This window comes from Oryctolagus cuniculus, chromosome 7 (genome assembly GCF_964237555.1).
Source record: "Oryctolagus cuniculus chromosome 7, mOryCun1.1, whole genome shotgun sequence".
In the NCBI taxonomy this organism is placed as follows: domain Eukaryota; kingdom Metazoa; phylum Chordata; class Mammalia; order Lagomorpha; family Leporidae; genus Oryctolagus; species Oryctolagus cuniculus.
The window spans coordinates 129,013,426-129,576,602 of NC_091438.1; the positions used below are offsets into that span (position 1 = coordinate 129,013,426).

The 563,177-nt window shown below is 53.2% G+C and overlaps 11 protein-coding genes, 5 long non-coding RNA genes and 1 other non-coding gene across 61 annotated transcripts; 6 read left to right on the top strand and 11 right to left on the bottom strand.

Annotated features, from left to right (window-relative positions):
- Nucleotides 1–10,669: 10,669 nt before the first annotated feature.
- LOC138850663 (uncharacterized) lies at nt 10,670–13,701 on the top strand. Its single transcript, XR_011390743.1, has 2 exons — nt 10,670–10,807; nt 13,457–13,701. It is a non-coding gene; the product is annotated as an uncharacterized lncRNA (long non-coding RNA).
- A 4,906-nt stretch (nt 13,702–18,607) lies between these two features.
- SLC6A9 (solute carrier family 6 member 9) lies at nt 18,608–52,179 on the top strand. 10 transcript variants are annotated; one of them, XM_017346367.3, is made up of 15 exons: nt 18,608–18,732; nt 26,121–26,235; nt 36,571–36,658; nt 37,337–37,493; nt 38,054–38,185; nt 38,851–39,121; nt 45,609–45,741; nt 45,914–46,048; nt 46,170–46,273; nt 46,589–46,826; nt 46,916–47,050; nt 47,148–47,247; nt 47,330–47,430; nt 50,616–50,786; nt 50,920–52,179. In XM_017346367.3, exons 5-15 carry the CDS (start codon nt 38,062–38,064, stop codon nt 51,112–51,114), a joined length of 1,707 nt encoding a protein of 568 aa, XP_017201856.1. In that variant the 5' UTR covers nt 18,608–18,732; nt 26,121–26,235; nt 36,571–36,658; nt 37,337–37,493; nt 38,054–38,061; the 3' UTR covers nt 51,115–52,179. The 10 variants fall into 10 exon arrangements, with proteins under 10 accessions (XP_017201856.1, XP_017201855.1, XP_069934709.1 ...); XM_070078608.1 differs by lacking the exon at nt 18,608–18,732 and adding an exon at nt 20,585–20,819; XM_051856550.2 differs by lacking the exon at nt 18,608–18,732 and adding an exon at nt 20,870–21,017.
- CCDC24 (coiled-coil domain containing 24) lies at nt 52,140–56,001 on the bottom strand. 5 transcript variants are annotated; one of them, XR_007923653.1, is made up of 11 exons: nt 55,868–56,001; nt 55,565–55,722; nt 55,167–55,342; nt 54,940–55,056; nt 54,646–54,705; nt 53,856–53,930; nt 53,380–53,434; nt 53,004–53,073; nt 52,827–52,905; nt 52,422–52,744; nt 52,140–52,271 (listed from the first exon to the last, which is right to left on the bottom strand). XR_007923653.1 is itself a non-coding variant. In XM_008265377.3 (10 exons), the coding sequence occupies exons 2-10, from the start codon at nt 55,688–55,690 to the stop codon at nt 52,501–52,503; spliced, it is 1,002 nt and encodes a 333-aa protein (XP_008263599.1). In that variant the 5' UTR covers nt 55,691–55,722; nt 55,868–56,001; the 3' UTR covers nt 52,365–52,500. The 5 variants fall into 5 exon arrangements, 4 of the variants coding, with proteins under 4 accessions (XP_008263599.1, XP_051712521.1, XP_051712522.1 ...); XM_008265377.3 differs by lacking the exon at nt 52,140–52,271 and having other exon boundaries at nt 52,365–52,744; XM_051856561.2 differs by lacking the exons at nt 52,140–52,271; nt 54,646–54,705 and having other exon boundaries at nt 52,365–52,744.
- A 326-nt stretch (nt 56,002–56,327) lies between these two features.
- Nucleotides 56,328–65,574, bottom strand: B4GALT2 (beta-1,4-galactosyltransferase 2). Of its 5 annotated transcripts, none has more exons than XM_051856555.2 (7): nt 65,282–65,574; nt 63,453–63,808; nt 63,037–63,272; nt 60,233–60,423; nt 59,969–60,091; nt 59,750–59,854; nt 56,328–57,136 (listed from the first exon to the last, which is right to left on the bottom strand). In XM_051856555.2, exons 2-7 carry the CDS (start codon nt 63,754–63,756, stop codon nt 56,986–56,988), a joined length of 1,110 nt encoding a protein of 369 aa, XP_051712515.1. In that variant the 5' UTR covers nt 63,757–63,808; nt 65,282–65,574; the 3' UTR covers nt 56,328–56,985. The 5 variants fall into 5 exon arrangements, with proteins under 5 accessions (XP_051712515.1, XP_051712520.1, XP_051712519.1 ...); XM_051856560.2 differs by having other exon boundaries at nt 63,453–63,803; nt 65,282–65,571; XM_051856559.2 differs by lacking the exon at nt 65,282–65,574 and adding an exon at nt 65,177–65,200.
- An 835-nt stretch (nt 65,575–66,409) lies between these two features.
- On the bottom strand, nt 66,410–69,529 carry ATP6V0B (ATPase H+ transporting V0 subunit b). The gene is made up of 8 exons (XM_002715155.5): nt 69,324–69,529; nt 68,514–68,562; nt 68,272–68,355; nt 68,069–68,146; nt 67,825–67,894; nt 67,664–67,715; nt 67,309–67,499; nt 66,410–66,704 (listed from the first exon to the last, which is right to left on the bottom strand). The coding sequence occupies exons 1-8, from the start codon at nt 69,388–69,390 to the stop codon at nt 66,678–66,680; spliced, it is 618 nt and encodes a 205-aa protein (XP_002715201.1). The 5' UTR covers nt 69,391–69,529; the 3' UTR covers nt 66,410–66,677.
- A 2,125-nt stretch (nt 69,530–71,654) lies between these two features.
- On the bottom strand, nt 71,655–77,304 carry DPH2 (diphthamide biosynthesis 2). 3 transcript variants are annotated; one of them, XR_518283.4, is made up of 7 exons: nt 74,481–77,304; nt 74,147–74,259; nt 73,712–73,935; nt 72,823–73,506; nt 72,557–72,733; nt 72,282–72,477; nt 71,655–71,799 (listed from the first exon to the last, which is right to left on the bottom strand). XR_518283.4 is itself a non-coding variant. In XM_002715156.5 (6 exons), the coding sequence occupies exons 1-6, from the start codon at nt 74,625–74,627 to the stop codon at nt 72,353–72,355; spliced, it is 1,470 nt and encodes a 489-aa protein (XP_002715202.1). In that variant the 5' UTR covers nt 74,628–77,304; the 3' UTR covers nt 71,655–72,352. The 3 variants fall into 3 exon arrangements, 2 of the variants coding, with proteins under 2 accessions (XP_002715202.1, XP_069934710.1); XM_002715156.5 differs by having other exon boundaries at nt 71,655–72,477; XM_070078609.1 differs by lacking the exon at nt 73,712–73,935 and having other exon boundaries at nt 71,655–72,477.
- Nucleotides 77,305–77,452: 148 nt separating this feature from the next.
- On the bottom strand, nt 77,453–97,704 carry IPO13 (importin 13). 2 transcript variants are annotated; one of them, XM_002715158.5, is made up of 20 exons: nt 96,802–97,702; nt 94,346–95,082; nt 88,240–88,380; nt 87,985–88,126; nt 87,710–87,876; nt 87,395–87,515; nt 87,161–87,308; nt 86,532–86,713; nt 86,414–86,440; nt 86,176–86,310; nt 85,862–86,005; nt 84,516–84,596; nt 83,859–83,996; nt 83,598–83,694; nt 80,794–80,846; nt 78,585–78,651; nt 78,438–78,496; nt 78,207–78,296; nt 77,708–77,889; nt 77,453–77,620 (listed from the first exon to the last, which is right to left on the bottom strand). In XM_002715158.5, exons 1-20 carry the CDS (start codon nt 96,883–96,885, stop codon nt 77,524–77,526), a joined length of 2,892 nt encoding a protein of 963 aa, XP_002715204.1. In that variant the 5' UTR covers nt 96,886–97,702; the 3' UTR covers nt 77,453–77,523. The 2 variants fall into 2 exon arrangements, 1 of the variants encoding a protein (XP_002715204.1); XR_011390741.1 differs by lacking the exon at nt 80,794–80,846 and having other exon boundaries at nt 96,802–97,704.
- Nucleotides 97,705–108,783: 11,079 nt separating this feature from the next.
- Nucleotides 108,784–114,146, bottom strand: ARTN (artemin). The gene is made up of 5 exons (XM_051856564.2): nt 111,786–114,146; nt 111,448–111,596; nt 110,109–110,235; nt 109,741–109,864; nt 108,784–109,665 (listed from the first exon to the last, which is right to left on the bottom strand). Exons 3-5 carry the CDS (start codon nt 110,166–110,168, stop codon nt 109,193–109,195), a joined length of 657 nt encoding a protein of 218 aa, XP_051712524.1. The 5' UTR covers nt 110,169–110,235; nt 111,448–111,596; nt 111,786–114,146; the 3' UTR covers nt 108,784–109,192.
- A 138-nt stretch (nt 114,147–114,284) lies between these two features.
- ST3GAL3 (ST3 beta-galactoside alpha-2,3-sialyltransferase 3) lies at nt 114,285–344,505 on the bottom strand. Of its 12 annotated transcripts, XR_007923654.2 has the most exons (13): nt 344,265–344,496; nt 315,993–316,137; nt 253,544–253,591; nt 222,519–222,561; nt 201,523–201,615; nt 145,170–145,264; nt 142,112–142,175; nt 141,241–141,336; nt 140,801–140,987; nt 122,491–122,637; nt 122,152–122,298; nt 116,639–116,771; nt 114,285–115,237 (listed from the first exon to the last, which is right to left on the bottom strand). XR_007923654.2 is itself a non-coding variant. In XM_002715162.5 (12 exons), exons 2-12 carry the CDS (start codon nt 316,105–316,107, stop codon nt 115,148–115,150), a joined length of 1,125 nt encoding a protein of 374 aa, XP_002715208.1. In that variant the 5' UTR covers nt 316,108–316,137; nt 344,265–344,493; the 3' UTR covers nt 114,285–115,147. The 12 variants fall into 12 exon arrangements, 11 of the variants coding, with proteins under 11 accessions (XP_002715208.1, XP_051712528.1, XP_051712527.1 ...); XM_002715162.5 differs by lacking the exon at nt 116,639–116,771 and having other exon boundaries at nt 344,265–344,493; XM_070078615.1 differs by lacking the exons at nt 114,285–115,237; nt 116,639–116,771 and adding an exon at nt 119,062–120,032 and having other exon boundaries at nt 344,265–344,498.
- Nucleotides 148,284–157,297, bottom strand: LOC100353689 (small ribosomal subunit protein uS9-like). The gene has a single exon (XM_070078620.1). It carries the CDS (start codon nt 150,087–150,089, stop codon nt 149,649–149,651), a length of 441 nt encoding a protein of 146 aa, XP_069934721.1. The 5' UTR covers nt 150,090–157,297; the 3' UTR covers nt 148,284–149,648.
- On the top strand, nt 210,272–237,354 carry LOC138850664 (uncharacterized). Of its 4 annotated transcripts, none has more exons than XR_011390745.1 (3): nt 210,272–210,942; nt 224,761–224,976; nt 225,289–237,354. It is a non-coding gene; the product is annotated as an uncharacterized lncRNA (long non-coding RNA). The 4 variants fall into 4 exon arrangements; XR_011390746.1 differs by having other exon boundaries at nt 210,272–210,818; XR_011390747.1 differs by having other exon boundaries at nt 210,272–210,488.
- Nucleotides 344,506–346,159: 1,654 nt separating the features above from the next.
- Nucleotides 346,160–393,436, bottom strand: KDM4A (lysine demethylase 4A). 2 transcript variants are annotated; one of them, XM_008265389.4, is made up of 22 exons: nt 393,283–393,436; nt 390,547–390,722; nt 388,218–388,393; nt 386,129–386,243; nt 383,608–383,801; nt 381,220–381,269; nt 380,509–380,612; nt 379,656–379,793; nt 378,822–379,069; nt 377,946–378,145; nt 376,513–376,883; nt 366,658–366,778; nt 362,286–362,467; nt 360,704–360,908; nt 360,196–360,272; nt 359,562–359,617; nt 358,207–358,315; nt 357,741–357,926; nt 353,523–353,693; nt 347,915–348,034; nt 347,543–347,635; nt 346,160–347,414 (listed from the first exon to the last, which is right to left on the bottom strand). In XM_008265389.4, the coding sequence occupies exons 2-22, from the start codon at nt 390,682–390,684 to the stop codon at nt 347,274–347,276; spliced, it is 3,195 nt and encodes a 1,064-aa protein (XP_008263611.1). In that variant the 5' UTR covers nt 390,685–390,722; nt 393,283–393,436; the 3' UTR covers nt 346,160–347,273. The 2 variants fall into 2 exon arrangements, with proteins under 2 accessions (XP_008263611.1, XP_002715211.1); XM_002715165.5 differs by lacking the exon at nt 393,283–393,436 and adding an exon at nt 392,987–393,097.
- On the bottom strand, nt 355,726–357,734 carry LOC138850665 (uncharacterized). The gene is made up of 2 exons (XR_011390749.1): nt 356,016–357,734; nt 355,726–355,932 (listed from the first exon to the last, which is right to left on the bottom strand). It is a non-coding gene; the product is annotated as an uncharacterized lncRNA (long non-coding RNA).
- On the top strand, nt 364,496–364,602 carry LOC127493779 (U6 spliceosomal RNA). The gene has a single exon (XR_007924323.1). It is a non-coding gene; the product is annotated as a U6 spliceosomal RNA (small nuclear RNA).
- A 65-nt stretch (nt 393,437–393,501) lies between the features above and the next one.
- LOC127493465 (uncharacterized) lies at nt 393,502–395,177 on the top strand. Its single transcript, XR_007923655.2, has 2 exons — nt 393,502–393,746; nt 394,527–395,177. It is a non-coding gene; the product is annotated as an uncharacterized lncRNA (long non-coding RNA).
- Nucleotides 395,178–414,665: 19,488 nt separating this feature from the next.
- PTPRF (protein tyrosine phosphatase receptor type F) lies at nt 414,666–499,476 on the bottom strand. Of its 10 annotated transcripts, XM_051856577.2 has the most exons (34): nt 499,297–499,476; nt 485,156–485,291; nt 475,636–475,781; nt 475,348–475,489; nt 462,183–462,371; nt 453,174–453,284; nt 443,959–444,228; nt 440,841–441,422; nt 440,547–440,683; nt 440,036–440,180; nt 436,112–436,417; nt 435,455–435,648; nt 432,778–432,804; nt 431,422–431,539; nt 430,755–431,333; nt 430,007–430,104; nt 429,555–429,808; nt 429,366–429,459; nt 428,561–428,776; nt 428,074–428,228; nt 425,786–425,901; nt 423,506–423,538; nt 422,763–422,860; nt 420,061–420,184; nt 419,748–419,923; nt 419,045–419,164; nt 418,669–418,823; nt 418,299–418,584; nt 418,005–418,183; nt 417,612–417,738; nt 417,252–417,377; nt 416,886–417,040; nt 416,671–416,806; nt 414,666–416,294 (listed from the first exon to the last, which is right to left on the bottom strand). In XM_051856577.2, the coding sequence occupies exons 2-34, from the start codon at nt 485,244–485,246 to the stop codon at nt 416,226–416,228; spliced, it is 5,754 nt and encodes a 1,917-aa protein (XP_051712537.1). In that variant the 5' UTR covers nt 485,247–485,291; nt 499,297–499,476; the 3' UTR covers nt 414,666–416,225. The 10 variants fall into 10 exon arrangements, with proteins under 10 accessions (XP_051712537.1, XP_069934712.1, XP_051712540.1 ...); XM_070078611.1 differs by lacking the exon at nt 436,112–436,417 and having other exon boundaries at nt 499,297–499,452; XM_051856580.2 differs by lacking the exon at nt 432,778–432,804 and having other exon boundaries at nt 499,297–499,452.
- Nucleotides 499,477–499,600: 124 nt separating this feature from the next.
- Nucleotides 499,601–512,173, top strand: LOC103350200 (uncharacterized). Its single transcript, XR_007923657.2, has 3 exons — nt 499,601–499,735; nt 500,103–500,210; nt 500,777–512,173. It is a non-coding gene; the product is annotated as an uncharacterized lncRNA (long non-coding RNA).
- Nucleotides 512,174–563,177: the final 51,004 nt, after the last annotated feature.

The window sequence follows — 563,177 nt, forward strand, 5'->3', positions numbered from 1 at the left end:
ACTGAAACCGTACCCAGAGGTGGACATCTGGCACAGATAATGAGACCCAGAGGAAGCTCCTGGCTTCAGATCGGCGCAGCTCCGGCCATTGCAGCCATTTGGGGAGTGAACCAGCGGATGGAAGACCTCTCTCTCTCTCTCTCTCTCTCTGCTTCTCTGTAACTCTGTCTTTCAAATAAATTAATTTAAAAAAAAAAAAAAAAGCAAGTGGAGTTGTCTGTGACAGTGGGTGTTGGCAGCAGTGAGCTAGTAAGCCATTAACAACTGGCTCTCCGTGAGAGAAGGAAACCTGGATCCATAGAAGTTACTGATTTCTATAATGCAAATATTCTCATCGCGGCTGAACTCAGACATGGTAGGAGTGTAAAGTGGGACAATCACTTTACGAAGCCATTTGATGCTATCTACTGAAGTCAAACATGTGTGCATATGCCAGGAGGCCGTCATTCCAGGCCTAGGTAAATGCACCGTAAGATTATTTGTTAGAGTAAAAAGCTGAGCAGCTGGGACAGGCAGATTGTCTCCCCGTGCACCGCCATGGAAATGAATGTGCTGCCACTGCACAGAACGGCATGGGAAGGTGTCCTAAAGAAGAATACAGCACGATTCTAACCACGTGAAGAACACCAACAGGTGCAAAGTCAGGCTGGTGGCCACCCTGGGGAGGGCGGAGAGGGCGGTGGCTGGGAGGTGGCACAGGGACACAGTCTTATGGGGAGGATGTTGTGATGGACTGCAGGTTTTAGCCCCCGACCGGCAAATTCATTAGTTGAGGCCCCAGTGCCCAGTGCGATTGTACCAGGTGGGGGGAGCATCGGGAGGTGATTACATTTCAGCAAGGTCGTGAGAGTGTGGCCCTCACACTGCAAGCAGAGACCGGGAAGTTGCTGGCGTGTTCTTCCTGCCACTTGAAGACACAGAAGGAAGGCAGCCGTCTGCAAGCCAGGAAGAGAGCCCCCATCAGAGCCAAGCCCGCTGGCCCCTGGGTCCTGGGGCGTGAGGAAGAAGTGCCTGTTGTGCAGGCCCCCCGTCTCTGGTTTTCTGTTACAGTAGCCCCAGCTGACTCAGACGGCTCTGCTTATACAGGTGAGTTCCAGCTGTGGTGGTGCACTCAGCTATGCGCTTAGGACTGATGCACCTTTCTGTGTGAATAATTTACATCAGTAGGAAGTTTATTTAACTAATGTATTCACATATTCTTCTCTCTCTCTCATACACACACACACACACACACACACAACCTCACCTATTCTCAGAATAAATAGACTTCTGAACATCTCTGAGTTGTAGATAAATCTTACCAGGCTCAAAAATTAAGCAAACTCTACATCAGCTGGCCAAACACACAAACAATTTCACCAAGAGAAATCGAGGTCAACAAGGAAGCAATTCGTTCTCGCAGGAGAGACATACAAGCAAAAAGAATCTTTCCTAAATCCTCCAATACTGATGGCCAGCCACCCACCTCTAAACCCAACCTCATCACAGCTTCTGGCCTGAGACACAAAGAGTACAGTGACTTCCCAACGGGAGCAGAAGCAGAGCCCACAGTGATGGGACACACACACCTGCCATCGGGAAGAATACGCTGGCTACACTGTGATCTCCCTCACCATTGACCCTTTATTTGCCCACTCCAACTGGGTGTCCTTTGAGCTCACGGCGGCACAACGTCCCTGGAGCCTCTGTTCTGAGTGAGTCAGGGACTCGGTGGAAACCGGGGATTCTCAGCGCAGTGAAGATCCAGGATCACCGCAGGCAGGCGCGTGTCCAGTTCCCTTGGGAGAGTCACTGGCTGTGTCTCCTCTGCTCATTCAAGTCACCTTCCTTTGAGAGGGGGGAAGTTCCTATCTCCACAGCCTTTCATTTTCTCACACTTTTAAATATCTCTGGGTGATGGCCATCAGCCACTCTCACATCTTGCCTCTATCTCCATTTCCCTGATTCCTGCATGGTGAAGTTAGGAGGAGCCACACAGCCCCCTCACACACAGGTGCACACATGCACACACGCACACACACGTTGCTCTCTTATGGGTCTGCTTCCAAAACACTCTGGATGCCAGCCCCGCGGTAAATCATCTGCCCTGGGATGGATCCAGCCTATTTTTTTTTTGAAGCAATCTTATTTATTCTCTGTTATTAAGCCTTGTTTTTGACTGGACTCAGATCTAGAAGTAGACCTCTCAGAGAAGGCATCCCATGTCTCTCGGCGATCTCTTCCTGGCATTTTTCTTTGGCCTCCTTCATTCTCTTGGCCAAGAGTTTAGCATATTCTGCAGCCTACTCCTTGTTCTTCATTCACTGTTTCTCAGAGCCGTGCCCCAGCATTGGTGTAGAAGACACAGGGAGTAATGAGACGCTGCATCGTGGGTGCTTTGGTCCTAGGGTTCTTACCTTCTTTGTTCAAGGGCTTTCATACAACATATTGGCGTACATCATCTTCTTTAGAGAGATTGAGAAGTTTGTGAATTCTGCTGGCTGTTTTAGGACCCAGGCGATGAGGCACCGTGGTATCAGTCAGTCCAGGGATGTCTTTCTCTCCTTTTTTTTACAATAACCAAGTTGAGAACACTCAAATTGGCATTGACAATGCAGCCCCAAAGTGATTTGTACTTTCTCCAGTTCTCCTTGGTCTGTAACAGGAATGCCCCTTACTCAGCAGTAGGCAGACCTGGCCGTGAGTCAAGACACCTTGCTTCATGGGAAAGCCTTGTTTATCATTCCCACCACTGATCCGGACCACATAACCCTTCCTCACCCAGAGTGTCGGCAGCAACTTCTGTGGCCATACACTTCTCATAAAAAGCACGACATTTATACGCTCATTGTCCACTTCGATGAGTTTCTGGTCACCAGTGGCTGGGAAGGAGGTATTCAGCTTCATTTTGAAGCAGCTGATCGCCTGGGAGGCGCCAGGGACAAGAGCAGATTCAGCCCACTTTGGTCTGCCACATTCCAAACTGACACTATATAAATTCCCAAGGTGTCCATGAGAGGGCACTATAACCCCACCTCACACCAATCCCTTCTGCAGAGACCTCCGAATTCCCGATGCGGGGCGGGAGGGTCTTCCCAGCTGACCTACCAGCCTGTTTCTGTCTGATTGAGGTGGCGCGAACAAGGAAGGAAGGAAGGAAGTAGCACCCTGTTCTCCCACCCCTGATCGCCAAGCAGGATGCTCTCACGATCCAGGCATTCTTTCCCTCAGAATGGATGTGACGGACGGCAGCTGTGTTCTTAGTGAGGTTGATGTGACTGAGCTGGATCCCTGGCAGCACTCCAGGGAAAGCCAAAGGGTTGAGTGAGGTCTTGGGTCATCATTCCAACCCTCCGCATTGGGTGGCAGCCTTATGCCAGCCCCAGCTCATGCCCAGGCTGGGTGCTATCCAGACCAAGTTCTGGTGGCCACCATCTCTTTCCTTCCTCCCTCCCCACCTCCCTCCACCCCAGTTCCCCACCCAAGGTTGTCACACCAGAAATCACGACTCGTGGGGTGAGTGCGGTGGTGCAGCGGGTTAACCTGCCACTTGGACACTTGAATCCCATATTGCAGTGCCAGCTGGAGTCCCGGCTACACCATTTCCAGTCCATCTCCCTGATAACACACCTGGGAAGCAGCAGATGATGGCTTAGCATTCGAATCCCTGCCACCCACACCCACTTGGGCAACCAGGATAAAGTTTCTGGCTGGCTCCTGGCTTCAGATCTGGCCTTGCACTGGCTGTTGTGGCCATTTAGGGAGTGAATCAATGATGGAAGATTTTATACAAACACACACACACACACACACACACATCTCTCTCCCTCTCTTTCTCTGTCTTGGCTGTCATTCAAATAAATAAATAACTTTTAAAGTCACAGCTCATTAACCCACTTGAAGAAATAGGTGGCTTAATGCTATTAAGTACAACTGCTTTATCTTAGAAAAACAAAAAACCAGGGCTGGCATTGTGGCATAACAAGTAAAACCACCATCTGCAATGCTGGCATCCAGCACGGGCTCCAGCTCATGTCTCGGCTGCTCCGCTTCCCATCCAGTTCCCTGCTAATGGCCAGGGAAAAGCAGCAGCAGGTGGCTCAAGTGCTTGGACCCCTGCTACCTATATGGGAAACCTGGAAGAAATTCCTGACCCCTGGCTTGGTTCTGCCTGACCCAACCCTGGCCATTGTGGCCATCTGGGGAGTGAACCAGCAGATGGAAGATCTCTCTCTGTCTCTCCTTCTCTCTGTAACTCTTTCAAATAAATATATAACTTGATGGTGGGGGCAGTGGTGCTGCGAGTCTCGTGGAAATGGTGCTGTAACTGGCAGTCAGGCGGCTGCACGGTACAGAACGCTCGGGGGCCTTAGCTGAGGGGGCAGCAGCGAAGACCCCACCCCCACAACTCCTGCAGGAGGAAGCCTCGCTCCCTCCTCCTTTCACTCGCACCAGGGCTGCTCAGCTGAATGAAGAACACATTGCTGAATGCAAGGAAGCTTTCTCCCTACTTGACAGAGATGGCGACAGCACCATCATAACGAAGGAACCTGGAGCTGTCACAAGGTCGCTGGGTCAGGACGCCGGCATGAGCAGAATTGCAGGAGATGACCGACGAAGTGGACGCTGAGGGTAATGGCGCCATCGACTTCCCAGAACTTTTGACTGTGAGGAAAAGGAAAAGGAAAGACACAGAGAGTGGAGAGGAGATCTGCGAAGCATTCCGAGCCGTTGGCAAGGATGGAAACGGTGATATCAGTACGGCAGAACCGCCTCACGTCATGACAAACCTGGGGAAAGCTCACAGACGCAGAAGTGGATGAAGCCATCAGAGAAGCTGATATCACCGGAGACGGACCAGTCAGCTATGAAGAATCCGTACAGATGCTGACCTGCTTTCCACTTACCTCTTGCAAAAAAAAAAAAAAAAAAAAAATTTCATTTATTCATTCTGTTTCTATATAGCAAAGCTGAATGTCGAAAGTACCTCTGTACACACACACACATACACACACACACACGATCTGCTTGTGTTGGTTGGTGGTCCTGGCCCTGAAGATCAAGTTCCATGCCCAGTGACATGCCCACGTATGTTGGCTCAGTGTCTGCGTTGTGCACAAGAGTGCAGCAGGTCAGGCTGTCACCATTCATGCAGATTTTTAGTAGGAAACCTTTCCCAAGGGAGCATTTGTGGACTCTTTTTTTTTTTTTTTTTTTTTTTTGACAGGCAGAGTGGACAGTGAGAGAGAGAAACAGAGAGAAAGGTCTTCCTTTTGCTGTTGGTTCACCCTCCAATGGCCCCCGCGGCCAGCGTGCTGCAGCCGGCGCATCACGCTGATCCAAAGCCAGGAGCCAGGTGCTTCTCCTGGTCTCTCCTGGCCCTTGTGGACTCTTTTTAAAACCTTCTGGGGGGCTGGCGCCGTGGCTCACCTGGCTAATCCTCTGCCTGCAGCGCCGGCACCCTGGGTTCTAGTCCCAGTTGGGGCACCGGATTCTGTCCCAGTTGCTCCTCTTCCAGTCCAGCTCTCTGCTGTGGCCCAGGAGTGCAGTAGAGGATGGCCCAAGTGCTTGGGCCCTGCACCCGCCTGGGAGACCAGGAGGAAGCACCTGGCTCCTGGCTTCGGATTGGTGCAGCACGCTGGCCATAACGGCCACTTGGGGGGTGAGCCAACGGAAAAGGAAGACCTTTCTCTCTGTCTCTCTCTCTCTCACTGTCTAACTCTGCCTGTCAAAAAAATAAATTTTCAGGAGGACGGTGCTGTGGTGTAGTGGGTAAAGCCATCACCTGCAGTACCCGCATCCCAAATGGGCACCCATTGCAGACCCAGCTGCTATGGCCTGGGAAAGCAGTGGAAGATGGCCCAAGTGCTTGGGCCCCTGAAGCCATGTGGGAGACCCAGAAGAAGCTTCTGGCTTATAGCTTCAGATCGGCACAGCTCCGGCTGTTGCTGCCATCTAGGGAATGAACCAGCAGATGGAAAAGCGCTCTCTCTCTTGCTCTCTCTCTCTCTCTCTCTCTGCCTTTCAAATAAATAAATCAATCTTTAAAAAAGGAAGAAGTGGGTGGACACAGGCACTCCACCCAGGCGAGCTGGGAGAGGAGCCTGAAGCCCAGTCCCCACTCTGCCACTGACTTTATATTATAAACAAAACGAAACCTTCTACACCATGGCCTGGCGCCGGCAGAGTAGGCTGTGGCTGTGACTCCAGCACAACCAAGAAACTACAACTTACGTCCACTCCAAGTTGTAAATGCTGGTCCAATAAAGAGACCATTAGTTTAAAAATAAATAAATATTTTTTTAAAAAGGGCAATTCTTTATAATGAAAACATTTCTATGACTGAGCCTTGCTAACTAATGCAATGCTACTTCTTACTGTATGTCTTAAAACCAAAACTGTTGTGATATGGAAACATAAACACATTCCAAAAGGTGGCTGCAGCCTCATGCAGAGTGTGCATATTTTTTAATTCTATAGCATTTTTATTTTATTTTATTTTTTAAAAGATTTACTTATTTATTTTAAAGCAAGATTTACACACAGAGAGAAGGAGAGGCAGAGAGAAAGAGAGGTCTTCCATCCTCTGGTTCACTCCCCAATTGGCCGCAATGGCTGGAGCTTCACAGATCCGAAGCCAGGAGCTTCTTTCGGGTCTCCCACGTGGGTGCAGGGGCCCAAGGACTTGAGCCATCTTCTACTGCTTTCCTAGGCCATAGCAGAGAGCTGGATCAGAAGTGGAGCAGCCGGGACACGAACCAGCACCCATATGGGATGCGGGCACTGCAGGCAGCAGCTTTTCCTGCTGCACCACAGCACCAGCCCTGAGTGTGCATGTTTCTAAGCCAGAGGGCCTCAGATCAAATCGTGGGTTCCTTGCTTCTCAGCTGTCTGCACCTGGGCAAGTTGTTTAACCTCTGCACAGCAGTTCCCTCAGCTGCTAACATGAGGAAAGTACGTACAGATTGAGCGTCCCTTCTCTGAAGTGGCTGGGGACAGAGATGTCTCAGATTGGGGATTTTTTTCAAATTTTGGAACATTTGCATGTACATAATAAGGTCTCTTAGTGTATACACTAAATTCATTTACATTTTATATACTGAGAGCAATTTTATACAACATTTTTAGTGTGCCTGCATTTTGTCCGTGACCTGTCACATGGGGTAAAGTGTGGAATTTTCAGCTTGTGGCATCACATCAGTGCTCAAAAAGGTTTGGTATTTGGAGCGTTTCAGATTTCTCATTTTCAGATTCGGATTGCTTAACGTGTGTATATGTCATAGGATTGTTGTGCAGATTGAACACACACACACACACACACACACACGGAGTTAAAACGTCAGGTGCTCAGAACTGACCAGGTACTAAGTACCCAGAAAGTACTGGCTATCGTTAGAGTGCTTTCACAAATCTTCTGGAAAATTCCCCAAACAGAGAGTGGCACTGACTCCGACTTTCTTATATTCTGAGGCAAGACCATCCTAAATAGAATATTAAGAAATCTTCTGGCCGGCGCCATGGCTCACTAGGCTAATCCTCTGCCTGCGGCGCCGGCACCCCGGGTTCTAGTCCCGGTTAGGGAGCCAGATTCTGTCCCGGTTGCCCCTCTTCCTCTGCTGTGGCCCAGGAATGCAGTGGAGGATGGCCCAGGTGCTTGGGCCCTGAACCCCATGGGAGACCAGGAGGAAGCACTTGGCTCCTGGCTTTGGATCGGCGCAGCGCACCAGCCGTAGCAGCCATTTGGGGGGTGAACCAATGGAAGGAAGGAAGGAAGGAAGGAAGGAAGGAAGGAAGGAAGGAAGGAAGGAAGGAAGGAAGGAAGGAAGGAAGGAATCTTCCACAACCACCAAGATCGGGAGGCAATGAACGGTGTGGGGAGTGTCCCAAAGGCACAAACCCGGCCACGTTGCTGACGGGAGGTTCTTTGCAGCTCAGTGATGAGAGATTCTGCATTGTGGATGTTGGGGACTAGAGAACACTGGATTGTGACTGTGGGGGCACACATCATTTAAGGTCCACACTGGGGTATGTGCGAAAGGACTTGAGGGGCATAGAGCAGTGGGTAAGGCCAAGTCTAGGTGCAACCACGCTGATGTGCCGGTGGCATTGGGCAGTGATGTGCTGGTGACAGAGGAATTGTGGTCTCTCCAAGGAAATAAAAGAAAGTCTGGCTCATGTTGTTAACCGTCCCATCACGGCAATGTCAAGTCCCACCATGATGTCACCATGAGCCACTTTGGAAGCGTCAGCGTCTGGAATTGGCTTTGGACACTCGGACGTCTCCTGGCTTAGCAGATGAAAAGCCAAGTGTAGGAGACTGGCCAGAGGGGAGAAGGAAGATCAGGAGACCGTGTGAAAGAGAGCTGTGGGAAGGAGGGAGGTCAGCAGATCAGCTCACAGAGCCGTCCTGTGACGTGGGGACACCAGGACCCCACAGCCCCTTGGGCTCAGCCGCCGTCTAGCTGCCCCCTCCCTCCCATCTCAGCACCTTGGGAAACCCCACCAATCCCATCACCCAGGCCCAGCCAGAGCAGTTCCTTGGGCCTAAAGCAGAGAGACGCTCTGACATAAGGCAATGGGAGAGACCTATCTGAAGTACTGTAGAAGCTGAAATGGGAAAGGGGGACTGAGATCTGTCCTTGTTGGTCCTACTATAAGTCAATAGACAGCACCCTGTGAGCTGGGCATGGGTACACACACTGTGCAAGTACAGGCAGAGTGAGCCAGTAACCTTGAACAGGTGCCACACGGCCACCCCGGTGAGATGAGGAACTCTGCCTGTGGATGCGTGGGCGAGAGTGGGGATTTTGCCTCATTTAAGCTGAGTGATTCTTTGTCTTTTGTTTTTGCTACACTCACACATATGTTCATTTCCAAGGCACTGGCTTACTTAGTAAGTTTTTATGTATTTGTTTATTTATTTACTTATTTGAAAGACAGAGCAACAGAAAGAGACAGACACAGAGACAGAGACAGAGAGATCTTCCATCTGCTAGCTTGCTCCCCAAGTGGCTGCAATACTAGGGCTGGGCCAGGCTGAAGCCAGGAGTCAAGAACTCAATTTGAGTCTCCCACGTGGGTGGCAGGGACACAAGTATTTGAGGCATCACCTGCTGCCTCCCAGAGTGGGCATTAGTAGGAAGCTGGATCAGAATGGGAGCAGGGACTGGAGTGTGGGAATGCTAATACGGGACACAGGACAGGAGTCCCGGGCAGTCTTAACTGCTGTGCCAAACACCCGCTTCAGCGTAATTCTTGGCGTGGTTTGTTTTTAAAAGATTTGTTTATTTATTTGAAAGGCAGAGTTACAGAGAGGCAAAGGCAGAAAGAGAGAATCTTCCATCCACCGGTTCACTCCCCAAATGGCCACAATGGCCGAGGCTGCACCAACCCAAAGCCAGGAGCTTTTTTCAGGTCTCCCACATGGGTGCAGGGTTCCAAACACTTGGACCATCCTCCGCTGCTTTCCCATGTGTATTAGCAAGGAGCTGGATCAGAAGTGCAGCATCCAGAACTCAAACCGGTGCCCATATGGGATGCCTGCACTGCAGGTGGCGGCTTTACCACTATACCACAGCTCTGGCTCCCCTTTGTGCTTTATTTTTTTTAAGATATATTATTTACTTATTTATTTAAAAGGCAAAGTGACAATAAAGAAACACAGAAAAAGAAAGATACCTTGCTCTTCCATCTACTGATTCACTCCCCAGATAACCACAATAGCCAGGTCTGGACGGGGCTGAAACTAGGAGGCAGGAACTCCATCAGGGTCTACCACATGGATGGCAGGGTTCCAAGTAATTGGACCATTTTCCACTCTTTTTCCAGGCACATAAGCAGGAATCTGGATCAGAAGCCCAGCTACTGGGATTCCCAAAGGGATGCAGGCATCGTAATGTCAGCCTAACCTGCTACGCCATAACGCGGGCCCCCAGGGTAACGCATGGTTGTGGAGGACTGTCCATTGCATCTAGGATGTGAGGAGCATCCCTGGCCTGACCCACTGATGCGAGTAGCATACCCTCTCCCGGCTCCTACCAGCCAAACTGTCCCCAGAACAGCCAGGTGTCCCAAAACAGGGCTGGAGGGCTCCCAGCTGCCCCCAGTGAGAACCACTGCTGCCTCCCACATTCTTTCTGAATTGTTGTCACTGAGCCACCCAGACAATCCTGGATTAGCAGCTCAGGATCCCCCAAGCTGCGTGTCCAGTACAAAAACCCAATGTCCCCCAAGCCCTGGGTCACCTACAGCACACTGCCACCCAGACCCTGCGCTGTCAGCCCCATCCTGTCACTGAGCTTTGTGGGACTCATTACCCAGTGGTGTCCATGCCTCTGTCACCAACAACAGTGGCACAGAGCTGTTCACAAAGACAAAAGGCTTGTAGTCCACATGGAGACGGGGGACAGAAGGAAACACAGGTGCATACACTCAGAGGCCGGGAGAGGCAGAGCCTCTGGGAGACAGAGAGGTCCGACTGCCCCAAGGCCGCAGCTGGTTATGCTAAATGGGTCACCGGTGACCCACCAAGGCCCCTAAGCCCTGCCTGGTGCCTTCGCGCCCCCTCCCCTGCCTCTGGATTAGACCTGGGGGTAGGCAAGCTCGAGACCGAGGGTAAGGAGCTTAGAGCCAACGTGACGGCTAATCACCCGCACAAGGCCTGGCGGGGTCACCAAGCCCTGAGCAGCCTCCTCCCCGTCCCTCTCCATGGGTGCTCGGTTGACGAGCCCGCATGCCCTGTCCAGCAGCAGCCACACAGCCTGGATGGGGAAGAGTCCAGAACCTCTCAGAACCCCCTGTCACTCCACCACTGGGGCCCTGGGACGAGGTGAGAAACGCCGGCCAACATCCAGGGTGTTGGTGCGGGCCCCGGGCTGTGGACAGATTTGGGTCTCTCGCTGCACTGTCTCAGGACGCATCTGGCTGAGCTGGAAGAAATGGTGGGGAGTGGGGGGGGTCCCCTCCACTTCTGGACACTCCAATCTCCAGGGCCCTCGAGGGTTACCAGGATGAGAGAATCAGGCCATGATGTGGGCCAGCAGAAACTTTAAAGGAGACCCAGCCCGCCCCCCAGCTGGCCTGGCACGGTTGCCATGGGGATGCCCCAGTTGCTCCAGAGGCGGCTGCTGTCCTTGATGTGGGGATGGCGGAGGCGGTCGGTCCTTGCTGAGGCGGGTCAGGGTGAGAGGTCAGCAGTGTCTGGGAACATTCCCGACTGGCCAGGGGCTGCTGCTCCCAGCTCAGGCCCCATCTCCACCACTCCCGCCTCTGCAGCTCCCAGAGGGGGGAGGGGGAGGTGAACCTGCTCCTGGTCTGGTAGCACAGGTTGTGGGCGTGGCTTGAAGAGCTCAAGCCTGTGACCTTAAGGTTGGGCTCAGGGTTCCTTTGAGGAGCGTGGGATGTGAGAGCTCCGAACCAGAGTTCTGGAAAAAAAAAATCTGGCAAAACATTAGTGTGATGGCTCAGATGGGGGACAGACACGCCCTAAATGTGGGGCCTTGGGGTAAAGATCCCAAGGATTCGGGACCTGAGTTGATGTTTCCCTTTCATGGTAATCTGTTACTAGGAGCAACTGGCATAGTGCTAAACTTCTGATGAACAGCATTTTTTAATATACGAATTTAAAGAGATTTAAGGTCACCTTTAATTTTTATTTCTAGATTAAGGAAGATTTATAGGTTTCCCTAAACTCTCAAAGGTTGGGCTTTCTTATTTATAAAATGGGAACAATAGCTCTTAGAGTCACTTCAAGGATTAAACAAGAAAATGAATGTAATGTTCTTAATGCAGAAAGTGCTCCATAAAATAACACAGCTTAGAAAAAAAAAAAAGTGTGCTGAGAAACTGGAGAGACAAAATGAAGCAAGATCACCAGGAACTGCACGGAGCCCTGGCCGGCTGGAGCCGGCATCTCCTGTCCTGGAGGCTGTAGCTGTGCAGGGATCAGTTTTCCTTCCTCCTCCAGAAAGAAGCCACAGTGCTGAGTGGGGAGAGGGTGACAATATGCACATCCCACAGCGAGAGACCGTGGCCAGCCGCCCCGGGAACCCGCTCACTCTGTAGCTTGTGCCCGGTCTGATGCAAGCAGCACCATCACGTTCATTTGCCTCTGTCTGTGAATAGTTGCAAAGGTCTAGGGCAAAACAACAACAACAACAACAAGAAAAACAAGTTTTTCTTAAGTAAAACTCTAATTCGATGATTCTCAAGCTTTTTGGCCTCAGGATCCCTCTACAATTTCTTTCCCCTTAAGATTTATTATTTATTTATTTGAAAGGCAGAATGACAGGGAGAAATGGAGAGATTTTCCAACTGCTGGCTCACTCTCCAAGTGGCCACAGAAGCCTGGCCTGGGCCAGCTCAAAGTTAGGAGCCAGAAACTGAGCCTGGGTCTCCCACATTGGTGGCAGGAGCACAGGTGTTTGGGCCATCTCCTGCTGCTTTCCCAGGCGCATTAGCAGGGAACTGAATTGTAAGTGAACCAGTCAGGACTTGAACCAGGCTCATGGGATGTCGGTGTTGTGGGTGGTGGCTTTACCCGCTGCGCCACAATGACGACCCCTCTTTATGCTTTTAGAAGTGGCTAAGGGAACTGGTGCTGTGGTGTAGTGGGTAAAGCCGCTGCCTGCAGTGCCAGCATCCCATATGGGTGCTGGTTCAAGTCCAGGCTGCTCTGCTTCTGATCCAGCTCTCTGCTATGGCCTGGGAAAGCAGTAGAAGATGGCTCAAGTCCTTGGTTCCCTGCACCCACGTGGGAGACCTCGAGGAAGCTCCTGGCTCCTGGCTTCGGATCGGTGCAGTTCTGGCCATTGCGGCCAATTGGAGAACGAACCAGTGAACGGAAGATCTCTCTCTCTCTCTCTCTGCCTCTCCTTCTCTCTGTGTGTAACTCTGACTTTCAAATAAATAAATAAATCTTTAAAAAAAATAAGAAGTGGCTAAGGACCCAGAATTCTGTAGAAATAGGTTTTATCTGTTGATATTCAATAGTTAAAAATATTAATTCAAAATAATAATAAATTCATTATATATTAACTGAAAAGACAAATGCCTATAAAAAACAGCTACATATTTTGCAAGACAAAAATTTTGGTAGAACAATGGCATTGTTTTACACTTTTGCAAATCTCATTGATGTCTTGCTCAATAGCAGACAGCTGGATTCTCACCTCTGCCTCTGCACTCATTCAGAAAATATTTTTTGAAATATGTGAAGGCAACTAACCTCAAAGTGCATGTGGTTGGAAAGGGAAAGCGTTTTAATTGTCTTTCCAGTTGATTGTGGCTGTTCTTCTATATTACACCAAAAGTCGAGGGATTGTTTCTTCCAGGTTGGTTGTGGTGTGGGCCTTCCCCACTCTGTTACCTTAAAACCCATTGGGGGGCCAGCACTGTCTGCAGATTAGTCCTCCGCCTGCAGTGCCGGCATCCCATACGGGCGCTGGTTCTAGTCCCAGCTGCTCCTCTTCTGATCCAGCTCTCTGCTAAGGCCTGGAAAGCAGTAGAAGATGGCCCAAGCACTTGGGCTCCTGCACCCACATGGGAGACCTAGAAGAAGTTCCAGGATCCTGGCTTTGGATCGGCCCAGCTCTGGCTGTTGCAGCCATTTGGGGAGCGGATGGAAGAACCAGCAGATGGATGACCTCTCTCTCTATCTCTTCCTCTCACTGTCTATAACTCTACCTCTCAAATAAATAAATAAATAAAATCTTTTTAAAAAAATCCATTGGTTTGGCCTGTACTTTTGATTGACATTTTACCCACAAATTATTTTGTAACATCATGTATTGGTCATTTGGAAAATATTGGTTCACTGAGTTTTGCAGATCTTCCAAATATTAAGACTTTTCATTACAAAACATCAAAAAACACCAAACAGGGACGTTCATTCATGTCACCACCAATCTCATCAGAACTGGGATGCTTTCCAACTCCAAGGAGCAAATAAAAGTTTTCCAAATTCAAATTTTCTCTTAGAAGTCCCACTTTGGTCATTGTCAATGAACACAAAAATTCTTTCCTTGAACTGACGGGCTCACTTCAATCACTCTTTAAAAAAAAAAAAAAAAGATTTATTTATTTATTTATTTGAAAGGCTGAGTTACAGAGAGATAGGGAGATACAGAAATCTTCCATCTGCTGGTTCACTCCCCAAATGGCTACAAGTCATGGAGCTGGGCCCATCCGAAACCAGAAGCTTCTTCTGGGTCTCTTACATGGGTGCAGGGGCCCACGCACCTAGGCCATCCTCTGCTGCTCTCCCAGGCCATTAGCAGGGAGCTGGATCAGAGGAGGATTAGCAGGACCCAAACCGGCACCCATATGGGATGCTGGCTCCGCAGGCAGCAGCTTTACTCACTATGCCACAGTGCCAGCCCCACTTCATTCTCTCTTTTTTAGAAAAGATTTATTTGAAAGGAAGAGTTATCGAGAGAGAGAGAGAGAGAGAGAGAGAGAGAGAGAGAGAGAGAATCTTTCATCTGATGGTTCACTCCCCAATTGGCTGCAACGGCCAGAGTTGCGCTGATCCGAAGCCAGGAGCCAGGAGCTTCTTCTGGGTCTCCCACATGGGTGCAGGGGCCCAAGGACTTGAGCCATCTTCTACTGCTTTCCCAGGCCATAGCAGAGAGCTGGATCGGAAGTGGAGCAGCCAGGACTCCCATATGGGATGCTGGCACCGCAGGCGGCGGCTTTACTCTCTATGACACAGTGCCAGCCCCTTCATTCGCTCTTTAGAAAACCTATGTCCAACACCCAATCCTCACTTGTTCTTTTAAGTAAAACTGCTGTTCAGTGAACTCAGTTCATGACCCAGTGATCAAAGTGCTTTCATTTCCCATTTTGTCCCACAAAGGATTAATAAGGTATCGAGGCGCTGGGCCTTGATTCCTACTGGGACGCAGCAGCTTTACCCATTGTTGCTCTTGCAAATATCAATCAAGTGAAATCGGCAAATAATAACTGTGGATCCTCTGTAAGAGTCTGAGAGATTCCCAGGGATCCGTGAATGATATCTTGAATGCTGATGTTCCAATGAAAGAATGAGAATGGTCATATTTACTTTTACTTTTTAAATGACATTTTTAGATATCACTCAAAGGCATGTAAAATGCTTTCACAAAGATCCCATGGAAAAAAACGAAGACCAGCTCCATCTGTGCTACTATTTGCTTTACTTCCTCAAAAAATAAAAGAGGGGCGGGGGAGTGAGAACCCATGGGAGCGAATCAGGCATGTGAAGTCATCCATCACGCGCGTGTCATGGTGAGCAGACGCAGTCCTGGGACCAAAAAGGCAAGAGGCGCTGGGAACTCAGGGCCCTCCATCACCTTCCCCCACAATCCCACTAGCTACACACCCTCCCACAACACAGTCATACACACACACAGCCATGGCTAATCTCACACAACAGTACACACACACAGTGCAATCACACAGCCACACCAAGTCCCAACAGCCAACCTTGTTGTGCCCTAAACCATATTCACAGGCCGGAAGCTCAACAGCCATACACCCAACCATAGTGACACTCAAAGTCTCAGTGAGGTTCCCATTTAAAACACCTGCTGGGGCCAGTGGCCCTGCACACACACACATCCGTAAGCTTTTCGAAACAGGCCTATCTGGGTTCAGGTTCGAGTTCTACCCTTTGTTAGTTCTGTAACCTTCAGCAAATTATTTAACCTGCCTGAGCCTGAGCTCCAGGAGATGGAGATAATTTGCACCTTCTAAATTTGATGTGAGGATGGTATAAAATAACCAGACAGTGACTGCACCTCGTCTGGCCCCTGTGCCCTGGGAGACCCAGCTGTAACTGCCGTGTATGGCTTTTGTCACCAGAGGGCACCAGGGCTCCAAGGCGTCTGTGGGGGCTGCGGGAAGAAAAAATGCCAGAAGTCCAGGATTCCTGGGGAGCTTGGGGGTGAGCATGGGCTGGGTAGGTGTGGAGATCTGAATGGACTGGACAACCTGGGGGAACCCTGGTGAGGCCCCAGGCCTCCCTGGTTTGCTACTGGGTATGGTGGGCATCTCCGGGGGAAGATTTTGCTCTGGGAAGGAAGCTGAGCACATATTCTACTAGTCAGGCTCTCTTCTGCACTTGTCTCACATGGTATTAACTGCTCCAGTTCCTACCACTACTGCGGCTGGCAGGCAACCCTAATGGTATTTCTGGGGAACAACCCTGAGGAAACTCAGGTCCAAGCTCACACGGGTCTTAGAGGATCTGGGACACACGGCAGAGGCAGGGCAGCTGGCCTCAGAATCCTACTCTAACCACTAGCCCACACTGCTCTCACAGTGACTCCGCCTCCCCTTCCGGGGGTCCTGCCAGGACTCCCTGACCCCAGCTGTCTCCCCTGGAGCTCTGCCAACCCCAGCTGGCCCTTTCCCAGTTTCCACCCTGCTCCCCACCTGCTCCCTAGGCCAGCCCCTGGTAAGAGGCTTATCAGACATGTGGGGGGGACAGATAAGGCGGGGCCCCAGCAGGGCTTATCCAGCTCTGCCATCCCCAGCTGCTGGGAGCTGGGGGGTGGGATGGGGGTGGGGAAACTGCCAGCAGATGGAGTCCCACCCACTCAGGCAACAACACCCTAAACCCCCAGCCCAAGGCCTGTGTCACTCCTCCTGACGTCATAGCTCTATGATGTCATCATTTGTAGTCTTGCTCAGACAAGACTACTGGGGAAGTGGAGTCAGAGAGGAATGCATTCCAGGCTTCAGGTCACCAGGCTGGGAGGACCTGGTGGAGGGCTGGAGGGAGGTCACAGGATCCTCCCTAGGGTAGGCAGTTATTTCTGGTGTTGGCTGCCTGCTTCCAGCCACCCCTCTTCCTGTCTTCCCATTCCATGGAGGCTCTGGGCCCGGCAGGGGCAGGGGAGAACTCTCCAGGGCAGCTGCGGCAGCTCCGGGATCAGCCTCCATCTCTGGAACTGGCCCTCTCCTCCCCGCAGGGGGCTTGAGCCTCATCCTCTGGGGGTCAGAGGGGAAGAGGAGCAGAGAGGGAGAGCATGGCCAGACAAGTGGACATGACCAAACCTGCTCCATCGGCCACACGCATCTGCTTGCTGACGAGAGCTAGTCTCTCTCCCAGCCACGCCCAGGGCCACATGCGGGCTACAGGCAGCCCCACACGGAGCCACACAGACGCACCAACACAGGCTCTTCACCACACCATACCACAGTGAGAGCAGGAACTCTTCATTCCCTTGGCTCTATTCCTAGAGAGTGGCACAACTCCCAGCACAGAGCAGATGCCTGCAAATATTTGGTGAGTGAATACCTGGACATTCAATTACGCCGGCTCAGTGGTGGTGGTGGGGGCTCCAGGCCCAGGACGGGTACATCAGGGAAGCCCCACTGTCCCTGTTGGCACCACTCCTGCCCAGCTTCGGCCAGGGCACTTCTCCAGGTGGTGCCCATCCCCAAAGGGACCTTGATCCTGGGAGGCCACCACACTGTCTCCCAGAGGATTGGGACACTGGTGCTCTGAAAGTTGGATATTATGAGCATCACGTGGTGCAGATGCTGGGTAACCTGAGCAGAAGGCCCTCTGGGTGTTGAGTGTGGGCTCTGGGTACTGAGAACTCCGGGTTCAGGACCCTCTCCAGGGCTGGGAACTGTGGCACCTTGGACATTGAGAATTCTGGATTTGGGGAGTCCTAAAGTATTTTGGAGCCAAGGCATGCAAGGCTCTGGAGTTTGGGATGCTCTCCTGGACAGAGCCCAAGTCAGTGCTTCTTCTCCGTATGCCTGGTTTTACCTGAGCGGCCAAGGTGTGTCCTGATTACCTCTGCTCTGAGCCTCAGGGGGTGGCTCATGCAGCCAGGAGAGCAGTTAGGAGACAGAGAAAGCCCAGCAGGGTGCCTGGGAGACACCTGGAGCCCCAGACACAGCTCTTGGGTCTGGAACCTGTCTAACCCATTCCACTGCATTGGGACAGGGAAGGGAAGGTGCCAGGCACTGACCACTGGGCCTCAAGTTCCCGAGATGAAGACAGAGCTGGGCACAGGCAGGCCACTCCCAACAACGCTCCAGGCTACAGAGGCGGGGACTCCAGGGGAGGTGGTGACCGCAAGTCAGGCAGGCTCCAACTCCAAGCCAAGTGCACCCTCCCCCAACTCCCTGGCAGCCCTCCGTCCAGGTGGCCCGAGCTGCCAGCTCCCACAGTGCCCTCCGGAAAGAGTCCAGGTGTGGCACTGCGTCTATTTCCACCAGACACACACCTAAGCTCACCCTGGCCCCCAGCAGAGAAGCCTTGATCCTGGTGGCTGATGACGACAAATGAGGAACCCAGCCAGGACGGGGGATCTGACGCTGGGCGCGGCCCTCCCAGGAAACTGTAACTGGAGGCTCCTGAGACACGCCTTAGCCCATGGTGGGTGGGGCCCAGCCGGCCCCACCGGCCGCCTGCCTTGTTGCCCTGCCCCAGGGAAGCAAGCAGGCAGGGATGGCGGATGCCATCAACCCTCCTAGCCCAGTCCTCTGTGCTTAAGCCCCTGCTCCCCAGTAGTGGCCTGAGCTGGCGTGGGCCAGTTGCCCGGGGCCAAAAGCTCACAGCCAGGGACGAGGCCATCCCTGCTCTGACCTGGGCTAGGCCCAAACCTGCCTCTCTTGGGACCTCATTCAGATTGGAAAAAACCAGCCGCTCTGGTTCCTTCTCGGCGTGGAGACAGCTTTCAAACAGAACCTTTCTCACAAGGGTCTCCTCGGGACTCCGCTCAAGTGGCTGCTGGGAGCTCTGTCTGGATCAAGGTGGGTAAAGTACACACATCCATAAACCTGTCACCACGTCCGCAAATATGCTTTCTGCTCTGTCATTGTTGGTCTAGCAAAACCCGCAGAGTCCATGTCTGCAACTTCCCCAAACACCCCCAAGGACCATTTTCTCTTCCCCCAACCCCATAGGCTAAATTGCCAGGCTGCCTCCCCACCCCAGGGAAATCCCAAACTCCTCTCTTCGTGGCAGAGCCTTAGTGAGCTGAGCCATGCTGTCAGCATCCTGCACCTGCCTCCCTTCATAAAGTTTCCGTGGGCAGGTGGGAAGCCCCACCTTGCTCTGAACGCCGAACATCTTCAGAACGCTCCCAGCGCCACCTCACTCCTAGGTCACTGCTTTGAGGCGGAGGGGAGGAAGAGGATTTTCCCTCCCACTCCCATTCTTCCATGTCCTCCCTCTAGGGTGGCAGCCCTCTGTGACGAGCGACGTGGGAGGTGGGGGAGGACAACCCAGAAGCAGTTTTTGGAGGAAGTTAGGTCCTGGCAGGAGGACAAGGAGGGCTTGGATCCCATCTACCCAGTCCCAGGAGCTGGACACACACAACTACACAGGCCACAGCGAGGTCCAGGTGTGCCTACCCAGAGCCAGGGACACAGGCACAGCAGACTGCCTGCACAGAGGCATGGGTGTGCACCTGCAGCAGGTTCACAATCACAAACACACTATCTCTGGGAGAAAAGTGAAAATGAAAACAAGTGATTTCCCAGAACTGATGGTGTCTCCAGTGTGACCAGGCTGTCAGTTCTGGGAGCAATCTTGGCATGTACCTGACCTTGGGGTTGTCCGGGACAGAACCGTGTGGGGCCCGAGGGAACTCACATGGCAGGAGGCATCTGGGCTTGATGCCTGTTATCTCACCTAGCACCTCTGATTGTAAATTAATAAAGTGGAATCTCACTTGTCAACTGGTCTCGTGCAAGCTTGGCACGTAGTCACCAGCTTCTCCGTCCCCAGAGAAGAGGTAAGAGCAGTTACCCGGCCATGCACTGGGGAGGATTCAGGGTGCAGAGTGAAGATGGTTGGTCCAGACGGTGCCCTGCTGTCAGTGCCAACTGGCCCCATCCTCTGGAGGCTGGTGGCCTTCACAGGTAAGCAGAGATGGGAGCCCCATCCAAACGCCCAGCACCGCAGGGAGCAGCAGTGTGCATCATGGACACAGCCAGGCGTTTCCTTAGTGCATCCTCTCGGTTTGGCAGGGGAGGAAACCGAGGCACAGCAAAGCTTCTTCAGTTAACCAGTATTTTACTGCAAGAACCCAGGTCTGTGTGCCAACCATGAAAGGAAGAAGGAGCCGGGACGAGTTTGGAGGCTCCCCCCTCCCCAACACCACCACCACAGCAGGGCTGACCAAGGCAGTGGTCCAAGGAGGGTTCCAGGAGAGAGCCCTCTGGCCAGCTCTCCAGTTTCAGGGGTAGGACCCAGGCCTTACCCAGCTGTGCCCAGTGTCTAGCGGCGCTGCTCCAAAGGGAATGGAATTTGCTTTGACTTCTCTCTAGGGGGAACGCAGGCGCAGAAGGCCAGGGGCCTGGCGAGCTAACTGCAGCCCCAGCCCCAGCCCCCCGAAGTGCCCCAGGCCTCTGGCTCCATTCCAGCCTAGCCCGAATGGGACATCTGCTTCCTCCAAGGGCCCCAGCTGCAGGGCAGCGAGGCAGGGGCGGAGAAGGGGGGTCCTTCGCGGAGCCCCGCTCCCGAGGGTTCGCTGGATCAATCATCTGAAAGCTGGAGCGACTTGTAATTTTATTCCCTGGGAGGAGGAGCCTGGGTGGCGGGGGCGGGGTGGGGGCGCGGGGCGGGAGGCCGGGGGAGCCGTTCAGGGAGGGGGAGGGACTTGGCTAGGTCTCCCAAGCCTTCTCCACACTCCAAACTTTCACCAAACTCCTGGCCCCCGCCTCCTCGAAACCAAAACACAACAAGCTCCGGAGGAGCCGCGAGCAGCGCGGAGGGGCGGGCGGACCCACGGTGGCACCGGGCCTCGGGAGGCTGATGCAACTTTCCCTTTAAGAAAGCCACCTGGGCGCACCGCGGCGCGGACCGCCACGCCTGGGCCGGGGGCTGCAGCATGGTAAGGGGCCGGGGGCCGGGGAGCTGCGGTCCGCACCTCCGAGGGTCCAGCCGTCGGGGTGAGCGTGCGGCCGCCTCGGCGGGGCTGAGCCCCGGGGAAGCGCGCGCGCGCGTGTGAGCGATCGCGCATGCATGCGGGCATCTGCGGGAGCCGCGTGGGCGCACGCACCGCGATGCCTGTCTCGCCGCAAAGGTCGGGGTAGGTGCGCGCGTCTGGGTGTCACCGCTGTCACCAAGGGACTGAAGCCAGGAGGGAATGGGGGTTGGGGAGGCACTCCCGGGTGCGGGGCGCTGCGTGCCGACGCCGGCTCGGTCGGCCGCGGGGGCGTGGGTGTGTGGGCAGCACCGGAGCCTGAGCTTGTCACGGTCCGTCCGGAGCGCCAGGGGTCCGCGCGCGGGGGCCTGCGGGGCCGGGCACCGAGGGTGCGCTTTGCGCCCAGCGCACTAGCACTCGCTCCATCGCCTCACACGGCTGGCCGGCCTGGCTGCTTCGGCCCCTCTTGGCCACTATCCTCCCCGTTCTTCTGGTGCCGGGTCCGGGTCCGAGTCCGGGGCCGGGGCCCGCGGGCCCCAGGAAGCCGTGCGGGAGGGTCCCGCACCCTTGGGCCCTCTTTGTCCGCGGCGCTGGTGGCCTCAGCTTTGGGAAGGGACTGCGGGCTGGGAGTTCCTTGGGGGCTGCTCCCTTAGGGAGGATCCGCTCCCTCCGCATCGCAACCCTCGTTCCGGGCGCGCCGGGGGCTAGCCCGGGAGGCCACAGGTGAGGGCAGGGGCCTGGCAGCCCCAGGGCGCCGGCAGGGCGCCCACCCTCGGCTGGCGCCCCGCACCCCGCACCCACGGCCGGGCGCGGAGGGCGGAGGGGCTGAGCCGGGGCCGGGCGGGAGGGGGCTTGCCCGGGGGGCCGGGAGGGGCGGGCGCCGGCCCGGGGGCGGGGACCCGGCGCCCCGGTACTTTTCCACGGCAGGGGCCGGGGCGGGGCCACCGCTTGCACGCCAGCTGAGAGGCCCCCACGTGGTGGCTGATGTAACGCCCGCCCCCCGCGGCCTGCACCTCGATTAAGGCGGACGCGCCCCGCTTCAAGGAACTGAAGTGCTCCGGGCGGTGCCGCAGCCCCGAGAGCGACCGCGCCCCTGCCGGTCCGCCCGGGGCCTCTTCGCGCGCGGCCGGCCGCTACTTAAAGGAGCCGCACCCCCTTTCGGGCCTGCACCCCGCAGGCCACGCCCCCTCGCGGATCGCTCTTAAAGGAGCCGCGTCCCCGGGCTCTCTGACAGCTCCCCTCACAAAGCCTGGTCTATTTTTCAGTTAAAACAAGCCCGAGGCTACGGCCGCTAGGATATAAAGGCTAGGGGTGGGGCTGGGGGACAAGGAGTGGGGAAGGAGAGGTTAGACAGCCCCAAAGTGAATGGCATCCGCAGGTTGGAGAATAGTGGGTGAGGGGCGATAGTGAGCTCGCCAGAAGGTTTCCAAGGACTGCAGAGGAAGGAGACTGCGGCTGGCCTGGGGGTCACAGAGGACTCACACCTCTGCCCTAGGAGATCCTCCAGCTAGTGGGGGAGCCAGACGTGGACACAGCGAGCCCGGCAACCTGCGGGTGGCCAGCGTGTGGGACTGGGTGGGGGCACCGCAGGAAGGCTGAGAGGCTCTTGGAGGCCCGAGGAAGGCTTCCTGAAGATGATGTCCTTGGGACAGATACAGGTGGAGCTGGGGCGGGGGCCCTCTACTGCCTGAGCCGGGCCTGGAGGCAGGAGCGTCCAGGGCTTGGCACCTGACACTCCTGTCTGGGGCTAAGGGAAGGCACCAGACAGCGAGGCAGAACCGCGGGCCCTTTCAACCACTACCCTCGGGTGGCTCACAAGCAGCACCAACCCAGTGCATCCTCTGCCGTCTCCACACCTGCCGTGTCACCAGCATTCTTGTCCCTGGGACTGGCACCAGCTCGCTGGCACCAACAGAAACCTGGGACTGGCACCAGCTCACTGGCACTAACTGGCACCACTGGAAACCAGAGACCCCTCCTCATCCTGCAGGGCCCCCAAGGGCCACCACAATGCCATCTCTCAAGTCAGTGCACCCCTTCCTCAGCCCATGTCCACCTTCCTGGCCTGGCCAGGTCCTAACTGAATTCTGCCCTTGCACTCGCCTCCCTCCAGTCCCTTCCCCATGCTGCGTCCTGGGTGATGCTGTCAGCATCCAAGGGGATCCCTGCTTCGAAGCCTTCAGGGGGCCAAAGCCCAGACCCAGAAGCCCCGGCCCTACTTATCTGGCACCATCTCTGGCCACTCTCTCCCCGGCTGCTGCGAGATACCCAGGCTCAGTCTTTCCCCAAAGTGTGAATCTCTCTTCCTCTTCCCTTCCTCATCATTGCCACTTTGCCTAGTTTCCTCTTCGGGCACTTGAGATGCCGCTTCCTCAGAGCAGCCCTCCTGGACTCTGGGCCCTGCTGTGGAGTCTGGGAAATGGATCTTAATCCTACGCACCCTTTATCTCAGTCTGGAATTATTCAACATGAGTCACCAGCGTCATTCATTTCCCCTAACCTATGACCTGCAGAAGAGTGGACTTCTTTGGGTTCCTGGTGTCTAGTACAGGTCTGGCCCAGAGCACACCTGCAATAAATATTCATGGAATACGTGAGTCTAGCCGTGGCCAGCCTTAAGTGCTCGCTGAGCAGTTTGGGCCCTGTCCTGTGGGCTGTGGAGGAGTAGTGGAGGGCCCCAGGGCTTTAGGGCTTTGGGAGGATTACGGGGTTGGAGGGGCGGCGAGTGTGAAGGGTTCGTGATAGAGACAAAAATTTGGTAGAAACTCAAACTTGGGAGGGAATGGTGATTAGTCCCATCTTCCAGACTGGCAAAACTGAGGCTCCAAGAGGTTAAGTAAGTTGCTCAGAATCCCATACCTAAGGAATGGCAGAGCCAGATGTGCAGCCCAGGCCTGCTGGATTCCAGAACGCAAGCTTGTCACCTGCTGGACTGGCCTTGTGACCCACTGCTTGTCAGGGTGACCTGGGCCCGTGGGTCTCCAACACCTGGAGGAAGGCCCGGCGTATCGTGGGCACTCACCTGGCACTTTCTGAGTGGAAGCGGGAGCCACGTAAAAGAGATGGCAGAAGCAGGAGAACCAGCAAAGCTACACCCAGTTCGCTCTCTGGAAGCAGCCACTAAGCTGTCTTTCCCCCAGCAATGCCAAAGCTACCAGATGGCAGTCAGTGCTCAGGCCCTGGCAGGAGCTGGCTGTCATGACCACCCGGGAGTGGAGGGGTCCCCTCGGAGTCAGTGACATCAGGCCCAACGCACCAAGTGCAAACCCTGGCTCAGGCACTTACGGGCAAGGCGTTGGGCCCCACGGAGGCATCTCTGGGCCATGAGCAGTGTGGGGACCGCGGGGGTGACCTGCATGAGTGCCTCTGTAGCCAGTGTGGGACGGCAGGCCCTCAGTCTACTCACGCAACACAGGACACGATGTGCAGCCCCCGAGGTGGCTCCCCACCATGCCGCCTGCGTTGTCACATCACTGTCGTCACTGTCATCAGTGCTCCCTGGCGAGGGCAGACTGCTTTGGGGGGCTCAAATCTAGGGTTGGCGCCGTGGGGGAGAAGGTGCTGTGGGTGGGGACCACAAGGGCGCCGGCTGCTCCGTGCTGCTCCACGACACCACAGCCGCCAGAGGAACCATTTAGGAGGATGCGTTGAGAGGCAAAGACCACTGACAAAAAGGAAGTGGGGGGCAGACATTGTGACACAGTGGGCTGTCGCTGTCTAGGACACCCACATCCTGTATCAGAGCGCTGGTTCAAGTCCCGGCTGCTCCACTTCTGATCCAGCTCCCTGCTAATGCACCCAGTAAGCATCAGAGGAGGGCTCAAGTGCTTGGGTCCCTGCCACCCAAGTGGGAGACCTGGATGGAGTTCCTGGCTCCTGGCTCTGGCCTGGCCCAGCCTCAGCTGTTGTGGGCATCTGGGGAGTGAACCAGTGGATGGAAGATCTCTCTTTCTCTCTCCTCTCTCATTTTCAAATAAATAAACGAATGAATCTTTAAAACACAAGAAAGGGAAATGGTCACCAGCCCAGCCCTGCCCTGCCCTGCCAGAGCTGAAGGAAGGCTCTGTGGGAGACAGAGCTGCCAGCCAGGGGGCAAAGGGCCCAGGGAAGCCAGGCACTCATTTGCATAAGCAAAGAGCTTCCTCATCTCCAGCCTCCCAGTGACTTCCTGGGCCTGTGGGCGATAGGTGGAGGGCAGGTGGCTGTGGGTGGGGTTGCTCCCTAGGAAGACAGGAAGGTCCCAAAGCAGAAACAAATCTTTCCTGGGACCAGGCCCTGTGGAGGTTTAACCTCTTTGTCCCTCTGACCCAGAGTTCTTCTTGCTTGAGAGAATTCCTTCAGGCTTTGGCAGGTTAGGTCCTCCCTGAGGCCTGTCCAAACGGCCTGCGCTTCCATCGCCTCCGACACTGACCCTGCAGCATCTCCAGGTGCCTCGCTGCTTCCCTGTGCCTGCTGCCTTCTGCAGCCGAGCGGCCCTACACCGCCTCTGAGGGCTGCCTACAAGATCCCAGGCTGACCTTGACCCCCCCCCCCCAGCCTAGTGCCCCAGCCTCATTCATTCCCGTCCACTTCCGGGCCAGTTGGCTGGGCACGGAGGAAGACATGGAACCCAGTCCCAAGCCTTCATGAACTCACTCACTGGCTTGCGGTTGACTGACCTTTAAGCAAATCAGTGTAATGTGGAATGATAAGGGCGGTCATAGAAATCTACAAATCGGAGAGGAGGAAGCAGTTTGTCCATCCTGGTGGGGGAGGGCGTCCAGGAGGGCTGCAGACAAGAGGCAACACTTCAGGCCTGTCTCAAGGGCTTAGAGTCTCACGCGGTGGACAGGAGGGAAGGCAGTGCGAAGGCAAGGAGGCGGGCCCAGAGCTCATTGTCCGGCCAGCCGCCCTGCAGCCCAAGCCCAGCGGTACCAGGGTGGGGAAGGGTCCCACGAGCGGGGGCAGGGTTGGGAGCCCATGCCTCCTGGGGGAAAGGGTGGAGCCATTCACACAGACCTTGAAGGAATTGGACCTCTTCCCAGTTCTGTGTTCGTTTTTTATCTTTTCTAGGATTGGGCATCTGGAGAGTCAAAAATAGACCTTTGCCCAGTGGGACATGAAGCGTGGAGACCAAGAGATCCAGGGGAAGGGTGGGGAGAAGAGCTCGGAGGGGCCGGGTCTGAGGGCCCACAGGACAATGGCCTGGCAGAGCGGGCGGGACAGGGCTGATGAGCCACAGGGCCACGCACAACCGGCTCCTCACCTCCCACTCTGCTCTCTCCACAGCTCTTGAGGTCTGTGGTCTGAAAGGTGCTAGAAGCAGAACCTGTGAGTGTAGCCTGGGCCCCCAGAGCCCCCAGCCACTGCCACCATGGTCGGAAAAGGTGCCAAAGGGATGCTGGTGAGTACAACGGCCGCGTTTGTGGGGATTGGGGGGTGCCCATGAGCCTTGTTCCCCCCTTACCATTCCCCCCACCCCTCTTCCAGCCAACCACCTGCTGTGACACCTGGGGGCTGGGGACCAGCACTGCCCGAGCTCCTGAGTGCCGGGGTGCCCCAGGCCCAGGCAGGGAGCCCCTCCCCCAAGAGGTTAGACAGCGCCCCACTCTAAGCTTACAGTGGGAGAAATTCTACCATAGTCTTCCAAAGACCTGCCAGGAGGTGGCAGGTGCATTCTCCATCCTGGCCCCACGAGGTGCTGCTGGTCCCACTTGGAGACAAGAGGACACCCAGGGCTGTGCTCTGGCTGTTTCTCCTACCCCACGCCCACCCAGGCCCTGCCATGGGGATGTTGTTTGTGCCGGCAGAGGGGATCCTCAGACCCTGCTGGGCTTTCTCTGCTTCTCCAGTTCCTTTTCACTCGGAAAACAACAAAGAACGTTTCGGTTTGAGCCCTCTCCCTTGGTCTCTGAGACCATCTCCGTCTCCTACCTCCCCCAGCCGTGGTTTGGTTCTTCCTCTGCTCTCTGCCTGAGAGCCCAGGAGAGGCGGTGGTGAGATCTCCTGACAAACAAAGGCCTGGCTGAGCTTCTGGAAGGAGCGAGGCTCACTGATGAGTCCGGGCAGGCCAGCACTGGAAGCGGGAACCAGGAGAAAGGTGCCCATCTGATCCCAGAGCAGAAGCTGCGTTGCTTCTCTTGGGAGCTTGCCTTGGGACGAGGAGCACTGGCATGCTGGCGAGGTGGGGAGCCAGGGCTGCAGCTCAGCCCTCCCTCAGCAGCTCCTCACATGGTTTCTCCTGTCGCTCTGCTCAGCTGGCCCGGGATGCCTGCTGGGCCTGCCCTAAATGAGCTTTGTCTCCCACCAAAGATTTCTGGGACTCCAGGTTCAAGTGCTGGGGAGAGAAGTGGGTGGTTCTGCTGGAGGATCCTCTCTCCAGCTCTGTTCTGAACCTTTTTACCATCGGACCCTTGGCCCAGCATCTCAGGCCGGCTCTGGTCTGTCCCCTCCTGGTTGGAGCAGTCTGAATGAAGCACGCTTCTGAAAGTATCCCTGCGCCAGCCCTGAAATCTGGGTGCTCAGAAATGGACACGATGGAGGCCTCCTGCCTGAGCACCTGCTGGTGGTGGATCCCGTGTTAGAGCCCAAACTCCATCCTGGCTTTCCCAGAGAAGTCTTGGAATCGCCATGGGTGTGGGTAGGAAGTGGGGTGTGCCTATGCCCCCTTCCTGGCGTGGAAAGCCTGAGCCCTGTGAAACCCCAGACAGCCTCTGAGTTCTCTCTGACGTGACCCTGGAAGGACTGGGGAGGGCAGAGAGGAGGGACAGGATCCACGTGAGTAGCACAGAGGGCATGAATCACAAGGTCCCAGAATCCCTCCCTAAGCTGAGCTTCCTGGCCCCTGTGCTCTGCTGACCAGCCCGGCCGGCCTGCCTGGAAGGCAAGGCTGCCTTGGGACTCCCGTTCCCAGCACCAGGATGTGCCTAAAGATAGCCGGGCTTGCTCTCCTCGGCGCCCTCTGCCCTCTGGCTCCTGCCCGCTGTTGCTGTGTTTGAGGCTCATAGCATCTGTCCCATGGGTACCCCCAGTGGTTGCTTGGAGATTCTATTCCTGCCTCTTTTTCAGTTCTGCTGATGACCTTGGGCTACTCTATTCTCGGGTCCCAGTTTGGAACTGAAGCCGCCTCCATTCAGTGCTCGTCTCTAGGATACAGCCTGTGAGGTGCACCAGGCAGCCGGCCCCTGCCAAGCCCCATCCCTGCTAACTGACACAGGCAGCTAAGTCTGCGCTTACGAAGGTGCTTGTGTCACCCTAAGGGCAGATTGCTAAGAAAGTTCCTTTCTGACCTGTTCCTTCTTTGCATGCTGCGGTCAGAAGGGAGAAGGTTGAAGGGTGTGCACGCAAGCCCACGGAGCTGTGACCTTCCCTGTTCCGTGGCCTTCTCTTGCTCTCTTTGCGCCCTGCTGTGTAGGGAATGGGTAGCTGGGCCCCACCAAGGGGCGCTTGTTCCCGTCCCCTTTCCCCCAGGTTTGGGTGTGAGGACACGAGCCCCCGCGTCTCTTCGTTGTCAACAGACACCCTGTGCCATCCCAGGAGCTTCTGCAGGGCTCTGGAGCAGGTGCCCCATAGAGGAGCAAGCCACTTCCCTGCACGTGCCCAGGCCCACATGCCTGCTGCACGTGTCCCTCCCCCCTCCACTCCCAGCCCAGATGGTCTCTGCCAGGCCAGCTCAGCTGCCTCCCTCACGCCTCAGCAGCTCCTAGGACAAGGCCATGCAAGAGCCCAGCTGGCCAGGGTGCCTGCAAGCCTGGGAGCAGCTGGGTTGCTTGGGGGCACGGAGGGTGGGTGGGGTGGTCTTTCCACACAGACCTAGGGCCTCTGTACACGTGTGGGGCAGAGGTGCCTGGCTCTCAGAGGACAGGGGGCTGGAGGAGAGGATCCTAGGACGAGAGATGAGAGAGCCCCGGGCTCGGCTTTGGCCCCAGTGCCTCCCATCGAGATCCCAGGCCGGCCACCTCAGTCCCCTTCGCACGTGGCTCTCACTCATACAGAGTCCTGGGTGGTGGAGGCCTTGGTGGGCTCTGTGCCCTCTTCCCATGTCTTTGGACTCCACTGGGAAGCCTCATGCTGAGCAAAGCAAGCCCTGGGTGCCAGAGCACCTGAATCCAGAGGCTTTGCGAGCGCCGCCTGGGGCTGCTCCACCCCGACCTGTTCTATGCTTTGACATGGGGGTTTGGATACCTCTTGCTTGCAGCACCCATCGCAGGGCCTGGCACACAGTGGGTGCTCACCCAACCAGTCTTGGCATGTAGCAAGTGCTCATCTAGTACAGGCTTGGCACATCTCGGGAGGTCCCCAAGCACAGGGCTTGGCACACATGGGGCACTCCTTAGTACAAGACTCAGCATGTGGCAGATAGCTCAGCTGTGCAGCCTTGGCCTGCCCTGAGCACTCCTTTAGTACAGAGCCTGTCACCTGGTGCCACTCATCTAGCACAGTGGGTGCTCATCCAGCTCAGGGCTGGGCCTCCTTGGGGTCCCCTCCTAGCCTAGGATTGGGCATGCATGGGCTACTAACATAGTGCAGGGCCTAGCACACCACTGGGGCTCACTTGGCACAGGGCTGACACACAGGGATGTGGCACATAGTGGGTCCTGGCACATAGTGGGTGCTCTCCTAGCTCAGGGTTTGACACACAGTAGACGCACTCCTAGCTCAGGGACTGGCGACCAGGGGGTGCCCTTCTTACACAGGGCTTAGCACAGCACAGGTGCTCTCCTAGCCAGGACAGGCAGAGAAATGGCCTTCTACCAAGCCTAGCTGTGCAGCTGGTTCTTAGTGAAATGGATAAGACCTAGATCCAGGAGGAAAGCACCAGGCTTGCTCTGGCTTCCTCTCCAGCCCTCCAGCTGCACCTTCCTTCTGGCCCACCGACTTAGCCCTGCGGCCTCCCCTCCCCGCACACAGCTTCCCTTCCACCCTCCCCTCAGCTCGGTGGGACCTCCCCTCCAGAGCCCCAGAGGACACGGAGCACCTAGACTCCTTGCCCCGCTGGATGCCTGGATGCGTGCCCACTCTTATTAGGAAAAGTCAGAGGCGGGAGCTGGGGGAGTCGGCCTCCCGAAGTGGGGCTGGAGCAGCTGGATCCCGCTAATGAGGCCTCATTACGGCCAGGGCCCAGCTGGGCTGCTGCCGCCTCCTGTCCCCATGGCCAGAGCCAGGGAAAGCCATCCAGCCAGGGCTGCCTGTTCTGGGCACCCAGCCCAGGCCAGGGCAGCCGGAGCCCAGAGCCCACCCTGGGTGGAAGTGAGCATTTGGGCATCATGGGTGACTGGGCTTCCTGGAGCCAGTGGCCCAGCCAGGCCTTGGCCCTCTGTCTGTGCCGGCAGGAAGTCAGGGGCGTGTGTCTGGGGATCAGGCTGCGGGAGACTGGCCGAGCGAGCAGTGGAGTCCGGGGGTCTGAGGCCATCCTTGGGGCACTTGCGTGAGCCAAGGCCTATCCCTACCCCGCCCCATGCAAGTGGAAGTAATAATGTGCCTCCTTCATGGCACTGTTGGGACTGAGTTCATAAGAGGGGGCTTTGAAAAGTTCATCATCTTTTCAATTCAGTTCTCCATAAACTTTTTGGGGCTTCTCATGTGAGTGAAGTGCTTAGGGCCATGCCTGGCTTGTGGAAGCCCTAATATGTGTGAGCCATTGCTACTCTCCTTCCTGGTGCTCAGTCGAATCAATGATTGGTCAATATTCTCCCCGTTTTGAGACCAGACAGGTGAAGTGACTTGCCTAAGGTTCTATATGGTAAGAAACTGGCAGAACTGGGGGCCTATCTGACTCTAAAGCCTGTGCATTTAAAAAAATAAAAAGTCTTTCTGCCCTAGGCAGTATTCCCTGTGTGGTGACCACACCTACTGACCTGGCGTGAAAGTTGTCCTTACACCAGAATTCATGCATGCCTCCGTCTGACGGACAACTCCTAAGACCCTGCCACGTGCCAGGCCTATGGCTGTCTTGTCAGTTTCCAGAGGCCACATGCCTTCCCCGTGCCAAGGCCATGCCCACCTTGCTAGCATCAGGGAGAGACTGACGTGAGTGCAGGCTCAGAGAAGAGAGATTGGCTGGGTCTGAGTGACAGCTCAGCACGGCCATGAAGACACCCACTGGCCTTCCCCAGCCCGGACAGCTCCCTGACATGCAGGTCCCAGGCCACTCAGCACTAATGTCCACCGGTCCTCATTCCACGCTCCCTTGCCCTTGACCACACCCTGTGGTGACCACCCTCTTGGAGAGACAGGTGACAACACAGCTCACCAGGCCAGAGCTTTCCTGCATGGTCAGTCACATTGTCCATCATGGCTGGTTAAGGGGCCCCCATCTCCAGGAATCAGGTGCAGCTACAAGGCCTGACATCTCCCAGGCCACGGCACACTAAGAAGTCTGGGAGGAGGGAAGCTCCTGTGGGCTACACCTCCACCTCCCTGTACACCACCAATGCTAGTGTTAGATGGAACAAAGCCTTTTACTCATCCAGCACCAACTCTCCCGCCGCGAGCCCCCCAGGTGCCAGGCCTCGGGCATCAGACAGCACCTGGGCCCCGAGGCCAGCTCTGGGAGGAGAACTGAAGCCCCCACTCTGCCCCTGCCCCTGCCGAGCCTGCTCTGCCCCGTCTGTTGTTGTGAGTGCGTGCGTGTGTGTGTGTGTGTGTGTGTTGTTCCAGTAACTTGCTGGGAACAAGGGAAAAGCACAACAAACCCCATGCCTCATCTCCAGCTTGGGAGCACCCGCGCCAGGCTGCATGGGGACTGGCCGGAGGGGGAGGGCCTGGGGATGGGGGAGGCAGAGCTTCGGGAGGAGATGAGGTGAAAGTAATTGACGCTGCCCAGCCTGGCAGTGGAGGAGGCAGGGGATGCGTCAGTGTCGCTGGAGCTGGCAGAGGTGTGAATGAGCGGCGGAGACACGCGCGCTCCAAGTGCTGGCCCCGCGATGGCCACGGCTCGTGGACCTGCGGCCCCCTCTTCCCCAGAACAGGTCAGTCACCTTCCAGAAGGGCGAGCCCCTCTCACCAGTGCCAGGCAGGCTTGGAGGCTGGGCTGGGGGGTGGGGAGAGGGGCTGGGTTAGCCTGTGCCAGGGAGGGACAGGAGCAGCCGGCGGGCGAGACAGACACCAGCAAAAGTGACCCAGAAAGTGGCAACTGTGCAAAGAAGTGCAGGAAGAGTTAGCTGAGTGGTGGGGGCGAGGGGGCGGCCGGTAGGGGGTGAGGGCTCCCCCAGCCCAAGGACCTGCTGAGAATCTGCTCTGAGTATCAAAGCTGCATTGTCCTCGCTCCCGGGGAGACGGGCCGGCGGTGCCCAGGAATTGTACTAATCAATACAGCCCCATTGTCTGGGCACGGCAGTGACTCCTATGGGGAGAGTGGGTGAGGGGGCACGGGAATGTGGTCCATGGGCTCCATCACGGCTGGAGGAGGAGGCAGGGGCAGGGCGAGAGCCTCAGCCCGGAGGAGGGAGACCCCACAGATCTCTCTCGCTAGTGTCCAGGGCCAGGGCCCGCAGGAGCTGGGCGGCCCTGTATCCTCGCCCCAGAAGCCGGGGATAGGCAAGGATGCTGGGCGCTGGACGGCTGATAGCAGGGGGCGTGAAGGAGCTGGGGAAGCCACCCTCCTCCCCTGCAGAACGTGGAAACTTGACCTTTGGCGGGCCAGAGAAGGAATGTCCTCTGAGGGGGTGTGGGTGGGACAGGGAAGAAGCTGTGTGCAGAGCTGCCCTTGAACCTCAAGACTGCTGGGTGAAGAACCAAAGCCGCTTCCCAGAGACCCAGCCTGCCCACCGCCTTGCTCCTCCCGGCTGAAGGCCAGGGGGCGGGGCGGGCCCACCGGGGCCCACCCAGCACCCTGTTCCTCTCCCCAGGGCTGGGGACTGCTGGACTTCTGTCTGCTGCTTGAGCTGCTGGCAGGTTGTCTCTGCCGACAGGGCTCTGTGACTAAACAGCACAAGCCATGGGTTTGCCTCCATTACCTGCCATCCTCCGAGGTGCCCAGGGGTTGCTGACAGGCACCAGGGTGGACACCCCCATGGCTCCGCTCCTCCCCCTGCAGCCCCTGACTCCTTCCCCATCCTCGTAGCTGAGGCTGGACATGGGCGCTCGGGCTCCGCTCAGTTCGTGCAGGTGAAGAACAGAGAAGCCTCTGTCACTGCAGGACAGGTGCTGTCTAGGGGCCAACCTGGCGCCTGGGCCTGATGGGAGAGAACTTCGGGGAACAAGGACCGAGAGCAGTGCCCAGCGGGGGGCGGCCGGGAGTGGGGGGGTGGTCCTCTGAGGCAGCCGCCTTTTACTGTAATGACTGTTCCACCCTAATTCCCCACTGGGGCTCGGAGAAAGTTGCCAGTGATCTGATCTGGCTCGAGGTCAGTCTGGGATGTGAGGTCTCGCCCGTTCTCCTCCATAAAGTTTGTCTTGGATGGGCCTTCATCCCATGAGCAAACCCTGGGGCTGCAGAGTCCTGAACGAGAGGAGCCTGCTGGGTCCCAGCGGAGCCCGCCCGGCCAGGGCAGCTCCAGGATTCCTCTGCGTCCAGCCAGAGCAGGAGGAGGGAATTCACAATTCACAAAAATATCCAAGGGACACGGACCGAGGGGGGCGGGAGGGGAAGCTGCAGCGGAGCTGAGTCCAGGCCCTGTGAGTGGAGCAGGAAAGCCAGGAGGGGGCTCTCCTGCTCGTGCATGCCTCGGGGAGTGGGCTCTGCTCCCGGGTTTCCTCTACACTTTTCTGGACTTCCCAGACTTTAGTTTTGGGATGAGCTTATTATATTTTTATCATCAGGGGGGAAAAAAAGCACAAAGTATTTTTAAAAGTAATCTCAAAAGTTGGTGAGAACCGGTGGAAATGTGGGAGGGGGAAGTCAGACATAGCCAAATTCCAGACACGCTGGAGGTATGAACGTTGGGTCCACGGCGACTGCTGCGTGTGTATCGGGGCCGCCGGGATAACCTAGCCAGTTCCTGGGTTTGCAGCTAGGGATGAGCAGAGACTGAGGGTGCAAGTGGTTTGCCCAGGGCTACAGGGCCAGCAGGCTCTGCAATGCCCAGGCTCTAACTCCCTCAAGGGTCCGACCTGGGCCAAGCCCGGGGCAGAATGGTAGATCCAGCTTCCGCCCTGGGAGCTGAACAGCCTTAATTCCAGCACTCACCCAGAGCAGCAAATGCGCTGAGCAGAGGGCTGTGTAAGGGGCTTACGTAAGTACCTCTGCTCAGCATGGCTCAGCCGGCCACGCAGGGCTGGGCTGGGGGTGCTCACCCAAGAAAGATCACCAGGGTTTGTGCAAGAATGGACACTGCCGCCTCGATGGCTGGTTCCAGGCTGAGGGGCCCGTGTGTTCGAGTGTTGGGTGTGTGTGTGGCTTCTCTTCACTCAGCCGAGGCAGGAGAGCTCCAAAGCTCACATCCTGCCGGGCCTGGGAGCTTGGAGACTGGGCAGGGACGTCCTGCAGCCCACCTCCTCCCCAGACCCACGGCAGTGGTGCATGGAGTCTCTGTCGTGGCCGTGGTCTCTCAGGGCTTCCAGGAAGGGTTCAGGGTAGCCCAGGGCAGCAGAGGGGAGGAGGGCATCAGAGACCAGCCCAGAGTGCTCCCTGCCACTGTGGCTCCACTCCCCACCACCGCAAGGCGTGAGCGAGCGCATGCGGGGCAGACAGTGGGGGACGTGGGCGGGCAGGAGAAGCCTGGAGCATGGCCCACAGCAGGGCAGCCAGTCTGGGTCATGTCGAGAGTGCAAAAGGACTCTTTCATGGGCGTCTCCGAGCCAGTGCCACGGCCGGGACGGTTAATATCCGAGCCTGTCCCACCAGCAGAAAAGAGAGGAAAGCCAGGAAGGAAGGGAAGAAGAGGGGCTCCCGGAGCAGAGCTGGACACCCAGAAAACCCGTGCCCAAAGGGAGCTGGCGCTGCCCTGTGCCCGGGACTAAGTCCTCCCCCGCTGAGCCTCCTGAAGGCAACCGGCCGTGGTGGCAGAATGGAAGTCAGAAGCCGAGCTGTGTGCAGGCAAGGTTCCCGCCGTCGGGGCACTGTGGCACTGAGCGGCAGGCCGGGCACTGTGGCACTGAGTGGCAGGCTGGGCACCTCTAGTGCCATCAGGATCTTCCCTCCAGAGCCCAGCGGCCAAGCCCCAGGCCCAGCCCTGTCCTCCGGCCGCCCCTGTGCAGCCCGCACAGCTGAACTGGTCCGCACAAGGCTCAATGTGTGCTGCTCATTATCAGAGCAGCAGCGGGCACTAGAGCGCTCAGGCGGGCAGCTGCCTGTGGCACGTGGCTGGGGACATCATCCCACCACCCCCAACACATACACCCATGCCAGGGAGAGAGCGGACCTCAGCGATCCAAGTCTGGTCTCACTGCACTTGGTTGGCAGGATGGGAAGTCTGTCTCTCCAGGGACCTGGCCCTTGCTCTGCCCTGCCCTGGGGCCAGCGGGACCCTCAGTTGTCCCTTTTACAGCGGTTGCGGCTGCTCTGTGACCCCACCCACACACTCTGCAGCTGCACAATCCTGCATTGTGCCTCTACGTAAACAAGCCCGGGACAGAATAAAACTGTTATTGTAGCGTCGACATATAGGAGCCCTATTTGGCTGCTATTTGTTTGGGAAGGGATGAACTTCACACCCTGAAAAACCCTGCCCTGTGTGGTATTGAGGTCTCGGAGGTGGTGTCGTGCTCAGGCGGCTGCCGCCGGGCGCCGCCCTCTCCCAGAGCCAAGGACGCCTTTAAAGCTGTCGCAGCAGCCTCCCTTGAACTCAGCCTGCCTTCCTCCTTCCATACCCCGTGACCCTGAGCAAGTCCCCTTTAGGAGCTCATTGAAGTCACACGTAAAACGACCTCTGTGCTGTCCACGCGTGGCTTTCTTCGCCGCCCCATTTCCGGCTCTGGATGGGCAGAAACCGTCTGCTTTGTTCACAGCCGAATTCTCCGTGCCTGGCACAGGCCCTGGCACGCAGTAGGTGTCGCTGAATCTCTGCGGTCACACCAGTGAATCAATGAACGAGCGCAAGCTCCTTCCGCCTGCAGGCTTGCCCCAAGGGACCCAGGATCCTGGGACTGTGCCCCAAGTCACTGCGGAGGGGCCCTCTGCTGGTTGCATTGCTGGGGAGTGGCACAGGGGATGGTCGCCCCCAAAGGAGTGGGTGCTGCAGTGCCCACCGGCCAGGCAGAGGTGCCTTCTGAGTCTGCATTCCCAACCTGGTCCTTCCGGAAGGCACGTGGGGCCCAGGGAGGCCACTGGCGCCCTCTGTGCTTGTGTGTCCCGACGGGCTCTGACAGCATTTCCAGGCCCCACCGTGCTCATTGGCTGGGGCCACTGCTGTCTTTGACTATGCCGCTTGCCAGCTGAGGACCAGTGTCTGGTTGCTGCCGGCTCTCAGAGGCCACGCTGCTATCTCTGAGCCTGGGTGTCCCTCTGGGAGGCTGTGTCCCATGCGCAGGATGGTGGATCTCTTGGTGACCCTCAGGGTCCCTGCATACCCTTAGGGAGCCCTCCCCCAGACCCTGGCTCAGGGTAGCTTCAGCCCCTGCTCACCTTGGGAAGAGTGGGGAAGGGGCCCAGCAGCACTTAGAAGGGACTTGCGGAGCGGGCCCCAGCTCTGTGGTTGGGGCCCAGGGCTCCTCCCTGGGGGCACCTGTCCTCCTCAGCCCCTGCTGACCCCAGTGTACCACCTGCCCCCTTCCCCCCACCTTGGCAGGCAGCCCTCTCCCAGAAAGCCCTTTCCCCCCTGCCACCCTTCTCTGGAACCACTCCCTCTGTTTCCCCTAGCAGCGTCTGTCCTCAAAGTCTGGCATGGTGCCTACAACTCTGGCCTCCTCCCCCAACTCACGGCCCAGCACCCCCAGCCGTGGCCCAGGTCAGCCTCCCCAGGGCCCCCTCCCCAGCTGTGGGCAAGACGTGGCTCCCCCTGGGCCCTCCCGCCCCGAGTCCCAGGACGCCTCCCCAGCTCTGGCCCCGGCTCAGTGGCTCGCCCCCACCCTCCCCGCCCAGCCCCGCCCACCCTGTGCCCCCAGGAAGAAGCCTTCGGTGGGGGGAGGGGTCCTGCGCCCTCCCGCGCAGCGCCTGCCCGGGGGCAGCGTGCTCAGCCTGGCGATGCGCGCCGCCCTGGAGGGGGCTGTCTGGACACAGGCCCCTTTGTGCCCAGCCTGCCTTGGCTGCTGGGGATGAGCTCAGCGGCTCCCAGATCCTTACCCCGAGGGGAGAGGGAGGTTTTGGAGGGGCTGGTGGACTCTCCCCTCCAGCTCCCTCGTCGGTGTCCCACCTCTGCATGTTGGCAGTGGCCCCTCAGGTGGTCTGGTGCACCTGGCCCCTGGGAGCCCGGGGCCTGGGAGGGAGCTCTGCTTGGCGCCCTCTGGCAGCTGCTCCTCCCGTCTCCCATCCTGTGCCAGGCCTGCCTGCAGCTCCTGCCAGCAGAGGGGAAGCCTGGGGGTGGGGGCTTGCAGGGTCCATGGTGTCCCCACTGGGGGAGGCCCCGAGGGTCAGGCACGGAGCACAAATGCCTTGCTGATGGTGGCTTCTCTCCTGTCCCCCACAGAATGGTGCTGTGCCCAGCGAGGCCACCAAGAGGGACCAGAACCTCAAACGGGGCAACTGGGGCAACCAGATCGAGTTTGTACTGACGAGCGTGGGCTATGCCGTGGGCCTGGGCAATGTCTGGCGCTTCCCATACCTCTGCTATCGCAACGGGGGAGGTACCCAGCGGGCACAGGGCAGGGACCACCCACTCGGTAGAGCCCACCCACCAGGGCCTGGACCACCCTCTCCCTGGCTGGCCTCTGGCCCTGGTCTCCTTCACCCCATCCCTGGCGGAGGTACCCTTTGCCTAAGGCACAGACCTCCCCCAACCCTGGCGAATTGTTGTTGGAGCCTGGCCCTGCCAGCCTGCTCCTCTGAGGTGAGGAGAGGGGGAGAAATGCACCCCAACTTCCCAGGGCTCCCTGTTCCAGCCCTGTGTTTCAGTTCTCCGCCACATGGCTCAGGGACACATGAGGATCCCGGTTTTATGAAATCGCTGGGCTAAGCCATCCAATCCCACCCAACATGCTGGCTCTGGGGCCTGGATTCTGCTCAAAGCAGACTCCCCGGGCACCTCTGTCAAGTTCAAAGGCCGCTAGGCAGAGCGGGTGCCTGGGACGCGGGCTCCTGCTCGAGGCCTGGCACCCTCCTCCTCAGGTCCCACCCAGTCCTGAAGGTTTTCCCGTGCGGTGCGGAGCCCCAGGCGCCCCTGAGCCACACTCTCCCTGCCCGCCAGGCGCCTTCATGTTCCCCTACTTCGTCATGCTGATATTCTGCGGGATCCCTCTCTTCTTCATGGAGCTGTCCTTCGGCCAGTTTGCAAGCCAGGGCTGCCTGGGGGTCTGGAGGATCAGCCCCATGTTCAAAGGTGAGGCCTGGGTGGGGCGCGCATGCGCACAGGCCTCTGGGTGCTGTGCCGCTCATCCATCTGTACAAACACCGCCGACCCCCGTGGAGCCCGGGGGCTGACCCGAGCCGTGGATGCATGCTGGGATGCGTGTTTGCTTGGCCTCCACACCCCCCTCCTACCACGTGTCCCCAGCTTAAATCCCTGCTGAAGCCTCAACCTGTCCCTCCTGCTGCCCTCCATCAAAGCCTGCCCTTGGGGTGGGCGTTGTGGTGTAGCGGATCCAGCGGCTGCTTGGGATGCCGGCATCTCAGAGCATCCGTTCGAGTCCCAGCTCCTCCACTTCCTGTCCAGCTCCCTGATAATGGATCCGGGAGGCTCGGAAGATGGCCCAAGCACTTGGGTCCCTGCCATCCACACGGAAGACCCCGATGGAGTTCCTGGCTCCTGGCTTCAGCCTGGCCTAAACCTGACTGTTGCAGGCATTTGAGGAATGAGCCAGTGGATGGGAGATCCCTCTTTCTCTCCCACTCTCCCTCTCTCTCTGTAAATAAGTAAATCCTTTTAAAAAGAAAGCCAGTCCCTTGGGCCCCGAGACACCGTTAACCTCACCTCCTTCTGCAGGATGTGTGAGGCTCCTCCCCTACCCCTCCCCCCACAGCGCTGACCAGTGCCTCCCCCTCCAGGCGTGGGCTACGGCATGATGGTGGTGTCCACCTATATCGGCATCTACTACAACGTGGTCATCTGCATCGCCTTCTACTACTTCTTCTCCTCCATGACGCACGTGCTGCCCTGGGCCTACTGCAGTAACCCCTGGAATACGCCCGACTGCGCCGGGGTGCTGGACGCCTCCAATTTCACCAACGGCTCCCGGCCCGCCACCCTGCCCGGCAACCTCTCCCGCCTGCTCAACCACAGCCTGCAGAGGACCAGCCCCAGCGAGGAGTACTGGAGGTGAGGCACCCAATGGGCCAGGGGTGAGGCGAGCCTGGCGTCCCCATGGAAGACCCCATGTGGACCCCATAGGGTGCTGCTGCCGCACATGTGGCCCTTGGCCAGGCTCCGAGGTGATGCAGAGGTCACGAGAAGCTGCCACAGACAGCAGTGGAAGACAGGGGGTGGGTTGCAATGGGAAGTCCTCGCCCAGCAGAGGCGAGGGAGGGCTCCAGAGAACTGGCTGGTCCAGAGGAGAAGCAGGGGGAGGTGAGAACAGAGTGAGCAAAGGCCCTGGGGCCTGGAAGTGTAGGGAATGGTCCCACAGCTTAGGACAGACTTCTCGGCCAGGAGTACCAGGTATGGGGGCTGTGAGGCAGCCTGGGAGGGGACCTGCCTTCACAGGGGGCACAGGAGAACAAGGCTGGGACTTGGTGCTATGGGACTCAGGGAGCCACGGAAGTTTCCAGAGCCAGGGGTGCCGTGGCCAAGACTGCCTGGTACACTCTGTGCAGAGATGGCAAAGAACCTGGAGTCCCAGGGAAGCTTCCCAGGGAAGCTGGGGCTGGAGGTGCTCCGGAACACCTTGTCCCCGCTGGTGGGCCGAGGGCGCAGCAGGACTTCCTGGAGGCAGTTCCCACGCCCCGCTGGGGAGCCGTGGGTGCAGGGCTACGGTAGGTCTTGCTCAGTCATTCCGCACACGCTGACGCCAGCCGCCGCTCTGCCAGGCCCTGTGTGCCCACAGCCGGCCAGAGCCCCTGCCCAGAGGAGCTCAGTGCACGGGGGAGACGGAGCAGGTGTCTCAGTGCAGGTGTGAGCGGGGGGGGGGGGGGCGGTGGGGAGGGCACCACACGGCACCAGTTGGTTCTAAAGGGGATGCCGGTGGCAAGAGGAGAAAGCAGGGCTTGTCAGAAAAGGGGCAGGGGGACGCGCAGGACAGGGAGAGGCGTGAGCAGGTGAGCAGAGGCCGGGGTAGGGGGTGGCAAAGCAGAGCTGGCATGGGAACAGGCGGGACCCTGAGGTAGAGGGCAGGAGGTGCTGGCCAGCACAATTTGGTCCAGGGCTTCCAGTGCCAGGAGAAGCGTTCGCGGCTTTCTCCACTGTGTGATGCACCAGGCCGAAGGGGGAGGCCCTGGGCTGCTTGGAAGCACAGCAGGTGCAGTCCTGAGTGCTCAGACCCTGAAAGACTCAGCTTCCTGGGCCAGGAGGCTGCGGCACAGCCACCAGCACTCAGGGCCGCTGCTTCCCAGTGAGGGACAGGCACCCTGGGCGGGGCGGGTCATGCCTTGAGCACCCATTAGGCATGGAGCTGTCCTCAGGGGGAGACAGAGTGGGGAGTGAGCCGCCCACAGACCTTGCCTTCCTGGATTGAGCTCATGGACAGCAGGGGAAGTGGGCAGGGCACTGCCCACGTCGGTGTTTTCCTACGTGTGTGGCACGGTGTGTGCTGGGCAGCTTGATCTAGGCTGGAGATGGGGAACCTTCCTGGAAACTCCCGGAGGCACAGTCTCGCCCACCCACTCCCAGATGTGCCAGTGGTGCTCCATGGGGGAGAGGGTGCGGAATGCCTGGGACTTCCAGCCCTACGGGACCACCTTGGGAAAAACCCAGACGCTTTATCCAGTGGATTCAGGGGGATACTCTTTAAATAAATCCGGGGCCCCACTGGGCAGCCAGCTGAGCTCTGCTCTCTAGCAGGGACTGGGGCCAGGTTTGCTCACCAGCCCTGCCCCAGAGGGACACCGTCCCTGCAGAACGGTTCCCTGCTGCCCCCTGCTGGGGAGTCTGAGAAATGACTCTTAGGAGAGCCGCCCAGAGGGGCTTGAACAACGCAGGTGGAGGAGGAGTGAGCGCCCCACAGGGACGCCTAATTTCTTGAGCACCTACTATGTGCATGGCATATTATCTCAGCAGATGTCGTTGTCCTGTTTCCAGAGGCAAAGATGGACGCTCAGAGGTTCAGGAGCTGGCAGCCATGTGTGCACAGGGCCAGTTGGGCTTGCTGTTGCCTGGTGCCAAGCGGATGGTGCTGAGGTCTGAGCCCATACTCCAGCAACCCTTTCACAAGGCTGCGCGAAGTCACTGAGCCCCACAACAACCTTGTGAGCTAGCTTAAGCAGGTGCTATTTTAAGGTCACTGTTTCACAATCGAGGAAAGCAGGCCCAAGGAAGACTCTTCGAAGGCGAGAGCAGCTGGAAGGGCAGACTTCTGAGGCCAGAGCTGCCTCTGGCTCACCGTCCCGCTGCCAGTCCTCCCGCGCACCCCCTGCACTGTCTCCTCCGCTGGCCTCCGCGCTGCTCTCCCTCCTGCCGCCAGGCCTTCTCCTGGTGGTAGGACTCAGATCCCAGCTGCCCCCCTGTCCCAGTGTCTTCAATGAGGCCCTGCAGTCACACAGACCTCTCCCGGAACTTGGCTTTTCCACTTACAGCTTTGTGGCCTCAGGAGCCCACCAGACCCCAGGGTCAGCTGTCCATCCAGCAGCCAGAGTGGCTCCAATGCCCACCCCCTTGTTATAAAGACAGATGCGGCAGTGCCGCATAAATCACTAAGAACAGTGGTGTGTGTTTGGTGACAGCCACAGCCACTGCTGGAGACGCACAGAGACCCATCTGCCTGGGAAGATAAGATATGAATGGAGAAATACAAACGAGTGCCGGCACTGCGGCGCAGGGGTCAAGTCATCATCTACGATGCTGGTGCCCAGTGTCAGAGAGTCCATTCGAGTCCCAGCTCGAATCTTAAAAAAAAAAAAAAAAAGAAGAAGAAGAAGAAGAAGAGGCAGAATAATTCCAGAGAGGTCATGTATCAAGAGCCAACTCGTAAATACGTTGAGTTCCCAGAGTTCTTAGGTTAATTGTTTGATCTCAAAAGCACATGGTCCAAAACCAAAGCAAGAGAAAAAACTAAATAAGTGCCATAAAAATAAGGCTAAAATCCATTCTTTGGTTCCCAGGCCAGCTTTCTAAACTCTTCAGTCCCCAGTGTTGTCAACTGTGGCCCTGCACCAACAGCTGGGACACTGCCAGTTTAGCTTGTAGAATTAGGCAAGGTTGCAAAATGTCTTTAAACAATGGATCCCTTACTTTGAATGCTGATACCTGGAGTAAAGGCCCTCCAAGCAGTGGCAGTGGGCACGGGGAGGGGAGCCCTTCCCGATGTGCCCCGAGTAGGGGTCCCCAGCCCGGAGCCCCAGGGCCAGCTGCCTTCAGCTGTGTGTGGCTTCATCTGCTCACCTCAGCAGGCCAATAGATCGTTTTTCCTTTGGGTGCCACAAAGGACAAAGACTGGAAGCTCTGCTGAAGGGGACGGCAGCCTCCCCCCAGGAGTCCCCTGGGTCCTGAACTTCTCTGCCCACTCTGTCTGCTGGGTCCCCATCTACTGAGGGAGCCCAGCTCTGCTTCTGGGAGAATGACTGGCAGTGGCAGCTGAGGGGAGATGGCGCCCTCTGCTGGCCATAGCGTGAAGGGCGGCCTGAGGGGCCACGATGCCCGGCTCAGATGGGGCTACCCTAGGGTTTGTCAGTTGACTGGCAGGCTGGACAAGCAGACACCAACCGCCAGTACTGCCGTTACCCCAGAGGCTCCAGACCACCATGTCATCAGTGTTGCCCTGAGGTTTGAGAATGGACTTGGGAAGAGAATGCCAGAGCCTGGCCTGTGAATGGGAGCTATGCTGAGAGGGGGCAGAGAAGGGAGCCTGGGTGGAGCCTACATTGATCACAGAGTATCCCCAGCCGGTGCTGTGACCCCATTCTACAGATGGAGAAACTGAAGCTCGATGCTTTGTTTCTTGCTCATCACTTCGAGCCTGGGCTCTTGCAACAATCCAACCGGTCTCCCTCCAGGTTCTCCTCTTTGGCAGCCTGATCTGTTTAACACAATGTTCGTCCATTCATTCAACAAGTATTTATTGCCTGCCTGTCTGTGCCAGGCACTGGGGGATACAGCAGTGACCAAAATAGACAAAACCTCCTGGCCCGGTGGGGAACAGCTGCCAGACAAAATAAGCAGGGCAAAGACACAGCATGCCAGGAGGACAATACAGCAGGGAAGGGTGAGCAGTGCTGGCCTGGGGCAGGCTTGCAGCTTTTTTTTTTTTTTTTTTTTTTTTTTTTTACCCAAGATTTATTTATCTGAAAGGCAAAGTTACAGAGAGAGCGAGAGCGAGAAGGAGAGACAGAGAGCGAGGTCTTCCATCTGTCAGCCCACGCTCCAAATGGCTGCAGCAGGTGGGGCTGGGCCAATCTGAAGCCAGGGAGCTTTTTCCAGGTCTTCCATGCGGGTACAGGGGCCCTCGCGCTTGGGCCATCTGCTGCTGCTCTCCCAGGTACATTAGCAGGGAGTTGAATGGGAAGTAGAGTAGTTGGGACTTGAAGCAGCGCCCACAGGGGATGCTGGTTCTGCAGGCTGTGGCTTTAACCTGCTTCACCACGGCGCCCGCCCCCAGGCCCACAATTTTAAGCAGTGGAGCCAAAGAAGGCCCCACTGGAGAAGAAGACGTGTGTCTCAAGCCCTGAAGGCAGTGAGGAGAGAGGGAGTCATGTGGACACGCCCAGCTACATAATTGGTAGGAGCCAGTGCAAATGAAAAACACAGAGCCCCTTGTTCAAACACACCAGATGGTCAGGAGTGGGAGTTCAGCCTAGTGGTTAAGACGCCTGCGTCCCATGTTGGAACCCCTGGGTCTCATATTGGACTCCGGCTCCGGACTCCATTTTCCCACCCACTGGAGACCCTGGGGGGCAGCAGCAATGGCTCAAGGTACTGGGTTCCTGCCAGCCTGTGGGAGACTGGAAGTGAGTTCCTGGCTCCTGGCTCCACACCCTGACCCAGTCCAGCAGATAGCATCTGTGTGTGTGTGTGTGTGTGTGTGTCAACAACAACAACAAGATTGCAAGGCAGTCGTGGCGGGGCATTCAACCCAGCCTGAGGCCTGGTGTGGCTCACAGGTCACACCCATGTGTGCAGGGGGCTATCGGGCAAAAGACCCCCCAGACAGAGGGAACAGCAAACGCCTAAGGAGCAGGAGGCCGGTGCTGTGGCGTGCAGCGGGCATGGGGCAGATAGGAGAGAGGAGCTGCGAGAGATGGCGGGGGAGGGGTCACACGGGGCCTGAAGCCCGCGGGAGGGCTTCGCGTCTCTCGTGAGAGATGGGAGCCCTGGGGAGGCGCTGAGCAGAGGGCTCCAAACACCAAGCAGCCGCAAGTGGCGGGAAGCGTTAGGAAACGCGAGTCGCTGTGGCCAATGGGTGCATGTTGCATACACTGCCCTCCGCAACACATGCAATCAGGTGGGAATCAGATATTTATTTATTTATTTATTTATTTATTTATTTATTTGACAGGCAGAATGGATAGTGAGAGAGAGAGACAGAGAGAAATGTCTTCCTTTGCCGTTGGTTCACCCTCCAATGGCCACCACGGCTGGCGCGCTGCGCCGGCGCACCACGCTGATCTGAAGCCAGGAGCCAGGTGCCTCTCCTGGTCTCCCATGGGGTGCAGGGCCAAGCACTTGGGCCATCCTCCACTGCCTTCCTGGGCCACAGCAGAGAGCTGGCCTGGAAGAGGGGCAACCAGGACAGAATCCGGCGTCCCGACCGGGACTAGAACCTGGTGTTCCGGCGCCGCAAGGTGGAAGATTAGCCTATTGAGTCGCGGCGCCGGCCAAGATTTTTTAATATTTAAGAAGATGGAAGTGCTAACTAGCCTGATGTGCTCGTTGGCTGCTGAGTACACGTATTGAATTGTCACCCTGCACCCCACACACGTGCACAGTGAAGACAAAACACAGAACCCTCCGCGGCCTCCATCACCCTCCGGCCCGCCCCTCACCCGATCTCGCTGCCCCTGCGCTCCAGCCTGATGTGCTCTTTCCCGGCCCCCCTGCCCTGCTGCATCCTGCACCCATGGCCTGGCTCGCCCTTCACTCCCCTGCACCCAGCTGGCCCCCAGTCCACAAACCTCAGCTCAAGCCTCCGCTCTCTCTGGCACCTTCTGTCCACGCGACTCCCAGTGCAATCCAGACGCCCCTCCTAGCACCTGCACCTCGCCCTTCCTCCCAGAGCTGCTGGCTGCAGGTCTGGGTGGCCAGCACCCAGCGCAGAGCCTGGCACACAGATGCCTGGTGGGTTGGGAGCACAGCTGGTATTGCATAAGGAGCCAGTGGGATCCCCAGTCTTTCCTCAGCCCCTGCTGCCTCCCCCATCTCTTCCAATGAAATGCTCCCACATGGCTTCCTGGAGGAGGCAGCTGCTGTAGGATGGTGAGAGAGCAGAAATGCACAAGCAAGGACTGAGGGCAGGCCAAGAGAGGCTGATCCAAGAGGCTCCTGGGTGTGGCCTCGGGGCACCTTGCAGGTCCTGGGAGAGCCTGCAGGGCAGTGGAGCCGTATGAGCGTGGGGGTGGGAGTGCAGGGGGCATCTCACACAAGCTGGCTGCTGGAGCTCCTGCCAGAGGGGGGCGTGGTCCCCTGGGGCTCTGGCCCTCAGTGGCAGGGTCTCCATCCCCAGGCTCTACGTGCTGAAGCTGTCCGATGACATCGGAAACTTTGGGGAGGTCCGGCTGCCCCTGCTTGGCTGTCTCGGTGTCTCCTGGGTGGTCGTTTTCCTCTGCCTCATCCGAGGAGTCAAGTCTTCAGGAAAAGCAAGTACCTGTCCCCCCACCCCCACCCCTGCCCTGGGCAGGGTCTGTGCCTGTCCAGGAAGGCCCTGCATCCCCTCGCTGGGTTGTGGGATGGCCAGGGAGATGCCTGAGGGACAGAAGGGTGGCGGTGCCCAGGGCAGGCCAGAGGGTCCATGGAGCCGTGTGCCCCCAGGTGGTGTACTTCACGGCCACCTTCCCCTACGTGGTTCTCACCATCCTGTTTGTCCGCGGAGTGACCCTGGAAGGAGCCTTCACGGGCATCATGTACTACCTGACCCCACAGTGGGACAAGATCCTGGAGGCCAAGGTGGGACATGGAGGGGTGGGGGCGGGGCCTAGGTGGGTGGTGGGGCCTAAGTGGGGCGGGGTGGGGAAGGCCCCGCCCCTTGTCTCTGACCTCAGCCCCGCCGTGCCCTCCCTGCCTGCAGGTGTGGGGTGATGCCGCCTCTCAGATCTTCTACTCCCTGGGCTGCGCGTGGGGCGGGCTCATCACCATGGCTTCCTACAACAAGTTCCACAACAACTGCTACCGGTGAGGGCCCCTGCCAGCCCCGACGCCACCCCCAGCCCCACCAGGCTCCGGCAGCAGCCTCCTGGCCCACCAGAGAGAGCCCTCCCATTCCGCCCTTGGCCTTACAGTCCTGGGGATTGCTGGGTCTGGAGCATGGGCAGGGCAGAGGCTGGCGGGGGAGAGCAGAGGCGTAGGGGCAGTGACGTCTCGGGGTGGCTGGGGCCTCCATTGTCTCAGGCTCATTCAAAGGGCCCAGAGCAGACCAGAAAAGGAGCTGGCGCCCCCTTGCTCCTCCAACTTTCCCGGTCTCTCCGTCTTCTCTGGCCTCCCCCCCAGGGACAGCGTCATCATCAGCATCACTAACTGTGCCACCAGCGTCTACGCCGGCTTTGTCATTTTCTCCATCCTCGGCTTCATGGCCAACCACCTGGGCGTGGACGTGTCCCGCGTGGCCGACCACGGCCCCGGCCTGGCCTTCGTGGCTTACCCTGAGGCGCTGACGCTGCTGCCCATCTCCCCGCTGTGGTCTTTGCTCTTCTTCTTCATGCTCATCTTGCTGGGGCTGGGCACTCAGGTACGAGCGCAGGACCTGGCCCTGTGGCTGCAGGAGGGAGGCGGCAGGCCCGGAGGCCAGCCTCTGCGCTAATGGCCGTTTTCTTGCAGTTCTGCCTCCTGGAGACGTTGGTCACGGCCATCGTGGACGAGGTGGGGAATGAGTGGATCCTGCAGAAGAAGACCTACGTGACGTTGGGCGTGGCTTTGGCTGGCTTCCTGCTGGGCATCCCCCTCACCAGCCAGGTGAGAGCCACAGGAGGGAAAGGCTGGGCCGGACGTGCCGGGGTGCGCGGCGGGGAGCTTGGCCATGGGCCCCAGCTCAGCTCTCTCCGGCTCACAGGCAGGAATCTACTGGCTGCTGCTGATGGACAACTATGCAGCCAGCTTCTCCCTGGTGGTCATCTCCTGCATCATGTGCGTGTCCATCATGTACATCTACGGTGAGTGCCGTGGCCTGCCCTGTGCCTGCCCTGGCCTCCCCCGCTGGCCTGCGGGGGCCCGCTGACTCACCCTCTCGTCCAGGGCACCGCAACTACTTCCAGGACATCCAGATGATGCTGGGATTCCCACCGCCCCTCTTCTTCCAGATCTGCTGGCGCTTTGTCTCTCCAGCCATCATCTTCGTAAGTTTCCCAGTGGCCTTCCCTGGGGACCCCGTGCAGGGAGAGCAGGAGCGCCCCCAGCTGGCCTTTGCGAGGGAGCCAGTTGGACAGAGCCAGACAGGCATGTGACCCTCAGATTCGCAGGCCCTGGCCTTGCATTAGGGAGTGTTGAGTCCCACCTTTCCAGGCCCTGGGGTGGGAGCAGCTGGTAGCATCGTGGGGAGCCGGGCCTCCCCCTCGCCAGGCATGACCAGTTTGCGTTTGTCACTGTCCAGCTCCCTGTGCTGCCCCCAGCCCCTCACAGAGGAGTTGTGCCATGAGCTGGTGGATGTGGTGTGAGCGCGAGGGCTGGGCCACCCCAGACCCGAAGATGCTAGGAGTCAGATGCCAGCTATCATGGGGGCAGTGCCGCAGGGGTGGGAGGGAGTTCCCGGCTTCAGCTGCAGCTAAATCAGTGGAAGGAATCCCCCCATGCAGGGACCTGGGCACTTTTTGCACTATTTGTGTATTAACGTATGTGACGCAACTCTCCGAGGTATAACTGCCTCCATTTTGCAGATGAGGAAACTGAGGCACGGGGCTGTTAAGTCACTGACCACACAGCTAATAAGCAGCAGAGCCCCAATTCAGAGCAGGTGGCCCGGCTGGAGCTGCTGGGGGCCAGGGTTGCCCTGGGAACCACCCTGAGGAAAGCAGGCTAAAAATCATCTGATTTTGCTTCGTTTTGTTTGGGGGGATTTGATGGTACAAGCAGGGCCACCTGAGTGGTCCACTGCAGAGTGTAGCCCTGGATGTCCTCGCCGGCTCGTGTTTCTACAAAAGAGGGCACTTGTAGGACAGGGGCCTCCGGCACAGAGGGTGTGGGGTATCCCCCGGCCTGGCCCAGGCACCAGCTCTGGCCACCGGCCCAGCTTTGAAACAGGGGTGGGAGGTCAGCGAGGGCGGGGGGGGGCCCTGGCCTGCAGTGGGGTGAGGAGCTCAGCCTCCGCAGCTACAGGGGGTGCTCCTGGCACTCAGAGCACACTGCTGCCCTGGGGACAGACCTGGGGCACCTGCCACAGCAGGGGACAGGAAGGACGGCCATCAGAAGGGTTGGCAGAGTCAGCTCGGCCTGGGTCTGGGGTCCTCAGGAGATGGAGGCAAAATGGGCAAGGCCTTGTCTGTGCCCAGGGAAGCCAGGCTGCGGCTACCTGCAGGGGAGGGCGCCAGGCAATGGGGACACTTCTGTTTCTGCACTGTCATGTTATCATTTTTTTTTAAAGATTTATTTTACCTATTTGAAGGGCAGCAGGGCAGTATTGTGGTGCTGTGGGTTCAGCCGCTGCCTGCAGTGCTGGCATCCTATATGGTGGTTTGTGTCCGAGCTGCTCCACTTCTGAGCCAGCTCTCTGCTAATGTGCCTGGAAAACCAGCTGCAGTTGACAAGCATGGATGAAGCTCTAGGCTCCTTGCTTTGGCCCGGCCTTGCCCCACCCCAGCCTTTGTAGCCATTTGGGGAGTGGCTGGAAAAGTCTTTCTCTCTCTTTCTGTCTCTCTCTGTCTCTGTCACACTGCCTTTCAAATAAATAAATCTTTAAAAAAAAAAAAAAAGGGCAGAATTCCATCCAGGTCTCCTGCATGGGTAGCAGGGGCCCAAGCACTTGAGCTGTTTTCCGCTGCTTTCCCAGGGGCAGTAGCAGGGAGCTGTATGGGAGGCAGAGCAGCTGGGACTCCACCGAGGCTCTGATACAGGATGCCGGCATCACAGGCAGCGGCTTCGCTCTCCTCAACACAGCGCCGGCCCTGTCCTGTGTCCCATCCCTGCAGGGCTCTTTAGGACAAACTCCATCCTTCCTTCAGCTCAGCTAAGCGCTCTGCCCACACCTCAGTCAGGGTCCACCCCATTCAGGAACCTGGTCATAAAGCTCCCACTATGGGCAGCATCCCAGTTAGACAAGGGCCATGCCTTCTAGGATTTGCCCCTAAGGAAGACAGAAGGACACAGCTGAAGGCTCGGCAAGCCCAGGCACACACAGCCAGGCCCTCTCAGGGTGCCGACCCCCTGCCCGGTCTCTGCTTCCCTTTGCCTCTTTTATTGCTGCAGCTGCAGGTTTTAGCTAATTTTTTTTAAGTGTTTATTTATTTTCATCTACTTGAAAGGCAGAGCAAAAGAGAGAGATAAAGACAAACAGAAAGAAAGATCTTTCATATACTGGTGTATTCCCCCAAATGCCCACACGGCCAGAGTTGGGCCAGGCTGAAGCCAGGATTCTGGAACTAACAGGGGTCCAAGCACTTGAGCCATCATCCGCTGCCCTTCCAGGAAGCTGGAACAGCCAGGTCTCGGACTGGCACTCCCATATGGGATGCGTGTCTCCCAAGAAGAGGCTTCCCCCTCTGTGCCACGACACTGCCCCGGCTGCAGATTTTATTCCCCATCTCACTCGTCTCTTTCCCTAGTGGTCTGACAGGCACCACTTCCATCCAGGGCCTCTACGGGCCGCAGGTCACTCTGCGCAGCCACAGGCAGGCAGGGCCCTCTCCTCTCCCTCTCCTACAAGTCAGTTCAAGTCAACAAATGGGAACGTGGGGACACTGTGCCGGGCGCTGGAGGCCCAGAGTGCACGTGGTGCTGGGAGCTGCCTGGCCTGTGGGAAACAGGAGACAAAGCAGTTCTAGGGGCCGAGGAAGGGAAGTGCCGGGGGAGCTGAGAGCCAAAAGGGGAAACCTAGAGGGGCTTTCAGGAGGAGGTGGCCGTGGCACAGGCTTTGACAGGAACACAAGAGGATGTTTCCCCCGAATAAACAGAGGGTAGGGAACGCTGGGAGTGACTGAGCGCCGAGCAGGAGTGACGTGGAAAACTCCCTGCGTCTTTCCGCATTGCCCGGTGGAAAGCCGAGAGGCCAGGGAGCTGGCTTTCCCGTCAGTAGGCAGCAGGGAGCCACAGGTCATAAAGCTCATAAAGTCATATTGTTGACTGAGCATTCTCTGGCCGGCTCAGGACGATGGTGAAAACAGGCCTCTTCCCTTCCACGGTGCCCACCTGCCCACCATGCCCTGAGCCCTAGCTTCTCCCAGCGCCCTCGAGTTGACAGTCGTCTCTGCCCTGCCCCCAGATGCTGCTTGGAGAGGAAGGAGGGCTTCGAGGAGGGACGGCCTGGGCCCTGAGAGTGGCTCTGGGTGGGGGGGTGGGGGCGCCTCCTGCTCACGCCCCACCTCCCTTGCAGTTCATTCTCATCTTCACGGTGATCCAGTACCAGCCAATCACCTACAACCACTACCAGTACCCAGGCTGGGCAGTGGTCATCGGCTTCCTCATGGCTCTGTCCTCGGTCATCTGCATCCCGCTCTATGCCCTGTTCCAGCTCTGCCGCACGGATGGGGACACCCTCGTCCAGGTGAGGGCAGGGGGCAGGCTGGGCGGCCGCGTGGAATAGGAAGGGTGGATGGATGGGGCAGAAGGGCTCCCTTCAGACCTGACCTCCCCCCTCCCTGCCCCCGCTCCATGCTCCATGCCCGCCTCCCGTGCAGCGTCTGAAAAATGCCACAAAGCCAAGCAGAGACTGGGGCCCTGCCCTCCTGGAGCACCGGACTGGGCGCTATGCCCCCACCATCACCCCCTCTCCCGAAGACGGGTTCGAGGTCCAGCCGCTACACCCAGACAAGGCCCAGATCCCCATGGTGGGCAGCAACGGCTCCAGCCGCCTCCAGGACTCCCGGATATGAGCAGATTCCAGGGGAGTGGCCCCACCCCCACCCCGCGCTCCCACCACAGAGACTGGGGAGGCTGTGGACAGGTGTCACTGCCTGCCCCCGCCACGCCCTGGCCAGGACGGCTGCTGTCACCTTGGCCACCACTGATAGCGCGGTCATTCGTGCTCGTGTCCCCAGTGTTTACACGTCCTTTGGATGCCAAGACGGCAGCTGGGGGAAGGGGGCGATGGGAGAGTTGCCCGGGGTAGAGGGCCAAAGCACTTTGGAGGGGGTCTCAGGCCAGGTCCCCAGAGGCCTGGCAGGCTTCCCATGGCCTCTGAAGCCCCCTCGCTCTGCTCTGAGCTGAGGTCTGGGTGGCCCCCCCACCTCACCCCTTCCTTGGGCCTCCGGCCTCGTGACCAGTGTTCCTGCCCTCCGAGCCAGCCCCAGCCTCTGCCCAGGCGAGTCTGGGCTTTCCCATGGGAGCGGGCGAGGGGCTGCAGGCTGCACGGCATTCCTCATTGGGCTCCATGGCCCAGCCCCCAGTATCTGTGTAATTATTTTTGTAAACATTGTATGACCTGTGGTTGCCGCCCCTCGCCCCAAGCCGGGGCCAGTCTGTCTTCCAGGCCTGCTCGCACCTCACTCGGCTGCTCTGGGCTCTCGGCGCGCACTCCAGGCCTGGCTGTCAGGCCCAGCCAGCAGAGGCCAGGGTCCAGCAGCCTGCCCAAAGCACTTGTTCCTGGGGGCAGGGCTGGGAGCTGCTCAGCAGGAGGTTGGCGCCCAGACCCCTGGGGAAGGGGACCTGCACAACACCCCTTGCCCTCCTCCCTCCCCCAGGCTGAAGGCCCAGCCCTCCCCGGTGAGCTGCCCTTGTTCACGTGCCAAATGGCCCCAGCTCGTGTGCCCCCATGCCTCTCCGGAGCCAGAGCCCCAGGCCCCAAAGTGTCCGTCTGTCCGTCCTCCATGTCCTCCGTGCAGTGACAGCCCGGCCAAGCCGCCTCTAATCCTCCGTAGCAATAACGGTGCCCCCACCCCGCCACCGTGCACCACTAGGATTTTAAAGTCCATAGGTTTTAATGAAATTTCTATTCCTGTCTTGGGCTGCTGCTGTGCTTTGTCCGGGTCTCCTGGGGGGCCAGGAGTCAGGGCTGGGCTGGGACCTCTGTCTGCCAGGCCTTCACCGAGGCCTGAGGGGAGAAGGGCCAAAGGTGACGGCAGTTAGGATGGCTATCCCACGCAGGCCTGGGCACCAGGGATGTGGTGGGGGTGGGGCAAGGGCCAGCAGGCACACAAACAGCCTGGGGGGGCTTGGTGAGGGCGCTCCTGAGAAGCGCGACCTGGCGCTGGCAGCTAGGGGGCAGCAGCAGCGGTCGGGGCAGTGTGGCCCAAGCCGAAGGCTGCTCTGTGGCCAGCCCTTCAGGTTGAGGCCTGGGGTGCTGCGCTGGACACTGGTGTGGAAGCTGGCTGCGGCCTGGGACTGCACTGAAGCTGCCGTCCCCAGCGGCGGATGGTGGCCTGGCCTCGGGGTCGTGGGCAGCGCTCCGGAGGTGGCGTGGGCAGGTGACCCTGGAGAGGCACAGCCTGCACGCCCCCAGCACCAGCGCTGCGGAGCGGAGCACAGGGCCCGTGGCACCGACTGGAGGGCTCCGGGGACAGCCGCCTGCACAGGCAGGAGTCACGGTGAGGGCTGGCAGCCCGACCACTCAGCCCACTCTGCCCACTGGCCACTTGCTTTGGTCTACCTGTGGTTGGGGGAGACTCGGGGAGGCTCCAGGGAGAGCTGCAGCTCCCGTTCCATGGCCTTCTTCTGTTCCTTTAGCTCTGAGAGAGACAGGGAGCTGAGGCACAGGCTCGCCTCTTCTAGCATGTGTGAGGGGTGCAGGGCAGGGAGCCGGGGGAGGGCCTGCTCAGGGCCTCACCTGCCAGGGTGGGCTCCAGGGCTGCCTTGGAGGGCTGGCAGGCCCGCGCAAGCTCCTCTTCCAGGCAGTGCTGCGGGGACAAAGGGCTCAGGACCCCAGCATGAGAGCAGGTGTTGGGGGGCCGGGGCCCCGCAGGAACCCCCTCAGCCTTGCCAAGGAGCCCAGCTTGGCGAGGTGGTGGTGGGGCTTGTGCCAGACTTGGCTCAGGGAAGGAGGCAAAGACCTGGGGCAAATCCTGCAGGTCAACCTAAAGTTGCGGGCTGGATGCTGGCCTTCCAGATCTCTCCTACCCACACCCACACGTGTGTGCCTGTGAGAAGTGGGGGTCTCCATGCCCAGCCGGGGCACCTGGGGGAGGCCCAGGGCTGCAGCTCACCTGCAGGATGGGGATCTCTCTCTCCAAGTTGCGACACTCCTCCTCCAGGAGGCCCCTGGGACACGAGATCACCGTAGCCAGAACCAGGGCCACAGGGCCGCGGAGCCCAGCACACGCCCCAACCTCCAGCCTTACCAGCAGCCCCCATAATGCCCCCTCAGCTCACAGTGCCCCCTGTTGCCTGGGTGCTGCTCCCGCAGTCTCCTGACCCACCTCCCTCTCACAGCTCCCACCCTGGCAGGCACCACCCTCTCTCCCGCACAGGTGCCCTGGACTTACAACTCTCCTGCCTCCGTCCTCCCTCACAGCACTGCCCTGCCCTGCTTAAAACCCGCTGTGCCCCCACCCCCACCCCCACCCAGTGTCGGGATGAGACCCCTCCCGTACACGCATCTCCCGGGCGCCTCCCTTCTCCTCTCGGTTCCAGCACCTCCAGATCCACCACCAGCATACACTCAGGAGTCCCTGGGCCTCACCTCAAGTGTGCAGCAACTTGGTCAATGTTGCACACATTCAGCTGGTCCTTGATGATGCTGATGTCCCTGTGACTGCTGCTGGCAGATGAAGTCACCATCACTCTGCCCATGTCACCCGCCCAGGCCTTCAGGACACAAACCCTACTTCTCCTAGATCATTTCTGGTCTCTTCTCACAAAGGCAACATAATAGCACAGAGCAGTTCTGTGGGTTTGCAAATGTGCTCTGCTATCCTTTACTGCGTGTGACCTTGGGCAAATGGGTAACTTTTTTTTTTTTTAAGATGATTTGAAAGGCAGAGTGACTTTAGAAAGACAGCTGGGGGGGGGGGGGGGGGGATATCTTCCATCCACTGGTTCATCCTCCCAAATGGCAACAACCAGGTTTGGGCCAGGCTGAAGCCAGGAGCCAGGAACTCCATCCAGGTCTCCCACGTGGGTGGCAGCAACCTCTGGTTTCCCAGGTGCATTAGGAGGAGGCTGGATCAGAAGCGGAACAGCTGGGACTCCAACTGGCACTCGGATACGGGATGCAGGCGTTGCGGGTGGCAGCGAATTCACTGTACCTGCACGCTGGCCTTTGTGCTTCCTGCCTGACCTCTGGTTTTCTCACTTGCAAAAACGGGATGTGGCCCATTTCACAGGGCTGCGAGAGGGTTAGGCTGAGAAGTTGCTGCCACTGCTCTGGGGCGGCCTCACTCCTGTGAACACCGCCTGGGGCCCTCTCGCCTCACCTCGCTATGGAGCTCTAGGCCCCAGGAACAACCGCCCCCTGGACACGGCCTCCTGACCTCATGCTTCCTGCGAAGCTCTGCTCTCTCCCATCTCCCCGGGAAGCTGCTCCTTGCGCTCTGAAACCCAGATCAGCACAGGCACTTTCTCCAGCAAGACTTACCTGCCCCCAGGATGGGCAGGTGTCTGCTCTGGGCTCCCACAGCCCTCCTATGCTGAACCCTATCACAAGTGGTGGTGAAACTGTCCAGCCCCCAACTGGGAGCTCCTCCCTGGAGCCCAGGGGGGCCCACCAGCTGGCTGGGCCCTTTGCCAAGAAGGGACGGATCCCTCCTCTTCCACTGCCACTTTACCTGGGCTCAGTGGCTCTCAGCTGCAACGTTTCCTGTTCTGGCAAATCACTTCTGGGCTCCTCCAAGGCAAAGCGCAGGACTCTGGGGCTATATTGGACCCAAGCCTGCGCCTGGTCCCTGCAGAAGGGGAACCCAAAGGAAACCACAGGAGGGCCAGCCGCTCCCTGTCAGGGGCCGGGCTAGCCCATCTGATGTCTGGGGAGGGGACCAAGGCCAGAGGCTCCCACCTGCCCTCGCAGATGGCCTTGTGGCGGAGACCTTGGAGCAGCTGCCGGAGTTCCTGGCGCACGAGCTCCCGCAGGAGGGGCGGCGGGGCCAGAAGGGAGGCAGGGTCAGAGATGGGGTGGGAGCCAGGGACTCGGGAGGACCGAGCCTCTTGGAGCAGTGCCCGCAGCATCGCCACCTGCAAGGAGAGCTGGGAAACTTCGCGACTGGGCAGCCAGGTGAGGCGACGGAGGGGTGGGGGGAGTGAGAGGTGGGGCGTAGGCAGGCCAGAGAGGGCACGGGTAGGCATGGGGGCCCGCCAAGGCCTCAGGATCACCGGGCGGCGCCACAAACCCGGAGCGGACGGGAAACCTCCCAGTCGTGGGCAAGCCTGGGGCGTGGCCCACTCGCCGCTCCCCACCTCCGCCCGCAGCTCCAGGCTCAGGTCCACCGCCGCCTCCCCCAGAACCCTCTTCACTTCGGGGCGCTCCGGGAGCGGAACGTGCTCCTCCACGAGCTCCCACAGCGACAAGAAGTCCCGGGGCATGGCCGGCCCGCGCCACTGCCGCCCGCTCACACCTGTGGGACAGCGGGTTCGGGCTCCGCACGTCTCCAGGGTCCCGCCCGGGTCCCACCCCCGCCCACTTGAGCCCCATCCTCCGGCTCACAGGCCCCGCCCCTGACCCCTGCAGCTGGAATTACCCTGCCCGCAGCCCCTAGTCACCTGCCCGGCTTCTGACAGACTCTTCGGAGTCCGCAACTCCCGGCCACGGCCCCTAGGAGCCGCCAGTGGGAAGGGAGGCCTTAGCCCCGCCTCTTCGCCGCGGCCGTCACCCGGGAAACCGCGCCGCGGCCCCAGGCCCCGCCCCGGCAGGCCCCGCCCCAGGCTCTTGGAATCCGGCGAGCGGGCGACGCCTGCGATGGGAACCGTGCACCGAGCCAGGATTCCCAACGCCCGGGGCTCCTCTTCCGGCGCCTTTCGGACTCTGGGCCGATGGAAGAAATAAAATCCGGGCCCAGTACACTTACACTTCTTCCCCTAAGGCCGGTGCATTCTAGTGAGTGGAGGGAGAACCAGGCCAGCCCTGCCGAGCTGACAGGTGGGGCCAGGCATACTCTCATCACAACCCACCTGGGGTGACTAGGGTCAGGGTCCCTATCCCCCAAAAGACAAAGGGGGCTGCTCCATTCACGTTTTTTACTAAAGCACCCACACAAGTTTCTGTGCAATATACAAACACGAGCCGGCCCTGGGGCCACCGCCTCTTCTCTGAGACCGGGAGACAGGAACCAGGTTGGCTGATCCAAGCCCTGCCTGCGCCCCGTGCAAAGGCCAACCCAGGGATCCCAGGCAGCGACACAGAACCCCCTCCGGTCCCCTCCTGGGCTGCTCCTCAGCAGGGGGCACACCAAAGCTTGCCCCCTGCAATGTTGAGTGAAAAAGGTTTCCCCGCCCCTGGGAGCACGGGGGATCCCCAGGTCTGAGAATTCCCCCTGGAAGAGACACTGCCCTCTAGTCATTCCTCCCACCCTTCCAGGCCCTAGGGGACTCAAGGGGGGGAAACTGAGGCACAGAGAGGTGAAGTGACCTAGCCCAGGCCACTCCGCGAGGCAGTGCAGGGGCTGGCCCGACCCTGACAGTGAGGGGGGCTGGGTTGGGGGGAGTGGGGCAGGAAGAAGGGGCCTGCCCAGGCCGGATGCACCCCAAAGTGGGTTCTGAAGCTTCCAGGTGCCGCTGAAGATCCTCAGTCCTGGGGGGTCCCCCACGAGCGGCTGCTGGCCAGGCTGAGGTCAGTCCTCTGGCGGGCAATCCTTGACGCCAAGAGCCGCTGTCCATCAGTGTCAGCCCCGGGGGGGCCATGAGGGGGGCCGTCCAATGTCCACGGTGATGTTGGTGAAGAGCGGCTGCCGAGACACCTCCAGGACCTGGTACCGCACGGACCCGATGCCGTCCCGCTTCATGGTCAGCTTCGTGTTCTGAATCTTGGTAAACCTAGTGGGGATACGAATGGATGCGCGTCAGAGCTATAACCACCAAGTCCAGCGTGGACTCTCCAGGGCCAGGCCCGGGCCAGCCCGCTCCTTCCGGGGTGATCTGCCAGGAGTCCCTTTGTGTGCTTGGGTTTGCACCCCCAAAACAGACATCTCATCCCCCATAGTCAGAACACAGGATTGTGACACCCTCACAAATCTCTCCACTCAGACCTTCCTCCCACACCTGAGATGCAGACCCCAGCTGACCCACAGGCACCTCAAGTGCAACGTGCCCTAGGGCACCCTACGTGCCCTATGTCAGACGTGCCGGCTGCACTCCCACTCCTTCTTTGCTCCCAGCCTTCAGTGACTCCCTCTGCACCCATTTCCTGAGTGTTCCGATGTGCCAGCCTGTGGTCTGAGCACTAGGGGGCACGGTCATGAACAGGCGGGCAGCGGAGACGGCTAACCAGCTAAACCGACAAGGAAACCCTTAAAGAGCTAAGGGGACAGGATGGCTGTGCCAGAGGAGGCGGGGGTGTGACATGAGCTGTGGAGGGGCAAAGGGCATTCCAGGCAGAGGTCGGAGCACTGCAGACCCCACACTGGGGTAGGATTTCGCATAGCTGTGTGGCTACACCTTGGGGACAGATGCGAAAAATAAAGATGCAATGAACCTGGAGGTTCACACGGATGATGGGCAGAGCTCTGGAAGTCACGGTAAGCAGTGCACAGTTTGCAAGTGAGAAGGCGAGGGTTTTTTTTAACTCGGTGTAGGGGGGGCAGGGAGTGTCATAAACCACAGAAGGTCAAAGGGAACGAGCAGAGGCCCCTGTGGGAGTCCAGGCGAGGTCAGAGGTCAGACTAGCGTTAAAGATAATAAAGGGGGGAAATGGATGGGCTCAAATATGTTTTGGTGGAGGAAGTGACGTGAATTGCTGATGGTCTGGACATGTAGAGTAAGAGAAAGAAGAATCCAGGAGAACTCCTAGGTTGGGGGAAAAAGCCACTAGCTAGACAGAGCTACCATCCAGAGTTCTTTAAACCACAAACTGCTTGCCACTTGTCATTTCCACGCCCAAGGCAGACATTACTAATTGATGATGGCACCCAGACAAGGAGCAAGGTTCCTGGCATGTACTTGCAGAGCTCCAACTCCCACTCTCATCCCAGCTGGGCTCAACCCCTCCCCAGCGCCTTCCTGGCACTAGGCACTCTCCATCAGATGCCTCTGTTCCCAGTCCACCACTCCTTCCCTGCTGACCATGGTTTTTATCTGAACTTCTCTTTTATCAGATCCCTGGCCTCCCAGTGCCTCATGCTTCTGCCCAGTACTGCCTCCACCCCTACATCCTGCATTCAGGGCAGAAAAACCTCACTGTCCAAGCTGAGGCCACCACAACCCCGCCTCCCCGCAGCCTGCCCCCTCCCGGTCCAGCGATTCCTTCTGGCCCAGTCCACTTCCCTCTCCTGCACCACCCAGCAGCCAGGTCAGCTCCTCACCTTCCTGGAACTCAGAGTGAGCCTTCCAACTACAAATCTGATTCTGCCCCTCCCTGCTAAGACCCTCCCACAACTTCCCAGTGCCTCCAGGACAAGAAGGAAACTGGTATTTAAGACCCCCACCCCCACCCAGCACCCAGCACTGCCCCCTCCTGGAATGCCCAGACTTCAGAGATCTTAAAGCCAGAGAGCTGGAGACCCTCGGTGAGTACCTAGCACGCACATTCACACCCGACGCTTGCCAGTGAGACCCCCTTTATTCACCCTGGCCTCCTCCAAACATAACAGCACTGTGCCCAAGGCAGGCATGAGGCAAATATCTGTTGAATGAATAGCTCTTATTCAACTCCAGTTTACCATTGCCTCCTCCAGGAAGCCTCCCACCATCACTCCCTTTTCTGCCAGAACAGCACCTTGCTCTGATCACGCTGGGTTGTGAGCGCCTGTTTCTATACCTGTTGGCCCACCTAGGGCGAACTGCATGTGGGACAGCAGGTATTGCGTAGGATCATGGAGTCCCCTGCCCCAGTGTGGGACTAGTCAGAGAGAAGCAGCAGGAAAGCCCTTGTCTAACTGCACGTGCCCTTCAGTCCCTTCTCCCAGCCAGTCCTGGACCTAGAATGTGGCTACCTTGTAGGAGACACAGCTGCCGCCTCCTCCAACCTCAGGGAGGCTGGTGCTGTATTTGCACTCCTCGCCCCCGCCTGCTGGGGCTCCCTCGGTCAGATCCCCGGGAGCTGTGCTCAGCACCCACTATTTCTGTCCTGTGTGCTCAGGCAGGGTCAGTAAAAGCAGGGATCATCCCAGGTGCACCGGGGGAATGCGATCTACTCAATGACATCTTGAGCCCTGGCTTTCAATTCTTGGAACCAGGCTGGGGTGAGATATTTGGGGCTGAGGCTGAGATGGGAGGTGGGAGACAGGGATCTGAGGTGCCTGGAGGCATCTCCAGGAGTCAGAGGCCAGGGGCCTTGGGGACCTCTCTGGGGACCAATGGCACTGGGAAGTCACCTTGGAGGCCAGGGTGTCAGGAACCAGGGGCACTCACGATCAAGACCTGGGGACACAGGAAGGGCCCCTGGAGAGCATGGGCTGAGGGGCCTCTGGGGTCAGGGGAGCTGGCGGTCACCTCTGAGGGTTGGGCTCGTTATGCTTGTCCCGGTCGTGCTTGATCATGCGGTAGCGGCCTATGCGGATGTCTGGGCGTGAGATCTTCATTCCAGTCAGGGAGATCCTGAGGTCAGGGACAGGCAGCCTGGAGCAGGTATCGGGCAGGGCCCGGAGCACCACCCGGTCTGCACCATCCCCCTCCCCCGCCCCTCCTGCTCCCCATCCCACCCCTACTCACCGATTGAAGATGTCGTCATCCTCACCACCCCAGCCCCAGTACTCATTGGGGAAGCCATTGATTCTCAGAAACTGGGCTTTGCTCAGGCCCGACACGCCTCCAAAGTAGCCAGCATAGGGCAGCCTGTGGCACGGGAGGGCAGGTGTCAGTAAGGGTCCCCGAGGGATTCAAGGTGCAGGACCCGAGGAAGGGCACGATGGGGACCGAGGGGCCAGCAGGCACAGAGACTGGGAAGTCTGGGTCTAGCCGAGCAGACGGCCTCACCGGAAGCCAAACTTGTCCATGGCAATGGCGAAGTGGCGGGGCTGGTCGCCACAGCGGTACAGGTTGCGGTCGTCCATGGGCACCAGGTCCACGTCACTGAAGATGAAGCAGTCATAGGCAGCGTCCTCCTTCAGCGCCTCCAGGAAGCCCACGTTGAGCAGCTTGGCTCGGTTGAAGGTGTCCTCACCATGCTGGGGTGGCGACAGGGGACAGGTCAGCTCTGGGCCCAGGGCCTGGAGCCACCTGCCACCTCACCAATTCTCTAGAGCAGTCCCTAGGCCCCTCCCCTCCTTCGGGGCTCCCCCAGGCTCCCCGGGTCAAGTCTAGCCTCCCACCCTAGCCCTGGCCTTCAAGGGCCTTGCAGGATTCGGCTGCAGCCTCCTCTGGCCCCTGCCCTCAGATCCACGGCACTCGCCAGCAGCTGCAGAAGAGGCGGGACTCTTTCTGGCCCGCAGGCCTTGGGGCTAGCAGCTCCCCAGCCTGCCCATCAGACTCCTCTCTGGCCGGGCTCCCCCAACCGTGCCAACCTGGCCCCAGTATAATCACTCATTCCCTCCCGTGGGCTTCATTTATGCCTATGGCTGTTCAAATTGTTATTTAGAGCTCTTGCCTCATTCACTCATTCATCAAACATGCCCCGTGGCCCTCGCCTTTGTTGCCAGTGGGGATTCTAGAGATGAGCAGCCCTGGTCTCTGTCCCTGCTGAGCACATAGTCACGAAGCGAGATGAACAATGAGTGCCCCAGATGGCCAGCGTCTAAGATGCAGGAGCCACGGGGACCGAGCCACCAAGCCACATCCAACTACATCGGAGACAGAGACAGGCCTGAGCTACACTTGCTTGTCTTCCCAACAAAATGACAAGCAGGGGGCCTATAGGCAGTCACGTCCTAGGAAGGCTGGGCTCCCCCTCCCCAAGACAGGAGACTGCACACATCCTGACCACGTGGGACGAAGCGTCAAGTACTGGACAGAGCAAGGGGCAGGCAGTGGGCCCGGAGCCCCGCCCCAACCCACGGCCTCCAGCCTGCCACCAGCGAGGCCCCACGGAGGGGCCTGTGAGTAGGCCCTTCGTAGCAGGAGAATGGCGGCCCCGCCTGGACACCAGCCAAGCCGGAGCCTGAGTGGGCAGGGAAGCTGCCCAGCCCCAGCCCTTTCTCTTGCCTCTCTGGCACCTCTCTTCCCCCTGCCCTTTCTCCCGGCTCCTCAGCATTCCTCGCTGACCTCCCTCGCCACACAGGTCCTTGCAGTCTCCCGTGCAGCTCCTAACCAGGCTCAGCTCCCCCTGCAGAAGAGCAAAGCTCCCTCCAGCCGCCACCCCACCTTTGCCTTCCCTTTCCGGCAGAGACTTGTTCGAGTTGTCTCCGATCGGTTATTTCCATTTTGTCAAATCTAATTCCTTCTCCAACCCACTGCAATCTGCTGCCGCCCCCACCATGCCCCCGAAATGGCTCTCACTGGGCCCACCTTGTTGCTAAATCCACTGGACGCTTCTTGGGCCACAACCCCCTCGCTCGCCCACAGTGCTCACGCAGCTGCCACGCGTTCCCTGCCTGCTGCTGACGGTGGGGCCTCGGGGATGCCGCCACGCCGGTCTCGGCCCCTGTGGCCCTTGGCTCTCTCCATCCTCCCTGCTCTCTCCATCCTCCTCTCGGCCTGTGCTCCCTGGCTGTAGGGGGATCATCTACCCGCCGGTGGCCCGGATCCCGCCCTCTGCCCTGAGTTCCCTCTGGGTGTAGGTCTGCCTGCCTGCTGGGTGTTCCGCCGACACTTCCCGCAGGCACCCAGGTGTGAGCATGGACTCAGGGGTGCAGCAAGTGGCCAGGAGAGAGCGAGTGGGCCTGACGTTGCTCTCCTAAGTCTCCAGTTCTCACGCCTCACCCTCATCCCACAGCCCCTGTCCTCTCACACGCACCTTCAGCCCCACGAGGTCTCCCAAGGCCCCCTCCCCACCATCCTCCACAAATGAGCAGAGCAATCTTCCTAATGAGCGAACGGGGTGCCCACTGCCTCCAGGTGGGAGCCCAACTGCCTACCCTGTGTCCCAAGACCCTCCTCAATCCACCCACCCCCAACTCCCGCAGCTCCCTTTGCACCAGCCTACATATCGGACCCCACACCTCATCGCCGGTTCCCACACACACGGGCCCGGCTCTCTCGCTGGGCCCCAGATTCTCTGGGTCCCTCTCACTACAACACTTTCCCCCACTCGTCCCTCGGTGCTCTCACGGCCCCAGCTCCAGTGCTAGTCACACCCCATCGTGCTGGTGGACTCCACGGATCTAGGTTCCAGTGGGGGTGGGGAGGGCCTGCTCAGATCCTGTCTGGGTCCTAGTGGCCGGCCCTAGCCAGGCCCACAGCAGGGCTCAGAGCCTGGGTTGAGTCCTGGACCTCAGCTGAGGCCGCCGAGTCTCCCTCTCATCTGGGCCCTGGAGAGCACCTCCTGATCAGCATCCCCCAGGCCTCCACCACTGCAGCGTGGGGCCTGCTCATCAAGGCAATGGGGCTGGGCCCTTTGAAGGCTGTGCACACACCTGCCAGAGTGCACGCCAACATTCCTGTGCACACACACACACACACCACTCCTGTGCACACTGACAAACACAGACCCCTGCCCCATGCCTGTGTCCGTTCACAGACCCACGTGATCTGGGGCAGAACAGGGCCCACACACAGCCCCGCCCCAACCCATGTAAGCACCAGCAGGCACTAGGGTCCCCACACCCCTATGAGCAGGTACACCCACAGGTGCGTGGGGGCTCCCTGGGGGACAGGTGCCCAGGCAAGGACCACAGACAGCACACCTGGTTGATGACATAGATGCCGTAGCGCAGCCGCTGCCGCCTGAGGATGGGGTGTAGATAGTGGAGCCAGTAGCGCAGGTGGTGCTCCCGGTGTCTAAAGGGGATGATGACAGCCACCGTCTGCGCAGGCGTGCAGTCGGGCGGTGTGTAGCGGCCACCCAGGAGCACACCCGGGTTCTCCCTCTGCACCCGCTCCAGGGGCATGGGCGAGGTGAACTCGATCAGCAGCCGGCCCACTGCAGGCAGGATGATGTGAGCGATTAGGGTCTTCGCCAGAATCCAGGGAGACCAGCCCCGGTCCTCAGTTGGGGGGTGGGCAAGGGAACCCCCCTTTCAACAAACCTGCACCCTTAGTACCCCGGCTGGTCAAGATTTTTCTCCCCACCCTATGAGCAGGCCCCACCCTACAGGCTCACCAAGACCAGGTGGCGAGTCAGGACAGGGTGGCAAGACAGGAGCTGTGGGCCCAGGCTGGGCACTGGGGACCTCGGGGAGCCCGGAGCTGGGGGCAGTGGCGTTGGGCCGAGAGCAGTTGGTGCTGCTGCTGGCAGCCGGGTGGAGGGCACGGGCAGGGCCGCGGGCACTGAAGCGGCTGAAGAAGGCCAGGTGCTGGGCGTAGACGTCAAAGTAGAGGATGACGGCCACGAGGAAGTGCAGCAGGCAGAGGAGGAGCACGGCCTTGCAGACGCGCTCCAGCGTCCCCCCCAGCAGCCTGCTCATCCCGCAGGCGGCCGCCGGCCTGCCCAGCGGGCCCGGGCATCCAGCTGCTGGCCTGAGCAGGGGCGGAGAGAAGCAGACCCGGCAGGTCAGGGCGGCATGAGCGGGGCTGCCCACCCCCCTCGCGCCCAGCTGCTCCTACTCACAGCCCCAGCTCCACACCCTTACCTGCTCGCCTCCCTGGACTCTGCAGGACTCACCCAGACAATGGCCCCCAGCAAGTCAGCGTGCACAGCTTCAGGCACACCTCGGGCACTGAGCCGCACACATACACCCTTATTGCACAACTACACACACACATATCCAGGGAGACCCAGGAACACAGACACCGGAACCCTGATCACGTCTGTTAGCACCTATCCAGGAGAACACGCTGACCGAAAGACTCACATGTGCACCTGTGCCCCAGAGAACAGACATTCCACGGGGCAGCAGCCTCAACCCGGGCCTCCCGTCTGGGGGAAGGAACAGGATCCTCTTACTGAGTACCTACCATGCAGGAGCACTTTATACTCATGACTTCATTTGGTCCTTGCAGGAGCCATGGTGACATGTGGTTTGGTTATTCAAGTCCCAGCGACAAGCAGGGCCAGGCCAGGCCAACGGGGACCAGGCTGGGAAGAGGCCCTCAGCACCCAGGGGCTCCAAATAGGGACATGATGTTTCTGGGATCCCTTCCCACTGGAGCAAGAGGTCAAACAGGGGTGGGGCAGGAGACATCCCTCACCCAAGACCTCAAGGCCTGCCAGCACAGCGGGTTCCAAGTCTCAGCATGGGCAGGCTTGTGCCCTGGAGGTGGGGCCACTGGAAGGGCTCTTGCCTGGGCCACTGCTCCAGCTGTGGTTCCAATAGGGCAGCCACTTTCCTCTGGCAGAGCTCCAGGGAGCAGGGTCTTTCCCGGGTACACAGAACCACACAGACGCCTCGGTCTCAGCCAGTGGGTCCCACACTCAGACACACAAAACTACAGACACACCCGGGTGACAGGAACACACAGAGTCACACACTCACCCACAAAGCCGCTGCTCCTGGACTTACACAGCCACACATGCAGGCTCCCGGGCAGCTCACACCCAGACCCACGTGCAAGCATTCCCACCCCTCCCTCGGGGCCAGGGGTTCTGGGTCAGCCCGGCCGCCAGGCGAGGGCAGCGCTTGGGCGCGGCTGGGAGGCTGCCCACGTGGCACCCCGGGACGGGGGAGGCAGCGAAGACCGGGTGGGTGTGGAGCCTACGGTGGGGGAGTGCATGTGAGGCGGGGGCCGCGGCAGAAGGGGCGACGTGGATGGAGCGCCTCCGCGCGCCACGAGGCCGGGGCGGGCGAGGACAATGAGGGAGGCTGGCTGGGGGCGGGTGGAGGAGCCTGGGGGGTGCTGCGGGATGGGGGTTGGGTGGGGTGAAGCCAGGCCGGGCGCCTCTCTCACCGGGTCCTGGGAGGGGATCGGGGGCCGCGCTCAGGGTGCCCCTCGCGGGGCCGGGTCTGGAATGTCGGGGCCCGGGGCGGGGGGCCGCGCGCGCCCTCCTCTCACCCGGCGCTCGGGGCTCAGCAGGGGATGCCGCTCCGGCTCGGGCAGGGCTCCCGGCTCCGGCGGCTGCGGACTGCTCCGTCCCCCATGGCCCGGCCCCGCCGCCTCCCGCCGCCCGGTCAGCGGCCCCCGAGGCCCCCGGGCCGCCTCCCGCCGCCGCCGCCGCCGCGGGCCATGGAGCCGAGCCGCCCCGGGGGGCAGGGCGGGGCCGGGCGGCCGGGCAGACCCACCGACCCGCGGACCGACGGACCACAGCGCCGCCGCCTCCCTCCCGCGCTACGGCGCCTCGGAGGGGCAGGCCCGGCCGCCGCGCCCGCGCGCGCGCCCCCGCGGCCCCCGCCTCCAGCGCGCCCGCACCCGCACCCGCCGCGCGCAGCTCCGGCGCCGCCCCTGCCGGCGGCCGCACGGGGAACCGGGGGGTCGCCGGCCCAGGGAGGGGCGTAGGAGGTTATTCCAGCTGGAGCTAGGGCTTGGCTTGGGGCTCGGATCGGGGCCGGGTGCACGGTGAGGCCCAACCGCGGGGAGTGGGGATGCAGCCGGAGCGCGGACTCTCCAGGATCCGGGGCCCTGGAGGTCGGGCGCACGGAGGCAGGAGGCCGGGACTTGAAGCTGCTTGGGGGGAGCAAGATTAAAGGTCGCCGGCAGAGAGGCGGCTGCGGGCTGGATAGAACTCTATTAAAGTCGCGGACTGGAGGAGGATGGGCACGATTAGGAGAAAATCAGACATGGGTCCAGAATGGGTGGAGCTGGGCTGGGCCCTGGAATCAGGGGTGAATAGAGGCTGCTGGGGGGGGACCGTGGGACAGAACTGCCAGGGATATGGACTCCAGGCCTCACAGGGGCGGGCGGGTGTGTGTGTGTGTGTGTGTGTGTGTGTGTGTGTGTGTGTGATGAGGGACTAAGGCCCCAGGCACAATACCCCCAGCCCCCCTCATCCCCTTCAATCTGGATGCTCGGGGCCATCGGCTAGGCGGCGTCATCTCCCCACCCCGGCAGGTAGTCTGTCCAGGTCCAGAGCACGCAGGTGTGGACGAGTCAGAAGCTGCCCAGAGCCTGGCAGGGAGTTGAGTGCTGGGCCCATTTTACCCTTCCTTTGTGAAAGGCGGCGCAAGAGGGTAACGGAAGCAGAAGGAACCCAGACAATCACGTTTATTTCACAAACACAGGGACGGGGTGACAGGTGGAAGTGGGGGCCACAGATGCACGGCTGCAGGAACGGTCGGTCGCCATCAGCAGTCCACTCCCCCACACAGGGTTCAGCCTGGAGGGCGAGGCCTCCCAGGTGACAGGCAGTGAGAGGTGGGTTCAGGGGCGCCCTGAACAACTACAGGGCACAGCTCCAGCTGTCCCAGGAAACCAACAATAAATAAGAGGGGGCGCGGCCCCCCACACGGATGATCTAGTCACCCATCTTCACTCTGGAGGTCTGCAAAAGAAGAACAGGAGACGTCAGGCAGGGCCAGAGGAGTGGGAACGCCAGAGCCCAGCGACACGTGGTTACATGCAGAGACTACAACAGATGGAGGACTGGTCCAGGACGGACACTCAGGGACACACACACAGGAACAGGGTCAGCCACACAGCGCCTGAGGTAGGCTAAGGGACAGAGAGAAGCCGCGGACGGACAGGGCTGTCAACCAGTCAAGCACCCACAGCCACCCTCAGATCCTCAGGCCAACCCTTAGTCACTTCAAGGACACACAACTTAGACAGGCATGCCCAGGATAAGAGACACAGTCACACACAAGACAGACTTGTACACGCACAGGTAAGACCCCAACCCAGCAGAGACGGGAGGAGATCAACTGTGTTTCCATTGACAGCTGACAGGAAGGTGGGAAATACACAAAGTAACAGGAGACGCAGGAAAGCTATGAAGCAACAGAGCGGAGGCCTGTGGGCCTGACACCAGCTCAGACAAGCACACGCGCAAGCCTCCGAAGAGAACAGCGGAAGAGGAAGAGCTGCTCCCGGGCTCTGTGGTCGCGGAGAAGGGGGCAAGGGTGTAACGGCTCCCGGGGGTTCAGCACCTGAAGGATTGCAACGATGACCCCAAAGAGGCCGATGGCACTGCCAAAGATCTCTACGATGAGAATCTTTACAAAGAGGCTGGGGTTCTGAGCGTCGGCCAGGGCGGCTCCACTGCCCACGATGCCCACGCAGACTCCACAGAAGAGGTTCGACAGGCCCACTGTGAGGCCAGCTCCGAACATGGAGTAGCCTGGGGGGACGGAGAGGGGGCACGCTGAGCCCAAGCCAGGCCCAACACAGGCTGACAGGGCCAATCCCCACCCCAACACTGCAAAGCCGGCCAAGGCAGGTGGGAGTTAAGAGGGGGAGGCAGGTGTAGACTCCAGCTTCTTGCTTTCGCAGTCTCCCACCTACCTGCATGGTAGTTCCGATGGCCAATGGCCTGGGGGTCAGTGGCACTGAAAGGCTGAGGGAAGCAGAAAAGCAATCAGAGATCCCCCTGCTGCCTCCACCCCATCCCTAAGCCGGGTGTAGAATACACTGCAATGGATGCCCAGCCCCACCCAGCCCCATACCTCAGCCATGTTGCTAATGACGATCGCCATGATGATGCCGTAGATGGCCACAGCCTCACAAAAGATGATGCTGGTGGCAGAAGGGGTGGGAGCAGGGGGTGAAGAGGAGAGATGAGAAGGAAACCAACCTTCCTCCCCAGAGACTGACACCCACTCCAGCAGGAGGCTGGCGAGAGGCAGTCACATCAGGTCAGGCACACGGGTCCCACTGTCCTGACAACTTTCCCACAGCCCACACACTTACCTCACCAGGTTCTTGGTTTTGATCCTGGGGGCCTTCACCCCTCCCCCAATGATGGATGAGCCGGTGATATAAATGCCCCTGGAGGAAGGGTAACAAACTGAGCAGCAGGCCCAAGCTGTCACTGCCCCCAGCGTGACTAAGAACCCAGTGATACCACCTGCCATGACTCAGCCCCTCCCCCAGTCCCACCAGCCAACACTCACCAGGCCGCTCCAACCACAGACAGGGAGATGGCCAGGCCAATGCCCAGGTTTGACCACATGAAGGGGGAAGTCTCGGTCAGGAACCTGGTGTGCAGACATGGAAGAGAACCAGTCTTTCTTCCCCTCTCTCACCCCACAGGCCCATGACCCAGGCAGCCAGGGGTGTGGGTGGGGGGCTCAGAGCAGGGGGCAGGCTGCAGAGAAGCCGCTCCCAGGGGAAATCCTCCCCTGCCCTCCCTTACCAGGCCACATCAAAGCGGAAGCCCAAGTCAAAAATGGTGTAGCAGATTCCTGCAGCAATGGGAGAAAGAAAAAAAAAAAAAAAAAAAAAAACGGGGTCAGGGGCTGCTCTCCAGAGAGAAGTCCCCCAAATGGAGAAGCCGCCGCCGGGCTGAAGGGCCACTCCCTAAAGGTGTAGGCGGCCCGGGTCAAGGCAGATGCCTCCGGCCGGTGCCCCACGAAGCGCTGCTGTCCGCAGACTGCTCTGCCCAGGCCTCCACTTTCTGAGACTCCCCCGGGCACAGAGCTCCCTCCAGGACACCCGTTCCAGACCCAGACCCTCCAAAGACACGCCCCCAGCAGGCCGGAATAACCCGGAGGAAGGGAGGGAGCGAGCAGGTGCTGCGGTCCAGGTCCCGCCAGATCCCGCCGGCCCAGTGCGCGCCGCTGTTTGCCCAACAAGCTGAGGGTGGAGTGGGGGAGGCAACAGCGCCGGGGAAAGAGGAACTGGAACGGCCGGCTCCTGACCGAAGCAGGCTGGTCAGGAGCAAGAAAGGGCCGTCAGCGATGAGCTGAGGGCGATGGCCGTGGTGACAGAAGGGGACGACTGCTGCTCTCGCGGCCCCCACCCTCCGCCGCCTGCGCCCCTCCTCCAGCAGCTGGGGATGCGGCTCCTCTGCTGGGGATAAGAGGCCCCAACAGACGTGCGGCCAGCACCGCAGCCCAGGCTACAGAGCCTGCGCTGGGGCCCGGCATTCCCGGCACCCCACTTGCTCCGCTACGCTCCGGCTCAGCCCCGCGGCTGCCCCCGCCCGCCGGGACCCCCGCCTCACCCACGACTAGCGCGCAGGCCCAGAAGGCCACGAAGACCCCGGAGTAGAGCAGTGCTAGCCCCGTCATGGCGGTAACGACACTGGGGGTCGGATCGGCGGCGGGGCCAGAGCTAGATCCGCGTCCCTGCGTCCACCTTCCACCCCGCAGTCCGTCCGCCCGCCCCGCAGCGTCACCTGACCTGCCCACGTGATGCGCGAGCACCACGTGACCCTGGCCAGGCTCTGCGCGGCGGCGCTGCCAGTCCGGAGCACGACGCCGGAACTGCAGGCGCTGAGGATTGTGGGAGTTGTAGTCCCACATCTCGGAGACGGCCCCGGCGCGGTGCCGGCTGAGTGTAGAGGCTTGCGGCCGGCCGCAGCAGCCCTGCTTTGTCCCGGGTTCTGTGTGCGGACTCCTGGTTTAAGTCTTGGGCCGCGTTTGTGCTCGCCCTGCGTACCACCCAGTTCCCGGAGGGTGCCGTGCTCTCTTCCTCGCCTAGCGAATGCCGTTTCCTTCCTTGTGCGCGTCCCGTTGCCTGGCTGAGCCCCAAAGCCAGTCTTCCGGCAAGACTTCCCTAACCCAGAGGCAGGTAGTGTAGCTGCCGTGGTTTCCACGAGGCCCGTGAGCCTTACAAAACTTCAGTAAGGTCACGTCGGTCCCCTATTTAAATACCCCACGGTTCCCATTTCTCTCAGAATCTCAGCCAGAGTCCTTGGGGGTCGACCCCAAGCTGCCGCCCGGAGTTGCTGAAGTCCCAGCTATTGAGACCCCCAATTTAAAAAGTCCTCAGAGGCGCACCAGGGCCTCAGATGCAGCCGCTGTGCACTCTACCTGGCTTCACCTAGTGCTCCCCGAGCAACTGCGCCGGCGGCACTGCCTTCCTCGCTGTTCCAGCCGCGTCACCTCCCTGCCCTTGAACTCTGCAGCTCCTGACCAACCATGTGGCGCCCTCTGCAACTTCCATTCAGCCTTTGCTCACATTCCTTATAAGGTCTTCACTGACCATTCTGTTTAATATTGTAACCCCCTCCCTCATAAACGCTCCTTTTTCATTTTTAAAAATGTTACGGCAAAGGTAGACAGATGGAGAGGTCAAGTTCACGTGATGCACTGTGGGACTGGGCCAGGCTGAAGCCAAGAGCCCAGAGCTCAATCCAGGTGGCAGGGACCCGGGTGACGGAGCCACCCCCTCTGCTGCCTCCCAGGGTGTGCATCCGCAGGGAGCTGGATGGGAAGAGAGCAGCCGGGACTCAAACTGTGCACTCTGGACACAGTCCCTGAAGCTTCTTCCCGGTTACTTCCCTTGCCACTCGGCAAACAGGCTTTGTTTGCCTACACCCCTTGGTCAGAGTATAAAGACCAAGATTTCTGTCTTGCTCACTGCTGTATTTCCAGTGGCAAGCAGAGTGGGTTCCCAGTGCTATTTCTAGAATACAGGATTGGTAACTACCTTGCCCGGCTTACCACAGTCAGTTTATAGCTCTGCCTCTGGGTCCTCCCCAAGGGCAGGCAGTCACAGCTCCTTTGCTAACTTGTGCCGTCAACTCCCTGACAATACTGACAGGACAAGATTCTCAGCAAACGCAGAGGAATGAACAGGGGAGTCTCTTTACTACACCCCTCAACCTTTAAGGCCCAGTAACCAGACTTTGCTTGAAAACACCCACCATGCTGGTTCCTGCCTGTGTCTTAGCCCAAGCATACTTTCCATGCTTTTTCTCTTGAGTTTTTTTTTTTTTTTTTTTTCCTCCCTCTACATGATTCAGCTTAGAAAGGACAACATCATGGTGCAGTGGGTTAAGCCACTGCCTGCCGTGCCACCAATCCCTACTGGAGCCCCACTTCAGGACCCAGCTGCTCTGTTTCCAATCCAGCTACCTGCTACTGCACCTGTGAAGGCAATGAGTGGGTGATGGCCCTAGTACTGGGAACCCTACCACCTATGTGGCATGCCTGGATGGAGTTTCTGGGTTTCAGCTTAGGCCTGGCCCAAACCTGGCTGTTGCAGCCATTTGGGAAGTGAAGCAGCACACGAAGAGCTCTGTCTCTCCTGTTCCTCTTGTCCTGCTGCCTTTCAAACAAATACATAAATCTTGAAAGAAAGGGAAAAAAGATCCAGCTTAGGACAAGTAGCCTCTTGGAAGGTTCCTCGGAGTGCCACTCAGGTGCTTGGGGGAACAGAGCTGCCCTGGGGCTTCCCCCCTCAAGGTGCAACCACTTCACCGTGTGGGGATGGCGACTTAACCGTTCTTCCCCCCAGCCACACGGTGAGCATAGGATCTGGCTAAATACAATTCACATGTCCATCCACCGGGCCTGCCGTGTTTGATGAATTAAAAGGAGCAGAAGCAGACAGAGTATTTGCTTTATTTGAGTTTCTGTGGTCTCCCTGAGAAGCAAACCTGAGTCGGTACAGACCAGCTCTGTCCGGCTGAACTCTCTGTGGTGCGGAAGTGTCCTCTGGCTGCGCTGTCCCCTGCCGTGGCCACTCAGCACCTGAGTGTGGCCAAGAAACTGAGCTCGGAACCTGACTGAAGCGCGAGCACGCGGGTCTGCAGCGGTTCTCACCCAGGGGCTGTGCTGCCCCCCGCGGGCCATTCACCATTCTCTGGAGACATGCTTGGTTGTCCCAGGCGGGGTGGGGGATGGGGACGTGCTGCTGCTAAACACAGCACAGACACCACCGTAAGGAATCACCTGGCCCCAAATGTCAACATGCTGAGGCTGAAAGAGCCAGGCCTACGGCTTCTAGTACCTTTCACAGGCCCCCGGCTGTTCCAGGACTGATGGGCTCGGGCCTCAGGAAGGCCCGCGCTCCCTTTCCCCACTCAGTCTGACAGGCATTCCCCGAACCAGTGCATGCTGGGCCCTGGGCCGGCGCCTGGCAGGACGGGCACAGAGCCTGTCCCTGGCGAGAGGCCGCCTCTGCCCTCCCTCCCTTCAGGCTTCTTCAAGGATGTAGGCAGGACGACAGGCACCTGCTGCGGGGAGCGCTGAAGGCCCGCGCAGCGATCCACAGGTCCACGTGCATCTCTGGCCCCGTGTGCTATCAGCTGCTTCCCTCATCCTCGTAAGCGATGGCGATCCCGCGTCTTCCGCTCACAGCTCCGGTCACTGGCGTCTCACCCAGGCGCGGCTCCAGCCCCTGCCAGCTCCGGGAACTAAGGAATGAGGCTGTAGAGGAAGGCGGCTCAGGCTGGGTGGGCTGAACCTGCCGGAGGAGCTGGCTGGGGCTGCTGACCTGCACACTCACCTGCAGGGCTGCTCTCGGCCAGCTCCAGCTGAGGCCGAGGGGTCAGGGCCGAGCATCCGGGCTCATCGGGTGACTTCCAGGCAGGTGGGGGCCGCAGCTCCCCAGAAATGAGCGACACATCTGGGGTGTCCCACAACTCAGACTCAGGTGGCGGGAGGGGCACGTGGAAGGGAGAGCCTGAAAGGGAATGAGGAAGAAAATGCACACCGGCCCCGACTCCACGCCCGGAGTCCCCACCTCAGCCCAGGCAGCGCCCCATCACTCACCGGGCAGTAAGTCCGCGTAATGAGTGAGGTGGGGAGCCAGGCCTGGAGGTGGCCAGGCAGGGTTGCAGGCAGCCTCCAGCTCACAGGGTGCCAAGACGGGCCGGAAGAAGCCACCAGAAGGCTGGGGGGCCAGGGCACCCAGGGGACAGGCCAACAGCACAAAGATGTCCATCTCAGGGAAGTTGGCGAGCTTGGCAGGGGTGGGTCGCCCCAGGGCCAACACGTAGCTACGCTTGCCAGCAGCCTGTGTCAGCTTCTGAAGGTGTGCCAGGGCCTCACGGTGCCGGGCCACACCCAGCGTGCCCGCCAGCAGCCCCACCACACGGGCATCTCGAGCTCTTTCTACCAGATAGCGTCTTCGTGCCCTCAGACGCCCAGCCCGGGCACCCTCATCCTGAGTCCGCCCTGTGTCTGGGCAGCAAGAGAAGAAGGGCCGCTCTGGTGCCCATCCCAAGAGCAGCCGGCTCAGGTCCGGATCAAGGTCGGGGTCAGAGCTGGCCTCAGAGCCTCCCACGTAGAAAGCCCCATACTCTTCCAGGCACCTCCCTGGGGCCAGGGGGAAGCGGCGCCCAAAACGCTCCAGGGGCTCTGGCTCTGGCCTGAGGGACCCCGCTGGCAGGGGGAGAGCTGGGCTGGAAACTAGCAGGTCCAGGTAGCGTGGGCGCAGGAGAGTGGCCAAGGCCTCTGGAAGACAGGGAAGACGGCGTCACAAGTCGGGGCTTGGCAAAACAGGAGCTCCTCCTCCCCAGGAGACCAAATGTGACCCCCAAAGGAAAGGCTGGGGCCGAGCAACCATCACAAGACGTCTGTATACTAGAGAACCGGGAAATTAGCGCACAAGGCAACAGGCCCACCCTTCCTTCCAGCACACACAGGCAAAACCCCTCACCCATGGCGTGTGCGCAGGCCGGCTCACTCAGCAGTGCCACGGGCACTGTGGGGTCTGGGTTCTGGGCTTCAAAAGCCTTGGCACAGAGCTCCAAGGCCACGGAACGCTGACCAAGGACGAAGGTGATGGGCAGCGGGCGGGATGGGGGGCTCAAGCAGGCAGGGCCAAAGTGTACAAGGGCCTGAGCCCCAGCTTGCTCGGCACCCAGCACGTCCACGCAGCAGCTGCAGGGGAGAGACCATCAGTGAGCGGAGCTGCTCTCACCAATGGGAAATGTGATCAGCGCCGGAAGCGGTGTTGTGAACGGGGGACAACGCCACCGCGGGGAGCTAACATCGGGAGGACACCCTCACGAAGAAACACACCACTGGAGGCAGACACTGTCATATGAGCGACATCCCAGGATGCACAGCCCACGTAAGCCCCAAGCCGCACCTGCCATAGGCCGTATCCCCCAGAATGAACATCTTGGACCCCGTGGCCTCCTCCAGTCGTGCAGCCACAGCCCCGGCGTCCCCCAGGAGGTGGTCAGGGAACTGCAAGGCCACCTGTAATATAAGCCGTGGAGTCGGGCACGGCCGCTCCCTCACCGGAGCCCCCACTCAGCTTTCAAAGCCCGTGCTCCCAGAGGGGCACTCCGCCCACGGAGAGGGTCAGGGGTGGCCCGCGCACTGCGGCCGACCGACTCTCCCACCCGCTGTCTGCACAAAACCCCACAGGACCCTGATCCCCAGACGGGTGAGCCACCCCGCCCTGCGCCCGCTCTCACCCGCTGACTCCCCAGGTCGCGGACAAATCCCACGACTCGCTCCAGCTCGTAGACTCGGTCGAGGTCGGCGATGGGAGTGAGCACTCCCGGGGCGCCCGCCTCCCGCTGCAGCGCCGCCTCCGCGGGGCTGCTGAAAGTAGTCTCCATGAAGCAACAGCCTGGGTGGCGAGATGCAGCGGGGACTTCCCTCGGCCAGCTCCGGGGCCCTCAAACAGTCAGAGTCACTTCGTGGACGGAGGTGGAATCACAGGCTATCCGCGGCCCACGCACCACACTTCCACTCTGCCAAACTCGCCTTCTCCACTGCGCATGGGGCCTACACGCGGAGGCTACTTCCGGAATTTGGAGGCGTGGCCGACAGCAATCTTACCAATCCCAAAGCAGCGTGGCTCTCTCCCTCCAATCCCTGCCACCGAGCCGAACACGGAGAGCCAATGATCGGTCCAAGCCTCGGTAGAGCCGCAGAGGAAGGCGCGAAGCCTTGTGGGTCTTGTAGTTCCCCGGGTCGCCAGTCCCAAGGGCAGGTCCCCAGAACGCGGACTCTCCAAAAATTCCTGCACCAAGTGAACCGCTCCTCCTTTTTGCCTCGCAAATAAACAATACCCCAACTTGAGCAGGCCCTATTTGCTATCACTGACCCTCTCACCGGCGAGGTAGCACTGCGTTCCTAACGCGGCACCCAACTGCATGGGTTTCAATGTTGCGCTTGGCCGCCTATTATGGAGTAACTCAGAAATGTCTCTATCCTTTTCCTGATCTGCAGAGTGGTGTTGGTGGTGGAGTGTTAGCATTAGTATTTCCTTAGATTAAAAAAAAATTAATTAAAAACGTGTGTGAAAGATCCCAGGACTGCAGATGAGAGTTTGATGTCAGGAGAGCATTAAGACTACAAAAGAAAGAAGCTGAGCTTATGTTTTGATGTCAATCTGGATTCAGGTGTTTGGCTTCCACTCTGAGGTCGCTGTCGAGACACAAAACCTTTCCAGACCTGCACACACACAGAGCTAACAGGTCACTGGATTTTTGTTCCACTTCTCTCCCCCACTCCAGTTTTTCTGTGGCTAACAAGACATAAATAATAAAGTCAGGGCTTATTCCCCGACATGCAAAACAAAACAAAAGGACTTTTTAAGAGGACTGTTGTGATGCTCAAATTAAACTTGTATGGAAAACATCACAAGGTAGCCCCCCATGTATCAGTAAAAGCATCTGCTAAGACCCTCATAGCAGCCTGTCAATCAGGAAAACACTGAGCACCTACTGCTCACCAGGGATGACATTGTTAGCACTTACAGCCTGTGGAGGAAGAATTATCCCATCTTAGACAAGAAAAAGGGTGTGAAGGGACCACTTGGCCACTAAGACACTGCATGCCAGTGCCACAGTCAGCATCAAACAGGTCTACTGTTTCAGAAGCTGGGCTTTAGACCTCTCCTGCATTCTCCTCTCTTCTGTTATATTTGCTCCCGTGGTTGGGGGTAGAAGGCAGAAGAAATCTTGATACTGTGTAATAAGAAAGGACTAAAAGTAAAACATCTCCACATACCCCAAGAGGTGAGAAATCAAGAGTAAGGTAAGAACAGGACATAAGAGGAGGTGGGGGGGCCAGCGCAGTGGCGTAGTGGGTAAAGCCGCTGTCTGCAGTGCCGGCATTCCATATGGGCACTGGTTTGAGTCCCGGCTGCCCCACTTCAGATCCAGCTCTCTGCTATGGCCTGGGAAAGCAGTGGAAGATGGCCCAAGTCCTTGGGCCCCTGCACCTGTGTGGGAGACCTGGAAGAAGCTCCTGGCTCCTGGCTTTGGATCAGCGCAGCTCTGGCCACATTGGGGAGTGAACCAGCAGATGGAAGACCTCTCTCTCTCTCTGCTCCTCCTTCTCTGTGTAACTCTTTCAAATAAATAAATAAAATCTTAAAAAAAAAAAAAAAGAGGCAGGAGAAGGGGACAGGGTGGCTTCAGGAGATTGTAGATGATGGAGTGGGACTTAAGCTGGCTGGTGGGGGAAAAGGTTGAATGAGGAAGAATGGAGACAGGGAACTCAGGGAAAAGTTGGGAAAAGGGAAAGTGTGGGATGCATGTAGGAGTAATCAGTTCTCCCATTCGTTCAAGGGGACTCAGGAGTGGGGAGACCTGTCCTTTTCTTCAAATCTTGGAGAAGGCTGGGGTGCCTGAGGCAGCCCAGATGAAAGCATGGCCAAGGAGACAGAAGGGAGACTACGCTGAGGGAGGAAAGCAAGGGCAGCGCGGGCGCTGTCCCTGGTCCTGACCAAGCTCTGCCCATCTGCACTGGGTATCCCAGAGAAGCGGGGAGCTTCAGGTTCACAGACAACACCAGGTCCTGCTGTCCTCCTCCTCTGGGGGCTGTGATGCCTTCTCTCCCATGTACACTCAGCCCCACTTTCTGTAGTCCTCGTCAACTGTGTGATTGGTGTAACCCATGCCAGAAACCCATTCTGGAACTCAAAGCCCCACTCTGTTTCTCCCCTCCCAACTGGACACAGAGCCACCCACTTCCAGCCCAATTCTTCAAGAATGGATCTAGGAAGACTTCTATTCCCACCAGAAATGAAACTTCCTCCATGCAGCCCTTCTCTCACCATTCTCCCAGCTTACTATGGTGATCACGGACTACGTCAGCTTTTGTACAGGACACAGCTAGGGGTCTAGTACTCAGCACTGTTGATTAAATAAACATATCCACGCATGTGCCTTGGGACTAGCCAAATGGATGTTGGGGGGTGGCTGGTAATACCACAGCCTCTCCCCTCCACATCTCACCCCAAGGGCAACGGCTTGGCTACAGCAGTACCTCCTGTGCCCTAGGAACTAGAGGGTGAGCACACACCTCACTTCCTCTCGGGCACTCCCTCCCAACGCCTGGGCCCAACATCCTCCCGTCTTGCCCTCAGTCCTTCTGGGCCCAGGCTTCTCTTTACATGATGGCGGCAGCAGGAAGGAAGCAGAGGCAGCAGTGAGGGTCCACATTTACTCTTTGGGCATAGGGAGGGGTGAGGTGAAGAGGTGGGTGGGAAGGGGGCACCGCTCAGTAGTCAGCTGTGTAGTCTGTGCCATGCAGCCCCCGGCACAGCAGTGTGAACTCCTTCACCATCTCCTTCACTCGCCTCTTGTTCACTCGCTCGCTGAGGGAGGGAGGGAGAGGAGAGCAGGTGAGCACCGCCCACCGCCTCTTCCCCACCCACACCCAGGCCCACCCCAGCTCCGCTCACCGAAGGATCTGCTGGCTGAAGGTGTCCTTCTGTTCCGGGCTGAGGCGGGCAGAGGGAAAGCCAGGGGGCTGCAGTGCCTCCTTGATCCACATGCTCAGGAGGCTGAAGCAGTGCTTGTTCAGGGCAAACAGGATGTCGGCAAAGCAGTCCATGAGGCTGCGGGAGGCCTGGCCCCCGATGGCCTGAGGGAGAGGGGTTCTCAGCACACTGGGGCCTTGTCCCTTCCGCAGCAAGGAGGCCTAACCATGCCCCCGGGCCCTCCAGAATAGTTCCTGAGCCACACCGCACATCACAAGTGAGCGCTGCTTCTGGAGAGCCAGCTGATCCTCACAGCAGCCTTGATAACTGCCAGCCATTTAATTGAGGAAGAAACAGAGTCCAAGAGCTTAGGGACCTACAGGTTTACGATTCCCAGAAAGCCAGCTGCCCCAGCAGTAAGAGCCAACCCCTCTCCCCACCCCACCCTGCCCTGATCAAACATCCACCTGCCCCCGTTCACCTCCAGCACTGCTATGAGCAGCATACGGCCGTCCTCCTGCACCACTTTCCCCACGGATTCTACTTCCCCACACCGAGGCAGCAGCTCTGTCTGCAGAGGACAGAGAGACCCATCAGCCCCAGCTCCTTCCCGCCTCTCCCTGAGGACTGGACCTGCAAACGTCGACCGCTGAGTCCCGGGCAGGGCAGGCCACAGAGGTGGTGAGGAGTCAGGGGTCTGCTTGCAACTCACAAAGAAGCCACAGGAGGCCTTGACAGTAGGTGCCTCGGGAAACTTGAGGGCCAGCACAGCTGCAGGAGAGGAAGAGGCAGATCAGGTGGGGCCTAAGGATCCTCCGAGGGGAGCCCCAGGCCCACCTGTCCTCCCGGCCCCACTTACCACACTGGAACACAGCTTTGACATCCAATCGTTCACACAGGAACAAATCTGGCTTCCGCTTCAGAGCCTGCAGGAGGTGGAGCTGGTAAGCCCAGCCCCAGCCAGCTCCAAGGACCATCCCCCCCACTCACCTGCCACCCCAGCCCCCAACTCCACACCACAGGTAAAGGCCGCCAAAACCAGCCACCCCGCCAACTCTGGGGGACCCAGACCACCCCCAGAGTCCAGCTGGTCAAAGAGCAGCCCAAGGGATCTAGAGACAAGTATGTGTACCTGAATGCACAGGTGTGTGTGTGAGAGAGGTTGGAGATCGGGGAGCATAACGCAGAAAGTCTGGGCCCCAAGTCACTCCCTGAGCAAACACCTTCCTTCTCCCCCTCTATCAGGGCCAGACTTCCTGCAGGCTCCAGGTAGCCAGCACTGACTTCACTTTGATTCAAGAGGCAGCTAAGGCCCCTGGGTGTGTGGACAGGGCAGCAGGAAGGAGAAGTGGCAGCTGGACATGGAGATCTCGGCCCGACAGCCCTCCTCCTGTATTCTGCCTGCAGTCCTCAGGCACCCTCCAGCTCCTCTCAGGGAGAGGAAAAGCCGGACAGGAGCCCTGGAGCCCCGGCCCCACCTTTCCCCCAGGACATCCTGTGTCCAGGCTCCTCTCAGCCATACCCACCCCAGGAGCCAGGGCTACCACAGAGTGGAGGGTGTGGAGCGAACGGGGTGAAGGGGCAGGTGGCCTGGCCCAAGTGGTACCAGGACATGAGTGGCACATCCTCAGGTCACAGGAGATGCTCCGCACAGCTGCAGCAGCAGTCCTCGAACCCTGCTGCTCCCCAGCAACAGCCCAGCGCACACCCTCCAGCCCCTCGTATACCTTCTACCCTCCATGTTTACTCAGGTGCCAATACCCCGACATGCACCCCACCTGAAAGGCACCTCTAACACACACTTTCCCATGTTGACCACACACACTCGCCATGCACCCTAGCATCCTACATCCCCAAACTGTGTCAATACACCCACACCTTCAACCTACCCACAGTCCTCCAGTACATGGACACCCTTCCAACACACCCATCCAGAAATGCACACTCAAGGCACACCCTTGCAGCTGCCACACACACACACATACACACACACACACATCCATCCAGGCCTCATTCCTCATGCCTCCTGCCCCTCCCAACTAGACTCTAGGTTCGAGAGACCAAGGACCGTGCCTGCTTTAGCTCACCCTTACACCCTCAGCAGCACCTGGCCTAGTGCCAAGCATGGATGACACATTCAGAATATCTATGGAATGATTAAGCAAAGAAGCACTCCATTTACCCCAACTCACAGGGCCCCTCACCCCACCCCACAACCCACTGGGACTCCCTAACACACAGAACCCCACCACACTAACTCCACACACCCAGGAGCCCAACACATTTGTACTCTAGACATACCAATGCCACCACACACTCCTCATCCTCCCCCACAGCCCCACACACCCACACGTGTCAGCGAACACACTTAACACACTTACCCCAACACCCTACGCAACACGCACAGACTCACAGCAGCACCAGCTGATTTCTGCTCCTTTCCCAAACCAAACTCAAAACATACAAGAGGGTGCAACATGCTTAAACACATACCAATCGCAAACACATCCTAGCGTGGGCTCGCTGTAGAGTCTGCGCCCCTCCGCTCCACCCGGCTGCAGCACAACCTCCCCATGGCCCGACCCTGGGCTCTGCCTTGCACACTCATTGTCAGCCCCTCCTCTTGGAGCTGCTCCCAGCCTACTTCTCAGGAGCAGGCTGAGGGCACTGAGGCAGGCAGTTCCCGGCAGGAGCACGGGGACAGTGAACCCCAGGCCCTTCGACTCCAGCCCTACCCTGAGCTTCTTGGGCAAGTCAGCCACTCAGGAGCTGCTGGGCACAGTTAGCGCCCCCGTCCTTCCCCAGTGCCCCAGGCCAGCCCAGCTCCCTCCCTTCGGATCAGCCTCTCCCTGGTCTTTGTGGGAGACTCTGCTAGTTGAGGCAAAGGGGCTCTAAAGGAGGATGCTGGGTTGTCAACTTCCACGGAAACAGATGAAGAAACTCTATTCAACTGAACAGAAAAAAAAAACTTGTCAACAGAAAGCTAAAAATAGGCTTAAATTGAATTTCAACATAAGAGAAAGAGAAAGAGAGAGAACAGAACGTGAATGAATAAAACTAAAACACACCTGTGCCAGGAGTTGCATAAATGAATCAACAATATCAGGATGATCCCTGGGCCCTAAAATATAATAAAGATGGAACTTAAGAAAAAATTATACAAACAGCAACTCAACCTCATATAGTTATGTGGGACTGAGAGCCTGCAGGGAGACAGCGCGGGGCACATGAGCAGCAGGAAGCAAGATAAAGAAACAGAACATACAAAAACCATGAACTGGGAGAAGCCCAACAGAAAGAGACGGCAAAGTGAAGGACGGGCCTGCCCAGCTCCCCCAGGGTCCTGCCGCCTATTCCCCACCTACTCCTCAGGCTGGTCCCCCCGTGAGCCCGTGGTGCTCGAGCAATTCCGGACTCCATGTCGCTGAAGAAACACTTGCGGAGGCCTTGGACAGGCTGAGGTAGCCCTGCACTGCTCCCTAGCACGCAGCTCCCCAGCGCAGCCACTGAAGAGGAGGGCAGGGCTGATGGGCACAGTCCCTGGTACCTCCTTTTGAGGCTTGGCTAAGGGCCCTAGGATGACCAGGGCATCAGGGTTAGAGTAAACGTTCCTCTCACTTTAACGGGTTTACGGTTCTTGATCTAGTCAAGGAAAATAATCCATTGGGTCCATTTAAACCAGAGGACCTCTGCCTGGATACAGCAGTGCCCAGTGTGCTGTGGGCGTGGCTGGGGAAGTCACTGGCAGGCCCAGGGGAGAAAACAGCATCGTAAGGCCAAAAACAAGAGCCCCATCTAAGCAAAGCCCCTCCACAGACATGGACTCAGCAGAGAGCCAAGCTCAGGGCTGAGGACCAGCTCCCATCATCTGAGCATGCCAGGAGAGAGGGAAACCAGCCAATGTGTCACCCCATGGTACAGTGGGAAGGGTGCCTAGGACTGGGCTAGCACACAGATGCAGGAGCCATCCTATCCTGTCCGCCACCAAGCCCAACAAATGTGACGTTGGACGCTTCTGCCTCCAGTTCCGACGACTCCTGTGGCAAGAACAAGGTTTGCACCTGGAGCTGTCGCCCGGTTTTCCCACCCACGAGAGGATGCAAGGCAAAAATACCTGCCTGAGATACCACTAAGTAGCTGTGTGGTCCTGGGCAAGCCTCATATGCTCCATTTAGTAGTAGTTAGCAATCTCTTCCCTGGTTCCTTCTCCGAGCTACATGGAGTCGCCAATAATTCATACCGGAACCGAGTTACCTAAGTGCTGGGAAGTGAGGCTCGATGTGCCAGCCTCTACCCCCGACCCTGGGTCCTGCGGCAGATCAGCAGGTTCAGTGTTCAGCAGCGCCCCTGGCAGAGGTGGGCCAGATGGTCAGGGAGGAGGGCTCCTAGCACACGGAGCCTCACTCTCCTTTATCTAATGGTGTCTGGGGCCCGCTCTTCTCTGCAGAGGGGAGATTCAACGCTGCCTTTGAGGGGCTTAGGCTAGGCACAGAGACAGGCATGAAGGCCAACTGCTGTGTGTGTTCAGCGCTGCACTAGCAGTGTGAATGTGATGCGGTCTTCCTCACATCCAAGGTGTGAAGGAGTGAGCTCTCCCCTAGAGAAGCAAGGCACCAAGCGAACGGGACATGGGGCATTGGCAGGAGAGGAATTGGAGGTATGCCAGAGTGTGGTGGGTGGGAATGAGACAATAACTTGAGGGCAATGGGGAGCAATGACAGTGTCTTAAGCCAGGGAGGAAAAAAAGGCTTGTGTGTTATACACAACTTTACAGCTGCCGTGTGCAGAATGGGTGGGAGAGAAGGGCGGATGTCAGGCAGGATACTGAGGCAATCTGGGCAGTGGCCATGGAGGGCAGGGAGAGGTGGGCTGACTGAGGGACAGTCAGGGGGCATCACTGAGACTTGTCCCAGAGTGGCATGAGGAGTGGGGAGATGCACTTGAGGGCAAACACACCAGGCTGCCAGCTCAGGCTTCTCCCCAGATAGGATCCACCTGTGGCCCTGAGAAACCGGCCAGGATCATGGGTCCAGGTATGAGGAGAATACGAGCACACAGCACTCCAGGCTGGCTGAGGTTTCTGGGGGCCTCAGACCTGGGATAACAAAGCCCGGTAAGTCTTAGGAGGTGGTGGAGCAGCACTGTTTCGCTTCCAAGTCAGAAGCCCAAGTTAGACAGCAGGGGAGCCTAGAGTCCCTTCTCCCAGCTCTCAGGCAGACAGCCACAGTGACTAGGGAATGGGACCTCAACCAAAGTTAACTGACTTCTGGGATCACAACAAAACATTGGCCCAGAGAGGACTAAGCCTCGATGCAGGGAAAGGAAACAACATTCTGAATGCTTCATATGTTGGAACCCCCAAGCCAGGGACCCAGAAGGTACCATTTGAATACCTATAACAATCACATAAAGTATGTGACAGCTCCACTTCATAGATATGGAAATAAAGATCCGGCAAAGGTTAAGTGACTTGCCCAAGGTCACACAACTAGTTGGTGGTGATGAGCTTAGAATCTAGCTCTAGCTGACTTCAAAGCCCATGCTCTTTTCACTCTTCATTATTCCCTAGAGGAAAGGAGCCAGCCTAGTGCCCAAGTCCCTCAGAGCATCACCCCTACGTCTCCCACATGTCCAGCCTGGCCCTGAGCCCAGCAGGCTATTAGAAGACATCATTCACCCTCTTGTCCACTTCGACCCAGAGTGTCAACTCCTTATAAGGTGACAGCTGTGCTGTGTGTGATCCCAAGTTTCCCATCAAGTCCCATGTGCGACTCAGGGAACAGAGAACAGAGTGGGCAGCTTTGGCTCCCCAAATGGGGAAGCAGAGGCAGTGGCAGTGGCGGCAGCAGCAGAGACCCTCGTCAGGACCTACCTTGCTGGAAGAGAGTGAGTGTGACGGAGGTGACGAGCAGGAAGAGGGCCTCGATTGGGGGAAAGTGGGCAGGCTCATGAGCAAAGATGTGGACCAGCTACAACAGAGCAGGGAACACTGGTCAGCTGAGGCTCAGGCTCAACGGGACAGGTCCATATCCCTGGAATGCAGGTGTCAATCCCAGACCCCCACCCCCTCCAGGGTTAGATCTCTGACTTGGATGAAATCCAGAACACTGGCTGCCCCACCCAGGAAGCCCACCTGTCGAGTGAGGTCAAGAGCAGAGGCCTGGGGGATGGTGCTATACATCCGACCCAGCATCTCACACAGCTGTGGCACCATGGGAGCAAAGTCATCCAGCAGCGTCTTAACAGACTTCTCAAAGATAGCACACACCGCCTTGGGAAGAAAGGTCACCATCAGCCAAAGGTCAGGAGGTCTCAATCCACTGGAACATGATGGAAGTCCTGCACGGAGGAGGCCTAAGACAGAAGCCCTTATCTAGAAGCTTTGCCTAGCCCTGCAACTGATGGAAGGTGAGTAAGTCACACCCTCACCCTGTAGAGCAGGGGCAAAAAGGCCTTTCACACAGGGCTGTGACCGTCACTTACATCTTGCTGCTTACATATCCACTACTTCCTCTCATAGGGCAGTGACAGCAATAAAAGACAGGTCTCTGATGCTGAAACAGTGGCCTGGCTGTCACTCGGCCCTAATGTTACAGTCCCTTCGCAGAGCACTTGTGACACTGGGGAGTCCTCAAAGTCTTCCCAAAAGACTCCTTGTGTCTGCTGGGCAAAATTCAGCTTCTCTGTTTCCTCCAGGCCATCGCAAGCTGAAGTGAGGTGGCGACACCTTACTCGTGTTCCGCATCTCTGAGCAGTCACATGGGAGCTGAAAGCGAGGCCGAGGGCTTACCTCCACCACCTGGGCATCGTTCAACCACTTGCTCAGAACCTTCTGGATAAGCTGGAAGACCTGCTGCAGCACCACCACCACCTGAAGACACAGAGAGAAGTGAGGTGCCCCCGCCAGCCCTGACACCCACCTGAGCACTTGGTAATGGGGAGCAGACAAGGAGCTCAAACCCATTACCCTGACTACACAGTGAGCACTCAGTGCATGGACCGCCGGGGGAATGAAATGAATGAATGCAGGAGGAGAATGTCTGGAATTCCAGGGTTCATCTCAGAGGAAGCCTCAAACGGCGAAACGGGGTTCTTGTGAGTGCTCCCTAAGATTACGATGCCTTCCTCTTTCAGCTGTTCAAACGATCACACCCTATCCACTTCTGCCTCAGTAAAGCCCAGGCCATGGGCTGGCTCCTCATGGAGGGAGACGCTGCCTCATCCACACAGGTTGGGGCAGGGATACACAGATGTGGGCAGCTTATGAGGAGCAGGGAGCAGACGGAGCTCCTGGAGATGAGGGAAGGCAGGGTGACGACACTTGCAGAAGGGGCTCTGTAGGATGATGGTGGCCCAGGCTTGGTCTGGAGCCAAAGTGTACCTGAAATCAGGGTGGGGAGTTGAACGCAGAGGCCAGGGTGCCTGCAGCTTCCTTTTCTCTAGGAAAAACCCTGGAGAGGGTTCTGGAACAATGACCAAAGCAGTCCCTCATATTCCTACAGAACTTTAAAGTCTGCAGACTATTGTTACTTGAGACCAATCTGCTATCCAATACAGTTCTATGAGATGAGCAAGCCAGTACCCCAAAGTTCATAGTCTTGAAAGGGAAGCTGAGGCTTGCCCCAGATCAAACAGCTTGTAAGTGGTCACCCCAACCCCCTGTGCCTAAGCTTGTGTCACCACTCTGTGACAATCTTTGCAGGTATTTCCTGTAGTGAAACCCACCCGAAGGCAACAAATATACAGGGAGCTCATGCGCATTCTCAATGCCTGCAGGGGACAGTGGATGCTTACGTAGAAGCTCCTAAGAGTAGAAGATTGGACAGAGGCCCAAAATAACATCACTTAAGGGTTGAAGGATAATGTTGGTGTCTCTTACGGATCAGAAGGACCTCAGTGACATCACCCCAGTTGGGCCAGGGACAAGGACATCACCCACAGGGTTGAGAAAGACAATGACACTTCTACCTACAGAGCAGGGAGCAGTAAGGTCATCCACAGGTCAGAAGACCAAGTGCATCAGCCCCTGAGGCCTGGGGAGCAATGACAACACCACCCACAGAGGTGGGGAGTGACAAGGACATCCTCACAGGTGTGTGGGTGGGTGGGGGCAACAGCAACGACAATGTCACCCACGGGGTTGGGTCCCTGTGGCACTGGCAGCTTCCGGAGCTCAGAGCCTTCGTGATCATCCTCGTGATGACTGACATCCAGCGTGGTGAAGAGGTTGGAGAGGAGACCCAAGATGTGGACAATGGCCAGCTTGTTGGAAGGATTGGGCTAGGGGGAGAAGCAAAAACCAGGCTTCAGATCTCCCAGCCTCATCCTGGTCCCCAAACTGCTCAGCTCTGACCTGAGTAGTAGCTCGAATCCCAGCCCTCCGCAGCCACAGTCCACACAAAGGGAGGCCTCGCAGCTCAGCACTGTCCCTGGGCCCCAAGCTCACTCACCATCTCCTCTGCCAGCTTCTCCAGCTGCTGGATATACGGTGAGATAAGCGAGTGCAGGTTCTTAAGGATCTCCTCCACCTGCAGGGCCGACAGCAGGAAGCCCAGGGCCTGCATCAGCCACATGCATTGGCTCGTCTGTGGGGCACAAAAGGGATGGTCAGTCTGACCACGTCCTGCTGGGGGGGGTGGATAAGACGAGGACTAGGGGAAGGCAGGTGACAGGATTTGTGAGCCGCACCTTGTGGATCTGTTTCATCAGCACATCCTGGGTGGGGGGAAAAGAAGGAATGTGGTTCAGCACAGAGCAGAGGACGCCCGACACCCGGCTCCACCGCTCCACCGAGGGCCCCACATACCTGGGAGACGGCCACAATGTTGGCAGCATAGGGAGGCAGGTCATACTTGCACTCTCGGCAGATCTTCTTGAGGGTGGACACAGAAGAGACGGAGAGCTCAGGGTTGCCTAGGGCATGCAGTACAAGGGGCAGGACGCTGTTGATCATGACAGGGTGGTCGGCCAGCCACTCAGACAGAGCTCCTGGAGAAAGCAAGAGGGAAACTGTCAGGCAGGCCAGGGTGGCTTTGGACCATGCTCCCGAGCAGGCAGAGCTCCTGGCAGGCTCAAGTCGCAGTCCCGGCACTAAGCACTGCTCTCTCAGAGGTCTGGGCAGACAGTATGCAAGTGCAAGCTCAAACACAAGCCTTGCAGCTGAGCAGCAGAAAGGGGTTACTCTACAGAGGCCAAGGGCAGCTGTCCTACTGACCGTGAACTAGCCTCACTGGCTCAGCACACCACAGGAAGGACCCCTGGACTTGCCAGAACAGTCAGCTGGCTGCAACACGGACTAGGGGAGGTGGGAGGCGTGGGGGTTGGGAAGGAATGCGGGCGTGTGTCTCTTCCATCTTGGATAGGACCCAGCAGGCTGGGCTGGGGATGGCTGCTGTGGCTCTGGGAACTTGGCCGTGGGTGTGTGCCAGATCTCACCAATGGTGAACATGACGGTATCTGCCAGCTGCACATTGCTGATGCTGATCCGTGGGATGAGGCCAATGAGCCCGGGCACCACATCAGAATAGTTGACATCAATGGTCTCCGCGATGGATTGGAAGCCATAGAGCAGGGCTTCTGTGTGCTGCGGAAAGAGGGTACCACAGGCTTGGCTGAGGGGCAGGGTGCAACAGGTCAGGCAGGACTGAGGGAATCAGGCTTGGGAGGTACCTGCCAGGAGTAGGGCTCCTCTGAGCTGGTGAGCAAACGGCCTAGCTTGTCATAGAGGTTGCTGAGCAGCTCGGCCCCCAGCATCTCATAGACGTACATGAGCGTGTCTGAAATGTCCACCCTGGGAAGCAGAGCAAGGCCTTTTATACTGCCTGGGTCCTGCTCCTGAGCCCAGGACCCTCCCAGCCCAGCAAACACGCCCAGAGAACAGAGAAAAGAGCCCCAGAATTCAGTAACCTGGCCTCGGACCATTCCCTCACTGCCTGCGGCAGTTCGGAACTCCATTTGGAGCTAGGGTTGGCCTGCTGCCATCACCTGTAAATTCGGAACTGCTCCTTCTCATCTGAGGACCAGAATCCATACTCCTCGTCAGAAGGGAACTGGGCCTTGTGCAGAAGCACATCCACCAGCTGGAAGTAGACGGGCCGGTACACCTGCTGGTACACAGCTTGCTTCTCTGCCTCAAAGGACAGGATGTCATCCTGAGAGGGCCAGGGGAGAGAGTCAGCCACCTCACCAGCAGCCACAGAAGCCCCCGCTCCACCTTCCTCCACCTCGGGCCAGCCCCACCAGCAGTCATCCGGACACACCTGCAGTGTGTACCAGAAGGTGAGGGTCAGGGAGCTGGTGGTCTCATTGACAGGATAGTGGCCAGGGATGCCCGTGCAGAACATGATCATGTTGACAAGTGCCAGGAAGCTCTGCCAGTGCTCTACTTGGTCCAATAAAGCCCTGGGGAGGAGACAAAGAAAAGTCATCCCCCTCTCCCGGGGGGGGGGGGGGGTTCCATGACCCCACCTCTCAGAGGGCTCTCCTTTCCCACCCCGAGCTGCCCTACTGCCTACCGGGAGTGGTTCTCGCCAAGGGCCACAGCGATGCGACAGATGCCATGGGAGGTCTCCATGTCCCCATTCTGCACTGCCTGTCGCAGTTGTTCCTGAAGTCCCAGCACCAGTGGGATGAGCTTCAGGAGTGTGTTCACGTACCTAGAGGCATGACGTGGGGAGACCCATCAGAGCCGTCTGCCCACCCCACCCAGCTCTGAGAGAAAGGCACAACCTCCCTGTATTCCATCAAAGCCCCTTTCTGATATCAAATCCTAAGCTAAAGAGAGATCAGAGCTCTGAGATCTAGTAGCTCTGATGCTAATAATGTTGGGAAGAACCTTCTAGAACTCTGGGAGGAAATACAAAGGGGCTGCTTGAACTGTGTCCTCCAATTGGAACGAGTTGGTGGTGGAATGGGTGAAGACTTTCGGGGGGGTTGCGATGAGGTGATGCAGTCTGCATGTGGGAGTGACATGAATTTTGGGAAGCTAGAGGACTATCATGGGGAGAATTGTGTCCCTCCTGAAAAAGATACACTGAAATCCTAACCCTTTTCTTACCTCAAAATGCAATCTGATTTGGAAAAAGGGTCATACTGGAGTGGAGTAGCCCCTAATCCAATCCAGCCAGTCCTTCTAAGAAGACATCCATATGAAAACAGGGGCACACAGGGAGGATGCCATGTGAGGACAAATGCAGAGATTGGAGTTAGGCATCACCAAACCAAGGAATGCCAAAGATTGCCAGCAAATCACCAGAAACTAGGAAGAGGCAAGGAAGGATTCAGAGGGGACATGGACCTGCTCACACCTTGATTCCAGACTTCTCGCTTGCACAATTGTGAGACGATACATTTCTGTTGTTTAGAGTCACCCAGTGTGTGGTACTATTACAGCAGCCCAAGAAATAAATACAGTCAGTGATGGAGAGAAAAAGGGTGGGAGAAACGGGGGTCATCCCAGGCTCAGGTTAATGACTTTAGCAGGGAGGCCAGAGTCATGGTATAGCAGGTAAAGCTGCTGCCTGCAATGCCAGCATCCCACATGGGTGCCAGTTCATGTGCCAGCTGCTCCACCTCCTATCTAGCACCCTGCTTATAGCCTGGGAAAAGCAGGAGAAGATGACCCAAGTACTTGGGCCCCTGCTACCCATGTGGGAGACCCGAAAGAAGCTCCTGGCTCTTGGCTTCAGGTTGGCCCAGCCCTGGCCTTTGGAGTCATCTGGAAAGAGAACCAGCGAATGGAAGATCTCTGTCTCTCCCTCTCTCTGTGTAACTGATTTCAAATAAAGAAATAAAGAAACCTTGAAGAAAAAAAAAAACTTTAGCAGGTGGCAACAGCTCATGTATGAATCCCCACCATCCACTCCACCCTGTACCACCAGCATGCAGCTCCCATGCAGTCTGAGGGGCAGCAGGAAAACAGAGCAGTAGTTGATGAATTCTGAGACAAAAGAGGCAAAATGGAGAGGACTTGATGACCGGCTGGATATAAGGATGGGGACGGGTCAAGGACAACTCTCCACCTAGACAGGTGGTGTGGGGCTACTTAGCTCTGGAGGAGTGGGTCGAGGGGAGTCATACACCGTTCATGGGAGGCAGAAAGTTCAATGTCAGGTTTGCTGACTCAGAGGCACTTAGTGGGCTATCTAGGTGGGACTATATAGAAAGAACTAGAAATAAAACTCTGAAGCCCAGTGAAGTTAGAGCATGAGACACGGATTTGAGTGTCATTAGCTAATAGTTGGTAACTGAAGCTATGGGAGTCTTTGCAAATTGCCCAGGGAGGGAGTGCTGCAGGAGAGAAAAGCAAAGGGCTCAGGTGAGAGCCCTAAGAGGAGGAGACGCAGCCCAGGGTACAAAAGAGATGGAGAGAAGACGTCACAATGCTGCCTCCCTCCCCAGCAGCCCGCTCCGGAGATCAGACTAAGCAGTGGAAGTGGAGATATTTGGGACCCTCCTGCTGTTAATCAGTGTTAATCAGCCTGCAGAGGGAGGGGGCACCGAGGAGCAAGGAATTCCAGCCAGACTTGTCCCAGGCAGATGACCAGGCAGTAGCCTCGTAACCTTAGTGGGAGGATGAGAAGAACAAAGGGAGGCAAGTGGCCAAGAGATGTTAGCCTCCTCCACATGCCCATTCTGGGAGGGACAGTCACCCATACTAGGAGATCCCTAGCCCAGAGACGGCCCCAGAAGGTGCCGCCTGGAGACAGCTGGGATAGTTTCAGTCCCATGACCCTGACACAGGCTGCACGGCCAGACAATGGGCACCTTCAGGCCAGACCCTGGCACAGAGCACGGGTAGGGGCAGGGCCAAGGCTATGGCCTGCAAGCTGCCCAGCAGTTGAAGTGGAAACAGGAGGTGGTGCCCTACCCCCATGGCATCCCACTGTACTCCAAGACTCCCTCTACCTCCCAAAGTTCATGCAGGCAGTAGGTACTCAGTGAAGATTCTTCGTTTGTCTCACCTGAGCCTGGTAACAGGTTAAATCAAGGACAGCATAGCCCAGAGGGCTCAGAGTATTACTCAAGGTCAAACAGCAACTTCCAGGCTCCAGGTTGAGATGACCCCCTCAGCTGTTACAAGTCTACTTCTCTTTCAGGGGCCACCAGAGTTCTCCCCAAAGGATCTATGCAAATCAGCCTATATCTCTGATCCTATCAGTCTGACTAATTCCCCTTCTCTCCGCCCCCAGGTCCCAGTAAAAAGCTTTTCCAGGATTAAAAACATTTAACTGTGTGTGTGTGTGTGTCTGTGTTTCCAAAGGAGACAGCCAGGAAGCAGCAGCAGTTGTGCAAAAGCAGAATAAGGGTGACCTGGGTACAAGTTCAGCCAAGGGGCGGGCTGATGTCAGGACACCTGGGGAAGGCGGTGCCTGGATGATCCAGGAATGAAAAACACCGAAGGTGATTTCTAAGTCAAAGCTATGAAACTAGACTGGACAGAGCAAGGCCCAAGCTCACCCACGGGTTGGGGTCGGGGCGGGGGCGCGGGGAGACTCTTTCATAGATTTCCCACCACCTGGGCAGCTATGCAACCAGGGAACAAACCTGAGGACCCAGAGGTTTTTAGGTTTGGGGGAGGGAGACAGGGAGGCGACTTTAGGACCATGGCTGAGACTGAGTTCAAGAGGCCCGGCTCCAATTGGTCAGCTCCAGCGGCAGGGCTGTTGGGACTCCTTGGCTGCCGCTCACACTGAGCTTAGCCCAGACCTGCAATTAGAGCTCCGGGAGCAGAGCTGAGAAAATGGGGAGAGTTGCTAAGCAACCAAGGGGCTGCAGCCAATGGGCGCCTAGGAGGCTGTGGGTTCCCTCCTGGCTCCTTGCTCACTCATTCGTTCAGAGGAGAAGGAGCATCAATTACCTGGCAAAGCCCCTGAGACTGGCTGGGCAGGTAAACTTGGTTGTATCCAAGGACATCCCACATCATCCATGCGCTTGCCCTAAGTTTCCCTGAGCCACCACACGTCTGAGCCCACTCAGCGCTTGAGCTTCAGGCTGCCAGGAGAGGCCTTGACCTGGGACTTGGCATCCACCTTAAGCTAGAAAACCTGGGAAGCCGGGGGGTAGGAATACTGTCCGCCACCACAATCACAATACCAAATACCAGCAGCTGCCACTTACGAAGTATACAGCGGGCAGGCTAAACCCAAGTCTTACACCAAATATCCTTGTTTTTGTTAAAACCAACCCCAATGTTCTAACCTGAAGTTTTACAAGGCAGCAGCTGTGCACGTTATCTCTGTGTGTGTATCACACACATATACATTTGTATGTGGGTATATACGCACGTACAAGGAAACTAATCCCCTGTCAGCTTTAGCCACATATCAGTTAGGTCCACTGTCCATTGCATGATTCATCTACTCCTGATAACCCATTCTAAAAGTTTCTCTTTTTTTTTTTTTTTTTAAAGTTACCATTAAACCGATCGCTTACAATACGAAGGTAGAACACACACACACACACACAGAGTCCCACACAACCTTCAGCTTACAACATGTCACACGTGAGTGGACCATCTGGGACTCAAACTCAGAGCTGACCATGCCGAGGCGTGGGCCATTCATTAACCACTCCTCCTTTCGGTCCCTTTCAGTGATTTTTGCCTGCAACTCTGCCGAAGTTTCCCTAGGTCCTACCTCTGAAACATCAGTGTCAGGCCTCCAGTCTTGCCCTTTCCAGTTCAACTCATACCAACAAATCACAGCAGGCCATTTTCTCTGCTTAAAACCCTTTAAGATCTTTCATATCACCCTCAGGATGAAGACCAAAGTTTTAAGCTTGGCCAACAAAGTACAGTATGATTTGGGTCTGGACCTCCTGCAACTCTGGCCCTTAATGCCTGCAGCCCGGTCACACCCAGTGATTTACAAATCACCACACTCACTGGGCTCTTTAGTTTGCTTGGACTATTTGTCATTTCCATCTGGCTAACTCTCAACACAGCCTTCCAAGCAGTTTGGCTGTCACTTCCTCTGGGAAGCCTTTCACAACCCTCAGACTGGGTTAAGTGCCCACTCTGGGCACTTAGAGCCCCTTGCTTTCCGGATCAGAGAATTCAACATGCTGCCTGCACTTGCCCATCATGGTCCCTAGACTGAGTTCCTGACACGCCCAAGTTAGAGCATTCATCTCTGTGCTCCCAGCACCTCAGCCCTGGGCTTGATACGTCAGGTGCTCAGCTAATGCTTGCCCAACAAACACTGCACCACACTCACCTTCTCATAGGCCTTGAATGGACCACAGTCTGCCCACCCCAGGTCTTTGCTTCTGTTGGGTTTCCGAAGCCTGAAACAGTCCCTCTCCTTCCTCCCCCAACACCTCCCCATTTGGGTACCTTCTACTTTTCATCCTTTCAAAAAATACTGAATGCTACCATGTGCCAGGAACAACGTAACAGAATAAAATGAGAGTCCCTGTCTTCACAGAGTTGGGAGGCTGATGAGAAGATAATCATTAATTTATAATGAAATCATGTTATGGGCTAAGGGAAAACACTGAGAGCTCGGAAATAATGTAACAGAGAGGGCCAAACCTAGCCTTAAAAAGCACTGAGGGCCGGCGCCGTGGCTCAATAGGCTAATCCTCCACCTTGCGGCGCCGGCACACCGGGTTCTAGTCCCGGTCGGGGCGCCAGATTCTGTCCTGGTTGCCCCTCTTCCAGGCCAGCTCTCTGCTATGGCCAGGGAGTGCAGTGGAGGATGGCCCAGGTGCTTGGGCCCTGCACCCCATGGGAGACCAGGAAAAGCACCTGGATCCTGGCTCCTGCCATCGGATCAGCGCAGTGCGCCGGCTGCAGCGGCGGCCATTGGAGGGTGAACCAACGGCAAAGGAAGACCTTTCTCTCTCTGTCTCTCTCTCACTGTCCACTCTGCCTGTCAAAAAAAAAAAAAAAAAAAAAAAAAAAAAAAAAAAAAGCACTGAGGACTTCCCTACAGAAGTCAAGTTCAGGCTGAGGCAGGGGAATGTGTCAAGTACCTGGGATGTATCAGAGGCCGGAAGGAGCACAGGACGTTCAAGGAACTGAAAACCTTGTAAGGGTGTAGGCAGCAAGGAGAGTGGTAGGAGAGGAGGCTGGCAAAGCCAAACCGCGCAGCACCTTCCCGCTTCTCATTAAGGATTCTGAATTCTATCCTAGAAGCAATGAGAAGCCACTGAAGTGCTCTGACCAAAAAGGAGAAAGTTTAAGTCTCATTTGCAAAAGATCCCTTTGGCTACGGAGGCAATGAAGGGTACAAGAGTGAACACCAGGAGGCTGGGGAGAAAGATCTGCAGTAATTTGGGGAGAGAGATGATGACAGCTTGGACTAGGGTGGTACCAGTGGAAATGGAATAGATGTGCAATATGGTTAGAAGCAGAACAGCCAGGACTTGGTGACTGGCTGGGAGAACGAGAAGAGCTAAACGCTGTGACTGAATAATTCACTGGGTTACTTGCTTAACGTTTGCCTCACTCTCTGAACCACGAGGTCAGGGGCCATGTCTTGGTTGGTTCCTTGCTGTACCTCCAGCATAAGAACCAGGCATGCAGTACGCACTCAATCTCTACTGAACACACAGGTGGGTGTGCAGCTAGCTGGCCAGGCAGGCTGCTCCTCTCTGGGCAGGCGGGGGCCAGCTCACCTCTGGGCATCAGGCTGTGAGATGGCATTGACAATGGCCTCCACGCTGCTGTCGAAGAGCTCAGAGTCCTGCAGAGCAGCGAAGGCGGCCTGAATGAGCGCCTCGCAGTCCTGCAGCGGCACCTCCAGCTGCACCCAACTGGAGAAGCACTTGAGCACCTTCTGACGCACACAGCTGGGCGAGCTGGGCTGCTGGAGCAGCTGCTCCAGCAGTGGGAAGACGGCCCCACACTCCACAGCCAGGCTGGCCCGCACCAGGCCTTTGCGGTACTGGGGCAGGCGGCTGGTCTGGAACTCCTCAGGCAGCACTGTCAGCAGCTCCAGCAGGGCCAGGCAGCGGCCCTGGCCATCCACCGGTGAGTCCTCGGCCTGAAAGAGCCGTACCATATCCGCCACAGCACATGGCCAAGCGTCAGGCATCATACTGAGAGCCAGCGAGGCCAGTGCCACGCACAGCCGAGTCAGCACAATCTTGGAGCCGCTGGCAAAGCGGGTGATCTGGGTGAAGAGCTGTGCCTTGAGGCTTTCATACTGGTCAGTGGGGATGTCACTCCAGTAGCGAGAGATCTTGATGTGCAGGGCGCTGGCGCCAAAGTACTGGATCTCAGGCACCTTGTCGGGCTGCAGTAATTGCCAGCTGAAGTGCCAGGCCTGTGGGGAGACCTGGGCCTGCATCAGCCACTTCTGAGCCAGGTTCTTGTTCTCAATGTTGGGGTCATAGTAGAGCTGGTGCAGCGCCTGCAAGACAGCACAGGACTGAGCAGCTGCTGGCCGCTGGGGATCCCGCCAGGGCCCAGAGCAGAGCGACTCGGTCCTGCAAGACCTGCAAGACGGCACCCCCTATCTGATGGGAGTGGGGGGTGGGGGCGGGGGGCTCAGCAGGAAGGCTCTTGCAAAGTTGCCTGAGGTACCACTGGCATCTTGAGTGCCTCAACCTTGCCCTGCTCTACCCTATCCTCTTAAGAGTAAAACCACTATGGGTTCCGGGACAGGGAGGCAGAGAGAGAGGAGCGGAGCTCTCTAGTGGGAGGCACCTGAGGGCAAGGCCCAGGGGGAAGGAATGGCTCCCTAAGGATGAAGCGCAGCTGAGAAGAACAGGAAACAGCCTGAGGGGCCCTGACCCTTACAGACACAGCTGCTCCAGTCAACTCCTACAGCTCCATTCATCCCCCCGGGATATCACTAGGTCACTCCAGATGCAGGCACCAGGGCCAGTGTGAAACCTGAGGAGGACTGAGACTTCTGCCAGGAGCCCTCAGGCAGAGACAGCCTAGAGGGGGAGGGGGAGAGAGCACCCTCAGAGAGCACACGCAAAGGTCCCATAAGGTCTAGTAAAGAGCCGCTTGGGCCACAGCCGCAGTCCTAGCAAATGCCTGGTCCGGAGCTCTCAACTAGCAGAACCTCCGGGGTCCCAACTCCAGTGGGAGTTCACGCAGTGGGAAAACAGTGGCGTATCTCCCTGGTAGCACACAGAACAGTGCCAATACAGCCCAGCCCCAAGGAGTGGGTGAGTGAGGCCAGGATCCTGTCCCACAAGCTGGCTCCATCCAAGTAGGCTGAACCCCATTTGTACCCCCTGACAGCCAGCTCTGGCTACTGTCCCTTGTTCGGTCCCTCAGGGATGCAGAGGCGGAAGGGAAGCCATCCTCACTGCTTGTTATGGCAAACAGGGCTCAAGAGTAACAAGTGAACCTTTGCGACCATCCCCTGCTTTCCGGCAAGGTAGCCCATGTCCCTGTTCACCCCAGGGGCCATGCATTCTTGCATTCCAGGCTTCTGGGAGCCCAATGCTGAAGACAATCAGAGAAGCAGCTCAGAAAACAGGGACTGGGCAGGGGCCAGCCAGGGAGGGCTAGGGCAGGGCGTGATGTGAACAGGTGAGTAATGGAGGGCCTTGTAAGGTTCCCAGCAGGGCCAGGCCCCTTGACACAGCACAAAACAAAGAGGGGTACGCCCCACTGCTGCCTGCCCAGGCCCAGCACCTGTGCGGTAAAGAAAAGACCCTGCACCCAAGAAAAGTGAGAACGTAACCCAGGCTGTTTGGGCTCCAGATTATCTTCTGAGCCCCTGACTCGACACAGGTGTAGGATAACTCAGCATCAGTGTGGTTTCCAGGGACCAAGCTGCAGGTCTCCTTGGTTTCTTACTGCACCGCTCATGCATTTCCCACAGAGCTGGAGAAGAGCCAGTCTGGCTGAAGTCTGAGCCACCAGCACCGAGGGGGTACATCCCCAAACCCCGTATCTGTCCACAGAGGACCCAGGTCTAAGGAAAGCCAAAAATAGCCCACGAGGGCACTGCAACACTGCTGTCCTGCTGGCCGGAGACACGCAAGCGCCAGGTGCTCCAGGGGCACCATCCCAGCAGGCACCCGGCCCAGGCCTGAGCTCCGGCCTCAGTGTCAGTCCCCAGAACTTCTGCTCTGTCACTCGAGTACCCACCCCAAAGCCCTCGTACCTTCTCCACGTTCTCCACAGTGAAGTCCAAGGCTGGTGCTGCTCCAGCCCCTGCAGCTCCCGGCTGCTCCTCCCGCCGCTCCATCTTGGCTCCCTCCCCAGCAGGGAGGTGGACCCTGATCTGTCTCCTGCCCCAGCCCCTTGGCTGCTGGCCCCCTGCTAGACCCCGGCTTGTGTGTCCAGGGAGCTGCGGGGTGACGGGGGACCCAGGGCGGGCATGGCTGCCGAGGCCTCCCCACCTCCTTCGGGGTGGGGGGCTTGCCAGGGACCCAAAAGGGGGACTCTTGGGAGGAAACCCAGGGACGGTGACCCTGAGGAGGGAGCCGTAAGTGAGGGGCACTCAGGCCGGGGTCCTAGTGGTAGGTCAAGGTTCTGTCCCCAGAATCTGTGAGGAGGGAGGCCTGTGGGGAAAACCGAGTGCCGAGCCCGTGCGGGGTCACAGGGTCGACGGCCTGTACCCACAACACCCTCGTCTGTGCGAGCCCTTTGGCGCCGTGAGGAGGTCACCGGGCTGGGGGGCACGGGGGAAAGAGAGCCCTTCGCGGGTTACAGAGGCGTCCAACGAAGCGCGAGGGTGTAGCTTCGCGAGTCAGGGGCGAAGAGTCCGTGGAGTTGGGAGGCTGTGGCAGGTCCTCTCCATTCGGCCTGGCCCGCGCTCTGCTCACCGCCCCGCTCCGGCCCCGCTACCACGGCTACTGCCGCTGCCTCCGCCCCAGTGACTGACAGATGAGCCGGCCCGGCTGGGACGGGGCGGGGACCTCAGCAAGGCGTGGGCTGCCCCGAGCGCCTGTCGCCGGCACCGCCAACTCAGGCCCCCACCCCTGTCTGTTCTGGCCCGGCACGACCCGGCACTGCCCGGCACGGCCCAGCGGAACTGCGCGGAAACTCATTCCGGGTCCTTGGCCCTGTCCTCGCGCCAGCCCGCGCGCCCCCGAGCAGGCGACGGCGTGGTACGGCGCGCCGCCCGAGGCCCCCACGGAGCCGAGGCCCCGCCGCTACGCACCCTGGGAAATGTAGTTCGTGCTGAGCCCAGCCGGAAGGCGGCACCTCGCGGAGGAGGCCGGGGGCACATGGGTTGGGGCCTGAGAAGGCGTAAGCACCCCCCAGAGAAAAGCGGGGCTACACGCCGGAGGAATATAAAAGGACGGCTCAGGAACACCCAATACCACATACCATGGACAGTACTCGAGGAATTTCCTGAGGTTTTTGGAAGCAACTTCCCCCGATGTGTGCTTTGAATAAGACTAGCTCCCGTTTAAACCCAGGAGCAGTGCTTTGCATGCCTTGGGTTCCGTTAGGTTGGGGAAGTTGAGCTTATCTTGCCCCTGGACACACAGCTGTGGTGGCAGAGCCTGGCCCGGCAGTCCCTGCCTCTCACTCCCCCAGCTGTCCTCCAGTGAACTCCTGGCAGCCACCCCCGCAGGGATGGGAGGAAAAAGCAGAAGGGCTGGGGCGGGCGCTGTAGCTTAGTAGGTTAAGCATCTGCCTGCTGTGCCGACATCCCATATGAGCACTGGTTCGAGTCCTGGCTGCTCCACTTCCGATCCAGCTCTCTGCTGTGGCCTGGGAAAGCAGTAGAAGATGGCCCGAGTGCTTGGGCCCCTCACCAGCGTGGGAGAACCAGATGCCATTTGGGGAGTGAACCAGCTAATGGAAGACCTCTCTCTGCCTTTCAAACAAATAAATATAGCAAAAGGCCTACTGTACTTGAGTTCCAATGGAAGAGGTGGTGATGGCTGAGAAAGTTGATGAAGGCCTGAGGAAAGGGAGCCTCACTTAGATGCTAAGCAAAAGTACAGTGGAACTCCAGTCATTCAGCACATCTTCAATAAGAAAGTGCTGAAAAGGGGCCGGTGCTGCCTGTGAGGCTGGCATCCCGTTTGGGCGCCGGTTCCAGGCCTGGACGCTCCACTTACCCAGTCCAGCTCCCTGCTGCCTGGGAAAGCAGCAGAAGATGGCCCAAGTACTCACATGGGACCGGGATGAAGCTCCTGGCTTCAGCCTGGCCCAGGCCTGGCTGTTGTGTCCATTTGGGGAGTGAACCAGAGGTTGGGAGCTCTCTCTCTCTCTCTCTAACTCTGCCTTTCAAATAAATAAATAAGAACAGCTGGTAACCTATGTTCCATATAAGGGGAGATTTTAGGAGTGGGTGATGCTGAACCCCTACCCCTAGACCATGTAGGCTTCATTGGGCCCCATATCTTTTCCTTGGCTGCTCCTTGGTACACGTCAACTCATTAAGTTAAGGGAGTGATACAGGGTAAAGCCAGAGCTCTCAATGTTTGCCTCTACTCTGAGAGCTTTGCAGGAATGCACAGTCCCCTGATCCAACAAAGTAATACCCAAACCACACTTAGACCCAGACAGACTGGAGCCCACCTTTGCCATCCCAAAGGAAACCTGCTGCCCCTATCACTGACCAACTGCAGGCCCACACAGGAGCCGATCATGCACTTGGAAACCTAACATTGAACTAGAGGATTCACTGCCTTTCATCTCGGAGAGTCCAGGAATTAAGTGCTAGCTACCTGGCTCCTTGGTCTGCATGTTGCAATAAACACTTGCTTTTCTCCATCACCCTGGTGTTGCTGATTAACTTGCTGTATGCCAAATGAGCAGACCCAATTTTGGGGTTCTACAGCAAGTCCTCCAACCATTTTTGGGGTGTTCTATGACGTGGGGAAGGGAGAGAAGATGGGTTGTAGAGATGAGGTTGGAAGACAAGTTGGGGACAATGGACTATTATAAGAGTTTGGACTTTACCTTAAGTGTAATATGACACTATGGTGAGGTTCCCAGTGGATAGCATTTGCCTTTTTTTAAAAATCTGTGTGCAATATGGAGGAATGAAGTGGCTGGAGACATTTGGAAGAGGAAAAAGGAAGTCAAAATAAAGTGGCTGATTCCCAGGCCTGTGCCTAAGGTGTGAAATATCCCGGGGCCAGTGCTGTGGTGCAGCAGGTTAAAGCCCCGCCTTGCAGTGCCGGCATCCCATATGGGCACTGGTTCGAATCCTTGCTGCTCCACTTCCAATCCAGCTCCCTGCTGGTGCACCTGGGAAAACAGCAGAGGATGAACCAAGTGCTCGGACCCCTGCACCCACGTGGGAGGCCCAGAGGAAGCTCCCGGCTCCTGGCTTCAGATCAACTCGGCTCTGGCCACTTTGGGGAGTGAACCAGCAAATGGAAGGCCTCTCTCTCTACCTCTCTCTTAACTCTGTCTTTCAAATGGATAAAATAAATCTCAAAAAGAAATTTAAAAAAGGAGTATCCTGGGCTTGGTGTTGGCGGAAGGGGTGGGGGGTGGGGCTTAAGAGCACACATTTTGGACCTAAGGCCTGGCTTCAGAGCCTGTGGATGCCTCTTTCCAGCTGTGAAACTGGGGCATCTTTTGAAGCCCTCTTTTCCAAAAGAGAACAGTGAAGGACAGACCGAGGTGACACGTGGAGGGCGCTTGGCCCAGGGCTATGCTTGATCAGTGTGAGTGTTCTTCCTGCTTCCACTCCAGGGCTGCTTCTCATCCCTGTGGGCTCCCTTAGCAGAGAAAGAAACCAAACCTCACCAACAAACAAAGCTTCCCAAACAGTACCAGGGACAGATGGACTGACATGGGCCAAGGGAGGGTCAGGGGCATTTCGGGGGGGGGGGGCAAACCAAAGGGGCTTTCCAGAAGATGTGAATGGCAGTGTAGGATGTCTTAGAACCAGTGACCAGTTACAGAAGGGCTCCTCTCTGAACCACAAGCCTAGGACAGACAGGGACACAACCTGTGTTAACCCTGGGAGGGACCTGCAGACACAGGAGAAAATACCTAAAGCCCACGAGAATGGGGAAGGACTTTCTGGTGGTGACCTGGAACCACTATCACCAATGTATATCCACGTCAAATCAAGTGATCAGGGCCAGTGCTGTGGTATAACAGATAAAGCCACTGCCTGCGGTGCTGGCATCCCATATGGGTGCCAGTTCGAGTCCTGGCTGCTCCACTTCCAATCCAGCTCTCTGCTATGGCCTGGGAAAGCAGTGGAAGATGGCCTAAGTCCTTGGGCCCCTGCACTCACATGGGAGACCTGGAAGAAGCTCCTGGCTCCTGGCTTCGGATGGGTGCAACTCCAACTGTTGTGGCCATCTGGGGAGTGAACCAGCGGATGGAAGACTTGTCTCTCTCTCTGCCTTTCTGTAACTCTGCCTTTCAAATGCATAAATTAAAAAAAATCAAGTGATCAGCTTAAAGCTTGTCTGTCAGTCTACCAAAACAGCGTGTTTACTACTTGCTGGTTCTATAGCACCAGACCAGGGCCTTGTAGCTAAGAATGCTCAGAGGAGGGTCCCCTCCTCCCACCTGGCATCGGGGTTGCAAGCAGGCCATTTTCTGTGTAGCCCTCTGGTTTGGAGAAGAGAAGTTAGGTAGTAGAGAGGCAGGTTGATGCTGGCTCACCCTCGCAGGGCAGGACAGCTCGCCGGGGTCTTGGCCTTACAGAGAAGTTTCTAAATAGATACCATGTGATGAGTAAGTCCTGAGCTTTGTCTTCTTTCTCATAAACTCAGGGACTCCTCCCTTGCAAACCAGAGCTGAGGGTCAGGCCGCGTGTAGTCAAGGTGAAAGCCAGCTAGAGAGATAGGGTTACTTTCATAGCTTCTCGCTTGTACTTGCTTTTTGGTCTCAATGTTTCTTTTGTTTTTGCCAACTCATGGATGCATTTAATTTCAAATATATATATATTTAAATATATATTTATAATTATATATATAGCTTGCATTTTTAGCTACTTCCAGCAAGAGGTTTAGCCCATGTTTATAAGTTAGCGTTACGAGAAGACCCAATGAGCAGTTTGCAGTCCTTGTAAAACTTGATTTTTCTGCTGCATGTGTGCCAACTGACAATTCTCTCCCCCTCTTCTGTGTTTTTTTCTTTAAGATTTATTTATTTTATTTGAAAGGCAGAGTTACAGAGAAGCAGAGAGAGAGAGAAGTCTTCTATCCACTGGTTCACTCCCCAGATGGCCACAACAGTTGGAGCTGTGCTGATCAGAAGCCAGGAGCCAGGAGCTTCCTCCAGGTCTCCCAGGCAGGTGTAGGAGCCCAAGGACTTGGGCCATCTTCCATGGCTTCCCTAGACCACAGCATAGAGCTGGATCAGAAGTGGAGCAGCTGAGACTTGAACCAGCGCCCACATGGGATGCCGGCACCACAGGTAGCAGTTTTACCCACTACACCGCAGTGCCGGCCCCTTTTCGATGTCTTTTTTTTTTTTTTTCTTTCCACCTGCCCCTCTGGCCGCTGCCCCTCGGGCTCCCCTGCTGACTCCTCTCTTCCACAACTTGCCCCCTGACTGCCGGATCTGCTTCTCCCCTTGGCCCTTAGGCCTCCCCACCCTCTTGGCTTCAAGCGGTGACTCTCAGTTGCAGCCCCGCACGTCTCACCCCAGCCTCCTGGCATCTGAAGGTAGCACAGGCACAGGCAGCACTGAGCACTTGGTCTCCCCGATCCCTCACCCACTCCCAGCCTACGAAGGCTACACCCCTGTGCTCCTTACCAGGAACCGAGCCAGATGCCTGGAACCCGTCTCTCCTCCAGCCTTCACTCCCAGCCAGTTGGTTGCCACCCCTGCTTACTGTGCCTCTCTCACACACCTCTGGTCTTTGCACACTGCTTCTGCGCTCACCTAAGGTGCCAGCAGGTGTTGCCTGGACAGCTCTGCCTGAAACAGCTCGAGCTGCCTTGCCCCTTCGAAACACACATTTAACTACTCACACTAAAACCCTTCCGTGGCCCCCGTGAGGACAAGTTCCCAGCTCCTTGGTGGAACATTCTGGGCCCTTCACGATCTCAGGAGCCTTTTGTCTTGATGAGCGCCCTCCCCCGGTTATACGTGAAATTGCTGATTTACACTCCCCTGCCTTTGTTCATGCCACTGCCTCTGCAGGGAAGGCTTTGGCTCCGTCTCAGTCCAATCAGGGGAAAGAAGCCACGCAGAAAGCACGCAGGGCAAGTTGACAGCAAGAATGTTGGCCTGTAACAGGGGGTTGCAGCAGTGAGGGATAGGCTCATAAGAAACAGAGAGAACTCTAGAGAGTAGAGGAGTTACAGAAGCTTAGGACTAGGAGGGAGAGTCCTTCATCCCTCCCACCTGAGACTGAGACGCATACCATGCTGCAGAGGGCATGAGGGCCACAGTGAATCCAGAGCTGAGAGGCAATTGAGGCAATAACCATCAGCCAGTGCAGGCCCAACGCCCCCACCACCTGTGCAGTGCACCTCTCAAGATCAGTTCAGGGGCTGGCATTATGGTACAAGGGGCTAAGCCACTGCCTGTGACAATGGCACCCTATGTGAATGCTGGTTTAAGTTCCAGCAGCTCCACTTCTGATCTGGCTGCCTGCTAATGTGCCTGGAAAAGCAGTGGAAGATGCCCCCAAGTACTAGCGTCCCTGTACCCTTGTGGGAGACCTGGATGGAGTTCCTGGCTCCTGGTTCTGGCCTGGCCCAGCCCCTGCCATTGTGGCCTTTCAGGGAATGAACTAGCAGGTGGAAGATCTCTCTCACACACACACTCTCTCTCTCTTTGTAACTCCACCTTTCAAATAAAATAAGTAAATGTCCCCTGTTCCATGAAGACTTTCCTGATCCCTGTTCCCCCTCCCTTCAGGTAAAACCAACTCCTCTTCCTTTGGGAGGCAACCTCCTCCCCATTTTGACACACATATCTGTACCTCAGTTACACCTCTACTGAAGGGACATGCAGTAGTTGATTGTATTTTTGTTTATTGTGTACCCTACCTAGGGCTACCAGGAAAAAAAAAAAAAACTCAGACACCAGTTAAATTTGCATATCAGATAAACAACAAATACTTTTTTTATATAAGTATTTCCTAACTATTGAGACATTTTTAAAGTATTTGTTGTTTATCTGAAATTCAAATCTTTCTGGATGTCCTATATATTTTATTTGCTAACTCTGGCAACTCTACTCACGCTTCCGCCTCTAATGATGGCAAAAGATGCCTCTCATTTGTCTCTGCATCCCCGTAACTAGCCCAATGCATGACAGTTAGTCCCGAGAGTGGTGACGTCTCTGGCAATAGGGTTGAGAGTGGAGGGAGCAGAGACTAGAGACATTTTAATGAGAGACCATAAACAATAATCCATCCAAAAACTCATGACGGCTTCAACAGAATGGCCGCGGGGATGGAGAGGAGGGGATGGCCCTGCGAGGACCACGGGGAAGGGGAAGAGGGAGCTCAGCGAGCTGGGATACTGCCAGGACCTCGGCCTGGGGCACTGGGCAGAGCTTGGTGCACGCTGGAACAGGGGAACACTGGCGTGAGGTGTAGACCAAGGCGGGGAAGTCAGGAGAGCAGGTCGGAAGGAAGCAGCAGAAGGCCGCAGGACAAGGCCAGACGTTCCCAAAGCCACACAGACAGCGCTGGACTCGGGCCTCAGAAGCGTTAAGGCTAGAGAGCACACGTGGGCACGGGCAGCAGGGAGGAGGTAACTGGGAGAGACAGGGCTAACGGCGCTCAGACAGAGCCCCAGGGAGGAAGAGGCACCCGAAAGCACTCTGGGAACAAGCAGCCGGGGCAGCGCGAGGACAGGCAGGAGAGTCTGGGACTAAGAGAGTCGAGGCAGGATGGGTTTTCAACGTGGACTTCTGGGAGTTCTAAGAACTGGAGCTGGAGATGTGGTCTTCGGGTTTGCTGACACTGAGCGTGCTGGCTGTCTCCGCGAGAACTCTCTCACTGAGAAGTAGTGGAAACGGATACCGGAGGACGCTTCAGAAAGTTCATGACAATGCGTACTATGACACTATGACAGCACTGTGTCAGGACTTCCAAACTGTTTGCATCAGAATAAACTTACCCTTTAAAAGTCCATTTCCATGGGCTTTTTTTTTTTTTTCGATTTTACAAAATTTATTTGGGAAACACACACACACAGAGAGAGAGAGAGAGAGAGAGAGAACCCATCCACTCCCTAAATGTTCACAACACACACACACACAGAGAGAGAGAGAGAGAGAGAGAACCCATCCACTCCCTAAATGTTCACAACAGCCCCCTGGCTAGGACCGAAGCTGGGAGCCAGCAACACACACAGTCCAGGTCTCCCACATGGTGGCAGAAACCCAGTTACCTGAGCCATCACCATTGCCTCCCAGGGTCTGTATCAGCCAGAAGCTGGAATTAGGAATAAGAGCTAGGACTCAAATCCATGTGCTCCAATGTGGGATACGGGTGTCTTAAATGCTAGGCCAAGTGCCCACGCCCATCCCCAACCCTTTTGAAATATCCTTATGCATGGTGATCACAGTATCTTCTTTGTTATGATTAGGGAATATTTGAGTAAGCATAAATAAAGGGGGAAAGTTAGTATATATGTTTTTTTTTTTTTGGTTTTTTGTTACTTTTTGACAGGCAGAGTGGACAGTGAGAGAGAGAGAGAGAGAGAGAAAGGTCTTCCTTTGCTGTTGGTTCACCCTCCAACGGCCACCGCGGCCGGCGCGCTGTGGCCGGTGCACCGTGCTGATCTGATGGCAGGAGCCAGGTACTTATCCTGGTCTCCCATGGGGTGCAGGGCCCAAGCACTTGGGCCATCCTCCACTGCACTCCTGGGCCACAGCAGAGAGCTGGCCTGGAAGAGGGGCAACTGGGACAGAATCCGCCGCCCCGACCGGGACTAGAACCCGGTGTTCCGGTGCCTCAAGGCGAAGGATTAGTCTAGTGAGCCGCGGCACCGGCTAGTATATATGTTTTTTAAAGCCTGAAGAATGAGGAGATCTCATGAGGGGGCTGGCACTGTGGCGTAGAGAGTAAAGCCACCACTTGCAGTGGCGACATCCAATATGGGTGCTGGTTCAAGTCCCGGCTGCTCCACTTCTGATCCAGCTTTCTGCTATGGCCTGGGAAAGCAGTGGAAGATGGCCCAAGTTTTTGGGCCCCTGCACCTGTATGGGAGACCTGGAAGAAGCTCCTGGCTCCTGGCTTCAGATCAGCACAGCTCCAGCTGTTGTGGCCATCTGGGGAGTGAACCAGCAGATAGCAGACCTCGCTCTCGCTCTCACTCTCTCTCTCTCTCTCTCTCTGCCTCTCTGTAACTCTGCCTTTCAAATAATAAATAAATAAATCTGTAAAAAAAATGAGGAAGTTTGTAATTACTGAGACAGAGCCCTGCTACGGGCTCGTGAGTACAAGTGGAGAACCGATCAGGCTGCGGACAACATTCACATAGTATTGAGAATAAGGCTTCGTTCCTTTGGGGCCTCCAAATGAGCCTCAGAAACTCTGTGGACTCCCCTAAATATCTTTGTCAGATTTAGAAATCACTGAGTTTTCAGCATTTTTAGGGGAAGAGGGTCCGTAAGTCTCCTCAGAGTCTCGGAGGACTCCACGACCCCCAGAGAGGTTGAGACCCTATGGACGAGAAAGCTTGGTCCCCGGGCACAAAGTCTCCTGAATGTTTTCTCAGACCTCCCTCCCCCTAACCTCTCCTTTTCAAGATAAGACCCAGTGACTCAGTTACACACACGTGTCCTGCAGATGCCTTGCCTGGGAAAGGATGGCAATCCCTGGGCAAGCAAGGAGGAAAGTCCTTAGTCACGGCGCCTACCGGCTCAGTCAGCTGTGGGCAGGGGAACCCATGGAACCTGAAGGCATGCTTCCTGGCTAAAACCAATCTAGAGGCAAGTTTTAGGGGCTCCCTGGAACCCAAAAAGCTGTTTCAAAGCTGCCTGTAATTTTTCTGTCTTGCAAAGGAGCAGTGCTCGATATCCCTCTGCAGGAGAGCATGCCTTCATCCTGGGAAGACCACTCAAGGGGGCAGTGTAGTTTTGCAGATGTGAGACAAAGACCAGATTCAGAAATGGAGATACCAGAGCTCCCCACGGCCCCAGACACAACAGCGGGCAGTCTCGAGCAGTCACGTGACTGCTTCCTTCCACTGCGCTGCGGAGACAGGTGCAGTTCCGCAGTCTGTCTCCTTGGGGGTGGGGGCAGCTTTATCAGATCTGCCTTTAGAAGGGGCACTGGGATTGCTCTGGGCCTCAGGTGAGACTAGCTTTTGTGAAAAGGTGTTCTTGGAGAAGCGACTTCTCCATGTGGGACTTTTGTGAGATGCTGGGCTCACGTTGGGGACCTGCCCTGCTCCCTCAAGGAATGTCAAGAGCCAGCCCCTTTGGCCTGGCTCCCAACCTGGACCTCTGACTTCGGACATTGTCAAAGACGCGTCAGTCTTTCAAGTGGCCTTCAGAGCAGGGGTGTCTGTGCGGCAGGGCCTGCAGGCTTTGGGGACTAGGTTGCGCTTCGCAGTCTCTCCAGCAGGGGGCTCTCTGATCCCAGTGACCATGGAACTGATGGACTGTCCTCCCGCACCCCCAACAAGCCCTCTGCACACTGCACTGGTGCCATTGCCTTTGGGGCGGGGGCTGCAGAAACTGAGGGTCCTCAAGCAGCTTGTAGACAGGGGACAAGAAGGGCTTTGGGGGAACAAAAGCACCCAAGTCTGGGGAGCACCTGGGAGTGGGCCAGTGAACGTGTTAGAGCAGACCCCTTCCTCCTCCCTGACTCAGCACAGGCCCAGCCCCAAGCGAGCCCTTGCCCGCTCCTCGCTCCAGCCTGGGTGACCCGGGCACCTGCACCTGGGGAGGAGTTTCTGAAACAGTGTTACATACCAGAGGGACCCCCGCCCCCCACGACCCCAGCTCTCTGGGGGTGCTCTCACCCTCCCCTGGCTGCAGCTACTGTCTCTGGGCTGACAGTTCTCCATCTCCCGGGCCCAGAGCACCCTCCTCCCTCCAGGCCAGCATACCGCACTGCCTCCTGCAGCCCTTCCGGATGGACCACAGTTCTAACAGCGTCCTTCCTGGATACACACCCCTACCTGTTTTCCAAAGAAAATTCACACAGGCCCCACCCCCACCCTGACAAACGCACAGGACCTGGCCCAAAAGGATGTGCAGGAAAGCTCAGTCAACTACACTGAGCTCTTAACTTCCTGTTCCTGTTCAAATCATTTACCAAATTAAATTTAATGATTTATGTAATTGCTTATTTACTGTCTGTCTCTCCTGGCTCAAATTTTTAAAAAAATTTTTAAAAATTTATATTTAGTTGAGAGGGAGACAGAGGGTTCTCACATCTGCTGGCTCACTCCCCAAATGCCCACAAGGGCCTAAGGCTGAAGCCACGAGCTGGAAACACAAGCCAGGACCCCTGGATGGGTGGCAGGAATCCAGTTACTTGGACTGTCACCATTGCCTCCTAGGGTCTGCATTGGCAGGAAGCTGGAATCAGGAGCCAAAGCTGGAAAATCATTCACTTGTTGAAGGAATAAGTGGATAGCCTTGGTCATAGCCCCAAATGCAGGTCCCTGGGGCTCTTGGCCGCTTCTTGCCTTCTTACCCCAGTGAAGCTGTGCCTCACTCTCTTGTAACCAGCTTCCCATGGCCCCCTCTTCCCCACCCTTAGCCTCTTTTCGGGTGTTCTTGCTCTGGGCTGCTCCACGAAAGGAGGGTAGTGAGCCCCACTTAGGGCACCACCTACAAATGCGGGCAGTGTGTGCACCTGTCAGGGTGCCTTCCAGACGACAGTGCCCTGGATGGTGGGACACTGAGCAGTGGCAGAGGGGCACGGCAGTGTGTGGTCCTCTGCCACCTCACCCTCCACGCAGGGCCCTGGAAGATGCCAGAGGCCGCTGGAATAGGGCTGTCTCCACAGGAGGCTCTGAGTTCTGTTCCCCACAGGCAAATGCTGGGGACTGAGCAGGGGGTGGGACGGGGCCAGTGACGGTGCCAGTGCCACCCATTCTGCCTGTGCTCCATGCCTCCAGTGCCAGAGGGGCTGGCGGGGGTGCGGTTGGGGGGTGTGGAGTGGAGGCAGGGACCAGATAGGCCCGCAGCATATCAGTGGGAGGGTCCGGCCCAGACTTCCACTCAGCCATTCTACCCACTCCCCACTCCCCGCGGCCCGGGAAAGGATCTGACAAACCACAGAGGTAAATAAATAACTTAGAAGTAATAAATACGGGCCCAGGTCCCACAAGTGAGCACAAGGGCAGCTCCAGCACAGCCACCGGCGGCAACCCCAATGTGTCTGCTCCAAATCCCGGCGGCCCGCGGGCGCGGGGTTGGGCTCTGCAGGCGAGGGCTCCCAGTCCGTGGCCTGGCCAGGGCGAGTCTGAGAAGTGGACCCTCAGGTCTGCACAGCTGAGGTCTCGGGTGTCTGTAGGGCTGGGATCGGTAGGGTGATGGCCCTGATCCGCTGTCTCTCCATCTCTCCAGGGCAGGTTGGGGCCTCGGCTCTGTGGCCCAAGTCCCCAGCTGGCGGGTCCTAGGCAGCGAGAGGCGCGGGCCGGGTCCAGCGCACAAGCCCCGGGGGGCGGGGCCGGGCGGGGGCGCTCTCAGCCCAGGCAGCCGCAGGCGGTGGCGGAGAGGCGGTCCACAGTCCTCCAGGTGCTGTTCACGTCCATGAAGGAGACGGCCTCGTAGCGCGTGGGCCGGCAGCAGGGCTGGCTGACGGGCCGGGAGCCGGGCGGCGGTCGCAGGGCCCCGGCGCCCAGTAGGCTGGCCAGGCTGAGGTCGTGCGGGGAGCGCGCGCGGCGGCACGAGCCGCTGCAGAAGCGGAAGCGCACCAGCTCGTCCGAGCTGTGGCCCAAGCCCAGCGCGCGCACCGGCACCAGCTGCGAGCGCAGCCGGCAGCCCTTCGAGCCCGCGGCCTGCGCGCGGCTCCCCCGGGCTTCCGCGCGCGCCGCGCGGCCCCCACGGGGAGGCGCGGGTGGCGGCGGCGGCGGCGGCGGCGCGGGCGGCGGCGGCGCGGGCTGCGGGGGCTGCGGCCGCCGGGCTCTTCCTCCGCACGGACTGGCAGTGCGGCCCCCTGGAAGGAGACGGAGTCACGCGCGGCGTCCCAGGCCAGTCACCCCCTGCCCCGCCCCCTCGCCCTCTCACCTACCCGGCAGGTGGCCGGTGGGGGGCGCCAGGACCGGCGCGGGACTTTCGCGGGGGGCGGGGCCGAGAGAGGCCTCGGAGACGCTGCTCAGCAGGGCCAGAGCGGCCAGGGTGGGCCACAGGGCAGGCTGCGCGGGGAGAAAGAGGGCAGCCTGGTGGGCGCGGGACGGGCGAGCACGGGGCGAGCATGATGGGATTCCTGACTTCGGGAGCACAGGGCAGGGCACTGACCATGCGGAGGGAGCCTGCTCCTTCTCTCCTACTCCTGGTCCCTCCCTCCTGGCCGTTTCCCCTCTCACATCAGACCCCTGGCCAGGCCAAGTCCTGGTCCCTGCCTGATCAATACGGTGGGGGTCCCGGAGAGGCACTCACCTGCCGCCTAGGCACGAGGCAGGGGAACAGCGCCGAAGAGCCTCCGAGTCCGAGTTCCATCTCCAACAACACCAGGAGCTCCCATCAGCGTGTGTGGACCTGCTCCCCGACCCTCTCCTCGGGGCAGCTTGCAAGTTGAGAGATGAATGAATGGTTTGGGGAGTGGTGGAAGGGGGTCATCCCCCAACCTGTCTTTCTTGGTGAGGGTCAAGGGGCTGGGAGAGCTGTACCCGGCCCAGGAGGGGAGGTGGCTGCCCTGAGAGCCGGCTTGAGAGTGCTAGGTGCGGGCAACTGTCCCCTCACAGCGCGGAGGTCAATGGTTTAGTTCCTCTTCCAGAGGCGCAGACAAGGCCCCGAGATCGTCTAAGGTCACGGAGCAGGACCCGAACCGCTGGGGTGGGGTGGAGGTCCTCTCTCCCCAAAGGCTTCCTGCCCTGTGCTGCAGGGCTGAGGTTGCTCTGCTGCTGGGGACCCCGGCTCCCACGGAGGGCTGAGGGCTGCAGGGGAGGAAGCTGAGGCCGGGAGAACAAGGGCACGTGCGGGGCACCCCGACAATGATGACAGTGAGGCCCAGACCTCAGCCTGTGCTGCTGCCCCTTGCTGCTCTGGCTCTCTGTTCTGGCCCCACAGCTCCTGGAGTCCTGTCTTCGAACCACAGGTGTCCTTCAGGAGCCAGCAGATGGTGAGGGCTCACAGATGGGCCTTCTGAAAACTTGGGGCCTGAGCCGGGGCCTCCTGTGGCCACCAGGGGGCAGAGTCTGCTAAGCCTGCAGACGTCCACGTGGGGGTGGTGGGCCTTTCCATACCCTCAGCCCAGGAGGGCCAGCTAGGCCCCCACACCAGCCTGGTCTCTGAGAACTCTGCCACCCTGAGAGCTGGTCCCTGTCTGACCCCCGCTTGGCCTTGGTGGGGGGGGGGCCTGGCAGCCTCACTTTGATCCTAGTTGTGCCCTGGAGTCATCCTTATCCCAGCCAGCCTCCCCAGCCCGCCAGAGACTTCCTGACCCTCATTAGCTGGGTCCCAACTGTCACCATCTGCCCCGCCCCTTCATACACACTGGTGGCACACTTGTCCTCAGGCCTCCCCAGTATGGCTCTCTAAGGCCAGTGTGCCCCTGCTGGCTTACTGGATGCAGAGACCCCCAGAAGAGGCAGATGACTTCCCACAGATGGAAGAAAAAGGCCAGGGGAGGCGGCCCCAAGTGCCCTCTGCGCTAGGGGGAGCCCAGGAGCACATCCCTACGGGCAGCTCAGGCCCTACCTACCTACCCTCCTGGAGGTCTGCGGCCAGTAGGTCCTCCAGCCCTGGCCTGGCCCCCTTCCCCCGGCCAGCTACTCACCACAGGGGTCGGCGCCGTGTCCTCCTAGGCACCGTTCCAAGGACCAGCGCTGGGCTTTCCCCCGCAGCTCAAAAGGCTCATGCCCAGGGCTGTGCACCTGGCAGCACCTCTTCTAGCCCGAAGTGTGGCCTTGGCAGCCGGTCTGTGGCCTGCAGCGGCAGCGGGGGCCTCACATTACAGCAGGCCAGCAGGGCCAGCACAGACCCACAGGCGACTGGAGGGGCAGGGTGGGCCAGAGAGCTGCACTGGGGGCCCAGGAGGGGAAGGGAGACCGTCTGGCCCACTGCCCTCAGCCCAGGGGATCGTCCGTCCAGGGCTGGGATGAGCGGCCGCCTTACCTCGGGTGTGGGGCTCCGAGCCCGAGTCGCAGCGAGGGCTGGGGCCCGAGGGACCTGCTGCTGGCGGAGCCCGCGGGCCGTGTCTGGGGGCCGAGCCCAACTCCATCCCTCAGCAGCCTCCTGCCCGCCGCCGTCCGGTGTCAAATTCCAGCCCCGGCGTCACCGGATCCCTGGGTGGGGCCCGGAGCGCCCCCGCCCCGCCCCACCTTGCAGGGCTCACCTGGCCACTCCACCCGCCGGCTCCGGTCCTCCTGGGGCTCAGCTAGGAGCCCCGAGGTTGGGGGTGGGCCCTGGGCAAGGACCCCGGATGCAGAATGGAGAGCGCGGGGCGGCGGCGAGGCGCGGAAACTGGGAGTTCAGAGTTGGTAGACACGCGAAGTAGAGAGCCGGGAGGCTGGCCGAGGGCGGGCGGGAGGGGGAGGGTGGGGAGGGAGGGCCGGGCCGGTCCCTGCCTCGGCCGCCGCCCGCTGGGACTCGTAGAACGGCGGGTCCCGCTCTCGGCCCCGCCGCTGCACCCGACGCGGCCCGGCATTCGGCCCTCAGGGCCCCAACTCAGCTCGGGTCGCCTCGCCGCTCACCTCTCGAGCTGCCCGGGGAACTGGAGGAGGGACCCACATGCAAACCCACCATCCCTGCGCACCGAGGGCGGAGCTGTGGAAGTGGGTGCCCCGGGCCGGAGAAGGGGAGAGTCGCAGAGGAGGAACATTTGAGCTGAGGCTTGAAGCAGGAGCCGGAGGGTAGCATTTCAGACTTAACTGTGGCCGTCCCGCAGGTGGGGTGGGGGCGGGGAAACAGTGTGCCGAGGTTGGCCGTGGTCCCGGGGCCCCGGAAGGGTTTTGAGCTGAACGGTGCGTTCTGAGGGGTGGTTCTGGCTGTAGTGGGAGGCTGGCTTGGAGACAGAGGAGCGGGTGTAGCCACTGTTGGGAGGCGGCTGGGGCTGTGGGCAGAGCCTGGGGCTGCACTGGCTGCAGAAAAAACTCATTAGAGCCTGAACTGCAGGGGGCAGAGGACGGAGGCCTAAGGTGTGCTTTTGGCCCTGGTGTTTGGGCGAAAGGGGTGCATCCTGGGAGCTGGGGCCCCCTGGCTCAAGAGTTCAGGGTTGGAATGCTGGGTTGCAGGTGAATTTGTAGCCTGGTGCAAAGTGGAGAGGTGGGCTGGCAATGGCGATTTGGAAACAACTAGGAGCTGTGGGAGCGGATGTGAGGGCCAGGGGAACGTGTGGGGACCAGCTGGACCCTGGCTATGACTTTCCCAAACTACCCGCACCCGGCCACCACAGAACTCAGTCAGAATCTTGCGGTGGTCCAAATCTGCACAGGTGATTCTGAGGTTTGGCCAGGGCTCAGAACTGCAGCTGTGATGAGAGCAGCTTCGTGCGGATGGGGGCAGGACGAGAGGTCTGATGGCAGGAAACTGCTGGCAGTGATGGGAGGCCCGGCTCCGCGCGGCCCCCAGGGTGAGCCGCTTGCTCTGTCGCCTCCTCCCACCTCCCACAGCCAGCGGCCACCGGCTTCCCTGGGACTCCCTTCAGCCTAGGGCTGCACGGGCTGCATCCAGAGTACACCCTGAACTGCAGGGACCAAAGGTGTGCTTTTGGCCCTGGTGTCTGGGTGCAGAGGGTGTATCTTGGGAGCTGGGGCCCCCTGGGAGAGGGGCAGGAGCATCTCTGGGGCGTGCCACCCCAGGAGGTGGAGGCGTGTGTGCGTGGCTGGGCCCCGACCCCCTCAGCTGGCAGTCACAGGGTGTGGAAGCTGCTGGTCCTAGGTGTAGCCAGGACCCCCTGTCCTTAGGGCTCACCAGTGGGAGTGCCTGGAGCTGCCTGGACCCCTTGGGTGGGGTAGGCAGGAGAGAGGTGCAGGCGCCAGCTGTCCCGCTTGCTGCCAGGGCAGGAGTGTCTGGCAGGAAGCTCACGCCATGTTCTCAAGGGCAGGTGTAAGATGTACAGTCTTTGGCCTGACCAGGGCTGGGGGTGGGAGAAGAGGGGTGAGGAAGGGAGGGATCAGATTCTTGGGCTCTAAGGGGGTAAGGTGTGACACTTCCCAGGGATGCCTAGAGCTGGGCTGTGTGCCTTCCTGTTCTGTTCCATGCAGGAGGGGGCAGAGGGGAGAGGGGGTGCCCTTTCTAGAGCATAGCTGGGTACTGCGGCAAGGGAGGGGAAGGTCTGGGGGCCTCTGTGCAGGGGGTGGGGGGCCCCTTCTGTGTTTGCAGAGCCGCGGCTGTGGAGACCCACAGGCTGCGTCCTAGGGCTGTGGGCGTCAAAGCCCTGGCTCCGCCAGGAGGTACTGGGAGCTCCGGGGTGTGCATGGTGCCTCTGGTCAGTCTCTCTTAAGGCAGGGAATACAGGACTATGGGGCACAGAGGCCTCCAGGAGGCCACCCAGGTCCTGTAGCTGACCCGGGCAGGCCTGTGGGCTGAAGAGAAGGCCCTTGGGGTTAGCGCAGTGCTGAGTCCTCGGGTTCCTGTTTTCAGGGAATCAGAGAAAGCAGGAGGAGGCCAGCATCAGGGAAGAGCTTTATTGCTTCCACGAGGGCTGCCTGGGCTGCCACAGCCTGGGAAGAGCCTTGTGCCTCGCTTCCCTCTGGTCCGGGCTAAGGCAGAACTGGACAACGTGGCTGTCTCATTGCTGAACCCAGACGTTTCACAAGCCGGTCAGCCCGGGCCCAGGGCCCCGTCCTGTGGATCAGCGCAGCTGGGGGTGGGCAGCCATCCCCCAAAGGCTGGGAGGGGCCTCGCCTACTGCACTTCAAGATTCTTTGCTCCAGCCCGGGGGCTGCCCTGGTGGCTCCCAAGGGATGGCTCTAGCGTTTCCCCTCCCACTGGCCAATAAAGGCCAGAGTGCCATGAGCTGGAGGGCCCTGGCATGAGATCCTGCCCACCGCCCCGTGGCCTGCCGCAGGGTACAGGCCGGTCATGGCACTCCTCCCTTACAGGAGGGGGCTTACTGGTACCACTGCCTGAGGGGCCCTCTTGGGGGAGGGGCCTCTTTTTGCACAGAGAGTGGACTGTATTTGACATCTCCAACCTTATTTAAAAATAAATTATCCCTCCCCTCCCCCCACCCAAATTCACAAAAATGATAATACACCAAACACTGATTGGAGAAACGATTCTGGCAGCAGCCCTGCTGCCCAATGTCCCACCTCCTGCATGCTGGGCCTGCTGGGCACAGCCAGTGGCCTCCTGGCCTCTGGCTTCAAGGACCCAGGCTGGCAGGGAGGCTGAGTGCTGGCCTCAGAGGCTGCCCCGCCAAGGCCTCTGCACCCCGGGGCTCTTGGCACTGTCCGTTGCTGGGTCTGAAGTCTCCTGTGCCGGTGGCGGCCGCTGCTGCTTGTTCCTGGTAGGGTCTGGCCTCGGTGGCCACATCAGATGCCGCTGCTTAGGTCCGTGATGACATGCGCTCTCACCAGCTTCCGTAGGAACTCCTTCTCTCGCTGGATATTGTGCGTCCAGGACTGGAAGGGAAGACGGAGAAGCGGTCAGGTGGGCCACCCGGGGACTTCGGTGGCCTCTTCCAGTCATTACCCACTGGTGCTGACCACGGAAATGGGGGATCGGGGGCAGACGCTCACAGTCAGTGGGGCCTGCGAGATCTCGAGGCCCCCTACTCTGCCCCTGCTGCTTGCCGCTTTTCCTTCTTCTAAGATTTGGAGAAACTAACCTCGTAGCTGGCTCCTTAGCCCAGCAGAACCACCTCTCCTGACCTCTCCCAAGTCTTGGAGGAAGGACCCTGCGCCTTCTGACTCCAGCCCTGGTCTGGTCCCCGGAGGGCAGGGTGAGTCCTGTGCACCCTGCGGCACAGGGGCTGAGCCCTTTTCTGGCCTGACACAGATCTCATCAGCTCTCCTGGCCTGGGCAGCTAACGAAATCCTGCTTCCCAGATCAAGAGCCAGGGGCCCGAGAAGAAGAGGCGGATCCTCGGTCAACATTTTTCTTTTTCATAGGCAAGTAATAATTGTATGTACTGATGGAGTGCAATGTATGCATACAGTGTGGAATAATTAAATCAAGCTGTTTAATACAGCCATCACCTCACATATGTATTTTGTGTAGTGAGAATGTTTGACAACCATTAATAACACTGTGTTGTAGATTTTAAAACTGCTGAGGCCAGTCTTATTGACAGTACGGGAATTACAAGGAAGAGGCTACCTTCCAGGGCTTTCCTGGTCTAGGACAGGGTTCTTTCTTTTTAAAGATGTGTTTATTTATTAGAAGGGCAGAGTGACAAGGAGACAGAGAGAGAGGGAGATCTTCCATCCACTGGTTTACATCCCAAATGGCTGCAGTGGCCAGAGCTGGGCCAGGCCGAAGCCAGGAGCCTGTAACTCCATCTAGGTCTCCCACATGGGTTCAGGAGGCCCAAGCACTTGGACCATCAGGGAGCTGGATGGAAGTGCAGCAGACAGAACTTGAACAAGCGCTCTGATATGGCGTGCTGGAGCTGCACCTGCTTCGCATCCCCAGTCCTCTCACCAGGAAGCTCTGAGGACTCCCAGATAATGGAAAAGGCTCCTCCGCTGAACGAATGAAGGAATGAATGTCGGGCCCTGCTGGCGTGGCCCCCGCCGGCCTCCCTGCTGCATTTGTTGGGTTGAGCCACGGTAACTGTGTTCACAGTCACATTTACTGGCTTGCCCACCCCTTATTCTGACCCAGTCAACCCTCTCCAACCTTCTAGACCTTTCCAAATCCGGATGTCAGGCACTCATATGCAAAATTCCTCTGCTGTGAACAGCCCCTTCAATGTCCTGTGCTGACCACATGCTCAGTCGTAGCGCCCCCAGGCCCCCACTCAGGCAGTGGCCGTTTCTTCCTTGAACTCTGCCGCCTGCCTCTCCACGCTCTCTGCACACCTGCGGCTCTGCCTTCTGTCTGGTGCAGACCTGGGGTGATTCACCCCTGGTTTGTGACGACTCAGGCCTCTGGCTCACCATCTTTCTTTGAGGGCAGGGATTGTTGGGCACAGAGTAGGTGCTCAGGAAGTATCTGTTGAATGAAACTAAATGTTATTGGAAAGGAAGCAGGCTGGGAGGAATGGCAGGGCCACGATTCACTTAGCCCACACCGTCACCTCTCCCCTGAGGGAGAAGGAACCCAATGCACCTGCCAGGAGTCACTGAGGGTTCGAAGTGTCAGGCAGGGCCGGCACCGCGGCTCACTTGGCTGAGCGGCGCCGGCACCCCGGGTGCTAGTCCTGGTTGGGGCGCCAGATTCTGTCCTGGTTGCTCCTCTTCCAGTCCAGCTCTCTGCTGTGGCCCAGGAAGGCAGTGAAGGATGGCCCAAGTGCTTGGGTCCCTGCACCCGCATGGGAGACCAGGAGGAAGCACCTGGCTCCTAGCTTCAAATGGGCGCAGCACACTGGCCATAGTGGCCATTTGGGGGGTGAACCAGTGGAAAGAAGACCTTTCTCTCTCTCTAACTTTGCCTGTCAAAAAACAACAACAACAACAACAACAAAAAAACAGCGCTGCGGCTCACTAGGCTAATCCTCCGCCTGCGGCACCAGTACCCCAGGTTCTAGTCCCGGTTGGGGCACTGGATTCTGTCCCAGTTGCTCCTCTTCCAGGCCAGCTCTCTGCTGTGGCCAGGGAGTGCAGTGGAGGATGGCCCAAGTCCTTGGGCCCTGCACCCGCATGGGAGACCAGGAGAAGCACCTGGCTCCTGGCTTCGGATCAGCGCAGTGCGCTGGCCATTGGGGGCTGAACCAACAGAAGGAAGACCTTTCTCTCTGTCTCTCTCTCTCTCACTGTCCACTCTGCCTGTCAAAAAAAAAAAAAGAAAAAAAAAGTAAGTTTGAGGCAGGAAGTCAGAAATGAGCCTGTGTGTATGGAACAAAAGCATCTGCAGCAGCTCCCCTTGGAAGCAGCCCAGTGCTTCACACTACGAAGTCCTGCCTGTACCCCGATAACTTCACAGGTGGTCTCAGCCTTCCCCCCAAAGAAAGCTCCCCAGGGGTCCTCTCCTCAGCACCCAATGGGTTACCTGGCCTGATAACACTGGGCAATGAAACCTTCCCAAGGGAAGCTCCTCTTCCACAGGGCACTTCAGGTGGGCCCCCAGGCTGACAGCACTGAGCAGTGAAACCTTGGGAGGAATTTCACCCAATTCACACCCAGCAAACCTTCTGTCCAGGAGGAGGGGGAGGGGAAGGACTGGACCCTGTGCCCTTATGAGCCCCAGGCTGAATGCAGACCGCGTGCTCAGCGCTCAGCCCGTTCCTGCGCCGCCCGCCTGGCCTGCAGGTGTTTTCTCTCCATTGACCGTGTAACCTCGCCTTCCCAAGCAGGAGTGACTGGGCACTCTCGGATTCTGTCCCATCCGTTCCGACGGATGCTGCCTTGCTTACCACTGCTTGCTGTCTCACGTCTGAATCCTTTCCTGCACAAAGACAAGAACCTGTTCCACCCAGCTGCACTAACGAACGCTCAGCAGATGACTGGGTGTTTGATGATGTTAAGGAATTACCATTAAAGATGTGATAAAACGTATAGTCCTTGTCTGTTAGAGAAACTTCGTGAAGTATTTGTGACTGGAACGAGATCGTGGCTGAGACCTACTTCCAAGACACCGGTGGCGTGGGGAGCAGGAGAGGAGGAACATGGGGGCTGTGTTGACCGTGTGTTGGTAACTGCGGAGAGAGGGTGACGGGCACCTGGGAATTATGTTGTCCTCTACACTGGTGGTCAGCCCTGGGGGGTGGCTCTCCTGCTCTTTTCCTAACTCCCCCTCCAGGCAGACAGGGTTTCATCTCCGGGAGCTCTGGCTATGGGCTGGGGCAGGGTTCTAGTACGCTGGCTCCACAGTCTCCCTGCATAGCCCCTGCCTTCAGGAGGGCTGCCCCTCGCCCAGCTGTCAACACTGCCCTTCTGCCTCCTTCCTCTCTGCCCTCTCTCTGGGCAGTCCCAGGAGCGCCCTCCCTGGGTCTGAACGAACGGCTGTGCTCACAACTCACACCTCCGTTCCCAGGCCAGACTCCTGTCCCAGCCCCCTTCACCCTCCAGCTGCTGCCCTGCCTCCCTGCCCCCTTCTCTCCCAGGCGTCCTTGTCTGCAAGGGCCCTGCCTGCCGCTCCCCATTCTCGGAGGCTGTGGCCACCGGCTTCTGTGCTGGGGACACTCCCTTCTCAAAGTGCTGCTCCTTTGGTCTCCATGATGCTGCACCTTCCTGATTCTTCTCTGCTCCTATTTTCTTTGAGTTCCTGTGCCATTTCCTCCTCATGCCCAGCCTTCAGTCCCCACACCCCCCACACTCCTGCTGGGCCTGGGGAGATGAACAAGGTGAGGCAGTGGGAGGCCAGGGCCCTCAGTGGTTCCCTGAGCAGAGATTCTAAACCCAGGCAGCAGCATTTGCAGTGAATGTCATCCAGGGGCTCAGTGACTAACAGAGACAGGTGGGGCTATCATCTATGAGTGCTTCCTATGTGCCAGAGCCTTTTTCTCTCTTTTTTTTTTTTTTCTAAACTCATTATTATGTCCCATCTCCCCCAAACTCCAGGAGGTGGGTGCTGTTCTTGTCCCCATCACAGATAAGGAAGGCAAGGTCGGGAGCCAGGCTCTGACCTGAGCACCCAGACCCAGGCCGCTTGACTTCAGAACCTATGTGCTCTGCAGAGCTGTGTGTGTGGGATGACGCAGTAGGTATGTGAGCCCCAGAGCCACAAGGTTGTCGTGATGGTGAAACCAGAGATGTGACAGGTGGGAGGAAAGGGGCAGTGTCAGAGACAGCGTGGGGCAGCTGGTGCCCTTCCAGTTCTTCCCTGGCGTCTAATGTCCTGCTTCTTGCCTGTCTTCTCATCACCACGGCCAAGGGTCTGGTTCAGGAATTACCCTCTTGCTTTGACTGCTGCCTCCCAACTCGTTTTTGTTCCTGTCATAACCCCCTCCTCTTCACCGTGCAGCCCCACTGGCCCTACTCCATGCTATCTGCAGTCCAAAACTCCCCCAGGCCTGCCTGTGCCTTCAGCATCAAGTCCAAACTCCCTACAGCAGCATACAAAGCTCTTTATGATCCTGCTATGCCTGTATTTCCAGCTCTTTCTTTTTTGTTTAAAAATTTATTTATTTATTTGGAAGGCAGAGTTACAGAGAGGCAGAGAGAGAGAGGTCTTCCATCCGCTGGTTCACTCCCCAATTGGTTGCAACAGCCAGAGCTGAGCTGATCTGAAGCCAGGAGCCAGGAGCTTCTTCAGGGTCTCCCATGTGGGTGCAGGGGCCCAAGGACTTGGGCCATCTTCTACTGCTATCCCAGGCTATAGCAGAGAGCTGGATCAGAAGTGGAGCAGCCAGGACCAGAACCTGCACCCGTATGGGATGATGGCACTGCAGGTGGTGGCTTTACCTGCTTATGCCATAGCACTGACTCCCTAGCTTTCACATTCTGCCTAAAACTTCTACTTAAATATTTTTCCTTTACAATTATTTATTTATTTTTGTTTTATTTGAAGGGCAGAGAGACAGATGGATAGAGATCTTCCATTCACTGGTTCACTCCCCACATGTGTGCAACAGCTGGGGCTGGGTCAGGTTGAAGGCAGGAGCCTGGACTCTATCCAGGTTTCCCAAGTGGGTGGCAGGGACTCAAGTACTTGAGTCACGCTTGCTGCCTCCCAGGATGTGACCAGCAGGAAGCCGGATCAGAAGCAGAGCGGCTGGGACTCAAACAAGGCACGCCCATGTGAGATGTGGGCATCCCAGTGGTGACTTCAATGCTGCACCACACACCTGTCCTCACCTAAAGCTTTTATACAGAATTCACATGAAAGGAGTATGTGAGAGGGGTGGGCGTGTGGTGTGAACCCGCAGATGAAAGAGCTCTTTCCAATAAACTAATAGAAATTACAAATCCAGAAGGAATAAGTCAGAGAAGATAAAATAGAAACCAGGAGGCAGAGATAAGCTGTGGGAGCAGTTTGGAGTGGGTGCTGGCAGGGGACAAAGAAGCAAGAAGATGCTGGCAAACCCACTACTGGAAGAACGTCCATGTCCACCCGGAACTCAGCCACCGAAGCTTAACTCCCAAAGGCAGAGCCCTCAGTGGGCGGGATTAGCGCCCTCCCAGGGGGGACTGCAGAGGGCTCCCCGACCTTCGTCTGTCTTGGTGGAGCAGCCGCAGCCAGCAGATGGCTGTCTACGAACCAGGCACCCTACGTGCCGGCACCTTGGTCTTGCATTTCCCAGCCTTTGGGGCTGTGGGACGTGAGTTTCTGTCGTCTGCGGCATTGTGAGAGCAGGCCGCATAGACCAAGACCAAACCAAAAAGCTCAGTTCAGGGTGGATGATAATGGAGGCCTTGGGTGGGATGCCAGTCTCTCGGGGAAGGTGCCGGTAAGCAGGGCAGGTAGGCTGGGGTGGAGCCTCGGCTGCTGCTGCTGCTGCTTCCCAAAGGGGAGCGTGGACACTGCGAGAGACTGAGAGGGGAGGGTGCACAGGCCAACCCGAGACATCTGGGCGGGAGGAGTTCAGGGACCCGTCCACTGCATTTGCAGCTGTGAGGCAGGTCACTGGGGACCTTGGAGGCAGTGGTGACAAGTCAGGGGAGCCAGGCTGTGGAGGGGCAAAGGCAAGCAGAGCACACAGGGGCCTGCATTGTGGGTGGGGCGGAAGCAGGTGGAGTGGAAGGCTCTGGCCCAGGGCAGTGTGGGGCAGGCAGAGAGACAGGGAGCAGGAAGGAGCCAGCCGAGACCACAGCCTGGGTTTATGAGCACTGGGGGTTTGCACAGATGGACTGCTTCCACCAACGGCCTCAGTCACCAACACGGGGCGGAGGAGCAGAGGCTTCCAGCCTCAGGCTGGTGGGCGCGGTGGCAGGCACCAAGGTGTGGAAGAGGGCTCTGATTTCCCAGCTGGGATCTGCACTGTGCAGGGAGATGCAGGAGCTGGGAGCATTGCACAGAGGCCACCTGTGTGACCAGGGGAAGGTGGAGGAGGCCCCAGGGCCCTTCGGGGGTCCGAGAGGCTGTGCTCCTTCAGGGTCGGGTGAGGGGCAGGGAGGTCCTCTGGGGAAGGCAGGACCTGCAGGTTGAGGGTGACCCTGGGTTGGTGCCCACACTCGGGTATGGTGGCTGGGAGCGCAGTGAGGAGGAGAATGGCAGTGGTGGTGGGGGGAGAGGCATGGGGTAAAAGTCCAGGGCAGAGGCTGAGGAAGGGGATGCCAGGTTCAGCGCTGGGTGGGGGAAGGGCTAGGGAGATGGGCACGTAGGGTGCCAGTGGCCAGAGGCCTGTGTGCGGGATGGACCTGCCTGGAACCCACTTAGTTGAGGGTGGGTCAAGCCTCGCTGGGAAGCTCTGCAGGGCACGTTCCGGCCTCTGTGCCTGCAGCCCCCTCCCCTGGCCATGCCCAGGACCCGCCCCCCATGCCCAGCCCCGAACCTCTTTGATGGCGGCCATGCGCACGGTCTCGTAGTAGTGCAGGGGTGCGTTGGGGTTGCTCATGTCATAGCCAAAGCCAGCGACGGCCACCTCATCACAGCCGTGTAGCGCCATGGTCACTGCCACGCTGCCAAGGGTCGGGATGTTCTGGACGAAGAGAGGAGAGCAGGCGTGAGACAGCAGCTGCGGGAGGGCTGAGCCCTCAGCTGGGCCCCTGGGGCCACGTGCCCTTCCCAAGGCCTGAGCTCTCCGCCCACGTGGCCGCCCCAGGCCCTTCTCCCTCCCCAAGACACCGCCAGCCAGCTCTCCTGTTCCCTCTCGCGGGAGCCCGGGACTCACCCCCCGGCCCATGAGGCCGTTGTTGAAGGGCAGCCCGATGAGGGTGAAGGCGGCCTCCTGGATGAAATACGGGTTGAGGATGCGAATCTCGGGGGGCTCCTTGGGCACCCGGGTGGCCACAGACTTCCAGAAGCCGTCCGATGCACTCTGTGGACCCGGCACAAGAGGGCATGAGCTGGGCACACAGCTGGAGAGGGGACTGGGTGGGTGGCAGGGTCCAAGGTGTATTGGGGCAAATACTCAAAGAATGAGGTGAGGGGCATGAGGTGTCCACGGGGCACTGGGGCCTGTGGTGGGGACACGGGATGTGACATGGAAGACACAAAGGGTGCTGCAGGGCAGGGGACACTGTCCGGAGTGCTGCTGCTCTGGCCTGAGGGGCTCTTGGGCCAACAGGAAGACTTGGGGGTCCTGCTGTCCCACCACCGCCCACCCCGCAGCAGCTCAGGGCCCACCAGGGACTTGCCCCCTCTCCTATCTCCTCTGCTGGCTCACTCCGGGCCCTCTGCTGCCTCTCAGTCAACTGGTCTAAGTGAGCCTGAAAAACACAGCGAGGGTGTGAGCCAGGATGGCACGGCACAGCCACACACACACACTTGGTCTGCTGGAGACTACAGCTGGGGGACAAGCTCTCTGGGTTTCTCTAACTCTAAAATGGGATCGTTCTGCCCTTGGAGAATGTGGCGCCATGCTGGAGAGGCACCGGCCCTGAAACCTGACGCCCATGTCCATTCCAGGGCCAGGGCTTCCTCGCATACAGCACAGGAACGACTCTCTGGTCTGCTGTTCAGTACGTAAGCCCTTCCTGGCCAGGACCTGAAGGCAATCACTTGGACTACTCTCTATCGCTAGCTCCCTCAGCACCTTGCCCTGGGCCTTCTACTGCCCTCTGCAGGGAGACCCCAAACTTGGGGATGAATCCCTTCCTCCCATTTCCCACAGATACCACTAGGCTCCTGAGCCGGCGCTGTAGCAAAGCCGCAGCCCCACCCCTCAGGCATCACCAAGCCGTGGGCCCTAACCACAGTGTTACTTCCAGTGGGGTTGTTATTTGTCCAGAAAACTTAAAAAGAATCAATTGAACTTGGCACATATACAACAATGTAGTATACCTGAAACAACACAAGAGAAGTCCCATTTACAACCACACCAAAAAACAAAGAATTTCTAAGCAATCAACTTAGAGAGATATGTGAGATCTACAGGAACAAAACTATATAATCCTTTATGGAGAGATACAAAAACATGACTTAAGGAAGTGGGGGCGGCACTGAGTGCAGCTGTTAAGATGCGGCTTCGGATGACAGCTGTATCTGAATGCCTGGGTTCGAGTCCCGGCTCTGTTCTTACACCAGCCTCCTGCTAATGTGCGTCCTGGAGGGCAGCAGATGATGGCTCAAGCACTTGGGTCCCCGCTGCCTTGAGCTCCTTAGCTCCTGGCTTTGGCCTGGCCCATTTCCAGCCATCGCAGGCATTTGGGAGGGAACCAGTGGATGGAATATCTGTTTGCCTTTCAAATAAACATAAATTTAAAATAGTAAGATATTATCTTTTAATCCACTAAAATACGCATGTGGGTGTGTTTGTGTATACACTGCTATAGGAGCAAAATTTGGTCTAGACATTCTAAAAAGAGATCTGACAGTGTGTATTAAAAGCTTCAAAGCTGTTTACACCTTATGCCTCCAAAGTTTCCTTTCTGAAAGTAATCAGAGTGGTAAAGACTTTTATAAAAAGTTCTTCAGTGGCACAGTGAGCAAAGCTGCCGCCTGCAGTGCCCAAATCCCATATGGGCGCTGGTTTGAGTCCCGGCTCCTCCACCTCTGATCCAGCTCTCTGCTGTAGCCTGGGAAGGGAGTAGAAGATGGCCCAAGTCCTTGGGCCCCTGCACCCACGTGGGAGAACTGGAAAAAAGCCCCTGGCTTTGGATGGGCCCAGCTCTGGCCATTGCGGTCATTTGGGGTATGAATCAGTGGATGGAAGATTTCTCTCTCTCTCTCTGCCTCTCTTCTCTCCGTGTAACTCTGACTTTAAAATAACTAAATAAATCTTTTTTAAAAAAAGCTCTTTATCATATTCTTATTTATAAAAGTGAAAAAAAAACACATAAAAAATCCAAAAGTTTACAACAGAGGTTTGGTTACATGACACATGAAACATCAGTATGTCAGAATTCTGCCACACGGATGTCCCATAATTCATGTGACAGTCTTCTGTTGGCAGCCATCTAGATCATTGCTAGTGCCCCCAGTCAGCTCCTGTCCACTTCCGAACTGAAAGCCTGGAGATGAACTCTGGATTTTCCTCCTCTTCCTCCACCTCTCCAGTGCCTACTGATCCTCTGGTTCTTTTGATTCCATAGAGGACTTCAAGAAGCTCCCACGGTGGGCTGGGATCGTGGCACAGCGGGTTAAGCCACTGCTTGAAAAGTCATCATCCCATATTGGAGTGCCAGTTCAAGTCCCAGCTGCTCTCTCTCTCTCTTTTTTTAAACAGTTCTTTCCTTCATGAAGATTATACTTTTTTTTTTTTTAAAGATTTATTGATTTATTTGAAAGGCAGAATTCCAGAGAGGCAGAGGCAGAGAGCGAGAGAGAGGTCTTCCATCCATTGGTTTACTCCCCAGATGGCTGCAATGGCTGGAGCTGCGCTGATCCGAAGCCAGGAGCCAATAGCTTCTTCCAGGTCTCTAAAGTGGGTGCAGGGGCCAAAGGACTTGGGCCATCTTCTACTGCTTTCCCAAGCCACAGCAGAGATCTGGATCAGAAGTGGAGCAGCCGGGGCTCGAACCAGTGCCCATGTGGGATACTGGCACTACAGGCAGCAGCTTTACCTGCTACGCCACAGCACCGGCCCCTGCTCTGCTTCTGATACAGTTCCCTGCTAATTTGCCTGGAACGACAGCAGATTATGGCCCAAGTGCTTGGGTCCCTGCCAACAGCCACATGAGAGACCCAGATGGAGGCTCTGGCCCCTGGCTCCAGCTTGGTGCAGCCGTGGCTGCTGCAGCCCTTTGGGGAGTGAACCAGCTGACAGAAGACCTTTCTTGCTCTCTATCTCTCCCTCTATCTCTGACAATCTTTCAAATAATAAATAAATAAATCTTTAAAAAGTTAATTGAAAATGGAATTAAGATATTTTGGTGAAAAAAAGCTCCTGGAACTGGCCTGGCTAAGCCTTGGCCACAGAGGCCATCTGGGGAGTGAAACAGCAGATGGAAGATCTCTTTTTCTTGGGTTCTCTCTCTTTTGAAAAGAACTCCAACTTGCAAAATAAAGCAATCTTTAAAAAAAAACTATTAAAGAAAAGGAAATCCATGCATACAAAGGGTCCTCAAAAAGTTCATGAAAAATGTACACTATGGGGCCAGCACTGTGGCACAGCCAGTAGTAAAGCCACTGCCTGTGACACTGACATCCCATGTGGGTGCCAGTTCAAGTCCTGGCTGCTTCACTTCTGATCCAGCTCTCTGCTAAAAGCCTTGGGCCCCTGCACTTACATGGGAGACCTGGATGAGGCTCCTGGATCCTGGCTTTGGCCTGGCCCAGCCATGGCTGTTGTGGCCATTTGGGGAGTGAGACAGAGGATGCAGGATCTCTCTCTCTCTCTCTGCTTGTCCTCTGTCTTTCAAATAAATAAAATAATTTTTAAAATGTTACATTACAATTTATGGATTTAGAGCACCTGGCTCAACACCCAAAGAGTGACTGGAACACACTCAGTAAGTTTGTGGCTTCCATCCATTGACTCAGCAGGTGTGGAATGAGTGCCTCGAAGGGGCTGCCTCTGCCTCCCTAACCAAGATGGCTGAGTACCAACAGATCACCCACCACCACCGCCCACAGCAGATCAGAGCTTGGGGGCCAGCAAGCCCCGTCTGTCTGACTCGTAGGTTTCAGTGGCAGCCCATGTGAAGTCCCCACTTGCTAATTCAGGCCTCCAGGCTTCCGCTGATGCCGCCTGCCTCTAACACCCTACCTAGCAGCTGCTTCTGCCCCTGTCTCTCTGGACCCCACATTCCTAGACAGAACTGATCTCCCACCCTTGAAAGGGGATAAAATACAAAGGTGAGATCCTTGGTCCTGGGATTCAACTTTTTTTTTAAAAACATTAAAAAAAAATTTTTTTTTTAATTTATTTGACAGGTAGAGTTTTAGACAGTGAGAGAGACAGAAAGGTCTTCCTTGCATTGGTTCACCTCCCAAATGGCCACCACAGCCAGCGCTGCGCCGATCCGAAGCCAGGAGCCAGGCACTTCCTCCTGGTCTCCCATGCGGGTGCAGGGCCCAAGCACTTGGGCCATCCTCCACTGCCCTCCCGGGCCACAGCAGAGAGATGGACTGGAAGAGGAGCAGCTGGGACTAGAACTGGGATTCAACTTAAGCTCTGGTCACTCACTGTGGAGACCCTGGGCAAGGAACATACCATCTCCTTATGGACCAAGAAAGGCTATGGTGGGCCTTTACTTTATGGATTGGTGTGAACACTAAATGAGATAACGCAGGCTGAGTGCACATAGCAGTGTGCTGCAACCCTCTGTCCTATGGGGCAGGGGCTCACTTAGGATTCATTTCTGCTACCCAGGGCCCAGCCCAGCAGGGAAGCAAGTGCTCACTAAAGGAAAAATGGCAGGACAGGTGTTGTGGCACAGGGAGCTAAGCAGCCACCTGTGATGCTATAGCATCCAATACAGGTGCTGGTTCTGGTCTCACTGCTATGCTTCTGATACAGCTCCCTGCTAATGGCCTGGGAAAGCAGCAGAACGTGGCCCAAGTCTTTGGGCACCTACACCCATGTGGGAGATGCAGATGGAGTTCCAGGTGCCTGGCTTCAGCCTGGCCCAGCCCTGGCTGTTGCAGCCATTTGGGGAGTGAACCAGCAGGTGAAACCTCTCTGTCTTTAACTCTGCCCTTCAAATAAATAAAACTTAGTTTAGCTTATTGATTTGAAAGGCAAAGTTACAGAGAGGGAGAGACAGAGAGAGATCTTCCATCTGCTGGTTCACTCTCCAAATGGCTGCAACAGCCAGGGCTGGGCCAGATGGAAGCCAGGAGCCAGGAGCTTCTGCTGGGTCTCCCACATGGGTGCAGAGGCCTACGCACTTGGGTCCTCTTCCGTTGTTTTCCCAGGCCATTAGCAGGGTGCTGGATCAGAAGTGGAACAGCTGGGTCTTGAACTGGCACCTATATGGGATGCTAGCGTCGCAGGCGGCGGCTTTATCCACTATACCACAACACCAGCCCCCAAATAAAATCTTAAAAAACAGGGAGACATAACACCTGCCCAAGATCCCCAACAGCCTCAGTGACAGTAAATGGCTCTCCATTGGTCAGACCCTCTGCAGCCCCCTCCTCGTCTCTCCCATCACTGTGACAACCTCTCTGTCCCTGGAAAAGTCCATCTGTCCTCAAGGGTCAGCTCATACAAGGGGCCCTTCTGGGTCTCAGCCCCGGTCACACTGCGTGAGCAGACTCCATTTCCCCTTGCTCCTGCACGTCCAGGAGAGGAGTGTGGGTGTGGTGGGTAAAGGTAGGAATGGCAGGGAAAGAAGTGGTGAAGGCCTCAGGCAGCCAGGACCCGCTGTGCTGGGTGGGCCAGATGTGGGCTTTGGCAGCGGCGGGCGCCAGGTTGTGCCAAGCACAGCCCCAGCCCTTCTCTGGAGCAAGGAGGCCCCAGCAGCTTCCCACTGACGGTTCCTGCCTGTGCCTGCCCCACACACGCTGGAAGAGAGGGAAGAAAGTGCAGGGGCTGCTCAGGAGGGACATGGAGGGCCAGGAAGGGGCACGGCTGGGCTGCATGTGCCTTGAGGCTGGTTTGCGTAGACATTATTTACGTCTCTTCAACATTCAGCCACTTCGCAAGGACAAATAAAGCAGATGTTCAAAGCCACACAGCCTGCAAGTAGCTGGGCAGATTCAAACCTGAATGTCCGGCCCCCTCGGCGGGTGTTCGTCTTGCCACAACATTTATGTCACCAGTGCTGTTCTGACCCCAGGAAGTCTGGGTGCTGGGGTCAAAGGTAAGCGAGACCTCCCCCGGGCCCTCCAAGGTGAGTTAGGGCCACTTGGTACCCCTCACCCCATTTCACAGAGGTGGGAGTGGGGAGGGGACTCAGCAGGGTACACACAGCTAACAGGCATCTGCTTCCTCCCAAGACAGGAGGCCCTGGCCTACTGCAAGGAGCTTATCTCAGACCCCTCGCGGAATCGGAGAATCGTCAGCAGGGAGGCAGAGAAAACCACTGCCTCTCCCCCACCTCCTAATCCTTCCCTGGAGGAGAAATGACTAAGTGGGCAGCTTAGAGTGTGTCACATGGGCCAGTAAGGGGTGAGAAGCCATCTCTCTCTCTCTCTCTCACACACACACACACACACACACACACACACACAGCTTTCCCTGACTTCCTGCTTCTGTGCAGCAGTGGGTAAGTGGAGGCAGGCTCCTTCTCTGGCTCTGCTTCGTGTGTGCTGGGTGCTGGCAGTGAAGTGAGGGCCCCGTAGCAAAGGGCTCCTGTGCTTAGGTCTCCAGTCCCAGGGAGCCCCGGGGGAGAGCAGTGCGAACCAGCATGGCCACGATCCAAGCCCTCCCTTCATTCCTCCCTGCCCGCCACTGTCCTGGTGTGGGGCTTCCTTGGGCACATCGGGAAGGAGGAACAGTCAGGCCGAGATGGGCTTTGGGCATTTCTGTGTTTCCCCAGCCATGAAAACAGCAAGTACGGACAACGCCTCCACCTGCTTCCTCTCCTTAGAAAGACGCACCCAGGCACGCACACAGGATGCTTTCCGGGCTGCTGCAGAAGCTCTGGAGTGGGGAAACTGAGGCCCACGGCCACAGCTCCACAAGTACCATGAGCAAGTGTCGCAGAAGCCAAGAGCATGAAGCTGAGGGCGTGGCTGGTGTCAGCCTGCACACAGCCAGGCCCCCGAATGGCAGAAGTCAGCCTTTCCCTGTGGTTCCTGCAGGCGGCAGTGGACACTGGAAGCCTGCTTGCTGCTGGGTGACACTGCCAGGCCCGCCACCCGCGCACGGGCCTGCAGTGCATGAGGCCAGTGCCCGCAGGTGTCCACCTCTGGCCCAAGACCTGTCCCGTCTCACTTCCCCGACTGCCACACAGTGCCGCTGGCCTGGCCTGCTCACACCTTCCCTCAGGGCCAGCTGTGGGCTGCATGCCTTGGAATCCCTCCTCTTCCAGGAATGTCCCTGCCTCAGTCAAGTCCGGACACAGCTGCTCTGTGTGCAGCCGCCAGTCTCCTGCTGATGCAACCTGTTGTGCCCTTGTCAGAAACAACAGCGCAACAGCACAACAGCGGGGGCCAAGGCGGGGAACTAAGAAGACAGCGCCTTCCCCCCAGGCTCTGCAGTGAGGCCTCCCAGCCCCCCTTGCACAATTCTGCCTGAGAGGCCTGCGGGTGGAGACATTAGCCACGGGCTGCCACGGCAGCCGCCAGCAGGGCAGCTAGGTCCACTCCATGCTTCCCACTCCTGCTGCCTCAGGACAGGACACCGACTCTCCTGGGGCCACCGTGACAGACACCGGGCACCCTGACACCGCCTTGCCCTCTCTCGGTTCACACTCCCTGCTCGAGTCTGATCTGGGTGCACTCAGCTTTAAACTCCTCAGTGGCTTTCCGCTGCCCACTGGGGCAGCCTGAGCTGGCAGTGAAGAGCATGAGCCTGAACTTGAACCCTGCCACCCCCAACTGCTGACTCTGTGGCCCTGGGCAAGTTCCTGACGAGGACACCAGCTCCTCCTTTCCGGGGTGTCTGCGTCAGGACAGTAAACAGCTGGGCATGTAACAGGTTTGGCACAAGGTCGGCTCTCATTAGCTCTGCTGCTGTCAGTCCTCAGGAAACTCAAAGCACTTTGGCTTAGGGGACCCCTCGCCATCTACCCTCCGAGTACCCAGTCTCACCTCCAGCCACTGAGACCACACCCATGCGGGCCTACCTACATCTGTGGGGCCAGAATTACAAGCAGCTGTCCACAAACTCAACTATCTAAAACCTGCAGTCTAGAAATATGAAAGTTATAAATAAATAAAGATACTAAGTGGTTAAGAAGTAAAATAAAGGGTTGGTGCTGTAGCATAGTGGGTTAAGCTGCAGCCTGCAATGCCAACATCCCATATGGGTGCTGGTTCAAGTCCCGGCTGCTCCACTTCTGATCCAGCTCTCTGCTAATGCGCCTGGAAAGCAGTGGAAAATGGCTCGAGTCCCCCGGGCCCCTGCATCTATGTGGGAGACCCAGAAGAAACTCCTGGCTTCAGCCTGGCCCAGCCCCGGTCATGGTAGCCATTTGGGGAGTGAACCAGTGGATGGAAAATCTCTCTCTCCCCGTCTCTCTGTAACTCTGCCTATCAAATAAATAAGTAAATTTTTTTTTTTTTTTAAGAAGTAAAATATAGTTTATCTTGCCTTGGAGAACATGACCTGGAAGGTGAGGTTTGAATTCAGAGTTGTGATCTCAGGGGCCTGTGCCTCCCCCGACCCCCGCCTTGGTGCCATTCCACCCCCTAAGGAGTACCGTGCGTATGCGTGCAGACACCTCACCTCACACATCCATAGCTGGTCCCAGCCCCTGCTAGCGGAACCCCTGGGGCTCAGGGTGTGCAGAGAGAACTACATCCTGCTCTTAGGAGGAGGGAGGCAGATGTGGCACTGGCAGGGCAAGAAATGCTGGAGTTTCCAGGAGCTGCTAATGGTCTCCCAGGGCCAGCTGAGCCCAGGATGGACACTGTCCCCGGGTCCCTGTGCATTCCTCTGTGGCAGAGAGTACGTTGGAGGTGGGCCAGTGCAGATGACTCTTTCGCCAGAGCTAAGGGCAGTGCCACACCATGCCACACCCCAGTTATACTGAATTATTTTCACTTCACTAAACACATCACACTCACTGCTGTGCTGCGCTCGGTGCCCGAACCACTCACATCCATCTGGCTGACTTCTGCGGAGCCTGGGGCTCGTGTCAGCACCCTGGAGATGGAGGGAAGGGCTAGCCTGATGCCCGTCCTGTGGGGCCCTGCTGCCTTCCTGCCGTGCTCACTGCCGGCCCTGTGCCCAGCAGGCAGGCAATCCTTTGGTGCTCATCTCTCTTCCCGACAGTGGTGATGACCATCACCGTGAGCACGGAGTGGCAGTGTTGTCACACGCACTGTCCCCATCAATCCCTACAGCGGCCCCACACACGGCCATGTAGGGGAGTCTTTAGGATCCCCACCAGGCAGAAGAGGAAGGATGTGAAGCCAAGGACGTGGGCCGTGTGTGGCAGGGGATGAGCCCAGCACTGTATCCGCGGACCCCACCCATAGCCAGGGGCCGGCGGGGGAGTGGCCGGCTGCTGATTCACACTCCATGCTGCAGCAGTGCCACAGTTTGCATGACGAGCATCGGATGGGCTGCTGTAAACAGCACTGTGACAGGAACCTCCGGGTGCAGCTCATTCCTCCTTTCAGGTGACCATGGTACTGCCTGCCATCTCCTTCCCCCAAAGTTTGTCCCCACTCGTGTTCTGACCAGCAGCCCTCAGAACTGTCCCTGCACTCACAACTTAAACACCTTGGCAAATGCCATGGGGTGATCAATGGCAACCTGTGACCTTCATGCACATGTCCCTGGCTGCCAGCAGGGGATACGCATGCCCGTTGTTTTCTGCTTATCTTTCCTGCCCTGTGGTCTGCCCATCCTCCTGCCCCGTTACCTGCTGGGGTTCTAATGACTTCCTTGTCAACTCTTATAATATCTACCCCTTGTCATAGTTTCTAAATGTACTGTTTTTTTAAAAAAAGTTTCATTTATTTATTTACTTGACAGCAAGAGAGAGAGAGAGAGAGAGAGAGAGAGAGAGACACTTTCCATCTGCTAGTTCACCCCCTAAACTCCTGAAACAGCCAGGGCTGGTCCAGGCCCAAGCCAGGAGCCTGGTCTCCTACATGGGTGGCTGGGACCCAAGCACTTGGACATCACTGCTTTCCGGGCACATTAGCAGGCAGATGGATCAAAGGCAGAGGAGCCAGACTTGAACCAGTCCTCTGATTTGGGATGCCAGTTTTCCAAGCCCTGCTTGTTTGTTTGTTTGTTTGTTTGTTTCTTTCTCTCTCTCTCTCTCTCTCTCTTCCTTCCTCTCTCTCTCTCTCTCTTCCTTCCTTCCTCTCTTTCTCTCTCTCTTTCTCTTTCTCTCTCTCTTTCTCTTTCTCTCTCTCTCTCCCTTTCCTTCCTTCCTTCCTTCCTTCCTTCCTTCCTTCCTTCCTTCCTTCCTTCCTTCCTTCCTTCCTTCCTTCCTTCCTTCCTTCCTTCCTTCCTTCCTTCCTTCCTTCCTTCCTTCCTTCCTTCCTTCCTTCCTTCCTTCCTTCCTTCCTTTTTTAAGGTAAGATTTTATTTATTTATTTGAAAGGTAGAGTTATAGACAGAGAGAGAGGTCTTCCTTCCATTGGTTCACTCCCCAAATGGCTGCCATGGCCGGAGCTGCACCGATCCGAAGCCAGGAGCCAGGAGCTTCTTCCTGGTCTCCCATGCGGGTGCAGGGCCCAAGCACTTGGGCCACCTTCCACTGCCTTCCTGGGCCACAGCAGAGAGCGGGACTGGAAGAGGAGCAGCCAGGACTAGAACCGGCGCCCATATGGGATACTGGTGTCACAGGCTGAGGATTAACCTACTGCGCCATGGTGCCGGCCCCCCTAAATACACTTTCAAAGTCTTAGGGCACAGTCTTTTTGCTTATTTTGTGTGTGTATGTGTATTGTGTGTGTGTGTGTGTGTGTGTGTGCCTAAGTCTGTTTGATTTCTCATAATGCTATCGAATTTGATTTCTTCCAGCACTCTGGCATGCGGGGAGCCATTCCCTCCCTGGGATCTGACTTCTATTCAACCTTCTCCAACAGTTCCTTTGGTCGTATTTTTGTATCTTACTTTTGAGTGCACTTGGAATTTATTTTGATGTGTGCTATGAGGAGAGGGTCAAAAAACCTTTTTGAAAAGCTATATTTGGGAATAGCCAAGAACAAAAAGAGGAGTCAGCTTGGGGCAGGCCACGTGCTGTGGACAGACAACTGAGGGAGGCAGGGCGCCAGGGACTGTTTAGCTCTCCCGGCTTTATCGAGGAGAAGGATCTGGGAGCTGCAGAGAGAAGATCACACGTGGCACAGAGGAAAGAGATGCCTGGGAGAGGCCGGGAGAGAGGCTGAGGGTGCAGGGAGAGGAGGAGGAGGCCCGGGTGAGAGGGAAGTGCCCTGAGCAAGAGCCAGAAGGGCCGGGTTGGAATCCTGACCCTCCCAGAAGTCACTGCCCTGCTCAGGGCCTCGTCTCCACGTTGATTTGCTGTAACACATGCCAGCTACGCTTCAAACACCACTGGAGGTGATGGACTCAGAGATAAGCAAGACAGTTCCTGCCCTCCAGGGGCCTGGAAGAGCAGCAGCATCCAGCACAGCCCTGGGGAGGGAGCTGGGAGGCAGGATGCGTACCGTGGGGATGCCAGAATGGGGAGGGCGTGTAGGGTGCAAGCAAGGCCCAGGCAGGGGGTGGGAAGTGGACAGGATGTGGAGGGCTATGCTGCCTGGTCTCAACTTCATCCTGCAAGCCCGGGGTTCTCGCTCTTGAGCTTGTACTCAGATCACTTGGAGGACACGTGAAAACAGATGGCTGGGCCCACCGCCCTCACATTCTACAGTGGGCCCCACCCCAAATGCATTTCTGCTGAGTTTCTAGGCAACACTGGTGCTGCTGGCATGAGAAGGGACTCTGAGGGCTGTAGCGTCTAGGCAAGGGGAATACATGGGTAGGGGAATGAACCCACTGGATGGATGCTTCAAGATGGTTCTTTTGAAGACAGAGATGTGGAATGGCTTGGAGGGAGATCTGAGCCGGGGAGAGACAGGAAGCTGCTGAAATCAGCCAAGCGATTTCTCAGTGAGGGAGAATCGTAGACCAGGAGACTGGGTGATTGGAGACTGAAGGCTGAGAAGAGAGTGGAAGCAAGCAGGCTCCACAGGGTTTTGGCCATGAGCCTAGAAGAACCACAGATCATCCCCAGAAGCTGCACTGTTCCCAGTATGCACTCAATGCTTGCTGATGATCTGGTCTGTTAAAAGGAGGGCAGAGGGGCCGGCATTGTGGCGCAGCGGGTTAAGTGGCCACTTGGAAAGCTGGCTTGAGTTGCGGCTGCTCTGCTTCCAATCCAGCTCCCTGCTAATGCACCTGAGACAGCAGCAGAGGGCGACCCAAGTGCCTGGGCTCCTGCCATCCACGTGGGAGACGCAGATGGAGTTTTGTCTCCTGGTTGCAGCCTGGCCCAGCCCTGGCTGTTGCAGCCAGTGAACCAGCAGATGAAAGATGTGTTTCTCTGTTTCTCCCTCTCTCTATGTCAATCTGCCTTTTGAAAAAATAAAACGAATCTTCTAAACAATTTTTAAAAATCCAGGAAGGGCAGACACTGATTCCTCAGGATTTAGAACCAGAAGGTCACTGCCAGTGAAAGGATGGGTTTGGGAGCCAGGCTGCAGGGGCTGAGAAATGGATGGGGAAACATGGAGGTGCTGGAGCAGGGGAAGAGAGATGGTGAACGTGAGTTAAAGACGGAGCTCTTGTTTTCAGAGACAGACACTGAAACACGTTTAGGGAAGCGAGAGGAGGACAGGGTAACAAGGTGAGAAAGGGGCCACATGGATGACAGTTCCTGGGAAGGTGGGAGGAGGTAGCATCAGAGCCCAGGAGCAGCTTGGCGTGGTGGGGGTAGAGGGGTGGGGAAGCGGGGATGGACTGGGATACGGGCCCTTGTGGAGGTTGAGAGCTCTTGGCCAATGATGACTTTTGTTTTCCCTGTGCAGTTTGGAAGAGGGATGGAGGTCGAGTGGAACAGAAGACAGTGTGGGTAGGGTTCTGAGAGTATCTAAGGCCAGGGACAGGACACAGGCACAGGGAACTGCACCAAGATGCGGGGAAGGTCACACCGCCATGTGTTATAATCGCAGCTGTAAATCCTCTCTCCATGCGTGACATCCCCTCCCTGGTACTGGCCTTGAGGGATGTACAGGAGGGCCAGGGAGAGGGAGCCATTAAAGGAGTGGCACGGGGTTTGGAGCAAAGGATTCCGTGTGACCTTGGTGACTGATTTAAATTTGCTGAATGATGAATGAATCACTGAACCAATGAGAAGACAGTGCAATGACTAAAACGAGGCACTCTGGTCCACAGTGCGGCTCTGCCATACACTACTCCTCACAGCCCCTGCCTGCCGGGTTGTTGAGATGGCTGGCTGAGAGAATGTGTGCAGATCCTATAGCCCAGGGCCTGGCCTGGGAAGAACAGGAGGAAAGCAATGGAGAAGTCTAACCAGGGAGGTTCATGGTCACGGTCACTCATTAGGAAGATCCCTGGGGCCACTGGATCTGGGTTTGAATTCAGCTTTACCATTAAATGAGCTGTGTGATTTTAAGCAAGTAATAGCTTACTCTCCCTGTGCTTCAGTGTCCCAATCTCTAAAGTGAGAATAATAACAGTACCTATCTGGGGTGTGTGTCTGGCCGAGCAGTTAAGATGAGCATGTCCCACAACAGAGGACCTGGGTTTGATACCTGGGTGCAGCTTCTGACTCCAGCAAGTGAGGACTCCAGTGGTTGGGTCCCTGCTACCCACATGGGACACCTGGATGGAGTTCTCAGCTCCTGGCCTCAGCACAGCTCAGCCCCAGTTATTGTGTGCATTTGTGGAGCGAATCAGCAGATGGGAGCTCTGTCTTGCTTGCTCTCTTTCTGCCTCTCAAAAAATAAAGCGTAGTTGATACACTAGATACTATCTTTCTAATAGGACCATCATGAGAACTGAATGAAGGAATTCCTGGAAACCTATAAAACTGGAGGGCTTTAAAGATGACATTTGTGATGATGATGATGTGAGGGGGAGGAAGAAGAGAAGGGAAGGAGGAGAGGAGGAGAGAATGACAATGACAGTCACTACGAGGCGCAGTGACCGGTGGTGGGGAGGAGCAGAGGTGGTGCTGACGTGCCCGCTGTGTCTGAGCACTCATCAGGGTGGGTAACGGGGGCAAGCGTGAGGCCCTCCTGGTCTTTGCTGCTGTCTCCCTTGCAGCCAGCTCTAGGGGCTCTAGGTAGAAACATCTGTGACCACTGGACACGGCAGCGAGGCAACAGCGTCCCAGGGGAACTCATCCAGTGGTGAACTGGATGACCGTGGGGTGGGGCCCACAAATGCTGGCTGCCCCGAGTCTTCTCAGCGATGAGGGGGTGCCCAGGTTGAGCCCCTCCCAGGCAGAGTCTGTCCTGAAGCTCTGCACCCTCTCAAGCTGAGCAGAGAACAGGTGCAGGTGCAGATGGACTTCTACCCCTGGGCAGGTCCTGTCTGCCCTGTGGATCCCCTGGCCTGCTGGCATGGGAGGCTCCCCCTCCCTCCCTCCTCAAGGCCTGGCCTCTCACACCTGCTTCAGCTCACATCCTGGGTCAGGCCCTATGGCCTACAAAGAAAAACGCTTCACTCCTGGGCTTTTCTAACAGGAGTCAGAAACCGGTAATACAAACGGGCAAACAAACGACACGAGCAACTGGCGCAGACGGAGGCTTCTGGGGCTCCCTGTGCTGCTGCCTCTCCAGTCCTCTTACTGTCTCTGAAACAAGCCTGGCAGACAGGTGGTACTGCAGCTGCTGTGTGGAGGAGATACAGTCTAAGGGCGTGTAGGCCCGTTGCCCAGGGGAACCTTGCCAGTGACAGAGGCAAAATTTAAACTCAAGTCTGCAGAACGCTAAGGCCTAAGCCATTTTTCTCACTCTAACTATGTTGTAGCTCCCAAATCCAGGGACCTGGAACTCTGGCTGACCTCTTAGATCCCGCCCTTCCCCCTCCTTCCCCAGGGACTGAACCACAGCTGGGAGGTCAAGACTGTTACAGGGTGGGTGTCCAGAGTCCAGCTCTGGCTGGGATGCATGCACCCCATATTGGAGTGGCTGGATTCAAATCCCAGCTTGGCTCCTATCCCAGCTTCCTGCTCTTGCACAGACTCTGGGAGGCAGCAGGTGCTGGCTCAAACACTTGGGTCCCTACCACTCTCATGGGAGACCTGGGTTGAGTTCCTGGTTCCCAGTCTCGGCCTGGCTCAGCCTCACCTCTCTGTTATCTGTCTCTGGCTCTCTCCCTCTCTCTCTCTCTGTCTCTCAAACACACACACACAATCTAGGGGCCAACCCCTAGCTCTAGCCTATCCTCTACCACTGCTGGGCTAGGGGCACATCCACAGCAACCCTGGCCAGCCTCAGGACCTCACTTCCTCAACTGATGACCAGTCAGAGTGCTGAGGAGTAGGGACAGGGTTGGGAAATCAGCTCCCTGGGGTCTCTGCAGCCCTGGTAACTAGACATCCCGAGGGTAGTGGGGGAGGCTAGAGGCTGGGGCCCGAGGGACTGCCTTTCACGGGCACCAGGGCTCGCACTGGACACTGAGTGGGGCATCTGCAGGCTTCATCCAATGCCAGGAGGAGGGTGCACGGCTAGCAGCCCTGGAGTGGTTGCTCTGGGCCTCTGCACGTGCTGCTCCCTTCATCTGCTGCACCTGTCACCTGACTCGCTCCCACCTTCTCCTTTGGGGCAGTTCAGGAGGGACTCCCTCAGGAGGCTTCTCTGGGTCTGCCTTGCCTGGCCCCAGGGCCGCTTCAGGCATTGCCCCATCACGGCAGCCACCACACTGCATGGGGCTGTCCAGCACACCCCGAGATGGCAGCACAGAGAACCCCTCAGGAATGCCTGGCGAGGGAGTGAACACATAGACGACTGCAGGTGTCTTGTTCACGGGGGCTGGGGCTGCCCCTGCCAACCCAGGGCCTTACAGACAGTTACACCCGTTTCCCAGGCTCCACCCTCCTCCTAGCCTCAGCTTCCCTACTCCTGACCACTAGCGCTCTTCTGAGTGGCCTTGGGCTCGCACAGCCTGCTGTGAACTTCTACACCTGCTTTCTGGCTTGTGAAGAGCTCCTGGGATCTGGCAGGTAAAGGACCCCTTGGTAGCATGTCTGGAGTTCTCTGTGCTAATTTCTGCTGCGTGGGCACCCTCAGTGAAGGGGAGACCTCTGTGTGATGAAGACAGCGGGGCTAGCCCTGGCACAAGCTGTCTTCTGGCTGCTCGGTCTTCCTGTCTCACGTATTTCTCCATCCCACACCCCACCAGGACTTCTGGGTACCAGAAAGTTACATGCTCCAAGTAACTGCCCACGTGGCAAGTATGGCTTAGTACCCATCCCAGCCCTGCCCAGCCAGGCCTTGGCTCCAGCACACAGAGCTGCCTCCTGCCAGAATTGAGCAGGCGAGGCTCCAGACAGGTACAGAGAGCCCTCTGGAGCCAGGGAACACCCACAGAACTTCGGAGGACACCTCCAGCTCCCCTAGATCTGTGTGCGGGGCCAGAATGAGTGCGAGCAGGGGCCTTAGCACACCCCGCCCCATGCAGGCTGGGGCTTCTCCATCCCCCTGGGGAAAGTGAGGCCCTGCTTCCTTCTTCTTCCTCCTTTCCTCACTCCCTCGCATGAGCTGCGAGAGCCATGACTGGGCATGGTGTGCTGGGAAGGAATGAGTGCCAGCACCCACCTGGTCAGCCCTGACCCACCCTCTGGTCTGCCCTCCTTGCTTGGGCTGCTGGCTTTTCCCAGTCTGCCCAGCAGGAGCTGGTGTTGCAGCCACTTCCAGATCACATACGGTGGCTAGGCGCTGAGGGGTGAAAGCCCAGGGGCTTGGGGCCCTGCGCTGGGGGAAGCTCCTGTGCTGGGGCAGAGGAGGGGTGTGGGTAGGAGGCCAGGGTGGGGAAACCGCCACTAGGCTCCTCAAGGTTCACCAAGGCAGACCCAACCTCCTCCCACTTCTGCCTCCCCAGTGCCCACATGTGACACCAATTCTACCACCCTACAGGCAATGAGAGGCACTCTGAGGACACCATGACTTAGGCCCCACCTCCTGCAGCACCCAGTCTCTGCCTGGCTTGCAGGGGTAGTGGGTCCACTCGAGACCAAAAGATCGCCCTGCTGCCCAGCCCCTGTGTTCCCTCAGGGCAGCTGAACCAGCCCAGTAAAGCCCTACTGCCTCCCTCAACCTGGTGCTGAGGGGGGCTCCCCTGCCCTGTGCACCCACCTACCTCAATTTCTGGATCTGACTTCTGTCTTCTCTCTTGCTTACTACCTACTGGACACTGCCTGCACTTGGCCTTGCTTGGGTCAGGGCTGCGGAGTTAAACCAGACTGCACTGAGACTCCAGGGGCAGGTTAAACCGGTCCTGCCCCCAGCTGCCCTGGAAACCTCTGCAAGGAGCAAGCAGCTTCTGACTGACTGCAGAGGAAGGCCGGCTGTCATCGGCCCCCTCCCCCAGGCCCTGGTGACAGCTGACAGAGGGGAGGGGCTGATGGGCCTGGACAAGCTAGCGGGCATCCCTGCAGGCCCAGAGCCTGAAAAGAGAAGTCCTGGGAAGGACACGGTGGGTGGCCTACTAAGGGGCTCCCTAAAGGAGCTGCCTCTGAGAGTGAGCACAGATCTGACCATTCCCGAAGAGTGGAACCAGACTCATGGGCAGATGGGCTGGGCCCCTGGCTACAGGTCAGTGACAAAAGGACAAAGTGGGGAGGGGCCAGGATGCACGAGTCTGGACATTGCGCCTTCAGCTGAGGGGTCAGCTGCCCCTGCAGAATGGCTCCGGGGCCCAGAGAAGGCCTTCGGCCCCTGGCTTGAGAAAGCAGAAAGGAACCATGAGACCAGAGGCAGAGAGCCCATCGAATTCAAGGGCTCAGGGCTGAAGGCTGGCAGTGATACTGGGGATGGCCTTGGAGATAGAGTTTTCCCTGGGCCAGTACTGGGGCGCAGTGGGTAAGGCTGCCACCTACGACACTGGCATCCCATATGGGCACTGGTTCAAGACCCAGCTCCACTTCTGATCCAGCTCCCTACTAATGTGCCTGGGAAAGCAACAGCAGCAGATGGCCCAAGTGCTCCACCCTGCCACCTATGTGAAAGACCTGGCTAAAGCTCCTGGCTTTGGACCAGCCCAGCTCTGGCCGTTGCTGGGAGTGAGCCAGTGGCTGGAGGACCCCTCTCTCTATCTTTGCCTTTCAAGTAAATAAATACATTTTTTTTTTTTAAAAAAGAGTTTTCCTTCCCCAGGGATCCACAGGGACAAGGGCTGCTGGCATCTGGCCAGAGAAGGCTGAGAAAGGACCTGTGCCCAGGTACCCGGAGGCAGGCAGTGGCGTCTCCTGGACTCTGTGCCTTGGCTGTCTTTGGGTCTGTCAGCTTTGGGCCAAGGGTTCGGCAGAAGGCGCCAGCGCCGGGGAGCTCACCACTCTCTCCTTGTAGACGATGTACTTCAGCCACTTGAAGTCCTGCCACTTGAAGCCAGCCAGGACGAAGAGAGAGTCGCGCTCATACTGCTCTGGCCGCTGCATGGCGCCCTCGGGGTAGGTGATGCGCAGAGTGGTCTTGCTGCCCACGTCCCTCTCAAAGCCCTTCACTGGAGCTGAGTTCAGTCTGCAGAGAGCAGACACAGTCAGAGCCTGCCTCAGGCCTGAGCCTCGGCAGCCCCAGGCGAGGAGAACGGGGAGCCCTGGCTGCGGGCGCCATCTTGCTGCTCTGTTCCATGGCCCTCCAACCCAGTGTTCCTGAGGCTTCTGCTGGTCTCAGCCCACCAGGCCGGATAGACAGACAGTTCTCCGAGGCCCAGAGCCCAGGATCTGGCCCAGGATCCTAGGGGCTCCAGGCGCTACTTGGGGGGAGGGCTCACCTGACCACAATGTCGTAGTCATCAATCCGTGACCCCAGGGACTTGTTGGCAAGGACCCCTCCATTGCCCACGATGATGCAGCGGCGGCAGCGGAGGCTGAGTGGAGAGAGGTGGAGGCTGCTGTGCAGAATCGTCTGCCAGGCCCTTCCCCCCCTTGCCCTTTGGCCTTTGACCTCATGCCCAAGGCCAGGATCAGGCTGAGACAGAAGAAGGCCAACAGGCTTCCTGTAGAGAGGAGGCCAGAACCACACGTGGGGCAGCTGGGCCCCCGGGCTCTCCAACATCCCTGGTCCCTGACCCTACCCTAGGAAAACATGGGTGTGGAAAAACCCAGGTACCGCTCCCCCCTCCCCCTGGGAGGGTGTCTCCTTCTGGGGTCTAGGCTCCCCAGGGGTTACAGGGATTTAGGCAGCCTTAGGGTAGAGGGGAAGGTGGGCTGTGCTGGAGACTCTGCCAGGAAAGCAAAGACAGGCTCCAAAGTCAACTGAGAAGCCCCCAGCCCCCAGCAGTCACCAGAGGGCCGACTCAGTTCACTTCTCGCACCCCTGATCCTGGGGCCCTGCCCCTCCAGGGCCTGTTGGCTTCAGAGCTGTGAGTGCCTCCTGGGCTGAGGCCCTCCCCCTTCAGCTGCCCCCACCACCCAGACTCACAGTCCCATTGCTGGGCTGATCCCAGGCTAAGTCTTCTGAGGACTGGGATGTGTCGCTGAGTGCTGACAGCTGGCAGGGTGCAGCCCAGGGGAGGGGTCCTCCTCACCTGCTGCACCAGCCCAGTCTGTGCACTGAGTGTGCACATGCTGGTGTGCCGGAGAATCTGCCCATGCCAGGAAAGGCCAGTTGGGGGGCAGGAGGCTGGGCGAGGAGTGGCTCACCTGTCTAGGGCAGGGGTCAGGCGATACTCTTTGGTGACTGACAAGATGGCTTTGATCAGATTGTCTGTGGACAGAGGAGGCAGGTTACTATTTACTTACATTCCCATAAGGCCTGATAACCCTACTCAAAGGCTAGTTCCTGGGTCTAGGAACTAGGAGGTGGAGGTGGGGAGAAGCAGCTCAGGACTTAGAACTGGACTGGCCACTGCTCTTTCTCCCTGAGACAGGAGATGGGGGCAGGAAAGCCGCCAGGCATGCCTCGGTGGCAGCCAGTCCTGGACTGGGTGCAGGACACCTCCCAGGGCTTCTACACCTTCCTGGGGCACTCACATGGCTTCCCGAGGCTCTGCAGCCAGGTCCCAGACATGGTTCCCTAGGCCAGGGCCTTGCCTGGAAGCCCAGGCATCTCTGTCTTCCCCAGAAATGGGAGCCCCAACTTTGAGACAGAGACCTCCTTATGCTTATCTCTATGCTACGGCCTGGCAGGTGTCAGGCAACATAGGAGACAACCAGTGACCCACGTGCCCATCTGGGCCTTGCTTTCTGTCACTGCCCCCCTCACCTCTCCTCTGACTCGCATTGCCCATCTCAAATCCTGTCCTGTGCCAGGTTCTCTTAGAGAACCTGAGACCTGGCATCTACCCACCTGCACCCCACCCAGGCTGTCCCAGTGAGGACCCCCATCTACCTACCTGCACCCCACCCAGGCTGTATCAGCAAGGACCCCCAGGGCCACTATTCTGACCCTCATCTTCTTGGCCTCTTTCTGGCCTTGGCAGGGATGACTGCTCTGCTGTCAAACCCTGGTGTAATGAGGGCATTTTCCCATAACGCATAATGTGTAGTGAGGGTACTGGCTCTGGAATCCGATCCTGGCTCTACACTCGAGAGCACTGTGACCTTACGGGAGTCACTTCCCTTGAGCTTTAGTCTCCTCATCTCAAAAATGAAGACGGTTAATTCCTACTCTGCAGAGTTGTTAGGAGGATAGGAGATAATGCGTGAGGAGCCAATGATAAACTAAGTGCATCCCCACCATGGAGAGCACCTTCCTGCTGTCAACTGATGATGCACACACGTGGAGATTAAGATCCTGCGACGCTGCTCCTTGTGTGCGCAGCACTGAAAACTCACACCTTCACTCACGGTGACTTGAACAAGAATGTCCTCTGCAGCACTGTTTGCAACAGCAAAACATGGGAGGCAACCGCCATGCCCACAAAGGAAAATATATTAAAGGTTTTATGTGGAATACTACACAGTCAGTAAAAAAACCAATGACCCAGATCTGTCTGTACCAATATAGTAAATCTAGAAAACATAAGCCAAAAAAAAAAAAAAAAAAAAAAAGGCGTGAATACACACACACACATTTACGCATGTAATGAGACCATCTGTAAGGTGTACGAAGGATGCTTTTTTAATGGAGATATAAATATGTAGCACAAACAAAGATAAGGATGCTAATGTTGAAGCTGAGATAATGGTCTCCCGGGGAAGGAGGAGATGGATGATTTAGTTGTATTTCACGCTTTAATTGCATCTCATACAATTTCTGAAGCTGGGTAAAAGGTGCGTGGCTGCTCATTACATTATTCTTTATACCTTTTCATGTGTTTGATATATTTCATGTAAATCTAGATGCCTCCAAAACTCAAAATAACAAACCTATGATTTTTTAGAAGATGGGTGGGGACACCGTCAGCACGGAACGAGGTCAACTTCGAGACTGAAAGCACCCTTGGGATTTCTGGGGGGCACCGTGTAATTTCTCCTGGTGAGAAGGAGGCAGCAGGGGGCACAGCCCATCTTCCCAGAGGCTGAGTGAGAGCCGGGTAAGTGAACAAACCTTTGAGGAATCTACAGACCTAAGTACCTTCAGCTGTGCCTCACGATGGGCTTTGGGGAGGGCCACAAAGGCCCTCTTCCCCCACCCCCACTTCTGCCTCTAAGGAAGAGTATACTGTTGCCCATTGGCTAAGATCAAAGATGTGGCCTGGGCTTTATTTCCCCTCCGGTGGGGGGACCCCTAGCAGAAAGGGCACACGGGAGCAGGTGCCCTCCTCTGCTGGCCGATGGGCTCTGCATTGCACTTTCCTCGTGTTCAGTTGGACCTCCAGCGTCTCGAGTGGGGATTTAGGAGAGCACAGCAGGCTGCTTGAATGCCTGCACGCAGGAGAGAGGAGTTCTTCACGTAGTTCAGCCCATTGGATTTGTCCTTGGAGCTCTGAGGTCAAAGTTCAACAGCAAGCTTTTGCTGGCCAGCGTCTCGGGGTGGGTGGGTTGTGTGGAGGGTTTAGGCATCCCTGAGTCTCCTTTCACAGCTGCTTTATTTAATTTTGATCAGAACCGTATACAAGAGTAGTAGCCTCTCCCTTGAAGTGATGAAGAAGCCAAAGCACAGGCAAGTAACTTGTCCAAGGTCACAGCTGGTGAGGGCGCAGTCTGGGGACCTGACCCCACACTCTGTCACCACAGCCATGACATACTCGTGGCAGGAACTTGACAAAGAAGCCAAGTTGCTAAATGACCAGGGATGGGAAAGCCCTCAGTCAGGTGGGAGCTGGATGATGGGTGAGGTCCCTAAGGCAATGGCAGGAGACAGTTTCTGAGAGTATGGGGGCAGGACTTAGGCTCAGAAAGGATTCGCAGGGAGACAGGTGAAGACGAAGCCATGTCAGGCAGGGAGAAGTGAGGAACTTGGGGGCATCCCCGGAGGGCAGCCTGTCTTCTTCAGGAAGCTCCTCATCACTAGTGCCCTGGCCTTCCGACCTCCAGTGCCTCTTCTCTGTGCCCGCTCCGTTCACAGTACTCCCTTCACTCCAGCCTTTGCCGCCCTGTTCTCTGAGTGGCTGCACTGCACTAGACAGGAGCTCCCTGAGCAGTGGGACCCTAAGTGTCTACTTCATTTGTGTAGACAGTGGCCAGTGGAGGGCTAAGAGAAGGGGAAGGCAGGGAAAGAGGGAGACGAGCTACTGCTCAGGGCGGATCCTGCGTGGGACTTCTGCAGACGGTCTAGAGGATGAGGTGTTCACACAGGTCAGGGTTCCCAACATACCTTGACCTTTGATCCCAAAAGGCGGCACAAACTCCCGGATCCTAGCCCACTTGCGGAAGGAGTCATCCAGGAACATGGGTGCTGGCTTGGAGAACCTGGAACACAATGGGGCCGCTGAGAATCCCAGCAATGCAACACACTGGAGGACCGGCTGGCTCTGCTGTGCATCTGTCCTGGCCGCAGGTCTGCTGGAGACCACCCTCCACATGCCAGCATACCCTCCCTGCCCTGGCGGAGTGCACGGGGTGGCTGCTGACCTTGCTGGGGGAGGGCTGAGTCTAGGGAGCCTTTATTTGGTCAGCAGCACAAGCGCAGGGATGAGGTCTGCCGGGCAAGGACGGCTGCAGAGCTGGCAGCTCTCTGCAAAGTTATCTGTGCACCCACCACACGGCCTCCCTTTCCTGCTGTCCACACTGTCCCTGAGACCTGGGAATGTGTGGAGGAGACCCTGTCCCATCCGGCAGAGAAATATCCCCAAATACGGCCAGTGCAGGGAGATGGACCACCCGGGGTGAGGGAGGAGGAGAGTTCAGGGTGAGAGGGCGCAGCAGGAGATGCACGTTTGGCAGAGAAGAGAACTGTGATTAGGGCAGGGCTGGGAGGACAGGCTTCAGACAGTGGGAACCCAAGGGCCTTTGTGGGTGGAGAGCCCAACAGGGTGGGTGGGTGGGGGAAGGGCAAGGGGGAGGGAAGGAGGAGGGTGAAGCCATGCCGAGTCGGGAAGAAGGGAGCAGGCAAGCTTCACTCTGGGCAGGGCAGCCGCAGGCATGGGGAGGAGACCAAGTCAGAAGGGATGCAAAGGCAGGGAGGCCTGGGGGGAAGTGAGCTCTTCCCAGACCCTAGAGAACGTGGCTTCACGTGGAACTTGGAGGCGGCCGGTTCCCATGGAGCTGACAGCCTGGCTGCGTGCCCTCAGTGGCTCTGCGTCTTTCTCATTCAACCGAGATCAGCCCACTGAGTAACTGGAGGCCACGGGATTCGCCCTCCGGGCCCAGAAGCCAGAATCAACAGCTCCTAATGTGCTGTAACTACTACCATCCATCCTTCATCCCCATCCTCACTAAAGCCATTCCGACCTCCACTCCCTTGAGGAAAGGTATCAGTAATTACATGAGGTCAAACACTGTTAGAGACCTTGATGTGAACTTGACAGAGGCAGAAGACTTTCAGTCCTGCTCCCTCCCCCGCCACCAGCTGGAGGAAGTCCATGTCAACACTGGAGGCCACTGAGAGGCCCTTCCTGCACACTGGCTTCCCTGTGGACTTCTGGTGCCAGCAACAGAGCGAGCACAGCCCCTCCCGCCGTGCTCGAGCGAGACGCCTCTCTCCTGTGCTCGGTGTATTAAAATATGAATTGTTTTACCATAGACAGTGAGGATCCTGGCTCCAGTCTATGTGTCATATCCATGGAAACACGGTCCCTGCACAAACGTGCATCAAGGACCCTCCTTCTGTGTCAGGACTGTGTTTATAAATTTTTTGTAAAGTTTCTTACTCAGGCTTGGACAACCTTTTATCTGCTTCCCAATATGTACTGGATGTCATAGGCTAATAAAATCTCCAGAGATCTAGCGAAATGATCTCAACATGTTTTTTTTTTTCCACTTTTATCTCTCTCCCCACCTTTTCCCCAGCTCATTAGAAAGTTCATTATATTAATTTTTTACTTTAAAAAACACTGTAGGGGTGCATGTTTAGCCTAACTGTTAAGACGCTCGTGTCCCGTATCAGGGTGTCTGGGTTTGGGTCCTGGCTCCAGCTCCCTGCCAGTGTGGACCCTGGGAGGCAGCAGGTGATGGCTCAAGTACTTGAGTCCTGCCACCCACATGGAAAACCTGGACTGAGTTCCCAGCTCCTGGCTTCAGCCTAGCCCAGTTCCACCCTGGCCATTGTGGGTATTTGGGGAACAATTTCTATCTTTCTGCCTCCCAGATTCAAAAGAAATCATAATAAACACCTTTTTGTGTAGTCTGCAATATGTGTTAATTCTGGAAAAACACAGATACAGAAAACAGATGCCTGCGACCCCGCGACACAGAGATGATGAACCTTTTGGTTTATATGCAAACTGATCTTCCTTTTCCCATATTATATTGTAGGCTGACTTTCTCCTGAGATAGACACAGTGGGTCAAAGAACAAAAGCCACAAACTGCTGGCAACAAAAAGTGAAATGCAAAAAAGATGGCCAAGTGAAAATATGGCCAAAAAAGAGGAGCTGTCCCGTCAGTAATGGTCAAAAAAGAGCTTGAGAGACAGACCACGGCTAAAGCATTACGTGGGCCTGACAGAGGTTTCTCCAAAACTGTAGCGTGCGACCTACGCATTTCTTGCCTTCATGACTGGCTTTCAAACACTTGCTGCCGCTCCTCCTTCTCTTAGCAGCCCTCGTGACTTAGAGGCGCATGCTGCAGCCTCCCTTTGTGCTCGCTGAGACCGAGCCAGCCCCTCCCCAACAGCTCTCCCTGCTAGTGCAGTGCACCGCTTCGCAAAGGGCACCCTTTCTTCCTCCTGTGGATTTGTGTCATCAACTTTCTACTATGGAAAGCTACACTCATACAAAAGTAGTGGAGAACAGCACCGTGCGTCCCCTAGGGGTCTTGTCCAGATTCAGCATCATCAGTCACAGTTTCTATTTCTTTTAGACCCACTCGTTTTCTTTCTCTATTATTTTGGAAAATCTTAGAAACTATGTCATTTCAGGGGCCAGCGCTGTGACTTCGTAGATTAAGCCTCCGCCTGTGATGCCAGCATCCCATATGGGCACTGGTTCAAGTCCCAGCTGCTCCTCTTCCAATCCAGCTCTCTGCTATGGCCTGGGAAAGCAGTGGAAGATGGCCCAAGTCCTTGGGCCCCTGCACCCGCATAGGAGACCTGGAAGCTCCTGGCTCCTGGCTTCATATTGGCTCAACTCCAAACATTGTAGACATGTGGGGAGTGAACCGGCAGATGGAAAACCTCTGTCCTTCCCTCCCTCTCTCTGTCTATAACTCTGCCTCTCAAAGAAATTAATAATAAAAAGAAATTATGTCATTTCATTCACAAAACACTTCAACATTAATTTTAAGATGATACCTTAAAAAATTTAACCATACTTAAACAACTCTTTATTTTTTTTTTTTTAAAGTTGAGCATTTATTCCCAATCCATTAGGAAAAAAGTCCACTTGATGTGGCTACACATACCCTTTAATTCATTTCTTCTGAAGAAAAGTACAAAAGACTATACTAAAATCAGACAGGCATTTTTAAACAACTCTTAAAAACATCATGCCTAAAATATTAACTGCAATTTCTATTTTAAAAAAGATTTATTTATTTACTTGAAAGTCAGAGTTACACAGAGAGAGTGAGAGGCAGAGAGAGAAAGAGGTCTTCTATCTGCTGGTTCACTTCCCAGTTGGCTGCAATGGCCGGAGCTGTGCCGATCCGAAGCCAGGAGCCAGGAGCTTCTTCTGGGTCTCCTACATGGCTGCAGGGACCCAAGGATTGGGCCATCCTCTACTGCTTTCCCAGGCCATAGCAGAGCTGGATCGGAAGTGGAGCAGCTGGGACTTGAACCGGCGCCCATCTGGGATGCTGACACTGCAGGTGGCGGCTTTACCCACTGCGCCACAGCGCCAGCCCCAACTGTAATTTCTTAATAGCAACAGATATCCAACCAGCTTTCAGGTTATTCTTGTTGTCTCATTAATGTTGTCATTGCTTGTATTGATAGCTGGTTTGCTGAGATTAGAAGGGAAGCACAGTTCCCATGCTGTGTTTGCCAGGTCTGTGTCTCTTAATCCACAGATCTCACTGTTTGTTGGTTTTCCCTTACAATTTGTTGCAGTCACCTCGAGTTCCCTACATTCTGTGTTTTTTCCAGTTGCATCTAGACACTGTTTAAAGACTCATTTTTTTTTTTTTTAAATTTTTGACAGGCAGAGTGGATAGTGAGAGAAAGACAGAGACAGAGAAAGGTCTTCCTTTTGCTGTTGGTTCACTCTCCAATGGCTGCCGCGCTGCAGCTGGCGCACTGCGCTGATCCGATGGCAGGAGCCAGGTACTTATCCTGGTCTCCTTGGGGTACAGGGCCCAAGTACTTGGGCCATCCTCCACTGCACTCCCTGGCCACAGAAGAGAGCTGGCCTGGAAGAGGGGCAACCGGGACAGAATCCAGCACCCCGACTGGGACTAGAACCTGGTGTGCCGGCGCCACAAGGCGGAGGATTAGCCTAGTGAGCCATGGCGCCAGCTGAAGATTCTTTTTTTTTTTTTTTTTTTTTTTTTTTTTGACAGGCAGAGTGGACAGTTAGAGAGAGACAGAGAGAAAGGTCTTCCTTTGCCGTTGGTTCACCCTCCAATGGCCACCGCGGCCGGCGCGCTGTGGCCGGCGCACCACACTGATCCGATGGCAGGAGCCAGGTACTTTTTTTTTTTAATTTTAAATCCCACAGCCACTGTTTATTACGGAGCCGCCCCTGATCGGGGTGATGGGCCTATCGGTAGGATTTCTGGTAGCGAGCACGGGCACCGGGGCCTCCAAACTTCTTGGACTTGCAGTGGCGGGGGTCAGCGACCAGCAGGGTGCGGTCATACGGGATGAGGATGTCTTTGATCTCCTTCTTGGACACCTCATCCACATATTTCTGGTAATAGGCCATCAGGGCTTTGGAGATGGACTGGCAGATCACATAAATCTGAGCCACGTGACCGCCACCCTTCACTCGGACCCGGATGTCCACGCCAGCAAAGCGCTCCTTGCCAAGGAGCAGAACAGGCTCCAGCAGCTTGTACTGCAGCGTGCGTGGCTCAATCATCTCCAGCGGCCTCCCGTTCACCTTGATAAGCCCGTTGCCCCGTTTGTAGTGGGCCACGGCGGTGGCTGTCTTCTTCCGTCCGCAGACCTCAATGGACTGTAGCGGGCCCTTGGACGGCATAGCTGCGGCCGAACTATGGCGATCCTCACCGCGAGGCGCTAAAACCGGAAAAGGGCAGGAGCCAGGTACTTATCCTGGTCTCCCATGGGGTGCAGGGCCCAAGCACTTGGGCCATCCTCCACTGCACTCCCCGGCCACAGCAGAGAGCTGGCCTGGAAGAGGGGCAACCAGGACAGAACCCGGCGCCCCGACCGGGACTAGAACCCGGTGTGCCGGCGCCGCTAGGTGGAGGATTAGCCTAGTGAGCCGCGGTGCCAGCTAAAGATTCATTTTTAAAAATTATTTTTATAGGCAGAGCTGGAGAGACAGAGAGTGAGACAGGCAGAGAATTTCCATCCCCTGGTTCACTTCCCAAATGGCTGCAACGGCTGTGGCTGGGCTAGTTCTGGGAGCCTGGAACTCCACCAGGGTTTCCCACTTGAATGGCAGGGGCCCAAGCACTTGGATCATCTTCCGCTGCCTTCCCAGGCGCATTAACAGGAAACAAGAACTGAAGTGGAGCAGCTGGGACTTGGACTGGTGCTCATACAGGATGCCGGCATCACAGGCAGCAGCCTAACCAGTGGCACCACAGCGCGGGCCCCTCCAGACACTGGTTAGCATGTTCCTTGGATCCCTGCACTCTGGAGGCTGAGGTTAGGGCTGGAGGCTTGATCAGATTCGGGTGCAATCTTCTGGCCAACAGACTTAACAGCCACCTTCCCTGGAGCCCTCAGCAGGCAGAAGAGAAGTGCATGCTTCCTCAGGACATTAAGGCTGGTCACAGGGCCGGCGCTGTGGCGTAGTGAGTTAAACCACTGCCTGCAATGCCAGGATCCCGTATGGATACCAGTTGGTGTCCTGGCCACTCCACTTCTGATGCAGCTCCCTGCTAATGTGCCTGGGGAGGCAGTGGAGGAGGATGCCCAAGTGCTTGGCCGGTACACCCACGCGGGAGACCCGGAAGAAGCTTCTGTCTTCGGTCTGGCCCAGCCTCAGTAGTTGTGGCTATCTGGGGCATGAACCAGTGGATGGAAGATTCTTTCTCTCTCTCCCTGTCTCTGTAACTCTGCTTTTGAAACAAAAATTTAAAAGAAAATTAGAGGAAGAGGAAGTAGAAGAGGAGGAAGAGGAAGACAAGGAAGAGGGAGAAAAAGAAGAAAAAGAAGAGGAGGAAGAAGAAAAAGAATGAAGGAGGAAAAGAATAAGAGGAAGAAGAGGAAGAAGGAAGAAGAAGAAAAATGCTCTCAAACTTAGGGTTACAAGATTTGTACTTACCTTCCTTTTACTTTTTTTTAAATTTTATTTAAGCAATACACATTTCATGTATTTCATATATACAGATTTAGGAACATAGTTGACACTTCCCCTGCTACCCACCTTCTCTTTACTTTAAACAGCTTTATTGAGATATAATTCATGCAGTATAAAATTTATCTGTTTACTTGCTTCTTTGATTTTATATTAAATATGTGTCTTTTCTCTTAAGCTGACATCCTTGTCTCTTGTGCCATTAACAGTTATTTGTTTTAACCTAATATATGCACACGGAAATCATACATAACAAAAAATAACACCACTGGTATCATTACTAACAGCAGCTTTCCTGAAAACAATTTTAGGCTTCTTTGCAGAGCTTTTTGCTGTAGTAAGGCATACTCCACTAGAAGTTCAAACAAATCACTTTGCTTTTCCCACTTGAAATAATTCTGCTGAATTTAATTCACCAATAATACATAGGTGGGTTCACTTGTTTCATTTTGCTTTTTAGGGATTCCTTTCCCTCATTTTATTTAATTTTGTTTTATGATGACATAACACTTTTTAGTTCCCAAATTAAATGAACAAAACAAAATACCTTCAGAGAAGTCTAGCTTTCTTGTCTCTGTTTCTGTCCTGGTACTTCTATTCCCATACAGTATTCGTTTTACTTCGTTTTTATTTTTTTTTTTAAAGATTTGCTTCATTCATTTGAAAGGCAGAGTTATATAGAGAGAGATGCAAAGACAGAGAAATCTATCATCTGCTGGTTCACTCCCCAAATGGCCACAATGGTTAGGGTTGGGTCAGACAGAGCCAGGCGCCAGGAGTCTCTTCTAGGTCTTCCATGTGGGTGCAGGGGCCCAAGCACTTGGGCCATTTTACACTGCTTTCTCAGGTACATTAGCAGGTACCTGGCTTATTTTATTTTTCTTATGTTATTTTTATATAAGTAAATAATACCTAGTATGTATATGTATATATCCCCTTTCCTTCTTTATACACTAAGAAAGTAATATGCTACACACAATATTTTGCTATTGTTTTAAAAAATGTTTATTTCCATCTACTTGAAAGGCAGAGAGAAAAAGACAAAGGGGGCAGGGCAAGAGAGGGAGGGGGGTAGGAGAAGAGAAGGGACAGAGTGACAGACGATCGACTTCCATCTACTGGTTTACTCCCTAAATGCCCACGACAGCCAGGGATGGTCCAGACTGCAGCCAGGGACTGGGCTCCATCCGGGTCTCCCACGTGGGTGGCAGGGACCCAAGCACTGAGCCATCGTCTGCTGCCTTCCAGGGTGCACTAGCAGGAAGCTGGATTTGCAGTGGAGGAGCTGGGACTCCAGCCAGCACTCTGACATGGATGCAGTGCGACACCACCCACTGCTTACCGATTCTTCTAGCCACACAGTATATCCAGGTGACCGCTCCATAGTAGTCCTGTCTACCTGGTAGTACCTCATCGCAGTTAGGTGTCATTTTTAAAATTCAATCAGTCCCCTGGGTGGTTTCCAGTTTTGGAAAGTGGGTTCCACTGACAGGAGTTACAATCAGTGACTTCACGCATACATCTTCTCTGTTTGCCAATGTGTCTCTGGATCGATTCCCAGAACTGGGCTTGCCAGATACGCCAAATGCCCCTCCGCAGGGGCTGTGGCACTTGGCAACGCCTGCCAGCGATGTATAGCAGTGTCACTCCCCCCACAGCACAACATCAATCACTTCAGTTCTGCCACTCAGCTGGGAAGGGAAGAGCGTGGTGCTGTTGTTCTGCCTTGCAGGTCTTCCATTATGAGTGGACCTGACCAGACAAGCTTTTGCTCGCTTGTCTATGAGTGGTCATCACCTTCTCTTTTTTGGGAAGCTTTTTATACAGTGAATATATAAACCCTCTGAGATACAATTACAAATATCCCCCCCAGTTTACTCAGCTTATGCTATGTTCTCGTCTTCCTTTCTTTTCCCCCAGTGGACGTTTTGGCAGGACAGTCAAACTGACCAATCTGGGAAACTCACCAATAAGGGACAGCCCTCACTGCTCCTGGATCCTGAGTCTCAGGAGGTTTCCCTCATCCCCAGGGTACCGCGGGTCCCTCATACTTTTTCCTTGTACTTTTATGTTTTCATTCACATCTTTGATCCTTTTGACTGGCGTAAAGATTGGGCCCAGTTGTATCTACTCCCGCATGGCTATCAAGTGACAGTCTCTGTTCTTGGGTCACTCTAAGCTCTTCTTTACTTCTGCTTAGGTGATCCGCACGCATGTTTTCCCCTGGCTTTGCCTCTTTGCACCACTGATTGGAGCTGCATGGATTCCAGGATGCTCCCTGCTGTCCCCTCACTCAGCTCCGGCTGAGCCCCACCCTCCTCTTTCCCTGGGCACATGCTGGCTTCCATATCACGGGGGCCAGGTTTCTGAATGGGGTACACGGACCTGGTACCCTCTGTATTCTCCTGTCACCCTAGAATTCCCAGAAAGGACGGGGTGGACCCAGGGAGTGACAATAATCACAGCCAGTGCCCTCACGTTCTCACCGTCATCCTCATCTCCATCACTGCCATGCTGCCACCACCTACTGAATCTACCATCCCCAAGCGTTCAATAAGCTAACCACTGGCTCTTTCACCAGGTCTCAGCATTCGTCTCATCTTCTATGCAGACCCAGTTCTTGCCCATTACTTTCAGAAACTTCAGTGCCCTAAAGCCCCGACGACTCACTTCACTGCAGTGACCCGCAAATCCTATGTCAGCCACTCGATTCCCTAGCCACATCCCGGAACATTTGTCACGTAGAAGATACTGATTTCCAGTACTCTGAATACAGCTTCCTAACTAACATTCCATTTCTCTTCACGCCTTGGTTTTCTGCGCGAAGCCCCCGCCTTGCACGCTCACTCCCCATCTACCACCCCTCCTGCTTGGCTCCCATCCACCCTTCAGTCTCCCTCTATACACACTCCCATTGTGTTTCAGGCAAAACTCAACCAGAGATGAACAGAATCCTACATTTTTACATCTTTTATACTTGAGGTACTGAAGGGATGCACATGAGAGGACACAGCAGACACACGCACACACACACATGCACACTCACACTCACGAAGACTGACGCCCCCATGGACTCACGGACTTGACCTTGGTTGGGCGTTGCTCAGCAGCTATTCCAAACATTCCACACACTCCAGAAGCTCCATCCTTCCCCAGCTTTCTCTAAGCAGGGATCTTCTCTCTCCCTTCACAGAGAAAACCAAGACCACCAGAGAGAGACCCTGTCTGCTTCTTGTTTCCCTGCTCACAAACCCACCAGACCCTTTGCTCAGCCTTCAGTCTGGCCTGCCCACCCCACTGCGATGCCAGCAAAGTGGATCTTCCCACCCTGCTGTTGATCCCAATCCTGTTTGTTTCCCCAGAAGCACACAGGGACATAAGCAAAACCCAACAGACTCTGCTAATCATGCACTTAGCCATGAACCCCTCTCCCTACCCCTTCATGGAAAAACTTCTAGAAAGAGCAGGGGGTCTGTGTCCCCTTCCTCTCCTATTTACTCCCCAATCCCACACAATCTGGGTTTGACTCCCTGAGGGAATGGCTATTATTCCCCTAGTCGGCACTGTTGTAGCCCCCTGAACAGGGAGTCTTCAAGCATTTACCCACGCAGAGCCTGCCTGAAATGTGGGTCCTTGTTCCACACTCCAAGCCTCTTTCTTCTCTATTTCCCTGGAAAGTTTTCTTCCTCTTTTTTTAAAAGGGGAAAAAGAGACAGAGAGAGAGAGAAACATCTTCCAACCACTGGTTCACTCTCCAAATACCTGCATCACTGGGGCTGGGCCAGGTTGAAGCTAGGAGGCAAGAATTCAATTTGAGCTTCCCTCATGAGTGGCAGGGGTCCAAGTGCTTGAGCCATCACCTGCTGCCTCCCACGGTGTGCATTAGAAGCCAGAATTGGAAGCAGGGCCAGATTCAAGCCCAGGCAGTCTGACATAGGAAGTGAGCTACCCAAGGGGCAACTTAACCACTGTGCCAAAGCCACTCTTGCTCTTCATTTTTTAAAAACATATTTATTTGAAAGGTGGAGTGCCAGAGAGAGGAGGAGAGACATAAAGCTTCCATCCACTGGTTCACTCTTCAAATGCCCACAACAGCCAGGGCCAGACCAGGCGGAAGCCAGGAGCCAGGAACTCCACCCGGATCTCCCACACTGGCACCAGGGACCCAAGTACTTAGGCCATCATTCGCTGCCTTCCTAGGTGCATTAGCAGGAAGATGGATCCGGAAGGGAGTAGTCGGGAGGCAGGCATCCCCAAGTGGCAGCTTAACAAACTGCACCAGATACTTGCCCTCTGCTCCCATTCTCTTCAGGGTTACTTCCCGGCATACCGGTGTTCTTCCAGTGTCCCCAGTGTACTGCATTCAGCCCCTGTGAGGTGGCTCAGTGCCTGCAGAGACCTTGGGAGCAGAGCCTGGGGCCATCCACAACAGGAAGTGTGGGGGCAGGGTGCCAGGAGAGGTATTTGTGTTCATTCTGCCGGTGGCCTGGCAGAGCCTCACTTGGAAAAGAACCTAGCTAGGGGCTTCTCTCAAGACCAGTGTGCCAGTCTGGAAGACCGACCAGGATGCAGGTGGCCTGTCAGGTGTGGAATCTCAGATGAGCGACGACCAGGAGTGTGGGATGCCTGACCTGCTTGCCCTGGCCTAGGGGGTAGCTGGGCAGGGTGGGGCAGCTCCAGCAGACAGGCCCTGGCCTGCCGGCCCTGCCAGAGCCCAGCACGCGAGGCAGCCCTCGGATCAGGTTTCAGCAGGGTGTGTGTGAGTGCGTGAGAAGGCACAGGGGAAGGAGGTGACGGAAGTGGCCCTGGGCCCTGCCCATCTTTCCTCCTAGGATCCCACAGCCCAGTCATCTGGGGACTTGGGGCCCAAGGAGATCACGTGCTGTAGGTGCATCTGGCTCCTGAGCCTCTCCTAGCAGACTGTGACCCTGGGAGCCATGAGGTTGCTCTGCTCACAAACCAGAGAATCAGATGGGGCAGGGGAGTCGGTCTGACCAGTCAGGAGCAGTGACCTGAGGTCTGTCCAGGGCTCCTCCAGCTCATTCGTGCTCCACAGTGTGGCTGGGGACGGTGTAGGAGGTGAACGTTCCCAGCCCTGGCTCCTTAACCTAAATGATTTTGTAAGGCCCAGAATACAGGCTGTGTCCTGGGACCAGAGCGACCAGTGGGAACTGACAGGGAAGCACCTCACAGGCAGTGGGGGTAGCTGTGTGTGTGTGTAGGGGGCGTCAGCAGGTCCAGACTGGGCTCCCTCCTCATTCCCACCCATCCAACTGGACCAGGTGCCTCCAGATGCAGGCTTGCTGGATTAAGGCATAGTCAGCCTTGGCTCTTCATCTGTGCCCATCTGGTAGGGTAGCCGGCTCCTGCCACTTCTCCCAGTCGGCGTGAGGGATGTGGGTAGGCTAGGAGACACCAGGAAGCAGAGCTGGGCAGGGGGCGTGTGGACCAGGTACTGGCCGGATTGATCTGCGGACTGTGGCCTCCACAAAGGGCAATTCACAGAAGCCAAGCCCCACAGAGTCTCTTCTAGAACCTGCTCTGGGATGTGCAAAGGACATAGCCTTCTAGAATCTCTTGGCCTTGCATGATAAGACCTTGGTGTGTCCAAGCAAGCAAGACGATCACTTCCTGGTGACCAGATCATGCTTGGTCAAGCTTCCGTCCTGCCTCTGTTTCCTTTGCTGTTCTCAAGGGACAGCCCAAGTCTATGGAGAAGCAGTGGTAGGATGGCAGGGCAAGTAGGCTTGTGTCCTGAGAGGGGTGGCCCAGAGGCAAACAGTTGGTACCAAGCAGGAAGAGCTGTTCTCAATCCACGCAGGGAACTCCTGCCTCTGTGTCCTGTGTGTGACAACAGAAGCTGGCCCGCTCACTGACAGATGCTGTGCTGAGTGCTGGCTGGGAGCCTGAAGGTAAATCAGCCCTTGGCCGTGCCCAGGGTAGCTAACGGGAGAGACAGGGAAAGAGATAGTCCTAAGGAACAGCATTCCCACATCCTCTATTTTGGAATAGCAAGAGGTACAGGAAAGACTTCTTGAAGGAGAGGGTGGCAAAACAGAGCTGAGCCTTGGAAGACAGATCCCCATGGGCCTGGTGGAGAATGCTGGAAAGGGTGTTTGTAGCCAAGGGCAGTGTAGACAGACACGGGACAGGAGAGGGCCACAGTAACCACTCTCCAAGGACAGGAGCTTCATCCTGGTCCTCTTGCCCCAGGTGCCCTGCCCTGCAGTCCCAGGTGGGCAGGAGGAGCAGTGTGCGAGGCAGGGGGCAGTGGGTGAGGGCCTCGGGGTGGGGTAGCCACAGGAAAAGGCCGGCAGGGCATGTGTCAGCACTGCTGGTCTGGGCTGGGAACCATTTCAAGCAGGGTCACCACTTTCTGCAGGGGCTCTGTCTACATCACTCCCCCTTTCTTCTGTAACATAGAACCCCACTTTTCAACCCCCAGTCTCAGCCAAGCTGGCCCCCAGCACTCCATCCCAGGCTGATCTGGTCAGGAGACCCCAGCCCTTGGTAAGTGGCAGCTGACTTGAGTGGATGTAGCAAGATCTTGCCTAGGATTTCACAGTTGGACGCTGGAGGATATGGGAGTCTCTCTCTGTTTCAGATAGCCCACACAAGCCTACACAGGGCAAGGTAAACTACAGCCTATAGGCCAACCACCTATTCCTGTAATAGGCATGCCAGGCCACAGCCGTGCCTGTTTGCCTATGAAGTGGCCATGGATGCTCGGTGCTACAACAGTTGAGTAGCCATGGTGGAGGCCGTGTGGCCCACAAAGCTGAAAATACACACCTACTATCTGACCTTCCCTGCACCCCAGGCCATCCTCGTGGTTCCCAGGAGAGCACTGCCAGAGCGCTCACACCCAGAGCAGAGCAGGGCTGGCCACTGCTACATGGGTCTGAGACACGGGCGAGCCTGAAGGGGGTTCAGCTCCTGAACTTAACAGCTGCCTACGTGACAACTTCTTTCGGCTCCAATCAGCTGATGTGGGCTTCTACTGAAAGCAACTGTATCCTGTGAACCAGGCTTTAGCTTTTCGGTTGGGTTCACACAGCCTTGTGACCTGGTTCCTGTCCACCTCTCCAGCCTCGGAACCCCGCCCTTCTCCTTCCTTTCCCTAGTGCCCAGCCCATTCAACAACCAACAGCTTCTAGAATCTTCTGACCACCAAGCCTTCAGACTACTGTTTCCTTTGCCTGCAACTTTTACTGCATGGTGAACTTCTGCTCATTCCTCAAGATCTGCCTGTGGGATCTCCCTCTTTCTGGCAACTTTTCTGAGCCACAGGCTCACCAGGCCCTCCTCTGGGTGGCCACTATCCTTCAAGCATATCAATGTCATCACCTGGCTCCCCACAGGCTGGCTGGCACCCCCAGGACACGGCCAAACACACAGCAGGTGCTCAGTATATGCCTGTGGGCTGCCCAGGGGTGGGGCAGCTTGGGTGACAGCCTCCAGTGTGGCTCTTTCAGAGCCAGTCCAGGCTGAACTCCTGCTCACCAGTGGGGCTGCCTTCGTGGGATTCTCTGCGGACACTTGAATCTCCCTAGCCTAAAGGGCTGGGCTTCCAATGACCCTTTGTTCACAACCCTGTTCACAGCTGCCCACCCCCACCCGGGTCTGAAACACTGCCGGCTGCAGCCCCTCCGCCTGCTCAGGGACCACGGCCACATCTGTGTCCAGACAGGCTGGAGCCACATGCTTGACATGTATGACAGGCAGGAGGCCTGTGCTGAAGGAGGAGCGGAGGAGGGGTGGAGACAGAGGCCCCCGGTGGGGCAGTGCCTAGGCTCCTGCTGACAGCCCGCACCCACAGTGAGGATGGGGGAGGGGAGTGTGGGGAGGCAGAGGAGAGTGCCGTGAGCTGAGAAGTCACCCAGAGAGGCAGGCGCTCCTCCTCCAGAGAGAGCCTGGATGATGGCCAGGCCGTCTACAGAGCTACATAGCCCAGAGCACAAGGGCACAGCCCCCTGGTCCTGAGCATCCACTGCCCATCTCCCCAGTGTGCACCAAACAGCAGCTTATCCCAAGCACCGCAGCAGTGCTGGGAACATGACACTGCGAACTCAGTCCCTGCTCTGTGGTGATGGGTGAGGCAGCAAAGCAGCAAAGGCAGCTGTGAAACGCACGAAGTGCTGTCGCAATGATGGCAGCGCCAGCAGCAGCGAGCGGCTCCCGGCGCTTCCTGTGTTCCGGGCACTATGCTGAGCACCCCGCGCATTATCTTGTTTAATCCTTGTCATGACCTCACGGATCAGGCTATTTTCAGCTACATTCCTATTTACCACATTGCATTCGGGAATACATCAAAGTAGCCAGGCCCTTAGGGAAACACTATGGGAGACTGAGCAGGGAGAGGCGAGAGAGAGCGTTCAAGAGAAAAATCAGGCAAGTCCTTTAGAGACTTGGGAGGCCGGCGCTGCGGCTCAATAGGCTAATCCTCTGCCTGCGGCGCCGGCACACCGGGTTCTAGTCCCTGTCGAGGCACTGGTTCTATCCCGGTTGCTCCTCTTCCAGTCCAGCTCTCTGCTGTGGCCAGGGAGTGCAGTGGAGGATGGCCCAATTGCTTGGGCCCTGCACCCCATGGGAGACCAGGAGAAGCACCTGGCTCCTGGCTTTGGATCAGCACAGCACACTGGCCATGGCGGCCATTGGAGTGTGAACCAATGGAAAAGGAAAACCTTTCTGTCTCTCTCTCTCTCACTGTCTAACTCTGCCTGTCCAAAAAAATATATTTATTTGAAAGGCAGAAAAAGAGAGAGAGAGAGAGAGACTGACCAATTTTTCATCCACTGGTTTATCTCCTAAGTGCCCACAATAGCCAAGGCTGGGCCAGGCCAAAGCCAGGAACCTGGAATTCTATCTGGGTCTCCCACGTGGGTGGCAAGGACCCAAGCACTTGAGCCACCACCTGCTCCCTCCCATGGTGCTTATCAGCAGGAAGCTGAGGCATGAGACTCAGAGCCCCGCTGGGCCACAATGCCCGCCTCTGTTGAGTGAGCGTAGGGCTCAGGGGACCTGAGGGAATGTCTGCCACAGTCCCAATTTTTCTGAGAAACCTCCGGCTTTGGGGTTTGGGGGCTGTGGGTATCGAGGTGTGCACAGTGTGACTTATGGCAGCAAAAAGCTTGGCATGGTCACTGTGGTAAGTCAAGCAGGCACAAGGGCTGCTGAGCAGCTGGCCGAGCCTGCAGGCCACGATGCCACAGTGGTGCCACGACAGGTGTTGCCAGGACAAGTGCCAAGCAGCCAAGAAGCAGAAACAGCAGCTGGATGGAGTCAACCAGGTTTGGGCACTGCGGCTACAGCCGGCTGTTTGGAGGGATGGCGAGTGTCGCAAGTGAACAGCTGGTGAGAATAGCAATGGCACAGAGGATGGGCTCCTGTCCCGACCAAGACAAGAGCTAAGAGCCAAACTTTTCCCTTTTAATCTCCTTTGCCTGGACCCCACATACTACAAAGTGGAACCCGTACTTTGCAAACAATCCTCCCTCTTGGATGGTGCCCCTCGGAGTCACTCTTGACTCATCTCTTGGCTGCTGTCTCTCCTACCCTTCGTCGGCAAGTCTGAACATAGCTGAACTTACCCACTGTCCCATCACCACGGCCACACGCCTCCCAGGGGCCCCTCACCACTCCTGACACTGTCACGGCCCAGGACCAGCTTCCACACTTCCATCTCACTTGGGCCAGCATGATCCTCTCAAGTCACCAGCATGTCACGCCATTCCCAGGGAGAGCCTTCCCACTGCTTCCGGGAAAAAGCTAAGCCCCAGAGCACAGGGCCTGAGCCTCCCCTGTCTCAGCCCTCGCGCCTCGCTGGCCTCAGTCTGGTCCGCGGATACATGTCTCTGTTAGTACGTTCCCAGAGTAGCTCATCTGTCCCAGGGCTGGCTCTGTTTTCCTTCAGCTCTCTGGTCAAGTGTCACCCCAGATCGCTCTTCTCACGTGCCTGTCCCCCGTGGGCTCTCCCGCCAGTCACCCCTCTCACATCATGCTGTTTTTATACTCTTCATAAGCATTTCTTGCTATTTAAAGTGACCTTGTTCGTGGCGCCTTCTCTCCCATGTCTGCTAGTTCCTGACTTTGGAGAATGTAAGCTCCGGGTGGATGGGGAGCCCTGTTTTTGTTCACTGCCCTGTCCCCCAGCACTGAGAACTGTGCCTGGCCAAACAGATGAGAGCAAATACTGGCTGTGTGAGCTCAGACATTTGCTTCCCACAAATCCACAAAACTGCCTGTCTCTGCTCATTTTCTCCTCCTGCCCTCCCAGGAGAGTTGAGCAAATCTCCACTCTTCTGGCAAAGGTCAGTCTCTACATGCGTGCAGTGTCTCCAGCTCTTTGGAGTAAAGCAAGGCTGAGGTCCTGACGACGGCCTGCGAGGCTGCCGGTGACGTTGACTCCCTTACTGTCCCCTGACCTCATCCAGCCCTCGGCACCACAGACACACTCCCTGCTGGAATGTGCGTCCAGACCTCCCTCATCTCCTCACCTCCTTCCCAGTCTCCACTGAACCGTCACCCTCCTAGTTCAGGTTTTCACTCGCTCCTGTCCCCTTTTCCCATTTCCCCCATTTATCTCGTACTAATTAACTAAACAATTTACTTCTTTTAACATTTATTTGAAAGAGTGAAAGAGAGGACATAGACACACACACACACACACACACACACACACACACACACAGATCTTCCATCCGCTGTTTCACTTCCCAAATGCCTGCAACAGCCGGGACTGGGCCAGGAGGCTAGAACTCCATCAGATCTCCCACGTGGGTGGCAGGGGTCCAAGCACTTGGGCCATCTTCTGCTGCTTTTTTAGGTGCATTAGCAGGGAGATAGATTGGAAGCCGAGCAGCTAGGACTTGAACTAGTGCTTGGATTTTGGATGCCAGCATCGCAGGTGGGGCTTAACCCGCTGTGCCACGTGCCAGTCTCAATCATTTATGCCTTAGCTGTTTGTAGCCTGCATTTTTCTGGTAGAATATAAACTTCATGGTAGAATTTGGAGGTGAGGAGAGCACCCTGGATTAGCTGACTGGGCCCCGACGGGGGAGGGTTTCACCCAGCAAAGAACAAAGGGCCATGTGACCACGGGAGCTGAGACTGGAGGGGTGCAACCACAGAACAAGAGATGCTGGCCTCCACCAGGAGCCGGGAGAGGGGAGGAAGGGACGTCCCCTGGGGCACTGGGAAACAGTAAGACCCCGCTGACGCTACAGACGCCGACTCCAGACTGTGGCTCCCAGCACTGTGAGGAAAATCAACACGGGATGCCACGTTCTGAGCCCTGCACACCTGGGGAATTCCTAGACGGGAAGGGTCCCGCCACGTTTTCCCTCTGCTTAGGAGACGACAGGGCAGGGAACACGCAGGGGCTGTCCTGTCAGATGAGACCCTTGACCTTCAGAGGAGGGGCTGGAGAAGACAGCTCAGGGAGGGGCCCAAGGCAGTCACCACCTTCTGCTCTGTCTCATCACTGCTTCCCATGGGGAACATGACTGTCACAGGAGGGTTCAGGACCCAGACAGGCAGATGCCTGTGCCCAGTCGGTGGCTGCTAAGTCTCCGCCTGAAACCTAGCCCCAAGCCCTGGAAAACATATCCGGCTATGCCTGCACATCTGGACCGAGATGGCCTACTGGTACTCCTAGACTCCATAGATTTTTTAAAAACCAGAATATTATCTCATCATCTTCCCCTGAAATGACTTTTTATTCCCCCCCACCCCCCAGGAATTAAAAAATGAACATCCAAGTCACAGGCTAAGGGGAAATCTGTCTGGTTGGTCACTGTCCTTAGGGCCTTGAATGTGGCCTGGCTGCGGCTCTCAGTGGGGAAGTGGGGGGGGGGGGAGATTGGGGGGCAGCTGCACTGGCCAGCAAAGCTCCAAGTCCCTGTACCTGTGAGGCTGGGTGACGTCCCATGCCTTGGTACTGCACCACATGGGCAATGTATCCAGGCAGACTGCTCTTGAACTTCCCCAGCTGGGACTTGGCTGCTGCAGGAAGTACTTGAGCTGCCTTCTCTAGTCCAGTGGTCTCAGCATTGTCCTGACTTCAGAGATCTTGGATGAGACTGCAGAGGCAGAACTCTCTTTCCCAAACCAACTCATCAACTGTCAAACAGGGTAGGCCAAGCCAGGGACAAGTAGAAACCTCACCTGCTACGGATCTGAGGCCAAGATGCACAGGAGAACTGTGCTATGCGAGAAGTCCTATCCCTGTACAGAAACAGACGCTGTTGCTGCCACTACTTCTGCCCGTTCTCAACTCTACAGGTGTCCTGACCCCTGCAGATCTAAGAGGCCCTGTATCTGAACTCACAATAAAAGGAGAGGAGCTCCAAGATCAGCTGTCTTCTCACCATGCTCTGTCTTTACCACTACTTGCCCAGTACACCTAGAACAGTCCCTGGCATTTTGTGCGGACCCAAGGAAGACATGAATGTGCACGGGGCAGGGACCTGTCACAGCCTTATGCTAACAGCATTCGACTTCTTCTTTTTTTTTTAAGATTATTTATTTATTTAGCCGGCGCCGCGGCTCACTAGGCTAATCCTCCGCCTTGCGGCGCTGGCACACCGGGTTCTAGTCCTGGTCGGGGCACCAGATTCTGTCCTGGTTGCCCCTCTTCCAGGCCAGCTCTCTGCTGTGGCCAGGGAGTGCAGTGGAGGATGGCCCAAGTGCTTGGGCCCTGCACCCCATGGGAGACCAGGATAAGTACCTGGCTCCTGCCATCGGATCAGCGCGGTGCGCAGGCTGCAGCGCGCTGGCCGTGGCGGCCATTGGAGGGTGAACCAACGGCAAAGGAAGACCTTTCTCTCTGTCTCTCTCTCTCACTGTCCACTCTGCCTGTCCAAAAAAAAAAAAAAAAAAAGATTATTTATTTATTTGACAGGTAGAGTTACAGACAGTGAGAGAGAGAGAGAGAGAGAGAGAGAGAGACAGAAAGATCTTCCTTCCATTGGTTCACTCCCCAAATGGCCACAATGGCCAGAGCTACACCGATTCGAAGCCAGGAGCCAGGTGCTTCTTTCTGGTTTCCCACACGGGTGCAGGGCCCAAGCACTTGGGCCATCCTCCACTGCCTTCCCGGGCCACAGCAGAGAGCTGGACTGGAAGAGGAACAACCGGGACTTGAACCAGAGGATTAACCTAGTGCGCCACGGCGCTGGCCCCTCGACTTCTTCTTTTCACACCCACTCTTCCTAGCTCTCCTACTGCCTGCTGCACCCAGCACCCCCTGGCTATCCAGCTGACCTCTAGGGACAAGAAGTGGAGACTTGCTGGAGATCACTCTAGCTACATGGCACCTGCCTAAGACAGAGTCCAGCACACAGGCAAGTCCCAGCCCACCGTCTCCTCCTTGGAGGACCTTCAGAAGCTCCACATTACTGACTCAGGTGCAAACCCCGGGGCTCCCCTGCCCACTGTACCTTACAATAGCCCTTACTCACCCTTGTGCCCCGAACTTCTGATGCTTGACCAACCAAGTCTGCTCTGTGACCCGAGCTGCCTTTCTAGCAGCCTTGCCCATGCCACAGACTCACCATGATGCTTACATGTGGCCAAAATCAGCACCCAGTTCCTTAGCAGGTCATTCTCTATCTTCCCCCACCCCAACCACAGGTTCAGTCAAAAAATGAAGTGAGGGGTGGACATTTGAGGTGGCAGTTAAGACACCATGTGCAACCCACTTTGTAGTACCTGGCTTTGCATTCCAGCTTCACTCCTGCCTCCAGCTTCCTGCTAAAGTAGTTGGGCCCCTGCTACTTGCATGGGAGACCTGGATTCAGTTCATGGCTTCCTGGCTTTGGCCTGGTCTAGCCCTGGCTGTTGCGGGCTTTTGGGGGGAGTGAGCCACTGGGTGGGAGATCTCTCTCTATCTCTCTCCCTTTCAAATACAATAAATAAAAAACACCATGAGGAAGAGAAACTAACACAATTAGCATTGGTCTGTTTTTTTTTTTTTAAGCATTGGTCTTAATACTCACATTGTATTCCTTCCTCAGCAGGAGGAAGGGGAGAAGAGTTTCCTTCTAAACCTAGAAACTGGTAAACTCCAAGGAGGCCCACCTTGACATCCCCTCCCCTCCCCAGCTCAGCTATCTGCTCCTCAACCATCTCCTAGACTGGGTCATTGTTAATTACTGAAGCCCTCTCGAATCTCAGTCTCATGCTCTCACTTTCTGATAACTGCGTCTACTCATACATGAGTGCCTGTAGCTCATTTGCTCTTGTAGCTGAACTCTAACATACTGGAGCCATCCGTTCACATCCTTCGCCTCTGTATGTCCGCACAGCACTTGCGAAATTCCAAGTCAATCATTATAGTCATTCCCCTGCATGCATCCTCAGCTTCCTTACTCCCCTCTCACTTGGCAAAAACACAGCTTTGCTTCAATTCCAATTCCTCCCTACTCAGAGCAGGGGCCTGCCCAGCTGAATGTGGCTGGGTGGCTTCACTCAAAATTCAAGTGAGAGCCTTGCACTGCCAGGCAGTCATCCACGTGCCAGCAGCCCAGTCACTTCTCCCAGTCTCTGAGATGACTTCAGATCTTCTCTCTCCACACTTCAGCACCCCTTCCCTTAGCTGTGTTCCCAACAGACGGCCTTGTTAACCCTGCAGAGAGGTATCTGACAATGAGAACAGACTGGCGAGGAGCTCCACCCCGCCACAGTCTCACAATCTCCTCTGTTTGAACTGTCCCTACTTGTACCTAAGGCCAGCTTTATGCCCTAGGCCTTATCCCTTTCCATTTACTGAAAGACACTGCTCCAAGAAGTCTTCACTCCTACATAATCTTGTTTCTGGATTAGTTCCACGAGCATACAAATATGTTGTTGTTTCTCTCATAATAATCTCTCTCTCCCTCTTCATTTTTAAGGTTGTAAAACTTGCCCTCTTCCAATTTATATTATTTTACAAATTCTAACATAGAAAAGTTAAAAGAACAGTACAGTGATCATCCATATAGCTACCATGTAGATTTATTGATCTCTTGAAAGAGTTGTCTACACTCACCTTCACCAAATCTCTCTCTTGAATGCATTCTAACAACCCCTGAACTGGATCCTTCAAGGTCACTGATTATTACTGCTACATTACTAAATCCAATGGTCAAGTCTTACTTGACTTAACATTATTTTAAGAATTTACTTATTTGAAATGTAGAGCTACAGAGAAAGAGATCTTCCATCACTGCTTCACTTCCCAAATGGCTGCAGAACTCCATCCAGGTCTTCACGCTGGTGCAGGCACTTGGGCACCTCCCAAGCTGCTTTTGCAGGTATATTGGCAGGGAGCTGGATGGAAAGTGGAGCAGCCAGGACTTGAACCGATGCTCATATGGGATGCTGGTGTTGCAGGTGGCTTCACCCACCATGCCACAGCACCAGGTCCTTACTTGACTTACTCCTACAGTGACTATACCTTCTGATTTGCCTGGGTTCAATCTTGGTTTACGTGTGCTATCCTGGAGCAGTCAGTATTGTCCACTTTCACTCTGTAGAGTGTGCTAGCTTGGACAATAACATACACACTCACCCTACCTACCAGCAAGAGTACTGCTCCCAGTGAACTTTCCACTCCTCTTGAAACACTCTGGTCTCCAGAATATCCCATTCTCCTGGTTTTCCTACTTCTACGCCGGGCACTCCTCTCTCTTATTCTCTTTAATTTTTATTTCCCATCTCTCACACAATTAAATATGTCTTAAAGATCTTATTTATCTATTTATTTATTTATTTGACAGGCAGAGTTAGAGAGAGGCAGAGACAGAGAGGGGGAGGTTTTCCAACTGCTGGTTCAATCCCCAGATGGCCACAACAGCTGGAGTTGTGCCAAACCGAAGCCAGGAGCTTTTTCTGGGTCTCCCACAGGTATACAGGGACCCAAGGACTTGGGCCATCTTCCACTGCTTTCCCAGGTCATAGCAGAGAGCTGGATTGGAAGTGGAGCAGCTGGGACACAAACCGGCGCCCATATAGGATGCCGACATTGCAGGTGGAGGCTTTACCCGTTCCGCAACAGCACCAGCCCCACAATTAAATATTGGTGTCTCCCAGGGCTCAGTCTTGGCTTCTGCTGTCTATCTACATTCCCGTATTTGGTGACCTCATTCATCTTCATAGCCTAGGCATCCCCCAAACCTCAGACATGAGTATGTCCCTCCTGTCTTGGTATCTCCACCTGGATATCCGAGAGGCATCCCTAACTTCACACGTTTAAACCGGAGCTTCTAACGCTCGTCCTGAAACCTGCTCTTCTTGCAGTCATCGCTCCAGCTGAGCACCTTTATTCCCCAGCTGCTCAGGCTGAGCACGAGGTCAGCCTGGGTTCCTCTCTCTCCCACCCACACTCTGCACTGGCAGCCGATCCGTCAGCTTTCCCTTCAGAACACATCTGCACATGATGATTTCTTACCTCGTCCACCGTGGCCCAAGTCATTACCGTCAGTTCTCCTATGGTTTGTTATAACAGCCTCGCAACTGGACTCCCTGCTTTGCAACCCTTTCTTCTCATCAAGGCAGCCAGAGGGATCCTTCAAAACCTAAGTCAAAAGCCTCCATCCTCATCATGACCTGGACTGTCCCAGGACCCAGACTTTTCTCCTCTTTCTCTCCTTTTCTTTTATTGCTTCCCAAACCTTCAACATGGGCCTCTCTCCTGTTTCCAGATAGTCACAAAGCTTTTTTTTTTTTTTTAAGATTTTATTTATTTGACAGAGTTACAGAGAGAGGTAGATGAAGAGAGAGAGAGAGAGAGAGAAGAGAGAGAGAGAGAAAGTCTTCCATCTGCTGGTTCACTCCCCAAATGGCCGCAACAGCCGCAGCTGAGCCGATCCGAAGCCAGGAGCTTCTTCCAGGTCTCCCATGTGACTGCCAGGGCCCAAGCACTTGAGCCATCCTCTGCTACCCTTCCAGGCACTTTAGCAGGGAGCTGGATTGGAAGTGGAGCAGCTGGGACTTGAACCAGCGCCCATATGAGATGCTGGCACTGCAGGCCAGGGCTTTAACCAGCTGCACCACAGCGCCGGCCCCCTCCACAGAGCTTTTGCAAGGGCTGTTTTCTCTTTCCCCAAAGTATCGGGCAGGCTCCTCCTTAACTTCTTTCAGATTTCTACTTCAAAGTCACCTCGCCTTTCTCCGCTGCCCTATTTAAAATGCTGATCCTCCCTGGGTGGCAGCAGGTGACAGCTCAAGTACTCAGATGCCCAATACCTCACTGGAGACACGGATTGAGTTCTTGGCTCCTGGGTTTGACCTGGCTCAGCCCTGCTGTTACAGGCGCTTAGGGAGTGAACCCGAAGGTGGAAGATCTATCGCTATCTTTATCTTCTCTGTATTTCAAACACATAGAAACTTAAAAATGGTGATCCTGGCAAGAGCCTAGAGGATAAGACACTTGCAGCCCCCCGTCACAGTGCAGGGGTGTAAGTCCTGCTCTGCTCCTGACTCAGCTCCCTGGCAACACGGACCTGGGAGGCAGTGGTGATGGATCCAGTAACTGGGTTCCTGCCATCACATGGGAGACCTGGATTGAGTTCTTGGTTCTTGGTTTTGGCCTCAGTCCAGCTCTGGCTGTTTTAGGCATTTGGGGAGCAGGCCAGCAGATATGAGCTCTCTGTCAAAGAAATAAAAAATAATGAAGGGAGCTGACATTGTGGTATAGCGGGTAAATCCACTACTTGCAATGCTGGCATCCCACATGGCTGCCAGTTCAAGATTTGGCTGTTCCATTTCTAATCTGGGCAAGCAGCAGAAGATGGTCTAAGTACCTGGGCCCCTGCCACCCCCGTGGGAGACCTGAAAGTTCCTGGCTCTAGCTTTGCCCTGGCCCAGCCCTGGCTTATTATAGCCATCTGGCGAGTGAACCAGTGGATGAAAGACCTCTCTCTGTCTCTCTCTCTCTCTCTGTCACACTGCCTTTCAAATAGATAAATAACCCTTTACAAAATAACGAAAAAAACCGTGGACCTCCCTCAAACTTTGATTTTCCATTGCTGCTGCATCCCCCACAATCTGTCGTGTCTTAGGGATGAGTTTTGTTTCTTTGCTGGCTGATTTCCTGCTGTTCCGCTGCACATCTCAGGGGTGAATCTTGGTTCCCTGACGGCTGCTCCGCTGGCGTGAAGCGGCATGAAGGCACTGCTCCGCCTCCAGCACCTGCAGGCAGAAGCTGCCGTGCAGCGGAGACTCACTGAACACTTGTTGAGCAAAGCATCTGAGCCGGGCCGAGGATGCCTCCTACCTCGCGGTTCTGCTGGACGTGAAAGGAGGTAAGGCGTGCGAGGTTCTTGGCACAGGGGTTGCTCAGTAACTGCCAGCTTCCTCCGCCTCCTTCCTCCCCTCCAGGTTTTGGTATCAGCCATGCTCTCCTCCCCACTAAGGGAGTGCCAGGTCAGAGGCAGCGCTGACAGCAGGAGCCGCCTCACCAATGGCCACCAATGGCCACCAGCGGCCCCAGCCAGCACCCCCCAGCTCTGACATTCATTTCTGCTCCCATCAGGAAGCTGAAGGCTCTGCCGTCACAGGGGGAGGCTCTCAGCTGTCCTATGCTCCTACCAGCTCTTCACAGCCACAGCCCTGGGGCTTTGGTGCCTCATGCCCTAGACCCTCCCACATAGTGCAGCAGCATGGCCCCCACAGCCTCTCTCCAGAGCTCCCCATCAGGCTGCTCTGGGACTGCTGGTGTCTGTGTGCAGCCTGCCAGACGCAGTGCCCCAGACACCACCTGCTGCTGTCCTCCCAGGAGAGGAGCATCTTGGGAGCCATGCATCCTGGTCCGGTTGCTCACCCTGGAAAGGACTCAGTCCCATCCCAGTCCCAAGCTCAGCAATCTTTTCCTCACTTGAGGAACCGAGGCTGTTTCGTGTGCACGACTCCCCCAGGAAGCACGGTCAACCTGGGCCAAGGCTTCTGGACCAGGGGTCAGGTCTGTTAGAATCCCAGCCCCTGCACTCAGAGGACAGCAGCCACCGGAGGACAGTCCCACGGGCGCACTCAGCCCAGCCTGGCCTGCTGCTCGGCTGCTCGGCCGTCTTTGGGTCACCCTAGGAAGCAGTCTGTTCCATTCTCTGCACTCCGCAAACTTCCAGTCCCATGAGGCTGTCCGCTGTGCTCAGCACACACCCGTGTTCTGCTTTCCAGGGGAAGGAGAAGCCGCCACAGGGGACCCATCACTTTTGCTCTGTACACGCACATCTGTCTGGACTTCCACCACTCTCCCCGGCTATGGGATGGAGCGAGCTGTCACTCCTCCTGGGACCACAGGCCCATTCCTCCCCTGTCCTTAGGGACCTTCACGCATCGACTGTCCCATCATGCTCTTCTGTGGTCGTCCTCTTTACAATCGTGGTCACACCACCCCCAGCTGCACAAGCTTGGCTGGCAACAGTCCGTGGGCATGAACTACAGGCCTCGCGTCCCCACGCTGCTCTGTCAGTGTCACGCAACTCCCATCCCCACCCCTGTGAAGACACGGCTGTTGCCAAGGCCTCCACCTCTAGTTCCATCCTTGAGCTCTTCCTGCCTCGTTTCCCATGGGCTTTCCACACTCGTCTCGACACCAGACTAGAGCAGCGATGGCCGTCTGTCCCCAGCCTTCCTGGGAGGGCCTTGCTCTGCCTTGTCCTGGGCTCTCTTCCCCCAGGTTTGGGCGCCCTTGCTCCCATAGCCTGGCCTACAGCTGCTGTGACCCGGCGGCACAGCCACACTCACGCTCGACTGCAACTCAACCGGGCTCCTGGGATTCCTCCTGCAGGTCCACTCACAGTGCTGACAGATCGGTAAGTTTCCAATGAACGCTCACGAAATGATCACCATCACCTTTCTCTTACCTATGATCTTTCATTACACCATATCAGCCTCGCTTCAGGAAACCTTTCTGAATAAGGAAGGGTGGGATATTCCCCTTCGTGGACACACAAAGACACTCAGGATCAAAGAGCTCAAGCGATTTGGCCAAAGTGAGCTGGTGCTGAGCCAGGGTTTCTGATGCCAGAGTCTGGAACTCTGCAGCACTTACTCAAGGGATGAGTGCCAGCATGGGGCACTCACAGGCCACACGTGGACTGTGCTGAGGTCCCAGGGGAGCACATGCAAATGCCCTTTTGGGCAGGATCAGCAAGGTATGAGAGATGGACGGCAAGGTGGCCTAGAAGGCAGGCTGCCCAGAGGGTCCAGTGCCTGGCTAACAATCCTACTCACTGCCTATGGAGCACGGGCAAGAGCCTGCTCTGGGCTTACCTCAGTCCCTGTTTTACATATACTGTTTGGACTAAGATAGAATGGCTCCACCACCAAGATATATGTAAGACAAAGAGAAAGGAAAGGAAAGGTTTATGCTGGAGGCCCAGGGAGGGTCCACAAAGCTGCAGAGCGGCAGCCACCTTGCCAGGCATGGCCTGGGCTCATGAATTCCAGCAGATACACCAAGCTGAAAGGGAAAGGGGCCTGGGTGCAGTGTGTTGAAAATCGGCTCAGGGCCAATGTGATTTGACCAGGAAGAGCTGTGTCTCGGGTCCCAGGCATTACAAGGAACACCAGGAAGGGGGAGCAGCTTGCCTCATCTCCTCCCTGTGGGACCCCTGCGTAAACCCACGCTGTGCTGTGGGGGTCTCCTCAAGGAAACAGCAGCCACATGCAACTGACCCACAGAAGAGACCCCGGTGACAGCCAGGGCAGAGAGCCTGGAGGCCCACAGCACCAGCTTCAAATCCCTGCACAGCTGCCGAGAACAGGGGTTAGGCCTGCTCTGTGTGGCTGTGGCAGGCAGGACCAGGACCGCAGGGGAAGCTACAGCGAGCCCAAGTTTGACTTTTTGGAGTCAAAACTCTCAGATTACTGAAATGGACCAGGCTGCTTCTCCAGACCCAGAGTCCCCGGCAGTTACATAGGGGATGGCCCAGGCGATCTCCACGGGATGGGGATTCTGAGACACAGGGCTCTAGGCCCACTGAGCCCAGGAAACTGGCAGGAGCTATCCGCTCCCTGGACTGAGGACAGCCCTGAAGAGGTAGCAGGTGCAGCCGCCAGCCTAACCTCCACGGCCAAGGCTGCAAGTCGGCTACTGGGTGCTGGTGTCCAGGGACTCTCGGTAGGGCTGTCTACAGTTGAGCTAAGCTGCTTTCTCTCTTTAAAAGGGAAAGCTTGAAAGGAAGGGAGGCTGTGGGAGACTATTTCCATCTCGGGTGTCTATCCCAAAGCTCTGGTATTTTGCCAGGATTTAAGCACCACATACACAACACTGTTAAAAATAAACCCTTGATTGAACCGAAGGCGTGGGAGAGAGGGGACAGCCAGGCGACTCTGCCAGTGGGTGGGGGGGGTGGGCAAGGAGAGGAGCCTTGTACCCAGAGACCCTGGGAAGGGTTTAATTCTGGGAGAGTTATGCAGACTCAAGGGGACCAAGGGCCAGGCCAACATCGGCCCTCGCTGCTCCTTTCCAGGAAGAACTGCCCAGTGAGTGGCCTGCTCTGGGTGTGCCCAGGACATAAGCCAGCCGCAGGGTTCTCCCAGGACCGAGTCTGCCATTTTTCAGCCCTGAGTGCCAGCCTGAGGGACGAATGTCAGGGAAAGAAGACAAGGGGCAGCAAGCCAAGAAAGGTCAGTGATGTCAGCAGCCACAGAGAGGCCAACGGCAGGGAGGCCAGAGAGAGGCCTCCTACATTTAGCTGTTGGGAGGTTCTTCTGATTTGTGTTTGAAGGATTCCAGACTTTTCCTCCCATAAACAGACATTTCATATAAATCGAAGTGTCTCATGTATGCAGTTCTGAAACCTGCTTTTAAAAACTCTAACAGTCATGTGTGGGTCACGGCAGTCAGCGCACACTGCCACTGCCACTTTTCACGACTGCATGCTATTTCATCACGTGCACACAGGCTATTAATCATTCTGGGCCGACAGACATTTAGGCCATTTCCAAGTGTTTGCTCTTAATATAAACACACTGCAACAAGCACATCCCACTAATGCATACACAGATACGGTTATTTCCGTGTGTTAAATATTCAGAAGTGGAATCGCTGGATAAACAGAAGCCACACTTCATTTATCTTTAAAAATCTATTCCTGTGTGTCTTTATTTTTTTTAAAGCTTCATTTGTTTATTTTTAAACGATTTATTTGAAAGGCAAAGTAACAGGAGAGATTTTCTACCTGCCTGTTTATTACCCAAGTGGCTGCAATAGCCAAGGCTGGGCCAGGCTGAAGCCAGCAAATCCATCCAGGTCTCCCATGTGGATGGCAGGAACCCAAGTCTGTGGGGCATCACCTGCTGCCTCCCAGGTGCATCAGCAGGAAGCTGGACTCAAAGCAGAGAGATGACGCGATCCAGGTGCTCTGATACAAGATGTGGGAGTCCCAGGCAATGGCTTAACCCAATGTCACAATGCTGCCCCATTATTATTATTTTTTAATCTATTTGAAGGTAGAAATGGGGAGGGGAAGGAGAGAGATACGGATCTTCTATCTGCTGGTTCACTCGACAAATGTCGACAACATCTGGGGAAGCTCAGGGCCTAATAAGCCAGCCCAGAATCCTGTCCAGGTCTCCCACGTGGGTGGCAGGGATCCACGTACTTCAGCCTGCTGCTTCCCAGTGTGAGCATTAGCAGCAAGCTGGGTAGAAAAGCAGAAGGGAACCTGAACCCAGGCTCTCTGACGTGGCACGTGGGCATCTCAAGCAGCGTTTTACCCACTGTGTGGCACACTCACCCCAGAATCCGCATTTTATACTTTACTATACATTGCATCTCATAATTTCAGAAAACAAAATTTGTTCTCTCCTTATCTCCTCCCATATCTCTGGCCATTCTTGTCCACTCCCCTCCATCATTTCTTCTTATAAATCTCTTACATGTTGGCATTCCCCAGAGCTTTGTCCGTTGGTTTTCTTTTTCTTCTTTCAAAATTAAAACCAGGGGGGCGGCGCTGTGGCAGAGTGGGTAAAGCTGCTGCCTGCTGTGCCAGCATCCCATATGGGCGCCAGTTCGAGTCCCAGATACTCCACTGCCGATCCAGCTCTCTTCTGATGGCCTGGGAAAACAGTAGAAGATGGCCCAAGTGTTTGGGCCCCTGCACCCACGTGGTAGACCTGGAAGAAGCTCCTGGCTTCTGGCTTTGGATCGGCGTAGTTCTGGCCATTGTGGCCATCTGGGGAGCGAACCAGTGGATGGAAGACCTCCCTCTCTCTCTCTCTCTCTCTCTCTGCCTATGCCTCTACCTCTCTAACTCTGCCTTTCAAACAAATAAATAAATTTAAAAAAAAATTAAAAACAGGCCAGTGCCGCAGCTCACTTGGCTAATCCTCTGCCTGCAGTACTGGCACTCTGGGTTCTAGTCCCGGTCCGGGTGCCGGATTCTGTCCGGTTGCTCCTCTTCCAGTCTAGCTCTCTGCTGTGGCCCGGGAGTACAGTGGAGGATGGCCCAGGTCCTTGGGCTGTGCACCCGCATGGGAGACCAGAAGAAGCACCTGGCTCCTGGCTTCGGATCGGCACAGCGCGCTGGTTGTTACGGCCATTAGTGGAGTGAACCAACGGAAAAGGAAGACCTTTCTTTCTGTCTCTCTCTCTCTCTGTCTAACTCTGCCTGTCAAAAAAAAAATAAAAATAAAAATAAAAACAGGGTGGGCATTTGGTACAACAGTTGAGATGCCCTGCGACCAGGTCCTGGCTCTCCTTCCAATTCCAGCTTCCTGCTAATGTGCACCCTGGGAGGCAGCAGGTACTTGGGTCCCTGCCACCGGTGTGGGAGACTTGGATTAAGTTCTAGGCTCTCTGGCTTCTGCCTGGCCAAACCTTGCCCAAATGTTGCAGGGGATATTTGGGGAGTGAACTCAGCAAAGGGAAGGTCTCTCCTTGTATTTGTCTCTGTCACTTTCTCACCTTAAAATACATAAAATATAAATATATAATTTTTAAAAAAGATTTATTTATTTGAAAGTCAGAGTTACACAGAGAGAGGACAGTCAGAGAGAGAAAGAGGGAGAGAGAGGTCTTCCATCCGCTGGTTCACTCCCCAACTGGCTGCAATGGCCGGAGCTGCACTGATCCAAAGCCAGGAGCCAGGAGCTTCCTCCGGGTCTCCCACATCAGTGCAGGGGCCCCCCACATCAGTGCAGGGGCCCAAGGACTTGGGCCATCTTCTACTGCTTTCCCAGGCCATGGCAGAGAGCTGGATAGGAAGTGGAGCAGCCAGGACTTGAACTGAAGCCCTTAAGAGATGCTGGCACTGCAGGCAGTGGCTTTATCCATTATGCCACAGTGCTGGCCCCTAAATACATAATTTTTAAAAAATTACAAACTGAAATGTCAAGAAGGTACCACAAGTATGGACACTGGGCCCAGTGTAAGACAACAAGAAGCAGTAGGGTTGTGGCAAGTTGGAGTTGCATGCTGCCTAAAACTTCTCATGTTAAAAACACTGTGCTGGGGCCGGCACTGTGGTATAGCGGATAAAGCAGCCTCTGCAGTGCCGGCATCCTATATGGGCACCAGTTCGAGTCCTGGCCGCTCCACTTCCAATCCAGCTCTCGGCTATGGCCTGGGAAAGCAGTAGAAGACGGCCCAAGTGCTTGAGCCCCTGCACCCTTATGGGAGACCTGGAAAAAGCTCCTGGCTCCTGGTTTCAGATAGGCCCAGCTCCAGCCGTTTTCACCATCTGGGGAGTAAACCAGCAGATGGAAGACCTCTCTCTCTCACTCGCTCGCGCGCTCTCTCTCTCTCTCTCGGTCTCTGCCTCTGCCCCTCTGTAACTCTGCCTTTCAAATAAATAAAAAATAAATATTAAAAAAGAGGAGAGAGATGGAGCTCCTTTAAAAAAAAAAAAACAAAGCAGGTGGATCTGGCTTGTAAGCTGCTGGTTTGGGAGCCAGTTTTACACACTTGCCCTGCACGACCCTATTCACCCCCAAAACTTCACCCAAGCGCTGACAACTCCCCATGCATCACCTCCAGCTCTGACCTCTCCCCTCTGAACTACAGACCCACAAATGCAAATGACCATCTGCCTCTCTCTTAGAGCATCCCAGCAGCACATCAAATTCATTCCAGCCACAACTGCAGGCATGACCTCTGTCCTTTCCTCTTCCTGCTCAGAGCCAGAAATCTGAACCCAGAAACAACTGCCCTTCTTGGGTCCCTTAGCTCCATGAAAGCCACTCCCCTTTTTCCTGTCTTTGAAGCCAGAAACTTAGGAGTCGGCCCAGAATCTTCCCTCTCTCTGACCTTCCATATTTAGTTCATCTTCAAGTCAGTTCTGGAGCAGGTACTGCTGGGTGCTAGGACTGGCCAGAGAGGAAAAACATGTAGTCCCTGGCCCAGAGGGGGACGTGGGTAGTGATGACATCACACCACGCAGTGCTGGTGGGGGGAGTGGTATGGGCTGAGAAGAGAATTGCCCTCTAGGGCATTCTGGGAGAAGAGGAGGGACACTTAGGCTGCATCCCCCACGGTCCTCACAGTCTCTACTCTCCATCTCCATGACTCTGTCTTCCTAGGCCCTATTTTTCAAGTTCCCTCTCTCAGTATGGAATACTGGGACAGAGTAATCTTTCAAAACAGCAAATCACTCTCCTGTCTCTTGGCTAAGAGGTGGCACTAATCCCTTGGTCCTTCTGGACAGAATCTGAAGTCCTGAGGGAGTGACTTGCAAGGATTCCCAGATCCGGCCCCGGAAAACTCCTCTGGCCTTGCGTTCCAGCATTCTGGGGCACAATACCAGGCCCAGCCCAGCCGGCCCACTGTGGTTCTCTGAGCGATTGTGTGTGCCCCACCTGCCCGGTTTACGCATCCTCTGTTTTACAAGGCCAGCTGTGCTATGTTTCCGCCACCTGGTTCCCATGTCATCTTTGAGGCTTGGTGAAATGCCACCTTCTTCAACAACCCTTCCCTGGCCGCTTCTGCCCTGAAAGACAACTCCTCCCAGTGCTGCAGGCTCACAGCAGAGGAGGAAAAGAAACTCCCCAGGCATCTGCCCCAGATGTGGAAGGGGGCTAAGACACACCCTTACCTTGATGTCTCTGAGAAGAGGCAGCGTTGAGAGAATAGGGGAGTGTGGAGCAGACCGTGGTGACTCCAAGGAAATGCAGAGCTCCTTAGCTCTGGCTGAACATGGCCTTCAGAAGCCAGGAAAACCTCAGCTCCCCTGGCATCACAAGCAGCAGGTTAAGCCGCCATCCCACATGACTGCCGGTCCGAGTCCCGGCTGCTCCACTTCCGATCCAGCTCTCTGCTAATGGCCTGGGAAAGCAGCAGCAGATGGCCCAAGTGCTTGGGTTCCTGAGAGATCTGGGTGGAGTTCCAGACTCCTGGCTTCGCCTGGCCCAGCCCCAGCCGTGCAGCCATTCGGGGAGTGAACCAGTGGATGGAAGATCTCTGTCTCTCCCTCTCAAATAATAAAATCGTTTTAAAAACAAAACTTCAGCCCCACAGATCACATATTTTGGGGAGCTGCAGGCATGATGTATCCCTGACCACTGACACTTAGAGCACTCACCTCTGACGAATGCAAAACAAAGACACACAGAAAGAACTTTCAACTGAATGATGGTGACACCCATCACCAGTGAAACAATGAAAAGGTCTTGTCTGGCTTTAAAAAAAATTTTTTTTTAAGATTCTCTTTATTTATTTGAGAGGTAGAGTTACAGACATAGAGGGGAAGAGACAGAGAGAGGTCTTCCATCCACAGGTTCACTCCCCAAATGGCTGCCACAGACACAGCTGGGATGAATCAGGAGCTTCTTCTGGGTCTCTCATGTGGGTGCAGGGGCCCAAGCACTTGGGCCATCTTCCTCTGCTTTCCCAGGCCATTAGCAGAGAGCTGGATCGGAAGAGGCGCAGCTGGGACACGAACTGGCGCCCACTTGGAATGCCAGCTTCACAGGCCACAGCTTAGCCTTCCTCACCACAGCGTCAGTCCCCTTCTCTGACTTTTTAATGCAAGAAGCTGGGGCAGCATTGTGGTGCAGCAGGTTAAGCCACAGCCTGCAAGGCCAGCATCCTATACAAGCACCAGTTCCGAGTCTGGCTGCTCTACTTTCCAATCCAGCTTCCTGCTAACACGCCTGGGAAGGCAGCACAAGATGGCCCAGAGTTGGCCAGCCCTGGCTGTTGTGGCCATTTGGGGGAGTGAACCAGTGGATGGAAGAACTCTCTGTGTAACTCTGTTTTTCAAATAAATACATCTTTTTAAAAAAACCCATCAAATTAAAAAAACACAGGAAGCAGATAACTAGAATTAAGGTCACGAAGACTTACAAGCGATAACGGCAAGGGAAGAGGGAGCCTAGAAGCCCATCTTAGAACAAAAGGCCTCCCCGAGCCCCCAGTTTAGTCAGGTGTTGCTTTCTGAGTGTTCAGGGCACCTTATACGGACAACCCCCTGTATAGCTTGGTCTTCATGCCTGACTCTTCTCCACTGTGGTTCAAAGGGTAGGGATTACTTCTGTCCCTTAGCATCCAGAGCGGAGCCCAGCACGTGGAAGTTTGGGCACACAGGTATTGAGGTGAGGAGTCTGGTGGCAAAAAAGGGTCATGGACACGAGTTGGCCACAGGACTGCCTATATAAACAGCATTCACTGGGGCCAGCGCTGTGGCGCAGGGGGTTAACACCATGGCCTGAATCGCTGGCATCCCATATGGGCACTGGTTCTAGTCCCGGCTGCTCCTCTTCAATCCAGCTCCCTGCTGTGGCCTGGGAAGGCAGTACAAGATGGCCCAAAGTCCTTAGGCCCCTGCACCCCTAAGGGAGACCCAGAAGAAGCTCCTGACTCCTGGTTCCAGATCAGCACAGCTCTGGCTGTTGCGGCCATCTGGGGAGTGAACCATCGGACGGAAGATCTCTGTGTAACTCTGACTTTCAAATAAATGTGTGCGTGTGTGTGTGTATATATATATATATATATATATATATATATATATATATATATAAACAGCGTTCACAGCAATACTATCGACGACAGAGAGAAAAATCCCAGGAGGAGGTGGGTGCTCCCAGCTCCCAGGATGCCCCACGAGAGCCTCAACCACAGCATTTCCCCGAGAGAACTCCCGGCAGCCCCTACCCAGGACACCGTGTCATCACAGCGCAGATCTGCCTTTCCTCCTACCCACACCCGCCCCCCACCCAGTCAGCTCATGTAGCCACTTCTCCCCTTAAACTTGGAGAACCCAGGCCTGCCCTCATCTCCGCCTCCCAGGGGCCCCCTCCTCCAACGCTCCTCCCCATTTCAGGCACATCTAATGCTGTCCTTCCCTCCATGCTCAGAAACCTTGCCTGACTTGTAACAAAGTGCAGACTTCTCAGCAAGACACCCACGGCTCTCACGGCCTGTGCTGGTGCTCCAGATAGGCCAGATTACCTGCAAGCTGTGTCTCCTCAGTGCCAGTGCCTTCCCCAGGAGCCTTGCCCGTCCAGTCTCTAAAACTGTCCTCCAGCAGGTGGCAAGGGTGTCATCCCTTAAGCCTCTCCTGCCTGTAGTGTGGTCGGGTGTCCCTCTGGGAGCATGCACGACTCCCCGGGCTTGCTCTGGGCCTGCAGTCACCACACTGCCCATCCACTGTAACTCCTGGGAGGCAACAGCTGTTTCTTATTTGTCACTGCCCCCAGAGCTCTGTGCAAGGCCTGGCACAGGATGGGTGCTTAGGGAGCTGGGGAGGGGGCAGAATCTTCCTAGGGGGGTGAGGTGAATGGTTACCAAGGGGCAGGGTCCAGATGGGGACCCGGGAGGTGCTGATCTGGCTGGAGGCCTGGTCCCAGCCCTCCGCAGAGGTGGAGGACATGGAGGAAGCTTCTCCCATGGTCCCCCCACCCACCAAGGGCTCTGCCATGCTGGAGCCTCTGCAGGGGGCTCCCAGGATTAAGACCACATGCTGTGCAGACACGCCCAGTTCGGGGAGGGGCGGGGGATGGTGGTGCTCTGACTTAAACGCTGGAGCCGCACTTCCCCAAGTCATTTGTCATCCTTTATGGGCTTTGAAGCGGAAGCAGAAACTGCTCACCCAAAGTCTGAAGCTTTTCGTGACTTGTGCGGAAGAAATGTCATCAACAGTCTTTTGTTTGGGCCTGACTGGGCTGTGTGTGCCAAGAAGGCTTGCTCAGAGGCGCCTTTTCAGATGTCATTTCTGTCTGTGAACAGTCCTGGTCCGGGCAAAGTCCCTCGGAAGCCAGCTTTGCGAGGCTCCAGAGCTGCCATCCTGATTCCTGTCACAGCCTGCAGAGCTACTGTGTGACAGCCTGCAGCCCAGGGCAGGCGTGGGCCTCCCCCACAGCCCCCTGCGACGGCTAGAATGTGTTCTGTCCCCAGCAAAATGCATGTGGAGGCTGGAGGCCCAAGGTAATGGTGTAGTAGGTAGGGTAGGCAGGGCTTCTAGCACACGTTTTGGGTTGGGGGCACCCCTCTTGGAGAGGACCACTGCCTGGGGCTCGAGGGACTGCTCTTCAGTGCCATGTTGCATGAACGTCCAGCTACCAGAGTCTGAGCCACATCAGCTTCTTTCCTTATGCATCACCCAGTAGTGAATGGACAACAGGCTGAGACGCCACTCGTTCAGTAACGGAAGGTGCGGTGGCCAGGTCAGGGCCAGGTGCTTGGATGCAGAGATGGGGGTGCACCCAGCCAAGTCTCCCACTTTTCCACCTGGCTCTGATGTCACCAGAACCCTGAGGTGCAACTCTAGCTTACTCCCCTAATGGCGAACTTAGACCAGAACTACATTTTACTTTTATAAATTTTCATTTATTTGAAAGGCAGACACACACACGCAGAGAGAAACAGAAATAAACACAGAGACATCCCCCATCTGCTGGGAGCCCTGCCCACAAAGGCCAGGGCTGGGCCAGGCTGAAGTCAGGAGCCAAGAACTCAATCCAGGTCTCCACGTGGGTGGCCAGGACTCAAGTACTTGAGTCATCACCTGCTGCCTCTCAGGGTGCACGTTAGCTGGAAACTGGAATTGGAGGTGGGGCTAGGACTCCAACCCAGGCACCGGCATCCTAACCACTGCACCAAACACTCGCCTCATGTCTGCACCATGTCCGCCACAGTGCCTGACACTCAATAAAAATGCACCGCACGACTGAACAGACACGAGCCAGTTGAGGGAGACCGCCAAACTCGATGTTTGGAGGGAAGAGTGGTCTAGAATCTGACATCTCTCATTGCTGCTGGGGGTGGGGGAGGAGGCCAGTGCTGCAGGAAAGGAATCCACACAGCAGGCTCGGGGGAAGCAGAGCACACAAATGGGGCAGCGGGATCCTGCTTCCACCTGTCACCGAAGCCTGAGGAGTGTGGCAACAGGACAGGTAAGGGCAAGGGAAACGGGAGCGTCCGCAGTTCACTGGGTCAACAAGTGTGGCCCAAGGCAAACCAGAAATAAAGACAGATAAGGATTAGTAGGTGGGAGCTACAGTGCCAGGTCCAGAAACTTTACCAATGGGCTTGCACAAAGGATGGTGGCAGAGCTGGCGTTTAGCATAGGGGTTAAGATGCTGCTCACAGGGCACTGTGGTGTAGTAGATTAAGCCTCTGTCTGTAGCGCTGGCATCCCATATGTGTGCTGGTTCAAGTCCTGTCTGCTTCACTTCCTTCCAGCTCTCTGCTGATAGCCTGGGAAAGCAGTGGAAGACAGCCTATGTGCTTGGGCCCCTGTACCCATATGGGAGACCAGGAAGAAGCTCCTGGCTCCTGGCTTCAGATCAGCCCAGTTCCAGCCTTTGTGGCCATTTGGGGAATGAACAAGCAGATGGAGACCTCTCCCTCTCTCTGTCTGTAACTCTGCCTCTCAAATAATAAATAAATCTAAGAGAGAGAGAAAGAGAGAGAAAGAGAGAGAGAGAGAGAGAGAGAGAGAGAGAGAGAGATGTTGTTTACAATGTCCATATCCCTGTCAGAGTACCTGGGTTTGAGTCCTCGCTCTGCTCCCCACTCCAGCTTCCTGCTAATGTGCACCCTGGGAGGCAGCAGGTGTAGGCTCATATACTTGGGTCCCTGCCACCCATGCGGCAGACCCAAATGGAATTCCTGGCTCCTGGCTTCAGCCAGGTCCAGTCCTGGTTGTTACAGGTATTTGGAGAGTGAACTAGTCATTGAGAAAATCTGTCTCTCTCTCTTTCAAATAAAATGAAAATAAATGAATTTTTTTTTTAAACAAAGCAAGTCTTGTTCATTGCTTTAAAAAAAAAAAGAACCGTGGCAGCCTCAAGGCAGGCAAAGCTTTCCAGAGAACAGACTCCTCAGTTGCAGGGCGGGGAGGTGACCCTCTAATGGCACATGTATGTGGAAAGCCCTACACGCTGAGCGCTGGGCCAGGCTCTTTCTGCGGGGGGAAGCCTGCCACAGGCAGGACTTGTGCTGCTTGGAGCCAATGGAATCCACACTGCCTGTTTAAGTAACAGTTGTGGTTTTTGTTTTTTTTTTCTTGAGTTTATTATTTGAAAGGCAGAGTGACACACACAGAGAGATATCTTCCATCTGTTGGTTCAATCCCCAAATGCCTGAAATAGCTGGGGCCAGGCCAGGCTGAAGCCAGGAGCCAGGAACTCCATTTGGGTTTCCCATGTGGGTGGCAGGGACCCAAGAACTTGAGCCATCATCTGCTGTCACCCAGAGTATATGTTAGCAGGAATGCTGGAACGGAAGCAGAGTAGCTGGGACTTGAACCAGGCACTCAGATATGGGTTTGTGGCCATCCACAACGCAGTCCCCAGTAGCAATTCTCAAGACAATGCCATGGGGAAGCAGCCCAGGCTGCAGGACCCAGCATGCATGCTGTTTGGGGGGCAGTGCTACCCAGGGGGAGGGCCCAGGACGCACGAGCTCCCTAGTGCGCTGACAGCTCTGTCAGGTAATCAGAAGCCTTTTTTCCTCAACCAAATTACAAGCTATCAGTTGCATCCTGTGTGGTTCTCAATGTGTAAGCATTCCTGTATCAACACGTGCCAATCACCTGGCTGGTACGCAGTCTGTGCGAGTCCTGACAGCTCTCAACTGAGACATAGCACCGGAAGGTCTCTGCCAGGGCTGAAGCAGTAGGGGGCAGGGGCAGCACAGCCCCACTCTCCACCTGCGACTGAGCACCCACCGTCAGGCCAGGCACCGGGCCACTCGCCTCATGCAGCCATCGCAGGCAATCCCCACAGCTGTCTTAAGAAATCGAGACTCTGTTCCCATTTTGCAGGCAGGAAGACTGGAGCTCAGCACGCCTAAGGCACTTGTCGAGGGTCACACAGCCAGCTGTGGCAGGGCTGGCTCTGGAGGCCAGGTTTGCCCATCTCCAAACCCAAGGGCTTTTCACTGGCCCCAGCTGAGCAAAGGGAGCGTGTTGCTGTATGCAGTCTTTGCTAGGACAGCATGAATGAAACATGGAGGCTGGCATGGGTGCTGGCAGGGCTCCAAGCCCGAGGATCAATGACCAGGGGCAAAGAAGCCCCTCCCCACTTCCTGTGACCATCCTCACTGCACTGCTAAGGCCCAATGAGCACAGTGGGACTTTGCCACTTCTGCTCCAGCTTCTACAGCTCTCTACTTCCTGGAGTCCAGGCCCACGGCGAGAAAGGTCTGAGCTGCAGCCAGCAGTGAGGCCGTCATGGCCTGTGTTAAAAATCAAGCCACCCCAGCTGGAGAGAACATGGTGGCTACACTGCATGTCCCTATGCATTCAGCCCCCAGCCGCACCCTCAGAGGAGCACAAGGCAGGACGAGGAGAGGGTTGCTGCTCACAGAGGTTGGCCCTGGGACTCAGACGCAGGGCAGAGAGAGGCTGGTGCTTCCCTGCTCTTGGAGTGCGCCTGCATGGCGGAGAGCGAGCAAGGACAGGAGCAGAGACGGATGGTGCCAGGCTCACCCTGTCCTGCCACACCTGCACCTCGGGTGCAGCCGGGCTCATGCTGGCAGCTCTCCTTGGCCTGCAGATGCAGCCCAGCCCTGGGTGTCCTCTCAACGCCCCTCTCTGAGGCTCTTGACTGCGGGCACCCCGGGGACAGGGCTGGGTTGGGAGCCCCGTCTCCAGGGTGAGCAGCCCTTCCCAGACCTTGAGTGCTGGCCACAAGCTGCTGTGCTCACCTTGCTGCCTCCTGGGCTTTTCCTTTTCCACTGAGGAAGACGGGGCCACGAGCAGAACTGCTGCTTCTGAGGAAGGAGTCTTTCCATCGGGGGAACCACGTGGGCACATGGGATCCAGTCAGTCGGGGGTCGTTCTCACCTTGTCCCTTCTCAGGGCTGGGGGAAGGGCCTGGCTCTCAGGGGCACCTGTGCACGCAGCAGCCTCTGCGCAGCGAGGGAAGGGCCCAGGAGCACAGGTCGGGGCTGGGTGGGACCAAGACGGCCTGCGGGTGACCATGGCGCTAAGCCAAGTTCTGCCATTACCCCCTGTGCTAGCCAGGGTGGAGCAGGGTGGGGAATGAGGTGGACCCAGCCCCTCACGGGTCAGAGGTTCACGGCTCATGGTGACCTTGGAGCTGGTGGAGACAGCAGTACAGGGGCGGCCCTGACCAGGGCCCAGCGTCGGTTTCTGAGTCCAGGCATTGCCTCACTTGGCGATCTCGCTCCCTGGGAGCTGGCCTCTCGGAGCAGGCTTTGCAGCAGGTCTCTGGCTTGGACCCTCACTCTGGACGGGCTGAGCAGCAGCATGTAGATGCAACAGCGTGTTGCTTATTCCAGTCACCTGAGCTGAACTACGATTTCAAGTTGTCCCGCCACAGAAAACTTTCCCGTGCTACACCCTGGGGAACCAGGCAGGGGCAGAGACGCCACAAGGCCAGCTGTCAGTGGGCTTACTTTTGTGAAGCACCACAGGTCAGGCTTGGGCTTCCCCCAGCAGGGGCTCCTAAGAGCAGAGGCTTTGCTACCCAATGCCCCCACCCTGTCCATCCCATCCCTGGACAGTCCTATCTGCACTCAGTGTTTGGGATGGACACTTCCCATTTTCTTTCCTCCGGCCAAGGCCTCTCCTAAGAGATCCACTGAACTCAGCTCCCTGGGAGGGCCGGGGCTTCCCTGTGGCTGCCTCACTTGCCTGGGTCTGGACTCTTGGCCTGCATCAGGCAGGAGCTGGGCACAGACTCCTGCAGCCACCCAGGAAAGGTGAGGCTGGCCCCGGATTTTTATTTGGGTCACTGTGACTGGCCGCCCCAGAGCTAGGCAGAGAGAGTGTGCAGGACAACGAATGACCCAAAGGTGCCAGCATCTCGTCCTCTGCCGCGCGGGACTTGTGTGGGTGGAGCTCAGGCTAGGGCCCTCCCTCTCCTTGAGGAGCTGGCGTGGGGCTGGTCCTGGCCTGGAGCCCCACAAGCTTCGGAGAAGGGCCAGGACCACATCTGGGCTTTCACCAGCTCTGCCTTCTCCAGCAGCACAGCTCCCCACGTGGGGCTCTTGTGCCTGAACCAAGAAAAGCAGAGCTGCTAATCTGTCAAGATTGATCTTAAAGACCACAGGAACGTGGCCTGCCTGCCTGCTTTCACTGGGGGCTGAGCTTCTGCCCACCTCCAGGCTCCTTGCTCTGGGGCTGGAGCCCAGAGCTGGGTCTGCCAGGGTGCCTGGTCTTGCTACAGAAGCCCCCTGTTTCCTGGCATAGCTAAGGCCTCACTTGCTCCAGGAAGTCTCTGCAGTTATCTGTCATCACTCCTCCGGCTTCAGGGTCTCCTCTGTTTCCCTCAACCTTCTATCCTCACCTGGTCCAGAGCACAGACACCTGAACATGTGTCCCTCTCTCTAGCCCTGTGGGAGGCAGTCAGATGGGGAAGGGAGATCCAGGGAAGGGAAGCCAACCCAAGTCCATCTGCTTTTAAAGTTACGTCCTTTGTCACCACCATCCAACGCTTCTCAAACCACCTATGAAAACGGACAAGTTGGTTTTGCTTTCAAAAACTCAATTCTGGGCCAGTGCTGAGGCGCAGCAGGATAACGCCCTGAACTGAAGCGCCGGCATCCCATATGGGCGCTGGCTCAAGACCCGGCTGCTCCACTTCTGATCCAGCTCTCTGCTATGGCCTGGGAAAGCAGTACAAGATGGCGCAAGTCCTTGGGCCCCTGCAACCATGTGGGAAACCTGGAGGAAGCTCCTGGCTCCTGGCTTTAGATCAGTGTAGCTCTGGCCGTTGCAGCTAGCTGGGGAGTGAGGCAGCAGATAGAAGATCTCTCTCTCTCTCTGCCTCTCTTCTGTGTGGCTCTTTCAAATAAATAAATAAATCTTTAAAAAAAAAACTTTCAATTCTGTCCCAGAATAATAATTATATAAAAGTGAATGATTAGGCCGGCGCCGCGGCTCACTAGGCTAATCCTCCGCCTTGCGGTGCCGGCACACCGGGTTTTAGTCCCGGTCGGGGCGCTGGATTCTGTCCCGGTTGCCCCTCTTCCAGGCCAGCCCTCTGCTGTGGCCAGGGAGTGCAGTGGAGGATGGCCCAGGTGCTCGGGCCCTGCACCCCATGGGAGACCAGGAGAAGTGCCTGGCTCCTGCCATCGGATCAGCGCGGTGCGCCGGCCGCAACGTGCCAGCCACAGCGGCCATTGGAGGGTGAACCAACGGCAAAAGGAAGACCTTTCCCTCTGTCTCTCTCTCTCACTGTCCACTCTGCCTGTCCAAAAAAAAAAAAAAAAAAAAAAAGTGAATGATTAGAGACTGGTGCTGGGTGCAGCGGGTTGAAGCCTTGGCCTGTAGCACCAGCATCTCACATAGGCACTGGTTAGAGTCCCAGCTGCTCCACTTCTGATCCAACTCCCTACCAATGCGCCTGGGAAAGCAGTGGAGGATGGCCCAATTCTTTGGGCCCCTGCACCCACATGGGAGACCAGGAAGAAGCTCCTGGCACCTTTAGATCAGTTCAGCTCCGGCTGTTGTGGCCATTTGGGGAGTGAACCAGTGGATAGAAAACCTCTCTCTCTCTGTAACTCTTTTTTTTTTTTTTTTTTTTTTTTTTTTTTTTTTTTTTTGACAGGCAGAGTTAGAGAGAGAGAAAGACAGAGAGAAAGGTCTTCCTTTGCCGTTGGTTCGCCCCCCAAATGGCTGCTACAGCCGGCACGCTGTGCTGATCCAAAGCCAGGAGCCAGGTGCTTTCTCCTGGTCTCCCATGCGGGTGCAGGGCCCAAGGACTTGGGCCATCCTCCACTGCACTCCCAGGCCACAGCAGAGAGCTGGACTGGAAGAGGAGCAACTGGGACAGAATCTGGTGCCCCAGCCACAGGGGTGCCGGCGCCACAGGCGGAGGATTAGCCAAGTGAGCCGTGGTGCCAGCCTCTGTCCTTCAACTAAACAAAATAAATATAAAAAGAAGGATGATTAGAAATTTTAAATAAAATACACATATAAAATATATGCCTCCAAGGGCTGGCATTGTGGTGCAGCAGCTCAGGCTGTTGCCTGCGATGCCAGCATCCCATACAAACACCAGCCCCGGTCCTGATGGCTCCATTTCTGATCTAGCTCCCTGCTAACGCACCTGGGAAGGCAGAAGATGGTGGCCCAAGTGCTTAGGACCCTGCCACCAACGTGGGAAACTCAATGAAGTTCTGGGCTCCTGGCTTTGGCCTGGCCCAGGCCCGACCATTGTGGCCATTTGGGGAGTGAATCAGCAGATGGAAGATATCTCTTTCTCTATAAATCTGTCTTTTAAATAAATAAATCTTGTAAAAAAAATAAGCCTACATTTAAAATTTATTAGATTCATCAACATAAACTTTGTCTATCTAACTGCTCTGTTTCCAAAACTTTATTCTTAGTTTCTCAAAAACTCTTGTTGTAGACAAATTTGTATAGCTTTTGGTTCCACAGCACACAACAGGCCCCAGCAGACTGATGCCCCGTCTGGGGCGTCCTGCCAGGACTTCCGCGTGGCACCTGCCTTCAGGAAGATGTGAGAGGAGGACGAGCTGGAGATCCTCAGCTGGAGATCAACTGGGGTAGGAACAAAGGTGCACGCTGACGTCCTCAGAACAGCCAGCAGTTGAGGTTCCCCACTTCTCCCACAGCAGATGAATTTGTAACCAGGGAAAATGCAACAGGTGATGCAAAATTCGCCTGTGCAAAGATGTGTAAGTCCCTGGGCATCTGAAAGAAGGAAGTTTTCCCAAAGAAAACCAGATTTCTGTCCATCTGCTGTAGCATCATGGGTGAGAGTTGAAAGAGCAAAGAAAAAGATGGAGTACTTAGCTCTAAGGAAATAAGGGGCAATTAGGGGAGGCAGAAGAAAGCAGCTATGACAAGATACAGAGTTAACTTAGAAGAACATGGGGTGGGAGTTTGGTGTGGTGGTTAAGCCACCACTTGAGATGCCTGGAAGCCCATGTCTGACTCCTGGCTCTGCGCTCTGTTCCAGCTTCCTACCAACATGCATCCTGGGAGGTAGCAGGTGATGGCTCAAGTACTTGGGGTTCTGACACCCAAGTGGGAGAACCAGATTGAATTCCCAGATCCTGGCTTTGACTTGGCTGTTACAGGCATTTGGATGGTGAATTAGCAAATGAGATCTCTCTCTTTTTCCAATAAATAAAATAGAATTTAAAGATGCTTTAAAAGCAGAGCATGGACTGGTTCTAGAGGAGGTCAGAACACCTGAAGCTACGGAATATTTGAAAAAATAATCAATGCCAGAGAAACCCCTGGACACAGATGGCAATTCCTCCAACCTCGAGCTAGAGTCAAGGTCAAAGTCAGGCATTTAGTCTGTGAAGTCCCTGCAGGCTACCCTCACGTGCTCTGCTCTGCCCACAGAGGCCCAGCACCTAAGGGTTTCACTACAGGTGGTACCTACTGAAAACATTTAAAACACTCTCCAAACCAAAGGAATTCGTATGCCCCCACAGCCCCAGGGTTTATGACACAGGGTGGGATTCATGAGCTGGTTCCTGGCTCTGTGCTTCTGTGACCTTGGGTAAGTAAGTTACAGCTTTCTCATCTATCAAGTGGGCACAAGGCTGCTGTGAAGGTATCTGAGATGAGCTAAAGGAGCACAGGGTGTTAGGGAAGCGCTCTGAACCCTGCAGGGTGGCTCGCGGGCACAGGTGTCTATGTCTGCCTTTGGGACGCTGGCTCTTTGAGGGGAGAGGTTTTCCGCATGTGGAACAGGCTGAAGCTCTGGCACCCAGGAAAACTGTCTGGCATTGTGTCAAATGAATGAAATGAAGTATTTTTAGGAGATGGGAGAAACCTGAGTCTGATTAAACAGCAACATGAAGGAGGCCAGAATGAAGAATGGGTGTGCAGGTTCCTGGGCAGGTGGAAAGGCTGGAGAACCTGGGCCCCGGGGGAGAGACAGACTGCAGAGAGCCGGTGTGACTGAAGTGTCCGGACCCAGGGACTGACTGGATATTTGGTTGCGAGTAGAAGAAGAAAGATTAAGTCCCTGGTGTCCGGCTCAGGTGAGAACAGACAGCGGTGTCGTTTGCTGAACTGGGCACCATGCACTGGTCAGTTCATGGGGAGTTCGGGGAGCTGCAGACACTGAGTTTGGGAGCCTATATCTGTTTAGGGGAGCTGTCCAGCAGGAGGCTGGGCCAGGAGATCTGGGCTGCAATCAGACTGGAGAGGCACTGGCACTGAGTGCTAGTGGGGGCAGCGGAGTCAGAAGAGAGGGACCCTGGAAAGCACCAGCTTTGAAGGATGGGCTCAGGGGAGGGAAGATGTTTGTGCTGCAGGCAGAGGAGGGACCGTCAGAGAGGCATCTGGACGGAAGTGAGAAGCGAGAACTTCAGCATGGAGGAAGGGCTCAATATTGCCAAACGTTTCCGAGACTTCACAGGAGAAGGTCTGTGGATCCATCAGGTCTGCCAGCCACTGCTTTTTGGTGCTCTGGACAGGAGCATGTGGAGAGGCGGGTGGGAGGGGATGCTGGATGATACAGAGTGCAGCCTCAGGGGACGTGAGGCAGCAGGGAAGGCAGCTGGATCCAGCCTCACGCCCACCCCCGGCGGGAAGGGCAGGTGCCCACCTCGCTCCCCGTCTGGAAGGGGGAGGATACTAAACAAGTAGAGAAGTGCAGAGCACTCTGTTCTCCTCTGTGATTTATGGTATGGGCAAAGCTTAGTAAGGATGCCTCTCAACCCACCACCCCTCCCTGGTAGTGCAGGGACAAAAATCTCAGGCTCTTTCTCTACAAGGGCAGAGGGAGGGGCTGTGGAACGTGGGTGTACCGGATACCCAGCCGCCCTGGCCAGGCGCCCGCATGCCTTCAAAACCCCCAGGGAAGTGCAGTCATCCTGTACCTTCTCACGCAAGGGCCCCAAAACACGCAGCTGGGACTCCGTCAACTCCCCAGACTTCCCGCCTCTGGGAACTCTGCAAGCGTTCTTGGCCATCCTTGCACTCTGGGGGACCCAGTCAGCTTGGGCCATGGAACCGACCCCCTAGTAGTCTGAGAATCACACAGTCACAGACACACAGCACACCTGCTGCCCTCCTGAAGCAAGGTGTGGTGTGTCTCAAGAGAAGTGTGGTTTTCCTCTGGGGAGTTGGGTTCTACACCATAACCTCCTTAGCTATCACCAGACATCTGACAGACCTCCATGAAACAGCACCTGTGAGAGCAGGTGGAATGCCCAGGTAAGCAGGTGGGCTCTGTGGTCAGAGTACTTGGGCTCAAAACCAGATTTCATCACTTCCCACCTGTGTGACCTCAGGCAAATTGCTTGGCTCTTCTGTGCCTTCATTTACTCATATTTAAAACTGGACCAATAAGAGCAGCTATCTCCTATGACTGTTGGGAGGACTGAAACAGAAGAAATAGGGAGAAGTCTTAGCACAAAGACCTAATACAAAGTAAACTCTGAGCAGGCACTGGCTGCCAGTGCTCTGCGCACAGCGTGGAGCCGGCCACGGGCACAGCTTGCAGGTGTTATACTTTCTTCCAATCCTGAGCAGCCTCACTGACCACCACATAAAAGACAAGACTCACTAGGAAGTGTGTGTGGCACACAAAGCAGCAACAACCATTCAAACGTATGAAGGAAAAGTGCCACCGGAAATGTTTTTTTGCTTTGAGCCAAAATTTAAAGTGTTTGCTGTGACCTACTGTGGGATTTTTATTGCTTCCTGAAAAGACTTATCTATTTATAATTAAAGTCACTGAGTATGCAGAACTCACTTAGTAAGGATCTATCATTAGATTTTGCTGCTATGACACATCATCTCAACTGATTCTCTTGACTAGCAAGTTAAGTAATGCTCAGAATTTCTAAGATCACAGAGCCTGTTAGGGGAGGAATCTACAAGAATTTTGGCCTTCAAGCCTCATCTCCTTCCAATCTAGCATGTACTGGAATATGTCATAATAATTATTTTTCTTCAATAACCCTCTGTACTCAAAGAGTGTTTTATTAACATTTTTAAAACATTTATTTATTTATTTGAAAGGCAGAGTTACAGAGAGGCAGAGAGAGAGAGGGAGGGAGGGAGGGAGAGAGATGGAATCTTCCAGCTACTGGTTCACTCCCCAAATGGCTGCAGCAGCCAAGGCTGAGATGGGCCAAAGCCAGGAGCCAGGAGCTTCTTCCAGGTCTCCCATGTGGGCCCTAGCACCTGGGCCATCCTCCACTGCTTTCCAAGGCGCAGTGACAGGGAACGGACCCCCGAGACACAAAAAACAAATGAGGTGAGCCCACAATCTCCTCGCGACTGCCTGATGACACAGTCCAACCTGCAGTGTAGACGGGGAACCCAAATGGAGCTCAGCTGATTTTCCGAGTTGAGAAAACAGAACACAGTCTAGGGAGGCCAAGGAGGCCAGGACGACACTGCCGCAGAGGAGAGCACTACACAGACGGTTCCAGATATCTGCAGAGCAGTTCCCTCAAGTCTTTAGAAAAGTACTGATCCATGAATGCACGTGAGGAAACCCTGAGGCCGAGGAAAGAGCCACTGGGAAGTAGTGGATCAAACAATTCCTGGTGTCGACACTGGGTGGAAACTGTTCATATCCACACAAAGCAGATTGGGAATGAATCAGCTAGGGTGGAAATTCCTCATTTTACTTTTTTTTTTTTTTTAATTTATTTATCTTATTTGAAAGTCAGAGTTATACAGAGAGGAAGAGACAGAGAAAGAGAGACAGATCTTCCATTTGCTGGTTCACTCCCCAAACGGCCACAATGGCCATGGCTGGGCCAGGCCAAAGCCAGGAGCCAGGAGCTTCCTCTGGGACTCCCATGCGGTGCAGGGCCCAAGCACTTGGGCCATCCTCCACTGCCTTCCTGGGCCACAGCAGAGAGCTGGACCAGAAGCGGAGCAGCCAAGTCTTGAACCAGTGCCCATATGGGATGTCAGCATCAGAAGCAGTGGCTTTACCTGCTATGCTGCAATGCTGGCCCAGAAATTCCTCATAATACAGGAGGCACTGGGTAGAGTTCTCAGGATACTGCATTAGAAAACCAGCCCCAGATAAAAGGCTGCTCAAGACCTGCCCCAGCAATGTGACAGCCAACCTCATGGGAAGGGCTCTGTGGCACGGCAGGTTGAGCCACACTTGGAGGCTCACATCTCATGTCTGAGTGCTAGCTCATGTCCTGGCACCTCTGCTTCCACTGAGCTTCCTGATAATATGTCCTGGGAAGCAGCAGGCGATGGCTCAAGCACTTGGGCCCTGCCACCCATGTGGGAGACCCAGATGGAGCACTGGATTCCTGGCTTTGGCTTGGTCCAGCCCTGGCTGTGGCAGGCATCTGGGGAGTGAGCCAATGGATGGAAGACTCACTCTCTCTGTGTTCTTCTGCCCTTCAAGTAGATAAAAGTAAATAAATGTTTTTTAAAAAATCAAGCCCCAAAAGGATAAAACTGACTCCAAATAACTTAACTACATGCCCAAGAGAGTTCTAGCACTATTTAAAGGAATGAAACAATATCTAGCCAGAACAACGTAAAATTCACATTGTTAGAAATTCATTAAAAAATTATCAGGCTCAGACTAGGTGTCGTGGTGCAGCAGGTGCCAGTTCGAGTCCCACCAACTCTGCTTCCTGCGTACTGAGGAAGGCAGTGGGTGATGGCCCAAGTACATGTGGGAGATCTGGATAGAGTTCCTAGCTGCTGGCTTTGGTCTGGCATAGCTCTGGTTGTTGTGAGCATTTGAGGAGTGAACAAGTCTATCAAAATCTCCCTGTCACTCTGCCTTTCAAATACATAAATAAATAAGAGAAGAAAAATTAACAGGCATGCAAAGAATTAGAAAAACATAGGCCTTAGCCAGGAGAAAAATTAACAAACAGAAACAATTTCAGAAATGACAGGGATGGGAGAGTTAGCAGACAAGGGTGTTAAAACAGATACCATAAACGTGCTGCACATGTTCAGGAAGGCAGAAGAAAGTATGAACATCATAAGGGACAAAGCAGAGGACATAAAAAGACCTAAATGGAACTTACCAGGGATTAAAAACACAACATCTGAAATAAAAACACACTTGATGGGATTAACAGATGATTAGGCACTAACAAAAAAGCATCAGTGGCCATGAAGACAGAGCAGTGTTATAGCAAAGAGAGGACTCAAAATGAGAGCCTCAGGGAACGGTGGGACAAAAAGAATCCTGGGGAAGGAGATAGGGCAGGAAAAAAACTTTCCAAAAGTAAGGGGGAAAAATCCAAATTTCATGAAACAAACAAAAAAAATGAAAAGAATGGACCCACAGAATCAAGGAGGTAAACAAACTGCTAGCTAACTAAATACAAAGAAGACCACAACAAAGCGTATCATAATCATATTTATCACTGGAAACCAGTGATAAAAAGAAAAATCTCAAATAGGAGCCAGAAAAAATAACCCTCAATATTACACACAAAGGAATAAAACGAGAATGACAGAAGACTTTTTGTCCCAAACTATGCAAACTCAAAGAAAATGAAGCTACATCCTTCAAGTACTGGGGTAGTGGGCGCTGTCCACTCAGAACTGCATATCAAGCTAAAAACTGAAAGATTCCTCTCTCATTGGACCTGTCCTACAAGACATGTTACACAAAGTTCTTCAGACAGGAGAGAAAGGATGCCAGATGGAATGTTTCAGCACGGGGAAGAAGAACAAGCAGTGAGGCTTTTAAGTACAGTCCGAAGGACTCTACCTTCCTCATTAAAAAACTAAACATTGCTTACCTGTGCTAAAATACACCCAGCGTAAAATTTACCATCTGAACCACTTTTAAGTACGCACTCCGGTACTATTAAAAACATTCACACAGTCACACACCAACGTTCAGCATTCTTTTTCATCTTGCCAACCTGAAACTCCAAATCCATTGTAACTCCCCCTTCCCTGCTACCCTGGTATGTGGTCACTACCATTCTACTTTCCGTCTCCATGAACTGGACTAGTCTAAGCACCTCATACAAGTGGAGTCAAACAATATGTGTGTACTTCAAAAAGCTCATGGAAGAGGGAATTAAAAAGTAAGTATATAGGGGCAGGAGCTGTGGAGTAGTAGGTTAAGCCTCAACCTGTGGTGCCGGAATCCCATATGGGCATCAGTTCAAGTCCCAGCTGCTGCACTGCTGATCCAGCTCTCTGTTATGACCTGGGAGAATAGTGGATGTTGGCCCAAGTCCTTGGGCCGCTGCACGTGTGTGGGAGACCTGGAGGAAGCTCCCTGTCCTGGTTTCAGATTGGCCCAGCTCCAGCCTTGCCATTTGTGGAATGAAACAGCAGACAGAAGACCCCTGTCTCTGTCTCTCCCTCTATCTGTAACTCTGTCTCTCAAGTAAGTAAATAAATCTCAAAGATGTTTCTGGAGCTTTTAAAAAAAGTAAGTATACAATAGTGCAAATTTTTTTGAAAACCTTATTAGTTTTTTATGATATGTATTTTTCCATGAGCTTTTTGGAAGTTACTCACATTTGTCCTTTTGTGAATGCTTTTTTTTTTTTTTAAGATTTATTTATTTATGTGAAAGGCAGAGTGATAGAAAAAGAGAGAGAGAGATGGACAGACACACAGAGAGGTCTTCTATCTGCTGGTTCACTCCACAAATGACTGTAATAGCCAGGATTGGACCAGGCTGAAGCCAAGTGCTCTGAACTCCATCTGGGTCTCCCACATGGCCCAAGCACTTGGCCATCTTCCACTGCTTTCTCAGGCACATTAGCAGTGAGCTGCACTGGAAGTGAAGTAGCCAGGACTTGAATTGGCACCCATATAGGATGCCAGCACTGTAGGTGGCAGCTCAACCCAGCACCATAGCACTAGCCCCTCCCCATTCACCTATAAATCACTTTAAATAATTGACTATTTCGATAAAAATAAAATAATGCTCAGTGTTTATAATGCTTATGAATGTAAAATGTATGAGGAAACAACACAAAGTATAGAAAGGGGAAACGGAATTATATTGCTGTAAAGTGGTTAATCTCAAGAGTCTAGTAATACTTGAAAATAGGTTATAAACTAAAGATGTATTTTGTAAACTCTAGAACAACCAGGAAAACATGAAACAAAGAGGTACAGCTATTAAGCCAGTAGTGGAGGTAAAATGAAATCATAAAATACTCAATTAATCCAAAAGAAGGCAGGAAAAGAAAGGGGGAAAAAAAACAAAAAGGAAACTGGCAGCAACATGGTCAATTTAAACCCAATCATACTGATGATTACACTAAATACAAATAGTATGGAAACATTATAAATACTCCAACAGATGGGAAACACTGCCAGATTGGATTAAAAAGCAAAACCCAACTCTGTGCTATTTCTATGAGATCTACTTTAAATGTAAATATAGAGAGAGGGTAAAGTAAATAAATAAAAGGACAGGCTGCTGCCCAACCAGCCCTGAGATGGCTCAAACATAAACCTCCTTCTTCAAAGAAAGGTAGATGGATAGGAACACACACACCATGGTAAAGATAACTTTAAAAAGGCTGAAGTGGTTATGCTAATATCAGATAAGGACGATTTCAGAGCAAGGGACATCTGAAAATAATGAAAGAATCTTAGAAATGGGACGGGACAACCCTAAATGTCCTCATTTATTACCCAATGACAGAGCTTCAGAGCACATGATGCCAAAGCTGATAAACGGAGACTTCAACACCTCTGCTGGTCATCGCTAGACTAAGTGGACAGACAACCAGCAAGAAGGATGTGGGAGACTTGACAAACACCAGTAAGCAATCTAACCTGATGGTCAGAGATGACTCCATAGCAGAATGTTTTCTTCAGTATCCATAGGACATTCACCAATATGACTTCATTTGGCCGTAAAACTCACCTCTTGGTGCCAGCACTGCAGCATAGTGGGTAAAGCCACAACCTGCGATGCTGGCATCCCATATTGGTACAATTTTGAGTCCTGGCTCCTTCTCTTCCCATCCAGCTCCCTGCTAATGTGCTTGGGAAAGTAGCAGAAGGTGGCCCAAATACTTGGGCCCCTGATCCACATGAGACCTGGATGAAGCTCTTGGCTCCTTCTTGGCCCAGCCCCGGATGTTGTGGTCATTTAGGGAGTGAACCAGCAGATGGAAGATCCTGTCTCCCTCTTTCGCTCAGTAACTCTTTCAGATAAACAAACAAATCTTAAAAAACAAAAAACAAAAAACAAAAAACCTGAGGGGCCAGTGCTATGGTGTAGCAGGTTAAGCTGCTGCCTGAAGTGCCGGCATCCCATATGGGCGCCAGTTCGAGACCCAGCTGCTCTACTTCCAATCCAGCTCTCTTCTCTGACCTGGGAAAGCAGCAGAAGATGGTCCAAGTTCTTGGGCCCCTGCACCCGCATAGGGGACCCGGAAGAAGTTCCTGGCTCCTGGCTTCAGATCAGTGCAGCTCCAGCCGTTGCGGCCATTTGGGGAGTGAACCAACGGATGGAAGACCCCCCCACCCCCGTCTTTCCTCTCTCTGTGTAACTCTTTCAACAAAATAAATAAATCTTTAAAAAAAAAAAAAGAATTGAACTTCACTCTTACTATTCACTGTCCACAAAAACTGACTCAAGAAGGAGCAAAGATGGCCAAGTGTGGTGTGGCCTCTGGGCCTGGAGTACATGACCCTGGGAAGGCCGAGTGTAGCCGTGGCACTGCAAGGGATTCCTAACATGGGAAGAACATGTTCCTTGACTTTTAGGTGTTTTGCTACGCACTGTGAAGGAAAATTCTGATTCAGCATTTGGCAGGTATTTCTGAGTTGACTCTGGAGCAGGTGGTCCTGACTCCTCTATCCAGGCTCCCTGCTCTCCCAGCGAGGATATTTCTTCTCTGTACACTACCTCTGTGCCTTGGAATGGAAAGACTGCTTCTCTTTTGTTCCACCTCTCACATCCAAGAGAGAAACCCGTGGGATGCAGCTTTCCTCCAACTTCTTCAGGAAGAAAGAAGCAATGGACACGGGTCTTCTGACTAATTCCAAAGAAGTTATTCTACAAGCTGAAGGCTGGTGTTCAATTTGAAGCAGGTGCCTAGGGGGTGGTGGTCGTGAATCCTTTACCTCTTCTTCAAACCAGAAGACTAAATAGCAAGTTCAGATGTCTTCCAGTTTCACCACTATTACGATAAGCACAGTAGAGACTGTTGCAGAAAATTCCAATGTGCTTTTCTAATTTGAAATGGGAAGAGATGGAAAATAGTGACACACGTTTATGCATTTAAATCCTGGTTATCTTGTGACATTGATTCACTTGCTGGGCAAGAACAGAGGTCTAAGTCTGCAATTACATCTTGGATATGCTACAACAACACAGGGACGAGACACGAAGGTTGATTTCACATGTGGATGAATTTCTTTTCAATACACATGTCCAAATATTTGGAAGAAAAAGAGGGATTTTTTCTCCTAGAGAAGGAAGCTGTTGTTGACTTCTTTCTCAGAAGTCTTTGGACAATTGGTATTTTTAATTTGTTTTCGTTTTTCTAAGGGACAACAAGATTGTAGAGCAGCTTACCCGCTGACTGCTTGCTTAGATTTAATCAAAAGGGTGGTGAAAGGAAACGAAACAGTTTTGTGTGCAGGGATGGACAGCCCTGTCACCTCCCCAGCACGGAGGCCGCTGTGTTACCAGGGACTTTGTTCTTTTCTGTGCAGTGTTGCAAAGCACTTCAGATCCTGTTTTCCATGTTGCTATGGCTGGAGGACAACGACATGGGTGGCTTTTTTCAGTACAGGAGACGCGATGGACCCTTTAATATAGACTGCCCTCAACTCTGGACACAGAGGAGTGGGAAGACAAAGGCAGAAAAGCTGCCTTGTGATCCCTTCTCCTACAGGAAAGAAACAAAGATGTCTTCAGCAGCTCCTTCTGACTTCTGGCATTTTGCCTTAGACAACCTCATCCGTGGTAAAGCAAGGATGACTTCCTTCAGCCCAAGATGGTTACCTGGGTATCTGCTTGATTTTTATTTTTCTTTTTTTTTTAAGATTTATTTATTTGAAAGAGTTACACAAAGAGAGGAGAGGCAGAGAGAGAGAGAGGTCTTCCACCCAATGGTTTACTCAGAGCTGTGCCGATCCAAAGCCAGGAGCCAGGAGCTTCTTCTGAGTCTCTCACACGGGTACAGGGGCCCAAGCACTTGGGCCATCTTCTACTGCTTTCCCAGGCCATAGCAGAGAGCTGGATAGGAAGTGGAGTAGCTGGGTCTCTAACCGGCACCCATATGGGATGCCAGTGCTTCAGGCCAGGGTGTTAACCTGCTGCACCATAGCGCCAGGCCCTGCTTGATTTTTCTAGGTGAGAGGTATAATGCTAGGTGGAGAAGGCTGGGACTCAGGTATCTTCCCCTAATTGGAACTGCTCTTGATCAGAGAATGGGCCTCAGAAGAAAAGTTTCCAAACTTAGTGTTGGGTCACTGTCGATTTAGAAGAAATTTAGGCTCTGGAAAACCTCAAGAAAAAAAGTTCCAATAAGAAAAAACCAAACACAAACAAACAAAAAACTCAAACTGGGTCATAGACCTAAATGTAAGGCCTAAACCTATAAAACTTCTAGAGGGGCAGGCATTGTGGGGCAGTGGATTCAGCTGTTGGACCCACATCTTCCTGCTAATGTCCACCACAGGAGGCAGCAGGTAATGACTCAAGTACTTGGGTCCCTGCCACTCATGTGGGAAACCTGGATGGCCTGACCTCAGTTATTGTGGGTATTTGGGGAGTAAACCAGCAGATGGAAGACTGATCTCTCTTTCTCTCTCCCCTTTCTCTTCTCTCTGACCGCCCCCCCCCCCCGCATTGCTAAGCCATTCAAATAAATAAAAACAAATAAGTAAATCTGAAAAAAAGGAATCCATTCTACCCCTGGGTATTGACCCAAGAGAAATTAACACGCATGTCCACAGAAAAACCTGTACACGTAGGTTTACAGTGGCTTTATTCAAAGTCACCCCAAACTTCTGACCTGAGAGTGGACAGGCAGGCTGTGTAACATCCACACCACGGAACACGATTCGGCAATGCAAAAAGGCATAAACAACTGGTATACACAACCCATGTCTCAGTTAAGAATGCATTACAACTAAATGAAAGATGCAGACACAAAAGCGCAAAAGCCTACATACTACATGACTTCACTTACCCCACAGCCCAGAAACTCTACAGGGTCAGAAAACAGATGAGAGGTTGCTGGTGACTGGGGTGGGGGATGGGGTTAACTACAAAGGCACTTGGGGAGCTTTCTGGGGGTGAAGCAAATGTGCTATTGATTATTGTGATGATTTCACAAAGCATGCGTTTGTCAAAACTCAGAACTGCACTAAAAGGCAAATCGGTACTATATGCATACTTTGATGAGCTTCACTTAACCAAACTGTGACACATCCGTACAATTGTATATTATGCAATTGTTTCAAAAATGAGATGGATCCATATGTGCTGGCAATGAGGTCATCTCCAACGTGCATCGTGGGGGGTTAAAAATCAAGGTACAGAACAATAAACAAGGCGTGTTTTCCTTTACCGGAACATTGGGGAGGGGTCTGGAGTGGCAGTACCCTTCGTACTGTTTGAGTTTTGTTTTTCAAAACCACATGCCTGTCTTATTTTCAATTAGGAAAAGCAAAAGAAACCTACACATGGGTCAAAGAAAACTCACAGGTGTCTGGGCCACAAGACCGAGTCCTGCCGGCTCGCGAAAACATGTGTAAAGACATAGAACACACTGCCAGACACATTAGCGGCGCTCAGTAAACAGCTGTGGGAAGCCGAATAGTTGGAACTGATTCAGAAGGCAGCCCCTGGACAAAGAGATCTCTCTCTGAGCCCTGGATCCCCTGCCAGCACAGCCCCCTGCCCTACACACGGAGCTACGCTTGGATTGCTCACATTAGGAAAGCAAAGGAGTCTAAAACCCAAAGGCCCTGGGTTTACTCCGGGGCTGTCTGTTTCTCTGCATAGCTCTGCAGGCACATTGTGCACCATCCCTCACCCCTCGGCAGTTCAAGGGCTGGGAGGCAAGTCCTTCCCCCAGTGAGCAGAGCCCACCCACGGGCTCCCATGGTGGGCCATGTGCTACTCACACCCCACGCCCAGAGGGTCCTGCGTAGCTTTCCCTCGCACCCTCTGAGTCAGAAGCTCCTATCACTTTCTGAAGGAACAAGACAAGCCTGATGGTCTCACTGCACCCCAAGACACAAGACAAGACTATCTCACCCTTAAGCCCCTCTTCCATACCACGGCTTCAGGAAAGAAAATCTAAAAGGAGAAGGTGGATAAGTGAGTGAGCCTAAATCCTTGGCAGCATTTGGTAAAAGAAACTTTCTGGATTGAGTGCCTTTTTTCAGTGAGCCTGGTATCAAGGAAACCAGGAGCTCTGGAACGCAAGATGGAATGACATGGGAGGAGCTAATACTCAGCCTCAGAAGTCTCTTTGTCCCTGCTTTGTTTGGATTGGCCTCTCCGAAGCCAGCTGTTGGTCTGTCTTCCAAAAAGCTTTGCTGGGTCTCTGACACCAGATCACAGGAGCTTCTCTAATTGGTGGTCTTGGCTGCTATGGATGCTTGGGCCTCTATGGGACAGCCACGGAGGCTCTCACTCCTCACAGCTGGTGGGACAAGCCACACCACCAGGTGCCAGCTCCAGGAGGCAGGCACAGAGTGTGGCCAGAGTGGGAACCAACTACAAGCAAAGGCCTTTCTAGGACACAGGAGGGATGTTAGGACAGAATCTTGTTTCCCCAGCAGGTCGTGTGTGGCCGCGAGGGCTGTGGTGCGGGCTGCTCAGGCAGAGGAAGGAAAATGGAAGTGCTTACCGGGGGAAGATGGCGGTCATCAGGGCAGAAGCATAGCCAGGCTTGCACGCTCCCTCGGAGAAGTTTGCGTACTTGGTGGCTAACTCAGCAGGCCTATGGGGAGAGAAGGACAGTCACAGCTTGCCAGGCATGGAGCAGTACCTGGGCTTTCAATTCATGAAGAGACGTGGGTGTCTGCACCTGGAATAAAGCCTCACTCCCCACCAGCAGCACCTCAGGCCCTTTTCTACACCAGGGCCCCCGTGATCCTATCTGCTAGGCCACTCTCCTAATGCTCACAAAGGCTGGGAATGGGCAGGCTGATGCCAGGAACTGGGAATTCAATCCAGGTCTCCCACCTGGGTGGTAGGAACTCAATTGTGTAAGCCATCAGGATCTGCATTAGCAGGAAGCTGGACTCAGGAGCTGGAGCTGGGAATCAAATCCAGGTGCTCTGACATGGGATGTGGTCACCTTAACCAGTGGGCTCAATGCCTGCCCCTCACATGGATCCTCTACAGCAAGCCTGATACCAAGGAAGTCAGGAACTCCATCTGGGCTCCCAGCCCTGGGGAGCAGCACTTGGTGCTCCTTGGGTTGAGACTGTTAGCGGCCCTGCCTTCCCACCTTCCTGGAATGTTCCTACATGTCCAGTCTCATCCACTCCTCTTCTCTTGCACACGCTCTGTGACCCTCTAGTGGGAAGCATGGCCAGTGGCCTGAATATGGACACAACAAACGTGTCCTTGGGACTCCTGCCGTAACCACTGGACGCTCAGTGGGGCATGCGCTCCTGCAAGGTTACCCTTGGTCCTTCTCCAGCTAGCTAATGCCTACCGGCTCTTCACAGCTACACTCGGCTTCACTGGGAGCAGTGCCCCGAGTCCAGACTGGGCCAAGTGCCTCCTCTGCGCTCCACCAGTCCCTCCCCTGCCACCCTCATGACATGCACACCTGACAGCACTAGCCAGGCTGTCTGGTAATTGTCAGTGGCGAGTGTCCTCGCATCACTCTGTAAATTCCTGAGGTCAGGGTCTGCGTTAACTTTGCCCCTGGCTCCTTGTACAGAGACAGGCACACAGAAGATCTCTTTAATTTCTACAAAGGAAAAAAGTGACCCTGATAGCCCCCATTGTACTCTGCACAGCTGGCAAGGCAGGAGACCACAGGCCAGGGACTGCGGAATGAGCAATTGTGTGACTGCCATCATCTTTGGATTTCAGTGTGGTTTATGGGTTTAATGGGTTCACTGTGGGGCTGGAGTCACTGCCCTATCACCCAACACTCTGCTCTCTGCACCCTGGAGGAAATCACAACTCAAGAACAGGGTCTCTTCAGTGAATTGGCTCAGTGACTGTGGGGCACCTGAGTGAGCTCTGGCTGCCAGCTCTAAGCCCCAACCTCCTCCACCCCTGCCCATGGGCCCAGTGCCAGCACTCTGGTGTCCAGCTGCCTTCAGGCAAGTCTGCCATAAGCACTGCCTTCTGCAGGGACTCGGGGAGGCTGGTGGTGCCTGTACTGCACGGCGAGAGACGGTGCTGCCAATAGCTGGTTCACTCCTTGACCCCCATGGGCCAAGTACAGGGCCTTGCCCAGAGTAAATGAGCCAAACACATCTACGTCCATGTGCGATCTCGTTCAGAAATCTACATTTTGAAACCTTCCCTACCAGTGAAACTCAAAGCCTGAAATGTAAATGACACACCAGAGTTGGGATTTTATTTGGTAGGCAAAAGAAAGTCAAAAATTTCAACAAGAGAACAATAGTATTTCCTTATGCAAACTACACTTTCAAAATGAAAATTGAACGTCACAGCAATTACTGCATTCACTGGGAGCTTCTGGCCTCGGCACGGTGATGAGAACATTCTAGGTTGCTTTCAGTTACTCCTTGTAACAGCAATGTGAGCAGGTGCTGTGAATGACCAATCCACACACGGGCTCAGCAGGTTAAGCTAGTACTTGGACACCAGCATCCCATACTGAGTGCCAGCTTGTGTTTCGGCAGCTCCACTTCCCATCCAGCTTCCTGCTAACACAACTGAGAAGGCAGTGGAGGATGGCCAAAGTTAATTGGGTCTTTGCCACCCATGTGGGAGGCCTGGATGGAGTTCTGGGCCCCTGGCTTCAGCCTGGACCAACCCCATTCTTTGTGGCCATTTGTGGAGTGAACAAGCAAATGGAAGACCTCCCCTCAGCATTCTCTCTCTCGCTCTCTCTCTACACTAACACATACACACACACACACACACACACATCTTTTTTTCTCTCCCTCTCTCTCTGCCTGTCAAGTAAATAAATGAATCTTTTATAAAAAAAGAACAGGATCTCATCCAAGATCATACAGCTGGAACATGGCAGGTACTGGATTTGACTGGCTCCTCTCTAAACCAGCAGCCACCAGCCACCAGCCACGTGACCACAGAGGAAGGGGCGGGGCCCAACGACAGTACAGGGTTGCTCAGGGTGTTCGGGGTGGCTCGAGGCAGCCTACAGTAGGGGGCCCACAGCCTTCCCACAGGAAGCACATGGCAGCGCAGCATCCGAATCCCTCCCTGTCCTGTCCCCCATTGCCCACCGTCTGCCCGTCGGCCTTTCAGAGTCCCAGAAAGTTTCATAAAGAAGTCGAAAGACAGGTGGCAGCTGCCCTTCTTAACACAGAGCATGGCGGAGATAAATGTATGACACAAGCCAACACTTTGACCACATCTTTCCTGTCTCTAGTGCTTGCGGGTGGACTCCTAGTGAGGTGCTTACAGGTTCAGGGCTGTGGATGGTCCAGGGTTCATGGGTTCAGATCATCCAGCGGGGAGCACAGGGAAGCCAGAACCCAGCAGGGAAGGCAGGGGACAGGGCAGAGCCAGCAGGAAGAGCTTTCAATCAACCCTTCACCCCGCAAGCAACAGTGGCTTCTAACACGCACAACTGGGCACAGTGGGCCCTGCCGTCGAGTGATTACCAAATTAAAATGCCTTGGAAATGGCCTCCTGCGTATCCCAGTGAGAGAAGAATAGGGGGAGTGTTGGGGACTCTGAGTCATCCAGCAGGCTGGGACCTCTGGGGCACTGTGCGGTCAGAACCACCAAGAATGACTGTCGCCAACTCCCTCAGGCCAGCATACTTAGTTTCTCTCAGGCACTCCCGCTCCAAATGCCAGGAGGCCTCGCAGATGTCTGATCCAATCATTCGGCCCTTGTTCTCCTGGACCTCACAGCTGGCCTTTCGTCTGGCGAGAGGAAACTCTGCAACCAGTAAGAGCACCCTTTGTCCTGTGAACGTGACGGGTGCAAGCCGCTGCCTGTCAGGGGACACCCACGGGGACAGCGGGGAGCCCAGGGAAGGGACCAGACCTCCACTCCCCTGCTTCACCGAGATGAGTAATCAGCCACAGAGGGGGCCGCGAATGGCAAGGCCGTTGTTTCTGGAATCAGAAGCTTCCAGTGAGGACGCTGACCAGCTGTGCGACCTGGGGCAAGTGGGGGGAGATGTGATTCTCAGCTCCCTCGTGTACACTGGGAACCGAGTTAATTCCCAGGGTCTGGTGAGGATGTGGTAAGGAAGCAGGTGTGGTCCTCTGCAGCAGTACACGGATGCTACTGTATGACGAGGCATGAAGGCAAGCGGCCAGCACGTGGAGGCTCTGAGCCTCAAGCCTGCACTTGATCCGGAGGGACTGGCATTACCATAAAGCCGATGCATGGCTCCCAGCAGGAGGGCACCCTCGAAGGGTCAGCATTTGGGAGATGAGAAGTTAGCAGGAGGCTGAGTGGAGCAATCAGGCAGGTAGCAAACTAATCAGGAGACAGAGTGCTGTTACAGTTGCGGAGGGAAGGAGATGTGGCAAGAAGGACGAAGGGACCAACTGTGACAACCCCTGGTGGCCTGGTAAGGTGTGGCTGTACAATTGCCTGCTAGGCTTGGCAACATGGAGGCGCAGGTGACTTTGACAAGAGCTGTTTCACTGGTGTGTGTGGGCAAACTCTGATTTCATGGGACCTAAGAGAAAATGGGAGGAGAACAGCCAGAGTCCTAGAGACTATTTTTATGAGTTTTGCTACAAAGGAAGGGAGGGGTGGGGAGAGAGAAAGAGGGGTGGGGCAATAGCTGAAGGGTAAAGACAGCATTTTTTGAGGTTGGGAAATATTTTAGCATGTTTATAAGCTGGCTAGAATATGAGAAAAATCTCATGATGCAGTAGAGATGAGACAGTTGCCGGAGGAATGCCCTTGAGAAAGTGTGTGTGTGGCAGGCGGGGTGGGGGGGGATCCAGGACAAAAGCAAAAGGATTAGCTAGACTCTGCTCCCTAACCCACCCTGGGCAACCGATGCTGTTCAAGTACTACTTCCTATAAGAAGTTCCCATTATACTTCCTCTCCCAAGAACAACCAATCCATCCCACCAGTGGACCCAGCCTACCTAGGGCAGACTGCCACTTGAGCGCTGCACCTGTCCCCACACCCTCTTTCTTGCCCACCTTCTACCCCTCACTTTCATTCAACAATCATGCAGAAGCAATGGAGTCAGTCTGCAGGATTTTTATCCTAGCTCCATCCCTTACTAGCTGTGTGATTTGGAGCATATTACTTAATTGTTGTGTGCCCTTAAATTGCCAGGCTTTAAAACTGACATGAGGGGCCAGCATTGTGGCATAGTAGGTTAGGCCTCTGCCTGTGGCACTGGCATTCCATATGGGTTCCAGTTAGAATCCTGGCTGCTCCACTTCTGATCTGGTTCCCTGCTGATGGCCTGGGAAAGTAATGGAAGATGGCCCAAGTGCTTGGGCCCCTACACCCATGTAGGAGACCTGGAAGAAGCTCCTGGCTCCTGGCTTCAGATCAGCTCAGCTCTGGCTGCTGCAGCCATTTGGGGAGTGAACCATTGGATGGAAGACCTCTTTCTCTGTCTTGCCCCCTCTCTGTAACCTTGCCTCTCAAATAAGTAAAATAAATGTTTCTTAAAAACCTGATATTATACTAGTGCTGACTTTATAAAGTTGTTGTGAGGATTGTGTGGAGAATTGAGGGCTGGCACCTGGCACAATGCGTGGCAGACATGTGGTTGTCACTCAGTACATGCTACCCTGTCTGGTTGCCATGGGCCAGACACTGGCTTGGGGTCAGGGACGCAATGACTACTAGGACACAGCTATGGCCCTGAACTTGTTACACAGAAGAGTAATTTTCCATTTAAATGCCTTTCTCTCCCAGACCATGAAAATGTAGCCCAACACACATGGCACAGAGTACATAAGTACTCAACAGAATCTTGGATTGAACTCATTTTGTTATGTCCACCTGGAAGGTTAATCTACAGGAAGTGTGAGAGAGGAAATGAGGAAGGGGCTCTGAGGGTTACTCCCATGGACTCTACAGATCAGCGATAGCCATCCTCTAGTCAGCTGATGTTCAGAACCACCCCTGTGAGGCCCTCTCCCTCATCCCACGTGCTGAGCAGCGATGCAGAGTTCAAGGCTCCCATTATGAGAAAAGGAGACCATGCCTGACAAGAAATAGAGCAGCGTGGACGCAGCCGGCCAATGTCACATTGTGGGGAGGACAGATGTGGCCCCGGCACAGAGCTCGTTCCACCCTCCTCAGTGGGGACGCGTTTCTCCAGCCACCACAGAGGTGTCTCCGGGACAGGGACACAACTTGAGGCATGGCAGAAACAGCTTTGCTTAGCTGTGATAATCCTCTTCTGTCAGCAATGTTTTCATTCTATTTTGTTGTTTTTTCTGAAACAGCCTCTATGGAAGGAAAGCTAAGTACTTTAGCACGCCACAGACAGGCTCGGGCTCCAAGGTGGAAGCTGTCTCTTCCAGGACAACTTCTGCCTCTCCGGACGGCTGCCCTCCGCTGTTGTGTGGTAACCAGTGACTCTGCGCTCCCAGCTGGGGCGTGCCGATCTGCTTCCACTACACCTTGCACGCCACTGACCGGCGGCTCTTTGTGACCTTCAGTGTGGAGCTTCCAGCTCTCATGCAGCCACCTGCAATGACCTCTGGCATGCTGTGAAACGCCTTCTTCCATCACTTTAAGGGGGGAGGCATTGCTTTATCTGAGACTTCTGGAATTTGTGCAATTACTTTGGAGGCCCTGCCCTCTTTGCTCTTGCTACTGGGCACTGCGATAGCTTCCACTGAGCCAGGCCCGTCCTATATGATCAGACTCGAGCTAACCTGACTGCACCTGATCTGTTTTGAGGGCCTTGGCTGGCAGGCAGCTCTCCCGTAGGTGTTCCAGGCATGCTGGCCTGTGCGGTATGCAGCCTTCACAGGGTCCCTCAACCAGCAGCCTGCAAGCACACTCCCATTCAATTTTGTTTTCATACGTTCATAAGAATAAAACCACAATCTGTTTCTGGAAAGATCAAGGGAGCTGATGTTTACAGAGAATAAATTGTGTGCCAGACTCTGGGTCTAATGATCTCATTTAGCTCACACCATAATCCTCCAAAGCAGTCCTGCCCTTTGACCCAGGTAGGTGGGACTGCAAGAGTCCAGGAGAAGACTTGGCTGGAGGGCAGGCTGCTCTGTGTTTACACCATAAAATTGGGGCCAGTGCTATGGCACAGTGGGTAAAGCCAACACCTGCAGTGCTGGCATCCCATATGGGCACAGGTTCAAGTCCCGGCTGCTCCATTTCCAATCCAGCTCCCTGCTAATTCACCTTGGAAAGCAACGGGAGATGACCCAAGTGCTTGGGCCCCTGCACCCATGTGGGAGACCCAGAAGACGCTCCTGGCTTCAGATCAGCCCAGCTCTGGCTGTTGTGGCCATTTGGGGGAGTGAACCAGCGGATGGAAGATTTTTCTCTGTAACTGTGCCTTTCAAATAAATAAACAAATCTTTAAAAAGACTAATTCCTATTCTGCATTTGTGGGCAGTACCAGCAACCTTTGAGAGCCACTGGGAACTGGGACTCGCAGGTGTCAGAAAGCACCACGAGGACGGAAGGAACAGCTGACACACGGGACTGCCAGGTGGGAGGGGTGGGAGGATCTACCCAAAATGCCCTGGCGTTGTGAGAACAAGAACACTGCTATCCTTTCCTTGTGTCGGGAGACGTTTGCTAGGGACGATGCATCTGATGACGAAATCCACAGAGGTGGACCCTGAACCTGAATGGAGAGATGGCATCTGGCTACTGTGAAGAAACCTCAAGGGCACGGACTGGATAATAAGTAAACACCTACGTGTATCCTTTCTGTCCACTGTTCTAAACTATCATTGATAGATCATTATACCTCTCATGGACCCATCATCCTTTCAAAAAAGATTTATTTTCATTTTATTTGAAAGGTAAGAGAAAGGAGAGGGGTAGGAGGGAGGGACAGCACTTCTGTCTGCTGGCTCGCTCACCAAATGCTTGCAACAGCCAGGGTTGGACTAGGCTGAAGCCAGGAGCCTGAAGCTCCAACCCGGTTTCCCACATGGGTGGCAAGGACCCAACTACTTGAGCCATCACCTGCTGACTTCTAGGGTGCACAGTTAGCAAGAAGGTGGATAGGAAGTGGAATAACCGGGATTTGAAGCAGGTTCATTGATACAGGAGGTAGATGTCCCAGGCAGAATCTAACTATATCCTAAATGCAGAGGTCTTACAAAAAAGGTCAGGGCTCTGTACACAGTTGGAGTAGTCCTACCTTAAGGCAAGTATTATTTACATTTCTGAAAAGAATGACCCCAAAACCAATCTTCTCACCAAAGCCTTTGCTTTGGCAGCAACAGCAACTGGCTTAAAGGAAGAAGGCTGGAGTTCAAGTAAATAGCTCTTCCATTTACTCATTTTGTAACCTCAGTTAAGACACAATTGAGGGGCCTGCACTATGGCATAGTGGGTATAGCTGCCGCCTGCAGTGCTGGCATCCCATATGGGCACCAGTTCAAGACCTGGCTGCTCCTCTTCTGATCCAGCTCTCTGCTATGTCCTGGGAAAGCAATGGAAGATGGCCCAAGTGCTTGGGGTCCTGCACCTGCATGTGAGACCTAGAAAAAGCTCCTGAATCCTGGCTTTGGATCAGCTCAGCTCCTGCCATTGCAGCCATTTGGGGAGCAAAGCAGCAGAAGGAAAGCTTCTCTCTCTGCCTCTCTGTAACTCTACCTTTCAAATAAATAAATAAATCTTTTTTTTTTTTAAAGACACAATTGGTTTCCTTGACTCTCGAAGTAGTTATAACAATTGCTCAAAGTAGCTATAATAATGCAGCCATTATAGAACTGCTGAGATTAATGAATGCCCACAATAATACAGGCCATTGAAAGGTATACTACTATCAGTTACTGTGCCCACTGGTTTTTAAAATTTTACCTATGTCTTTCTTTTAATTTTATTTGGAAGGCAAAAAGATAAGAAAAGAGATCTTCCATCCACTGGTCAACTCCCTGAATGCCCATTACAGCCAGGGCTTGGCTAAGCTGAAACCAGTAGTCCCAAATCCAATCAAGGTCTCCCATGTGGGTGACAGGGACCCAACTACTTGAGCCATGATATGCTGCCATCCAGAGCACACATTAGCAGGAAGCTGGATCAGAAGTAGAGGAACTGGGACTTATGATCCACTAGCAATTCTCACCAGATTCACGGTGAAAACCACAGGGTTGGTCCCCAGCACAAGACACAGGTCATGATCATGATTTCCAGATAACATAGTCCCTTAATCCACTACGTCTAGGCTTCTTAAGGTGGGTATGACTGTGCGGGGCTGTGTAATAAAGGCCCCCCGCACAAGCACAGTACGTCTCTGTGGAGCAACAGAGGTACTGCAAGACTGGAGAGGAAGTATTAAAGCCACATAGACGTATCATGCCGTGAAAGGGCCTGGACAGTTTTCATGTGTGAAACGGGCTGCTCGCAGTCTGTGTTGCTTCTGCTCTGAAACCCAGGGTCTTCTGGAGGAAATTTTTGGAAGCTCTGCAATACGGGGGTCTGAGTTTTCTCTTTTAGCTCCTGCCTGCCCCCAAGAAGCTTATATTCTACAAGCAAAGGTAAGTAACTAAAAAACCACCTCCAAGTACAAGCATAACCAGAGTTAGGTACGGGGTGTGGGGGCTACAAGGCAATTAAAGTGGTCTGGGGGATAGGGCAGGCATCCTGAGGTGATGTCACAAGGAGAGGGAATGCAGTAGCCAGGTAAGGCACAGGGTGCAGGTGCACAGGAGGAACATGAACGGCACTAATGTTCTACTGCATCGCACATGACTGAGCATTCCACAGCAGCCAGCAGAGATGCATTTCAAGTTCCCCCATGTCCCGGGAGGAGACATGGCTCATTTCCTCTGAGTGCCTAGTGACATTCCACTGCACGGACAAACCAGGTGTGCTTATCCGTTTACCCGCTGAAGGGCATCTTGGGTGATGCCAGTTGCTGACAATTATGAGTGAAGCTGCTATAAAATATTCATGTGCAATCTTTGTATGGACACAAAGTTTTCCACTCAGGTGGGTAAATACCCAGGAGGGTGGTTGCTACAACAGTCAGTCAGACAGGGATGGGCTTTCTGAGAGGCTGCTAAATTGTACCCCAGCGGCCAAGCCATTCTGCATTCCCACCAGCTGTGAATGAAAATTCCTACTGTTTCACATGCTTGTCAGCTTTTGAGATGGCCAGGTCTTGTTATTTTTTATTTTAGCAAATCTAACAGGTGTGTGATAGGATTTCATCACTGTTTTCATTTGCATTTCCTCAAAGGCATATGACACAAGCAACTTCCCATGTGCTTATCTGCCATCTGCACGATTTATATGGTGATGTGTCTCTTCAGATCCTTTTTTTTTTTTATTAAGATTTATTTATTTATTTGAAAGGCAGAGTTAGAGAAAGTAGAGACAGAGGCCTCCATCTGTTGGTTCACTCCCCAAATGGCTGCAACAGCCAGGGCTGCGTAAGACCAAAGACAGGAGCTTCAATCAGGTCTCCCATGTGGGTGAAGGGGCCCAAGCACTTGGGCCATCCTCTGCTGTCTTCCCTGGCACGTTAGCAGGGAGCTGGACTGGAAGTGGAGCAGCCAGGACTTGAACCAGCACCCATATGGGATGCTGCCACTGCAGGCAGAGACTTAACCTTCTACACCACAGTGCCAGTCCCACCTCCCTTCAGATCATTTGCCCATGTTTTCATTGAGCTGGTTCTTTTATGACTGTTGTTTTTAAGAGTGTTCTGTATATCTTAGATATATATATATATATATATATATATATTTTTTTTTTTTTTTTGACAGGAAGAGCTGGCAGTGAGAGAGAGAGAGAGACAGAAAGAAAGGTCTTCCTTTTGCCGTTGGTTCACCCTCCAATGGCCGCCACAGCTGGTGCGCTGTGGCCGGCGCACTGCGCTGATCCGAAGGCAGGAGCCAGGTGCCTCTCCTGGTCTCCCATGGGGTGCAGGGCCCAAGCACTTGAGCCATCCTCCACTGCCTTCCCGGGCCACAGCAGAGAGCTGGCTTGGAAGAGGGGTAACTGGGAAAGAATCCGGCGCCCCGACTGGGACTAGAACCCGGTGTGCCGGCGCCGCTAGGTGGAGGATTAGCCTATTGAGCCACAGCGCCGGCCTAGATATATATTCTTTATCATATGTGTTTTATATATTTTATTTTTTCTACTCTGTGGCTTGTTTTTCCTAATCTGCTATACTCTAGGCAGTGGCTTTCACATAGAACACAAGTTTTAAATTTCGATAAAATCAACTTACCAGTTTTTTCCTTTCATGGATTGTGCTTTTGGTTTTTTGTTGTTTTTAAATTTATTTTTATTTATTGAAAGTTAAGAGTTACACAGAGAAGAAGGCAGAGAAAAAGAGAGGTCTTTAATCCGCTGCCTCACTCCCGAACTGACCACAATGGCCAGAGCTGTGCCGATCTGAAGCCAGCAGCCAGGAGCTTCTTCCTGGTCTCCCATGTGGGTACAGGGGCCCAAGGACTTGGGCCATCTTCTACTGCTTTCCCAGGCCATCGGCAGGGAGCCGGATCATAAGTGGTTTCAGCCTGGCTCAGGCCTGGCTGTTGTGGCCACTTGGGAATGAACCAGCAGATGAAAGATCTCTCTGTGTCTGTCTCCCTCTCTGTCTAGAACTCTGACTTTCAAATAAAGACGACTTTAATAAAAACAGGATGAGTTAGGAAGCATTCCTCCTTCTTCTGTTTTATGGAAGAGATTTACAGAACTGACACCTCTTTTCCCTTAAATTTTGATAGAATGAACTATGGAAACCATTGGGGCCTGGTGTTTTCTGTTTTGGAAGGCTTCTAATTATTGACTCAATTTCTTTAGTAGACATAGGTCTATTCAAGTATTCACTTCTCCTTGCATAGTTTTGAAAGTTTGCATTTTTCAAGAAATCAGTCCATTTCACCTTAGTTCTCAAACCTGCCTGCACAGAGCTGTTCACACTGCCCCTTTATTATCCTTTTAACATCCAAGGTTTGGCAGTGGCGAATCCTCTTTCATTTATGATACTAGTAATTTGTGTTCTCTGTCTGTCAGTCTTTTGGTTAACCTGCCTAGAGATATATCAATTTTATTGATATTTTCAAAGAACCAGTTTTTGGTTTTGTTGGTTTTTCTCTACTGAGTTCTACTCTACGCTTCTGTGATGGCTTCTATTTTTTTTTTTTTCATTATGACTTTTTTAACTTTAATAAATATCAATTTCAAAAGTACAACTTTTGGATTATAGCGGCTTTTCCCCCCATAATCTCCCTCCCACCCCCAAACCATCCCATCTCCTACTTCCTCTCCCATCCCACTCTTCATTAAGATTCATTTTTAATTATCCTTATATACAGAAGATCAACTTAATATATACTAAGATTTCAACAGTTTGTACCCACACAGATACACAAAGTATAAAGTACTGTTTGAGTAGTAGTTTTACCATTAATTTGCATAATACAACACATTAAAGACAGAGATCCTACATGGGGAGTAAGTGCACAGTGACTCCTGTTGTTGATTTAACAATTGACACTCTTATTTATGATGTCAGTAATCACCCGAGGTTCTTGCCATGAGCTGCCAAGGCTATGGAAGCCTCTTGAGTTCACAAACTCTGACCTTATTTGGACAAAGCCATAATCAAAATGGAAGTTCTCTCCTTCAAAGAAAGGTACCTCCTTCTTTGATGGCCCATTCTTTCCGCTGGGATCTCACTCACAGAGATTTTTTCATTTTAGTTTTTTTGTTTGTTTGTTTGTTTGTTTTTGCCACAGTGTCTTGGCTTTGCATGCCTGAGATAATCTCATGGGCTTTTTAGCCAGATCCGAATGCCTTAAGGGCTGATTCTGAGGCCGGAGTGCTGTTTAGGGCATCTGCCATTCTGTGTCTGCTGTATATCCTGGTCTCCATGTTGGATCATTCTCTCCTTTTTAATTATATCAGTTAGTATCAGCAGACACTAGTCTTGTTTATGTGATCCCTTTGACACTTACTCCTATCATTATGATCAATTATGAGCTTAAACTGATCACTTTGACTAGTGAGATGGCATTGGTACATGCCACCTTGATGGAATTGAATTGGAATCCCCTGGCACATTTCTAACTCTACCATTAGGGGTAAGTCTGATTGAGCATGTGCCGAACTGTACATCCCCTCCCTCTTTTATCCCCACTCTTATATTTAACAGGGATACTTTTCAGTTAAATTTAAACACGTAAGAATAATTGTGTGTTAATTAAAGAGTTCAGCAGTATTAAGTAGAACAAAAAAAATACTAAAAGGAATAAAATAGTAAGTTGTTCCTCAACAGGACAAGGGCTGATCAAGTCATTGTTTCTCAAAGTTTCTTCAAAGATCTTCTGTGTCTGCTGCAGGCCAGAGGTCCAGCCTTGCCCAGAAATCAGGGTCGGAGAGGTTTGAAGCTGCTGCACACAACAGCTCAGGCCTTGGGAAGCTGAAGGAAGAGCCCCACCCCTTCAAGGTGAACCCACGGACGGGGCAATTCTGGGGGCTGTAACTGCCTCTGGAACCCGGCACCAGTGTCTCAAATGTGAAAAAAACGCTGCATTGCGTCACTTCCGCCTTCTGAGACCTCCTTAGAGTCCCGGCCAACCCTAGGAGCCTGCTGGCAACGTCATTTCCGCTGAATTGGCCTGGCACTGTAAGAAGCCTCTGTACCATACTGAGTGTGGCTGTGGTGTTTAGGAGCAGCCTCATTAAAACCTCAAGCTTAGGGGCTGGCGCTGTGTCGAAGTGGGTAAAGCTGCTGCCTGCAGTGCCAGCATCCCATGTGGGCACTGGTTCAAGTCCCGGCTCCTTTTCCCAACTAGTTCCCAAGTGCTTAGGCCCCTGCCACCACCTGGGAGACCTGGAAGAAGCTCCTGGCTTCGGATTGGCACAGCTCCAGCTGTTGGGGCCATTTAGGAAGTGAACCAGCTGATGGAAGATTTCTCTCTCCATCTGCCGCTGTGTAACATTGCCTTTGAAATAAACAAATAAATCTAAAAAAAAAAAAAAAAAAAAAAAACCTCAAGCTTAATCTAGGGAGTAAAGTGGTGGGGCTATACTGAGTACTGGAGGGATACGTCATTTTAACTCAATTTTTCCCACGCCTCACCCTGGCTTGGCAAGTCTTTTTTTTTTTTTTTTTTTTTTTTTTTTTTTTTGGAGGTTGGTCCTGTTTATTTCAAGATCAATATTCTATTTTTTTTTTATCTTTTATTTAATGAATATAAATTTCCAAAGTACGTCTCATGGGTTACAATGGCTTTCCCCCCCATACCGTCCCTCCCACCCACCACCCTCCCCTTTCCCACTCCCTCTCCCCTTCCATTCACATCAAGATTCATTTTCGATTATCTTAGTATACAGAAGATCAGCTTAGTATACCTTAAGTAAGGATTTCAACAGTTTGTTCCCACACAGAAACATAAAGTGAAAAATAATAGATGATTTTTTTTTAAATGATGATGAAATCAGATCAGACCTATTGTCATGTTTAATCCCAGTGAGAGTCAAGTTGGGAATTGATAGTTTCTTTTCTTTTCTTTTTTTTTTTTTAACAGAAGATCAGTTTAGTGTACATTAAGTAAAGATTTCAACAGTTTGCACCCCCATAGAAACACAAAGTGAAATATACTGTTTGAGTACTCGTTATAGCATTAAGCCTCAGTGTACAGCACATTAAGGACAGAGATCCTACATGAGGAGTAAGTGCACAGTGACTCCTGTTGTTGACTTTACAAATTGACACTCCTGTTTATGGCATCAGTAATCTCCCTATGCACCAGTCATGAGTTTCCAAGGCTATGGAAGCCCCTTGAGTTCTCCGACTCTTATCTTGTTTAGACAAGGTCATAGTCAAAGTGGAGGTTCTCTCCTCCCTTCAGAGAAAGGCACCTCCCTCTTTGAAGACCTGTTCTTTCCACTGGGATCTCACTCACAGAGATCTTTTTGCCAGAGTGTCTTGGCTTTCCATGCCTGAAATACTCTCATGGGCTTTTCAGCCAGATCCGAGTGCCTTTAGGGCTGATTCTGAGGCCAGAGTGCTATTTAGGACATCTGCCATTCTATGAGTCTGCTGAGTATCTCACTTCCCATGTTGGATCACTCTCCCCTTTATTTATTCTATCGGTTAGTGTTAGCAGATACTAGACTTGTTTATGTGCTCCCTTTGACTCTTAGTCCTTTCATTATGATCAATTGTGAACTGAAATTGATCACTTGGAATAGTGAGATGGCATTGGCACATGCCACCTTGATGGGATTGAATTGGAATCCCCTAGTATGTTTCCAACTCTAAAATACTCTCTCCCTTTCCACTCTTCCCCTTCTCCATTTGAGGAATGAACCAGCGGTGGAAGATCTTTCTCTCTCCCTCTTTGGATCTCCCTCTTTCTCTGTTATTTTCCCATGAGACTGGATGACAGCACCTATGTGACAACTGTGGGTAACTTGGAGAGCACCAGGTCAGCACTGGGCAGCAGGTGCTCAGTGAATGCTTAACCCTTGAAGCCACAGGGAATGCAACAGGCTGTTCTGGAATTAGTAGACCCACCTCCGCCTGCCTTTCACTTGGTTCTGAGGGTTACAAGATTTCACTTGGGCTCTCTCATCCTTGTGTCTTCATGCAGAATTCCTCATGAAATCACACTGAACATTAAAGATCCCATTCTCTCATCCACATGGCAACTATAAAATACCACAACGTAGGGACGGACAGGAGATTTTCCACAGCCCAGAGCACTCACCATATGTAGCTCAAACAGATGGAGCCTCCATTTAATTAAATCCACCCCCAAAAGGCTCAGCGCAGCCCAGGGAATGCAGGTGGGTACCAGGACCCAGACTGTGGGCAATGGGCAGGTTCCTGGCTCGCGGCGCCATATTCCTCCTAAGACTGAAGAGCTCCTTGGGCTCTGTCTGCAAGGCTCTGCACCCAGCCAGGGGCAGGGCTGACCCTCTTCTCTTCCGTTAACTCATGGCTCGACTGTCGCCTTCATAGTGGGTCCTACCCTGACCATCCCATTGCAACTTGCAGTCTCCTTGTCTTGCTCCATTTTCTTTCCCAGCACTTAGCACTTTCTAAGATATCAGAAACTTCCCTGATTTACAGCACATTTTGTTTACTGGCTGTCTTGTTCATTGTATATCCTCAAGCATAGAACATTGCCTGGTACATACTAGTTGCTCAGGAAATCTGCTGAACAAATGAGGAAGTGCACATCTCAGGAGCCTTCAGTCCTCAGCCTTTCCCCAGGACCCTCGACTATGAACCAGACCACAATGGATCCGTTCAGAGAACCTGGAGCCACCCACCGACCAGACTTGAATCTCTACAACTATCATCCAACCAGGTTACAGCTGTGTGCAATGAGCAGCCTGATCCTAGAAGACAGGATCAATCCTTGGGCAACCATGGGCAAAAACACCCACCAACTCACCAGTCCCACATCTAGGTCTTTGTCAGGTTGTTCATCCTCAAGGCTCTGCTTTCTGCTCCTCCTTGGCCCAATCTCTTACTTCTTTCCCCTTGCCCAACACATTGACTTCCCAGATTGTTCCATGGGCCCTGTCCATTGAGACTCTCAGCCTCTTCCAGGAATTTCCTTTCATCTTCTGCTTTCACAGAGACCTGGGTCTCCTTACACAGCCCTCGGTAATGGAGGCTGCTCCTTCTTCTACACCCAATGCACCTCAGGATCCCTGTCCTCTATTCAGGCTTCCAAACCACCAATAAATCACTTTTACTTCAAAACAGACAAACAGGGAAGCTGTTCGTTGCTCATGCTACCAGCAACAGTACCTTGCCCTCCCTTTCTCTTCTCATTCACACCCTAGACAGCCTTTCCCATCAAGCTCATGAGGCTGTACTTATGGCTTAGAGCTTATGCTGTCAGAGCATGTAGTTAGTGCTCCAGAAACACCTGCTAAGTGAATGGTGAGTGAGTGAGATCTGGGATGCAGAGCAGTAGGCAAGGTGAGGTCCAGCTCGCATTCTGGGGCCCTCTCTCGTCCAGTTCACCAGACACTGACCGGTACAGGAGAGGTTCAATCTCATCCTTGCACTGATTTACTATTATCCCTACTTTGCAGTGGGAAACTGAGACTCAGTGCTCAAATAACTCACTCAAGATTAGACTAGTAAAATGTGGAACTGGGCCTAAAAATCCATGTTTGGCTCCCCAGTCCACATTTTTAGTCACCAAAAATTACTGCCTTCCAAGTGGAGGATGGCCCAAGTGCTTGGGCCCTGCACCTGCATGGGAGACCAGGAGAAAGCACCTGGCTCCTGGCTTCGGATCGGCGCAGCACGCTGGCTGTGGCAGCCATTTGGAGAGTAAACCAACAGAAAAGGAAGACCTTTCTCTCTGTCTCTCTCTCTCTCTCTAACTCTGCCTGTCCAAAAAAAAAAAAAAAAAAAAAAAAAAAAAAAATTACTGCCTTCCTGAATGACTGACTGATCTTGCAGTTAAAAGATAAATTTTCACATAAGTACTTTGAATGATTTTCACAGCACTAACAAATGACTTTATCATGTGGATACAAGCAGCAGAGAATTCTCAAAGGCAATACAAACCAATTTATTTATTCCAAAAACACAATATTAAAAGAAAACCATGAATGGAGTGGGTGTTTGGCACAGCAATTAAGACGCTGTGTGGGACGGCATTACACATAGGAAAACCAGAGTTGGAGCCCTGCCTCTGCTTTCAACCCCAGCTTGTTGCTATTGTGGACTCGGGGAGACAGCTCAAGCAACTGGGTACCTGCCACACATGTGGGAGGCTCAGACTGAGTTCTGGGCTGTTGGCCTCAGCCTGCCCCAGCCCCTTTTATTGCAGGCATTTGGGGAGTGAACTAGCAGATGGAAGGTCTCTCTCTCTTTCTCTCTGCCTTTCAAATAAATAAAAAACAACAAGTTTAATATTAAAAATAAAAAATATCTATTTCTAGACTTTATGACTGGACAGTCAGCAATGTTAACAATATTTCCATATAACAGAACAGAAAATATCTGGGTGAGAAAGTCATTCTCATGTAATTTATCTGTGTTGTATTCTCAGCGAAAGGTCAGCCAACTCTGACTTATGGGCCAACGCCAACCCACCACCTGTGTTTTGTATGACTGTGAGTTAATAATGTTTTTACATTTTTAATGGGTAGGAAAAAAATGTGAAAGTATAATATTTTATGATACATAAAAATTACATGAAAGTTTTAGTGTCCATAAACAAAGTTTCGTTGGACGACAGCCATACTTACAGTCTATGCAACAGTGACACGCTTTCATGTTACACAGCAGGGGTGAGTACTTGCAATAGAAATAAGAAGGCTCAAAAATGCTAAAATACTGACTATCTGGCCTATTACAGAAAAGGTTTGTTAACTCCTCATAAATAATTTCTTCTGATTTATCTTCCAGTTCATTAACTATCTTCATTTCCATCTAATTTGCCACTAAAGCCATCTATTGAGTTTTAAATTGTGGTCATTGCTTTTCTTTTTTTTTAAGGACTTATTTATTTATCTGAAAGTCAGAGTTACACAGAGAGAGGAGAGGCAGAGAGAGAGAGAGAGAGAGAGAGGTCTTCCATCTGATGGTTCACTCCCCAATGGCCGCAACAGCCAGAGCTGCACCGATCTGAAGCCAGGAGCCAAGAGCTTCTTCCCAACGGGTGCAGAGGCCCAAGGACTTGGGCCATCTTCTACTGCTTTCCTAGGCCATAGCAGAGAGCTGGATCGGAAGTGGAGCATCCGGGTCTCGAACTGGCACCCATATGGGATACCAGTGCTTCAGGCCAAGGCACTAACCCGCTGCGCCACAGCACCAGCCCGGGTCACTGCTTTTCTAACCTAATATTTTACTTTTTATATTTCCCTATTCCATGCATATAGTTCAAGCTTTGTCTTTTATCTCTTTAAATATAGTGTGTATGTGTGTAATTGCTTCATAAACTTTGTACTTCCAATTTCAGAAATCTTTAAGGGTCTTCTTTTGTTGTCTTTTTTTTTTTTTTTTGGTTTTCACTGATGGATGCTTGTTTAGTTGCTTTTTGCTGTAGCCCCTTGCTTCCTTGAATAGTTACTTGAGAAGAATTCCTCTTTCTCTAGAGAGGCCTTGCATTTGCTTCTGCCAGGTGCTTGCAGGCACTGTCGGTCTGGAACGCCTTAAACTGAGCTCAGGACTGGAGGCCCCCGGATCACCTGGATGATGAGGACTCTGGCAATGAACAAGTGTTGCTATTCTATTACCTTTTTGCTCAGATTCACTCAGAGCTATGGTAACCTTTCCTGCAGTTCTGCTGAGGGTGCAGCTTAAGTTCTTATTCATCTTATGCTGAGTCCTTTGGGGTTTGAGTTCAATGTGGAAAGGATCGAAAGAAAGAAAATGCGAAAGAGATGTTAACAGATCCAGAAGCTAGTATGAGAAGGTCTCAAATTCAATAAGTTTCAGAAGAGAGAATAGGGCAGAAGATTTAAAGAGATGATAGCTGAAAAATTTCTAGAACATGTAAATTTTTTAAAAGTTTATATATTTACTTGAAAGGTGGGGGAGGAGGGAGAGAGAGAAAGAGGGAATTCTACCTGCTGGTTCACTCCCCAAATGGCTGCTACATCTGGGCTGGGCCAGGCTGAAGCTAGACGCCAGGAGCTCATCTAGGTCTCCAATGTGGGTGGTAGGGTCCCAAATACTTGGGCCATCTTCTGCTGCTTTTCAGGACCATTAGTAGAGCAGCTGGGACTCAAACTGGCCCTCTGATATGGGATGCCAGTGTTGTAGGCAGTAGCTTAACCAGCTGAGCCACTATGCTAGTCCAGAACACATCAATTCTACACTCAGGAAGTTTAACGAATCCCAATCAAGACAAAACAAAGGAAATTTGTATATCTACTCATACTTTCTAGTATTAATTTTTCATAAAGAAACCTGGGATTGAGAAAGCTAAAATGAATTATCTAAGGTCACGTGATCTAAGCAGCAGAGGCAGAGTCCAAATCCAGTTCTTCCGATCCCAGTTCAGGTCCTTTCCTGAGCACCTGAAAGAGAGCACTTACCAGAGCAGGACGCCACAGGGGGATCTGAACATGCTAAGATCGGCGCTGCCCCCACCTCCCCACCCTCAAGCAGCATCCTTCTCACATATTCGTGCTGTCATCTAAAGATAGCACTGGACTGGAAAAGCCTTTCCAGCAAGAGGTAGGAAAGCTCTAGCTTGAACCTTACAGTGTAGTTAAATCAGGTGAGGCCAAGCCAACTCCCTGGGCTAAAGACCGGGCTGATGGAAGTGGCCTGGTTCGTGAAAGAAAACTACCGGACAGCCTGCTCGGTACCACCCACTGCCAGGACAGTGGGGCAGGGTGTCCTCCCCCTCCCGCTCTGTACCACCCACTGCCAGGACAGCGGGGCAGGGTGTCCTCCCCCCTCCTCCTCACACTGCTGAGGACAGTTTAAATACTGTAGTTCACATGTCCCAGTTAACATGTCTTTGTTCATCAATGTGATTTGACTCCATGTTTACTACATCTCTTCTATTCTGGTGGCATTTCATTGGCTTAGGAATTATAGTTGATTTGTTTGGGGCCCAGAGCACTAAATTAAGAATTTTTTTAAAAAGACATTTATTTGAAAGGCAGAGTTACAGAGAGAGAGAGAAAGAGAGAGAGACAAAGAGAGATCTTCCTTCTGCTGGTTCATTCCCCAAATGGCCACAACAGCCAGAACTGGGCCAATCCAAAGCCAGGAGCCAGCAGCCTCCTTCGGATCTCCCACATGGGTGCAGGGGCCTAACTACCAGGCGCAGTAGCAGGGAGCTGGATCAGAAGTAGAGTATGAGACCCGAACCGGCGCCTATGTGGGATGCTGGCACTATAGGCAGCGGCTCTACCTGCTACGCCACAGCACAGGTCCCACACTGTTTTCTTTAAGTTAAGGTGAAACGGAGGCTCTCAGAAGTTAAATAAATGTCCATCTAGAATTTGAATCAAGCTTCACCTGGCTCCGAGTCTGTGCCTTTAACAAATTAATAATTACTACTTGGCTAATTATAGTATTGTGAGACAACTGGTAACAGATGTAGAAAACCCAAAAGGAAGAGACAATTGATTTTGTGTGGGGAGGAAGTGGTCTTTGAGTTTTCCAAGTGGCCTGGCAAGGAAAGAGTTTCAGGCACCGATAAGAAGCAGAACAAAAAGGGTGGTGAGAACAGGTTTACCTGGGGCAGGCGTGACAGTAACTGAAGCTGAGGGGAGTGGGGTGGGGGTCCATCAGGGAAGGCTTTGCTTGCCAAGAAGCAGGCCATCTTTGAGACGCCATCGCCTCCTGCTGTGACCCCACCATCCTCTGCTCTGCAGAAGTTCTCCCAGAGGCCTCTTTGTCACACAAACCGGGCCAGGGGCCATCAGTAAGGAGCTGCCTGGTGCCAGGCAAATCTAAGGCCCACGCAGACATCCACCACCCCAGGCTCCAAGGACCCTGCAGGTTCTGCTGACAGCATGAGGGCGGAGGCCCTAGGGAATCTGCTAGCTGACTCCAAGGTCAGCCCCCTCCCCCGCGGAGCCCGGGCACTTCTCACTCTACTCACAGTTTCGAGTCCAGCTTCAGGAGGAAGCCCAGCCGATCATACTCTGAAAAAGAAAGAAGCAGAAGATGTCAAGGAAGTCGGGCCGCTGCTGACATTAAGTGGATCACAGTCCCCGGATCTCACCCCAGGGGACAGACCCACCTCGGAAAAGAAGACAATGCAACCACTGCAAGGCACAGACCCAGAGGCACCCTGCCACGCTTAAGCAGAAGTCTCAAAAACACCTGCTCAGCTCGTAGCCTGTGAAGAACTAAGTGCCACACAAGGCACTTCCCAGGCCTTCTAGGTCAACTGGTCTGATGCTGGCATAGATGCTGCGTCAACTGGTCTGATGCTGCCTTCCTGTAACAACATGGTGCTTGGGACTGAAATTCAGTAAAGCACAAAACTGGACCCTGGAGAAGAGGCAACGTTTGGGGGCTGGTGCTGTGGCGTAGCAGGTAAAGCTGCCGCCTGCAGTGCCGGCATCCCATATGGACGCCGGTTCGTGTTCTGCTTACACCACTTCTGATCCAGCTCTCTGCTATGGCCTGGGAAAGCAGTACAAGATGGCCCAATTCTTTGGGCCCCTCCCCACGTAGGAGACCCAGAAGAAACTCCTGGCTCCTGACTTCGGATCAGTGTAGCTCTGGTTGTTGCAGCCAATTGGGGAGTGAGCCAGTGGATGGAAGACCTCTCTTTCTCTCTCTCTCTCTCTCTCTCTCTCTCTCTCTCTTCCTCTCCTCTCTCAGTGTAACTCTGACTTTCAAATAAATAAATAAACCTTAAAAAAAAAATAAGAAGCAACATTTGCTTCCTCTAGGCTCTAAGCATCTAACTGCTGCACCCTCCAGGTCAACTCTGGGGTAAGATGTAACAGCCATGCCCTTCCTGGTAACCATAAAGAAGGGGTAAATCTGATTGCTCAAAGAATAGGAGAGTTAAAATAAAATTTAAAGGGCCAGCTTTGTGGCCAGTGAGTTAAGCCACTGCCTGTGACATCAGCATCTCATATGAGTGCTGGTTCAAGTTCCAGCTACTCAGCTTCCAATTCACCTCCCTGCAAATTCACTTGGGAAGGCAGCAGAAGACGGACAAGTGCTTGGGTCCCTGCCACCCATTTGGGAGACCAGGATGGAGTCCTGGCTTCAGCCTGGCCCAGACCTGGCTATTGCAGCCATTTGGGAAGTGAACCAGTAGAGGGAAGATCTCTCCCTACCGCCCCGCCTCTGCTTTTGAAATAAATACACTTTCAAATAAATACCTAAAATAAAACTTAAACACATTGGCAAGCTGTCTGCAACAAATGATACATTGTTAATATTCCAGTGTCTTGCCTAAGGAGGTTGAAGAGGTTTTACAAACTGTATAGAGTACAAGATTTTAAAATGGATGTTTGGGTCTGGGGGCCAAAGAGGAAGTAAGCATGGGGAAAACAGTAACTGTCTCTGGGGTAAGGAGGGCACCAGAGTGAATGTGTTGAGGCCCTGGGTGCTCTCCAGAGGAGGCACACAGCTCTGGTCCCTGGACTTCCTGTGGCTAAAAAACAAAGCTGGAAGCAATGGGTTTGCGGTTCACAGAGTCCACAGATAAACCGGGAGAATCGCAACTATTCCTGGTACTCAGAGTTAGAGGGAAATTCCCTGTGATCTCAGAAAGTATTTGCATCGGGCAAATGGTAGGAAGTGTCATGGCATAGTTTCTTCCAGCTTTGGTCAATGATTGCAAAAGGAGGGTGTGTGTGTGTGCGTGTGCGTGTGTGTGTGTGTGTACTAAAACAAGTGGTCTATGAAGGCAGTTCTCAGCTGGCCTGGCTTGATCTGAGGATATAACAGAAAACCAATACCAAAACACTGGCTGAAATAGGCTAGGCAGCAAGGCTCAGGGAACTCAGCCAAGAGAGGGAAGCCACACACACTGATGGGCCCCTCACGGGGATCATCCTGCAAAGCCAGTTCAGGCCAGGCTCAGGGCTGAGCTGTGGTGATGAGGAGTCCTCTTCTTAAGCCTGGAGATAGCAACTAGGACACAGACAGCTCCCCTCCCAGGAGAATGCCCCTGGGCACCCGGTGGAAGCCCTTCCTCAAAATAACTGCTTGGCTCTAACTCAGATAAATAGCTGGGAGACTTTCTTTAAGAAAGAATTTGTGAGAAGGGGGTGGGGGGCAAAAGAGGTTTACATTTTTTAAAATCCTAAAAATAATTTGCAAAAAGAGTTAGTTTCAAGTTTACAACTCTCAACCATGCTGCTTTGTCATTCCAGGAAAAGGCAGGCTCATCAGCTGCTGCTCGTTCCCCACGTGGCGACCACCCTGGAGCACCTACCATGCTTGCTGCCGCGCCTCAGACCTCAGCTCAGCCCTGGATTCCTTCCAGAGACGCCAGAAAAGTTTCCTCCTTCAGGTGCACAGAGCACCACCCCTGCGGTGAGCACTGAGCCTGCAGTTAAGACACCCAAGTGCCACAGCAGAGTACTCAAGTGAGTCTCCACTCCACATCCAATTCCAGCTGCCTGCTAACGCAGCCCCTGGGAGGCAGTGGTGATGTCTCCAGGAACTGGGTTCCTACACCCACACAAGAGACCAGGATTGGGTTCCCAGCTACTGGCTCCGGCCTTGCCCAGCCCTGCCCAGCCCTGCTGGATGCAGGCATTTAGGGAGTAAACCAGTGGGTGGGTGAGCTCTGTCTCTCAAAACAAAAACCACCATATAGAACACTTTGTATCTGAAGAAATGCTGGGCCTTCTCCATGGTTTTCCTGAACTACCTGTTGCTTTCTCTCTTTTATTCAGAATCACTGAGTACCAGAAATATTTCACTTTATTCTTTAATTTAAGAAAACGAAACTGTGTGAGCCCATGGACGATTAACAGCGACGGACGCTTGGCTTCAGTATGAGAGCATGAGGGCATGGAGGCCATCTGGAGACCACATGCTCCGGAGACCGGAGGATGGAAGCCTCCACACCTCGAGCTAACATGCCAGCCGACAGCACAGGCCCAGCGAGACTACCTCTTCTGAGTTTTTTTTTCCCCCGAGTCAGAGAGCTGTATTTTTTTTTTTAAGTAAAATCTCTCAGTTTGTAAATACTGGCAATGGATTTAAGAAACATCTAGAGATTACGTGGATCAGCCAAAATATGTCAACGGCAGAACCAGCGGCTGCAGCTTGTCAGCTGCCCTGGACTGCCGGCCTGCCAGGGCTGTGGCTGCACACAGTAGACGCCCAAGAAGTAGCTGCCGACTTATTATCAGGATTATTTGCTCTCCACAGCCATAAATCCACATCAAATCACAAAAGCAGGAGCTGAAAAGGTAGCTTTAGCCAAGCCCTGGGGTGACAGATTTCAGACACAGAGTGAGGTGCGAGACAAAGATGCAGATTTTCAGAGGGAATGTCTGAGACGCTGTTACAGAACCTGTCCTGCACCAAGTACATACAGGACTGGGTGCTGGAGACAGGCGCCCAGAGCGTGCAAACAACTCCTCAGGATGAGGGGTCGATGAGGCCCACCTCCTTGGGCAGAATGGGCGGCCCTGGTCTCCCGCTGTGGCTGGGTGAGGGGAGCTTCCAATGGGGGACACGGTGGGCTGCCTGGCATTGCTTCCTGCCTGACAGGCCTAGAGCTCACAGATGGGTGGGTGGGCTGCATGGCAGCATCACTGGGACTGGCTGCGCTCCCAGAACCTGCTGCAGAAGGGGATGTGTGGATGAGCTGGGGTGGGGCTGTTTTAGGTCCTTTCCCTTATATAGCTGCCCAGGGGGCTGACAGGTCCTCAGCTGACAGTAGTGGCAGACGTCCTGTTCCCCAGGAGCTACACAAGGAGTGAATGGCCGGGCCAGGGCAAGTGCATTGGCCACACCGGAAGTGCAGAGGAGAGGTCATGGAAAGGGACTTACAAAATGCCTACACACAAGAGCACCCCACCTGAGTCAGCTTTATATTTATTTATTTATTTATTTATTTGACAGGCAGAGTGGACAGTGAGAGGGAGATAAAGACAGAGAGAAAGGTCTTCCTTTTGCCGTTGGTTCACCCTCCAATGGCCGCCACGGCTGGTGCACTGCGGCTGGCGCACCGCGCCGATCCAAAGGCAGGAGCCAGGTACTTCTCCTGGTCTCCCATGGGGTGCAGGGCCCAAGTACTTGGGCCATCCTCCACTGCCTTCCCAGGCCACAGCAGAGAGCTAGCCTGGAAGAGGGGCAACCGGGAAAGAATCCGGCGCCCCGACCAGGACTAGAACCCTGTGTGCCGGTGCCGCTAGGTGGAGGATTAGCCTATAGAGCCGTGGCACCGGCCGCTGAGTCAGCTTTAGACACCTGCTAGGTCTGCAGGCGTCAGCCACAACCCTGGTCCAAGCACCCACTCTCTCCCTCTCACAGCAATAGCACAGAGGTTAGAAACAGCAAAGGCAGTGAGGAGGAGGAGAAAAACAAAGCACACATCCCCTACCCTGCAGCAGGCTCCTGCTGCCACTAGGTCCCTATGTGGGGGAGGGGAAACAACTGCAGCTTTGAGTGCATTGAAAGCTGTAACTATTACATAAAACCAGACACTGTAATTTTGGAATTGGCAATTCGATGCGACCATGGGATTTTTATTATCTTAGAAGTATCAAAAACATCACTGGAAGGGCCGACGTTGTGGGACAGCAGGTTAAGCCACCACTTGCGATGCTTGCTGTCCACATTGGGAGTACCAGGCTACTTGGCTTCTAGTCCAGCTTCCTGCTAACATGCCTGGTAAGGCAGCAGAAGATGGTCCAAGTGCTTGGAGCCCTGACACCAACGTGGGAGACCCGGATAGAGTTCCAGGCTGCTGGCTTTGGCCTGGTCCAGCCTTAGCCATTGTGGTCAATTGGGAAGTGAACCAGTGAATGGAAGATCTGTTTCCTTCTCTCTCTGTTGCTCTGCCTTTCAAGTAAATCATCTTCAAAGACATCATTGGTATTCTCATGCTGAAGTATTTCTTTCTTTTTTGTTTTTTCTTTTTTTAATTTTTTTTGACAGGCAGAGTGGACAGTGAGAGAGAGAGACAGAGAGAAAGGTCTTCCTTTGCCGTTGGTTCACCCTCCAATGGCCGCCGCGGTGGGTGCGCTGCGGCTGGCGCACTGCGCTGATCTGATGGCAGGAGCCAGGTACTTATCCCGGTCTCCCATGGGGTGCAGGGCCCAAGTACTTGGGCCATCCTCCACTGCACTTCCCTGGCCACAGCAGAGAGCTGGCCTGGAAGAGGGGCAACCGGGACAGAATCCAGCGCCCCGACTGGGACTAGAACCCGGTGTGCTGGCGCCGCAAGGCGGAGGATTAGCCTAGTGAGCTGTAGCGCTGGACTCATGCTGAAGTATTTCAAGGGGCCAGGGAGGGGAGGCCAGGGTGATTTAATGACCACCCTGGTGTTCCATGCTATCAGGCCTCCTTCCTTTGGCTCGCTCTCCCAGATCAGCTTTCCTTATAAGTCCAACACCACCACCACCAGCCTGCAGCTCTGTCCCAAAAGGGGGACGGTGACTCAGCCTCCCTGCTCTTGTCGGCCACAGTCCTGGGGAAGGGCGGGGGCTGGCCTACTCAAACCCAGATTAAGGAGACAGAACTGTGCAAAGACATGGTTAGAAGGAGCACCCACCAGGAGTGTGCTGCCTGGAACAGAAAGGTCCCTCAGGAATGGGGTCTTTCTCTCTCTCTCTCTCTCTCTCTCTCTCTCTCTCACACACACACACACACACACACACACACACAATTACACTTGTATTGGGCAGCTTGAAGTTCCACAGCTCACTGATGCTGTTTTTTAGATCGTTTCATTTTGATACTTTCTATCAACAGATCTTCTGGTTCACTACTCTGGTCTCCTACAGTGTCTAATTTGCTGAGGATCCTACAGTATATATTTCATCTGAGACACTGTAATTTTTTTCATCTTTAGGAATTCCTTTTTGTATCTGCCATGCATTTCCTTAACATTCCTGTGCTTTCCTTTACCTTCTGACTATATGGAATACGCTGCGACCTCCCTGGCTAATTCTATCATTTGTGTCATCTTCAGACCTATTTCTACTAATTGCTTTTTCTCCTCATTATGGGTTCTATTTTCATGCTTTTCTGAATTGTGTGGTAACTTCTGACTGGGTGCCAGACTTGTGAATTTATCTTGTTGGGGGCAGGATACTTATGCATTCCTTAACTAGTTTAGAAATCCAATTGAGTTACCTGGAAGCACTTTGATCCTTTCAAGGCTTTGCAGGGCTAGGACTAAGAGGCAAGCGTGCACTTTAGGGTTAAAATGTACCATCACTAATTCTGCCCCACTACAAAAATGCCCTTCTGAGCACACGATGAGACGACCCACACCACCTGACCTCCAGTGGTTCACCTCCAGCACCAGGCAGTCTCCTCAACCACACACATGCATCAGCTGAGAAGCCCAAGGGGACCAGATCCCCAGACCCCTCGCCACGTGTTACTCTGTCCTCTCTGATAATCTGCCGGTGAATTCTAGCTGCCTTGGTCTGCTCAAATTCTGTTTCCTCAGCTCAGGAAGACTGTGGGGTTCTGTTTGAATTCTCCTCTGTCTTGTGCCTGGAACTCTCTTCAGGCCATCAGCTTGGACAATTACAAGAATCAACATCAATCACTTCCCTTCCTTAGAGACCGGTGTTCTGTGCTGCCTGTTGTTCAATGTCTCAAAAAAATTTTTTTCTGTATATTTGTCTATTTTTTTCAGTCATTTCTACTTTCTTTCTTTTCTTTTTTATTTGACAGAGTTATAGACAGTGAGAGAGAGACAGAGAGAAAAGTCTTCCTTCTGTTGGTTCACTCCCCAAATGGCCGCCATGGCCGGCACTGCACAGATCCAAAGCCAGGAGCCAGGTGCTTCTTCCTCACCTCCCATGCGGGCGCAGGGGCCCAAGCACTTGGGCCATCCTCCACTGCCCTCCCAGGCCACAGCAGAGGGCTGGACAGGAAGAAGAGCAACTGGGACAAGAACCCAGCGCCCATATGAGATGCTGGCGCCGCAGGCAGATTAACCAAGTGAGCCACAGTGCCAGCCCCCATTTCTGCTTTCTTCACATTTTCCTTATTCAGTCTGGACTCACCTTGCTCAACACCCTGCCTAGACCACCCAGCTATCTTTCTACTGTACCCAGATCAAATCTCTCAAATTCCTGTTTACCCCTCTCCCCTGTGTTTCACACTTTTACCCACGTCCTATAGGCACATAAAACTCAAGATGCAGGAGAGGGCATTTAGCCTAGCAGTTAAAATGCCTATGTCCGAGTACTTGGGTTCAACTCCCAGCTCTGGCTCCTGATTCTAGCTCCCTGTTGATGCAAACCCTGGGAGGCAGCAATGATGGCTCAAGTACTTGAGTCCCTGCTACCCACATGGGAGACATAATGGAATTCCCAGGTCCTAGCTCTGTCCTGGCCCAGCCTAGACCATGGCAGGTACCAGGGGAGGGAACCAGTAAATGAGAATGCGCACTCTCTCTTGCTCTGTGTGTGTGTGTGTGTGTGTGTGTATCTCAAAAACAACTCCAGATGCCCCTCAGAGTTCATTTCCATCACCTTCACAGAACCAGAACCTGGTCCTCTCCCTGTATTTCCTATCTTTTATTTATTTTTTTAATTTGACAGATAGAGTTAGACAGTGAGAGAGAGAGGCAGAAAGAGAGAGGTCTTCCATCCGCTGGTTCACTCTCCAGATGGCTGCCACAGCCAGAGCTACACCAATCAGAAGCCAGGAGCCAGGTACTTCCTCCTGGTCTCCCATGCAGGTGCAAGGGCCCAAGCACTTGGGCCATCCTCCACTGCCTTCCTGGGCCACAGCAGAGAGCTGGACTGGAAGAGGAGCAACCAGGACTAGAACCCAGCGCCCATATGGGATGCCGGCGCCGCAGGCGGAGGATTAACCCAAGTGAGCCACAGCACCAGCCCCTGTATTTCCTATCTTAGTGAACGGTTTCCACTCTTCATCCAGCTGCCCAAGCTTGAAACTGGAGGAAATCCCTTGACTCCTGCCTCTCTTCTCTTTCATTTAATTAACTGCCATATCCTTTTAATTCCACCTCCTAAATGAATCTCAAACTGAACTGCTTTTCTCCAGCTTCACCTCTGACCTGGGTTACCGTGGCAACCTCCTTCGGGGCACCTCAGCCTCTGTCTTGCCAGTCTCTGAGAGGGTCTCCCTGCTGCAAGCAGAGCTGTGTTTCTAGAAGATGTGCACGGTTTTGTCTCCTCTGAAAGGACTCTTGTTCTCAGCACCAATCTCGGTCTCTAGGTTCCCGGGGCCTTCCCAACCTGGCTCCAGCGACCATGCCGACTTCACTTCTGGATTCCCTGCATTGCCCTCACTGTGCCCCTGCCATGTTTTATGCTGTAGCCAGACTGAACAAATTTATCTTGCTCCAAAATAGCCTCACCTTCACTTCAACTACTTTTCCAAACCCCCATTCACATGGGTCACTTCCTACACAGTTCTCAAAGGTCCACAATCACTTACAACTCAAAATGCTGCAAATGAGACTTATCTTCACCTCCAGGGGTTTTGTTTCTTGGAAGTGGTGTTGTCACCCAATCCTCCAAGAAAAACATTTTAGGTGTGCCCCGTGTCTCGTTTCTAAACACAGACCCTCCCCCCATACCACTGTCACTGCTTTTGCCAAGTCTCCACTGCTGTTTAGACCAGGCAGCACCTCCTAGTCTGCTTTCTCAGCTTCATCTTCCTTCATTCCTTCCTCTGCAGCCTTTATGCCAGAGGCCTAGTGCAGGCAATTCCTGTGTACTTCTTGGTAAGCACTCACGCTTCAAGACACAGCCAGCACCAAAGCTCAATTCAATGCATATTCTTGAGGTGGACACTGGCACAGTGGGTTAAGTCGCTGTTAGGGACACCTGCATCCCATATCGGAGTCATGCCTTAGCTTCCAATCCAGCTCACTGCAAATGCACACCTTGGGAGGCAGCAGGTGATAGCTCAAGTAAGTCCTAACACTCACATGGGAGACCCAGATGGAATTCCTGGCTCTGGGCTTTAGCTGGGCCCAGCTCCAGTTGTTGCAGCCATTTGAGGAGTAAACCAGCAGATGGGAGATCTCTCTCTCACTCTGTCTTTGAATTAGACAAACTTAAAAAAAATTAAGCTGGGGGGCAGGAAGTATGAATTAACCCATTTGCATATATTCTTGCAGTAAGACAAGGTGCATCATGATTTAGCTTTGCTGCCTCCCAGCCTCATCTTGTTCGGCTTCCTGCCTTGTGCTCTGTACCTGGCTATTTTGGCCTCCTCTCAGTTTCGGGGATTTTTTTTCTCACAGGCAGTTTCTCCTGCCTGAGGTAGGTGCTCACCTCTCCTGTTCATTCTTCAGACCCTACTGCAAGCGTCCACTTTCCCAGCTCACACCACTCTGAACACTTCTTTGATGCAGGGAGCTTTGCCAGCACAGTGCTCACTGCAGTTTGAACCATGTGTCTACCAGATTGCTGGGAGGGTGCCTCTCTACTCATCCTGATGTCCCAAGGCTTTTCTAGGCTTCCCCGTGGTGGCCCCATCGGAGGCTACAAATGGCATGCGAGACAGATGCTGAATGAGCGACACTGTGCCCTCACATGTTAGCCTAAGTGCCACCTGCCAGTGCTCTCTGCCAGACTGCGAGAACTGGCTGCACTCTGCCATCAGGTGCAAAGGAGCAAGCGCATACCCATTGTTTTGCTCCTCTCTTAGACACTAGCCCCCTGAGTTTCCTTCAGGGGCTGCAGGCACCCTTGGCAAGCTGTCCAAGTGTCAGTGGGATTTGTACCCCAAGGATAGGCACCTGACAAAAGCTAGGTTAGCTGGACCCTTCCTTCTCCTTTAAGCTGAGTGACACCAGGGAGAAAATCCATGAGCTAAAGAGCTGAACCACCGGGTCTGGGGGTCCTGACTCCTAGGCTGCCCGTCATGGCCTCTCTCAGGGCTGGACACTTAGCTTTTGATTCTGTGGGTACCCTTGACCTTCTGATAAATACCTTGTTCTCTTCTTAAATTTTATTTGTAACAGATATGTAAAAGTTGTACATATTTATGAGTACCACGGGGTGTTTCAATGCAAGGATACAACTGAGTCCTGTGATACTCAACTGAGGGTAAACCACATCTGTCTTCTGAAGCGTGTATTTCCTTACGGCGGAAACATTCAGAATCCTTTTTTAGTTCTTTTAGAACACTACATGTAGTTACAGTTATTATAACCTGCAGTAAGCCTGCTGTGCCACAGAACACCTGAGCTTCTTTCTCCTTACTGTAACTTCCTGTCTGTTACTCAAACTTTCCCCACACATCTGTCCTCCCTCTCCTAAGCCCCTGGGAATCACCATTCCACTCTCAACTTCTATGAGGTCACCTTGTTTAGAGTCACACACAAGTGAGCTCGGGTGGTATTTGTTGTTCTGTGCCTGGCTTGCTTCACTCAGTACAATGACCTCCAATTCCACCACATTGCACATGCCAGGATTTCACCCGCTTCCACGGCTGAATAGTGTGTTATCAGGTACATGTGCCATGTTTCCATGACCCATTTACTAGGTGATGGGCACTCAGGTTGCTTCCATTTCTTGGCTATTGCACATAGCACTGCAATAAACATGGGAGGCACATATTTGAGTTCATCTGCTTTGGATGTATACCCAGGAGCAGGATTGCCGGATCATATGGTGGTTTCACTTGCAGTTTTTTTTTTTTTTTTTTTGAGGAAAACAGCATATTGTTTTTCACAATGGCTGCACTAATTTATAGTCCCACCAACAGTAGCAAGAGATTCCTTTTCTCTACATCCTCACCAACACTTGTTATCCTTTGTCTTTCTGAGCATAGTCAATCTACTGGCGCAGATGATACCTCACTGTGGGTTTTTAAAGATTCTTCTTTATCCCTTTTTATTTCAAAGGGAGAGATGGGGCGGGGGTGGGGAAGGGAGAGGTCTTCTATCTGCTTGTTCACTCCCTAAATGCCCACAGCAGCTGTGGCTGGGCCAGGTCAAAGTCAGGAGCACAGCAGGGACCAAGCACTCAAACCATCACCTGCTGCCCCCAGCACATGCATCTGCAGGAAGCCAGACTTAGCAGAGCCAGGACTCAAACCCAGGTGCTCTGCAATGGGAAGCAGGCACCCAAAGCAGGGTCTTAACCATGCATCTGCCCCACACTGTGACTTAATTTGCACTCCCTTGATGAATAGTGAGAACCATTTTTCCTTGTACCTATTGGGCTACTGTATGCATTCCTTTGAAAACTGTCTGTACAGATCTATTGCCTAAACAAATCACTGATTGATTGATTTATCTATCCTTTGCCATTGTTCTCCAAGTTCCTTCTAAATTCTGTCATCCTCTGGCAGATGTACAACTTGTAAATATTTTCTCCCAGTCTGTAGGCTGTCTCTTCACTCTGTTGATTGCTTCCTGTTGTACAGAAGCTCTTTAGTTTGATGAAATCCTATTTGTCTATTTTTTTCTTTGGTTTCCTGTGCTTTCGGGATATTATTGAAAAAAATAACATCCAGTGTCCTGAAGCATTTTCCCTGTGTTTTCTTCTAGTAGCTTGTCTTATATTCAGATCTTCACGACATTCTGGGCTGGTTTTTGCACATGGTGTTATAGAGGTTCTGGTTTCATCCTTCTGATGTGGCTATCCAATTCTTCCCAGCACCATTTGCCTCTGTCAAGGACGAGTTGGCTGTAGATGGATGAGTTTACTTTGAGACTCTACTCTCTACACTGATCTAGCCATCTGCCTTTATGCCAATACCACCCTGTTTTAATCACTATAGCTTTGTTGTATATTTTAAAGTCAGCGTAACGTCTTTGCCTTTCTTCTTTTAACTCAAGATTGCTTTGCCTATTTGGGGTCTTCTGTGAAAATGCCATTGATATTTTGAAAGGTGACAAATCGATTTGCACATCACTTTGGATAGTATGGACATTTCAACAATACTGATTCTTCCAATCCATGAACATGGATGTCTTTCCATTTTTTTGTGTCCTCTTCAATTTCTTTCATTAACATTTTACAGTTTTTCATTGCAAAGGTCTTTATGCTCTTTGGTTAAGTTTATCCCAAAGTATTTTATTTTACTGTAGCTATTGGAAATGGAATTATTCTCTTGATTTCTTTTTCAGATAATTTACTATTGGTGTATAAAATGCTACTGACTTTTGTATCATATATGCACTTTGCTGAATTAGTTTATTCTAACAGTTTTTGGAAGAATCTTTGGCATTTTTAATATATAAGATCATGTCATCTGAAAACAGTGACAATTTGGCATCTTCCTTTCCCAACTGAATGCTCTTTATTTACTTCTCCTGCCTAATTTCTCTGGCCAGGACTTTCAGTATCATGTCGAATAGAAGTGGTGAACGTGGGCCTCCTTGTCTTGTTCCAGGGCCTTCAGCTTTTCCCCACCGAGTCTGACATTAGTATTTTGGATGGATGTGACCTTTATTATGCCAAGGGTCATTCCTTCTACACATAGTTTGTTCAGGGTCTTTGTCATGCAGCAATGCTGGACTTCATCCAATGCCTTTCCTTCACCTATTGAGAGGATCATGATTTCTGTCCATCACTCTGTTCATGTTCATTCTTTTTCAGTCAGCCTGAATCAGTGTCTGCGGCTTACAATTACACAGTCCTTGTATGCACTTTGGTCCTCCTAAGGGACAGGACTCGCTTTACCTGGCCCAGTGCTGCTGCTCTCTAAATACACCAAATGAAATGGAGGAATGCAAGGGGTGGCCAAGTGACCCAAGGAGCCTAAGGAGTAGCCCTGAGCCTGATTCTCTGTGTTCCTCCACCCCACTGGTGGTGGCAGTGGTGACAGCAACAGCAGGAGCTGCCTCTCCCAGTCACCAGCCTGGCGTCTCTCACAGCAGCCCTTCCCTGCTCTGGCCATTCCTGAAGGCCAGCGCAGCCAGCTCGTTACATTACTGCCCGCACAGAGCTTCCCCCAGCACGACTGCCTGCTACCCTCTCACGCTCCCTGTTTCAGTCTCTGGCTACTGCTCTGGGGTTTCTAACTTATCAAGAAGATTCCCCTGTATCATTTATAAAAATTTATCTTTTCCACCAAGTGAGCCACCAGTGACTGGCCTGCCTCTGTGTCAACCGAGGCTCCTTCCTGATGGGTACTCTGCTCTCGGCGTAGGCTACACATTCTGGTTACTGACAATCTGTTGTGTGTGCGGCTCCTCAAGGGGTTCCCTGACTAGCAGGCAAGATTAGGTATGATCGTTAGGAGGTATAAACCAGAAAAGAAGGCAATCAGGCAAGTGTAGCCATAATGCTCTGGGCACACAGCTTCTTTACTGCTGAGAGGGCTTGGACAGGGCCCCAGTCCTCAGAGCATCTCACACTAAACAAATGTGTTCTCTGAGTTGCAGGAGAACTCAGCTCCTACAGAGGAAATGAAGCAGTATCTCAGGGACAATTCCCCTTGGCAAGCCTGCAGAGGACTCGCCACCAGTAATGCACTGATCCACATCTGTACTAAGGGCAGAAGACCCTGGGACTCCCCAGTCCGCCAGGCACACTCTGCACCGATAGTCACGTGCAGCTCTCCTAGCCCCTGAACACTCCTCCCAGGTATCAAAGCAGCAATCAGCAGTGTGGAGTGAAGGGGAAATGTTTAGTCTGGGGGCACAGCTCTCCTGCCTCAGCCAGGCTGGACAGCCTGGGATTACAACAATCACTGACCAGGGAGCACGTATGTCCTCTGCCCAGCTCCAGGCGGGACGCAGCATGAGTGACTCGAATCCCTGCCTGGCTCCTGCTGCACCTGTGCCTGCACCTGCACCAGGTCAGCGCTGTGAGTGCATCAGGCACCTTTTCAGATGCCCGAAGTCTTCAAAATTAACCATTAATTCTTCCACTGCCACTTCACAGGGGTAAGTCAATTTTTTTAAAGATTTATTTATTTATTTATTTATTTGAAAGTCAGAGTTAGAGAGGCAGAGGGGCAGGGGGAGTTTTCCATCTGCTGGTTCACTCCCCAAATGGCTACAAAAGTCAGAGCTGGGCCGATTTGAACCCAGGAGCTTCCTCCTGGTCTCCCATGCAGGCGCAGAGGCCCAAGGACTTGAGCCATCTTCCACTGCCCTCCCAGGCCACAGTAGAGAGCGCGATCAGAAGTGCAGCAGCCTAGACTTGAATCAGCGCCCATACAGGATACTGGCACTGCAGGCAGCAGCTCTACCCGCTATGCCGCAGTGCTGGCTCCAAGTCAATGTTTTTAGTCACAGCAAGATTCATGTACATTATAGGGAAAAACTAGAAAACTGATAAAACTCTTAGGAGATCCAGAAACTGGACATAGGTAAAGGAAGCCACGCACCAAAATGCGTACTCACCTAACAAAGAAATGTCTCACCAAATGCAAAGTGGACAGAGCTATAAGGAGAAATACGTGGTGGACCTCCCATCACCATGGTGGCAAACACATCACTCTGAAGACTGGGCTCACAAGACCAGTGAGAATTCAGATTTAGACGATTAGTGAATGTGAACGGATGCCAAGAACCTCACATTTCACAAATGTTTTTCAAGTTTACAGGGAACTTTCTGGAAAACTGACCACCTGTGAGGCCACAGCACAGGGCCAGGCCCCCAAACTGGACTAATTACTAAAAATGTAAGCAACAGGAAGCTCTCAAGCTGGCACATGTTTCTTAAATTCTAATCTTCAGCTGAATGCTCCCATTTTATCCTCAGCAACAAAACACTGTCAGTTCCCTCACTCCCAGCGATGTGCTCGCTTCCACCACCAAGGAGAAGCTGTCAGATTCCAAAACCTGAAGAACCACAGTTTGTCTGTCAGTTGTTGTTTCAAGTGAAAATGATGTTCCAGGAGAGATGTGGCAGCTGACCACTCAACCTCATGGCGTGTCTCCCCAGCGCAACCAGACCCCCGGTACACGGCAAGTGTCGCGTGTGTGCTCCCACTTCATCACACAGATGAAAGAGACACACACTGGAGGGAATAAATCTTTTTTTTTTTTAAATATTTATTTACTTGAAAGGTAGAGTTACAGAGAAAAACAGAGAGAGACAGAGACAGGTTTTTCCATTCACTGGTTCACTCCCCAAATGGCCACAATGGCCAGGGCTGGGCCAGTCCAAAGCCAGGAGCTTCTTCCGGGTCTCCCTCACGGGTGCAGGGGCCCAACCAGTTGGGCCATCCTCCACTGCTTTCCCAGGTGCACTAGCAGGGAGCTGGATCAGAAGTGGAGTAGCAAGGACTCGAATAGGCACCCATATGGGATGCTGACATGACAGGTGGCCGCTCCACCCGCAATACTACAGCACCAGAGAAGAAATCTAATATATGTAACAACTATTACTGTTTCATCCAGGGCATTTTAAGTAAAACTGGCTTTTTTCCCCCCACAGTGTGGAGCTTCTGCAGAAGCAGATGTTCTTGGTGTTCTGAGCAACGTTGATGGGAGCAGGCAGGCCCGCTGAGGACAACCAGGGGGCACAGCTCCAGGTAGAGGCCAAACACCAGTCCTCACGGACACCAAATTCCTCTGTAGGCGCAGCTCACGTGACCTGGCAAGGTCTCCATACTGGATGCAACACCAACACAGGCTTGTTGGACAGCAGGACCCCAACATACTATTCTGAAGTATTTGATACAAAAAAGCGACAGTGGGTTTGAAATTCACTTGTTCTATTAGGAGAAACTTCACCATTACAATTTGGATGGAAGAAAAGGAGGAACTGTTAGGCTCTTTCAATATAAGTTCAACTGTTGTGAACTTTCTGAATGAGTTTCATCTTCTGAATGACTGTGAAAATGGGTTTACATTTTTTATCAGTTAACTTTTGTCAATAAAATTTCTTTATGATGATGACAATTGAGTACTTTTTAAGAGAGCAGTGTTAAAAGGAACTACATGAAGTCTTCCAAGGCATAACACCTAGTATAGACATTTATGAACTCTGAAACAAGTGTGAGATTTTAATTGAAAATTTTTGAAGATATTTACTTGTAGGTTTGACAGCAATTCAACAGTTAATATGAGGGGCTTCAAAAGGTCCACAAGAGATGAGCATTACAAAAAAAAAAAAAAATACACATGGATTTTTTTTTTTAATTCCATTAATGTTCTGAAGACTCCTCACATATACCCTAATACTTTCTTGGGGCCGGTGCTGTGGCGTAGCAGGTATGGGTGCCAGTTTGAGTCCCGGCTGCTCCACTTCCCATCCAGCTCTCTGCTATGGCCTGGAAAAGCAGTAGAAGATGGCCCAAGTCCTTGGGCCCCTGTACCCGTGTGGGAGACCCAGAAGAAGCTCCTGGCTCCTGGCTTCAGATCGTCGCAGCTCCAGCCGTTGCAGCCATCTGGAGAGTGAACCAGCAGATGGAAGACCCCCCCCACCCTGCCTTTCCTTCTCTCTCTGTGTAACTCTGACTTTCATATAAGTAATAAATCTTTAGGCCGGCGCCGTGGCTCAATAGGCTAATCCTCTGCCTGCGGCGCCGGCACACCGGGTTCTAGTCCTGGTCGGGGCGCCGGATTCTGTCCCGGTTGCCCCTCTTCCAGGCCAGCTCTCTGCTGTGGCCTAGGAGTGCAGTGGAGGATGGCCCAAGTGCTTGGGCCCTGTACCCCATGGGAGACCAGGAGAAGTACCTGGCTCCTGCCTTCGGATCAGCACGGTGCGCCGGCCGCAGCGCACCAACCGTGGCGGCCATTGGAGGGTGAACCAACGGCAAAAGGAAGACCTTTCTCTCTGTCTCTCTCTCTCACTGTCCACTCTGCCTGTCAAAAAAAAAAAAAAAAAAAAAAAAAAAGATAAAAAAATAATAAATCTTTAAAAAATACTTTCTTTATGCTCACTATAATTATAAAAGAAAATTATGCTTTTACAGTACCCCAAGTCCACCCTGTTTATCTTAGTATGGCGTACAAATGTTATCCTTCCTGACTATATCCTGATGTGCAAGCACTTAGGAGCATAGTGCCAGGCAATGAGATCCTGTTCCAGGACGAAGGGCAACTTTCCTGAAAGTTCCCTAAACTTCAGGCTCCGGAGCCCCAGGACAGAGTTTCAGGGAACACAGCTGCATGTCGTGTGCAGGAGGTGCTACTGGGCTTTTCAGTCTCAGGGGACCCACCCCCTTGTCTCATTTGAAAGAACCACCACCAATTCCCATCCACCGTTACTGTGCTCAGCACAAAGCAGATGCTTCTCAAGTAACTGTAACCTCTGGCATTGTACAGCGGGTTGGGCTGCTGCCAGCAACACCAGCATCTCATAGGAGCGCTAGTTCAAGCCCCAGTCGCTCCACTTCCAATCCAGCTCCCTGCTAATGTACGTGGAAAGGCAGCAGTATTTGGGTCCCTGCAGCCCACAGTGGAAGACCTGGATGGAGTTCCAGCCTCCTGGCTTCTGCCTGGCCCAGACCCAGCTATTGCAGCCATCTGGAGAGTGAATCAGCAGATGGAAGATTGATCTCTCCTCCCCATTGCCCCTACACCGCGTCTGTCACTTCCTCTCTGCCTTTCAAATTAATAAACCTATCAAATCAAATCAATAACTGTGACCGATGACAACCAGGGACACTGCCCCTGACAACTGGGGTGAGGAACACTACTGAGGTGTATAAAGTTTCAGGTTTTGTGGGATAAAGACACAGAGTTGGTTCTATCTGAAAACTGCAATGCTTCATTCACATAATTCACAAAAGCCACAAGGGCAACAGGGCCCACTGGCAGGACAACTCCACTCCCACCAGAGAAGCCGCTCACCAGGTCTTCTTCAAAGGGGCCTTGGGTGCCCACCGCTGGGTGTGATGAACAGTGGAGTGCAAAGGGCACAGTAGCAAATGGAAGCAGGACCTGTTCTGACCAACACAGGTCTCTCACTTTCTAAGAAATGACACTGCAGCCGCCAACAAAAGTTGTGGGCTCTACTAACCACGAACTCCATGTGGAGGAAGAGGCTGGCAACAGTTCCAAATGGACTGTGGGATGTGCCTGGGCACCCAGTAGACACTCCTGCTGCTCGGTCACCCACGCCCTCAACTTGATCCTGACAACCCCAAGAGGCAGGTACCGTCTCCCTGTTACAGATGAGGAAGCAGGGGCTCAGAGAGGGGAGACAGCGTCTGTGTCTGTGACACCCCCCTCACCCCCACTGAGTGCACCGGCTGGGATGTGGCTGAGCTGGCCCGGGGCTGACCCTGAAGCTGCTTTCCCTTGCATTGGCCATGTTGACGCTCAGAGGAACAAGGACACCCTCATCGCAGGGGGCCTGCCGTGGGCACAATTGTGCTGTTCCCTCCCACCCCTGTCCCGGCCATGCCACACATGAATCATGGGAGTGCACATGGGCCAGAGGGGGGCTGGCCAAGTGCAAACAGCTCCCACATCGTCTCAAGCCAGGGAAATAAACCACAAACTGGGATTAATTCATCAAAGACAAACCAAAATAGGAGAAGCAGTTTTAAAAAATAAACACAGAAAACCCCACTGACCTAGAGTAAATTAACTGACCCGTAAAATAACTCAGAAGTTCCCAAACTAAAATCCAGTCTCAAGGGGCTAAGTATTGCTGTGGGGGAGGTGAGAGGCCCAGTGAGAAGCTTCTGATAAGATGGGGGCCTGTGATGGGGTCTTTCATCCCAGCACAGCTCAGCTCTTCTCCAGAGGCACTACAGGGACCAATGCAGCGTGGAGCCCCCTTGGTCCCAAGGAAGAGGATCACAGGCCACAGTGGCAGCCCTGGGAGGCCCCTCCCACTGCAGCCAAGGAGGTCACTGCATCCACATCCTTCCCACCCAATCCTGGGAGAACAGAGCTGAGCACTGCAGTGAATTCAGTCCTGCCCAAGCTATCAGGTGTGTCCTGGCCACACCAGGGCCTCAGGCACTAGGTTGCACAAGGAGTATGAGGGATGATATTCCAAAGAGCAGCTGGTGGAGGAAATGCAAAGAAATGGATCACTCTGTGGTTTGTACTTTAAACTTCATGGAGCTTCCAGCTTAGCGGGGCAGATAAGGTAGAGACACCCACTGCTGTGGCTTGAGTGTTGGGTGTCCCAACACCATTGACCCTGCAGTGGCACAGTATTAAGCAGCAGGGCCTTGAGGAGGCCGTGGGGCTCTCCTGAGTGAGATGACCCTTACATTAGAGGCAGAAGGCTGTGGTGCAGTGGGGTGAGCCACTGTGTGTGACACTGGCATTTCACCTCAGAGTGCCTGGTCTGAGTCCCTGCTGCCCAGCTTCCAATCCAGCTTCCTACTAACGTGCTTGGGAAGGCAGTGGATGATGGCTCAAGTACCTGAGTCCCTGCCACTAACGTGGGAGAACTGAATGGAGTTCCTGTCTTCTGGCTTCAGCATGGCCCAGTCCTGCCTGTTGGACCATTTGGGGAGTAAACCAGCAGATGGAAGATCTCTCTCTCTTTCAAATCTATCTATCTATCTATCTATCTTTAAAAAATGAAAAACAGAGGCTGGCATTAGCATAGTAGGTAAAGCTGCCACCTGTGATGCCGGCATCCCATATGGGCACCGGTTCAAGCCCTGACTGTTCCACTTTCAATCCAGTTTCCTGCTAATGTACCTGGGAAAGCAGAAGAAGACAGCCCAAGTCCTTGGGCGCCTGCCACCCACGTGGGAGACCAGGAAGAAGCTCCTATCTCCAGTCTGGCCCAGCTCTGGCCATTGCAGCCATTTGGGGAGTTAACCAGAGGATGGATGATTTCTCTCTTCCTGTCTCTCTTTCTCTCTCTTCTCTTCTCTCTGTAACTCTGCATTCAAATAAATAACATAAATCTTAACAACAACAACAAAAAGATGTCTGTCTCCTATATTAGAGTACCTGTTTCTACACCCAGCTCTGTGCTAATGCAGACCCCAGGAGGCGGCAGGTCATGGCTCAAGTACTGGGCTCCTGTCACCACTGTGGGAGACCTGGATTGGGTTCGCAGCTCCTGGCTTTGGCCCCTGGCCACTGAGCATTTGGACAGTAAATCAGGGATGAGAACACTTTCTCTCTCTTTTCAAATAAAAAGTCTAAGAGGCTTCAGGAAGCCCGTCCACCTCCTCTGCCACGTGAGGATGCACAGAGAAGGCACGCACGCCATCTAGGGCGACTGGGCTCTCAACACACCCTGCATCTGCAGGTTTTGCACTGGGGCTCCCCAGCCTCCAGAACTGCTTACAAACTACCCTGAGGTATTACTGTTACAGCAGCTTTAATGCACTAAGACACTACGAAATTATATATACCAAAAAAAAAGGCAGAGTCTTCCTCCCCAAATTTTCCCCCCAACTGTATATAACAGAATAACACATGCTCAATATAAAAATCCAAACGCAGGGGACTATAGTGCCCCCTGACCTATATTCTCTTTCATGAATGGCTAGAAGGGAGCAGTTTGAATGCTCTGAACACACAATGCTGAAGCTGACTGCCCTGATTTGATCAGCACACTTTGTATGCACGAACCCAGAGCCTTGCGCCATTATTGCGTGCAAATTTAAAATTTTAAAATAAATAAATAAAAATCCAAACGCAAAAACAAAGAATGAAGTAAGAACCATTTGAAATCCCCATTACCTAATCACTGTAAACATTTTGGTGGCTATTTCCCCAGAAATCTCCTTCCATAAATCTGTTTGTGAATGTACAGACATCATTTCACTGACATGTGGCCTCAACATGCATGCTATTCGTTCCTGTTTTGTTCATTCAACAACACCCTTGACATCTCTGATGCCATTAAAAATAAATTCAATTGCTATCTGTCAATTAAAAAAGGATTCTGGAGGCTGGTATCTGGCCAAGCAGTTAAGACACCTCATATCGAGTTCCTGGGTTCAGTATCCAGCTCTGCTCCCGAAGGCCAATGCAGACCCTGAGAGGCAGTGGTGATGGCTCAAGTGACCAAGCTCCTGCCACTCATGTGGGAGACCTCTAGCCCCAGCTTTGGAGTGGGGGGGGGGGGGTACCGGGAGCACTGGGGAGTGAGCCAGCAGATGGGAGCTCTCTCTTTCTCTGCTCTCAAATAAATACACTTTTTTTTCCCCCAAAACTGTGCCTTCATTTTTATTTACTCATTTTTTAAAGATTTATTAAATTATTTGAAAGGCAGAGTTAGAGAGAGGCAGAGACAGAGAAAGAGGTCTTCCATCTACTGGTTCACTCCCCAGATGCCCGCAATGGCAGGAACTGTTTCCAGGTCTCTCAGGCAGGTGCAGGGGCTCAAAGACTTGGGCCATTTTCTACTGCTTTCCCAGGCCATAGCAGAGAGCTGGATTGGAAGTGGAACAGCCGGGACCTGAACCAGCATTCAAATAGGGTGCCGGCATTGCAGGCAGTGGCCTTTACCCACTACGCCACAGGGCCAGCCTCAAATAAACACATTAAAAAAAAATAGATTATGGTGCCCATTCCCATCATGTAACACAGAATAAAAAAAAAGATTGGGCCCAGTATTGTGGTGCAGTGGGTTAAGCTCCCATGTCGGCATGGCGGTTTAAGTCCTGGCTGCTCTGCTTCCTAACCAGCTCCCTGCTAATGTGCCTGGGAAAGCAGTTGATGATGGTCCAAGTACTTGGGCCTCTGTCACCCATGTGGGAAACCCAGATGGAGGTCCAGGCTCCTGTTTCGGCTTAGCCCAGCCCTGATTGTTGTGGTCAATTGAGAAGTAAACTAGCAGATGGACAATGGGTCTCTCTCTCTCTCTCTGTTGATCTGCCTTTTAAGCACATAAACAAATTAATAAATCTTATAAAAAGAAAAAAATTGTCACAGACAAAAATGCATTTTTAATGACTACACAGTACTCCATGCACGAACATGCCATATTTAATGCGTAAACATCCATTAAATGATAGATATTCATGTTCCTATCTTTCTATTTGTCCAACAAATAATTTCTGAGCACCTATTACAGGCCAGTACTGTTCTAAGCACCAGCGACGCAGCGGTGAACCCAGCAGACAAGGTCCCTGGGCAAATGAATCCTGTGCCGCAATGGGAGGGATTGACGAGGTGTGAGCCAACAGGCAAACCGTCTGGAAGAAGAGTGAGTGCTGGGAAGGAACGAGGAGCAGGCGTCAGGGGAATGCCACTTCAGACACAGTGGTGTGGGAGGGCCTTCCTGCACGGGAGACACGGGCACAGGGGCCTGCAGACAGTCAGGGGCACAACAAGCACAAAGGCCGGGGTGCCCGAAGGAAGAGCAGCAATGCCAACTCGGCCCCAGGGCAGTGAGGGAGGGGCAGAGGAACCCAGATGAACTGGCAGGTAGGACCTCGCAGTCACCGAGCTGGATTTTATTCTAAATGCACAGGGAGATTTCAGCCGTCACAAATCATGATCACATTTGTGTCTCCAGAGGACTTCCCTGGCTACAGCATGGAGGATGGACTTTGGAAGCTAACAAATGAGCAAAGACAGATCAGTTAGGAGATAATTAAGGGTCTGCAGGAGAGAAGATGGTTCCCCGGACAGTGGTGCTAGAAAAAGCGGCTGGGTGAGGACACATCATGAAGACAGAACCCAGGGTGGGGGCTGGGGTCGTTTGGTGTAGCGGTTGAGCTGCCAGGTTGGACATCCACATTGCAGTGCCTGGGTTCGAGTCCCAGATCTGCTTCTAATTCCAGCTTCCTCTTAATGTAGACTCAGGGAAGCAGCAGATAACGGCTCAAATACTTGGGTTTCTGCCACTCACGTGGGAGACATGGATGGAGTTCTTGGCTCCCAACTTCAGCCAGGCCAAGCCTTCAGGCATCTGGGGAATGAATCTGCAGATGGGTGTGGCCTTTCTTTGTCTCTGCTTCTCAAATTAAAGAAAAGAAAGGGAGGGGAGAGATGAAAAGTGAAGAGAAAAAGATTCCTAGGTTTGTGGTTTGAACAGTTAGATAAGGAAGAAAGAAAAATGGGAGAGGAGCTAGCATTGGCATACAGATTCTACACAGGTTTCGTTACAAGATTTATATATAGATGTCTTATTTTGGGGGAGCTATTTTAAATGTGTAGGTTTGTTGTTGTTGTTGTTGTTTTTAATTTACTTGACAGAGTTACAGACAGTAAGAGAGAGATACAGAGAAAGGTCTTCCTTCCGTTGGTTCACTCCCCTAATGGCCGCCACAGCCGGAGCTGCTCTGATCCGAAGCCAGGAGCCAGGTGCCTCCTCCCAGTCTCCCACAAGGGTGCAGGGCCCAAGCACTTGGGCCACCTTCCACTGCCTTCCCGGGCCACAGCAGAGAGCTGGACTGGAAGAGGAGCAACCGGGACTAGAACCGGTGCCCACATGGGATGCTGGTGCCGCAGGCAGAGGATTACCCAAGTGAGCCACGGTGCCAGCCCCAATGTGTAGGTTTTTTAAAAATCTTGATTTTTCAGGGGCAGGCATTTGGCACAGTGGTTAAGTTGCAGCGTGGGACACCCACATCCTGTATCAGAGAGCCTGGTTCATGTCCCGGCTACTCTGCTTCTCAACCAGTTTCTTCCTAATGTGTACCTTGGGAGGCAGCAAAGTGGTGGCTCCAGCACTTAGGTCCCCGTCACCCTTGTGGGAGATCTGAATTGAGTTCTGGGCTCCTCGATTTAGCCTGGTACAGCCCCAGCTATTGCAGGCACTGGCAAGTGGGGCAGCAAATGGAAGATCTCTCTCTGTCTCTCTGACTTTTTCATTGCTTTTTGAATAAAATGAAAATAATTAAGTATTTTTAGGCCGGCGTCGCGGCTCACTAGGCTAATCCTCCGCCTTGCGGCGCCAGCACCCCGGGTTCTAGTCCCGGTCGGGGCGCCGGATTCTGTCCCAGTTGCCCCTATTCCAGGCCAGCTCTCTGCTGTGGCCAGGGAGTACAGTGGAGGATGGCCCAAGTCCTTGGGCCCTGCACCCCATGGGAGACCAGGATAAGTACCTGGCTCCTGCCTTCGGATCAGCGCGGTGCACCGGCCGTGGCGGCCATTGGAGGGTGAACCAACGGCAAAGGAAGACCTTTCTCTCTGTCTCTCTCTCTCACTGTCCACTCTGCCTGTCAAAAAAAATTTTTTAACTAAAAATCTTGGTTTTCAACGGCTCCTTGTGCAGTCTGACACCGCTCTTGTCACACAGCTGCACTCAGTTATCAGTTCCCCGAGGGCCTCGCTGAGACACCTCGGGGTTTCCATGCAGACAGTCAAGTCGTTTATGAGTTCTATTTTTTCCTTTGTGATTTGTATTTCTTGTCCTTGCTTCTCTTCCGGGAGTGGCTCCTGGTGTGAGGGGGGACCCACCTTTTACCACTGAGGACGACATGTGCTGCAGGTTTTATACACGCCCTCCATCAAGTGAGGGAAGTTCCTTCCTGAGCTTGCTGAGAGCTCTCACCATAAACAGATGCTGAATTCTGTCACATCATTTTTCTTCACCAACGGTTATGAGCATTGTGGGCTTTTTTATTTAGCCAGTTGATATGGTGGGTTACACTGAGTGACTTTCAAACGTGGAACCAGTCTCCCATTCCCACGGTCACCACCCCTGGCCACCAAATGGGAGGCAGTGTAACCAGTGTGTCTCCACTCATTCCTCTGCATTACACGCTCTCCTCTCCCGGGACTCAGCAACACGGACAGTGAACTTTCCAGTGCTGCCCCACAGGTCTCTCGTGCCCTGTTTAATTAAAATCTTTTGTTTTCTGTGGTCCAAATTGGACAGCCCCCCCCCCCCTTTTTGGTAAGATTTATTTACTGAGGCATAGCGGGTAAAGCCTATGCCTGCAGTGCCAGCATCCTATATGGGCACCTGTACGTGTCCTGGCTACTGTACTTCCCATCCAGCTCTCTGCTATGGCCTGGGAAAGTGGTAGAAGATGGCCCAAGTGCTTGGGCCCCTGCACCTGTGTGGGAGACCCAGAAGAGGCTCCTGGCTCCTGGTTTCGGATCGGCCCAGCTCTGGCCATTGCAGCCAACGGGGGAGTGAACCAGCAGATGGTAGACCTCTCTCTCTCTGCCTCTCCTTTTCTCTCTGTGTATCCCTATCAAATAAATAAATAAATCTTTAAAAAAAAAGATTTATTTACTTGAGTTACAGAGACACAGAGACAGGGGGGAGAGGGGGAGAGGGAAAGGATGGGAGGCAGAGGAAGAGGGAGAAGGAGAGAAGGAGAGAGGGAGGGAGGGAGGAAGAGAGAGGGAGAGGAAGAGGGAGAGAGAGGGAGAGAAAAAGAAAGAAAGAGAGGTCTTCCATCTACTGGTTCACTCCCCAAATGGCCACAATGGCCAGGGCCAGGCCAGGATAAAGCCAGAAGCCCGGAGCCTCATCCAGGTCTCCCACGTGCACTCAGGTCATCTGCTGCTTTCCAAGGTGCATTAGCAGGGAGCTGGATTAGAAGCAGAACATCTGGGACTTGAGCTGGTGCTCAGATGGGAGACTGGCATCCAAGCAACAGCTCAGCCAGCTGCACCACAGCACCCACCCCTCCACCGAGTTATTTTCAAGGACAATGACTCTTCCCTCTGCCATCTCCACTTTGTTACAGAGACAGTTCAATGAGTTATTTAAAGTTCTGTTATTTCATTTTTCCATTCTTTTATCTCCATGTGGTTCTTGATCCCTCCTCCTCCTCTTTCCCCTCACTCCCTTCTCTTTCTCTTCCTCTTCCAAGACTTTTCTCTTTCCGTGCATGTCAACAGCTCTTTTACGAGCTATCTGGGGCCTTTGTCAAGTTATTCTACCATCTGTGTCGCCCAGCACTGGCATCTGCCGATTGTCTTCTCCTGTGCAAGCTGAGGTTTTCCTGCTTCTTCACATGATGATTAATTTTGGCTCATATCCTGGATATTTTTAATATTGTGTTATGAAACTCTAGGTCTTGCTTAAATCCAGTAGAGAACGTTGGAGGAAAGTTAACTAGTTCTCTTTCTGTGGTTCTAAAACTTCATTGGCATTATGGGTATGCTTGATGCTGGATAAATTCTCTCCAAATAAAACAGCACTGTGTCCATGTGAAGACGTCTGCCCAGCTCTTCCTTGCTACTGTTCATTCCCTCTCGGGACCAACAGAGAGCAGAGAATGAGTGAGCAAAACTGTTGGTATCTTGTGAACATTCCAGGAAAGCATAAATAAGGTGGAACTAGGCATGGAAGCTAGTAGGGCATGCAGAGAATCTGTGAAGCAAGCTGAGAATCAGTCTTAATTTAAAGCAGACTTTGAATCCTCTACTCAGAGAGTCAGGCAGAAAGACACCTGGGCCCTCACTCCAGCCAGCTTTCACCCAGAACCATGCATAAACCCGAGAGCCTCATCCTATGGACCACAGTCATTTGCAGGTACAGACCATGACCTTGGTATAACTCGAACAGAGTTGGAGGCTGAGAATTCCAGTTGAGAATATGGATTCTGGGGTCAGAGTACCTGAATTTGAATCCTGGCTCTGCCACTGGCTTGCTGTTTGAGGTGGGATATGTTATTTCACTTCTCTGTGCAAGAATTTCCTATGCTGAAAAATGAGGATAACACCAGCATCTATTGCAAAGGATTGCTATGAGACTTAAATGAGTTAGCACCCATAAAAGTGGCCAGAATCCTGTCTGACAAAGTCAACACTGTACAAGTTAGCTGCACCTCCATCTCCAACCCAGGCAAGCCCAATCTAGAATGCTGCTTCCTGACCTGGCTGTTCCTACAAACAGCCTCATAGGACTGGCATTGTGGCTTAAGCCACTATCTGCAATGTGAGCATCAAATGAGTGCCCGTTTGAATCCCAGCTGCTCCACTTCCAATCCAGCTCCCTGCTAATGTGCCTGGAAAAGCAGCGGAAGATGGCCCAAGTGCTTGGGATTCAGAATGGAGCTCCTGGCTCCTGGCTTCAGCCTGGCAGAGCCCAGGCTGTTGTGGCCACTTTGGGAATGAATCAGAGAATAGAAGATTTCTCCTCTCTCTCTCTCTCTCTCTGTAGCTCTTTCACATAAATAAATAAATCTTTTATATATATATATATATATATATATATATATATGTACCTTATTAAAAACAATTTGTCCCATGATGACAACACAGATTATGCCATTTGTATTATTATTATTTTTAAAGATTTTATTTTTTTATTTGAGAATCAGGTAGTTAGACTAGTGTTTAAGATACTTGCTTCCCACATAGGAGTGCATGGGTTCAATTCCCAGCTCAGGCTCCTGATTTCAGCTTCCCGCTAATACAGAGAAGCAGTGGTAATGGCCCAAGTAATTGTGTTCCTGCCACCAAGAAGACCCAGAGAGAGTTCCTGGCTCTGGGCCATCCCCTATCCCTGCTATGATAGAGTTAACTCAACAGATAAGAGCATTCTGTCTCTTTCTGCCTTTCAAATAAATAATAATAAAAATAATTTATTCATTTGAAAAGTAGAGTTACAGACAGTGAGAGGGAGAGACAGAGAGAAAGGTGTTCTTCCATCTGCTGGTTCACTCCCCAGATGGCCATGACAGCCAGAGCTGAGCCGACCCAAATTCAGGATACAGAAGCTTCTTCAGGGTCTCCCAAGCAGGTGCAGGGGCCCAAGCACTCGGGCCATCTTCCACGCTTTCCCAGGCCATAAGCAGAGAGCTGGATTGGAAGAGGAGCAGCCAGGACATGAACCGGCACCAATATGGGATGCTGGTGCCACAGGCAGAGGCTTAGCCTACTATGCCACAACAGCACCAACCCAACCATTTGTATTAAAAAATGTGAAATCTAGAAAATATATAGAAAAGCACAAAAGGCTTCCATAACCTTGGCAACTCATGACTAGAGCCTAGGGAGATTACTGACGCTATAAACAAGAGTGTCAAATTGTTAAGTCAACAACAGGAGTCACTGTGTACTTACTTCTCATGTGGGATCTGTCCTTAATGTGTTGTCCAATGTGAAGTAATGCTATAACTAGTACTGAAACAGTATTTTACACTTTGTGTTTCTGTGTGGGTGCAAACTGATGAAATCTTTACTTAATATATACTAAATCGATCTTCTGTATATAAAGATAATTGAAAATGAATCTTGATGTGAATGGAATGGGAGAGGGAGTGGGAGGTGGGAGGGGTGCGAGTGGGAGGGAAGTTATCGGGGGGGGGGGGAGCATTGTAATCCATAAACTGTACTTTGGAAATTTATATTTAATAAATAAAAGTTAAAAAAAAAGAAAGAAAATTAGGGTTTTGTAGATGCCAAAGCAGGGAAAAAAAAAAGAAAAGAAAAGTACATAAAGCATAAACTTACAGCTTACCAAGTTACTTAAAATGGAAACCCCAGTAGCTTCCCTCAGGCCATTAAAAAGAATCTGACAGGGGTGGGCATTTAGCAGAGCAGTCAGGATGCTGCTTGGGATGCCACATCCCATACTAGAGCACCTGGGTTTGGGCCACCCCTCTGCTCCCAGCCCTGAGAGGCGGCAGGTGATGGCTCAAGTACTTGGTTCCCTGCCACTCTCATGGGAGTCCAGGACTGAAGTCCCGGCTCCTGGTTTCAGTCTGGCCTAGCCCTGCCAGTGTGGATATTTGGGGAGTGAACCAATGGCTGAGAGAACTCTGTCAGTCTCTGTCTCTCCCTCTCCCTCTCTGACTCTCTGTCTTTCAAAGAAATACAATTAAAACAAAACACAAAAGAACATGACAGCATTCTAGAATCTCCTGTGTGCCCATCCCTCAACACACCCTTGAACACTACCATCCAAGCTATGATAGAATTCAATTCCTTGTTTTTCTTTATTGTTTTAACACCAAATTATCTTCTCTAAACAAATACAGTTTAATTTGCTTTTGAACTTAATATAAATGGAAAAACACAGCATATGTTCTTTTTGTCTGGATTCTTTCACCCAACAATATGTCATTTCATCTATCTATAGCTTGCTTGTTTTTACTGTTCCATACAAATATAATTTGCATACTCACTGAGATGTTGTTAGACAGCTGGACTGTGTTTCCACAGTGTTCTCAAGAATATCCTCACATATATATATATATATCTTGCACATATAACCTGGTACCTGAAAACATCTACTTCTCAGGGCTGGCATTGTGACACAGGGGGTTAAGGTGCAGCCTGCAATGCCAGCATACTACATGAGCACTGGTTCAAGTTCCAGCTGCTGCATTTCTGATATAGCTCCCTGCTAATGTGCCTGGGAAAGCAGTGGACAATGGTCCAAGTACTTGGGCCTCTGCCACCCATGTGGGAGAACCAATGGAGTTCCAGGTTCCTAACTTTAAAAACAAAAACAAAAACAAAAAAGATTTATTTATTTTATTTGAAAGAGTTACACAGAGAGAGAAGGAGAGGCAGGGGTGGGGGGAGAGAGGTCTTCCATCTGCTGTTTCACTCCCCAATTGGCCACAACTGCTGGAACTGCGCCAATCTGAAGCCAGGAGTTTCCTCCAGATCTTCCCATGTGGGTGTAGGGGCCCAAGGACTTGGGACATCTGCTGCTGCTTTCCCAGGTCATAGCAAAGAGCTGGATTGGAATTGGAGCAGCCAAGACTTGAACCGGTGCCCATATGGGATACTGACACTGCAGGCAGCAGCTTTACCTGATGCACCACAGCGCTGGCCCCAGATTCCTAGCTTTGGCTTGGCCCAGCCTTGGCCATTGTGGTCATTTGTTGAATGAACCAATGGATGGAAGGTCAATCTCCCCCTCTCACTGTTCCCACGTCTGTAGGGAATGTACCTATGGGAGGAACTGCAAGGACCTGGGGAACGCGTGGATTCAAGTTTCGTGGGACACTACCATGGTTTTGTCCAAAGCAGTTGTACCAATTCAACCTCCCCCAACAGTATAGACATAGAGCTCCCACCACACTGTGGCCTTACCAGCTGTGGCTCTGTCAAGTGTGCCAAGTCCTGCCATATGGTAGACAGACAGTGGCACCTCACTGTGATTCCAATCTGCATGTTCCTGAACACTAATGCCACCAAACACCTTTTCATATGTTTACTGGCCATTTGGACTCCCTCTTCTGGGAAGTGCCTGTTCAAGCCTTTTGCTCATTCCTCTCCTGGGCAGCCTCTTTATTCCTGCTGGTTTTGTTTGAGTCTCTATTCTGGAAACAAACCCTCTGCTAGTTATCTGGGGTGGATGCCCAGATGAACTGTCCGTTCCTGCTCTTAAGGGAGTCTTGATAAACATAAGTTCCCAGCTATCATAACAAAACTGATCAATCTTCTCCTAAATGAATAAACACAACCTTTGGACCTACATAAGAGTTCTTTCTATCTCTGCACTCTATCTGAAAGCAACTTCTCCTGCTTTGGCATTTTCAGGGGTGGGGGCACCTTGAGGATACGAGGTCCAAGAGGGCAAGAGGGGAAGGGGGAGAGCATGGGCTCTAGGTTTGGACAGAGACAAACAGCCCGGAGCAGGCTGCTTCCTATCTTTAAGCACTGGTTTCTCTGCTACAATTAGAGCCATCATTATTATTCTGAGGGATGAGTGAGAAGTGGACATGGCACTCAGCATTTTGCTAGCAAAAGCAGGCCCTCAGTGAACAGTGGTAGCTGGAACTATATTCTCAGAACGTCCTTCCTCTTGTCCACTCCACCACAACTGCCTCAACCTCATGGCAGTTCTGTGAGATATCAATCGATTGCATTCCACAATTGCATTCCAAGTGGCTTAACCACCCTCAACAGCCAGCAAAGTCTCCCAGGTATTCACAGGCAGCACCCACAGTACAAGTGAAGCCACATCAAGGCATTCTGGGGCTCCCCCCGGGGACCCGACGGTGGCAAGCAGTTGTGCAGAGCATGGGGACTGCTTCAGACACGGGACAGCAAAGCTACCCTAGGTTTCGGCGAGTCTGGGCCAAAGGGTGGGGGGCACCAATGTGTGCGGTAAACACAGGCGAGAGGGGGTGTGTCTGCCCACACCATCCAGCCTGAGCGCGGCATGGGCTCCTGTCCCGGAGGAGGTGTGTATCTGAGCGTATGGGGTGCAACGTCCCCTGCCCTCCCCGCCAGCCCCCAGCTCATTCAGCTCTGCTACCAACACGGCCAGCACTGAGAGCTGCAAAGACGACAGAGGGGAGGACTGGTACCTGAGCCTAGCGTCTGTCCAGCGGAGTCAAAGGAAAGAACCACTGAATCTGCAACACAAGAGGACAAGTTCATTTCTTTCTTCTTCGTGCAGTAAAAAAATAACAAGCTCCCACTGCCTCTGCCCCAACCCTCCTGAGGAAGAGACACCCGGGAGGGAAGCCAGCCAGGCAGACAGCTTCCCGGCTCATGCCACCCATCCCCAGGCCAGCAGGCCCTGCTGGGCCCAGCACCCCGTACCTCCTGCCCCCAGCCAGAACATCTCAGGGCAAGGGCAGCCCCCAAATTCTTCAGGGGGGCACACAGACTCCTTCCTTCTCCTAGTAAAAGTAAAATTAAAACAAAGCAAATTGAAACTTGCCTCCTGCATCTGTTAAAGCCATTAACATTTCCCCTTTGACCTCTCTCTTTCTAATATTCACATGTCCAACTGTTTATTATTTCAAAGGCAGGAAAAACACTGCAGTGAGGGAGATGTGAGTGCACAAAACGCATGCCATGAGGACCTACGCAAACTCTGCAAGAGAATCGAGGAGGGTCTGAGCTTGCACAGAGCCCAGGGGAGAAGGAGAAAGGGGTGCCCATGACGCTGTCACCCTTTCAGTCACTCACACGATATTCACTGGGCACTTAATACGTGCAGAAAACTACACTGTGACCTTGAGACACTGCAGTAAGAAAAAAAAAGCATTTTTTTACCTTCAAGATCTCCCTGCTCTCAGGAGAGAAAAGGAAATCAGGGGCCAAAGAAGAAATGTTTAGAAACGTTGAACTAGAAATGGATAGAATGCAAAAGAAAAGGGAGTGCTCTCAAAGTCTGTGTTGGGAACCAGACCAAGGAAGAAGGGGAGTGGGCGCTGGGGCGTCCCAGGCAGAGGGGGCCAGGTGGGGGCCAGGTGTGGGCCTGAAGCAAGACCAGGCCTGGGCTTCTGAGCCACAAGACCAGAATGTAAAAGCAAATGCAAAAGACAGCACTTCTCTCTGGGCCTTAATAAAGGGGCTGCTGCACGTGGCTGAGGATTGCATCTTCCACAGCATTTCTGTAGGAAGCACTCAGACTCCAGTGTGGCTATTTCTTACAACGAGAGCCAAAGCAAAGTGATGGTAAAAGCCAATGAACAATCCAATGAAAAGCATGACAAGGGGCACTAGGATGACATCAGGCCCAAGACAACCCAGGGGACCCCAGACTCAAAAGGGATCAGATTCAAAAGGCTCCCTCACGACCAAGGTGTGACAGCTGGATGCATACAGGACCAGGGTGTACAGCCACATTCCCACCCTGGCATTCTCCAGATCCCAGTGTGTGTGTGTGTGTGTGTGTGTGTGTGTGTCATTTTCTCTCACTGCACGTGGAAACGCAACACAACAGTTGTCACATCTGTAAACAACACTGCAAGCTCATCCTGAGAGCTACCTGTCTCCACGCCTGTTCCCACCACTGGACGACATGCTCCTGCTGCACCCCGTTACCATCCTCAGCACCCATTACCATCATACCTCCTGGCACTAACAACCACTGCAAGATGAGTGGACTGCAGAGCTGCAGGCAGCCCTCCATCAGTGTTTTCTCTCAGAACCATGTGCGCTGGAGGACGTGGCTTCCTCTGAGGACCCAGAGACAGATACTCTGTACCTCCCAGGTGGAGGCAGGTCCACATGCTTTGAAAAGCACCAAGAAAAGGGGAGGTTGCCATCTTTTTACAAAAGTGCAGAAGCACAACTGGGACACTTGGCTGAACCGAGAGGGGCGACCACCCCATCTCACACAATGTTTACCTCCTACAGATTCCCCTGTTCATCAGCATTTCTCACATCTGTTTCCTCTCAATAAAGTAGAAGCCTGTCCCCTGCCTCCCCCGACTTAGAAGAGCTATTGAAGTATAATTTGTCTAGCACAGACTCATTCGTTTAAGTGTACAACTCAATGCCTTTCAGAAAGCTGGCAGAGCTCTGCAACCATCACCACAATGCACCTGCAGAACAATTTATCACCCTAACAGACCCCTTGGGCTCATTCAGTCACCACCACCCCTACCTCCAGCCCCAGGCCACCAAGCTGGTTTCCATCTCTGAGGTTTACTTCTCTGAAAATGTGGCTGTCCCTTTTTGCTGGGACCACACCTCTGCCTCCACCTCAGCCCAGTTCTATCCATTCTCTACACCAATTCGTCCAGAAAGAACATCAGACTGCATTGGGGCTCCTGATTAAAATCCTTCAGTGCCTTCCCACAGCCTGTAAAACAAACATCAAACTCTGGTATTCAAATTTGCTGCATTTTCCCTGATCTGCCACGCCTCCTATCCCATGTTCCAGACACGCCAGACTACATGGCCCCACAGAGATGTGCCTCCCTGTGTTCAGACACCAGCCATTCTCTTTCTGCCTATGTGTGTGAAACATTCTCTCCCCTCCCCAACACTAGTCCATCAAGACCCAACTCAACCAGCCCCTCTTCTTTTTTTTTAATAAGGAATTATCTCCTTCCCCTTAGTTTTTTTTTATTTATTTTTTGACAGGCAGAGTTAGACAGTGAGAGTGAGAGTGAGAGTGAGAGAGTGAGAGAGAGAGAGAGAGAGTTATAGACAGTGAGAGAGAGACAGAGAGAAAGGTCTTCCTTCTGTTGGTTCACCCCCCAAATGGCTGCTATGGCCAGTGCACTGCGCTGATCCGAAGCCAGGAGCCAGGTGCTTCCTCCTGGTCTCCCATGCAGGTGCAGGGCCCAAGCACTTGGGTCATCCTCCACTGCCTTCCTGGACCACAGCAGAAAGCTGGACTGGAAGAGGAACAACCAGGACAGAATCTGGTGCCCCAACCGGGACTAGAACCCAGGATGCGGGTGCCACAAGTGGAGGATTAGCCAAGTGAGCTGCAGCACCGGCCAGCCCCTCTCTTGAAGCCTCCCCTGCAGAAGCGGCTTGCTCTCTTCTTCAGGCCACTGCTGCAAGTCTACCGCAGCATGCGCCACACCAAATTCGAACCTGTGCCCCTTCTCTCCTTCCTCACTGAGCTGCAGCTTCCCCGAGGACCAGGACTGTCCGCTCACGTGGAGACTCCGATGCCTAGTTCACTGACTGACATACAGAAAATGGTCAACATGTGTCAAGAACTGAGGAATAAACTAGTACACATCCTTGCTTTCTTCCACAGGTGGTGTTATCTGCATGTTGTTTCCCAAGCTCGACACTGACGGCAGCTCAGTTCAAGTCAGTCCCGAGGACCTCTCCTTGCACTGCCCAGGGCTCCGGGCCCAGTCTCCCCGCAGAAGATAGAAGTGCTCACAGGGGAGAGAGGAGAGCACTCCTGCAGGAGCTCAGGCGTAGGTTCCCGAGGAGCCAACTGCTCAGATGAGCGACAACAAAGCAGCATCTTCACTCCTTACTGCAGTGCGACAAGCAGTTTTCCACTTGCAATTTACCTTCTTCGCATGCACAAGCAGTCCTGATATGACCCTCCGTAAACTTCCATCAAAATGCAAAGAAAAGAAAAAAGACTGAGACGTGAGACTAAACAAGACCAAGTGCCTACAGTGGTTGTCCCTGGGTGATAGGAGTATAGGTGATGTCTTACTCGCCATACTTTTGGTGGCTTTCCTTATTCACTGTGCTTCGGAGAGGCCGTTTGGCTCCTACTTTTCATCCCTGAGGTCATTTCACGCCACTTAAACGTACCCCCACCCCTAAGTGGACCAGACTCCCCCTCCCCTTCCTCCCTCCTCCCCACAAATACTGTCAAGAGCCAGTGATGTGCCAGACCCAGGGCCAGATAACAGAAAGCCAGGGCTGAGTGAGGCAGCAGACACAAGCGAGCAGGTGCGCGCACAGAGCTGGGGGGTGAGGAGGGTGAGTGAGGGAAGCAGCAGCACTGGTGGTCTTGGGGGACAGGGCAAGCCTAAGTCTTGCAAGCAGAGGGGGGCTGCCGAGAGCAAGGCCCCCACACCTAAGGAGAGGCAGAGGGGGGCTGCCGAGAGCAAGGCCCCCACACCTAAGCGGACACAAGTGAGAGGCTAGAAATTCCAAGAGGAAGTTAGTGACACATTCATGTTTTGTGTCCGTTTTGATGGATCTTGCTTTGAGCACTGAAGGCACAGACTTCAGAAACGGTTTGGCCATTCATTATTTGTGTTTATTCTGAAGGATGTGAGATTATTTTAGTTATAAACCACTCTGACGGCTCACGGGAAAACTGAGCGTTCCACAAAGTGAGGCGTTTGCTTTGCAAGAAACAGAGCAAAGGACAGGCAGGCTTTCGCCTCTCGGGCAAACAAACGCGTCGTTTTCACTCGGGCGCTGCAGGCTCCAGCTGTTTCTGGCTCGCAGGCCAGAGGCAGCCATGTGGTGCGCTACACAAATGACCAAACAGAATTCCAGACCAAAGCACAACAGAGCCTGGCTGCACATGGCTTTGTTCAATGAGAAAATCTAGAATTTACTGGAAATCTTTTATTATGGTCAGATGTTTCCTGTGTCTGGTTTCTGAAGCGGAATAAGAGAAATATAAAGAGAACGTGAAGAATGGGCTCAGTCTTTCTGGCCACTGGAGTGGTTTCCCAGGCACGAGCTAGGAGGGCACCGGACGCGCTCCACGCTGGGGCACTGCCTGTCACGGGATACTCACCACATCTCTCCTGCCATCCCTTAGGAATAAGCCCTCAAGATGAAAGAATTTACAAGAAGACTGTTCCCTCAGGCAGCCCACAATCTAACAGGTGAGATAAAAACACATAGAACACTAAGCATGACACACAGGAAGAGGAAAAGGAAGAAGGACACTGTCCATTAATTTAACAGCCACTTATTGACCAAATGCTGCACGCCAGGCTTAGGGAGACAACGGTGAGTAAGAACAAGATGTTCCTACTCCACAGAATTTACTTTTAGGCAGGGAGATTTTGTAAAAGTACAAAAAATGAACAAAATAATTTCTGACAACCCTAAGAGCTATGAAGAATATTAAACCTTGAAGTAGGTACCATGGGTAGAAGCACAGGCAATAGTAAAGTGGTTTTTTTTGTTGTTTTGTTTTGTTTTGTTTTGTTTTTTGACAGGCAGAGTGGACAGTGAGAGAGAGAGACAGAGAGAGAGGTCTTCGTTTTGCCGTTGGTTCACCCTCCAATGGCTGCCTCGGCCAGCGCACTGCAAGCCGGCGCACCACGCTGATCCGAAGGCAGGAGCCAGGTACTTATCCTGGTCTTTCATGGGGTTCAGGGCCCAAGCACTTGGGCCATCCTCCACTGCACTCCCTGGCCACAGCAGAGAGCTGGCCTGGAAGAGGGGCAACCAGAACAGAATCCGGCGCCCCGACCGGGACTAGAACCCAGTGTGCCGGCGACGCAGGTGGAGGATTAGCCTATTGAGCCGCGGCACCGGCTGTAAAGTGTTTCAAGGTTTTATTTTTTTTTCTCTTTTTTTAAAAATGTTGATTTATTTATTTAAAAGGCAGAGCAAAAGAGACAGAGATCTTCTATCTACTGGCTCACTCCCCAAAGGCCTGCCAATAGCCAGGGTGAGGCCAGGCCAAGCCAGAGCCAGGAGCTCCATCCAGGTCTCCTGCATGAGTGGTAGGGATCCAAGTTCACAGGGTGCGCAACAGCAGGCAGCTGGATGGCAAGTGGAGGCAGGACTCAGACACAGGCACTCCAGCACAGGATGTGGGCCCACCATGCTACAATGCCCTGAGGAAGTCCAAGGACAAGAGTTCCAGGCAGAAGGAAGAGCAAGTACAGCAACCTTACTACAGGGAGAGGAGGCTGTGTCGCCAAGCACAGAGCACAGGACGCAGAAGGTGGGAAAATGAAGGCAGAAAGGAAGCCAGGAGCCAGGTCTGTAGGGGCCACACAGGCCCCAGGGAGACACCTGTGTTCTAGGTCAACAATAAGAAGCCCTTGCTTAAAATCAGCTAACAGGATCTGATTTACATATTTTCTGATTGACATACAGTTACACATATTTATGGAGTATGTGATATTTTGACACATAGATACATTGCATAATGGCCAAGTCAGACTAACTATCATAAATTACTACTTTATCACTTCTTTGTGACAAAAATAAAATCCTTTCTTGAAGCTTTTTGAAATCTTGAATGTATTATTGTAAACTACGGTCAACCTGCCAACCACAGATACTGAAACTCGCTCCTCTTATCTGACTGGAACACTGTACCCACTGACTAGCCTCCTCGCTGTCCCAGGCCCCTGGACTCACGTAGAATGAACATAAACTTTGGCTGCTCTGTGGGAACCAAGCTGATGAATCTGGCAACAGAGTGAAAGGGAGGGTGGGGAGGGAGGCTGAAGGCAGAAAGACTGATGAGGAGGACTTGACACTCCAGATGAGAAGTAAAGCCACCACGCCCGCAGCCACAGCAACAGAGGAAAAAGAGATGGGTGCCAAAGACACTGCAGGGGCCAATGCTGTGACATACAGGTTAATCCCCTGCCTGCAGCACCTATGGCATCCCATATGGATGCCGGTTCAAGTCCCAGCTGCTCCTCTTCTGAGCCAACTCTCTGCTAATGGCCTGGGAAAGCAGTGGAGGATGGCCCATGTGCTTGGGCCCCTGCACCTTCGTGGGAGACCCAGAAGAAGCTCCTGGCTGCTGGCTTCGGATTGGCACAGCTCCGGCCACTGCAGCCACTTGGGAATGAACCAGAGGATGGAAGACCTCTCTATCTCTCTGTCTCTCCCTCTCTGTGACTGTAACTCTGCCTCTCAGATAAATAAATAAAATAAACACACACACACACACAAACACACACACACTGGAAAGGGGAGACGCAGGGACTTAGTGACCAACGGACTGAGTGACAGATAAGAAAGGAGGATGGAGCCAGAGTCTGGGCTTGGGACAATGGGCGTGGCCTGCGGCTGGCCATGAGTGGCCTGTGCCCAGTGCACACGACCCTGCCTGTTCTCTGGACCACAGGAAGTGGCTTGATCTGAGGGAAGCAGTCCCTACACAGACCTCCCCTCTCTGAGGCAGAGCAGGCCAACCCCGTGGAGATCTGAGATGGGAACTCTGAGAGCTAGGGGCACTGGTGAGATGCAAGCAGACAAGCAGAGTGGCGCCTTGGAGGCTGTGGGCCGGGCTGGAGGAAGAGCCACACTGGTGGGGGAACATCAGAGTAAAGTCACCCCCTGCTGCTGAGGACAACAGGACAACCTAGGGGAATGGCTGCCTGAGACTCACATGTGCAACACACATATACACACACACACACACACACACACACCACCCCACCACCACCACCACCACCACCACCACCACCACTGCACGGGGCCTGCCTGTGCTGAGAGTCTTCTCCCGTCTCTTGCTGTCTTGGAGCTTCCTCGGTCCAAGTGGGCTCAGCGCTGCCTTGCAGCCTCCCTGCCCTCCTGCTGGTTGGCTGACCGGGCACAACTCGCCCACAGGCTCTGACTCCCGGAAGAGGCCCCACACAGACCCGGGCCTGAGCCTCGTCCCCCAGTCCAGCCTCACGCAAAGACACCCAACTGTGGGGGTTTAGTGGCCCATGAATGGACACTTTTTTTTTTTGAAGATTTTTTAAAAAATTTATTTGAAAGGCAGAGTTACAGAGAGAGAGACAGAGAGAGAAATCTCCCATCCACTGGGTTCACTCCCCACATGGCCGCAAAGGCCGGACACTTTCATGCCTACGTGACCAGAGCCTAGATCCCAGCGGGGGCACCTAACCTCCCAACCTCCAGCTCAAAGAAACAAAACCTGAGTAAATGAGATACCTGAAAACCTAGAGAGAAAGAAAGCCTACGGAGAGAAAGGAAAATTCACCATTAATTTATGGGGATTGGTTGTATGCAAGAGAAGGGAGCGACGTAATTCAAGAAATGGCAGAAGCAGGACAGGGTGAGAACCGATTACCAGAGGGAGCACTGAACTGCGCAAGGGTGGAGGAAGCTGAGGGCTGTAAAGACCCCGCAGCATGACTCACGGAAGGGCACCAGAACTTGGGGGTGGGCTGGGACTTGAACAACAGCCCCACTGTGCCTAATTTCTAAATTAAACTTTATCATAGATGTGTGTGTATAGGGGAAACCCTATATAGTACGTCTAGGGTCCATGGCCTGAGGGCAGGGTTTCCCCTCTGAGTGAATGAGTGGACAATGTGGATACAGGAGACGTCACCTCAAGAAGTTTCTGAGGCTTAGGGTTAGGCCCCTGCCAGAGACACCAGCATTCCACAGGGGAGCTGCTTCCAGTCCCGGCTGCTCCACTTCCCGTCCAAGTCCCTACGAATGTGCCTGGGAAAGCAATGGAAGATGGCCCAAATGCTTGAGCCCTGCACCCACATGGGGGACCCAGAAGAAGCTCCTGGCTCCTGGTTTCAGCTTGGCACAGCCCTGGCCATTGCGGCCATCTGAGGAGTGAACCAGTGGATGAAGGATCTCTCTCTCTCTCCCTCTCTCCCTCTCTCCCTCTGTAACTGCCCTTCAAATCAATAAGATAAATCCTTAATAAAGAAGTAAAGAAGTTGCTCCACAGGTTTATTCTGTTAATTTAACTTACTGAACAGTTACTGCAGAGCTGCCACTAAGTTCAAGGCTGTATAAACAGATCCAACATCATCCCTGACACCAAGAGTTTAAGAACTCTCAAGACATGAGTACATGCATCATAAGCCCCTGGAGGAGTGGCTGCAGGTGCAAGGTAGGGAGCTGCTTATGGAGAGAAGCCGAGTCCGTGTGCGGGAGACAGCACTGGGATGGCCCAACAGGACAGGCCGCGCTGGCAGGGTGGGACCAGCTAAGGAAGGCACTGAAGCGTGGCTAGTGAGGGGTGTGTGGTTTCAGGAAGGAAAAAAATCACACCTAACGAATATATTAGGTTTTCTTTCAGGAGGTAAAAACGCATGTGACTAAAAGGGACCTGGGCAATACAATCCGTGGAGACTTTCGAAAAAAGGCCTTGACACATCAAAGACTGGTTTTTAAAAAGTGAGTCACGGTGAGACTGAGGAAGAAACTGCTATGTCATGCCGGGGAGACAAAAGGCACCCGGTTGAGGCTCGGCACCTGCGGTGGGACCAGGAAGTCCGGGAGGAGCAGGAACTCTGCAGGTGCAGGGGAAGAGGGCGGGCACTGCTCACAAACCCCCCCGTGCGGAACTGAGAGGGGCAGGGCAGAGTGGGTCCGGAGGCTCAGGGGCACGGGGCAGGTGTTGGTACAGCTGTCCAGGAAGCTGGGAAGGAAGCCACTGAGGCTGAGGGGCACTGGCCGGGGCACGATGAAGCTGGTGGGCCAGTGCGGCCGAGTACAGAACAGAAGGAGGGCAGAGGCAGGGCCGGTGAAAAGCCAGCACCCACCAAGAGGTTGGTGCGGGGCCCACACAGGTGATGACACGTGGCCTGGTGCACACCACGGGGCTGACCCAGGCTCTGTGGATTTTTCCCACTGCATGACTCTGGGCAAATTACTTAATCTTGCTGAGCTTTAACCTCCTCATTTGTAAAAATGGTAGCAGAAGCCCCAAATCCCTTTTCTGAAGCCCCTGAAACCAGACAGCTAAATGGGTAAAACACACGCAGCCCTGCCCTGAGGTTTGGGGCGGCGTCCTGTAATCAAATATTAGTATTCTTGCTAAAAGTTCAGTTTTTACACTAAATGGGACTACAAGTAAATTCCTATCATCCTAGGTCAGATTTTGCTGCTAAATGACTTTTGATACCAATCTTGTGGGAAGAAACTATTTTTCTAAGGTTTCTGGGGTTCATATTTGCAGCAAGGGTGGAGCTGCAACAGGTCCCACTGCGCAGGTGGCCGCGAGGACTCACACAGCACTCAGCACAGTGTGTGGCAGTGGTCTGCCCCCCCCCCCCCCCCGGCAAGGGGAGCTGAGACGTAGGGAGGGATGGAGAAAGAACTAGGGTGAGAATTCCAGCAGAAGGGTAGACCAGATGTGCTTGGAATACCCATTTAGGAGCCTGAATTTTGTTGACTGACAGGAGAGGGAGTACGGAAAGGCACTATAAAGTTCTTGGCAAGTTAACGACATCAGCAGGTTTGTGTTTCACTGTGGCAGATGGAAATGGAAGGAGGCAGCTGTGGTCTGAGTGTCCCCCAAAGGTGCATGTGTTAAAGGCTGGGTACCAGGGTGGTGGTATTGGGAGATGGTGTGGACCTTGGCAGGTGGGGCCAAACAGAAATCGGGTATTCTTCTTGGGCCCTGGTTAGTTCTCAGGAGAGGATGTTACAACAGCCTGGGCCTGGCCTCACCCAGTCTTGCTTTGGCTTGTTTGACTTTTTTTTCATTTGTATTTGAAAGGCAGAAAGATCTCCCATCCACTGGTTCACTCCCCAGATTCCTGCAACAGCAAGGGTTGGGCCAGGCAGAAGCCAAGAGCCCAGCACACTCAACCCAGGACTTCCACATGGGTGGCAGGGACTTCTGGAAGCTTCAGCTGCTAGCTCCTGGGGTGTGCATCAGCAGAAAACTGGACTGGAAGCGAGCAACCAGGACTGAAACCAGACATTTTGACATGGATAGGAGTGATTTAACTGCTACACCAAACACTCACTCCTGCCTTCCTGTGTGAAGCTGTGATCCTTCCTCTGCTCACACTCCCTCGGCTGCCCCGGGCCCCTCACCACAGCCTGAACCATGCAGGCTCCATTTTCGGCCTCAAAAACTCAACTCAACAATCTCTTTTTTGCGACAGCTGCCTATTCCATATATTTTGTTACACAAACAAAAGGCTAATACAGCAGCCAAGGCCTTACAGGAGAGAACTATAGTGAACCAGGTGAGAGGATGAGGGTTGAACATGGGGTTTGTGGGGAGCAATCCGGACTAGACTGAGTTAACTGGAATTAAGATTTATTCTATGCATCTGCTCTCCCACAATATGGCGCTGGGAGAGAAGTAAACAGCTTCTGCACAGCTGCCTCCAGTTCAACCAATAAACTGTAGGACTTGCTCCTGATTGGAGGAGAGCAGCGTACTCGGCGTGTGGGCAGCCGAGTTGGGATTGGTGGAGGAGGACTATAAAGGAGGAGAGAGACGGCATGCACCGGGAACATCTAAGGGGAACATCTAGCTGAAGGAACACCTGTGCAGCCCCCGAGAAAAGCCGGCTGGCGGTGTGCCGCTCCCCTGCGGAAGTGGGGAATGTGGCCAGGGGGAACTGCCCTTCCACGGAGGTGGAAGGGATAGTAGCCAACCCGGGAAGAACCAGCAGCAAACCCGGGGAGGGCCGAGCAGACAGAAAGAACAGCGCAGGGTCTTGTGTCGTTCCTCCACGAAGAGGGGGAGCGACAGGGTTGTTGTCGAGAGAACAGAGAGGAGGGGATGAGGTGTCAGGGTGAGGGTTAACGGAAAATGGTAGAGAGAAAACAAGGGAGCAGGAACACTGCAGGAATAGATGGGCGGCAGTAACGTGCCACTTAACAAAGGAAGGATCACACCAAGGGCTGAAAAGTAGCCTCTAGATTTGGCAACTAGGACGCTACTGGTGACCTCAGAGCAGGTTCAAGTAAGGTGGTGGGGAAGGAGGCTACAGGAGCCAGGGAGCCAGCATTCAGTAATAAGTAGGCCTTCAGTGGCCTTCCCCACTCACTGCAATTTGAATGAGTGATGTGCTATGGGTTTAGGTGTAGGGACAAAAAAGTAAGATAAAGCGGCTGGTGCTGTGGCGCAGTGGGTGAAAGCCTCAACCTGCTGTGCCAGCATCCCATATGGGCGCCAGTTCGAGTCCCAGCTGCTCCACTTCCTGTCCAGCTCCCTGCTAATGTGCCTGGGAAAACAGCAGAAGATGCCTCAAGTCCTTGGGCCCCTGCACCACATGGGAGACCTGGAAGAAGCTCCTGGAAAAAAAGAAAAGAGAAAGATGGAAAGAAGGAAAGGAAGAAAGAAGGGAAGAAAAGTAATGTACAGAATGCCTGACAGCCTCATTTTTTCTGTGACATGGCAGGTGGTCACTGGCTGTAGAAGGAATTCATCTTCCAGTTGGAAACAGTAGGTCTGCGGTGGGTACTTGGAGTAGCATTTAGGACGTGGCTTGGTACATCCAGAACCACATCACAGAGTGCCTGAGTTTGAGTTCCACCTTTGCTTCCGATTCTATCTCCCTGCTAATGCACACCCTGGGAGGCAGCCGGTGATGACAAGTACTTGTGTTCCTGTCACTTACATGGGAGACCTAGACTAAGTTCCAGGCTCCTGGCTTGGCCTGGCCCAGCCTCAGCTGTTGCAGGCATTTGAGGAGGGAACCAGCAGATGGAAGATCTCTGAGTGTCTGTCACTCTATGCCTTTCAAATAAAAAAAAAAAAATTAACTAAAAAAAAAAAAAAGAATAGATTTAAGTAGATGGGGGTTGGCAAACATTTTCCATAAATGGCTAGGAAACGTTTTAGGTTTTGTGGGCCACCGAAGGTCTCTATCACACATTCTGCTGGATTTTTGCTTTGTTTTGCTTAACATTCCATAATAATGCAAAAATTATTTTTAAGTCACAACACACAAAAACAGGTGTAGCTGGATTTGGCATGGGAACCACAGTTTGTAGGCCCTGATCAGTTGACCTTGCACCCTCTCAACTCCTCCAAAATGACAGAGAATACTGCTTGTTATAATGCACACGTACACAAAGACAAAAAGAACTGGAGAGAAGACACCAGCAAGAAAAGTTTAGAAGCAAATAAGCTAGAGGGACTCAGAAAATCCAAGAAAGCTGAACCCGATGCTGGCAGCGGGGAAAGGGCAGCTGTGATGTGAAATACACCACAGATCTCCCTGGAGACTCCATCACTGGCAGCACCGGTGCCACTGGAAGTGGGAGTGAAGATGATACCACAAACAAGACATGACGTCCTTGAACAGGGGCTTGCGGCCAAGATCAGCAAGGCATGAGACAAAGCACCTAATTTTAAAACAGGCGCTCAGGGCAGGCATTTAGCCTAGCAGTTAAGACACCAGTTACAATGCTCACCTCCCACACTGCAGGACCTGAGCCGGAAACCTGCCTCTGGCTCCCTACTCCAGCTTCTGCTAATGTAGACCCTGGAACGCCAGGGTGATGGCCACAGTACTTAGACTGAGTTCTCAGCCATGGTCGGCATTTAGGCAGGGAATCACTGAGATGAAACTCTCTGTATCTCAGATAAATAAAAAGTTTTAAAGAGAGACCAAAACAAATGAAAGAATGAATGCAACATGGAAAAACAGAAAATACATAAGGAGATGGAAACAGAAAAACATTGAAATTAAAATTCTCAGAATAATTTTTTGTTTATGAAACTAGTAGAGAATGTGACTTTTTATAAAAGATTTATTTTGTTTATTTGGAAGGCAAAGTTAGGGCAGGGGGAGATATATATATAGATATATATAGAGAGAGAGAGAGAGAGAGAGATTGATTGATTGATTGATCTTCTATTCACTGGTTCATTCCCCAAATGGCCGCAATGGCTAGGGCTGGGCTAGACCAAAGCCTGGAGCCAGGAGCTTCTTCCAGGTCTCCCATATGGGTGGGAGGGGCTCAAACACTTGGGCCATCTTCTGCTGCTTTTCCAGGAGTATTAGCAGGGAGCTTAATTGGAAGTGGAGCAGCCAGGCTGCTGCCCATATGGGATGCCAGAGTCACAGGTGACAGCTTTACCTGCTAAGCACAATGCCGATCCCAGAGAGTATGATTTTTATGAAGGTACTTTAAGTGAACAAAAAGAAAAAAGAACCCTTGAAAATTAAAACATGACAGCAGAAATAAAAAGGACTGGAAAATACACTGAGAAAATATCTCTGGATATAAAACAGAAAGAGTTAGAAAATTAGAAAGAAAAGAATTTTTAAAAAAGATAAAAGGGGGGCCAGCGCTGTGGCACAGCAGGTTAACGCCCTGGCCTGAAGCGCTGGCATCCCTTATGGGTGCTGGTTCTAGTCCCAGCTGCTCTGCTGTGGCCTGGGAAAGCAGTAGAAGATGGCCCAAGTCTCCACGTGGGAGACCCGGAAGAAGCTCCTGGCTCCTGGCTTTGGATTGGTGCAGCTCTGACTGTTGTGGCCATCTAGGAAGTGAACCAGCGGATGGAAGACCTCTCTCTCTGTCTCTACCTCTCTCTGTAACTCTGCCTATCAAGTAAATAAACTAAATCTTTAAAAAAAAAAAAAAAAAGATAAGAGGACTCTTGTTGAATTTTTTATTTAGTGGAGGGTTAAGCTTGTGACTATAAAATAAACTGAAAGGATGCCATTGTAAAAATTAAAAGAAAAAGTAAGAAACAGGAAAACTAAGGACAAGCAATGTACTTGTTTTTTAGATAATCTGGAGGTGAAAATCTAGCAAATCTGCAAAAAGACTTAAAAGTGGATAAACAACTTGTACAAGATTTACCCAGCCTTCAGTGACAAGGCTTCAACCTAGTTGGTGTGGTTCCCTAACTTATGCATCATATACTTACCAACAGGACCCCAAAGTGTCCACTAGAAATACAGACGCCTCGGGTATCATCACATCCTACTCAATGCCTTACTAAATACTGCTTCACGTTATTGTATGATTGTCTTACTTAGCCAAATGTGACCCACCAAAAAGAATTAATGGAATAAAAGATAATTAAAAGATGGGCCGGCGCCACAGTTCAATAGGCTAATCCTCCAACTGTGGCGCTGGCACACCAGGTTCTAGTCCCGGTCAGGGTGCCAGATTCTGTCCCGGTTGCTCCTCTTCCTGTCCAGCTCTCTGCTATGGCCCGGGAGTGCAGTGGGGGATGGCCCAAGTGCTTGGGCCCTGCATCCCATGGGAGACCAGAAGAAGCACCTGGCTCCTGGCTTCGGATTAGCGCGGTGCGCCAGCCGTAGCGTCCATTGGGGGGTGAACCAACGGAAAAAAGGAAGACCTTCCTCTCTGTCTCTCTCTCTCTCACTGTCCACTCTGCCTGTCAAAAAAAAAAAAAAAAAAAAAAAGGAAAGAAAGAAAATAAAAAAAGATAATTAAAAGACAAAACAACCAAATGTATGGGCCTTGTCTGGACCCAGATCCAAAATGCTAATGAAGAGGCGTTCTTAGGATACTTTGGAGATGAGAGGACAATAAGGAACTGTTGTTAAAGTGAGAGGATAACATGATGACTATATTAAAAACAAGCTCTGTTACAGTGTGCACTGAAGTGTTTAAGAGTACAATGACACGATCTCTGGGATTTGCTTTAAAAATCCAATACAAACTTTTAAAAACCCAAATAATGAAAAAGGCATGAATCTCTGAGAGCAGGATCTGTACAGTGCACATATGCTGGAGACTGCTGGACAGGATGACAGTCTCGAGTCATCTGCCACATGGCATTCCTTTCCTGCATCTGGGACAAAGATGGACTTGCTAGGCTGGTGCTAGAGGACGCAGCACCATTCCACTCTCAAGAGAAAAATTTATGCAAAGACAGAAGAAAAACAAGTGGCACCCAACAAAAAGTTTATATTCTGTGCTAAGAAATTCTTCATGCCTATTAATTTATAATCTTTCTATTAACAAGGAGAGGGTAGGGGCCAGCGCTGTGCGTAGCAGAGAAATCTGCCACCTGCAGTGCTAGCATCCCATAAGGGAACTGGTTTCATTCCTGGCTGCTCCATTTCTGATCCAGCTTCCTGCTAATGTGCCTGGGAAAGCAGCAGAAGATGGCCCAAGGCCTTGGGCCCCTGCACCCACATGAAGACCTGGAAGAAACTCCAGGCTCCTGGCTTTGGATCGGCCCAGCTCCAGCCATTGCAGCCATTTGGGGTGTGAACCAGCAGATGGAAGATCTCTCTCTCTCTCTCTCTCTCTCTCTGTCTCTCTGTCTCTCTGTCTCTGCCTTTAAAATAAATAAGTCTCTTTTTTTTCATGATGAAAAAAAGGGAGATGGTACACAGCTCTCAGTGTCCCAGCTGAGAAATGAAAAGTTGTAATAGAAGGTTGGCACTGTCAATCATCTGAAGTATTAGAAGAGATGGCACGGGGAGAAGTAGAATCTTCACACCCTATTGGGGGGGATGGAAAATGACACAGAAACCTGGGAAAACAGTGCACAGTTCCTCAGCAGCCTAAACACAGGATTCTCTTATGACCCAACCACTCTACCACCAGGTATATACCCAAGAGAAATAAAAAACACTATGTTTACACAGAAGCTACACACAAACATTCACAGCACAACTACTTATCATAGTCAAAAGGGGGGAAACAACCCAAATCTTCCTCAACTGACAAATGGGTAAACAGAATCTGGTATTATCCCATAATGGAATATTGGGCCATAAAAAGAGATGAAGTACTGGGGCCAGTGTTGGGGTTAAACCACTGCCTGCAACTTCGCCTTATGAGTGCTGGTTTGAGTTCAGCTTGCTCCACTTCCAATCCAGCTCCCCACTAAGGCATCTGGGAAAGCAGCTGTGGGAGATCCAGTTGGAGTTCCAGGCCCCTGGCTTCAGCCTGGCCCAGCCCTGGCCACTGTGGCCATTTAGGGGAGTAAACCAGCAGATGCAAGATTCATTTTCTCTCTCTCTTTCTCTCTTTCTCTTCCCCTGTAACTTTCAAATAAATAAATATTTGAAAAAAAAAGAAATTACATATTGAGATACAGGCTACAATATGATGAACCTTGGAACATTATGCTAACTGAAAAAAGCCAATCATAAAAGACGACATAATACTGTGTGATTCCATTTGTTTGTAATTTTCAGAGTAGGCAAATCTATGGTGATGAGAAAGATTCGTGGTTGCCTAGGGCTGGTGGTGGTTGGGGAAAATGGGGCAAGACTGCAGAAAGCCATAGGATTTCTTTTTAGGGAAATGCAATGCTTAAAATCAACTGTGGTGACTTTTGCACAACTCTGTGATATACTAAAAACCTTTGAATTTCGAACTTTAAATGAGTAAATTGTATGGTATGTAAATTATATCTCAAGAACGCATGCACACAAAGAAAGGAGTGGAAGGCCAGTCCCTTCTCCACCAGGGAAAGTTGCCCAGGGTGTGGTTGCAGAGGCTGGCCCTGGACAAGTCTCCTTGTCTGGCCTCACAAGGAGCGTGGCCTTTACTGTTTGGGGGAAGGAAGAGGAGAAAACAGTGAAGAAAGCAATTACTTACTCCTTAATATGGGACTGAGGAGAAAAAAATGGTTTGTGACCTTGGCACAGTATTTTTAATCTTTTATTCAGCAACTTATGTAAAAACAATTGTTTATTTAATTTAGTGCTGGACAAACCCCCTCTCCCCAATCTTGGCGCAGGGATTCCCACGTAACAAGACTTCGTGTGCCTCTAGTAGGCTTTGAGCTTGAGGCTCACGAGTGTGTTAGACTAATTCACAAGGTACTGGAAGCTTTGAATTTGTTGACATTTGTAAGTCAGGGGATTCGACATAAAAATTCCGATTCCCAGCTTCTCTTGAAAAACAGGGAGAGTTCGGCAATAGTGAAGAGAGCTTCTCTTATTCAGCAAGGGTTAAGAAGCTCTCTTTAGAGACTGATATCCAAAGCACTCTTGTGGGGAGCTCTCCAACACCAGGGAGGAGAGTGCCAGTCCCAGGCACGCGCCGAGGGAGGAGGGGTAGGGGCAGCACCCAGAGGAAGCACCTCAGGCCACAGCCTCCTGGTGTCTGCTAGTCTCTCTCCTAGTGCCTCTAACTTTTCTTTGGGCACTTGCTGCAGATGTAACTGAATATTTGTGTTTAAATTTGGTTTCCCCATCTGGATTGACGATTCCAAGACACTTAATATCTCTTTCACAATGCAGTAGCCCCTCCTATCTGCAGATTCAGTTCCCATGGTTCCCATGCCCAGCGGCCAACTGTGGTCCAAAAACATTGCATGAAAAACTCCAGAAATAAACAAGTTGTAACTTTGAAATTGTGTGCCATTCTGAATGCTGGGGTGAAATCTCACACAATTCTGCTCCACCAAGCCCTTGGATGTGAACCAGCCTCTGCCTGGGGTACCCACGCTGTGCCCTAAATATACTGCCCACCAGCTAGTCACTGAGAGGCCAGCCAGGTAACAGGTCAACAGGCACAGTGGTACAGTGTTTATGTCTCAGTAACTCTTTTTTTACTTAATAATGGCTTCTAAGCACAAGTGTAATGATGCTAACAATTTAGCTATGCCAAAGAGAAACCATTAGACACCTCCTTTAAGTGAAATGCTCAAAGTTCTCAATTTACCAAGGAAAGAATAAATGTTGCAGTTGCTAAGATCTACAGTAAGAAGAAATCCTCTAGCCATAAAATTGTAAGGAAGAGAACAATCAATATGTGCTAGTGTTGCTGTCACACTCTGAAAGTTATGGCCATAGCACATGACAAGTGCTTAGTCAACATGGAAAAGGCATTAAATTTATGGGTGGAAGACAGGAACAGAAAATATGTTCCAACTTGTTATTAATGTCATCAACCTCTTATTGTGCCAATTTCTAAACATTTTATTTATTTATTTGAGAAAGAGAGAGAGAGAGATGGATAGAGAACTGCTGCCCAATCTCCAAATGGCTATGGTGGCTGGGGCTGGGGCTGGGCTAGGCAGGCCAAAGCCAGGAGCAAGGAATTCAATCCAGACCTCCTACATGAGTGGCAGGGACTGAACCACTTGAGCCATTGCTGGCTGCCTCCTACAGAGTCCACCCACAGGAACCTGGAATGGGGAGTGGAGCTGGAACTTGAACAACAGCCCCAACATGCCTAATTTCTGAATTAAACTTTATCATAGGTGTGCGTGTGTAGGGGGAAACCCTATCTAGTACAAAAAGGGTTTGGTACTACCAGTGATTTCAGGCATCTACTGGGGTCTTGGGATGTGCCCCTAATGGATAAGGGAGGATTTATCTGTGCCTCACAGAGTACAGTGCTCAACACACAGCACTCAATGAGTATTTGCCGAGTAACGAATGAACGAACAAAGGATGTGACATGCGGTCTGCAAACAGGCAATCTTTAGGAAACAAAAATCCTACCTTGGACTCACTTTTTTCTACTGGAAATAAAAACACCAAATTCTGGATAAAATAACTACATATTTATTTTAACTGATAGATAAAAATTATACATGTTTATGGGATACCATGCAATGTTTCAATACATGGAAACATAGCTATCTCCTCGAATGGTTATCACTTGTTTATGGTAAAAACATTATCATTATCTACAGTCACCCTTCTGTTCAAGAGAAAACCAGAAGGGCCAGCACTGTGGTGCAGCGAGTTAAGTCACTGTTGCAACACCGGCATCCCATATGGGTGCCGGTTCAAGTCTCAGCTGCTCCACTTCTGATCCAGCTCCCGGTAATGGCCTGGGAAAGCAGCAAGAGATGGCCTAAATGCTTGGGCCCCTGCACCCATATGGGAGACCCAGAAGAAGTGCCTGGCCCCTGGCTTCAGCCTGGCTGAGCCCTGCTGTTAAAGTCATTTGGAGGAATGAACCAGCTGATGGAAGATCTCTCTGTATCTGTACCTCTTAATTACTGTACCCAGTACCTGTTAATTAACTTTTGCCCATCTCCCTACTTTTATTCTCAATTCCTATGAGATCAATTTGGTGTAGATTCTACATGAGGGAGATCTTGAAATACTTGTCTTTCTGGCCTGGAGTATGTACTTAACATAATGACCTCCATGCTCCACCCAGGCAGTCACAAATGACAGCTTTCATCTTTTTCATTGTTGAATAGTATTCTATTATGTATATGTACCTTTTTTTTTTAACTCATTCATCAGTGGATGGACTCCTGAGTTGTTTCAATTTGTTTGCTATTGTGAATAGTGCTGCAACAAACTATAAATGAGAGTGCAGGTGTCTTTCTGACAGCTTTTTGATTTCTAAAAGTCAGTATTTTAGAATACCCACAGATCGGCCAGCGCCACGGCTCAATAGGCTAATCCTCCACCTAGCGGCGCCGGCACACCGGGTTATAGTCCCGGTCGGAGCGCCAGATTCTTTCCCGGTTGCCCCTCTTCCAGGCCAGCTCTCTGCTATGGCCCGGGAGTGCAGTGGAGGATGGCCCAGGTCCTTGGGCCCTGCACCCGCATGGGAGACCAGGAGAAGCACCTGGCTCCTGCCTTTTGGATCAGCGCGGTGCGCCAGCTGCGGCACACTGGCCACAGCGGCCATTGAGCGGTGAACCAACAGTAAAGGAAGACCTTTCTCCCTGTCTCTCTCTCTGTCCACTCTACCTGTCAAAAAAAAAAAAAAAAAAAAGAATACCCACAGATCTATGGATGCTTGGTTCCATCTTCCATAAAGAGATGAATAATTCTTCTTCTTCTTCTTCTTTTTTTTTTTTTAATTTAAGACAGTGACAGGGAGAGACAAAGAGAAAGGTCTTCATTCCAGTGGTTCACTCCCCAAATAGCTGCAATGGCCAGAGCTATGCTGATCTGAAGCCAGGAGCCAGGAGCCTCCTCCAGGTCTCCCACACAGTGCAGCGTCCCAAAGACTTGGGCCATCCTCCACTGCTTTCCCAGGCCATGGCAGAGAGCTGGATTGGAAGAGGAGCAGCCAGGACTAGAACCAGTGCCCATATGGGATGCCGGTGCCACAGGCGGAGGATCAAACCACTGCCCCACAGCGCCGGCCCCAAATAATTTTTTTAACCAGGACCTGCCCATACTTAGTCTTTTCTCCTTTGCTCATTTCTCTGGTCCCCTGTGAAAAATCATAGTCTACAAAAAGCAGAGCAAAAACCCTGAAGATGCCAGAGAGGAAGCCCACTCAGCAATTCACCCAACATCTGCCCCAACGGCACGGTGGCCACCTCCTGGGAGCACTCAAAACTTTCAAAAAGGCATTGGCCTGGCACTGCTACTTATGTCATGGGCATCCCATATGAGCACCAGTTTGAGTCTCAACTGCTCTGCTTTCAATCCAGCTCCCTGTTGATGTACCTGGGAAAGCAGCAGAAGATGGCCCAAGTGATTGGGCTCTTGCCATGAACATGGGATACCCAGATGAAGCTCCTGACTCCTGGTTTCAACCTGGCCCAGCCCTGGACATTGTGGCCATCTAGGGAATGAACCAGTGAATAGAACATCTCTGTTTCTCCATTCTTTCAAGTAAATAAATAAATCCTTTTTTTTTTTTTGACAGGCAGAGTGGACAGTGAGAGAGAGAGACAGAGAGAGAAAGGTCTTCCTTTGCCGTTGGTTCACCCTCCAATGGCCGCCGCAGCCGGCACACCACGCTGATCCGATGGCAGGAGCCAGGTGCTTCTCCTGGTCTCCCATGGGGTGCGGGGCCCAAGCACTTGGGCCATCCTCCACTGCACTCCCGGGCCACATCAGAGAGCTGGCCTGGAAGAGGGGCAACCGGGACAGAATCCGGCGCCCTGATCAGGACTAGAACCCAGAGTGCCGGCGCCGCAAGGCAGAGGATTAGCCTAGTGAGCCACGGCGCCAGCCTATAAATAAATCTTAAAAAAAAAAAAAAATTCTACACAGGAAACAGATAAAAAATAGCTTTCTTTTAAATTAATACATATTATGGGGGGGGGGAGTGGTGGGCATTTAGGCTAGCAGTTAAGACTCCACCAGGCGAGGGGGCAGTGAGGTGGCATTCTATCATAGGTTAAGCCTCTGCCTATGATGCCAGCATCACATATGGGTACCAGTTCAAGTCCTGGCTACTCCACGTCCAATCCAGCTCCCTGCTAATTGCCTGGGAAAGCAGTGGAGGGTGGCTCAAGTGTTTGGGTCCCTGCACCCACGTGGGAGACATGGATGAAGGTCCTGGCTCCTGGCTTTGGCCTGGCCTAGCCACAGCTGTTGCAGCCATTTGGGAAGTGAACCAGCAGATGTAAGATCTCTCTCTCTTTCTCTCTCTCTCCCTCTTTCCTCCTCTCTCTAGAACTCTGCCTTTCAAATTAAAAATAAATAAATAAATAAGCCTCCACTTGGCATGCCCGTGACTCATATGAGTGCCTGGATTCAAATTCCAGATGTACTCCCCATTCTAGCTTCCTACTGATGCACACTTGAGAGGCAGCAGGTGTTGGCTCAAGTACTTGGGTCCCTGCCCCTATGTGGGAGTCCTGGATTGAGTTCCAGACTCCTGGTTTTGAAGCCCAGTCATTGAGGGTATTTGGGGAGTGAACCAGCACATGGTAGATCTGTGTTTGCTTCTCAAATAAATAAAACAATTTTAAATATATTACAAGGTTTACAGGCCCATGTATTCAGGTTCTAATAAAAGCAGCTATTTTATCTCTTTGGCTTCTTTTAATTAGGAACAGCCCAACCACTCCATTTTTTTCTCATTTCACTGCCTTTTATTTTTTTTTTTTTTTTTTTTTTTTTTTTTTTTTTTGACAGGCAGAGTGGACAGTGAGAGAGAGAGACAGAGAGAGAAAGGTCTTCCTTTGCCGCTGGTTCACCCTCCAATGGCCGCCGCTGCAGCCGGCGCACCGCGCTGATCCTGGCAGGAGCCAGGAGCCAGGTGCTTTTCCTGGTCTCCCATGGGGTGCAGGGCCCAAGCACCTGGGCCATCCTCCACTGCACTCCCTGGCCATAGCAGAGAGCTGGCCTGGAAGAGGGGCAACCGGGACAGAATCCGGCGCCCCAACCGGGACTAGAACCCGGTGTGCCGGCGCCGCAAGGTGGAGGATTAGCCTATTGAGCCACGGCGCCGGCCCTCATTTCACTGCCTTTTATTAAAAGTCCAGGCCAGCTGGCTTGTAGCATGTCCTATGCGTAGCTTTATCTGATTCTTTTTAATTTTTTTTAATATGGGAGCCCCTATATCAAGCTGGAGAGATTGACCTTATCGATTTAAAGAATATCTTGGCCGGAGCCGTGGCTCAATAGGCTAATCCTCCACCTAGTGGCGCCGGCACACCGGGTTCTAGTCCTGGTCAGAGCGCCGGATTCTTTCCCGGTTGCCCCTCTTCAAGGCCAGCTCTCTGATGTGGCCCGGGAGTGCAGTGGAGGATGGCCCAAGTACTTGGGCCCTGCACCCCATGGGAGACCAGGAGAAGCACCTGGCTCCTGCCATCGGATCAGCGCGGTACGCTGGCCGCAGCGCGCCAGCCGTGGCGGCCATTGGAGGGTGAACCAACAGCAAAAGGAAGACCTTTCTCTCTGTCTCTCTCTCTCACTGTCCACTCTGCCTGTCAAAAAAAAAAAAAAGAATATCTTTATTTATTTTGTTTTTGAACAGCAGAATTATATAGAGAGAGGGAAGATACAGAGACATCTTCCACCTGCTGGTTCACTCCCCAAATGGCCGCGACATCCAGGGCTGGGCCAGGCTGAAGCCAGGAGCCAGGACCTTGATCCAGGTTTCCCACGTGACTCAATCACTTGGGCCATCTTCCACTGCTTTCCCAGATGCATTAGCAAGGAGTTGGATTGGAAGTGGAACAGCCAGGACTCGAATTGGCACCCGTACAAAATGCCAGTGTTGCAGGCAACTGCTTAACTGGCTATGTCACAACACCAGCCCTCATCAGATTCTCTTTTCATGAGCAGATTCAGGTCAAGCGTTTTTGCACAAACATGGTGTGGGCAGTGTTCACTTACTGTGTCCCTGCAGAAAGCACACAATGACTGCCTCTCAACTGGTGATTGTCAAATCAGATCAAATGGTCAAGGTCCTAACCTATAGAAGGCTTTCCCCTGGCAATTAGTAACTGTGCCCTTCTTAGCGTGATGGTGGCACTGAAGCTTAGCAGAGGCAAGCTGAGATATTTGAGTACATGTTCGAAGCTCTGCAATTGGGGCCAGCATTAAGTCACCACCTATGCCGCTGGCATCCCATATGGGCACTGGTTCAAGTCTCAGCTGCTCCACTTCTGATCCAGCTCTCTGCTATGGCCTGGGAAAGTAAGAGAAGATGGCTCAAGTCTTTGGGCCCTTGCACCTGTGTGGGAGACCTGGAAGAAGCTCCTGGCTCCTGGCTTCGGATTAGCCCAGCTCCAGCCATTGCGACCATCTAGGGAGTAAAGCAGCAGATGGAAGACTTCTCTTTTTCTCTCCCTCTCTCTGTCTCTCAAATAAATAAATAAATAAATAAATAAATAAAATTTTAAAAAAAAAAAAGTGTATTAATTCAGGCACTAAAATCTGGTCATCCCAATTGCTGGTTGGAATTAAAGGTGAAAAGAGATTGAAAAAAACACGTATAACCTAAAATTATATTTTAAAATTTCAGCTTTATAGGAGGGAATTAAACAATTGAAATTTTAACAAATTTGGTATTCAGTGAATTATTCTTTCCTTCAGAATGTTGGGAATTGGTATTTGGAGATTAAAATTAATAGTAATTTATAAAATATATAAGGAATGTATTTACTTTGGACAAATGAATAAGGAAGCACTGGTCAATGCAATTACATGAAAAAGGTCATTATTTGGGCTACACATATTGCTTTGTTGAATAACTGGGGTTTATTCCTTCCCTACAAGCTAAAAATGACATCTGGGGGCCAGGTGTTCTGGCACAGGAGGTTAAGCCACCTCCTGCAATGCTGGCATCCCATGTGAGCACAAATTTGAATCCCAGCTGCTCCACTTCTGATCCAGCTCCCTGCTAATGTGCCTAAGAAAGCAGCAGAAGATAGCCAGAGGACTTGGGCTCCTGGTTTCAAACTGGCCAGACCTAGCTGTTGCGGCTATCTGGGGAGTGAAGTAGTGAATGGACCAATGAATGGAAGATATCTCTCTCCCTGTGTCTCCCTCTCTCTATAACTCTGCCTTTCAAATAAATAAACCATTAAAAAATGACACCTTTATGTCCCAGGTCCATGCTTATATTTAGGAAACAAAGTATGTCTGTCCATCTATCTATCCATCCATCCATCCATCATCCATCTATCTATCTACAATGAGAGAACAGATATGGCCAAATGTTAAGATGTAACCTGGTGAATCTGTAGCTGAAAGGGTCCTGATACTCATGATTTTTTTTTTTTTAAATTTATTGACAGGCAGAGTGGACAGTGAGAGAGAGAGAGAGAGAGAAAGGTCTTCCTTTGCCATTGGTTCACCCTCCAATGGCCGCCGCGGCCGGTGCACTGCGGCTGGCGCACCGCGCTGATCCGATGGCAGGAGCCAGGAGCCAAGTGCTTTTCCTGGTCTCCCATGGGGTGCAGGGCCCAAGCACCTGGGCCATCCTCCACTGCCCTCCCTGGCCACAGCAGAGAGCTGGCCTGGAAGAGGGGCAACCGGGACAGAATCCGGCGCCCCGACCAGGACTAGAACCCGGTGTGCCGGCGCCGCTAGGCGGAGGATTAGCCTAGTGAGCCATGGTGCCGGCATGAGATTTTTTTAAATTAATTAATTTATTTGATAGGCAGAGCCACAGAGAGGTTGAGGCAGAGAAAGAAAGAGGTCTTCCATCTGCTAGTTCACTCCCCAGATGGCCGCAATCAGAAGGAGCTGCGCTGATCTGAAGCCAGGAGCCAGGAGCTTCTTCGAGGTCTCCCACTTGGGTGCAGGAGCCCAAGGACTTGGGCCATCTTCTACTGCTTTCCCAGGCCATAGCAGAGAGCTGGATCAGAAGTGGAGCAGCAAAAAGCAGTGGATTTAACCGCTACGCCACAGCACCGGCCTGACTGGATTGTTTTTGTGACTTTTCCACTGCTCTGTCATTTTTCCAAGGCAAAAGGCTGAGGGGAAACAAGTAAGTCAGAGGATTAACCATGGGTCAGAAATAGGAGCTCTGCAGCAGAGCAGGTGGTAAGCTCAGGAGGTCAACACTGAGACACCACAGACCGTGTGAGGCAGAACCCTTCTACCAACACAGACAGGGACTCTGGGGAGCAAGTCTTCACCCAGCGCAGTCAGCTTGGCTGTGGTTCTGCGGACCACGGCACCTAAGGGGGAGTGAACGAACCCCAGGTGACAACACTCGGACCCCTACACAACTTCCTTCCTTCTCACTTCCATTTTCAGAGCTCTGAGAACCCAATTAAGAAATCATTAATGCAGTGATTTATCAAAGAAGACTTGACAACAAAGGCAGCATCAGACAAAATAGGAAAACATATTTCCCCTTCTTAATTATTGAACAACTCTAATAAATGAAAACAAAACCTTTCTTTAAAAACAGGAAAGGGTATCGAGAATATGGATGACAAGAAAGAGACTTAAACAAACAATGAGTTCATAAAGGAAGGCTGGACCTGTCACAAGTGCTCAGGATTTCAGGAGCCAGTGGCATCATTACACAAGGCATTGCGCAGGGGGACACAGAGGCACTGCCGAGACAGGGCATGCACAGCTCCAAGTCATGTTTGTCGCTCCCCCTCTTCGTGGAGGAACGACACAGGACCCTGCGCTGTTCTTTCGTCTGCTCGGCCCTCCCCAGGTTTGCTGCTGGTTCTTCCCGGGTTGGCTACTATCCCTTCCACCTCCGTGGAAGGGCAGTTCCCCCTGGCCACATTCCCCACTTCCGCAGGGGAGCGGCACACCGCCGGCCGGCTTGTCTCGGGGGCTGCACAGGTGTTCCTTCAGCTAGATGTTCCCCTTAGATGTTCCCCATAGATGTTCCCGGTGCATGCCGTCTCTCTCCTCCTTTATAGTCCTCCTCCGCCAATCCTAACTCGGCTGCCCACACGCCGAGTACGCTGCTCTCCAATCAGGAGCAAGTCCTACAGTTTATTGGTTGAACTGGAGGCAGCTGTGCAGAAGCTGTTTACTTCTCTCCCAGCGCCATATTGTGGGAGAGCAGATGCATAGAATAAGTCTTAATTCCAGTAACTCAGTCTAGTCCGGATTGCTCCCCACAATGTTTTTTTCTCTTATTGGCTATTTTTTTCTTTTAAGATCCATGCTCCTGGGGAAAAGACAAATGTCCCAATACCCAGGAGCAGGCACTTCTGAAACTATCATCTGTTAAATAAAGACAGGTGTCCATTTGTCTAAGAAAATTCAGTTTCCTGAAATTAATAGTACAATCACCACAACTATGGCAACCACTGGCTATGGTATAGATATTGCACACACACACACACACACACACACACACAACCTTTATTAAAAAAATATCTGAGGGGCCAGCACTGTGGTGTAGAAGGTAAAGCCACTACCCACAGTGCTAGCATCTCATATGGATGCCAGTTCGAGTCCCTGCTGTTCCACTTCTGATCCAGTTCTCCACTATGGCCTGGGAAAGCAGTGAAGGATGATCCAAGTCCCTGCGCCCCTGCACCCACGTGGGAGACCTGGAAGAAGCTCCTGGCTCCTGGCTTCAGATTAGCCCAGCTCCAGCTGTTGCAGCCATTTAGGCAGTGAACTAGCAGATGGAAGACCTCTTTCTCTCTCTCTCCCTGCTTCAAATAAAAATAAAGATTTATTAACAGGGCCGGTGCTGTGGCACATCAGGTTAAAGCCCCAGCCTGAAGCGCCAGCACCCCATAAGGGCGCCAGTTCAAATCCCAGCTGCTCCACTTCTGATCCTGCAAATGCGCCTGAGAAAGCAGTAAAAGATGGCCCAAGTCCTTGGCCCCCTGCACCCACCTGGGAGACCTGGAAGAAGCTCTTGGCTCCTGACTTTGGATCAGCCCAGCTCCAGCCGTTGTGGCCATTTGGAGAGTGAACCAGCGAATGGAAGACCTCTCTCTCTCTCTGCCTCTACCTCTCTCTGTAATTCTTTCAAATAAATCTTTTCTTAAAAATGTATTAACCATACTGATTTCCAAGAATCAATTTCATAGTACATGGATAATAAGTCTTTAATTCACATTTTCTAAACAAACCAATCTATTTATAGCAGACATAATCAGGCACTCATTGTGAATATAAAATATATTCATGGCTTTTAAAAAAACATTTACTTATTTATTTGAAAGGCAGAGTTACAGAGAGAGGGAGCAAGAGAAAGATCTGCCATCCTTCTATCCACTGGTTCACTTCCCAAATGGCCACAAGAACTGAGGCTGGGCCAGGCTGAAGCCAGGAGCCAGGACCTTCATCCAGGTCTCCCACATGGTGGCAGGGGCCCAAACACCTGGGCCATCTTCTGTTGCTTTTCCCAGGCCATTAGCAGAGAGCTGGATCATAAGCGGAGCAGGCCAGCACCATGGCTCACTAGGCTAATCCTCCACCTGCAGCACCAGCACACCAGGTTCTAGTCCCAGTTGGAGCACTGGATTCTGTCCCGGTTGCCCCTCTTCCAGGCCAGCTCTCTGCTGTGGCCCGGGAGTGCAGTGGAGGATGGCCCAGGTCCTTGGGCCCTACACCCGTATGGGAGACCAGGAGAAGCACCTGGCTCCTGGCTTCGGATCAGTGCGGTGCACCGACCACAGCGCACCAGCCACAGCAGCCATTGGGGAGTGAACCAACAGAAAAGGAAGACCTTTCTCTCTGTCTCTCTCACTAACTCTGCCTGTCAAAAAAAGAAAGAAAAAGAAAGAAGCAGCAGCAGCAGCAGCAGCAGCAGCAGCAGCAGCAGAGCAGCTGGTACACAAGCCGATACCCATACGGAACACTGGCTTTGCAGGCAGCGGCTTTACCCACTGAGCCACAGTGCCAGCTCCTCACAGTAGGAGAAAAGCAAAAAGTGGAAATGACAGAGAGGGGGCAACTGATGAGAGAAAGAATTCCACTGACTGCCAACCACAGCCAGGGGAGTGACGGTCCCATTGAGGGTTTCGTGGGCCTTACTTGCCTTAAGTTCAAAGACAGCAGCTGCCCTGGTGGTTTTGGAGGATGAAGCTGCAAGGACAGAGATCAGAATCTGAAGGAGTTTGGATGGGGAAGTTGCGATTCTTCCTGCTAAAGATCAGGGATTAGAGATTTTTCCAGCTCAGAGCTTAAACTTCTCTGAACTGAATATCCCAGGCACAGGGTGGGTGCTGGGCATACCAGTTAAGCTGCTGCTTGGGACGCCTGCATCCCACACCAGAGTATAGGGTCTGAGACCCAGCTGCTCCACTTCTGAGCCAACTTCCCGCTAATGCGCACCCTAACAGGTGGCAGGTGATGGCTCAAGCACTTGGGCCCCTGCCCCCGACAGAGGAGACCAAGATGGAATTCTGGGTTCTTGGCTTCATCCTAGACCAACTCTTGGCTTTGTGGGCATTTGGGAAGTGAATCAGCAGATGGAAGATATCTCTTTCTCTGTCTCTCTCTCTGTCTCTCTCTTTCAAATAAAGTGGAAATAAATAAAACTAAACAAAATAACCTCAGGCACTTGGCATGCAATAGGAATTCAGAAATGTTTTCTAAATTGAATCACTTCTTTTCCCTTCTAAGCAAGAGAAACAAGGCAAGATGTTACCAGATGCACTGTCCCCAGTGTCAACAGACACAACTGTCCAAGTCATTGTCATTTCTAGTCTCATCTACAGGATAGTTTGTTTCTGTTGCCCTATTAAATGTATCCTTTTCTTAGCATGTTTTTGCCACCAGTCCTACCTCACCAAGTCACAATGCAAGAGGCCCCCCTCCTCCTGTGCCAATACTTTTAAATTCTGCTGTTTGTATTCATCTGTGCAAATGCAGTCAATGACTTGAGCCCTCTTGGTTGCTGTGAAGCTCGCTCACTCTCTCTCACACAGAGTCCAACACAGAGAATTCTAGGAGACTCCCCAAACCTGGCTTCCAGGACCCTTACATAATTCGCCCTCAAAATCTTCTGACTTTGTGTCTTCAAGTCACAGTTTATACTACTGAGATGAAGAATTATCCCATGTGGATACTGAGCTCATCAGTGTGATTTTGCATCTGCTTCTTTATAAAATTAGTACAAGACTATTGCCTGACTTTATTCTATTTCAAAGATTTGCCATATGGAAAAAAAAAATAAGAAAAAAAATAAAAAGAGAATGAATACAAAATACAACAAACTCCTAAAACCTAAATACACCTTGAACTAGTTCTTAACAATGGCTCTAAACCAATACAAATACAGTGCATTACCTTTTTCTCATGCAGTTTCCTTAATGATTAATCACATGAGTTTCCAAGAGAGCAGAAGAAACATAAGAGTGAAATGAGGTAAAATATGTGGACAGATCTGGTCCAGAGCCTTCCCAAGGCAGGAACTGAACATGTCTGAGGCCCTTTCCTTTGCTTCTCTTTCTGACCTTCCCCGATCCCAAACACCACATTTTAAAATGATTATTTCCTTATTTCTCATTTACTCTGGAAGTCCAAGTGACATCTATTGACTCACTCCCTGGACGTCTTGCAATACCAAGGCTGGACCAGGCCAGCCAAGAGCCCCAGCTCCATCCCAGTCTTCCATGTGGGTGGCAGGGGCTGAAGCACTTGCTGCCCCCCTGGTGTGTTAGTAAGAAGCTGGATCGGAAGTAGAAAAGCTGGGGCTCAAACATAGGCACCACAGTATGGGATATGTGTGACCCAAATGGCAGCTTAACTCACTGCACCACAAGGCTTGACCCGAGACAATACATTTGATCCAGTTTGTTGAATAAAACAAATGAACACGGGAACCCCAGGCACAGCCAAGCTTCTTGCTAAACTTTACTCAACCCTACACGGTCCCCTGTACCCCATTACTTCCTCAGGTGAGACTTGCACCACTTCGCCCCTGGCCTCAGTGCACCAGGGATGCATCCTCGGGGGACAAGTGGTGTCAGGGAATGTGGTTTCTGACCTGGGAGGGAACATGCATGATTCACCCTGAAACAAGATGCTTTCTTGTGTTTTTATAGATTGTCTTTTCCTGGTTAAAGTTCTCTACTGCTTCTGGTTTGCTAGGTGGTTCCAGCACGTGTGAATGCTGGAATTTAGTGAAGACTTTTTCTGTATCTACGGAAATGATAGGGTGTTTCTTTTTCACCTATTAAAGGATATTTCTGTTTTTTGGAAGAGTTCAGATGAGGCTAGAATTATTTATTCTTTGGGATCAGTTGAAGAAATCTCCAGTAAAGCTATCTAGGCTTAGAGGATTTTCTATGGAAATATTTAAAAAATTTTTCTTTAATTTATTTGAGACACAGAGAGAGCAAAGCAAAGAGACAGAGACACAGGCAGGGAGAGATCTCCATCCACAGGTTCACTCCTCAGCTGTCTGCAATAGCCAGGGCTGGGCCCAAGCCAAGGCCAAACCAGGGAGCTAGGAACACAGTCCCCACATGGTTGGCAGGAACTGTGGAAAGATTATTGATTACTGATTTCTTTTTTTTATTTGGAAGGCAGAGTTGTAGAGAGAGGAGAGACAGAGAATCTTTTATCTACTGGTTCACTCTCCAAATGGCCTCAATGGTTAGGGCTGAGCCAGGCTGAAGGCAGGAGCCAGAAGCTTCTTCCAGGTCTCCCATTTGAGTACAGAGGACCAAGCACTTGGGCCATCTTACATTGCTATCCCAGGCACATTAGCAGGGAGCTGGATCAGAAGTGGAGCAGCCACGACTTGAACTGGCATCCAAATGGGATGCCGGTGTCACAGGCAGAGGGTTAGCCTACCAAACCATAGCACCGACCCCTGATCACTGATTTCACTGATTAATAGTTTGCAGAATTTTTAGGTTTTCTCTTATTTCTTGAATCAATTTTAGTACATTACATTATTCAAGAAATTGATCCATTTTCACAAAATTTTCAGAACTTTTGGTGTAAAATTGTTCAAAAACACCTTCTTTTTACCTTTTTAAAGTATGGGGCTTCTCTGGTGTTATCCTTTTCTTTAAAAAAAAAAAAAGAAAAGAAAAGAAAAATATTTACTTATTTGAAAAGCAGAGTGACAGACAGATCTTCATCTGCTGATTCACTCTCCAAATTGCCACAATGGCCAGGACTTAAGTACTTGGGCCATGATCCCCTGCTTCCCAGGTACATGAGCAGGAAGGTGGATTGGAAGCTGCATAGCTGGAACTTGAACCACACCCTCTGTTATGGGGTGTGAGTGTCCCAAGCAGCGGCAGCACAATGCCAGACCCTGGTGTAAACCCTTTCAATTCCTAGCCTGCGCACTTGGTACCTGTGCTGCAACTCCATACCCTCATCCCACACTTGCCTGACGTTTGTCAGTTTTGTGAGTCTTTTTTTTTTTTTTCTTAAGATTTATTTACTTGGCAGGCAGGCAGGCAGAGAGAGAGAGAGAGAATGAGAATCTTCCATCTGCTGATTTACAGCGGCCAGGGATAAGCCAGGCTGAAGTCAGGAGCCCTGCGCTCCCTCCAGTTCTCCACATGGGTGGCCATCCTCCGCTGCTTCCCAGGCACACTATCAGGGAGCTGGGTCAGAAGCACGACAGCCAGGCCCAGAACCAGTGCTCATATAGGACATGGCATTCCAAGTGGTGGCTTAACCTGCCGCACCACAGTGCTGGCTGCCTCATGAATCTTTTGAAAGAACAAATTTTTACTCTGTTGAGTGATCTTCTGTAAGGTACATTTCTTTCCTTTTCAGCAAACCCTGTTCTTTATCATTTTCTGTTTTCCTTCTTCGGGTTTAACATGTTGTGTTTTCTAACTTCTTGAAATCGATGTCTATGTGATTGATATTTTGGTCTGCTGGGGTTTTTTTTTTCCCTACTACATTCATTTATATCCATAAATTTCCCTCTAGACTTGTTGTCAGTAGCATTAAACATGTACTGACATGTAGTATTTTCAGAATCGTTCAGTTCCAAATGCTTCCTCATTTTCATGATTTTTCTTTGACCCAATGATGATGTATGACTACCCATGATTATGTCTTCATCTCTAACCATGCAGGGATATTCTGATTATCTTTCTGTTACTGAGTCTTTGCCCACTTACCTTGTGGTCAGAGAATTTATTCAAAATGCTTTCAGTCCTTTGACACTTGTCCAGACTTGCTTCATGTGTGGTCTGTGGCTTCTCCATCATTTACCTGATAAAGTCTAAACTCTGCCATTCAAAGTCCTGCATCAGGACCCACCCAGCCCAGGGAGCACCATGCCCCACTTATTCGCTGTATGCCAGCCCAGCCAGTCTCTCCATCATTTCCAGACATGGGATGCTTTCACTCTGCTTCTGCTGCCCACAATCCCTCTGCCAGAAATGCCTCTACTCATACTCTCTGCTCCTCCTCGCTCCCTCTCAACTCAGTCTGGGCAGCGCCTCCGCCATGAAGCCTCCCAGACTTTCTCTCCACCCCTGCCCTTCCCCAGTCAATGAAGTGGTACACTAGTTGGTGTCCCGGACACCCCATTTCTCTTTCTACCCTCCATGGTGCTGCCAAAGTTGCCCTCCCAAATGCAAATCCAACCACATTTCTCTTCTGCTTAATGTCCTTTTTTTCGTAAGATTTTATTTATTTATTTGAGAGGTAGAGTTACAGACACAGAAAGGTCTTTCATCTGCTGGTTCACTCCCCAAATGGCCGCAATGGCCAAAATGGGCCAATCAGAAGCCAGGAGCCAGGAGCTTCTTCCAGATCTCCCAGGTGGGTGCAAGGGCCAAGGACTTACATCATGGCGTAATGAGTAAAGCTGCCGCCTGCAGTGCCAGCATCCCACATGGGAGACCTAGAAGAAGCTCCTGGATCCTGGCTTCAGATCAGCCCACCTTCAGCCATTGCAGCCATTTGGGAAATGAACCAGAGCGTGAAAGATCTCTCTGTCTCTCTGCCTCTGTTTCAAATAAATCTTAATAAAAGAAAAAAGACTCATTCAATTCCGGGCCCCCATATCTCACTCATGCTATTCCCTCTGCTTAGAATGCACTTCTCAAAAAACAAAGAGAATGCACATCTCCCCTTACTCAGATACCTCCTGCATGCAGCCCCCAACGCTGTATCTCTTTTTCCAATTCCCATTCTGCAAGGAAGGATGGGTGTGGCAGCACAGCCAGTTAAGCTGCCACCTGGGACGTCTGCATCACATATCCGTGTGCCGGGTTTGAATTCTGCCTGCACTTCCAATCCAGCTTCCTGCTAATATACCTGGAAGGCAACAGATGATGGACCAAGTACACGAGGTTCTGCCATACACTTGGCACACCTGGTTGGAATGCCTGGCTCCTGGCTTCATCCTGGCCCAGTCTCAGCTGTTGCAGGCATCTGAGGAGTGAACCAGTGGATCAAAGATCTCTGTCTCTCTGTTTCTCCTCCCACCCTCTGTTGCTCTTTCAAACAAATTTTTTTAAAGATTTATTTGATTTATTTGAAAGACAGAGTTACAGAGAGAGGTAGAGACAGGGAGGGAGGTCTTACATCCGCTGGTTCACTCCCCAAGTGGCCGCAGTGGTTGGAGCTGTGCTAATCTGAAGCCAGGAGCCAGGTGCTTCTTCCAGGTCTCCCACGCGGGTGCAGGGGCCCAAGGACTTGGGCCATCTTCTACTGCTTTCCCAGGCCATAGCAGAGAGCTGGATTGGAAGAGGAGCAGCCGGATCTTGAACCAGCGCCCATATGGGATGCCAGCACTGCAGGCCAGGACATTAAACCACTGCACCATAGTGCTGGCCCCTCAAACAAATATTGTTTTAAAAAAATCAAGGGGAGAGGTAGAGCAGGAGAATTCCCCTTCATTGATTTTTAATTAAGGAACTTAGTGTAAAATATCCACTAAGGGTAATGGTGGGCCTTTAAAAGGTTGGCAGGCACTGCACACCCAGGCCCAGCTGTGCAGCAACCAGTGCGCTGGGAATAAAGCATGCATCTCATCTACCACGCTGTAATTTCCTCAAGAGCAAAGAGTGTGTCCAGTTTAATTTTGACCTTAAAAATTAAATTAATTGTAAAATCTTTTGTGCCAATCTTAGAAACTACCAGTCATAGACACTAGCATAGTGACTGGTTTAATAATTATAATTAAATGGGTGTGGGAGGAACGAAGGAAATAAAGGAATATAACCCCCAATTTTAAATTCTAGGTACTCAAGAAGAAATTCTGGAAGACACCTCTGTGTTCCGCTAATTCTCCTTTACATAAAAGCAAGAATAGAGTCATTAGGTGGGAGGAGTCTGTGTCCCTAAATTAAATAGAACAGGACCACCACCACTGCCACCACCATCCCCAAAACCTGCATCACATTCTGATGGAGTGAAGAAGTCTTTATTGGACTAAACCACTGAAATGTGGGGGTAGTTCATTACAGTAAGGTCCACCTGTACTAAAGTGACATTATCCTGAACTGTTTTATAAATTCCTTTTTCTATACTTTGCCTTAATTACTACTTCAAGATTAGCTAATGAATTTATCTGAAAGGCACAGTTAGAGAGATTCCATCTACTGGTTCACTCCCCAAATGGCCACAACAGCAGGGGTTGGGCCAGGCAGGAGGCACGAGCTTGGAGCTTCATCTGAGTGTCCCCTGTGGGTGGCAGGGACCCAAGCACTTGGGCCATCTTCTTCTGCTCTCCCAGGGAACTGGATCAGAAGTGGAGCAGCAGGGACTCAAATCAGTGCTTATACAGGATGCTGTTATCACAAGCAGTAGCTTAACATGCTTTGCCACAATGCTAGCCACACACTGAATTCGTAATGTTAAAAATACAGGACCAGTGTTGAGGTGCCCACATCACAGATCCGAGTGCTAACCTGCTAATCTGGTTTAGAAAGCAGCGGAAGATGGCCCAAGTACGTGGGCCCCTGCCACCCTCGTGGGAGACAAAGAAGAGGCTCCCAGCTCCTGGCTTTGACCTGGCCAGACCTGGCTTTGCTGCCAATGAGGAGTGAGCCAACGGACGGAAGCTCTCTCTCACTTGCTCATTCACTTTGCATTTCTAATAAATAAATCTTTTTATAAAAACAACTATTGCTGGGGACAGCTTTGTGGCTTAATGGGTTAAGCTGCCACCTGTAATGCTGGCATCCTATATGGGCACCCATTAGAGACCCAACTGCTCTACTTCCAATTCAGCTCCCTACTAATGCACCTGGTAAAGCAACATAGCATGGCCTAAGTGCTTGGGCCCCTGCACCATATGGGAGACCCAGATAAAGCTCCTGGCTTCGGCCTGGCCTAGCCCTGGCCATCGCAGCCACTTGGGGAGTGAACCAGTGGATGGCTGATCTTCATCTCTCTCTTTCTCTCTACCTCTCTCTCTCTCTCTCTAACTCTGCCTTTTAAATAAATAAAACAAATTTTAAAAAATCATTCCTAAGTATTACTTCCCAGTAGTTTTGTGGAAAGCTAGCTCCCATTGTCTGACACTGGCCATATTACAATTTTCTCTTTTAGGTGACTGAGCCCTGTGGTGGATGCCGTCATGAGCCTCTGCCATCTTCAAGGAATGAAGAACTCATTGCCCAGCTGCTGGCATCGTGGTGGACAGAAAGCCCTCGGTGCCAGCCCTCTTCAGGAAATGCCTGGCTAAAGAACATGCCGGGCCCAGGGTCATGGCCCTTCCTGGCCAGTCCTCACTGATGACAAGTGGCACTTGGGGACCGTGGGGAAGAACTCTGAGGGCTCAGCTGCTCATCCAACCCAGAAAGGCCCCGAGCATCACATCTCCACGGGTGGACGGAATGCCACTCTCCCTGCCCTTCTCTGCTCCTTCCTTCTCCCAGCAGGGGTGTTGAGCCTATACCTGCTCCCTAACCAGCCTGCCACACACTAACCTTATCTCAGAGTTTGCTCCTCCAGGCTCTCAGCCTGAGGCGGCAACTGAATCCTTGGTGCAGTATCAAGGTGTCCCCCTGTGTCTCCGCATGTGGCACAAACACCACACTTACTCATCGGAAATAAACAAAACCATGATGGGATGATAACTTGAAGACTAGACTCATGGCAGGTTTTGAACCTAGCAGTGAAGATACCAGCACTTCCTATCAGAGGGCCTGGGTTGGATTCCTGGTTCCAACTCCTGGCTCCAGCTTTCTGCTAATGTGGACCCGAGGAGGCAGCAGTGATGGCTCCAATAGTTAGGTCCCTGCCACCTACTTCGGACTTGAATTGAGCTCTCAGCTCCTGGCTTTGGCTCAGGCCCAGCCTGAACCATTGCAGGCATTGCAGATGGAAGTGCTCTCCCTCTCCCTCTTCCCTTCTCAAAACAAAACAAAAAACACAGACTCTGCAAAAGTTTAGAATGCTCTATACTATTAAAAGACTAATTATGTGAAACAAAAATGAGAGACCACAAATATTCTGTGAGCCCCTCTGAGAAAAAGGAGCTTTGAAACTGTCCCAAAGAAAATACCACCACCTTGCTTACAATCAAATAAATTATTACATACACAACAAAGAGCCACGTAATGAAAATGACTGAGAATCTGTCCTCTACCTGTGTGGGTACCTGGTATTATAACAGTCACGCCTGGGGTGCTCACAATGCCAACAGTTGTATCTGTATTCTCTTACTGAATGAAACACAGGTTTACAGAGAAGAGACAAATCCCCCAAAGTCGGAGGGCCAGGACTCCATGCTGGGTGAGGCAGACTCCAAAGCCTCAACCCTTTAAAATAATTTACTTGTTTATTTGAAAGACAGAATTAAGAGACAGAGAGGGAGGGAGGAAGGGAGAGAGACAAAGAAATCTTCCATCTACCAGTTCGCACCCTAAATGGTCACTGCTGACACCAGCAGCCAGGAGCTTCTTCTGGGTCTCATGCAGGTGCTTTCCCAGGCACATTAGCAGGGATCTGGATTGAAGTTGGAACAGCCAGAACAGGTGCCCATTTGGGATGCTGACGTCACAGGTGGAAGCTTAACCCAACTTCGCCACAGCGCCAGGCCTGAAGTCTCAACTTTCACAGTCGGTTCCAATGCAGTGTGACTGAACTGTCACACTCTGAGGTCACGTCCTATAACTACACCACCACATAATGTGCAGGGGAGAGGAAGAGAGAGAGCAAAAGGGAGCTCTATGTGACCTCAGAGTCCACGTTCTCTCCTCTGAAGCCTCAGAGCCAGGCGCTGCCCTCCAGGTGTGCTCAGGCCAGTGGGCAGGACCACTGCCTGCAGGAGTCTGCCAGAAGGGACAGCCAGCAAAGGGGCATCCTCCAGCCATCAAAAGGTTCTTCTGCCCTCTTGTGGCTCACAGAGACTGCTGCACCCAAGGTGCCGCAAAAGAGCTGAAGAACCACAGAGGCGCTGGGCAGCTGGGCGCTAACAGCAGGAGGCAACGCTGATGGCCGGAAATGGAGCGGATTTCGTTAACTTGAAAATTTGGCATTGCCATTCTTCCCTGCCAACTACTGTTTATAATAACAAAATATGGGAGCTCAGAGAAAAGTAAATAAAGTTTAAAAAAAACCAGTGTTTCCACTACCATTTAGATCAATGACAAAAGCTGAAAACATTCTAAGCCTCAAAGGGAACTCCCAATCCATGCTGCTGACACCTAATGGCATACTATAGATGTCTTTTCATATCAGTACATACAGCTACCACATTCCTCAGGTGCAGAGCACTTACTGCATGGGGGAATGAGAAGTTAATGAGTTTGCCCCCTACTAGCAGTGAGTACTTGAATGGCTTCCAAACTTTTGCTGTTAAAAACAAAGCCACAGGCCGGCACCGCGGCTCACTAGGCTAATCCTCCGCCTGTGGTGCCGGCACACCAGGTTCTAGTCCCAGTCAGGGCGCCCGATTCTGTCCCGGTTGCCCCTCTTCCAGGCCAGCTCTCTGCTGTGGCCCAGGAAGGCAGTGGAGGATGGCCCAAGTCCTTGGGCCCTGCACCAGCGTGGGAAACCAGGAGGAAGCACCTGGCTCCTGGCTTCGGATTGGCGCGGCACACCAGCCACAGCGCACCGGCCGTAGCGGCCATTTGGGGGGTGAACTAACGGCAAAGGAAGACCTTTCTCTCTCTCTCTCTCTCTCTCTCTCTCTCTCTCTCTCTCTCACTGTCTAACTCTGCCTGTAAAAAAAAAAAAAAAAAAAAAAAAACCAAAGCCACAGGGCATACGTTGTGGTGTAGTAGGTTAAGTCGCAGCCCGCAATGCCAGCATCCCATATGGGCACCTGTCCTGGCTGTTCCACTTTCCATTCAGCTCCCTACTGATGCACCTGAGAAAAGCAATAGAGGATGGCCCAAATGCTTGGGCCCTGAATCCACGTAGGAGACCCAGAAGAAGCTCCTGGCTCCTAGCTTCTGCCTGGACCAGCCCCAGCCATTGCAGCCATCTGGGAAGTGAAAAACTGGACAGAAGATACCCTCCCTCTCTCTTTCAAACAAAATAAATAAATCTTTTTTAAAAAATGCTGCAGGGCCTATATAGTGGTACAGTGGGTTAGACAGCCACTTGCAGTGCCAGCATCTCATACTGGAACACTGGTTCAAGTCCCTGCTGCTTTGCTTCCAATTCAGCTCCCTACTAATGCACCTGGGAAAGCAACAGAGGATAGTTCAAGTGCCTGGGCCCCTGCCACCCATGTGGGAGACCAGGATGGAGTTCCAGGCTCCTGGCTTTGACCTGGCCACAGCCCTGAACATTGTGTCCATTTGGGGAGCAAACCAGCAAGTAGATCTCCCCCTCTCTCTCTGTCATTCTGCCTTTCAAATAAAATAAATCTTAACAAAACAGAATAAAAACAATGCTGCAGGGGTAGGTGTCTGGCCCACCTTACCCACTCTGGTCTCCCTATCAGCTACCAGTGTTCTTCCCAAAAGGCAACTGGGGCTGGCCTCTAGCTTAGCGGGTAAAGCTGCCATCTGTAGTGCCGGCATCCCATGTGGGTGCTGGTTCAAGTCCCAGCTGCTCCACTTACAATCCAGTTCTCTGCTATGGCCTGAAAAAGCAGTGGAACACGGCGCAAATCTCTGGGCTCCTGCACCTGTGTAGGAGACCTAGAAGAAGCTCCTGGCTTTGGATTGGTGCAACTCCAGCCATTGCAGCCAGTTGGGGAGTGAACCTCTCTCTCTCTCTCTCTCTCTCTCTCTGCCTCTCCTCTGTGTAACTCTGATTTTCAAATAAATAAATCTTTTTTTTTTTTAAAGGCAACCAACATCAATATTTCTGGGATTTGTGATTCCCTAGTTATTTGATACACATGTATGCAAATGAGATAGAATGTGCATTTTTAAGATTTATTTATTTACTTGAGAGGTAGAGCAGCTGGGACTGGAATCAGCATTCCAATATAGGATGCTGATGTCGCAAGCCAAGCTTAACCTGCTGAGCCCCACACAGGCCCCAGGAAAGAAGATCTGACACACACTACAAAGTGGATAGACCTTGGAGACCTTGTTAAGTGAATAAGCCAGTCACAAAAATAAAACATTTATATGTGGCTCCTTAGCGAGGTACACCTCCACTGGAGGCACAGTAGCCAAGAGTGGAAGCAGCACTCCCATATGGGATGCAGGACTCCCAAGCAGCAGTTTAATCCACTGCACCATAATGCCAGCCCCATTTTGTTCTTTTTTAAAATAGTCTTGGCTATCCCAGATTCTCTAAATATTTTTCGAATGTTTACTCATTTATTTTCATCCACCTGATAGAGAGAGAAAGGGGCAGGGAAGTCTTCCATCCACTGGATCAGTCCCCAAGTGTTTGCAACAGCAAGGGCTGAGCCCAGAACCCCATCTGGGTCTCCCACATGGGTAGCAGAGCCCAAGTACTTGAGCCATCACCTGCTGCCTCCCAGAATGCATCAGCAGGAAGCTGGATTGGAAGCAGAGTAGCTGGGACTCAAATTAGCACTTTGGATATGGGATGCAAGCTTCCTAAGCAGTGGCTTACCGGTGCTGCATCACAACGTCCCCCTAAGGTTCTCCATGCTTCCATATAAGTTTCAAAATCACAATCGCTTCTTGGCCTTCTGGTTAAGATTAATTATAAGTTTAAAAATCACTTGTCAGTAGCTGTTAAAAAAACAACAACAATCCTGGCCGGCGCCGTGGCTCACAAGGCTAATCCTCCGCCTTGTGGCACCGGCACACTGGGTTCTAGTCCCAGTCGGGGCGCCGGATTCTGTCCCGGTTGCCCCTCTTCCAGGCCAGCTCTCTGCTGTGGCCTGGGAGTGCAGTGGAGGATGGCCCAAGTACTTGGGCCCTGCACCCCATGGGAGACCAGGAGAAGCACCTGGCTCCTGCCTTCGGATCAGCACGGTGCGCCGGCCGCAGCACGCCGGCCATGGCAGCCATTGGAGGGTGAACCAACGGCAAAGGAAGACCTTTATCTCTGACTCTCTCTCTCACTGTCCACTCTGCCCGTCAAAACAACAACAACAATCCTAAGCCTTCAGGATCCTGAGAACGTATTTCACGTGAAAGCAAATTGGGGAGACTCACTATCTTAACAGTAACATGTCTTTTGACCCATGAATATGATAGATCTCTATTTCTATATTTACTTTTTCCAAAAAAAATTATTTGAAAGTGAGAGAGAGAAAGAGAGAGAGAGAGATATTAATCTTCCATCTGCCAATTCACTCCCAAATGGCTACGATGACCAGGGCTGGGCCAAAGACAGGAGCTTCTTCCCCATCTCCCACATGGGTGCAGGGGCCCAAGTACTTGGACATCTTTTGCTTCTTTCCCAGACCATGAGCAGGGAGCTGGATCAGAAGTGGAGCAGCTGGGGCTCAAACTGGTGCCCTTTTGGAATGCTGGCATCACAGGGAGCAGCTTAACCTGCTGTGCCACAACACCAGCCCTTCTATTTCAGTATTCTTTGATTTCTCACCGCAGTGATCTGTGGTTTTCAGCATACATAGTAGCCGTTCTGCTCCCTAGAGGCCTCCCTCCTTATGCCTACCTCATCCTCCTATCCAGGAATGTGCAAGTTCAAAGAACAATCCCCCAGCCCACCCCAGGGACTTGCATGGAACTCTCCGGAAAGTAATTTCCATCAACTCACAAGATTTCTTCTCCCTGTTCACCATGTGCTTCCCCTACAAGGTAATCCTCATACTGTGTTTAATAGGTATGTGCTTGCATATTGGTTCATGGTTTTTTTTTTTTTTGTCAGACAGAGTGGACAGTGAGAGAGAGAGAGAGAAAGGTCTTCTTTTGCCATTGGTTCACCCTCCAATGGCCACCGCGGCTGGCGCGCTGCGGCCGGCGCACCGCGCTGATCCAAAGGCAGGAGCCAGGTGCTTCTCCTGGTCTCCCATGGGGTGCGGGGCCAAGCACTTGGGCCATCCTCCACTGCCTTCCCGGGCCACAGCAGAGAGCTGGCCTGGAAGAGGGGCAACTGGGACAGAATCCGGTGCCCCGACTGGGACTAGAACCTGGTGTGCCGGCGCCGCTAGGCGGAGGATTAGCCTGTTGAGCCGTGGCGCCGGCGGTTCATGGTCTTTTAATACATGTATTTTTATGTTAAGTAATTTTCTTCTCAGTTTTACTGAAGAATAATTTACATATAATAAATTGCATTAAGTTAAAGTGTGCAATTTGAAGAGTTTTTTCAGTTGTACACATTTGTGAAACCAACACCACAATCAAGAGACAGGCCATTTCTGTCCATCTGAAAACTCCCTGTTCCCTTTGTAACACATTCTTCCCTCCCTTTCACTCCAGGCAATGGCTGACCTGCTTGTAAGTTCCTAATGATTGGTTTCCATTTTATATTGTGGAACCATATAGCACATTGCCTTCTGTATCTGGTTTGATATTCATCCGTGATGCTGTGTGTATCAATCACACTTGCTCCTTGTGTGTTGCTAACAGTACTCTATCACACACATGTACAACACTGTTTATCCACTGAGCTATTCTACACATGTGGGGTATTTCTAGTTTCGGACTACTGGGAACAAAGCTGTTTTAAGCACTCATGTACAAGTCTTTATGTGGAGGAATGTTTACATTTTTCTTACATAAATACTCAGGGATGGACTAGGAGAGGGCGTTTGACCTAGCAGTGAGCCACTGGTTTGTGATGCCCACATCTCACGTCAGTTTTATGGGTTTGAGTTTTGGCTCCACTTCTTTTTTTTCTTTTTTAAGGTTTTTTATTTATTTATTTGACAGGTAGCATTACAGACAGTAAGAAAGAGAGAGACAGAGAGAAAGATCTTCCATCCAATGGTTCACCCCCCAAATGGCTGCCACAGCCAGCGCTGCGCCAGTCTGAAGCCAGGAGCCAGGTGCTTCCTCCTGGTCTCCCATGCGGGTACAGGGCCCCAGCACTTGGGCCATCCTCCACTGCCTTCCCGGGCCACAGCAGAGAGCTGGACTGGAATAGGAGCAACTGGGACTAGAACCAGGTGCCCATATGGGATGCCAGCGCCACAGGTAGAGGATCAACCTAGTGAGCCACGGCGCCAGCCCTTGGCTCCACTTCTGATTCCAGCTTCCTTCTAACGTGTGCCCTGGGAGGCAGCATGGGATGCTTCAAGTAGTTGGGTCCCTGTTGCCCATGTGGGAGACTTGGATTGAATTTCTAGCTCCTTGCTCTAGCCTGGCCCTAGCCGATGCAGGCAGTTGAAGGAGTGAATGGCCAGAGGGGGATTGGCTCCCTCTCTCTAATAAATAAGTAAATTTAATTTTTATAAATGTAGTGATTGTATCACTTGGCCGGTACATCTTTACCTTTTTAAGAAACTGCCAAGGGATGGGCACTGTGGCACAGCAGGTTGAAACTGCCAAACAACCAGAGTGGTTGTAGCATCTTCATCTACAACAGCAACACATGAGAGTTCCACTTGCCCCCTGTCCTAGCCAGACTTTGCTGTCAGGCTTTTAAAACTCCAGCCACTCTGACCAGTATCAAGTGTTATTTCACTGAAATTGTATCTCCCCATTGACTGACAATGCTGAAGAACTTATACGCCTATGTACTGAGTCATACATCTGCCTTTTAAAAGTTTCTTCAAATGTTTTAAGCATTTTGTAAAGTTTTATTTATTTTTTATTCGATAGACAGAGAGCCAGACATAGAGAGATCTTTCACTCCCTAGTTCATTGCCCAAATGCCCACAACAGCTAGGGCAGGGCCAGACCAAAGCCAGGACCCAAGTACTTCGTCCATCACCTGCTGCTTCTGGGAGTATGCACTGGCAGGAAGCTGGATCACAAACAGAGCAGCTGGGACTTGAACCAGGTACTTGATATAGTATGTGGGCAACTTAACCTCTGTACCAAATTCCTACTCCCTTTGACACATTTTTGATTAGGCTGTTTTGCATTATTATTTTAAAATTTTTTATGTATATTTATACAAACACAAGTATACACAAATGCTAGATAATTTGAGTATATACAAATGCTGGATAACATCATAAAACATTCAATTTTTTCCCATTTGATGGCTTTCTTTTTTCTTTTTTAAGATTTATTTATTTATTCAAAAGTCAGAGTTACACAGAGAGAGAATAGGCAAAGAGAGAGGTCTTCCACCCAATGGTTCACTCCCCAATTGGCTGCAATGGCTGGAGCTGCACTGATCTGAAGCCAGGAGCCAGGAGCTTCATCCAGGTCTCCCAAGTGGGTACAGGGACCCAAGGACTTGGGCCATCCTCCACTGTTTTCTCAGGCCATAGCAGAGAGCTGGATAGGAAATGGGGCAGCCGGGACTCAAACCAGCACCCATATGGGATGCCGGTGCTTTAGGCCAGGGCATTAACCCACTGTGCCACAGCACCGGCCCCTTGCTTTATTTTCTTAATAGTGTCTTTTGAAGGGAAGACATGTTTAATTTATCAGGTTTTAATTTTATGATTCACAGGGGCCAGTGTTGTGGCGAAGTAGGTAAAGCTGCCACCTGTGTCACTGGCATCCCATATGAGCATTGGTTCATGTCCCAACTGCTCCATTTTCCTTCTTTTCTTTCCAGCCTGGGAAAAGCAACATATGACCCAAGGACTTAATCTACACTGGAGACTGAAGCTCCTGGCTTCGGCCTAGCTCAACCTTGGCCATTGTGACCATTTGGGGGATGAGCCAAAGGATGGAAGATTTCTCTCTCTTTCTCTCTCTCTCCTCTTCCCTCCCTTCCTCTCTCTCTCTCTCTAACACTTTCAAATAAACAAATACATACATCTCAGGGCTGGTGTTGTGGAGGTGTAAAGGGTTAAGCCACTGCCTGCAATGCCAGCATCCTATGTGGACACCGGTTCAAGTCCCGCCTGCTCCACTTCCGATCCGGCTCCCTACTAATGTGCCTAGAAAAGCAGCAGAGAATGGACAAGGTGCCTGGGCCCCTGCACCCATGTGGGAGACCCAGAAGATGTTCCTGGCTCCTGGCTTTGGCCTGGCCCAGCCCCAGTCATGACGACCATTTGGGGAGTGAAGCAGTAAATGAAAGATCTGTCCCTCCTTCTCTCTCTCTCTCTCTCTGTAACTCTGCCTTTCAAATAAATAAACCTGAAACAAAAAAAAAAACAAACAAAAATTTTAAAGTTATTTTTTTTTAAAGATTTAGGTGTTTTGAATTTCTTTAATTTTGGTTTTTAAAGATTTACTTATTTATTTGAATGGCAGAGTTATAGACAGGCAGAGGCAGAGAGGGAGAGAGGGGGAGAGAGGGAAGAGAGAGAATCTTCCATCTGCTGGTTCACTCTCTCAATGGCTGCAATGGCTATAGCTGGGCCGATTCTAAGCCAGGAACCAGGAGCTTCTTCCAGGTCTCCCACTCAAGTGCAGGAGCCAAGGCACTTTGGCCACCCTCTGCTGCTTTCCCAGGCCATAGCTGAGAGCTGGATCAAGAAGTAGAGCAGCCAGGTCTCAAACCAGCATCCATATGGGATGCCAGCATTGCAGGCAGTGGCTTTACCCATTAAGCCATAGTGCCAGCCCCTCAAAAAAAAAAAAACTTTTAAAAAATTATGGTGTATGAGGCCGGCGCCATGGCTCACTTGGTAAATCCTCCGCCTCCGGTGCCGGCATCCCATATGGGCGCCGGGTTCTAGTCCCAGTTGCTCCTATTCCAGTCCAGCTCTCTGCTGTGGCCCAGGAAGGCAGTGGAGGATGGCCCAAGTGCTGGGGCCCTGCACCCCATGGGAGACCAGGAAGAAGCACCTGGCTTCTGGCTTCGGATCGGCATAGTTCCGGCCATGGCAGCCATTTGGGAGGGTGAACCAATGGAAGGAAGATCTTTCTGTCTCTCTCTCTCATTGACTCTGTCAAATAAAAAAAAAATATATGGTTTACACTGTTTATATCCTAAAAATCTTTGCATCCATGTCTAATTCATGTGCATGAAATTGTGTTATTCTGCTTACTGCTTCCACTTACCTCTGTGTTTACAGTTCCCTCCATGTTGTTCTGTGTACAAATGTCTGTCACCTCAAACAGCTGCGTGTCTGTCATGATATAAGCACCTGGTCCTTGTCTGTTCAGGACAGAAACGCAGTCAGCTCCAACTCCCTGGCTCCTCATGCCCGTCTCTGACAGGCATGTGGGATATAAATAAAGGCGTTCACTGAGCTAATGCACACGCGCGCGCGCACACACACACACACACCCGAGTCAACTCATTACTGATACATTTCACTCTGCAACACTGAACCAGTCTACCCTCCCACCAGCAAAGGGTACCGGTTACAACTTTCTCAAGCTGCTGCCAACACTTGACAATAACCAACTTCTTAATCTTTGTTGGTGTAAGAGGTTTAAGTGATCTCTTGTTTAGATTTAAGTATTTCTTATAGCCTATGAGCTTGATAATTTCTCACATGCTTAACCCGACGGGCTTCTTACTCTGTGAATTACGTATTCCAATCCTTTACCTATTTTGTATTGGGACTGCCGTCTTTTTCTTCTTGATTTGCAGAAGTTCCTTGTATATTCTAGATATCAATATTTGTGAATTTTCAATATTGAGAATTTCTTCTCTTAGCATAGTATCTCTATATTAAATAGGTCTATGATGTTCTCAGTAGCACAAATTCCTTAAATTCGATTTAAATAAATTCATCAACTTTTTGCCTATGATTTTTGTTTTTAAGGTTTTCTTTAGTCTTTCTTTTTGGGCACCCAAGTCACTAAGATGGTTTTTCTAAAGATTTTTTTTTTAGTTGAAAGGCAGAGTAACAGAGGCAGAGAGAAAGAGAGAGAGAGGGAGAGAGAGAGGGAGGGAGGGAGAGGATCTTCCATCCGCTTGGTCACTCTCAAAACAGCCGCAATGGCTGGAGCTGTGAGTCAGGAGCTTCTTCTGAGTCTTCCATGCAGGTGCAGGGGCCCAAGGACTTGGGCCATCTTCTACTGCTTTCCCAGGCCACAGCAGAGAGCTGGATCAGAAATGGAGCAGCCAGACTCAAACCAGCTCCCAAATGGATGCCGGCACTGCAGGCAGCGGCTTTACCCACTGTACCACAGCACCACGCTCACAAAATCATCTTTATTTTCTTCTATTATTACTTTCAAATTTTACCATTTTCATTTAAATCTTTGGGTTTGGATCCAGTGCAGTTGACCTCATCCAGTAAGCCAGTCTGCCCTTTCTACATGCTCTCTTAAATTCCTACATGACTGAGTTCCCTCTTTGAGCTCTCTTCTCTAAATTACTCACATCTGCTGTCCTAACATCGACATTTCTATTTTTCAGTGCAATGTTAAGAACGTCTTAATATATAGGAAGCCAAGTAAAATACGTTTACAGATAAATAAATTTCAGTGCAGCTGTCTCTAATTAGGTGTGTTCTCTAAAGGTGGTTGGATGGGCGGGAGAGGTGAGAAGAAAGTACCTGAGAGCTGACCATGCCAAGAGGAGGGTCTGGCTGGAAGGGGATGCACAAGAGAGCTTCGAGGTATAGCAAGAGGCTAGGTATGAGCATGCTCCGACCAGGCTGGAGCCCTCCTAAGCCAGGAGTCTTGTGAACTCTGCAAAGACTGTGCTATAGAGAAGCCAGTTAGCAGAGGCTTAGCGGGGAAATCCCTTCAGAAAGAGCAGCTCATTAGGAGCGGGAAAAGCTATCATCAAGCCAAAGAGAAGACAGACACTGCCAAGGTCAGCGGTCTAGAGGGGACGGCTGGAGACTGAAGCGCAGGACATGAGGTCAGCAAGGATGGTGCAGGAGCAGACAGTAGCAGACGGGACACAGAGCTGTCTGCATCCTTCCCAACGTCACTCAGAACAAAGCGGTAAGGGCGGCGATTCTCAAAGCAGGATCCGTGCCTGCTGACAGGTTCTTCTAATAGTCCACCAGCACATCCAAAACACGTGCAACACATGTATCTTTATTTATAACTGGGTCTTACAAGATGAATCACTGAGTTACAAAAAGATGGTACAGATAAAATCAAAAGCAGCACTTTACCGTCATGTTCCGTAAACTCTGCATCAGTAAACCACGCACCGCGCAGCTGCTCCCGGCCACACACAGAACACCTCTGGGTCTCTGCAAGCAGTTGCCTGAGAGTCACCAGTGTTGTCAGGGCCGTCTTGAATTGGGCATGGCATGCAATCCCTGTGACTCTGGCTTTTAAATCTCAGCTTAGCCATTAGTTCAGTTTGTTGTGAACTTTGTTATTAATCCTGTGATGAGTACTGCTGCACAGGCGTTTGACAGTAAGATTTCTGACATACTTTTACAACAAGACCTCAAGCTTGACTTACTGTTCAAACATGAGTGACTTCTTAAAGCTTACACACAAACCCCCACATTTGCTCACAGAGGGTACTCCACCCCATCCCCAGTTCTTTGTCCACTAAAAAGTAAAAACATACAGAACAAGTGGCCAAGAGGTCTTTTGTCCCAAGTTTGCTGTGATGAGGGAGTACCTAAGGAGAGCCCAGGGGAAAGGACTGAGCCCATCGGGCAGGGGATCAGAGCCTCTGGGTACTGACTGTTACTCACAGCACAAACGCTGTGGGCAGGAAAGCTTAGTTCAAGTTCTGTGTCCACTAGTGAGCAACTTGCTTAAAACTCAGCTTTCCTATCTATAAAATGAGACAAAAGTAGTCCAGCGTTTCCCATTCCACCTGGGTGACCTCCATTCAGACTTCGACTTGTGACCTCAACAGTCTCACCTGTACAATATGGAAACACCACCAAACACATCTAGTAAGGGCTGAAATAAGACAAGGTGGGAGGGGTGCGAGTGGGAGGGAAGTTATGGGGGGGGGGGGACATTGTAATCCATAAGCTATACCTTGGAAATTTATATTTACTAAATAAAAGTTAAAAAAAATCAGCCGGCACCATGGCTCACTAGGCTAATCCTCCACCTTGCGGCGCCGGGTTCTTGTCCTGGTCAGGGCGCCGGATTCTGTCCTGGTTGCCCCTCTTCCAGGCCAGCTCTCTGCTGTGGCCAGGGACTGCAGTGGAGGATGGCCCAAGTGCTTGGGCCCTGCACCCCAAGGGAGACCAGGAGAAGCACCTGGCTCCTGCCATCGGATCAGCGCGGTGCGCCGGCCGTGGCAGCCATTGGAGGGTGAACCAATGGCAAAGGAAGACCTTTCTCTCTGTCTCTCTCTCTCACTGTCCACTCTGCCTGTCAAAAAAAAAAAAAAAAAAAAATCAGAATCTATACAAATAGGAATGAATCACAAATACAATAAGTCTATGAGAAAGTGCAGGGTGTGATGAACGCATAAAACCAGAGGGCTTCATTTAAGGATTTCTTGATTATATGATAGTTAAGCTGGGGGTGGGAATAGCCAGAAGTGGAAGAGAGAGTTAACAGAGTTGGGGAGGAAAGGATGGGAAGGATTAAGATCCGGTTTGTCCAAGACACACGTAAGAGGGCGACAGATGTGACTACTTGTGTCAATACAGCTCTCAGGGTCTTCACTGAAACATGGGAAGAAAAAAAAAAGAAAAAAAAAGATTTCACAGAAAAACAGAATTAAAAGAGTTATTTTGCTAAAAAATTTTGAAATCCACGCAGTTTTTTTCCAATACATGTTTTCCATGAACTTTATGAAAATTCCCATATGCAGGGATTTCAATATTTTTTGTACTATCTAGGTACATCCTGGGAGGCAGCAGATGGCTCAAGCGCTTAGGCCCCTGCTACCCATGTGGGAGATCTAGAAGGAGTTCCAGACTTCTAGCTTTGCTTCAACTTGGCTGTTGCAGACATCTGAGAGTAAACCAGCAGATGAGAGATCTCTGTCTCTGTCTCTCTTTCAAACAAAATAATTAAGTAAATAATTAAGGGATTGGATTTACTTTTTAAAAACATACTGTCAAATTGTTTTCCACAGTGGTTGTACCATTTTACTTTCCATTCAACAACATAAGAGAGTTGAGCTGCTGCATATTTTCATCAACGCTAAATATTGCCAACTGACGACCTTTTTGATTCTACTCATTCTAACAGGTGCACAGTGACCCCTCAGTGAAGTTTTAATTTGGATTCTCCTGATGCCTAATTATGATGAATCTCTTTTGAGGTATGTCTCGGCCCATTTTCTGCTTCTCTAACAACATACCTGAAAATGAGTAATTTATAAAGAATAGAAATTTATTTCCTCACAGTTCTGAAAGCTGGGATGTATGATATCAAGGCCCCAGTAGCTTCAGTGTTTGGGAAGAGCCTGGTGCCCACTTCCAGGACAGGTGCCTTACACTGTGTCTTTACACAGTAGTAGGTAGGTGGAAGGGCAAAAAGCAACCAAAACACCCTCCATCAAGCCTTCTTATAATGGCACGAATCCTTGACTCAGGCAGAAGTCTCATGATCTAAAAATCTCCCAAGAGGGGACCATCATTGTGGCGTGTGCGTAAAGTCGCTACCTGCAATGCAAGCATCCCATATGGGCACCAGTTCACGTACCAGCTGCTCCACTTCTGATCCAGCTTCTTGGTAATGTGCCTGGGAATGCAGTGGAGAATGACCCAAGTGCTTGGGCCCCTGCACCCATGTGGGATACCCAAAGAAACTCCAGGGTCCTGGCTTCTGCCTGGCCTAGCTCCAGCCACTGCAGCCATTTGGGGAGTGAACCAGCAAATGGAAGACTCTGACTCACTCTCACTCTCACTCTCTTTCTCTCTCTCTCCCTGTCTCCCTGTCTCTCCTTCTCTCTGTAACTCTGACTTTCAAACAAATAAACCTTTAAAAAATCTCCCAAAAGGACCCACTTCCCAACATGGTTGCATTGGGGGTTAAGTTTCCAACCCAAGAATTTCTGGAGGGGACAGAAACATTCAAACCATAGCAAAGAGCTTACTGGTCGTTTATAGCTTCATTTTTTTTTTTTGGTAAAATATCTGTTCAAATCTTTTGCCAACTTAACTAAGTTGTTTGTCTTACTAAATTGTGAGTTCTCTGTATTTTCTGTCCAAGTCCTTTGCATGATACATCTTGCCAACATTCTTCCCAGTCTGTGTCTTATTTATTTTATTTGGTGGAATAACTTGAAGAACAAAGGGAATCTTAATAAACCCAGCTTAGCTATATGTCTCTTATGGTTTTTTGTGTCCTATCTAAAATGTTTTTGCCTACCTCAATGGCATGAACAATTTTATCCTTTGCTCATTTGTATCAGTCTTACACTTTTAGCTGTTATGCTTAGGATCTATGATGCACTTCAAGCTGATTTTTTAATGGTATAAGGTGGACACTGTGGTTCTTTTCCTTCTATATGCATATAAAGGTATTTCAACATCGTACACCAAAAAGATCATCCTTACACCACTGAATTATGCTGTCACTTCTATCAAAATTCCACTGACTACAGACACATTAGTCTATTTCTAGACTGTTCTCTTCCGTCTGTACCATATTGTCCGGATCACCACACAATGACTTGAGATGAGGTTGTGTAGGCACGCCAATTCTTATTTCCAAAATTATTTTGACTAGTATAGGTCTTCCACATTTTCATATAAACTTTATAACCAGCTGTTGATTTCTTTTGGGGGAAAAAAAAACCACTGGAATTTTAATTATGACTGCATGGAATCTATAGATCAACCTTGGAAAAACAGGCATCTTAACCATATCGGGTCTCCCAATCCATGCGCATTATCATCTATTCTCTTACTTAGATCTTCTTCAGCTCCTCTCAGCAGTATCTTTAATATAGTTCTCAAAATGGAGGTCATATATGTTCATTTCTTTTCTAAGCATTTTACTTTTTGATGCTCTTACAAATAAAATCTCTTAATCTTATTTTCTATTTGTATGCTTCTAGTATATAAATACAATTGAACTTTATATTGACCTTGTTTGATACTGTGATAGAAAAAGAAATACAGGGGCTGGCACTATGGTATAGAGGGTAAAGCTGCGCCTGCAGTGCCAGCAACTCATATGGGCACTGGCTTGAGTCCTGGCTGCTCCACTTCTGATCCAGCTCTCTGCTATGGCCTGGGAAAGCAGTGGAAGATAGCCCAAGTCCTTGGGCCCCTGCACCCACAGGGGAGACCTGGAAGAAGCTCCTGGCTCCTGGCTTCAGATCAGCCCAGCTCCAGCCATTGTGGCCATTTGGAGAGTGAACCAGCGGATGGAAGACTTCTCACTCTCTGCCTCTACCTTTCAAATAAATAAATAAATCTTAAAAAAAAAAAAAAAAAGTTAATGGACAAATTTTAGAAAAAAGAAATACATATATTTGGTCTACCTAGTTCCTCAGAATTCCTGAAATTCTTGTAGACAGGGGTACCAGGAGAAATCTTTGATTCTCATTTTTGTCTTTCACTCCAGTTCCTGACAGAGCTAAATCTCTTGGAAACTCCTGGGTGACAGGAGCACCTTTTGTTCTAATGAGCGACTACCGGTGGGGTCCTGGACAGACTCAGAACGGGGGCTGGTCGTCGATGGACCTTTTAGCCTCACCTACTGACCTCTCGGGAAGGCTGAATTATCGCCAAGGGTCAGCGATGTAATCAAGCATGCCTGCCCACATCATGAAGCTTCCATAAACACTCCCAACTCCAGCTCTGGAGAGCTTCAGGATTGCTTGGGCGGTTTCACGGATCTCTGTGAGGTGCTTGGTCCGCCCGGAGAGGTCACGGGAGCTTCGTACTTTTGTCCATCTTCCCTGTACTTCACGTCCACACCTCTGCATCTGGCTGTTCATCCCTATCCTTTGTAATACCCTTTACAACAAACAGGTGAATGTGTTTCCCTGAGTTCTGTGGGAACTCCAATTTACAGCGAGTGGGCCAGAAGAACTGGTGTCAACCTACTATTTGTGACAGGCATCTCAAGCAGAGTCAGCCTTGTGGTACTGAGCCCTCAACCTGTGGGGTCTTATGCTCCAGGCAGATAATGTCTGAACTCAATTAAGTTAAATTGGTGTATGAGGCCGGGGGGGGGGGGGGGTCGGCGGGGGGACCCCACATCTGGTGTCAGCAGGGTTGAGCACTGCATGGGAGTAGGAAAAAGTGGTCTGTGTTTCCTTCAGACCTTGCCAAGTTGTTGAGTTAAAAGTTGTTTGAACTTATTTTTGCTTTGATAGATCCTTCAGGTTTTCATCCATAACAATAATGTCATTTGTAAATATAGTTCTACTTATCAGTCTTTATGCTCTTTTTTAAAAAGTTATTTATTTATCTGAAAGGCAGAGACAGATGGACAGAAGTATCTCCCCATCTGCTGGTACACTTCCAAAAGATCACGGTAGCCAGCATCCCTTACAATCACCAGTTTAAGTCCCAGACTCAATTTCTGCTCCATTTGTGATCCAGCTCCCTGCTAATGTGTCTGGGAAAGCAATGGAAGATGGCCCAAGTGCTTGGGCCCTGCCACCCACATGGAAGACCCCAAAAGACTCCTGGCTCCTGGCTTCAGCCTGGGCCAGACCTGCCTGTTGTAGCCATTTGGGGAGTGAACCAGCAGATGGATGCTTGCTCTCTCTCTCCCTCTGTAACTCTGCCTTTCAAATAAACAAATCTTTTTAAAAATTTTAATGCGGTAAAATACATATAATATAAAACCTACCATTTTACCATTTTAAGTGTGTCATTCTAACAGCGTTAATTGCCCCTCTGCCCCTGCTACTACTCTAAGGAATCACATTTAAATGTTTTCTTTTTTGTGTCTGGCTTATTCAGTTAACATAATGTCTCCAAGAGCTAGCTCTGTTGCAACATGTGTCAGATCTTCTTTCCTGGGGCCTGTGTGGGGCTCAGCAGGTCAAGCCATGCCTTAGGAGACCGGCATCCCATACTGGAGTGCAGAATCGAGTCCCAGCTGCTCCATTTCTGATCCAGTTCCCTGGGCTAATGCACCTGGGAAGGCAGAGAAGATGGTCCAAGTGTTTGGGTCCCTGCACCCACATGGGAGACCAAACAGGCTCAGCCGTGGCCATTGTGGCCATGTGGGGAGTGAACCAATGGGTGGAAGATCACTTTCTCTGTTTCTTTCTCTTTATCACATTGTCTTTCAAATAAATAAAATAAATCTTAAAAAAGGAAAATCTTTGGTCCAAGTGCTTGGGCCAAAAGAGACCCGGAAGAAGCTCCTGTGTCGTGGCTTTGGATCAGCTCAGCTCCTGCCATTGCAGCCATGTAGGGAGTGAACCAGCAGATGAAAGACCTCTCTCTCTCTCTCTCTCTCTCTCTCTCTCTCTCTCTCTGCCTCTCTGTAACTCTGCCTTTCAAATAAATAAATAAATCTTTAAAAAAATCTTGGGCCGGCGCCGCGGCTCACTAGGCTAATCCTCCACCTAGCGGCGCCGGCACACCGGGTTCTAGTCCCGGTTGGGGCGCCGGATTCTGTCCCGGTTGCCCCTCTTCCAGGCCAGCCCTCTGCTGTGGCCAGGGAGTGCAGTGGAGGATGGCCCAGGTGCTTGGGCCCTGCACCCCATGGGAGACCAGGAAAAGCACCTGGCTCCTGGCTCCTGCCATCGGATCAGCGCGGTGCGCTGGCCGCAGCGCGCCGGCCGCGGCGGCCATTGGAGGGTGAACCAACGCCAAAAGGAAGACCTTTCTCTCTGTCTCTCTCTCTCACTGTCCACTCTGCCTGTCAAAAAAAAAAAAAAAAAAATCTTTCCTTCCTCCTTTGTGATTAACTAAATTTTTTTTAGTGCTTCATTTCATTTTTTCTGCTGACTTCTAGCTATATTTCCTTTTTTTATTTTTTTTGAAGATTTAATTTATTTATTTGAGAGGTAGAGTTACAGACAGTGAGAGGGAGAGACAGAGAGAAAGGTCTTCCTTCCATTGGTTCACTCCCCAAATGGCCGCTACGGCCGGAGCTGCACTGATCCGAAGCCTGGTCTCCCATGCGGGTGCAGGGGTCCAAGCACCTGGGCCATCCTCCACTTGAGATGAAGCATGGATGAACATGCAGAGAAAGACAGAAACTGCCAGGGACCTTTTGTTATTTTAAGTAGTTGTTGTAGGGCTAACAATGCTCATTCCATTTAGAGTCAATATAAAATCATCACGTCGGTCCTACTTAACCCTCCCCCCCCCGCTCAGTTTATACACCACATTCCTACTTCTTACTTCCCTCTTTCACAAGCATTAACACTGTTACAGTGAACTTCATCCACCCACTCCTCATCTCTTGTGAGAGGATTCTCATATCTTTTATTCTACATCTGTTCAAAACCTCACTTTATGAGGCTATTTCTGCTTTAAGCAATTAGTTCTGTTAGGTCATTATGAGAAGAAAGGAAAGATTCTTCACACTTCTGCACTATTTACCATTCCAATGATCTCTTTTTTTTTTTCCTGTATATCCAAGTTTCCATTTGATAACACTCCCTCTGGCCCACAGGGATATAATTCAGCTTTTTTTTTTTTTTTTTTTTTAACATAGCCCTGCTGGCAACAAATTTCCCTAACTTTTCTCTATTTGGAAAAATGTCTTTATTTCATCCTCATTTTTGAAGTATATTTTCATTACATTAAGAATTATAAGAGGGGGCCGATGTTGTGGAGCAATGGGTTAATTACAGGATGACAAGGTTTTTCCTTCTTTGAATACTGTTTTAAAGAATTTATTTATTTATTTATTTATTTATTTATTTATTTATTTATTATTTGAAAGGCAGAGTGACAGAGATCTTTCATCCACTGGTTCACTCCTCAAATACCTACAATAGCCAGGACTGGCCAGGCCAACAGCAGGAGCTTAGAACTGCATCCAAGTCTCTCACAAGAGTGGCAGAAACCCAAGTACTGGAGCTTTCATCCACTGTCTCATGGGCACATTAGCAGAAAGCTGAATCGGAAGCAAGGAATGGCTGGGACTCAAGACAGGCTCTGCTATATGAGACAAGGGCATCCCAAGCCGTGGCATGACCCACTGAAACACAATACTCACCCCATTTTTTCTCTGGATACTTTAATGATTGTCTATTGTCTTCTGACATCCAGTGTTTATGGTAAGAAGTCATGGATAATTTTTACCCCATATGTAATATGTCCTTTTCTCTGTCTGCTTTCAAGACTCTCTGTGTATTTTTAGATTTCAGAATTAAACTGATGTGCCTAGATATTTTCCCCACATTTATTCTTCTTAGGTTTCACTGTTTCTTGGGTTTATAAGTCTGTTTTTCAACAAATTTAGGGAATTTTTAGCCACTATCTCTTTAACTTACTTTTCTGCCCAATTCTCATACTAAGTTTATTTACTCATTTTTATTTGAAAGACAGGGAAAGGGGCCAGTGCTATGGCGCACTGTATACCCCGGCCTACAGTGCCAGCATCCCATATGGGCGCCAGTTCGAGTCCCAGCTGCTCCAGTTTCAATCCAGCTCTCTGCTAATGCACCTGGGAAAGCAGCAGAGGATGGCCAAGTGCTTGGACCCCTGCACCCACCTGGGAGACTTGCTAGAAGCTCCTGGATCCTGACTTCCACTGTGGCCATTTGGGGAGTGAACCAGCGGATGGAAGACCTCTCTCCCTAACTTTGTCTTTCAAATAAATAAAATAAATCTTAAATAAAAAACAAAAAAGAGGAAAAGATCCTCTACCTGCTAGTTAACTCCCCAAATACCCATAACAATGAGGGTTGGACTAAGCTGAAGGCAAGAGCCAGGAACTCCATCCAGGTCTCCCACATGGGTGGCAGGAACTCAAGTACTTGAGCCATTATTACCTGCTGACTCCCAGGCATAGCAGCAGGAAGCTGAATCAGAAGCAGAGGAAGGACACAATCCCAGGCAATCTGATGTGATGTGGGTAAGACAAGCAATGACTTAATACCCTGTGCCACAAGGCCTGCTTCCAGTTCTCATATATATTAGACCATCTGATATTGTCCCACAGGTCTCTGGGGTTTTATTCATTTCTCACCTTTACATTTTCTTTCTGGGTTCAGATTGGATAATTTATAGTGTATTTTCTTCAAGGTCACTGACTTCTGGTTATATCCAAGCTGAGCGCAATTTTCATTTCAGTTACTATACCTTTTAATTCTAGAATGTACATTTGGTTCTTTTAAAATTCAGTTTCTCTGCTGAGACTAATTATTTTTAAAGGTTTATTTTACTTATTAGAAAGGCAGAGTTACAGAGAGACAGGGGGAAAATAGGGGTATTTTCCATCCACTGGTTCACTCTCCAAATGGCCACAATAGGGCTGGGCGAGGCCAAAGCCAGGTGCTTCATCTGGGTCTTCCACATGGGTTGCAAGGGCCTAAGCATTTGCACCATCTTCCACTGCTTTCCCAGGCCATAGCAGAGAGCTGGATTGGAAGTGGAGCAACCAGGACTCGAACTGGCACCCACATGGGATGCCGGCACTGCTAGGCAGTGGCTTTACCCGCTGTGGCACAGCGTCAGCCCCTGTACATCTTACTTTTTCTTGTCCATTAGACACTATGTAAATGATACAGAAAGTATGAAAATCATTACTTTCCTCTAAAGACTACATTTCAACATACAGTTCAATTACTACCTGTTCACCCTGAATTTGCACGGTCCTGATTATGCTTAGTTAAGGTGGATTTGGGGAAAGCCTATGGTATTTTTGACCCCTTTAACTTGATGGGACCTAAACTCCCAAGTCTGTCTTGCTAGCGGCTGGCCTGAGGCTGTGTTGGGCCAAGTCTAGAGCAGCTCACACTCTTGAGTGAACTCTTTATCCCCTGGGCCTGGCCTTTCAGGTGTCACAGCTGGATGCATGGGCTGAGAAAAGTTAGTGAGCTGTCTCCACTCTGCGAGGACTGGAACTTCACTGTCTGGCATTGCTTCTCCCCCAGCATTGCCTGACTTCTAGTAACCCTTTTCTCTCTCATCCTGGAGCAGCTGCTGTCCAAAAATCAAGACTCAGGTGGTTTTGCCCCATGTCTACACGGGCCAGTCCTTAACTACAGACCCACAAGGATTCCCTTTCAGGCTTCTGGGACCCTGCCTCTGCACAATTCCCTACTCTGTGGTAGCTCATCCTGCAGAGTTCAATGGCTTCAGTTGCTCTGAGCTCTGCCTCCTTAGCTCAGTGGAAACCACCATAGCCTATTCAGACTCCACTCTCAGAACAGGGCTGAGAAATACCTAGACAGAGAGCTGGGCAACTGTGACTCTTTCAAGGATAGAAATTTTACATCACCAAGGCATTGTGGTACAGTGGGGTAAGCAGCTACCTGTGAGGCCAGCATCCCAAAGGAATACCAGGTGACTCCAACTGTTCTACTTTTGATCCAGCTCCCTGCTAATGTGCCTGGGAGAGCAGCAGCAGATGTTCCAAGTGCAAAGACCCCTGTACCTACATGGGAGACCCAAATGAAGCTCCAGGTTATTGGCTTTGATCTGGCCCATCCCTGGATGTTATGTCTATTTGAACCATCAAATAGAAGCTCGCTCGCTCGCTCTCTCTCTCTCCTCCCCCTTCTCTCTATATAACTCTGCTTTTCAAACAAATTAATAAATATTTTAGGCCAGCACTGCGGTTCACTTAGCTAATCCTCTGCCTGCGGCGCCGGCACCCCAGGTTCTAGTCCCAGTTAGGGTGCCAGATTCTGTCCCAGTTGCTCCTCTTCCAGTCCAGCTCTCTGCTGTGGCCCGGGAGTGCAGTGGAGGATGGCCCAGGTCCTTGGGCCCTGCACAGGCATGGGAGGAAGCACCTGCTCCTGGCTTCGGATCGGCGCAGTGCACTGGCCATGGCGGCCATTTGGGGGGTGAACCAACAGAAAAGGAAGACCTTTCTCTCTCTCTCTCTCACTGTCTAACTCTGCCTGTCAAAAAAATAAATACATAAATATTTTTAAAAAGAAATTTTACACTACCACTGCTTGACACTGTTGCTTTATTTTGTTTAATTTTATAATCTCTTATAGAGGCTTCTTATACAGTTTTGATACCAGTTATTTTCTTATTATTGGAGGCAAAGTGCCTACCTAAACCACAAGCCAGAAGTGCCAGCCTCCATTTTATTTTAAAAATGGAAAACTTAGAGTTATTATAATATCCTATACCTATTAAGCTCAATTCTACCTGCATTTTCCTAATATCAAATTCAAGTTCCAACTTACTTGCAGATGGTATTCTCCAAAGCAATCACATCAATAATGGATATACTCTTTTATAAATATGGGCAATAACACAAAGGGAGTTGCTCTAATTGATAAATGCAGTAGCATTAATTTTTAAAGGTCCCACAACACAAAAAAATTAATTCCATGAAAGATCTACTTTAATGTATTAATGAAAAGTGAATAAAATTTAAAATTAATAAATTAAAATGTGGAAAGCTAGGGTGGGTGTTTCCCACAGCCCATTGCAGAGCGCCTGGGTTTGAGTTCCAGCTTCCTGCCAACGTGGATGCTGGGAGGCAGCAGATGATGTCTGAGTACCTGGGTCCCTGCCATCCACGTCAGAGACCTGGACTGAGTCCTGGGTTCCTGGTTTCAGCCTGGCCCAACCCCGGATGCTGCAGGCATTTGGGGAGTGAAACAACAGAAAAAGATTTCTGTCTGTCTGTCACTGACATACTCCCTCTGTCTCTCTGAGTTTCAAGAAAATACAAGAAATTTTTTAAAAGACTTCTAGCCTCTTTGCCACTACTATGTAGGAATTTCAATAGGTAATCTGAGTAAATTATTAATGTTATAAAAGTTCGGGGAAATAAAGCTAATGACAGTTGTTTTTCAAACTTGGGAATGCCCTCTACACTCCCAAGATGAGAGGCATCTACTTTGCATTATGGAGCCTCTCTGAAGCTGCAGCTCCATGTCTGTAAAATGAAGACTATGATAACAAATAAAAGCTATGAGGGTCCAATGTGATTATAAAGTTTCTATTACAGGATAGACATACAATGACACTGAATGAAGTGCCATTCTCACTTAGCAGCAGCAGCACCATCTAGAAGTTCCACAGCCTAAATTCCACCAACACCGTGGTCATCTGGCTGGGAAGCTCCTTAGCTTGGCTGCTCGGGAATGAAGGAGCCCTCTCTGACCTGGGGAGCCATCCAGGGACGGCCTATCACCCCGTCCTCTGCTATTACAGCACAGAAATAATACACTGCGGTGAAGTGTATTATTCAAAGTCAAATTTCAAAAAAGCCTCCAGAGTCAGAAAAATGAGAAAGCTGTAAATACTGGATAGCCAATTAACAACAGATAACGAGTAATAACCCACTAACACCCACAGCACCTCTAAACCTGATAAGCCTCGGGGCAGGCGTTTGGCCTAGTGGGTAAGATGCTCACACCAGGATCAGAGCACCTGGGTTCAGGTCCCAGCTCTGTGCCTCACTCCAGCTCGCTGCAGCCATGCACTCTGGCTCAAGGACAAGGGTCTCTGCCACCCACAGGACAGACCTGGATAGGGCTTCTGACGCCCAGGCCCACCCATTATAGGCATTTGAGGAATGAGCTAGCAGACAGAAGCACTCTGTCTTGGTCTCCATCTCTCAAACGATAAAAGACTAATTAAGTAATTAAACTCTGTCTTCTTTGGAGGACTTTCTTTCCCCTCCCCTTACTTTCCTTTTCCTTCTTCTAGCCCTCCTAACCCCCTCCACTTCTTCTCTAAACCCCTTTTCTCTTTCTTTTTATCAGGCAGAATAAAGAATTTAATCCTACTTGTTATACTTTTCAATAAAATAAGCAACATAAGCTTCTTGTTTTGTTTAAAGATTTATTTATCTATGAGAAAGGCAGAGCTGGGAAGGGGAGGGGAAAGTGAGATCTTCCATCTGCCGGGTCACTCCCCAACTGGAAACCAGTAGCCAGGTCTGGGTTAGGCTGAAGCCAGGAGCCAGGAACTCCATCCTGGTCTCCCACATGGATGGCAGGGGCCCAAGTACTTGGGCCATCTCCCATTGCCTTCCCAGGAGCATTAGCAGAAAGCTGGGTGGGAAACACAGCAACCAAGATTCAAACCAGTACTCCAACATGGGATGCTGGTGTCGTGAGCAGCGACTTAACCCACTGCACCACAATGCCAGCCCTGAAGACAGGTGTCAAAGACAGAAAATAAGAATTCAATTCATGAACTGACCTAGCCGTGAAACCTCAGCAAGTTATACTAAGTGCTACAGTTTGCTCAACTGGAAAATGGGGATAATTAAGACATCTTCATGGAACTGAAGTATGAATTAAATTAAATTAAAGCTGCAAATTATCTACCCTCACACCTAACACACAATGGGTCATTCATAAAGTCCATTCCCTTTTCCCTTGGAGAATATCATCTGATCTTTGGTTATGCCTTCTACAGGTCAGTAACTCCTAAAAGAGGAAAACCCATTCCTTGCCCACATTTCCATCTATATTATGGGTACAGAGGCGTCCACATTATGAACATAGACAATGACTCGTACTACAGAATTCTGCACTGACTTCTATCATGGGTACTGTCCTTGATTTTTAAAATGTCAGTACAGAGAAATTTCAATAAGCCCTTGAAACACTAAGTAATTGCTGATAAACATAAGCTACCCATTTGAGAGTCACACATTCTATAAAAACAATAAATTAAAGATACAATGTCATATTTTAAAACTGGTATGAAACTGCCTCAACAGTTTGGGCCAAGCAAATGAACTGTTTCCCAGGAATAGTTCCCATGTTGGGGTCTCAGTACAACAGAAGGTCAATTGCCAGTTGCCTCTTGCAACTCCTTTTAACCTTGATCCTAAGTGCTAACTCTAGTTCCAGGAGAGTTCCCTACTGGTCACCGGTAGATAAGATAAAACCACTTCAAGAAGACAACGTCAGGGCACCCAGGACCTCCTGCACTAAGCTCAGGTAACCACTACATAAAACAACCTACAGGAAAATCACTCGTGGCCAGCGGGTGACACAGAAGCTGCAGCCGAGAAGAGAACATGCAGAGCCGGTGCCCACCAATGGAGGCCCAAACGCAGGCAGCGTGGGGCACACAGAAACCAACTCAGACAGAGTGGGGCCGGGTGGAAATCACCACGTACCCCAGGAAGGACCAAACACACATGTGGAAGAGAGGGAATATCAGGTTGGGTGAGGAAGCCAGACAGGTACAAGCTCAATACTGAAGCAAAGCTCCTTTAAGAAAAGCCAAACAAAGACAATGAGAAATTGAAAATTCGAGGAAAAAGGTAAAGATGATTGCTTTGAGGGCACAAGAAGACACAGACTTCAACATCGAACCCTAATGGCAATAAATGGCAGATGAGAATGAAAATACACTACAGCAAATCGAAGAACAGAGGTCTTCCAGAGCCAGAAGAATGGGCACGCTCCGGGTTTCGAACTGAAGAACAGGAGCACATCCTCACTGGGTTCAGGAGAGGAACCCAGTCTCACCATGGCATGCAGTTTTTAAAATGTACCAAAGTGCTCAGCCTGCAGCACCCACGATGGCAGGCGACTCTAAGTCTGTGTCCCAGAAATGCTGTTTACTCTGACTGCCCATCTCTGAAGGATGGGAGAGCACTGCAGCCACATGGAAACCCAGAAATGGCCTGCCACAGGCCTTGGCTGGGGTGGCTACAATGACCATACTTACTCGAGTCCTCCCACTGGAACAAGTGCAGCTTCCATGCAGAGTAATACAAAAATCCCAGCACAAGGAAGAGGCAGAGGGCTAGCAGCAGATTGCGCACAAACACCAAGAGTCCCATCTTCACATGATTTACGATTTCCTACATGACCTAAAAAAAAAAAAAAAGAAAAAGAAAAAGAAAAGAAAACACAGGTCTTAAAAGATAAAGCAAACAGCTTAAAATAAAGATCGATAGAGGAAACATCCCAAATGCAAAACAATCTAGAGGCTCCACTAAATCCGCACCATGGCGTCATGCACATGCAAGCTGCTCATCTCTGTCTCAAGGAGCAACTTCGTTATCACCCAGCACCTAAGCCAGAAATCAGCAGCGGTCCTAGGGCCCCCACCCATCCCCAGCATCCACTCAGTGTCCCAGTTCTAGCCATACTGATGTCCCAAATAAATCTCAGCTCATAGCCCCTTCCCACCACTACTGCCCTAGCCCGTGCCACCACTGCATTCCCACAAAGCAGCTGCCCTGCCTTGAAATTGAGCAAATTTCCAGACCCATTTCTACATGGCACAAGGAGTAATCTCTCAACAGTACACCATCAGAAAATGCTGCTTCCTGCTCAGCTCCCTTATTCGTTCTCTGCTCTGTTGCTGTAGCACAGCACAAGAAATCCAGTCATCTAAAATAACATAAATCTATTATTTCAGGGTACTGAAGGACAAAGTCAGGGTGCGTGCCGCTCAGCTGGGTCCTTTGGGTGGACTTACAGGGGTGGGGGGCATCTGGCAGTGCCAAGGCAACTGCAGGTGGGACTTGGAATTCAAGACATCTGTAGCAGGCTAAGTTTTTTTTGTTTTGTTTTTGTTTTTGTTTTTGTTTTTGTTTTTAATAGGCAGAGTGGACAGTGAGAGAGAGAGAGAGAGAGAGAGAGAGAGAGGAAGGTCTTCCTTTTTTCCGTTGGTTCATCCTCCAATGGCTGCCATGGCTGGCACACTGCAGCCGGCGCACCACGCTGATCTGAAGGCAGGAGCCAGGTGCTTCTGGTCTCCCATGTGGGTGCAGGGCCCAAGGACTTGGGCCATCCTCCACTGCACTCCTGGGTCACAGCAGAGAGCTGGCCTGGAAGAGGAGCAACCGGGACAGAATCTGGCGCCCCGACTGGGACTAGTACCCAGTGCGCCGGCGCTGCTAGGCGGAGGATTAGCCTGTTGAGCCGAGGCGCCGGCTTGTAGCAGGCTAAGTTTTAAGTGAATGATGTTGTAGGTCTCCATGCGGTAGAGAAAAGGCTCCGAGTCTCACAAGACCACACCAAGCCTTTCTGGAGGCTCTGAAAGGGAATCCGCAACCAATCCCCGATCCCAGCTGCCGGCAGAGCTCAGCCTGACCTGCCACTTCCTTGCTGGCTGCCAGCAGCCAGCCTTTGTTTCTGTGGCCCTTCCCAGGGCTCCCATGTGATCCCCGAGTGCCATGGCAGGCTGAGTCTCTTTGACTTTGAGTCTCTCCACCTGCCCCTTCTACTGTTTCACTTTTGCTTGAAGCTGGGAAAACTTCTTTGCTTTTCAGGCTCATGTGAGTCTACTGAGTCCACCTGAATAATTCATGACTCGCTCCTTATTTTAAGGCCCATAACCTTAATTAGGTCTGCAAAGCCCCTTCCATCTCTCAGGTGCGGGGTCAGGATGTGGTTATCTTCCGGAGGCCCTTCTGGCAAACACATCTGTCATTAAATTCCATTTCCTGTGCATAAACCAATTGCTCCTCAGAGCCTGGAGGCTTCCGATCAAGCCCCTGTTTACCTTCCAATCCATCTCCTTAAAGGCCCCCATCTCACGTGTGCCCTGGACTTTAGTCATTCTTCCTTCTATTTCCCTGATCGCTGCCCTGCTGTTTCTCTCCTCAAGGCCTGTCTGGAATACAATTTCCACACACCCTGATATTGCACCTGCTGTGCCACCCTTTGAGAATCACCATAAAAATAACACTAGCCAAGATGACCTGCCTAGATCAGCTCAAGTCAGGTATCTTAGTCACAACATAAGAGAAAGAAGTGTAAATATTAATAGTGGAATGGCTTTTAAAAGAAGTTATAATTTGCAGGTTATATAATTATTCACCTAGAAAAGCCAAGAGTCAACTGGAAAACTACTTGGGGGTGGCATCTGGCACAGTGGCGAAGCCACCACTAGGGACACCTGCGTCCCATACTGGAGCACCTGGGATCAAGTCCCCCAGCCCTGCTTACAAGTCCAGCTTCCTGTTAACACGCACACTGGAAGGCAGTAATTATGGCTCAAAGAGTTGAGTCCCTGCCACAAACATAGGAGACTCAGATTCAGCTCTGGGATCTTGGCTTCAGCCTGGCCCAGTGCTGGCAGCTGCAGGCAACTGGGGACTGAACCAGCAGATGGAGGATCTGTTAGCCTGTCTCTGTCTCTGCATTTCCAATAAAAAACAGAAACAAAGAAATACAAATTCCAAAACACATTACAACAGGAAGCTTAATAAAGTGGATGATTACAAGACTAATTTATAAATATCAACAGTCCTTAAAACAATAACAGCAATATCCAGCTGGAAAATGTAGCTGTTTTTAATTTATTTATTTATTTGAAAGTCAGAGTTACACACAGAGAGAGGAGAGGCAGAGAGAGAGGTCTTCCGTCCGCTGGTTCACTCCCCAACTGGCCACAACAGCCGGAGCTGTGCCAATCCGAAGCCAGGAGCTTCTTCCGCATCTCCCACACGGGTGCAGGGGCCCAAGGACTTGGGCCATCTTCCTCTGCTTTTCCAGGCCATAGCAGAGAGCTGGATGGGAAGTGGAGCAGCCGGAACTCGAACTGGTGCCCATATGGGATGCTGGCACTGCAGGTGGTGGCTCTACCCGCTATGCCACAGCACCGGCCCCAAATGTATCATTTTTCATGGTAACAAAATCTAAAAATAAACTTAGGAAGATATGGGTAAGACTTTCATCAAAAGACTTTAAAAAAAATCTAAGTTAATATGTGACATAATAGGGGTTTTTAAAATTTATTAAAGACAGCCGGCGCCGTGGCTCAATAGGCTAATCCTCCACCTTGCGGCGCCGGCACACCGGGTTCTAGTCCCGGTCGGGGCGCCGGATTCTGTCCCGGTTGCCCCTCTTCCAGGCCAGCTCTCTGCTATGGCCAGGGAGTGCAGTGGAGGATGGCCCAGGTGCTTGGGCCCTGCACCCCATGGGAGACCAGGAAAAGCACCTGGCTCCTGGCTCCTGCCATCGGATCAGCGCGGTGCGCCGGCTGCAGCGGCGGCCATTGGAGGGTGAACCAACGGCAAAGGAAGACCTTTCTCTCTCTGTCTCTCTCTCACTGTCCACTCTGCCTGTCAAAAATAAAAATAAAAAAAAAAAATTTATTAAAGACAGAGAACATGCAAGCTCTATCATCTGTTGGTTCCCTCCCCAAATGCCTACAACAACTAGGACTGGGCCAAGGTCAGAGCCTGAAGATGGGAACAAAATCTACACCTTCCCACAAGAGCAGCAGAAAACCAACTGCTTGAGCCACTACCTGCTGCCTCCCAGGGTGCACATTAGTAGGATGCTGGAATCGGGAGCTGGAGCAGAGAATGGAAGCCAGGCACTCTGTTATGGGATGCGGGCAGCTCAACCACCAGGATACATGTCTGTCCCCATAACAGGTTTCTAACTGAGAAGACTGAGTATAGGATATATGTCAGTTCTCTGTAAATTCAGCTGAAGCCAAGTCCAAACCCAGAATTTTTTCTGAGCTTGGATCTAAAGATAATATGAAGTTCATGCCAAAGAAGAGCCAAAAAAAAAATTAATAAAAAAAGATGAGAATTTGCCTTACCAGGTAGCAGAAAACCAAATCAAAGTCATAATTACTAACATGGATGCATCCTGCCATGGGGAAAAACCAAACAGATCAATGGATCAGAACAGAGTCTAAAAATGAACTCTCTCAGGTAGACACAGATAGATATATAGATAGATATACAGAGAGGGGCCAGGGCCATAGCACAGTAGGTTAATCCTCCACCTGTGGCGCTGGCATCCCATATGGGCGCTGATTCGAGTCCCAGCTGCTCCTCTTCCAATCCAGCTCTCTGCTGTGGCCTGGGAATGCAGCAGAAGATGGCCCAAGTGCTTGGGCCCCTGCACTCATGTAGGAGATCGGGAAGAAGCACCTGGCTCCTGGCTTCAGATCGGAGCAGCTCTGGCTGTTGCAGCCATTTGGGGAGTGAACCAGAGGAAGGAAGACCTTTCTCTGTCTCTCCCTCTGTCTTTAACTCTACCTTTGACATAAATAAATGAATCTTAAAAAAAAACATATATGGAGAGAAGCACACATATATGAACAGGTCTACTTTCTCCATATATGCAAGAAGTTACTCTAAGGCAAGCATACGAGAAAGAAAAGGTCTGAGACAGATGTCATGGTGCAGCAATTAAGACACTGATTAGGGGGCCAGTGCTTAGCCCTAGTAGATCAGGCCTCCACTTGTGGCACTGACATCCCACATGGGCACCAGTTCGAGTTCTGGCTGTTCCACTTCCAATCCGGCTCCCTGCTGATGGCCTGGGAAAGCAGCAGCAGATGTCCCACCTGCTTGGGCCCCAGCACCCCAGACCTGGAAGAAGCTCCTGGCTTCAGATCGACCCAGCAGACAGCAAATGGTCTGGAGGCAGGAGAACAAGTGTAGAACATGACACACCAATCGGAGAGAACAGGGCAAATCTGCGTATGCAGGCACAGGACAATGTTCAGAAACTATTGCCACGTAAACAAATCTCATAAAATGGTATGGTATGGTCTCAGCCGGCGCTGTAGCGCAGCGGGTTAAAGCCCCAGCCTGCAGTGCCAGCATCCCATCCAGCTCCCTGCAGCGGCTCTTGGAAAGCTTTCTCTTTCCCAGCTGACGTGATGACGCCAGTCCCTTCCTGTCCTGAATGCAGATGTGATGTCTGAAGTGCCACAGCTGTCTGTTTCAACAGCTCGAGGCAGACCCACAGCAGATGCCAAGTCAACGGAGTCACCCATTCACCCAACAAACGCAACAGTGGAGAGGCTAAACTAACCGCCTGTTGATTTCAGTCTTTTCCATTAAGAACGACCTTCAGAGGCAGTATTTCATTAAGACACCAGTTGGGGGCCGGTGTTGAGGCGCAGTAGGTTAAGCCTCCACCTGTGACACCAGCATCCCATGTGAATGCTGCTTTGTGTCCCGGCTGCTCCTCTTCTTTTGGCCAAGGCAAGCAGTAGAACACGGCTCAAGTGCTTGGGCCTCTGCACCTGCTTGGGAGACCGGGAAGAAACTCCTGGATCCTGGCTTTGGATCAGCCCAGCTCTCTCATTGAGGCCATTTGGGCAGTGAATCAGCGGATGGAAGACCTCTCTTTCTGTCTCTATCTCTTTCTGTGCATAACTCTACCTCTCAAATAAACAAACAAATCTTAAAATGAAAAAAAATTCGGCCGGCGACGCGGCTCACTAGGCTAATCCTCCGCCTAGCGGCGCCGGCACACCGGGTTCTAGTCCCCGTTGGGGCGCTGGATTCTGTCCCAGTTGCCCCTCTTCCAGGCCAGCTCTCTGCTGTGGCCAGGGAGTGCAGTGGAGGATGGCCCAGGTGCTTGGGCCCTGCACCCCATGGGAGACCAGGAAAAGCACCTGGCTCCTGGCTCCTGCCATCGGATCAGCGCAGTGCGCCGGCCGCAGCACGCCAGCTGTGGCGGCCATTGGAGGGTGAACCAACGGCAAAAGGAAGACCTTTCTCTCTTTCTCTCTCACTGTCCACTCTGCCTGTCAAAAAAAAAATAAAAAAAAAAATGAAAAAAAATTCAGCTGGGATGCCTGCATCCCACACTAAAGTGCCTGGGTTTGCGTCCTAGCTCTGCTCCTAATTCCAGCTTCCTGCTAATGCACCCGGGGAGACAGCAAGTGACAGCTCCCATACTTGGGTCCCTGCCACACATATAGGAAACCTAGATTGAGTTCCTGGGCCTCAGCGCTACTGGCCCAGTCCTAGCCATTGTGTGTAACTGGAGAGTAACCCAGCAGATGTGAGATTTCTCTCTTTCCCTCCTTTCCGGTCTCCCTCTCAAATAAATAAAAGTAAATAATAATTTAAACAAGAAAAATAACCTTCAATGAAGAGTGTGGAACAAACATCTCAAAGAAAAAACTGGTTTTCAAAAGTAAATGACATGGGGCCAGCACTGTGACATAGCAGATAAAGCCACTGCCTGCAGTGCCAGCATCCCATATGGGCTCTAGTTCAAGTCCCAGCTGCTTCTCTTCCCTTCAAGCTCTCTGTTATGGCCTGGGAAAGCAGTAGAAGATTGCCCAAGTGCTTGGGCCTCTGCACTCACATGGGAGACCTGGAGGAAACTCCTGGCTCCTGGCTTCAGCCTGGCCATTGAGGCCATTTGGGGAGTAAACCAGCAGACAGAAAATCTCTTTCTCTGTAACTTTGACTTTAAAGTCATTTGAAACTCTGCTAGGACAGAAGTTTGACAGCACATCCCAGGGTGCAGCAGTGGAGAAAAGCCCAGGTTCCTGGTGGTGGAAGGGGCATGCCAATATGCAACAAAACTGCACATGCTTCTCACCCTCCCCCCCCCCCAGTAAACCCACTTCCAAGAAACTACCCCAAAGATAGGCTGAGGAAATATGAACAGTCTATGCATACAGCCACCTGTGACCCAAGAGGCTAAGAATGAACACTCCAAGTGTCCTTCTGTAGAGTCAACTAAACCCCGGGGGCACCCACAACCGAAGCACTATGCACCCATGGAAAGAAGGCACGAGTTCCCATTCTCACCTTTTTACCTTCTGAATACTCCAAACCCACCAGGCATCAGGAGCTGTGCAAGGCAGGCACACAGCCTGGTGTGAACGGGCAGGGAGGGGTCTCGGAGCCTGAGGGCATGGCAACAGGGGAAACCCAGAGGCTAATGGGAGCCAGGTTTCTCAGTAACAGAGAAGGGAGTTACATATATGGGAAGGGAAAAGCTAGAATTAGTCTTTTAGTTTCTGTTGGAGTTGGAGGGATATCAGTGCGTGCTGATGTAGATATGGATGGAATGCTTTTATGTACACAGGTTCCCTAGCTTTTGTGTAAGCACACACAGATTCTCCAGCTTTTGTGTGCATACACACACACTCCCTAGCTGTCGTGTACATACACAATCTCTAGCTTTCATGTACATGCACACACATATTCCATAGCTTTCATGTATACACGCACACACACACACACACACACACACACTCCCTAGCTTGTCCACTGACAGGGCCTGGCAGCAGTCCCATCCCAAGAGGTATGAGCACATCTAGCACTCGGGTCTTGGTCTGTAAATTCCACTCTCTGCTGACTAGGGAAGCAAGGATCCCCGGGAGAACGGCTGACTCTGGGACCCAAACATAGAAGGCACAAGTCAAGCCTGGACCATCCTGTGGTGCCTGAAAGAGGAAAATGCACAGAGAGGAGGCAAGTCCAAAGGAAAAAGCAGCCAGCTGGCAGGCTCCTACTGGCCAGATCTGGGGCAATTTAGCACCAAGATGAAGACTGGTAATAACAGGTTATTATACACCAAATAAGAATCTAATGAAGGAGGAGAAGAGAAAGACTTCAGAGCAGCATGCCAACTGATGACTGCGGAAGGAATAATGCTGCTTGGCCACCACTACAGTAATAATTCAACCAAGAAACATCAAAGGATGCTAAAACTCATGGTGAAAGTTGGCAAGAAATAGGCTATTGCATGGCTTTAAAGAATCTTCTCACAAAATACTCATTCACTATACGGCGAAAACAGTAGCTCTACAATGCAGACCTGGAAGATATACCACAAGTCAGCTAGATGTATGAAGGTTCTTTGTAATACTTCTGCAACTTTTATGTAAGGCTGGAATTATTCCAAGATGGAAAGTTTAAAAGAAAAAGAACTCTAAGTGTTCAAAAAGGAAAATTCAAGCGAACATCCAAATGAATTTATACATTTTTCATAAAATGTCTATGAAAAAATTTTAGTGATGTGGAGAAATGCTTGTAATATACTATTGAATGAAAAACCCAAGATATGAGTATCATACAGTAGGATATGAAAAAGAGAAAGACTAGAATGAAACACACACAGAACAATGCTCACAGTAGATGCCTGCAGAGAACTCTGGCTGCGGGAGTGTGCACGGCGCCCTGGGTCAGAACAGCGTAGGCAGACGAGAGCTGCAGATGCTGCCAGTGAGCCAGGTCCAGGACACACAGGAGAGCAGCCTGCAGACCTGCCCTCCTCACACACTCACCACCTAGCCTCGGAGAATGAGATGCCTCCTTTCCATCAAAGCTAATGCCACAAACCCCAGGCACCTACAAGGCTCAGAGCACAGGTACCCTGACAGCGACACTGCCCCATGATTCTGGCTGACTTCCCCTTCCCCTTCATGCTTCAACTCGCCATGATCTCGCCTGGCTCCTCACCCCACCTGTCACTCAGTAAATTTACCACTGACCTCTAAATTGCCAAACCCACTGGACACTCTACTGTCCTCCATGACTGGGCCTCTGCCCAGCACCTAGAACCGCAAGAGGTGACACGGTGGTGCTACGAGCCTTTCTCCAGCTTCTCTGTCTTGCTACCACTGACTCATCTTTAGGACTCTGTTCAAGTCTTGGCTCCTTCCGGAAGCTTCCTGAATCACAGCCTACCAGCTGTGCTCCAGTAACATCCCATGCTATCCTCTACTGGAGCATTTAGAAAAAGTCATCTCTTTTTCTATTTCTGCAGGGAGTAAGTATATAATTTGTAAACAGGAAATCTAATTTGGATCTGTAAGTCACCAGCATTTAGCAACATAATACTTCATACATAGTAATACCCAAGAAGTAAATGTTTAAGGATAAAATAAATTAGCTTTTTTCTAATGACATGCCCCAACTCTAGGTGCAACTAATAAAATGTGGACACATTCCAAAAAGTAATACAAACTAGAGGTATAACTATTATGCACATGTACACACTGCAAATATATAAACAGACCATATATATAATATACACTTCATGGAAATGTGTATTATGAAAAAACTATACATAGATTTCAAAGACCTTTTATACCAAAACAAGTATCTTTTAATTCCATTTTTTTCATAAACTTTCTGAATACTACATAAATACACAGCAATTTTAAATGTAGAAAAGCTCAGGGCGCTGTCTTAAGCTTCTTTAAAAAATTATTTACTTATTTGAAAGACACAGGGACAGAGAGAAACACAGAAGTAGCTTCCATCTACTAGTTCACTCCCCAAACGCCCACAACAGCCAGGGCTGGACCAGCCCAAAGTCAGGAGCCTGGAACTCGATCTGGATCTCCCACGTGGGTGGCAGGGACCCAGTACTTGGACCAGTACTTGCTTTACCACCTCCCAGCGTGCCCATTAGCAGGAAGCTGGAATTGGAAGCAGACTTGGGAATCAAATCCAGGCGCTCCAATACAGGAAGCAGGTGCCCTAAGGGGTGCTTTAGCCCAGGCTTTCTTTCATGCTCCTTCTGCACATGCCCCCAAGGCAGTGTCATCCACCTCCGTGACTTCATTTACCTCTGGAGGGGGACTGTCTCAAACTATATCCATTCACCTCGCTATCCATTCTGAGCTTCCCGTGTATGCACATGACTCCGGACTCCAACTCCTCACCTCCATGTTTTTACAGATACCTCTGACTTCCCAATAAATCCCCTCTCCTCCGAGACTAGAGTCTCAATCAAAGGCAGCACCTGCAGAGGTGCTCCTGTCAGAACCTGGGAACCACCCGACCCTGCCCTCCTCCTCCTCACTCTCACCCTCCACATCTGATCCAGCAATCAAATTCCACGAATTTCACCTCTGGCTTCCTGAACCCCTCACTCTTCACCACCACCATCCTACAGGAAGCAGCCTCCTCACAAGTCTGTCCTACCCATGCCTGCGTCTGTCCAGTTCATTCTCCATGCAGCGGCCAGTACGCTGTGATGACTTTACTCCCAGGCTTCAACTCTGAAAACCTCCCATTCTCCTCAGGACGGAGGCCCAAATCCCTAACCAGGCCTGGCAGAATCTGCACCCCACAGGGCCCTCGCTGCCTTCTCCTCCCACACCCCTGCCACCTGTGACCGCCTCACCGCCTGCAAGCCTACAGCATCAACCTTCTCCAAGTGTTCTGAACTCACCATGCCCTCGGAGTGCACATCACCCACCCCACTCCTCTGTTAGGGCTCAGTTTAAAGTTTAGTCCTCAGGGAGGTGCCATCTCCCCAACACACACTCCCACGCACCTGCCTGTCCCAAGTCCACTACACATTGCACTTATAATTTCTGAAGTGCTCATGTTTACAACCATTTCAAATTTACCTTCTGGCCAATCCAGGCAGAGAATGTGTCTGTTTTGTTCATCACTGCATCCCTGGTGGGTGCTCAAAGACGATCTGCTCACCCACCAGCAATTCAGGCAGCTACCGCATGCTTAGAAGAGGCTCAGGCGGCACAGAAAGCTAGATTCTATCTTAATGAGCCATAAAAAGAAAACTGTGTAAAAATCTGAATTCACCGAAGCAAACTCTTGCCATTCCTAAAGCACTCTACCATATGGCCACTCTGAACGTATACCTGGTAACAATTTTGGCGTTAGTCTAAAACGCCAAAAGTTTGTTGATCTTCAAATGTCTGCCATAACAGATATGAGCTCAATTATGACAAAATCATGCAGAGTGGGAAAAAAAAAAAAAGTATTTCCAGAGCTTGTCTCCTACAGATCTCTGAGGTGAGCTAATCAGACATTCTATTTAACACCCAGCTTCCCAAGCAGGTCACGGCTAAGTTCAGTAATTTCTTAAATAAAAATTTTATTTATTTATTTATTTAGGAGAGAGATACTGAGACACAAAGAAACAGAGGTGCTCACCTGCTGGGTCACTCCCCAAATGCCCTCAATGTCCGGGGCTGGGCCAGGCCAAAGCCAGGAGCCCAGAACTCAATCCATCTGGGTGGCAGGAACCCAACTAGTTGAGCCATTACCTGCTTCCTCCCAGGGTGCGCATTAGCAGGAAGCTGGAATGCAGAGCAGAGCCAAGACTTGAACCCTGACATGGGATGCAGGAGTCCCAGAAACCTGCCCCTCAACAAGGCTTTGAGAATGATTTTCCCAATTGCTTCCCTGCTACTACTTTATTAATGACCAAGCAGCTTTAGGTAGTTAATTAATATGTAATCTATGAAATTATGTAATTCAAAGAATTGTGCATTTTCTAATCACCAGTCCCTGGGGGAGAGATGTGGCACAGCAGTTAAGTCACCGCTTGGGACTCCTGCATCCTGTATCAGACTGCCTGTTTCTTAGCCACTCAGCTTCCCACCCCGCCTCTGCTCCTTCCAGCTTCCTGCTAGTACACAGCCTGGGAGGCAGCAGGTGACGGCTCCAGTAACTGGATCCCTGCCACCTACAGGGAAACCCAGACTGAGTTCCTGGCTCTTGGCTTCAGCCTAACTCAGCCCTGGCTGGATACTGCAGACATTTAGGGTAGTGAACCAGCAAACGGGAAATGTCTCTGTCTGCCAAGTGAAGTGAAAAAGAAAATCAATGTAAAAAAGAAAAATAAAAACTGTAGGATTTTTCAAAATCATTACAACCCCCTGTAAGAGAAAAAATAATTTAAATTGTTAACACTCACATAGCACTCACTGCAGATCAGACACAGTTTGAAGAGTCTGGTACAATTCAACTCAGTGAACCTTCTAAGTTTCCTATGAAATTATCATTCCCACTTTACAGAAAGAAAACTGAGACACACAGAGGTTAAAGTAGTTTGTCCCAGGTCATGATTACAGGAAGCAGCAGAGCCAGGACTCAAACCAGAAGACCTGGCTTCAATTATACTGCTTCTCAGAATAATCAGAAAAGTTACATCAGAATAATAATTATTAGGAACCCAGAATAATTAAATAAAAGTAATTAAAATAAGTAATTTCATGCAAGACCTACACGAAACTACTGCAACAAAAGTGGAGGAGAGGAACAGCGAGGGCTGAGGGGACATGGGGAGCAGAGATGGGAGAAGCCACACCATGATTCTCCCAGGCCCACCCACGTGGCTCTGTAAAATCAGGGCCAGGTTAGAGAGAGCAAAGGGAGATCTCTAGGGACAAACAATAAAACCAACAATATTACACAAAATTAGCACTCAGAAAAAGTGAGCAAAGGAAAACAATACCATCACAGAAAGGCAGGAAGCAAACAAAGTAGACCCCACTGGAAAAAAGGACTCAGTAGGAGTCCTGGAGGCCAAGACTGAAGGGGAGAGAATGAGCAAGAGACAATGTGAAACAATAAAAGGTTTAGGGCTGGCGACGCGGCTCACTAAGCTAATCCTCTGCCTGCAGCACCGGCATACCGGGTTCTAGTCCCGGTCGGGGTGCCGGATTCTGTCCCGGTTGCCCCTCTTCCAGGCCAGCTCTCTGCTGTGGCCCAGGAGTGCAGTGAAGGATGGCCCAAGTCCTTGGGCCCTGCACCCCATGGGAGACCAGGAGAAGCACCTGGCTCCTGCCATCGGATCAGCACAGTGCGCCGGCGGTGGCGGTGGCCATTGGAGGGTGAACCAACGGCAAAAGGAAGACCTTTCTCTCTCTCACTGTCCACTCTGCCGGTCAAAAAAATAAAATAAAAGGTTTAAAAACATTTCCAAAAGAAACTCAACCTATGAAACAAAATCATGTAGCAGCGGGGGTGGAGGGCGGTCCTGTTTCAGTTACTACACTGGTCGTGCGGCCCCATGTTGGAGTGCAAGTCCCAGCTCCACTTTGGATTCCAACTGCCTGCTGATGCACACCTCGGAGGCCGCAGTGGACAGCTCAAGTTGCTGGGTTCCTGTCACCTGTGAGGAAGACTTGGATCAAGCACCCAGATTTCCTGGCTTCTGGCTTCAGCCTGGCCCAGCCTGGCTGCTGCGGCCATTTGGGGAGTGAGCCAGCAGATGGGAGCTCCTTGTTGTCTCTCTGGCTCTCAAATAAGTACATAAACAAACAAATAAAAACATGTAGCAATGGAAGTCATAAGAGATCCAGCATAGGCAAAACTTGTGTATGGAAAAAGAGAGCCAAGCAAATGGAACAGAAAAAGATGCACAAGTGGCCCATTAGAGAGAGGTGGGTTGAGCGCTCAGGGTGTGCTGAGGTCCTGACTGCCCACTGTGCCACTCTTAGCTCCCAGTTAATTTTTTTTTTTTAAGATTTTATTATTTGAAAGGCAGAATTACAGAGAGAAAGGCATGCGCGCGTACACACACACACACACACACACACACACGGGGTGTGGGGGTAGGAGGGAAAAAGAGAGAGAGAGAGAACTGGTTCACTCCTCAAATGACTGCAACAGCCAGGGCTGGGCCAGGCTGAAGACAGGAGCCAGGAGCTTCATCTAGGTCTCTCATGTTTGTGTTGGGACCAAGCACCTGGGCCATCCTCTGCTGCTTTCCCAGCTGCATTAGCAAGAAGCAGCCAGGACTCAAATCAGCATCCATATTGGATTCTGGCATCTCAGGCAACAACAGTACCTGTTACACCACAGCACCAGCCCCCACATCATCTTTTTTGTCTACTCTGCAAAAATGGATCTGGACCCCTTAACACAGACTTCTTTCGCAAGCTGACCTGATGATAAGCCTTGTCAGTAGAGGGCAGTAGAGAGCTACTGCAGGTGGAAAACGGTTTGGGGACCCTGTGCCAGTGAGAGGGCTTGGCAGCTGCACACAGCACCAGGCTTTTCCAGCACCTAGCAGTCAGCACCTTTCCCTGAGCACCTCCCTGGGCAGCTCTGTAGTACAGGGCCTCTGGTGAGGCTCCTCCCTGGAAGCAGCTTCCATGCACCCCAAGGGACAGATTTCCAGTAAGTTCTGCAAAGTAGCATCAGTCACTTCTGTGCCATCCTGTGAGCCACTGCACTGGGGTGTGGACCTCGGTCCAGGCTGGGGACAGGGAACAAGGGAGCATCCTTGGCCACTGCTCTCATTCCTGGTGTAGCAGCTGCTCCTTGCATCTGCCATTTCTATATTCTTCAGAGCCCTCTTTAAAAAAAAAAAAAAAAAGATTTATTTATTTATTTGAAAGTCAGAGTTACACAGAGAGAAGGAGAGGCAGAGAGAGAGAGAGGTCTTCCATCCACTGGTTCACTACCAAGTTGGCCACAATGGCCAGAGCTGCACCTATCCAAAGCCAGGAGCCAGAAGCTTCTTCCGGGTCTCCCATATGGGTGCAGGGGCCCAAGCACTTGGGCTATCTTCTACTGCTTTCCTAGGCCACAGTAGAGAGCTGAATCGGGAGTGGAGCAGCCAGGACTTGAACCGGCGCCCATATGGGATGCTGGCACTACAGGCGGCAGCCTTACCCACTACACCACAGCACCAGCCCCTAGAGCCCTCTTTTTAATAGTTTTCTTCTCCACCCAAAGACACAGGGACAGATAGCGACAGAAAGCTCACACCCACTGGTTTACTCCCCAAATGCTCACAAAGACCAGGGCTGGAACAGGTCAAAGTGGGGACTGGGAATTCAATCCAGGGCTCCCAACTGACTGGCAGAAACCTGGTTACATGAGTCATTACTGCTGCACTTGAGGGTCTACACTGGCAGGAAGCTGGAGTCAGGAGTGAAGCTAGAAATGGAACCCAGATAACCTGATACAGGATGCTGACATCTTTTTTTTTTTTTTTTTTTTTTTTGACAGGCAGAGTAGATAGTGAGAGAGAGAGACAGAGAGAAAGGTCTTCCTTTTTCCATTGGTTCATCCCTCAATGGCCGCTGTGGCCAGCGCACCGTGCTAATCTAAAGCCAGGAGCCAGGTGCTTCTCTTGGTCTCCCATGCGGGTGCAGGGCCCAAGCACTTGGGCCATCCTCCACTGCCTTCCCGGGCAACATCAGAGAGCTGGACTGGAAGAGGAGCAACCAGGACAGAATCCAGCGCTCCAACGGGGACTAGAACATGGTGTGCCGGCGCCACAGGCGGAGGATTGCCTACTGAGCCACGGCACTGGCCATGCTGACATCTTTTAATATTTATTTGTTTTTAAAGACTTGTTTGAAAGGGGGGGGAGGGGGAGAGGGAGAGAGGGGAAGGGAGAGAGAGATCTTCCAATTATTGGTTCACTCCTCAGATGGCTACAACACCTGGGGCTGGACCAGGTCAAAGCCAGGAGCTTTCTCTGTGTCTCCCACATGGGTGGCAGGGGCCCAAACACTTGGGCCATCTTCAGTTGCTTTTCCAGGCCATTAGCAGGGAGCTGGATCAGAAGTGGAGCAGGCAGCACATGAACCAGTGTGGAATGCCACAACACCAGTCTCTTACGTATTTATTTGAAAGGCAGGGTTGGGGGGGGGGGGCGGGGCAAGAATCTTCTATCCACTGGTGCACCCCCCAAATGGCAGCAATGGCCAGGGTGGGGATGGAACTCCACCCAGACCTCCCACCTGGGTGGCGGGGGCCCAAGCACCGGGCCCAAGCACCTGGGCCATCTTCCACTGCTTTCCCAAGCACATTAGCAGGGAGCTGGATCAGGAGTGGAGCAGCCAGGACTCAAACTGGTGCTCACACAGATGTTGACTTTGCAGGCAGCAGCCTAATCCACTGTGCCACAACACCGGCCCAAGGGTGCTAACATCTTATCCAGTGTCTTAACCACTAGCCAGTGCCTGTCCCTTTAACAGTTTCATCTTCACCCATCCAAAGCACACAGTTCAATTTTTAGTATATTCAAAAGTTCAGATTTGGGGCCAGTACTGTGGCAAAGTAGGTTAAGCTTCCACCTACAGTGCCAGCATCCCATATGGGCACCAGTTCAAGTTCCAGCTGCTCCACTTCCCATACAGCTCCCTACTAATGCCCTGGGAAAGCAGTGGAAGATGGCCTAAGTACTTGAGTCCTGCACCCACGTGGGAGACCTGGAAGAAGCTCCTGGCTCCGGATCAGCCCAACTTCAGCCATTGCAGCCATATGGATAGTGAACCAGCAGATGGAAGACGTCTCTCTCTCTCTCTCTCTTTCTCTCTCTCTCTGTTATAGGTAAATAAATATTAAAAAAAAAAAAAGTTCAGAGTTGTGCAAACATCACCACAATTTCAGAATATTTCCATTACTGTCAGAGAGTCCCCTCTTTTCCCAGCCCTAATCTTCCTGTCTCTAGAGATTTGCCTATTCTGGACATTTCACATACATGGCCGGCTTGTCAGTCAGCATGATGCTTTCCAGGGACAAGCATGTCACAGCATGTACTGGTACTTCATTGCCTTCTACTGCCAAGGAATAGTCCATAATATGAATGTGCTTACATTTTATTTACCCACTCATCAGTTGATGGACATTTGAGTCATTTGCATTTTCTTGGCTGACAAAGACTGCTATGAACATTCAGGCACAAGTTTTCATAAATCTTAACTCTTGTTGGATATACAGCCCCAAGTGGAATGGGTTTTTATATATTCACACTTAGGAACAAAACACGCCTGGTGGGATGATAACCCTAGACACAAATGCCTGCGGAAACCCCCACCAGCAGCGCAGGGGCAGCCCCTCTTTCTGCATTCACACCAACACTGGTCATTGTCTGCCTTTATTCCACCTACCCCCGGGGAGTGGGGAGTGGGAAGCGGTGGCGACTGCAGTTTGGGTTTTGATTTGCACTCCCCAGATGGTTCATGATGTTGGCCATCTTTCCACTTGCTGATTTCTTCCCTTACCTGCGGGTCCCAAGTCATTCCCATTCTGTTACAGCTAATAATTCTCACCTTATACTTGGTCTGTTCAAGTTACTATGCTTATTTCTTCCTCCTAGCTGTAGCCAGAAACCCAAGAAGCAGGTAGTCAGTGGTTCTGAGAAGAAAATAGGTATCTGCTTGGGCTTTCAGAGTAGGAAACAGATGATGAAGATGAAAAATACATTGTTGCTGGTCAGACAGCCCCAAGCAGCTGACAAAAAGCCAGTAGGGGTGCGACTAGTAACAACTGGAAACACAACTTTCAGCTTTGTACACATGAGGGTGTCTGTGCTTTTATGGGAAAAAAAACTTTCTGATAGGAGCTGTTAAGGTTTGGTTTCACTGATTTTTTTGTTTTGCTTGTTTCCAGATTGTAGACATAGTTTTTTACTTGAAAAGGGTGATTTCTCAGAACGTAACCGGTCCTGGGTAAATTGAACTGCAACGTTTGACAAGATGGCCTTCCAGGTGGGGACTGGCGCTGAAGGTGAGGCTGGGAGATGACACATGCCCAGAAAGCTGGAGATAAACCTGAGCGTGACATTGGCAACCCCACCAGTCTGTAAACAATGAGCAGGACTGCATTCCAATGCCAGCTTCACCTGTGTACTGCACAGTGCATAGCTAAAGTATAATAACAAATACGGGAGTGAAAAACAAACTCTAGGAGCTGGCAGAGGAAGATAAGCTACCATGGATGACGACATCAGCATCCTGTATCAGAGTCCTGGTTCGAGTTCCAGCTGCTGTGTTTCTCATCCAGCTCCCTCCTAATACACTTGGGAGGGCAGAGAAAGATGGCCCAAGTACTTGGGCCCCTGGCAGCCATGAGGGAAACCTGGATGGAGTTCCAGGCTCCTGGCTTCAGCCAGGCCTAGACTTGGCTGTTGCAGCCAATTGGGAGTGAATCAGCAGACAGAAGATATTCTCTAACTCTGTCTTTCAAATAAATAAAATAAATCTTGTTGTTGGTTTTTGTTTGTTTGTTTGTTTTGTCTTTCTTTGCTTTAGAAAAAAAACAACAAACCTCTAAATCAAAGATAGTGATTTTCTCTGGTGCAAAGTCAGAGGAGTGTAAGGAGAAACATATCAGTGGCCTTTAAGGAAAATACAACATTCCATTTCTTTAAAGAAAGCAAAATTAAAACGATTTTTTTAAAGATTTATTTATTTATGTATTTATTTATTTGAAAGTCAGAGTTACACAGAGAGAGGAGGGGCAGAGAGAGAGAGGTCTTCCATCCACTGGTTCACTCCCCAATTGGCCTCAACGGCCGGAGCTGTGCCAATCGATCTAAAGCCAGGAGCCAGGAGTTTCTTCCGGGTCTCCCACGTGAGTGCAGGGGCCCAAGGATTTGGACCATCTTCCTACTGCTTTCCCAGGCCATAGCAGAGCTGGACTGGAAGAGGAGCAGCCAGGACTAGAACCAGTGCCCATATGGGATGTCGGCACTTCAGGCCAGGGCATTAACCCGCTGAGCCACAGTGCCGGCCACAAAACTAAACCGATTTAAGGATGGGTAAGCACATAATTTCTAAACATTTGAAATAATGAGTCATTAGAAAGTATGAGATGCATGCTGCTTTTTATTGCTATCACTTGAGGTTTTAAATGCCTCTTCCTACAGTTGCTTATCTGCCCATATCTTTAGAGAAAAGAAAAGGTGAGGGAAGAAACACAAAGAAATGGTGTAACATGATAACAGCTCTGTCAGGCTACTGCAGAGTAACCATGCTTGAAGCTCTGCCACCTTATCAGTCTAGATCAAAGCCACTATCACACCTGAGGCAAGCAGGGCCAAGGGGCACCTGCCCTGGAGGAGCAGCGCAAAGCATGTGAGTTCGCGAGTACGCACACATGTCCAGAAAGCGACAGAGAGGGCAGAGAGCTACATGTCTGTGAGCTGCAGAGACGAAGCCCAAACTAAGGTGACCCTGGGAAGCTGAGGAGCCAGCGATCTGTCCTGTTGGCAATGGGGAATTCCTCAGAGAAAGGAGAGGAAAGGGCATGGATCTGTATTTTAGAACGACTGCTCAAATAGCAACATGGAGAGCAGACGGCAGAAGGCCAGGCCAAGGGCAAGCAGAGGCCCCCAGAAGAGCCAGTCCACCTGCCTTCACAGAGGGGACGGACATCAGCACAGGGATTCACCAGGTGCCCAAACAAAGCACAAGTCCCACTAACTGCCGTCTAATAGTTAACGTCTGATGGCCTCCCACGCCATCTCTATGTCAGCTCTCTGCAGCATGTGAGGCTCAGGAGAATCCTCAAGAACATGCAGGGTCCCCGGCACGGAGGGCCAGGCACTGCCACTTACCCGCCTACTGCCTAATGTGGGGCAGTTTATCATTACAGATGGCACCAACGTGGTTAATTTCACAAAAATACTCAATCTCTTTGAGTATCATAACTAAACTTGACAATGAAATGGTGAGACACCATGACACCTGCACCCCAGACAAGTTCCCCCATTGTCACCTGGCCAAGTACTTAGAAGACGTAAAGTTCTTACAAAGGCAGGTACATGTTTGCTCCTACAGACACTGCTGTTGGGGCTAGCACTGTGGAATCGTCAGTAAAGCCACTGCCTGCGACTTTGGCATCCCAAAGTCGTGTCTCCAGTTTGTGTCTCAGATGCTCCACTTCCAATCCAGCTCCCTGTTAAGAGCCTGGGAAAAGCAGCAGAGGATGGCCCAAGTGCTGGGGCCCTTTTTACCCACCTGAGAGACTTGGATGAAGCTCCTGGCTCCTGGTTTCAGCTTTGCCCAGCACCAGCCATTGGTGAACCAGTGGATGGAAGCGCTTACTCATTCTCTCCCTCTCTCTCTAAAATTCTTTCAAATAAATAAATAAATCTTAAAAATAAAAAACACTGTTGCTGCCACCAGTGAGAAGGCTGATGTCTGCGCAGCATGGAACCAGGCAGATCACCCCTGAGTGCACACAACTGCCCTCCCCAGATCTAGGACACACCTGACAAAAGCTAGAAACCAGCTGTTTGTAAAAAGTAGCTCTGTTGAGCACGTTCTGCAAATGGATGTGTTTAAACGTCTCCATCTGCAAGTTAGTTTGTTACCAAAAAGACAGAACCATATTGCATTAAAAAGTGTGCTTCAAGGACCAAACACCCTTCCAGAGGATCCCACATTTAAAACTATTTCCACAAGAATCCTAAGGCAGTATGCACCTGGTCCCTCTCTTCTGAGGTACTGATTTTCCTGGGGGCCACACAACTCAGGACTACAGGACTGTTCTCAGGGCTCCTGCTAGTGTATCTGTATATTCCTGTGATAAAATTCCCTCATCAAAACTCAAAGATGGAAGTTACTCATAGGATATTTAAAAAATGTTTAAACTGCAAATGGATACTGAAATAAGAAAGCCTGAGACCACTGCAATATACTTTTTTTTTTTTTTTTTTTGACAGGCAGAGTGGACAGTGAGAGAGAGAGACAGAGAGAAAGGTCTTCCTTTGCCGTTGGTTCACCCTCCAATGGCCGCCACGGCCAGTGCGCTTCAGCCGGCGCACTGCGCTGATCTGATGGCAGGAGCCAGGTACTTCTCCTGGTCTCCCATGGGGTGCAGGGCCTAAGTACTTGGGCCATCCTCCACTGCACTCCCTGGCCACAGCAGAGAGCTGGCCTGGAAGAGGGGCAACCGGGACAGAATCTGGCGCCCTGACCGGGACTAGAACCCTGTGTGTTGGCGCCGCAAGGCGGAGGATTAGCCTAGTGAGCCGCGGCGCCGGCCTTGCAATATACTTTTAAAAATTTAGCAACAGGGTCAGCATTGTGCAGGTAAAGCTACTGCCTGCGACACCAGCATCCCATAAGAGTGCAGGCTCAAGTCCCAGCTGTTCCACTTCCAATCCAGCTCCCTGTTAATGCACCTGGGAAAGCAGCAGAGAATAGTCCCTGCCACCCATGTGAGAAACCCGGATGAACCTCCTGGCTCTTGGATGGCCCAATGCTGACCGTTGCAGCCATTTGGGTAGTGAACCAGCAGACGGAAGATCTCTCTCTCTCTCTCTAACTCTGCCTTTCAAATAAATAAAATAAAAAAAAAAACAAAAACGAAAGCAAACAAAGAAACACTTAGCAACAGAACTTTCTAACTTTTTTCATAGATTCCAAACCAAAAGGCTAAGTTTTAAGCAATGTTAAAAACACATCAACGTGCCACTTTCCATTCACTTGGCAAGAAAAACGGACATCAAGGAAAAGGGGCATTTACTGACATCTAGACAGAGAATGACAAGATACGGCAGTGGGTGATGTTTAACCAGATAACACAAACTAGGTTCAAGGTATTCAGAAAGAAAGCACTTGGGTCAAGCCAGAATGTCTGGGTAGGAACATAACTGAGAACAAACCCAGCTCACACACCACCGTCATCTTTAAAAATACATATCTATTTTTTAAAATCAGGGACAGGCACTTGGCCTAGCAGCCAAAAAGTCAGCTGGGCCACCCACATCCAAATGCCAGAGTGCCTAGGTTCAACACCCGACCCTGCTCCTAATTCCAGTTTCCTGCTAATGCAAAGCCTGGGCAGCAGGTGACAGCTCGCATACTTGGGTCCCTGCCACCCCCGTGGGAGACCTGGGCTGAGCTGCTGGGTCCCAGCTTCTGCCCTGGTGCGGCCCCAGCTGTCTCAGGCTATTTGGGGAGTGATCCAACAGATGGAAGATCAATCAATCCTCCCCCACCCCAGATCAATGGTGTTTTGAATGTAAAAATAAATAAATAAACACACACACACTTCATCGGGAAAATGACTGAGGAGGAGCAACACCCCTTAGGAGGAAAGTAGTCGACCATGACAGAAGAGAAGTCAAGTGTGTTTTAGCTGCCTGTGCCCTGAGCACACTGCAGTAACACCAGCAGAACAGCGTAAGCACTTGTGTCACCTCTGAGGGCTGAGGACAGCCAAATGACCATATACAATCTGTGCATTTCGACACTGTGTATTGGGTCTGAACTTCTCTGTTCAGATGAATCGGAGCACTGTCAGCATTCAGAGTGCATCAGCAAAGCCACAGGCCAGCAGTGGGCATCTTCAGGTGGTGGGGCTGAAGGCTGATGACCGCCTGCCCTGGACCAGGTAACATGGAAACTCACACTGCTAGTTTGATCAGAAGAGGTCTGGTCTCTGATGGCACAAGACCAGGCTTCTGACATCTGCTCCCTCCAGTCCTCAGAACCACCTTGCGAGCTAAGGATTTTCCTTATCTGAAAACCAAGAAAGACGGATTCCTTTTGTTTTGTTTTTAAAGATTTATTAATTTATTTGAAAGTCAGAGTTACTGAGTAGGAGAGGGAGGGAGGAGAGAGAGGAAGAGAGTGAGAAAGAGAGAGAGGTCTTCCATCCACTGGTTCACTCCTCAAATGGCCACCAGAGCCAGGGGCTGGGCCAGGCCAAAGCCAGAAGCCAGGTCTCCCACATGGGTGGCAGAGCCCAAGCACGTGGGCCATCTTCCGCTGCCTTTCCAGATGCATCAGCAGGGAGCTGGCTCAGACGTGGAGCAGCCCAGGCTTGAACCAGCACTCTGATACAGGATACAGTGCTGCACGCTGCAGCTTAGCATGCTGTGCCACATGCCAGCCCCTGGTCTCCCCTCAGACGTAAGTACTGCATGACTCTTGAGCAGCAGGCAATAGTACTATGGCTGCAAACCTCAGAACTTCCCAGGACAGGGCAACAGGGCACTTCCTGCACTGCCTCCTCCACATGTGTGGTCATGTTCCTAAAGGCAAAAGGGATAAAGTCCCTTCGCATCTGCAAATCCTTCAGGGGCTCCTAATCGCCTTCAGATCAAGCCTGCACTCCAGCACTCACCAAGCCCCTCACAATCTGCTCCCCACTGACTTGCACCTGAAGGCCCACCCACACTCTACTTGGGCCACGTGAGCATCCTCAGGTTGTAGCCCTCCTCCTGGGTTTCTAGGCCGTGGGATCTATTGCTTCCTGTGTGTGAAGCTTCTGAACCCACATTCACCCAGCTAATGATGGCCCATTCTTCAAGATTCAGGTCAAGCACAAACTTCTCTAGAAAACAATCACTTATATTCCCAAGGGGCATCAGGTCCTCTTTTAGGGGAATCCCACAAGACCCGTGGCCACAGCTCTTGGTGCAGCATCTGCTCTTGGTAACAGGGTTCCACATGTGTAGATTCAACCAACCACAGAATGAAAGATTCAGGGGAAAAAAACAAACTCTAGACATAAACATAGTTTCTTCCTTATGATTACTCCCTAAATACAACTGATAACACAGCTATTACATTAAATATGATCAGTAATCCAGAGATAACAAAGTTTACAAAGAATGTGTGTAAGTTATATGCAAATAATACGCCATTGGCCAGCTCCGCAGCTCACTTGGCTAATCCTCCGCCTATGGCGCCGGCACGCCAGGTTCTAGTCCCGGTTGGGGCACCGGATTCTGTTCCAGTTGCTCCTCTTCCAGTCCAGCTCTCTGCTGTGGCCCAGGAAGGCAGTGGAGGATGGCCCAAGTGCTTGGGCCCTGCACCCACATGGGAGACCAGGAGGAAGCACCTGGCTCCTGGCTTCGGATCGGTGCAGTGCCGGCTGTAGCGGCCATTTGGGGGGTGAACCAATGGAAAAGGAAGACCTTTCTCTCTGTCTCTCTCTCTCTAACTCTGCCTGTCAAAAATAAATAAATAAATAAATAAACAAACAAACAAACTATGCCATTTTGTATAAGGAACCTGAGTGTGCATAGATTTTAGTATCTATGGCTGTCCTGGAGCCAACAACTGTGATATGAGGGAGGCTGGCTTTCTAGGACAATGGTGTTCTAACCACTGGCTCCCCTGCTCCTCTCTGAGGCCAGGCACAGATCTTTCACAACCTGAGGTACAAAGGCCTAGCTCAACACCTGTGTTCAATAAGTACTTGGGAATGACTGGAGCACCTGGCCTAGTGAGAGAGACAGGCACATACACAAATAAACAGCATTCAGTACCATAAAGGCACAAGACAGGTGCAGCAAGAATGCCAGCCATGGAAGCTGGGGGAAGGTAGGAAAACCTGCAGGAATCTGTCCACCTGCGTCTCTGGGGTTTCCTTACCTGATTCGTTCAAGCTTCTTCAGACCCTGATGTTGCTCACGAGCACCTGCTCTGAACCAAGCACCATGAAAAGCACTGAATGCAAACTAACTCGTCTGCTCCTCAACAGCCCCTCTCTGCACGGCACCAATGGGGCAAGGCAGGCTCCAGAGGGCATTGGCTCAGTGTCTCACTGCCCTGGCTCTGTTAGTGGCTGAGTCAGGGTTTGAACCCAGATCTTGTCTCCCCAATCCAGGCTCCAACCAGCATTCTATGCTTCTGGCCTCCCCAAGTACTGGGTTTGCTAACTTCTACTAAAGCCAATTAAGCAAGCCTGAAAGGGTAAGGTAAGATTTTTCTATTTTAGTCACTCAAATGAAAATGCACCTCAAATTATTACATACTTCCTGACTTTTCAGACTGAATACCCTGACTGTACCTTTTTTTTTTTTTTTTTTTTTTTTTTGACAGGCAGAGTGGACAGTGAGAGAGAGAGACAGAGAGAAAGGTCTTCCTTTTTGCCGTTGGTTCACCCTCCAATGGCCGCCGCGGCCGGCGCACCGCGCTGATCTGATGGCAGGAGCCAGGAGCCAGGTGCTTTTCCTGGTCTCCCATGGGGTGCAGGGCCCAAGCACCTGGGCCATCCTCCACTGCACTCCCTGGCCACAGCAGAGGGCTGGCCTGGAAGAGGGGCAACCGGGACAGAATCCGGCGCCCCGACCGGGACTAGAACCCGGTGTGCCGGCGCCGCTAGGCGGAGGATTAGCCTATTGAGCCGCGGCGCCGGCCACCTTTTTTTTTTTTAACACCTCAGCACCACCTCCATTACTAAGGGTGCTATAAAGTAGTGATGCCCTCGGGGATGACTGTGTTATAACTGAGATACAACAGATTGCCCCTGCATCAACAGCCTTGGCTGTTAGCTCACCAGTGCTTTGCATGGTACCTGGCTCCAAGCAGCACTCATGAGAGCTGTGATTCTGATCTGCACTTCCCAGGACCCGTCACAACCACTTCCTGCTGCTGCAGGGAAGCCTGTCTCCACAGCCCACCTGACCTGGTGCCTCTCATCTTCCACGGATGCAAGGCCCATAGGAGATGTAGCAGGCTTTTAGTGCAGCTCATCAGGTACTTCTGGCTCTCTGCTTCCCAGGCATGTGCAATCCTCTATCCTTCTTTAAAGTTAGGCATGGCCGTGGGACTTGCTTAGGCCAATGCAACGTGAATGAAAGAGACATGGGCCACACTGAGACAGAAACTTAAAAAGCCAGAGTCGAGGCCAGCGCTGTGGTGCAGCGGGTTGGAGTCCAGGTCTAAAGCGCCAGCATCCCATGTGGGTGCTGGTTCTAGTCTCAGCTGCTCCTCTTCCGATCCAAGATGGCCCAAGTCCTTGGGCCCCTGCACCCATGTGGGAGACCCGGTGGAAGCTCCTGGCTCCTGATTGGTGCAGCTCCAGCCATTGTGGCTATCTGGGGAGTGAACCAGTGGATGGAAGACCTCTCTCTCTCTCGCTCTCCCTCTCTCTATAACTCTGTCTTTCAAATAAATGAAAATCTTCAAAAAAAAAAAAAAAAAAGCCAGTGACCACTTGACCACCACTTCTTCATCTACCTGGGGCCCTGAGTGGCCACGAGGAGCAGAGCTCCACGTGTGCTCACACTGGGCTGGCAGCATGAGAGAGGAGTCAACTCTCATTCTGCTGAAGCCACTGGAGTCTGGAGCTTTAGGTTAATACAGCCTAAGCCAAGCCACTCAGACCATTTACTTCCCGTCTCTCAATAGCGGATGCTCTCACATGAGTAACTTCATTCACAGATTTTATAATGCACATTTTGATTGCACAAAGGATCGTCTTTGCACTCCTCCTAAATCAAAGCTCTTTAATATAAAAATGTATCTGTCGGCCGGCGCCGTGGCTCAATAGGCTAATCCTCCACCTAGCGGTGCCGGCACACCAGGTTCTAGTCCCTGTCGGAGCACCGGATTCTGTCCCGGTTGCCCCTCTTCCAGGCCAGCTCTCTGCTGTGGCCAGGGAAGGCAGTGGAGGATGGCCCAAGTGCTTGGGCCCTGCACCCCATGGGAGACCAGGAGAAGCACCTGGCTCCTGCCTTCGGATCAGCACGGTGTGCCGGCCGCAGCGCACCAACCATGGCGGCCATTGGAGGGTGAACCAACGGCAAAAGGAAGACCTTTCTCTCTGTCTCTCTCTCTCACTATCCACTCTGCCTGTCCAAAAAAAAAAAAAAGTATCTGTCAAGTACCTCCCCTGTAAAAACACTGTACCAGATGATGAACCCAACAACTCATGTTTTGCAAAAGCATCAGTCTTCCGTTGCGAGTACACAAAGGATTAAGGCAATTATGGCAAAAGGCCAGGCCCTGGTGGTAAGGTGGCAGGAGAGACAGCTCTTCCCCCTGGGAGGAAAGGAAAGACAAACTCTACAATGCAAGTTCCCCATCATAAGCACAACAATCAGAGGGCCAAGGGCGTCATTTAAGATAGGCAAGACCAACAAGAACATGGAACACAAAGCGTGAAGATTTCCACTGATCAAGAAAAGACAAAAAATTCTAAGGGAGTGGCAAGAAATGAATTGTCCATGCCAGGCTGGTCTGCACCTAACTCCACACGGGATCGCGGTGGGGAGAGTAGAGGCTGAGGGTCTTGGCCAGAAGTGACAGCACTTCACATGGAAAGATGGGAGACAAGAACAAAATGTTAGGGGGTTTCTGGAGCACTGCACGGGCATGGGGAAATGCACGTGAACAGTATCAAGGCTCCTCAAAGTGGTGTAATGACAGCAGGGGTGCAAAGCAGCAGATGCCAGAAATGGGGTGGCAGGAACCTCAGCAAGACCTGGCAACCAGCTGGACGTGGAGAGAAAAGAAGAATGAACTTGAGACGCAGAACCTGTGTAGCTGAAGGAATTGTTACCCCAGACAGCTGCAGCTCATCAGAAAAGTGACAACGACAGCCCCAGTGCTGCTGCTGTCCCTTCTGAGGGTCAGCTCGAGCTTCACCTGAAGGAAGGAGCACTCCCGCGCGTCACCCCCTGCTCCACCTGCCACAGCGGCGCTTCTCGGAAGGACGCCATCAACCTACCTTTTGTACTGGATGCCTCCGAGTTCCCCTCAGCCAATGCCTCGCACAAAACATGTACGCAGCACACACCTGACCGATCCAGAGTGAATCGGTCTCTAAGAACATGCACGTCTCGGTTCACCTTTAGTAATTTACTTTTATTAAACCACAGTTAAGACACTTAGACATGTGAAATGGATTCACCAATTTAATACCTCAAATATCCTTAAGAACCCCTGAGCTTAACAGCTGTTGTTGCCTTAAGAGATTATTTGAGAATACTATTTAGTCATAAATCCGTGTGCCAGCTTCCTTTTAATCCTCCAGACCAGGGGTGGGGAATGTCCAGTCCACTGGCTGTATGAGGCCCAAGAAATCATTTGGCCTGGGTGCCAAGGCAACCTCAAAATTCAGTAAATCTACAGCAAGCTAACTTTTAGGCAGACGATTTTCAACAGCCCCTGAACGATCCAGATGGCCCCTGGCCTGACTCCCACCTTGAGGAGCCACCAGACAGGGCAGGGACCTGAGCTAAGAAATAACCCCACTTGTCCTGAGAGACTTCTTACTTTCAGCCATCTCATAAGTCCTGGGTTTGTTTTGGTTTGTTCCTACGTTCACCATCTACATATAACACAGACAATTCAAAGACCCACGGGGAAGTTTGTATGGTGTCCTTTCCAGGACACCATTCCTTCTTCAACTAATTAGGACAACGCGTTCTCACGTTTCATTCCTTCCTTGTTATGTAAGAGAAACACAAACAAAAGTGAGGTTTACTGAGGAAGCAGTGACAGCGGGCGCTGTCGTTAAGGAACCCCACGCGCTCACGGGACGCCCTCCTAACCAAACGCGCGCTCCTCGCTAAGCCGCCGTCTCCAGCAAGGCGGGACACAATAGGGGAGAAAGCGCCAGAAGGGCAGACGCAAGAGGGTACTCTGCCAAGCAAATGTGACCCCGGTGCCCCCGAAGATCCGAACGCGCGCAGGCCAGTAGGCGCCGACTCCCGCTCGGGCTCTCTGCCTGCAGTTTTCCCTCCTCTTCCCACCGCGGGCCCGAACCACCGCGTCCTTCCACAGAGCTGCGGGGTCTCGCGCGCAGGTGACCTCCGAGCGCTCGACCAGCGAGCAGAGCAAGTCGGCCTTCCTCTGCCCTGGCCTGCATGGAGCCCCCTCCCAGGCGAGGTCGTGCAGGACCCCAGCCCGGGGAACCCGGGAGCCGCGCCCCGACCTCTGCTTCCCCAGCACAGTCGCGCGCTCCGCGCTCCACCCGGGGCCGCGGCCGAGGAGGGGGCGGCGCTGGACCGCTAGCCGCGGCCGTCGCGCCCCGAAGCGCGTGGGGCAGGATCTTACCGCAGCGGAGAGAGAAGCAGGGGGGAGGCGGTGCCCGGCCCCACGCGAGGCAGGAAGGCGCAGGCGGCGGCGCAGGCTGCGGCGGCAGCCGCGGGGTACCCCGGCGGGCGCCCACGACGCGGTGGGCTGCATGGGCGCCGCCATAGTGGGGACGCAGCGGCGGGCGGGGCGCACGGCCGCGACCCGGGGACGGCGGGACCACCAATCCCGCTCTCCGCCTCGGCGCCCTTGCCGGGGGTCGGGCCTACACCGCCAATGAGCTCGCGGGAGCCGGGCGGGGCGCTGTGCGGACCAATGCGGAGCTGCGCTGAGCAAGTGGGCGGGCACAGGCCGGGGCCGCCCAATAGACGCGGAACTCAGAGTTTTCAGGCCCGCCCACCGCGGGTGCCGGGCAGCGCAGGATGCGCCGGCCAGGGGTTGCTGAGCTGGAGCGCACACGCCCTCGCCACGTCCTCTCTGGCATCCTGCTGCCCTGAGGAGCCCTCCTCCCCGCCTTAACCGACCAGAGGACGGTTCCTTGGCCGAGCGGGAGTGCCAAGTGAGGGCACGCCCGTGTAGTCCTCCGTGCCATGAACCCCCGCTAGTGCTCTCGTAGCCCGAGGCCTTGGACCCCCGCGGGCCCCTCCAGCTCCGTGGTACAGGGCCTCGTAGGAAACGTCTAGTTCGGCAACCCGCCTTAACCCACCTATGTACTGCAGGGGTCCCGTGCTCTCCCAACCCCACTCCATTCCAGCAGGGAGGTCGTACCCGGTATGCCCTCGGGAACAATGTAAAATCTCATTTCTCCGCAGTACGGGGGAATTTGGACGACAATCCTTGGACGCCAATCCAAAGATCCTCCTTTACCCAGGGAAGGCGGGTGGCTGTGGCAAAAGGCTTCTTAGAGGGGCCTAAAATAGGCGGTGGCCGGAGGGCAGCGGGGGAGCATGAGGCCAGTTCTGTGAGCTGGGAAAGTCCGGGGTTATTCCTGTTGACAAGTGTTGAGACGTGCAAGGTTTCTAGGAAGAATGGCTGACTGTTGAGTGAGAACTCTTGGGATTACACCAGGCACCCAGCCCCAAAGGGCTCTGGGCAAGGATGGGGACAGGGGGCTCAATGAGGGGGGAGTTGAGCTCTGGGACACCATGGAGAAAGGTGGGAAGTGTCCCTCTGGCAAACTTAAGTGACCACAGTGCCCACTCACTGATCCAGTAAGGCCTGGCGCTGCCCAGCTCCCCTGGGAATTCTTCGTTCACATGGAAAAGTGCCCAACACCTGCTGCTCCTCCCTTCCCCCACACTGAGATACCAAATAAGCCACTTGGCAAGCCCAGGGACACAAAGCAGGGTTGGGAGGAACTGAGCTGCCCCTAGCCTCTCCTTCACCTGGACAGGCCAAGCAAGCCACAGGAGTGCCCCCTTCCTACCCTATGACCCCTACTGCTGTCCACTTTGGCCTGAGGGACCCACCAGGCCAAGGGAACTTGGTATTCCTCCAGGTACTGTCTCGCCAAACAGGCAGCTCAGGGAATGGCCTCAGGGACTCCCGCTTTGGGCACTTCCCTTTCAGACCAGCCCCGCCCATTGAAAATGTATCAGATGGGACACAAGGGCAGGCAGTGGAGCTAGGCCTTTCCCATTTCCTCCTCCAAGGCAGAGGGAGCACAAAGACGTCCCTGCCCCCCCGTCCCACTGTGCTTGTCCTAATAGATGGAAGCTGACAAGGAAGCAGCCATCTCTGGACAGCTTTGCAGGTCTTGCTTTACTGGTTCCCCTTCAAACACACGCCCTGCTTCCAGGGCCCTGTGACTCCAGGTCCGCCTGAGCCTGACCCTGGGCCTCTTGGGCTCCGTGGGGCAGACAAAGCCGATCCTCTGCTTAACATATTTTATTGCTAAGGACAAGGTGATGCACCGGTTTTCAAAATAATTTGGTTTATAGCGTTCATACGTAACAAAAAAGGGGAAGTATTATAAATCTGATTCTTGTATACATAGAGTATAGGTGTAAAGCCCTCCAATCCTGGGCCCAGGCAAACAAATGCATGAGGAGCAAAATCCTGTTTAACCCCTTCGTTGTTGCCCTCTAGTCCCACCCCCCGCCCCAAATCAGCTCCCTCCCACCCCCAGACCAAGAGCACATCCACACTTGCCCCTGGCCTCCAGCAACCCCAATTCATCCTAACCACCCCCCAGCCCCTGCATGATTGCAATTCTGTTGAATCACTCACCAGGCTCTGCCTGCTTCAATCATTAAAAATTCCCCTTCAGGGTATCCCCCGTTGACACCCTCTAACACTGTGCCACGCGGCCTCCTTGCCTAGAATGCGGAGGACGAGTCCCCCATTAGCCCTATGCGCTCCTTCAAGGGAGGACAAGAGGTGGCAGTGACTCCTTAGCATCTCAATACTGCAGCTTTGCCAGCACTCTAGACATGTTCCAGGCCTGGACAGATGCCACACCCACCTCCGGCCAACCCCAGGGGCCCTTACTCAGCTCAGCTGAGGGCAGAATTTCACATTTTGTTTGCCCTGCATAGGCAAGGAGGAAAGTAAAGGCCAGGGGCTGGCAGAAGCTGGTCCAGACCAAACACACATACCCACGCACGCAGGCGCACGCACGCACACACATAAATACAAAAAGGGGGTAGGGACAAGTACCAGCACCTCTGACTAGTTGGTGCAGGTGCTCATTAGGAAGCTAAGTCCCAGGCCAGGAACAGGGCAACCAGCCCAGCCAGCACAGGCGACCCCTTTTATGGACTGGGGCCAGTGCAGCCACAGCATTCCAGTGCTCAGCCCCTCAGCTGGGAGACCAGAGGCTGCTGCCACATGTCCAGAGATGGCTGGTCCTTTCACTACATGGAATTCGAGGAGGGTGGGGGGAGGTGAAGGGATCAGCTAGTTCATTCCTTCTTCTTTTTACAACTTCACTCGCAGAGCCTTCTTCCGAGTCCCAAGTGTCTGCTGTGCTGTGGACCCCCGAGTGCGCTTGCCTCCGTGGCTGGGATCCTCTTGGACCCTTGGAAGCACCTACTCCATGATGGCTCGGTATAGCGCAGGCTCGATATAATCTTCCCGGTATCTGGAGTTGATAACCCGTTGCCGCTTCTTTTCTTGCTTTACCTCTTTTTCTGTGAAAATCTCGTTGAATCGCATATCTGAGGCTACTGACTACAGAAAAACAGGCAAGCCAAATAATCACTTTGTGGTCAACCACCCCGAGTGAAAACAGGGACACGTCCTCGTCTTGCTCCCTCCCGCCCGGGCAGGAACTAAGGGCTCAGAGAACACACACTCACCAGCCTGGACTTGACTCTCTTGGGAAGCTCTTCATCCAGCGTGTACACATCATCTCTCTTAACCACGAGCTGTGAGCCATCCTCAAACTCCACCTGCCAAGGAAACAAAGGTCTCTTGCTGGAATACCCCTGACTTTCTCCCTGGTCCACCAAGTGCAGTGGCAGTATCTTGAAGCCCAAAATAGGATTAGAATGCTGAAGGCCTGGCATGTCTGAAGCCTTACCTGGCGGCCTGGACACAGGCAAACCTTAGTTCTGGAAGGGCTGTTACCAACCCATTCATTCTCCCAAGAACAAAGACTTGCCTGTGCTCCAAGAAGAAGCACCAAATTCATCAAGCATACCCAACTCCCTTGCAAGAACACTGGCTACCTGATACATCTGGATGGGGTGAGAGGCCACAAACTTGGCTCCGTAGACTTGGCCATCTGTCCATCTCACTTGGACCACTTCCCCTTCAGCAGGAGGACCCAGCTGGAGACAGTCCTGGCTCTGAGGAAACAGGGAGGAAGGAATGAATGGCAGGTTCCCCTGAGCACAATGGAAACTTCCATCTACTCAGGGAATAAACCAGGACAAAGTCGTGCCCAGACCCCACACGGAAGGCAGCACGCTACAGGCTGACAGATGCAGTGGTTAAGATCTGCCTGCTGTATCAAAAGTCTGCCCCATATCCTGCTCTCCAAGGAAACAAAAACGAGCAGCTATGGTAAACTAAGACAGAATCACATCCCCTTGAAGGGCTGCTATGAAGGAATGCTGCAACTGTACTCAACGATGTTTGAAGAAATGTGTTCTTGCCGGCGCCGCGGCTCACTAGGCTAATCCTCCGCCTTGCGGCGCCGGCACACCGGGTTCTAGTCCCGGTCGGGGCGCCGGATTCTGTCCCGGTTGCCCCTCTTCCAGGCCAGCCCTCTGCTGTGGCCAGGGAGTGCAGTGGAGGATGGCCCAGGTGCTTGGGCCCTGCACCCCATGGGAGACCAGGAAAAGCACCTGGCTCCTGGCTCCTGCCATCGGATCAGCGCGGTGCGCCGGCCGCAGCGCGCCGGCCGCGGCGGCCATTGGAGGGTGAACCAACGGCAAAGGAAGACCTTTCTCTCTGTCTCTCTCTCTCACTGTCCACTCTGCCTGTCAAAAAAAAAAAAAAAAAAAAAAAAAAAAAAAAAAAAAAAAAAAAAAGAAATGTGTTCTTAAAATACAGGAAAGAAAAGAAAGGAGCATCTGCCACAGGACTTGGCGAATTACTTTCATGGAGTTTTACTCCTCCCAGAAGGGGTCCCTTGGGATGAATCCTCCCGGCATTCCCACCACAGGCTGCAGGGCGTGCGAGGTCACTGCTGGTGCATGTCTGGTGGGTAGACTAGGAGAAGGCCCTTAGGGACATGGCCCTAAAGCACACAGCACAGAGGGCAGGGCCAGGGAGTCTGAAAGGAGACGGCGTTCATAGCTGACAAGAGGGAGCACAGGCTCTGGGTCCGTCCTGTCCTGCTGGGTCATTTATTGAGTAGAAACATTTCTACAGTAAATTTCCAGTTTACTTATTGGCTAGCTAATCGTTTATTTTGAAAGAATCTCACAATGAAGCAGAAACTTCAGCCATCTCCTCCCTCCAGTCTAAGACGGAAGCTTTAAATGAACGCGCTCTTTGAGAAAGCACTTCCACTCTGCAATTCAGCTTCACCTCCTTTCACAGCAGTATCCCAGCATGCTTTGCAACCTGTGAGGCCTTTCTGGGCAGCATGTGAGGCCATGACTATTTTCCTAATGATGAGAACATTAGCCTTTGTCAGTGTGTTGACACTTGGAGTGATTGTGTAAAATCTATGCTGGGTACAACTGCTGGCACTGGAGCACACTCCGAGACAATGGCCCTCAGCTCTGCTGTTACTGCATTCGTCATCACTGAGCATTCATAATTGGGGGGGGGGGGGATAGGAAGAAAGCCGTTCCACAGAACAATGCCCCTGCTGAAGCAATACAAATTACTGGAGCCAGTGTTGTGGCACAGTGGGTTAAACTACCATTTGCAACACCAGCATCCCGTATCGTAGTGCCAGTCTGAGTCCTGACCACTCTGCTTCTGATCCAGCCCCAGGATGCACCTGGGAAAACAACAGAAAATGGCCCAAGTACTTGAGCCCCTGCTATCCAAGTAGGAGACCCAGATGGAGTTCCTGACACCTGGATTTAGCCGGCTCAGACCTGGCTGTGAAAGGCATTTGGAGAGTAAAATGACAAATGAAAGATATCTCTCTCTTTCTCTCCATCACTCTTTTTAAGACAATTTTAAAAATACTTTTGTTACATCTCAATCTTTGAGGACATGAGTTAGTAGTCACAAGACACGCCAGAGCATGACGCCTGTCTTCAGGACTGACACCCATGCTGCTGTTGGAGCAATGAGCTACACTAGCTGCTTTGTTCCTGGAGCACCAGTTTTATTATGGGGGGGGGGGGGGGGGTTGAGGGAGCGAGGTGTGGTGGATAATGACTGACGAATTCTAGCCATAGTGACTCAAATATGATGCAGCTTCATGAAAATGAATGAGATGACCCTGTCACTTCAAGGAAAAAAATAGTCTCTACTGAGAAAAAAATTCAGGTTTTCAAGCAAAAATGAGACTTGCAGAAAAGTATCTTAGAGCTAAGTTTTCTGAAAGGATGGGTTGTACCAATGAATGTGACTTTTTGTATTTATAATAAAATGTAACAATATTTGGAAGATCTCCACAGCCCAGAGCACCAGTGATTTCTGAACACTCCGGGTATGAGGCTACGAAACCATGCATGGAGTCCAGTGGATTGTAACGTAACACAGTAAGAAAGCCCACAGACGTGCCTCCCGATTCCACACTGCAACTCACTCTTAGGAAACTGCCATTTGCTGAGCCTGGGTGGGTTACCAGACAATAACAACTACAATGATCCGAAAGGCCATTTATTAAAGTATCCCTCTCCTTTCCAACAACCCTGTCTCTGAATGAAGCCAAATTTTCATCCTAGACTTGAACCAAAACATATCATCACAGGTTGAGTGAATAAATGACAATGGCACTCTTCTCACTAGTTGATTTTTCTAGAAGTTATTTTATCAGTTTTAATATATAATAAATATTGATGGACCTATAAAGAGCTCAAGAAATTCAACAACAAAACAAACAACCCAGTTAAGAAATGAGCAAAGGACATGAACAGGATTTACCACAAATGGCCAACAGACACATGAACAGAATGCTCAGGATCAATAGGTATCAGGGAAATGCAAATAAAAACCACAGTGTTTCACTTCACCCCAGTTAAAATGGGTACCATCCAAAAATCAAAAGATAACAGATACTGGTGAGGATATGGGGGGAAAAAAGTACCCTAACACTGCTGTTAGGAATGTAAACTGGTACAACCATAATGAAAGACAGTATGGAGATTCCTCAGAAACCTAAAAATAGATCTACCATATGACCCAGCCATCTCACTCCTGGGAATATACTCAAAGGAAATGAAATCCGCATAGGAAAGAGTTACTTACATCCATGTTTATACCAGCTCAATTCACAATAGCTAAAATATGGAATCAACCCAGATGTCCATCAATTGATGACTGGATAAAGAAAATGTGGGCCGGCGCCGCGGCTCACTAGGCTAATCCTCCGCCTAGCGGCGCCGGCACACCGGGTTCTAGTCCCGGTCGGGGCGCCGGATTCTGTCCCGGTTGCCCCTCTTCCAGGCCAGCCCTCTGCTGTGGCCAGGGAGTGCAGTGGAGGATGGCCCAGGTGCTTGGGCCCTGCACCCCATGGGAGACCAGGAAAAGCACCTGGCTCCTGGCTCCTGCCATCGGATCAGCGCGGTGCGCCGGCCGCAGCGCGCCGGCCGCGGCGGCCATTGGAGGGTGAACCAACGGCAAAAGGAAGACCTTTCTCTCTGTCTCTCTCTCTCACTGTCCACTCTGCCTGTCAAAAAAAAAAAAAAAAAAAAAGAAAATGTGGTATATATACATATACAATGGAATACTACTCAGACATTAAAAAAGAATGAAATCTTGCCTTTTGCAACAAAATGGATGCAACTGGAGACCATTATGCTTAGTGAAATAAATCAGACCCAAAAAAGTAAATATCACATTGTTGCTGATAGCTAATGTATAGAATACAGAACAAAACAAAAACAAAAACAATATAAGAGGAAAACTGAAATCCTGGGATTTGATTATTATTTATAGGCCATGTCTATATTCCTGTTGAAAAATGGTTTTTCTGGCCAGCTCTATAGCACAGTAGGTTAATCCTCTGCCTGCAGTGCCAGCATCCCTTATGGGCACCGGTTCTAGTCCCCGGTGCTCCTCTTCCAATGCAGTTCTCTGCTATAGCCTGGGAAAGCAGTAGAAAATGGCCCAAGTCCTTGGGCCCCTGCAACCACATGGGAGACCAGGAAGAAGCTCCTGGCTCCTGGCTTCGGATTGGTGCAGCTCCAGCCGTTATGGCCTTTTGGGGAGTGAATCAATGGACGGAAGACCTTTCTCTGTCACTGTCTGTAACTCTACCTCTCAAATATATAAATAAAATCTTTAAAAAAACTGGTTTTTCTACTTTTAACTTCTTGAACTACTTATTTAGTAGAGCACTAACCCTGTGATTAGTTAAAAAACACCAAAGTTAAAAATACCACGAAAGTTAGAAAAGGAAAAAAAAAAAAAGTAAGGAAAGAGGCAGGGAGGGAACTGTCATCATATTCTTGAAGCTGTATCTATGAACTACTTGAAATATACTGACTACATTAATAAGTAAATATACATAGAGACATAATCCACAAAAATACAAGTTTTGAGGCCCTTACTAATTTTTAGACAAAAAAGCCTGAGATTACTGTTCTCTAAATTAAAGACAGAGTCGGGTACTGTGGCACAGCAAGTCAACTGCTTGAGCCATCTGTATCCCAGCTGCTCTGCTTCCAATTCAGCTCCCTGCTAATGCACCTGAGAAGCATCAGATAATGGCCCAAGTGCTTGTGTCCCTGCCACCCAAGTGGGAGATCAGGAGGAGTTTCTGGCTCCTGGCTTTTGCCTGCCCTAGGCCTGCCTGTTTCAGGTTTTTGAAGACTGAACCAGTGGATGTGGGCTGTGTGTATATATGTGTGTCTCACTCTGCCTTTCAAATAAATAAACCTTTAAATGTAAATATATGAAAATACCCTACCAACTTCTTGAGTTGGTGTGAGAAAATACATTTGATACAAAGCATTTAACATAGTGACTACCATATTTTAACAGCTTAATAAATCATCGCTATACTACTGTTATGAATACCACTAATGCCTTTATTATGACATTAGTCTACTTTGTTACTAAAGAAGGCGCTTTTAGCAGTTAAGTAACTAATGTGGTATAATCATGGGAAATACTCAATTTGTTAAAGGAAGAAATGACTTCACTCCTCTGCCTTGGTGCTTGTCTACCCCACTTGCAGGCAGGGTGGGACAGGTGAAATGTAAACTAAGTCCTGAATACTCAGCCAGGAAACCTAAGATCAGGTCCAGGCAAGGCCGCCAGTGTCTCAGGTGTTGCTAACATGAGCAAGCCAGCAGTGTCCCCAAAGAGATTATCTACCAAGAGGACATGGTAAAGAAGAGAACTAGACCATTCTCCTGCAATCACACAGCTGCTAGGCAAGGGAGCTGGCATTGGCACCCTGGTTCGATTCCAAAGCCTCGGTTCTTATGGGGTACCAGGACCAGCAAGGACAGTTTAGACTGAAATCAATAAATATTTCAGAGAACAGCAGGAAACACTGATTCCCACGACATTCCAGGGGAAGGATTGGAGTATCCTAGTAGCAAGGAGAGAGACCAGTACCTTTGCTTTGTTTGGGGGGGGGGGGTGTAAGCAAGGATGGGCTGTAAAGGGCAAGCAGACCACAGGCAGACTGCCAGCCACACCTGGAAAAACCCCCCACCACCAGCTGCCCGAGCGGCCCCAGGCAGACATTACCACTATGTCCTCAGGATAAAGATTGTCGCTGAAGGAGCCATCGTCGAAGTTGACTTCATAGAAGGTCTCGGTGGTGAGCCTGACCACCTCGCACTGGTAGAAGCGCCCGTTCTTATGCTTGCTAATGACCTTCTGGCCTGCAGTGATGCTCTGCAAGGCGCCCTTGGCACGCTGAAAGAGACAGAGACCAGCTTACTCACACAGTGACTTGACAGGTCCAGCAAATGGGGAGCAAATCACTTGGCTCCTCTCTATCAGGGAAAGGTAAACACGGGTGTGGAGAACAGAAAGCAGAGAAGGGATGGGAGGTGTGACAGGCCTTTCCAGGCATCCGCGTCCCAGCCAGGACACTGGAAGAAACCAGTACCATGTTTTCCTCAAATGCAGCTCCTCCCTGGCCACAGTTGGTCCTTGTACCCCAGTACCTTATCCCAAACTCCGTGAAGACTCTCAGGACTTCCCTAAAAACTGACCAAATAGCACATACTGATGCACATGGCCTAGACACACATGAGAACATCTAAGAAAGGACTTAACAGGTGACCTGAGGCCCTGGGCCCCAGGCAACGCTTCAAATCAACCCAAGCATCAGCTCTACCCTGGGGCCCGGGCACACAGGCTTCCTGCGTGTGCAGCAGACTGCCTCCCCCCCCGCCCCGCCCCATCCCAAGGACCCTGCCATCTCTGTAGCCCTCACATCACTCTCCTGGTCCTGTCTTTGCCCTTGATGCAAAGTGGATCACAAAGCAGGCAGAGGGCTCCTGTCCAAGCACCCCGTTGCTGCCATGCCAGTCACCTTGCTCTTCCCGCAGCTCAGCTCTCCACGCTGTTATGCCCTTGCCCGGAGCCACAGTTTCCCAGTGTCTGCCCAAGGGCTTCTCACATCAAGATGGCAACTCACTGGTGGGGCCAGTGTTGTGGTGCAGTGGGTTAAGCCATCTGCAGTGCCAGCATCCCATACGGGTGCCAGTTCCAGTCCTGGCTGCTCCATTTCCAATCCAGCTCCCTCCTAATGTGTCTGGGAATGCAGTGGAAGATGGTCCAAGTGCTTGGGCCTCTGCACCCATGAGAAAGACCTAGAAGAAGCACCTGACTCCGATTCAGATCGGCCTAGCTCTGACCGTCACCGCCATTTGGAGAGTGAACCAGAGGATGGAAGATCTGAGATCTCCCTATCCCTCTCCCTCTCTGTAACTCTACCTTTCAAATCAATAAAATAAAGCTTTAAAAAAAATAAAATAAAACTTACTGGCACCTTTCCCTTCAACCTCCTCATTCTGCCCTCATATTACACAGCGCACTTCTCACCGTCTGACATACTGAGCGCTTACCTGTTTCCTAAATGGCTTTTATATGTACCGCTGCACCCAGGCACAGAGACTTTGACACCAGAGTTGTCCCCAACAACATTCTGGCTTCCTGCCAGACTGCCCAGTACTCAATGACCGCCAAGCCAGACTGCTTCCCCGATGGCTCGTGGCCCTCCTGTTCCTTCTGCTGCCTTGCTGGCCTGCAGCAGTCTCTTACTTTCTCCTGCTTCTACTAGCTCATGCTCTGTTATCTGCCTACCAGCACAGGGATCTCTAGAGCCCACTTTCTAACAGGAACCAGATTTGACTGTCCCGCTAACTGCCGGTAACATTCACATCTTCCCAGGTAATCCAGCTGCCTACTGGTTGCTCTACCACACAGCTCCTGCAGCCTCCAAACCTACATGTCCTTCTCTCTGTCAGCCTTCCACCCGGCCCCATCTCAATTACTGCTTGCAGTTAATAGCACCATCATATTATCCTTGCCATCTCTCAAGGGAGTAAGCTGAGTCAACTTCAACGCCTACTCCCTCATCCCTTCCCCCACCTCTCCCTCTCCCTCTGCATCCCGTCCCCATGGCAGTGAACACACCCTGTCAATCTTACTTACAGTAGGGCAGACCTCAGGGTTAGCAGCAACCCCAAAGTGTTCCCATTCCAGCCTTACTCTGTCCAAGGCTAACTGGTTTTCCCAACACTTCCAATTTTCTTTAAAAAAAAAAAAAAAAAAAGATTTTATTTATTTGAGAGGCAGAGTTATAGATAGTGAGAGGGAGAAACAGAGAGAAAGGTTTTCCGTCCATTGGTTCACTCCCCAAATGGCTGCAACCTCCGGAACTGTGCCAATCTGAAGCCAGGAGCTTCTTCCGGGCCTCCCATCTATTGCTTTCCCAGGCCACAGCAGAGAGCTGGATTAGAAGAGCAGCAGCCGGGACTAGAAATGGTGGGATGCTGGCGCCGCAGGCAGAGGATTAACTTACTGCCCCGTGGCATCAGCCCCTCCAATTCTTATTCCTTGAATCCTATCCTCAAACAACCACTGCAGTTATTGCTTAAAAATATAGTGCAGGGAAGGGCATTTAGCCTAACAGTTAAGTCACCTAGGTCAATACCCAGGTCTGACTCTTGACTTCCTGCTAATGCAGATCTTGGAAAGTGATGATTTGCCTAACAGTTAAGTCACCTAGGTCAATACCCAGGTCTGACTCTTGACTTCCTGCTAATGCAGATCTTGGAAAGTGATGATTTAAGCAGTTGAGTCCCTGCTGCCCACGTGGGAGACCTGGATTGGGATCCTGGCTCCTGGCTGCAGGACCATGCTGGGCATTTGGGAAGTGAACCAGCAGAAGGAAACTTTTTTTTTTTTTTTTTTTTTTTTGACAGGCAGAGTGGACAGTGAGAGAGACAGAGAGAAAGGTCTTCCTTTGCCATTGGTTCGCGCTGTGGCCAGTGCACCACGCTGATCTGAAGCCAGGAGCCAGGTGCTTCTCCTGGTCTCCCATGGGGTGCAGGGCCCAAGCACTTGGGCCATCCTCCACTGCACTCCCAGGCCACAGCAGAGAGCTGGCCTGGAAGAGGATCAACCAGGACAGAATCCAGCGCCCCAGCCGGGACTAGAACCTGGGGTGCCGGCGCCGCAGGCTAGGATTAGCCAAATGAGCCACGGCACTGGCCAGGAAACTTTTTTTAAAAAATAAAAATAAAATTGGGCTAAGCAGCCTCTTGGGGTGTCTGCATTCCATATTAGAGTGCCTATTCAAGACCTGGCTACTCAGTGCTCCTAGTCCAAATTCCTACTAATGTGCCTAGGAGGCAGTAATGATGACCCAAATATTTCTTTTCCCACCACCCACACAGGAGACCCAGATGGAGTTTCCAGGCTCCTGGTTTTGGCCAGGCCCACCACTGGCTGCTGCAGGCATTTGCAGAATAGAACCAGCAATTAGAAGATCTTTCTGTGGTGCCAGCATCCAATATGGGCACCAGTTCAAATCCTGGCTGCTCCACTTCCCATCTAACTCCTGCTAAAATATCTGGGAAAGCAGTAGAAGATGACCCAAGTGCTTGGGCCAACACCCATGTGGGAGACCCAGAAGAAGCTTCTGGCTACTGGCTTCAGACTGGCCCATCTCTGGCCATTGCGGCCATTTGGCGAGTGAATAAGTGGAAGATCTATCTCTACATTCTGCCTCACAAAAAATAGATCTTTAAAAAGTAAAAAAAAAAAAAAAAAAAAAATGTAGTTCAAAACCATAATATTCATAGAGTTCTCCTCATCCAATGGAAGAAGAGAAGTCAAACTCCCCAGTGTGGCAGCTCAGGGCTTCCTTCCACCCTAGCACTGCTGGTTGTCAAACATCAACCCCAACACACACCCAGAAGCAGTTGTGCATGGTCATACTTTGCAGACTGGCTCCTTCTGCTGCTGCAGCCTTGGACGCCTGCCAGCTCACAACTCCACCTTATAATTTAGAACACACTTCAAATGCCACCTTACCCCAACTCTTTCCTAATTCCTCCAACTAACATTCTTGTGTATCTTTCTCTGTGCCCCACCAGTTAGTGCAGCTCATGGTTAATTGTCAGGAGCTCTCCAGATTAGTCCTCAACATTCCCAGCACTTCTGCTAAGTCCCTGGCACTGGGTTTAGGAGATCACCCAGACTGGTAAGAAACAGGTCCTCAAGGAGTTTATCCCGGTAGAGAGGGAACAAGTTAACAGATCATTAACAGGAATCAACCACTGCCGCTTTGGTGCCGGGGATTATGAAGTACAAGGCAGGGAATAGAGATGGACAAGTGGCGTATTTTAATCCCTGCCCCTGACTCCATGACACTCACCATAAAGGCATGCAGAAAACATGATCCTGAAAACCGTCAGGAGGACTCTAGAATGACCCCCTCCTCACCTCCAAATTAGGAATCTTGTGCCGAAAGCAGGTAATGAAGACAACGAAAGGCCAGTCATCGGGCTGCATCATCACTCCTGCAGCCTGGGCACAGCTCACGTGGAAGGCAGTCGGGCACCGGCCGTGAGAACACTGCACGCAGCAACCAGCAGCTCTTTTCCTCCGCTTCTTGCAGAAGACACATTTCTACAGCACATGACAAGGAGGCCACTGACTGCAGGAACTGACAGGACACCCTCCTCCGTTGTCCCCCAACCCGACTCCACACAGCCCAACCAGCCAGAGCTAACGCCTCTCCCGAAACAGAGGGCAGACAGCTTGTTCCGTGTCATTTAATGACAAGGCGTGGATCCCCTACTCTGGCTGCTGGGCCAAGCAGAAATGCTTTGCTCCCCAGCTGCCAGAGTTGCGGCATCCAGTGAGCATGTGGTGTGCATGGGCCCACCCTCCACCCCGTCTTCCTTACCAGTTTGAAGCGAGGCAGAGGGATTTTGCTCACATCCACTGGACTTCTTTCTGCAATGTTGACAAACCTCGCTTCCAGAATTGCCACAGCACATGAGACGTGGACCCACCTGCCAAGAGGTGAGAGTGCCCTGAACATCTCTGGGTCCGAGGCCCTGTAGCCTTCTCTTCTAACATGGGCTTGCAGTGTGACCTCACCCAGTGTGACCCCTGACTTCCACCAACCACTCCCCAGGACCCACAGAAGTGGGGAGTGTCCCCACTGATCACACTGTGCAAGGGTAGCCCAGGGTCTCACTTCCCACGCCACTTCTTCAGTCTATGGCAGATTGGGCAGAGCCATAGCTAATGGGGTATGGAAGGTCTCAGGGGTGACAATCAGCAGGAGAACTGCCCCACAGGACCTGGGCACTTCCTGAAAACACCCAAGTGTACCCAATGTGTCAGTATCACTGTTCCACCTCCAGCCTCTGCCCTAGGCTCAGCCAACCTCTCCCTTCAGCTCCCTGTATCCACAGCAGACTCCCTCCTTAAGATCTGGACCCATGGGCCAGGATTAAGGCAAGTTCTGGGCATTTTGGGAAACTAACATGCACCAAGATGAGAAAACTCTCAAAATCAGACCACATGAAAACCCACCACAGACAATGCTGGGGCCACACAGAAGCGACCTACTGCACTGGGAAGGCTGTCCGGTGGCAGTGGGAACGCATTTGTTCTGTGCAGAGCAGAACACAGACTGCAAGGTACAGGGGAGAGGCTCCAGCACAGCCACTTTCTCTCCAAATAAGGAAGATCATCACGAGTGCACCCCAACAAGGACAATAAGTGCTTCTACAGCAGTGGCAGCAGCCAGCAGAGAGCCCCGCATCTGGACGGCATGTCAGGCTCCTAGGGGCAGAGGCTGGAGCAGGTGTGCCACAAGTTCCCACGGGACAGTACTTGGAAACAGGAAAGCTGCACTGGCTGCCCACTGGCCTTCATCTCAATCAGCAGGTTGAACCAAGGAGAGTGCTGGCTGGGGCAGTGCTCACCAGGCCAGGGCTACCTCTGCACACCGGCCCCAGCTCCAGCAAGGTCAGTGTCCTGATTTCAAGCCCATGAAGCCCCTGTGTCATCTTCAGTGCCTCACAGTCTCATGGCTCCATTCTTAGCTGCTTTCCTCTGGACCGCGGGGGGAAACGCCTTGGAAATGTCCAGGACTGCCTGGCTATCCTTGGCTCCCATTTTTAAAGTGAGTCTTGGAGATGTGACTCCAGCTCCACATATGTCCCTGCCAGCTCTTCACCCGTCACTCAGGACAGTGGGTGCCAGAATGGGGCCTGCGTGGCCCGAGACGCAGCCCGGGAGACTCACCTGTCATCATTGGCTCTCTGCAGGGCCCCTCCACGTAGGGAGCACAAACAGCAGTCCTGCCCAAAAGGAGAAGGTGGAAGGTGGTTACCCCTGAGTTGTGAACACACTATCTGTTCTCCCCTCGCTTCCTGTGGGCAACTCTAGGCCCCCATAACCAGAAGCCCCTCAGGGCCAGTGCACCAAGTAAGTATCCCCATGACTTAACACAGCCCTCCTCAGTGTTAACTGTTAGTAACAACAGAAGCAAAGTCACAAGAGATGCTCAGCTCAGACGGAGGCTCTGCCCGCTTCCTGCAGGGGCTGCTACAGGTTCCAGCGGGACAGTGCAGAGAAAACGACAACAGGCCCTGTTCCCTGGCTGCAACCCAATGCTAAGTCCTTTACAGGGGCTGCCAACTCCACAATGGAGCAGACTGGACTTCTAGACTCTCTTCCTACCCTGCCAAGTGGACAGCAAGCACTCTCACTGTCTAGAATTCATTCCCATAACACACTCTGTCTGACACCACCATGTGCCAGCCCCTACATGCACTGCAGGGGGCAGAAAGTCCAATGCGAGAGTCTGACCCTGAACGTCCATCCTGCAAGTCTCCAGGGCAGCACTTCCAAGTCACCTGGAAGTATGGGTGCTCACCTCCTCCAGGGCATTGGCCGAACATCGGGAACACATCCAGTCTTCGGAGGCTTTCGCAGGGGGGACCCCATAGCAACCTAACGGCCACCAAGAGGAGCAAATTAAACTCAGAGGTCAGAGACAGAACATGAACTGGCATTGCTTTTCCAGACACCACCTCCCAAAGCTACAACCGAATCTACAGAAACCCCTGCATTCTACAGGGAGCATCCTCAGGGCTCAATCCACAGCATGGCCCAGGGCATGGTGCAAATGCCTAGGACACAGCGGGGACTGATCCCTGCCTGACATCTGCCCTGAGCTACTGGGGGTCACAGTGCCCCAGCAGCAAGCTCCCCGGGAACACACAGCAGCCCTCACGGTGCAGAAAGTCTGGACTTCTAGACTCTCTTCCTACCCTGCCCCAAGCAGACAGCAAGCACTGCAGGGGGCCAACAGGTGGCAAGGGCTTCCAGCAAGGAGGCCAGGCTCTGGGGCCAGGACACGGAAGAAAGCGAGTGGCACTCACTGGCGTGGACCCGGACGCTACATTTCTTGCAGGAAACGAGAAGGCTGGTGCCGTCCTCCTCTAGGTAAGGGGTAGAAAGGTTGATGTCCGTGCTGCAGCCCGTGGAGGTGAAGCACATTTCTGGAATCAATGGCTTGGTCCTCTGCTTCTGTGGGGCTAACTCGGGCGTGCTTCCGCAGCTCTGGCTGAGGCCTCCAAACTCGACCTGCGGGGAGAGAAGGAGTGCACAGCGCCGTGAGCCCCCGCCCGCCCCGAGCACAGGGAGCAGGCTCCTTCCCTGAGAAGACTCTGCCTACAGCTCCCGGGTGCACGGCCATTATCCCAGAGCTACTAATTGAAGTTACCTCTAATGACTCAAATTCAATTTCTCACAGCAGCACCAACAGAGGCCCCTCGGGGACAACTGAGAAGAGGGAGCGAGGTAAGAGGCAACTGGGATTTCAATCTTCCCAAACCAAGCGGTAATAAAATGCACTGAGATGTTGGCAGCCCTGAGTGCTACACCACCCAGGGCGGGTGCTCCCCATGGGCCAGCACCAACCGCTTCTGCTGTCCCAGGTCACCTGAGCGGCAGCACTATCGCAGGGCTGCGGCCCCTCCAGGAGAGCATTATGGCCACATATTTCCTTCCGGAAGTAAACTGACTGAACCGTGCTGGCTCTGCCACTGGATGGCACCATCACCGTTTCCAGCCTGGCTTGGAAATAGCCCTGTGCCTGTAGCACTCAGGAACGTCTGCCACCCACTTAGCAGATGTGCCGACGGCAACAGCCGGGCCATTCACAGCCATGGCACATAGAGTTCTTTGCTTCTGCTTTTTATCAATGGAAAGAAGTAGTGAGTTGTTCGCCTAAAATGTGTCAGTCTGAGGTTCTAATCTTTGGCAAGCAGGAACCTGGGGCCCTGCCAGGCTCGGCGGTGGTTACACCACATTAACCACCAAAGCAGGACCACTTAGCTACCGGCCACCCAGTGCAGGTCCCAGCTGACACTGAGCTGATCACCTGGCACCTGCTGTGGTGAACGCCTTCTGGGCCCCCTAGAGCTGGACCCAAAGAGACCCGTGACCGGTGATGTCCTCAATGCCCCTAAGTGGGAAGGACACAGCTGAGCTCAGCAACCAGGCTTCTCCGCCCTCCCCCAATTCAGCCCAAGCTCCTTCTGCTACAGGCAACACCCACCGTGGCAGCAGGAAAGGAAAGTGGCTGCCGTTAGAGGACCTGGCATGCCGCCCGGCATTCAGACGGCAGTAGTACAGCCGTCGCAGACTTCCACACTGACTGGCAGGGATAATCACAGGCCAGAGTGAGAACAAAAAGGCAGACTGCTCGGCACATGGTGAAGTCCGTGATTTGTGCAAGTGCCACGGGAGCCCAAGCCACGTCCTCAGCTCCTCTCCCAAGCCTTCGCAGTGAAAACCCACACTATTAGGGTAACTGCCTGATAAAGGCTGACCCACACACAGCTGGGACGGAGGACACCAGGAGAAGTAGCTCTCCCAAGGCTACCAGGGACAGGTAGAGAGCACAGATGAGCCTGGCTTCCCTCCAGCTGCCAGGCCCCAGCCGACCCAGGCGACTACCTGGTGGTAAGTCTGGAAGATCATGCACACGGCGCAGTGAGGGGCCTGCAGGGCCATGGTCTCATTGAATTCCTTTTCCGCCTCAAAGTTGGGGGGCCGATTCTGCCACAGCTGGCTCAGGGGCTTGGCCCAGGCCTCTGTCTCCTCGGCCTCCTCCTCAGTGGTCAGCTGCTCCGAGGTCTCTGCAGGAGGAAGCGGAAACGTGAGTCGGCAACAGCCCTGCACGTCTGGGGCTCTCCCTGGAGCGCAGGTGAGCTCAGCCAGGCCTCCAGGGCCCGGGTCTGAGTTAACTGACGAGTCCTGAGGGTGACAAAGGCAGAGAGGACACGACGTCAACAGGCTCGTCTTTCACCTGGGTGATAGGGGCACCCCTTGCTCTGGCCACACTGGCTCATGGCCTCCACCCTGCCTCTGACCCAGCTCAGCCTGCACAGCTGTCCCTCAGCAGGGACAGCGGAGGGAGAGAAGGGCCACCTTGCCAGAAACCACGCTGTCTGCTGCGGCAGAATGTGAGCACGGCAAGGCCTTTAGCTCTCAGGACTTTCCCTTTACTTGCGCCGAAGGGAAACAAGGAAGGAAAATGGCACAACCGGGACCTGGGTCAGGACTTCCCAACTCCACTGGGCTCTGCCTCAGGAGAAGGCAGAAGCACGTAAGTGTCTGAGGTGAATCCCTCCCAGCCATGTGGTGCAACGCTCTGAGTCAAGACCACGGTCAGGCCTATGACAGCTTGCGAGTGGCATCCAGCCCACTCATGGAGCTAAGAATCATGGTTGTATTTTTAAAGGACCAGTATCAAAAAAAGAGAGGCCAGTGAGCTCTGGAAAGCCTACAATATCTGCTCCCCAGGCCTTCCCAGATCCCTGCTTCTACAGGACAAACCTGAGTCTTTCGGGTACTCAATCCATCAGGCCCAAATCACCAATGCCCAGGGAAGAAGAATTCCCCTGCAGGCACCTCCCCAGAAGAAAGGGGCCTAAGGCCCAATGGAAAACAAGACATAAGTGACAAAGGTGCCCGCTTTCTGGTTCCCCCTAAATCGGTGAGACTGGGGCACAGCCCACCAGTGGATACAAGATCAAGCAGGTAATTCCGAAGGCTGCAAGTGATGAGGACAATCTTTGGTACAAGCAGAAGCAAGTATCAACCGAAACTGGTACCCAACTTGTTTCTTCTGGTGCTCCCTAGCTTGAGGAAGGTATAAGAAGCCACCCACACCTGCTAAGTGTACACTTCAGCAGGTATGACCAAGACCAGCCCACCCGTAAGCAATCCCAAGGGATCACTGCATCTGGCTGCGTGGGGGCCTCGGTATTCCCCAGCAACAAGGCTGCCCAATGACTTCACGTCCTCCAGATAGAAGCACTTTCCAAGAGGCCTTGAGGTCTAGGCGATAACCCAGGGAAAGCTCCGCTGGGCAGGCCTGTGGCACATGCTTGTCACCTCTGGTAACTCCCGCTCAGTGGAGATGAGTCCTATACTCCATTTCCTCAGTCAGGTTTCTCCTAAAGGGAACTGGTAGCTGCCATTGTGTGTGGCCTCCGTGAAGGGTACTGTGGCATAAGGTGGCTGATGCAGACAATTAAAACCCCAGCAGACTCTTTTCTTTATCTTGGCCAAACCCAGAGTGACCAAATGGGATGAAGAAAAAGAAACAGACAGGCTCACAATCACAACTAAAAACCTAACACACTGACATCTGTTCCATTCACAGAGCCAAATGTGGCCAAAGATCATTTCCATTCATTTGTGGCTGTTGAATGATGGGGGAAAATGTGCGTTTATGGTAAGTGAAAATTAATAAGAATCAAATTTTACAGTTCACATAGCTCTAAGATTTCATTGAGCTGTACAATTACAGTTCAATGTGTATATTTCACTGAATACATTATGCTTCAATTGGAAAAAAAAAAAAAGAGAGACAACGGGCCAGTGTTGTGGCACAGCAGGTGAGGCCAACACCAGTGACACCAGCATCTGACATCAGACCATTGGCTGGAGTCCCTGCCACTCCACTCTTGATCCAGATTGCTGCTAATGTGCCTGGGAAAGCAGTGGACATGGCTGCTCTGAGATGGAGTTCCTGGCTCCTGGCTTTGGTGTAGACCAACCCTGGCTGTTATGGCTATTTGGGGAATGAAACAGAGAATGACAAATCTCTTTCTCCAACTTTCAAATAATAAATTCTTTTTTAAAAGAAGACATTATCTGTGCTCGCTTTGGCAGCACATATACTAAAACTGGAACGATACAGAGAAGATTAGCATGGCCCCTGCGCAAGAATGACACACAAATTCATGAAGCGTTCCATATTTTTAATGGAATGGGAGAGGGAGCGGGAGATGGGAGGGGTGCAAGTGGGAGGGAAATTATGGGGGGGGGAGCCAATGTAATCCATAAACTGTACTTTGGAAATTTATATTTACTAAATAAAAAAGAAGAAGACATTATTTAAAAACATAAATACTTATGTGAGCATTGTGTATGTATGTCTAGAAAAGTCAGGAAGATAACACATTACAATGTTCACAACGTCCATCTTTGAGGGGTAGGCATATGGGTAATTTTGTTCCCTTAACTTTTTCTGCTTCTCTGGTTTTCTACAACCTATATCACTTTTAAAGCCTTGGAGGAGAAATCACAAAACAAGGCTGCTACTACCCAGAGTCCCTACTGCTCCCACGTAGGCTACAGTGAGAACACAGAGGACTTCCTCAGACCTGACCTGGGGTCCGGCCACACAAAAACGACAGGATCTCAAGGGATGTTGCCCTCCCCCAGCTTAGCACTATCCATCTGCCAAGGAGACCAGCAGACACAGGGCAGCGATGTGAGAGGGAGGAGAGGACAGGAAGGGAAAGGGCTGGCACTAGTCAGAGTAACAAGCACCCAGCCTCTGCTTGCCCTGAGGGTACCAGGGTCCTCAGCACTCACCTCACTGGTCTGTGGGCTGAGTCTGTTCTCAGTGGTGTCAACCTCACCACATTTCCGGTTCTTTCTCCCTCATAGGCTCCCCTCCCATTCCTCTGTCCACCTACCCCCAGACTCTATGCAACCCCCCTGTGCCCTCCCCATGAGTGACATATAATGATATCAAATATCCACTCTGCACCACCCACAGACACCGAACTTGAGTTTCCAAAACCCAACCTAAGCTACAAACCAGAGGTATTCAGCTCACCCTTCTCACTTCCCATGGCCAGTCACTAAACCCAGTCGACTTTCCCTTCCAAACCTCTTCACTACATTCCCTTCCTGGTCCCTAAAACCACCACCCCAGTTCAGACCTTCCTTTCTGATGGAGACCATCACAAAGCCCAACAATCATCTCAAAGCTATCACCAGATACATTCTTTCCAGTGTCAACCTGACCATGCCATTCCTCTGCTTAGAACCCCCCAGTGGTGGACAAGTTAAGCCACTGTGACCCAGCAGGTGAAGCCACCACCAGGGATGCCCACATCCTATATTGAAATGCTGGTTCAAGTTGTGGCTCCTCTGCTTCTGATCCAGCTTCCTGCTAATGCATCCTGGGAGGCAGCAGGTGATGGCTTAAGTACTTGGGCCCCAGTCACCCAAGTGAGAGACCCGAATGGAGTTGCAGCAGGCTCTTGGGTTCAGCCCTGGCTCCTAGCCTGGCTGTTGCAGGCATCTGGGGAGTAAACCAGTAGATGGATGATCTCTTTCTCTCTCTCTCTCTCTCTCTCACTCACTGTCACTCTCAGCCTTTCACATAGGTAAAAATAAATAAACTTTTAAAAAGAAAGAAAGGAAGAAAATATCTCAATGGCTCCTGAATGCCTGTGAGAAAAGGCCATCACTCTGGCCTCAGATGTGTAGATTGTCCACGACCGGCCTCACCCCACCTCACTCCATCACTCCCCGGCCTTCCCTCTAACCCAGCCACAGAGCTACTCTGTAGGTGCCTTCCTGTTTCTCTCCATGGACACTCAGGCTGACCCCTCAGCCTGGATTCACATCTCTTCCTCCTTTAGATCTGTTTATCTGTCAGTTGCCCCCTCCCCCACCACCACATAAGCTTCTTGAGAGCAAGGATCAACATATTTTGGCTATTTTTGCATCCACACATCCAGCACAGGGCTTGGCATCATGGACAGACTTTGCTATCTCTCCTAAAAAACCAGACTTGTACCTCCCAGAAGAAAGGAAAGAACCTACATGCAATTATCCCATATTGGTTCATTCCGGGACACTCAAATGCATCTGATTAGATTAGACACAGGAGGAAGCACCACCCTCTGTAGGGAGTGTCTGGGAGAATGGCTAAACCAGGCCCACCCTTCTCCTGCAGCAGCAAGTCCTAACACAGTGAGCAGCCTTCCTCCTGGTGGAGAGAGAGGACAACACTCACCATCGTCACTGACGCACTCCTGCAGCACAAGCGGGTGATGGCGGGGGAGCTTGCTCAGGGGCTGGCGGCGACCCTTGGACTTCTTGCTCTCCTCCAGAGAAAACATATACTCATCCGCAACCTAGACAAACCAGAAGAAATCAGATACGTCTTTCCTCTGCTGACGCACAGCACAAGTTAGCCTTACAATGAAAACCAAAGGAAAAGGGTACAGAGAAACACTAAGAAATATAAAACCAGGCCGGCACCGTGGCTCACTTGGTAAATCCTCTGCCTCCGGTGCCGGCATCCCATATGGGCTCCGGATTGTAACCCCATTGCCCTTCTTCCAGTCCAGCTCTCTGCTGTGGCCCAGGAAGGCAGCAGAGGATGGCCCAAGTGCTTGGGCCCCTGCACTCCCAGGGGAGACCAGGAAGAGGCACCTGACTCCTGGCTTCGGATCAGCACAGCGCCAGCCATAGCGGTCAATTTGGGAGTGAACCAACAGAAGGAAGACCTTTCTGTCTCTCTGTCTATAACTCTGTCAAATTAAAAAAAAAAAAAGAAAGAAAAAAAAAGGAAATACAAAACCAAACACAGAAAACACCTCTCAGAAAAAAGCCAAATGGCAGTACCATGCAAATTAGTCAAAATCATGATTATATAACTTTTAGGGCTGGCATTGTGGTGCAGGTTAAGCCACTGCTCGCAATGCCAGCATCCCTTATGGGAGTTGTGATTTTAACCCTGGTGCTCTGCTTCTGACCCAGCTCCCTACTAATGTGCCTGGGAAAGCAGCAGATGATGGCCCAAGTACCTGGGCTCCTGCCACTCACATAGGAGGCCCAGATGGAGTTCCAGGCCCCTGGCTTCAGCCTGGCCCAGCCCCCAGCTATTGTGGCCATTTGGGGAATGAATCAGTGGATAGAAGATCTCTCTCTCTCCCTCCTCTCTTTCCCTCTCTTTTTCTTATTCTGTCATTTTGCCTTTTAATATTTTTTTAAAATGTGCCTAATAAATGCAGTTCCTAGCCTTCTCAGCAGCAGCCTAAAACAAATATAACAAAAATAAACCAACCCCAGCTTAAAAGGAGCACCACGCCCCACCCCTTCATTCCACTGCCATAAGACTGCATTTGGCCAGCGCCACGGCTCACTAGGCTAATCCTCCACCTTGTGGCGCCAGCACACGGGGTTCTAGTCACAGTCGGGGTGCCAGATTCTGTCCTGGTTGCCCCTCTTCCAGGCTAGCTCTCTGCTGTGGCCAGGGAGTGCAGTGGAGGATGGCCCAAGTGCTTGGGCCCTGCACCCCATGGGAGACCAGGATAAGTATCTGGCTCCTGCCTTCGGATCAGCGCGGTGTGCCGGCCGCAGCACACTGGCCGCAGTGGCCATTGGAGGGTGAACCAACAGCAAAGGAAGACCTTTCTCTCTGTCTCTCTCTCTATCCACTGTCAAAAAAAAAAAAAAAAGACTGCATCTGAGAGCACCAGGGCCTGTTACAACACGCCAGACAAAGGACATCCAAAGGGAAGAGAAGCAACTGACCCATTACAAGTAGAACAGGCCGGCACCGCGGCTGACTAGGCTAATCCTCCGCCTAGCGGCGCCGGCACACCGGGTTCTAGTCCTGGTCGGGGCGCCGGATTCTGTCCCGGTTGCCCCTCTTCCAGGCCAGCCCTCTGCTGTGGCCAGGGAGTGCAGTGGAGGATGGCCCAGGTGCTTGGGCCCTGCACCCCATGGGAGACCAGGAAAAGCACCTGGCTCCTGGCTCCTGCCATCGGGTCAGCGCGGTGTGCCGGCCGCAGCGCGCTGGCCGCGGCGGCCATTGGAGGGTGAACCAACGGCAAAGGAAGACCTTTCTCTCTGTCTCTCTCTCTCACTGTCCACTCTGCCTGTCAAAAAAAAAATAAATAAAAAATAAAAAAATTTAAAAAATTAAAAAATAAAAAATAAAAAAAAACAAGTAGAACAGACCAGCTTTTCATGCACTGTGGAGACCTGGACCCTAGCTGATACTGCTACTCCACCATTTAGCTTCCTCTGCACCAGGAAAAACAGCAGCCAGGATGGAGAGTGCATCTATAATGCTGGCTTAGCTGCGAATGGAAGGCTGATTTCACACTGCATTAACATAATGCCAGAGCAAACATAATTAAGCCTAAGATGTACACGACTAACTCAGTAACACGATGTACGTAACTTTCTAATCAACGCACTAAAAACTTGGCTATACTGACAGTGGGAAACTCAGGGCTAGCAAAGCCCATTATGTGAGGAAATGAGGCCTGGAAGAGGGCCACTTTGCAATGGTGACAAAAATTAATGCCTTAGCTTGCCCCAGAGAAGTGGCAGCACAGTGGTGCCACTTCAGAGAAGACTCCCTGGGCCTAGAGACTCCACAGAACCCCAAACATAGGGATCACACCTGGACAATTCTGAGCAGGCCACAGGCAGGCAGAATAGCGCATGCTCCTCCAAATGTAAATATTACCAAAAGGTTTCAGGATCTATTTGCCCATTCACTGAGCACCTACTGTGGGCAAAGGTGCCCAGGACAGGAAGGTACGGAGAAGTGCTGGCAAGGATGGGATCCATGAATGCTGCCACAGTAGTGTGGAGCGATGAAGTCAGGGACCTTTTACCACTGGTTCACACAAAGACTGAACACAGATTTTATTCCAACAAGCACTGCACCACACTGCTGTCTAAACCAGTGGTTTTCAGAATGGCCTTCAGATGGTCCCCAAGGAGCCTCCATCAGAGAAGACGAAGGGCTCTGGGCACACCCTCCTATCCAACAAGAACAGCTCTGTTTTTCACTGACATTTGTTAAAGAAGTTAGGATTTCACCTAACGAAAGGGTTCCTTGGAGAAAAAAAAATGGAAATCCCATATTTGCCAAACTTTTTGAATAGCGTTATCGTGTAAATAAAAGATCTAGGAGCCTGCCCCTAACGTATGTATACCTACTAATAAACCATATAGACTAATGCACTTTTACACACTTTAAAACAGACTGTCGGGGTTGGCACCGTGGCTCACTTGGCTAATCCTCTGCCTGCAGCGCCGGCATCCCCTATGGTTGCTCCTCTTCCAGTCCAGCTCTCTGTTGTGGCCTGGGAGTGCAGTGGAGGATTGCCCAAGTGCTTGGGCCCTGCACCCACATGGGAGACCAGGAAGAAGCACCTGGCTCCTGGCTTCGGATCAGCACAGCACTGGCCGTAGCGGCCATTTCGGGGGGTCTCTCTATCTTACTGTCTAACTCTACCTGTCAAATAAAAAAAAAAGAACAGACTGTTGGGACAGGCATCTGGCCTGGTGGTTAAGACACCTGCTTGGGGTACTTGCATCCTCTATCAGAGTCCTGGGCTCAACTCTGCTTCTGATTTGAGTTCCCTGCAGACACACAGCTTGTGAGGCAGCAGGTGATGGCTCAAGTAGCTAAGGTCTCTACCACTCACATGGAAGAGCTACACTGAAGTCCCAGTCCCAGGCTTCAGCCTGGCTCAGCAGTGGCTGTTACAGACCTTTGGGGATTGAACCAGCAGATAGGAGCTCATTCTCTTATCAAAAACCTAGGCTGCAAAAAAGATCAAATTAAAGTTTCTTTTATTTCATCCCTGTACCACAATATTCATCCTGCACTCCCACACCTAGACAACAAGCCGAGTAAGAAGAAAAGGGACGGGAACAGAGGAGCCATGGAGGAAGGGATTTCTGGCCTGCATCACCCAGGTGAGACATTGGTGAGGACTGTGCACACAGAGGGACGATGACCCACCACACCACACACGCTTGTGTGGCACACACAGCACAGGTCTATGGCCCCTCATTTGGAAATGTCCAGGGGTGGTCAGAAATCCAGGCCAGGTGTTCAGAACAGATGCAGGAGCAAGAGCTGCAGACCTGGGAACGCTCTGGAGCACTGGGCTCAGAATTAAAGCTGTGGGAGGAAGATGAGTTGACCGAAGACCAAGCCTTCCGGAACAGAAAGCAGACAAGACAGAAAAGGAGGTGCATGGGGCTGGCACTGACGTGCAGCAGGTTAAAGCCCCAGCCTGCAACACTGGCATCCCATATGGGCACCAGTTCAAGTTCTGGCTGCTCCTTTTCCAATCTAGTTCTCTGGTATGCCCTGGTAAAGCAGTAGAATATAGCCCAACTCCTTGTGTCTCCCACGCAGGTGCAGGAGAAGCTCCTGGCTTCAGATCAGCTCAGCTCTGACCATTGCAGTCATTTGGGGAGTGAACCAGCAGAATGGAAGACGTCTCTCTCTCTCTTGCTCTCACTCTCAGGTCTATCTTTCTCTGTAACTCTTTCAAATAAGGTTCGGAAGCACACAGTTCAAAGGTATACTAGAAAGCCAAGGAGGGAATGGCATGCAGGAGGAGAGCCACGGGGAGGAAGAACACTGACAAGCTGAGCAAGGAGTGACCAGAGGACTTCTGTTCAAGGTAAGTTCTGGCAGTAAGAATGAGGAAGGAGGGAGTGAACACGACTACGTTTGAGATGACCAAGGGAAGAAATGAGATCATAGTTACATTAGACAATGTCCTCTAATATTGCATTTAAGATAGGGGCTACTTACAGGCAAAGAGGAAAGAAGCTTATGACAGGGAGATATTAGAATACGTGGTAGACAGAATAATGGTCTCCCAAAGATGTCCCAGTCCTAATCTCTGAATACATTATGCTAACATGACAAAGGAGAATTAAGGCACCTAATCAGATGACCTCATCACAGGGAGATTATCCGGATTATCCGGGGGGGCATGCAATCACAAGGGTGTTCAGTGAGGGATGAGGAAAGCAGGAGAGCATCTGAGCACCGTGAGGCAGGGAAGCCCTTGCTGGCTGTGGCTGCCTTTGAAGATGGAAGAGGACCCTGTGCCACGGAGTGAGTGCGGCCTGCAGGGGCCAGAAAGGGCCAGGGAACAGACTCTGCCCCCAAGTGCCGCCAGGGAAACACCCAGCCCTGCTGACACTGCTACCGTAGCACAGTGAGACCCATCCCAGATGCTGGAACTAACAAACCCTAACATAAGAAATCTGAGTTGTGTTCAAACAAGACTCTAAGTTTGAAGTAACCTGTTATAGAAGCAAATAGAAGACTAATACAGGGCAGGAAGTGGGGACAGATCACTCTATACATCCGACACTGAGGAGGCAAGGGGTCAAGTGTAGCTTCTGGGATGGAAGAGTACACCTTTACCTACTGTTATTGACAGTGCCTGTTGCTTGGGCAATGCAGACAGGAGACATGATCTCTAACCTCAGGGAGTTTATCCTCAAGCCAGAAGGAGCCCTGATGTCCAAGTCGCCCTCCTCGCAGAGCTGCCTTTCCCGGGGACATGTTCCTATCTCTAAATTCCCTCAGAATATAAGAGAGCTGGTTAAGTCCAGGTTCAACCAAGCAGCTTTGAGAGTCTGGCCAAGTAGCAATCCCTACCCCCGCACCATACCCCATCCCGCAAAATGGGGATAACGGACCCAGCCCCAAAGCATTCTTCATGAAAATGGGAGTGTCCCAGGCCTGTGACTTCAGAGAACTGCAGCTCCAGGCTCTGCTACTACTAACATCATGACCCCACAGTCAAGGTCAGTGCTCCTGAAGGGACTTATTCTGTGAAGTGTTTTCTCGTCTTGCTGGAACCCACTTTCCTATGAAGAGCATATGCAGCTGATCCCTCATTGTGGCCTGGTTTGTAGTTAAGCAGAAACTGCAGCCTGCTGCTTCTGTTAGCCGGGGTGCCTCCACCAAAAGCTGTAGTTCACCAGGCTGCCCTAGAAAAGGCCCTGGACAGGCTGAACAGCAAGCAGCCTGAATTACAGCTTGGGGGATCTTCAAGTCGGGGGTGGGGAAAGAACACAAGGGTGCTCTCGGGAACTGAGCTGTTACCAAATACAGACAGGAGCGTTATCAGAGCTCTCCAGAGAGCAGAGTGATTCAGCTTCAGCCTCCAAGCCTTGACTAGCAGTCCTCATCCACCCATTTAAGCTTGATGTTGGCTTCCTGCTGAAAAAAACCTGCCCTTCCAGCCACTCACTGTACATTGACAGAGGGCCCAAGGGTCAAGCCCTGAGCACTATGCTGGTGCCAGAAACAAGGATGAAGGTAATATCACATAGCAGCCCATGACAACTACAGGTCCTGACTGCATCCTCCAGTAACCCTGAGGCCCCTTCCAGTCCCACAGGCCTGAAACAAATGAAACCACTGCAGGGGCCGGTGCTGTGGCCTAGCGGGTTAAAGCCCTGGCCTGAAGTGCCGGCATCCCATATGGGCGCCGGTTCGAGTCCTGGCTGCTCCTCTTCCAATCCAGCTCTCCGCTATGGCCTGGGAAAGCAGTAGAAGGTGGCCCAAGTCCTTGGGCCCCTGCACCCACATGGGAGACCAGGACGAAGCTCCTGCCTCCTGGCTTCGGATTGGCACAGCCCCAGGCGTTGCAGCCATCTGGGGAGTGAACCAGCAGATGGAAGACCTCTCTGTCTCTACCTCTCTCTGTAACTGTATTTCAAATAAGTAAAATAAATCTTTTAAAAAAAAGAGAGAAAGAGAGACCACTGCAGACCCCACATGCTTCAACCTTGGCATGAGTATCACCATTGATCTCTCTCTCTTCTCCCAGTTTTTTTTTTTTTTTTTTTTTTTTTTGACAGGCAGAGTGGACTGTGAGAGAGAGAGACAGAGAGAAAGGTCTTCCTTTGCTGTTGGTTCACCCTCCAATGGCCGCCGGCGCCGGCGCACTGTACCGTGCTGATCCGAAGGCAGGAGCCAGGTACTTCTCCTGGTCTCCCATGCGGGTGCAGAGCCCAAGCACTTGGGCCATCCTCCACTGCCTTCCCTGGCCACAGCAGAGAGCTGGCCTGGAAGAGGGGCAACCAGGACAGAATCTGGCGCCCCAACCGGGACTAGAACCCGGTGTGCCGGCGCCGCAGGCAGAGGATTAGCCTAGTGAGCCGCGGCACCAGCCTTTCTCCCAGATTCTTGCTCCAGTTTCACCTGATCCTATTAACCTCCAGTCTGCCTAAAAGTTTCCTTCTCCAGTGCTGTCCTGAACTCCTCACCCACCACTAGGCTGAGCAGCTAACTTTCTCATGACACTTAGCATGAAGTACTGGAAACACCTGCTCCTGGGCCTGCTCTTCTTGCCTGTGAGCTCCTTGAAAGCACAGTCCTGGCCTGGGGAGGCAAGGGCATAAATGACTACCAAGCAGAGCAAGGGGACAGAGCAGCCAAAACATTTTTAGGGAACTATAAGAAATTCAGTCCAGCCAGCCCAGGCTGGGGGTGGACGGATGGCTGGTGATGGAGAACAGAAGGGTATTTATTACCCCCTGGGTACAGCTGACAAGCACATGCAGAAATAAAAAGGAGCCAGGAAGATAAGGAGTTGAATAACAGACACTTCCCCTGCCTCCTTACTTCTACCTATTGTCCTTTCTCCCCACTTTGTGGACATCAGTGCACTTTTCTGGAAGGCTCTGCCTTGTGCAGAGAGTACATGCTGGTCAGCTCCCACACCACATGGAAGAGGAATAGGAGGGGCTTTGTCTCTATGAGGGGTCTGGGGACATCCGAGACTGCCAGTGACTAGGCAGGTAATCTGTCTGATGGTGAGCAAATGAGTGGCAGGGCCAACTGGCCACAGGTTAAAAGCCACTTTCTTCCATCATTTTAAATGCTAATAAAGTGACATATGCCTGATCCTCACATCCATCATGTAACTGGCTCCAGATCTCAGAGCAAAAGAGATGGCTGTTATTTATTGGCTCCCTGCATCTTCTCCCTAAAAAAGCCCACAAAAAGCTTGGCTCTGGCGTAAGAAGTTCCCAGTCATACAAACACAAACTGAGCAGTGCATACCAAGTATTTAGTATGGAGTCTTTGCTACTTTGTAGCTGTTTTTGTGCTTGTGGTTGCAACTTGAAGCAAAAAAGCTGGGACACAGCAGAAGGCCAGTGTGATCTGCATGGCAACAACAGGCAACTCAAGGCTTCGTGAAGGCGGCCACTGGGTATAAGGCGACTTGGGTTTCAGAGCTGAAAACCCCACTCTTTTGGAAGCTGCCTTAAAACAGCACAGAGTGGCAGAGGCAATGAGAAGGAAACACAGTGGTTATCAATTCATTGGCTGACAACCACTGTGACACAGAGCAAAGTACATCTACCTGGGAAAAATGAATTCTCAGAAATGGAGCCCTGAGACCCAGAGAAGGCAGAGAGGATCAAAGACAAGGGGGCAAAGCAACCATGACAAGAGGCTGGCAACACCAGGGAAATCTGATGGACAGTGTCAGTGCTTCAGCCTAACAAAATATGAAGGAAACAGGACACATGTTAATGACTAGACAGAGAGTATAAGTATCCGTGGGGACCTTGTGATGGTATTCTAGTTGTACATGAGAAAGTTTTCAGGTGCTGGAGCTGTGGCATAGCCGACAAAGTGGCTGCCTGCAGTGGGCATTCCATATGGGTGCCAGTTCAAGTCCCTACTGCTCCACTGACAATCCAGCTCCTTGCTAATGCGCCTGGGAAAGCAATGGAAGATGACCCAAGTAATTGGGCCCCTGCACCCATGTGGGAGACATGCAAGAAGCTCCTGGCTCCTGGCTTCGGATCAGATCAGCTCTGGTAGTTGCAGCTATTTGGGGAGTAAATGAGTTCATGGAACACTGATTTCTCTCTCTCTGCCTTTCAAATAAAATAATCTTTTTTTTTTTTTTAAAAAAAAGGAAAGTTTTCCTAAGAAAAACTTCCAAGGGACCAGTGCTATGACACAATGGGTTATGCCGCCACTTACAACACCAGCATCCCATTCAGGTGCCAGTTCAAGTCCCAGCTACTCTACTTGTGATCCAGCTCCCTGTTACTACACCTGGGAAAGCAGAGGAGGATGGTCCAAGTCCTTTGGCCCCACACCCACATGGGAGACCTGGATGAAACTCCTGACTCCTGGCTTTGGCTTGGCCCAGTCACAGCCATTGCAGCCATTTGGGCTGTGAAATCAGCAGATTGAAGATCTCTGTATCTCTCCCTCTCTGTGTTTCTTTCCCTTTCAAATAAATAAAATAAATCTTGATAAAAACAAACAAAAAAACCTTCCAAGAGAGAAATGTCTACAAAATAGAAGTTTGGGAATGAGGAATCCAGAGGACCTGCTGTGCTGGCACTGGTGAGCCATCGCCTCTTGCGAAAGGCTGCCCTTGACCCAAACTGGGAAGAAGAGCAGATCTGGAGCAGTGTGGGTCCAGCCACACGCTTACCCAACAGGGCTCTACCATATCCCACTCGGAGTGGCAGACCCACCAAGAGCTATCTTGCACAAAACAAAGAGGGAACAGCTTTTGGTGACAATGTGTGTTCCAGGAGGCAGCCTGAACAAACATGTTGAGCAGTGACAGCTTTGGGAACTCATCTTGGTCTCCAGAAGGAGACTCTTGGAGTAGTCTACTGGGAGTCTACAGGGTAGACAAGATTTGCAGGGAAAAACTTTGACTTTTAGGATAAGAAAGGTTAACTCCTTTCAACCCCCAGTGTCTGAGCCATCTCTGCCATTCTCACCCTGTGCCTCTACGGCCAGGAGGGCCGGCGTGTGGGGATCTGCCACTGTCACTGCGGCTGCGGCAGTGCAAGTCTCCCCACCAACAGTCACACACAGAGAAGAGTAAAGGAACGCTTGGCAAAGGGTAAGCCAGAGGAGTGGACGCACCGTGCTCTGTTCAACACAAACAGGGCGTGCTGAAGGCCCTGACTGAGGGTCTCCCAGGCACTCCTGGACCTGCAGCACTTCCTCCCCAGGCCCACTGCCCCCACACAGGATGCCCCTGCTTCCGGGGCAGCTCCCGCCCACAGCGCTGCCTGGGGTCCGTACCTCTGCCAGCTCTCGCTCACTGATACTCCGCGCAGCGCCACCTTTCTTCCTCACGCACGGCTCCACCCCGGTGGTCCTGCCGTCCCCTTTGGCATAGCTGTGCACAGTGAGAACCCCTGTCTGCCCTTGGGACTGGCAGGAGAGAGGCTCACTGGTCTCTGAATCGGAAGAAATAGAATCCCGCGAAGAACTGGAACCCAGGCTAGAAGACGGTTTCTTTTTTGAACCCGTGAAGACCAGGCGGTCCCCTATGGAAGCAGGATTCACAGACAGGTCCAAGGCCGCTGCTTCTTGGTCCTCATCCTCATCCTCTTCCTCCAGCTTGACGTTTTTGAGCTCTTCAAATTTGACTTCAGTGGAATCTGAGTAATCTGAAATACACACATACATATCAGATGGCGCCCAGCTCCCCTTGTAAGCAACACACAAGGCACAGGGGCTAGCAGTGGGCCCTGGCTTCCAATCCTGTCTCTGTCGCTTACAGGGTCCCAGTGTGATGTGGGGCAACTGCGCAGCCTGGTGGGGCCTCCGTTTCTCCCTCTGTAGGGAGGAACCCGTCACTGAGAGTCCTGCATCCAGATGGGGTACATAAGTCGTCACGCAGCAGATACTCAGTAAGCAGCAGCTGCCCCTGCCTCAGAAAGCCCCTTAGCAAGTGCAGGCAGAGCTCAGCAGAGACCTGACCATCTCAAACTAGGAAACGCATTGAAGGGAAGCAGGCCTGCCTGAGGGTCCGTGCCGCTGGTGCTACTGGCTGTCGGCAGACCTGCTTGGCTTCATCCCCGGAGACTCCTCAAGTCTCTCTCTACACTCTACCCTGGTGACTGCTCTAACACAGCCAACCACACCACTCCTCTCCCAAAACACACGTGGCCCCTCAGGCCTCCAAATGAACCGACCCTGCAATGGCAGGCACCCTGACCTGATCTTCACACGCTGTGTGCCTGGATCACCACTCTTGCCCACCAGCATGGACAGTTACTACATGATAATTCTTATCTCCAAAAATGAGTAAAATGAAATGGCAGGCGGCCCTGCATCCTCTTACCCTGCTTCCTCGGCTCTACTTCATGCTGTCAACCGTCTTCACCATCCCCACCCCTCGCATGCAAATCACCACAGATCACTGCAGACGCGCAAGGGGCTCCTGCTGGTACCCATCTGCCCGCTTTGCCCAGCTCCTGCTCTCGGGCGGCTCCTCTCCTCCCCCATCTCTCTTTGGAAGAGTCACCTTCACCCCAACCTGACCTTTCACCAGGCAGAGGTGTGAGCCTTTCCCCAGACACCCAGGAGGCCTTGCAGGCCCCTAACCTGAGCCTTCCTCCCACTCTAAGCCACCTGCTCATGTACCCGCCTCTCCCCTTTGTATCTCCAACCCTGTACTCAGCACGGCCTGGCACACAGACAGGCAGCAGTGAGGGCTGGTGACTCACCTGGGAAGGTCAGGCCATCCTCCACCTGCCGCACGGAGCTGTGGGTGGGCCTCACCGGGGCGAGGGCAGCCTGGCACTCGGTCATCTCGTACTGGCCGGGGCTCAGCTCCTCCTTGGGGAAGAGCTCGCTCTGACTCACCTCCTGTGGTATTTCAAGACAAACTCGGTGCCGCTTTGTCCCTATACGGTGCTTGGCCAGGCTGCAAGGAGAAGGCAGACCCTTAAGAGCCCACATACCCATCCACTTACACAAACACATCCACACACAGCCAAAATGAATGGGTAGCACCAGCCAGGCGAATCTCAGGGCCACCTAGTATGAGTGTGACCCGAGACAAAACGTTTCACTTCTCTCAGCTTCTTGTACCATCTAGAAAACAGGATCCCCACCCACCTCACACACTGCCTGGGAGGAGCTGGAAGAAGTGTACAGAGTCCTCAGTCTAGACAGGCTCCCAGTCAGTGCTCCTCTTTCTTTCCCACATGGCCAAGGATAAACTCTGCTCAGAGTCCAGGTCCCCCAGCCCAGCACAGGACGACACGGGCAGACATCAATCATAGGATCCTTCTGCCCCTGTGAGTCTCATGCCTGCCACCACACACTCAGCCGGGACAGTGGGAAGACCTGACTTTCCTGGCACGGAGAGTGCCCTACCCTCCTGTCCTGCATCATATGGGACAGGCAGACTACAGGCCTCCTACAGGTGCTCCCGTTCCTGGCTCAGGGCACAAGGAAACCCTGGCCCTGAGATTTCCGGAGCCTGCACGGAGAAGCAAACTCCCTCGGCTGTGGCTCAGACACCCAACTTAGAAACGGCCTCTCGGTGGCCATGAGGACCGCCCAGACATTGCTGCCCCAAAGTGCGGCTCGGTTACCTCCTCTTAAGGTCTCCCTCCTCTCCATCTTCCAGCCCTTCCATGTCCTCCTCCAGGCACTCCTCTGGCTGCCCAGCTCTTGGGGGCAGTTCACTCTCCTTCAGAAACTCAGCTGCCTCTGGCGTGGGCAGAGTGTGGTCGATGACAGTGCTATCCTTCCCAGCCTTCCAGAGTTTGTACCTTTCCGGCTGGAACTTCCTCACAAACACATCCATGGAGATTTTCACCATGTCCTTTCTGCAGGAGCACTGTCGCAGGGAGCCAGGAGAGCTCAGGTGAGCACACCTGCACTGCTGCCACCTTGGCCCTGGGCCCACCTCCCACCACTCTCCTTCCATCTCCCTCTTCCCATCTCCCACCTCCCTCCTCCCTCGGAGTGGAAAAAAGCACAGGAAGGTTTGAAAGCAAACTGTTTGGGCCCACAGACTGAGGGCAGTGCCCTTGCACTTAGGACCCAGGATGGTCAACTTTCGCCTGCCCTTGGACATCTCCTCGAGCCAGGACCACACCAGCAAGCTCCCCACAAAGGGTCCAGCCCTGCTGCGGGACCCAAAATAAAAATAAGAGTTTCTCAAAAGAGAAATTCTCAGAGTGGCTAAAGCAAGAAAGATGGATGTGAGTGGGTGTGATTTTAACACCTAATGGACTTAGGCATGCAACCTCACTCTACACGTGTTGTAGTCTTTATCAACACAAAATATTGCCACTTTTACACATTCCCATGACGGATTCCAAATCCCAGCAGTTCAAGGAAATGTTCCAAGCACCAACAAGATGCTGATCACCCAGACACCTCCAGTCACGGTGTTGCAGAAAGGAAGCAAGTGGACTTACCAGCACAGCTTGCTTGCCGTACTCAATCCACCGGCGGGTAGCAAAATTGGTGGACTCCGCACAGTTGAAGCCGTGGTTAAAGCCGGCGTGGTAGCCATAAGGAAAAGTGATCATAAATTCTCCAGCTTCTTGAGTCACCTGGACAAGAACAGAACTGCAGTAACTGCACGAATGGCAGAAGTCTGCACACCTGGAATTCTAAGCTCTGGCTCTGTCACAACTTAGCTGAGCAACCAAGGATAGGTCACAAAGCACAGGGGTCTTGGGCCTGCTGTGAAATGTAGACACCATGGGGCCGGCGCTGTGGCGTAGCAGGTAAAGCCACTGCCTGAAGTACCGGCATCCTGTTTGGGCACATCCCACATGGGTTCGAGTTCTGGCGGAGTGCTCCACTTCCAATCCAGCTCTCTGCTATGGCTTGGGAAAGCAGTGGATGATCGCCCAAGTCCCTGGGCCCCTGCACCCATCTGGGAGACCCAGAGGAAGCTCCTGGCTTTGGATCAGCACAGCTCTGGCCATTGCAGCCACTTGGGAAGTGAACCAGCAGATGGAAGACCTCTTTCTCTCTCTCTCTCTCTCTGCCTCTCAAATAAATATTTAAGGAAGGAAGGAAGGAAGGAAGGCAGGCAGGCAGGCAGGCAGGCAGACTTGTAGACACCTCGCCTAGCAGGTGCCAGGACTATCGCTAACATTTCTCCAAGTTCTCACTGTTCAGGGGCTCTGACTCCTCCCTCAGATCACAGTGCTGTGAGCCCGTGTAGCTGAGTGACAACGCAGTAAACCCCGGGAAGCAGAGCCGGCAAAGCTGGCTCCTCTGCAAGCCTACAGGCTTCCGTGTGTCTGAGCAGCTCACCTTGTCAAATGGAATGCCGTACTTCTTCAGCATCAAAGGGGAAATCAGGGTCATCTTATGGCGGAGAAAAGCCTCACAGCTTTGAGCACTTCCTGGGAAGAAGCCTGGTTATTTAAAAATGGGAATAGGTTAGCACAAGGCTCCACACTAGCTCAGCAATCCCTGTGCCCCACTCTGGACGATAAGGGGGAGGCACCACTGTGACCAGCATGCATCCTTTAATTCTGAAGGGAGCCCCTGGGCTCTCACCCATGCAGGACGCATGGGTGATCCAATTCTATTGGGGGCATTGAGACACCCCAGTTGCTTCTGTTCTTACAGTTTGGAAACTGGACAGTCTACCCAGGATTCCTGGAAGCAGGCTCTCTACAGACACAAATCTACCAAAAGTACAAGTTTACCAGAGAAGAACAAATCTAAAGAGAATCAGAACATGAAATAGTTCAATTTTGATTGTTTTTGGCAGAAGAACCAGGTCCAACAGGATTGGTATATTATCCCCAGCCAAATCAACTCAGGTCTGGCAAGGCCAAGGCGAGGACAGCCCAAGTCCCTGGTCGGGCCAGAGCAGCGGAAGGCTGACTGCAGCAGCTCTGCTGAGGCCGCTCCCACTCACCCCCTCCTGCAGGCCTGCAAGAGGCCTCGCGAGAACCTGACCGCAGAGAACGGATGCTTTAGAGCCACAAGTGCAGCATGTGGGAGACACAGTACCTTTGGCCAGGCGCTCCAGTCGCTTCCCGTGCTCAGGTGGGACAGAGTACCTGCAAGCACATGAGAACATAGATGCAGGCTAAGGGGCTCCCATTCTCAAAACACCTGGAGAGAGCAGAGCTCGCAATTCCCAACCACCAGAAATCAATCTGGAGAAACAAAATATTAGCTTGAACAAGCCAAGTAGGGAGCCCACGCAATGGTTGAGTAAATTTATTTCTTCTATATTCAAGGGCTTAAGAAGACATTTATTGAATATTCACCATGAGCTAGAATTTAGGTGCACAATGTTTCTCTCCTGTATAATGCTTTTCATGTAATAAAACGCAAGTCAGGGTGGGGAGGAGGATGGCATTACATAACCTCAGCCTGGCAGAGCTTGCAAGGCCTAAATGGGGGTAGGATAGACAAAGAATGGAAAACAAGGTACGGATGGATTAGAGATCCTAACTATGTCTGTACATGGAGCTATTTTCCCCTCAGCTTCCTAACAGCTATACTGATTACTCAGTGGTTAATTACTCCTGCACCCGGTAGGTGTCTAGACACCACAGAAACTGCTCTTCATGAAGCAGTGGGTTAAGTTGCCCTATGGGACATCTGCACCCCATACTCGAGCACCTGGTTTGAGTATCAACTACTCCACTTCCAATCCAGCTTCCTGCTAGTGAGATCCTGGAAGGCAGCAGGTGGTAACTCGAGTAGTTGAGGGGCTGGCATGATGGCACAGCAGGCTAGGCTGCCACCTGGGATGCCAGCATCCTATGTTGAGTCCCGGCTGCTCCACTTCTGCTCCAACTCCCTGCTAATACATCTGGGAAAAGCAGTAAGGTATGGATCCCTACCACCCATGTAGGAGACTTGGATGCAGTTCCAGGCTCCTGGCTTTGGCCTGGCCCAGCCCTGGCCATTGCAGCCATTTAGGGAGTAAAGCATCAGATGGAAAATTCTCTTTCCCTGTTGCTCTGGCAAACAAAATCTTCCAAAAAAGGAAAAGAAAAAAAACTTCAAAAAAAATCCAAAAAAGAATTCCTGGGATTTCATATTGAAAGCTTTTGCAAAAACCTTTAAATTTCATATTCTGAAACTCACAGTAATTTTAACTTTTATAATCTATTCTCAAGATTATCCCACAACAACCAAAACTTCCCATCCCAAACAGCTTCACTGTGAAACAAAATAGAGAAGGGGTATTCAGAAAAATGTCACATAAAGGGCTAGTGCCGTGGCTCAATAGGCTAATCCTCCACCTTGCAGCGCCGGCACACCAGGTTCTAGTCCCAGTAGGGGCACCGGATTCTGTCCCGGTTGCCCTTCTTCCAGACCAGCTCTGCTGTGGCGTGGGAGTGCAGTGGAGGATGGCCCAGGTCCTTGGGCCCTGCACCCCATGGGAGACCAGGATAAGCACCTGGCTCCTGCCTTCGGATCAGTGCGGTGCGCCAGCCACAGCGCGCCAGCTGTGGCGGCCATTGGAGGGTGAACCAACGGCAAAAGGAAGACCTTTCTCTCTCACTATCCACTCTGCCTGTCAAAAAAAAAAAAAAAATGTCACCTAAAGGACTGTGGGACATGTCAGGCAACTCTGTGCAGAAGTCCCTAGAGGACAAACACGTGACTGTGACAATCAGAAAACCTTCTCTTATTGGAAGAACAGAAACTCCCTGTCAGGGAATTTTGGAACAAACAATGGTGAAGGAAAAAGAAGCTACATTCACAGGATCTACAAGTCTAGCCACAAAGAAGAAAATAGGGGGTAACCACAGACTCAAAAGTACCCCCAAGATTAGAGACTGGAAAACACTTGACAGAAGGAAAATCCCCAGGAAAGGAAACGGATGGCAGAGCTCCCAGCCAGCCACAGCGCCCCCTCCGGCGTCCGCACTGCCTCTCCTCCTGTACACAGCAGATGTCCCACGGCTCCCCAAATGCAGCATGCTCTTGCTCAACCAAATAGCCTGTGTTCCAACTGGCAGACACGTCCCTCAGTCTCCACTCTGAAACCCACCACCATTCCACTGGAGGTGACTTCCTCTAAGGACGATTCCTGAGTTCCCACCCCAGACTTCTCCATCAGAGCCTGGCTACACACATCACCACGTCCCACACTTCCTCCTTGGCATCTCCTGGACCATCACCTGACCATGTGAGGGCAGGTGCCTCCTCCAGCTCATTCCTTGCTATCCTCTGCAGCACCTTCACCACAAGGCCCAGACTGAGAGCCGGAGAGTGCAGGGAGAGGACACACTGGTTTGCAATGTGCAGTGCCAGCCCCTCCCCAAGCCTACTGATGGGCATCAGGACAAAACCCTGGGAGTTCCCCAGGGGCGCTGGTGGTGAGCAGCCCTGCTCCAGCATGAGAAGCCAAGTACAACCACAGGCTGTCTTTACCAGGACTTTGGTTCTCCAAAGTGCAAGTAGTTGATGCTGTATAAGTCCATGTCTTCGGTGTGCCAGGCAAAGGATGTCTTCCACATGCCGAAGTACAGGTATGGGGTGTTCACACCCTCAATAGTGATCCCGCTCTCCTTTTCCACCAAGTCCAGGATTGTTTTCAGCCGGCCAATATTCCACTCATCAACGTGCTGCAAAGGAAATCAAAGACAAATTACGTCTGAATATGAATGAAGGCCCCAAACCTAAACATCATAGAGAAGGTCACATCTGAGCTGTTACATCTGAGAAACCCACGTAATAATGTCAAGATAGTATGGATGGGGCAGGCATCATGGCGCAATAGGTTAAGCCACTGCTTGGGACACCCTCATCCCAAATCAGAGTGCCTAGGAACACAGTCCCACCTCCATTTCTGATCCAGCTCCCTGCTGATGCATCTGGGAGGCAGCAGGTGATGGCTCAAGTACTTGGGTTCCTGCCACCCACCTGGGAGACCTGAATGGAGTTCCTGTACCCAGCTTCAGTCTGGCCCAGACAAGGCTGTTGTGGGCATTTGAGGAGTGAACCAGCAGATGGGAGTCGATCACTATCTATTTGGCTCTCTTTCTCTCCTCATCCCTCTGCCTCTCAAATGAATAAATAAAACTTAAAAGAAACTAAAATTTGCAAAGTCCCTTTTCTGATTTGTAATGGTCAGCTGGGAACCTACCCACCCCCTCCAACTGCAGGATTGCCACACCCTGTGTCTCTGCCTCCATCCCAGATGCTTAATTAAAGCAACTTCCTGCCATTCATCCCCTTAAGCCTGAATTCCCACTACCCACCCCCAAATTGTTATCAACAAACTTGGAATACATTTTTTTTCTTTAAAGATTTATTGATTTATTTGAAAGTCAGAGTTACAGGGAGGGAGAAAGAGAGAGAAAGAGAGAGAAAAAGAGAGAGGGAGAGAGAGGTCTTCCATCTGCTGGTTCACTCCCCAATTGGCTGCGATGGCCAGAGCTGCACAGATCCAAAGCCAGGAGCCAGGAGCTTTTTCTGGGTCTCCCACGTAGGTGCAGGGGCCCAAGGACTTGGGCCATCTTCTACTGCTTTCCCAGGCCACAGCAGAGAGCTGGACTGGAAATGGAGCAGCTGGGACTCAACTGAACCGGCACCAACATGGGATGCCAGCACCACGGCGCTGGCCCCTTGGAATACATTCTTTAAACTCCTTCCTTCCAATAATTTATAAAACTATTAAGATTAATTTGCTTGGGGCCGACGCTGTGGCGCAGGCATCCCATATGGGTGCCAGTTTGAGTCCCGGCTGCTCCACTTCCAATCTAGCTCCCTGCGAATGGCCTGGGAAAACAGCAGAGGATGACCCAAGCACTTGAGCCCCTACACCTATGTGGGAGACCCGGAAGAAGCTCCTGGCTCCTGGCTTCAGCCTGAAACAGTTGTGGCCATCTGGGGAGTGAACCAGCAGATAGAAAATCTCTGTCTCTCCTTTCTCTATAACTTTGCATCTGAAATAAATAAAATCTTAAAAAATTGTAAAAGGCTTCCTTTGAAATTTTTTTTAAAAAAGAGATTAATCTGAGTGATAGTCCCTTAAATGCCATACACTTTTTTCAATTATCCAAAGATCATCTCAAGGGGCCAGCCTTGAGGCACACAAAAGGCTAGGCTATGGCTTGGGATGTTAACATCCCAATTCAAGGTGCTGGTTTGAGTCCCAGCTGCTCAGCTTCCAATCTGGTTCCTGCTGATGTGTCTAGGAGGCAGCAGGTAATGACTCAAGTACTCAGGTCCCTCCCACCCATGTGGAGGACCTGGATGGAGCTCCTGGCTCCTGCAGCCCACATGGGAGACCTGAATGGAGTTCCTGGCTCCTGCAGTCAGCCTGGCCCAGCCCTGCCTGTATTGACATTTTGCAGAGTTAAACACCAGATGGATCTCTTTTTCTCTGTGTCTCTTCCTCTCTGCTGCTCTGCCTTTCAACTAAATAAATCATTAAAAAAAAAATCTCAGATATCCCCCGTAACCAGATTTAAGGAAGTTTCTTATGCCAGAAACACTACATTCCAAACCAATGTTGGTTAAAATAGCTCCTGCTACAGAATCTTGTTTGAAGGTTCTAAAATTCTAAGTATATTTCCCTTCTTAACTACATACCCCTTTCATTAATCAGGGATATTTTTCCTTGCAGAAACCACACCACCTCTCCCACATTTCAATGGCGGTGATCCAACCCACCCTTTCAAAAACTCATCAGCTACCACCCACAGGCTATGCTAACAGCCTCTGAAAAGAACACCTTATCATCCAATTCACATGCAGAGTGGGAGAAGTGAAATCCAGTCACATGCAAAACCACCGACAATTAAGCTGTAGCACTTCAGCGGGTGGGAGATCATTCATTTGTTCACCTAACCCATTCACCAAACTGGTCTGAGATGCCTACTGTGTGCTGGACAGAAAAAGACAGTATTACATTACAAAAATGCTGCAGGCTTCCAGTGCACCTCACCTTTTCATAGAGAGTACCATTCACATCTGCACCATAAATGGGAGGGTTGAATGTGAGATTTTTCCAGTATTTCCGCTCAAGTTCTTCAAACTCACTGTAGCGTGGGGTACAGTACCTTTCAAAAGTCAAAAAGGAAATGTTGAATGACTTATGGGGACTAAGTTTTTCTTTTAAAATTTATCTATTTATTTGAAAGGCAGAGTTATAAAGAAGGGGAGAGAGAGATTTTCCATTTGCTGGTTCACTCCCAAATGGCAGCACTTGCCAGGGCTGGGCCCAGCTGAAGGAGCTGTACCAGAGTCTCCCAAGGGCAGGGGTGTGGGGAGGTATTTGCCAGGGCCCAAGCACTTGGGCCATCTTCCAATGCTTTTCAGGGAGCTGGATCAGAAACGGGGCAGCAGGATCTCAAACCAGTGCTAGCAAGCTGAGGCTCAACCCACTGCACCACAGTGGCAGCCTCAGGATTTAATTTTTGCCAAAGATTTATTTATTTATTTGAAAGGAAGAGTGACAGAGAAAGAGAGAGAGAGAAGAAAGAGATCTTCTTCCATGTACTGGTTCACTTTCCAAATGTCCACTAACAGCCAGGGCTGGGCCAGCTCTAAACCAGGTGCCATGTACTTGGGCTGCCTCCCAGGCACATCAGAAGGAAGCTGGATCCAAAGCAGAGTAACCAGGACTCCAACCAGCACTAAATGTGGCAAGTGCTGTGGCCCAGCAGGTTAAGCTGCCTCATGAGACAACTGCATCATGGCACTGATCCTGAGTTGCTGACCCACACAGACTGGAGACCCAGGTCTTAGCTTCAGTCTGGCTCTGCCCTGGTTGTTGAGGGCTTTTGGGGAGTGAACCAGCAGACTGAAGATCCCTCTCTGCCTTTCAAATAAAATGAAAATAAATCAAAATTTTTAAATGACAAAAAAGAATTCAGGGCTAAGAATCTGTTCTTTATGAGGATGAATGATATAAACCCAGGTCTAGCTACTTGAAAAGGAAAAGAAGTATCTTGAAAGAGAAAGCCTAGCATGTGTGTTGATGGGAAGAGAAGAGACACAGATGTCTGAAGTTCCTGGTGGAACCTATGTGAGAAACAGAAAGCAAATGAGCTTGGCCCCAGTGCACTGCTCGCAGACATAAAGAAAGACAGAGCCCTTCCTCTGCAGGGCACACTGCACTGTTCCATTTGCTCTTCTGTTAATCTACTCCCAGGCCAGCAGCAGCTACAGATGGAAGACCTCCATCAGAATGTGGCAAGTCAAATGAATAGACCAACAGTGGGAATAGCACGCACAAGACCTGATGGGAAAGTAGGAGCAAAGCGCTTCCAGAAGCGCGACTTCTGGGCTTAGCCATGGTGAAGGTTCGGGACACTACAGGCCGAAATCAAGACACGCACAGATCAGAAATACTCTGAAAAAGCAGCCAGGGCAAAAGGGGGCATCCTGGGTAGAAACACGAAACTCAGGAGCAAAGTGGGAAGCGAGAAGGTGCAAGAAAGAGGATTAAGGAGCAGTCTGCCCAATGAGGGAAACAGGAGCGCGTTCCCTGGGAAGCTGAGGTGTGATGAGAGTGAAATATCACCAAGCTCAAAGACAGACAATGGAGAACAGGCATCAGAGCCGCTCCTAAAGCAGAGAAGCCTGTACAGACGGGAGCCAGAGACACGGAGACTGCAGTGAGCGTGGCAGTTGGCCCACAGTTGGCTACTGTCGAAACGGAAAGGAGACAGCTCTCGAACATGACTCAAGTCAGGAGGGCCAAGAGGAGACAGGGAAACCAGGAAAGCCACGTTTTGATGAGCGAGTGGTATCAAGACATCCAGTAAAAGCTCTTCCAAACCACCTCTGCAACCGACATGATTCTCCTTCAGATGGGAAAACGGTGGGATTCTTTCCGACAACAATACAGGCAAGCTTGTGACGGACACAGTACCAACTTGGGGAACGCTGCCACAGAGCAGAGAGGGATGAGAAGCTGGGACAGCAGAGCTGCTATTCAGCAGGACAGGACAGCGAGGACAAAGTGCTCTCTGAAGTGCAATGACCACAGTCCCGGGGATGCCAAGACAGGAAAAGGTGTCCCCACTCACTTGTCGCTATTGGCTATCCTGCGGAACTCTCGAACGGTCATGGCTTTCTTCTGAATGTTGTACTGAGTGAAGAGACCAGACTGGCCTGTCACCAGCTGCTGGATGGGGGCAGGGATGACCAGATCATCAATGTCATCATACGACGCACGCGGCTTCCACTCTTTTGGAGGAACAACCTGTAGAGAACACAAGAAACAGGTGAGAAATCTAGCAGGCCAGAGTTCAGAAAGCCTGCAGGTTGCTACCAAGCCCACAGCTGCGTTCACTAGAAAGCGACTTGGATTCACCCACGCTCACCTGGACACAGAAGTCACACTGTCATGCTAACCTGGACACAGTCTGCCATCAGCTAGTGGCCTCCTTGCAATGGCCCCAGGTAATAAATAATACTTGCTCTCAACCTCAGCGTCTTATGTAGACACCAAAAGGAAGCTGAAGAGTTGATGCTCTCTCATTCTACCAGCCCAGGGCTCTTGTCTTAAAAAAAAAAAAAAAAAAAAAAAACAGGGGCCAGAGTTGTGGCACAGTGGGTTAAGCCGCTGCCTGACACACCAGCATCCCACACGACCACGGGTTTGAAACCTGGCTGCTCCATTTCCAATCCAGCTCCCAAGCTCATGTGCCTGGGAAAGCAGCAGGTGTGACTAGGCCCCTACAACCCATGTGGGAGATACAGATGGGAGTTCCAGGTTCCAGGCCTCGGACTGGCCTAGCCTAAGCCTGGTCTAACTCTGGCCATTTAGGGAGTGAACCAGCAGATCGAAGACCTCTGTGTGTGTGTGTGTCTCTAACTCTGCTTTTCAAATAAATAAATTTTAAAAACACCACCACCACAATTTTACTTGATTTGGTCAACTCTACACATGAATAAAAGTTTCCTTTTCTCATACACCAGATTGCAGTCTATTTACAAGAAAGTTCAACCTCAAAAACCTAATCTTCAAGTTAAATATATTAAGTAAATCCACTCTGTGGAATACTATACAATTTTTTTATTAGCAAATATTTTATGATATGTTTTATATTAAGGGAGAAAATAAGCACACACATATACATAGACGTAGACATATGCTATTACTATTCACATCAAGCAACACTGGAAAAATAAAGTATGGTAAAAGAGGTGGGAGTGAGACTTTATCTACCTTCTAAAAGAATTTTGTTCCTATCCATGTAGGTTACCTATTCCAATAACAATAAATTAAGCTAGTTAATATGCAAAAGAGAATGAGTGGAGTCCCTAATTGACCTAGAAGAAGGAACACACATTGTAAAAAGAAAAAGGAAAAAAGAACACACAAACCAACACAACACAGGAATACATATGGCATGATCCCATTCTTTTTTTAAAACAAAACAAATAACACTGCATGTGTATAGATTTGTGTGAGCAGAGAAAAAGATGTGGAAGGAGCTATTAACACTGATTACCTTAAGGAGATGGCACTGGAGACTGCAGATGAGGATTAGCCTTCTCTTTACACATCTCTGAATTATTTAACTTGTAACACAAACACACTCATTTGTAATTTTTTAAACTGATAAGTCAAAACAAAAACCCACAAATGCACCGTAACACTGCACTGTGGGTCCTGGCTGCTGCCGCTGTGTGCGAGCCTTCACCCAGCAGTAGCCAGCTCCACCTAAGAGCAAACATGGAGCCGACTGGAGGCTCCAGGGTCCAAGGCTGATCTTGGGCTCTGTAATCAAGGTCTTTGCTCTTTTTTTTTTTTTTTTCGTTTTGCATATTGAAAAAGTAACACATGCACATGGCAGGAAATTCAATCAGCATAAACAGTGTAAAAAGTCTCCTCTAAGTTTCTTGAAGATGCTTCCAGAAATGTAGCCATTTTATCTTTGGGGACTCAAAAACTTTAATGTGACAGATACAGGAAGGAAGGGCTGCTTTGACTTGGGGAAAAAATAACTGGTCCAATTCATAGAAGAAAGTACAAACCAGAAACCAATTTCAAATGAACAAGGACGAGAATACTCATGTTGGCTAGCTAGTGCATTCTCTCCCCTTGAAGAAAGTCCAAAGGGGAAGCCAAATTACTGTCAGAGCACCTAAAGAGACTGAAATGAGAGCAAGAGAAGTCGAGAGCTCAGTGATGGGCAAAAAACAAAAGCACCCAGCTCCACCTAGGCGGGTCCCCTTCTGTGAGGATTCCAAGCAGCTTCTCCTCACTGAGAAAGCAGAGTCTTCAGATGTTAACAACTGAAATTAACTTGCAAATAGGACAGCATTCCTTGAAGTCACCGCCCCACCCCAATCTTCAGGAACACCTAGGGCTGGCCTCCACGGAGGAAGTAGCTCACTGCTCCTTACCTTGGCTAGCCCAGCCCGGTGGGCACCTTGAGATTCAATGTAGGCAATGTATCTGCTGAAGTTCCGGAACTCTTCCATGGTCGGATAAAAGGTCATTATGCGAGCGCTGGGATTCAGGGTTTCCGATTCAGAAGTCATTTTCCCTCCTTTTTAGGTCACTTTGGCCAAACAAGAATCTGAAGAAGTACATTGAGAGCACATTATAAAAATGTAATCAAAAGCAAATGCTGGGGCCATGTCCTGGTACAGCAGGTAAAGCCACCACCTGTGAAGCTGGCATCTCATAGGGGCACCTGTTCATGTCCCAGGGGCTCCACTTTTCATCCAGCTCCCTGCAAATGCGCCTGGGAAAGAAGTGGAAAATGGCCCAAGTGCTTGGGCCCCTACCACCCACGTGGGAGACCCAGGATAAACTTCTGACTCCTGGCTGCTGTCTGGCCCAACCCTAACCACTGCATCCATGTAGGGAGTGAGCCAACAAATGGAAGGTATCTCTCTCTGTCTCTGTAACTCTGCCTTTCAAATAATTTTTAAAAAAATTGCTGGGACTGTCAGTGCTGAAAATAGTAGATGATAGTGAACTTCTGAAACATTAAGACCTGACACCTGGAATGTGGCTCTAGAAGTCATTTAAATGAACTAGATTAGAAGTGCACACAGTAACAGTTCCCTTCAAAAAGAACCAGATATATCAAACTGCATGTATCCAAATCTCACTTAAACAGAGACACTGTTTCATCTTAAAAAGAGAAACTATAACCATTTGATCTTTCATCCAAAAGATACAGCTGACCACCCCTCCCACCATCACTCTATCCTAATCTTTTCAAGTTACTCCCTTATACACACCTTGCTAATCACTTCTCAGAGTGCTGACATACTACAACCTGATTTTAACAGCCACCCATGGGCTCTTTTCTAGGGCATAGTTTAAAATAGGAGTCTAGATTTCAAAGGTGAGTTACCTGGTTACAAAATTACAATGTCTAAGTGTTTAAAAAGTACTCTGAAAGGAGTAGCTTGACTTGAGATTTTAAAAGTGAAAATTGTCCTCCTACCTAAAACAAGCTGTCTTTTCAGCAGTCCTTAAGTCAAGCGAGAGACAAGTTCAAATGCACTGTACCCAGAACTCAAAGGACAAAATTAACAGGCAATAAACTGGCAATACAGGGCAAACTTCATAACAGAAGGCAAAATGAATGCTTTCGGATGAGGCCTGCAGCTAAGCAAGTGCATTCCCACCCCAGCTAAAAGGCAGTTTAGAAGCAAAAATAGTAATACTCTTGCCTCTATGGACTTCAAGTGGTCAGCAGAACTGCATTTCCTGCCCCCCCGCCCCAGTCTGGGGTCCAGAGTCATCACAGTCCTGCTCCAAGACTCCCTTGAAGCTGGATAACTCAGGAAAAAACTGCCTCCAACCCACCAGCAATCTAGCACAAAATTGGAAACAGCATGTGCACGAGAGTAGACAAATTGTACTGCCTGCGTCTCCCAGGCTTCCATTCTACCAAAAATAAGCTGTGCTCCCGGCCAGGTGCTTTCCATGAACCTTGCAGAAACTGCGCGGCAGGTATACTGTTATACCGGTTTTACATACCAGGAAATCTGCCCACAGCCCACTTTCCATTACTCTACACTGCCTAACGCCTAACTCCACCTGGACCACATCCTTTCCAAGGGCAGATCCAAGTACGGAGGAACCTGAGCTTATACAATGCTGAGGACTTTCTTTAAAAAAAAAAAAAAGAAGAAGAAGAAGAAAGAAAGAAAAGAAAAGAAAGAAAGAAAGAAAGAAAACAGAGTCCAAAAGTAAGCTTCCGCAAACGTTAGAAACACACTCGCATCCACACAGGGCTGGGACCCGACCCTGGGCCCTGAAAGGGGCCCGTTCGGGGCTTCATCCGCCTCTGGCCCTATTCATCTTTGTACGCCCAGACCTAGAACAATGCACGGCACGGAGCATGCATTCGGAGGCTGCTCAGTTACTGCTTTTCTCCCTCACCTCAGCTGCTCACCCTCTTTCTTCAACCCCAGGACTCCATCCCCCCGACCTAGGCCGTGGGGAAAGCTCCCGTTCCAGGACACCCTTCCTCCTGCACCCAGCAACAAAGCCGAGTGGTTCGAAAGCACCGGCTCCGGAGTCCCAACTTTGAATACAGATCAGGTCGCTGCCATTTCTCACCTGAGCGACCTTGCTCGCGCGCGCGGATACACGCTCAGTTTCTCCACCTGTACAATGGGGATCCTAACCCCCGGCCCCGCCGTGGTTAACTCAGATGATGCAAGCGAAACACCAAATACTAGGCCCGGTACCTCAACCACTCAATAAAGGCAGCTGCTACTAACCACCACCTCCAGCGCCCGCACCCTCCCCGCGCAGCCGCTCCCGCCGGCGCCGCGCCAAACACAGCCCCCTACTCCCAAGATCCCCGATCCTCACCAAGAACAGGTCCGGCCCCTCCCGGCCCCGCCGCCTAGGCGAGTGAGGCCCGGCCGCAGGAAGAAGAAAATAAGGCCCAGTGGACCCGCCCCCCTCTCCCGACGTTCATTGGCCGCAAGAGATTGGAAAGGACCAATCGCATGACTCATTTTAGAAGCTCCTTCTCCCATTGGATGAGAAACATGCCGATCACTCACCGCTCAAGAACCACCCCACTGCCCCTCCCCCACCGGAGCCCAGGGTCAAGGCCACGGCAGCAACAAACCTAAAGGAATCCAAAATTCTTTGGTTCTCACCTAAAGCCCAAAGCCCCGGCAGGGCCCAGGCCCGTTTTCTGCTGTTGCCCCTAGCCGAACCCACTGCTTTAGCTGTAGGCAAAGCACGAAGCTCCGCCTCCTCGAGAGTCGCCCTCTGCGCAGCCGCACGGGGCCCCACACATCAACCAATGCGAGGCTGGCTATCGACTCTACGCTAGCCAATGAGCACGCTCCGGAGCCGCCTCCGGGTCTGGGAATGTCGGTCTGCTCAGCCTATCAGCGCCGGCTCGGGCTGTTGCCAGGGGGAAACGCCGTACCACTCGGGACCATGGCCACTGAGCGTCCCGGCTGGGTCGGGGAGCTGGCCAATCACGGGCGGGCCTCTGGCCGCCCGTAACTAATCGGGGTTGAAAGTGGCGAGGACCTAGGAATGGGCCGGTCGTGTAGGTGAATGGGGACGGTGAGGATGTTCCAGCGAGAGGCTGGGCCAAAGTTGTCTTGGGGTGAGCAGTCCCTTTGCGTGCGGTTGAAGTGCGATGGAAGCCCGTAGGGGGACAGCTTGCGAGGTCCCGGAGGCCTCATAAGGCCACCAACCGCCCCGGTTTGTCCAAAGTCCTTGGCCGCCGAGCCGGGACAGCCCCTGAAGGGGAAAGAGCCCCCGTGGGTCCCCAGAACAGGTCCAGAGGGGGAAGGGGCGTGCCCTTAGGGTCGCTAACCTCTCTCTCCTCTGTGAGCAGAGCTTTGGGGGTCATTAGGGCAGCTCTTGGGGCAGGGCAGGGTCCTGGAGAACCATTAGAACACTTGGGGAGGGTAGGGGCGGTTTGGGGGTCCTTAGAGAGTTCCTAGACCACCTGGACAAAGAGCGGTGGGGAGGGAGGCCTCACGGGGTGCTCTTGTAGGTCAGACGGGAAAGTGAAGTACTTGGGCGGGCTCCGGCACTGCGGATGGGACGCCGCCTGGGTCTGGGGGTGCCTGCGTTCCATGCTCGCCATCCCAGCTTCCTGCCAATGCGCACAGAAGCGGCAGGCGTCCTGCCACCCACGCGGAAAGCCCAGATTGAGTTCCTGGCTCCTGGCTTCCCCCTGACCCAGCCAGCCTCGTTGGGGGCATCTGGGAAGACCTGCCGATGGGGGATTTCTCTCTCTCCGCTTTTCAAATGAATTTTTAAAAAGAAAGTAAGAGGAGCCGGTGCTGTTGGCGTAATGGGTTAACGCCCTGGCCTGGAGCGTCGGCATCCCACATGGGCGCTGGTTCGAGACCAGGCTGCTCCACTTCCGATCCAGCTCTCTGCTGTGGCCTGGAAAAGCAGTAGGAAGATGGTCGAAGTCCTTGGGCCCCTGAACCCACGTGGAAGACCCGGAAGAAGCTCTTGGCTCCTGGCTTCGGATCAGCACAGCTCCAGCCGTTGCAGCCAATTGGGGAGTGAACCATCGGATGGATGGAAGACCTCTCTCTCTCTCTCTCTCTGCCTCTCCTCTCTCTGTGTAACTCTGACTTTCAAATAAATAAATAAATCTTTATAAAGAGAGAGAGAGAGAGAGAGAAAAGAAGAAAGAAAACCCTAGGGGAGTGTTTGGTGCAGTGGTTAGATCGCTGTGTGGGACATCCACATTCCTTATTACAGTGTCTGTGATCAAGACCCACCTCCGCTTCTGATCCAGCTCCCTGCTAATGCACCTGAGAGGCCACAGATGATTGCTCAAGTACTTGGGTTCCTGCCACCCACCCAAGGAGCCAAGATGGAGTTCCTGGTTCCTGGCTTTGGACTGGCCCAGCCCCAGCTGTTGCTGGCTTTTGAAGAGTGAACCAGTGGCTGAAAGAGTCTCTCCCCCCCCCCTCTCCTTCACTCCCCTTCCGTGTGTGTGTGTCCGTGTCCGTGTCCCTCTATCACTCTGCCTTTCGAATAAATTAATACTTTTTAAAAAGAAAGAAAACATGTTGATGTCCTCATGACTGTTTGTCCTTTGCCCCCTTCTTCACACCCTCCTTGGATGTTCTGGTTCCACAGTTCACCAGCAGCGTGACCTAGGGCAAACTATTTGATTTCTCTAACCCTCAGTTTTCTCATCACTGAAATCAGAATCGTACTTTCCTCTCTCGGCTGTGAGAATGGAATGGGATATAAGTGAGGCAGTGGGATGAGGTCAAGCAAAGATCTAATTGATAGGCAGTAAGTGCTTAGCAAATGTTAGCTGTGATGATAATGATGAAGATGATATAAGTGCTAACCACTCAGCCTGAAACAAGAGCTCGATACACTCTCTTAGGTTTCACTCTCCTGTACACTGCTGATGCCCATTCTATGCCCCCAGCTCAGTCTTCTCTCCTGAGCTCAGATCCCTGGGCCCTGCTCTCTGGACCCTTCCTGGATGTCCTACAGATAATCTAAAACCCTCATGCCCAGAACTAATCTTGCCCCTCCACCTGCTAAGTGTTCTAGCTTGGTAGTGGAGCAGCCATCCACCGGATGGCGTACGCCAGAAACCAGTGTCCAATGAGGAATTGCTTGATGCAGGCATTACCTCACCCTGTGCAGAGTGCCACAAAGTGAGGGCTTTACAAATGTGTGGATTCACTCACTGTCTGTCTTCTTCCACCAGATAAAATCTCAAACATATCACTTTGGTCTTAGTGGTAATATGACTTAGGAATGTGTTCCACTGCCAGAGATCAAAAAATGTAACAGTGGCTTAAACAAGTACAAGGTTATTTTTCTCAGGTCATAAGAGGTCTGGAGGTGAGTGAGCACTGTCTCAATGCTCAACAAAGTCAGATCACCGGCTCATTCCATCGCTCTCCGTCATCCTTTGCAATTTTGCTTTAGCCTCATATATGTACTTCACGGTTAAAAGGTGATTGCTGCAGCTCCAGACATCCTGTGCACATGCTTGGGGGATAGGAGGAAAGAGACAGTGGCAGCAGCACCTGTTCCTTCTATCAGACCAGCAAAATGTCAACCAGAATCTTCCCACCTGTGAGTGAACAGCCCTTTCCTTGCCCTTGCAGTATTTACAGCATAGGGTGGGAGACTACATGAAACAATTTCTCACAAAAGGAAATGGATTTACAAAAGTTGTGCTTGCTATGAAAAAAGAGAGACTTGCCCACAATGGCAGCAGGACTTGGAAATAAAACCCTGCCATGGCATAAAACATGTGCTGTGTTCCTAGCCGAGGGATTTTCCTGGAGCTTCATTTTATCCAGCACTCAGCACAGTAGCTAGCACATAGTAGGGCCTGATGTAACTAATAATAATGGTAATATTCCCTTAAAATTTAACTACATTGACTATGCTGCTATTATGTTCCAAACACTGTACTAATTGTTTTATATACACAAAAATTGCTTATGTTTAGATACATGTTGTCATTAACAACTTTTAAGGGTGTAATTGAAAGATTTTTAAATAAATTTGCCGAGCTGTACAACCACCACCCAATCCATTTTGGAGCATTTCCCTCGCCTCCCTGAAATCTGCCACCTCTGTGAGATTGCTGGAGCCTGGTGGCCGTCTGTCCCTATTCCCAGGCCCGCCCCCAGGCAACTGCTAGTCTACTCTGCGTCTCTCTAGATTTGCCTTCTCCGGATATTTCATATAAATAGAACCAGCAATCTGTGGTCTTTTGTGTCTGGTTTCTTTCACTGAGCATAAGTTTTTGGAGATTTACCCATGCCACAGCACGCCTCAGTATTTCCTTCCCTTCTATTGTTGAATACTATGCCATTGTAGTATTGATGGACATTTGGATTGCTTCCACCTTTCAGCTATTATGAATAACGCTGCTATGAACATTTGCATGCAAGTCTTTGCGTGAATGTATGTTTGCATTTCTCTTGGATAGATAACTAGGAGTGAAATAATTGCTGGGTTGTATAGTACATTTATGTTTATCTTTGAAAGAAACTGCCAAACTGTTTTCTAAAATGGCTGTACCATTTTACATTCTCATCAACAATATAGGAAGATTTCCATTTCCCCACATCCTTGCCAACGTTTTCATATTGTCTGTCTTTGTGATTATAGCCATTCTAGTGGGCGTGAAGCAGTATCTCATTGTGGTCTTAATTTGCATTTCCCTAATGACTAATGATGTTGAGCATCTTTTATGTGCTTATTAGTCATTCATATATCCTCTTTGGTGAAATATCTATTCAAATCTTTTGTCTGTTTTTTAATTAGGTTGTTTATCTTCTTCTTATTGACTTGGAAGGGTTCTTTATATATTCTGGATACAAATCGTTTATCAGATATAGGCTTTATAAATATTTTCTTCATGCTGCTGGCTTGTCTTTTCATTTTCTTTAGAGTACCTTTTGAAGCACAAGAGTTTTTAATTTTGACGAAGTTCAGTTTATCAATTTATTTCATAAATTGTGCTTTCAGCACACTGATGTTAACTCTGACATAGTTATGTCCTGTCTCTACAATATACCCAGAATGCAGCACTTCCCTCCACCCTCACTGCTGCCACCCTGGTCCAAGCCATCTGTAGCCTGAATCAGGCAATTGCACAGCCTGCTTCTGCCCTTGCCCCTGCACACAGAGAGAGTCAGATCATGTTACTGCTCTTAAACCATCAGATACTTCCCACCTCTGGAGAGAAGCCAAGCCCTCTAATAGCCAACTAACAATCTCCAGGCAGCTCCTCCCCCACCTCACCCCTCCAGCTCCCAGTTGCAGCCGCAGGTCTGAATGCTGAAATGTCACCTCCTCAGTGAAGCTTCCCATGCCCACTCTGATGAGCTTTGTTTGTTTATTTGTTGTTCAGTTCTCTCCATTAGAATACCTTCTGCATGGGGACAAACATCTTTGTTCACTGCCACCCTTGGCCCTTGGCACTGCCCTGCCTCTTTGTATGTGCTCACTAGACATTTGTAGAGTGAACGAACGATGTATTCCTTCATTTCATCCACACAGTGAACTTCTGAAGACAGCGCCATTTCTGCCCGCATTTTGTGCCTGAGGACACGAGGGTGAAGTGAGCAGTAGATCTGCTGAATGCTGAGTGCGAGAGAGGGCACGAGGGACTGACTCCGTGACCAGGAAGGACTATGTTGAAATTCTGATGATGCCTCTGGCCCCTCACCTCTGGACCAGTCACTCTCCCACCCTTGCTTTGGCAACAGCTGCTGACAGTAATCACTCTTCTCTGGGACTCTGGCTGGCTCTGGGCAAAGGGCGCCTGGAAACAGAAGCCCTGAGAGTAAGTGCCAGGAAGGCATCGTCCTACGGCCTGACCTGCCCAGCCCCAGCCCCAGCCCCGGAGGAGGGGGCCTCTGCAGCCACTTCAGTCCACGGAAGGAGGACAGAATTCAGCCTTAATTAAGCCTCATGGACAAAGTCAGTTGGGAAGACAAGGACCTTCTAGCCTATGATACACAAAATACATATACACAAACAAATATAAAAATGCATAGAGACAGACAGGCACACACCCGCAAGGACACTTACGAGCTCTGATCTACTCTCTGCCCTGCAGAGATTGGCTCAGTGTCCTAGGCAAAGGTGCAACACGAGGCACCCCATGGACCATGTCTACTTCATATTCACTCCGTTATCCTTTGCTTCCACCGTCTGTTCTATTTGTTGTTTATCTCAGGCACTAAAATATCTTCCTCTCGAAGTCAAAACTCATCTATTCTTTTTTTTTTTTTTTTTAGATTTATTTGATTTAATTGAAAGGCAGCATTACAAAAAGAGAGAGAGAGAAACAGACAGAGATGGAGAGACATTCCATCTGCTGCAATGACCAAGGCTAGGCCAGGAGCTTCTTCCAGGTCTCCCATGTGGGTGCAGGGACCCAAGCACTTGGGCCATCCTCTACTGCTTTCCCAGGCCATAGCAGAGAGCTAGATTGAAAGTGGATCAGCCAGGATGCAAACCAGCACCCATATGAGATGCTGGCACTGCAGGTGGTGGCTTTACCCGCTATGCCACAGTGCTAGCTCCCTTGGGCTCGCTTTCAAAACCATATCTCAAATTTTTCTCTTACCCCATCACATTTCACCCAGGCCCCAACTTGACAAGTCCCCACTTTGACTCTTCTCCCTCCCACTTGTTTTCCAAATAACTGTCAGAGTGATATTTTTAAAAGGGTAATATTGGGGGCCAGTGCTATGGTGTAGAGGTTAAGCCTCCGCTTGCAGTGTCAGTATCCCATATAGGTGCTGGTTATAGTCCCTGGCTACTCCATTTCTAATCCAACTCCCTGCTGGTGTGTCTGGGAAAACAGCAAAAGATGGCCCAAGTACTTGAGGCCCTGTACCCATGTGGGAGACCCAGAAGAGACTCCTGGCTCCTGGCTTTGGCCTAGCCCATCCCTGGCTGTTGCTGCCGTTTAGAGAGTGAACCAGCAGATAGAAGATCTCTTTCTCCCATTCTCTCTGTATCTCTACCTTTCAAATAAATAAATCTTTTTTTTAAAAAAATGGGTAATCTTGGGGCTGGCATTGTGTCATGGCAGCTTAAGTCGCTGCCTGTGATGCCAGCAACCCATATGGGTACCAGTTCATGTCCCAGCTGCTCCATTTCTGATCCAGCTCCCTGATCATGGCTTGGGAAGCAAAAGATGGCCCAAGTGTTTGGTGAGCCCCTGCTACCTGTGTGAGAGACCTGATTGAAGCTCCTGGCTTTAGCTTGGCCCATTTCTGGTCATTACAACTATTGGGGAGTGAACCAGTGGAAGGAAGACTTCTCTCTCTATCTTTTCCTCTCTGTCTATAACTCTGACTTTCAAAATAAATAAATATTTTTTTTTAAAAAATGGGGGGTAATCTTATTAACTCTCTGCCTGTTGGAAGCCATTTTAAAGGTTCCAGTGCAATCTGCACAATTCCGAGTCCCTCACCCTCCATGATTTGGCCCTTGCCACTGCTCCATCCTCTTCTGCCCAGCCCTTCCCTTGTTCTCTGGCCTCCAGCCAAGCTGACACTTGTTCTTTTTTTTTTTTTTTTTTTTTCTGTTCTTTTTCAAAGATTCATTTATTTGAAATGAAGAGTGACACAGAGAGAGGTAAAGACAGAGAGAGAGAGAAAGAGATCTTCCATCTGCTGCTGCACTTTCCAAATGGCTGCAACAGCTGGGGCTGAGCCAGACTGAAGCCAAGAGCCATGGGTTCCATCTGGGTCTCCCACAGGGGTAGCAGGGGCCCAAGCACTTGGCCATCTTCCACTGCCTTCCCTGGCACATTAGCAGGGAGCTGGGTCAGAAGTAGAGCAGCTGAGACTCCAACCAACACTCTGATATGGGAAGATGGCATCACAGGCAGCAGCTTAACCCCCTGTGCCACAGTGCCGGTCTTCTTTGTTCTGCTTTGCTAAAACACTCCCTGAAGGCACGATGCTTCTTTCAGTGCACCTCACATTTTTCCCACAAAACGTCTATGACAGCCGTGATCATATGTAACCTTTCTTTTTCTAAAAGAGAAATTTTATTCTTCATTTTTATTCATTTTATTTGAAAGGTGGGGGGAGAGAGAGAGAGAGAGAGAGAGAAATCCTATTCACTGGTTCACTCCCCAAATGCCCACATCAGCCATGGCTGTCTGGCTAAAGCCAAGAGCCCAGAACTCAATTCAGGTATCCCATGTGAATGGAAGGAACCAAGTACTTGAGCCATCACCTCTGCCTCCCAGGGTGTGCATTAGCAAGAAGCAGGAATCAAAAGCAAACCTGGGACTCAAATCCAAACACTCCAATATGGCATGAGAGTATCCCACACAGCATTTATCTGATGTGTCAAACACGCATTTGTTTTCTTTCTTTTCTTTTTTTTCTTTTCAATTCATTTTTATGGGACCAGTGCTGTGTCTTATCAGGTAAAGCTGCCACCTGCAATGCCGGTATCCCATATGGGTGCCAGTTCGAGTCCCAGCTGCTCCATTTCTGATCCAGCTCCCTGTTATGGCCTTGGAAAGCAGTAGAAGATGGCCCAAGTGCTTGTGCCCTTGCACCTGCATGGGAAACCCGGAAGAAGCTCCTACCATTTAGGGAGTGAAACAAAGAATGGAATCTCTCTCTCTCTGCTGCTGCTGCCTCTTTTTAATTCTGCCTTTCAAATAAATAAGTAAATAAATATTTTTTAAAATTCATTTTTATTTATTTACTCTTTAATCTGAGAGGCAGAGAAAAAAAGAGAGAGAGAAAGAGAATTCTCTCATCCACTGGTTTCTTCCCCCAAATACCTGCAGCCAGGAGTTCAGAACACCATCCCAATCTCCCATGTGGTGGCAGAACCTGATTACTTGAGCCATCACCACTGCCTCCCAGGATCTACACTGGTGGAAAGCTGGAATCAAGAGCTGGATATCCAACCCAGGAACTACAACATGGAATGCAGGCATTTATTTTATTTTATTTTATTTTTAAGATTTATTTATTTTAATTCAAAGGCAGAGAGAGAGTCCTCCACTTGTTGGTTCACTCTCCAGAATGGTCACAATGCCCAGGGCTGGGCCAGGCTAAAGCCAGAAGCTTGGAATCCCATCTGGGTCTCCCACCTGGGTGGCAAGGGCCCAAATACTTGGGCCATCCTCCACTGCTTTCCCAGGCACATTAACAGGGAGCTGGATTGGAAGCAGAGTATCCAGGATTAGAACTGTCATCCATATGGGACAGAAGTGTGGCAGGCACTGTGCTACAATGCTGGCCCTAGGATGCAGACATTTTAATTGGCATCTGCCCCTTAAATTTTAACAATGTGGGGAAAATGCTTTCACATTTAAATACTTGGTGATGCTAGCAGGTATTATTATAGCACTAATCAGTATATATCATATGTTTGTTGGACTTGAGTTTTGTTGTTGTTATTTTATTTATTTATTTATTTGACAGGCAGAGTGGACAGTGAGAGAGACAGAGAGAAAGGTCTTCCTTTGCCGTTGGTTCACCCTCCAATGGCCGCAGCGGCCGGCACATTGCGCTGATCCAAAGGCAGGAGCCAGGTGCTTCTCCTGGTCTCCCATGCGGGTGCAGGGCCCAAGCACTTGGGCCATCCTCCACTGCACTCCCGGGCCATAGCAGAGAGCTGGACTGGAAGAGGGGCAACCAGGACAGAATCTGGCACCCCGACCGGGACTAGAACCCGGTGTGCCAGCGCTGCAAGGCAGAGGATTAGCCTAGTGAGCCGCAGCGCCGGCCTGTGTGTGTGTGTGTGTGTGTGTGTGTGTGTTTTCAGGCAGAGTTAGACAGTGAGAGAGAGAGAGACAGAGAAAGGTCTTCCTTCTCCGTTGGTTCACCCCTCAAATGGCTACAGCTACGGCTGGCGTGCTGCGTCAATCTGAAGCCAGGAGCCAGGTGCTGCCTCCTAGTCTCCCATGCGGGTGCAGGGCCCAAGCACTTGGGCCATCCTCCACTGCCCTCCCGGGCCACAGCAGAGAGCTGGACTGGAAGAGGAGCAACCGGAACAGAATCTGGTGCCCCAAATGGGACTAGAACCCGGTGTGCCGGCGCTGCAGGCGGAGGATTAGCCTAGTGAGCCACGGCGCCAGCCGGGCTTGAGTTTTTAGGCCCAGGGTGGTGTTCGGCACAGCAATCCGTTTCCTGCTAATGCGGATCCTGGGAGGCAGCAGTGATGACTCCAGTTGCTGGATCCCTGACACTCATGTAGATCTGAATTGAGTTCCTGGTGTTTTGCCTGGCCCAGCCCCAGGTGTTGTGGGCATTTGGGGGAATGAACCAGTGCATGGGAGATCTTTCTATCTTCTTCTCTCTCTTTTAAATAAATTAAAAGTAATAAAAATTCTGGGCCAGCGCTGTGGCACAGTGGGTTAATGCCCTGGTCTGAAGCACCGGCATCCCATGTGGGTGCCAATTCGAGACCTGGCTGCTCCACTTCCAATCCAGCTCTCTGCTGTGGCCTGGGATAGCAGTGGAAGATGGCCCAAGCCCTTGGGCCCCTGCACCCATATGGGAGACCCAGAGGAACCTCCTGGCTCCTGGCTTCAGATTGGTGCAGCTCCAGCCATTGCGGCCAACTGGGGAGTGAAACATCAGATGGAAGACCTTTCTCTCTCTCTCTGCCTCTCCTCCCTATGTGTGACTCTTTCAAATAAAGATAAATAAATCTTTAAAAAAAAATAAAAATTTAGGACCACAGAGAAGCTCAGATGGGACTGCCGTGCCAGAGAGGAGGTTGGAAAGGACCATCCCTGAGAGGGGTCCAGGACACAAGGGCTTTGAGACTGAGGATCACCCCAATTCTGGGGCCAACTCCTCCCCATGGCTAAATCCTGGGCCAGGTCCTGAGTGACCCTTATGTATTCATTTTATTTTGTGAAGTTATTTATTCATTTACTTATTTGCGAGAGAAAGAGAAAGAGAGAAAGAGAGAGAGAGAGATCGTCTATCCACTGATTCACTCCCCAAATGGTTGCAACAGCCAGGGCTGGGCCAGGCTGAAGCGAGGAGCCTGGAACTCCCTCTGGGTTTCCCATGTGGGTGGCAGGGCCTGAAGCACTTGGGCCACCTGCTGCTGCCTTTCTTGGCTCATAGAAGGAAGCTGGATCAGAATTGGAGCACCTGGGACTCCTGTATTGTCTAGGATGCTGGTGTTGCAGGCAGTGGCTTAACCACATGTGCCACAACGCTGGCCCCCGTATTCATTTTAAACCTACTGCTTTGCAGATCTCCATTCAAGCCATTTGGACCGTGGATGCGGGAGACTAGGGAGGAGCAGCTCCTCACAGGGGGCAGCGTGGTGTGAAGGATGCAGGTCCTTCTTGGCTGAGGTGGCGGGAGGAGATGTGTGTAGGGGGAGGCCCTTGAGCTGGTGAGAGTGTGTGCTGGGGGTGGGAACAAAAGGCAGAGCCTGTGAGGAGCTGGGAACAGAGAGCCAAAGCCTGGGGGCCGGGCAGGCCTAGCCGTGATGCTCGTGAGGACCAGGGCAAGCTGCCCTCCGTGGGCCACGCAGCAAACGGGCCAAGTTGCTACGCAGTCATTGTGCTCAAGACGTTCACAGTCCAGCAGAGACAGGAACCAAACCATAGTTACAATGCTAATTTGCATTTCATATCTTCAGCACCGCCTGGGTAATTTTCTTGCTGTTTTTGCCTTATTTTAGTATTTGAACAACTGAAGAAGCAAGAAGAATCATTTCAGCACAGTGCTGTGGTTACTGGACCAATAAGGCAGCTGGATGTGCCGGTGGTCAAGGATGTGGGAGGGACAGGCTGCTCACCCAGAGGACCGGCCCGGGAGGAGGGCAGCCGGGAAGAGCCTCTCCGGCAACCACAGCACGGTGTGCATCTCACCTCTGACACATGATCGTGAACAAGAGGACGTGTCAGACGAAGAGCAACGTGAAGATGCATTCACAGTATATAGGGAACATCAACACACCCAGCCGCTGCCGGCATTCTGGTGACCATCCTGGGCCCGGCCTCTCTGATTCTGATGCTCATATATATGCCAAAATATAATATTCTCAAAATATAATTTCTGATTTAGCAGGTTGGGGTGGGGCTTCATTATTTGCATTTCTTAAAAGCTGCCCAGGGGGTCTGGTGCTGTGTCATCGCAGGCTGGGCCTCCACTTGCGGTGGGCATCTCTTGTGGGTACCTGTTTTTGTCCTGGCTGATCCTCTTTTTATTTTATTTATTTATTTATTAATTAATTTTTTTTTGACAGGCAGAGTGGACAGTGAGAGAGAGAGACAGAGAGAAAGGTCTTCCTTTGCCGTTGGTTCACCCTCCAATGGCCGCCGTGGCTGGCACGCTGCGGCCGGCGCATCACGCTGATCCGATGGCAGGAGCCAGGTGCTTCTCCTGGTCTCCCATGCGGGTGCAGGGCCCAAGCACTTGGGCCATCCTCCACTGCACTCCCTGGCCACAGCAGAGAGCTGGCCTGGAAGAGGGGCAACTGGGACAGAATCCGGCACCCCGACCGGGACTAGAACCTGGTGTGCCGGCGCTGCAAGGCAGAGGATTAGCCTAGTGACCCGCGGTGCTGGCCTGATCCTCTTTTGATCCAGCTCTCTGCTGATGGCCTGGGAAAGCATCGTAAATAGCCCAAGTGCCTGGGCCCCTGCACTCACATGGGAGACCCAGAAGAGGCTCTTGGCTTCTGATCAGCCTGGTTTCAGCTGTTGTGGCCAACTGGGAGTGAACCAGCAGATGGAAGACCTTTCTTTCTGTCTCTCCTTCTCTGTCTGTAACTCTACCTCTTAAATAAACAAATAAAAATCTTAAAAAAAAAAAAAGTAAAGCTCCCATGAGCCAGGCTCAAGACGCAGCTGCTCCACAGTGGGTCCAGCTTCCTGCTAATGTACACCCTGCGAGACAGCAGATGACGGCTCTGGTAGTTTGATCCTTCCCTGCCACGCAGGGAGACATGGATGGAGTTCCTAGTTCCTGGCTTCAGCCTGGCCCAGCCCTGGTTGTTGTGGGCATTTGGTGAGGGAAACAAGCGAATCGAAGATCTCTCTCCATTTGACTGCTATTCAAATAAAAGTGAATACATTTTTTAAATAAAAATACATTTTTAAAGATTTATTTATGAAAGGCAGAATTACAAAGAGGCAGAGGCAGATGGGGGGGGGTGTCTTCCACCCACTGGTTCACTCTCCAAATGGCCACAACTGCTGGAGCTGAGCTGATCCGAAGCCAGGAGCCAGAAGCCTCCTCCAGGTCTCCCTCGTGGGTTCAGGGGCCTAAGGACTTGGTCCATCTTCTACTGCTTTTGCAGGCCATTAGCAGGGAGCTGGATTGGAAGCAGAGCAGCCAGGACTCGAATCGAAGCCCATATGGGATGCCAGTACTGCAGATGGTGGCTTTACCTGCTACGCCGCAGAGGCGGCCCCTAAAAATAAATTTACTTAAAATATTTATTTATTTGAAAGAGTGACACAGAGAGGGAGACAGACATGGAGATAGAGAGAGAGAGATCTTCCATCATCTGGTTCATTCTCCAAATGGCTACAACAACCAAGGTTGGGCCAGGACATGGCCAGAAACCAAGAGCTCCATCTGGGTCTCCCATGTGTGTGGCAGGGGCCAAAGCACTGGGGCCATCATCTGCTGCTTTCCTAGGTACATTAGCAGGAAACTGGATCAGAATCAAAGCATCCAGGACTTGAAGTGACACTTTGATATGGGATGCAGGCATTGCGAGTGGTAGCTTAACCTTCTGTGATACAACACCTGCCCCCAAAATAAAATGTTTGAGAAGCTCCGCAGGGCCACAGCTGCCACTGGCCCCTGGATTCACAGTGAGAGCGCGGACTCTGTACGTGGGTGGCCACATCCAGCTTGGCTTGGCTCTGACGCTTCAGTCCCACCAGCCATGTGGCAGTGAGATTTGTCTGCAGACTCTGAAACTATTTGTCTGATTGTTTCCTTAATATAAATTCCTAAATGTGGATTGCTGGGTCAGAAGTAAAGCATATTTTAAGTCTTCTGATAGACAACTGCAAATTTTTCTTCCAAAAAGGTAGAACCAGTTTCTAGTCCCACTAGCAACATATGTGAGCTCAGTTCCCCATGCCATATTGACGTGTAATTTTTGCCAATTTGATAGTCAAAAAATAGTAGCTCATTCTTGTCTTGATTTGCATTTCTTTGATTACTAGTGAGACTGATTATCTTTCCTGTTTTTACTGGAATTTGTATATTGTCTTTGGACATTGCCTATTTGTGTCCATGCCCATTTTCTATGACAGTGTTTACTTTTGTTCTTACTGATTGGAAAGACATTTAATATATTACAGATTTAACCACTTGTTACGAAACCTTGTCACAGTTACTGTGGTTGTTACAAATGTGCTTCAGAAACCTCAATAATTTGTACAGGGCAAGGGACAAGTGTCCAAGGTGCCAGCCCGTTGTCACTGGAGGACCACTGAGAAATCACCAGTACCCTTGCATCCCATCAGAGCTCTGCTCCAGAAACTGGGATGGTCACAGACATCAGACAGTGTTTCCTCCCTCTCTGCAGGGTCAATTTATTTATTTATTTGAAAGGCAGTGACAGAGAGAGGCGAGACAGTGAGAGAGGCAGAGATCTTTCACCTACTGGTTCACACCCCAAATGTCCACAACAGTCATGGTTAGGCCAGGAGGAAGCCAGGAGTCATCCAAATCTCCCCCTGGAGTTGGCAGGGGCCCAAGCACCTGGGCCATCATCTGCTGCCTTCCCAGGTGCATTGGCAGGAAGCTGGATGAGAAGCAGAGCAGGCGGGACTTGAACCCGCGGTCACATGGATTGCCAGTGTTACAAGGAGTGGCTTATCCCGCTGTGCCACATGCCACTCCAGCACAGTTTACCTTTTTTTTTTTTTTTTTTAAGATTTAATTATTTATTTGAAAGGCAGTTACAGAGGGAGGGAGGGAGAGAGAGAAAGAAGTCTATCCATTGGTTCACTCCCCAAATGGCCACAACAGCCAGAGCTGGGCCAATCCAAAGCCAGGAGCCTGGAGCCATATTCTACTGCTTTCCCAGGCCATAGCAGAGAGCTGGATTGGAAGAGGAGCAGCTGGGACTCGAACTGGCACCCATATAGGACGCCAGCACTGCAGGTGGCAGCTTTACCTGCTATGCTACAGTGCCAGCTTTTTTTTTTTTTTTTTTAAGATTTACTTATTTATTTGAAAGGTAGCATTACAGATAAAGAGAGAGAGAGAGAGAGAGAGTGAGCTGGAGAGAGAGAGAGATCCTCCATCCCCTAGTTTACTCCTCATATGGCCGAAATGGCCATGGCTGAGCCAGGCCAAAGCCAGGAGCCAGGAGCTTCCTCCAGGTCTCCCACATGGGTGACAGGGCCCCAAGCACTTGAGCCATCTTCCACTGCTTGCCCAGGTGCATTAGCAGGGAGCTGGACTGAAAGAGGAGCAGCTGGGACTCAAACCGGTGCCCATATGGGATGCCGATACTGCAGGAAGAGGCTTAACCTTCTATACCACAGTGTCAGCCCCACAGCTTACTTTTGATGACAAAATATAAACTTCATTTAGGCTCCAACCAGCTTTCTCTTTCATGTTAACACAAATATTCATCAAATATGTTACTGTCAACTTTATTGAGGTACGATAAAAATCTGAAATCAGAACTGAGAAACGGGGATTAAAAAAAATTCAGTGTTCAAACAGAAGAAATCCGGGAGAAAAGCACTAAATAATCTTGAAAGAATAAAAAAATAATGTTAGGGAACCAGCTGTGTCAGGTAATAAAGCCGCCAGCATTCCATGAGGGGTTGGCGCGGTGGTGCAGCATGTTAAAGCCCCAGTTGGGAACGCCTGCATCCCGTAGCAAGCCTGGGAGGCAGCAGCCGATGGCTCCCAGAATGAGCAGATGGAACCAGACTGATGGTGAAAATCAGAGCTGAGAAAGCCACAGCCCCGACACCACAAAGGTCCCACTTCCCAGGCGAGGCCTGAACAGCTGTCTTCTGTTTTTTTCTCAATTTTATTTACTTGACTGAGAGGCAGAGAGACAGAGCTCCCATCCACTGGGTCACTTCCCCAGTGCCCATCGCGGTCGCAGCTGGGGTGGAAGCGAGGCGATGAGGATCCGAAATCCAGGTCTCCCCACGCATGCGGCACGAATCCAAGGACGGGGGCCCTCACTGCTGCCTCTCGAGGTCAATTAGCAGGAAGCTGGAATCAGGAGCTGGAGCTGGGGACTGAGTCCAGGGACTCCAACATGGGACTTGGTTGTCTTAACCACTAAGCTGCACTGCTCACCTGCAAACAGGCTCCAAAGCTACAAATACAAAACCAAAGTGGGCCATGTGCCAGGATCAGGGTAATTCGCAGCCATACAACCCTCCTTCTTCAACCATTGGCTACTGCAGGGCTGTGGACAACGTCCCTAAAACTTCTGAAGGAAAATTCTTCAGCAAAAAGCAGCTCGGGGGCAGGCGTTTGGCCTCATGGTTAAGAAACCAGCTCCTCCGACACTCTCATCCCACATACGAGTACTGGGTTTGATCCCCAGCTTCCTGCTGACACACACACTGGGAGGCGGAGGTGATGACTCAAGTGCTCGGGTCTGTGCCATCCATGTGGGAGACCTGGATGGAGTTCCCGGCTCTGGCCCAGCCCTGTTTGCTGCAGGTGCTTAAAGAGTAAACCAGTAAATGGCAACTCCCTCTCTTTCAAATGAAAAAACAAACCAGGTCAGGCAAAGTTGGAACTGATTGTGCGAGTAAAACATATTTGCATACACCCAAGAATGAGAGAGTTTAAAACCCAATGTGAAAATCTGCGTGGAGGGAGGGGCTGACCACCGTGGGAAGGGACCCAGGAAGGACCGACGTGTTGCAGCAGCAGTGGCGGCAGCGAGTGAGATCCCACAGCCAAGCGCAAATGGCAAAAACAGGAGGACTTGTTTGCAACTGATGCTTGAACGATTTTTCATAAGCACACAATTAAAATGCCGTTTATCAGTTTTCAAGTTTTAGAATGAAAGACTTTATTAGTAGACCAGAAGCATTGGAAGCCTGGACAATGGGAGATAAGGAAAAGGCGTCATTGGAAAGTGATTTTCTCATTCTTCATCGAGGTGATCAATAGATACTGCATAAGACCCACCCAGAAATAGATGTTTAAACACAGTGTTCAAAGACACGAAGGGAAGATGAACTATAATAATGCACTGTACCCAGTCTGGAGGTGGAGAGGAGGGCCTCAGAAAGCGACTCAACCCCGCCAGAGTCAACAGACACCACCTGATAAAGGTGCATTGTTCTCACCACTGCAAGAACCCGAAATCCCAGGGAATGAAAGTGGAGTTGGTGGGGGAGGGAAGAAAAACCTATCTTTTATTCGTACCCCTCAAGATGGTGGGAAATGCTCTCATCTATTTTATTATGTGCATCTATTTCCTCTTTAATCAGAAAACTGCACTGATAACCACTTAAAAATTAGAGTACACCCATAACAGAATAGTACGAAGCTGTTTAATAAGTGAGCTCCCGAAGTAGAAAGAAGTCCACAGTGTATTTAAAGGAAACAGCAATTTTCAGAAAGATATGAGCAGTATCATTCTGGAAAAAAATACAATTCACATACATGTCTGTATGTTCATATCATAGAAGATGCTCAGAAAGATCTCGACTAAATTGGTAACAGTGACTCCTTCCAGGGAGTTGGGGGACAGGACAAGTTCAGAAGGGTTTTCTTATTTTTAAAAATAAGGAAATGGGGGATTGATGTGGCACAGCAGGTAAAGCCACCACCTGTGAAGCCAGCATCCCATATGGATGTCGGTTTGAATCCCAGTTGCTCCACTTCCACTCCACTTCCCTGTTAATGTGCCTGGAAAAGCAGCAGAGGGTGGCTCAAGTCCTTGGGCCCCTGCACCCACATAGAAGATCTGGAAGAAGCTCCTGGCTCCTGGCTTCAGTCTGATCCAGTCCCAGCTGTTGCAGCCATTTGGGAAGTGAACTAGCAGATCGAAGATACTGGTCTCCCTCTCTAACTCTCCCTTTCAAATAAAATAAATAAATCTTAAAAAAAAATTTTAAAAAGGAAATATGGGGCAGGCATTTGGTATTGTAGTTAAGCCATATTGGAGTGTCTGCGCTCCTGGCTTCTGCCTGGCCCAGGCCTGGCTGATGTGGCTATTTGATAGGTGAACTGGCAAATGGAAAATCTGTCTCTCTGCCTTTCAAATAAAATTAAAATAATTTTTAAAAGATTTTTTAGTTATTTGAAAGGCAGAGTTACAGAGAGGCAGAGAGAGAGAGAGAGATAGAAAGAGACAGGAAGAGAGAGATATCTTTCATCTTCCATCCGCTGGTTTATTCCCCAAATGGCTGCAATGGTCGGAGCTGGGCAGGTCCAAAGCCAGAAGCCAGAAGCTTCTTTCAGGTCTCCCACAGGAGTGCAGGGACCCAAATCGGCACCCATATGGGATGCCGGCACTGCAGATGGTGGCTTTACCAGCTATGCCACAGCATTGCCCCTGTGAAAGTTTTTAAAAGAGATATTTGATAAGGAAGTATTGTTTTTAAAAATTAAGGTAAAATTAGCTATTTAAATTCAGAAAATTATAAACATGCAAAAAAAACCCCACCTCTCTACTTGTCATCAGGTTTTTGGTACACTACTTCCAAACATTTTCTGCCTAAGACATCTGAATCTGTAGCATTACTCAGGTGGAGACAGCCCCAGAGTGAGGCAGCCATGGCAGTGACACCAACTCTAATTCCCCTGGGGGCCCTTGAGAAGGCTGCTTCACTCGGGTACTGCTTTCTCTGTTTCAGCAAATGTGAACTTTATCCTGGCCGTTGTTCAGACCAAAACCGTGCAGTGGTTTTTTTTTTTTTTTTTTAAGATTTATTTGAAAGCAGAGTTAAGAGACAGGGAGAGACAAATCTTTCATCTGTTATTTCACTCCCCAGATGGCTGCAACAGCCAGGGAGGGGCCAGGCCGAAGCCAGGAGCCAGGAACTTCATCTGGGTCTCCTACGTAGGTACAGGAGCCCTAGGAATTGGGCCAGCGTCTGCTGCTTCTCAGGTGCATTGGCTGGGAGCTGGATTGAAAATGGAGCAGCCAGGACTCAAACTGGCGTCCACTGGGGTGCTGGTGTCTCAGGCAGTGGCTTCACCCTTTGCACCACAGCCCTGGCCCCTCACACCTGGATTTCTGTCCTTTTTCCCCTTGCAACTCTCTTGCCCTCAGGCAGAGAGAGCATTCTGGCCAACACCTTGTCCAGGGCCCTACTCCAGTGACTCCCTCAGCGAGGTTGCTCATCTCAATGTTTAGGCAAAATTTCCCCAGACCCAAGTTTTTCCTGAAATCCTGCCTTCCCAGTTAAGGCTTCTCTGTCCACCTTAATTAATAACCAAACATTCAGAGCTAGTGCTGTGGCATAGTGAATTAAGCCACAGCTTGCAATGGTGGCATCCCATATGGGCGCCGGTTTGAGTCCTGGCTGCTCCACTTCCAATCCACCCTGCTGCTAATGTGCCCGGAAAAGCAGTAAAAGATGGCCCAATTGGGCCGGCGCCGCGGCTCACTAGGCTAATCCTCCGCCTAGCGGCGCCGGCACACCAGGTTCTAGTCCCGGTCGGGGCGCCGGATTCTGTCCCGGTTGCCCCTCTTCCAGGCCAGCTCTCTGCTGTGGCCAGGGAGTGCAGTGGAGGATGGCCCAGGTGCTTGGGCCCTGCACCCCATGGGAGACCAGGAAAAGCACCTGGCTCCTGGCTCCTGCCATTGGATCAGCGCGGTGCGCCGGCCGCAGCGCGCCGGCCGCGGCGGCCATTGGAGGGTGAACCAACGGCAAAGGAAGACCTTTCTCACCTGTCTCTCTCTCTCACTGTCCACTCTGCCTGTCAACAACAAAAAAAAAAAAAAAAAAAAAAAGATGGCCCAATTGAAAGATGGTCTCCCTGCATCTGCGTGGGAGACCCAGAAGAAGCTCCTGGCTCCTGGCTTCAGCTTGACCCAACCCCAGCCATTATGGCCATTTGGGGAGTCAACCAGTAGATGGAAGACCTCTCTGTATGATTCCCCATCTTTTTTTTTTAATTCTGCCTTTCAAAATAAATGTTTAAAAAAAAAAAAAAACAGAAAAACAAACCCAACCTTCCCCTGTGAGTGCCATCCTTCTTAATGTAACCTCCCATGGCACTTATCACTTCCTAACCAACCATCTTCACTGGTTTCCATAGGTGTTAGATGTTTCCTGGTAGAGGAGTATAAATGCCTGGAGCACAGAGCTCAGGTCATTGATGCACTCCAGGCACCTAGAACTGCGACCACCACGTAGCAAATGCACATTAGGTAACTGTTTGGTGAGAGGATGAGGCCTGACTTTCTCATAGTTAAAGCGAGCACAATCCGCCCTACCTCACAGCTCATCGTGTGGATCACGTGAAGGAACTCAAGCTGCTTACCTAGCAGGTTCACCTAACCTCACTGAAGGCAGTTAGGGATGCCTCTGAAGGAAATGCTTTCAGCTGAGCCCTAAACATGAGGCATTGGCCAGAGGTGGGGGAGAATGTTCCAGAACAGCTTATGGGCAGGTCTGGAGCGGAGATAAAATGGCAAGGCAGGCTGCAGGGCAGGCTGAGGGTGAGGTCACAGAGGCCAAGCCATGGAGCGATGTTTCACTGTGAGGCATGGCAGTGTCTCTTCGGGACAGCGACCTGGCCATGCCCGTGCCCGGCTTAGGATCGCTCTGGCTCCTGTGTTGAGAATGGCTAGGTCGGGGCAGGGCTGGGGGCAGGTAGACCAGGCAGAAGGCACGGCAGCTGTCCCAGTGAGGTCCAGTGTGGCCCGGACACAGTGGCAAGGTACAGTCCAACAGACGCAAGAGAGGAGGCCAGACAGGCAGGGCTGGTGATGAGTGGCATGTGGGGGTGAGGGAGGAAGGTGTCATCTGAAGACTGGGTGCCTGGGGTGCCAAGGGCTGAGGGGTGGCTCTGGAGGCGTTTGGAGGTAGCAGTGGGGGTGGGGCTGCTGTCAGGAGGCACAGGTAGGCCTCCACAGCAGTCCTCAGCAGGTGCCGGTCCCAGCTCCGTGAGAATCTGGCATCCTTCCCTCACCTGAAAACATCTAAGGGCTTGTTCTCTTAGCAAATGATTCCAATCTAACGCCATGGGGTCCCTTCTTGGAACAGACATTGCAGGCTAGGCACTAACCAGGTGCTGCGGGTACTAAGAAGAGACCTGGTGCCAGGCCCCGGTCACTCTCAGTCCCTGAGCTGGGGGGGGGGGGGTGTGCCGTGGTGGAGGGGGCCCAGGCAGTCAGAGGCACCTCACCCGCCGGGGACACCTGCATTCCCCGGGCCCATACAGCTAGGCCCCTGAGCTGCACGACCTGGCTCCACCCTCCAGTCGCACTGCACTTGAGAGTTCCTCACATCTCTCTCCATTTTTAAGCTTCCAAGCCGTTGCCTAGATTGTCCCATTAATAGGCAATGCTTCTCCTCCCCCTACCCTACCCTACAAGATACTCAGGCTCTGGCTCACGTCACCTCCTCCAGGAGCCTTTCCCCAGCCCCTTGCCAGGGTCAGAGGCTGCCTCAGTGTGGCCACAGCTCCTCTGTGGGCTGCTGCCTGACGGCTTTCTCTTCCCGCCTTGTTCTGGGTCTCCTCTACCTCAGTACCCCGAGAAGTCCCACAATTTGACAGCTGGGTCAAACTCACGTGGCCACCAGTGGAGCGAAGTGGCTGCGTGCTTACGGGCCAGATGGCCACACTGCAACAATGGCAAGGGTCCTCATGAACCCACAGCCACAGGGCCACGCTCCTTACAGCAGCAGGGAGGGAGGTCCAGCACCGTTCATGGCAGAGTCTGTTCCCCAGCACGGGTGCTCTCAGTGCGCCGTGTATCAGGCCTGGCCCTCAGAGTGTGCGAGTGCTCCTTTCCCAGGACAGGTGGCCACGCCAGGACCCCGCCCTGCCACGGACACAGCAGTCTCAGCGACAGGAGTCCCCAGAACCCATCCCTCCGCAAAGAGCCGACACTGAGGCCCTGCTTGTAAGAAATCTGATTATTCAAATTTATTTACCATCAAGAATTATGCAATGATGCTGTAGTTTTTCTTAACAAATAGAAAACAGACTGTGTACAACAGTGACCTCTACAGCACTAGCATCCACAAGGTAAAAATGAATGTCTCATCCAACATTACCAACCCTGATTGTTGATCTTGACTTAGCCTAGCTAGATCCGGGGACGCCTGCATCGCGACCCTTGGCTAAAACCACTATGCACCCTTTCCCGCCCCACTTACCTACCTAGATAGCACTGCCCAGAGGAAGAGGCCCTCTCCCTGCCCCTCGGCAAGCCGAGACCATGGGACTGACTTGAGTCCGCTACTAGCGTCCAGTAGCCTTGTCACATTGGTTCACGAGGGCGTAGCCAAAGCAAGATTCTTGGGGGCTTTGAAAACAGCTGCAAACCAGGGAGGGGAGTCCTCCACTCCTGCGGAGCACAGACTGTGCTTCCAGGCCCACTGGCCTGGACCTGAAGGGCCAGCCACTTCCCTGCTGGCCCTGGCCCACAGCTCCACCTGTGCCATTCGCTTGGCCACATAGCTGGATCCCGCAGCCTACAAACACCGCGCCGCACTGTAATGCTGGGGTCAGAGCCACGCTCTGGGAGCCCAGGCACTCGGAGCGGCCTCCCGCTTGGGGGTCTGAAGCAGAGGCCAGGGGATGCCTCTATTTCTCTGTGTGTTTTTTTTTTTTTCTTTTTTTTTTTTTTTTAGATGTTTGTGGTGTTGGTTCTTCAGATCTTTGCAAACACGATGGTGATGAGGAACACCTTGCGAGGCTCCCTGACGCCGTGTCCGTGGTTCTGCACCGGGAATGTGGAACGCACACGGGAGCGAGGACGGGGACCTGTGCTGCCCGCCTCCTCCTCGCCCACCGCCAACCGCGGGGCCTGAAAATGGGGCTCTTACAGAAAAACAAATCGAAAACTAAACAGACACCATGTTTCCCTGCATTTGGCTGAAACGGGGTCTCATCGAGGGGCTGAGGAGCAGAGGCATCAGCGCCGCCTCTCGCCAGGGGCCGCTCAGCCTGGTGGTCCCGGCTCCACCCTAGGAAGGCGCGTCCTGCCCCTCAGCAGTCAAAGTCATAGGAAAGAAGGATCCAAGGTGAACTCAGAGAGGAAAACAAAGGAAACCCCACCCCCAGGGCGGCTCATTCTGTAAGTTCAGAATTTGCCAAAGGAAAAAAATCAGAGGGAAGAGCCTAGCATCCCTCCAGTCTACCCCGCTTAATGTATAAAAAAGGAGGCTTCTGCCCCCTCCCCACCCATGAGAAGAAGCATGAGAGACGCGGCAGCGAACAGAGAGCTTGAAGCGGGTTCCAGGTGGGCCTGGTGGACAGAGAGGGGCCCTGCCCGCCGGTCCGCCCACTCGCCGGTGGGGGGGTGGTGCTCCTGAAACTCTGTGATCCCAGTGGGCTGTGCTCTGCCTGCGACAGCATCCGTGCAGGAGGGCTGGACCATGGTCGGTATGGCTCAGAGGAGCTGGGTCCCCTCCGGAGCCCCCAGGCGGGGGCGGCGGAGGAGAGGGGAGCAGTAGTTACGTTGCATAGTGGTCGAAGCTGCCGAGGTACTCCAGGGCAGCACGGTAGCACAGCTGGTACTGGTCCTGCCAAGACAGGGCGGCTGCTCAGTGTGGCAGTGCCAAGGGATCCCCCATCACATTGCCAAGGTCGCTCAGGCTGCAGCCAGCGGGCCAGGGAGTCAGGCTCTGCTGGACGCAGCCAGCTGCCCCCAGGCAGTGTCCAGGGGAGCCTACAGGAGGTTTCTGGAGGCTCCTCTCCCAGGCTCCCTGCCATCCCAATCATGTTTATCTGTGCTGAGACCGTGCACCCCATGGGGACTGCCAAGACCAACCCTGGCTAGGAACCAGCACAGCACAGCACAGCACAGCACAGAGCTGGGGCGCAGGGTCCCACGTGCCTCTGCCCTGAGCATCCCGCTCAATACTGGAAGCGCCAGAGGACACCTGCTGGTCTGCGTACCTCCGTCTGCACCATGGCAGGACGCTGCGTGCGCAGGGTCTTCACGGTCTGGAACATGTCAACCACGCCCTCATAGCGCATGCGCTCCAAGACGATGCTCAGAGTGATGAACACCCCGGTGCGGCCCACGCCGGCACTGCACAGACACAGTTGCGTCACGGTCCTGATCCCCCCACGCCTTTGCCTGTCCCAGCCGTCCGGGGGGGACAGCCCACCTGCAGTGCACTGTGATGGGTCCGTCCTGCCCGAACTGCTCCTTAGTTTTGTGCACCTGCCCGATGAAGTCAATGAAGCCCTCGCCAGTCTTGGGCACACCCTGCTCTGGCCAGTCTGTGAACTGGAACTGCCGGATCGTCCTTGACTGCCCATCCTGGGAGGGGAGGGTGGGCACAGGGTCAGCCTCTGTGGGCCAGGCCAGGGCAGTGCAATGACATGGGTGTACCAGTGAGGTTGTCACACGGGAACCCACACTAGCAGACATGTTCACACCTCAATACCCATACCCCCACCTCAGGCTCCTGCAGCCGGTGCCAGGGGCTGCTCAGACGGGGTGGGTTAGGGACACACCCAGGCACACTCACCCGGGCGTCCGTGACCTTGAACTCACGCAGGATATACTGGGGCATGTTGTACTCGGCCATCGGGTCAACAACAAAGTACTGGTAGCGGGCAGAGCGCTCTGCTGGCCAGTACTGGTGGCATTTCTCCTGTGGACAGAGGCCAGGTCCCCCACAGTCAGGGCGGGAAGGGAGCACCAGTCTTGGGGTGACTCTGGGACAGGAAGCCTCGGGCAGTGACGAGGGGGGCCTGAGGCCGTGCTGATGGGAGGCTGGGGAGTGAAGGGAGCCAGGAAGATGAGAGACAGCTCTCCCGAGGTGGCAGGTGTCCCCCCACCCCGGGGATGCGAGGGGCCCCAGGGGGCGGGGAGGGGGTGGGCTCACCCTGCCCATCTCCCGCAGCTTGGTCAGCATGACGATGATGGTAGAATTGTGCTCCCACAGCATGCGCCAGAAGTCCTCGGTGCTCTCCGCCAGAGGCCCCTGTGTAGCTATGTAGGCCTTCTGCTGCCTGGGGCGGACATGAGACTGAACATGCCGGAGATGCTGCCGTCCCCAGTCTCTCCTGAGACTGCCTAGGCTCCTGGGGGCCCTGCTCCGATCACCCCTCCTCCGGGACGTCCTCGCTGCTCTACCCGGCCCTCTCTGGAGTCTGGGCTGCCTCTGCTCTGTTGTCCCCCAGGCAGCCGGGAGCAGGCCGAGGTACTCAGAGGCTGCATGTAAGAGTGTGCGCGTGGGCGTGTGTGGGTGTGTGTGAGCGGTGACAAGCGGGCTGACCTGTAGCCGTCCAGGAAGCTGGCATTGATGTAATCCGAGCCCTCCACGCCCCGGATGGGCTGCAGACACACGCGGGTCAACTCGTAGGGCATGATGTTGACCAGGCGGTTCTTGAACTTGTTGCAGGGCAGGTTGGCGCTGATGAAGCGAGACGTGTGGGCCTTGGAGCTGGCCAGCAACTGTTGAGGGAGGGGGAGGTCAGGCCTGTCTTCCTGTGTGTGTGTGTGTTGGGGGGGTCAGCCCCATGGCCCAGTCCAGGCCCCCCGGAGCCAAGCAGGTCCACCCGAGCCCCACCTTGAACTCGAGCTCCATGGCAGTCACACTCTCCCCAGGAGGCACTTGGCCCAGCTTCTGGATGTGGGCGTAGAGGTTGCGGGCGGGCACCTCCGTGTGTCCACACGTGGCGGCCTCCAGCAGCGCCTCGTGGATGAACACGTACTGGTCCTCTGTCTGCACCATGTAGTTCCTCTGGGAGCGCATGCACGTCACGTGGCCGTAGATGTCGACCGTCTTTTCGTGCTTCATCCGCTCCAGCATGGCATCGATGACGATGAAGCAGCCCGTGCGGCCCACGCCCGCGCTGTAGAACATGGGCTCAGTGTGGGCCGAGGCCCGCCTACCTCCCGACCCACCACCCGTGTCGGGGGGTGTTGCCCCCTCTCACCTGCAGTGCACCACCATGGGCCCTGCATCGAGTGGGTTGCAGGCCTTGACCCGGCGCAGGAAGGCCAGGATGGGGGTTGGGTACTCGGGAACCCCGTGGTCTGGCCAGGCCATGAACTGGAACTGACGCAGTTCCCGTTTCTCACTGGAGCCACTCTGGGGAGAAGGGTGGGGAGACGGACGAGCTGACCAGGCGGGGCAGGTGGACTCGCTGCTGGGGCCAGAGCCGCGGCTCTCTCACGGGGCTCGGAAGCCACCCAGGCGGCCCCACGGCGCTTGCAGCACCATCCCCTGGCACGGCTGGGCCATTGCACCACACACCCCCGCCACCGCCCGGCCCCCATGGATGGGGGACAAGGCCCGGGGCAAAGCCATACCTTGTGGAGAGCGAAGGTGCGCACGGTGTACGTGGCCAGCTCCACCGTGTCCAGCAGGGTCACCTGAATAAGGCCGTAGGTCTCGGTGCCTCGCACCGGCCAGTACTGGTCACACTTTACCTGCAGGGGGACAGGGATGTTGAGGGGCTGCCCAAAGGCCGAGACAGGCGACACAGGGTGCAGGGCTCCCCAGCCCTGGCCGCTCACACCCCTTCCCCTGCCTCATCCCACCAAGCCACTGCCCCTGCCTTAGCTGATGGAACGAGGGCCGTAATTGAAAATTATTTATTCAAGACCAGATCGTACCAGGCACTTTCTGCCAAATTTACCCATCCCGTTTATGTGCTGTTTTCAAGCTCTGTAAATTTTACGTTCCAGTCAACGCTCCACAGCGCACGAGCAGCTAACCGCTGCTCTTCCCGCTGATGAACTTAGGAGCTTATGAACGCGCCGGGAACACTCCAGCGTCCCGGGAGCAGGCAAACACCTCGGGAACAAGCCAGCTGCCAGGGACACACGGACACTGCCAGGAAACAGCGGCATTCGGTGACACAGGCTGACAGCCCGGCAGCCCCCCAGCGCCGGCAACACGCTGCAGTCCAGGAGCTCGGATGGAAACGCTCCAGGAAAACAACAGCAGCACGTTCCCTCCCTCCCCAGGGAATGCCTTTCCGCGGGGACAGAAATGGCCCCTCAGCCTCACCCGGGACTTCTCCTCCAGCCGTGTCATCATGACCACAGTGGCCGTGCGCTGCTCCCACACCATCCGCCAGAAGTCGCCCGTCGTCTCGGGCAGGGGGCCCTGCGTGGCGATGTAGGCGTTCTGCTTCCGGTAGCCATCGATGTAGTTGGCGTTGATGTAGTCGCTGCCCGGGACGCCTGCGGATGGGAGGCACGTGGGAGGGCACGACCCCAGCCCGGCCCACCATGCCTCAAGGTACCCTTGGGTCTTCCTGCAGGATGAGCAATCATCCCAGCTGGCTGGGGGTGGGGGCAGGGCTTCGCCTCTGGCTCACCATCGATGGATGTGAGGATGACTCGGGAGTGGTCGTAGGCGATGACGTTTGCGTAGCGGTTCTTGGGCTTGTTCACCTCCAGGTTGGAATTCTCCCACGTGAACTGCTGTCCAGGGTCAATGGACTGCAGGGAACACAGGAAGCAGATGGAGTGAGGGAAGCGCTGGGCCTGACCGCTTCCCTGGGGTACCCGGTCTAATGGGGTGGTGCTCACACCCCACAGGCCACAGCCAATGCCTATCTCACAGTGCTGCCGCAGCCTGGGAGCTGCCACGCCACCTACCAGCAAGGTGACATGCTGGGGGTGCCTGATTGTGGCACCCTGGACCAGAGGAGCAGGGTGAGGGCAGACAGGGGAAGGGCAGGCCCCCAACCCCAGAAGTACCAGGAGCTCTTGAGGGGGCCCTGCCAGCTCTCTGGCTGCTTCTCTGCCCTCTTCTCACGCTTCCTGCTTCCCTGGGCCTGGTGGGTCGCTGCCAGGGTTCTTCCGTGTGCATGCTGGAGCTGCCTGTGATCCTGCTGGACTGCAGGCTCTGTCCAGGTATCAGGCGGCCTCCCGGGCATGGCCACCTGGAGGCCTTGCAGCCCCTCACCCTCAGTCTTTCCAAAGCCACATTCATTGTCTTCCCCTCCCGCCTTCTGCTGCTCCTCCACCTCGGGCTTGGCTCAAAGCACTGTCGCTCATTCACCCAGAAGCCCAGCCTAGAACCTGCGAGCCAATCTCGAAAGCCCTCAGCACCCTCTCCCACCGGTCATGCTGAGCTGTGCCCTGCTCCGGGTCGGCTTTCTCCAGCTGCTGCCACCGCCCTCAGCCAGGCCATACCCCCCCGCCTCTTCTCTCGTGCCCTGCTCTGACCTCCTCTGTCCTACAGCAGAGTCCTTTGAAAATGCACACATGAGCCTCAGTTTCCTGCTTCACAGCCTTCGTGTCCCACGGCAGTCCTTAAATGGCAATAATGATACGGCCAAGGCCCTCCTGCATCGTTCCCTCACCCAGGTCTCACACGAGACTCTCCCATGCTGCCTCGTCTCACAGATGGCTGCGATCCGGTTCTTGGCACAGCACACGGTCCTTCGCGTTTCCTCCCAGCCCTGTTACTCTGCCCGGGACAGCAACACTGCTTCCACGAGTCCCCCTGAGCACGCACCGACCCTCAGGCTGTCTCGGTGCCGCCTGTCTCCTCTATGGACATTGGCTATTTAATAGTGGGGCACGGTGACAGTCACATGGGCAAACTGACTGGCCCCTGGGGCACTTGGGGCCCCTGTCACCATCGCCCCAGGTCCCACACAGGGACTGGAACATGGTGAATGCTCACATGTGGGCAATGGCTGGGAACAGCCACGGGATCTCGGACAAGGGAGAGGCTGTGGCAGCTTCAGGAGGCAAAGGCGGCTTCCTGGAGGAAGAGGGTTTCATAGGAAAAGCTCTGACCCGAGGAGAGGAGCGAGCAGAAGTTGGAAGGAGGACCGCAGGGAGCCCAGACAATGAGGCAGGGCCTCGTCGGAAGGAAGGGCTGGTGTGGGACGCGGCACGGAGCAGGATGAGCCGAAGACCAGAGAAGGCCTTTCCTGGCTGGAGAAGGAACTGAAGGCAGGGAGCCCAGCACATGAGCTTCGTCAGCCTGCAGCCCGGCCTTCTGCAAGGCAGGGCTCAAGCAGGTGCTCTAAGGTAGGGGCTGTACAGTCCCTCAGCAGCAGATGTGCTCATTCGTTTGCTGGCCAAGCTCAATTTCCCCTTGGGAAACCTGGCCCAGGGCCCTGGCATCTGCCTAGCCCGCAGGCCTTGGAAGGGCTATCTTTGCACCCCTTTGTACAGCTGAGGTGGGCATGGGACTGGAAGGGGAGAAGCTCACATTCCACTCAGCCAGCCCTTCAGCTCCCCAGTCCACAGTGAAGCGCCGAGGCCCGCAGCAGGTGCTGGGAAACAGGGCTGCAGAGGGCAGGAAGTACCTCCAGCACGCCCTTCTCTCTGCCTTCCCTAACAAAGCCCCTGCCCAGCTGGGTGGCCTGGGGACACTGAGTCATCCCTGGCCACCAACTGTGTTGGGAAGGAAACCCCTGGAGCCTGGCAGGCAGGAGTCAAGGTCACAGTGAGGTCAACATGTGGGAAGCCCCAAGCAGAAGGATTTGTGCATCCTGGGCAGCCGGCCTCGAGGCTCCTGCTCTCCATCTGTGAGCTGTGCCACTCTACACACGTCATCGCACACATGTGCAAGGCACAGGGTGTCAGGCAGGCCTGGCTAGGAATCCTGCTCTCCTCCTCCCCAGCCACTGACCCTGGGCGAGTCACCCCCGCTCTGAGCCTCCACTTTCCCATCTAACAATACCCGGATCCTCAGACTGGGAGGACACTCAGAGAGACGAGGATGCCGAGTGCCCAGCCTGGGGTGGGTCTGCAGCAAGTCTTAGCAGAGGCCAGCGAGGGCGGCTGTTATGACTGCTCCGTGCCTGTGACCCTGTGTGTGCGTGCCTCTGTGTGCATCTGGGCACGTGTCTGAGCGTCCAGACCAAACAGGTGCTCAGCCTTCCAAAGCCCCACCTGAGGTGACTGGTAGTGGACAAGGCCCAGGCCAGGCCCGGCCCCTAGGAGTCCACTTTCTGGATGGGCTGAGCCTCCTCTCTCTGCTGCGGGAAAGCCTGGAGCCCCGGACAAGAAGAGGCTTGAGCCAGGCACACAGCAAGACGTGGGGATGGCTCACCTCATACTCTTGGGAGAACTTGAGGCCGTCGTTGGCTTTGAGGCGTTCGATGTTGTCGGCCAGGTCAGTGATGGGAATGGGTGGGTGGTCTCGCATACCTGGGGGGGGCAGGCACACACAGGCAGAGTGAGCTGAGGCTTGAGTGGGGTGGCGGAGACAGCCCCGATGCGTGTATGTGCACATGGGAACACGTGTGACCATGGAGCACTTGGCACTGGTGGCATGGAAACGGCGGCACATGCGGCGACGGGGATGGTGGCTGGGGGTGGGGGTGGGGTGTATGTGCGCCGTGAGCACGCGGAGTGGGGGCACCAGGGTCCTGCCTGGCGGGTCTGCGCGAGAGGGCCGAGCGGCTTCCTCCCTCTCGGGCCGACAGCTGCCTCAGACAGCCCTCCTGCCCCTCACTGGCGCCGTTTGCCACGGCAGACTCGGTGACGCTGTGGATGGAGTGGGCACGAAGTACAGAGACAATGGCAGAGTGTGGGGGGGCTGGAGACAGGGCACCCAGAAAGGTGTCCGACTGAGACAGGAGGCTGGAGAGGAGGGGGCGGGGAAGAAACAGAACTGGAGGCAGAGGAGGGCAGAGAGGACAGCGGTGGGGGACAGCGGACAGAGTCGAGAAAGGGGAGGAAAGGGGAGAGGTGGGCTGAAGGGATGGGGGAGGGGAGGGGCAGGAGCCGCAGAGGCGTGGAAACAGACATGGAAGCCAAAGTATCCCCAACTAGGGAACTTTGAAAACTAACTTGAGATATTCGGGCAACTGGGGGCACTGGAACCTGCGGAGAAAAAACAGAAAACAAAACAACAAGGAGGCGAGAGGAGAGGGCCTGTTAACCTTTCCTGGTCCCTTGGAGCGGCTGGGGACCTGGGGAGGGGCTGAGAGCAGGAAGGGGCAGTGAGTGGCTGGGGGCTGTGGGAGGAGCCCTGGCCCCATCCGCCAGCACACATATGGCTGCTACACCTAAGGACACACTCTGACAAGCGCCACGGCAGGTGTGTGCTCAGCGTGGGAGGACAGGCTCCGACAGCCACGACGTCACCAGGGGCCATGGTCTTGGGGGACCACGGCCGGGTGTACAGCCTGTGGCTCCACCAGGCACAGCGCAAATGACTGTACCGACTTCAAACCGGCCTGGCCTGGGCTATCTGCAGAGGACTGCCACGTAGGATGAGGGGGGAAAATCCTATTTGCATCGCACACCCTCTGCTTCACGCTGTGCTCCTTCCCAGCTGGCTGTGGAAGTCTCTGCACGTGCCTGTCCCCTTCTCACCACTCCTCAGCTCACTGAAACACTCAGCCACCACACTCCCTCCGAGATCCCAGCTGCCGCAGCCGATGCACCTGCCTACTGGTCTCCCTGCCCCTCGGTCTGCCTGGCGGCCCCTCCCCCACCCCACCTTCCCCTGCAGGGGTCCTTCCTTCTTCATGCCTGCCCCCTGGGAGAGCCTGGGCTTGCTCCTCTGTGATGGCCACGTGCCGCTCGGCAGCTCCCACGCCAGCACGGTGGGTCAGGCCTGTGGGCCCGCAGCCGCCTGGACAGCACTCCCCACTGCTCAGCCCGCAGCGCTGGAGCCATACTCGCCTCCAGCTGCGATGCATAGATGTAAGCTCCAGTCCTGCTGTTCTGCCTCCTGCCTGCTGTTCCCGACTCGGTCCCTCTGTCCCCACTGTCGCCTTTCACACAGCAGCCTTCTAAATACTGCCCCAGGCCTTTCCTCCGCTCTACCATCCACACAGCAGCCCCTGCTGAAAGCCAAAACTGTCTCCCCGATACCCAAACGGCCGCAGCTCAGTGTCTGCGTTCCGCTGAGACTGACCTCTGCCCAACCCTGCAGCCACCCCTCGGTCCCATGCACTTGGCTCCCGGCCACGGCAACACCTAACACACATGAGGCTTCGGAGTGCGGCATGCGCGTCATGGAAGGGAATGACCTCCCACTGCCTTTCCTGGCCCAGGATGGACCTCCGCCCCAGTGCCTGGATGCCTCCCGGATCGCATCATGCTGGGCTGCCCCAGCCCGCCAGGCACACCTGCCCTGGGCAGTCAGTCCCTGCGTCGTGAGGAAGTTGAGGCTATCCCGAGAGGTCCCATGTGGCTAGCGCAGCTGACAGCCCCGCGGGACCCAGGCTGACTCAGCCAGCCGACGCCTACAGCTTCTTTCCTCTGAGGCCTAGGCTTTGGGGGCACCCAGTACCCAGGCATCCACCCAACTCCACCTCTGCAGTCAGAAAGGAGCCACGGATGCACAGAGACGAGTGCTTGGGCTGTGTCCAGGAACACTGCACCCCCACAAACAGGCGGGGCTGTACTGGCCCACCCTTGCTCTAAAGGACTCTCACTCTGGACAGTCGTTGCCATACAGCCCCTGGGTGTAGCCCTGACTCACAAGAAGCCACCACATACACAGTGCAAGGGACAAGGGAAGGGCAGGCCGCAGGGCTCAGATGGTCAGAGGCGGCGCTGTGATGGGAGCAGAGGCTCTGGGGTCCAGGACACACTCAGCACTGGGGAGGCCCTCCCGGGAGGTTGGCCTGAGCTAAGTCTGCTGGGCATGGGGGAGGAGGGACATCACGTGGCGAGTGGGCAGTGGACAGCTCACAAGTGACCAGGGAGGAAGCGGGGCACCAGGCTCTGGGCCGTAGTCCTCGTCCCTGAAGGCCAGACCTGGGGTCAGGGTGGCTACCCCTTCTCCTCACAGGGCCTGTGTGGAGGGGTCAGCGTACAGAAGCTGACAGTGGCCACCCTGTGATGTGGTTGTGGGTGCTAGGGAGGCTCCTCAGCCCATACTCAGAGGCCTCAACCACAGCCAGGGTGAGGGGATAAGCAGCCTAGAGGCTTCTGTGCCCAGGGCGCTGGTCCAGCTGCTGGGTATGCGCCCAAGTGAATGGGCACGGGAGAGGGCAGAGAAAGGCACAGAGAACAGGGGCCTGCAGCCCAGGTCCTTTGGTGGAGACCCCAGGGCCCGTGGAGCTGCCAGCTTGGACTGGGCCGGGGGGCAGGCAGGCGAGGGAGCTGCCCTACCTGGGGTCTGGTAGTTGAGCCTCCGCATCTCCACGGGGTCAGAGGAATGGGCCAGCAAAGAGTCCTTCAGCCCAACCGACTGCTCATCCTTTGATGATGGGGAGTGGGTCCTCTTCCTAAAGGGGCAGAAGAGGGGTCAGTGAGAAGCCAAGGCCCAGGCTGAGGACAGCGACGCAGGTCCCGGCCAGCAGCTTCACAGCCCCCACCGCCCCACCTCACCTGGGGTCTCTGAGCGTGGAGGAGCCAGGGGAGAGCAGCTTCGACATGAGAGGACACAGGGCAGGGATGGGGTGGGAGACAGCAGGAGTGTGGGGTGGGTGGAGTGGGCAGATCAGCGAGGGAGGAAGGGGTCGCGGAGGCTGGGGACTCCTTTGGATGGAAGTAGGTCACTGCTGGGCAGCGGCTGCTATCCCCAAGGCCACCAGAGCTGAGGCAGTGGGAGCCACCAGGAATAAACATGCAAATGACACATAAAATACGCAAACATCATGGGGGGACCGGGCCCCAGCTGTCTGGCTCTCAGGCTGCCAGGGTAAAGGCCCGCGGCAGCGGGGGAGGGGCGGGGACGGCGGCACCCTCTCCGGGCAGAGTCCTCTCTCGCTGGCCTCAGCTTCCCCAGCTGCAAGGACAGGGTCAGAGACAGACTGCAGGGGCCAGCTGCTGACAAACACTCAAGGGTCACCCGCGGGCCACAAACGTGTATGTCAGGAAGGCAGCGCCGTGTGACTGGGCTTGAGTGTGCGTGCGCGCAAGGCAGGACACGCTGGCCCGTGCTCTGCGTGGTGGGCCAAGTCAGTCTCCTGCAGCACCAGGGAACTTCTCAGGGGACCAGGCGCAGGGGGAAGGTTCTGGTGATTTCTGTGTACTCAGGCACAACTCACGAGCCCCAGGAAGGGGCTTGCTCTGTGCAGAGGTACAGGGCTGAACTTGTAAGAGAGCGATGGCGGGCGCCTGCCCCTGGAGCCAGGGAGGACTCAGCCCTGAGCTGGGGAGCCTGCTGCGTGGGTGGGTGCGAGGTGGGGCTTTGGCTCAAAGCACCATCCCTCCCTGCCGGCCCAAGGCGTGAGCAGGGATAAGTAGGCAGGGGCGTGGGAAGAGAAGGCTCCTACCTTTCTTGTTTACTAGGTCCCGAAAGACAGGCAAGGACAGAAGAAAGGAACGGAACGGTCAAAGTTTGCACCACACACTCTGCCCCGTGTGAAGTGGGGGGCACGGTAGGACCCGCACACAGCACCCACACAGCATTCACAGGGAGGCGGTGGACGCCAGGATCTAGGTGGGAGTGGAGGGGTGGGTGGGGGTGGGAAACACTCATCAGCAGTATCTACTCTGGGAGGAAGCAGCGGGGGTGGAGTGGGGAGAGACAGGGCAGAGGTCAGGGCACAGGAGCCAGGCACCATGCACAGCTGTGCTCAGACACACTCCGGCACACATCCGTCTACCAGGCGCTCGCTGCAGACTTGCGCGCTCCGCATGGCCAGCCACAGGCCCAGTGCCTTCCCAGGGAGCACCACGGGGGCCAGAGGTGGGACTGCACGAGGAAGGGTTGGGGCCGGGGGAGCCCTCACGGGGCACGGGAGCCTGTGAGTCTTCAAGGATGAGGCAGGTAGCAGCTGCATGGGGAGAGGGAGAGGCAGGTGTGCAGGTGGGGCTGGCCTGAGCTGGCCTAGGAACGGGCAATGGGCAACGGGCAACGGCTGGAGCTGCAAGGGTTGGGGCATCAGGAGGACCAAGCTGGGTTTTATCTCGGGAGTGGCAGAAAGGTTTTAGACACAGAATAGCAAACTGAGTCTTTGGAAGTATCTCTTGGGGTCTGGGAGGCGAATGGACAGGAGGGGCAGGTGGCGGCGGCTACTGGAGCGAGGGCACTGAGTGTGAGGCCGAGACAGCCAGGGATGTCAAGGAGTGTCTGCTAAGTGAGGATGTGTGGGCACGCGGGCTGCGGCTGGCTCTGGGTCTCCTGGGACCTAGTCTTCTAGGAACGGAGCAGGAAGGAAGGTGCTTAAGGTAGGAGACAGGAGAGGGTGGCATCCTGAGCTGAAGAGGAGACAGACATGCTCACGCCCACGGAAAGACAGACAGACGGACAGACGTGCCCCGAGATGCACAAGGAACAACACTCCATGAAGCTCTGGCTCCTCTCCACACCCAGGCTGATGTGCACAGAGGCCCCCGGACAGACACACAACGTGTGTACGCACGCGTACACGCCATTCCTGCCCTTCCTGGCACTGCACCCAGAGATGAGGGGTCAGCGGGGTCCCCAGTGCCCTCAGCACAGCACCCACCTCTTGAACAGCAGGATGGCGATGACGATGAGGATGATGAGGATCACCGCCAGCACGGGGCCTGTCACCCACAGCATCTCGGGCTCCTCCTGCTGCTGGGCTGGCGTCACCTGGATCACAATCTCATCCGAGTAGGGGCTGGAGGCAAAGCGCTTCTGTGGCCGGGCGGAGGGACAGTAGGGCCTGTGAGCCCCGTGTGAGAGCCCCAAGCCTACCCATCAAACCCGGAGGAAGGATTCTGGGGCTGGGACTCCCCTCCCAGGCCCTACGAAGCTGGCCTGAGCCTTGTCAACAAGGCTGGGCCCCGGAGCCAGATTAGGTCTGGCCTTCTGGAGCCTAGGGCCTAATGTCTTGGGCTCCCAAGTGCAGGTCCCAGGTCTCTGGGGCAGCCCCAGGCTGCTGCAGACCTGGGCTCTCGTGGTGGCTTGAGACTGGCCTAGCCACTCTTGGGTCTGGGGTGCTGAGGGCCAAACCGGCTCAGGCAGACCTGGTCCACGGGCTCCTTCAGAGAGGCGAGCACGAAGCACTGGTAGCTCAGGTCTGGAGACAGGGGCCGGTTGTAGAAGCCCCCGTAGTTCTTCTTGTCCCCCAGGGTAAAGGTCTCGGGGAGCACATCCACTTGAGCAGCCACATACGGCTTCAGCCGCTCCGCCTGCCGCCGCCGCCGCCGCTCCACGCCGGCCTGCTCGATGGCCTCCAGGAGCTGGGGGAGCAGAGTGAGGAGTGGTCAGGCAGGGCCTTGGAGCCACCGTGGGACCAGGGCCTGGACACCAGCCTCCTGGGCTGAGACTAAGGCCTACCTTCCATGTAAGGCCCTAAGCCCGACTCACCCTCAGCCCTCCCAGGACAGCACCAGCGCCGCGGTGCCATGCCTCCCGCCGGTTACTGGGACCAGGGAGGGCTGTCTCCACGTGGGCCGTGAGGACAGCACAGATTTCCAGCGTTCTGGGGACTACAGGCTGTTAGACTCACTCCTGCCTGCCCATGGTCTGTACCTTCTGTGAATTCTCGAGATTCTCCAAAATCTACAGGGCTCAGGATTCTCTAGCCCGTGGAGACAGCTCTACTGATGCCTAGCCCACAGGCAGCTCACCAAACACTCCCAGGGTCTGTCCCGCCATGTCCCTCTCTCTAGGAAGGGGGCAGGTGGCCCGCCAGGGAAGGCAGGAGAATGATTTCAGTTTAGGGAGTGAGTCAGGCGGAGAGTTTATGGGGGCAACACTCAGTGCAGGGAGGCCCTGGTCAACTGGTGCCTGGGGCCATCACTAGTGCCCCGTCCCCCGTACAGGCACCTCGTCCAGCTCCAGCTCGTCGGGTGTGCTCCATCTCGGGGCCAGCATGCTCCCGCCCACACGGTCGATGGGCACCACCACGATGTAGAACCACCTGAGAGGGCAGAGTCGGAATTAGGGCTGTCGGCGGCGGCGGCAGCCTGCAGCCCCTCCCTCTTCTCTGCCTCCCGAGAGGCCTCATCCCCACACCTGACCACCGAGGGGTCCTGCACACGCGGCATGGACAGGGAGAAGCGGCCGTCCTCTACGTAGGCAGACGCGGGCAGCGGCTTGTGGGGCAGGAGGTCGGGGGCTGTGCGAATGGACACGAGGTGCTGCAGGCCGCCCGCGCTGCTGCCCCGGTTCATCAGCACAAATGAGTACTCCGTGTTGGGCTGCAGGTCTGCAATCAGCTTCCGCATCGAATGCCCGTCCACCTCCACACTCTGCCCGTTGTACAGAATCTGCAAGGGGGCGGGGCACGGAGTGTGGCAGAGCCTCTGGGGTGAGGTTCCCCACCATGGGCCCGCAAGAATGCAGCATCACGCGCCCAAGCCCGACAAGCCTGCCTCCCAGATACGTGCACACGTGGGTCAGGACTGGGTAACAGCGCACAGCGGGCCTGGGTGGGCTGGGCTCGGCCGGCTGCGGCCCTTACCCACCCTGAAGGGCACAGCTGACTTGTAGGAGTCAGGGACCTCCCAGCTGAGCAGCACAGACGTCTTCATCGCAGCCGCCACCCGGAAGTTCTTGGCGAACACTGCGGAGGCACAAGGAGGGACAGTCAGCCTGGGCTTGGGCGGGAACGGGCCGGGAGGGCTCTCCACCAGGACGCCACGGGTGGAGGAGCACGGGGAGTAAGAATGGCTGCAGAGCACCGGGCCCCCACTCCTAGCCGGCTCCACACGGCACAGTTCAACTCCCAGGCGCACAGCGAGCACTGCACCGGGCAGGGGAGGCTGCAGCGCCCACGGCCGGAGTTTCCAAGGTGCGTGGGTAAAGGCTTGAACTCACAGACACCAGGCTAGGGCGGCCAGCGATGAGTGGGCTGCAGTCGTGAGACGCATGCGGCCGCACACCAGAGCGCGGTGCAGCACGTCCACTAGAGGTCAGCAGGTCACAGCCCCCAGAGATTAGTGTCACACACACCACAGATCGGTGGGTTGCACACCTGAGACCGGTGATGCAGTTGAAAGAGATCAGTGGGTCAAGGTCACGAGAGATTAGAAGGTCACACAGCAGTCAGTAGGTCAAGAACAGCAGAGGTCAGGGGTCACACACCCAAGAACGTGGCGCCCGTTCATCACTAGAGGTTAGTGGTCAGTGTCGGGAGAGACTGGAGGGTCACACAGCAGAGGTCCCCAGGCGCAGCCATGTGTGGGCAGGCGCCGCTGTGCCCGCAGCACACACCTTGCTCCATGGGCATGGTCCGGGACTGGATGCTGGGGCTGAGTGGGCCGGCGCCTTTGCTGGTGCGTGCGCGAACCTTGACGTCGTAAGTGGTGTCGGGCGTGAGGCCGGAGAGCGTGAGGCGTGTGTCGGCGGTGACGTTCTGCAGCTCTTGCTGGCTGTTGATGTCGCGGTACACCACGGTGTAGTTGGTGATGCGCCCGTTCCTCTCCGCTAGCACTGGCGGGTCCCAGGCCAGTTCCGTGGTAGACGTGGTCAGTCCTATCACGCGCAGGTTCTGCGGGAAGCCGCTGGGCACGTCCTCGGGGGTTGTGATCTCCTTCTCGAACTCCTCACCTGGGCCAGCCCGGTTCTTGGCAGCAAGCCGGAAGATATAGGTGGCTCCCTTGTGCAGGCCGGTGACCGTAAAGTGCTGGTCATCCTTGCCAAAATCTATGGTGTTGGGCCGCACCTCGTCGGCCCGGCGGTACTGCAGCCGGTAGCCCAGCAGCTCTCCAGGCAGCTCCTTGGGTGGGTGCCACTGGAGCAGCGCGGTGTTCATGGCCGTGGTGCTGACCATCATGGTGGGCCGGCCTGGGACTGAACAACCACGCACTGGCCTCTGGCACTGCCCTCCCTGCCACCCCTCCACCCCCACCCCCAGCTCTATCCCCGGCCCCTCACGCACCGGCCCCTGTGGTCGTAACTATCTTGGGCTTGCTTCGGGCACCGTCCCCTTTGGTGGTGTAGGCGGCAACAGTAATGGAGTAGGTGGTCTCCGGGGTGAGGCCGCTGATGGTGGTTTCCTGGGGGAGGAGGCGGGGCCCATTCCCATCAGAGTGCAAGGAGCAGCCAGACTGTCAGCCACGACAGAGCCCTAGCCTGAGCGGGACCCCGGGGCACACAGGGCCAGAGGGCACAGGAAGTGGGCTATGCAAGGCTGGACTCTGCTGGAGCCAGGGCAGGCAGGTGGGATGTGGGCTTGGAGGGCAACATCCTTCCTGGGAGCAGACAGCTCCTTCTTCCTTTCAAACGAGAACAAAGGCCACACAGCTCCCTCTGCTCCATCGTGCTGCCAATGATGCTCCATGAGGCCCTCACACAATCCATGCACACAGGGCACAGGCCTCACACGCCCCCAGCACTTTGCAGGGTTCTTGGCTTGCACATGCACATGGTCTGTAGCCCCTGTGTAAGCAGGTGCAAGGTCACCTGTGCATGCTAGTAAAGGCACGGACTCATATGCATGCGTGCACACACAGGGCCAGGCACTACCCTGTAGGATCAGGTCAGGACCCCAGCTGACCACACTTGGGCTGTGGGCTGCATCTGAACATCTATGAACTGCCAGGAGAAGAGCGAGACAGGGAGCCGAACAAGGAAGCCCCAGCAGTCAGTCAGGGCAACTCTGCTCCTCACCCATCTCCAGCAGAGACATTACTTCCGGACATGCGGAGAACACCACGGGGGCCAAGCCACACCACACAGAGGGAAGAAGGGGAAGGAGGGAGGGTCACCGTGCAGTGGAACAGAACTGTCACCACCAACTCTGGCATCCCTCCAGCTCTGAGCCTCGAGCGGGGTCACAGCAGCCACCACCAACCCCTCGCAGGCCCCCTCCTGCCCCGGCTGGAGGTTCACCCAGGGCTGGGGCTCCAGAGCGCACCAATGCCAGAACCGGCTCCCCAGACTGCCCTCCCAGCCTGGGCCCCGAGCAGGTGATTTTTCACTCCAGGGATCAATAGGGCCAAACGATCAGGATTGGATTTAACTCCATCCCCGTCTGGCCTGAGCAGGGGCCGGACCCTGGTCGATCAGGAACATTGGCCTCAAATTGCTGCTCGACAGGCGAGAAGCGAGGATTAGAAGAAATGCCAATCGCTGCTCAGCTCGGGGCTCGCGCACAAATGCCAATTTTCTCCGGATGTGGCTGGTGCCCTGTGGATCTTGGCAGTACAGGCTGGGAGGGAAGGAGGGAGAGGGCGGTGTCCCACGAGCCCAGCCTGACCCCGGTCTTGCCCGCGCTCGCACACCTGTTACTTACATAGTCCTCGGACTCCTCTGGCTGCCACTGACCGCGGGAAGAAAGAGAGAAAGGGAGACAGGATGGTAAAGGCCTCTGGCCTGGAGGGGGCTTGGCCCAGGAAGAACACATGGCGCCTCAAGCCTCTCAAGTGCTCATGGGGGTAGCAGCCCAGGGCCGCACCCCATCCAAAGACTGACCGCCAGCTGAGCTGATGGTGCGGAGGACAGCCCGCAGGGGGAGGGCTCGCTGACAGCTGGGATCAGGGAACTCCAGCAGAGGTGCTTTCAGAGAGAGGCTGCTGGACCTGGAGGGTGGGCGCGCCGGCTCAGGCCGAGGGGAAGGAAGACATGGAGGAGCGAGTGGGGTTGCCACGCACCTGGGCTTGCCTGGGCCAGTTCTGGCCTCCACCTGTTGTCATGCTTTGATTATTCAGTGTCTCCTATCCACTCTCAAAAATATCCCCATTGGGACATTACAGTCACCCTGGGCACACGGAGTGTTCCGCTGCTGTGCTGGGGTGGGTGCTGGCAAGGCTAGGCTGGCCAGCGAGATTATGAAGGCTTGAGTGCCCAGCTGAGAACCTGGGCCTTACTGCATGGGCACAGGTCCTGCCTTGGGTGCCTGACAACTCAAGGTAAGAAGCAGGTTGCAGGGCTGGCAGTGCTATTTCTTGGTAGGCCCTCCTTTAGGCCATTGGTGCAGGCAGGCACAATACAACTAGACAGATGGAGGCCTGCATTCTGAGGCCCTATGGCACTGAAGGGCTAAGGGATGGCCAGCCAGGGAGACCTTGGGGTCTTTGCAGTGCTGGTCCAGCCTCTGTCCACTGGTTCCAGGGCCAGGTGGCCTTAGTTTCTCCTGTTCCGAGAAGCTCTGCTGCAATGTCCTGGAACTGAATATGGGAGGAGGAGGCTGGACAGGTCCCTAACGGCCTCAGCCTCTTACAGCGTGTGGCTGCTGGGCCCACCTGGTTCGAGTTTCCTTGCCTTTGAGGAGACCTGTGCTGTCCAAGCCAGGCCTGGGCATGGAACCTCCCCTGCGTCAAAGGCAGGGCCAGGGAGAGGGAAAGACAAAGACGGTGAAACAAAACAGAGAGAGCGAGGAAAGCAGGGTCCAGACGAGTGGCAGACGGAGGATAGGAAACGAGGAAGGGGCTGGGCCAGACCGGACCAGCCTGGGAGGGAGGGAGGCCGGCCCGATCGGGGGAGACCGTGACCACTTCTGGGGGGTGGGGAGGAGCATGAACCGTGTGGTTCCTCACTGATGGGGCCCTCAGCTGAGCAGATGGTGCTGTTGGGAGAAGGGAGACAGGCTGTGGTGCCCTTGACTGGGACGTGCGGGGACAGCTGGGCCCTGTGGCCAGGCCGGGACCTGGCCCCATCTGCTCCACCGCTGGCTGAGAGCAGACAGCTCTCCAAGGAGGCGTGAAGCGCAGGGCCTCCATCCTCAGTTGTCCCCGTGGAGCCTGCTCTCGGGTTTACTCCCCATCGTGGATCTCTGCAGCTAAGGGGACAGAGCCCCTGATCCTTTGGCCTGACTCCCTTCCAAACCAGCTGGGACCAGAAGGGGGCACCCCACGTGGTGTCTCTGGGCTGTGGACGGGAGGGCTGGGAAGGAGCCCATTCCTGGGATATTTCTGGGTGGGTGTGTCTGCAGAGGAGCCCTGGACCTGGCCCAGGAATGCAGGACACACCCGCCCACCTCCTCCAGCCCTGGACCCTCAGCACCGGGCAGGGGAAGAGGGCATCCTCTGGCAGAAAGGAATTCCTCTTCAGAAGGCTGAGCCTGGGGAGGCAGGAAGGCTTGTGCTGCGTGGGTGAGAACGCAGGGCACTGGCAAGGGCCAGGCTCCACCCACCGGGCCGCTCAGTGCCGGGTCCCGAGGACCAGCAGGGTCTTCCGCAGTCAATCGGGAGGGGGCTCTCATGACAGCCGTGGCCCCTTCCCAGGTCCAGAGACTTGGCTTCCTATCTAAGCTCAGCCGCCCACGTGCTAGGTAATTCTGCCACTCACTGAACCTCCCAAAGCTCCAGGTTCCTCATCTGAACAGGGTATCTGGAGCTCAGACTTCCCCCAGGGACCTCACCCCGCACTCACAGGCAGAACCATCAGCCCCAGGAAGACGGAGCAGAGCCCCAGAAAGCAAACATCGGCCCGGCCAACCACCCGGGGCCAGCAGCACAGCAACACCAGTGAGCTCTGCAACAACCACTGGCCCAAGGCCTGGGGCCGGGGTGGGGGTAAGTGCCAAGGAGCCCCTCCCTGCCTCCTGCTGCGGAGGGCACAGCAGTGGAGCCCAGTGCTCCAGCGCTGTCTGGGAGGACGGTGGGCACAGCCCCAAGGCCGAGTGAGTGTGCTGTCTCCGTATCAGGAAGGCTGAGGCTGGGGTCTGTGAGTGCCGGTGGTTGAGCCACAGACACTTTACCAGGCTGGGACCGTTAATATCAGGGTAGATGGGGCTGGCACAGATGCAAGACAGAGGAGGGAGCGGCCTGGAACCTGGCCCTCACCTCCTGATCTCAGGGCCTCCCACCCAGGACGCAGCAAGGCATCGCCGTACCCTTAGCAAGCAAAGGTGGTCACAGCACCTCTGAGAACACACAGAGCGGGGTGGGCGTGCAGCTACTCTGGGTCCCACAGAGAAAGCAACGCAGGCTGCTCTCTGCTTTCCACTCCCCCCACCCCCGATGGCACACCTGGGCCTCAGCCAGCATGACGTCCTGGATGACGGGCGGGCCCCGGGGCTCGCCATTCTCCAGCCGCACGTAGGTGACCTGGTAGCCGCGGATCTGGCCGTGCTGCTTGCTGGGGACAGGCAGCTTCCAGGAGACATGCACGGCAGTGGAATTCAGCGGCTCCACCTCCACCTTCCGCGGTGGCCCACTGGGCACTGGGGGTCAGGTGGAGAAGGAAGGAAGGCAGTCAGGCCTGGTGCTATGGATCCCGGCTCGGGTGGGTTCAGCACTCTCCAGGGCCTGGCCTCTGCACCCTACTCCCCAGGTAGCTCCTTTAGCCCGTCCATCCTGGCAAGGAGCATGAGGGTTTCCTCTGGCCACTGTGGCTTAGAGCCCAGGAGTAGCCCTCTGGCAGGGCAGACACAGGGAGGTGCAGGGGACGGGTGGAGGCACCCAGGCCTTCGACTACCCCAAACTCAGCACACAGGCTGTCAGCCGGTGCTTCCCCTGCAGCCTTTTGAGGCTTTGCTACCCTGATGTTTAGGTCCACGTGGCACATCAGCTCCAGCTCCATTAGGCCTGGGCTGGTGGAGGGGCAGGCAGAAGCCCCGGGTACCAGTGGGTGGCATCTGGGGCAGCGGGTCTTCCCTGCCCACCCCTCCCAGCACGGCCGCCTACCGTCCTCGTCGGTGCGCACCAGCACCGGGCTGCTCTCGGGGCCAGGGCCCACGTCCGTGTGTGCCCGCACCCACACCCGATACTCCGTCCACTTCTCCAGGCCCACCAGGTCCCAGCTGGAGCGCTCGTGCCCGATGCCGTCCACCACATGACGCCCGCGGTCCTCGCCGTCCACCGCCTCGTAGGCCACGGAGTACTGGGTGATGATGCCGTTGCGGCTGTCAGCCGGTGGTGGAACCCAACTTACCCGGACCGTGGTGGAGCCCGCACTCACGCACGTCACCTTCTGGGGAGGGGCGGAGGGGGCTGGGGAAGACAAATGGAGGGAAGCAGGCAGATGGAGGGTGGGGGTCGCAGGCACGGCGACTGAGCCACAGTGGATGGGAGACTCACCCAGGCAGGCCACCCTTAGTGCTGACATGGCCATCCCAGGGTGCCTCTGGCCAGGCTGCCGCCACTGTCGCCGACGCGGCCTGCTGTCTCTGAACTGCTGGCTGCTCCTCCCTCTCTCCCTCCCTCCCTGTCCCTCCCACGCACACAGTCTCTCTCACACACATATGGAATTCTAACACAGCGTCTCTCCCACACATATGCCGTCTCGCACAAAACATACACGCTGTCAGATACACGCGCATGACCACATGTGGAGAACGGCTCTGCACCTGCTGTGCCCTGGGCTCTTCTGTTCTGAGGACAAGGTGGCCCGGGGACTCTGTTGGTGTGAGGCTGCCCTGACCTGTGCCTGAGCCATGGGTAACCAGACGGGAGACCAGAGTGACAGAGGCGGCCAAGAGCTCCTGGCTCACGTCTAGCAGGTCCCTGGGGGTTAGGAGGCAGGTGAGAGCCCTTCTTGTGCCCAGCAACACTCCTAGAATCTATGCCACCAAAGACGCTGCTACCAAGGCAGGGGGCTGCTTCTCCATCCCAGTCCTGCCACCACCCCTGCCCAGGGATGGTGGCAGCCACCTTGACTCACCAGGCTTTCTCCTCTTCTGCACAGCTGTGGTCACGCCCTGGGCATGGCCTTACCTGTGGCCTCCTGCCTCTTCTCCCAGCCCAGCTGCTCAAGGCCCCAGCACTGCACCTGCTTGTCAGCCCCTCGGGGCTCCACCCATCCACCCTCATCCTGACTACCCTCCATAGTCAGCTTTCACTCCAAGGTCTACCTGCTCTCACTCTCACCAATATCTAAAACTCCCTCACTCCCTGACCCTCCTGTTGCCTGCCTGGCTGCCCTGCACCCAGCCTGAAAGAACCCTCTGCTTTCTCCACAGTGGCACTGGGGTGGACATCAACAAGTGGCCTCCTCCGCACGCTGCCCTTCTGGGACACCTCCCCAGTGATCTCCCGGGGCCCTCTGCTGCCTGCCTATTCTCTGCCCAGCACTCTGCCGCTTAGCACAGAAGACACAAACCTCCCTAGGCCCTCCCAAACCTCAGCTCCCTCTGCCGGCAGGACCCCATCACCCACTTTGTGGAGGGACACAGCCTGCCTGCAGAGGCACACGTGGCTTCCTGCTGTCACACCTGCCAACCTCACTGCAGCAGCACCGGATCCCTCTGCCCACAGGACAGAGAACCACCCTGTCGGAGGCGGATCTGCCCGCTGCCTGAGCTCCGCCCACTCCCCTCCACTGCTGGAGGCTCCACTATTTATCCTCTTTCCTGTGGCTTCCAAATGGCACTGAAATACCCTTAAAACTATTCCGTCTTAAAAGATCCCACGGGGGCCAGCACCCCATATGGATGCCGGTCTGAGTCCCAGCTGGTCCACTTCTGATCCAGCTCCCTGCTAATGCGCCTGGGAAAGCAGCAGAAGATGGCCTAAATCCTTTGGCCCCTGAACCAACGTGGGAGACTGGGAAGAAGCTCCTGGCTTTGGACTCTCTCTCTCTCTCTGCCTCTCTTTAACTTGGCCTTTCAAATAAATAAATACATACATACATATTAAAAAAAAATCCCATCTCAGCCCCAGGGTCCACTCCAGTGACAGGTATACTTCTGAGCTCTGAGCTTGCGGTCTCCTTCTTGAGCTCCCCACAGGCCTCGTGAAACTCCGTGGGCTGCAGACACCTCCACGATGCTGATGCAGATCTGCCCCTCCACCCTGCTAGACTGTGTTCCTCTGCTCCAGCCCACTCCCACAGGGTCTGTTCTACTTCCTGAAACTTTCTCTTCTCCCAACCTCCGAGACACAGCCCCGCCTCCATTCCTTCTGCTCAGGGTCATCCACTGCCCGGCCAGGCCCGGGATTCCCCCAGCCTGCCAACCATCACTACTTGCTTGGCACTCGGATTTTGAATTTGGGCGTCTGAGACCAGGTTCACTCTTGGCACCTGCTCCTGTCCCATCTCCTATCCTAATTGGCACCAGCCTCCTTCCAAACCTAACCAAACAAGCGTCACCTACACATTCCTCTCCCTCAGGCCCCTACTCTCACCCTACCCCCACGTCCTGATCAGCCAGCGTCCCCAGTTCAGACCCACCGCCTCTTGCCTAGACCAGTGCAAAGCCTCCTATCTGGTCTCCACTCTCTTCTCTGAATGCCTCACACAGCAGCCCAGCCAGCCAGGTCTCAACTGCCACGGGTCCAGAGGCTGCTCCGGCCACACTGCTCACCCTCTGGCCAAGACCCCACGCCAACTTCGGGGCTGTAGAACCTGCAGACCCTCCGCCTGAGCCCTTTGTCCCTGCTTGCCCCGAAGATGTGCGCCCTCTCCAGGCAGCCATCTCGGGCTAGACCATAGTACCGTCACATTGCCATTCCACCCTGCTCATCTCTGCCTCCCCTCTTCACACACAGGTAACTGAGGCTCATCCGGGCAACTGCAGGTGTAACGTGTGTCTGCCCCACTTGAACGCAGGACCCCTGCGGTCAGGGCGGACGGCCTGGCCCCCAGCAGGTACTTCCAGAAGGGGTCCTTTAGCAGGAGGTCACAGGTAGCCAGCCTCTGAGCAGAACCAGTCCCTACATACACAGTCCCACATCACACAGACCTCACAGACCCTGCCACGGGTACGGTCAGCACAGGGCATCATAGTCTCAGTCCTGTGACACCACCCAGCCACAGCCTGGCCCTGCTGTCGCCCAGAGCGTCACAGGGGCCTGCTGCAGCTGTCTGAACAGGATCAGAGAGGTTGTCCAGTGGCACTGTAGTCACACACACTCTTGCTCTGTCACTTGGCGAGCTACAGGGGCCCACAGACATGGTCACAGGCAGAGACCAGAGTCATTCAGAGACACGGGCACGCCAGGGACCCCCCCAACACACATGCATAGCTGTCACACGGCCGGGAGTCTGGCACGGTCACGAGCACATAGCCACAGCATCAGTCTCACACATGGCAGCATAGAGCAACACACAGAGCCACCCAGCTGTCACACAAACAGCACTGCACACAGGCCCCTGGCCACGTGGTCCCACACAAAGGCATGTGGGCACACTGCCACCGCGTCACATTCTCACGGACCTGCCCGCCTGCAGTCGGCCCTGCGGCTCACACGTGGTTCTCATGGTGGGGGACGAGAAAAGGGGGTGATGGTGAAACATGATGTGGGACACGGGGAGGGAAGAGAGCCACTGAAGCGGGTTTGGGACGTGGCAGACCCAGCACTGAGGACGGCCTGGCCACTGGGAGGGCCGTGGAGGGCGGAGATGAGTCACGGACACAAAACTTACCTGGGCAGGGTGTGGGAGGGCATGGGGGTCAGGCAGGAGTCTGGGCAGGGAGCAGGGAGGGGCAGCAGCCACCTGGACACACTGGGGCACTTACCTGTCCCTCTCCTAGGGTCCAGACCCACAGTCTAGATCAGAGTCCAGGGCAGGGCCCAGCAGACCCGACCACCCACCTGGCTGAGTGTGTGTGCATGTGTGTGTGTATCCCAGTCCAGGAGTGATAGACAGTAGCCCCTGGAGACACTTACTGGACTGTGCTGTGCGGGCCTCAATAGTGGGGGTGAAGACGCCCACTCCCAAATCGGAGCGGGCAGCCAGCTGGAAGCGATACAGTGTGTCAGGTTTCAGGTCCTCTAGGGTGTAGGAGGAGGTGGGGTCGAAGGTCACCTTGTGCTGAAAGAGTAGGAAGCATGCACTGACCACTCTGACCTCAGACGTCACCCCCACCACTGCCCGGGTCCCAAGGCTAGCTCTGTGGCACAAGGCCACAGGGACTCCACAGGCTATTTACAGCCAAGTCCATAACACACAGGCCACAGGACCCACCAAGGGCAGATGGCCCCAGGGGAACTTGTGGGCACCTGCCATTGTCACGGGAGCCACAGAGCTCCCTCCACAGAGGGTGGGGGCCCTCAGAGCTTCGCCCCTGCTCACAGCCTCGCCACAGAGCCCCAGAGAGCTGCCCAGGTGAGCCCGGCGTGCGTGGGTGCTCAGGGCCCAGGAGGTGCTCCTCCCGCCCTTTCCCCAGCTCCGGCTCACCTGCTGGCCTTCGTCCTCGGCGGCCCAATACACCAGCTCGTACTTGACAATCCGCTCCTGCGGGGGCAGCAGCCACGACAGCTGGATCCTGGTGTCGGACTCAGCCTCAGCCTGGAAGTCCGCAGGCTGTGCAGGCACTGCAATACCCCCCAACAGGCGTCAGCCTTGCAGAGCCCCGGGAACAAGAAGCTGCAGACCCTCACCCTGCCTCCCAGGCAACCAGCACCCACGTCCTCCCCGGAGCTCCCCACTCAGCCTGTCCAGCCGGCGCTTAGCACTCACGCCCCTACCTACCTCCCTGCTGCGTCTTGACCTGGATGGTGGGGCTGGGCGGGCCGTCGCCCACGGCGGTGAAGGCGAGCACGCGCAGGCTGTAGGTGATGCCGGGCAGCAGGCTGCCCACGGTGGTGAGGAGGCCTGCGTCGGTGTTGTGCTTGTGCCAGGCACTCAGGGGCCGGCGGGAGTCGGGAGTGTAGTAGACGCGGTAGCCCCGCACCAGGCCGTTGGGCTCCTCAGGTGGTTCCCACTGCACTAGCATGGTGCTGGCGCTCAGCATGCGGGCCTGCACGCGGCGCGGCGGGCTGGAGGGCGCCTGTTCACCTGTGCGCGCCCGCACGGCCTCGCTGGGAGGCCCTCGCCCAATGCTGTTCACGGCCAGCACGCGGAAGGCGTACTCTGAGAACGGGCTGAGGCCGCCGATGCTGTAGCGCGTGGTGGCCACACCATCCACCTCCTGGAAGGGGCCCTCGGTGCCTGTCGCACGGTACTGGATGCCGTAGTAGGACACGGGCTCTGAGTTCCCGGAGTCCCAGGTCAGGGTGACGCTGGTGGCAGTCGTCTCTGTCACCACGACATCGACCGGCGGCTTTGGCAAAGCTGAGGACAAAGTGCAAGGCTCAGGGTTGCCTGAGGTCAAGACCCCAGGGGCCACCCCAACTCTTGGGGATCATCCCAGTACCTCATGCACCCCCCAGAATATGACCCACAGCCCACCCTCAAGAGCGGCCTCTGAGGGCTGAGTGGGGGACAGTGGCCAGGCTGGTCAGTGACCTCGGGGGCAGGTACACAGGTCACTTCTGGGGCTCACTGGATCCTCACATCAGCCCACATGAGCCACCTAACACACAGACTGGGAGGTGACGTGGCCTTGGTGGGCAGAAAGCACCCAGGCTGGGCAGCAGAGATCTGCACCTGAGCCGGTCCGTGTCCACCCAGTGGAGAGTGTGTGCAGGGTGGTGGGAGGTGAGACAGCGCCTATGGACTTGCCCCGGAGTTTAGGAGGAGTGACGGGGCACCTGCTGCTCGGCTCAAGTTTAAGGAGGTAAAGACCCAGGTCCACAATCATTCCACGGGTGAGCACTAAGTGTCTGCTCAGTGCCAGGCACTGGGCTGGGGCTGAGGCCACAGAGCCACACGTCACACTGCTGCTCCCAGGGAGTTCATGCTCCAGCGAGACACAGAAAGTGAGTCAGTAACAATGACTCTGATGCCTGCAAGGACTGCAATCCAGAAAGATCCAAGGACTCCTGGGATGAGACGACCAGGGAGAGAAAGCATTACAGAGCTGAGACCCGGAGGGGGAGATGGAGCCAAGGACGGGAAGGGCTGGGCAAGGGGGGAGGGAAGAAGAGCATAGTGTGTCTGAGCGCCTGTGCGCACTGCGGGCAGGATGCCAGTGGCCTGGAGACCACAACGAGGGCCCCGCCATGTCCTTGGAGCACCGGGAGCCACTGAAGGTATTTCTGCCTTTAAGAGGGAGTCACTTGATCTGGGTTTACTCGTTTTTACAAAGGCCACCTAAGCTGCAGCACGGAGGCAGTGAGCCCAGGAAGGACCCTGTGCAGGTGTGCTACTCCCCTATCACATCTGTGTGGCTGTCCCCAGAGCCCTAGGAGAACCTGCTTATCCTATGGCTGCTATTTTCCCACATTCTTCTGGCTTGGAGGCAGCAAAACCTGAAGGTGTGGGGTGGGCATTTGGCCCAGCAGTAAAAATGCCAGTTGAGATACCCACATCTTCTGGGGTCAGCATTGTGGCAGTGTTTAAGCGGCTGCCTGTGATGCTGGCAGACCAGGCGAGTCTTAGCTGCTCCACTTCAGACTCAGCTCCCTGCTAATGTGCCTGGGAAAGTGGCAGAAGATGGCCCAAATGCTTGGGCTCCTAGCACCCACCTGGGAGACCCAGATGGAGTTCCTGGTTCCTGCCTTGGGCCACAGGACAATGTCCCCATTTAGGGAGTAAACCAGCGGATGGAAGATCTCTCTTTTCCTGTTTCTCCTTCTCAAATCAATCAATCATTCTTTTTAGAGGGGCAAAGGGGAAGGGCAGGCATGGCATAATGGGTAAAGCCACCACCTGCATGCCAGCATCTCATAAGGGTGCCAGTTCGAGTCGTGGCTGCTCCACTTCCAACCCAGCTTCTTGCTATTGCACCCAGAGAAGCAGCAGAGGAAGGTCCAAGACCTTGGGCCCCTGAACCCATGTGGAAGACCCAGAGGAAGCTCCTGGCTTCAGCCTGGCCCAGCCCCAGCCATTGTAGCCATTTGGGACGTGAACCAGAGGGTGGAAGATCTCTTTCTCCGTAACTCTGCCTTTTTTTTTTTTTTTTTTTTTTTGTTTAAAGATGCCTATGTCCCATATGTGAGTGTCTAGGTTTGATTCCCAGCTCCAGATCCCGACTATCGCTTCCTGCTATTGCAGACCCTGGGAGGCAGCAGTGATGGCTCAAGTAACTGGCTTCCTGCTCCCCAACATGGGAGACCTAGTGTGAATTCCCAGCTCCTGGCTTTGGCCTGGTCCATCCCTAGTTGTTGAAGACATTTGGGGAGCTTTCTCTCTAATAAATAAGCTTTGTCTCTAATAAACAAACATTTTGAAGATGTACTCATAATTTTCTTCAAAAACAGTAACCCAAGGGTCTGGGACTATGAGGGGGTTATCAGCAAGTGCACGGAAGACGCATATTGTGAAAAAATGCAATTTCAAAATTTTTTGTGCCAAGACAGTCTTCTAATTCCATTTCCACTAACTTTCTGAAGTACTTGTATGGAGTGGTTAGCAGGGCAGGGATTCAGATCACCCAGGGTTCAAGTGTCTGGCCTGTGACCCCCAGCCAACGATGCTGCCTCTCTGTGCCTTGTTTCCTGCATTTGTAAGATGACAACATTAAGAGCCTCTCATTCCCAGGTAGCACAGGGACTAAGCAGAACAAACCATGGTGACATGACGCCTGCCACCAAGAACTCAACACAGGTTAGCGGCTCTCATTAAGGCTGCCACCAATAAGACAGGGGCCGGGGGCAGTCCAAGCTGGGTGCCCAGGAGAGGCCGAGTCCTCAGGCTGCCTGTGTGCACAGCACCCAACTCACGCTTGCCTGCCGGGCCGCTGGCACCAGGCACCTGTCACACTCACCTTTCACGGTGACCTGGGCTGTGGCCTCAATCATGCCCAGCGAGGAGATGGCCACACAGGTGTAGTTGGCTGAGCGCGTGACCCCGCTGAGCTCCAGCACATTGCGGCCGACGGGCATCTCGTCCTCCTTGGTGAGCTCCTCGGCCCCCATCATCCACTTCACGTAGGGCATGGGCGCACCCACGGCGACACACGTCAAGTTCACGTTGCCACCTGGCATCACCTCCTGGTTGCTGGGAGGGATGGAGAAACGAGGAGCCACGCGCCGCACTGTGGGAGGAGGGAGAGAGGCACTCATGGGCCGTGCAGGGCACGAGGGCGGATGCAAGGGCAGGGGCCCCTCATCCAGAGCCAAACCCACATCAGAGGCAGGAGGGGTGGCGTCCCCGACCCGGCTCCCCACCTCCCAGCCCGCTCTCCCTCTAGGAGTCGCCCCGCCCTCAGGGACCATCTGGAGCACGTCTTACTCAGCAAGCGCTCTCGCGACCAAGTTCCCATTTTACAGCCTGGGATACTGAAGCCCAGAATAGTCCTGTCTGCCCAGGGCCACACAGGAACTCAGCACGAGGTCTAGGCCTGGTCAGGGCCACAATCCAGGTTGTCCTCTAGTGCCCACCCATGTGTGCTCCTGACACACCTCCCATGCACCTCAGAGGAACACTAGCCAGGGCAGCAGGGATGGAGCCAGGCCCTGGCATGAGGGACCTCAGAGCACGGCTGGGGCAGGGCAGGGGCTCAGTCTGGGAGCGACACGGCCACCTTCTCTGGAGAAGCTGCCTCCGCCTCCACCTCCAGGCCGTGGGCAGAGAGGCAGGGAAGAGGCAAGCGGTGTGGCCACCTGCCAGGGCCTTGGGTGTGCACAAGGCACAGCCTAAGTGTCAAGGCCTGTCTCTCGGGCGGGCTGGGCTGAGGCAAGGGGTCGGGGCAGCCAGGGACGTGGTCCACGGGCAGGATGGGCATGACGATGGCGGTAACATGATGAGGGCGCTGAACAGACGGTTTTCTGCGCCGATGAACAAGGGTCTCAAGGAGGAGGGCGGCTGTTCCTGGCCACCACCCTCCAGCCTTGGACTTCCCCTGACCAGAAGCTGTTCTGAGCTTCTCAGCCCAGGGTACAGCCTGGAACCGCGACCCCCCAAAGATGCAAGCTTGGCACAGACATCTGGAGCATGCACAGGAAGGGACAGCAGGCACGACCTGGCCACAGGCAGGCATGCGTGGCATGCAGTTGGGGCATGCAGCTGGTGGGCAGAGGCTAGGGTGTGTCCTGCACGGGTACCCTGACATCCAGAGAAGACAGGTGGCGAAGACCAAGCAGCCCCAGGGCACTCCTGGGAGCACTGTTTTCGGAGGACCCATGCCAGGGACGCCAGGCATGCAAACGACCTGTGGCACCACATCAGAAGCTCCTTCCACAGCCCCAGATCACAGAATCAGAGTCGGAGTCAACAGCAGAGACCACAAGGTTGGACTTGTGACCTCACTGCACAGACGGGCCAAAACAGGCTCGGAGTGCAGACCTGCAGCAGGCCACCAGGTCCTGTCGGTGCTGCCACCTCAAACACCTTTCAAACCCATGGGCAGCCCCCACCTCCCGGGGTTGCTGCACTGGGTTCTTCATGGGTGGTCCCACCTTGCTGTCTCCCCCAGCCCCATGAACTGGCCTTCTACAAGCAGCAGGCTGCTGGCTCCACCCCCGCTCAACCCCTGCATGGCTTCCCCGCAGTTCCTGGCCCTGGGTGCGATTCCTTCCACAGCCTGCCTGCTCAGGGTCCTCCAGACAGAAGCAAAGCCTTGCCAGGGAGTCCCCGGGGGTTCATAGGCTGGCCCTGCATCCCCAGGCTGTCACAGACACCCAGAATTCTGCATTTGCCCAGCTTGAACGCTGGCTTTCTTTAGAGGTTTCACCTTAAGAGTCCCCTTATCCCCCAAGTCTTGGGTGCGTGGGGTGAGTGACCCAGGTCTGGCTAACGAGAAACAGCTTTTAGTCTTTCACAAAAACTCCCAGGAGGTCACTCTCTCCCTAAGGGAGTAGCTAAGCTCAAAGAGGCCAGGGACCACCGTTGCAACACACAGGAGAACCCTGGGGATGGAGCAGCCCCCAGAGGAGAGCAGAGCTGAGACAAAGACAGACAAACGCCTGACCCAACCGATAACACACCCAGACGCCGCCCTGCCCAACCTGCGTTTCTAACCCAAGAATCTCCTTGCTTTGCTCATGCTGGAGCAAGTAGCTTTCTGTCATCTGTCCTCGTGCCAGGACCCACACTGAAGACAGCATGGCACAGATACATAGTTCCCTGGCAGAGAACAGGGGGAACCTGGGGGCACAGCTGGCAACTGCCCCATGGCAACAGCGGCCCCTCTGAGGCTTCCACCCACTTGGCACGAGGTGAAGCCAGGAGGCAGGTGGAACTGTCACCAGTATGGTGCTTGTGGGTACAGCCTGGGCCCCAGACCCGGGCCTGGTTGGCAGGTCCGTGTGCCCTGGCCTCCTTTCCATGCCTGGGCCTGCCAGGGAAGGGAACAGCAGCCTTAGCTCACTCACCAAGTCTCTGTCCTCCCAGCCAGAGGCTGCCCTCCTCTTCCCTCACAGGTATCAGTATGGGTTTGGGGAATGGAAACCGCAACTGAGCACCCACTATGTGCGGGAGGCCACCAGGCCGTGGATGCTACCACCTGCCAGTGACAGGCAAGGGAACTGACTGAAGACTGACTTGTGCCATGCCCGTGTCTACACACACGGTAGCGGTGGGCCTGTGTGATGCAAAACTCACACCCCTTTGATCCCTGACAGGGCTGAAAAGAGAGACCAGAAAAGGAGGCTCCGGGGAGAAGCTGTGGGGTCAGCCAAGGCTGGCGGAAGGTGATGCTCAAGTTGGCACACAGATGGGAATTCCAGGGCCTGTGCCAGCAGAGAGTTCATGGCTGCAACCTTGACCCAAATCAGTGGTACAATCCTGGGGCCTGATCAAGTCCCTGGGTGCCACAATCAAGAGCCCAGCCGAAGAGATCAGGTCTGTAGTCAATAAGCCTTGGGCCCCAGAAACCTGACTGGGCCCTACCCCAAAGCAGTCCCTGGAGGACAGGATACACACCTCGCCACGGGCCCTGAAGGTTGTGCCAACCCCCTGGGACACCCCTGCCAAGGCCTGCAACTCCAGCCACTGCCAGGAAATGTGGCCCCCAGGCTCGTCCTGCACACCTGCACTCCCAGGACTCGGGCCTCTGCTGCACGCCAGGAATCCTGGAGCACGGTTTCCTGCCAACTGGATCCGTCGTCCCCGTGGGCCGAGGGAGCTTAGTGCACCCACAAAGAAAAGCGTCTACTCTCCAGGGATCCTGGGCCTGCCTGGACAGCCACTCCACACCAACAGTGAGGAGCTCCCTCCGGCAGCCCCGTGGTGGCCCGCCCACTGTCACGGGCGTGAGGCCTCCAGATAGTGCGGGGCTCTCCCTGGACTCAAGCTATTTGGCAGAAGCAGCAGCAGGGAAGTGAGAAACCAGAGCTGGGGAAAATGCACTCAGGGTCTGGTTTCGGGCTCTGTCGAGCCCAGCCTATCACGGTTCCCCGTGCATCCCAGCACTGACATTTTATAGACAATTTCCCAAACAGGGCCCTGCCATTTCTGGATTATATTTCAGCTGCAACTTCTGAGCCTAATTATTTGCGCTGACAACCCCCTGTGATAGGGCGGAGCGGCGCCCAGAGGCACCGACCGACGTTCGGTGGAGTGACAGCCTAATCGCGGGGGGGAGGTGGCCCCGCAATCTGCATTCACTCGTGGAAATTTCTCGGATGAAAATAACACAACATTAGGGAGGGGATAAGGGGCAGGATCCACTGTATCAAGATAAAATAACTCTTTAATAAATAACCTTGTGGCTGCCGCAGAGCGGTAATTAAATGCCGGCGCACCCGGCACACAGTTTTAAGTAAAGCTAGAAAAATGTAAGATGCAATTATCAGCGCCAAACAAATTACCAGCCTGGCAAATCCCCCCGGAATATTTAGAAACTCATTTCTGCCTTCCTGTTAAATATTTGTATATGTGCTTATTTTTGGTGGGACCATAGGGTGGGGTGCGGGTTGGGGGGAGGGAGGGGACAGGGGCTAAGAGGGTGGGGGCAGCGCTGCGGGCTGAGCAGGCTCTGCTGACTGTGTTCCGAGCGCCCTAGCAGATCCGCATGGTCAGCGGAATGGTATAATGGAAATGGCCCAGAGTCAGGAGCGTGCGTGGATGGCGGCTCGGGGCTGCCACCTGAGCTCAGGCTGCAGCCCTCCTCGCCCCGGCCCCTTCTCCTTCACGGAGGAAACTCGAGCTGGGATGCTGCCGCTGAGGGGGCCAGGTGGTGGAGTCTTGCTTCCAGGTGGCTCAGCCTGTCCTAAACTTCTGCCCGGGACCTGGGTGAGCATCCTCTGCCCCTCACACCGTGTGACACATGAATGACCACCAGCCCCTAATGCCAACCCCAGCACTGGGTGTAGCAGGGGAGTCTGGCCCCTAGGGTGGAGCCATAAACCAAGCCCCCAGTGAGACTACCCTGGAATGGGAACAAGGCCGTCTCTAGAATCTTTCCACTGGTGGCCAAGCCAGGGGCTGCTCCTGCGCAGCCCCCAGGGGGCCTGGCTGAGCCGCGGTTGACTGTTTAGCCACTCCAGGCACGGGCAGGTCGGGTCTGAGTGCCCAGCACCCAGCTGATGGACAATCACTCTCCCAGAACCACAGTGGGCTGGGCTGCTCAGGGAGAGGGGCCTGGGGCAGGTGGGAGGATCTTAATTTGGATCTGGCAGGGGAGAGAAAAGACAACAGCAGGGGAGACTTGCTCAGTGAGCGAGTGAGACCAAGACCGTGCCTCTCCCGATCATGGACACCACACCCCTGAGGCAGCCCAGGGCTGCTCCCCACTGAGGGAAGGCCCCGAGGGTGGGGCAGAGGCACTCTGCCTGGTGCTGGCAGGACCTGGAGGGGACAGTCCACTGGGGAGTGGCTTCTGCCCTGCATCTCCTCAGGATCTCTGGCTACACCTGAACATCTGCAGCCTCAGGATGAGTGGAGGCCGTGGGAGCACCCTGGGCATCCAGAGCTCCAGCTTTCGCACTTTCCCCGACCACACTTCCCCCAGCCACTCCTGACTTCCATCTGGAGGGGACAGCCGGCCTGGCCTGGGCAGAAGGGAAGGGTGCAGTCTCGTGCCATGCACTATGCCTGCCCGCCCACCCCAGCAGAGGAGCCCGGCTAAGGGGACATGCAGACACAGGCATCTCGGGGCTCCAAGCAGCAGACATGCAGGGCAGGGGTACGCCCACCCGCCCCTGGTCCTGCCTGCCTGCCGGCCCAAACAGCGAGGAGCAGAGGCCCACTGGTGGGGGCAGGCATGGCTGGATGGGCCTGAGGGAGCTGACCGAGCCCGCTGGTCCCTACTGATGGGCCACCTGGTCAGCGGGCGGCGGGCTGTAGATGGATAAGAAGTGAAAAGGACCAACCTTCTCGCTGATCTGAGAGATGAGAGTTTGGGTTGATGGCAGAGTGCGATGAGGATGAGGAGGGAATAAAAAAAAGACAAGGAGAAACACAGAGAGAGTAAAAACAGGCCACCTTCATCTGCCCACACAGCATGGAGACGAGACGAGACTCCAGTGCCCCCTCGCACACGTGCACGTGCACGCAGGCGCACACGGACCACACCGCTCACAGAAGACTCAGGACTCATGGAGGACACGGCGGACAGGGCTGGGGCCCGCCAGCAGGTGCCAGGGGCGAACCGCGAGGGGTGGAGGTGGGGCACAGACAGGCCCCCGTGCCTCACACGCACCCCACGGCTCAGACAGACCCGGTGAACTGGGCTCTGGGGTCAGCGCCCACCCAGCCCACAAACCCACCAGGGCACACGAGCCATTAGACCCCCGGCATCTCGAGGAAGCCTGTGCCGCACAGCCCCGGAGTGACGGGTGTGTCTGGGTGCCTGTGGGGAGAAAAGCAGGGGGCGTCACTCCCTTTGGAGTCAGCTGTGGCCCAGAGTGTCAGCTCCCTGCAGAGAACAGAGGAAGGCTGGTGCCCTGGTACAGGTAGGCCAGGCTCTGTGGAGGGTGGGGCCCTGCCCTGGCCCTGGCAGCTGTGTGCAGAGAAAGAGAGAGACGCTGTGGATGGAAGGAGAGAATGAGTCACTGGGGAGGGAGTCAGATGGTGATGGAGAGAGGCAGGTCCACCCAGCGTGCCTGGGCCTGCTGGACTGTGGGCGGAGCCGCGGGCAACTGTGAACAAAGTTGGATGGAACTGCACGACGCGTCTCCTGCAGCGCTGCCCCGACAGCTGCAGTGGCTACTGGTGACCCAGGGCTTCCTGGGTACCTGGTGCCTCACTGGGCACCTTAACACACTGTCCCACTGGATGCAGCAGCCACTGGGGCAGGGAGAGGCGGTGGCAGCCCTGGGAACTGGGGGCAGAGGTGAGGCAGACACTGTAGCCAAGTCAGGACCCACGCACACACACAGGAAGGAGTGGCTCTCAAGGGGGCAAGACCCCCGGTGACTGAGGCAGGGTCTGCAGACGTTCTGGTTTCCAAGGGTGGATGAGCAGGGAGGACCACTGGCATCAGCCGGGCCAGGGAGGCTGCTACTGAACACCCTCTGACGCACAGGACAGCCCCCATAACTGAGTTAGCGCAAAGTGGAGGCTGAGAAACGCTGGGTTGGAGTCCACACAGGCCCAGAGGCAGAGGCTCAGGCCCTGACACGCTGGAGCTCAGAGACGGCCTCTGACCACTGGGGGCTGACAGGAGCCTGCCATGGAAGAAAGTCTCCAAGGAGCAGAGGCCAGCACAGCCGGCCCCTCCATGGCTGCGCACCTGCCAGCAGGTTCAGGACACAGAGCCGGTGGCTGGCCCGACACAGGCTGTGCCCCGCCAGAGCAGCTGAGGCTGAAAGGCTCTGAGCACTGCTGGGGGCAGAGGGCACGGAGCTTTAACAGGAGAGACCATAGGGGTGGGGACCCAGAGGCAAAGTCCCAGGGAACAGGGCTTCTGAGGTATAAGGCATCCCTCAGGACAGCAGGCCCACCTCAAATCCATGGGGCAGGCTGCTGCTGGTGGTGGTGGTGGTGGTGATGGGGTGTGTGTGTGTATGCAGAGCCTCAGATGTGTGTGCACACAGCCTCAGATGTGCGTGTGTGCGTGTGTGTGTACACTCAGATGCGGCCTGGATGGGGGGAGGTCCTGGGACTGAGATGTGGCACTGGTTCTTCCACATCAGGAGAGGGGTGTGTGTGTGAGTGGCACCGACAACAGAAGCCAGGCTGGCTGGTGTAGAGTCTCTGGCAAATGAAGCCGAAACTAAAGGAACCCCATTCCTTGCCAAAAAGCGAGTGGGAGTGGCGCCAGGAAGGCAGATTTGAGATCTGGAGTGGGTAGGGGATGGGCCCTGGCAGGAGCTAATCAGAGTTGCGTGAGTGCACCACGTGTGGACACTGGTGGCCCACAGATCCAAGTAGTGTGAAACACTGGAGACAATGCCCCAGGTCAGCGCCCAAGCAGCCGACCACGGCAGCTGGGCTCACTGGAGCCCAAGAGAGACCCGCCACTGCACTGCCAAGGCAGGAGCCGCAAGTCAGGGGCTTGAGAATACTGCCCGGCCAGGAGGACACTCAGGGGTCCATCCAGCGGGCTTCCCGCAGCCCCACCCCAGGACGTGTGCCCCGTGGCCACGCAGCTTGCTTGGGGCTGCAAGGGGCCCTGCGGGACCTGTCTTCTCCCTGGAGTAGACGAAAGCAGACAGGGACTTTCTTGCAGAGGCCTGGGACCTCCATGTCCTTGACCAGACAGTGTCTGGGAGGGTCTGGGTGGGTGGGGGAGGGTTCTCAGGAGGGGCATCCAATGGCTCCTCTCTCAGACGGACCTGTCAGCCCTTAGGCCGGGAACAGCACCGTGAGGGCTGTGCTGTGTACAAGGCCACCCCTCTTTGCCACTTGGGATGTTCTTTGGCTTGGGGTCTCCTTCCCTGACAGGCCCTGGATAAGCTTGGTGCCAGGAACCTGGCAACAAGGGGGCGGGGGCTTCCCACCCCACAGCTCCCACTCCCGTGTCTTTGATGAGCCTCAAAGCACACAGCACCCATCACTACCAGCTTCTCTGAGTTCCCTGCTTCCCCACAGGCTGTGCCCAAGTCCTCTGCAGTAGCACCCTGGGTCTGGTCCACAGCAGCCCGTGATGAGAACTCGGTGGCCTCCCTCTGCAAGCCTGCCCAAAAGTGGTGGCCTCTCACTCCCCAGGGCCTGGCGCTGCCATCACCCGTGTGCTGTGCGCTAAGGGAACAGTCAGACGGCAGCCCTGGTAAAGCTGCACGAGGCACTTAGGTGATGAAACCACTGCTGCAAGGAAGCTGCTTCCTTTCCCTCACAAATCCCCTGAGCAGAGATGGTTTAACTTTCAATGCCATCCATCTGTGCAGCAGGACTAAGTGAAGGCCAGAAGAGGAGGGGGGCCCTGCCAGGCATCTTGCACACCAGACCCTATGTGTTCTCAGGAAGGGGCCACGTGGTCAGTGTGAGGCCCTGGGGCTGAGTGCAGAGCAGAGACTGGACACCCCAGCATGCTCCCCAGGCCCTCTCTCCTGGGCTCAGGAACACAGCGAGGGCTCAGCCAAAGCAACGTACCCACAGAGGCTCAGTCTGAACCCCTGCATGAAGGCTCTGGCTGGGGACAGAACACAGCTGGCTCCTACGGCGAGGCTGCATGCAGACCCGCCCAGGGGACAGGCTCCCACCTGGCCCATTCCAGAAGCCTGATTGTCCCAAAGAACAGAGCCAGCGTGGTCTTGGAACCGACCCTAGCAGGGCAGCAGAACACACTGGAGGAAGGCCAGGTCAAACAGGCACACGTTCACACAAATGTCCATGCCTGTACAGACAACACAGACACCAGGACGTCTGCTGGGAAGGCTCTAGACTCCCAGGGGCTCATGTGGCAGGACCTACAAGAGACACGAGACACAAATGCTCCCAAGAGTGGCTGCTTCCCCAAGGGCCTGCGAGGAAGAAAGGCAAGCAGTGGCGACGCCAGAAGTCTGCCCAGTGGGAGCTGCTGTGGAAAGAGGCAGGGAGGAGAGACTGGGTCCTTGGCGGCCCCTTGCATGCCTGCACCAAGGGCTCGAGGCAGCGAGCCCAGCAGGTGCAGCTCAGCTCCGCGGTGACTGAGGCCAGGCACTGCCGAGTCCTTACCTCGCACGTACAGGTTCGCAGGGGCCGAGTAGCGTGTGCCTGCTGAGTTGGTCGCCACACACTCGTACTTGCCTTGGTCCGACTCCTCACTGCTCTCAATCTGCAAGGCACCTGCAGGGACACAAGAGGGAGGGGTCAGATACTGCCCACGTCAAGGGCAGCCTGGAATGCACAAAGGGGTCTCAACAGCACCCACAGCTATGTGGATCAGAAATCGCAGTTCGTATGGGCTTCTGAGCAGTTCTCGGGGTGGGGGTGGGGGGAAGTGGCCTCCATGCTAGAACCAAGAGCTGCGCTTGGGAGCACAATCCCACCCCACCGTGCAGGCCTGCCAGGCCCATCTCTGCTCCTCTAACTGCACTGTCTGTTGTGCTCCTGCCAGTCCAACAGCCTGTTTGCCAGTGGGCCTCCCCGCCAGTGCTCACCGGAGGCAGGTGTGGGAGTGGCCTGCAGCCTGGGATCTGAAAGCTGCAAAGCCCTGGTAGGATAGCCTGAGCAGGAAGGAGGAGAGGCCTGGCCTGTGGGCCTGGTGCCCCGCGGCCTCTATTCCTGGCCCCCATCCTCCCCTCCCACGCCACCCCCACCCAGCCGGCCCCACCCATTCCGGCTCCTCTCTTCAGCCTGCTCCTGCTAAAGTGCTTCGACCCACCACGCTCCTGCATAATTCAGGAGGCTAATGGAGGCTGCAGCTCCCACCCGGGCCAGCACCCTGGGGGGCTACTCTGGCCGCGGTCGGACAGACGGGAGCCAGGAACGGAGGGGCAGCTGGAAAGGACCCTCACAGAGGATAGAGGGACTTGGGCTTGGAGCCAGTGCTGGAAGGCCAGGTCCGGGAGCCCGCAGCGGGCAGGCCGGGGCGGAGGCGAAGCCACATGGCTGACTTTTGGCCAGCCCCAGCCGCAGCCCCAGCAATAAAAACTCGCAAGAACTGCTGCGAAAGCACTGGGCAAGCTGTCTGTGACAGGAACACCCCAGACACAGGCCCCAAAGCCCTCCCCGGAACAAGCCGACAGACAATTACACCCACACAGGACAGGCCGATGGACAGTTAATAACCCCCACAGGACACGGTCTGACAGCAACCACCTCCTGCACAGAACAGCTGGGACAACCCTGATAGCCCCCTGCCCCCAGCCGGGGGTGGCAGACTGATGATCACACCCACACAGGACAGACAGGATCTGCTGGGCCCCACCTAACTGGACTGGACAGGAGCCACAGGAGGGGTCCCAAGCCATGCCCATGCCAAGAGTCTGGGTCTCCGGGTCCGAACCTGATGTTTCCCTTCCACCATGCACACACAGGGCAGCAGGAGGGGCTACAAACCTCCAGGGGCTGGGGGCTGGAGGTGGAGCAAGAGAGAAGCCAGGACTAAGGGCTGCCTCCGAGGCCTTGGCCTCAGCCTTCTCCACTGGGCACCACCAGGCCACATTGATGGGATGGAGGGACCCTGTTACATATTTCATTTGGGGCCAGCACTGTGGCATAGCAGGTTAAGCTGCTACCTGCAACACCAGCATCTCATATCGGTACCAGTTGGTGTCCCAGCTGCTGCACTTTTTAAATAAGATTTATTTATTTATTTATTTATTTATTTGAAAGGCAGAGTTACACACACACAGAGAGAGAGAGAGAGAGACAGAGAGAGAGAGAGAGAGAATCTTCCATCCACCAGTTCACTCCCCAAACAGCCACAATGGCAGGAGCTGGGCTGATCAGAAGCCAGGAGCCAGGGGCTTCTGCCAGATCTCCTAAGTGGGTGCAGGGGTCCAAGCACTTGCATCGTCTTCCACTGCTTTCCCAGACGCATTAGCCAGGAGCTGGATCAGAAGTGGAACAACTGGGATTTGAACCAGTGCCCATATAGGATGCTGGCATTGCAGGCGGCAGCTTTACCTGCTACCCCACAACCCTGGACCCCTGCTCCACTGCTGATCCAGCTTCCTGTTAATGTGCTGGAAAGCAGAAGATGGCCCAAGAACCTGGGTTCCTGTCACTGATGTGGGAAACCAGGATGAAGCTCCCGGCTCCTGGCCCTGGCCTGGCCCAGCAGTCATTTGGGGAGTGAACCAGTGAATGGAAGATCTCTCTGTGTTTCTATTTCTGTAACTCTGCTTTTTAAATAAAAAATAATAAATAAATCTTTTTTTAAAAAAAGTTTTAAAAAAGGAATGTTCATTCAAGCAGAAGGGAAACAGCCTCCTGGCTGGTGGGGGCTGCCCTCAGGTGGTGAACTTCATAGGTAAAAGGGCCGGGGACAAGCCTGGGGGCCAGTGCCACAGGCTGGGAGCAGGAAGTGGGGCCTGGGGGGATTCCTGCCCATGGGAGGAAGGAGCTCCCCAGGAATAAGAGCCTAAGTCCAGTCAGGGGACCCAACACAGACCCCGTGCCTATCTGCACACAGAAACCTCCAAATCTGCTGCCAACACCAGGACCCAACAACAGGGACTGCAAAGTGTCAATGTCCGCTGCCTGGCTGTGTGGGGGACCCAAGGATGTGGGCACGGACAAGACGCTCCACAGGGAGGCAGCGGCTGCTCCCAGCCCCAGCTTCTGTCTTGAGACCAGCACGGCCCTGAACCCGGGGGGGTCTGGGTGTGCACGAACACGTTCTTTCCTCTAACCCTTGCCACCCTGTGGGCAGCTGGCCTTGGCCCCAGCTCAGAGAAGGGGAAGCAGACTTCGGAGAGGTGTGTTGGCTGTTTGAAGGTTGCACAGTGGAAAGTCAGACTTGAACCTGGATTTTCCTAAGTCTGGCCTGTGCTTCAACCACTAGGTTGCTGTGCCCTGCCTGCTGCGTGACAGGTCAGGTGAGCCAGCATGTCAGGAGCCTCTTCTCCCAGCATCCGCACTCAGGTCCTCAGGGAGAGCTGTTCCTTGTCCTTGCTGGGCTGAAGGGACATAAGGGATGATCCTCATTCTACTGCAGGATCGAGACACGGAAAGAGAAGGCAAGTCATAACTTGGCCCCTCGGAAAAGAGAAGAAAGGCAAGGCTGGGTCAAGCCCCCAACCTCACAGGAAGCATCTCCATCGACAGCCAGCCTGGGACAGGCTAGGCTGCTCCACTGCGGCTGACGGGGTCCCCTGTGTGGGGCTGGCCCTCCATGGGGGGGCTCAGCTGGTGTCTCCACAACTCAGACTTGGAATGGATGAGTCCACAGGAGGGAATGGCTGAGTGGATGTGTGTGGTGCCAGTGGTGTCGGGGGCCAGAGCCGGAGATGGTCGGGATGGGGATGGGGAGGTGACGGACTGGACGGGATGGAGTGGTGGTGACGGCAGTGGCGAGGCGTGGTGTGGCGAGATGCACGGACAGCATTCTTACCTCTGATTGGTGAACCACCTGGCGAGGTAATTTGAACGCAAATAAGATCAGAGAGAAGCATTAGTACAAAGGCAGGAGAGCCGCACAAAGCAGTCAGATAAAACCAAACACAAGGAAAGGCCTGTGCTACGTGGAGAGACTAAGGCCTGGGTCCGGCTGACGCAGGGATGTGTGGGCGAGCACCCCGAGTCACTGGCACTGCTCCGAGTGGGTCGGGGCTGTCGCGGGGGGGGAGGGGGGCGGCAGGAATCTGGAGGGAGCCACTGGGGGTCTGTGGAGAAGGAAGGTGAAGAGACAGAGTAGCTGCACCCTCACAGGGTCCCCCAAATCCCACAAGTGAGGAAGATTCCAAAACAAAGCACTTAACAAACCGGGGTGTGTAGGCAGGAGAAAGGGCCAAAGAGAGGGCTCAGACTAGGTCCCCATCGACACGCAGACCAGCTCCGGCAGCCGGCAGGGCTCGGTGAAGCAGCCCACTTGACCCTGCTGAAGGCCGGGTGACTACCAAGCCGCCCACAGCCAACTGGCAGGGGCGGGAGCCTGCCTGGGGCCTCCTAACGTGGCAGTCGGCAGCCACAAGGACAAGCACTCATGCGCCAAGCCCAGGCCTACCCTGAGGTCTGCGCCAGCTCTCTTCCTGAGAGAGGCCTCCGCCCAGGCTCAGGCCACCATCCATCCACTTCTCCTCCAGAGGAGCAAGGCGCCCGTGGGCAGAGCCGGGTCCAGCTCTCTCCTGCCTGCCCCTCCGTGCCCACTGCTGGGGGATGGGAAGTGTACGGAGAGCCGAGCACCGTCCACTGTCTCACCCAACTCCATGACGCCCGCCCGGAGAAATGAGACATCTCTACATACAAAGCCGCAAACAGAGGCCGAAAGACGTAAAGTGCTTTGCCCAAAGCCCGTGACACAGCCTGCGAGCACGCCGCTGGGATGAGGGGAAGTGAGGGGAGCACAGGGCGTTTGGAGGGAACATCAGGGATTCTTCAAGTGTGGTCCTAGGTCCCTCAGGGGTCCCAAGGTCAAAGCCATTTCCATGATACTACGGAATCCCGTGCCTTGCTCACCCTCTCTCGAGAATACAGCAGCTCCCCCGAGGACACACGATGTGTGGTATCGTAATAGGCCAGACCCAGTAATGAGAATCCAGCTGCCTGCTACTAAACCCCAAATTAAAGAGATTTGTAAAACAATGTTCTCATGGAATGCTTTTTGTTTTAGAAAATATAATTATTTTTCACTTAAAAATGCTATTTATGGTAACATGTAACAGGTCTTAAAACTTATTTAAAGCATATTGGAAAATATTAAAAATATTCTCAGTCTTGACATCTAACATGGCGAAGAGCGATCAATAGAAGCCATACGACTGGGGGCCGGCACCGTGGTGCAGAAGGTTAAGCCTCTGCCTGCAGTGCTGGCAACTCACGTGGGCACTGGCTCCAGTGCCAACTGCTCTACTTCCTATCCAGCTCTCTGCTACTGTGCCTGGGAAAGCAGGGGGGTATTCCCCAAGTACTTGGGTCTCTGCACCCACAGGAAAGACCTGGATGAAACTCCTGGCTCCTGGCTCCTGGCTTAGGCCTGGCTCAGCCTCAGCCATTGGGATATTTGGGGAGTAAACCAGTGGATGGAAGATCTCTCTCTCTCGCTCCCTCACTCATTTTCTCTCTCCTCCTCTTCTCTATTTCTGTCTTTCAAATAAAAAAAATAAGCCTTAAATAAAAGAGGAGGGGGGACCGGCACTGTAGCATAGTGGGTAAAGCACCTGCAGTGCCGGCATCCCAAATGGGCGTCAGTTCAAGTCCCAGCTGCTCCACTCCGAACCAGCTCTCTGTTATGGCCTGGGAAAGCAGTGGAAGATGGTCCAGAAAGTATCTGGGTCCCTGCACCCATGTGGAAGACTGGGAAGAAGCTCCTGCCTGCTGGCTTTGGATCTGCCCAGCTTCAGCTGTTGCAGCCATCTGGGGAGTGAACCAGCGGATGGAAGAGTGCCTTTCAAATAAATAAATAAGTCTTTAAAAGCAGCAGCAGCCACCTAAGGAAAGCTCTCAGGCCTGCTGAGTCACAACAAGGGATGCTGACATCTCAGAGCTGACAGCCGTTGACCCACGCAGGGCCTGGGGAGAGCGACTCACGGCTCCAGGCCTCAGCTCTGCCACCTGGTGTATCTCTGCACCTCTCCAAACAGCAACTTCCCCAGCAAATGTTTCCATCTCATAAGATGCAGGTGGGGGAGTAAGGGGAGTCCTGGGTCAGTTCCCAGGGCTGTGCTCGAGATGCTGACCAGCTTAGCGCCAAAGGGCAACAGACCACACACTCGCATGGCGCCCTCTGCAGGCCTGGTGGGAGGTGGGGCAGAGACAGTGGCTGGGCTCTTCCATCAGAGCTGGAGCCAGCAGAGTAGGGGCCACAGGCACCAGGCCTCTGCGTTGCCTACTCTTCTCAAGGCCACCAGGCCTTGGCTCAGGCACTTCGGGAGCGTGGCAGTGGTGTTAGGCTGTCCTCTGCAGTGACTGGGATGGTGGCTTGCACATTCAGGCCACACGCAGGAACACAGCAATGTCCTTGAGGCTCTGTCCAGGCTGGCAGAGCTCATGGGCCAAGAGCTCTTTCTAGCACCAATGGTGGCTATGAGCCCCACTAGGGTAGGTTAGCGTGCTCCGCGTTCTCTTCAAGTGTGGCTGCGACTCTGGGGCCCACACTGGGTCTCAGGTTCAAACGCCCCAGGCCTGGGTGGCGCATGCCGTGGCGGCCTCCTGTCTACTTCCTGCCCTGGGGGTACACCCTAGTTACAAGTGCTCAGGTCACAGCCTCCAGGGGAGCTCTGCGTACTGGTCAGTGGGGGCCTGAGGTCTGAAGGAGGGGACTGTGCAGATGCAGAGACACTTCCCAGGCCCTGCTGGGACCTCACAGGGGAGCTCCCGGGCCCAGTCACCCCAGGTGACTCCTTTAAGCCAGCTGGGAGTCGGGCAGGATAATCCCAGCCTGTCCTGCTTCCCAGGGCCGCAGGGGAGTCGGCCGCAACAAAGGGTGGCAAAGCACTCTGTATACTGTCAGTGATGCAGAAGCCGAGGAGGTCCCTGTGCAAGCCGAGTGCTCGGGGGCCTGCGTCCACTCCACAAAGGGACGTGGCTGTGAAACACACAGGGAACAGCCACACCCATCACCCTGCTAAATGGCAATGGTGCAGGGGCAGCAGCCGCTGGGGCCAAAGGTCAGACAAACACGGGGAAGGTCATTTTGCCACTGCAGGGTGGGATGAATAAGGCCCCTCAGGAGCTTGGACTGGACCATGACCTTCAGGATCACGGCTTCTAGGTGGCAGGGAAGGTCAAACAAAGAGCATGGCCCTGGGAAGTGGGGAGAGAAGTGGACATCAGTCTGCAGGGACAGGTGGCCACGATCAAGTTCATGAGCTCATTCATTCCACTGGGGCTCAGAGAGAGCTAGCCTGTGGCTGGGCTTGTGCTGGGTTGGGGGGCCCAAGTCCTCCCTGCAAGAGGTGCCCAGCCCAGGCGAGCTGCGTGGAGCACACAGCAGTGATGACGACAAGTGGGATGAGTCCTGAAGGAGGCGCCCGAGGCTCCAATGGGTGGAGGCTTTCAAGCTGAGGAAGCGGAAGGCGAGCGGAGGGCCAGGAGGTGGGTGAGGCTGGAGCAGCGCAGTTCAGGGCGAGTGGAGCTGCAGCAATAGGCAGGAACAGCTCTGTCCGCGGGGGCCCTGGTGGTCAACTGACTCTGGCTGCCCTGTCTCACTCACTCCTTACTGTAACTCCTCTTTAAGGATGAGAAAGACGATGCTGCAAGAAGTAACTCAGGGCACAGAGCCAGTGAGGGTGCGGCTGGCGATGCGAGCAGGGGACAACACTGGGGTTCTGCCTTGCACCTGCCCTGGGAGCATGGACTTGACCATGACCCAGAAGTGTCGGAGCATGGGAGGGATACAGGCAGAAAGCTCTGACTAGGCCTGGAGGGCAGACTCTCCCGGAGAGCCTGGGCGTGTGCCAGGGAGAGCACCCCGGCAATGGCAGGACAGAAGGACCAGTGTGAGAGCCGCGTGGGTGAAAACCAAGGGCCCTTGGTCCCTTACTGGAGTAGGGGTGGGGGAGGGTCTCGCGGGTTTCAGGTTGGGGGGACTGTCCCGTGTAGACAAAGTCAACAGCCGTGTGGGAAGGAGGTCACCACTTGTGCTGGCCAGCAGGACACCCACGAGGCAGCCGGACCTGTGTGTCGGAGCTCAGGCAAGATGTCGCTGTCTGGGCTGGAGGTGGCAGCGGGAGCTGTAGGGGTGTGGGCGAGCCCGCAGGGCACCGGCTCGGTTCTCGGGGCCCTGGGCCGCAGCAAGGAGCAGGGGAAGCCCCGCTGCAGGGAAGGTGGGAGGGAGGACGCGGCCGAGCAGCACCCGAGGGGCAGTGGCAGGGAGAGGGTGGCACAGGCCTGGCACACAGCAGGCCCCGCAGGAACACGTGATGACCGAATGCGCGGGACAGGGCGGCTTCCCAAAACCACTGCCCACCACGGACGGAGGAGGCGCCCAGGCCTGCGGGGAGCACAGTCTGGCTGCTTGGGGAGGTTGCCTGGGGGAACCACGGAAGACACACAGGGGAGCCGAACCGAGCCGGCCGCTGTGCAGTGCTGGGCAGCGGCCACCAACGCTGCCGGACCGTTTCCTGCCTTGATTACGGCTGTTTTAATTAACTGAGCTACAGCTGCCTCCATCTTGTTGAGTTTTAATTAAATTAAATGAGCTAACACTTCGTGGGCTGTCTCAGGCGGCCGTGGCTGGGGCCGGATTCTGCCCTGCTGGGTGGCTCATCTCTTCCTCCTCCCCTTGGGCACTGAGGCGGGCGTGGGCCTGGTGAGAGCTGGTGGGGAGCATCCGGTACCCCAGGGAGTGGCGGACGCCTGCAGGGCCCTGACAGGGGCAGCGTCGTGTCCTCCTTTTCGACGCTCGCCATCACAGCTGATGGGCAGCAGGGGCTCTGGCCGGCACCGGCCATCCGCCTGAGGCCCACCATCCCGCAGCCAGCAGGACCTCTGGAGCGAGCTCTGTTGGTCCAGCCTGTGCTGGCGGCAGACACAGAATGCAGTCAAGCTGATTCCAGGCCTCTTTTCCCACCCGCTCCGTTCCCACAAAATCGGAATCAATTATCCTGGCGGGAGCTTCACAGGCAGATCGATCAACTGGGCGACACCTCCTGCCTGGTCGCAACGGCATCCGTGCTCCCAGGGCTCTGAGCCGGCTCCACTGAGGCAGCCAAAGGAGACTGGTGGCTCTGGTGGCCGAGGGGCGGCAGCAAGTCCTCCCTGGGCTCTGGGCCCCTGAGGTCCAGCCTTTTGAAGCCTGATCAACCAGGCATTTTTGGTCTCTTTATGAGGCTAAGCTCCAGGCCATGGGGAAAGTGGAGGACAAATACCCACAGAGCACCTGCGTAGAGCTCGCCGCACGGAGCACGCTACACAAGCTGGGGGCGGCAGGACTGGCCCAGAGCCAACCGAGTCTGACAAACCCAGGAAGGTAAAGGCCCAGTAGACAACGAGCTGTCACCAGCATGCTCTTCCCTGGGCCTGGGGGCCTGGCGTGAGACCTGGCCCCCAGCCCTGGCGGGTCAGCCCCCAGACACCTAGGCCCACGAGGCAAGACACCTCTCCTGAAGTCTGGCGGCCCCTCGACCCTCAGCTCACCTGAACGCAGCTGCTTGATGCGGCCGTTGCTCGTGGAGGGGTCCACGGGAAGGAAGTCTTTGAACCAAGAGATCTCCGGGTCTGGGTTTCCGCCTGCTGCACACAGCATGGTGGCTGTGCGTGCCTTCTCCACCACCTTCAGCTGCGGCCCCATGTCGATGGTGGGGAAGCCAGAGGGCAGCTGCTCCACTGCAGACAGAGTGGACATGTTAGCGCCGGCCTTGCGCAGCCCAAGACCCCCATAGGCGGTGACCCTCTCCCCAACCCCGGACGTGTAAGCACGAAGCCTCCCCTCACGCGAGGGACGAGGGTCCTCAGTCCCTCTGGCAGGGCCGGGGGCTGCAGCGGGGCCCACCCTGGCCCAGGGAGAGAATTTCCAGGTCTGAGAAGCAGTGCTTCAGACTGAAGGTGTCAGCACTTATCTCTCTAGGCCCTGAGAACGCGGATCGATGCTCTGCTGGCCACAGCAGAACACGCCGGGTGGACACCAGGCTGTAGGGCCCTCAGCTCACGCAGCATCAACAGCCACAACCTGCACCCTTGCCTGCACACGCAGTGCTCCCTCCATGCCTGCATCCAGCCTTCAGTCACCCCATGGCACAGCCCAGGTCACAGCCTGGGCTCCGGGCCTACCCTGGACCCCCCTGCCCTGCCAAGGATCCCCTTCTAACCCGGGTCCTCACTTCCATCGCGTCTCAACTGCAGTCTTGACTGTTTCTGAACATGTAGAAGCTATAGGGATGTACCAAGGAAGGAGGCCAGGGAAGTACTGCTCAATGGGCTGCAGCCCACTTCTCAGAGGAGCGACGGGGACAGGCATCAGCACAGCCCACTCCCACTGCACACGGACTCTTGCAGGAGCCCTGAAGGCTGCGTCCCCTCGTCCCTTGGAAGCACGAGGAGCCGGGAGGACAGGCTCTGGACTAGGGAAGACCTGGTCGGACTCCTGTCTCCACTGCTCACTAGCTCTGGGTCGGGATGGGTTGCCATCCTTTTCTGCGTCTCTGCTTCGATCCGTACACAAGGTTCAAGTGCCCACCTCGTGAAGTCACCACAGGACCACATCCAATATTGCTCCCAAGGTGTCAGGGAGCTGAGAACAGAACCTGTGCCTGGCGACCATCAGCCAACACTACTGCAACTAATAAGGGCTGAGTCACCGGGTAGACGGGTGCTGGGGCTAGGGCTTAGGCCCCCCTTGCCACCCTAGGCTGGTGAGGGGCCCTCTCCACTGGGAGCAAACTGTCAGGTGTCTGTGAGAACTGGCAGAGCCTCTCCTCCAGTATGGACGTCAGGTACACCCAACGGGAGCAAGGGGGACCCTCTGTCCTTTGTCCACCTTCCAGCAAGAGCTGGGCTCCTTAGTGGGGGAGACGGGGCCACTGTACAGCTCCCTCCCAAAGGCCCTGCACAGGGCAGGCATGTGGGAGCATTTGCCGAGGCCAGACGCCTATGCCAGGACTAAAGCACCTGGCCTGCTCGGAGGGGACAGAGTCAAGGTTTGGCAGAGCAGGCCCTCCCTGGGGACAGGGGGAGTGAGCGGGCAGGGGAAGGAGAGGAAGCTGGAGGAGCGAACGGGCAGGAGCAAGGTGCCCCCGTGTCCGCTGCCAGACCCCAGGTGTTTCCAGGTGCCAGCGCCATCCCACAGGGACACCATGAGGAGAAGGGTCTGGCTCTGGGAAGAAGCAGGACCCCTGGCACGGCCTCCCCGCCCCAGTCCTTCCCAGAAGCCGGCTGGACGCAGCCCTATAAATTCCGGATGTAAACCCAGCGTTTCCTTGGCTGTAAATATGATCCCACAGCGCCCTGACTTTCAACTCTGATTTTTAAAAAGAAAATGTTAACCAGCAGCAGGCGCATGGAGGGAGGCAGGGAATGAAGAGGCTAGGGATGCGCCAGGCAGGGCGATGGCTTCCTTTGGCCTTGCCCCCACCGGCTTTACAGGAAGGCCCCGTTGGGTGGGACCTGAGGGACACTCAGGGCTGCTAGAGCCATCCTGCCCGCCAGGACCCCAGTCTGGCTCTGCCCAGACCTCACTCCCACCTGCTCAGCCCTCATAGGGCCTGCGGGCAGGGGACGGCAGACAGGGGAGCCTGCTTAGGATCAGGGCCCACCAATCAGGTGGTCTCCATCTCTACCCGCAAGGTACCCATCAAGGAGAAGGGGAAAACACATAGTCGTCTGCAGCCCTGTGTCCCAGGAATCCACTCTGAATTCCTGACACGGGGAAGGTCTTTGGGATTTATGCCAAATTAAGGACAATTAATTTTCCTCCCTCAATTATCGCGCCCTCAATGGCTCCGTCCTTGGCTCAGATCATCCCTCAGGCACTGCCGCCAGAGCCTGACACCGGCAAGTGTGAAGAGCTGTCCATAAAACAGCGGGACCCCACGCCTGTCCCTGCGCCAGGCAGGAGTCCAGGCTGCACTCCCGTGCTGCTGTCCTGACACCCCGGGTCTCCCAGGAAGGCGCAGAGCCCCACAGCAGTGACCGCTGCTGCCTGCTTCCTTCTTCCACCCCACCCAGCACATTCAACTGCAGCTCTGAGCACGGTGGTATAAACAGACCCACCCACAGCACCCCCAAGTACCCACAGGGCTGGTGAGTACCCCAGGCAAGTGGCTCAGGCTCACATCACATCAGCACCCCAAACCCATCAGCGACTGGGGAAATGGACGCGAGGGCTAACAGGTTACACAGACAGAGCCTTTTTACTCTTCACAAATCGACTCAATCTTTACCAAAACCCTTGTGAGATACACCAGCACACCGGGGCTTAGGGAGCTGTGGAAACCTGCCCAAGGTCACACAGTTAAACAGGGGGTGGGGCTGGCCTTGAGACCAGGTGGTAGGACCCCAACTTCCTCGGAACCACCTGCAAGCCCTGGGGGCCGGCAGGTGAGGGGCTTCTCACGGGAACTGCGCTCCGCCCCCCCCCTCACCCCAGGCCGGCTAGGGGCGGGGCTCAGGGCTCCACTGCAGACCCCAACCCAACCCCGGTGGAGCCAGTATTTACCGCATAGGGAGCCCCCGGTGTCCTCACACGTGGACACCCGCGGGCACACACCTATGGCCCACAACCGGGAGGTACGCCCAGGTCCCTCAAATCGCGCCAGGCGGGTGACCGAGGGGCGGCCGGCGCGGGATGGAAGGAAGGGCCCCTCCCCCCTCCAGGCCACCCGGTAACCATGGCGACGGCGGAGAGGCGGGCGCCGCGGCGGAAGGGCTGCGCGTGTCCGTGCAGGCGCGCGCATCCGCGGTCGACTGGGCGCCGCCCTTCCCGCCCCGGCCTGGGCGGAGCGGCCGCAACACCCCCACAGCCCCCAGGACCTGGCTCAGCGACTCTGGGGAACCCTCCCTTTGGGCTTTCCTGCTCCAAGTCGTCGCAACACGCCTGGCCCTCACCCGGTGCCCAGTACCGTGCGCCGGCTTGTGCACAGGTAGCACCCACATTCCCCACAGTTTGTTCTGCCCACAAAAATCTGTAGGCACCTGTGGTGGGCGCGCACGTGTGCGGGAACGGCTTCTGCACCGCCGGCTGCAGGCTTCTGGACACTGCAGTGGGAGATCCCCACAGCCTTCCCTGCAGGGGGTCCCGCTGTTCCACGGCAGTGGAAGATGCCAGGCCTGGGGGTGGGGGGCTTTGGCAGGGAGAGTGGGTAGGGCTGGAGTGGCTGAAGCCTTGTAATGGAGCTGGCTGTTTGACCCCATGGCCCACCTGCTATCTTGGCGGCTCCCAGGAGGAAGTAACACTGGGGGGCAGAAAGCTTTCTGTGGGGAGGGGGAGAGCAGCCGCCAGGTGAGTCTGGTGGGAGCAGGGGGCTCTGTGGGGTGCTGATAGCTGAAGCCAGGGTGGGGTGGTCAGAGGACTGCCTGGGCAGGCTGCAGTGACTGGGCCCAGGGAGGCTGCTGAGGCCCTCTACAAAGCACACACAAGTCCCTTTGTCCAACTCTGCCTGGTGTTGGTGGCTGAGGCGGAGTTTGGGCCACGGGGCGGGGAGCGGGGGGCCTGCACCACGGAAGCTGACAGATGGAGGCGGCTTGCAGGGTCCCAGGGCCCCAGGGCCCGCAGCACCGTCTGTCAGCACACTCTTTGCAGCCGTGCTGACCCAGCCCCGGGGGCCACTCTGCGCGCACATCCCTGGGCTGGCACTGACTGTGAGCCTGACCCCCTCCCCTATTCCTGAGTGCTGGGTCTGGCCTCGCCCTGTCTCTGATTATACAGATACCTTCCTAGTACCTTAGAAACAGCCAGGGGCCCAGAGACACACATGGAGAGACAGGTGCAAAAATAGAAACCTCTATGTGCATGTGGACGGGCACCTGCAGTGGCATGCACCTGTGGAAAGACTCATGTCAGCAGAGCCAGAGGCGGGACATGTGGACACGGAAACACATGTGCAGACATGCTCTGTCAGAGACACACGTACACTGAGACTTGTGTACCTGGACGCACACACAGGGACACAGACACAGGTAGGAGCCTCGTGGGTGGCAAGGCTGCCAGCTCCCCTGCCCTTCAGGCACTCCAAGGAAGCCAAGGCTACCTCTGGCTCCGGGGCAGCTCTGTCCTCAGCAGTGTCAGGACAGAGACACCCCCAGCAGGGCAGAAGGCCCCACAGAACCACGAGCTCCCACTCTCCTGGAGAACCCAGCTTCCAGGCAGTCAGGGGGGCCTGGGGAGCCTTGGGCCCATCTCCCTTCGCAGCTTTCAGTCTCAATTTTCAGCTGTTTTTCCAAGAGAAAACTCCCACCTCTTCTAGCACTCAGATTTCATCAAACTTGGCATCTTAAAAGCCTGTTTTGTTTTTGAATCTGAGCTGTTTGGGGCCTGTCGGCAGCCAGGCCTCCCCCTCTCCGTCACCGCCCCGCCCTGGGCTTCCCTGGAGCTCCTCGTGGCCCTACCGAACCCTTGCCACCGCTGCCGCCGCCACCCCCCTGCCGAGTGAAGGCTGGGGCCATCCTGGGAGGACACTCAGGCGCTGGACTTTCCTCCTGGGGTCCCCCCACCTCCCTCGGATGCAGAGCATTGAGCCGTGCGTGCAGGCACTGCCTGAAGTCACTCCAGACCACTGACAGCCTCCCCTCCACTCCCTCCTCAGCCCCCTGCAGCCCGGCTGCCACCCGCGCTGCTGCCCGCAGCTTGCTCACCAAGGTCAATGATGACCCCACGGAGCTAAATCCACAGGACCCCGCCCAGCGCCCCTGGCAGCACCCCACCCCACTGACCACTCCTCCTTCGCTCACTCCCTGTCTTGACTTCCACAGCCTGGCACGAGCCTGGCTCCCCCCACCCCCCAACACCTCCTCCTGTAGGGAATCTCCTCCCAACACAAGAGGCAGCTCCAGGGCCTGCGTCTCCAGCCTGGCTCTGGCTCCCCAAGAGCTGCCATTTCCCAGCCTCCGCAACGCCGTCTCCAGATGTCCCTCTGGAGCGCCGGGCAGATGCGCCCAGGCCTCCTGGACGCCCCCACCCCACCCCAATGCATGCATACACCTGACTCAACAGATTTCTAGCTGGAATCGTCAGCTTGTCCCCTCAAACCCCACCCTCCCATCTCGGAGTCTTGGAAAACAGTTTCACCGGCTACCCAGCCCTGGAGTGGGCAGCCCAGGGTGTCACAGCTCCCCTGTGGCACAGGTAGCTGGGCCAGGCCACCCTCCTTCTAACTGCTCATAATCCATTCTCCCCTCTTCAGGCAAACGCCACCGCTCACCGGTCTCATGTGCACCTCACTCTGTACCCGCAGGGGCCTCTGGAGCCTAAATGTGATCACGTTACCCCCTGACTAAAATCCTCTCTCCCCTGGCAACCAAGGATGGGGAGTGTATATAGGCAGGGGCACTGACAATTCCGGATCCACTGGCTCCACTGTGGTCCTGAGGTTGGGGGGAGGGGAGTAAGCGAAGAGACCGTGCACACAGCAGACGCTGGGAGCAAATGGGGCTACCAGGGGAGGTGCCCAGCACCCAAGGCCGAGGGAAGAGGGGAGAGCACTGCCCACCCCCAGGAGGACTCATTCAGAAGGGAGCTCACTTGGGTCTTGGAAGACGGATCAGAACCAGGATAAAGGGTGGATCTTGGGTACCAAGAAACCCAGGGTCCGACCTTCAAAGGGCCTTTGGCAGTGCCTGTCTGCCTGCTACATTTCCTATCGCCGTGCCTGGGGCCCAGAACCTCAAAGAATCGGCTGTAGAATGCAGAGCCTCATGTCTCTGGGGTCCTGAAATCTGTGGCCATGGCAGGGTGTGAGGATAAGGACAAGTCACAAAGTCCACAGCTGCCTGGCCAGAGGCAATAGTAGGCCATGCCCTAGCTGCCAGGGGGAGGGAGGGAGGCTGGCCTGGGTTCCAGGTTCGGGGGCTCTTTCAATGTCTTCTGAGGCTGCAAGTCAGGTAGGTAACAGACCTGGCTTCTGCAAAACCAGTCTGTCGCCTCAGCATGTGTGCTGACAATACAAAGGGGTGCATCCTGCCGCTTGCAAAGCCTCAACTCCCCTCCTCTCAAAGTCAGGCCTGGGCAGTCATTCTCCCTCGGGTAGAGGGAAGGGACAGGCCTGGCCCAGACAAGATATACCAGGACGTGGCCATGTGTTGCTTATGGGCCCTCTGTCCCTGGCCTGTTTTCAAAGGGCCTGGGGGCGTGGTAGGGGGCTCAAGAAGTCCTTCACTGTCCACAGGTCCCAGAGCCTTCCAAAGTCAGAGCCACTGAAAAATCCAGAGGTCCAGGCCCAGCACAACACTGACTGACCCTCACCTTGGCCCCTCCCCAGAGTCTGCCACAAGGTATCAAACACCAGGCACTCCGTGCACACGCCTGGATTTCCGGGTCTGCATGGCACTGGAGATGTGGTCCTGGACAGTTAGCGGACATGGAGCCAGGTGGGAACAGGTGGCAGGAAGCTTGGTCTTGATAGGGAGGGGAGGAAGAGGACAGAGTTCCCCCAAGATCTTCCAAAGGCAGATCTGGGCAGGACCCCCATGTGGTTAACCGCCCCCCCCCCCCATCCTGGCTGCCAGATGCTGAGGGGAGCCACTCCAAGTGCTGAAAACAACGGAGCCTGACCAGACTATCCCTCAGCCCTCTCCGTCCAGCCGTCCTGGCTGACCAACAGCTCCAAGCGGGGATCTTCAGGGGCCCCAGAAACAGTGAGCCCAGACACAGCAACTCTGGCCCCAGCAGCTCAGCGCAGGCTGCTTCCTGCTCACACGGCCCCTGCACACACAGCTTGTAAGGTGCACGCCACCTGCGGTACAGCCCCATCGCATGCCTGCTGCCTGCTGCACGCACACACACATACACACACACACACATGCGCGCACACACACCGCCTGCTGCATACACAGCCTATAAGGTATACACCACCTGCTGTACACCCCGCACCCCTCCCCCACTGCCTGGCGCATGCACCCGCACACAGTCTGCTTCACACCCCCTTCCGTAAGGAGCCCTACACGCTGCACCACACAGGGCACCCTCACCACACACAGCACACATGATCTGCTGTAGCCATGATCACAAGACAAACGCCGCGGCTGCTGCCTGCCCGCTGAGCCCTCGGAGGCAGGCCTCCCAGGACAAGGCGAAAACAGCGCATCCCTAACCCACAGCCTCTTCCCTCCTCCTCCTCCTGTCCCTTCCAGAACTGACCCTCCCCGAAGTCACCAGGGCCCCACCCACACCTCTTGCTGGTCCTGCTCTCTCCGGGGGCTTTCCTGCCTAGCCTGGCCCCTGGTGCCCCACAATGAGCTCAAGACCCTCGCTGCCCCCACCTCCAGGAGGGAAGCCCGGGAATCTAGGCCTGCCTCCCCTCCCCCAGCGCTCCCTCCCTCGTGAGGGAAAATGTCAGATTCCCTGTCTCAGTGGCGGCAGCGGGCGGGCTGGAGGGGGAGTGATTCAGCCGCCGCCTCAAGAGTGTGGAGCGAGAAGAGCTTTTCCTGCCATTACCGCGAGGGAGAGGCTGGCGCGCTAATGGCTTCAATTACCACTCAGACAGGAACGCGGGGCGCGGACGGGCTTGCCCCCAGCCAGCCCGTGCTGGGCACCCCACCTTGTGCCCAAGCCGGAGGGGGGCAGTGAGGCCAGAGAGCAGTCTTCCCTGGACAGCCGGAGGCTGCGGGGAGGGGAGGCGCGGGGCCGGGACTCCCCAGGGCAGCGAGGAACGCACACCTGAGCCGGGCTCCCCAGGCAGCCCTCAGCCCCTGTCTCATGTGTTTGGAGGGGTCCGTGCCAGTCTCACCCTCTCCCCAACCCCCGCACCCTGTGTGTCCTCCCAGGAACAGCCCTGGCTCCCCCCAGCTCCACCGCAGAGCTCCAGGAAGCCAGCCTTTCACTCAGTTCCTGCGGGCACCCCAGCTTTGGGTGGGGAGGCGGGACAGTCACAGTCTGGGCCACCTCCCCGTGGCCCCGCCCCCGGCGCGCCTTTCTGCCAAGTCCAGAGCTGGTCAAGGTTACACAGACCAGGAAAGTCAGCACTTTGTCTTCCGGGTGCTGTTTCAGGAGCAGGAGGGACTCCCCCAGGCCCACAGGCCCTCAGCCCCTCCAAGGGAACAGGGCAAGGGCGGGGACCTGCCCCACACCTGCTCCAGATACCTCCTCAGACACTGCCAACATCTCAGAGCCCACACACACACACACGCACCCTGGACCCTATCCCTATGCGTGAAGATGCCTCCAAACGCCCTGCCAGTGCAAGGGAGGCCTCCTCACCCAGCTCTGAAAGACCACCCGTGCCCATGTCCATGTCCATTAGGAGCAGCAGCCGCCCAGGGCAGTGGCAGAGGACACAGGGCCTAGGGGCCTTGAGGACACCTTGCTACCCGGCCCAAGAGCCCTGGCAGATGCCCTCAGGAGGAGGAGCCCTGGTCCTGGCCCTCTGGCCACTTCCCAAGTGCCAGGGCAGGGCAGATGGCACCCTGTGGGCAGATGCCAACAGGGCAGAGTTGAAATACATGCTCCCGGGTCACATGTCGGGACAGTGAGGTCAGGATTAGCAGGGAGGAACCCAGGAACATGGCAGTCAGTGATCCTGGCCCAGGGCTTGGCCTCTGGGCCGCAGCTCCACAACGTCCTCCCCAAGGGGACAGAAGATGGCAGGCGACTATGGGAGCCGAGCAGCTTCTTCACTCGTCCTCACGATGTGGTGCCTCCTAGCCCTGTGGCACCTGCTAAATCAGGCTGGGATCCCGGTAGGTGGCTAACTGTGCTGCATTCAGTTCTCCAAACCAGCCTGGGTGGTACATGTTACAGCCCTGTTTACAGATGGAACAAACGAGGCTCAGAGGCAGGGTTACTGGCTCAAGGTCGCCTGCAGGGTGCAGGGTCCCTGCTCTTGGCCACTGTCCTCCACGGCCCTGCCGAAGGACCGTGTGAAGCACAGTGGAACCCACCGGCTCACCCGGGGACACAGATGCAAGAGAGTTTCGGAGTGGATGCCTGTGTGAACACACAAAGCCACAGCATAGAAATGGCCAATGTGAAAAGATGTTCAACTGCTCTTGTAATCAAAGAAATGCAAATTAAATTGAAATGCCATTTTTTTTTGCCGATTAAGTTGGCAAAGATTTTTTTTTTAAATGATAATTCCCACTGCCGGAAAGAGGCCTCTTACGACCTGCTTGTCAGCAGTATAAACTGATACAACCTTCTGGAAATACTGACAGGCTTAACATTGCATGCGCCCTCTGACCCAGCGGTTCTCCTCCCATGGACCTGGGACAAGCCAATAATCAGGGAAGTGAACGCACCTACGTGTAAGGACACCTATGGCATTTTATTTATAAAAGCAAAACACTTTGAACAACATATGTATCCAACCATAAGGGAATGGCTAGATAAATTAGGGTGTTTCCATGTGACAGCTCACCCATGGCCATTAAAAATAATGAGGCAGAAAAATATCTAATGGCAAGGAAGATGTTCACAATATGGGTTTTTTTGGTTTGTTGCTTTTGTTTTTATATTTGAGAAGCACAGAGAAAGATTCCCCACCTGCTAGTTCACTCCATATATGCCTGGTGAAGTTGGGAGCAGGGAACTCAACCCAGGTCTCCCCTCATGAGTGGCAGGAACTCAATTATTTGAGCTACCACTGCTGCCTCCCAGAGTCCAAATTAGCAGGAAGCTGGAGTCAGGAGCCAGAGCCAGGAATTAAATCCAGGCGCTCTGATGTGCACTGCTGCTGTTTTACCTACGAGGCCAAATGCTGGCCCCTGATTTTTGTTTTGTGTGTGCTCTGAAAGGCAGAGAGACAGAGAGGGAGAAGGGAGATCCCCAGTTGCCCCCTAAAGTTGGGGCTCAGCCAGACCAGCCAGACCAGAGTCAGGAGCTTAGAACTCAGTTCAGATATGTTCCGTGGGTGGCAGGGCTCCAGGTACTTGAACCATCACCTGCTGCCTCCGAGGGTGCACGTTAGCAACAAGCTGGACTGGAAGCAGGGTAGAAACTTGAACCAAGGGACTCCAAGATGGGATGCACAGTGACTTAACTGCTGCTCCAAATGCCTTCCCCTTTTGTTGTTTTAAAAGAGCCGTCTACAAATCACTAGAGAGTGATCTAATTTCTGATATATAGTACACACACACACACACACACACACACAAACGGGTATGCACAGAAAATGGGCCACAAAGAAATAACCAGGGGCCAGCGCTGTAGCGCAGTGGGTTAAAGCCCCGACCTGAAGCGCCGGCATCCCCTATGGGTGCCAATTCTAGTCATGGCTGTTCCTCTTCCAATTCAGCTCTCTGCTCTGGCCTGGAAAAGCAGCAGAAGATGGCCTGACCACTTGGGTCCCTGCACCTACATGGGAGACCCGGAAGAAGCTCTTGGTTCTTGACTTCGGATTGGCTCAGCTCCTGCTGTTGTGGCCATTTAGGGAGTGAACCAGTGGATGGCAGACCTCTCTCTATCTCTCTCTGTAATTCTTTCAAATAAATAAAAGCAAATTAAAAAAAAAAAAAAAAAAGAAGAAGACTGGGGCCGGCACTGTGGCGCAGCAGGTTAAAGCCCTGGCCCGAAGCACTGGCATCCCATATGGGCACTGGTTCTAGTCCCAGCTGCTCCTCTTCCGATCCAGCTCTCTGCTGTGGCCTGGGATAGCAGAAGATGGCCCAAGTCCTTGGGCCCCTGCACCTGCGTGGGAAACCTGGAAGAAGCTCCTGGTTCCTGGCTCCTGGCTTCGGATTGGTGCAGTTCCAGCTGTTGTGGCTGGAGTGAACCAGCGGAAGGAAGACCTTTCTCTCTGTCTCTACCTATCTCTGTAACTCTTTCAAATAAATAAAATAAATCTTTAAAAAAATAACTAGACATTAACAATAGAGGTAAGATAATGAGTGATTTAAATTTTTCCTTGTTATTCTATACTTTTCAATTTTTCAACACTAAACAGATATTGGTATTGCATTTTAAAAAGAAAGCAGGGGTAGGCGTTTGGCAGGTAAGACACTCACATCCCACATCAGAGTACCTGGGTTTGACACCCAGCTCCAGCTCCTAACTCCAACTGCTCTCCAGCGAAGGCCCTGGGAGGTATCAGTGATGCCAAATGTAAGTGGGTTCCTGCCACCCACATGGGAGACCTGGATTGTGTTCCTGACTCCTGGCTTTGGTTCTGGCCCAGCCCTGGCTGTTGCAGGCATCTGGAGAGTGAACCAGCAGATAGGAGTTCTCTCTGTGTCTGTTTGTCTCACTGTACCTCTCAAATAAATATTTAGGGCCCGGTGTTGTGGTGGAGCAATGCTGCCATCCCATATGGGCACTAGTTCATGTCCTGGCTGCTTCACTTCCTATCCAGCTCCCTGCTAATGGCCTGGGAAGCAGCAGAAGATGGCCCAAGTGCTTGGGCCCCTGCCACCCACATGGGAGACTCAGGTGAAGCTTCTAGCTCCTGGCTTTGGCATGGTCCAGCACCAGTCATTGTGGCCATCTGGGGAGTGTACCAGCAGATGGAAGATCTCTCTCTCTCTCTCTCTGTAATTCTTTCAGATAAATAAATAAATCTTTAAAATTAATAACAATTTTTTAAAAGATTTATTTTATTTACTTCAAAGACAGTTACAGAGAGAGGTAGAGACAGAGAAAAAGGTCTTCCATCCGCTGGTTTACTCCCAAGATGGCTACAACAGCTGGAGCTACACCAATCCGAAGCTAGGAGCCAGGAGCCAGAAGCTTCTTCCTGCTCTCCCAGGTGGGTGCAGGGGCCCAAGGACTTGGGCCATCTTCTTCTGCTTTCCCAGGCCATAGCAGAGAGCTGGATCAAAAGTGGAGCAGCCGGGACTAGAACCGTCACCCATATGGGATGCGGGCGCTTCAGGCCAGGGCTTTAACCCGCTGCACCATAGTGCCGGCCCCTATAATTAATAACAATTTAAATAAAACTCACATAAACACACCATTTTGAAAATACACCCACAGACCACATTCAGACGGATGAACCCGATGGCTGGGGTCTGAGCATGTCACTCCCCACCGCTGGTGGCTTCCTCTGCCAGAGAAAAGTGGCAGCCTGATCCTGTGCGTCTGCCTTCCAACCTCTCCAGCTGCTCCCCTCCAGCTCTCAGACCCCTGTCCAAAAGCCAACTCCACACATCTCAACTGCCTCCCCCAACTCCACACTTCTCAAGATGTGGCTTACACACAGCTCTCTCCTCGCTTGTGCACCCCCAGCCCTTTGGGCTGTCCCCACAGAACATCCTGAGACTGCGTATCTCAGGTTCAGCGCCCAGGGCAGATGATCCGCTGGACTTCAGGGCAGTTCAGGGAGTGCTTGCGGAAGAAAGGAGAAGCCACCAAGTGACAGAAGACGTCAAAACCCATAGGGAGAGCCTCAGCCACCAGTCTGGGCCCTGGCACATAGCAGCAACAAGAAACACACCTGTCTGACACCTACCACAGAACTCCACGTGAAAATCAGGCCCCCTGGCACAACCACCTAGGGACACCCAGCTGCAGCTCCACACCTCCAGCCAGAGCCCAGGCATACACACAGCTGGTCTTGGCACAAGCCACACCATCAAGGCCAGGTACAGTGACCACCCGGTCCACCACTGACTTCGGCCGACACCAAGATGGCCAGCCCACCTTTCTGCCAAATGCACATGGGCCCGTGGCAGGGCCACAGCTGGCTAGCTGGGTGTCGCCACCGTGCCCCTCCCTGGCTCGTACCTTCAAGCACCGAGAGCTTGGCACTGGTGTTGATCTCCCCCAGACTGTTGGTGGCTGTGCACTCATAGATGGCTTCGTCTCGCTGTGCCCGCAGCGGCTGGATCCGCAGCACTGACCCTGCCCCATCGTCAAACTCGATGACCTGCCAGAGGACAGACGGTTGGTCATGGCCTGCTCAGAACACGGGGGCCTGCTCGGTGTCAGCTGCCCTCCCACTCCCAGCAGGACCACAGAGAGGAGTGGGACCAGGCTCCAAGTCCTGCCTGCCCCTGCCCACTGAGACCATACCTCAAAGCGCTGGGAGCTGACTTTCTTCCCCTTCTTCATCCATGTGATGCGTGGCTTGGGTTCCCCTGTGGCTTGGCACACGAAGGACGCCACGCCTCCCGACAGCCCAGTCTGGTCCTCAGGGACCTTAACAAAGACAGGTTTGCCTGGAAGAGAGGGAGACACCAACTCATTACGGCATGGTCACTACCAGCACGGCCAGCGGTACAGGCGGCAGTCCCAGGGGACAGTGGGCGGGCAAGCGAGAAAGACTGTCAGAGAAATTAATCAGGGCCCCTCGCCCTTGCCCAGGGCTCCACCTGTGCCAGGCACCGTCCAGAAAGCTGAACGTTCACTGACTTCTTTGCACATGAGCTGGGTGCTGCAATTACCTCTGTTGACATAGAAGAAAAACCAAAGCACAGAGAGAGTAAGGGATTTGTCCAACACGACGCAGCTGGGAGGAGGCAGAGCCATGATCTGAGCCCAGGGTTTAGGCTTCTGTCTCTGACCCCTCACCAACCCACAGCCCTAGAAAGAGCATCCTGGAAAGCTTCTGGGAAGACCCTGGAGACCGCCCCTCCCCCACTGCTCTCCCTCCCTCGGGGAGGGCACCTCCAGCCACCTCCAGGCTCCAGCCAGGACCCAGGACTCCTCCTCTCCCTGGCCCCCACATACCAGCCGCCCCAAAGGCCCAGACATTCCAGCTTCTAAGTATCTCTGGACGCCTTCCCAGGTAAATGCTTTCCTGTAAACCTGCCCCTCCCCACCTCTACCCCCACTGACTTGGCTACTGCCTTCCCACAGTATGGGCAGACGGTTCCCCAAGGTCCCCCTTCAAGGGGAGGCAGAGGTGGGGGCCCAGACTCTGTGCTGCCACACACACCCACATCACCGGGGCCAACCCACAGCTCCTATCCCTGCAAATGCCACTGCCCAGGGTCCCAGGGCCAGATAAGCCCGGCTCATGAAGATGTAGCAATGCCTCGTTAGTCCTGACAGCAGATCCATGTCCTATTAATCAGGCCAATGAACAGCTCTGGGAAGGACTAACACCGTGAGAGATGACCTTTCAGATCACCCGCTCGGTGCCCGCGAGCCCGGGCCCAGGCCGGACCCTGGCACGGAAGCGCAGTGCTTGGCTAAGCAGCCACTCCAACCCACTCCTTCGTCCCCAGCATCCCAGCTGACGGGCTCCCAGGGGTCACCCACTCGTCCAAAGCTGCAAAGCCAGCGAGTGGCACATCTGGAACTGAATTCAGGCTGCTGGACTCCAAATCAGCTGGCACACAAAAGTTCACCTGGGATTGTGGGGGCCCTGCCAGGAGCAAGGTGGTGGGGTGCTGGGGGCTGAAGCCAGGCTGAGGAGAGAGTGGGAGGTGAGGAAGTGGACAGCACAGGGCCGCGTGAGGAGCTGGGATTTGGGGGGGAAGAGGGCTAGGGGGAGGCTTGTACATTAAAAAAAAAAAAAAAAAGAAATGTATTTACTTGAAAGTCAGAGTTAGAGAAAGGGAGACAGAGAGAGAGACAGAGAGAGATCTTCCATTTGCTGGTTCACTCCCCAGATGGCTGCAATGGCCAGGGCTGGGCCAGGCCAAACCAGGAGCTTCATGGGGGTCTTCAATGTGGGTGACAGGGGCCTAGACACTTTGGCCATCCTCTGCTGCTTTTCCCAGGACATTAGCAGGAGCTGGATTGGAAGTGGAGCAGCTGGGATTTGAGCCAGTGCCCATATGGAATGCCAGCATTGCAGGTGGCAGCTTTATCGGCTACATTACAACAGCGCCCCCTCCACTTTTTTCTTTTTTTTTAAGACTCATTTATTTATTTGAAAGGCAGAGTTATAGAGGCAGAGGCAGAGAGAGAGAGAGAGAGAGAGAGGTCTTCCGTCTGCTGGTTCACTCCCCAGTTGGCCACAACGGCCGGAGCTGTGCCGATCCGAAGCCCGAAGCCAGGAGCCAGGAGCTTCTTCTGGCTTTCCCACGCAGGTGCAGGGGACCAAGCACTTGGGCCATCCTCTACTGCTTTCCTAGGCCATAGCAGAGAGCTGGGTCGGATGTGGAGCAGCCAGGTTTACCCACTTCACCACAGCCCCTGCTTATCTTTTTCTTCTTCTTTTTTTCATTTTACTTTTTTGACAGGCAGAGTTAGACAGTGAGAGAGAGAGAGAGACAGAGAGAGAAAGGTCTTCCTTCCATTGGTTCACCCCTCAAATGGCCGCCACGGCCGGCGCAATCCGAAGCCAAGAGCCAGGTGCTTCCTCCTGGTCTCCCATGTGGGTGCAGGGCCCAAGCACTTGGGCCATCCTCCACTGCCTTCCCGGGCCACAGCAGAGAGCTGGACTGGAAGAGGAGCAACCGGGACAGAATCCGGCGCCCCAACTGGGACTAGAATCTGGGGTGCTGGCACCACAGGCGGAGGATTAGCCAAGTGAGCTGCGGCACCAGCCATCTTTTTCTTCTTAAAACACAAGTGGGGCCAGTGCTATGGCATAATGGGTAAAGCTGCCGTCTGTAGTGCCAGCATCCCATATGAGCACCTGTTTGAGTCCTCGCTACTCCACTTCTTATCCAGCTTTGCTATGGCCTGGGAAAGCAATAGAAGATGGTCCAAGTGCTTTGGCCCCTGCACCCACATGGGAGACCTGAAGAAGATTCTAGCTCCTGGCTTTGGATAGGCGCTGTTCCAGCCGTTGCGGCCAATTGGGGAGTGAACCAGAGGATGGAAGACTTCTCTCTCTCTCTCTGTAATGCTCTCAAATAAATAAATAAATAAATATTAAAAAAAAAGACACGAGATAATATTTAAATAAAAGTGTGGGGTGCAGTGGGATAAGCCACTGCCTGGGATGCCAGCTTTCTATATTCTACTCTGGATCCAGCTCCCTGCTAATATTAGTGCCTGGGAAAGTATAGGAAGAGGGCACAAGCACTTGGACCGCTGCACCCAGGTAGGGGGATCCAGATGAAGCTGCAGGCTCCTGGCTTTGGCCTGGCCCAGCCCTGGCTATTGTGGGCATGCAGGGAGTGAAACAACGGATGGAAGACCTTTCTCTCTGTCTCTCCCCCTCTCTCGCTATCTCTGACTTCCAAATAAATAAAGGAAAGGCTTAGCACAGAGAGATATAGAGCGCTGATCCAGGAGACAGAGGGGCAGCAGGTGGGGCACAGTCGCCAAGGAGAGAAGGGTCCAGGGCACCAGAGCGCTGAGGGGGTGGGAGCTGCAGGCAGAGAGAGCAGGGAGGAGAATTTATGGAAAACCCCTGGCCTGTGTGTTCCGGGGTTCCGTGTGGTGATTACACAACACTCACCTTCCCTGAGCCTATTTTCTCACCTGCTGGGGACAAGGGGTCTGTGCAGGCGACAAACAACGTGTGTATGCTGCTCTGCACGTGCTGCGTCCTCCGTCCGTGCAGCCACCCCCTCATTAGCTTCACCACTCTTAAAGCAACCCCATAGGTAGGTGGAAGTATCATGCCCATTTTAGAGATGGGGAAATGGAGGCACAGAGGGACTGGAGATGGAGCCAGGGCTTGATCCAGCATTCAAAATCCCCAGCTTTCTGCCTCCGTGCAGAAAGGAAACTAGGACCCCAGCTGACTCTGCCTTTGGAAGACCTAGGGCGGGCGAGGGCAGCTGTTCCAGGGGAGCCGGAGCAGGGTGGGTGCAGGGCAGCCTCAGTGGGGAAGCACGCGTGAGCCTGTGGGCCCAGGGCACGGAGGTCACAGGGTTTTCAGAACCTGTCTCCTCGCCCTTCCCCCAACTGCCCTAGGAAGGAGGCTCGGGACACCAGCATGCAACTGTCTGCACAGCCTGTCCTGCGGGGACCTCCTACCCAGGGTTCCCTGGGGCTGTCCCCTGTGCAGCCCCCCCCCCCCCAACTATGCAGTCCTCCCCATACCAGAGGACCTCAGAGAGCCACACCCCCTCTCCTCCTGGGCTGCTGCACTCTTCCCTGGCCTAAGGAGCTGATGTCCCGGCCTCCAGCCTCACCCCTCCCACACTCAGCAGCCAGGACACCCTGAGAGCCTCGCTCCTCATCAGAGCTCTCCAAGGGCCTCCCACCCTCCGAACCAGACGTATAAAATGCCTATCATGGCGGACAAAGCCCTGGCAGGTCTGCCGCAGCCACTCTCCCCAGAGCCCTGGACAAGCACCGTCACCTGTGGCCTCCGGGCCTTTGCACAGTTGCTCCTTTGACTGAGGGCCTCTTAAGCTGCCTGTCCACCCACTCACTCTTACTCACTTTCCCATCTCCAGGTAAACATCATCCGGGGTTCCCGCCACCACCTCACCCCACACTGACTCAGTCCCGGCCCCGAGCCCTCTGCCAACCACAGCACAGCTCACGGCGTGCTACAGAGGTGTGTGAGGTAATAACTTGCTCACGGCTTATTAGGTGCATGTATGAGGTTATGGCTTTTGTAGTCTCTGGGGTTTAGTAACCGCTTCTCTGCCTTGAACACCCGCTGGGAAGAGCAGAGCCCCCGCCAGTCCTATTTCCTGTCCGTTCTCAGGGTCTGACCCAGTCGCAGGCACCCGGGGGTGCTGAGGAAGGAATGGGGGGAAGAGACTGCAGCCCCTCACACATCACGGGCAGAGAAACCCTGGGCAGAAAGTCCCCGGGCCTGCTGGCTCCTGCCTCAACGTGTCCGCTGCTGAAACCAGAGGCTGGAACCCGTTAAACTGGAATGGCTGGGCAAGCGAGCCTGGGGGCGGGGCCGGGCGGGGCCTGCACACCAAACAAAGAACCCAGAAGCCGGAGGAGGGCCAGGTGTGGGTCCTGCCGGCTGCCCAGAGCCCAGGGGAGGCCCTGGGCGGTGGCGGGGGCAGAACCCCTGCTCCCTTGCAAGCTGCAGAGGCGCCAGCGCCAGCGCCCTGCCCTCCCACCTCCCAGCCCAGGCGGGCCCGGCAGTGCTGCCCGAGCCAGTGCAGCCAGGGGGCTGGATGGGCAGACCCCACCCCGCCCTTGCTCCCCTGGAATCCACCCTTCCCACCCTAGGGCAGCCCACACAGCTTCTGTGCCAACCCCCAGCTCTTCCTCTCCCCTTCGGTTCACTGAGAATCTTGGGGAGCACAGAGCTGACACACTCTGCCCCCAGACCTTCTCCTGCCTGACCGCTCCAGGCTCACCACCTTCCTACTCTCGCAGTGTTTTCCGAGCAAGGCCAAGGACTGTGGTGAGAGCACAGCACGCACTTGCTGGGCCCACGGCCACCTCCCTCCTTTGGGTCTTGCCTGGTCAGGCAAGAGGAAGCTACCCAGGGTGGGGGCAGAGCAGGCCTCCAGGGAGGGTTGCAGGGGTCCAGCCAGGGATAGCCAAACTGGGCCACTTCCAAGCCTTCTCCCAGGGGAGACTGATTGCTATGTTGTGCCTTCCCTGTGGAGCACACACACGCACAGGAGCAGGGAGCAGACACTGGGCGGCGAGAGGAACTCCCGGAAAGGAGAATTTCCCAAGCCCTGAATGAACTATCTGATGAGCTGAGGACACAGCCATGGCTCCCGTGACTGTCCCTGGTACCACCCCCCGGCTCCCAGGGACCCACGGGGAGCTCCAGGTTGTGGCCCCAGAGGAGAAGTACATGCGAGGTGCTGGGTGCCTCATTCACGTGACTCCAGTTACCCTCTCCAGGTAGGAGTGACTCCCTGCACTGCACAATAGGAAAACAGGCCCAGAGAGAGAAAGCGACCTGCCGGAAGTCCCACAGAGGGCAGAGTCTAGACCGGCCTCCCAGAGGCGCAAGGGGGAGGGCGCTCCGCCCTGCCAGCAGCGTCAAGGCTGGGGGAGGGGGAACAGCACAACAGACACACCCTCAGCTCAGCGCTGCAGGCCTGGTCCACCCAGCCCCCAGCCCTCCAGCCACCAGAGATCCTGCTCTGGGCTCCCAGGACTCTGAGCGACTGGGCCGTAACCCGGCTCGCATCTGCTCCTGGGTCCTGCCTGTGCCACGATGCCTGCTCTCCGTGAGCTCCGCAGCAAAGCCCGGGGCTGTTCCTGCCTCCTCTCCCCAGCTTGCCTCAGCGTGCAGTACCCCCGTCAGTGAATGCCCGCTCACTGAACTTCAGGCGCCCCACTTCCCCTCCCTCCTGAGATGCTGGGGTCACTGCTTCCGCACTGCCCACAGGCCTGGGGCTCCACGAGGTGGGGCGAGTGTGTCCCAAGGCAGGCCCACGTGGGTTCTTTCTGTCCAAAACTCCTGCCTCGGCTCAGGACCACCTCTGGCCTCCCAGCATCCCCTCCTGAGGAGCCCCAAGGCCGGGGGCTGTGGGAACGGTGCCAAGTGCAGGCCCAGGTCTCCACAGGAGCTGACCTAGCACTGCCGCCGGGCCCCTGGGCTAACTCTGGGCAGCTGCTTCTCCACCCCCTTCCCTCTGCTCCCTTCAGAGGCCAGGGCCCCCATTCATTTGTCTCGTTAAGAGGCCTATAGAAACACATTTGTCCGCTCCGCGCTTCACTGCCCTGGTCGTCAATTCTCTGGGGCGTCCGCCCCACCTTCTGCAGCAGCTCTGGCCAGTCTGGCCACTTGCCTCTGGCGAGAAGTCTCCCAGGCTCAGCCCAAGCGTGGTCTCCACAGGGGGACAGATCCAAAAGTGTGTGCAGCTGAAGGCAGGCCTGTAGGAGAGATCCTGACTCCTGAGACCCCCAGCCCAGGCTCCAGCCCCAAGGCCCCTGTCTGGGACAGAGCTCAAGGCATCTGAGCCCCACCCTCTCCCTGGCCTTGCTGAGGTGGGATTTCAGCTTCTTTAGCTGGTTCTAACCTTTGTGACCCTGGTTTTGGGGTGGGCGTTTGGCCAAGCGGTTAAGAGGCTGGATAGGTACCCCATTCGAGTACCTGGGTTCAACACCCAGCTCTGGCTCCCAACTCCTCCTTCCTGCAGATGTAGACCCTGGGAGGCAGCAGGTTTGCTTCTAGTCTTGGGTCCCTGCTGCCCACATGGGAAGCCTAGGTTTGAGTTTCGGGCTCTCAGCTTTGGCCTGGTTCAGCCCCGGCTTGTTGCAGGCATTTGGGGAGAGAACAGCAGACAGCTACTCTGTTTTCCCTTTGTCAGAAAAAAAAAAAGACCCTGGTCTCTGGTCCCTAAGGAACCAGCATTGAGATTCCTGGACTGTGCTATATAAACTGCTCTACCTGGTCCTGCCCACTCCTTCTGGGGGTCCTGGCCTGCCCCATGCCCTCTTACCTACCACCATAGTCCCAGCCCTAAACCGGACAATGGCCCGAGCCCCTGCTGCACCAGAGTCAGCTGGGATACAGAGATCTGACAGGGTCACAGCTGTGCACACAGAGGGCACAGAAGAGGAGCCTGTGACCCAGGCTCCTGGAGGAAGAAGTCCTGCAGGCAGCAGGACCAGCCAGGTGAAGGGTGTGGGAGAGGAAGCAGGAGGTCTGGCCTCGGGACAGCACGGGAGCGCCTGGGGAGGTCAGCGTGGCAGGGACGGCTGAGGGGGACAGAGCAGGAGGAGGCCGCCTCCTGCTTGTCTGGGGGGTTGTTTTATTTTTCTGCAAGGCAAAGAGAAGCAGAAAGAGAGAGACAACAAAGAGAGAGAGCTCCCATCTGCTGGTTCATGCCCCAAACACCTGCTGCAACAGGGGGGTGGAAGACAGGGACCAGGGACCTAGTCCAGGTCTCCCATGTGGGTGGCAGGACCCCAACTTGAGCCATCACTGCTGCCTCCCCGAGTGTGCATCAGCAGGAAGCTGGAGTCAGAGCTGGGGACTGAACCCAGCTCACCGTGGGATGCAGGTGTCTTCAAGGCTAAAGGCCCGTGGAGGGCGAGAGACCTGATGATGCAGAGCCCGGAAGATCTGAGGGTAGCAGGGGAGGGGAATGAGAGAGTCTGAAGTGAGGAGCGGCACAGTGGGGTCTTCATTCTGCGACGTGACTCTTACTCTGGAATGGAGAACGGATTACGAGGGAAGAGACTGGAGGCAGAAAGCCATCAGGAGGCTGTTGCGTGCTCAGGCTCCAGCAAGAGCTGAGGGTGGAAAGAGAAGTGGATGCATTCCAAAGACATTCAGAAGGTAGAGCTGACAGAACGTGGTGCGGATCAGATGGGGTGCGGAGAGAGGGAGGAGGCCCAGGCTCCTGACTTGGGTGACCAGGTGGGTGGGGATGCCACTCACAGGAGAGTGAAACAGGGAGACCACCGGCTGGGGAGACGGGCCCAAGGGCGCAGGCTTGGGGTGCTGGCAGTCAGGCCATCCTCCTCCTCTGCCCTGGCACTCCTGTGGGGAGGCCCTAAGGGTGCCAGGATGGGGGTGGGGGGCTTCTGGGCAAGCCCCACATCCTGGCCAACACCGGAGTCCCACCAGAGGAAGGCTGGTGCCCTCACCCTGTGCAGGCTCATCAGCCTGGAGACCACTCCCACCCTGGCTAGGCCCCCAGCCCTGCTCCTGCATAGCGCCCATCCCTTTCCTGGTGGGCACCTCAGGCTCCCCCCACCTCCCCTACCTTCTCTGCTACCCCTTCCCCTGGCCCTTCCAGCCCCACCTAGGCTGCCCCCCACACTCTGGAGGACAAAGGGCGGTGCTCCAGTCCCACCCTCCTCCAGGCTGGTTTCTGAATAATTAATGAGCCATTAGGAGAAAGAGCTCTGGTGGGGCAAGGGGAGGGAGCTGTGTCCAGATACTAAGCAGGGGGGAGGGGGTTGGAGGGAGTGGGGGTGTCCCTATGGTTTGCTGACCCCCCCCTCCCCTTGGCCTTAGACCAACTCTGGGCTCTGGACAGGCTGGGAACAGTCCCTTCCCCCAGGGACCTGGGCTGCGACCTCGCCCCTCCCCCTCAGTCCTCCTATTGGCTCAGTCTGCCCTGAGCTCCGCCTCCTACCAGTAACCAAGCAGTGGTAACCATGGAGACAGGGCGGGCTGCGGCCAGTCTAGAAGTGCCAGGCAGGGGGAAGGGCAGCGGGAAAGGGACCAAAGTTCGGAGTTGGATCTGAGAAGGGGACCATTCCACCCACCGTCAACACACACACACAGAGGGGTGCTGGGCTTCAGCTCCTGCTGGCCAAGCACAGCCCCCCACCCCTACCCCCGGCTAGTTTCCAGGGCTAAGGGGCTGGGGGGACGGCGTGTTCTTTTGCCTTGAAGGTCCCCAGAGCCCTCCCTGGACCAGGGCACTCATTTCCCTGTGTGCTGCCTCCTCCCCTGTTCCCATGCAGAACACTGGACATGGTTCACGCTGTGCCTTCTGCACAGACCTGCCCTGGTGGACAGACCGCACGCCTGAGCATGTCATACAATGACCACACGACGCCAAGATGTCTCACCCCACCCCCGTGAAACAGGGTCACGCTGACACATGCCCCACCCTGCGGAGCTGAGGGGTGCGCACAGGCGCTGCACAGGTCGCTCCTAAGGCACAGCCGGGCCAGGCTACTCACTAGAGGGGGGCTGTCTCCAAGGAGGGAAACAGTCTAGAGGGCCATCCAGTCCCCCTCTCTCCCCTGTGAGTGGTCCTGCCCCATCCCAGGGGCCTCCTGGGAGGAATGCCACCTTTTGACCTGGGAGCTCTACACCTTGGGGTGTCATACTTACTGTCGCCATGGGCACCTGCCACCAAGCCAAGCATCACAAGTGCAGGCACCAGGGGTACCATCGTCCTCCCTGGGGCTGGCTCAGGGGCCATCCAGGGCTCTAGCTCCACAGTCAGCCACAGCGCAGGACAGTCAACCTGTATCGGAGAGAAGGGTGGAGTCAGTTCGCTGGTATCTACCCGCCAGTGTTCCTCCAGTCCACACATGCCACCGCAGGGCCCCCACTCATCCTCACTGACCATCCACAGCCCAGCATGAACAGACCCCCCGCCCCGGCTTAAACCGTGCGATGCTCCCCCAGACCTCCTGATCCCTGAGACCACTCGGGCCCCTCCTGAATCCCCAGTGCCCACAAGGACAACTCGTGAGAGGTACTGCAGGGGGACAGTGCCGGAGGCCTCCAAGTCATCCTCTAACCCAGGAGGTACAGGAACATTCCTTCCATGCTACACCTTGAGCCTCCGTCACCCCATAAAGGGACAGAGCAATGGGGTCACAGAGGGAACACAGACAAGACAGAGACAGGGAGCAGCATGGTGCTGAGCAGACTCACACAGGCCAGGAACCCCAGAGTGCCCGGGGCATCCCCTTGCCCCTCCCCAGAGCACAGGCGAGTTAGCAAGAGCCGGCCCCAGTATCAGAGGCTTGCAGCCAAAGCCACAACCCGTCAGGGCTCGCCAGGGCGTGCTCGTGCCAGGTTGTGGCTGTCCCGCCCAGCCACCCTCATCCTACCCAATTCCCATGGCACCTTCCAACCCCAAAGAGAAACCAGGGGAGGCCTCAGTGGCCAAGGCCGGGGGTGCTGGACCCTAAGCTTGGAGTTCCACGCCTCCTCTGCCCTTGCCCCAGCAGCCCGAGAGGATGGGAGGAGGTGAGTGGCAGGCTCTGCCCTGCGAAAGCTGTTGGGAGACTGCGGGACGGCCTCTGGGCGCATGCTCACGGGCTCCTCAGCCCCGAGCGCCCTCTCCACATGCAGGTACCTGTGTGAAGCCTTCAGCATGGCCACACCGTAAGCTGCAGACAGGCTGCCATCACCCCCAGTCTCCCGGGCCAGCTCCCGAGGGCCTCGCTCTCACATCACCAGCCTGGGAACCACAGGGGATGCACAGTGCTCACCAGCTCTGCTCACACCTTGACTGGGGTAAGGGGTTGCCACACAGCCAATCCCTCCTTAATGCTCCGGAAACACAACAGGGCATGATGCAGGAGTGAGTGCCAGCAAACACAGCTGGGGGCCCCCAGCGGGACCCAGACTCTGGTGAGGGAGCTGTGACCAGACGCAGCTGCCCACTGGCCCACACGAGAAGAAAAATTGCAAGCTGACAGAGTAGGTGAGCGGGAAGGGGCAAAGCTCAAAGGTAGCTCTGGTCCTCCCCGGAACTTGAACCCTTGTCTCAACTGGGACAATCAAAGGTCATGAGGTCAGAGGGCAGCAAGTGATCGAAGCACAGGAGTCTGTGAAGAGGCTGAACACACAGGTCAGAGTGGGAGGCGTCCCCTCTCCCAGGACCTCGCCAAAAATCTGAGACAGAAGCTGGGCAGCAAAAAGCAGAAAGGAAGAAGGGGCCGGGTGGGAGTCCAGCCCTGTGTCCACCAGGCCAGGGGTTCTCAGTGATCCCGGAGCTCAGGTGGCTGGGGCCAGGATGGGCTGCGTGGCCATGTGGGGACAGAGGTCACCTGTATGGACCTGGGCATCACGGCCAACGCTAGAATTCCAGTCCCCGGCAGACACCAGAGGGGAAACTCCCGGGCCAGGTTATCATCGTCGGGGCATGGCTCCCTCCTGTGGCCCCTGACACGGACCCAACAGTGAAGCACGCCAAGGCCAGCGGCACTTCGGAGTGTGGCAACACAAAGGCCCCAAGGTTAACTCCAGGCAGGGGACCCTCAGGGCAACAGCAGAGGGAAACAGGCCCCAGCCCGAGGGCCACAGGGGCAAATTTCCTGCAAACAAACATCAAGGGATGACGCCGGAGAGAGACCATGTGGGCGGACAAACGCACTGCATAGTCACAGTCACGGCGTGAGGCCCCCAGCACACCCTGGCAAAGGCCGTGTCCCATCCAGAAGCTGCCTGAGACGGGTGCAGAGGGCTGCAGCTCCCCATCACATTACCACAGAGCTGTCAGTCCCCGCTGCAGACACCCTGCTGGGGGCGGAGGGTGGGGGCAGTCCCAGGCACTAAAAGGTGCGAATCCTCAGCCTAGCCCTCAAGTAATTCCTGCACCACACATCTACATCGTGGGCCATAGTAGCATAGTGGGTAAAGCCGCTGCCTGTGACTCCGGCATCCCATAGGGACACCGGTTCGTGTCCTGCCTGCTCTGTTTCCGATCTAGCTCCCCCTGGGAAAAGTGGCCCAAAGAAGCTCGTGGCTCCTGGCTTTGGCCTGGCCCCGCACTAGCCATTGAGGCCATCTGGGGAGTGAACTAGAGGATGGAAGATCTGTCTCTCCCTCTCTCTCTGTAACTCTTTCAAAATAAATAAATAAACTTAAAAAATAGCCACATGGCACAACCTTGGGTGAGACTGACCGCGGGAGTGACGGAATCTGGGCCGTTAGCCCCACCCCCAGCATGGCCCTTACTGGGGACTCTGGGGACCCCTGTATATCTGGGTTGGGGTGCTCAATCCACAATGGAAAAGCTGAGAACGGAGACGGTTTCCTGGCAGTGCAGGGCCACAGGCACCCGTGAGGATGAGCAGACGTGGGGGACCCACACACACTGTTGGGGAACCACCCTGGCAACTGCACAGCCACGGAGCCAGGGCCTCTCCTCGCCGGCTCCTGGCACGGGCAATCTGCCTCCCGCTCCAGACACTGGGCACAAAGCCCGCCCCGGGTGTCAGGCGGTTCAGGCCACTCCCAACCCTAGAGCCTTCCTGTTCAGAGCACAGCGGCCTGGAGCCCCAGGCCTGGCCTCAGGTGTGTACGATGGCCCTGCCCCACCTGGCTTTCAGGGCCACCTGTTGGGAGGAAGGGCTGCCTTAAGCCTGACTAAACTGCAGCGACCCCGTAACCCCAGGCCAACAGTCCTCAGCGCTGGGTGTCCCCTCGGCCAGTGCGGCTGGGGGCATCCAGGCTTCCGACAGACAACCGAGATACAAAGGAGGCCCGGATGCCTGGGCGCTCGCGCCGTCTCTGAGCTGGGGCAGGAGAGCCGCGGCTTCCAGCACGGGATGCCAGAGTCTGGCTGCGGGCAGGGTCTCCCCATGCAGAACGGCTCTCTCTGTCCTTTCTCCTCCACGCCAGAGCGAAGCTGCCAACTGCCCTTTCTTGGGAGGCATTGTCCTTTATTCTCCAATTTTGTCCTTGGTGCTCAAATGTCCTCTCTTGTATGAAATGACGGGATGGCCGGGAGCAGTTGTTTTTTTAGTAATGTCCTTACTTGGCAAAATAAAAAAAAACCTGCCAACCCTGGGTCTGGCCCCCGAGCCCATTTGCAAACTGGACTGGTTTGTGAAACCAGAGAGCCTGGGAATCACCGCTTGCAGGGAAAAGCAAGCGGCAGGCACCACACCAAGCCACAGGACTTGCATACAAGCGTCATGGAAAACACGCGCTACAGAGGCGGTGCCGCCGCCACGCGGCCCACCCGAACCACCCCTGCTGGCCTCAGAGTGGGGCTGAGGGACGGGTGACGCCAGAGAGGTGTGTGTGTGTGTGGGGGGGGTATTCCCTGGCTGGAGAGCAGCTGAGATTACCCTCCAGACCCCCTCATGAATATACAAACACAGATTGGTTGTTTCCCTCGGGCTTGTGCTATTATTCACAAATATTAATTAGTCTCCAAATACCACCTGTTCCTAAACCTCCCAACCCCTCTGCTTCCCCAGGCCAGGACCCTGGCTCCCAGGAGGTACAGGGAGGGGGGGTATCGGGGGCCCCACAGAGTAGCCGGCCGAGGGGCAAGGCCAGTGCTCGGGCCATGTGGAGCGTCTACCAGGCAGGGAGCGTGGGAGCTGCTCATCTTGTAACCCGCCGGCAGCTACCCGAGCCCCTTTGTCATGTCCTGGACAGTTCACCGCGTGGCACTGCAGCAGCGGCCGCGGAGACGGAAGCAGGCCTTGTTACACTTGGGAAGGGAAAACCAACATGTTTCCAGCTCTCACCAGGCCGACCGCGGGATTATGACGGGAATAAATCACACTCTCAGCCAGGACCCCTGCCCCAGGGAAGGAGGCGGCCGGCGGGAGGGGGCCGGGACGGCCTGCCCTTCTCCAGCCAGTTGGCTAGAGCCAGCACGCAGAGCTAGAACAGATGATTTCGGGGCTCCCCCTGCCTTCGGCAGCCCTCTGCTTCCCTGCCTCCTGGGAAGTAGAGATCAGGAGTGTCCCTGGGTCTCTGGGGATGGCCAACAGTCCCGCAGGGGCCTGGGTGCAGGGGCAGAAGGTCAACAGGACCAGTAGGGGCTCCTTCGCACTCCCAAGCCTCCAGTTTTTTTCTGGGGGTGGGGGGTGCAGGTCCCCTGGGAGTGACGCTCGCCCCTGTGGCTGCCCTGACCTCTGCACTTCTCAATCAATCCAGTCTTCCGGATCAGAAACAAGGCCTTTCTCCTGTCCCTGCCACTTGCCCAGCCCCACACACGCTCCCCCACCGGTCCTCCCCAGATCCCAAGGTTGCTTCAGCACCGGGAAGGCAGCAAGAGGAGGTGCACACCAAGGGATCTCAACCCGGGGTGACTCTGCTCCCCAGCTGACATGGGACAACATCTGGAGACATTTTTGATCGTCACTATGACAGCAAAGCACTGCCTGGTCTCTGAGATGCCCACAGTGCAGAGCTCCGGGAGCTCCTCTGCTAATTTGGCCTAGGAGCTGAGCTGGCCCCTGCCTTCGATCCAGTCCCATATGAGCACCAAGGCAGCCCCAACCTGGCTCGGGATCTCAGAGCACCTTCCCCGCCGCCCCACACCAGCCCCAGCCGTGCCCCAGAAGCCGGCCCTGCAGCACCCGCGACCTGCGCCCTTCCACATATGCCATCAGCAGGCAGCCTCCCCAGAGGACACAGAGCTCCACCTTCAGACACCTTTTCTGGTGGGAACAGGCTGTCGGCTAGGTCAGACCCATCATCTGAAGATGGACAGGTAAAGGGACACAGGGCACTCCAGCTCCTCACCTGACTTTTCAACCTGTGACCCAACCCTTTGCAGCTGTCCCCTCCACATAACCCCAGTGCCCACGTCACAGGTGCAGGGCCCAGCCCCCAGCATGCACTCAGGACGTGCTCATCCCTTCCACCCCCTGCCCTGCTGCTGCCTGGGTCTGGCTCATCTCTTCCATGGCCTTCGTCTTTCAGCCAGAAGAACTGAACTGTCCAGCAGGCAGGATGATAAACAAAGCAATCATGGGATCTACTTCCAGGGAGCTCAGAGAGAGAACAGACCCTTGGAGCCCTCAGCTCAGGCTGGTCCAACCAGAACCCAGTATCCCCAGGGCTAGTGTTGCGGTGTAGCAGGTTAAGCCACACTGGCATCCTGTCTAGGAGAACTGGTTCAAGTCCTGGATGCTCTGCTTCCGATCCGGCTTCCTGCTAACATGCCTGCGAGGTAGTGGGTGGTGGCTGAAGGACTTGCGCCCCTGGCCACCCATGTAGGAGACCAGGATGGTAAAGTCCTGGCTTTTGTGGCCATTTGGGAAGGAAACTAGCAGATGGGTTCCCAGTCAGGGCCAGGATCCCCAGTCTCGGGGCCAAGCCTGCCACCCCCTCCCCAGTCCTTCCACGTCCTACACACCTAGCTTGCCCGTAAGTCTGAATCCGTCCTATTTCAGTGGCGGCCACCACCATGCAGTAACTTCATCACCTCCTGCCCCTTCTTGGGGCTTCCTTCTTCCAGTCACTCCTTGCCAACACGCCCAGTGCACAAACCAACACCACTTTCAGTTCACAGAAATGCACCACTGATCATGCCCATCACACACCCTCTGTTTGCCATTTGAGCCCTCAGACAACGTACCAAGAGTGAACAGAGAGATGGCCAAACGGACACAAATGCACAGTCACTGCTTCTCTGGCTAACTGCCCTCCATCCCTCTGCAGCGTCCCCAGGAGAATCTAATCTAGGATGACACCCAAGGGCCATGGTGCTGACTCTCCAGCCTCACTCCCCGCAACTCCAGCCCGCCCACTCTGTGCTTCTGATAGAGAGAAAGGAGAAGTGGACCTCGAAGAGACCAGGAGGGAAGTGCCACAGACCTGCTCCTTCCACCACAACCTCCAGTCAACAGCACAGCCTTTTCTATAGAAACATGGTGATGGGAGAAGCAGACGGATGCCAGTGTAGGTCCCAGGACATCACCGGAAGCCTATTTCGCACCCACGGCAGTTGACCATACGGCAATCACCTCCCACAGCCACAGTCAGAAACCCGGCACCACACTTGAAACCCCCCTCCCTCCTGCCCCACGTCCACTCCGCCTCTGCAAACAGCACTCAGATTCCTTGGCTCCCTTCGTATCACCGCTCTTCCACCAGCTCTCGACCCCCGGCACACTGCATCATGTCACAGCCCTGACGACAACCTTCTGTGGCTCTCCACGGGGCCCGCATGAAATCCAAGCCGTGCAGCCCTGCTCTGGGCCACAGCTCGGGGCACACTCACCGGGGATCTTTGTTGTCACTCTTGCTGGACACTCAGCACGGAGGGCAAGGCACAAGGGCCTCCGCTCCTTCCTGGGCAGAGAGGAGAGGCTGCAAAAGCATCAAGAAAGCTCTTCACGGCAGAGCAGGGACTGACACAGACAACCGAAAGTCGCTGTTTACGCAGAGAAACATAAGCAGGTTATAGAACTGTTGGGGCAAGAGCAGCCCCGTTTAGTAAAACGCCTATCTTTTCACTTCACTCCTCTCGCTCTCTCACTCATTCCATACTCCTTGAGCACCTACTATGTGCTGGGCGTTATCCCAGGCACGAGGCAAAGAACTGTGCGCACACAGACCAAGTCCCTGACTTCAGCGGTGGAATGTGTATCCCAGCTCCTCAGCCTGATCCCAGGGCCAGGCAGACTCGGCCCCATCCGTCTCTGCAGCCCAGCTGCCCACGCTCCCTCCCACAAAAACTTTCTCTTCTCGTCTTCAGACATGCCCGACTTCCTCCCTCCCTCTCCCCTCCCAGCTCTGCCCGCGTGGTGTGCCGCTGCTTGGACTGGGCTCCCCGTGCTTTTCCTGCCAATCACCCTTGGGATCTCGGCTCCAATGGCACTTTCCCAGGAAAGCCTTCCGTGATGTCCCAGACACCAGGCCTGTACCTTGGAGCCATGACAACAAACGTGATTATCAATTTGTATCTGTCAACGGTCGCCGAATCACTCAACCTGGGGGAGAACACACGCTGTGCCTGCCCGGCTCAGCACTGCATCCCTGGCGCCCCGCAGAGAGCCTGGCACACAGTAGGTGCTCAGCCAACACACACTGAATAAAGGGATGAATCCACGAGTGAGTTCAAAGAAAACTGCTCAGCCTAGAGAAACACACCCCGGCGTACGTGCCAGTTTCCAAAGAAGCCTCAGAGGCAATATTTATTTTTGACTTTCTGCTTCTCTATAATTTTTAAAATGAAGGTGTGCCCCTGCAGGCCTCCTCTGCCAGCGCACAGCGCGACAGGGCCAGCCCCTTCCTCCTGGAACCATTACTGGGCTCTCAGCGGCGAGGACACTGTCCTGAGTGGGGGCAGGGCCCAGCCACACCCATACCATCTCAGCCCCACCTCCAGGCAGCTCTGCCACCCAGCTCCGCTGGTGCCCGCTGGCCGCAGGCTGTGCCTCCCCAGCTCAGCCCCTACACGCACGGCCACCCCCAGCCCACACAGGAGAGGAGAGGCAGTGGCACCGATGCTGGGAGCACCCTCACCTCTGCACTTGGGCACGGCTCTCTGGAGACTGACCACGTGCGCCAGCACAGGGGTGCCCTCAGTGACTCGGAAGGCCATTCTGAGTGACCCAACCAGGCCTGCTCACCCTGGCTTTACTGCTGCCAGCCCCAGGGCCTCAGGATGCCCACGCTTCCCTCACCGGCCCACGTTCCCAGGGACCACTGCTCCCAGCACATGGGCTGCCAGGCGGGTCTGGCCAGACTAACCAGCTTCCACATCCCAAACTCAAGGGCCTATTTGACTGACGCCGCCCACCAGGCCTCACAGAGCCTGACAGGACGTTGCCGGCCCCACTGTTGCTCAGGGACCCTCGGCACTAGAGCAGACTCCACTCAGGATGGGGAAGGTCCCCCCAAGCTGTGGCCACACCCAGGGCCACATTAGCAGCTATGGTCTCATACTTTGAAACTAAGACAGTCGCTACTTCAAGCAGTAGCCACACCTGGAAAGAGGTGTATACCCAAAATGGACAGGAGGCCGGTCCAAGAACAGACTCAACACATCAGGGCCTTGCACCTGCTAAGAGGCTGAGGCACACAGAACAGCACCTTGAACCGTATCAGTCCAGGATCAAACTGGCCCCAAACAGACAAGATGGGCAATCAAATCGCCCTTCAGATTCCCAAGAGTAAGCAGCTCCCCAACTACTCCGGACTCCCACTGGGCAACCAAGACCACGAATACACCCCCAGGCTAACACCTCACACAGAGGCTGGCTGGCACAGCATCCAAATCGGATCACACCCAGGGCTGGCGCTGTGGCACACAGGGTTGACCCCTGCTTGCAACGCCAGCATCCCACACTGGAGTACTGGTTCAAGTTCTGGCTGCTCGGCTTCCAAGCCAGCTTCCTGCTAATGCGACTGGGAAAGCAGAAGATGGCCCAAGTACTTGGATCCCTGCCACCCACATGGGAGACGGGCATGGAGTTCCCGACTTCAGCCTGGCCCAGACGTGGCTGTTTGCACTTGGGGGAGTGAACCAGCGGATGGAAGATCTCTCTGTGTCTTTCTCTTTTTGTATTGCTCTGCCACTCAAAAATATCAATAAATGAATCTTTTTTTGAAATTATTTATTTATTTGAGAAGTAGAGCTACAGACAGAGAGAGGAAAAGTTATATATATATATATATATATATAGAAAGATTGTCCATCCACTGGTTCACTCCCCAGATGGCCTCAATGGCCAGTGCTGGGCCAGGCCAAAGCCAGGAACTTCATCCGTGTCTCCCATGAGGGTGCAGGAGCCCAAGCACTTGGGTCATCTTCCACTGCTTTCCCAGACCATCAGCAGGGAGCTGGATCAGAAGAGCAGGAGCCAGGACTCAAATCGGCACCCAAAGAGGATGCTGGCACCACAGGCAGAGGCTTAATCTACTATGCCATAGCGTCTACCCCTATAAGTACATCTTTAAAAAAAAAAAAAAAGCAATCATACCAGTTAGCACCCAGAAAGGCCTTAGTAGGGATGAAGTTGGCAGCCATGTCCAAGATCGGGTGTAAAACCCTCGCACCAACCAGGGACCAGTCCTCCCTAGAGAGTTCTTTGTCATCTGCCAGGGAGGAAACCCAGCTGGCAGCAAGACCAGGGGCAAGTAGAATCTAGAGGACACCAGACGCCGCTGCTCCTGCGGCTACACCAGGAACAGTCCCCAGCAGCAGCCGCTAAAACACTACCAAGGAGCTGACAGTTCCCAGACCCAGAGGTCAGGGACACAGAGCTAGTGCCTCTGGATCCTAGCGGCAAACACTGGAAGAAAAAACCATGGGAGACGCCCGGGGCCCAGGTAGGGTGAGAGGAAATGGGCAACTAAACTCTGCACGGTTGCCCCCCTTAGCATTCCTTTCCTGGGATGGTGCTGTGGCGTAGTGGGTTATGTAGCTGCCTGAGACGCCGGCAGCCCATATGGGCACCATCCCACGTGGGTGCTGGTTCAAGTCCCAGCTGCTCCACTTCTGATCCAGCTCCCTGCTAATGTGCCTGGAAAAAGCAGTGGAAGATGGTTCAATTGCTTCGACCTCTGCACCCACGAGGGAGACCTAGAGGAAGCTCCTGGATCCAGGGCAGCCCAGCTCCCGACACTGCAGCCATTTGGGGAGAGAACCCATAGATGGGAGATCTCTTTATCACACACATGCTCTAATTCTGCCTCTGAAATAAATAAATCCTTAAAAAAAATTTACCTTCCTTCCACCCCCAACACGGTTTCTGTTCTGCAGGGCTTCACCTCTGCTCTTCTCAGGCTCACCTGAGGGTCAACCCACCTGAGCAACACACACACCCCATCCACGGCGCTGACCACAGGGGGCTTGGCCACCTTTGCTGAACTCCCCAACGGTTCAGAACCGCAGCTGCTTCAGGCAGGCGGATGCCCTCCAACAGTGCCAACGTATAGTTTTTTAAAGGCGACCTGGGGACAGGAGGTATTGCAGCACAGCCACTACTTGGGATGGCCACAGGCTCTATTGGAGTGCCTCCTTCAAGCCCAGGCTACTCTGCTTCTAACCCAGCTTCCTGCTAGTGTGCCTGGGGAAGGGCAGATGATGGTTCAAGTACTTGAGGTCCTGCCACCCATGCCAGAGACCAGGAGTTCCTGACTCCTGGCTTTGGCTTGGCTCAGCCCCAGCTGTGGCAGGCATTTGGGGAGTGAATAGAACCACACACCCCCACCCTATCACTCTGCCTTTCAAATAAATAAAGGAATAAATATTAAAAAAAAAAAAAGCAATCCTGAGTGATTTTCTGGGGGTGGGTTCACACCACTCCTGTTGATCACAGTCAGCGTAACAGCTGCCATCAGTTAGCTACCAGTAGCCACGAGACCCCAGGCCCTGTCCTAAGCACTGTTAAGTACATTAAGTTTAATCCTGGAAACAACTCCAGGAGTTGTGCAATTTTATGATACCCATTTGACAAACGAAGAAACTGATTCAGAGATGCTGAACAAGCTGCTCAAGGTCACGCTGCTTCTTAGGAGAGTCCAGGCTCAGCGGTCCAGAGCCAGAACGTGAGCTCTTAGCCACTGCCTGGGCTGAGCGGTCTCCTGACGATCGCCGCTCCCTGCTCACCCAGACAACTCCTGGTTCTCTTTCTGGAGCCCTGAGTTGTCTCCCAAGCTCCAGATCCCCATACCCAACCCCCTTCTGAATTCCTCCCCTCTCCCCGGGCCGCCTCCAGCCCAGTGAGCCTCAAATCCCCAAGTCCTGCAGACGCTGCATGGCCAACCATGGGCATTTCCACCTCTCCATGTGCCCGGCACAGTGAGCTTCGGGGGCTCAGTCCAGACGCCCGCAGGAACCTGGACCCTTTCCTCGCCCCCACATCCAATCATCCGTGCCAGCAGACGTGCCTTCTGAGGGGCTCCATGCTGCTGCCATGCCCTGACCTGCAGCACCCTCCTGCTCACTGAGCGTCCTGCCGCCATCGCTTCCCTGCACCGCAGTCACCCTCTGGAACCATTACACTCCACGGCGTTGTCAGCTTGTCTCCCCTCCGTGTTCTCAAAGACACAGCTAAATCACGGGCCAGGCGAGGCCCTTGGTGACCTGCTGTACCTCTGCATACTCCACAAGTGACACCTTCACGTCTACTCACACTGTCTCTCTGCCTACAGTGCCCTTTCTCCCTTCTTCAACCGGCAAATTCCTATTTATCTTTCCAAACCCAGTCCAGAGAGCTCCTTCTTGGTCTCAACTCACCCTGACCTCTGAACTCTCCCCAGCCTCACACTGAACCCCCTGGGCTTTCTAACCACAGCTCAGAACCGCAGTTGCTTTTGGTGAGCGGACACCTCGCCCACGCTGCCGACAGTCCCACCGGAAGCGAGGCAGCCGGCTGGGAGCGCCTAGCTCGGTGTCTGGCACACAGACAGCAATCAATAGTAGGCTACAGAATTCCTTCTGCATCCATGAGGCGACTCCTACTGCTGACACTGCACGGCCGCACCGTACCCCCGGCTTCTCACAAGAGCCCTGGCACCCGGCCTGGGTGGGATCAGCTGCCCCATTTCATGGGGGACGAAACTGAGTTCTCAGTGGAAAGCAGAGGAGCCGTGGTGGGCCTCGTAGGCTCTACCGCAGGAGCCTCAAGATGGGAAAAAGAGGGGGCAAATCACCAAGTTCCGCATTTGGTTGCACATCCACACAACTCCCAAGGAAAGACCTCGCTGTGGTCTTCCCAGCTGAAGTACAGACTACCCTCCTCACTCGCAAAGCCCCGTGCGCCACCCCAACCAGGGCGCACGCAAGGCTGCACAGGGGGGAGGCCAGTGGCTGTGAGAGAGGAAGGAAGGTATTATGTGAAAACAATTTCCTGAATGAAGGGAGATGCGGCGCTACTGGAAGAGACAGCACAACCAAGAAGACATTTCCAGGGCTAAGAGGGAAAGTGCGAGCAGGACTGAGTCGGCGTGTGCACACGTGTGCTGTGGAGTGTGCAAGCGTGCCGGATTGCTGAGCACTGGCTGGCGTGCAGGCCCAAGCGTGCAAGTGTGAGGCCAAGCAGGCAAGTGAACGTGGGGTGAGGGGGTGAGCGGAGTGTGGGACAGGTGGGAGGGGCAGGAGTGTGCACAGTGTGTGGCCCGGGGAAGGGCTCAACTTGGGGAGTTTCACCTGCTCCCTCCTGAAGCCGGAGGCTCATTCATACAATCAGTAAAGTAAAAACAGGGATTTCCACGCTCCCTGAAGCAAGAGTTAACGTGGAGCCAAGCCCAGAATTACCAGGACTCCCGTCTGGATCCCACCTGCTCCCTGAGGCTGCCAGAGGCTCCCCGAGAGGACCCCTTCCCAGCCAGCCCCCCCTGCACAGCTCCCCAGGCCCCCCAACCCCCCAGTCCCGGGCACGCTCCTGGAGTCGCCAGCCAGATGATTTGGCTCAGGGTCCCTTTGGATCCCGGCCCTGGTCCCTTCAGAAGCCAAGGTGGGGCCGCAGCCACCAGCATCCCGGCCGGGCCCTGCTGCTCCCTCCAGGGGAATCCAGAGAGCCCCCCCCCCCATCTCCCAGCTCAGACAGGTTGTACTCCCCACCCTCCCCACCCCCCTCAGGCTGCTGCACTGGGGCCCGGCACTGGGGAGGGGGTTGTTGAAATGGGGAGAAAGGCCAGGCCCTCCCCGGCTCAGGGGCGGAAGAACCTGAGGGGCAGCATTCCATGGGCATGGGGGAGGGGACCCCGCAGAGGGGGTGTGGGGCGCCAAGAGGGCTGAACACCTGGGGAGGAAAGCACGGAGACGCAGCGGGGAGAAGGCAGAGAGGGGCGGGGAGCTCCAGCCAGAGGGAACACGGAGACCCCGGGAGGAACACGGGCACCCCGGGAGGGAGCACACGGAGACCCCGGGGAGGAACACGGGCACCCCGGGAGGGAGCACACGGAGACCGCGGGAGGGGAACACGGGCACCCCGGGAGAGGCCCTGGGGCTGCAGGGCTGGAACTGGAAAGCAGGAACACACGGAGGCAAACAGGAAGAAGCCGAGACCGGGACGTGGGCCCGGCGACTGGGGACCGGCACGCTGGCACGGGACGGGACGCGGGGTGGCGACGGAGTGAACTTTCGGAGCGGGTCCGAGTGGACACGTCCTCCCGGGACAGGCCGCTCCAGGGCCTTCAGGGCCCAGCCTCGGGGTGGGGGTGGGGGTGGGGGTGGGTGCAGCCCGCCCGAGCCCCTCGCCGGCCCGCGCTCGCGACCAGAGAGTGGGGGGCTCCGAACTCGCACCCGGCACATCCCGGGACCGCACGTGCGCCGGGGCCGCGAGCGAACCGGGAGCGCGTCGGCTGCGGATCCCCCGCCGGCTGGGAGGGGGCGCCGGTGCGGCGGGGGCGGGGGCGCGGCCTGGACCCGCCCGGAGTTGGGGGGGTGGGAAGCCGAGGGCCGCCCCCGGAGCGCGTCCGCCCAGAAGCGGGGCGGCGGGGTTGGGGGGGGCGAGGCGGGATCAGCGAGGGGGCGCAAAAATGCAAACGGCAAACTTTGCACTGGGGGGGCGCGGGCTGCGGTTCAGGTGCGGCGGGGAGCGAGCGGGCGAGCCGGCGGCGGGGGGGAGGGGGGGCGCGTCCGCCGCGGGGTAAAGGCGGGGAGGAGCCGCCAGGCTGGGCCGGGGGTGGGGGGGCTTGCCGAGGCTGCGGGCGCGGCAGGTGGGGGCGCGGCCCGGCCTAAGCGGCGCCCCCAACCCCCCCGGGACCGCCCCCGGCTCCGCTGGGTGGACGCGGGGGAAGGGCGGGGAGAGTGGGAAAGGAACGGGCGCGGAGGGGACTGGAGGGGAGCCCCGGGGGTCACTCACCGCCTATCCAGGGGCCGTCGGTCCGCATGTCCCCCCCACGCTGCCGAGGCCGCCGCTCCCGCTCCTCTGCCGCCGCCGCGGGCACCTGGTCCCGCTCCCGCCACCGCCACCGGAGCTGGAGCCGAAGCCCGAGCCGGAGCCCGAGCCGGAGCCGCCGCCTCTGCCGCCGCCGCCGCTCCCGCGCCAGCTCCAGCCGCGCGCCCCCGCCCGCGCCCGCGCCCGCGCCCCTGCCCCTGCCGTGCGCGTCCCCGGTACCGCCCCTCCCCTCGTGCGCTCGCGCTGGTGGAGCCGCGGAGCCGGGTAGGCCTAGCCAGAGCACAACCCAACCGCGCACGTCTAAGCCGACCGGAGCCCCAGCGTGGGGCCTGAGCCCCAGCGGTGAGCGCCAACACATCTCAACTCCACGAAGTGCAGCTCCTACTAGTGGCTCCCGAGCCTCGTAAGGACCTGATGGTGCCGTGAGATCCCATTTCCTACCCGTGCAGATCTGAGACTGATACTGGGCCCACACCCACCCCGAACCCCAATACTGACTGCAACCCCCTAAATCTGTCCCCGAGTGGACACGAGTAGTCATTCTGACCTGGACCCCTGTATTATAATGCCCCCAAATACCAATTCTGGCCCTAAACCCTTTTACAACTGCTGCCCACCCTAACCTTGATCATAACACTGGCGCCATCCCTGGTGGTCAGTGGACTCCAGTACCCACGTGGAGCCCTCTAAGGGCCAGTAGCCACCTTCTGCTGAGCCCCAACCCTTCCACAAAATTCCATTCCCGGCACACTTTCTGTTCACATTCTCAGCTCCAGAATTGAGATTGAGTAATTGGAAAAGGGGCCCCAGCACAGAAACGGACCTTGGACCCCACCCACCGTTGAACCCGCTGAGGACCTCACCTGATCCAGCCCTTGGTGAGACCCCCTCACAAGCTCCCTTCCTGCCCGCTCTCCCTCCACTCTTCTGATCTGGTGTCAGCCTTAACCAGAGGCTACCGGGTATCTATGCAATTTCCGGCTGGTATAAATTGGCCCTTGAATTCCAAACCGGATATTAACCTCAATAGTGAGTCTCTGACATCTCACACGAAACGCAAATGCGTTTGTAAGTTTGTGGGCTACACCCTTAGCCCACCTGAAGATTTATGCCACAGTCCTAATGCCGATGGGAACTGGTGAGCTCCAATGGTGACACCAAAGCTCCTGCCTCCAGGTCCCTCCCCCAAAGCCCCTTCCTGTAGCCCACTCACCCCACCCCCAGTGCGGTCATGTGAGGGGTGCGGGAGGAGTCCCAGTCTCCTTGGGGCCTCTCTGATACCCCTGGGGGTTTGGAGTCGGGGAGGAACAAACGAGATTTGGAGGTTGTTGGGGTCACAGTGGTGACGTAAAGGGGAAGCCTGCACTGGGGCTTATGGATGTGAGCACCAAGTTCTGATGAACACCTAATTCACTGCCTGCTTTTGTCGCGGACTTGGATTCAGAAACGGTGCGCGTGCGCCCCCTGGTGTGTGACGAGCGGATGGCTCCAGCGATGCCGGGCAAAGGATTCCTTCCAGATGACAAACAGGTCAAAAATGAGTGTCTCAGTCAGTGGTTTTACGCCCCTTGGTAATTTTGGAGTACTGTGGGGGGAGGTATTGCAACGCTCGTGCATTTTTTGGCATTTTTGCTTCTGTTTCAGAACTTTGAGGGTTCGGCTCCACCCCCAGTTTTTAAAAAGTGTAATCTTCAGCCAATTATGTCCGTGCGTTGCTGACTTAGGAAAAGTCTTTCTACTTGGTGCCCCTGGCCTACACTCCCACACCGGCTACTCTCTCTCCAGTTCTCTTCTAGCGCTCTGCCTTAGGCCTCCCCTTTTTCCTGCTGAGCTGCCTTTTCCTGGACCGATTCGCCCACCAGCAACCATGTCTCTGCAGTCTGGGCCTCTCATCTGAACCCCAGGTCCATGTAACCGAGACAGAGTTCTGCACTCACTCCCCCCGCCCCGGGGCTGCTCGCCCTCCCTGTTCCCCACTTCTTGTAATGCCTGGACCGGAAGTGCCAGTCTTTCTCTCCTGCGGTCCCGTCTGCTCCTTGGTGGTCAGTCCTACAGAGGCTGGAGACCACATGGCTCCGTGAGAGACACGCACAGAGAAGGGAACAGATTCTGACTTTGAGGTTCTGGGCCACACAAAACCAGTCTGCTCGCAGAATCTGCTGTGCATGGTGATGGGGTATCGCCCCTTGAGACGTGCTCTACCTCGTGTGGTCCCTTGGCACCAGCTGCACCTATTTAGAGCCGTCCCTAAGGCTCTGGTCACCCCTGTCTGTAGCCGTGTCTGTCTCCTCTGCTCGCAGATGTGGGCCCCTTGAAGGCAAGACAGTCTGCCCTGTCTGCTGTCAGCCCCGGGCTGGTGCAGGGGCCTGGCAGGCAATGGGTGCTTGCCACCTACAGGACAGACAGATAGCTTCCCTCTCCACATTCAAGAGACCATCAGACAGAAATGCCCAGGTGAGGGCAGGGCTCCCTGGCCATACCTTAGAGTGTGTCCTGACCTCAGGTTGTGGGTCTGGCCTGTGCTGGAAGTGGGGCTGGTGGTGGGTGCTGGCCTGTGTGCCCGCTCGCCTGGCCTCAGTGGGTATGGCAAGCCTGTTCCCTCTTCCCAGCGCTGTGGCCTAGGAGACAGAACTCGGTGGGCAGGAGCCAGCAGCCCTGCGATGGAAGTCAGCAGACCCTCTCCCTGCTGAGCTGACCAGGCTCTTGCTTCAAACCCCAGGGGGACACGGGTCCTCAGACTCTCCAGCCATCGGTCTCTAGCACCTAGCTTGCCCATCTTTGGTCCCGTATGTGGCCAAGTGTTTGCTAAGACAGGGCAGGGGGATGCCTCTGGGCAGCCTGCCCGGCTCTCAGCAGGCACAGCACCTGGAAGCAGACAAGAGCCAAGGGAATAAGCCAGAGGCCAGGCCGCAGGGCCACAGGACAAGGACCTCAGGTGGCCGGGCCCGGGAGGGTGTGAACACGCCTGAAGGAGCAGAGCCACGGCTCTGTCCAGATGGCCAGACTCCGAGCGCCAGGTCCGTGTGGGGCCGCCCTGCCGCCCTGCTCCTGTGCCTGGCGGGCAGGGATGTCCTTGTGCTCATGTGTGAAGGCCGAGTGGCACCACGTGGCAGCTCTGTGTCTGCTGTGCCCGGGCCCCAGGGCGCTGGGTGCGGGGAGAGCAGCTGTCAGCTTCCACTCACTGTTCACTCTCGGGCCAGGGCCTGGGCCCCCGGACACTCTCCTCAAACTCGTGCCATCAGTCCCTCTCTTCATCTCGCAGTTGCTTTAAATTGAATTATGTTCAGCTGAAGTCTCCGCCCCACCCTCGCCCCCCATCAGCAGATTGGCCTTTCACTGAAGCGCCGCTCACCTCGCCCCAGCCAGCCGAGAGCTCCAGGGGCCTGCACGGCCACGGGGGAGGTCAGTCTGAGGGCCACTGCCTTGTGGGGAAAGGCACAAGTATTTTGAGGTCACTGTTTCTGCTGCAGACATCACCTTGGCCTGCAGCTGCGAGGCCTCACCTGGGCAGCCTGGTGCTCCTGGCCCCGCTCTTACAAGTGGGGCCCCGCCCCAGGCCCCCGAGAGCCACAGCTCTCAGTCTTGGGTGTGGCTGGTCACCCCCAGCCCCTTTCTAGAGAGAGGAGTGGGAGAGAAAAGGCCCGTCCTCCATGGAAAGCCAATGCCCCAAGGCAAGGGATGGTCGCCTTCTTGGAGACGCCAGGACCCCCAAACAGCCCGTGTGCCTCCTGGGGTATGGGGTCGGGAGGGAAGAGGCCCAGGCCTTAGAGCACAAAATCCTGGCTGATGCCTCCCGTCCCTTCCTGGTGGGATCTGGAGTTCATCTCTCCGCACATCACTGCGTGGTGACCTCCCCTCGTGCTCCTCTGAGAAAGCAGGAGCCATTGCGAAGGACTGCCCCATGTCCCCACTACCAAATCCACACCCCATGCACACCTGCTCCTCCCCATGCCCCCCTCCCTGCCGTCTAGCGGACGGTGCCCCCAGCCCCTGCTCAGGAGGCTCTGGCTCCTCCGGGGCCCTGCTCTCTGCTCCTGTGCTGTCTGCTGCATCCCCTGCACTGTGTCGTCGTCACCTGGTCACAGTCACGGCCACGCATCCCAGGTCCTCACCAAAGACCCCCTGCCTTGAGCCCAGGCCCCCTCCGGAGGGGGACAGGCTGGAATGTTTCTCTGCCGTCTTCCACAACAGCCCCAGGAGCAGTCTCTAGACGCTGCCTGCGCCCTGCCACCTCCTGCTCCCATCCGGCTCCCTGGAGCAACACTGCACTGAAATCGCGCTGCCTGCGACACTGTCCGCCTTCGTTGTCCTGAGCCCAGTGGCCACACCTCTGTGGTCAGCTTAGCGAACCCGTCAGCTGCCTTGGCTGCCTCCTGCCGCCAGCCTGGGCGACTTCAGCACCATGCGGCCGGCCTGCCCGTTGTCCTCCTCGCCACAAGGGCCTTCTCCTACTGGCCACCGTGCCCTCCCCCGCACCCCCACGCACTGAACCCTGACCTCATCCCAGACTGCACATGTCTGCTCCTGCCCTCTCCCCCCGCCCCTGTCATCCTGCACACGTGCGTGAAGAGGGCCCGGCCTCACCAGCATTTCTGCTGTTGGTGGTCTCCTTTCTTCTCTTTGCTCCCTGTCCTTAGATGGCAAGACCCACATTAAAAAAATCTTTTATTTATTTGAAAGGCAGAGCAATGAAAAGGTCTTCCATCTGCTGGTTCACTCCCCAGATGGCCACAATGGCTGGAGCTGCACCGATCTGAGGCCAGGAGCCAGGAGCTTCTTCTAGGTCTCCCACGCAGGTGCAGGGGCCCAAGGACTTGGGCCATCTTCTACTGCTTTCCCAGGCCATAGCAGAGAGCTGGATCAGAAGTGGAGCAGCTGGGACTTGAACTGGCGCCCATGTGGGATGCCGGCACTACAGGCGGCGGCTTTACCTGCTATGCCACAGCGCCGTCCCTCCCTAGCAGCTTTCTTCATGGAGCGGTCCTGTCTGCCACTGTGGCAGTCCTGTTCATGTGGCCCAGTGTGCAGTGCGTCTGGCTTTTATAACCCACCCGATTCCCCAGAGATGGATGCTATGATCTCCATGTCTCGGAATTTGAGAGCCGTTTCATTCAGAGTTCATCTTAGCAGACCTCTTGGTCACCACAGTCTTAAAACCTGGTCCCTTGGGCTCCTCTGACCCTGTTCTCTCTGGCTCAGTCTCCTGGGCAGGGGCCTCCCCCTTCCTCACCGGTCTATGCTCCAGTTCCCAGGCCCCTTCCCCACTCACTGTGGACCCCTCCCTGGTGACCTCATCCATGCCTGCAGATTCAGTTACCGTCCATCTGTGGGTGAGTGGCCCCAGCCTGGGGAGCCTCCTGACCACGAGGAGCCTCACCAACTGCCAGCCAGTCCCCTCCTCAGTGCACGTGGCTCCAATGCGGCCAAGACCTAAATGGTGATGTCCGCTCCTGACACCTGTGCAGTGTCCCCTGTCTCAGTAAGTGGCTCCGTTGTGCAGGTGATGGATCAGCCAGAATCCTGGCAGCCATCACCAAGTCCTGCTAATTTTACCTCCAAGACCCTCTCTCATCTACCCGCTTCTCTTCAGCTCCACTGGTAACTCAGTGGTCCGAGCCACCCCTAGAGCTTGACGGGGGCGCCTAACTGATGTCGCTGCCTCTGCTCTGCCCCTCTGCAGCCTCATCTCTGTGCTGCAGCCTTGAGTGGCATCACGTCTCTGCCCCATTCAAACTTTCTAATGACTTCCCATTGATTCTAGCCAAAGAACCAACCCCTTCTCATGTACGAAGCGCCCTCTCGTGGCCTGCTTCCTAGTCCCATGCAGTGTCACACTCCCCTCTGCTCAGTCTCCAGCTACACCAGGGTCCCTTCTGGTCCTCGGACGCACTGTCTCTCCACACTGTGCCCCACGCCTGCAGCTACCAGGCCTTTGCACATTCTTCCCAGAAGACTTGCCCGGGCCCTTCACCCTTTAGATCATTCTTCACTCTTGACTCAAGTGTCCCTTTCTTGGGGCAGCCTTTGCTGACCCTTGGTCAGGATCAGGGTTGGTTGTTAGCCATTCTCAGAGAGCCTTGTCGCTTCCTGCCCAAACAGTCATTCCTTTCTGCTTAGTAGTGTGCAGTTAATTGGTTAATGCCTGTTTTTCCATATCATTCATTCAACAGCTCTCTCTCTCTCTCTCTCTTTGTTTGAAAGTCAGAGTCAAAGAGAGAGGGGGAGAGACACAGAGAGTGGCCTTCATCTGTTGGTTTATTCCTCAAATGATCGCAATGGCCAGGGCTAAGGCAGGCCAAAGCCAGGAGCCAGCAGCTTCTTCTGGGTCTCTCATGTGGGTTCAGGGGCCCAAGCACTTGGGCTACCTTCTGCTGCTTTCCTAGGTGCATTAGCAGGGAGCTGGATCAGAAGTGGAGCAGCCAGGACTCGAACCAACACCCACATGGAATGCCAGCACCGCAGGTGGTGGTTTAACCCTCTATACTACAAAGCTGGCTCAATAGCTATCTCTTAAACGCCATAAGGCACTCAGTAACTGCTGGAAAAAATGCCATCTGTTGCTTCCTTCAGTGTGTGGAGGCCAAGGAAATCTGAGGACCCCAGAAAGGAGGCAGGAGAGGTGCCCAGGAAGGAAAGAGAGAGGCTTCCTGTCCTTGGCTCCTCCTGTTGCACCTGGAGCTCTCTCTTCTCCCTGGCATTTGCACGGCCAGCTCCTTTGCATTTGTTCATGGCTGTCTGAGGCTCCCCAGGAGCAGCCCCACGAATGCTGTGTTAAGGGCGTGTCCCCAGGGGGGAGCACGAGGGAGCAGAATGGGAAAGGGAGGCGGCGGCCCGCGCTGTGATTTCAGCAGAGTTCGCCTGACTCCTCAGAGCTGGCCCCACCTGGTCAAGGGAGTGGGAGCCTTCACTCCTCCTAACCTGCTGGACATTTCATGGGGCCACACGTTGGGGTGACAGTGGGTGGCCTTTCCAGCACGTGGACAGTGGCACTGGTGAGTCAAGGGCAGTCACCCAAAGAGAACCACAGCGCCATCTGCTGGAGGGACAGTGCTCTGCAAGTGGTGGTGGTGGGGTGTCTACCTCCCACCCCCTCACCAGAAGCCGCGAAAAGGGCTCTGAGGAGTCTACCCCCCTCTCAGAGAGGCCTCTGTTGATTGCTCTGTGCAACATGATTCTGCAATGGTACTCCCTTTAAAAAAAAGATTTATTTATTTGAAAGGCAGAGTTACAGAGAGGCAGAGGTGGGGAGGGGTGTCTTCCATCCATTGGTTCACTCCCCAAATGGCTGTAATGTCTGGAGCTGGGCCGATCTGAAGCCAGGAGCCAGGCACTTCTTCCTGCTCTCCCACATGGGTGCAGGGCCTAAGCACTTGGGCCATCTTCCACTGCTTTCCCAGGCCATAGCAGAGAGCTGGATCGGAAGTGGAACAGCTGGGACATGAACTGGCGCCCGTATGGGATGCGTATGGCGGCTTTATACCACAGCGCTAGCCCTGGCACTCCCTTTTTCAGTTTTTATTTTTTTTTTTTATTTTTTTTTTTTTTTATTTTTTTATTTTTTTTTTTTTTGACAGGCAGAGTGGACAGTGAGAGAGAGAGACAGAGAGAAAGGTCTTCCTTTGCCGTTGGTTCACCCTCCAATGGCCGCCGCGGCCGGCGCGCTGCGGCCGGCGCACCGCGCTGATCCGATGGCAGGAGCCAGGAGCCAGGTGCTTTTCCTGGTCTCCCATGGGGTGCAGGGCCCAAGCACCAGGGCCATCCTCCACTGCACTCCCTGGCCACAGCAGAGGGCTGGCCTGGAGGAGGGGCAACCGGGACAGAATCCGGCACCCCGACCGGGACTAGAACCCGGTGTGCCGGCGCCGCTAGGCGGAGGATTAGCCTAGTGAGCCGCGGCGCCGGCCTCAGTTTTTATTTTTTAAAGAGAGAGAGAACACACAACGCCTAGGGCTGAACCAAGTGGGGCCAGGCCAAAGTCAGGAGCCAGGACTCTATCAGGTCTCCTATGTGGATGGGGGACTCAAGTTCTTGAGCCATCATCTACTGCCTCCCAGGTGCATTAGCAGGAAGCTGGCTCAGAAGTGGAGCAGCCGGGGCTCAAAGCGGTGCTCCAGCATGGGATGCTGACATCACAAGCCATGGTCTGACCCACTGTGCCACACACGGCCTCCTCGCTTTATTTTCTTTATAGTGATGATCACAACCTGCAGTTTTTAAATCCCAGTTTGGTTTTCCTGTTTAATGTCTGTTTCTCCAGCTAGACTCCAAGCTCTAAGAGAGCAGGATTCATGTCTGTTCTGTTTACCATATCTTCAGCACCAGCACAGTTCTTGACACGTGGTAGGTATTCAGCATATCTTTTATGAATGGATGGATTTGTGAATTAAACACACAGAGAGGGCAAGCCCCTAGCTCAGTGGGAGGCAGGTCGCTCTCCATACATGCATAAGGGGCCAGCCACACGCCCATGGCCAGGCTGTGCTCATGAGAGGGCCAGCTCGACCTGAGGCTGTAGGAACCTCTGCCCTTTGTGGGAGAGGAGATGCAGCCCCTGGCGCTTCTTGGCAGTGAAGGCGATGGGATTCAGAAGTACAGTGGGGGTTCTGGCTGTGAACTTGGAGCTGTGCAAATGCACATCGCGGACAGCACCACCCAATGCCACCCTCTGGCTGAGTGGGCCACAGTTGGGACAGCCCCAGCTGCCAGAGGACGGCCTAACATCCCCTATGGACTTCAGTCCAAACCACAGCCACGCACGCACTGACTGCGCTCTTGGACAAGTTATGTCCCTTCCGAAGCCTCAGTTTCCTCTTCTGTGAAAAGGGAATCTTTTTTTTTTTCGCTTTGCAGCTTTGTAAAAACGACAGGAAATTGTGTTTGTAAAGCGCTTCATCAGGGCCTGGCACATCGCAGGTTCTTGGAAATAGAAGCTATTTGATAATTATTAGAATTAGCATAATCAAGCCTTTAATAGACCAATTTGGAGAACCGTAAGAGCTAATCCCACCAGGCCCCATATCCTGGTGATCCTCGATTACTGTCTGAATGAGAGCTCGTGTCACCATCCATCAGCGTTCCTCCGCACCCCCTGCCACCCCCCACCCCACTCCGCCCAGCGTCCCCCGATCCCTTCCCCTACCTCTTAAACTCTCAGCCCCTTCCTGCCTCGCTCCTCCACACAGCGACCGACCGTCTTGGGGCGCCTGGAAGCGGGGAGGCGGGGAGGCTGGGCAGCGCCCCCTCCCTCTCCAAAGCCACTCCCAGGCCATTACTCTTTCAGCCTCGTGGAGAAATCCCTGCCGGTTAGGCTCCTGCCATCTGGCTCCTGCAATTCATTCATTCGCCCAGGATTTATTGAGTGCTTTTTCCTCTCTCGCTCGCTCTCCCTTACCTTCTTTCAGAAAGGATTTAGGTGACTTATAAAAGACACAAAGCACCAAGACAGAATTTGGGAAGGCACTTTAAAATGTCACATAGGCGCTCACCTCTCCCTCCTCCAGGGAGTGGCTTGGTCTGACATAAACGGGGAGGGAGGTGGACAGTTCTGCCTTCTGCTTCGCTTGAGCTGCTCAACTGGGAACAGCCATTGTCAGTGTGCTTCTAAGCTCGGCAGGGGCTTGCAGCTCACGACGCTGGTCACCGCCTGGAGCTTGTGCTATCTCAAGGAGATGCAGCAGGTCCCCGTCCCTTCACCACATCACCTGCTCATTCTCCCCAAGGCCATCACCTGAGCCCGGGATGCCACATGTGACTTGTTTAATGATAGGTGGTGCAGCTTTAAAGAGAATTGCAATGCAGAAAGAGAATATTACAGCTGGGTAATAAGTAGGATTTTCCCAGCGACCAAAGAGAAAAGTATATTTAGAATCAAAGGCTAACTCCTCCCCTCCTCTGGCCCTGCCACAGCCCCTCTCTTGGACTGCACCCTTCATCAATGCCCCCCAACCCCACCCTTGCAGGGTTTTCATTCTCAGAAAGTCTTATCTTTCTCTACCGGGGTGGGGGTCTATCTCCCTGGAGCCCCTCTTCCGGCGTCAAGTCTGCAGGCTTCAGCAAGCTACTCACTCACGCTAGCATGCGAACCTCCCCTTAAGAAGACTCTCGGGAGGCAGGATGCTGCCATTCTCTGTCCCACCCTTCGAGGGGCTTCAGGGCTCCCCGAGCTGGGCTTTCCTTTCAATATTCAATATTTAATTTCTTTACCTTTGAATCTGTCAAATAAAATATGTTCATACCCATAGCTCAAAGACAACCGTGACTCCTTAGATCTACTACATCCTAAAGCCTTACTGAGAACGGAAATAATTCCTCAACTGCTTCATAATTAGCAGTGTGTCTTCCCTATTCCCTGGGAATCAGTAAATCCGATTATTGTGGCAAGGGTAGTTGTCTGCTCCTTTCTTGATCCCCTTTGGGGTTTGTTTGACTAAGAATATGGTCATAGTCCCGTTAATGACTTCGCCATGATTTCCACAAGAGACGCTTTGATAGTCTGATTTTCAGGAAGTCCCAATTACATTCTTGCCAAGAGCTAATATCAATTTGTAGAAAGAGAAAGGAGATCATCTATTCTCTCAGTTAAATAAAATTAAAGATAAGCCTATGAAGAAAAAGAAAAAAAAAACAGACACAAGGACAGTAATCAAGACAGTGTAATACTGGTGTAAGGAAAGACATACAAAATTAATGAAACCGAATAGAGAGTTCAGAAACAAGCACTTTTTAAAAAATGTGTGGTTAACTGATTTTGGACAAAGGTGTCAAGGCAATTCAGTAGGACAAGGGTAGTGTTTTCAACAAATGGCTCTGGGACAAATAGATGCCCACATGCACAATATGAATTTGGTCTCTTATCTCACGCCATATGCAAACTTAACTCAAAATGAGCCACACACCTAACTATGAGAACCAAAACTAAAATTCCTAGAAGAAAACAGGGGTAAATTTTCATGACTTTGTATTAGACAAAGAGATCTTAGATATGATAACAAAAGCATGAGTAACAAAAGGAAAAAATGGTAGACTTCATAAAGACTAAAAATGCTTCGGGGCTGGTGCTGTGGCATAGTGGGCTAAGCCTCCACCTGTGGTGCCTGTGTCCCATGTGGGCACCAATTCCTGGCTGCTCCATTTTGATCCAGCTCTCTGCTAGGCCTGGGAAAGCAGCAGAAGATGACCCAAGTCCTTGGGCCCCTGCACCCACGCGGGAAACCCGGAATAAGCTCCTGGCTCCTGGCTTGGGATTAGCCCAGATCCAGCTGTTATGACCATTTGGGGAGTGAACCAGCAGATGGAAGACCTTTTTCTCTGTCTCTCCCTCTGTCTGTAACTCTACCTCTCAAATAAATAAATATGATCTTCAAAAAAAAAAAAATTGAAATAAGTACTTGACTTATCAGTAACATGGAAATTATTTAAAAAAACAAAAACATTTCAATCCATAAAGAATCATCAAAGAAAGATAAGCCACAGACTGAGAGAAAATATTTTTACATCATATATCTAATGAAAGGATTTCTATCCAGGGCATATAAATGACTAACTTTTTAAAAGATATTTATTTATTTATATGGAAGGCAGAGTTACAAACAGGCAGAGGCAGAGAGAGGTCTTCCATTCACTGGTTCACTCACTCCACAAATGGCTGCAATGGCTGGAGCTGGACTGATCTAAAGCCAGGAGCCAGGAGCTTTTTCCAGGTCTCCCAGGTGAGTGCAGGGGCCCAAGGACCTGGGCCATCTTCTACTGTTTTCTCAGGCCATAGCAGAGAGCTGGATTGGAAGTGGAGCAGCTGGGACCTGAACCAGCACTCATATGGGATGCTGGCACTGCGGTGGTGGCTTTACCTGCTATGCTAGCATGTCGGCCCCATAAAGAACTCTTACAACTCAATAAGAAGAAGCGAATAACCAAATACAAAAATTCAAAAGAACTGAACAGACGTTTCACCAAAGAAGAAGCTAGAACTTCCATACACTGTCTGTGGGAGTGTGAAATGGTCCAGTACCATTTTTGTTAGATTCTTAACACAAATTTACCGTGAAATCCAAGTTCACTTCTAGGTGTTGCCCAAGAGCATGACAAACAGGTCTACCGAAGGACTGACACAAGAATGCTCAATCGCCCCAAAGTAGAAACAACCTGAATGTCTGCCCGTGGTGAATGGATTCACAGAACGCAGCATATCCACCTGGTAGACTGTTATTCAGCACCAGCGAGGAGGGAGGTGCTGACGGATGCTGCAGATGAACCCCAACACCACGCTCACTGAAAACATCCAGACAGCCAAGATCTCCTCTGAGTCCGCTTCTGCAGAACGTCAGGGAGAGGAAATCTACAAGGGAGGCCGGCGGGTGGCTGCGGGGATGAGGAGTGGCTGGACGTGAACGCAGGATTCTTTTGGGGGTCATGGAAATGTTTTAAACTGTGGCTCTAAATTTACTAAAAATGGTCGAACCCTTAAAAGTACAAAGACGATGGGCCAGGAAGTGAGGTACCAAGGTGCCCCTGGCAGAGGCGGGCTCTGACTACTGCTGGACTTCTCACACCCAGGGGAAAGGGGGAAGCGTGAGCAACTGTGGGATTCCTGGGTGTCCTCAAGATTAAAAACAACGCTCAGGGGCCGCGTGGTGGTGCAGTGGGTGTAACCGTCACCTGTGATGCCAGCATTCCTTATGAGCGCTGGTTCAAGTCCCAGTCACTCCACTTCTGGTCCTGTTCCCTGCTAAATACACCTGGGAAAGCAGTGGAAGGTGGCCCAATTGGTTGGACCCCTGCCACCCACCTGGGAGACCTGGATGGAGTTCCAGGCTCCTGGCTTCTGCCTGGCTCAGCCCAGCTCTGGTGGTCATTGGAGGAATGAATCAAGGGACAGAAGACCTCTGTCTCTCTGCCTCTACTTCTCCCTCTCTCTCTCTGTCCATCTGCCTTTCAAATAAATAAAATGATTCTTAAAAGAAACACCCAATGAAACTAACTAGTTGTTTAGGAGCGGCCTACCCAACTCCTTATACTTGAGAAAAAATTATTTAGTGAAAGAACAGTATATGAACCAGTGAACATTCTGGATCCTCTCTTTCAGTTAATTAATTAATTTTTTTGACCATTTCATAGAATGTCCCTTATTGTCATTGGAGGAATTGTTAGAGTTTTATTGCCCAACATGATGGATACATGGTGGCCTGTGGCTATTTAAAATAATAAAATTAGAAATCTGGTTCCTTGGTTACTCTGGTCACATTCCAAGTGCTGGCAGCTACCACAGGGACAGGGCACATACAGAACATTTCCCTCCTTGCAGAACCTTCTGCTGGACAGCACTGGGGTAGAGGGTGGTGTAGTGAAAACGCATTGAAGTCGGGGGTTTGGAACGCTGATGCAGGAGTGACGTGGTCCTTCCCTCGCAGGGCGGGCCTTGCTCGTCCTGGCTCAGAGCTCCAGAAACATGGGCTGGGAGAGGAGTAGAAATTTCATTTTAAAAATCAGTCAAGGTTTAGCTTAGATAAATTTAAGCTTTTCCCAACGTCTGTACCTAGAGTGATAGCATAAACTGAGGTCCACCAGGGGACACTGGAGGAACAATATTTGGTTGGGTTAGCTGTTCAGCTAATGACTGGGCTTTTGTTGTGCAAAGTGCCCTTTGGCTGGCTTCTCTTTTGCTGAACCGTGTATTTAGGCTGGCAGGATTTTGATATACACAGAGGAGGGCCAGAGCCAGCCTGGCAGGGAGAGACTGTGGAGCGGATAGAGGGAGAGAGCAGCAGGGAAGTGGGGGAGGCGAGAAGGGAGAGTAGGAGCCTGTCTCAAGGGAGGAGGGTGGATTTTGCAGGGGAGTCTCAGGGACTTTTGCTGTGTAGACAGTGTCAAGTAACCTCCTCCTCCAGTTATCCAAGAAATTCCCGGCCACTTTGGGGGCTGGGTCTGTGTTGGGGGGTGTTTCCTGGTGTGTAGAGACTCGCTTCAAGTCCAGCTCAGAGAAGCAGAAGCAATGGCTCCAGGAGCCCCGTCATGCATGGGTTCAAGTCTGGGCCTGGCTGGGATTTCTTTTTTACCTTAGGAGTGGTACCCAGGTGCCTCGTGCTTAGATCATTCTTCTCACCTCCAGAGCGTAACCTCTCAGACTGCCAAGCTTGCAGATTTATGTCCGGAAGAAATGAAGATGGATCAGGCTCGAGATGCGATGGGATTCAGAGTACCATCCCAAAGTCATGGGGAATCATGGAAACCACTCAGAGACAGAAATGACAGCCGTGGTGGTGCAAGGTCTCTACACACTCTCTGCCTTCCTGAAGCATGGAATAAAGACCAGAGTGACCAAAGGACCATGTGGCCATAGGACTCTTGATCAAAGAGACAATGCTCTTTCTGCATACTAACACACAGGCTGGAAGAGGAGGCTGATGGGAGTAGCATCAGTCTATCCTTATAGATTGTCTGCCGATCAGCGGCTCATCCCACCCCAGCGCTCCTCATCCATGTTGAGCCCAAGGGACTGGAGCAGCTGCTCAGTACCTTGGACCGGAGTCCACGGAGGTAAAGAGATGGAGCTCAGAAGGAAAGGAGAGGGCTCCCAAGCAGCAAACAGGTGAGGCCAGAGAGGAGAGCAAGCAGGTTGGAAGAAGAGAGGGTGTGCATTTGAAGTTGCAGCGAGCACCTCCCTGGAAGGCCTGAGCTTCCTGGGGTGCTGTTTGGGTTCAGCCATTTCTGAAAACAGCTCTGGGAATCCTCTCTTTGTAGGTGGAAGAAAAACTCAGGCTGGAAGTCAGCAACGGCTCTGTACATTTTCCTAAGCTGACAGCGTGATTGTCCATAGTAAACGTCGACCTTCTCTGGTGCTGGAGTGAAGCCACTCGGAAGCATTGACCAAGGCTGGTGTCACCTGCAGCCGGATTCATCCCACCAGTGAGCACGCTCCATGTGGCACTTCAGCCAGGGACGGGACCCACTGAGGAGCCAAGGGCATCTGGCATGAGAGGGGAACGAAGCCAGATTTGGTGAATGCGCTAGCCACACCTGGCGCCAGAGTTGCTGAGACAGATGGCTCTATCAGGCAGTGGAAGGCAGTCTCGAGGAGAGGCAGCCGCGCAGGCGCTGTGCAGCCTCGTCTGATGGGACCAGATCTGGAGCAACAGCTGCAGTCGGTCGTCACTGAAGAAATGGATGAGAGTCCAATGCGGCTCCCCGGAGCCTGTCCTCCTAAGGCTACAGCCAAACAGGAAGATTAGTTGGTGTAGGACAGCATCACCACCTCTATAGATTTTGGATTGTTAGTGGTTTCATGGACACCTGTAATTATCCCAGGGTTACAGCACAAGTTTAATTTGGTTGGGATACAAAGGAGGAATCAAAGAGCTTACCCTAGACCCTTCCCATGGGAAGAAAGAACACTCCACATAGGTCAGGGATCTGGCGTGGGGATCCAAGAGCTGCTCTTGCCACAGTTCCCAACGCCTTCAGGAACCAGGAAAATGACTGCGGGGCAGCCTGAGACCTCCTTGGCATCTGTGATGCGGATCCAGGTAAAGGTCTCCATTGACCTTGATCCCATGCACTCCCATGCTTGTCATGGACCAGCTGGGAATCAGTGCTGGCTCTCAGACAGGGTCCGGGGAGCTCTACGATGTCAGGGGCAGCTACAGGCCCTACAGGAGGGACACTGCCCCCTTGGAAGATGTACTAACCAGAACAACTAACCAGGAAGAACAATGCATTGGCTTATGCAACTGAAACATCAAGGATGTAGAAGAAGCAGCACTGCATTATAAAAGTGTTCATTTATTTATTATTTTCATCTACTTGAAAGGCAGAGCCAGAGTGGTTGGGAGTGGGTGGGGGGAGATATTTCACCTACTGGCTCACTTTGCAAATGCCCACAATATCAGAGCTGGGGTAGACTGAAGTCAGGAGCCAGGAACTCCATCAGGGTCTCCCACATAGGTAGCAGGAATCCAATTACTTGAGCCATCACCTACTACCCCCCAGGATGCATTAGCAGGAAGCTACATTGGAAGCAGAGAGGCTGGGACTAGAACCAGCACTGTGATGTGGGATGCAGGCATCTCAAGAGATGGCTTAACCGGCTGTACCACAATGCCTGCCCCTGCACTGTATCTTTCACATGAGTCTATTCCTATCAGTATTTGTTTTCCTTGCATAAATTAAGCAAGGGAAAAAACATACATATTTTTTCCTAATGCCAAGAGGCTGAACCTCACTTGTACCGCTGTTGATGGGTTTAAGTAAAGCAGGAGTGCTGAAGGCACCTCGGCAGGTTAAATATTACAAGGTTGATGGAAAGTTCAATTTCCTGTCGCAAACTCACAATGAGTAAATACAATTTTCTACAGTAAACAAGCATCATAGTCTTAAGGTTAAGGGTTATAGAACAATAAACCATTATAGTTAGAGTGGAATATTATAGGACAGCTTCTTGCATACAAACTACTCAATATCATGAATACAAGATGTAAAATAAGGGTAAATGTAATTTGAAATAAGATCTTAACTCCAGATGGTTAATATTCTCCCTCTCTTTTTCTCTGCTCCTCATACCTTTCAACTTCCCCCCCATCTTTGCTGCACACAAAAAAATTATGTACTGCCCAAGGTTTTGCAATCCTGAAAGTCTTGGGATCAATAATTTCTTATTCTCTCAAGATCCCTTATTTATTGTCAGTGAGACGCTTTGATTTTAACTACATGTTAAAATAAAGTTGAAATAAGAGATTGAGGATGTATCATATTTTACTTCCTCTAAATGCAGGTATTCGGAGATGGCTGGGTCAGCAGCTTCAACCAGGGCATCAAGTTTCTGTCTGTGTCTGTCACTGTCTCTCTCCACCTCTTCCTTCTGCTTGCTCTCTGGTTCACATTGCTGGTTGGCCTCATTAATTTCTTATTTTTTTTTTTAAAGATTTATCGTTATTTGAAAGAGTTACAGAGAGAGAGGGGGAGAGAGAGAGAGAGAGAGAGAGAGAGAGAGAGGTCTTCCATCTGCTGGTTCACTCCCCAGATGGTAGCAGAAGTCAGGGCTGGGCCAGACTGAAGCCAGGAACCAAGAGCTTCCTCCCCATCTCCCACATGGGTGCAGGGTCCCCAGCCCTTGGGCCATCTTCTGCTGCTTTCCCAGGCATGCTAGCAGGCAGTTGGATCTGAAGTGGAGCAGCTAGGACCTGAACTGGCGCCCATGCAGGATGCAGGCATTGCAGATGGCAGCTTAATCCACTCTGCGACAGCACCGACCCCATTATTTTCTATTGTGGAACGATTCCTCTATGTGCACAGGGAAGTTGGTCTCAAGCAGCTCCAGCTTGTACTCTCAGAGGATGAGAGAGAACATTTTCATTATAGTTTAAATAGAAAACTGCCAGGGAAGATTCTGATTGGACCATCTTGGTCATGTGCCCATCTCTGAACTAGTCACTATAGCTTTGGAAACAGAACAGTCTGGGGGCCGGTGCTGGGAAAGCAGTAGAGGATGACCCAAGTGCTTGGGCCCCTGCACCTGTGTGGGAGACCTGGAAGAAGCTCCTGGCTCCTGGCTTTGAGTCAGCTCAGCTCCCACTGTTGTGGCCATTTGGGGAGTGAACCAGCAGATGGAAGACCTCTTTCTTTGTCTCTACCTCTCTCTGTAACTCTGTCATTCAAATAAATAGAAAGAAAGACAGAAAGAAACAGTCTGATTTGGAGGCCTGTCTCACACACCCTTCTTTGGGGGACTGTGGGTATCAGTGCCATCTAAAGCACCCGGAGTTGAGGGAGGGTGGTTCAGAATGCGGGCAGAGAGACGACCTGGATCCAGGACAAGTGGATGTGAAGTGGCGTTACCATAGATCAAGGGGCATAGTGAAGTTATGGCTCGTGCTCACCAAGGCTCACCTGGCCGGGAGGCCCGACAGCCACTAACAGAGTGGAGCTTCTAACGCGGCTACGGATTCTCGGGAGCGCAAGGGAGCACCCTTCCGAGTGTGGGCCGCCTCAGCCCTCGCCGACGCCACTGTATCAGGAAGCACGCTGGCCTGTACTGCCAGCATCGTCGCCACGTGCTCTGCTATGTCGCAAAGGTCACATCCTCGGGTCACCGAGACCACATTTAGTGAGGGCGGAGGCCATTGGGAATGGCCAACGAGTCTGGAAAAAGAGGCTTGGCTGACAGGCTGGGGGCAACCCTCCGAAGCTGGGATAGAACCCAGAGGGGCCTCCCTGGCCCCGGTGGAGGTGGGGGATACAGAGAGAGCCATGCTGGACGGTGAACGGGGGAAGGAGGTGCTTCCGGCAGGGACGGCACTAAGCTCCTCCCACAGCCCGAGTGGCGCTCGCCCTAATTACTGAGCACGGCACACAGTTCTGTGTGCCTCGCTAATGGTCCGTGGCAGCAGTTGGTGGTGATTCAAAAAGGCTGCCCCGTGGCACCGAGGCTCACACATGACGATTCCAGGCCCTGGGGAGGGAGCAGATGCTGGAGCTAATTAGGCCATGGTTCCTCTGGCCAGGATGGCACAGGACAGCTGAATAACTATGACACCTGCGCCCAGTGCATGACGTGGGACGCGCGGCTCACCAACAAGGCTGAGGCTGGACAATCAGCCGCTGATGCGCCGGCCAGGAGTCGGGAGGCGTCCTCCAAGGAGCGGCGGTGGGAGGAGGGCTTTCCAACTTCCGGGTTTCAAACACTACGTGGGCTGGGGCAAAGGCGCTCCGGTCCACGCAAGGACTGCTGGCTGCACGCTCTCGGCCATGACAGCCGGGCTGCAGCCACAGCCACTTATTGATCTTATTTTGGACTTGACAACCTAGGGACACACAAGGACAGTCTCCCTCCGTGTGCCACCAAGCTGAAGGCTGAACTCCAAGTGTTACAGAGGCAGCTTGCAGAAAACAGCTCCGGGCCTGCCGAGTGGACATCTGCTGTGTTGGCCCTCTCAGAAGCCATTGATCCTTTGGCTTCCACTTGGGGAACCACACGCCTCAGCCTGCTTCATTCTTCGGAGCTGAGAGGACAGGGGCAGGTGCGGTGTGTGTGTGTGTGTGTGTGTGTGTGTGTGTCGGTAGTGACCACAACCTTCAGGCAAGAAGCAATCAAGGCTGGCAAACTTTTCCCACCGGGAGCCAACAGCAGGCGTTGGCAGCTTTGTGGGCCGCGTGGCCGCTCTTGCTGCTCCTCAGCCACAGATCTGGATATAGGTAACCGAGGCTGTGTTTCAATAGCCAGCTATTTACCAAGTGGTAGGCAGGTTAGATTTGGCTTCCAGGCTGCAGTTACTGCCCCTTTGTTTAAGCACCCAGATCCAGCTGGACCTGAAGCTAACTGCCCTTGTGGGCTTGTCACTTTGGAAACCAACTTGAATCACCTTTTACTTAAGAACTTTGAGTAAACTTTCTTGTCTATGCAATGAATAACTTCCTCACGGCTCACCCAGGCAAAGAGCCAGGGTGGCAGACTGGAGCGGGACTTCAAAATGGATTTGGAGGCCCCAGAGAGGCTGGAGATATCTTAAGCAATCAGGACACCCCAAACCCGATAGATCCCTGACAGCTTTATAACACGCAGCCAGCGGCCTGGGCTGCTCAGGGGTCGCCAGACCATCCAGAGCCTCCCCCCAACCCGGAGTGGGGGAGACGCAGAGATCTGGGAGGTGGCTGTCGGAGGACGCTGACCGTAACCTCCATGATGGCCTCTTCTGTGACCAGGACTGGGTGGAAGATGGCTGGTGTGGATAAGGATAGGGATGGGGAGGGCGACTGGTGACTCTGGAATGAGAATCCAGGGACGCCTTGACCCGGGTCGGGATGGGCCTCCTGCACATTTGCGGGGGTGTGGGAAGCCCTGTCCACCGCACTTAGTCTGGAGACAGTGAATGATAGGGAAAAAGAAGAGCATCATTATGGGAGGGGTGTGTGTGCCCTAACCTAGGGTGGAAGCAGAGGGGTGCGTTTCAGCCCTCTTGGGACCTAGGGATGTCTACCAGCTGCACAAGGTGGGTTAAAGGGTGGCTTTGCCCAGGGTGGATGCCCCTACATGTCCAGAGGCTGCTGCCCTGTGGGGCCTGTGGCGTGCTCGAGACCCATGCTGCCCTCCACATGGAAGGGATGGCTTACTTCTCTAGGAGGAAGTTCCAGTCTCAACAGAGGGACAGTCTCCCAAGGGGCTGGACCCCTCACTCGAGGGGAGCAGATAGGACTGGACTGGTTTGGGTTCCAGGCCTACTTCCCCCACTGGCTGTGCGGATGCCAGGGGCTAGATTTAGGAGTAAGCAAGCAACACTGCTCCCAGGACAGGGGATGAATTGCACTGATGGCCAGAACAGGCCAGAGAAGTGTGACAGACAGGCAGGCCCCAGAGAGTAAGCACTTGCATTAGGAAAGCATCCCAGAGGCACGGGCGTTGTGGTGCATCGGGCTAAGCCACCACTGTGAACACTCACATCCCATATCAGAGTGCCTGGTTCACGCCCTGGCTCCTCTGCTTCTGATCCAGCTCCCTGCTACTGCACCTGGAAAGCAGTGGATGACGGCCCCCGTGCTGGAGTCCCCCCACCCATGGAGTGCATCATGCATGGAACTCCTCCTAGTGTCTGGCTTCAGCCTGGCTCAGCGGGTGCAGTCATTTAAGGAATCGAACCAGCAGATAGACTCTCCTCTCTCACTTTGCATTTCAAATAAATAATTAAATATCTTTAAAAGAAGGCATCATCACAGAGACTCTGAGGCCAGTGCTGTGGGCACTTTCCCCTCTGCCAGCCACACCCCAGCCTTGCCAGGGCTGCTGGAACCTCCTTTAAGCAAATGAGTGGAAATGTATGTGGGGCAGGGGCAGGGGGCTTGGGTATAAATCCTGCCGTGTCCCCATTACCCCCCAGGGCAGCCCTGGCCCAGCCTCACAGCATCCTGCCCAGAGCCCCTCCCTTCTGCACCCGCTCCCCTTCCAGGTCCCTACGCCCCTGCTGGGTCTTTCTGGGGAGGATGTTAAATTGCCTGCATGCAAGTGCTCCTTCCGTGGTTGGCTTCTGGAGAACCAGCCCAAGCCCTTGCCTCTGTGGCTGTGCGAGCTGTGGAGAGCCAGGCAGCGGGGTCCCCATGCTGAGGGAGTCACCACAGCCCAGCGGAGTGGGACGGTGCTCTCACCCGTGTGTGCCGGCTCCAGAAGCCGGCCCAGAGGGGACCTTTCAGCAGGGTGCGCGGCACAGCTTGGGGAATCTGCAGTGGCTGAAGTCACCTGGAGTGGGGACAATTTAGCCATGTTTTCCTGAACAGTGTCAGCTCCTCCGGAACCTGGAGCAGCACCTGCATTCCGGCTCTCGGGGAGAGGAGGACAGGAAGGAGGCTGGGATCAGAGCGGGACAGAGGTGAGGAAGCCGGAAGTAGGGCAGGTCAGTCTCAACAGACCAGGCCCTTGCCTGGGGACCGCTCCGTCAGCCCCTGGACCTGGCTACATGGTTGGTCCCCCGTTTGTCCTGGGAGTGGTATTTCTGGGTCCCCTGGCACGCCATAGTCACCAGCAGGAGTGTCAAGAGCTTGGCCAACAGTACCTTTCTCCTGGGGCGGGGGACGGGCTGTGGGCAGAGCAGCTGCCCCCGGGGCACAAAGTTGAGCTTGCTGGCTCTGCTGCTCCTGGCTGGGCCCAGGATGTGTGGGCTCCTGGCCGTCACCACCAGGTTTGGACATCGCCAAGGGCCTCCTGCCTCTGCTGAGGCTCCAGGAGAGAGGGAAGCCAAAGAGCCAGGCTGTAGGCAGGGCTGAGAGAGGGAGTGGAGAGGGATCCAGGGGCTGGGCTGGGCCGGAAGAGACCTGGTGACAGGCAAACAGCGTCCCCACTGGGAGAGGTACCTGGGCCACCCCCCAGAGGTGCCGCAGGGGGGTGGGTGGGGGGAGGGCCTGGCAGCCTGTGATGCCCACAGGGCTTTCCAGGTGGACTTGGAGAGAGTGTGGGGGAGGGGGAAGCTGGAGCTACAGTGGAAGGAGGCGAGGAAGAAAGGCGGGTGAGAGAGGGCAGGCTTCGAAGCTGCAGGGGCACAGGAACCTGGAGAGGAGTGGGGAGCCTCCGACTGCCCCGGTGTCTCAGGAAACCACGGGCACACTCACAGGGTCCGTCTCCGCCTGGGAGCCCTCTCCGTCTGGGCGGCCAGCTGTGGGGAGAGCAGACTGTCGGAGGCTGTCAGAGGGGAGCAGACACAGCCTGTACACAGGAGAAGCCTGCGGAATCCACTTACACAGACACGGTTTAGTTTTATTTCTGAGTTGGATCGCAGCACTTTAGCATCTAGATTTTTTAAAAGATTTATTTATTTATGTATGTGAGAGGCACAGTTACAGACAGACGGGGGAGGGGAGAGAGAGAGAGAGAGAGAGAGAGGTCTTCCATCTGCTGGTTCACTCCCTAAATTGCCCCAATGACTGGAGCTGGATCGATCCAGGAGCCTGGAGTTTTTTCCTGGTCTCCCATGCAGGTGCAGGAGCCCAAGGACTTGGGCCATCTTTTTCTGCTTTCCCAGGCCACAGCAGAGAGCTGGATCGGAAGTGGAGCAGCCGGGACACAAACCAGCATCCATATGGGGTGCCAGCCCCAGCACCTGGATTTTTTTAAATAAAGATTTACTTATTTTATTTTAAAGGCAGAGCGATACAGAAAGAGGGAATGGGGTTGGGGGGGAGGGGGAGAGAGAGAGAGAGAGAGAGAGAGAGAGAATCTTTTATCTGTTGGTTCACTCACTCCCCAAATGCCCAAAACAGCCAGGGCTGGGCTGGGCCAGGCTGAAGCCAGGAGCCAGGAGCCAGGAGCCAGGAATGCCATCTGAATCTTCCTTATGGTTGACAAAACCCAAGCATCTGGACTATCTGCAGCTTCCCAGGTGTACTAGCAGGGAGCTGTATGGGAAGTGGAGGAGCAAGGACTTGAACCAGTACTCTGACATGGGAGGGTGGCATCCTGAGTAGTGGCTTAACCCACTGTGCCACAACACTGCCCCTAGTTTTATTTTTGTTTAAGCTTATTTATTTATTTTTATTTATTTGAAGGGCAGAGAGAGAGAGAGAGAGGATCTTCCATCTGCTGGCTCTTTCTCCAAATGCCCACAACAGCCAGGACTGGATCAGGTTACATCTAGGAGCCAGAAGCTCCATCCTGGCCTCCCATATGGGTGGCAGGGACTCAAGTATTTGGACCATCTTCTGCTGCCTTCCGGGCTCATTAGCAAAAAACTGGATCAGAAGCAGAGGTGAGACCTGATTTCAGGCATGCTGGTGTCCCACACGGGTAGCTGAACCCACTGCACTACAATGCCTGCTCCATGTAGTTTTAAATGTCCAACATATTCAACAGTAACAAAGGAGAAAGAATGGGAAAATGGTGCGTTATCACACTGTTATCCTTATGTAGACACTCGGGCACCAATGTTCTAAAGACCTGGGGGAGGGCTCCTGTGCTCGTGTGCAAACACAGAGCCCTGAACACCACTACAGGAAGCAGCTATTGAAAAGGCCGGGCCTCCCTCCCTGCACCCTGCCGTCGCTGCCATCCTGGAGGGGTTATCCCAGAGGGCAGGGAAATTGCTCAGGACACGGGCAACACCGGGGGTGTGGGGAGGTGGAAGCCCAGGTTCAAGGTCTTCAACAGATGAGGAGCTGTGTGTAGACAGCCCCCCGGCAGGTATTAGGAAACCAGTAAGGGCACTTTCTGGTTGTCGCACTAATTAGGAGATGTCATTGGCATTTAGTGGTCAGGTGCCAGGGTGCCAGATGTCCCATGCACACGGGACAGCTCTGCACAGGAGAGTGTCCATCATCCTGCCCGACTTGGGACTATCCCACTGGACTTGCAGGCAAGTGGACATACTGTTGATAATGATCTTAACCTGGACCTAACTCTGTGCTATATAAAAATGGGGTGGCCTTGGCAGTTATGATCTCTAAAGTGATGTAGCAAATGCTGAGGGCCCTGCACATACACAAAGGGAGTTCTAGGTTATGCTGCCTTCAAACACAGCCCGGGGACGGGCACTTGGGCACCCCTCTCTGGATGAAGAGCTTGCTCTTCAACACCTGGAATCAGAGTTGGGTGGGATGGGGGGGAGGGGGTGGAGTTCTGTGTATCCCTTCTTCAAGGGTTCATTTCCATGGAGGCAGAGCTCCTCCTAATACGAAGAAGCCAACTGAGGGCTCGGTCCTCACAATGGAGCTTTGTGAAGAGCAGGTGCAAGGTGCCCTGGACTCCTCCTCTGCCCACCTGCAACATGAAGATGCCCACCTGCATCTCCAGGAAACAGCTACCAAAGAGAAGACAGAAGGCGCAGGCTGAGAGGGAGAGAGAGAGAGGCACAGAAACCCCCAGCTGCAGGGAGTATAGAATGGGAGACACCTCCCCCCCCCCCGCCGCCATGCGATGTTTGTCCCCGTACCTGTTATTCCTGACCTCTGAGACATCCTGGTGTGAAGATCAGCCACGGTGCACACCTGACTCCTCCGGGCCCTCTGGGAGAGCTGGACTGCCCAGGCCTGGCCAATCAGAATGCTCTGTTTTATTGTATACAGGGATGGGGCCGGGGGACCTAGGCTGGACCAGTCTCAAATTGTCAGGGCTCTGCATACACACAGATGCTGAGGGAAACAAGTGCTTCGTTCCTGGTGTTGCTAAGCTGAGAATATGTGAATTTAGAGCTGCCAGCACCTATCTCCCCTGGCAACATGGAGGAAATCCATCTAGCGATGGAGAGAATAAGATCGGCACGGAGTGGGCAGGGGGCCTCCTGCATTGGGTAAGACTCTGGATGCAGCCGTGCTTGGTGCTGGCGCTGCCCGCAGACCTCCCCCCACACGTTTCTTCTTTCTTTGCTGTAGCCTGTTTGAGAAGAATTGCAACTGGAAAGAGTCCTGGCTTCTACAAAAAGCACTAATTCATCCCTCAGACGTTTGTCGTCTGTTCTGTGCCAGGCATTGTCTTGCAGCCTAGAGCTGCAAGGGTAAACAAGTGGATTGAACCTTGTCTTCCTAGAGCCGGCTGTTCTGTGGGGGACACAGAGTGAGAACAATTCTGTGATTAGGTTAAATAATGATTCTAAGAAGTGCTACGTAGAATTACGCTCCAGGAGGGCAGGAACAGGCATCGCTTTGTTCACTGATAGATCCTGGATGTTTAGAATAGTGCGTGGCACACAGCAGACACTCAAAAAATACAAATGGAAAAAAATGAACAAAAGACAAAGTTTCAGGAACTGTAACAGCACGTAATGGGGTGGGAGTGGGGGAGTTGGAGGATTTTTCTGAGGAGGCAATGCTAAACAATGAGATCTACAGAATGGCAGTGGTGGGGGTGGAGGCAGTTGCTGGCTTGTGGCTCAGCAGGTTAAGTTGCTGCCTGGAGTGCCGGCATCCCATATAACGCTGGTTCGAGTCCCAGATGCTCTACTTCCAATCCAGCTCCCTGCTAATGTGCTTGGGAAGCAGCTGAGGATGGCCCAATTCCTTGGGCCCCTGCACCCATGTGGGAGACTCAGATGGAGTTCCAGGTTCTTGGCATTGGCCTGGCCCAGCCCTGGCTGTTGCAGCCATTAGGGAATGAACCAACGGGTGGAACATTCTCATTCTCTCTCTCTCCTCATAGTACCCAGTTTAGGTCTTGGGTCTGCTTCTCACTTAGTTGCCTTCTAGTCCACACCTGGGGAGGCAGCCGATAATGGCTCAAGTGCTTAGGTACCATCATATGGGAGACCTAGGACTGAGTTCCTGGTTCCTGGCTTGGGCTTGGTGTAGCCCTGGCTATTCCTGGCATTTGGGGACTGAACCAGTGGGTGGAGGATCTGCCTCTCTCTACCTGCCTTTCAATAAAATGAAAGTAAATAATTATTTTTTTAAATAATAAAGAACACGAGGGAGTTGGCCTTGGAGCAGAAAGAGAATGAAAGGCCATAGGCAGAAAGAAGGGAGGCCAGTGTGGTTGGGTCTTAGGCAGCAGGAGAGTGCAGTGGGAGCTGAGGCCAGTGGGGTGGGGGACACCCATCAGTGACCGCAGCAGCCATGCTCGGCGTCGGGATCACCCTCGGAGAGCAGTGGGAAGTCACTGCTCACAGTGAACAAAGCAAGGGAGTGCAGGTCCTTGCTTTCAAGGCATGAATGGAGGTCAAGAAGGAAAACGGAAAAGGGGCTGAGTAGAAGCAGAAAAGCTTGTTTGCTTTAAGTATTTAAAAAATTATCTATTTGAGAGGCAGAGGAACAGAGAGAGAGAGGCATAAACAGAGAAAGAGAGGGAGTACCCACCCACTGGCTCACTCCCTAAAACCCACAATGGCTGCGTGTGTGTGTGTGTGTGTGTGCGTGTACCTGTACGTGTGTGTGCATGTGCGTGTGTGTGTGTGTGTTGGAGGGGGGAGGGTGGTGAAGCCAGGAGCCAGGAACTCAACCCAGGTCTCCCACGTGGGTGGCAGGGACCCAAGTGCTTGAGCCATCACCTGCTGCCTCCCAGGGTCTGCACAGAGCAGGAAGCTGGAGTCAGGAGCTGGAGCCAGGTATTGAACCCAAGCACCCAGGTATGCCCACATGGGGTGTGGGTGTCCTAAGCAGCATCTTCACCACTAGGCCAAATGCCTGTCCAGAGAGAGTAGTTCAGGGACTGTTGTGTACACTTTGGTGAGAGTCGCTAGAGAGAAGGGCCTAGGTAGGAGATATGCATAAACATTACAAGCCAATGGACAAAGGTAATAGGCACATATGGAAAATAATTTCCTGAGTTGAAAAATGATTGCATAAATAAATCAATGAGTCCCAGTAGAAAAATAGTAAAGATTAATAAACCAGGACATATCCTGGCAATGGAAAAAATGATTTTCTAAGATGAAAGAAAAGTGTTACATGGATCCATATGTTAAAATTGGTAACCAAGGAAAACATGATCTTAAGGGTGATCTTAGCATGATCTAAACACTAAGGGGTAGGGAGCAATGGATAAAGTTATGAATGAAAAATATGGCGACACAAGAGTTCTGTCCCCAGGCTGTTAGTCCTGTGGGAAAACAGTAGAACCCTACCCCAGCTCTCCAGAGAAAGCTGTAGCAGCAGCTGTGCACCTGTGTTCTCCTTAAGTAAACAACTAGAAGACTCCCTTCCACCGCTCAGGACATGAACTAACATTAAGAACTGGGAAATGGGAAGGTTATAATATAAAATCCTGGTTGCAGGCATTAACCAACTAAATATATCTTAAGAATGGAGCAAGCTGGCGCCACGGCTCACTAGGCTAATCCTCCGCCTGTGGCGCCGGCACACCAGGCTCTAGTCCCGGTCGGGGCACCGGATTCTGTCCCGGTTGCCCCTCTTCCAGGCCAGTTCTCTGCTGTGGCCAGGGAGTGCAGTGGAGGATGGCCCAGGTGCTTGGGCCCTGCACCCCATGGGAGACCAGGAGAAGCACCTGGCTCCTGCCATCGGATCAGCGTGGTGTGCCGGTCGCAGCGTGCCGGCAGTGGCGGCCATTGGAGGGTGAACCAACGGTAAAGGAAGACCTTTCTCTCTGTCTCTCTCTCTCACTATCCACTCTGCCTGTCAAAAAAAAAAAAAAAAAAAAAAAAAAAAGGAGCAAAAAAAAGTCTATTCCTAAAAAGAGATGTGTATGATATGTGCATGATATGTGTTGGATAAACAAACTCACAGTAAATTCTAGAAGACCGGGAAATGAGTGAGAAGAGGGCAGGGCAGGTAAAGGTGCACTAAAATCTTCACTGGACACAAAGTAAGGGAGGTAGGCGATAGTCATGGTTCTTTTTTTTTTTTTTTTTTTTTTTTTGGACAGGCAGAGTTATACAGTGAGAGAGACACAGAGAGAAAGGTCTTCCTTTTTCCCTTGGTTCACCCCCCAAGTGGCCACTATGGCTGGTGTGTTGCCGCCGTTGCACTTCGCCAATCCGAATCCAGGAGCCAGGTGCTTCCTCCATGCGGGTGCAGGGCCCAGGCACTTGGGCCATCCTCCACTGCACTCCTGGGCCACAGCAGAGAGCTGGCCTGGAAGAGGAGCAACTGGGACAGAATCCAGCACCCCAACCGGGACTAGAACCCGGGGTGCCGGCACCGCAAGGCAGAGGATTAGCCTAGTGAGCCACAGTGCCGGCAGATATTCATGGTTCTTAAATCTTTTTTTTTAAGTGATCTATTTGAAAGCAGAGTTTTATTGGGGGGAGGGGACTGGACCGGCCTGAAGCCAGAAGCCTAGAAGTCCATCCAGTCTCCCACATGGGTAGCATGGTCTCAAGTATTTGGACCATCTGCCATCTTCCCAGGCACACTAGCAGGAAGCTGGATCAGAAGTGGAGCAGCCAGGACTCAAATTGGCACTCTGATATGGAATGCCATTGTTGCAAATGGAGGCTTAACCCTCTGCACCATAACACCAGTCCCAGGAATTACCACATTTTAATGACAAAAGGAAACAGAACACTCTGTAGGGCAAAAAGCAAAAAATAAAGGATTCCTAAGTAATAGAGAGGCAATGGGAAAAATATTTAAAATAACAGTCTTATACTAGGACCTCAAATGATTTCAGAGAAACAAGGGAAATGAGGCATGCAGAGGGGAGTTCAAGTGTATTAATGATCTTTCTTGTTTGGGGGGAGGTTATGAATTGATTTGATTCTTGACACCGACAGAAAAATCTGCTTTACTACTTAACAAAATGTGCAAGGACAACCAACTGAAAGTGTAGAAACAGAATTCAGAACTCCCAGACCACAAAAGGAACAAAGAAATGCTGTCAATCTTCCAAGGTAGGAAGAAAAGAATCCAGAAGTGATGGCCAGTAGAAAAATCTAGAAAAAAACCGTAGGCATAAGTCTAAATACATCAGTAATCATAATAAACCATTATTTGCAAATGAGATGATGGTCTCTTTAGGAAAGAAAGATAATCTATTGTAAAATGCTGGAATCAAGAAAAATGTTCAGGAAGAATGCCAGAAACAAGGCCAACATACTAAAATCAATAGCTTTTCTATTTGTCTGTAGTAATCAATTTACAACCATAGCTTCAAAATATCTAAGGAATAAGCTTAAAACAACATGAGCAAGATAAGGAAATGACAAACTATCCAATAGAAAAATAAGCAAAGGTCACAGACAGTCAGTTCACAGGAGAAGAAAAATGACCCATAAACACAAAACCATGCTCAACCTCACTAGCAATCAGAGACATGGAAATTAACAGCAAAGGTGAAGAATGGTCCTTAATGTTTAGTGATGGTGATGGAGTGGGGTAATAGACGTTCTCATAGGAATAAAACTCAGTAAAGCGTTTTTGGAGGGCAATTTGGGAGTGTTTTAAATGTAAATGCATATGTCTTTTGACCCGACAATTCTGCTTTCAAGACTCTATTCTACAGGATTATCTTGCACTGGTGCCAAGACATTCATTGCAGAATTATTTATAATAATAAAAAAGGAGGGAAACAAGTAGTCAAAAGTGGAGGAATGATCAATTAAATTACAGCGCATCAATATGGAAGAGAGGGCCAGAAGGGGCCTCCTCTCTGCTTGGGTGATTTAATATTTCACCTTGGAACAAACCTCCTCCCTTCAAGGAAGGGGAACTTCAGTGGTATCCATTATTTATGGCAGTGTAGTCAGATAGGCACCCTTTGCCCTAACAGAAGGGTGAAGTGGAGCCTTTCCTAGCTTCATCAAAGCAGAGTCCTTACGGAGGTAAGGAGGCTTGGTCTTTGAGAAGCTGAACCGATCGGCATAGGAGCCAAGGTCCTCTGGAAGGGGCAGGATGGGCATTTTAGCCGCTTCCCTGTGATATATTTTTAAAAGTTGTCTCTAAATACTCATCTTTTTTTAAAAAAGATTTATTTACTTATTTGAAAGGCAGAGTTAAAGAGAGGCAGAGGCAGAGACAGAGAGATCTTCCATGCACTAATTCACTCCCCAGATGGTTGCAACGGCCAGAACTGAACGGATCCGAGCCAGGAGCCAGGAGCTTCTTCTGGGTCTCCCATGTAGGTGCAGAGGACCGAAGACTTGGGCCATCTTCTACTGCTTTCTCAGGCCTTTAGTAGAGAGCTGGATGAGAAGTAGAACAGCTGGGTCTTGAACCAGGGCCCATATGGGATGCCGGCACTGGAGGCGGCGACTTTACCTGCAACACTACAGCACCGGCCCCCTTTCTCTGATATTTGCATTTAAGAGACCTGATCTAGTGGAGGTGGATTCTGGTGTCAGTCTGATGTTGGTCTGTTGGCAGGAAGAACACCACGGTTTCCAATGGAGATGTCACCAGGAAGGAGGTAGGGTCTGGACTCAAAGCAAGTCTCTAAGGGGTCGTGGGGAAAGCCGCGTCTTTTGGTCAGAGTACTCCTGGCATAGTTTTGTATTTTGGAAAAGTATAGCTGAATTGCAGCTCCACTAAGAAAGACCAAGGCCAACAAGACCACCGCCAGAGCAGAGCACCACTCACGGGATCATGAACAGGAACATCCGGTGGTACCAGCCGAAGAAAAAGCTCTAGTGGTTCAAGGTGCACCAACTGCCCAGCTCCACGGGGCGACATGTAGGGACAGGTGACCACACTGGTCTGCAAGCACCCTGGCCTCAGCCCCACAGGCTGCTCCCACGCTCATGCCCCAGCCCAGTCTTTGTTCTTGCTCAGAGCCTTGTTCTCTTATATTGTTTCTTGCAAGCCTGCTAAAAGTCACATTTGAGTAAGTTCTTTGTTCGCTTTAAAAAATATTGTCCACGTGGTTACCATTAATTTGCAGCATTATAACACCTTACCTATTTATTTTTAAAAGATTATTTATTTAGAAAGGCAGAGAGATAGAGAGAGAAAGGGAGAGAGAGAAAGATCTTCCATCTGCTGGTTCGCTCCCTAGATGGCCACAACAGCCAGTGCTGGTCCAGGCCAAACTCAGGAGCCTGGAGCTCCATCTGGGTCTCCCACGAGGGTGCAGGGCCCAAGCACTCGGACCGTCTTCCGCTGCTTCCCTAGGCGCATTAGCAGGGAGATGGACTGAAAGTGGAGCAGCTGGCAATACAACCAGTGCCCAAGTGGTGGCTGAAATCTCTGTGCCACATCAGCCCCTAAGCTATTTATTTTGTTATTTCCAATTTGCTACCTCCTAATCTCATTACACTGTAACCTCCAACTCAGTAAGTTTTGCTTTTAAAGGTTTTCTTCATCTGTTTATGCCTAGGACCTCACACAAGAGCTCTGATGGGAGACTAAACATGTGTATAGGAAAACTCAAAAAACATATTGAGTAAAAGAAACACTACTAGCCGGCGCTGCGGCTCACTAGGCTAATCCTCTGCCTTGCGGTGCCGGCACACTGGGTTCTAGTCCCGGTTGGGGCACCGGATTCTGTCCCGGTTGCCCCTCTTCCAGGCCAGCCCTCTGCTGTGGCCAGGGAGTGCAGTGGAGGATGGCCCAGGTGCTTGGGCCCTGCACCCGCATGGGAGACCAGGAGAAGCACCTGGCTCCTGGCTTCGGATCAGTGTGATGTGCCGGCCACAGTGTGCCAGCCGCGGCGGCCATTGGAAGGTGAACCAACAGCAAAGGAAGACCTTTCTGTCTCTCTCTCTCACTGTCCACTCTGCCTGTCAAAAAATAAAAAATAAAAAAAAATACTAAATAATTGATGCAGGTACTACACTATTCATGTGAAAGCAATACATGTGTTTTGGTGTGTGTCTGTATAAGGATAATTGAACTATCACAGTGATGGCCGTGCAGTGGGACAATTAAAGTGATTAACTTTATTCCTTTGTGTATTTCTGTATTGTTTGCCAATTAAAAAATTTGAGTGTTGGGCCAGCACTGTGACATAGTGGGTAAAACTGCCACCTGCAGTACCAGCATCCCATATGGGCACTGATTTGAGACCTGGCTGCTCCACTTCTAATCCAGTTCTCTGCTATGGCCTGGGAAAGCAGTAGAAGATGGCCCAGGTCCTTGGGCCCCTGCACCCACGTGGGAGACCCAGAAGAAGCTCCTGGCTCCTGGTTTCAGATTGACCCAGCTCTGGCCATTGTGGCCATCTGGGGAGTGAACCAGCAATGGAAGACTTCTCTCTCTCTCTCTCTCTCTCTCTCTCTCTCTCTCTCTCTGAATCTGCCTCTCTGTAACTCTGTCTTTCAAATAAATTAAATAAGTCTTTCTTTTAAAAAAAAAAAGAAAGAGAGAGAGAGAGAGAAAGAAAGAAAGAAACAACCCACAGAATGGGAGAAAATATTATTAAGTCATCTATCTTATCAGGGACTTATATCTAGAGCATATAAAGAACTCTTACAACTTAGTAATAAAAAAGACAAATGAGCCAATTTAAAAATGAGCAAAGAGGGGAAAGCATTACTGTGTAGTAGGTTAAATTCCTTCTTGGGACACCTGGATGCCACATCCGAGTGCTGGTTTGAGTTGCAGCTACTCCACTTCTGATCCAGCTTCCTGCCAATGCATCCTGGGATGTAGCAGATGATGGCTCAAGTGTTTGGGACCCTGCCACCCACATAGGAAACCTGGTGTAGCTCTGGGCTTTCTGCTTTGGCCTGACCCAGGCCTGGCTGTTGTAGCCATTTGGGAAGTGAGTCAGGAGATGAAAGACCTCTTTCTCTCTGTTTCTCTCTACCACTCTGCTACTCTGCCTTTCAAGTAGATGAAAATAAATAAATTAACATTTAAAATATTCTTTAAAAAATAAAAATGAGCAAAGGATTTGAATAGATATTTCCCCAAAGAAGGTCTACAAATGGCAATAAGCACATGAAAAGATGCTTGACATCATTAGTCATTAGGGAAATGCAAACCGAGATTACAATTAGCATATTCATCAGCTCAAACATTCCAGCTCCTCTCTGCTAGGTGTTTAAAATGCTCAATTGTTGTCAGTGATCGTTACCCCCCTGTGCTACAGCACATTAAGTTATTCCTCCTGTCCAACTGCACCCCTGCACACAGGAAGCGTCCTCTCACTGTCCCTCCCTCCTCTGCTGTCTCCCCAGCCACAGGCAACCATAGTCCACTCTATTTCTATGTGTTAATTACTCATTTGATCATTACACATGGTATAAATGTATCAAAACACAACACCGTACTCCATAAGTATGTGCAATTGTGATGTCAATTGAAAATAAAAGAAATTTATGAAGATCGTAGTATCATTTCATATCTACAAAATGCTATGGTGGCTGGCGCTGCGGCTCAATAGGCTAATCCTCCGCCTGTGGTGCTGGCACACTGGGTTCTAGTCCCGGTAGGGGCTCAGGATTCTGTCCCGGTTGCCCCTCTTCCAGGCCAGCTCTCCGCTGTGGCCAGGGAGTGCAGTGGAGGATGGCCCAAGTGCTTGGGCCCTGCACCCCATGGGAGACCAGGAGAAGCACCTGGCTCCTGCCTTCGGATCAGCGCAGTGCGCTGGCTGCAGCGCGCTGGCCGCGGCGGCCATTGGAGGGTGAACCAACGGCTAAAAGGAAGCCCTTTCTCTCTGTCTTTCTCTCTCACTGTCCACTCTGCCTATCAAAAAAAAAAAATGCTATGGTAATCATTTGAATATTTATTTATTTGAAAGCAGAGTGATAGGGCCGGCGCCGTGGCTCAATAGGCTAATCCTCCACCTTGCGGCGCCGGCACACCGGGTTCTAGTCCCGGTCGGGGCGCCAGATTCTGTCCCGGTTGCCCCTCTTCCAGGCCAGCTCTCTGCTGTGGTCAGGGAGTGCAGTGGAGGATGGCCCAGGTGCTTGGGCCCTGCACCCCATGGGAGACCAGGAAAAGCACCTGGATCCTGGCTCCTGCCATCGGATCAGCGCGGTGCGCCGGCTGCAGCGGCGGCCATTGGAGGGTGAACCAACGGCAAAGGAAGACCTTTCTCTCTCTGTCTCTCTCTCTCACTGTCCACTCTGCCTGTCAAAAATTAAAAAAAAAAAAAATGAAAGCAGAGTGATAAAGAGAGAAAGAGAGAGAGTGTGTGTGAGAGAATCTTCCATGTGCTGGTTTACTCCCCCAATTTTTTTTAAAAAAAGATTTATTTATTTATTTGAGAGGCACAGTTACCAAAAGAGAGAGGCAGAGACATAGAGAGAGTTCTTCCATCCGCTGGTTCACTCTCCAAATGACCCTAGTGGCTGGAGCTGGGAAGATCTGAAGCCAGGATCCAGGAACTTCTTCTGGGTCTCCCACACAAGTGCAGGGGCCCAAGCATTTGGGCCATCTTCTATTGCCTTCCCAGGTGCATTAGTAGGGAGCTGGATTGGAAGTGGAGCAGCTGGGACTTGAGCTTGTCCCCATATGGGATGCTGGTGTTACAAGAGGCAGCTTTACCCACTACACCATAGTGCTGGCCCCCACAGAGTTTATTTTTAAGGTTATAACAATGTTCTGGAATTAGTAATGGTGGCTATGCAATTATAGTAAAAGCACTCCAAAAGGTAAATTTTATGGTATATGAATTACATCTCAATTAAAAAATAAAAGCAAGCCGCTTTTGGCAGGTATTGTGGTACAGTGATTTAGACTATCTCTTGTGATGGCCACATCCCCTATCAGAGTGCTTGGGATTGAGTCTGATTTGATTCCCCTTCCTGCTAATTCGCATCTTGGGAGGCACCAGGTGATGGTCCAATTACTTGGGCCCCTGCCACACACATGGCGAAGGAGTTCCTGGCTCCTGGCTTCAGCCTGGCCCAGCACTAGCTACTGCAGGCATTTGGGAAGTAAGCCAGTGGTTGGAAGATCTCCCTCTATCTCTGTCACTCTGCTTATCAAATAAGTAAATAAAAATTAAAAAAAATAGTAGATTGAACACATTCAGATAAAGATTAGGAAAGTTGAAGACTGGTCAATATAAGCAATCCAAACTATAGTACAGTGCAGAGAGAAAATAAAGGGGGAGGGAGGGAGGGAGGGAGGGAGAGAGAGAGAGAGAGAGAGAGAGAGAGAGAGAAACAGCTTATCTATGATAGTTAAGCATCAAAAGGTAATGCTCATTTAATTCAAATCAATCCCATTAGGAGAAGAGAAATAGAATGGATAAGACATATTTGAATTCTACTTAGAGAAATTTTGCCTGAAAATATTTTAAATTTGATTAAAAATTTATAACCATCAGAAATCCCCAAGATAATCACACCGGTGTCCCCTAGAGTCAAACTGTTGAAAGCAACAAATGAAAATCATAAAAGTAGCCAGAGAAAAGGGACACTTTGAAGCTGGGCATAGAGGCCCCAACATAAGAATTCTGCCAACTTTTCACAAGAAACGATGGAGCCTGGAGGACAATGGAGTGGCCCCTTCAAGCCCTCAAAGAAGATCCTTGACCTAGAATTCTGATTTGAGTGAAAATTATTTTGCAAATGTAAGTGAAATAAAGATATTTTCAGATACAAACAAAAGGCAAGGCAGTTCATTGCCCACAAACTACAAGAAGCACTAAAGGAAGCTCTCCGGGTAGAAGGTAAGAATCACCAGACAGAAACCTGGATCAGCAGGGAGGAAGGAGCCTACTGGAAACACTTGAATATAAAACACCTATTTCCTTCTGAAATTCTCTAAGTCAGTGATATTTTTAAAACAAACAATAACCATGAGTTGTGGGGTTTACAAAATACACAGAAGTAAAAACATGTGACAAAATAGCCCAAAGGATAGGATGGGGTGTAAAAGGAATTTTTGTGTATTATCTTACATTAAATGGTGTAACATTAATTCAGAGCAGACTATGCTGAGTTCAGAATTAATATTGTAATTCCTAGAAAGACCTGTTAAATAATAATATAAAAAGCATACTGAAAAAGCTGATAGAGTCCAAAGAAGATACATGCGTTGCCAACAAACTCATGAAAAGATGCTCAACATCACTCATCACCAGGGCAATGAAAATCAAAACCACAATGAGATCATACTTCACACTCAGGCTATCATGAAAAGGGCAGGCACTAGCAAGTTTTGGCAAGGCCGTGGAAAATCGCAACCTTCATGTGCTGCTGGCCAAATGTGAGATGTGTAGTCACTTTGGAAAAATCTGACAGGTCCTCAAAACTTCCAATGCAGTTACCATATGATCAAAACAGACTCTTGGGTCTGTTCCTGAGCAATGAGAACTGGTTCACACAAAACCTCGTGCACACAGGTGTGGTATTCAGAACGGTCCCAAATGGAAACAATCCAGCATCCATCAGCTGATGAACTGATAAATAAAACCTGGTGTGTTCATACAATGGGATGTTATTTGGAAATAAGAAGGAATGAAGGGGACAGCGCTGTGGTGCAGCAAGTTAAGCTGCTGCCTGTGATGCCGGCATCCCATGTGGGCACCGGTTCAAGTCCTGGCTGCTCCATTTCTGATCCAGCTCCCTGCTAATGGCCTGGGAAAGCAGCAGAAAATAGCTCAAGTGCTTGGGAGACTGAATGAAGCTCCAGTTGCTGGCTTCAGCCTGGCCCATCCCTGGCCATTGAAGCCATCTGGGGAGTGAACCAGCAGATGGAAGATCTCTCTTTATCTCTCCTTCTCTCTCTCTCTCTCTAACTCTGCATTTCAAAAAAATAAATAGGGGCTGACATTGTGGCGTGTGGGTAAAACTGCTGCCTGTGATGCTGGCACCTGTTCGAGCCCTGGCTACTCCACTTCTGATCCGGCTCCCTAATGACCTAGAAAAAGCAGTGAAAAATGACACAAGTGTTTGAGCCCCTGCTACCACCTGGGAGACCCGGGTTTTATTTATTTGACAGATTTCATTTTTTCTTATGCAGGTTTTATTCTTTAATATTTTATTTACTTATTTGAGAGGCAGAGTTACAGAGAGAGGGAAAGACAAAGAGAGAGGTCTTCCATCCATGGATTCACTCCCCAGATGGCTGCTGGAGCTGAGATGATCCGAAGCCAGGAGCCAAGAGCCTCCTCCAGGTCTCCCATGCAGTGCAGAGGCCCAAGCACTTAGGCCATCTTCTGCTGCTTTTCCAGGCCATACAGAGAGCTGGATCGGAAGTAGAGCAGCAGGGACGTGAACTGGTGCCCACTTGGGATGCTGGTGCCACAGGTGGAAGCTTAGCCTACTGTGCCATGGTGCCAGCCCCAATAAATATAATCTTAAAAAAAAGAAAAGAAAAAAAATAAATCTGAGCATTGTGTTGTACAGAAATCTTACCTGAATAGAAGAACCAGGCAATCCTTTTTTCTCCATGAGTTATGTTCACTGATTAAAATTTGATTAAAATATGAAAGCTTCTTCAAAAATATGTTTAGCTTTCCTCCTTATCGTCCCTTCTAAGAGGGGTTGAGGTTTTGAATAAAGAGCTCGATCCTCGAGGTCTTCTTTTATAGTTTTAGTTTGATTGAGAGCTTACAGGGCTTCGGAGATCATTGTTTCCTTGGCATTGTGCTTACCCATTAACAATTTAACATAACTGAAAATACAAATTTATGTTTTGAAAACTGCAACAGATGTTTTATTTTAAATGTCTGTCTTTCCACATGGGACGGGACCAAACAGTGTCTAAATTACTCCATTCACACTGATATTTGTGGAAGCTCATGGTACATTGTTTTGCAAAATTCTCTTTTTCCTCCTTCAGGATGAATTTAACTGAGATAAAGTAGACTTGCTCTTTGAACTGAATCTTTGCTCTGTTCCAGTACAGCTTTTTTTTAAGGTTTATTTTATTTATTTGAAAGGCAGAGTGGCCGAGAGAGAAAGACAGATCTTACGTTCACTCCCCAAATGGCTTCATTCCCCAAATGGCTGCAATCACCAGGCTGGGCCAGGCTGAAGCCAGGAGCCCATAACTTCATCTGGGTCTCCCATGTGGGTGCAGGGGCCCAAGCATTTGGGCCATTCTCCTCTGCTTTTCCAGGCCATTAGCAGGGAGCTGCATCAGAAGTGGAGCAGCAGGACCGCAACCATCGTTCATATGGGATGCTGGTATCATGGGCGGTGGTGGCTTAACCTGCTACACCACAACACTGATTCTGACTTTTGGGTTTGAGACTCCAAAGTGATGAATTCTTTTTTCTTTCAAAGTTACAAGTTTTTTCCCCACCAGAAACCTTTTATTTAAGGAATACAAATTTCATGCATTTTAGAAATACAACTTTAGGAACATAGTGATTTCTTCCCACCATACCTGCCCTCCCATCCACACTCCTACCCCTCCTCCTCCGCCCTCTCTTATTCCCATTCTAATTTTTTACTAAGATCTATTTTCAATTAACTTTATTTATTTCTAAAAAATATTTATTTATCTGAAAGGCAGAGTCACATTCAGGCAGGGGTAGAGAGAGAGAGAGAAAGAGAGAGAGAGGTCTTTCATCTGCTGGTTCACTCCCCAGATGGCTGCAATGGCTGAAGGCAGGAGCTTCTTCCAGGTCTCCCACGTGGGTTCAGGGGCCCAAAGCCTTGGGCCATCCTTACTGCTTTCCCAGGCCATAGCAGAGAGCTGGATCAGAAGAGGAGCAGCTGGGACTAGAACCGGCACCCATATGGGATGCTGGCACTGCAGGCTGCAGCTTTACACACTACATCACAGTGCTGGCCCCTCCAATTAACTTTATACACATATAATTAACTCTATACTAAGTAAAGAGTTCAACAAATTAGTATGGGAAAAAAAAAACTATCCAACAGTCGAGACAAGGGCTGTTCAAAGTCATTGCATCTCAAAGTGTCAATTTCACTTCTATAGATTACCTTTTAGGTGCTCTATTAGTTATCACAGATCAGGGAAAACATATGGTATTTGTCCTTTTGGGACTGGCTTATTTTACTAAGTGTGATGTTTTCTAGTCTCATCCATTTTTGTTGCAAATGACAGTTTTTTTTTTTTTTTAAGATTTATTTTATTTTTTTGAAAGAGTTACAGAGAGAGGTAGAGACAGAGAGGTCTTCCATCTGCTGGTTCACTCCCCAGATGGCTGCAATGGCTGGAGCTGCACCCATCTGAAGCCAGGCACCAGGAGCTTCTTCTGGGTCTCCCACGTGGGTGCAGGGGCCCAAAGCCTTGGGCCATCTTCTACTGCTTTCCCAGGCCATAGCAGAGAGCTGGATCGGAAGAGGAGCAGCCAGGACTAGAACTGGTGCCCATATGGGATGCTGGCACGTCAGGCCAAGGTGTTAACCTATTGCATCACAACGCTGGCCCCAAGATTTTCTTTCTTTTTTTTTTTCTAACCACTGTGTAGTATTCCATGGTGTAGATATCCCATAATCTCTTTATCCAGTCTCAGTTGACAGACATTTGGGTTGAATCCATATCTTAGCTATTGTGACTTGAGCTGCAATAAACATGGGAGTGCAGATAACACTTTCATCTGTTGATTTTGTTTTCCTTGTGCAAATTCCCAGGAGTGGATGGCTGGTCATAAGGGAGGTCTATATTCAGATTTCTGAGGTATCTCCATACTGTCTTCCACAGTGGCTGGACCAGTTTACATTCACGTGTCTTGGCCATTTGGATTTCCTCTTTTGAAAAATGCCCATTTGAGTCCTTTGCCTGTTTCTTAATTGGGTTGTTTCTTTTGTTGTTTTTGAGTTTCTTGATCTCTTTGTATATTCTGATAATTAATCCTTTATCAGTTGCATGGATTGCTAGTAATTTCACCCATTCTGTAGGTTGTCTCTTCACTTTCCTGAGTGCTTTTTTGCAGTATAGAAGCTTCTCAATTTGATGTAATCCCATTTGTCAATTTTGGCTTTGATTGTCTGTGCCTTTGGAGTTTTTTCCAAGACCCTATGCCAATGTCTTGCAGGGTTTCCCCAATGTTTTTAAATAATTTGATGGTATTGGGTCATAGATATAGGTCTTCAATCCATTTTGAGTGGATTTTTGTGTAAGGTGTAAGGTAGGGGTCTTGCTTCATACTTCTGCATGAGGGGATCCAGTTTTACCACCACCATTTGTTGAAGAGACTGTCCTTGCTCCAGGGACTGAGTTCAGCTCCTTTGTCGAAGATAAGTTTGTTGTAGATACATGGGTTGATTTCCGCTGTTTCTATTCTGTTCCGTTGGTCTATCCGTCTGTTTTTTTTTTTTTTTTTAACAATACCAGGCTGTTTTGATTATAACTACCCTGAAGTATGTCTTGAAATCTGGTATTGCGATGCCTCTGGCTTTGTTTTTGTTATATAAGATTGCTTTAGGGGCTGGTGTGGTGGTGCAGTAGGTTAATCCTCCACCTATGGTGCCAGCATCCCATATGGGTGCCGGTTCTAGTCCTGGTTGCTCCTCTTCCAATCCAGATCTCTGCTATGGCCTGGGAAAGCAGTAGAAGATGGCTCAAGTCCTTGGGCCCCTGCACCCATGTGGGAGATCTGGAAGAAGCTCCTGGCTCCTGGCTTCAAATGGGTGCAGCTCTAGTTGTTGCAGCCATTTGGGGAGTGAATCAACAGACTGAAGATCTTTCTCTCTCTCTCTCCCTCTCACTGTCTGTAACTCTACTTCTCAAATAAATAAATAAATAAATAAAGTTTTTAAAAAGATTGCTTTAGCTATTTGGGGTCTCCTGTGTTTCCATATGAATTTCCCTATCATTTTTTCTATATCTGAGAAGGTTGTCCTTGAAATTTTGATTAGTATCGCATAGAATCTGTTAATTGCTTTTGAAAGTATAGACATTTTGATGATATTGATTCATCCAATCCAATAAAATGGAAGATTTTTCCATTTTTTGTGTCTTCTATTTCTTTTTTTAATGTTTTGTAAATCTTATTATAGAGATCTTTGACATCCTTGGTTAAATTTATCCAAGGTATTTGATTTTTTTTTTTTTTTGGTTATTGTGAATGGGATTGATCTTAGAAGTTCTTTCTTAGCCGTGACATTGTCTGTGTATACAAAGGCTATTGATTTTTGTGTGCTGACTTTATATCCTGCCACTTTACCAAACTCTTATGGGTTCCAAGTCTTTTAGTGGAGACTTTTGGATCCCCTATGTATATAATCATGTCATCTGCAAATACAGATAGTTTGACTTCCTCCTTCCCAATTTGCATCCCTTTGATTTCTTTTTTTTTTTTTTGCCTAATGGCTCCGGCTAAAATTTCCAGACTATATTGAATAGAAATGGTGACAGTGGACATCCTTGTCTGGTTCCAGATCTCAGTAGGAATGCTTCCAACTTTTCCCCATTCAATAGGACTCTGGCAGTGAGTTTGTGATACATTGTCTTGATTATATTGAGGAATGTTCCTTCTTTACCCAATTTGCTGAGTTTTCATCATGAAAGGGTGTTGTATTTTATCAAATGCTTTCTCTGCATCTATTGAGATAATCATATGGTTTTTGTTCTTCAGTTTATTAATGTGATGTATCACATTGATTGATTTGTGAATATCAGGGATATCACTTGGTCCGGGTGAATGATCTTTCTGATGTGCTGTTGGATTTGATTGGCTAGTATTTTATTGACGATTTTTGCGTCTATGTTCATCAGAGAAATTGGTCTGCAGTTCTGTTTCTCTGTTGAAGCTTTTTCAGGTTTAGGAATTAAGGTGATGCTGGCTTCATAGAAGGAGTTTGGGAGGAATCCCTCCCTTTCAATTGTTTTGAACAGCTTGAGGATAATTGAAGTTAGTTCTCCTTTAAATGTCTGATAGAATTCAGCAGTGAAGCCATCCAGTCCTGGGCTTTGCTTTTTGGGAGGGTCTTATTACTGATTCAATTTCCATCTTGGCTATGGGTCTGTTTAGGTTTACTATGTTGTCATGGCTCAATTCAGGTAGATTGTATGTATCCAGGAATCTATCTATTTCTTCTGGGTTTCCTGATTTGTTGGCATACAGCTCTTTGTAGTAATTTCTGATGATTCTTTTTATTTCTGTGGTATCTGTTGTTACATTTCCTTTTTCATCTCTAATTTTATTGATTTGGATCTTCTCCTTCTTTTTTGGTTAGTTGGGTCAATGCTGTGCCAATTTTGTTTATGTTTTCAAAAAACCAGCTGTTTTTTGCTGATCTGTGTATTTTTCATTTCAATTTTGTTTATTTCTTCTCTAATTTTAATTATTTTTTTCTCCTACTAGTTTTGGGTTTGGTTTGTTGTTTTTTTTTTTTAAATCCTTGAGATGCATTGATAGCTCTTTTATTTGGTGCCTTTCCAATTTATTGATGTAGGTACCAATTGCTATGAACTTTCCTCTTAACACTGCTTTTGCTGTATCCCATGTTTTCATAGGTTGTATTATCATCTTCATTCATTTCCAGAAACTTTTTGATTTCTGTTTTGATTTCTTCAGTGACCCACTGTTCATTCAGGAGCATGTTGTTCAGTCTCCATTTGTTTGCATGTTTTAGAGATTCTTGAGTTGTTGATTTCCAGCTTCATTCCATTGTAGTCAGAGAAATGCATGGTATGATTTTGATTTTTTTTTAATTTGCTGATTTGTCTTATGGCTTAGCATGTGGTCTATCCTAGAGAAAGTCCCATGCACTGCTGAAAAGAATGTGTATTCTGCAACTGTAGGATGAAAAGTTCTATAGATATCCATTTGGTCCATTTGGTCCATAATGTCGATTTTTATTATTATTATTATTATTTTTTTGACAGGCAGAGTGGATAGTGAGAGAGAGAGACAGAGAGAAAGGTCTTCCTTTGCCATTGGTTCACCCTCCAATGGCCGCCGTGGCCGGCGCACCGCGCTGATCCGATGGCAGGAGCCAGGTGCTTTTCCTGGTCTCCCATGGGGTGCAGGGCCCAAGCACCTGGGCCATCCTCCACTGCACTCCCTGGCCACAGCAGAGAGCTGGCCTGGAAGAGAGGCAACCGGGACAGAATCCGGCGCCCCAACCGGGACTAGAACCCGGTGTGCCGGCGCCCCTAGGCGGAGGATTAGCTTAGTGAGCCGCGGCGCCGGCCCCATAATGTCGATTAACTCTGTTGTTTCATTGATGATTTTCTGTCTGGTTGATCTGTCCATTGCTGAAAGTGGTGTATTAAAGTCTTCCATTACTATTGTATTGGAGTCTATGTCTCCTTTTACATCCATTAACATTTCTTTTAAATAGCTGGGTGCCCTGTAATTAGGTGCATATATGTTTATAATAGCCACATCTTCTTGTTGAAATGATCCTTAATCATTTTTGTTTGTTTGTTTGTTTTGACAGGCAGAGTGGACAGTGAGAGAGAGAGACAGAGATAAAGGTCTTCCTTTTCCGTTGGTTCACCGCACAACGGCTGCTGCAGCCGGTGTGCTGCGGCCAGCGCACTGCGCTGATCCAAAGCCAGGAGCCAGGTGCTTCTCCTGGTCTCCCATGCAGGTGCAGGGCACAAAGACTTGGGCCATCCTCCTTTGCCTTCCCGGGCCACAGCAGAGAGCTGGACTGGAGGAGGAGCAACCAGGACAGAATCTGGTGCCCTGACCGGGACTAGAACCTGGTGTGCTGGCGCCACAGGTGGAGGATTAGCCTATTAAGCCGCGGCGCCGGCTGATCCTTAATCATTACATAGTGCCCTTCTTTGTCTCTTTTAACAGTTTTCGTATTAAAGTTTATTTTGTCTGATATTAGGATGGCTATACCAGCTCCTTTTTGGTTTCTACTAGCATGGAATATTTTTTTGCATCCTTTCACTTTCAGTCTGCAGGTATCTTTGTTGGAAAGATGTGTTTCTCGTAGGCAGCAAATAGATGGGTTTTGTTTTTTAATCCATTCAGTCAATGTGTGACTTTTTTAAAAAGATTTATTTATTTATTTGAAAGGCAGAGTTACAGAGAGGCAGAGGCAGAGGCAGAGAGAGAGAGAGAGAGAGAGAGAGAGATCTTCAATCTGTTGATTCACTCCCCAATTGTTGCAATGGCTGGAGCCAGGAGCTTCTTCCAGGTCTCCCATGCAGGTAAAGGGGCCCAAGCACTTGGGCCATCTTCCATTGCTTTCCCAGGCCATAGCAGAGAGCTGGATCAGAAGTGGAGCAGCCAGGTCTCAAACCAGTGCCCATATGGGATGCTGGCATTGCAAGTGGCAGTTTTACCCAGTATGCCACAGCACTGGCCCAATGTTCAAAATTTTTAATTGGCAAACTATACAAAAATACACAAAGGGTGCCGGCACCGCAGGCAGCTGCTTTACCTGCTACGCCACAGCACTGGCTTCACCAATCTGTGTCTTTTAACTGGAGAGTTGAGGCCATTTGCATTCAAGGTGACTATTGATAAGTTACCACTTAGCCCTGCCATTTTTCCATAAATATTCCTATTGTTTACTTTAGATTTCCTTTGTACTTTTACTGGGAGATTTTCTGCCTTCACCTTCTTTCATAATGGTGACCATGTTTCTGGGTTTCTGTGTGTAGCACATCCTTAAGCATCTTTTTAAAGTCTGGACAAGTGGTGACAAATTTTTTCAATTTCTGTTTGTTATGGAAAGTCTTTATTTCACCTTCATTCATAAATGAGAGCTTTGCAGGGTACAGTATTCTGGGTTGACAGCTTTTCTCTCTTAAGACTTGGAATATATTTTGCCATTCTCTCCTAGTCTGTAGGTTTCTGATGAGAAGTCAGCTGTGAGTCTAATTGGAGATCATCTGAAAGTAACTTGGTGTTTCTCTTGTGGACATTTTAGAATCTTTTCTTAAATTATGAGTTTTTTTTTTTTAATGCAAAGTGCTGTTATCATGTCTTACCTTCAGTCTAGACATCAGGACAAGACTGGGGTCTTTTTCTCTCTGATCAAATGGTAAATTTGGATTGTTTAGGAAAAAAACTTGGTTATATGGATTTTGAGAGTTTATTGATTTATTTATGAAGCAATGCACAGGAGGAAAAAACCAACAGCCACAATAGCCGCCAAGAGTCTTGCAATTTTATTTTAGAGATATTTCATTTAAAAGCAGGTTTGAGATTTTTAGACATCCAGCTGTCCATGAAAAACAGAAAACGGGGACTAAATGTTGTTTTAAAATTTGATTTAAAGCTACCACTGCTAAGGAAAAAGAAGGAGCAATGGGAGTGGTAGTGGGACACTAAGACCCCTGCCTCAAACTAATTTCTGATAAAGACACAAATACAGCTGGCTTCTACATCTGTGGAGCCAGTCAACCACAGGTAGAAATATTTGGAATGAAAACCTTGCATCTGTACAGAATACATCCCAACTTTTTTCCCCTTGTCGTTATTCCCAAAATGATACAGTATAAGATCTATTTATACTGCATTTACATTATTTTAGGTACTATAAGTAATCCAGAGATGATTTAAAATGCACAGGAGGAGATCAGGAGGATGTGTGTAGGTTCAGTGCAAATATCATACCGTTTTACGTAAGGGACTTGAGCATCCATGGACGTTGGTGTCCACAGGGGGTCTTGGAACCAATCCCTCACCGACATCACAGGATGACTGTGGTCTATTTCCAGCGATAGCTGTCTGGAGAGGCGCTCTCAGTATACAGCACTTAAAATGCTGCAGGAAAGGCAAAAACCTCTTTTTTTTTCTTTAAAGGCCTGGTAATGTTGTCGGAAAAGCAAAGGAAATGATCAGAAACAAGGAGAAAGCTCCACTCCAGAGCTCCAGCTGGAGCCGGCGTTTGCCTGGTGGCATCTGCCAGTCCCTGGAGGTCTCGCAAAGCACGGAAGACAGGAGTTGGAGTGTGAGACCTAAGGAGGCAGGCAGATTGGATGACACACATCCCCACTGAAAGCTGGGGTCCCTTGCAGATAAAATAGAAAATGGAGTAAGCTGGAAAAATCTCACCTGCAGAAAAGGACAAAGAAGATGGCTCAAAACTGTGTATTTCAGAAAAACTGTGTGACCTTCTGGTAGGGTGATTTTGAGTTTGTAGGGCCCCCTTGCTACCTGGCAGAAAGAGCCACAGATTTCCTATGGAGGAACACACTTTTGTCCAGATCTCAATTCTCGCAGATAAATGTGCAAATAATATGAGTTCACACATATTTTTTAAAAAGTCCTAGTGGCCAGCATTGTGGCACAGTGGGTTAAGCTGATACTGCCATCCTATACTGGAGAGCGAGTTCCAGTCCTCTCTGCTCCACTTCCAATCCAGCTCCCTACTACGTGCCTGGGAAGCCAGCAGACGATGGTTCAAGTGCTTGGGCTCCTGCACCCATGTATGGCTTTCCTGGCTCTTGGTTTCAGCCTGGCCCAGACTTGGCTTTCCAGCTATTTGGGGGAGTGAATCAGCATATGGAAAATTCTCTCCCCCTCCCCCAGTAGCTCTACCTTTCAAATAAATAGTTAACTAAATAAATCCTCTTTTTTTAATCCTCAGGGTAGGCATTTGACTCAGTTCAGACACTATGTAGGATGCTTCCTTCCCATGTGGAATGCCTGAGCTTGAACCTGATTCCAGGTTCTTGAAATGTGCACCCTGGGAGGCAGCAGATGATGGTCCAAGTTCTAGCATTCTTGCCACCCATGTGGGAGACCCAGATTGAGCTCCTGGTTCGTGGCTTCAGCCTGGCCCAGCCCCAGCTGTTGCAGGCATTTGGAGACTAGACTTTCAGAAGGAATATTTTATTAAGTAAGATCAATCTGTTAATCAATCAGAGATTATTGTAAAAAAAAAAAAGTATCAAACATAGAAGGTTATGCAAGCCACCTGGTGTGCAAACCAACAGAAACAACACACAGCAGAATCAGAACTGTACAAATGATAGCGACCAGGCTATCAGAATGGTCAGGTATAGAATATAAAATGGGTATTTAATATGTTTAAAGTTAATAAAAGTTTAATATGTTTAAAATGAAAATAAGTTAATGAAATTTTTTCCATAAAGATTTCTTTAGAAAGGCAGAGTTACAGAAAGAGAGGGAGAGACAGAACTCCCATCTGGGTAAAGCCACCGCCTGTGACACCTGCATCCCATTGGGGGCACTGGTTCATATCCCAGCTGCTCCTCTTCCCATCCAGCTCTCTGCTAATGGTCTGGGAAAGCAGTGGAAAATGGCCCAAGTTTTTGGGCCCCTGCACCCACATGGGAGACCTGAATGAAACTCCTGGCTCCTGGCTTTCGCCTGGCTCGGCCTTGGTCATTGTGGCTATCTGGGGAGTAAAACAGCAGGTGGAAAAGACCTCGCTCCCTCTCTCTGTGAAACTTTTCAAATAAATTTAAAAAAAAAAAAGAAGGAAGTAACAGACCATAAGAAGTATTGGGAAGATTTGAAAAGAAACTGCATAAAACTTCCAGAAACAAAAAATAAGATGAGAAAAAAGTTGAGGGCCTTCCAAATTGAGTTGGAAAGATAAGATTAACTTGGGGGGTTATTCAGGATACTCTAAGAAGAGACAAAGAAAGTGAAAATAAGCAAAGTTAAGAGTCAAGAGAGTGGCCGGCGCCGCGGCTCAATAGACTAATCCTCCACCTAGCGACGCCGGCACACCAGGTTCTAGTCCCTGTCGGGGCGCTGGATTCTGTCCCGGTTGCCCCTCTTCCAGGCCAGCTCTCTGCTGTGGCCCAAGAAGGCAGTGGAGGATGGCCCAAATGCTTGGGCCCTGCACCCCATGGGAGACCAGGATAAGCACCTGGCTCCTGCCTTCGGATCAGTGTGGTGCGCTGGCTGCAGCGCTAGCCATGGCGGCCATTGGAGGGTGAACCAATGGCAAAGGAAGACCTTTCTCTCTGTCTCTCTCACTATCAAGAGAGGTGAATGAGAAGATTTAGTGGAGAAATTCCGGAAGGGACGGGAGCTGCTCTGGTCAGAGATCGTGCCAGTAGTCAGAGTCAGATTCAGAAAGGCAGAAGCTCCCCAGCAGGGTAAATAAGAATAAACACCCATCTGTGAAGGTGCAGAACACCGCAGATCAAGAGAAGAGAGGAGACTAGTACTGCACGGGCACAATCAACACCCTGGAAGTGTCCTTGGCAGCTGCAAGAAGTCGGAAGTCGGGCGGATGTTCTCTGTAAAGCCATGAGGAAACAGCTAGGGTTCAACTGCGCTCCACAGTCTTCTTTAGTCAATGAGGGCAAAATAAAGGCATTTCTGGGCAAACAACAATAAAGAGTATTAACTTTCAGTGGAATAAATAAACTGCACATGAAACACTCATCGTCAATAGATTTTAGGAAAGTGCAAATTAAAATCACAACAATCCCCTACATACCACTGGAATGGCTAAAATTTTATTTATTTTTTTGACAGGCAGAGTGGACAGTGAGAGAGAGAGACAGAGAGAAAGGTCTTCTTTTGCCGTTGGTTCACCCTCCAATGGCCGCTACGGCCGCTGCACTGCGCTGATCCGAAGCCAGGAGCCAGGTGCTTCTCCTGGTCTCCCATGCGGATGCAGGGCCCAAGCACTTGGGTCATCCTCCACTGCCTTCCTGGGCCACAGCAGAGAGCTGGACTGGAAGAGGAGCAACTGGGACTAGAACCCGGCACCCATATGGGATGCCAACGCTGCAGAGGGAGGCTTAGCCTAGTGAGCAGCGGCGCAGGCAATGGAATGGCTAAAATTTTAAACACATCGAGTGTTGAAGAGGAAGTAGAGCAGCTGAAATTCTCAGATGCTGCTGGCAGAGAATATAGGAAAAGAGTTTGGCAGGTTTTTTAAAATATTTTTTATTTATTTGAAAAGCAAAGTGAGAGAGAGAAAGAGATTTTTCTATTTGCTGGTTCACTCCCCAAATGGTTGCACAGCAGCAGCCGGGACTAGGCCAGGCTGAAGCCAGGATCCAGGAACTCCATCTGGGTCTCCCAAGTGGGTGGCAGGGGCCCAAACACTTGGGCCATCTTCTGCTGCTTTCCCAGGCCATTAGCAGGGAGCTGGATCAGGAGTGGAGCAGCCGGGACACAAAGCGGAGCCCATCTGGGATGCTGGTGTCACAGGTGGCAGCTTTCCCCTCTACCCCACAACATTGTCCTCCTACCCCCCAGCAGTTTCTTACAAAGTAAAACACATACCTACCGTATAACCCAGGTATTCCACTCCTCAGTGTTTAAGCAAAAGGCAAAGACAGACCCATGTGTCAGTATTTCTAGTAGCTTTATTTGTAATAATGAAAAACTGGAAACAACCCAAAGTCTATAAACAGTGAGCGGATAAATAAATTGTAGATCAGCATAGGATATAAATGTGAATATCTCCAAGCAATAAACAGGAATGGGTACTGACACACACAGAAAACAGATGCACCGCAGAATAGCTGTGCAGGAAGAAGCCAGGCCGAGAGAGGGTACGCTGTGTCATCCCACTTGCAGAAAGCTCCAGAACACGCAAACCCGTCTCGTCGTGGGAAGACAGATCTGTGGCTACCTGGAGAGCGGGTGGAGGTGGGCGTGGCAGGGAGAGAGTGGCTAACCAGGAAATGAGGAAGCTTGGGTAGGTGGGACGTGTGCTCAGTATTCTCATTGTGATGAGGGTGGTGGCTGACTTACCAAACTACATTTTCCAAAGCTCACTGTATATTGATTATACCTCAATAAAGCCATACAAAATTAGACAGCAAGAGAGACAGTGAAGGAGAGAGGAAGGGACAGTGGATGCAGGGGTGTGTTGGAGCCCCCACGCCCGGGGAGGCCACACGAACCCCACAGAACCGGCTGCAGCTCCAGGCCCTCCTCCACCCCCTGAGCCGGCTCACCGCTCACGGCTGGATGTGCCTCGTGCACAAGGAACCCAATCTTGGAAGCACCTCCTTAAATGCAAGAAAAAAATTTGCAGGACAGGACATGAAAAACATATGAGTAAATTTAAAAGAAAACGATATAATTGTTAACAGTGTCTAAAAAGGGGGTGGTGTTTGATCCAGCGGCTGAGACGCCAGTTAGGATCCCTGTGTCCTATATCAGAGTCCCCAAGTTTGATCCCCAGCTGGGGCTCCTGACTCCAGCTTCCAGCTCATGTCTGGGATGCAGTGGTGATGGCTTGAGCAGCTGGCATCCTGCTATACTTGAGATCTGGATTGAGTTCCTGGCTGCGTCCTGTGCCCCCACCTGGCTCTTGTGGGCATTTGGGGAGTGAATCAGCAGGTGGGAGCTTGCTCTCTCTCTCTCTCTCTCTCTCTCAATATGTGGTATATTAAATAAACAAATATTTTTTCTGTACCACACTGATCTGAAGCCAGGAGCCAGGTGCTTCTCCTGGTCTCCCATGTGGGTGCAGGGCCTAAGCACTTGGGCCATCCTCCACTGCACTCCCCAGCCACAACAGAGAGCTGGCCTGGAAGAGGAGCAACGGGGACAGAATCTGGTGCCCCGACTGGGACTAGAACCTGGTGTGCTGGCACCGCAAGGCGGAGGATTAGCCTAGTGAGCCGTGGCGCTGGCCCAAAAATTGTTTTTAAAGTCTAAAAAGAAGGGCTGGTGCTGTGGCGCAGCAGGTTAATGCCCTGGCCTGAAGCGCCGGCGTCCCATATGGGTGCTGGTTCTAGTCATGGCTGCTCCTCTTCTGATCCAGCTCTCTGCTATGGCCTGGGATGGCAGTAGAAGATGGTCCAGATCCTTGGGCCCCTGTGCCCATGCGGGAGACCTGGAGGAAGCACCTGGTTCCTGGCTTCGAATCAGCGCAGCTCTGGCCGTTGCAGCCATCTGGGGAGTGAACCAGTGGATGGAAGACCTCTGTCTCTGTCTCTACCTCTCTCTGTAACTCTGTCTTTCAAAAAAAAAAAAAAAGTCTAAAAAGCAAGGCTGGTGTCATGATGAAGTGGGTTAAGCCACCATCTGCCACACTGGCATCCCATATTGGAGTGCCAATGAGTCCTCACTGCTCCACTTTCAAGCCAGCTCCCTGTTAATGCTCCTGGGAAAGCAGTGGAATATGGCCTAAGTACTTGGGCCCCTGCACCCACGTGGGAGACCTGGATGGAGCTGGTGGTTCCTGGCTTCAGCCTGGACCAGCCTGGCTGTTGTGACCATTTAGGGAGTGAACCAGGAGATGGAAGATCTCTCATTGTCTCTTTCTTTCTTTCTGTTACTCTGCCTTTCAAATAAATAAAATAAATCTTTAAAAAGAGAAATCTAAGGAGACATCAAGGTAGATATAACATACAGGACAGCAGTAATGTACATAATAAAGTGGGGATGGATTTGAAGTCCGGTCATTGTAAGATCCTTGAATTGATTGGGAGGTGGACTGAAGACTATAGTAACATCAAAAGCATATAATTTGATGTATACTTTCACAGCTGGTAGAGGAAAAATGCCACAACAGAACAACCTTAATTAAAGTAAAAAAAAAAAAAAGGCAAGAAATGCTGTGTTGGAGCCCTCTTGTACTAGTTCTGAGAGCCAATTGTTAAATTCTGACAAATTTTGTGAAGAGTTATTAAATGTAGCTATCACTAGAGATTAAAATAGATAACTGATAATTAAGTAAACAAGAGCTATTAAAAGCAAATGTAATTTAACACTCAATGCTCAACACATCATGACTTTTTTTTTTTACTATTATCTATCCTCTTGAGAGTTTTTTTAAATTTATTTATTTGAAAGGCAGTGTGTGTGTGTGTGTGTGTGTGTGTTGTGGTAGCAGGACAAAATGAAAGTAAATATAAAGCTACTCTAGGCACACCAGAATCAAGCTAATGAAGACTAGACAGAAAGCACCTTTAAGATGAGGTTTTGAGCATCTAAGACAGGGGCTGGGCATTGTGGCACAGCAGGCTTAACCTCTGCTGGCATACTGTATCAGAGCGCTGGTTCAAGTCTCGGCTGTTCTGCTTCTGACCCAGCTTCTGGCTAATGTGCCAGGGAAGGCAGTGGAAGATGGGCCCCTGACACCCATATGGGAGACCTGGATGGAGTTCTTGGCTCCTGGCTTCAGTTTGACCCAGTCTGGCTATTGCAGTCATTTGGTGAGGGAACCAGTGGAAGGAAGATTTCTCTCTCTCTCTCTCTCTCTCTCTCTCTCTCTCTGCCTTTAACTAACTAATTAAACAAATCAATCTCTTAAAAAATGATAAAATGGCTAAGAAAGGAAGAAAATATGTTACTTTCGTGGGTGCATCATTAAGAATTCTAACAGACTGGCTTTTTTTTTTTTAAGATTTGTTTATTTGTAAGGCAGAGTTACAGAGAAAGAAAAAGATATTTTCGAGATATCTTCCATCTGCTGGTTCACTCCCCAAATGGCTGCAACGGCCAGGGTTGGGCTAGGCAGAAGCCAGGAGCCAGTAACTTCATTCAGGTCTCCTATGAGGGTGCAGGGGCCCAAGCACTTGGGCCAGCCTCCACTTCTTTTGCAGGCACATTAGCAGGAAGCTGGATCTGAAGTGGAGCAGCTGGGACTTGAGCCAGTAGCCATATGGGATGCTTCACCCGCCGCACCATAGTGCTGACTCCCGCTCCAAAGCAGAGTCTTTAAACAAAGTGTGGATGCCGGAAAATAACTGAATACCTGCCAATCTAGAATCTATACCCAGTTTAAATAGCCCTCAAAAATTACGGTGAAATAAAAGTATTTTCCAACAAAAAAAAAAGGTTGAGAGAATTCATCATCATCAGACCTGCAGAATTTCCAGCCGAAGGGAGGGGATCCCAATCCCAGACAGCCGCGTGGCAAGGCCGGAGGAAACGTCAGGTGCCAGGAAGGTAACGACGAGGAGGTCTGGATCCACATGGGTGGGGATTTCCCGATCTCCTCATGCGTTTATTATATATGAAGGTACTTGAAAAGCTCATGGAAAAATTAAGTTGAAAGATATATTTATTTTGGGAAAAAATTGAAATCCATGCATAGTTGTGTTCATAACATACATTTTTCCGTAACTTTTGGAAGACCTCATGTAGGCATGGATTTCAAAGATTTTTTTGCAGCAAAATAAACTTATTTTGGTTTCATTTTTTCCACATTTTGAAGTGCCCTCATATGTACACAAATTATTTGTAATTGTTGTGCGAGAGCTATTTTTCCTCTCCTGTTTATTTATATTTTGAATCATTCACTTCCAGCAATAGGAATTCATGGATATTTATTTTCTACTTCAGGTTATCACCCAGTACTATTTTACTTATTTTTTTAATTCAAATTCCCCATTATTCAAATTTAGCCATTGAGAAATCTTCTGTTTGATTCTGTGTCCTTTATACCCTCATCATTTAAAAAATATTTATTAATTGAAAGGAGGAGTTACAGAGAGGGAGAAAGAAATGCAGAGAGAAGAGAGAGAGAGAGAGAGAGAGAGAGAGAGAGATCGTCCATCCACTGGCTCACTCCCCAAATGGCTGCAACAGCCAGTCTGGCCAGGGTGTGAGGGGAAGAGGACTTGGGCCATCCTCTGCTGCTTTCCCAGTGCACTAGCAGGGAGCCGGATCAGAAGTGGAGCAGCAGGGACAGACGTGGGATGCTGGCACTGCAAGTGGCAGCTTAACCCACTGTGCCACAAGGACTGTCTCATGGGATTCTTATTACTCAATTTTTCCTTCATTATCTTGTGAATTTTACATTATTCTGTATATTATTATGTGATTCTACACTGGGCTCCTACACTCTCATCATTAGGAAAAAAAAAGACCTGGCTCTTCGCTCCTGGTCTCCTTCCTGCTGGGCCCCCTCAGTTGACACAATAAGGAAATATGGTGTGTCTACAGCCTGTGTGCACACACACACATACATGCACATGTGCGTTTGTATCAGAGATATGCAAGTGCTATACACATGTCTGCTCTCACCATCTGTGTGTGTAGTAAGTAAACGCAGGTTCACACTGACATAGGAGACAAATTCGGTCTATATAGTAACCACTAGATGGATAATAATGTAAAATTCACAAGATAATGAAGGAAAAATTGAATAATAAAAGAGTCCCATGGGGCAGGCCTGGTGGCACAGTGGGTTAAACTGCTGCTTGCAATACCAGCATCCCATACCTGAGTGTCCTGGCTGCTCCACTTCCGATCCAGCTCCCTGCTAATGTGCTTGGAAAAGCAGTGGAAGATGGCCCAAGTACTTGGGCCCCTGCCACCCATGTGGGAGACCTGGAAGAAGCTCTGGCTCTTGGCTTCAGCTTAGCTCAACCCTGGCTCTTGCAGCCATCTGGGGAGCGAAGCAGCAGGTGGAAGATCTCTCTGTGTCACTCTGCCTTTCAAATAAATAAATAAATCTTAAAAAAAAAAAAAGAGTCCCAAGTATATCACAGACAGAGAAATGAAGGAACAAAAGCTAAGGGAGACAACTAGAAAATGAAGAGCAAGATGGTAGAGTTGGCTCAGCGCTGTGGCATAGTGGGTTAGGCCTCCACCTGCAGCACTATCATCCCATATGGGCAGTGGTTCAAGTCCTGGCTGCTCCACTACCAATCCAGCTCTCTACCAGTGGCCCAGAAAAACAGTGGAAGATGGTCCAAGTGCTTGGGTTCCTGCACCCATGTGAGAGACCTGGGAGAAGCTCCTGGCTCCTGGCTTTGGATCAGCCCAGCTCTGGCTGTTGTGGCCATCTGGGGTGTGAACCAGTGGATGGAAGACCTTTCTCTCTCTGTTTCCCCCTCTGACTCTGTAACTCTGCCTTTCAAATAAATCTTTGAAAACAAACAGGGGCTAGCGCTGTGGCATAGTAGGTTAATCCTCCGCCTGCAGTGCCGGCATCCCATATGGGCGGCAGTTCTAGTCCCGGTTGCTCCTCTTCCAGGCTAGCTCTCTTCTGTGGCCTGGGAGTGCAGTGGAGGATGGCCCAAGTGCTTGGGCCCCTGCACCCGTGTGGGAGACCAGGAAGAAGCACCTGGCTCCTGCCTTCAGATCAGTATAGCTCCGGCCGTTGTGGCCATTTGGGGAACGAACCAGCAGAAGGAAGACCTTTTTCATTGTCTCTCCCTCTTACTGTCTGTAACTCTACCTCTCAAATAAATAACTAAAATCTTTAAAACAAACAAACAAACACCAAGATGGTAAACTTAAATGTGAAGAGGAGCAAGCAGGGAGCGTGTCGGGGAATGTTTAGGGGCCGATCACTTCTGCAGCCCCACGCCCCGTCCTGCCCTCTGCGTGGGTGCTGACCTGCAGGCACTGCGCCAGTGGATTCCTTGCCTCCGGCCTCCTGCTGGGTTCAGTCACTGCAGATCCCCAGCGGGAGATCTCCCCTGGGTCCTCTTGGTCTGGCAGTGCCTTTGTTTCTGTCGGGTTGGCCCACTCCACAGAGATGTCCTGTGGATTCCAGAGACCACTGACTTCCTTCACCCAATCAGGACCAGGGTGGGGGTGTTAAGAACTCTGCTGTTGGCAGTTCTAAATGACCACATCAGCCCCTGTGGGTCCCCTAGACCCTGTCCAGACCTCCACAAGAGTCCCCTCGTAAAACCCTCCTTGAATGATATTAAGTTCAGTGAGCCATCTATTTCTGATTTGCATTCACACTGAGAAGTAGTGACGGTGAAATCAGGGAATATTTTCTCAAAATGAGGTTCTACGATTCAGTTGCCCGCATATTTGATGAACCCAGTGACACACTATCAGTGAACAGCTGGGAGAGGGGTGGTCCACGGCACATGGTGGCTTCATCATTGCATTGTCCATGGTGGCAGCATGAAGATGAAGTGTGGGTGAAGGCAAGGTGTGGAGACTCCAGTGGCTCCAGCACCTGCTATGGCTGAAACACCTGGATTCCTTTTATTTCCCTCAAAAGTTTGCACTGGGAAAAATGAAAATCAAAGCTAAGGGGATATAATTAACAAGACACGTGGAAACCTGGAGTAAACCCAGAGGGGCGTGGGAGCCGTCCAATGCGCCCTAGGAACAAGCCCAGGGTCTGAATGTCAGAGCGGCAGACTCGCAGCATCAGTGGGGAGCCTCGTGCCGCAAGTCCCTCACACCAAGGCAAGGTTGGTGGTGGGACGCGAGGTGGGGGAAGGGGCTGCAGGAAGACCAAGAGAAGGTGGGGCTGTGAACCACGAGCCCCCACACGGCTCAGGGACCTCGTTCTCCCCTGCACAAAAGCCTTGCAGTAGTGCCCAGAGCAGTTGCTTCACAAGCTGAGGCTAAGTCTCCTCGAATTGCAGGCGCTCACTCTTAGCACTTTCAGGCCCAGGGCAGGCCCAGATGGGGAGGCACAGGCCTGCTGCAGAAGCGGACCGCTGTGCCCTCCAGGAGCTCCGCAGCCTTGCCAAGGCGCACAGTCAAGAATCTAGAGGAACAGGTGACAGTGGGAGCGGGGCCAGTGCCTGGTGGTGGGTTATACGGACAAACGTTTCTCTAGGTGTGGTCCCTGGACCAAAACCCAGGTGTCAGCTGGGTTAGAGTTGCACATTCTTGATCTACAGAGTCAGAAACTTGAGAAGGGGCAGGTAAGAAAAATGCTTTAAAGATTTATTTGAATGGCAGAGTGACACCGAAAGAGGAAGAGACAAAAAGAGAGATCTTCCAAGTGCAGGCATGTGGGGAGTGAACCACTGGATGGAAGAGCTCTCTCTGCCCCCTGTCCCCCTGCCTTTCAAATAAAATGAAAACACACAAACAAAACTTGAGAGAGTCAAGGGCAGTGATTCCCACTCATGCCCATGGGACTTATTTATCAGGCTAGGGCAAAAGCAGGTGGGACATGGAGAAAGAGATCTTTGAAACCTTGGCAGATGGTGATGGCAGCCTCAATGACAGTGCCAACTGTGGGAGCTTCACCGGATCACTCATGTAGCCCATGGCACCTGACACCCACAGTCTGATCTGGAAAACACTTTTTTCCCCCCAGGACAATCTGAAGCAGCCTGCATTCCCACAGCAGGACAAATAGTATAACTCTACCACGTTGCACTGGGACAACGCCAAATCTCGTGTCTAACACAGTGTGAAGGGAATGCCATGTCATCATCCTGGCTCATTACCTTGATGGTTTTATGCTAACTGGGCCTCATGAGTGGGCAGCACCAAGCCCTCTGGATGCTTTTGTAAGATACAAGGGATCTGCAAAAAGTTCATGGAAAAAAATGTGTATTGTGAAAAAAAATAAAAAAATTGTTTTTTGTTTGTATGTGTGCATGTTGTTTTTATTTTGATGGCACCAACATAAACTTAGCTTTTAACTCCATTTCTCACAACTTTTTGAAGTATATTCATATACATGGGCCTGAGGTTGAGGGATGTAGCATAGAAGTGATGTTTCTAAGGGCTCAGTGCATTGGGGTATCCTTCCCAAGTGAGACAAGTTGCTCCCTGTTGAATTTTGCAAAGTGAAGAGAGACCCACTTGGGTGGGAGGGAGGCCTCCTTGGACCCTCCATCCTGAAGGAAGCAGGGTTTTGTTCTCACGGGGTCAATGGCCATGCCGGCTATGCAGCTGCTGGCTCTGCCCAAAGTGCTTCTTCCAGCATCACTTAAGACTACGGAAGGCCTTATCCTTCACCCTGAAATCCAATCCAACACCCCTTCCATCAAGGAGCACGGTTTACAGCGTCGGACACGGGCAGGAGGCTCGTGCCCAGGTGGGTTGTCACTTCGACACCAGTGTCTTGGGAGAACGGTGAAACAGGTTGTTAGAGACCCAGCTACAGTGTCGGGGAGAAGACAACACCTTCCAAAACAGAACACAGTACGTGCTGTCAACAATGCACAGTCCCACGGCACAATGCATGGTCTGAGAACAGAGTGTGCGTGGCCTCTCTTACTTGTAAGCCTAACAGTCCACTTGAGTGTGGCTTTCCATTCCAGTAACCCTGGATCACTGGATTGGTGAATCTGATGGTCCTAGTGTGCAAACAACAAGCGCTCTGACTTGGGATGCCGGTGTTGTAAGCCTCAGCTCCACCAGCTGTACCACAACGCCAGCCCCCAAAGGCAGGAATCCTTCCACCAGGGGAGGTAATCATGGCTTCAATGAGCAGACAGAGAAGGAGCTCTCTTTTGGCCGGGGTGATTGATCTGGGTCCTCAGGGAAGGCTGGGCTGTGCTGCCCATGGGGGCTGGGAGGACTGTGCTTAGGTCACTTCTTAGTCCTCTGTGGCTCTAATGTCCTGGTCGGTGGAAAACCGTGACAGCCCGATAACGTGAAGACCACCAAAGACTCAGGTCTTACAAAAATGAAGGCTTGGGTCATGTCACCAGGTAGAGACCCATCCAGGACAAAGGGAGCCTGGATCGAGTGGTGGAAAAAGGCAGTGGTGCAGGCCCTTTGTCTGCTATAGACATGGGGACTGTCAAAGTTTTCATCAAAAAATGGAATTAAAAGATAAATTTATTTTGGTGCAAACAATGTTAAAATCCATGTGTGTTTTTTCACAATATGCATTTCCATGAGCTTTCTGAAGATCCTTCATATGCATGGACTTCAAAATTTTTTGCACCAAAATAAATATTTGATTCCACTTTTACAGGAACTTTTAATTTATTTTAGTGGTGGTACCGTGGCAGAAGGTAAGGTGATGACTGTCCTCAATGTACCACCCTCATTACTTATTTATTAATGTAATCAGTGTATTTGAAAGGCAGAGAGACAGAAATAGAGACAGAGAGAGATCTGCCATCACTGGCTCACTCCCCAAATACCAGCAGTAGCCAGGGCGGGGTCAGGCCAAAGCCAAGAGCTGGGAACTCCATTCAGGCCTCTCTTGTGGGGGCAGGGACTCAGGTACCCGGCCATCACCTGCTGCCCCCCGGGGTGTGCACTGGCAGGAAGCTGGGACCAGAAACAGAGCTGGGACTGGAACCCAGGCCCTCCATTCATATGGGATGAGGGCGTCCCAAGTGACATCTTACGGACTTAACAAGGCATGCCCCACCCCCCCACAGTGTCCTCGGGTCCCCATAGATTCTCCTCTCCCCTTCAGCTCTCTCTTCCTCCTCCCTTTCTGCCCAAGTAGATGGACTTCCGTGGCGACATCGGTGGGGTTCCTTCCCCTCGTCTATGGGGCAGGCCCAGCAGGAGACCGAGGACGGTAGGGTTGAAGCCTCCTTGCTCAGCTTCCTCCCCAGAGGCTGGCCTCCAGCTGCCCGTGTCCTCCTCCTGGATGCTCCTACTCCTTTTTGGGGCGCTCCTCCCGATTCTCGGTAAATACTCCTACCCCCAGTTCACCGTTTGCGGTCTCAGAGGCCCGAGGTTGCAGCTGCGTCCGAGGTATCTCCCCACATCCTGCCCACACCTCCATAAACAGGCCCATTATTAAATCTCCGGAATTATCCCAATTTGAGCGTGCCATCTGTTTTCTGTTTGGACTCTGACTGATACAAGAACCTATTAAGAGATAGACGCGGGAGTGTGGCAGATGGAGATACAAATATTACTTTTATTAGCATCAAAACCGCGCCTGGACAATACGGCTTAGGTCTGCGCGGCGGGCAGGCAGCTGCTGTGGTCAGCCCTGGGAGGCCCTGCTACCGCGCGGCCCGGGGCCGCTGGAACAGCGGTGCATAGGCCTCTCTTCGGAGAGGTGTGGGGGTGGCATCAGGTGTCTCAGCGCCTTTCTACCCCCAGGCCGAGTCCCGCACCCTCCCCCAAGGTACATTAAGAGCTTCAATGTTTTCTTTTCCTTTTTTTTTTTTTTTTTAAAGATTTATTTATTTATTTGAAAGTCAGAATTACACATAGAGGAGAGGCAGAGAGAGAGAGAGGTCTTCGATCCAATGGCTTACTCCCCAATTGGCCGCAACGGCTGGAGCTGCACTGATCTGAAGCCAGGAGCCAGGAGCTTCCTCTGGGTCTCCCACGCGGGTGCAGGAGCCCAAGGACTTGGGCCATCTTCTACTGCTTTCCCAGGCCACAGCAGAGAGCTGGATCGGAAGAGGAGCAGCCAGGACTAGAACCGGCGCCCATATGGGATGCTGGCATTTCAGGCCATGGCGGGCATTAACCCGCTGTGCCACAGCGCCGGCCCCGAGCTTCAGTGTTTTCAACAGTGAATGATACCCAACATAAAACCAAATGATGGGCAATGATTAGCCAAAAACTTCATATCCAGAATTTTTACAAAGAACACCTACAAGCTGATTAATCAAAACACCAGGAGTGCAGTGGAAAAGTAGACAAACACGCTGTTCACAGCGACAGCTGGAGAGATGTTCTACCTCCGCGATGATCAAGTGCCTGGTTTGTGTTTGTCTACTTGGGATGCAGAGAGAGAGAAGCAGAGACAGAGACAGAGAGACGGAGTCTTCCATCTTCTGGTTCCTCTCCCGGATGCGGAAACAGCAGGGATGGAGTGGGCCTGGCTGAAACTGGGAGCTGGAGACTCAACCCAGGCCTGCCGTCTGGTGGCAGCAGCCCCACCCTTGGAGCTGTCACCGGCTGCCCCGCAGAGGGGACAGCAGCAGCAGAGTCAGGACTCAGAGACTCCAACATGGGAGGCACTGTCCCAGCCAGGGCTTCACTGCTAGCCCCAGGGCTTGCCCTAAGGACCCGACTTTTTAAATTTATTGTTTAAATTTTTAATTAGCTTTTAGCAGAGCCAATATAGTTCTTAGATACATTCTGAACTATAGTGATATGCCATTTAACCCTCCCTCCCCCAAGGGCTTGATTTTGGAAAAAGAATTTTTTTTCCCCTTTGGATTGGTGCAAACTGTAAAGACTGATATTACCGTGTGTTGATGGAGGGGTAGGGAAGCAGGTGCTGTGTGGGATGCCAGCAGCAGTGTAGACTGACAAAGCTGAAGGGAATTCAGCCGCGGGTCAGAACTCTGAGTGTGCATATCCCTGGAGCCACTGAGTCCGCTTGTGGAGACCTGTACTGGAGGAATACTCATCTCTATACACCAAAAGCATATATAAGGGTGTTTAGTATTTGTAATAGTGAAGGTTTGGAAGCAGTCACATCGCCCATCAACAGGAAAGTGATAAAATCTACATATTTTGAAGGATGCAGCTGAAACCTGGCCAGGGCTGACATCTAGTGCCGTGGTTAGGGCACTGCTCTGGAGGCCTGCAGCCCGCTGGGGTCCTGGTTCCAGGGCCTGGCTGTCCTTCCAGCTCCTGCTTCCTACCAGCTCGCACCTAGGAGGCAGCAGGTGATGGCTCAAATACTTGGGTCCAGGGCCAGTGCTGTGGCATAGCAGGTTAAGGCACCTGCAGCACCAGCATCCCATGTGGGCACCGGTTCAAGTCCCAGCAGCTCCACTTCTGATCCAGCTGCTTGTTAATGGCCTGGGAAAGCAGTGGAAGATGGCTCAAGTTCTTGGGTCCCTACCCGACTTGGGAGACCCAAAAGAATCTCCTGGCTCCTGGCTTCAGACTGGCCCAGTTCCAGTCGTCACGGCCATTTGGGGAGTGAAGCAGCAGATGCTCCCTCCCTCCCTCCCTCCCTCCCTCCCTCTCTCTCTGCCTCTCCTTCTATGTAACTCCATCTTTCAAGTAAAATAAATAAATCTTTAAAAAAATACAATTTAAAAAAATATTTGGTCCCTGCCACTCACTTGGGAGACACGGATTGAGCTTCTGGTTTCAGCCTGGTCCAGCCCTAACTGTTGTAGTCATTTGAGGAGTCAGCTAGTGGACCACGAGAGATCTCTCTTTTTGTTTCTCAAGTAAATAAAAAATTAAACATAATAAAAGCTCCTTTCAGGGACATTCTGTTATTAAGAAAAAAGTGACAGGCCTACAGGAACGAGAACAATATATATAAAAAATATATATTATGTCTCTGTAATATGGATATTTAAGGAAAGCTTTCCTACATATGTTGTTAAGTGGGAAAAAAAACAGCTGCAAAAACTTGTGTACAACACCACGAATAACATTCACGGGTGTAAAAACTAAACATAGAGAGGATGGAATTCTGTTGTCAGGGTTACTGGGATTTTTCAAAATTATAAACTTAAAAACGTAACAAGTTCTGTGCTTGAAACAGGCACACACTGGCTGTATGGAACACAGTGTAGTTTACATGTGACGATGCGCATTTGACCGAGCAACTGAAATGCTGGGGGCTTGTAGCCGTACTGGGGGCCTGGGCTCAAGTCCAGCCCATCCTCCCATCCAGCATCCTGCTGATGCTCATCCTGGGAGGCGAGAGGTGACAGTGCAAGTAACCGGGTCCTTGCCACCCACAGGGGACCCAGGTGGGCTGCCCCCTCACTTTGACCTAGTCCAGTCCCTGCTGTTGTGGGCATTTAGGGAGCAAGCCAGCAGACGGGAGAGCTCTGTCTCCTCTCCTCTCCTCCCCTCCCCTCTCCTCTCCTCTCCTCTCCTCTCCTCTCCTCTCCTCTCCTCTCCTCTCCTCCCCTCTCTCTCTCCCCCCTCTTCTCTCTCTCTCTCTCTCTCTCCACTTCTCTCTCACTCTCTCTGTCTTTCAAATAAATAAAGCTTGCAAGTGGCCGGTGTCTGATTAGTTTCTTGTAGTTAGCACTGCCAGGATCCTCTACATGTTCTAACAGCGTGTCTACGTGAGGGAGGGCATGGGTTGGGTTCTGGATGTGATCCAACCACTCAACAACAGAACAAAGAGAAAGGGCCAGCTCTAGGAACCTCCTTTTAAAGATAATGGTGTATAGCAAGGATCAGCAAATATTGTAATATTCTTCCAAGAACAGAGGTGATTGCTCATGCAAGCACCAATTTTGTAAAATGATTCAATGCTGTTTTGTATAATGATGTTATTATTCAATGTACTGTGTGAGAGACGGTTCTGTTTAAATGTGCTGACATCTTACTTAGAGTCCCAGTGTAGATGTACTGTGGAAATTCCTGTAGGAATGCTTGGGTACAATAGCAACCTATAAGAGAAAAAATTTCTCAAGATTTAGTTTCCTTTTTGACACTGTTACAAGCTGTCACGAATCCCTGTGATATGGGCTATTACTGGTAAAATTGAGTCAAGTAGCAAAGTTAAATTCTGAAGCCTTAGAAATGCAGGCTCAATGGCTCAAGAAATAACAATAATGGGGTGGCACTTGAATGTTGATATTCTGAAATCCAGGCCGCTGCTGCGGAACACATGGCTGTGTGAAAATATATGGCACGATGTGTGGGATCTGATTTGAGCAAAATGTAAAAATGTTATGGAGAGCCTGGTGGTTCAATCAGAAATTAAATGGAGAAGAAGATGCCTGGGGCCAGCACTGGGGTGCAGCAGGTTTGCTTGCGATGCCTGCACCCCTTATCAGAGTGCTGGTTTGAGGTCTGGCTGCTCTGCTTCCAATCCAGCTCCCTGCTAATGCACCTGAGAAGGCAGTGGAGGAAGGCCCAAGCACCAGGGCCTCTGCCACCCATCTGGGAGACCCGGATGGAGCTCCTGGCTCCTGGCTTCTGCGTGGCCCAGCTGAGGCTGTTGCAGTCATTTGGGGAGTGAACCGGTGGATGGAAGATTCTTTCTCTGTCTCTCTTTCAAATAAACAAATAAATTGTAAAAAAGAAATGCTGATGCTCTTATATGACTATAGAGCAAGAGTTTAATGCAGGTTGGGTGAAATAAAAAACATTAGCCTAAACTCATGACTTTGAAAGACAAAGATCCCTCTTGGACTCTAAGTGGCTGTGAGGGCACTCAGCCTCCCACTAGGAATTTTCGGAAACTGTTTGAATGCGTGCCACGAGGGAAACGGGGATCCCCAGCATCCCAGGGTTCAGGTCCTCCTGCTGCTTTTTTCCAAAAGAACCAAGTATTTCCTGCAATGTGCCCCAGGCTGGGTCTTGGCATGGGAAGAGCAGGCTGGATCTGAGAGCTTTTGATTTTGGAAAGGATTAAGACGCAGCAAGAACGCTGGCTGGGTTGACTCCCCTGCAGAGGCCCCACGTACTGAACACAAAGCCTCCCCTGGGTTCCCTTTGCCACTTCTCTGTGGGCCTTAGCCACTCGCTGTCCGGCTCACTGGAAGGAGAAAAGAGGGCACAGGTGTGGGACAGCCATTGCCTACGACAGGTGCTATGGTCGGCCCATTAATCCAGCAGCAAAGCTCCGAAGACAGACACAGCAGGTGGCAGCACCATTCGCACCTGAAGTGGAGACAGCAGTGAAAGCAGCAGGGCCCCCCAGTTCCCCCAAACACAGGAGCTGCTCCCAGAAGTACAAGGAGCTCGTCTATTCGTCATGCATTGCTGCCAACAACCCGAACGTCACACTTCAGACCACACAGCCTGACTACAAAGAGTTCCTGTGGGTTGGGGAGCC

Coding starts and splice junctions, on each gene's coding strand:
- SLC6A9 (XM_051856550.2), top strand. CDS start 20,951: ATGCGGGCATCTGCGGGAGCCGCGTGGGCGCACGCACCGCGATGCCTG. Junction 46,049..46,169: donor ACAAGATCCTGGAGGCCAAG/GTGGGACATGGA, acceptor CCCTGCCTGCAG/GTGTGGGGTGATGCCGCCTC. Junction 47,248..47,329: donor GTCCATCATGTACATCTACG/GTGAGTGCCGTG, acceptor CCTCTCGTCCAG/GGCACCGCAACTACTTCCAG.
- CCDC24 (XM_008265377.3), bottom strand. CDS start 55,690: ATGCCCCGGGACTTCTTGTCGCTGTGGGAGCTCGTGGAGGAGCACGTT. Junction 55,057..55,166: donor AAGGCCATCTGCGAGGGCAG/GTGGGAGCCTCT, acceptor CCCCTTCTGCAG/GGACCAGGCGCAGGCTTGGG. Junction 54,706..54,939: donor CTGAGAGCCACTGAGCCCAG/GTAAAGTGGCAG, acceptor TCTGGGTTTCAG/AGCGCAAGGAGCAGCTTCCC.
- B4GALT2 (XM_051856555.2), bottom strand. CDS start 63,756: ATGAGCAGGCTGCTGGGGGGGACGCTGGAGCGCGTCTGCAAGGCCGTG. Junction 63,273..63,452: donor TGACTCGCCACCTGGTCTTG/GTGAGCCTGTAG, acceptor TCCTGCCTGCAG/TGGGCCGGCTGCTGATCGAG. Junction 60,424..63,036: donor GCATCTATGTCATCAACCAG/GTGTGCTGTCTG, acceptor TCGCCACCCCAG/CATGGTGAGGACACCTTCAA.
- ATP6V0B (XM_002715155.5), bottom strand. CDS start 69,390: ATGACGGGGCTAGCACTGCTCTACTCCGGGGTCTTCGTGGCCTTCTGG. Junction 67,716..67,824: donor TCATTAGCAACATGGCTGAG/GTATGGGGCTGG, acceptor TGCTTCCCTCAG/CCTTTCAGTGCCACTGACCC. Junction 66,705..67,308: donor TCATCGTTGCAATCCTTCAG/GTGCTGAACCCC, acceptor CTTCTTTTGCAG/ACCTCCAGAGTGAAGATGGG.
- DPH2 (XM_002715156.5), bottom strand. CDS start 74,627: ATGGAGACTACTTTCAGCAGCCCCGCGGAGGCGGCGCTGCAGCGGGAG. Junction 73,507..73,711: donor GGCCTGCGCACACGCCATGG/GTGAGGGGTTTT, acceptor CCTGTCTTCCAG/AGGCCTTGGCCACTCTCCTG. Junction 72,734..72,822: donor TTACGCGGACTTACTGCCCG/GTGAGTGATGGG, acceptor ATTCCCTTTCAG/GCTCTCCCTTCCACGTGCCC.
- IPO13 (XM_002715158.5), bottom strand. CDS start 96,885: ATGGAGCGGCGGGAGGAGCAGCCGGGAGCTGCAGGGGCTGGAGCAGCA. Junction 86,714..87,160: donor TACCGTCATGTTCACCATTG/GTGAGATCTGGC, acceptor TGCTTTCTCCAG/GAGCTCTGTCTGAGTGGCTG. Junction 78,297..78,437: donor AGGCCTCCTGTGGCTTCTTT/GTGAGTTGCAAG, acceptor TGTCCTCTGCAG/ACAGAGCTGCTGCCTCGGTG.
- ARTN (XM_051856564.2), bottom strand. CDS start 110,168: ATGGAACTCGGACTCGGAGGCTCTTCGGCGCTGTTCCCCTGCCTCGTG. Junction 109,865..110,108: donor GCCTCGTGCCTAGGCGGCAG/GTGAGTGCCTCT, acceptor CTCCCCGCGCAG/CCTGCCCTGTGGCCCACCCT. Junction 109,666..109,740: donor CCCCACCGGCCACCTGCCGG/GTAGGTGAGAGG, acceptor GTCTCCTTCCAG/GGGGCCGCACTGCCAGTCCG.
- LOC100353689 (XM_070078620.1), bottom strand. CDS start 150,089: ATGCCGTCCAAGGGCCCGCTACAGTCCATTGAGGTCTGCGGACGGAAG.
- ST3GAL3 (XM_070078615.1), bottom strand. CDS start 316,107: ATGGGACTCTTGGTGTTTGTGCGCAATCTGCTGCTAGCCCTCTGCCTC. Junction 222,562..253,543: donor TGGACAGACGCTAGGCTCAG/GTACCAGTCCTC, acceptor TTTCTTTTTCAG/AGTATGATCGGCTGGGCTTC. Junction 141,337..142,111: donor CTGACCCCTGCCCTAGACAG/GTGAGCCACTCC, acceptor CTCTCCACTCAG/CCTCCGCTGCCGCCGCTGCA.
- KDM4A (XM_008265389.4), bottom strand. CDS start 390,684: ATGACTTCTGAATCGGAAACCCTGAATCCCAGCGCTCGCATAATGACC. Junction 378,146..378,821: donor GAGGGAGACCTTAAGAGGAG/GTAACCGAGCCG, acceptor TTCTCCTTGCAG/CCTGGCCAAGCACCGTATAG. Junction 353,694..357,740: donor ACAAGATTCCTAATTTGGAG/GTGAGGAGGGGG, acceptor TGTCTCTTTCAG/CGTGCCAAGGGCGCCTTGCA.
- PTPRF (XM_051856577.2), bottom strand. CDS start 485,246: ATGGCCCCTGAGCCAGCCCCAGGGAGGACGATGGTACCCCTGGTGCCT. Junction 429,809..430,006: donor AGTCAGCTGTGCCCTTCAGG/GTGGGTAAGGGC, acceptor GCCCCCTTGCAG/ATTCTGTACAACGGGCAGAG. Junction 418,184..418,298: donor CCATGGAGCTCGAGTTCAAG/GTGGGGCTCGGG, acceptor CTCCCTCAACAG/TTGCTGGCCAGCTCCAAGGC.